This window comes from Schistocerca nitens, chromosome 8 (assembly GCF_023898315.1).
Source record: "Schistocerca nitens isolate TAMUIC-IGC-003100 chromosome 8, iqSchNite1.1, whole genome shotgun sequence".
Taxonomy (NCBI): domain Eukaryota; kingdom Metazoa; phylum Arthropoda; class Insecta; order Orthoptera; family Acrididae; genus Schistocerca; species Schistocerca nitens.
The window spans coordinates 474961012-475537727 of record NC_064621.1 but is presented as its reverse complement, the minus strand read 5'-3'; the positions used below and the strand labels follow the sequence as shown (position 1 = coordinate 475537727).

At 43.7% G+C, this 576716-nt stretch overlaps 1 protein-coding gene and 1 pseudogene across 1 annotated transcript; one reads left to right on the top strand and one right to left on the bottom strand.

Annotated features, from left to right (window-relative positions):
• Positions 1–106975: 106975 nt before the first annotated feature.
• Positions 106976–554312, top strand: LOC126199622 (zwei Ig domain protein zig-8-like). The gene is made up of 5 exons (XM_049936549.1): positions 106976–107038; positions 107083–107293; positions 214236–214363; positions 453066–453234; positions 554061–554312. The coding sequence occupies exons 1-5, from the start codon at positions 106976–106978 to the stop codon at positions 554180–554182; spliced, it is 693 nt and encodes a 230-aa protein (XP_049792506.1). The 3' UTR covers positions 554183–554312.
• On the bottom strand, positions 485939–486057 carry LOC126199977 (U4 spliceosomal RNA; annotated as a pseudogene).
• Positions 554313–576716: the final 22404 nt, after the last annotated feature.

Sequence of the window (576716 nt, the reverse complement as noted above, 5' to 3'; positions counted from 1 at the left end):
TTATTGTTGCTTTATTTTAGAACGTGAAAGTGGTCAAGCTTTGATTATTTAATTGTTTTAAAATGTAAAATAATATAGAATAAGCTGTAGCCAATCAGATGGACGGCTTCAGGAAAAGGAACTGCCCGAGTCAGTTGAACGAGTCAGCTCAATGGAAGCACACAGGTTCACCGCCACCAAAAAAATTTCGGGTAACCGCCAGTGCTGACAAAATGATGGTGTCCATGTTCTGGGACAGCCCATTGCGTTCCTACGGTAACAGGCGCATCCTACGAAAATGTTTTGAAGAACAAATTCCTTCCTGCACTGCAACAAAAACGTCCGGGAAGGGCTGCGCGTGTGCTGTTTCACCAAGACAACGCACCCGCACATCGAGCTAACGTTACGCAACAGTTTCTTCGTGATAACAACTTTGAAGTGATTCCTCATGCTCCCTACTCACCTGACCTGGCTCCTAGTGACTTTTGGCTTTTTCCAACAATGAAAGACACTCTCCGTGGCCGCACACTCACCAGCCGTGCTGCTATTGCCTCAGCGATTTTCCAGTGATCAAACCAGACTCCTAAAGAAGCCTTCGCCGCTGCCATGGAATCATGGCGTCAGCGTTGTGAAAAATGTGTACGTCTGCAGGGCGATTACGTCGAGAAGTAACGCCAGTTTCATCGATTTCGGGTGAGTAGTTAATTAGAAAAAAAATCGGAGACGTTAGAACTTGAATGCACCTCGTATTATTGTATGGGTGGCATTCTCCTGCGTGTCCATGGCACCGTGATGATAATCGACGATAGCCTGACAGCTGGGGACCACATGCCTCACTTCACGATTTAAGTACTCCCCGACAGCGATGTCATCTTTCACCAATATAACTGTCCGTATCTCGGGGCCAGTGGTTTGAGGACTATTATACTGAGCTCACGTTGATATTTCGGCGACAAAATTCGCCTGATGTAAACCAAATGGGTCGCTATCGGGCGCCATCACCGCGTACGCAAATCAGCGGCCCGTTATTTCCGCGACTTACAAGACCTGTGCGTAGTCATCTAATGCCACATAGTTCCACAAACCTACTAGCAAACTGTCGAATACACGCAGGATAAGCGATGTATTTCGTTCCAAACAGGTATTAAGCAGGCTGTCATAATACTTTGGCTCACCAGTATTTCTTGTGCCAACTAACGCTATGGTGTTGCTAGGCTCTGCTGCATAGATCAGAAATAGAAAATAACTTATATTTCTTTGGTTTAGATAGTCTTTCAGTTTGTTCGGCGTTTAACACGAGCTTGTCTCTGGAGGTTGTCAATAAGTCGACAAATCGCATTACGATGAGGTACAGCTGTTCCCGGGAATTTTTCAGCAAGTACCGTCTGTACTACATCTGCGTCTGCGTCTGGTTCGACTTGCCGAAACGCATATTCCAGAAGAAAAATACGTTTCTACGTCGAAAGCAACACAATTTAAAACCAACTGAAAATGTAGATACTACACATTGCATTCAATTGTTAAATGTTACGCAACATTAGAATGAGTTAAAAACCAAATCGCGTGTCTAAATAAAAATTTCTGCCAACTAGCGTTCTGTCAACTTTGTTTCGTACTTCGCCCGTACACTATATCTGTAGCCCGTTGCAGGGAGATTTACCGAAAGCACTGTAGTGGCTCGGTGGCAACAATTGCAATAACAATGTGTCGTCGGGAAATGCAAGTGCGTGCTGTGTCCCAGCAGTACTCTTCTATTTAACCCTTTGAAGCCTCATTACAAATCATCAGTGTACTGTGGCTCTTGGAACTTACTGCGTCTCGCAACCTAAAGAAATCGCCACTAGTAGTCGCCGCGCCCTAGCCACATATTCCCACTCTTCTCACAACTCCCTTTCGTTGCGTCGGCGTCAAGTTGATACCTGACAGTTGCAGTGGGCTGGGCGCGCCAGGTTCGTGGGCCTAACTCAAGCAATGACATAACGCGATTTCGTAAACGTCTCTACGGCAAAGTCACAGCTCTCTAGACGGCTACTGTTTCCACCTGCAGGCGCCTCAACTAAAGCTATTCTCTGCGCGCAGTCCACAGATTCTGTTACCCACTCTGAAATTATTATTGACTCTTTACAAAACATACCTGACAATTGTCATTGTGTTTACCGTACCAAAGCTACAAGAATGGTTTTTACCGTTGATAGTACCTTCACTATCTCATGTATTCTGTAATAAAATTTAAACGAAATAGGCGCTGAGAGTATGTAATACAAAAATAAAGGTAGTTACTTTCGTGCAAAGCAATAAAACTTAATAATTCAAAAGTAATGCTGTATTATTTTGTGACATGCTATATTGTAGTGTCACAAGTAAACAGCTGTTTGAAGGGTTGTGCTCCTGAACACGCGTCCAGCCTGTTGAATACTGCTCCACGTCAGTCGATGACGGGAGAATAACTGGCTATGTTCTCTGGAGACGACGTCCTTCACTAGAATAACGAAGTCCACGGAAATTCTAAATCAAGATAGCTCTGTGATAATTTGGATAACACAGGCCGCTAATACAAGTCCAGTTAATGAGATCTACCTAAGGCTGTTGCAGCCACGATTGCTTCAATGTCGTTCACGTCATCTTGCGTGCCACTTCGTGGGCAACGTTGGCACCAACTGTGTTGGTTCAAAGTGTGGATCGATGAAATGGCATTGGAACCAACGTTGGTAGCATTGTTGGTACGTCTCCGCTGCTTATTGACGTTTCGACCATACATCAAAGGACGATGGGTCATTTTATCCAGTTTGGTTCCTTGTTTGTTCGTCCGTCTGTTCGTCGTCGTCATATTTAGTTCCAAACCGAGACTTTCACCATGTCTCAGCAACAGTGGAGCTATATTATTCAACCACACATCCGCAAATGCAACGGCCGTGATCTGTGCGTGACACAAATTTACTTTGGTTCTATATGGCTTCAAATGAACGTTGGTTCCAATGTGTGGGCACTCTCCCTTAAATACTGGCCGATGTTGGTGCCAGCGCTGGCACCAATGTGTGGACGAAGTTCATAGCAGGCAACTGACTCACTGGTCGGAATTTGCCACCATCTGAAGTCGCAGTGTATTGTTTTGTACGTAGCACCACATTTCGGTGAGCTGTATTCAGCTGACATGGAACAAGTGGGGCATGCTTCGTCCTGAGCGGCCATTGTGGTACGGGTTGCGCTCCAAATCCAGCAATTTCAATACTATTTATTAGTTAAAAGAGACATCAAATAAAATCTTCCAGACAAGTAGTAAGTACCTCTTCACAGAACTCATTAATGTACTTTTTACGAACTGCCTTGGCAGACAAAAACGTGAAGCCCCCCAAAAGAAGAGGAGTGAAAGAACAAACGAATCATAGGTTAAAAATTTGTGTGAAGTTAATATAATGAATACAAATTCGAGTCAAATTTTACAACAACTTGGCAGTATGCTCCCACTTGTTAGTAAGACGTGGCTCCCCAAAAAATGGTTCAAATGGCTCTGAGCACTATGGGACTCAACTGCTGTGGTCATAAGTCCCCTAGAACTTAGAACTACTTAAACCTAACTAACCTAAGGACAGCACACAACACCCAGCCATCACGAGGCAGAGAAAATCCCTGACCCCGCCGGGAATCGAACCCGGGAACGCGGGCGTGGGAAGCGAGAACGCTACCGCCCGACCACGAGATGCGGGCCGTGGCTCCCCGTCTGGCTAGGATGTGCAATCAAAAAACGTTTTGCATCACCTCGGTTCCCAGAACTCCTGCAGATAGACGTTGACTGTGGTATTGTACCAGACACAGTTCCTTTGACTGTTCAGAGATGTCTCTAAACCTGCCGAAAGTTATAAACAACTACGCATGAGCAGCGCCTATTAGACAAGAGGGGATCCGACAGCCGATCAGTTCCAGTCATTCCATCAGGAAGGAGGTACACGGCTCGTGTTGTCAGTAGTTCAACCATGCCTACACGGTCAATACGGCGGTACAATCGTGTCCGCTTTGTTACTTTGTCCCAGGAAGGGCACTAAAGGAGGGAAGTGTCCAGGCGTCTCGGAGTGAACCAAAGCGATGTTGTTCGGACGTGGAGGACATACAGGGTGACAGGAACTGTCGATGACATGCCTCGCTCAGGACGCCCAAGGGCTACTACTACAGTGGATGACCGCTACCTACGGATTATGGCTCAGAGCAACTCTGACAGCAACGCTACCACGTTGACTAATGCTTTTTGTGCAGCCACAGGCCATTGAGTCAATACTCAAACTGTGCGCAATAGGCTGCATGATGAGCAACTTTAATCCCAACGTCCATGATGAGGACCATCCTTGCAACCACGACACCATGCAGCGCGGTACAGGTAGCCCCGAAAACATGCCGAATGGACCGCTCAGAATTGGCATCACGTTCGCTTCACCGATCAGTATCGCATACGCCTTCAACGTGACAATCGTTGGAGACGAGTTTGGAGGCAACCTGGTCACGCTGAACGCCTTAGACACACTGTCTAGCGAGTGCATCTAGGTGAAGGTTTCCTGATGCTTTCGCGTAGCATTACGTGGGGCCGACGTACGCCGCTGGTGGTCATGGAAGGCGCCGTAACGGCTGTACTATACGTGAATGCCATCCTCGTCCATTAGTGCAATCACATCGGCGGCATATAGGTGAGGCACTCCTCTTCATGGACTATAATTTTCGCCCCCATAATGCACATCTTGTGAATGGCTTCCTTCAGGATAACGACATCGCTCGACAAGAGTGGCCAGCATGTTCTCCAGACATGAAACCTATCTAAAATGCCTAGGAAAGATTGAAAAGTGCTGTTTATGGACGACGTGACCCACTACCACTCTGAGGGATCTACGCCGAATCGCCGTTGAAAAGCGGGACAATCTGAAGCGACAGTGCCTTGATGAATTTGTGGATAGTATACCACGACGAATACAGGCATGCATCAATGCAAGAGGACGTGCTACTGGGTATTAGAGGTACCGGTGTGTACAGCAATCTGGACCACCACCTCTGAAGGTCTCGGTGTATGGTGGTACAACATGCAATGTGTGGTTTTCATGAGCAATAAAAAGGGCGGAAATGATGTTTATGTTGATCTCTATTTTCTGTACAGGTTGCGGAACTTTCGGGACCGATGTGATGCAAAACGTTTTTTTGATTTGTGTGCCCTTTCCTGGGGTAAGCTAAGCTAACTGCACAAAAAGATTAGAACTGGTTCTCGATATCCTTAATACTGGCGCTTGGACACCGTTGATGCCCAAGCTGATCACACACATGTCTTAGCGTGAACAGATCTGGAGATCTTGTTGGCCATGGGAGGACCACAACATCATGCAACAGTACATAGAGGTATGTTTCATGCTTGAATGGACCTCATCCTGATGAAAACTGACAACACATTACTGTCAGATGGGAGGTAACATTTGAGAATTCTGGACGTGGGGTACAATTGCGCCATTAGTGTTCCCAAAATCTCTGCCAGACGTGGCCTGAAATCATAACTGATGACTCCGCACACCATGACGCTAGCAGTAACACCACCGTGTCTGTCAGAACGCTGGAAGAATGAGACCTCTTCCCAGATCGCCGTCATACTCAGCAACGGTCACGCTGCCCTGTCATGGCATCACGTGCCTATTGCTGGGACGGTAGTTCCCTAGTCCGACTGGTGCTATTCTTGGATGGAAAGTGAAGATGTGAAAGTTTTGTGTCTGGTGTATAATATGGCGATCCACCCTTTTGGTAGTCACATCTCGTCGGCAGGAACCTTGACGATGAGTGTGTCTGCCCTGACGTTCCCGTGCAGTACACCATCAGTCCACTGTAACATCCGACTGCTCCACAAATCAGGACTCTTCGCGATTTTCCCCAGTTGCAAATTGGGGACCCACAATGAGGCTCCTGCCTGGTGGATGTAACGCTGTCTCACACAAGTAAGCGGCATCTCCGTGTCCTTAATCACTTACTATCAGACATTGCTCAGCACACTACCAGGCAAAATAACATCAAGAAACACGAAGAACACCAATGCATTCTGGTGACCGTTCTCCAGTCAGAGAGATATGCAACTCTAAATAAAGGGAAAAAAATGATGGTGTGCACTTCTACTCAAGGTACAATGACATCTCATCACGTCTCCAACTTTGCTTTCAGGCAGTGTATAACTTCTACAAGAAAGGACCAGATGCAGACGCCCAAATCTTTCTGTTCCTTGTCGGTTTGTTATGAACAATGTCCCAGGAACTGATCCGCAATGGCTGTTGGTCGTGGATTGCACGCCTTGTAGACAATAATGATGCTTAGGCTCGGTGCGAGACTGTGAGCAACGCAGACCAGTTATTTATTACGAAAGTTATTTATTGTTCTATCTCCATGAAAAGTATTCTTGCAATATATGTGGCTTATCTTACGTATCGATTCTTTTTTTTTTTTTTTTTTTTTTTTGTCAGTTTGATGCGGCCCGTCATGAATTCCTTTCCTGTGCTAACCTCTTCATCTCAGAGTAGCACTTGCAACCTACGTCCTCAATTATTTGCTTGACGTATTCCAATCTCTGTCTTCCTCTACAGCTTTTGCCCTCTACAGCTCCCTCTAGTACCATGGAAGTCATTCCCTCATGTCTTAGCAGATGTCGTATCATCCTGTCCCTTCTCCTTATCAGTGTTTTCCACATATTCCTTTCCTCTCCGATTCTGCGTAGAACCTCCTCATTCCTTACCTTATCAGTACACCTAATTTTCAACATTCGTCTATAGCACCACATCTCAAATGCTTCGATTCTCTTCTGGTCCGGTTTTCACACAGTCCATGTTTCACTACCATACAATGCTGTACTCCAGACGTACATCCTCAGAAATTTCTTCCTCAAATTAAGGCCGGTATTTGATATTAGTAGACTTCTCTTGGCCAGAAATGCCTTTTTTGCCATAGCGAGTCTGCTTTTGATGTCCTCCTTGCTCCGTCCGTCATTGGTTATTTTACTGCCTAGGTAGCAGAATTCCTTAACTTCATTGACTTCGTGACCTTCAATCCTGATGTTAAGTTTCTCGCTGTTCTCATTTCTACTACTTCTCATTACCTTCGTCTTTCTCCGATTTACTCTCAAACCATACTGTGTACTCATTAGACTGTTCATTCCGTTCAGCAGATCATTTAATTCTTCATCACTTTCACTCAGGATAGCAATGTCATCAGTGAATCGTATCATTGATATCCTTTCACCTTGTATTTTAATTCCACTCCGGAACCTTTCTTTTATTTCCATCAATGCTTCCTCGATGTACAGATTGAAGTGTAGGGGCGACAGACTACAGCCTTGTCTTACACCCTTCTTAATACGAGCACTTCGTTCTTGATCGTCCACTCTTATTATTCCCTCTTGATTGTTGTACATATTGTATATGACCCGTCTCTCCCTATAGCTTACCCCTACATTTTTCAGAATCTCGAACAGCTTGCACCATTTCATATTGTCGAACGCTTTTTCCAGGTCGACAAATCCTATGAAAGTGTCTTGATTTTTCTTTAGCCTTGCTTCCATTATTAGCCGTAACGTCAGAATTGCCTCTCTCGTCCCTTTGCTTTTCCTAAAGCCAAACTGATCGTCACCTAGCGCAGTCTCAATTTTCTTTTCCATTCTTCTGTATATTATTCTTGTAAGCATCTCCGATGCATGAGCTGTTAAGCTGATTGTGCGATAATTCTCGCACTTATCAGCTCTTGCCGTCTTCGGAATTGTGTGGATGATGCTTTTCCGAAAGTCAGATGGTATGTCGCCAGACTCGTATATTCTACACACCAACGTGAATAGTCGTTTTGTTGCCACTTCCCCCAATGATTTTAGAAATTCTGATGGAATGTTATCTATCCCTTCTGCCTTATTTGACCGTAAGTCCTCCAAAGCTCTTTTAAATTCCGATTCTAATACTGGATCCCCTATCTCTTCTAAATCGACTCCTGTTTCTTCTTCTATCACATCAGACAAATCTTCACCCTCATAGAGGCTTTCAATGTATTTTTTCCACCTATCTGCTCTCTCTTCTGCATTTAACAGTGGAATTCCTGTTGCACTCTTAATGTTACCCCCGTTGCTTTTAATGTCACCAAAGGTTGTTTTGACTTTCCTGTATGCTGAGTCTGTCCTTCCGACATATCTTTTTCGATGTCTTCAAATTTTTCCTGCAGCCATTTCGTCTTACCTTCCCTGCACTTCCTATTTATTTCATTCCTCAGCGACTTGTATTTCTGTATTCCTGATTTTCCCGGAACATGTTTGTACTTCCTCCTTTCATCAATCAACTGAAGTTTTTCTTCTGTTACCCATGGTTTCTTCGCAGCTACCTTCTTTGTACCTATGTTTTCCTTCCCAACTTCTGTGATGGCCCTTTTTAGAGATGTCCATTCCTCTTCAACTGTACTGCCTACTGCGCTATTCGTTATTGCTGTACCTATAGCGTTAGAGAACTTCAAACGTATCTCGTCATTCCTTAGTACTTCCGTATCCCACTTCTTTGCGTATTGATTCTTCCTGACTAATGTCTTTAACTTCAGCCCACTCTTCATCACTACTATATTGTGATCTGAGTCTATACCTGCTCCTGGATACGCCTTACAATCCAGTATCTGATTTCGGAATCTCTGTCTGACCATGATGTAATCTAATTGAAATCTTCCCGTATCTCCCGGCTTTTCCAAGTATACCTCCTCCTCTTGTGATTCTTGAACAGGGTATTCGTTATTACTAGCTGAAACTTGTTACAGAACTCAATTAGTCTTTCTCCTCTTTCATTCCTCGTCCCAAGCCCATATTCTCCTGTAACCTTTTCTTCTACTCCTTCCCCTACAACTGCATTCCAGTCGCCCATGACTATTAGATTTTCGTCCCCCTTTACATACTGCATTACCCTTTCCATATCCTCATACACTTTCTCTATCTGTTCATCTTCAGCTTGCGACGTCGGCATGTATACCTGAACTATCGTTGTCGGTGTTGGTCTGCTGTCGATTCTGATTAGAACAACCCGGTCACTGAACTGTTTACAGTAACACACCCTCTGCCCTACCTTCCTATTCATAACGAATCCTACACCTGTTATACCATTTTCTGCTGCTGTTGATATTACCCGATACTCATCTGACCAGAAATCCTGGTCTTCCTTCCACTTCACTTCACTGACCCCTACTATATCTAGATTGAGCCTTTGCTTTTCCCTTTTCAGATTTTCTAGTTTCCCTACCACGTTCAAGCTTCTGACATTCCACGCCCCGACTTGTAGAACGTTATCCTTTCGTTAATTATTCAATCTTTTTCTCGTGGTAACCTCCCCCTTGGCAGTCCCCTCCCGGAGATCCGAATGGGAGACTATTGCGGAATCTTTTGCCAATGGAGAGATCATCATGACACATCTTCAATTACAGGCCACATGTCCTGTGGATACACATTACGTGTCTTTAATGCAGTGGTTTCCAGTGCCTTCTGCATCCTCATGTCGTTGATCATTGCTGATTCTTCCGCCTTTAGGAGCAATTTCCCACCCCTAGGACAAGTGGGTGCCCTGAACCTCTATCCGCTCCTCGGCCCTCTTTGACAAGGCCGTTGGTAGAATGAGGCTGACTTCTTATGCCGGAATTCTTCGGCCGCCAATGCTGATAATTTATCAAAATTTAGGCAGTGGAGGGGAACGAACCCGGGACCGAAGACGTTTTGATTATGAATCAAAGACGCTACCCCTAGACCCCTTTTTTATCATTTTTAATGTGAATTTCAGACCACAATGCCATTATATCTTCTTCACTTCTTTTAATTTTTTTTTCCCTAGACCACTTTTTTTTTTGAAGGAAAGTAAACATTTGCTTCAATTTGTAATGAGAATAGAATGAACAAAGTATATATCATTTCTAGGCTGCCGTTTCGCAATATAAGAAATGAAATGTCTTCTTGATTTTTTTTTTTTTTGCGCCAAGTAGTAAACAGAAATTTTTATGGTGCACAAAAGACTATCACTTCATAGTTGAAGGAAAGTTGCTCTGCGAGAGAAGGGAAATGTGAAAAACCGAAAATGGGAAAGAAAAAAATGACTTCTGCATTGTTGAGCATCTGAATAGTATCGTAAAATTCCGACAAGAACTAAAGTCCCAGGAAGCAAATAGGATTCATACGTACAGGTCACTGGCAAACTCTGCTATCCGAAATATTGTATTTGAAGCATTTAACCGTTAATTATGATTTTCTGCATATTTCCAAATATCCTTCTGTAGTCACAATGTTGTCTCATTTTAAAGTGTTCAATTTCTATGTAAGAATAATAGTCGAGGAAAGTAGCATGCCTATTCTGCATAATAAACGATGCTGTGTGGCCCATGATCCACGTTGCAGCGTTGTTTTTTGCTCGTGGATATCTCAGTTTTTGTGGCTGAATGATCTCTAAAAGGTCTACACCACAGGGCGTCGTACGGTCTATCACCGACAATCGTTGACGAAGAAATGTAGTAATTTCTTCTGCAAGTCCGCACGTGAACCTTTGAAGAAGCGTATCGACTCTTCCGCATGCGTCACAGTTGGGCTTTGGATGAAGGCCAATTTTATGTAGCTTTTCATTCGTTGCTACTTTATCGTTGACTGTTAGATACCAGTCGGCTATGACGCGTGACGGTAACACGTCGCTGTGCACATTCCGCCACACTATACTCCAATGTGTATGTGGATGTTTTTCTTCGAGACGATTCCTGTGGTTTGTTGTCATGAGAAGGCCATAAAGCTTCCTGTTCGTCAGGCTTCCGTTATCGACGATGTTGTGTCGAATGTAGCTCTTTTCCATGTAGTACAGTCGCACATGTCGGTAAGACAGTGGAATGCCGGCGATATTAACTGGTGGGTCCAGGCTATGAGGCTTCCACCGCTGAATGAGGTTTGCGATGATACTGGTCCTCCGGGTACGGAACTCCTTCCTGATGCGATTTAGGAGCAGGGTGACACATTTTTTGTGTACTTTAATGAGGTTAAGGCCACCTTTGAACGAAGGTAAAGTTAAGGTATCGAATTGAACTTTGAAAATGTGCCCCCTAAAAAGAAACCAATATAACGCTTGTTGTATACTCTTGGCTAGATGGTCGGAGATTGGAAGAATTTGCGCCAAATAATTCATCTTGCTCGTAATGGCGATCTCGATGGTCTTAACTTTCTGTAGTATGTTCAAGTCACGGTCGGAGTGAAGTATCAAAGCAGCACGTATTTTATTAAGCATGTGTGACCAGTTGTTCGTCAGGAATTTGTCTGGTTTGGCCTCAAAGGTAACACCGAGGGTTGTGTGATAATCCTTGACCTTGCACCAGGTAATATGGGATATGTCTCCGATACCGCCACCGATCTGCAAAGCTGTGGTTTTAGTTCTATTTAGTATTGCTCCTGAAAGAAACGTGAATGTTTGTAAAAGAGTTTCCGCTGACAGAAGTTGTTGCGATGATGACACAGTTACACATATATCGTCAGCATACGCAATGCAAGGGATAGTGACAGACTCGACGCTAATCCCGATCCCGCTATGCGCTAAGTTGTTCAGTAGCGGCTCAACTGCAATGGCGTACAAAATCATTGACAGAGGACAGCCTTGGCGGATGGATTGCTCAATGGAAACTTCTTTTGTAAAATGACCATTAATGATAATACGTGAAGAGGCGTTTGTAGTAAGTTTGCGAATTAAATCTATGAGATGAGGTCCAAATCCTAGTTTCTTCATGCTTTTAAAGAGGAAGTCATGACGTACACGGTCATAAGCCTTCTCAAAATCTAGAAAGATCAGAGCGCCCTGTCCTTTGGTTTCAGCATATGAACAGATGATGTTATCAAATCGCAGGCAGCTGAGATTGCACTTCGGCCTGGCACTGCACTGTACTGGTAACTGCCCAAAAACTTGTACATAACGGTTTGCATCCTTAGCTTAATCGATCTGGTGATGATTTTGAAATCGGCATTCAGGAGTGTGATGGGTCGCATGTTTTCGACCTTCCTGCTGTTCCCTGTTTTCGGTAATGGCAGGATGATACCTTCCGTAAATGCCTTGGGTATAACGTCCAGGTGCCAGAGTTCATTCGCTATCTCGAGGAGTGTCGGACCGAGGAGGTTCCAGTAACCCTGGTAAAACTCTGCGCTGAGACCTTCGGGTCCTGGGGACTTCCCTTTCTTTGCATTGTGGACCGCCAGTCGGATTTCGTCCTCTGTGAAAAGAGATGCCAGATTTGCATTATCCTGTTGTGACAAGCGACAGCTCAAGGTCCTAAGAAAATCGTCGCACGAGTGTTCATCAACGGATTGCTTCTTGTAAAGTTGACTGTAACAGTCGTAGACGTGCGAGATGATGTCACGTTGCATCGTGATGGCATTCTCAGCGTCATCAACGACGGCTTCAATCAACATGGCTTTACACCGTTTCGTCGTTCTCAGGATGTGGTACAGAGAGGCCCGTTCTTCGGCGGCAACGTCCTTGGGATGGGCTCGCACGATGATGCCTTGCATTCGTTGGCGTTGTATCGCCGTGATTTTCGCTTTATATCGTTTGATCTTTACGTCGATATCGCGAGAAGGATTGTTACAGCAACTGTACAGTTCTCTCAAACAGCGATAATAAAACTCAATAGTCTGTTTCTGCCAATAGCTTTTTTGTCGGGCGTAGCTCATGAGGGTGAGGCGTAATTTAGGCTTAGCACACTGAATCCACCACTGGAGAACGCTATCGTAACGACGTCGTTGCCGCTGGAGTTGTTGCCACGTTATGTTCACCTCCTCTTCAAGTTGGGCATCCTGCAGAAGGCTGACATTCAATTTCCAGTAGCCTTTCCCGTGGTATATTTGCTGGCGTTGTAGGTTAAGGTAACACTGATACGCACAATGGTCGGAGATATTGACAGGAGCTATGTCACAGTTCACAGTGTGTCGCTGGAGGGCATCGGACACACAGATCCTATCCAGCCGACTGGCAGAATGACTGGTTACGAAGGTGTACGCTACCCGTTCACCGTGCAGTTGTTGCCATGTATCGTGAAGACGCATGCCATGAATTAAATGTTCAAGTTCGATACATCTGTTCGTATTAGGAGTTTGGTCTCTGTCGTTAAGCACACAATTGAAGTCATCACCGAGGATGAGATGTGCACGATAAGCGCTAAGAAGAATGGGAACCTCGTTTTTATAAAATTTTGAACGATCTCTCTTATGAGTGCTACCTGAGGGGGCGTACACGTTAACAATCTGCACACCATTCACTCGAAGAGAAATGCCACGACCACTAGGCAACCGCTGCACATCCGTAAAGGGTACACCGTCGTGCAGAAGTATGGCAGTGCCTACAGCATCCTGGAGATTGACGTTATCAGTGAGAACGTAACCGGGCACTTCTAAGACTGTGACTACCTCCTGTAGGAGGGCAATGTCAACGCTGGTACCATACAAGAAATCAGTTAGCGAACGGAGTTTCACCGCACTTTGAATTCTATTGACGTTAAGTGTGGTAACGTTGTAGGTTTGGCTATCGCACATGATGGTTCAAAGGACAATGAGCTCTGAGTGTTGGATCGTCTTTCTCGACGGCTTTGAATAAAAACTCGTCGGGAACGTCTGGAGTACGAAACGAAATGTCAAAACCAATAACGGGTCAGGGAGCGGAAATGTCGCAGCGCGATGGTCATACGCGAGAGCATACTCCTAGAACGTATCGATTATAGATCGTTAACCGTTGTTAGTGTCAAGAGGGAGGGGGGGGGGGAGGAGAATTGGAGTCTAATCTGCCAGGGACAAATATATCTGCCAGGAGTACCAACAATATTTTATTGATAATTGTTTTAACACACAACAAATTTAATGAAATGAGATCAATATAAAACACACTTGAAAATTTAAAATAACTATATCTGATTGCGCTGAAATCTGTCACGAAAACAAGAAGGCACTACATTTCCAGTACCAGCTTTAAAGGAATGATTTTTAAGGTAAAGGGAATATTTTTAAAGACAGTTTAAATTAAATGCACAATAACCAAATTTACACAGAAGATGGCATACTGCGTTAAACAATTATGCTATGAATATAACACATATATGCTTAAAAAATAGCCACTAGGAGATATTTAAAAGGCAAAAGAAACGGGAGAGATCAAATAGCTTAGCGAAATACCAAGTTGCAACAAGCTGCACGTTAAATATCGTAACTAAGCAAGGACGCATAGTAAAATTATTATATTTTAACTCCGAGTAGCTTCATAACCCAGTCACAGTAAATTGCTTTTCTCTTCTTACAGAAAGTCTAAACAAATACATGGATCCCAGCCAATAGCCTTTCACAAGCTTATTCCCTCTGATAACATCAAATGGACTAGGACTTCGACGGCCAGTCATCAAAGCCTTCAAAACATCAGAAATTATAAAGCCGAACAACAGTGACCGGCACTATAACAAATAAAACACATAATTAGGCACAGCCATAAAATCTATAATCTTAACTACAGTAAGATAATTTTTAAAAATCCGGGCAAACATATGCGTCTAGCTGGTACACAAAACTCTTTAAGCAGTCAACCGTCTGAGAAGAAAAGGGAATACTATTAACTCGGTACAGAGAATAATGATACTATCAGAATATCCCAACTGCAGTTTTTTCCTATGTTACTTAAAATCCGTCTTGATTGCAATTTTTTTTCATATGACCGGTTTCGGTTCATTCAGAACCATCTTCAGATCTGATATTTCAGTTACAGGAGTAACCCGTCCAAATGCAGCAACTTTCACATGCTACGTCACATGCTACGTCACATGTGAAAGTAGCTGCACTTGGACGGGTTACTCCTGTAACTGAAATATCAGATCTGAAGATGGTTCTGAATGAACCGAAACCGGTCATATGAATAAAAAAAATTGCAATCAAGACGGATTTTAAATAACATTATAAAATCACTGATTGCTGTTATCCCATAAGACATATGTCTGTTTTTGCAATGCAGTTTTTTCCTTTGGTAACATACCAATTCGCTATTCAAGTTCTGTCACCCGTTATTCTAGTGACGGTGGCAACACAGAAAGTATGAAGTTCACAAATTGCTCACCATGTAGTTTTCCTCGGCGGTGCTCATTCAGCATTCCTAGCAGACGCAGATCATCGTTAATGAACCCGGACTGCCCTCTTTTCTGAGGGACTCACATAACGAGCACAACTTGAATATCAACATTAAAGTGGATCCAATGCCGACAAGCGGCTTCACACTCAGTCACCGCCCAAGCTGTCTTACGTCGATGTGACTAGCCAGCCAGGCACGACGTAATCTGGTACAGTTGATGCTGTCACAACGTCGTGAATAAAATAACTAGTACCCATCGATAAATTTTGTCTACCTCACATGATGGTCTGCCGAGACCGTTGTGCAGTTCATTTCATCAAACAGTACCTGATGAAAATCCAACGTCTTGCTTATCACAGGGCTGCGACAAACTACACTACTGGACATTAAAATTGCTACACCAAGAAGAAATGCAGATGATAAACGGGTATTCATTGGACAGTTATATCATACTAGAACTGACATGTGATTACATTTTCACGCAATTTTGGTGCATAGATCCTGAGAAATCAGTACCATGAACAACCACCTCTGGCCGTAATAATGGCCTTGATACGCCTGGGCATTCAGTCAAACAGAGCTTGGATCGCGTATACAGGTACAGCTGCCCATGTAGCTAAACACGATACCACAGTTCATCAAGAGTAGTGACTGGCGTATTGTGACAAGCCAGTTGCTCGGCCACCATTGAATGGTTCAAATGGCTCTGAGCACTATGGGACTCAACTGCTGCGGTCATAAGTCCCCTAGAACTTAGAACTACTTAAACCTAACTAACCTAAGGACATCACACACATCCATGCCCGAGGCAGGATTCGAACCTGCGACCGTAGCGGTCGTGCGGTTCCAGACTGTAGCGCCTTTAACCGCTCGGCCACTCTGGCCGGCTGGCCACCATTGACCAGACGTTTTCAATTGGTGATAGATCTGGAGAATGTGCTGGCCAGGGCAGCAGTCGAACATTTTCTGCATCCAGAAAGGCCAGTACGGGACCTGCAACATGCGGTCGTGCATTATCCTGCTGAAATGTAGGGTTTCGCAGGGATCGAATGGAGCCACGGATCGTATCACATCCACAGCGATGTCACCAAACACTGCTGCGACCATCATGAAGCTGTAAACAGAATCAGGATTCATCCGAAAAATTGACGTTTCGCCATTCGTACACCCAGGTTCGTCGTTGAGTACACCATCGCAGGCGCTCCTGTCTGTGATGCAGCGTCAGGGGTAACCGCAGCCATGGACTCCGAGCTGATAGTCCATGCTGCTGCAAACGTCGTCGAACTGTTCGTGTTGTTGTCTTGCAAACGTCCCCATCTGTTGGCTCAGGGATCGAGACGTGGCTGCACGATCCGTTACAGCCATGCGAATAAGATGCATGTCATCTCGACTGCCAGTAATACAAGGCCGTTGGGATCCAGCACGGCGTTCCGTATTACCCTCCTGAACCCATTGATTCCTTATTCTGCTAACTGTCATTGGATCTCGACCAACGCGAGCAGCAATGTCGCGATACGATAAACCGCTATCGCGATAGGCTACAATCTGACCTTTATAAAAGTCGGAAACGTGATGGTACGAATTTCTCCTCCTTACACGAGGCATCACAACAACGTTTCACCAGGCAACGCCCGTCAACAGCTGTTTGTGTATGAGTAATCGGTTGGAAACTTTCCTCATGTCAGCACGTTGTAGCTGTCGCCACCGGCGCCAACCTTGTGTGAATGCTCTGAAAAGCTAATCATTTGCATATCACAGAATCTTCTTTCTTTCGGTTAATTTCGCGTCTGTAGCACGTTATCTTCGTGGTGTAGCAATTTTAATGGCTAGTACATGAGATTAGTACGGTGCGACCATGAAACGGACTAAATTCTCAGTGTAAATGAAGTCCTTACTGTGGACACAGTGATAACATATGTAGGAGGAGTGGTTTTATTAAAAGTAAACGTTTAAACCGCGGGTAATTTCGCATTATCCCTGCGTCATTTCGTTCGTCGCGATCGGCCATGCAGCGAGCGGACGTCGCGCCGTTTGGTGGTGACGGTGAGAACCAGGCGAACGAATACGCAGGCGGGGCGTAAGTCGTTTTGGAGTTTTACGGCCCTGGCCGCCATTGATCGCACTGGCCTCGAGAGGTGACGGAGGCCCGCCAGCGATTTCGGCGCGCCGCACATCTATGCTTTCCCCGAGGAGCCTGAGGGCGCGACGTAAGAGGCGGAATGTGGCCATCATTCACGCTCAAACAGATGGCGCGGCAGTATGCGTTGATGCGCTACGGTGCGCCACATTTATTACGACTAGCGCCTCCTCAGATCTACTTCATACTTGGTGAACGTAATTTTCCGGTCACCTTAGCGGAGAACCATCAGAGTTGTTAGTCACTGATTTTGACGAGTCTTTGGTATGTTGTAGAGGAAACTCTTCTAAGTACTCGGTTAGCAGGTTTTCATGCGTCGGTCTCTAGTTTCCGAGAAAAAAAAGTTGAAGTTTTATGCGTACCTACTATATCCACAACGTTAATCGTCTTCCGATCAAGGGAAAGTGGCGCAGCTGCTAAGGTTTATTGCTATCGCGCTGCCAGTCATAGTCCGTGTACGATTTATTGACTTTCATCGTATAGAATATCTTTAAATAGTATATGTCATGCACAAAATAATTATTTTCGTTATAGTAATTTCATTAACAAAATTCATCGTTACAGCAAACTTTCTTCAAACGTGTATTTCGTTTGTGCTTCGTTGAGAGGTCAGATTTGAACGCACAGTTAACGATGAAATTTTTGTAGACGAAGAAAGCGAACACCAGCTTACCCCAATGTACTATACTTTGCCAGCCGTCTGATAATTTTTCCAGGCAGGTTGAAATTTTCACGAACAAAAAAATTTCAAAATGGTGCACACTTGCTAAAGACTAATGAACGGACCGCTTGGACGGATGAAACCATAAATGTACAGTCTGCTTTCACAGGAATGATCAAATACGCGTGGGTCGCATCGAAGTTGATGGAAGAAAGAACAATCTTTTCGGATGTAAACTTACTGTGTCTTCCCGAAAAATCTGTGTCAACAAGACAGCTGCTTCCGTTAAATGTGCGTGGCCCACTAGGAATTTGTTTTTCTGCTTCTTCTACGATAAATATCATCCGAAATTCTGTCTAGCAAAGCAAGTGATGCAAACTATCGTGAGTAAGACGATACTGTATTCTATTATGAAGCAAACGGAAAACGCATTTGAAGGTTGTTTGCTGTAATAATCGATTCATTAATGAAATTATGGGGCGTGCCGTAGAGTATTGTGCTATTTCAGCAAGACTACAACAAAACCAGTTACTTATTATTAACGTAACATGAGGTTTTATCACTGCTTTTCCCGGATAATGATCGTTATTTAGTTAAAGAAATCTCCGCTTGGGAACGTGTAGCAATGTTGCCTGTCAAGCAGTGTACATGACACTAAGTTCATGCACAAAAGTGATCATAAATAACCAGCAAAGAAGCTAAATGTATGAGAAGTGATCTCAACTATACAAGAGTAATGATTTTTAGCAATCTTCAGCACTGTAGCATGATAGTCTTATTACCAGTTAAAGATCGTCTATCGAATTTACCGCTACTGTTATTCGAGGTGGCAATACTTTCTTTTAAGGTAAATGAACAGTTTTGTCACACAATACCACACGCACACAACACTAATATATGTTTTCCTGTCAAAATATTTCATAAACGTTGTTACGAAATACAGGGCTTCATACATCAGCATGTAATTGCTATCACATAAGATGCTGTTTGCATTGACATAAGTTCACTATATTTAGATATTATTAGTAATCTAAGTGGAATTAATGGCCTCAGAGTGGGTACTGGGACACCTATACACAATTATTATCGCAGTAATGACCAACAACATTTATGTCTGCTTAAAAATTCAGGTTAAAACTGCCGCTGCAATATTTCACTAAAATGGCGGCTAATCTAGAACAATCACTTATCGAATCCCGTTCAGGCACTGTTTTACTACTCATAAATAATATATATTACATTCTTTTTTATAGCTTTACTATATTCGAAAACATTTGAAAATATTTGTCAATATCAATCGTTTATTATTCAGCATTTACCAATAAACCGCGCTGTAGATCAATAGCGCTAAATGCTGTTCTCCATTATAGGTGATCAGAAAAACTTAACATTAATATATGATAAGAATCACAATGAAATAAAATTCAAAATAAAGAAGATTCATTTCAATGACACAGAAACCCTATTTTTCAAATATTAATTAACAACAGATATATGTGTTACCAGATCTCAATCATATCCCATCGGTACAACAGTTCGAACACGAATAAGGATTATTCTAGAACAATCATAGATAACAAAAGATTGAGATTTTCTTTATGTTTTTCCATGGGTATTGTCTGAGATATAATTTCTTACAGAATATTAAATTATGTCATTGACAATAATTATTTATTTTTTTAGTAACGATGAAGTCCTCTTTTTTATTAATATCACGAGAATGTCCATTCGCATTCCACACACAACGCTGTCGCGAATATGATTCTGAATAAAATATAAGAGTGGATTTTACAATTACTACGGCGGAAATAACTATTTTTGAATAATTTTGCATGAAACATCCTATTTAATGATATTCAGTACGATGAAATTGAAAAAAAGTACACCGGCTTGATTTGAATTTCTACCGTCAGTGTGATAGCCTTGGACTTCAGTCACTGCACTACTTTCATTTGGCTGGAAGATAACTGACGTCCCGAGTATAGGGGGATATGCATAAAACTTCAACATCGGTTTTCGCGAAAGTATTAACCGTCGCATGAAAAGCTTCTAGCCAGAAACTCAGGCAAGTCCCTCTACAACATAGCTAAGGCTCGAGAATATCCGTGATTAAGAAGCTGTTGAGCTGTTCCGGTGCGGCCATATAACTAAAGGTCACTTCAAATTTCTAATTATTTAATTACCAGTGGTAAGATGCTCTGACGCTAAGCAAGGGTGGCATACCATATACCGTGAGTCATCCAGCGTTCCTGCTCCACTACGAAAGAGATAGAGCAGTGGTAAAGAGCGACAGACAAATTCGCAATGGCGACTGTGAAAATTGGCACCCGGCGATCCAATTAAGGTTTTCCACGATTTTCGTAAGCCACTTAAGGCGAATACTAGGATGGTTCCTCTGAAAGGTCACGAATGATTTCTTTTCCCATCCTTCCCAATCCGAGCTCGTGCTCCCTCTATAATACCTCCGTCGTTGACGGGACATTAAACTTCAGTCATATTACGGACAGCAAAACCATACGACACTCCAGTCAGCTCTTTCGTATTTGCAGTAGATTTAGAAGCAACTATGGCTTAAATTCCATGTCTTTAGCATTGTCATCCATGTGTGAAAGCACATCTTGTTAATGAATCCTCTTGTATAGTGACTACCACGTTGATTTATTGTTACCACACTAGAAGACATTGCTGTACATTGAAAAATCGACACATTATCACATCGATCACGATGAAGCTGTAGTTGCTGCGAAATCGGTTGAAAATAAATTAAAACGATAAACATAGTTGAGTGTCCTCCATAACAGCGACGAAGTTAGAGAGGGAGCATGAGCTTGAATTGGAAAGGATTTGATTTATTTATCGTTTGGCATAAACATTTTGATATGTATGGTAGAGTGGACATTTAAATTACTGAAGATAAAGAGTTGAGGAAACAAGTACATCAAGTTTAATGTGCAGTAATTATAAAACACATAAAATGCTTAGTGAAATAAACAGTACCATGTTTTATGCAGCGGACCGTCAAATACCCAGTAACAATGGTATTTAGGATAGCCAGTAAAATGAACAGTAATTTGTACATTAGGATGACCAGTTAAATGGACATTAAAGTCAGCAGTAAAAGGTACATTAAAATGAAGAATGAGATAAGTAACAAAAAGGACAATGAAATGAACAATAAATTTAGGCTAATAAAGTTGACTGGCTGAAGTGCCATGGGCAACAAGCGTAATGCCAATACATTAATGGGTAAGCCATCCAGCCAAGAAATTGCAGCATCTTTCATAAAGGTCTGTTTTTTATGACGGGTATCCTCTGATGTTGCACTAACACACAATATGATCAGCTGTCTGACGCAAGGCATCACAGTCCCACTGACAGCTTGACGATTTCCCTCGTTTGTACAGAAAGTCCTGGCAGACTTCATGTGATGTTCGAATCCTGTTAAGAGCTTTCCACTGTCTTTGGGGAAGTTCGAACCCAGTAGGTCTGCAGCGGTGTAAACAGCTGCAGATTCTACGTCAACGCAACCAAAAGATAAGGCTATTTATGTAATATATTTTGATGCTCGCAAGCTCAGCCATCAAAACCTATAGAGTACTTCCCGTTGATCTAAAAACATAAAATTTGGCATAAAATGGCTCAAATGGCTCTGAGCACTATGGGACTCAACTGCTGTGGTTATCAGTCCCCTAGAACTTAGAACTACTTAAACCTAACTAACCTAAGGACATCACACAAATCCATGCCCGAGGCAGGATTCGAACCTGCGACCGTAGCAGTCCCACGGTTCCGGACTGCGCGTCTAGAACCGCGAGACCACCGCGGCCGGCAAATTTGGCATAAAGTTTGGTTTTACAGTACATACACAAAGGAAAAAAATCCGAAAGCTGTAAATTTGTAGTTTTATCACACGGAATTTTTTTGTCACATATTATCTGATACTCATTCTGTTCCTTCGTCTATTAATATACCTTTCCATCAGAGACGAGTAGAAGTATCAAGTTGAAAATTGAGTCACATACGAAGATCTACAGGCCATTGACGTGTACAAAATTGAAGCTTCAGCTTCAGTGATGCCAAAAGGCACGGTCATTGATGTCACAAATTTTGATACTCGCAAACTCAGTGATCAACTCCAGTAGGGTACTTCTCGTTCGCCTACAATCCTGAAATCTGGCATGAATCGAGGTTTCACAGCACAAGCAAAGAAATAAAAATTCTGAAGACGGTCAAAGCTTACTTTTATCACGAGAAAAAATATTTTTCTCTTGTCTTTTTTTCTGACGTCGGATTTGAAATTAAAACAATGAGTAGTTCTGTAGTTAGACTGACTGGGTCGCAATGTTAAAAGTCAAAGATTAGGCAAAGAATGACTTTATTGGCGATATGACGTGTTTCGGAATTTATCGATCGCCAGATATCCAGGTGGGACTGCTGCATGTACGTATGGCGTTTCAAGTTGTACGTGAAACAAACATTCGCAGAGCAGTCATCCCTTGTCTGATGTTAGATTTTTACCTTTGCGACGAATTCAGGCTTAGTGCAAAGCTACTGATTATTATGATAATGGCTGCCTACCTCTTTCAAATTCTGAAGGTGGCAGGGGTAAAATACACGGAGCGAAAGGCTATTCACAATTTGTACAGACATGAGAAGGCAGTAATAAGAGTCGAGGCACATGAAAGGGAAGCAGTGGTTGAGAAGGGAGTGAGACAAGGTTGTAGCCTATCCCCGATGTTATTCAATCTGAATATTGAGCAAGCAGTAAAGGAAACAAAATAAAAATTCGGAGTAGGAATTAAAAACTATGGAGAAGAAATAAAAACTTTCAGGTTGGTCTATGACATTGTAATTCTGTCTACGACAGCAAAAGACTGGGAAGAGCAGTTGAACGGAATTGACAGTGTCTTGAAAGGAGGATATAAGACGAACCTCAACAAAAGCAAAACGAGCATAATAGAATGTAGTCGAATTAAGTAAGGCGATGCTGAGGGAATTAGATTAGGAAATGAGACAAAGTTGAAAATGAGTTTTACTATTTGGGGAGCAAAATAACTGATGATGGTCGAAGTAGAGAGGATATAAAATGTAGACTGGCAATTGCAAGGAAAGCGTTACTGAAGAAGAGAGATTTGTTAACATCGAGTACAGATTTAAGTGCCAGGAAGTCGTTTCTGAAAGTATGCGTATGGAGTGTAGCCATGTATGGAAGTGACACATGGACGATAAATAGTTTGGACAAGAAGAGAATGGAAGCTTTCGAAATCTGGTGCTACAGAAGAACGCTGAAGATTAGATGGGTAGATCATGAGGAGGTATTGAATAGAATTAGGGCGAAGAGAAATTTGTGGCATAACTTGACTAGAAGAAGGGATCGGTTGGTAAGACATGTTCTGAGGCATCAAGGGATCACCAATTTAGTATTGGAGGGAATCGTGGAGGGTAAAAATCGTAGAGGGAGACCAAAAGATGATTACACTAAACAGATTGATGTAGGTTGCAGTAGGTATTGGGAGATGAAGAAACTTGCACAGGATAGAGTAGCATGGAGAGCTGCTTCAAACCAGTCTCTAGACTGAAGACCACAACAACAACAACCTCATCCATGACGTTATGTCACATTTATATTGCTGAAATTGAAACATACACGAAAACCTTGGAATCCCTGGGATCGATATCTTTCCAGTGTCAATGTCGGTAACAGGCAACGATATTCGAGATTCTCATTTCCGTTAGGGATGAACTGTCTATATACATACTTACTTTTGTACAGAACCCTCAGTACGCGAGTTCTACTCAAAGCTGGTCATTTGTTTTCGCTAGGTGGTTTGCAACATTTCCCGTTTTCTGTATTTAATAAACCAGAAGTATCTCTATGGCTGCAGAATTTGCACTGAGGAATGTTTGCAGCACTTTTATTTCTACCAGAAAAACTGTTACTAACGAACACAGTATCTGAAACCTGTGCACTGAATGAAATAAAAGTATAAACTGGAGCGGAAGTGTTGGCGTTGGTATCGTTTAATGTAACCTGTTTTACGTTAATCTTCATATGTCAGATGTCTATTGTTCGAACCTCCTACCGCTGTTATCCATAAGTTCTTCCCAGTATTCAACGTTTTCTAGGAGAGAACCAGTTCCCACTTTTTAACACTCTTTTTTCCTCTTTTCTTCTACGTTAGTCATACTGCAGCGGCATATTTCGTCCCATTTTGTCCGTATTATCTGCCGTTATCTTCATTCCCTATTTTATCGTTTTAATCAGCTTCATAGTAATACCCTGTAGCTTCTCGTTGCAGCCAAGCGAAAACTTTCCGACTTCTTGCTTGAAATATGTTTGCAACGCAACATATGCTACAGTTGAAATATGTATAAAAATATAATACATTTCTTTACACTTGATAATATACTCGCACTATTGCCAGCTGCCTTTGATCAAATGCACCAGATCGTCTGCATGTATGAACGTATCATATTGACATCATTTAGTGTTCTACAGTTACATGCAAGCAATCAAGTCATTCGATTTAACAATTATAAAGTGTATGTACTGATATACGTTGACCACTTGTTACTTGACAAGCAACACTCACTTGTCTGTTTGAGCAAATACCTAATGCATTTCAGTAAACACTCCTGAAATGAACACATTCCGAAGCCGGTACTATATCCCTTAGCTAAGATTAGATTCAGTTTTCGTTCCACAGGCCCAAAAAATGAGATGATTCTCGTGGGTGTGGAACATGTCAGGACGTATGACATAAAAACATAAAACATTTGAATATAATACTTACTACCCTGATCATTTGTCAGGAGATAGTCGAAAATAGTTAATACAATGCAGTAAACTGGGACAGCTAATATTTACAGAATTGACACACTGTCAGAATGAAACACTGTTATCCACTATCAATAAATTATCATACGCAAAATACCTAATCTTGAATGTTGTGACCAAGTGCTGTCTAAACTGAAATCTAACAGATATTTTTACTTAAGCGGACTTAAGAGTCTCTGTTAAGATATTCATCTATGGAGTAGAAGGAGTTGCCCATCAAAAAGTCTTTTAAACTCTGTGTAAACCGAGGTTTATCTGAAACCAAGATTTGAATGGTTGCTGGCAATTTATTAAAAATGTGTGTTCCTGAATATTGGACCCCTTTTTGGCTTTTTGGACCAAGGTAAGTGATTTTAGGCCTTTATGTAGATTCTTCTTATTCCTGGTATTGATACTGTTTACTGAGCTATTGGTTGGAAGTAGAGATGTATTACTTGCAACAAATTTCATTAAGGAATAAATATACAGAGGAGCAGTAGTTAGAATACGAAGTTCCTTGAACGGGCTTCTAGAAGATGTTCTTGAATTTACACCACAAATGATTCGTATCACACGATTTTGCACCCTAAAAACTTTTGGTCGGTTAGATGAGTTTCCCCAGAATATGATCCCACACGACATAATAGAATGAAAGGAGTTCTGATGATATATTCTTAGCCAAATACTTAAATCAGTCGACAAACCGCGTATACCAGTAGACTGATAATACACTGAAGACATCACGCGATTTCACAGCAAAAAATTATACTTTTCCAATTTATTTTATGTTTTGAATCCCATAATTTTATGTGCAGTGTCTAACAAACACCAGAAATTTACGGGTATTTTTCAACTGATTTTAATCACTCAAAACGTACATTTCGTTATGTTATTAAATGGATTTCGGCTCCAACACTATCCTCAGACCAACGACACATGACGTCCCTATCCATAGCTGGCTGATAACTGCCCGAAGTATTAATTCATCGAAGACAGCGACGCTGCCACTCCATGGGTACTAATAAATTTGTCTGAGAGTGGTCGCATAACCGAAACCATTTACCCAATACAATTAAATCTACATATAGACTATTTTAAGTCTTTGAACTGTCAAATGAGTACGATATTATAGCCAGAAAAACAAAATTTCACTCATAGCTAAGGCTTTAAAAGAAAATGAAATACATTTGTCACCTAAGAATTTTATTATTCAGCTGGAAAAGTGATAAAATTACTAATTTTTGGTATAATCATATCATATTAAGTCGTTAAGGATATTTATATACTTACGGACATACACAGTGAGTAAGATTTACTTCGAAATATTGATGTACTCTTCTGCGAATATCTCTTAAAGCATAAACAGACGTAAGTTTATTCTTTTGTAGCCTGTTGTGAAACCCCTCGCTTTAGTATGGCTCCTGAAGGGAAAAAAAGAAAAACAGAATTGCGCGTTTTAGAAGGAGGAGACACCCAATGGTAATAAAGCAGACGATATCCTGCCACATCAATACATGTAGATTGTATTGCAGTAAATTTCAAGTGGCCTGCGCATGACCCCTCGGCGCGTGTGTTGACTGTCGCAGTCCGGGCGCTGATTGACTTTTCGCGTGACTCGCAAGCGAGTTATTGCATAAATTACTGGCTAAGGGAAGAACGTTGTAGTTTACGCATGAAATTCTGGCGCTCAGTGTGTCAGAGACATTTTCTGGGAGAATATGAAGTGTCCTGACACACCCTCGGTCACAAATTACGGCTAGGTACATGATTTTCTTCATTATTCTACTTTTGCTACTGCTTCAGTGCGAGAGTTAACACCACGAAACTTTCGGCACTTCTGATACAGGAACTGCGTGAGGTGGAAGTTATGAATCTGAGCTTACTATTGTTCTAATCTAGTGTGATATGGAAACAGAAACTTTGCATTTACATTCTACATTGTGTACGTCTTGAGTACTTTCGTTTGCAACAGCAAACTTTGATATCTTAACAGTTTTTATGCAAGGGAGTAGAACATAATGTGAAGTGAATTGTGCGTGATTAATAGAAAATTTCGCGAAACGTGATGGTTAGAATGGGTAGCATTCGTTGGAACGTCGTCTCTAGGCGCATTATTAATAGATTTTTAGATACAGAAGCGTTCTGATGCAGAAGTTACACTTCTGCGATTTCGCTACTGCCTGACTGTAATAATAATACATACCTCAAAGTTTTGCAGCATACCGGTTCGCAGAACTCCTGAAGACAGACGTTGACTGTAGAGATTGTATCACAGATATAGATCCTTTGATTGTTCAGAGATATCACTAAACCCGTCCAAAGGTGTAAACAACCAAGCACGAGCAGCGCCTATTACACGGAGCGGGTCCGACAGCCGATCAGTTCCAGCCATTCCACCAGTAAGGAGGTACACGGTCGTGTTGTCTGTAGTTCAACCATGTGTAGACGGTCAATACCGCGGTTCGATCGCTTCCGCCTTGTTACTTTGTGCCAGGAAGGGCTATCAGCAAGGGAAGTGTACAGGCGTCTCGAAATAAACCAAAGCGATGTGTTCGGACATGGAGGAGGTACAGAGAGACAGGAACTGTCGATGGCATGCCTCGCTCAGGCCGCCCAAGGGTTACTACCACAGTCGATGACCGCTACCTATTGAATATGATTAGAAGGAACCATAGCAACGCCACATTGTTGACTAATGCTTTTGGTTCAAAAATGGTTCAAATGGCTCTGAGCACTATGCGACTTAACCGCTGAGGTCATCAGTCGCCTAGAACTTAGAACTACTTAAACCTCTGTAACATAAGGACATCAAACACAGCCATGCCCGAGGCAGGATTCGAACCTGCGACCGTAGCGGTCGCTCGGTTCCAGACTGTAGCGCCTAGAACCGCACGGCCACTACGGCGGCGACTAATGCTTTTCGTGCAGCCACAGGACGAAATGTTAACGACTCAAACTGTGTACAGTACGCTGTACGAGGCGCAACTTCACTCCCGACGTCCATGGCGAGGTCCACCGTTGCAACCACGACACCATGCAGCGCGGTACAGATGGCCCCAACAACATGCCGCATGTACCGCTCCGGATTGGAATCACGTTCTCCTCATAGATGCCTTGAACCAGACAATCGTCAGAGACGTGTCTGGAGGCAAGCCGGTCAGGTACACTGTCCAGCGAGTGCAGCAAGGTGGAGGATCCCTGATGTTTTGAGGTGGCATTATGTTGGGCCAACGTACGCCACTGGTGGTCATGAAAGACACCATCGCTGCTGTACGATACGTGAATTCCATCCTCCGACCGATAATGCAACCATATCGGCAGCATATTGGCGAGGCATTCGTCTTCACGGACGACAATTCGCGCCCTATCGTGCACATCTTGTGAATGACTTCCTTGAGGATAACGACATCGCTCGACTAGAGTGACCAGCATGTTCTCCAGCTATGAACCCTATCGTACATGCCTGGGATGGGTTGATAACGGCTGTTTATGGACGACGTGATCCACTACCACTCTGAGGGTTCTATGCCGAATAGCCGTTGAGGAGTGGAACAACCTCGGCCAACAGTGCCTTGATGAACTTGTGGATAGTATGCCGTGACGAATACAGGCATGCATCAATGCAAGAGGACGTGCTATTTGGTATTAGAGGTACCGGTACGTACAACAATCTGGGCCACCAACTCTGAAGATCTCGCTGTATGGTGGTACAACATGCAATGTGTGGTTTTCATGAGCAATAAAAAGAGCGGAAGTGATGTTTATGTTGATCTCTAATCCAGTTTTCTGTACTGGTTCCGGCACTCTCTGAACCGAGGTGATGCATAACATTTTCTGTCGTTATACGGATGAATGACCGATATCTGCAGAGTTAAAGAACATTCATCGTATTCATCCCGTTCTACTACATAAAATGTTCAATCGATATACGACTAGTTTTTTTCTAAATCATCCAATCATTGGGTATTACATTACTCCACTTTCTAAGACCAAGTATTCGATAACATCCTAAGAAAGGTGCCGTTTATATGGGTGCATTTCGATCTTATGGGGCCTACCATTTCTTCTCAGTGAAATATAGAATATTGTCACACACATTGCGGTCGCGACTGTCAATTTCAGCGGTCACGGATTTGTCAAAGAGGGCGGAGTTATGGACACAGGTTCAGAACACCCTCTATCCTTCTTGGTGAGAAGCTGCCCCTAAACGCTGAAGGATCGGCAGTTGTGAATGGCATTGCATGAAAGACACATAAAGTGTATCTGCAGAAAATATGGTACGTGACGAAAAATTTGTCGTCATGATCTCTCCATTTACTAGGAATTCCGGATCACTTTCCCACTTGAATTTCCGGTGTGCGACTAACATTGGGGAGGTGACTTTGACGAAAGGATAACATTTAATGAATCGGAGCGCAGAATGAGGTAGTGAAGCTAGAAAATGTGAGAAGGAAATGTAACGGCTCTTTCTACATATCAAGGAGAAAGTGAATAACATTAAAAATAAGGTAATCGTAATTTACTATCAGAAGAAAATAGGGTAATATGAATAGCAGCAGAAAATTTATTACGGAAGTAGTATCCGTTGAGTTGGGAGGTATAGGAAAGAATGAGCCACCATGAACTGTTCTTGTAAGATACAATGACAAATCCAACAGTAATAAATTCTATCAAGCAAAAGTATCAAAAGTGACGCGTTTCGAAGAAGGGAAGCCTTGAGGCTTACTCCTTCGAAACGCGTCAGTTGTAGTGCTTTTGAATTATGAAAGGTGGTGCAGCGTACATTTGGACATAGATTTTTAACAAACACGACGTCGTAACCATCATGATACAACCAATAATTATAGTTAAGGTAGAAATTCCGACATCACGAGCAGAATATGAAGAGATAGGGAGGTTATACAAGCAAGTAAAATGATTTGTAAATGAAATGCAGTTCCAATAATCATGTGAAATTAAAGAAATCTGTTGTAGGAGAAGGGCAGAAGGCAGAGCTAGAGGTTGATACTAGGACTGCAGATAATTTTAAAAATATCGGGAACCCTATCTATCGATATTTAAAAACGTGTCATTATCGGTTCTGGATATATCGAAGGATTGTATCAACATGTCTAGATATCGACGTAACTTTGTATGAAAATATCGGCTACACCTTGGAAATATACTGCCAGTTGTAGAGCTGTATATTTAAGTATTGATTTATCATTAGATATTCTGTACATCAACAAGTAGCAGCCAGCCTATCCCCTTAGAGCAAGAAGTGAAAGTAAAGTAATGCAAATTCACGCTTGGCAAGAGCCACTTCGCTAACTTGGCAAACGCACGTAAGTGGCACAATGAAAGGTGCCAGATAGGTCCGTCGTTAGGGTCACTCAATTACAGGATTTTTCCGGAACAGTTCACATCGATTTCCCTATTGTTTTCATTTCTGCCAACATCAGCGACCTAGCATTCGTAGTTTCAAAATTTCGTACTGAAGCTAAAAGTTGCAATTGCCGTTGGTATTCCAGAGTGCCGATTACGTCAGCATTTCCCCTCAGGAATCTCTACCCACCGCAGACCGCAGTCTTGTCATTTAAAAACGCTTCTCTAACGCAACTGCTGTGCTATTAACCCACATGGCAAATCTTGTTATTCAATTTACACCACTACCCCCAACTGCAATCGGACTACTTCTTTTGTGCCACATATGCTTGCTTGACACAATAGAAAGATTGGATGTAATGAAAGCCCAAAAAGTAGTGAGACTCCTTCACACACCGAAATTAAAATTATGTTCCACAACAACTTCAAAAGAAAAAATTCAAATATTTCCAAATGGTTCAAATGGCTCTGAGCACTATGGGACTTAACATCTGTGGTCATCAGTCCCCTAGAACTTAGAACTACTTAAACCTAACTAACCTAAGGACATCACACACATCCATGCCCGAGGCAGGATTCGAACCTGCGACCGTAGCAGTCACGTGGTTCCGGACTGAGCGCCTAGAACCGCTAGACCACCGCGGCCGGCCTTCAAATATTTCAAAAAATTGTGAAAAATATCTAAAATATCTCCACTCGGTATTGCAATATTGATATTGATACATCGATCTATCAGTGAAAAAAAATCGCCAATACGTATTTCACCGCTCTTGCAGACAGTAGCGATACATATAGAGGTGGAGCCCCTCCACGCCCACACCGGCATGATGGCCAACACAAAAGGTCTACTGCCATCTCTGCATAAGGGTTAGTATTCACTAAAGTGAGGTGTCGCAGGATGTGGGTACTGCGATGTTTGCGTACGTCTGGTTAGGATTAACCATTAATACGCGCTCATCTGGAGATAGATTGGTCGAAGTTTGACGAAGGGTAGCGGTTTGAAGGGCAGAGGAAAAAAAGTGCCAAGGCAAGAGCCAAGGGAAAAAAACCTCTGCGAAAGTTAGGTCGGGCGGCAAGAGCAGTAGCGGTTGTCTTGCTGCCTGCGATAGGTTGTACAAGGATAGGCTTTGTTAGTAGTGGGTATCATGCATGTCGATACCTTGATGTCGTGCGTTTGTGCTGCTCGGCGGCTGGTGCTGGTACAGAGTCCTCGTTCAGCGTCCTGCAACCTGCAACAGTTAGTTTTGTTATCGGTCTCGTGTCCGATGGTCATATACCGGAGGCACAGTGTGAGGGAGTGTTGGGAGATTGTTCGTGCGTCTGTGGGCGAGCTCGTCGGTGTCCCTGCTGTGGCCTGTTGGTCGGCTCTAGTAGCAGCTGGTAGTTGCCAGTCAGTGTTGCTGATATGCAGGGGCTTACCGACGTTTGTCGCTGTTTGCGTATGTTAGTTTACCATAGGTGGTTACGCCCTAGCAAGCAGTGTCTTTGGCCGCTTGTGTTTCCACCTGTGGTTGTGATCGTAGTTTCCCAGAGTGAGGATGAACGGATTGTTCGAGTGTCTCGAGTTCCTGTATAGTCGTGTGGCGTGTTTCTTGAATACTTCCTTGAGGGTATCAAGGCGGTATTCACGGTGAAGATCCACGGTGCGTGTGTAGCGTGGAGCATTGCTAATGATTCGTAGCACCTTGTTCTGTATGATCTGCAGGCGGCGCAGTCGTGTGGGAGCTGCATATCCCCAGACGGGAGCTGCGTACGTCATCAGAGGTCTAATCAGTGTCGTGTATAAGGACCTCGACACCCTCCTATTCAGTGTGCTTTCCCTGTTGAGCATTGGGTAGAGGTGTTTGAGCCTCGCGTGCGCTCGGTTGGCAACGTATTCAATGTGGTCCCCCCATGTAAGTTTCCGGTCCAGCCAGACACCAAGGTATCTGACTTTCTCTCGGAAACGTATTGGGCGTGTATGTAGTGTTATCGGTCTACAGTGTTGGTGTTTGCGCAGTAGTTTCGGTCTGCGTGTGAACAGAACTGCTTCGCACTTGTCGACGTTTACTTTAATACGCCATCGCTCCAGCCAAGGCTCAGCTGTTCTGAGTGCTGTCTGTATTCGTGAGTTGATGTTCGACGGTTTCCAGTCTTGCGTGAGGATGGCTGTGTCATCCGCGTAGACGGCTAACGTCGTGTTTCGTGTCGCTGGGAAGTCATTAATGTACAGGTTAAACAAGATGGGCCCTAGGATGCTTCCTTGGGGTACTCCAGCTTGGATACCGTGTTGTGTTGATTGTTTATCCTGCACGTTAGTGTTGAAACATCTGTTCGTGAGATATGAGTGTATGAGACGTACGAGTCCGTCCGGGAAACCAGCTTCGCTTAGTTTGCGTATGAGTCCGTTGTGCCAGAGACGATCGAAAGCCTTTTCGATGTCTAGGAACACGGCCCCTGTGGCTTTGTTCATGTTGTAGCCGTGTGTTATATGTTCGACTACGCGGAGGAGTTGTTGTGTTGACGAGTGGTGATTCCTAAAGCCGAATTGCTCCGGTCTTAGGGTGTCGTTGGCGATGCAATGCCTAGTGATACGTTTTAGTATTACCTTCTCAACAATCTTGCTGAGCGAGCACAGCAGACTGATGGGTCGGTAATTTTGTGGGAGGGAGTGGTCTTTCCCTGGCTTCCTGAACATCAGGACCTTGGCCGCCTTCCAAAAGTCAGGGAAGTGTTGGTGTGTCAGGATGGCATTCGTTATGTGTGCGAGGTATTCTACGGCTTTATCCGTGAACTCCTGGAGGACACGGTTTTGAATGCCATCAGGCCCAGGGGCTTTTCTAGCGGTGGTGTGCTTGATAGCCCATGTAACTTCATTTGTGCTAGTACGTCTTATTTCGTTGCGCGAGGGCTGGGCTACAAGTCGTGTAACCTCCTGGTCCGTTTCAAGTGTGAATGCTGGGTCTGAAGGAACCAGATTCGGCATGAAAGACGCTGCAAGTGTTGAGGCCATAAGCTCTGCCTTCTCCGTCGCGGAGTAGGCTGGGCCGTCTGGTCCTTGTAACGTGGGAATGTAATGTTTCTCCCTGGTGAAGTGTCTGGCCAGCTGCCACACGCCAGGACGTGTGGTATCCAGCCCTGCGAGTTTCTGTCCCCATTGTTCGTTTCTGAATGTTTGAATTTTATTTCGTATTATGCCCTGGAGTCTGTTGACGTGCAGTTTATAGAACGGGCGCCTGGTACGCTGCCAGTATCTCCTGAGGCGGTTCCTCATTGAGATAAGGCCCAGGATTTCCTGGGGCAGGGCCGTCGAGTGTTGTCTTGGTGTTGTAAATGGAATGGCGTCAGTCATTGCGTCTTGGACGGCAGTTGTGAGAGCCTCCACAGCCTCATCGATTTGCTGTGTGTTATTAATTTCGTGGGTGTTAGGAATGCGACTATCAAGCGTTTCCTTGAACAGTGTCCAATTCGCACGCTTGTAGTTAAGCATCCTGCGTGGTACGATGTCCTGCAGTGTCTCTTCCATGTGCAGTATTACAGGCATGTGGTCTGAGTCCAGATCGTTTTCAACCGTTAGGTTGAGTGTGCATGTGATGCCCTTTATGAGGGCTATGTCTAACACGTCTGGCCTATGTCGGGCCTGTGTGGGCACGAACGTGGGAACGTCCGGTCCAAGTATAATGTAGTTTCGGCCTAGTGCGTGTTCGTACAGTTTCTTGCCGTTGGAGGTTCGTATTCGTGAGTTCCAATCGGGGTGTTTTGCGTTGAGGTCTCCAGCGGCTATTACCCGCGGTGCTATGTTGAGTACTGTGCTGATATCGCGTGTTCCTATGTTATTAGGAGGATTGTATAGCGATACCAGTGTGGTGTTGGCTCCGTTGAACTTGACCCTGACGGCCGTAGCCTCTAGTCTTTCAAGTGCTGGGAGCTCGATGTTCGTGTGGTCGATGTCTCTGTGTATGATGATTGCCGTGCCGCCTCCCCTCCTGCCATCCGCTCGGTCGGTACGATAGACGCAATAACCTGGGAAGTTTAGTTGTTTGCGAGGCGTAAGCAGTGTTTCGTTCACAAGAGCGATTCGGATACCCTTTCGCTCCATGAACGCGGCCATCTCGGCTTTTTTGCTTGCGATCCCGTTGGCATTCCAAAACAGGATCTGCGTGATAGTGTTTAAGTCTGCGTTTCGGGGCTGGTGTGGTGTATTATCCATGTAGTAGTGTAAAAAGCGGTGTGATAGTGGCTTTGGCGCTAGTCCAGTTGAGCGTACCCGACATGAACTGCATGAAGAGTTGTGAGACACACCCCATAATCTTCGTGACTATTTCGGTGGTCGTGCGTCCGGGGAATAATGTTTCCATTATTCTCTGGAATGTTGTAGTGATGTTGGTCATGTCGGCCTGCGAGTTATTGGTCGTGTTAGCGGCCGCTTGTTCCAGTGTTGGCGTTTGGTGAGGGCTGGCCTGCGAGTCGGTTGTTCGTGTGGCAGTTGTTGGCGCCTGTGTGCTTTCTGTGGTGAGTGGGTGTGTTATGTGGGTTGTTGAGTTGGTGTCCGGGATGTGTTCGTGGGTGTTGGTGTTCTGTTGCCTGTTTACTTGTTGTGGTGCGGTCGTGTTCCTCGTGCTACGGCTGTTTCTCCTTCTCCTCCTCCTCTGGCGCTGGGGTTGTCCCTGTGTAGGTGCGTTTTCTGTAGCCTGTGGTGGGCTGCAGTTCGCGATCTCAGGGGGTAGTGTGTTGTTGTTGCTTGTTTCGTGTGGTGTGCCCGGTGCGGGTGTGGTGTCAGGTGTTGTGCCTGTCTGTTGTGTGTCTGTTGCTGGGGGTGTTTGGTGAGCGTGTTCTGAGCTCTGGGGCTCCTCTGACCGTCCCGCGCTGCTGGGGCTGCCAGCGACCACTCCAGCGAAGGATATTCCACTTCTTACTGGGCGCGGGGGCGGCTTTGGGACTGTTATGGCGGTAGGTTTCGCATGTTTCGCGATTTTGCGCCTCAGAGCTGCTTTGTAAGCAATGCACCCTCTGTAGTTTGCCGGATGGGCAGCACCACAGTTGGCGCACTTGCGAGGTGCTGTGTGGGGGAGTTTGCAGCGTTGGGTTGTGTGACCGCCAGCGCAAATGCGGCAGCGGGGTGCGAGACCGCATCTGATACCCGCGTGCGCATAGCGCTGGCAGTTGTGGCATTGTTGGGGGGTGCGCGGCGTGTTGTACACCTCCACATTGACGACCATGTGAAGAAATAGCTTTATCTTCAGCAGGTCGCGGGATTTGGCCGTGTCGGCCAACTCCGCCATGTAGTTGTGAGACGGTCTCGCTGTGCCGAACTCTGACATTCGGTTTACCCGAATGCACTCCCACCCGAGAGCAGAGAGTTCATTGTGTACCGTTTCGGTTGGGGTTCGTGAGTCTATCCCCTTTATCACGTACTGCTGTGTCTTTTCCAAGACTGTCCTGTACGTGAAGTGTTCTACCTTCCTTTCTTTGAGAAAGTCCAGTAGATTCGTGTAGTCTGCCTTGTTCGCCACGTACAGTGCGGCGTGTTCCCCGGTGAGCTTAGAGTAGTATGTTGTGGGGCTGTGCTTGTTGTTAAATTCTTTGTTTAGGAGACTTAGGTCTCCGTAGTTGTGAATGATGACCGGTGGGAAGCCGGTCGCGGTGTTGTTAGTGTTCTGCGTAGCTGCTTGTATATTTGTGGTTGCTGCAGTCGCAGGGTTGTTTGTGTTGGTCCCTGTGTTATTGTTGTCTGTTCTCGGTGTAGATGGTGTTGGCAGCAGCGCTCGGCCGTTGCCTCGTGAGTTTGTGGGTTCACTTGTCTGCGTATTTGGCTGCTGTTTGCGCCTTGGGCCGACCTGCTGCCACGGCCCGTCTTCATCTGTATTTGTTGTGTCCTCTGTCGGCTCTGGCTCCGGTTCCGTCGGTGCCTGGGCCGCCAGAGGTGAAGTCGATGTATCGCTGTTTTATAGACCGCCATTGTTCATACGGGCTCGGTAGTGGGAATGATACATAAAGGCAATCACGATAAGTTCACGGTTTTGACAGGGTTTCTCTTTTCTTGAAGCCATAAAAACCTTTTATTATGTGTTATTTTTATCCACTTGACATCTTGTGAGTGACTTCAGCGTAAAATGAACATGTTTTACAACCAAAGATTTTAAGACATGCAGATGACAGCGTAGTCTGTTGAAACAGGTTGTCTTAAATAAAAATTATTTTATGCGACCCTAGCTATTGAATGGTTTTTCACAAAAAATGGACACGTTAGAGTTTTGCTCGTCGGTAATTCCCCTCAAGAAATTGCTGTGTTACACCTAGTCTCAAATTTTACTTTATTTGCTCTACTCTTCCTTCGAAGAGGAAATACGTTTTAATCTTGCACAGATGGGACGTATGGTTAACAGAAAAAAAGTAAAGTAAGAAAGTGATTTTTATGACAATTTTCGAAACTTTTGAACCCTTTACATCAATGACTCTAGAGCGCAAACAGCCGACTATTGAATCACACAGATTTCTATTAACTTTCCACAATAACAGTTAATAGGAATACACTGCTGCAGCATCGGTGCTTCAGTTAACTGTATTGCGGCCCCAGTGGAAGGCGGATTAATAGCATTAAGCCATTGCTAGTCGTCTGTTTTAGCCAAAAACGCATTTGAGAGTAGAGTGACAACTCAGATGGTTTAATAGATCAAGTTCCGACGAGATGATTTAATCACCGTAAGGTGCAGTATCAGTGGATTAAAATTCGACACTATTTATTTTGAACTGAAGTACTTGAAGTGGAGAGCAGCTACCTTGGCTTCGTACGGTATGTAAATTAACACTAAAAACTAAGAGTCGTGATATGCTCTCTAGCAAATGTGTGTACAGGAAATAATTCTCCCATATAACGGACTGTTTCATTCTGAAGTTATTACAGCGGCAAATAACGCAGAAATTTTGCTCTTCCATCAGGCAATACATATGCAGTAGCTTCTGAAATTTCGTTGGTGGTACAATAACAGGTACGCTCGAAATACAAGTAGTACTTGCTAAGAAATTATCTTAAATCATGAGCAAAGACGATAGTTTACTCAAGCGCAGATACTAGAGAGCTTCAAATTGTTTTTAAAACGTAGCTTCAAATTGTTTTTAAAACGTATGTAGTTGCCAGCGATCCTCTAAGCCAAATTTCAGTAGAACGTGGAGAAGGTACGCTGAGCAGATCGAGAGGACTGAGACATGCTGGACCTCTTCCCACTGCGCTGGAACATTTGGGGAGTCCGTCGTTACTTGCGGATATCTGCAGGATGCGTTTAATTTGTCGCCTCGTTATTTCAGCAGAGCGCTCCTAAACTATGGTCGAGCAGACAGAACTGTCGCTGCGGGCATCGTTAAGGTCTCGCAGTAAGCAGCTTTCCGCTGGAGTGGCTTACGTCGCCAAGTAAGTCGCGTGCCGCAGTTTATCAGCATCCAGAGGCTGGAGGCGGACTCCATACGTCGCAGTCGAAGTGAAAGCGGAACGTTGCAGATATTCTTTGAAACTGGGGCTATCACGAACGAAGGTACTTGTTCATACATTACTGTGACAACAACCGGAAAGCCGAGGATATACACTACTGGCCATTAAAATTACTACACCACGAAGATGATGTGCTACAGACGCGAAATTTAACCGACAGGAAGAAGATGCTCTGATATGCAAATGATTAGCTTTTCAGAGCATTCACACAAGGTTGGCACCGGTGCCGACGCCTACAACGTGCTGACATGAGTAATGTTTCCAACCAATTTCTCACACACAAACAGCAGTTGACCGGCGTTGCCTGGTGAAACCTTATTGTAATGCCTCGTGTAAGGAGGAGAAATGCGTACCATCACGTTTCCGACTTTGATGAAGGTCGGATTGTAGCCTATCGCAATTGCGATTTATCGTATCGCGACATTGTTGCTCGCGTTGGTCGAGATCCATTGACTGTTAGCAGAATATGGAATCAATGGGTTCAAGAGGGTAATACGGAACGCCGTGCTGGATCCCAACGGTATCGTATCACTAGCAGTCGAGATGAGAGGCTTCTTATCCGCATGGCTGTAACTGATCGTGCAGCCACGTCTCGATCCCTGAGTCAACAGATGTGGACGTTTGCAGCACAACAAGCATCTGCGTGAACAGTTCGACGACGTTTGCAACAGAATAGACTATCAGCTCGGAGACCATGCCTGCGGTCACCCTTATCGCTGCATCAGAGACAGGAGCGCCTGCAATGGTGTACTCCACGACGAACCTGGGTGCACGAATGGCAAAACGTCATTTTTTCGGATGAGTCCAGGTTCTGTTTACAGCATCATGATGGTCGCATCTGTGTTTGGCTACATCGAAGTGAACACATATTGGAAGCGTGGATTCGTCATCGCCATACTGGCGTATCACCCGGCGTGATGGTATGGGGTGCCATTGGTTATACGTCTCGGTCCCCTCTTGTTCGCATTGACGGCACTTTGAACAGCGGACGTTACATTTCTGATGAGTTACGACCCGTGGCTCTACCCTTCGTTCGATCCATGAGAAACCCTATATTTCAGCAGAATAATGAACGGCCGCATGTTGCAGGTCCTGTACGGGCCTTTCTGGATACAGAAAATGTTCGACTGCTGCCCTGGCCAGCACATTCTCCAGATGTCTCACCAATTGAAAATGTCTGGTCAATGGTGGCCGAGCAAATGGCTCATCATAATACGCCAGTCACTACTCTTGATGAACTGTGGTATCGAGTTGAATCTGCATGGGCAGCTGTACCTGTACACGCCATCCAAGCTCAGTTATGCTCAATTCCCTGGTGTATCAAGGCCGTTATTATGGCCAGAGGTGATTGTTCCGGGCACTGATTTCTCAGGATCTCTGCACCCAAATTGCGTGAAAATGTAATCACATGTCAGTTCTAGTATACTATATTTGTGCAATGAATACCCGTTTATCATCTGCATTTCTTCTTGGTGTAGCAATGTTAATGGCCAGTAGTGCATTTAATCACGAACTCTAATCCAGACTCGGCATGCAGTTTTAATCCATTAGGAAGTTTCCTGCAAGCTCACTATATATTGCACATTGCTAATGTCGTCCGAATGCACTGGTTAGAAGAGCACAATATCATTTCAGTATAATCGTTGACACGGCACATTGAATCAGGACAATATTTGCACAGTGACTTTATTTCCTTTTAGAACACTCTAGACGCTGCGATGGCTGCATTCGTTTGCTGTATTGAAAACCAAAGCATCAGCCACTGCGTTGAAAGCAGTAACTCTCTTTTGTTCTTCTTCTCTTATTCCTCCCCCTCATATAAGTTTGCACATTTCCTTTAAAAAAAATACTCGTTTTGAAATTTAACAGTTCTGTACGTCTCATGAGGGATTACACTTCTCAGAAATTACAGTAGCCAACGATGTTTATGTAATTGGCATTACCCTATGCAATGCGGCTGTACTGATAACAAAAATTTTTAAGAAAATGTAATATTTCCTCTTGTTTTGAAGTTACGAGACTTTTACATTATGTTCTATAGAAGCCCATGCATGTATTTACTTTGGTGTTACCCCTCGGAGTAGGCTCGCTGGAGGCGCAACCGTTTTGCCTCGTGCTTGTAGTTTTCTACTTTTGATTCCCTGATTAGTGTCCAGCAATAATCGGCTAACACCGATGCACTCCACTATCCCTGGTATCCCATTTCCATGTCCGAAATTTTCTGGTGGAAGCGATCTCCGCGTTCGCAGGCTACAGTGCCACAGTTGTCAGGAATGAAGTGCAAATGAGGCTCTAAGAAATGTAACTTTAAGAACATGTTGCACCCCAGTCTATCGTAGCAGCGAAAAAATTTACCGCAAGATCCTTATATTTTTCTGCCCTCTTATTTCCTATAAAGAATGTAGACATTTGAACGAAGCCACCTCTAGCTAACTTTTCATCGCTTGTCGGGATGGTATTGAATGCACATCTTTGTACAGTTTGCGTATTTGGAGACCCCCGAAAATCCCTTCTTTTACTTTGGCCTCACTAACACGTGGAAATATGTCCGGCAATAAAGAGAAATGTTTCCCCGTTTTTGTCCGTGGGTTTAACGAAGTTTTTCAATACACCCAATTATATATGAAGCGCAGGAAGAAATATGTTCTTGTAGTCGACAAGTGCCTCGTACTTTTAACATTGTGAGATCCTGGTTCAAGTGACTGGAGCTTAGGCCGATCTTTCCTTCCATAATGAAGCGCTTTGGCACGAATATCTCAGAGGCACAGGAAGCGACAGAATCTGGTGTAGCCGTGTTGTAGCCCAAGTAATATACCTATGACTTTCATATTCTCGGCAATCTGCCATTTAAATTTGTCATAGTTCAGTCGCAATAATAATAGTTTCGTGTTATCATATGTTTCTTTCATGTAAGATGCATAACCAAATGGAATTTATGGTAACACGTTACCATAATGCTGTAGCACACTCATGAGACTTTGGAGGAACCGATGGACGACCTCCACTGATCACTTTTAGAGTCGAGTCAATGCCTATAGCTGCCATTAATCCCATTACATCACTACCAGATCCCAAGTTCTTTTCACTTTCGGAAAGTGGAAGGAAAGGAATATAGCGGCTACCGGAGGCAGTCACATTTCCCGTCGTATCAATACGTTTCCATTGTTGTAATCGTGACGCCTACTGTTCAGCTTTACCTTTCGACAATTCCAGATCTCTCATTAGGTCAACAACTTCACACTGAGTTATTTTGTGAACCTCTGTAGGCTCATCGTTACACACAAATTCAGAATATTTCGAAGAACTAGGTTTTGTAGGTGATGGTACGGTGTAGTTTGACTACCCCTCTTCACTAACACTATCAGGCGGGACAGGAACAGGCAGTCCGTCTCCGTGACGCACTTGTCGCATGACCTACGGTATTTTAGGATTGGTCAAAGAAGACTTTTTCTTCTAGGAAATACGATGTGTTAATGGAGTTGTCATACAAAAATAACAGATACTTGGTTTTATGGTTCCCGCCAAATCACGGGTACAGTAGGGTCTACGCAACATCTTCTACGATTCACACACGAATGAAGACTCGAGACACAAAACAGGCGTTTGCATCATGCATGAGAGGCCAGGGTCTTTTCCTCGTCCCCGACTTCACAGCCGAAGTACAGTCTGTAAGCCTTCCTAATATATGGATTATATGAAGATGGTATCTGTTCCCGAAAGAACAGATACCATTGAAGACCGTGCAGCTTCTCTAGGATGAAATGATAGTTAAATCGGCACCCTAGCTGCAAACAGGCGTTGATATTCATCAAAGAGGACATGTTGAAAATGTTTGCCCCGACTGGGACTCGAAACCGAGATCTCCTACTTACATGGCAGACACTCTATCCATCTGAGCCTCCGAGGGCACAGAGGATAGGGCGCCTGAAGGGACTTATTCCTTGCACGCTCCCCGTGAGACCCACAATCCCAACATGTCCACACCACTACATTCGTAGTGCGCCTAATAGATGTTTGCCCATCACACTCATTACTCATGGCAGATTAATCTACCAAGTCCCGTACGAGTTGGGGCATAGCATGTGCGTTCGCACAAGAAGGTCAATGGCCGGGCAGCCATATTTCAACTATATATGAAGGTAGTATCTGTTACAATAAATGATAATTAAATAGACTCCCTAGCTGCCAACAGGCGTTGATATGTAATGATGTATATCAACGCCTGTTTGCAACTAGGGTGCCGTTTTAATTATCATTTCATAATAATGGTTCAAATGGGTCTGAGCACTATGGGACTTAACTTCTGAGGTCATCAGTCCCCTAGAACTTAGTACTACTTAAACCTAACTAACCTAACGACATCACGAACATACATGCCCGAGGCAGGATTCGAACCTGCGACAGTAGCGGTCGCGCGGTTCCAGACTGTAACGCTTAGAACCGCTCGGCCACCCCGGCCAGCCATTTCATAATATATGGTGTTACTGGCACCAAGGTACAGTCTGTAAGCCTTCCTAACATATGGTGTTGTTGGCATTCCTTTCAATTTCAGTGTAGCCAGTCCACAAATGTAGCAAAAATTATCAGCACTGTTTACGCATTTGCGGGACACATTGAACCACAATGACCACACGCACGAGCTACACCTTAGTAACACGTTGTTCCAGCACTCGAAAAGAAAACAGCTTGTAACAGACTGAAACATGCTCCACTTCTCCCTTCCTCTTCCCCGGGCTAAAATGACCATCAACATACCCACCGCCATTGTTGCCTGGAACTTCATCACTCTTGTAACACCAGAGGGACTTTGGAGCTTATACATGGTGAACATTAATAAAGCCGACAAACTGCAGGGGCAGCATACTGACTGGGAATGGAGGAAAGAAGGTCCTATGAACCTGTGTCCGGAAATTGTGCGTACATCGGCATCAGATCGTCCTTAAACGTAGTACAGAGCTGTATGGCACCCACGTCACAACAGAAATTCAAAGCGGCTCCATGGGATAGCAAGTGATAAGGGTAGCAGAGGTGGTCGTGCAGAATACACATAATCGTACTTTAGCTTACACCATGTGGTGGGACGCTTGCCTGGGTTCGTCTGAATATCCTGTAGAACACACTCAACCAAATGTCGTGTACGTACGCAGAGGCCACCACGTCCCTGCAAGTTCGTCTGTCTCAAAGGACGCATGATGGCACAAACGCCCAAAAGAGGGCTCGAAGTGTTGTGTAATATGGTCGGTGTCTGTGAGGGTTCTTGTTCTGGCACAGCTGCGTTGCCTTTCGACCGTTCTCATTTCTTGGCCCGAGACAGACACCATCTCGGTCTCTTCCCGATATGAATATTACACCATCCTGATGCTTACAGTACGCTGCATCAGTCACAGAGCCTGCAACACACGACACGTAGTCAGAGGAAATGTCTGTCACTAGTCAGCGCCATCTATAGTGGCAACCGTGCATTTCTGCAGACATGTTCATACGGCAGTTTGTTCTCCATTTCCATTCAGGAATCTGTCACTGCAATTTGTCGGTTTTATTAATGTTCACACTCTATAGGAAGGGACTGACAATGAATGTTAATAAAATATAACTATAATTAAATTCTCACACCTTAAACTCCGAAGCTAGAGCTAATTCGAATTTTTCATTGCTGTTTTCGTGGTGGATGTAGTTAAAAACATTTTTTTTCATCCTAATTAGAATTTTCACTGTTGGCTAGTGTTATCTTTGTAAGCAGTAATGTGCAACACATTATTTATACCACAATCCGTCTGCAGTTGCTCACTTCTAAGTACAAGGGATTTCATACACATGTCCCTTTCCTCAGCCTTGGATCTCTTGGCCTCTTTACCTAATTTATGCCTCTGCGTGGTATCGAAAATTTTGGTTGAACACACGAGTAATGTCTCCCTCTCACTTTCATTGTCAAATTAACAAGACTTACGTCTCTCATCTGATCTCTTCTTTCCCCTTGGGAGTTTTGATAAACTGATTTATTCCTTTTTTCTGGTAATCATCATTCTGTGTGTGGACATTAAATTTTATAACAGAATTCAAATACTGACGAAATCTTCTTCAGCTTCGAGCTGGTTCGTTCAACTAAATGTCATCATTCGTAAATGCGCAATTTTTGTACGTGTTTTGTTTATTTTCATTAAGATGCCTACCTTAAAGCTCACAACAGCCTATTTCTCTATCTTGAACAATTCCAGCCCACAGTTTGGTAGAACTGGAAATAATGGTGCTAAGCTCAACATATGTAACAGGGCTCACAGCGGACGACCTTGTACGGCAACCGATCAGATAAATCGGGTTCAGCAACTCATCAGAGAAATTTGTCAGGTAACGCAGGCACAGCTGTCAAGAAAATGTGGCATATCACGAGAGCGTGTACAGGCCACCACTGCAAAACTGCGGTACAGAAAACTGTGTCCACGCAAGCTACCTCGAATGCTCACTGCTTACATGCAACAGAGGAGATTGGATATAAGTCAACCTTTTATTTTGTGTTTTGAGCGTTGGGGCGATAGGTTTCTTAAAAAACAATACTGTGACAGGTGATGAAAGCTGGGATCACCATTGTGACCAAGAAAGCAAGGGAGCTCCAATCGAGTTCCACCAGAAAGGATCAGCGACGCCAAAAAGTTCAAGACCATGCCACCAGCAGGCAAACTCATGCTCACATTATTCTGGGCGAGACCCTCAGAAAACTAAATGCGCGAATTTGAAGAGTTTGTCAAAACATGAAGCATCTTCAGCATGACAGTACGAGACCACACACTAGCGCTGCGACGTCTGCAACAATCCGACGCTTTGTGTTCACTGTTATTGATCATACTCAATACAGTCCCGACTAGGCCCCATCCAATTGTCATCATTTTCCAAAACATAAAAAACTACGTCGTGGACTTCATTTGAGGGTGATGAAGGGTGCAAGCACACATGAGATTGTGGCACCGACAACAAAGTCAAACATTCCGCTGTGAAAGTGTTAACAAGCTGGTCTCTCGCTGCAAGTAATGTGACTGTGTTGGGCAATAAATACGTAGACATATTAATAAAAATGTAGCATGTTAATGAGATTTGTTCTATTTAAAATATTGAAGAGTTTTCACATAAGGAATTCGGCGGTATTACTTTCAATCACGCCTTCGTGTAAAAAATGGTTCAAATGGCTTTGAGCACTATGGGACTTAACATCTGAGGTCATCAGTCCCCTAGAACTTAGAACTACTTAAACCTAACTAACCTAGGGACATCACACAACACCCAGCCATCACGAGGCAGAGAAAATCCCTGACCCCGCCGGGAATCGAACCCGGGAACCCGGGCGTGGGAAGCGAGAACGCTACCGCACGACCACGAGATGCGGGCCCTGTTGTAACAGATTATACTCCTATCCTCTGTGCGATAGTTCAGGATCAACTCAATTTTGACAATGTTACATTACCAGTTCCCAGAAAATACTGCCCCAAAATATCATCGTTCAAATAGTGCACGGTCATTAATGTAATGTCATTTAAGACTGTAACCATCCAAGCGTTACATTGACTGACTGCAGGAAAGAGAAATAGCTGTAAAATAGTAAATATTTTTGTTATTGCAGTATCTGACATTGTCCTGAGAGGTTCAGTAACTTAATTGCTATCTAAGGTAATTCTCATTTATTGTTTCTCTCTGTAACACGTTTTCCTCTGTTGCACATTTTAAATCTGATTTTCGATCACTCAGCACCATTTTCAGATCTAAAATAAAGTAAAACGAAATATGAACCATCTGATATTTTACAATTAGTAGACAAGAACAGAATTGTACGTAAATGTAGAATTTACCTAAGTGACTACGTTAGCAACCCGTCTTGTCCATTCAGAACCACATATTAAAGTATTGCGTTTTGCAGCCGCCGGCAATTTCTTAACAGGGACATGTTGAAGGCAGAGGATAGGGGTGGGGTGAGGTAGAAGAGGAAATGAAGTGAGACTGATTGGGGGAGGGGAAAGTGCACAGGGAGGATGGTGGTGGATTCAAATGCTTCAAATGGCTCTGAGCACTATGAGAGTTGACATCTGAGGTCATCAGTCCCCTGGAACTTAGAACTACTAAACCTAACTAACCTAAGGACATTACACACATCCATACCCGCGGCAGGATTCGAACCTGCGACCGCAGCAGCAGCGCGGTTCCGCACTGAAGCGCCTAGAATAGCTCGGCCACACCGGCCGGCACGGTGATGGGGATGTCATCAGTTTAACAAGAGCGTCATGCTAATATTATAGAACGCATAATTATGCAAAATTATCTTTAAAATATTAATGATGTAGAATAATGGGTATATGAAATGTAACTGGTACAAAACAGTAATTGGAAAACGGAGTGTTGGGGACTGAGAGCGGGCAAAGGAGGCAAACGAGGGAAGGATAGCGCCAGGAATGCTATAGGTTCAACCAGACAGGACCTTATACTAAAATTGCAAAAAGTCAGTTATGCAAAAACCTTTTGTTAAAATACGCGTAAAACTGTAAAACAGGATAAACTAGTAGAGTATCAAAGAGGAAATAAAATAGCGAAAACTGAAACAGTACCTTACAATATTCAAAGAGTGAAAATTTGAAAGTATGAAATCATAAGGTCTTCCTCTGACAGCATAAAAATAAAAATTGTTTAAAATTTTTTTTGTTTCAATATTAAAAGTATAGGCGTTAGAAAGTGGATGTATAATTAGTGAAAGACGTAAATATCGTTAAATTACAGAAGTATAACTATGTAGACGACCTACAACTGCATCAAATGTCATTAAATAATACGAACTTTTAAAACGCGGAAAGCATAAAACCGTAAAAAGTATAAAACAATAAACTGTTAAAGTGAAACTTTGTGCAGAAACTAAAGTTACATGGAATAGTGTGTAGCGGTTACGCCTAACTGCATTTGCTTCTGCTTGATGGCGTTCTATGGCACACACTGTTGCAGTATATACAGCATTGTGGGCCGTATATCCCCCATCGGGGGAAGTTCGGCCGCCGAGGGCAAGTTCTTATTGCATTAGAGGTCACATTGGGTGACTTGCTCGTTGGACATGGGGCTGAAATGATGATCAGGACATCACCAGTCCCTGAGCGGAGAAAATCGCCTGCCGCAGCCGGGAATCGAACCCGAGCCCTTTGGCGTGGCATTGCGCCTCGCTGACCACTCAGCTAACGGGGGCGGACAGTATATACGGAAGCTACTCTACATGCCGGCCTGTCGGTAGGACGGTGTGTGAGCCGATGCGCTGCCGCTAAAAAATGCACTGTCAATAAAATAGTCCCGCTTTGAATATCTGAAGATACTAATTCAGTTTTCACCACTTTACTTCCACTTCTATAATCTACTATTTTATGTCGTTTTGCAGTTTTGCACATCTATTCTGGTATTTTAAAAGATGTTTTTTACATAACTGACTTTCTTTAGCTTTACTATAAGAAGCTCTCCTGTTAAACCCGTAGCATTCCTCCTCCTACCCCTCCATTGCCTTCTTTATCCACCTTCAAACACCATCGCTCCATTTTACAATTTTACTGTTATTTGCGATTTCCATCTTACATATTCGTTGTGCCACATTATTAGTATTTCATTCAGAATTTTTCACAATTATTCCTATAATTTTAGCATGGCCCGTCTTGTTAAACACATGACATTCCCACCATCCTCTCCCCGCTTCCTTCCCCCTCCCCAAAGTAGCCTCACTCCATTTCCCCTTCTACCTCCTCTTCCGTCTCCCCTACCTCTAACATAAACCTACTCAAAACACTGACAGCAGTCGCAAGACACAGTACTCTGTTACGAGATTTTGAGTAGACAAGACGGGTTGCTGACGCTGCTACGTACGTAAATTCTACATTTGTGCAAGGTTCTATTCTTTTCTACTTATTGTAAAATATTAGATGGTATATATTAAGTTTTGCTTTATTTTAGATCTCAAGATGATGCTGAGTGATCGAAACAGGTAATCTAAATAAAAATGTTAAACTGAGATGGAACAATACATGTGAATCATCTGAAATACTTCGTTACTGTTTCTGCGTCTAAAGGGTGCCGCAGTTGTAGTTCCTGCCACAAAATATTCAACACTGCGGGATCAAAGACTACATGCGACCAATGACCTACTGCTGTGGAGCTAGTTACAAGATAGGAAACCGGTACCCAGTCTCAGACTCTTAAAACATTCAAACAAAAACATCCGTGTTCGTTAAGAGCAATAAGGGAGAAGAGGTAAGAAATGACCTAGACTATGATCTTAAGTAAGTGGAACGGATGACGTCAGTAGAGATTTCCGGGATATCTAGATTAAGGGGTGCTACTGCTTCACGATAACACACGCCCCCACAACGCAGACGTCGTGACACAGTAGTTACGCCTACTCAAATGGGAAACGCTCCAGGACCCACCCTGTAGTCCTTACCCCGTGCGATTATCACGCATTCGGTTGACGATTCCTGTTGGGTGGTGACGTGAACAGACAGCTTCACACGGCAGGACACGGTGTTTTACGAAACGAGTATCTTCAACTAGTTGCGTCGGTGGGATGATGGCCTCAATGCTCAGGGTGAATTGGCGTGATTGGCATACGGATTCTGGACTGTACCGCCTTCTAACGGGAACTTTTTGATTTCTCTTCGTATTCCTAGACTCATACATTTAACATACCAGCCTGGATAGTCGTTTAGTTGCCAGTTATCCAAAATAATTTAGAAATTAATTTGTTAATCTATGTTATAAATGAACTTCCGAGTTGCCTTATTACATGTACGTTTCTTTCTGAACCAAATGATTTTAGTGTTTTAACCAGCGTCGTAAAAAATTTCATAAACATCAGAATAACAGTGTGTTATGAGTCAGCTCGGTAATGGTAATCTAGTGGGACCCAGAACCTGCTCGTCTGCCATACACGCCACACTTCTTGTATCGATCCACACTGATTTAGTCACGTAGTCCCTCTGTTCTTTCTGCTCACTAAGCAGATATGTTTTTAGTAAACGAGTCTAAGTTTCTACATGCCGTTAGTGTTGCGCTCTACAAGAAATATGGTTCGGTAGTTTTGGTACAGTAGCTAAATGACGTAGTAAATAGTAGGATCAATTATAGTAGTTGTAGCATTGGTAGGGGAGAAAAGCTAATGATTGAGTGAGAGAGAAACTGGTAGCCTACGCCATCTTTTTTTTAAATAATTATAATCGCAAATCAGTCAGTGGTAGTCCATTGCGTATTTTATATCCTTACAGAATATAAATTGCATTTATATATACAGGGTGGTCCATTGATAGTGACCGGGCGAAATATCTCACGAAATAAGCATCAAACGAAAAAACTACAAAGAACATACTCCTCTAGCTTGAAGGGGGAAACCAGATGGTGCTATGGTTGGCCAGCTAGATGGCGCTGCCATACATCAAACGGATATCAACTGCGTTTTTTAAATAGGAACCCCCATTTCATATTACATATTCGTGTACTACGTAAAGAAATATGAATTTTTTAGTTGTACCACTTTTTTCGCTTTATGATATATGGTGCTGTAATATTCACAAGCATATAAAAACGTGGTATCACGTAACATTCCGCCAGTGGGGACGGTATTTGCTTCGTGATACGTTACCCATGTTAAAATGGACCGTTTACCAATTGCGGAAAAGGTCGATATCGTGTTGATGTATGGCTATTGTGATCAAAATGCCCAACGGGCGTGTGCTATGTATGCTGCTCGGTATGCTGGACGACATCATCCAAGTGTCCGGACCGTTCGCCGAATTGTTACGTTATTTAAGGAAACAGGAAGTGTTGAGCCACATGTGAAACGTCAACCACGACCTGCAAAAAATTATGATGTTTTAGCTGCTGTCGTGGGTAATCCGCGCATCAGTAGCAGACAAATTGCACGGGATTCGGGAGTCTCAGAAACGTCGGTGTTGAGAATTCTACATCAACATCGATTGCACCCGTACCACATTTCTGTGCACCAGGAATTGCATGGCGACGACTGTGAACGTCGTGTACAGTTCTGTCGCTGGGCACAGGAGAAATTACGGGACGATGACAGATTATTTGCACGCGTTCTATTTAGCGGCGAAGCGTCATTCACCAAGAGCGGTAACGTAAAAGCCGCGCAGATTAGCCGAGCGGTCTAAGGCGCTGCAGTCATGGGCTGTGCGGCTGGTCCCGGCGGAGGTTCGAGTCCTCCCTCGGGCATGGGTGTGTGTATTTGTCCTTGGGATAATTTAGGTTAAGTAGTGTGTAAGCTTAGGGACTGATAACCTTAGCAGTTAATTCCCATAAGATATCGCACACATTTGAACATTTTTTGGTAACGTAAACCGGCATAATATACACCATTGGGCAACGGAAAATCCACGATGGGTGCGGCAAGTAGAACATCAGCGACCTTGGCGGATTAATGTATGGTGCGGCATTATGGGAAGAAGGATATTTGGCCCCTATTTTGTCGATGGCAATCTAAATGGTGCAATGTATGCTGATTTACTACGTAATGTTCTACCGATGTTACTACAAGATGTTTCACTGCATGACAGAATGGCGATGTACTTCCAATATGATGGATGTCCGGCACATAGCTCGCGTGCGGTTGAAGCGGTATTGAATAGCATATTTCATGACAGGTGGATTGGTCGTCAAAGCACCATACCATGGCCAGCACTTTCACCGGATCTGACGTCCCCGGATTACTTTCTATGACGAAAGTTGAAGGATATTTGCTATCGTGATCCACCGACAACATGCCTGACCACATGCGTCAGCGCATTGTCAATGCATGTGCGAACATGCGGACTACTCGCTGTTGAGAGGAATGTCGTTACACGTATCGCCAAATGCATTGAGGTTGAAGGAAATCATTTTGAGCATTTATTGCATTAATGTGGTATTTACAGGTAATCAAACTGTAACAGCATGCGTTCTCAGAAATGATAAGTTCACAAAGGTACATGTATCACATTGGAAGAACCGAAATAAAATGTTCAAACGTACCTACGTTCTGTATTTTAAGAAACCTACCTGTTGCCAAATGTTCGTCTAAAATAGTGAGCCATACGTCTGTGACTATTAAAGCGCCGTCTATCACAAAGCGAAAAAGTGGTCCAACTAAAACATTCATATTTTTTTACGTACTACACGAATACGTAATAAAAATTGGAGTTCCTATTTAAAAGAACGCAGTTGAAAACCGTTTGCCCTATGGCAGCGCCATCTAGTGGGACAACCATAGCGCCGTTTGGTTTCCCCCTTCAAGCTAGACAAGTTTCATTCTTTGTAGTTTATTCGTTTTACTCTTATTTCGTGAGATATTTGGCCCGGTGAGGATCAATGGACCACCCTGTTTATTTATAATTATTGGTATTTTGTGCACAATCAAAGTCAAGAGCTTCCTGATGTTACTGATAAACGCGAAAGTAGTTTATGATTAACAGAAAAACACTGATCACCCAGAACATTATGACAGCCTATCTCAGTGCAGGTCACGGCACTGATAGCATTGTCGACGCGTAATGGCATGGAAGCCATGAGGCCCTTGTAGGTCGCTGGAGGGAGTTGGCACCTCAGAAGTCACCCTATTCCCGTGAATTCTGGGGAGGAGGATGATGAGCTCTGACGCCACGTACCATCATATCCCAGATGTGCTCGATCGGTCTCAGATCTGGTGAGTTGGGAGGCCAGCACATCAATTGGCGCTAGCCAGTGTGTTCCTAGAACCACCCCATCACACTCCTAGCCTTGTGACGTGCTACATTATCTTGTTGACAAATGACACTGCCGTCAGAAAACATGATCGGCATGAACGGTGGTCTGCAACCAGTGTACGATGCACCTTGACCGTCACGGTGCCTTGCATGAAGTCCGCTGGACTCATGGATGCCAACCTGAATGTCCTGCAGAGAGTAATGGAGATGCCGTCAGCCTGTCTTCAGTCACGCAGTACAGTTAGTCGACAAGGATCTGTTCCCCTGGAAGACGACAGATTCGCGCCGACCAATCACCCTGATGAAGAAGATATTGGGATTCATCAGACTAGGAGTTTGTCGGTGCACTGCGTTTTCAGACACGCTTGTGCTCTGCCCAGAATATAAGTCTGAAGTTACTTCCACCATAGCTCGCCGCCTGTCTTTCTTTACCATTATGCCCAGCCTACTACGTCCGACATCTGTAATGAGGCGTGGCTTCCCAGCCCCGCAACGGGTGCAAATGGTTTCACTTTGGTTTCGCTTCGTGTTGAAGACGCCACAGCACTCCTCGAAAACCCGAAAAGAAGCGCAGTTTCCGAAATGCTTGTTCCGAGCCTCCGGGCCATCATAATCTGCCCTCGGTCGACAGACATGCATTTTCGCAGTTCTGCACGCGGACAAAACGCTCACCAATACTACATGCACCGTGCATGTGTCTGGCTAGCAGTCATTCCTCGGCAGGTGGGGCTCCTGTCGCCTACAAGGGATTATATCGATAGTAGGTCGGTGGTCATATTATTCTGGCTGATAAGTGAATGTTTTATACAAGTTCGACGAGTATCGAAACGATGTTAGCCTTATGTGAATAATCTGTCATGTTTTCGTAATTTTTTTTATAACATCCAACTCTTTCAGGTTACAAATCGACGATTTTCAAATGAAATATGAATTAAACATTGAAGACCTGAAGTTTGCTATAAATACTGTTCAGTTTTACGTAACAGATAGCAGAGTGTCTATGTAAAACAAATTTTCTCTATGTTACCTGGTCCTTTATAATTACTCCTTGAGTTTCTAGAGAGTTAACAGCTTTCGATTTTTAAGATAGTCTAGTAATACACTGATCAACCCACTAAGGACAGGAAACATTATGAGATAACGCCCTATAGGGCGTGAATGTAATGCAGCTACGACCTCAACTGACCAAAGCTACTAGGAACGCTACAGCAATCTCAACTTATAGTCTACGGTGGCCTATGGTTGTTTTACAGGTTTATATGTTGTGAACAGTATGTTTCATTGCCTATATCTTAAGATGCGTCGATGATAATCATGAATAATTATTACTATCAGTGCCAGAAGCAGCTCACCACATAGTCGTAAATTACACTCAGTAATTGATTTGTGCATATGTCCTTCTGTACTGGCCCAATGAAAAATGTTTGGAAAACGCCAGTCATTCTAGTAGATTGGAGTCAAGGGCTAGTGCTGGTGGTCTTACAGTTCTTACATAGCGATGTCAACAGCATCGAAGGCGAGTTCTGAACTATCCTAGGAACATTTGCTTCCTTTTATATGGAGAGACACTTAAAAAAAAAAGAAACTGGTGAACCGTGATAAAAATTGCTGTTTTGAACTGCGCGCTGCAGCGCGTAGTGTGAAACAGTCGCCCTCCGTTTCTGGCGGTGGTGCCGCTGTGGCAAGCGCAGCTTTGGTGTCTCCCTCTGGTGGGAAAGGGAAAAGGTTGCCTGATCACGTGCATTTAAGGGGCGCTATGAGCTCGGCAGTTGATCATTCTGTATCCGTCTGAGTGTGGTCAGTTGGTCAGCCGGGTCAGTGTGGGGCAGTCAGTGTCTGTCTGTCGTCCGGAATGCTAGGATGTGTTAGGCCGCCAGTCTGCTCGAGTTTGTTCAGGCAATGGTCATTGGCAGTTGGATCGATCGGTTGGTCGGTCGCGCACTGGGACACAAGATGACTTTTCCGTTTTGCGCGTCGGCTCATGTGAGGCCGCCACGTCAGTCCAGTGGCCCGCGCCGTATAACGAGGGGTAGTGGCTTCGCGGTCGACGCGAGAGCAACAGGAGTCAACCCACGACATGGCCGGTGTGGGCTGCGACGCCGTGACACGGGAGATTGGCGCGCCTTTCTGCGTCCGTTGAAGCGGCTAGCAGCGGACGATTCGGGAGAGCGTTTTGGGGGTGCTGCGCCAGGTCTTCGCCAGACATCGCAGTTTATTAAAAGTTACGTGATTCGTGATATATTGTTTCATTTCTCTTGTCTCCAGGTTGCTCGTCTGCCTCCCGTCCGCATTTGTTAGACAGTTAGTGTCTGTTTGTCTGTCTGTCGGTCTGCCGTATGTTAATAGCTGCCTCTGTCATGTTTGTCGGAATCGGTGTTAACGAATTTTTGCTTAAGGTATAAAGGCCGAATTCCTGAAATATGTTTTATCTTGCCTATCATCTTGAGAGGCGGTATATGTGTTATGTAGAGCATGTTTGTACATTTTGTGTAAGACTGCATTTAATGGGTTTTTATTTAAATGGTCATTTTAGTATATAAAGTTGTCACCCTTCCACCGTAAGAGTTTTCCTTTAAAAAAAAGTTGCACTTTCGATTGCAAGTAATTCTTTGAGTGTTTTGTACCATTTCCATCCCTCCTACGGGGTGCATAGTTTATGTGTTTGTATGAGTTGTTAAAATCTTTAGAGTAATCTGGTGTGTTGCAGATTTGCACCAGTGTAGTCTTTCAGAGGTTGGTGTGAGCGGCCGTGACTACGGCTGCGTTAAAAGAGAGCGACAAGCTTCTCAGCCCGAAAGCTCATACTGTCAAAATATATATATATATATATATATATATATATATATATATATATATATATATATATATAATTTCTGCCTCTGAATAAATTGTAACTTGATATTTAAAAGGTGATTTCTGATTATAATTTTTAAATCTTTTTTTTTTCATAAAAAAGGAAGTGTTTTTTAGGAATAAAATTTTCATTTGTTAAAAAAAATTGTTTTCATCAGTTACCCACTGGCCACTACTTCCACGCTCACATAGTGTGATTAAATGTGTTAATGTTCTTGATGAATCTCTAGTAAATAAAGTAAATTCTTGAAGAAAAGATTTTGAAAGTAAATCCACGGTTCAGCTGGTACGGTATAGATGTTTTATGGCCTGTGCCAGACGTTGTTCAGTTTCAACACCCCGACAACACTTACGATCTCAGCGATAACGTTCCAGTGGGATTATTTCGCTCTGACTGGTGTTCTTCAATTCACAAAATTCTGGGACATGTAACTACTTGGGGTTCGCTTGATTCAAGGAATAGGGGGATGAAGTTTCATAAACTGTTTACCATCGCAAAAGCATTCCCGCCATAGAAAGTTTGGGGGAAAAAATCTACGGTTTAACCCAGGAAGTTACTTTGTTGCTAACATCTATCATTTCCGATTTCTGGAGACGTGATGAACAATGCCTGTTCACGCACTCCTGGACCCTGTCCGGTCCTGAGTTCTTACAAAGTCGTATCGGTGCTTTCCCCCTATATACTCTGTCAACATTTCCTTTGGTTTTCCTTCCCATATTTGACCTTATGTTTAGCCGAACATTATAGCTATTTCTAGTGATCCTTCTGCTTTCACGATAAGTCAAAAGTACCTATCTTTCATCTGCAGTATATTAGCTTCGAAAAATACTTCTAGTTTTATTTCTTCCAGAACTGTTCTATTGTTTACTTTTTCACTCCATGAAATCAGTTTTCTTACGATCCACCGTTTGTATTGTCCAAAGATGTAGAAAACTGTGGGAGCCATCAAAGATTCAGTCTTTCTTTTTGATTTGGTCAGTCGTGGCAGATTTTTTTGCTAATGTGCTTAATTAAACTGCAGCTGCTTCATGGACGTACCCTCGTTCTTATAGGATTTGCTTTTTTGCTGTTGTGGGTCTTATTTCCTTCCAAATGTAACCCTTTTGATAATTATTGTGTTTTTTTTTTCAGAATACTTGTAATGTCATCTTCACAGCCTACTACAATTGTTGCGTAGTCTGCATATGATAATTGTTGATTAAAATGCCTTGTCCCTTTTTTCAATTCTGATTTACATATCTGCTTGGCCTGCACTTATCACTACATGTGGACCTCAGAAATGTAAAAGAAATTGAGATGTCTGATGTCCAAAAATATGGTGGCTGATGTAAAACAGTGGTCAAGAAATTATTTCTCGGTATCTCTCTATCACTTGCGGACCAAATACTGCTATTTTTGTTTGTTTGTTTGGAATAAAAGCGCTAATGAACAAAACTCGTCCTTTGTGGACGACTCGACGAAGTTACTACCCTCCATACAGAAGATATATATATATATATATATATATATATATATATATATATATATATATATATATATATATATATATAGTGTCCGCTCTTTCGGACAGTCCGAAAGAGCAGACACCATATCGATATAAGTATATAGTTCTGGCAATACCGGCTGTGACCTTTTTCTGTGCGGATGCACACATATTCCCCGAACTCTTACAAGACTTGGTAAGAATGTCTTCCACGAGTTATGAGTGTGTTGGGATGAGACACTAGGAATGTAGTGTGTGGACATACAAGGTGAGATTGTGGGTCTCGCGGGAGGCGTGTGCGAAATAGTCCCTGCAGTCGCACTCTCCTCTGTGTCTCAGATGGATAGAGCGTCTGCCATGTAAGATCCCGGGTTCGAGTCACAGACGGTTTACACATTTTCACCTGTCCCTGTTGGTATATATCAACGCCCGTCAGCAGCTCAAGGTATTAATATAATTCTAATTTCGAGAAAGGTTTGGATCGATTCCCGCTCGGGGCACACATTTTCACCTGTCCCCGTTGGTATACAGGGTGTTACAAAAAGGTACGGCCAAACTTTCAGGAAACATTCCTCACACACAAATAAAGAAAAGATGTTATGTGGGCATATGTCCGGAAACGCTTAATTTCCATGTTAGAGCTCATTTTAGTTCCGTCAGTATGTACTGTACTTCCTCGATTCACCGCTAGTTGGCCCAATTGAAGGAAGGTAATGTTGACTTCAGGCCGGCCAGAGTGGCCGAGCGATTCTAGGCGCTACAGTCTGGAACCGCGAGACAGCTACGGTCGCAGGTTCGAATCCTGCTTCGGGCATGGATGTTTGTGATGTCCTTAGGTTAGTTAGGTTTAAGTAGTTCTAAGTTCTAGGGGACTGATGACCTCAGAAGTTAAGTCCCATAGTGCTCAGAACCATTTGAACCATTTTGTTGACTTCGGTGCTTGTGTTGACATGTGACCCACTGGTCTACAGTACTAGCATCAAGCACATCAGTACGTAGCATCAACAGGTTAGTGTTCATCACGAACGTGGTTTTGCAGTCAGTGCAATGTTAAAAAATGCGGAGTTGGCAGATGCCCATTTGATGTATGGATTAGCACGGGGCAATAGCCGTGGCGCGGTACGTTTGTATCGAGACAGATTTCCAGAACGAAGGTGTCCCGACAGGAAGACGTTCGAAGCAATTGATCGGCGTCTTAGGGAGCACGGAACATTCCAGCCTATGACTTGCGACTGGGGAAGACCTAGAACGACGAGGATACCTGCAATGGACGAGGCAATTCTTCGTGCAGTTGACGATAACCCTAATGCCACCGTCAGAGAACTTGCTGCTGTACAAGGTAACGTTGACCACGTCACTGTATGGAGAGTGCTACGGGAGAACCAGTTGTTTCCGTACCATCTACAACGTGTGCAGGCACTATCAGCAGCTGATTGGCTTCCACGGGTACACTTCTGCGAATTGTTCATACAACAATGTGTCAATCCTCATTTCAGTGCAAATGTTCTCTTTACGGATGAGGCTTTATTCCAACGTGATCATATTGTAAATTTTCACAATCCACATGTGTGGGCTGACGTGAATCCGCACGCAATTGTGCAATCACGTCATCAACACAGATTTTCTGTGAATGTTTGGGCAGGCATTGTTGGTGATGTCTTGATTGGGCCACATGTTCTTCCACCTACGCTCAATGGAGCACGTTATCATGATTTCATACGGGATACTCTACCTGTGCTGCTAGAACATGTGCCTTTGCAAGTACGACACAACATGTGGTTCATGCACGATGGAGCTCCTGCACATTTCAGTCGAAGTGTTCGTACGCTTCTCAACAACAGATTCGGTGACCGATGGATTGGTAGAGGAGGACCAATTGCATGGCCTCCACGTTCTCCTGACCTCAACCCTCTTGACTTTCATTTAAGGGGGCATTTGAAAGCTCTTGACTATGCAACCCTGGTACCAAATGTAGAGAATCTTCGTGCTCATATTGTGGATGGCTGTGATACAATACGCCATTCTCCAGGGCTGCATCAGCGCATCAGGGATTCCATGCGACGGAGGGTGGATGCATGTATCCTCGCTAACAGAGAACATTTTGAACATTTCCTGTAACAAAGTGTTTGAAGTCACTCTGATACGTTCTGTTGCTGTGTGTTTCCATTCCATGATTAATGTGATTTGAAGAGAAGTAATAAAATGAGCTCTAACATGGAAAGTAAGCGTTTCCGGACACATGTCCACATAACATATTCTCTTTCTTTGCGTGTGAGGAATGTTTCCTGAAAGTTTGTCCGTACCTTTTTGTAACCCCCTGTATATCAACGCCCGTCAGCAGCTGAAGGTATTAATATAATTCTAATTTCGAGAAAGGTTATAGGTTTGATATTCTTGAAGAAATGGAACTTATTAGGCATATATTTCTGAATGATGGTCTCCTTCTCAATGAACAGCTACAATGGCAAAATACAAATTTCTTTAATGACTCCGAGCCGCTTTTTGCAACTATCTGATATACTGCCGATCTTCGGCTGAAGATCTTTACAAACTGTTCTCAGACATTATTTTCTTCCTCTTTTAATTGTTTGTATTCGACTCCAAGGTTGTTATTCCGCAGGTGGCGCTCATTGCTCTGTTTCCACGTAGCAGTGAAATCAGTTCAAAAATGATTCAGACGGCTCTGAGCACTATGGGACTTAAAATCTCAGGTCGTCAGTCCCCTAGAACTTAGAACTACTTAAACCTAACTAACCTAAGGAAATTACACACATCGATGCACGAGGCAGGATTCGAACCTGCGACTGTAGCGGTCACGCGGTTCCAGACTGAAGCGCCCGGCCACAGCGGCCGGCTGAAATCAGTTGACAAACCTTTCAGTCTGATGTAGATCGTAGTAGCTTTGCTACATTCATCGTTTTATAAGTTTTAATTATTTGACTTCAGCATTATAACTATTGCTTTTTTACTATCTCACCATGCAATGTCATCTTAAGGTGTTTGATATGGCTGTTACTTTTCTACAATGATTAAGAAATATTTATGGGTAATTCCAATGAAGATACTTTAGCAGGCGAATACAACGAAATTTTTGCAGCCGGTTTGTTGTTGTTAACCTTCATTAAAACTCGAATACGGTTGTTGTAATTCAGCCTTGTTAAATATTGCGAGTACTGGTAATGAAGTGTTGTCTGATCTGTACGACACATCCCAGGATTATACAATGAAATGAACACCCTTAGCTGCTTACAGGCGTTGACATACGTCAACGGGGACAGATGAAAATCTGTGCACCGACCAGGACTCGAATCCGGGATCTCCTGCTTCCATGGCAGACGCTCTAGCCATCTGAGCCACTGAAGACAAAGAGGATAGCGCGACTGCAGGGATTTATCTCTGACACGTCTCCCGCGAAACCCACATTCTCAACGTATTGTCCCGCGCTACATTCGTAGTTCCCCCGCCCATTATACTATTACTCGCGGCGCGTTGCCGATTCCCGTAAGAGTTCGGGCACTGTTCGTGCATTCGCACAGAAGAAGAAGATGGTCAAGTGGCCGGTGAGCCTTAACTCTATATATACTAAGATGCCATTTTAGTATATACATCCCAGGATCTCCGACTCGGAGCTAAGGAAAACCTGCAAACTCTGTGGCACAGACGGCCACGCAAGTGGCTGTGTACAGTAGTGGTGAGAGCGACTGGATCCGGCGCAGAGAGTAGACGGCGCTAAAGGTGCAGCGGAGACATCGCTCTGAACTGCTGGTGAAAAAATACGAGCGGGCGGATTTGTCGGAAGCCGGCGCCCGCCGCCGAGGGCAGCTGAGGCGCGCTCTTACTGACGCTGCGAGGCGTCCCCCCACACACAGTGGCGCGTGCTGCGAGGGCCGCACCCGCCACGCCAGCCGAGCCGTATCGGAACTCGGCCTCTCGCTCTCTCTCTTTTCTCCCTTCCGCTTAATCAAGTTTAAAACCTGACTAATGGATTCTCTCGTTCCCCCAATTTCCCGAGCCACAACAAGGAAGCGCTTCCGGCCGCATAAATCTGAATGTGATTAATAACCGGCACGGCCAGTAGGATAGGCCCGGCGCCGCGCCGCGGGGAATCCCGCTGGCCGCCCTCGGTGGGGGATCCCCCTGCACGCCCCGAACCGGCGGGGAAGCCCCGCCCCTTTTCTCCCCGCACTCCAGCGCACAAACGGTGGCACGCATTCACACGTGGACACTCACACACACGCACGCACACACACACACACACACACACACACACACACACACACACACAATGGGAAGCGTCGCGACGCCCGGGGAGCGGGTCGGGCGTCGCCTGCGGCGTTTTAATTAATGAGTCGGGATCGCCGCTACGCACAGCAGCAGCCCGACGCCACCGACGCCGCCGGCGCGAATTAAAGGTCTGCCGGCGACGAGGACGGCGGCGACGAATCGACCGAGCATAAAACACCAGCTCCGCGTGCCGGCTCTCTTCCTATTAGGACAGAACATTCTGTCTCCTCCCGCCGGCGGAATATTTACTCACCTAACAGATAGCTCCGTGAAGCGGGTGAGAGCGAACGTTGCTCCAGTCCTCAGGAGGACACAATTTCAATTATGTACCCCCCGACGTTGCGCTCCAGTTTATCTCTTTCTTGCGTTTTAGCGATAAAAAAGTATGGGTCGTATGTCGATAGGAGCTACGAAGAACGTTAAAAAATTTCGAGGGGGAATGGACTCTTTCATTAAAACATATCTCGAGACTCATCGGTACAAAAAATTTTCTTTCTCTTTTCCTTTTGCATGTTAATACATATCCTTAACTGACCTACACTACTTGCATACGGATATCGGTTTCACGCTGCATACTTAGAAAATGAAACAATTGTTTTAAAAATTAAAGTTATACAAACAATTCAGAGTGTGGTCGTTGTGAAAATTCTGAAGTCATTTTTCTACATTCCGGAGACTAAAGGCCATGCACTTGAATGGAGTGCTAAGTACTAACTCAATTATGGCAGTTTGGTCCCTTAAGAATTCACACACACACACACACACACACACACACACACACACACACACACACACACAAACTCAATTATGTATGCCTATGTGTACGTCTGTATATGTAAATATCTTTTCAACGCAAGAAATACTCTGGATAGAGGATATGTCGATGTCACGATTCTTGATGAGGTGAGTAATGTTACCAGCTCTACAACCTGGTGAGAATTTGGCACGCTCATGTTGTTATACTAGGTTATTTTCGCTTGTCATCCCCAACTCAGGTAACGCAATGCTACCTACTTAGCGTCCCGTGGCGCCAGAAGCCTGTCGTCAGTGCTTCCTGCTGCTTACAGCTGTTCACGTCTCACAGTGGGAGGCACAGTTCTGCAACCGCCTGGACGGATGGCCCACATACTTACTGTGGGGTCTTAGCCACTCGTCTCGTATAGGGTGCCTAACGGATGTTGCGTTCTCGGAATGCTACGCAACACTTCAAGCCATAACATTAATAGTTTTACTTCAGCAAAGCAAACTGACAACCATTAACTTTGTATTTAGAACAAGTGTCGCAAGCGATGGGCGACATGCAAGCAGTAATGTTCTTCGCTATATACAAAGTCCAAACAAGCAATGGAAATGGATCACTAATGACTGGTACCGTAGCACTCTCTGCTAGGCCGTGCCAATACTGTCCACTAATGTTCGGTCGAGGCTGGCAAGAGCGGTCCTTGTATTCATTTCTTGCAGAGGTCGCTCCTGTCGCGGCACGGCTATTGGCTGACGTCGCCTCACCGCCATCTCTGGTCTTGCGTTCTTCGTCTTCGTTCCGGCGCTTGTGGTTACGCCAGAACACTTAAACTACTGATCAAACATATCGGAACACCTATTAGGGGACACTGATACGAGGTGTATACGTCCTTGAACTCTGCTGGTAACACTTTCAATGAGGTGTCTAATGTCTGTGGAGCAATGGTAGCCCATCCTTCCTCAAAAGCAGAATCCAGAGATGGTAGTATTGTTGGACACTGAACGCTGTACGCAATGCCCTAAAATACACTCCTGGAAATTGAAATAAGAACACCGTGAATTCATTGTCCCAGGAAGGGGAAACTTTATTGACACATTCCTGGGGTCAGATACATCACATGATCACACTGACAGAACCACAGGCACATAGACACAGGCAACAGAGCATGCACAATGTCGGCACTAGTACAGTGTATATCCACCTTTCGCAGCAATGCAGGCTGCTATTCTCCCATGGAGACGATCGTAGAGATGCTGGATGTAGTCCTGTGGAACGGCTTGCCATGCCATTTCCACCTGGCGCCTCAGTTGGACCAGCGTTCGTGCTGGACGTGCAGACCGCGTGAGACGACGCTTCATCCAGTCCCAAACATGCTCAATGGGGGACAGATCCGGAGATCTTGCTGGCCAGGGTAGTTGACTTACACCTTCTAGAGCACGTTGGGTGGCACGGGATACATGCGGACGTGAATTGTCCTGTTGGAACAGCAAGTTCCCTAGCCGGTCTAGGAATGGTAGAACGATGGGTTCGATGACGGTTTGGATGTACCGTGCACTATTCAGTGTCCCCTCGACGATCACCAGTGGTGTACGGCCAGTGTAGGAGATCGCTCCCCACACCACGATGCCGGGTGTTGGCCCTGTGTGCCTCGGTCGTATGCAGTCCTGATTGTGGCGCTCACCTGCACGGCGCCAAACACGCATACGACCATCATTGGCACCAAGGCAGAAGCGACTCTCATCGCTGAAGACGACACGTCTCCATTCGTCCCTCCATTCACGCCTGTCGCGACACCACTGGAGGCGGGCTGCACGATGTTGGGGCGTGAGCGGAAGACGGCCTAACGGTGTGCGGGACTGTAGCCCAGCTTCATGGAGACGGTTGCGAATGGTCCTCGCCGATACCCCAGGAGCAACAGTGTCCCTAATTTGCTGGGAAGTGGCGGTGCGGTCCCCTACGGCACTGCGTAGGATCCTACGGTCTTCGCGTGCATCCGTGCGTCGCTGCGGTCCGGTCCCAGGTCGACGGGCACGTGCACCTTCCGCCGACCACTGGCGACAACATCGATGTACTGTGGAGACCTCTCGCCCCACGTGTTGAGCAATTCGGCGGTACGTCCACCCGGCCTCCCGCATGCCCACTATACGCCCTCGCTCAAAGTCCGTCAACTGCACATACGGTTCACGTCCACGCTGTCGCGGCATGCTACCAGTGTTAAAGACTGCGATGGAGCTATGTATGCCACGGCAAACTGGCTGACACTGACGGCGGCGGTGCACAAATGCTGCGGAGCTAGCGCCATTCGACGGCCAACACCGCGGTTCCTGGTGTGTCCGCTGTGCCGTGCGTGTGATCATTGCTTGTACAGCCCTCTCGCAGTGTCCGGAGCAAGTAAGGTGGGTCTGACACACCGGTGTCAATGTGTTCTTTTTTCCATTTCCAGGAGTGTATGTTCAAATCTTCCACATCTCATGTTTCCTTGAGTGTAATGAAGGAACCACATTTTAACTACGAACAACACCACCACATCGTAACGCCCCCTACTCCACACTTTACTGTCGGCACTACATTTGGCGGCAGACAAGGTCCTCCGGGCATTAGCTAAACCCAAAGCCTTCCATCCGGTGTCCATTGCGTATAGCGTGATCGAAATCACTCGTTTCCAGTCATTCACTGTCCAGTGGCGTCCCTCTTTACACCTAGCATTGAGTACATGAATATATGGCATACGAAGAGCTGCTCGTCCCTTCCTTTTAAATCCCTAAGTACAGTCGCAGTGCTAGAGGCACGCTTTGGAACTCACGAGTGATTCCTTCTGCCGATTTCCGTTTCGCAATGCTCAACGCTTCCTAATCGTCAGTACATGATGTCCACCTTTTCTTGGATTAACTATTTTTGTATTTCGCGTTTACACTTTACCAACAATCGATGTGGGCGGTTATAGAAGGACTGAAATGTCCCTGACGGATTTGTTACTCTGGTGACATCCGATGACTCGTCCAGGCTAGAAGTCATCGAACTCTCCCAACCTACCTAATCAGCTGTCACTGATTCTCTACTGGTAAAATTAGCTGCTTTCTTATTTACTGGCGGGTCCACCTCTCGTCACATCTGGTGGTCAATTCATCATTACATACGGGATATTTTTCATCATACGGTGTACGTTAATTGACAGCATAGGTGGTGAAAGTCTGTAGCCCTTCTTATGGATTACGTGGGACGGTCGCTTTGCTATCTAAAGACCCTCTCTGATTTTTCGCGTGGTTGTACACTCCTGGAAATGGAAAAAAGAACACATTGACACCGGTGTGTCAGACCCACCATACTTGCTCCGGACACTGCGAGAGGGCTGTACAAGCAATGATCACACGCACGGCACAGCGGACACACCAGGAACCGCGGTGTTGGCCGTCGAATGGCGCTAGCTGCGCAGCATTTGTACACCGCCGCCGTCAGTGTCAGCCAGTTTGCCGTGGCATACGGAGCTCCATCGCAGTCTTTAACACTGGTAGCATGCCGCGACAGCGTGGACGTGAACCGTATGTGCAGTTGACGGACTTTGAGCGAGGGCGTATAGTGGGCATGCGGGAGGCCGGGTGGACGTACCGCCGAATTGCTCAAGACGTGGGGCGTGAGGTCTCCACAGTACATCGATGTTGTCGCCAGTGGTCGGCGGAAGGTGCACGTGCCCGTCGACCTGGGACCGGACCGCAGCGACGCACGGATGCACGCCAAGACCGTAGGATCCTACGCAGTGCCGTAGGGGACCGCACCGCCACTTCCCAGCAAATTAGGGACACTGTTGCTCCTGGGGTATCGGCGAGGACCATTCGCAACCGTCCTCATGAAGCTGGGCTACGGTCCCGCACACCGTTAGGCCGTCTTCCGCTCACGCCCCAACATCGTGCAGCCCGCCTCCAGTGGTGTCGCGACAGGCGTGAATGGAGGGACGAATGGAGGCGTGTCGTCTTCAGCGATGAGAGTCGCTTCTGCCTTGGTGCCAATGATGGTCGTATGCGTGTTTGGCGCCGTGCAGGTGAGCGCCACAATCAGGACTGCATACGACCGAAGCACACAGGGCCAACACCCGGCATCATGGTGTGGGGAGCGATCTCCTACACTGGCCGTACACCACTGGTGATCGTCGAGGGGACACTGAATAGTGCACGGTACATCCAAACCGTCATCTAACCCATCGTTCTACCATTCCTAGACCGGCTAGGGAACTTGCTGTTCCAACAGGACAATGCACGTCCGCATGTATCCCGTGCCACCCAACGTGCTCTAGAAGGTGTAAGTCAACTACCCTGGCCAGCAAGATCTCCGGATCTGTCCCCCATTGAGCATGTTTGGGACTGGATGAAGCGTCGTCTCACGCGGTCTGCACGTCCAGCACGAACGCTGGTCCAACTGAGGCGCCAGGTGGAAATGGCATGGCAAGCCGTTCCACAGGACTACATCCAGCATCTCTACGATCGTCTCCATGGGAGAATAGCAGCCTGCATTGCTGCGAAAGGTGGATATACACTGTACTAGTGCCGACATTGTGCATGCTCTGTTGCCTGTGTCTATGTGCCTGTGGTTCTGTCAGTGTGATCATGTGATGTATCTGATCCCAGGAATGTGTCAATAAAGTTTCCCCTTCCTGGGACAATGAATTCACGGTGTTCTTATTTCAATTTCCAGGAGTGTATATGGTTGTCTAGGTAAACCACTGGCCTGTTTAAGTTTTACTGACACTCAACACTTGCCTTCACATTCTGCTGTCATTGATTTAGTATGCTGACAAAGCCGTATTAATCGCACATGTTACGCTATGCGTGGTGATGAAGCCATCCATCTTTGAAGACGAGTACACAGTCGTAGCTAACGACGTACGCTTCTGGGGTATGAGGCTTGTCTTTAGTGGAACTCAGGTCGTTTCGTATATCGTTGTTGCTGCTGTATATGTTTGCTTCCCCCTCTGCACGTGGAAGAGTCTGCGCCAGCAGTGGCTACACTCTCGTCGTCTAGGACGCCAGTTATTGGAAGCAGCAGGCTGGCCGTGGTTGCGGAGCACCACAATCTAGTGATATAAGCACCACACTGCAGGTAACAGAACGCACTTATGCGTCTCGTGCGTTACCTGCCAATATGTAAACAGTATTATGTCGCGATTACAGCTTTCATCGGATTTGTCTGTAGCGACCAATAGAACCTAATATCAAACATTCTCAGCAATAAACATCAGATACCCATCCCCGTTGATCCTTACGCCGTATAAAAACGTAGTACACCAGGTCGCCCACTTCTGATATTATAGAAGAAAAACTAGTCACACCCACAGACCACGTGGAGTAGCCCACGCGGTCTGAGGCACCATGTCACGGATTGCGTGACCCCTCCCGCTGGAGGTTCGAGCCCTACTTCTGGCATGGGTGTATGTGTTGTTCTGATCATAAGTTAGTTCCAGTTAGTTTAAGTAGTCTATAAGTCTAGGGGCCGATGACCTCAGCAGTTTGGTCCCTAAGGAATTCATACACACATTTTCACACCCAAAAGTACTCGCCCTGATGATAGTTGCCTTCCATAACAGGCGAAACGACGACTTTTTTTTTGTTACATAAGGCACATTAGATATAAAACAGATTCGAGCGCCAACAAAGTCTTACCAACATTCGCTCTTCCCGCGTACCATTTCTGACTGGAACAGAATGGTTGGGATGTAATAATTATATAGAATGTACTCTCCCACATACCACACGTGGCTTGCGGTGTATAGATGTAGTTGTAAACGTTGGAAGACACACGCTCGACATGGATGCGTACGGCTCATCACAGTACTGTCTGTAAAATTCCAAAGGAAACCTATTCCACCAGCGGAAGTCGAATATATTTATTTATCCGTATCAGACGCTAAAAATGATAAAATATAAATTTCTTTACATAGTAGTACTTTACTACAGAACATATCAAATCACGTCTATAGTGCATCTCAGAAGGCACTTGCTGAAGTTCGTGAAATGGGCGGTGGTTTGATCTTCGCCTCATTCGCAGATCCTACACCAAACACAGAAAAGCATACTATGCGTCAGAGTAAGAGCCAAGGCAGTAATTCTCAAGGTCTCTGGTGGTACACCCTAATCGGTTAAATTCAATTTGCGAAGCATGTTGTTCCTAGGTCACACTTACTGTTTGGTGTTTATAGAATGCTTATTATAAGGGAGGATGCGATCTATTCTCACATCTAAATACTCAGCTGTGGTCAGTGGTGCAACTCAACGTTCTCCTAAGCTGCTTGAAGACTAGTCGGTCTCTAAAAGAACGGCAGGTATCTGAGTTTTTAAAGGGTTACGCTTGAGTTGGTTTTCTTTGCAGTAACAGGTTAGTTTAATCAGGGCTTCTGAGAGATTTTCTTCTGCAGCCTGAAGGTGGGTTGCCTGAGTCGCAATAAGTAACTTCTAGGAGTCCGGGAAGGGGCTGGGGCGTTCTTATAAATGTTGAAAGGAATTGGGGCCAAACACTTGCTTGTGATCTCCTTTTGTTGTCTCCAAAGACTACTCTGACGCTGATATTCACAGAGAACAGGTGGTTTTTAAAATACTGCAATAACCTGTATCATCTTACAATCATTTGTCATATTATATAGTTTGCAGAACAGGTGCGACGATTACCTGTGTCACATGCAGAAGTAAGTCGATAATGGCTACCCCTGTGATTTTATGATACGTCCAACTTCACTGTACTGTATCATATGGAGTACCAGTGAAGTGTGTATAAATTACATTCTGGCGTTCTCTGGGCAGTTTGGTAAACTTTACATATCGAATTACTGAAGATGATGACGTTGTGTGAATATTCAAGAAAGGTAGTAGGCGTAATCCACTAAATTACAGGCTCATATCGTTAACGTCGGTATGTAGCAGGATTTTAGAAAATATACTGTGTTCGAACATTATGAATTACCTCGAAGAAAACAGCCTATTGACACACAGTCAACATGATTTTAGAATACATCGTTCCTGTGAAAACACAACAATCTCTTTATTCACATGAAGTGTTAAGTGCTATTAACAAGGGATTTCAGATCGATTCCGTATTTCTGGATTTCCGGAAGGCTTTTGACACTGTACCACAAAAGCAGCTCCTGGTGAAATTGCGTGCTGATGGAATATAGTCTCAGTTATGTGATTGGATTTGTGATTTCCTGTCAGAGAGGTCACAGTTCGTAGTAATAGACCGAAAGTCATCGAGTAAAACAAAAGTGATTTCTGGCGTTCCCCGAGGTAGTATTATAGGCCATTTGCTATTCCTTATCTATATTAACGATTTGGGAGACAATCTGAGCAGCCGTCTTCGGTTGTTTGCAGATGACGCTGTCGTTTATCGACTAATAAAGTCATCAGAAGACCAAAACAAACTGCAAAACGATTTAGAAAAGATATCTGAATGGTGCGAAAAGTGGCAGTTGACCCTAAATAACAAAATGTCTGAGGTCATCCACATGAGGGCTAAAAGGAACTCTGTAAACTTCGGTTACACGATAAATCAGTCTAACCTAAAGGCCGTAAATTCAAGTAAATACCTAGGTATTACAATTACAAACATCTTAAATTGGAAGGAACACATAGAAAATGTTGTGGGGAAGGCTAACCAAAGACTGCGTTTTATTGGCAGGACACTTAGAAAATGTAACAGGTCTACTAAGGAGACAGCTTACACTACGTTTGTCCGTCCTGTTTTACAATACTGCTGCATGGTGTGGGATCCTTGCCAGATAGGACTGTCGGAGTATATCGATAATGTTCAAAGAATGGCAGGACGTTTTGTATCATCGCAAAATATGGGATAGAGTGTCACAGAAATGATACAGGATTTGGGCTGGAAATCATTAAAAGAAATGCGTTTTTCGTTGCGACGGAATCTTCTCACGAAATTACAATCATCAACTTTCTCCTCCGAATGCGAAAATATTTTCTTAATACCGACCCACATAGGGAGGAATGATCTCCAAGATTAAATAAGGGAAATCAGAGCTCGTAGAGAAAGATATATGTGTTCATTCTTTCCGCGCGCTATTAGAGATTGGAATAATAGAGAATTGTGAAGATGGTTCGTTGAACACTCTGCCAGGCACTTAAATGTGATTTGCAGAGTTTCCATGTAGATGTGGATGTAGATGAAGCAATAAGTTTACCAAGTATGAACGAAACTGGCAGAGCCGTTTCTGAGTGATGCGGGAAGATAAGGAGAAAACATACAAAATACCCATTCACGCACCATAACACACAATTTTGTAACCCGATTTTCCACGATTGTCTCTGTAAAAAGGACGGTAGACAAGACTACATAATTAATGTCATCTTATTAATCAGAACTTCCTACTGTTTTCCAAGGTTGTTCAGGACAGAATGCATGCATATTTAAAACAGTTAATACATGGACAACAAGCGTGTCTTATGATGGATCGATGGATCTCTGATCAATTGTTCGTTTAGAAATTATCCATACCATAATAAAGTAAATACAAAAAACAATGGCAATATTAACTGTCAATTTTCAGAAAGCAGGTGTAGTATATTCCATGGCTTTCGACATACAGAGTGGAGTCAGGTAAAGATGTAAAATATCAACATAATAATACAGGAAGCACCAGATGCAGGAACCAAGGGAAAAGTTAGAATTAGCATGGGAATAGAGATGATATGTAAAATATGGGAGAACAAAATTAATGAAGGTAGAAAGAAATTACAAAACACAAGAAGCGAAAAATCATGCACACTGATAACCCTGTGTTTGAAGAAGCACAAGAGATTAGTTACAGGGGAGAGGGAGGGACTTGTAGGAAACTACAGAGACGATAAGAAACAAGAAATGGATGAGAGAAGTAAAACAAAATCCTGAGCGTCGTATTAATTCAGCAAAAGATTTTTGCAAGAGGATCCAAAATAAGCATAAAGAAATAATCACACCAGTATATCTATATGGAGCAAAAATATGGACAATAGATAAATATACATAGAGAAAAATAAAGGTTTTCCATGATAATATCCTGCAGTAGATATTTGGACCAATTTGTGATGGAGGGGAATGGCGAAGAAGAAATAACAGGAATCTCATGGAATATACAGTGTGTTAGAGGTATACTTATTGAGAATGTGCTCATTGGTACCTTAATATGTTCCCACTTCAGAGTTTTACTTGTTTTTTCTCTGCATATAACATTCTTCCCGCGAACACATCACACAGTCGTAATTTACTACGCCTGATGTTATATATTGTGCGTTTTGCGTCCAGAGACCCCACATTTCATTGCCTAACCTGCTCCTCAGGGAAAAACAAACAGTGAAGCTTGGTTCTGCCACGTGTACTTGAAGTTACTACCCATCCTTCTCATAACAGCTGTAATTATTAGTCTGCAAAATAGCAAAAAAAGCAAATACTGATGTAATTTTGTTCAGCAGACTGTCCTCAGCCATCAATAGAAACATTTGCACTTGTGCCCGGAACACACTGTCCACATCTATACGAGAGAGGCAATATCAAGATTGAGAGAAATACCAGACAATGAACCAAAATGATGAAGATGTTTAGGCAGAGTCCTGATGGCTAGTGTTATAAGATAACCGGAGCAAGGAAATAAGATGTCAACATTGTGGAAGAGGCTATCTGACGACGCCAAAAATCGACTGCGGATTGAGCCATCAGAAGAACAAGTGCTAGTAAATTCAGTGAGTAATGTTTCTCGATATATAAAGTCTTTATTTTTGTAAATAACAAGTAATTGACAGTAAAAATAATAAATGCTCAAATTTTTCATCGCAGTAGGCGGAACTTTAAAAAGACAGAAATGGCAGAGGCAAATACGTACGTCACGCAGTGCCGCCTCTTAAATAATCCGCACGGAGGAGGGATAGCCTACCGGCCAGTGAGACCCGTTCGTCGTTTGGCGCGACAAATCCGTACCGCCGCTCGCCACACGTCCTCTCCAGCCGTATCACCTGCGGGTAAACAACCCCAGCCGCCGGTGTTTACTCTCGTTTTTAATCTGTGCTCGGAGAGTCACGTGCGGCAGATTTCCCAGCGGGCAACTCGCACTTCATTCCCGAGCAACTACCAACTTTTTCCTCCACTGCGCCGCGCAGCGTCGCTAGCTTGGGGGCAAGTTCCACCAGAAACGGCTGTCGCTTGTTTCGCAAGGCGCAACTTTCTGGCGAACGTCCGCACAATATGGCTAACCCTGTTGATACCTCGTGCACTTATTTCGTCACGTCGGGCTGCCTGTGATGCACGCATTTCATTCCTCGTCTCGCAACGATGAAATTTTTCGGGCTGCCTCCGTTCACTTTTAATATCTACAAAACTTTAGACGCGTCTTTCCTTACGTAGAGGAAGAACTTACTTAGCCGCAAGAAACATAACGAATTATTTATTATATTCTGTAACGTGAGTTTTCAAAACCTTTTGTTTTTTCCACTTTCCTTCATAAAAGCTGTTGCAAAATATTATGATGTTTTTGGATTAATTTTCTCTCTGTGTGGATGCGATTACGCCTTCTTTAGTTATGAATGTTTAGTAAATCTCGACCAAAGGCCACTTCCACCATTTGTTTAACTAAGTTTTTGAGAAATAGAGCGAGTGTCCTCTTAGTGAAAATTGGAAACGTCGTCTTCATCCATTATGGTGTGTTTCACAAAAATTTGCAAAACAATGAAATTATTAGAGTAGGGTAATTAATTCATACTACAATTATGTAAATATTCCCCCTACCACTAAGCCACAGTAATACATGTAATGTATGTACATTTCGTAATCAGTCTTCTGTTGCTTATGATCCCCTTACGTATATTCTCTTGTTTTAAACTATTTAGCGAAGCAGTGTAACTTATTTGCCTTGTAACAATAACATAACAACAGTATGTGACTGATGTTCAGTGAAAAATATAAGTGAATTTCAGCGTCAGCATGCGATAGTACATCGTCTGTGTATTTTGTAGTCCATTGTAATGCCATAACAACTTCCACACACAGTAAGGATAAATATTGTGCAACTATTAAACAAGGAAAAAATAAAATGTACTAAAACATTTTCGAAAGAAATCGAAGTATGTGTCTATGGTATGGTCCCTAAGGTGTTTGCAGATACTGTAGAATTTTCACCTCATTTGCCATGACTGTATCTAGATACTTCAGCAGATACCTTCTAATGTGTCAGCGTTTCCAGCAAACATTTTCTACAGCCGTGTCTGTTTATCAACGTTGTTTCTAGTACCTACTTACTCTCTACATTATTTTTAACATCTTACTCAATTTAAACGTTTTCTTTAACATTTCTGTGCCATTCTGACGATACAAACCAGAGACGAAGCGTGCTATTCTTCTTTAATGTTCCTCTTTGAATCTTATTCGTTAATATATAAAATGATAAATTAGCTGCTCCAAATCCTGGTCCGATAATAGTTTTATTCTTATAATAGTTTTATTCAGTTTGAGATCTAGGTGTCATATGCAAGTACAGGGGAGGGAAAAACATTTGCACTTGGCGGTCGGCATGTGATTCCTCATCCCAAGTGAAGACAAAAGTGTATGTAGCAAAACCTATTCCCGCCAAAAGGTTTAATATAGAGGCGATTCTAAAAGAACAAGACTCTGATTACGCTGAAACTGTGTGTAGCGTAGCCAAGAATAGGTACCATGAACTCTGCACTCTGCTAAGCCGTCCCGTTAGCTCAATGATAACGTGGCAGTGCCTTAGAAAACGAATGTGCAGACTCGTCTGTGTTCGACTCACGATAGCGCCAAATTCTTTTTTTTTTTAAGCATTAAGACGTAACATGGACTTCTTACAGACGTAAACTACCAGTTTGTAAACGTTTAATTTAAAGTTACGCACATTCATTCCAAAGCGTGGCGGTCCAAAATCATGCTGAAACCACAACTGTTGCCGAAAACCAAGTGGATCGTTTCCTAATGCGTCAGGAAAAGTATCACAAAGAAACGTACTCCACAGGGACGCATTCGACTCGCAGGGCAACAGGTAAGGGCCCCAAAGGATTCTTTCCACGATTCCTGCCCACATGTTTATGCCATAGACTGCCTGAAAGCCGAGTTCACGGGTGAAATGTGGGTTGTGTTCCGACGACCACTAACAGCTGTTGTGGCGGTTGAAAATATCTACACCAGTGGCGCTAGATTCGTCAGTCCATATCACATTATTTATAGAATGTTCTTTATATTCCACTTAGTTCACAAGTAATTCACAGAACAGTACTTGTCGAATGTGGTCTTCTGGCCGTCGGTGACGAGATGGAGTGTAATCATACGGCTCCAAGTTTCCGTCGAGCAACATTTTGGCAATCAGTGTTTGACATACCTGGAACTGTCTTGCAGTATGACGGGTACTTCGCCTATGAGACTGGTGAACAATTTCCAGAATCACATATTCTTTCTGGTGTATATCTAGTCCTTGGACTACTTCCGTCCATTGTATGAGGGCTAAGATTACTGATTTTCCGATGGCATTACTTCGGACGACAAAAAACATTATCAGGATTGCGTCTGTAAGGTCCGCTTCCGTAGCGAAGCGGTAGCGTCACCGTTTACCACGCAAGGGGCCTGGGTTCGGTTCGCGGCAGGGGACTGGGTGTTGTGTGTCCATCATCATCTTCATCATCATCATTGACTCGCAAGTCGCCGATGTAGCGTCACCTAAAAAGGACGGCGGCCGAATTCCCCCGAATGGGGCCTCCCGGCCAACAATGCCACACGATCATTTCATTTCATTTGCGTCTCTGAGGGCACACTGCAGCATACGCGAGAGCAACAGAAGTAGGTTGGTTATTGGATGTACCCATCACCAAAAGCATATCGACATGCTCATGGTTGTCTACTCCATCGGGAGGCCACCCTACATGAACTTGATGAGATTAGTCAAGGTTGTGCACTGCGTTGTTGGTAGGCTCATGCTTGCAGTTTAATGGACCCCACTCTCAGTTAACAGGCTATTGTCATTCGACAATACGATGTCCTGCTTGAAAACGACGAGAACTAGGGAATGGACGTCTAAAAAGTAAAAAAGGAAGCTGACGAAGTTCCGTACCATAGCTCCATGTTAGATGTGGCTGTGATGTCCGAGCAGTGCTACTCAACTCACCGACGACGCCTGGTAAGGTTGTGTGCTGCACGATGCTACATTGTTGCCAGCTGCTCCTTTTCACACTTGTGTTTTCACAATGCCCCCGAAATGATTTTGTTAAATAACTTTTGAGTTGAATCAGGAGAGGAATCGCAAGACGACCTCCAAGTGCGGAATTTTATCTTCGCCCTGCATATGACGAAGAGTCTTCAATCTGAAAATTATTGCAGGGAAAGGCTATCTAATTACCAAACGTATTATCAAATTTATTGCGTCAAAGCAGAAAATAATTTTGTAATATTTGAATACTATAGGAAATCAACATGTTTTCCGTATAGTCTCGTGGAGGAAAATAGTGGAAAATGAAATCGGCAGCATCCTGTTCAAATGAGCTAACACGGTACTTATCTCGAAATCTCGGGTATCAACTGAGTTTTAACGTTGTTGCGCCATATGAGTCAGTTGTTATACCACTGTGCCACCCCATTCGGTCACACAATCTACCTTTACACCTAAACCTCGCAAGCTGCCGTCCAGCGCGAGGAGGGGGTGGGGCGGGGGGGGGGGGGTGAGGGGTGGAGGATGTGTCATGCACTTATGTAACTTCCACATTCCGTGTTCCAGTCGACAATAACGAGGACATAGCGCCTTAGTTGCTGAAACGATTATTAGTACTGGTATGCCAAGACAGGGGGTTCTGATTATAGCCTGCAAAAACTTCCACTTTTCTTTGAAAAAAAAATAAAAAAACTCATAATTAAAAACACTATATCCCTTTATTTTATCAATTCCCTTGCTTTCCTTCATACTCGAGCATAATTTCTGTAGTTTCTGGTATATACGTGTGTTTCTATGAATTAAAATGCACACCAGGTTTTCAACTGGGCGGTACAAACTTTCAACAAAGTGTGTCGTGGTTTCCAATAATGTCATGGGGCCACATAGAAGGCCGTGTAACGGAAAAGAACCCGTCTCAATTTGGTTTGCTTTTTACGCTAGTGAGCCCTGTGGCGGACGTGCTCTGTTTTGTGAGCATTGCGGCGAACTGCCGAGGAAAAAAGTTTAGCGTAACCATTTGTTTAATGTGGAAGCGAGCGTTATTTAATCAAAATATCCACGGGTGAACTGCCGGTCTACAGTGTCCAACGGGCACAATATTTCGGCGATCATACATGTCGCCATCATCAGGTGAACTGACGGACTGAGCTCCTGTGAACGTGCCGGCACGGAGATCCGTACACTATGGCTGCTCAGGGGAACTGGGTTCGGTCGCGCTGACGCTGACGCTGCACAGGTGAGGGTGGACCCTCGGCTTGAGACGGAAGTTCTAGCGCTGGAGCGCTTCGCCTTCCTCATGGCGGTGTGGTGAGTGGAGTCTTGGCTGTAGAGAATGGCTTGGCGGTGTGCATGTTGCCTTTTTTTTTTTCAACCCAAAAAAGACAGGAGAGTGAGAGAGAGACAGTAGAAGTGGAGGAAAACGAAAGGCCTCATGTGGCTGGCCCGGTGTGTTTTTTTTTTTTTTTAAAGAGAAAAGGATAGTAGAAGGGACAGTAAGAGAAGTAGGAAGACGAAAGACTCAATTGACAAGCCGGTCGTTTATGAGATTGAAGAGAAGAAGCAGAAGAAAGAATGAGAGAAGAAGATTAGGAAAACTAATACCAACAGTGCCGGTCGTTGACTCTGACGGCGAGGCAGACACGCGGAGAAAGAGGGGTCGGAGAGCATAGAGGGGAAGGGAAAAGGGGTGACCAGGGATCAGTGGGCAAGGAGGTCAGGCCAGCGGGTGGTGGCCAGGCGATGGAGGTGGGTGCCAAGGGAAAGGATGAGAGGATTGGCGGATTGGCGGGAGTGGTGATAAAAGGAAATGGCAGAGGAACATACACGGTCGTGAAGGAGGGGGATATCAGCCAGCAAATGAAGTTCGCGGGTGGGGAAGCGGTACGGGAGGCGGAGTGCAAGCCGGAGAGCACGTTTCAGCACCGTCTGGAGACGGTGGAGATGTGTAGGGGCGGCATTGCCCCACGCAACGGAAGCATATTCCAGGATGGGGCGGATCAGGGACGTGTAGAGGAGGACGCCTAAATGCTGGGTAAGGGAGGAAGACGGATTTAGGAAAGGATAGAGCTGACCGAGGCGTCCTAAGGCCTTGCGCCGTATGTCCTCAATGTGGGGACGCCAGGTGACGGCCCTGTCCAAGGTGACCCCCAGATATTTGGCGGTCCCTGCCCATGGGGCAGGGGTGCCTAGGACAGTGACGGGGGGATAGTTGATGGGCCACCAGCGCCGACACATGATGAGAGCCTGCGTTTTGGCAGGGTTAAATGCCAGGCGCCATTTTTTGGCATACTCCGTGAGAGTGTCGATGGCTGATTGAAGATGCTGTCGGAGGAGTCCCTTGCTCTGGGAGCGAGCATAAACAGCCGTATCATCAGCATACATGGCGAGATGAACCCACGGAGTGGTAGGCATGTCAGCCGTGAAAAGGCTGTAGAGGACAGGGCCGAGCACACTCCCCTGCGGAACACCTGCCCTGATGCGCCTCCTGGTGGAGGTACCTCCCGGTATTCGAACTTGGAAAGTGCGGCCTTCGAGGTAGGTGGCGATGAGACGGACATGGGAGGTGGACAAGCCATGCTGAAAGAGCTTATACAGCAGACCCTCATGCCAGACTGAGTCGAAGGCCCGGGAGACGTCGAGGAAGATGGCCCCGAAGTACTCCCGACGCTCGATGGCGTCCAGTGCCTCCTCAACGAGGCGGAGGAGCTGGTGGGTGGTGGCATGGCCACGGTGGAAGCCAAATTGAACGTCGGGGAGCACGCGCTCCCGGGCGACATGTATTAGGACTCGCTTGAGGTACAGCCGCTCAAACAGCTTGGAGAGGGCGAGAAGGCGGCTGATGGGACGATAGCTGGAAGGGGAGCGAGGGTCTTTACCAGGTTTAGGGACGGCAATCACCTCCGCATGTTTCCAAGTGGAAGGGAATTGCCCATTGGAGAGGATGGAAATGAAGGTGGAGGTAAAGATGGGAATGGAGGGTGGGGGAAGCTGTTTGAGAAGCTGGTTGGTCAAGGCGTCAGGGCCGCCAGCTTTCCGAGGATGGAGGTACCGAAGCTCCCGGGCGACCTCCTCATCCGTGATGGGGGTGATGATATCGTCAGGATCATGGGTGTCGAGGAACCGGTGGACACGGGCCGTGACCATGCGGACATGGACGGGGTCAATGGGGTCATCGAACGGTGTGAAGCTGTGCGCGAAAAAGTCAGCCAAGGCGTTGGCCTTAGCGTCAGGATCACACACAGCCTCAGCACCGACCAGGAGGGGGGGAAGACGGGGATGCTTCCGGAGGAACTGGGAGACCAGGCGCCAGGCAGATGCTTCGTGGAGATTGAGAGTGGAGAGCTTTGCCTCCCAGGCTGCATTGCGATGGGCTTCAATAGCGGCCCGTATCTCGCGCTGCATTCGATTTACATGCCGCTTGGTATCCGGGTCGCGGGTGCGTTGCCAGTCACGGATGGCCCGGTTCTTAGTCGTGATGATGGCATGGATGGCTGATGGTAGAGAACGCAAGTGGGAGGGAGGATGTGGGGGATGGGGAGGGGTGGCAGCAACAGCAGCAGCTATGGCAGCATCCGTGAAGTGCGTGAGGGTGAGGTCAGCCCCCAACGTGGCGGCGTCTGGGATAGTGGGCAGAGCCGCCTCGACGCGCCGCCGATAGGAGGCCCAGTCGATGCCCCGCAAGTCCAAGGAGGCACGGGGTGGCTCCAGGGACCCGACAAGGTCGATGGAGTAGATGACGGGGACGTGGTCAGAGGCTAGGGTGGCACGAGTGGTGGCGACGATAGGGAGGGGGAGACCTTATATGAGGGCGATGTCGAGGACATCTGGAGGGCCACGATGGGGGAAGATGGTGGGGTCGAATGGGCTGACGACGCGGGATCCATGTGCTTCGACCACGCGAAGGAGGCGACGGCCATGGGTGTTTGTGAGGCGGCTGTGCCAGGCTGCATGCTTGGCGTTGCAGTCGCCCCCAACAAATAGGTCGCCGCCTAAAGATGGGACTGTGGCGAAGTGAGGGGCATGGAGGAGGCCATGGGGCCGACGGTAAAGGGCCATAAATGTTATAGGCCCTCGACGCCAGTGGCCTCTAGGGTGGCAAGGGCGGGGAGAGTAATCGGGTGGTGGCGAAGGGATGCGCGGACATACACTGCGGTTCCGCCAAAGGCAGTTAGCCGATTGGTCCAGTAGCAGCAGAAATTTGGGACCCGGACACTGACCCCCGACTTAAAATGGGACTCAGTGAGGAGGCAGACATCGACCCCTTCGTCAAGCAGAAACCGCCGGAATTCCCCTTGCTGGTGGTGGATGCCATTGGCATTCCAGACGAGGACGGTGAGGCCATGGAGTCTAACTGCCATGACAGGGGGTGGGGAGGGTAGCGGTGATGGGGGAGAGGGAGTGGGAAAGGGCGGCTGCAATTTGTTGGGGAATGGAATGTAGGAGGGCGTCAAGGGCCCCAGTGATCGCAAAGCCTCGACGACACTGGAGATAAGGTCTCCAAAGACCGGGTGGACAGGGGAGGAGGGGAGAGGGTGGGGGGGAGGACCAGGATGGGTACGGGGAAGGAGGGGAGGGGGCCGGGTGGGAGATGGGGTGAATGGGGCTGGCTGGGGGTAGGGGGAGTGGGGGAGGTGGTCAGGAGGGGGAATGGGGGTGGCGAGGAGGGGGGTGGGGATGGGTGGGAAGGTTGCGGGAGATGGTGGGGGGTGAGAGGGTGGGAGGGGGATGGGCCGGGTAGACGTGACCTCGCAGGGGGACCCGCAGAGCCAACCTCATGGCGCTCCACGAGGGAAGGGCCGCAGAGCGTCGCTGATGGGCGCGAAACGACTTAATTTTGGGACAGCCCTGGTAGTTACCTGTGTGGGCGCCACCACAGCGAGCACAGGTGGGGGGGGCCTTCCCGAGGTTTAGAGCAGGAGGTGGATTCGTGTCCACCGGCGCATTTGACACACCGCACCGCACGAGTGCAATCACTCGCATAGTGCGCCAGGCCCTGGCACCGGTAGCAAATGAGAATGAGGCGCCGGGAATGGGGCTTCTCGTTGGTGACCGAACATCGGTCGATGGCAGGTAGAGTCAGGAGGACTCTATTTTCTGGTGTGTCGTCGGCAGAGGCAAAGTAAAGGGGGGTGGGGAGTTTGGTGCGGGAGAGACGACACGGGAGATGACAGCAAGGGTGATGTTGAGGGCAAGCAGCGCCTCCCGGAGGTCGTCGGCAGCATATTTAAAAGGGAGGCCGCGGACAACAACCCGGAGCCGCCTCGACCTCTGGGGGGAGGTAGAGCAGCCGATGTTCTGTTCTCCGAAAACATGAAGTACCTTCTTGAGGTCGGCGGGGGATTGTAGGTAGAGGCGGTAGAGGTCTTCGCCTGTCTGCCTCACACGGTAGTCGGAGTCAGTGATGTGGTCGAGGAGTTTTCGGAGATTTGTTTAAGGTTCTGTATATTCAACCAGAATGGGAGGGGGCGGCAGAGGTTTGGGGTGTGAGGGCTGGGAGGGGGGGGGGGGAGTGTCTGCCGCGCCGTCAGAAATCGGCGCAAACTGGTTATGCACCGGGACAGTCGGAGGGACGTTAAGGTGGCGGCGGGGCGCCGTCTTGCGGGGGATGGTGAATCCCTCCGCGTCAGATGTTGCCTTCTGCTTCTTTCCCCGTGCAGCGGCGGTGGGGGTGGCTTCAGAGTCGGAAGAGGCCACAGCAGGCTTCCTCTTGCAAGACTCCTGCGTGACCTGCACGGTGTCGTCGGCATTGTCGGCGGCAGCGGCGTGAGGGTAGAGAAACCACCGAGTTCCCAAAGCGGGGTCAAACGGGTACTCCCCCTCCTCTGCAGCGTCACGGAGAGCGGTGAGGTGTTCCTCCAGGCCCTCCGCGATGTCGCTGTAGTCCATGTAGTCGTCGAGCGAGTCGCAGTCCGAATGCTCGGACACATTGACAGCGTCGGAAATGTCCGGCATGTCTAGGGCGGATGAGGGACGAAGGAAAGTGGAATCCTGCCTTTGCCTCGGCGCGCGCGGGCTGACGCGCCATGTGCCCTATCTAACCGCCTAAGGGCGGCGGCATCGATTCCTGAATCGATGCCACATCGCCCAGAAGAGTCAGCAGTAGAGGACGGCGTCGGTGGTAAGCCGCCAGCGGAAGTGACAGCACTCTCAGGCGAAGGTGGAGAGTCCAAAGAACGAGCCATCTCAGAGTCCGGTTGAATAGGCCGGGTTGTCGTTGGTGGGGGCCCGGATGGGGCCGCTGACGAAGCTAGCTCCGCCAGGCGGCGATCCGCCACACCCTCAGCTCCAGAACACACATCAGTCGCAAATGACATCGCAGCTCGGAATGGGGGTTCGGTCGCGGCGGCGGCCGATTTAAATATGCTCCGCCCGCGGCGCGCTCACTCAGCCGTCCGCGCCCCGCGCCACGGTCGCGCGGTGGAACAGATTGCGACGGCGTCTGAGATGACGTCGGTGTGATGGCTCTGTCCGCCGTGGTCGTCACAACTATACATTTGCTCGATTTACTCTTGATTAACCCAATCGCTGGTTCCCAAGCCTTGCTAAGATTATAGCCACAGTCGCGGTTTATGAGGTCGTCATTGGTGCGAATTTCGATGGCCTCTCTAACAACGCAGTCCCAGTATCTCGACGTCTGTACCAGAATCCTCGTGCGTTCATACTCCATAGCGTGATTTTCCGACAAACAATGTTCAACGACCGCCGACTTGCTCGGATACATCAGTCGAGTGTGCCTCTGGTGTTCACGGCATCGATCCTCGACGGTACGCATTGTCTGACCAATGTACGACTTGCCACATTGACACGGAATCTGGTACACGCCGGCCTTCCTCAAACCGAGGTCATCTTTGGCGCTCCCCACCAGTGCACGAGTTTTATTCGGAGGACAAAACACAGTTCCGACCCGGCGTTTCTTCAAAATGCGGGCGATTTTCCCCGAGAGTGCGCCTGTATATGGGATAAACGCAGTGCCTACCTCCTCCCTCGTGATTTCATCCATCTCCACAGGTTGTGCTGTAGTGGGTGGGCGGAGAGCACGTTGAATCTGCCACTCTGAGTACCCATTTTTTCGAAATACAGTTCTCAGATGTTCCAATTCCTGGGGTAGACTCTCTGCGTCAGAGATAGTGCGCGAGCTATGTACTAGAGTTTGAAGCACCCCATTCCTCTGTGAAGGGTGGTGGCAGCTGTCTGCGCTCAAATACAGATCAGTGTGCGTTGTCTTCCAATACACCCCATGGCCTAGGGTGCCGTCAGGCCTTCTCTTGACCAAGACGTCAAGGAAAGGTAGTTTACCCTCCGTTTCAGTCTCCATAGAGAATTTGATGTTGGGGTGTATGGAGTTTAGAGGTGTAAGGAAGTCAAGGGGTTTATCCATACCATGTGGCCAGATGACGAACGTGTCGTCCACGTAACGGAAAAAGCAAGTAGTTTCCATTCGGATGACGACAGGGCTTCCTCCTCGAAGTTCTCCATGTACAAATTCGCTACCACCGGTGAGAGTGGGCTACACATTGAGTGTTATTTGTCTGAACTCAGTTGGCCGTAAAGACTGCTTATATCTGAAATAAACGTGCGTGGCTGCGACAACAGCGGTTCTATATAAATGTAACTATATTTATGTAACAATATTGTCTTTCTCTCTGGCAGAAAGGCGTAATACGGGTTTGGTTGACCTACCAACGCTAGCTACTGCTATTTACGAGAAACGGAATTAACGGGACAGATTTTCACCTTTAAGCGCACTGATTGAAGTCTGTTGCACTGAATACGCTATTTCCATGTGGTGTCACATTCACTTGTATCAATTAATTCCCTCACCAAATGTAAGAAATAATAAACGATTTTCAGTTTTCTCGTTCAGTAGTCGCAATGAGTATGTCACGTATAAGGGTTGCTTAGCCATTAGACGTAGTGTAATAGTCGAATAATTTAAGTATAGTAAGTGTACACCAGTCCTTAACTCCTTGCCACGAACTGCACGACTTGCTAAAATAAGAAAAGAAAAAATGAAAACTAATGACAGCGTGGATCACAGTTTATTGAAATGGAACATATTCGCAATCATTCAGTAATTAATTTACTATAGGAGCACTATTATCATTAGTCTTAATCTGGGATGCTGTGGTTTAGTAATAAAGTACGTTATATTTTTACTACAGTCAGCCTAACTTAGCTGAACACTGGCGAAAGCACAATCCAGGAAATGCTTTCTACAAAGTATTGTAATTGTTCCTTTTCTGCAGCTTATGTCTTGAAATAAAGAATTAGGTGAAACTAGAGTTTTTTGCGAATCTTTAAAAAATCCCATATCTTTGCTTGTAGCAGTTAATTCCTATATGGTTATCCTCTTTAAAACTGAAAAGTCAACAAAAAGGAACTGAAATTGGTACAGAAGCTGGTTAAATACCTAACTTCAAAATTTGAATACTTATATGAAAGTTATTACCTTTCGATAATTTATATTTCAGTGAAAATCGTGCGGACAGTGTAACGCAATGCATTGTACACAATTTAGACGTGGGACAAAATTCAAGTATTAATTACGTAGATTAAGTCTCAACTGAATTTTAGAAACACGCTCTATTCACATAAATGTTAGTACTAACGTCATTTTTGTGTGTTTGTAACACTAAAACAATATTTATAACTTCAAAAGTCATGTTAGAGAAAAATAAACATTAAAATGTTATGTTGTATTTAAGAACATCGACAATCATCATATTTGCTCAAATTACTGGGCCCATTTGAAATAGGAATGCTAAACTGTATTTATATAGAATCTAGTCATTATATAGAAGAGATGTTTTTACTTTAAAGTTACCATCGTGGTTGAAATGGTTCAAATGGCTATGAGCACTATGGGACTTAACTTCTGAGGTCATCAGTCCCCTAGAACTTAGATCTACTTAAACCTAACCAACCTAAGGACATCACACGCATCTATGCCCGAGGCAGGATTTGAACCTGCGACCGTAGCGGTCGCGCGGTTCCAGACTGTAGCGCCTAGAACCGCTCGGCCACAACGGCCGGCAGTTACCATCATCTGTTGGGTATTTCATCTACATTTGAACAACTACCAATTACTCTCACAAATAAGTCCACGTGTAAAAACTTGCTTAGCTTTGGAATGGTGTGTCATGTTTATTACGAAAAAACTGCGTTGGAGACGTGTCAGATGTTTTACGGGGACGAGGATTTTGGTAATTTCAGCACATTTTGAAGTATTGCGAAATATTAGTGCCATTTTTTGTACTGTAATGTGTATGATACGCACGTTCAGCTAGAAGAAACAATAAATCAAAAGTATTACTAAAATTGGCGACATTTTATTAATCTGATTCTATAGGTTTGATGAAATCTATCGTAGCTATGCATCTATTTAGGTGTCTACCGCTTCATATAACCTGTCCACATACACCCACCGAGATATATGGGGGAGAGTACTTGCGCATGCTGTCGTCTGCAGTGTCCTGTTCGTTAATACCACTGATCTGATCGAGCAAGTTGAAATTTAGTACAGCGTGATGGTAAACCCATCGTCCTGTAACAGTGTACAAGGTTATTTAAAGTTACTTCGTAAACTGTATCCTGAATATCATTTATTTCAATAGTTACTGGATTGTGATCACTGGATTATTTTTCCATTCCCACACTACATTATTTTGTGTCTACTCATACTGTTTAACGTCTCATATCGTGTAACCGCCTGCATAATTCTTCGTTACCGCGTAATATCCAATGAAACGCCTGTATTCTCATGAAGCATTAATTTTATTAGATCACTGGCCACAAATTTGTCTCTTGTGGTAATTACCACATGATACTTCGGCCTTATCTGCATTGTTCCCAATCTCCCACCACAGCTGCGGTAACGTCAAGTTTTCAAGAATTATTACACACACCTTTGGGAAATTTTAGTGGAAGAAGTTTCCATGTGCACGCAGGGTACGTTATCTTCCCTGCAGGACCAAGTTTTACCGACAAACTTCGACTGCTACCGAAACTACGTATTAGCGCTAGAGTCAATTACCTTAGTTCACTTTCGCTTGCGTAACGTTACTGAAGAATCGCAGGGAATTAGCAGAGAACTCTCACTTCCATGAAGGAACATATTATTCGCAGAACTTCTACTCTCACAGACTTATCACCAGCAATCTTGGTCTAGCGCCATATTGGTTTACATTCTTACTGATGATCTACAAGTTTAAACATGAATCATTTGTTCGTGACGATATTATGTACACGATACACACTTTTAAGTTGTAGCTGTCTTTTCTAGATTTGAAATGTGACACGCATTATTACTAACATATTATATTAATACTGCAGGTGCAGGCAATTATACACAGCTGCCTAGCTTATTAAACGGCGAACATTGATAGCTATGCTTAATGCTTTTGATCAGCTTTACATGTTTTTAGATATTTTCACCACTTTATAAACCTGTGGCTTGTAAAACTTTGACTCTGTATCAATATAAATATAGTTCTTCGCGTGGCATCTGTATGATTGTGTACCAATTAGTTTTTTTAGAATATTTGATGATATGGGTATATTCTCAGCTATCATGTTCAACTGCTCGTTCGACGAAAGATCCGTACCTAAAATCTAGGAAGTTGGAGAGGCGTACTGCTACACGTGACAGGAAATGGAAGTAATCAACTAAAATATAGACTCATTTAACAGACATTTATTTCCGGTACGATTTCGGAACGTATTCTGTTGTCCAATACTATGAAATACGTGAAAGAAAACTATCTGTTGTCACATGATGAGCACAAATTCAGAAAATATCGTTCTTGTGAAACACGATTGGCTTCTTTTTCAAGCTAAGTAATGAGCACTATCCATAGTGGTTTTCAGTTGAATTCAATTTTTTTTTTCAAACTTCTAAACATCCTGAAGGCTTCTGAAATCGTCGCTCACAGGCGTCTCCTAATTAAATTATGTGTTGTAAGCTGTGGAACTGAATTCGCGATTTCCTGATAGAAAGTTCCTAGTTCACAATGATGGACGAGAGCTTATCTACTGAAGCCGTAGTTATATCTGGCGCTCTCCAAGGAAGCGTTATTGCCCCCTAGTGTTGTCACTTTTCGAAAACGATTTAGGATACAACATTAGTACCCCTCCTAGATCATTTGCAGATAACGCTCTCGTTCACGTTTAGTAAAGTCATCAAAAGATCAAAACAATTACAAAGTGATTCGGGCAAGATATCCAAGATACCTACATTTTGCGAAAACTGGCATTTAATGCTGAAGAATAAAAAGCGTGCTTTCCTCCTCTAAGATACTACAAAAATACCTAAAATTCCGGTTACACGATAAATCGCACTAATTAAAGGTTTTCGACACAATACTGAGGGATTACAATTACGAATAACTTAAACTTAGAAATTGGGGAAAGGCGAACCAAGAATTACGTTTCAGAGGCAAGCGTAAGATGCAACAAATCTACTAAACGAACTGATTACGCTAAGTCTTTGTACCCTCTTCTGAAGTAATGTTGCATGGTATTGGAATCTTACCAGTTAGATTTATTACCATTACCCTATTCGAAAGCGAACCGGTTGTTTGATTCCTCTGCCAAACACCTAAGTGTGAAATTCAGAGTAATCATATGAAAAATTCGCATATATTTGTTCATTTCCCATGTATGGAACAGTTTTGTTCGGATTCTTTCTGTTCGGCGTCTTCATTACTTTGAAACTGTTCAAATTCGTTACAGCTCGGAGACAAGAGATGTATTGGTAAATACTGAAGGAACTTACACAATTTCAAGTTTATGAACGCGTTGGAACGCTAAGCGGTGGAGCTCCTGCGAAGAAATAATGTTTTTAACTGTGGAAGGAACATGTGGAGACATGTGTGGAATCAAACTGGTCTCATTTTAATGTGATGACCATTAACCGATTTTTTGTAATTGAAACACCCGGACTTCCAGGAGGGTGCAATGACGGACCGGTAGTAAATAGTTTGTCTACTTTCATTTTGTTGACTGGTAATAACTAATCAACAGGCAATTACTTACAAGGGAACCTCCCCATCGCACCCCCCTCAGATTTAGTTATAAGTTGGCACAGGGATAGGCCTTGAAAAACTGAACACACATCAATCGAGAAAACAGGAAGAAGTTGTATGGAACTATGAAAAAAAACAAGCAAAATATACAAACTGAGTAGTCCGTGTCCAAGATATGCGACATCAAGGTACGTGTACACTGAGGAGCACCGTGGTCCCGTGGTTACCGCGAGCAGCTACGGAACGGAAGGTCCCTGGTTCAATCCTCCCTTGAGTGAATAGCTTTAATTTTTTATTTTCAGACAATTATCAAAGTTCATGCACTCAGACATGATCAACTTCGCTCTCCAAAATTCCACGACATGTTCAGATTTGCTTGGACACATGCAGGATTTGACGATCTACACACGGAAAAACTTGAAAACGTTAAAAACGTATGCTTTGACAGAGCACCGGGAAAACTGTGCGACTGTGAAACTTGTATTCATTTGTTGCCGTTTATGTGACAAACTCTTGTTTTCATCACTTTTTTGGGAGTGATTGTCACATCCACAAGAAAACCTAAATCGGGCAAGGTAGAAGAAACTTTTTACCCATTCGCCAAGTGTGCAAGTTAGGTGGGTCGACAACATATTCCTGTAATGTGAAGCACATGCCGTCACCAGTGTCGTATAGAATATTTCAGACGTGTTTTCCTGTGGAGGAATCGGTTGACCTATGAATTTGCGATCAAATGTTTTCGGTTCCTATTGGAGAGGCACGTCCTTTCGTCTACTAATCGCACGGTTTTGCGGTGCGGTCGCAAAACACAGACACTAAACTTATTACAGTGAACAGAGACGTCAATGAATGAACGGTCAGATCGTAACTTTGCGAAAATAAAGTAAGTAAAATTTTTACTCGAGGGAGGACTCGAACCAAGGACCTCTCGTTCCGCAGTTACTCACTCTAACCACGGGACCACGGCGCTCCTAGCTTACACACTCCTTGATGTTGCATGTCTTACACTTGGACTACTCAGTTTGAATAATTTGCTTATTTTTTCATAGATCCACACAACTTCTTCCTGTTTTCTCGATTGATCTGTGTTCAGTTTTTCAAGGCCTATCCACTGTGCCAACTTATAATTAAATCTGAGGGGGGTGCGATGGGGAGGTTCCCTTGTTAGCACATTGATTAGCCCCCTTTCTTCTGTCAACGTGGTATTTTCGGAAAAATGTCGTTGAAGAGCTTTTTTTTCTATATTGAGCCTGTCATTATATCACATCTGGTAATAACTAGCGGTGGCCTCTTTTGTTTCTTCTTTGTACTCGAGGACATAAGGATTACAGTATGACGTAATACACTAACTTCACTACTTGGAATCCGCCTGAAAATTGAATCCTTCAGAAATATAAAATAATAAATAACGAAATAGAAATTAAAATAAGGTGAAAAGATTGTGCTTGGAAATAAAGAAAAGGTACGTTGAAAAATAAATAATGTTTTAGCCGGCTTCCGTGAGTGAGGTTGAACGGAAGCTCTACTGTACAGATCGTCAGGCCTCAGCCGGAAAGAGTAAAGAACACTTTGACCTACTAATTGGCCACGGAAACCAATGTTGAATATTCATAGGCTGCTCCTCGAGTAGTACAAAGGAGCACAGCAGTTATGTGGAAAAATACATACTATAATTCGGGAACAGAGAGAGGAAAACGAAACAGCATTGAGGAGCGGGAAAAGCGGACAAAGTAAACCAGAATGAAAACAACACTCCGAAGTAAGAACTGAAGGCCTATAAGGAGGAGGACACACGGTAATTAATGGAATTATAAAAGGCGTATCAAGCATTTAAGGGAATATATAACAGTGGACACGAGGCAGGTATTACGTAAAAGTGTTTACTGACCAATGTGACACGACAGTCTCTCTTGGACAATACAAACTGAAATCCGCTTCACAACTGAGCTGATACGGTTATCATAAGAACGTACACTATATAGTAGCCACTAGACGACGAATTTCCGTTATAGTTCCAACTGAAATTCGGTACGTAAGGCTTCCGGCCTAGCCTGACTTTTGACAGAGTATCTACAGAAATTACCTATACAGGGTGAGTCACCTAACGTTACCGCTGGATATATTTCGTAAACCACATCAAATACTGACGAACCGATTCCACAGACCGAACGTGAGGAGAGGGGCCAGTGTAATTGTTTAATACAAACCATACAAAAATGCACGGAAGTATGTTTTTTAACACAAACCTACGTATTTTTAAATGGAACCACGTTAGTTTTCTTAGCACATCTGAACATATAAACAAATACGTAATCAGTGCCGTTTGTTGCATTGTAAAATGTTAATTACATCCGGAGATATTGTAACCTAAAGTTGACGCTTGAAACCTCCGACGTTCAGTTCAAATGGCTCTGAGCACTATGGGACTCAACTGCTGTGGTCATTAGTCCCCTAGAACTTAGAACTACTTAAACCTAACTAACCTAAGGACATCACACACACCCATGCCCGAGGCAGGATTCGAACCTGCGACCGTAGCAGTCGCACGGTTCCGGACTGCGCGCCTAGAACCGCGAGACCACCGCGGCCGGCGACGTTCAGTTGCGTGTTTTAACAAACTCGGGCCACGGTCGACGAGCAGTGTCATGCGCATAATGCATCGTCACCGCTTTCACCCGTTTCATGTGTCGCTACACCAGCAATTACATGGTGATGACTTTAATCATGGAGTGCAATTCTGTCAATGGGCATTAACAGAGAATGCGTTGCAGTTCTACCTGTTTACCGATGAAGCGGGTTTCACAAACCACGGGGCAGTGAATCTACGGAACATGGATTACTGGTCCGTGGGCAATCCTCGCTGGCTCAGACAGGTAGAGCGACAGCGACCGTGGACTGTAAATGTATGGTGCGAAATCATTGGCGACCACCTCATTGGTCCTCACTTCACTGCAGGGGCCCAAACAGCTGCAATATACATCGCGTTTCTACAGAATGATCTGCCAACGTTGCTCGAAAATGTCCCACTGGAAACGAGTCGACGTATGTGGTATCAGCATGAAGGTGCATCTGCACATTCCGCAATTAACACTAGGCTGACCCTTGACAGGATGTTCGACGGGCGTTTCATAGGACGTGGAGGACGCCTAAATTGGCCAGCCCGTTCTCCTGATCTTACACCTCTGGACTTCTTTCTGTGGGGTACGTTAAAGGAGAATGTGTACCGTGATGTGCCTACAACCCTAGAGGATATGAAACAACGTATTGTGGCAGCCTGCGGCGACATTCCACCAGATGTACTGCGGCGTGTACGACATTCATTACGCCAGAGATTGCAATTGTGTGCAGCAAATGATGGCCACCACATTGAACATCTATTGGCCTGACATGTCGGGACACACTCTATTCCACTCCGTAATTGAAAACGGAAACCACATGTGTACGTGTACCTCACCCCTCATGGTAATGTGCATGTGCGTCAGTGAAAGAGACCAATAAAAAGGTGTTAGCATGTGGACGTAATGTGCTGTTCCAGTCTCTTCTGTACCTAAGGTCCATCACCGTTCCCTTTGGATCCCTACGTAATTCGGTGCTCTCCGATACACACGATCGAACAGCGGAGGAGTGGTATTCAAGCTTCAACTTTAGGTTACAATATCTCCGGATGTAATTAACATTTTACAATGCAACAAACGGCACTGATTACGTATTTGTTTATACACTCCTGGAAATTGAAATAAGAACACCGTGAATTCATTGTCCCAGGAAGGGGAAACTTTATTGACACATTCCTGGGGTCAGATACATCACATGATCACACTGACAGAACCACAGGCACATAGACACAGGCAACAGAGCATGCACAATGTCGGCACTAGTACAGTGTATATCCACCTTTCGCAGCAATGCAGGCTGCTATTCTCCCATGGAGACGATCGTAGAGAGGCTGGATGTAGTCCTGTGGAACGCTTGCCATGCCATTTCCACCTGGCGCCTCAGGTGGACTAGCGTTCGTGCTGGACGTGCAGACCGCGTGAGACGACGCTTCATCCAGTCCCAAACATGCTAAATGGGGGACAGATTCGGAGATCTTGCTGGCCAGGGTAGTTGACTTACACCTTCTAGAGCACGTTGGGTGGCACGGGATACATGCGGACGTGCATTGTCCTGTTGGAACAGCAAGTTCCCTTGCCGGTCTAGGAATGGTAGAACGATGGGTTCGATGACGGTTTGGATGTACCGTGCACTATTCAGTGTCCCCTCGACTATCACCAGTGGTGTATGGCCAGTGTAGGAGATCGCTCCCCACACCATGATGCCGGGTGTTGGCCCTGTGTGCCTCGGTCGTATGCAGTCCTGATTGTGGCGCTCACCTGCACGGCGCCAAACACGCATACGACCATCATTGGCACCAAGGCAGAAGCGACTCTCATCGCTGAAGACGACACGTCTCCATTCGTCCCTCCATTCACGCCTGTCGCGACACCACTGGAGGCGGGCTGCACGATGTTGGGGCGTGAGCGGAAGACGGCCTAACGGTGTGCGGGACCGTAGCCCAGCTTCATGGAGACGGTTGTGAATGGTCCTCGCCGATACCCCAGGAGCAACAGTGTCCCTAATTTGCTGGGAAGTGGCGGTGCGGTCCCCTACGGCACTGCGTAGGATCCTACGGTCTTGGCGTGCATCCGTGCGTCGCTGCGGTCCGGTCCCAGGTCGACGGGCACGTGCACCTTCCGCCGACCACTGGCGACAACATCGACGTACTGTGGAGACCTCACGCCCCACGTGTTGAGCAATTCGGCGGTACGTCCACCCGGCCTCCCGCATGCCCACTATACGCCCTCGCTCAAAGTCCATCAACTGCATATACGGTTCACGTCCACGCTGTCGCGGCATGCTACCAGTGTTAAAGACTGCGATGGAGCTCCGTATGCCACGGCAAACTGGCTGACACTGACGGCGGCGGTGCACAAATGCTGCGCAGCTAGCGCCATTCGACGGCCAACACCGCGGTTCCTGGTGTGTCCGCTGTGCCGTGCGTGTGATCATTGCTTGTACAGCCCTCTCGCAGTGTCCGGAGCAAGTATGGTGGGTCTGACACACCGGTGTCAGTGTGTTCTTTTTTCCATTTCCAGCAGTGTATGTTCAGATGTGCTAACAAAACTAACGGGGTTCCCTTTTAAAAAACGTAGGTTTGTGTTAAAAAACATACTTCCGTGCATTTTTTTATGGTTTGTATTAACCAATTACACTAGACCCTCTCCTCACGTTCGGTCTGTGGAATCGATTCGTCAGTATTTGATGTGGTTTACGAAATATATCCAGCGGTAATGTTAGGTGACTCACCCTGTATAGTTGATACAAAAAATGAAATGAAATTATCTTGTGGCATTGTGGGCCGAGAAGCCCCGTCCGGGGAAGTTCGGCCGCCGGGGTGAAGTCTTATTTCAGGCGACACTACATTGGGCGGCTTGCGTGTCGGTAATGATGATGAAAGGCTGATGAGGACAACACAACACTCGGTCCACGAGGTTAGAAAATCTCCAATCCAGCAGGGAATCGAACGTGGGCTCGTTGCATAATAACCAAAAACGTTACCATTCAGATCAGCAGGCGAACAATGGATACTCAGGAAGCATGAATAAAAACACATTCAGTTACAATATTTTCGTGTTTTACTAAATTGCACGGTGCATTTCGTACCCCATGGTCCCATCAATAGGTGCAAATCGTCTAATACATAATTTTCCTTTGCTTTTCAATGAGGTGAAATGTATATATATATATATTTCATCTAATTTTCTAATAAAAGGGTAGGAAAAAAATCGTGTAATTTAATAAAACGCGAAAAAATTGGGACTGTACGTGTCTTTTTTTTCATACTTATATGTCTTGCACTACTCAAGCGTCAGAATACGAATCAAATTAGAATATACAGAATCACTTGAAATATACACCCCCAATTGTCAGTGCTATTGATGTGCAGTTTTCACAGAATGGATTGGTAGTCGGAGGCTCGTACTGTTTAGCGAATACACAGATTGTAACAATACTTAGAAAGTGCCTATTGGCAGTAAAAGACTAAAAGTAGGGTAAATTACAACATAAATGGAGTTTGTTGCATGGTAATAGTGCGTGTCGTTTACAAGATATCCTATACTGAAAGTTTCCAAACCGAGACATTTTTGTGTCATTGAACCTGCGTAGTTCCTCGGTACGATGTTGTTATGTTTGCTTGTGTTTCTTGAGTGCATTGCGACTTGGTAGTCAGTTAGTGTGTGACAGTCCCAGAAGCATTTAGTGATTGGACGATGGGATTTACAAGTGCAGAAACAGTGTATGGAGAACGTAAGAAGAATGCAGTTCGTTCTCGTACAGTGTATGCGGCAAGATATCCCAGTAGACGTCAGCCACCTCTGCAATTATTTGCCAGCCTCATCGTTTACTTTAAAGTAGTAATGTAACATCTTTATAACGTAACATATGATGTTGATGATGATAATGATGATCGGTTTGTGGGGCTCTCAACTGCGCGGTCATTAGCGCCCGTATAAATCCCAACTTTTACATAATACTAAATTTTTTACAGGTTACGATCTAGCCACGGTCACGAATGATGATGATGAGAATGAAATGATGAGGATATCACAAACACCCATCCCGGGGCAGAGAAAATTCCTAACCCGGCCTGGAATCGAGCCCGGGACCCCGTGATCTAGAGGCAGCAACGTTAGCGACTAGATCAAGAGCTGCGGACCAACGTAACAGAAAGAAACAAGTGACGACGGAAGAGGGAGAACTTAATGTTGTTCTTGCAGTAGTAGCTGATCCGTCCGTTAATTCCCACGCAATTGCACGAGAAAGTGGTATCAGTAAGGCAGGTGTCCTAGGCATTCCCCGTGAACACTATCTCTTGCACATCTCTCTCCATCAAGAGCTGCATGGAAAGGATTATGAGATTCGTGTTAACTTCTGTACATGGGAATTACGACAGCAAACTCCAGATGTATCATGTAGTGATGAAACTAGATTTACCAGTCATTGCCAGGTTAACCCCGAAACATGTCGATTGACAATTGCCGTTGACTTCGTCAGGTGGAACGTCAGCGTCCATGGAGCGTAATCGTGTGGTGTGGGGTAGTGAACCACCAGATCATAGGCCTGCCTTTTTCGTAGGCGGAACACAGAACGCGCAGAAGTATCGTAGTCTCCTAAGGGACCAAGTTCCACGGATGTTAGAAGACGTTCTTCCGCAGACTAGGAGGAAGCTGTGTTATCAACATGATGGCTGTCCAACCCATAGTACACGAAGCACTTCAGCATACCTTCACGAACTGCTTCCATATCGTTGGAATGGACGCAGAAGTCTTGTACATTTGGCCCGCCCGTACCCCGGAATTTACCCTGTAGCTTTTTCTGTGGGGGAAGTTGCAAGACATTGACTACAATGACATATCAGCTACACCCGATGATATGCAAAGACGTATAAGTGCCGCCTGCTCGGACATCTCCACTGAAATGCTAATCTATCTATAGCAGTCGTTAAACACCAGACTTGAAACGCATATTGTCACTCCCCGCGGTCATTTTGAACACAACCTGTGATGGTCAGTAGTCTCGTTACTGTTCAGAATCCGCGAAACTAGTATATGCACTTTTATTGTTGTTTTATGTATGCTACCACAGGTATTGTACAAGTGTCGGTGTAAGAAATTTTCAAAATACGGTATCTCGTAAACGACTAGTACTAGAGTCCTTCAACAAACACCACTAACTTTCTAATTTACCCTAATTTCAGTCTGTTAATGCCAATAGGCACTGTTCCAACTAAAAATTTTATGTTTGCACAAAATATATATTTTTAAGTGTTATTACAATTTGTTGATTGGCTAACAATGCGAGTCCCTGACTAAAAATCCAATCTGTGAAAACGACACGTCAGTAACACTGTCCATTTCCTCAATATCTACGGTGCAAATTTTAGGTGACTCACCAAAAATGGTTCAAATGGCTCTGAGCACTATGGGACTCAACTGCTGAGGTCATTAGTCCCCTAGAACTTAGAACTAGTTAAACCTAACTAACCTAAGGACATCACAAACATCCATGCCCGAGGCAGGATTCGAACCTGCGACCGTAGCGGTCCTGCGGTTCCAGACTGCAGCGCCTTTAACCGCACGGCCACTTCGGCCGGCCATAGGTGACTCACCGTATATATACAATCAAGACAAACGAAACTGGCATTCTACGGTTCTACGGTTCGATGAAATGTTAGATACCTTAATTGAACAGGCAAGTAGGTTAGAAAATTTAGAAGGGAAATGGACAGGTTGCAGTTACATGTAGTGGGAATTAATGAAGTTCGGTGATAGGAGAAAATGGACTTCTGGCCATCTTATAAATACAAAGGGTTATAAATAGAAAGTCAAATAGTGGTAATGCAAGATATTCAAAAAATGTGTGTGAAATCTTAGGGGACTTAACAGCTAAGGCATCAATCCCTAAGCTTACACACTACTTAACCTAAATTATCCTAAGGACAAACACACACACCCATGCCCGAGGGGGGTAATGCTGGAGTGGGTTTAATAATGAATAAGAAAATAGGAGCGTGGGTAAGCTACCATGAGCAGCACAGTGAACGCATTATCGTAGGTCACGCCTAGCACAGTAGTACAAGTTTATATGCCGACTAGCTCTGCAGAAGATAGAGAGATTGAAGAAATGTATAATGAGAGAAAAGAAATTATTCAGATAGGTAAGGGAGATGAAAATTAAATGTGATGGTGGAATGGAATTCGATAGTAGGAAAAGGAAGAGATGGATAAATAGTACATGAATATGAACTGAGGGACAGGGATTAAAGGGGAAGTCGCCTGATAGAGTTTCGAACAGAGCATAATTTAATCATCGCTGACGGTTGTTTTCAGAATCGTGAAAGGAAGCACTACACGTGGAAGAGACCTGGAGGCACCGGAGGGTTTCAAACTGATTATATAATGAGTGTGGAGAGATTTAGGATTCAGATTTTAAATTATAAGATATTCCATGACCAGATGTGTACTCTGACCACACTTTATAGGCTAGGAACAGAATATAAAAATTTGAGAAACGGAAGAAAACGTAGGAAATTAAGGAAATGGGACCTGGATAAGTTGGAAGAACCAGACCTTGCTGAGAGTTTGAGAAGGAGCGTTAGGCAACAGTTGACTAGAACAGGGGAAAGGAATATAGGGAGAAGACGAATGGGTAGCTTTAAGAAATGAAATAGTGAAGGTAGCGAAGGATCACATTTGTAAAAAACAAGGCCTGATATAAATCCTGGGATAACACAAGAGATACTGAATTTAACTGAGGAAAGGAAAAAGTTTAAAAAAACGGCTAATGAGGTAAAAGGAAGGAAATAAATACGTTAAAAAACAAGCAAGACAAGAAGTGCAAAATGGCTAAGGAGGAGTGGCTTAAGGACAAATGGGAGGGTTTAGAAGCACGCTTCACAAGGTCAATATAGACACTGTCTACAGGAAAATTATAGATGCCTTTGGGGATAAGAGAAGCAGCTCTGCGAATATCAAGGTATCAGATGAAAAATCAGTCCTAAGCAAACAAGGGAAAGCTGAAAGGTGGAAGGAGTATATGGAGGGTCCACACAACGGAGACTTACTTGAAGGTTTTATTACTGAAAGGGAAGTGTACGTAGTTGAAGATGAGGTAGAAGATATGGTACGGCGAGAAGAATTTCACAGAGTTCTAAAGGATCTAAGCCGTAACAGGGCCCCGGGATTAGACGATATTCCGCCAGAACTACTGATAACCTTGGCAGAGCCAGCCAACATAAAACTCTTCCATCTGGTGTACAAGGTGTATGAGGCAGGCGAAATACGCTCAGACTTCAAAAAAATGTGGTTATTCCAATCCCAAAGGAAACAGTTACTGACAGGTGTGAAAATTACCGAATTATCAGTTTAATATGTCGTGGTTGCAAAATACTGATGAATGGAAAAACTGGTAGAAGGCGGCCTCGGCAAAGACCAATTAGGATTCCGGAGAAATTTAGGAACGCGCGAGGCAGTACTGATTCTTCGACTTGTCAAATGGTTCAAATGGCTCTGAGCACTATGGGACTTAACATCTATGGTCATCAGTCCCCTAGAACTTAGAACTACTTAAACCTAACTAACCTAAGGACAGCACACAACACCCAGCCATCACGAGGCAGAGAAAATCCCTGACCCCGCCGGGAATCGAACCCGGGAACCCGGGCGTGGGAAGCGAGAACGCTACCGCGCGACCACGAGATGCGGGCTTCGACTTGTCTTAGAGGTCTGGTTTCGGAAAGACAAACCCACGTTTAGAGATTTGTAGAAAGCTTTTGACGGTGTTAACTGGAATACTCACTTTAAAATTCTGAAGGTAGCAGGGGTAAAACATAGAGACCAGGCGGCAGATAAAAGAGTCAAGAGGCATGGAAAGGAAGCAGTGGTTGAGAAGAATGTGAGACACGGTTATAGAATTTCCCCGTTGTTATTCAACCTGTACAATGAACAAGCATTGAAGGAAAAGAAACAAAAATTTGGAGAAGAAAAAATTCTTTTAACGTTTATCAGTGACGTCGTAATTCTGTCACAGCCAGCACAGGATTTGAAAGAACAGCTGAACTGAATGGACAGTGTATTGAAAAGAGAATATACGATGAACATCAATAGTTGCAATAATTATTTGGAGAAGAGGAGGCTCGCACAGGATAGAGCAGATGTTCATTTTAATTGAAGACTTTGTCATATCTGAAAACAACATATCGTATCAAAAATAGTTACAATTCAAATTTTTTTTTTTTTTTTTTTTTTTTTTTTTTGCTCGGAGGGTGACATCCAATGACACCACACCCGACCATCCATCCCACCTCATGGCTGACGAGGACAATTTTGGAATCTTAAATGGGAACCTATTTTCGTATTGCAGATTACGAATCTACGACAAAATCAGTAAGGTTTGATATGAAGCATTTTCTTCGTTTCGGCACAGATAGCGCTGTAGTCGGAGGAATAGAAATGGGTACACATCGTAATTACGACATGCTATGCAAGGCCCTTGAATATACAATAGCACGGGGAAGCCCACCTCCATGCTAGAGTGTAGGACAGGACAGTATTTAGCATCTTCTAATTGGAGACCACATTTGTATTTCTCTGACATATCGAACAAGGGACTACCCGACGCGCGACTGCGGCCGTTTCTCGAGGCGAAGGCTACTCTACTTTCCCAATTAGAGTAAGCGTTCAAACGTATTACCGTCAACTTAATTTCACTCAGTATCCACTTTTCAAATGACCGTACACAAGACAAAAGCATATCTTCGGAAATGTCACCAAAGGCGTTTCTGATGCGATCGCCCATGACTTTACGGCTTGTTGGAACTTGCTGGTGCACCTTATCTTTTAAACATCCCCGCAGAAAGAAATACGGCGACGTCAAAACCGGTGACATAGCGGACAAATTGATAACGCCACCTCTGCCGATCTACCGACGAGTATAAACACCGTCTGATACCTCTCGCGCTTTAATTGCGTAGTGAGCTGGGCAGCTATAATGCTGAAACCACATAAGTCGACGAACGTCCAGGGCAACATCCTGCAGCATTAACGGTAGTTCCCGTTCCAAAAAAGTTCGATATTAGCGTCCGTTCAAAGTGGCGTCTATAAAATAAGGGCCGGTTGGAGTGGCCGAGCGGTTCTAGGCGCTACAATCTGGAAACGCACGACCGCTACGATCGCAGGTTCGAATCCCGCCTCGGGCGTGGATGTGTGTGGTATCCTTAGGTTAGTTAGGTTTAAATAGTTCTAAGTTCTAGGGGACTGATGACCTCAGACGTTAAGTCCCATAGTGCTCAGAGCCATTTTTGAATAAAATGAGGACCATTGTGTTTGTTCCCCATGATGCCACACCATACATACACCGTTGATGGTCAACTTGCTGTAACCAGTGGGTATTGTCTACACTCTAGTAATACATGTTACGCCGGGTGAAGCGATCATGGTTTGCGAATGTAGACCCAACGGAAAACAGTATCTCGTCATAGAACGTGGGAAGTTTTCCATTTATTGACGTACCCATTCCCAAAACACTACGCGGTTATTGAAATTGGCGCCATGAAGATCTTGATGGAGTGACACGTGATATGTATGATACTTACGAAGATGCAATATTCTGTCAATAGTACCCACGGACACGCCGGAATTTCAGTGTAACTGTGTGGCGCTTATCCGTGGGTTGCGATGCACTGGAGCTAGTACAGCTACTTCATTATGTTCTCCTGTAACACGTTTGCTCCATTTCCTTTTGCCGGTCTGTATGGTGCCATTAGATATAAAGGCGTTCACAACCTTGTAAAAGAAGGAACGAGAGCGAGCTTTTTCTGGAAAACGCTCGGCATACAAGGCTACAGTAGCCTAAACATTTCTCCTACAGTCTCCGTAAATCAGGATAAATTCAGTTTCTTCTTCTGTGGTTGCAACATTTATCCACTAGCACGTATGTTCGCCAAATGATAGGTAGGTGTGCAGGCAATAAACATTCCTCTGGTGTTGTAATGTATAGAACCGCTATCTGTTCTATTCTTCACGATACGTGATCTGCGGTCGGAGCGTACTGCCTCTTGTGATACGTCGTAGTTCTTACGCTTACAAGGCCACGTTGATGTGTCGAGTAGTCCCCTGTTCGATATGTCGAAGAAATACAACGTTGCACGAATGTGGCTCCGTTACACATGCCGACGTCACAAGCTGAAGATGAAGAGATAGAGAAAGTACCGTATATGGGGATGTTGAAAGGGTAATACAGTACGTAAAGGGAGAGGAAAATCTAACAGCCTTGGGGTACTGGAATGCAGTTGTAGGGGAAGGAGTAGAAGAAAAGGTTGGGGGAGAATATGGACTTGCGACAGTTAATGAGAGAGGAGAAAGATTAATTCATTTCTGTAATAAATTTCAACTAGTAATAGCGGATGACCTGTTCCAGGATCACAAGAGGATGAGGTCTACTTGGAAAAGGCCGGGTGATACGGGAAAAGTTCAGTTAGATTACATCATGCTCAGAAATTCCGAAATCAGATACTGGATTGTAAGGCGTACCCAGGAGCAAATATATACTCAATCACCATTTAGTAGTGGTGAAGAGTAGTTTCCAGTTGAAGATATTAGTCAGGAAGAATCAATAAGCAAAGAAGTGGGAGACGGAAGTACTGAGAAATGACGAGATACGCTTGAAGGTCTCTAAGGCTATAGATACAGCAATATGGAGTAGCTCAGTAGACAGTACAGTCGAAGAGAATGGATATCTCTGAAAGGGGCAGTCACAGAACTTGGAAAGAAAAACATAGGTACAAAGCAGGTAACTGCGGACAAACAGTGGGTAACACAAGAAATACTTCAGCTGATGGATGAAAGAAGGACGTGGAAAAATGTTCAGGGAAATTCAGGAAAAGTCGCTGAGGAATGAAATAAATAGGGGGTGCAAGGAAGCTAAGATAAAGTGGCTGCAAGAAAAATGTGAAGTAATCGAAAAAGAAACGATTGTCGGAAAGACTACTCACCAAATAGGAAAATCAAAAGAACCTTCGGAGAAATTAAAAGCAAGGGTGCTAACATTATGAGCGTAACGGGAATTCTACTGCAAAATGCTGAGAAGAAAGCGGATTGGTAAAAAGAGTACACTGAATGCATCTGTGAGGGAGTAGATTTGTCTGATGTGATAGGAGAAGAAACAGCAGTCAATTTAGAAGAGATAGGGGATCCAGTATTAGAACCAGAACTAAAGAGAGCTTTGGAGGATTTAAGATAAAATAAGGCAGAGGTGACAGATAACATTCCATCAGAATTTCTAAAATCATTGGGGGAGAGTATCAACAAAACAACTATCCAGGTTTTTGTATTCCGCCTGGATAGGCGGCGCGTGGATCTGCTCCTGTGAACTGCTTCTGCAAAATAGGCCGAGAGAGAAGGACGCAAGTAGGAGCAAGAAAAGGTGAAGTACTTCGGTACTGCGTGTAAATTTAAAGCATCTTTACTACAGGAAGTATATGAATACATAAATTGTTACTTACCTTTGGCGGAGATAAGCACGTAGGTGCGAAGCCGTACATCAATCAAAGCTAAATCCGACTAGGAGTTACAAAGGCAAAATCAGTAGTGGCTCGCACACTCTGCAATAGAAACAATGTTGCTTGGTCGTCTGCTCGTGATCAAATGGGCTGAATCTTGAGCGGCGTTCGTAGAGCTGCACAGTGCCGGCTAGAGGGCACTGGCGTCGGCGAAGATCTTACGCTCTCGTTGTGCCAACCTTAGAACGGGCGCCTACGCTGTGGCATCGTAGCTGTTGACACCACACACGTATCCGTGTAGAATGTATGATCTGGCAAAGTACCGTCTAACTCTCGGAAAACTATCACCCAAACAATTCCGAAGACTGTAAGAGCTGGAAAGTGCGTGATTTATCGCACACTCAGCTTAACAGCTCATGCATCCATGTTGCTAACAAGAATAATATATAGAAGAATGTAGAAGAAAATCAAGGAGGTGTTAGATGACAATCTGTTTGGCTTTAGGAAAGGTAAAGGTGTCAGAGAGGCAATTTTGACGTTGTGGTTGATAACGGAAGCAAGACTAAAGAAAAATCAAGACAAGTTCATAGGATTTGTCGACCTAGAAAAAGCGTTCGACAATGTAAAATGGCGGAAGATGTTCAAAATTCTGAGAAAAATAGGGGTAGGCTATAGGGAGGGACGGGTAATCTACAATACGTACAATAGCTAATAGGGAATAATAAGAGTGGACTACCAAAAACGGAGTGAGCGGCTTAAAAAGGGTGTAAGACAGAGATGAAGCCTTTCGCCCTACTGTTCAATCTGTACATCGAAGAAGTAATGATGAAAATAAACGACAGGTTCAGGAGTGGAATGACGATTCAAGGTGAAAGGATATCAGTGATAAGATTGGCTGATGACGTTGCTATCCTGAGTGAAAGTGAAGAAGAATTACATGATCTGCTGAACGGAATGGACAGTGTAATGGATACAGAATATGGATTGAGAGTAAATCGAAGAAAGACGAAAGTAATGAGAAGTAGCAGAAATGAGAACAACGAGAAATTTTAGCACCAGGTTTGATGGTCTCGAAGTAGATAAAGTTAAGGATTTCTGCTATATGGGCAGCAAAATAACCAGTGGCGGACGGAGCCAGGAGGACATCAAAAGCAGACTAGCACGGGAAAAAAGAGCACTCCTGGCCAAGAGTAGTCTGCTAGTGTCAAACATAGGCTTTAATTTGAACAATAAATTTCTGATCATGTACGTTGTATGGTAGTGAAACATGGAGTCTGGGAAAACCAGAACAGAAGTAAATCGAAGCATTTGAGATATTGTGCTACAGACGAATGTTGAAAATTGGGTGGACTGATAAGGTAAGGAATGAGGAGGCTTTGCGAAGAATCGGAGAGGAAAGAAATGTGTGGAAAATATTGGCAAGAGAAGGGACACGATGACAGGGCAGCTTTTGAGACATCAGGAAATAACGTCCATGGTACTAGAGGGAGCTGTAGAGCGCAAAAACTGTAGAGGAAGACAGAGACAGGAATACATCCAGTAGATAATTGAGGACGTAGGTTGCAAGGGCTACTCTGAGATGAAGAAATTGATACAGGAGAGGAATTCGTGGCGGGCCGTATCAAAGCAGTCAGAAGACTGATGACTCAAAAAAAGAAAAATATGGTTCCCATTGAAGATTTCAAAGTTGTCCCCGCCACTCAGGCACAGGGTAGGTTGGTGGGTCGAATGTGAAATCGTTGGATGTCCCCTTCCGAGACCAGAAGATTATAACTTTTTTTGACCCGATGTATAGTTTTCGAGATATTAAAATGTCTTATGTCTTCCGCTAAAATGAATACGCTATCTACCATCTTTAATTGGATGTCTAAAACATAAATCTGGCCTTGTGATGTCTTGTTGAAAGACGTCGAAGTTACTGAAGATGGAAAACAGCCTACCAGTTTCAGAGATATAAGGCTCGATTGCTTGCTTGCTGAGCATCCTTCACATTTTGAATGGATTTCACAGGATGGATCAATTGCTCGTCGTTCAAGTGCTTTTATTACTGATTTAGTTTAAACTAGAAGAAAAGCGTTCACAAAATATTTGAATCTCCTCGAAAGTGTTAACTGGTTCTCACTGCCGAATTCTGTATTTACAATGGTCCTTACAAAAAACATATTGTGATACATACATTTATTCAGACTGTACGTTCTTTGTTTCATGATCCTATATCTCTTCATTGTCAATAATCCCAGTGAAAATATTTTATTCTAGTGATATATAATCACAAATGTCATTGTATGGAAAATATGTCCCCGCGCAGCATATGAGGCTCAAACATGTTACAAAATCTGCAAATAAATCTGTATTCTACACTGTGCCTATCAGAGATTTTTATAGAGATGATTTTGAAATATGAGACATCATGGTAATTTCAGCATTTGTACACAATTCTGGTAACATCAGACTGGCAGTTTCTCTAGGAATCTACCATTTCAGAGGAAATGGAGGAAATAAAAATTAGATCCACAAAGAACTATCTACACGCTTGTGAATTAAGTCAGAAAGAAGACTTACAATGTATACCTATTTATGCCGTATTCTGATGTCTTTAATTTTGAGAAAACATTTAGTGTAATCTCATTAGTTTCATACAAACTGTTTAATCTATGCACCTAGGGACTGATATAAGTAATTGCAAATTTATCCATCTTAATGTTTTACGCCAGTTTCACGTTTTGCTTTATTTTCAGTTTCACGGATTATTTCACATAGATAAATCCTATTGTCAGTTTGAATACATTTCCTAGGTTTCAAGACTTTTTGCTAAAGAAACCTTTCCTCCTGGATCTACGACTAACGTCCGACATTTATTTTGCAAGATGTTACCCACTTTGATTGGTGTTAGAAGTGTGACATACTATTATGAAATATTTGAGCTAAAATTACGTTCCAGTAACAATCTCTAAATATATTTCAGATTCTTGAATCACTTAAAGTCCGGAAAAGGATCACACTTATTACTGTCACTGGTCCCAGTATATACACATAGGTTGGTTAAGAGGTGGTATAGTCACGACAAAAATACTTGTTTTTGTCGGAATTTGTCACAACTTCTATCATCTCCATTAGTAACGTAAGGCTCAGGCAAATGGCACCGAGCAACATGGTGCAGTAGTCAGCACACTACGAGTAGATTCGCATTCGGGAGAAGGGCCGGCCGGAGTGGCCGACCGGATCTAGGCGCTACAGTCTGGAACCGCGCGACCGCTACGGTCGCAGGTTCTAATCCTGCCTCGGGCATGGATGTGTTTGATGTCCTTAGGTTAGTTAGGTTTACGTAGTTCTAAGTTCTAGGGGACTGATGACCTCAGAAGTTAAGTCCCATAGCGCTCAAAGCCATTTGAACCATTCGGGAGAAGGACGGTTCAAATCCGAATCCGGCTTTCCACATTTACGTTTTCCTTTATTTCCATAAATCGCTCTAGTAAAATGCCTGGTTGGTTCCTTTAAAAAGAGCACGGCCGATTTCCTTCCCCATCCTTAATACAAAACGAGATTGTGCTCTGTTTCTAATCACCTTGATGTAGACGGGACGTTAAACCCAATCTTCCTTCCTTTCTTCCTTCTTTCAGATAAATTTCATCGAAGAACAGGGTCTGCTGTATCATATGACACGCTTAAACATGTTAACTTTATTAGTACTTTTACGTATTATTAAAATTTAAACTATATTACACGACGAGGTCCATTAGGCGAGGACTTGCCACGAGAAGGCTTTATATTGTCTTGTACACTAAGGTATTTACATAAAAGTTTCCTATCGATTTGAGGGTGCCTTGTTATTTATTTACATTCAAATATACACAGTTTTGTGGAATCACTGAAAAATTATTCTTTTAAAATCTATACCTAAAATATTGTTTTGTACAAGACAGATAACTAGTTCTTCACTTTCGATTACGGATGGAGAATAATGAGGTTCCCATGGATACGATTTAGTTTATATCTCTACTAAAACATGTGGGTAACCGTCACGGAAATTTCCGAGATGTCGATTCTGAAGGCATTAATTGTATGCTCTTTGTAGCTCTTTCATCCTACTTTTCCTGTGTAGAAGGCAGGGCCGCTACGGCTGTAGACTGAATACTTCACAACTTTCTTCTATGGCGGTTACTCGTATAAAGGACAATATTTGTTGTCGGTAAAGAAGAGAGCCGTACGTTACTATTCTTAAAAAATAGTTGATTTCAGTGTCTAAATACCTATTTTTACCCATATGGATTGTATCCTGTTGGAATTGTATACTTCTGGACAATTCATTTGTGACTTACTTCTCTTGGTAAGTATTACCAGTAACTGATATACACTCCTGGAAATGGAAGAAAGAACACATTGACACCGGTGTGTCAGACCCACCATACTTGCTCCGGACACTGCGAGACGGCTGTACAAGCAATGATCACACGCACGGCACAGCGGACACACCAGGAACCGCGGTGTTGGCCGTCGAATGGCGCTAGCTGCGCAGCATTTGTGCACCGCCGCCGTCAGTGTCAGCCAGTTTGCCGTGGCATACGGAGCTCCATCGCAGTCTTTAACACTGGTAGCATGCCGCGACAGCGTGGACGTGAACCGTATGTGCAGTTGACGGACTTTGAGCGAGGGCGTATAGTGGGCATGCGGGAGGCCGGGTGGACGTACCGCCGAATTGCTCAACACGTGGGGCGTGAGGTCTCCACAGTACATCGATGTTGTCGCCAGTGGTCGGCGGAAGGTGCACGTGCCCGTCGACCTGGGACCGGACCGCAGCGACGCACGGATGCACGCCAAGACCGTAGGATCCTACGCAGTGCCGTAGGGGACCGCACCGCCACTTCCCAGCAAATTAGGGACACTGTTGCTCCTGGGGTATCGGCGAGGACCACTCGCAACCGTCTCCATGAAGCTGGGCTACGGTCCCGCACACCGTTAGGCCGTCTTCCGCTCACGCCCCAACATCGTGCAGCCCGCCTCCAGTGGTGTCGCGACAGGCGTGAATGGAGGGACGAATGGACACGTGTCGTCTTCAGCGATGAGAGTCGCTTCTGCCTTGGTGCCAATGATGGTCGTATGCGTGTTTGGCGCCGTGCAGGTGAGCGCCACAATCAGGACTGCATACGACCGAGACACACAGGGCCAACACCCGGCATCATGGTGTGGGGAGCGATCTCCTACACTGGCCGTACACTACTGGTGATCGTCGAGGGGACACTGAATAGTGCACGGTACATCCAAACCGTCATCGAACCCATCGTTCTACCATTCCTAGACCGGCAAGGGAACTTGCTGTTCCTACAGGACTATGCACGTCCGCATGTATCCCGTGCCACCCAACGTGCTCTAGAAGGTGTAAGTCAACTACCCTGGCCAGCAAGATCTCCGGATCTGTCCCCCATTGAGCATGTTTGGGACTGGATGAAGCGTCGTCTCACGCGGTCTGCACGTCCAGTACGAACGCTAGTCCAACTGAGGCGCCAGGTGGAAATGGCATGGCAAGCCGTTCCACAGGACTACATCCAGTATCTCTACGATCGTCTCCATGGGAGAATAGCAGCCTGCATTGCTGCGAAAGGTGGATATACACTGTACTAGTGCCGACATTGTGCATGCTCTGTTGCCTGTGTCTATGTGCCTGTGGTTCTGTCAGTGTGATCATGTGATGTATCTGACCCCAGGAATGTGTCAATAAAGTTTCCCCTTCCTGGGACAATGAATTCACGGTGTTCTTATCTCAATTTCCAGGAGTGTATAAGGGTGTTACCAGACGTACAATGGCGTTAGCAAAAATTACGGGCATTGTCTTGCACGAGTACCAGTTACCTACGTTTTCTCAGTAAGATGTCTAGAGTACAACGTTATCCTTCCTCTAACATTTCTATTTTATTCCCTTAAGACTCTGTGTTGCCCTTTCACATGGACTAGTATGCTATGTAAGCCAATTACGACACTAGAAGTATCCGTTTTATTTTCTGTGATATTTTGTCTCCCATCTACCTCAGTACACCTCCCAAAATTACCAGTGTTTTAGACATGGGGGAGCTAATATCTTACATGCTATAACACGTATGATGCACAGCACCTTCCTAGATCTCGCACAACAGTCTTATAACGCAGATAATGGTCGAGATTATAATAAAACTTACAAATGCTGTGTGTGTATGTGTCTATTTCTGGTGCTTAGCAAAACGGTATGTTATTGCCCCAAAGTTACTGACAATGTGTGGAAATGTGCACCCTCAAACGTTCAAATGTGTGTGAATTCCTAAGGGACGAAACTGCTGAGGTCCTCGTTCCCTAGACTTACACACTACTTAAAATAACTTATGATAAGAACAACACTCATCCATGCCCGAGGGAGGACTCGAACCTCCGGTGGGAAGGGCCACGCAATCCGTGACATGGCGCCCTATACCTCGCGGCCAATCCGCTCGGTGCTGTGCATGCTCCTGGTGGACATTGGGAAGCGGCGTGCTTTTAGATTCGCTGCACTGAATGCCAGTAGCGAACCCGTTTGAAGCGCACCGGCGGTCTAGAGGCTGGATATTCCATTTCGAGCAAAGGATAGTGCTGATCCAGATATGTGACTTCTAGGGCTCTATCACTGAAAAATATACGGAAATAAAAAATAAAAACTGGAGGGTACTGTTCAATGACCAATTCGCAGATGCTGAGCAAGATCATGGGCGTAAGACGGTAAGCATGCTGGAGATTAGGGCAAGGGACCGAAAGCGTCACTGGAACGGGAATATAGGTAAGAATTTCAGAACCGATAACACAGTGCACGGGGGAAATAAGGAGCATAAAATGATGTGAGACTGCTCCAGGCTCACAGTTTGACTGCCATGGTACCTGAAGTAGGTAACTTGTATCTGTTGATACGGGGTGAACGTTTACGTCGATTTGTTCCGATCCACTTCCCAAACACTGTTCAGCGACTGGGTTCTGATGAGTCATACGTATACCTACAACACTGAGCACAGTTTCGTTTCGTTGGAGGAATGTGCACATTGTGAAGATGGGCAGGAAAGCGTACATGAAAGTACAGTATTTCAGTTGCATCAGCAAACCATTCAGCAAGGTCAGCAGTGTGTTGTGATACACGTGTGTTTATTTGTCTGCCAGGTGTCGTGGGTGCGGCACAGAGACGTGCACCTGCTGACGGTGGGCAGGTACACGTACACCAACGACCAGCGGTTCCGCGCCATCAACCAGCCGCTGAGCAACGACTGGACGCTGCAGCTCAAGTACCCGCAGCACCGCGACGCCGGCGTCTACGAGTGCCAGGTGTCCACCACGCCGCACATGAGCCACTTCGTGCACCTCAACGTCGTCGGTGAGTCTCATTTCATTCGTTCAAGCAGGCAAGCCAAGCGTTCCTGTTGTTGGTAGCCAAATGTATTGACATTTTTCCCATTCGCTTATTTTACTTAGTAAATGGTGTTAACTCACGGTTCACTAGTAGCGGCAGTAATCCATACCTTTCTCTTCAGGGAAAACCGCAGTGCTGAAGATGGGTACTGCTGTGAGCGGTCATAAACAATCCATGCAAGTAGTAATGCAAAGGACAGCTGAGTACCGCACCAGCGAGGGCGCTGACGCTATATAGTATAGTCCGTCGGTCGACTAGATTGTGAGGAATACTCACAGCCCTCTGCATATTGCCGGAAGGAGGACGTGTTTGCCAGTCTTTAGTGGCTCGTTGGAGGATTAATGTGGGAGGGGGGGGGGGGGGGGGGGAGCACCATCGAAATATCGTGTAGTGTAGCTGACGGCGACCGCAAGACCGAAATTTATTCCAACACTCAGTGCTCCGTGAAAATTTTAAAATTCGTATAAACATTTCGTGACCATCCAACTACATCTACATCTGCATCTATACACCACTGGCTGTCTGAGGTACTTTAGAACCCTATCATTTCCGCTCTCTTAACCACACCATTCTTGTACCTTGCATGTGCATTCTAGAAACTTTCACACTGTCTGCGTGAAGCACAACACCACCGCTCAGTGTATATGCAACTTGAGATGGATGAACATCTCCGAGAAGTTCTAGAAGGCTTAGGTGTCAGTTTTTCCCGTGCGCTGTTCGGGAGTGGAATGGTGGAGAGATAGTATGATAGTGGTTCGACGAACCCTCTGCCAAGCATTTAAATGTGAATTGCAGAGTAGTCATGTAGATGTAGAGTGTAGATGTAGATGTTTACGTAAGAAATCCGGTATTATGTGGTTTCTTTGAATCTACAACCTCTAACTGTTCCTCCATGTAAGAGTTTTAGACAGATGGACAATGCTACAGAATACATCTAATATGAGTTTTAAAACCAACTTCCGTCGTGGATGCATGACATTACAATGAGATTCAGTTTAGCAGCTGCTTCTGCTGTTCCTAGTTTGGTGTTGCCTTTTCGACCTGAACCGTTCAGAATTTCGTGATGGTAGTCCATCACACCACCGCTGCCGCGTTGCCATTGGATTAGAAAGGGTAATTGTCACCCAGAGAGAACAGATTTTCCGCGTCTCACCCCTTTTGCGTAAGCCAACGTCGTCCCATTTTTGTGTTTAATCCTCACCGCTGTTTACCCATTTATTGAGATCAACATGACTTTACAAGGAATTAAGATCTACACCTATCGCCGGCCGCGGTGGCCGTGCGGTTCTGGCGCTGCAGTCCGGAACCGCGGGACTGCTACGGTCGCAGGTTCGAATCCTGCCTCGGGCATGGGTGTGTGTGATGTCCTTAGGTTAGTTAGGTTTAAGTAGTTCTAAGATCTAGGGGACTTATGACCTAAGACTTTGAGTCCCATAGTGCTCAGAGCCATTTGAACCATTTCTACACCTATCAGTAATCACCCAGTTCAAATATGGAACACCATATTGTCCAAAGCTGTCTTCCTTGTGACCATAAAGCGATTTTTCCATTTCATTCATTCCTACCCAAGTCAATAACTAAGGAACAAACGCCATATATACTCTTCAAATTATGTGGCGTTGGTTGGCGGTGGCTCCATCTAGTACATGAAACCAAATGAAAGACAGTTCTCGTAAAACTCTTGCTTTACACACTTCAGTCGCAATCTCCTCACCGAGCGAGGTGGCGCAGTGATTAGCACACTGGACTCGAATTTGGGAGGACGACGGTTCAATCCCGTCTCCGGCCATCCTGATTTAGGTTTTCCGTGATTTCCCTAAATGGCGTCAGGCAAATGCCGGGATGGTTCCTTTGAAAGGGCACGGCCGATTTCCTTCCCTATCCTTCCCTCACCCGAGCTTGCGCTCCGTCTCTAATGACCTCGTTGTCGACGGAACGCTAAACACTAATCTCCTCCTCCTCCGCAATCTCCTCAGGATCCCCTTACAGACATCGCCCCCTTCCAATTTCTTCATTACTTTTCCCTCCTACTCTCCCCTGCGTCTTTCTTTTTCTTTTGCCTTGTTTGACATTTTTTCGCCCATCAAGAACTCTGTCCCCAGAGGAGCGGCGCATTGGTCATGCATCCCGGTTGACATACCATGTACCCCAATTCCTGTTGTTACAGACAATTCGCAATTTTTCACAACACAACTTTTATTGATGTAACTTCAGAAGGTTAAAGACTGAACATACAAATGAAAGGTAACAATAAATAAAAAGTCTCCTAATTGAGGCAAACAGAAGTTCACTTCTTATTTTCCACAGACGTTCGTGGTAACACACTCGCACATTAGTAACAGTCCTATTCCGATACGAAGACGTAATCTTCGACGGTTGCAGTACACGAGGTCGGCCTTCGGCTTGAACTGAACTTCGGGCCTGGTTCTAGCCCCTAAATAGCTGTCTCCAGCCAATCAGATTTCGGCGTAGTGATACTTCCTGCAAGCCGTGGATGGAGCTCCACCTGCAGGAAGTAGTGCTCGGAATGTCTGTTTCCATTATCTTGTGTGTAAATAACCGGTGTTTACCATCGTGCTTTTGGGTATGCCTTTGGGCATAGACAACCTGGTCCTGTGTGGTGTTATATGGGTTGCCGGCCTTCAGGGGGCTACCTTGGCTCAGGTATAACACTTCCTACCCTCCCCCCTCCCCCCCCCCTTCGTATCACCAATTTAGACACGAGCATGAGCAAAAATTTATTCATTTTTCCGCAGAAAATTGTTATAGTGAAACTGTCCTTCTTGGTGTGACACTGATGGAGAAGCCCATCCAACGTATCCGATGGTTTCGAAGATCCTCAACCATAGTGTTGTGCTGTTCGATTAAATTACGAGTAACTTCCCTGAATGCAGTGTATTGATACTATCGTTTCATATCCACATTACTTGTTCCTAATCTTCGATATCCCAAAATTGATAATTATAAACAATGTAATGGAGGAAATACAGGGAAGTACAAGATGTTAATTAAGACAGAAAACGCTGATGGAAACTACAAAGATTCTCTACTCCTTGTGAACGGAAATGATACGTTAGTTAACTGCTCACGTGAAAAGCAGAACTCTGAGAGCGTCGTTTCCTTCCGCAGAACATAATGGCTTCTATCCTTTCCCTCAGTAACGGGGCACGTGTCAGATTTTTACATATGCTGTGCTCCATGTTTTCATGAGCCTACCACATTCTTTCAGGAGGTGCTACAAATTGTACCCTTGGTTCGTCCTGCACATTTCGCGTCTTTCAGACACTTATTCGCCTTCAGAGCTTCTCACTCCACTTTTTATGGACAAATAATCGTCGTATGTAGGCGGAGGTACCTTTCAAGTCCCATCGACGACGGGGTAATTACAAACAGGGCACAAGGCCAAATTGGGCAAGGATGTCGAAATAAGTTGGGCTTGTCTATATCTAGTAAACCATCCGTGCATTTGGCACGAAAAACCCACATACGAGCGCCCACGTCTACATCTACGCGATTACTCTCCTGTTCACAATAAAGTGCCTGGCAAAGGATTCAGTGAACCACCTTCAAGCTGTCTCTCTACCGTTCCACTCTCGAAGACGCGCGGGAAAAACGAGCACTTAAATTTTACTGTGCGAGCCGTGATTTCTCTTATTTTAACGTGAGCATCATTCCTCCCTATGTAGGTGGGTGCCAATCGTAGGAGAAAATCTGTGATTGAAATTTATGAGAAGATCCTGTTGCAACGAAAAACGCCTTTCTTCTAATGATTGCCACTCCAATTCACGTATCATATCTGTGGCACTACCTCCCATATTGCGGGGTAATACAAAACGAGCTGCCCTTCTTTATGCTATTTCGATATCAGCCGTTAGTCCCACCTGATCCGGATCCCACACCGCACAGCAATACTCCAGAATAGGGCGGACAAGCGTGGTGTAAGCAGTCTCTATAGTAGGCCTGTTGCACCTTCTAAGTGTTCTGCCAATTAAATGCAGTCTTTGGTTTTCTTTACCCAAATCATTATCTATGTGATCGTTTCAATTTAGGTTATTTGTAATTGTAATCCCTAAGTATTTAGTTGAATTTACAGCCTTCAGATTTGTGTGACTTATCACGTAATTGAAATTTGACGGATTTGTTTTAGTACTCATGTGAATAACTTCACACTTTTTTTAAGGAAATTCATATGTACCTCGTGCCTACGTATAAAGTCTATCAACCATTTCGCAATATTGTAAGGTTATTTCGAGTTAACAAGAGAGAAACAGCAACATTATTGTACGTTTTGGCTTCTGACAAATGACTGTAATCTTCAAGAATATTCTACATCATGATTTCATCCCCGAAATTGAAATGTCCCATCTGCATGACGATTATTTGGTATAACGAGGCGGGGTACTAGCCGCGGTACAACAGTCAAATTGCACCTGCTCCATAACGCGGTCGGGTGAAAGCAGAAGCTTTTTCGCTGTAATTACTCTCCGCACACGTCACGCATTTGGCATGAATTCTGGACGGCAGATTTAATTAACAAAGTGGCGCTGTCGGGGTTTGTTTGAATTGAAACATCTCCGCCGGCCTATTTATTCTGCAAGGTACACAGGCGGTTTGCATATGTACACCGAGTGGTTTAAACACTGATACGTGATCTGTTAACTACTCTAGTTGATGAGACTGTTCTAGTTACAAGTGTGGCAGTCCGTGATAAGCAGTTAACGTAGCACTAATCAACAAAACTCGTGCACCAACTACCGTGACTACAAAGTTCCTGACAGCACTTCGGCGCCGCTGGTTTTAATCACTATGCAGGTTACCCCGTTGCCAGGAACATAAACGATATCTGAAGTACCAGTTACCCGCCACAGACACAGAATCATAAAAACACTGGTAGTAAAAAAAAAGATGAACAAAGTAACGTTTATACTGGAAACAAAACACGAAGGAATTACCCAAATGGATGTTACGTACGTGTACAATCAAACAAATGGTTACAATAAGAGAAAAGTAGGATTATTTATTCAAGAGAAAGAGCTTCATAAATTGAGCTAGTCAATAACACGTTGGTCCACCTCAGCCGCTTATGCAAGCTATTACTCGGCTTGTCATTAATTGATAGAGATTCTGGATGTCCTCCTGAGACGTATCGAATTGAATTATGTCCAATTTTCGCGTTGGATCGTCAGTATCTCGAGCTGAGTATAGGGTCCTGTCTATAATGCTACAAAAGTGTTCAGTTGGGAAGAGATCTGACTCCTTGAGCGCGAAAGTAGTTTTCGGCAAACACAAAAACAAGCGTTAGAGACTCTCGCCGTGTGACATGTAAGCCGCTGTGACTTGCCAAGGAGGGCAACAGAAAGTGGTTGGTATCACCACTGTCCAGGGCGTCTCCAGACACAATCTTCTGCCTGGAACATCACTGACTGGAGTAGAACTGTCTTCAATGATGAGTCTCAATTCAGACTGAGCCCCGGTGATCAGCGAGGACCTGTCTGGAGACGCACCGAGCAGCTGTGGGATACCAAACTGATTGTCACCCACCATGCGGCCCGACCACAGAAATCATGTTCGGTTGTGCCATTTCATTTAATAGCAGGATCTCTTCGGTTGTCATCAGCACAGTGATACGTCGACGATGTTGTACCCCACATTTTCCTTTCCTTCGTGGCAAGCCATCCTGGGCTTACATTTCAACAAGATAATTGTGAATTTCAACATGATAGTACCAAACACTACCTTGGCCAGCAAGGTCGCCGAATCTCTCCCCAAATGAGAACGTTTGGAGCATTGTCGACAGAGCTCTCCAACCAGCTCGGGATTTTGACGATCTAATGCACCAACTTGAAAGAATATAGCACGTTATTTCTCAAGAGGACAACCAAAAACTCTGTCACTCAATGCTAAACCGAATAACTGCTCACATAAGGGCCAGAGGTTGATCAACGAGTTAATGAGTGGCTAAGTCGTTTGTTTGTCTGTGCATGTACGTGACATCTACCTATTTCAATCCCGTTTGGATAATTCCTTCTTGCTACTTTTTTTTGTCCTAGGGCGAATGTAATACGCAATCATCTGATTCCTGAATCGTTAGGTATTACAGCAGTTGTTCGAGAGTGCCAGTACTGTGCAATAGTTACGAGGATTGGTTGTTATTGTCAAGGAGCGATATTCTAATTGTGGCCGACCAATCGACTATAATCTCCAGTAACTTCCTTTAATCACTTTAAGCGAATGCTGGAATTGACTCATAGAAAGGAGAACACAACTTTATCTTCTCTCATTTCATCCTGTCGGAGCCAGTTTTTCGTCTCAATGACCTTCATAAATCGACAAATTGGTAATCTGTTCGTATAAAAATGTTTCGCTTGTTGGAACATTTACAACTTAAAATCACTGACAGTGATTTATGGAACAGCAACACCTATTAACGTTAAGCATCCGTAGGAGAAGTAAGTTCTCCAGTTTAAATACCTTGGATCACGTTTCAACAGTAAAAATATCGTAAAAATGGATATAAATGAAAGAACATACTCAGAGTCAAATGTCTGTACTCACCAAGCGACCCACTCAAAAGTAAAGCTTTGTCAATCCCCACAAAGATGAAGATATACAACGCTATCATCTACCCCTTAGTATTGCACGGTTCAGAAAGCTGGACGCATACAAAGAATGAAAGAGAAAACCTTAATGTTTTCGAAAGAAAAGTAATGAGAAAAATCTGGGGAACCCTGTTGGAGAATGGCGTATGGATAATTCGAAAGAACAATGAAAATTATCAGTTAATGAAGGAACCCACAATCATCCAGAAATTAAAGAGTATGCAATGGGCTGAACAAATGGTTCAAATGGCTCTGAGCACTATGGGACTCAACTGCTGAGGTCATTAGTCCCCTAGAACTTAGAACTAGTTAAACCTAACTAACCTAAGGACATCACAAACATCCATGCCCGAGGCAGGATTCGAACCTGCGACCGTAGCGGTCTTGCGGTTCCAGACTGCAGCGCCTTTAACCGCACGTGGGCTGAACATGTGGCTAGAATGGAAAACAACAGAACCACCTAGAAAGGATTTGAAGGAACTCTCCAGGCAACAAGACCATTAGGCCGACCTCGTAAAAGGTGGAAAGATGACATAGAGAAGGTCATCACAGCATTAGGAATTTCCTCAGGTTCGAGAGAGGCTGCGAGAGATAGAAGGCGGCGGAAGCAGATCGTTGATGCAGCGCGTGGTCTGCAGGGCCTGTGATCACTGAGAAGAGAGAGAGAAGAGAGAGATGTAAGTGATTTTAAATCCTGTCTCTGTGATTCAACAATGATCTCAGACTTCTAGTAATGGTGATTCTACTGACAATTCAAATGTACGTTTTAAGGGAAAACAATTTCTAAACAGCTGAACAAGGCGACAAAATTAAAGGGCGTAAAACAGTTTGTCAATATTGTCTGGTTGTCTGAAGTGAATTCTACAAGTCAAGAGACATATTTTATTTGTGATTTAACAGGTAGAAAGGATTATCTTCCGATGTATTGCAGCCCAGTTTCTTCTCTGAAGATCCTTCCTGAACGGAACAGTTAAATGTTTATGCCGTATGTATTGTTTCACGGGATGTGTCGATCTGGAGAAAGGCTTCTCCAATGTAAAAATGATGCAAACTAGAAATTCTGAGAGAAGTAGGTGTAGCCCGTAGCGAAAGCCAGGTAATGTACAATACCCGTAAGGACCAGGAAGGAACAATAGAATGAGAACTCCAGAACGAATTACACGGATTAGATAGAGAGTAGGATGAGGATGTATCCTTTCGCTCCTACTGTTTAGTCTGTACATCGAAGAATCAATGACGAAATTATGATAGGGTAAGGAGCGGAATTGTACTTCAGGGTGAAAGAATACAATGATGACACTGTTACCCTCAGTGGAAGCGACGAAGAGATAACAGATGTAATGCATGGAAAGAGAAATCAACTGTCCTCACACTACGGATTGACAGTAATCAGCGGACAGACGAAATTAGCGAGGAGTAGCAAATATGAGCACAGTGAGGAATATAACATCAAAGCTAGGGGACAGGAACAGACGAAGTGAAGGAATTCTGCTACGTTGGCAGAAAAACCACTTACGAGGAATGAAACAAGCAGGACATGAAAAGCAGACTACCCGATATAAAGATTAACTCAAGGCCAAAAGAAATCTAGTATAAAACAAGGTCTTAATACGAGGAAACAATTTCCGTTAGTATACGTATAGACTACAGAACCGTGTGAAAGTGAATCATGGACTTTGTGGAAAATTGAAAAGAAGAGAATCGAAGTGTCTGTGCTGTGGTGCTACTGAGAACGTAGAAATAACAAAATTATAGGGCATAAGGTAAGATATCGGCGAATAACTGGCAACGAACTAAAGCTGTGGAGAGTACAAACTCTTATGAAAGACAAAAATCGGAATATATTCAACCAATAACTGAGGACTTTGGGTATAAGTGCTACCCAGAGATGAAAATGTTGGCATCTGAGAGCAAGTCGTGGCAGGTCACATCAAAGTAGCCAGTGGGTTCAAGACTCCAAAAAATTATGGCTAATCAGATTGGAACTCTATATGAGTAGACAAATTATTAAGCCACACTATGTTACTTCGGAATCAGGTTTCCCGTCGAATCCGAATTTGGGAGAAACTGGATGGGTTCTTCACTGCGTACTAACGACGTAATGATAGTGATTCATGTCGTTCTTTTCCGAGTGGAAATTAGACTCTTAACCGTTCTTAAAATTAGTATATAATAGGAAACCGTTAACGTGAAAATAGTTTCTCACGGAATTTTGTGTATCATGTTCTATACAACCGACGTTTTAATCATATCTATTTGAAAATTACTGTATTAGGCAATATAGTTTACAACCACCTTGATTACAGTCGAGATATTTGCACCTTTAATTTCTTTCTCGGAGTATTACGCATATAAAGTTTGGTTTAGAGAATCTCCCTAAACTTTAAGATGGGTACTATTCATTGTGCTGAATACACAATATTATGGACACAGGAAACATCAAGCTCTGCTCATTCCGGCCTCAAAAAGTCACAGAGATCTGCTCATGTGTGTATATGTCATCACTGTCGGCTGAAACATCCTTTCAGGTTTCCCCACAGTTATTCACTTCGGTTCAAATTAAGAAACTTTGGAAACCATTTGGGAAGAGCTCCTCGTCGCAAGTTTAATATGGTGGACAAAACAACACCGGTAATGAATCTTTCTGCGTAAAGAAATGTGAAACTTTACTCTCCAGGAAGAAAATAGGGCCAGAAAGCGTTGAAGTGTGTCTTCAGTATCACAGCGTACTTCGGAAGCAAATTTTCCTAAAACAATTCCTTAGGTTTATGACAGATCCCACGACGCTCATTGTTCCCGTATCGAAGTGTCTGTGCTGTGGTGCTACTGAGAACGTAGAAATAACAAAATTATAGGGCATAAGGTAAGATATCGGTGAATAACTGGCAACGAACTAAAGCTGTGGAGAGTGCAAACTCTTATGAAAGACAAAAATCGGAATATATTCAACCAATAACTGAGCGATCGTGTGAGACCCAACTCGCGTTATTTGTTCATGAGACCCAGAAAATATTAGATACAGGCTCCCAGGTAGATGCTATTTTTCTTGACTTCCGGAAGGCGTTCGATACAGTTCCGCACTGTCGTCTGATAAAGTAAGAGCCTACGGAATATCAGACCAGCTGTGTGGCTGGATTGAAGAGCTTTTAGCAAACAGAACACAGCATGTTATCAATGGAGAGACGTCTACAGACGTTAAAGTAACTTCTGGCGTGCCACAGGGGAGTGTTATGGGACCATTGCTTTTCACAATATATATAAATGACCTAGTAGATAGTGTCGGAAGTTCCATGCGGCTTTTTGCGGATAATGCTGTAGTATACAGAGACGTTGCAGCATTAGAAAATTGTAGCGAAATGCAGGAAGATCTGCAGCGGATAGGCACTTGGTGCAGGGAGTGGCAACTGCCCCTTAACATAGACAAATGTAATGTATTGCGAATACATAGAAAGAAGGATCCTTTATTGTATGATTATATGATAGCGGAACAAACACTGGTAGTAGTTACTTCTGTAAAATATCTGGGAGTATGCGTGCGGAACGATTTGAAGTGGAATGATCATATAAAATTAATTGTTGGTAAGGCGGGTACCAGGTTGAGATTCATTGGGAGAGTGCTTAGAAAATGTAGTCCATCAACAAAGGAGGTGGCTTACAAAACACTCGTTCGACCTATACTTGAGTATTGCTCATCAGTGTGGGATCCGTACCAGATCGGGTTGACGGAGGAGATAGAGAAGATCCAAAGAAGAGCGGCGCGTTTCATCACAGGGTTATTTGGTAACCGTGATAGCGTTACGGAGATGTTTAATAAACTCAAGTGGCAGACTCCGCAAGAGAGGCGCTCTGCATCGCGGTGTAGCTTGCTCGCCAGGTTTCGAGAGAGTGCGATTCTGGATGAGGTATCGAATATATTGCTTCCCCCTACTTGTACCTCCCGAGGAGATCACGAATGTAAAATTAGAGAGATTAGAGCGCGTACGGAGGCTTTCAGACAGTCGTTCTTCCCGCGAACCATACGCGACTGGAACAGGAAAGGGAGGTAATGACAGTGGCACGTAAAGTGCCCTCCGCCACACACCGTTGGGTGGCTTGCGGACTATAAATGTAGATGTAGATGTATTGAAAACAGAAATCGGTATGCGAATATAACATCTTTTCATTTATCCACAGGTTCGCTGTCGGCGTTTCATCGCTTAGTATTTGTCAACATTACGAGAAGAATTGAGCAAGGTGACCGCTCGAGCATTCCAGTTAGACTGCTCATGACACTCACTTAGAAACTTCCATCAGGGGTTGGAAAACTGTATCCAGTCATGTTATTGTAGTCGATAATATGAACTTGAGTTTCGTATCTTGACGCTGCACAAGAAGTAACAAAATCATATACCGAATAAACACCGTTAAGCCATGTTTCCGTTACCTTGATAAATTTAAAGTGCGTACTTTCTTACGGTGCGTGTTCTGGACCGAACGTTCCTGTTAAAGAGATACTGGCGTGAGATAACGGAAGAATGGGATTCAGATACCTGTTAGGCCAATGGAATTAAGGTACTCTATTCATTCTCTCACTGGAGACGAACACCGAGATGTACCTAGGAGCCACATGACCTACACGTTGGCAGAAATGTACAAACAGATTTCTATACCGTTCTGCCGTGATAGTGCTCTCTCGCTAAATCAGTTTTAATTGCTGAGCTAGAACATAATAAAATGTCAGCCAACCAGTGCAAATGAAACTGTACTAGAGACACAAAGAGTTCATACAAAGGGCAATTAAATACAGAGGCTTTCAGAATGTAGGCATAAACAATTTGCGTAACTCGTCTACGGTATCAGTGTTGAATGAAATAATATATTCCTCTTGTTGTGTCTGAAACTAGTGGTGCGTCAGCAAGTGTTTTACGGCAGCGTAGCAGGTGGCCGCATCGTGTCTGTTCTCTATGAGATGCCACGTCGCTTAGGCGTTCATTACTCCTTTTTTAACATCCTATGACATAGTGGTGCACGTCGAGCTAGCGTTCAGGTAATTGAGGAGGCAATAGTGAATTCGGTGTCTTCTACGTGAAACCTTATGTAATTAAATTAACATTATTTACCAACAGTGGGAGTCAAATTAGCCACAGTACTGTGTGTTTGCTTTAATTATGAGGGCTGCCCAGAAGATACTGCACTGCCGTTTTTTCTTTAACAGTTCTTTATTGAACATAATGAGAATGACACATACGAAAGAACGATGTTTTATCCACACACCTTATTATTCCACATAATCTACATCCCGTTCTATGGCCTACCTCCAGCAAGAAACTAGGTCGTGTATGCCCTGTTGGTCCTGATGGCCGGGCCAGTGCTTCACTGTGTGAAGCACCTCCTCTTCGTCCTCAAAATTCTTCCATGAATGGCATCCTTTAATGTCCTCGCGAGTGATATCATCACCTCGCTGCAACATGTCACTTGTGACAGCCGTTAATGGTTTCCCCAACCGCTGCAAATCGCCGAGCCACCTTCTGGTAATCTCACCCCCCGTGTCCAGCGACTAACTGTACTTCTATCGACCACATACGCTTCACAGACTTTGCACAAGCGTTTGTGAGTATTCCCCACAGTTTCTTTGTCTGCAATGAGAAATTCAACGACGGCACGTTGCTTGTAACGTCCAGCACCTACAGACGCCATTTTGAAACTGTCCTGCAGCAGCACTATCTGTTGGAAGTGTCGGAAACTTGGCGCGCACTCTCTGGAGACTTCAAACAGTACATAAGCAATGTTTTGCATTCATAGCATTGTTTTCGGCTAAAAAAAAGATGCGGTGCATTACTTTCTAGGTATACCTCGTACTTTCCAAAGATTCATTCCGCAAACGAAATACACTCCTGGAAATGGAAAAAAGAACACATTGACACCGGTGTGTCAGACCCACCATACTTGCTCCGGACACTGCGAGAGGGCTGTACAAGCAATGATCACACGCACGGCACAGCGGACACACCAGGAACCGCGGTGTTGGCCGTCGAATGGCGCTAGCTGCGCAGCATTTGTGCACCGCCGCCGTCAGTGTCAGCCAGTTTGCCGTGGCATACGGAGCTCCATCGCAGTCTTTAACACTGGTAGCATGCCGCGACAGCGTGGACGTGAACCGTATGTGCAGCTGACGGACTTTGAGCGAGGGCGTATAGTGGGCATGCGGGAGGCCGGGTGGACGTACCGCCGAATTGCTCAACACGTGGGGCGTGAGGTCTCCACAGTACATCGATGTTGTCGCCAGTGGTCGGCGGAAGGTGCACGTGCCCGTCGACCTGGGACCGGACCGCAGCGACGCACGGATGCACGCCAAGACCGTAGGATCCTACGCAGTGCCGTAGGGGACCGCACCGCCACTTACCAGCAAATTAGGGACACTGTTGCTCCTGGGGTATCGGCGAGGACCATTTGCAACCGTCTCCATGAAGCTGGGCTACGGTCCCGCACACCGTTAGGCCGTCTTCCGCTCACGCCCCAACATCGCGCAGCCCGCCTCCAGTGGTGTCGCGACAGGCGTGAATGGAGGGACGAATGGAGACGTGTCTTCAGCGATGAGAGTCGCTTCTGCCTTGGTGCCAATGATGGCCGTATGCGTGTTTGGTGCCGTGCAGGTGAGCGCCACAATCAAGACTGCATACGACCGAGGCACACAGGGCCAACACCCGGCATCATGGTGTGGGGAGCGATCTCCTACACTGGCCGTACACCACTGGTGATCGTCGAGGGGACACTGAATAGTGCACGGTACATCCAAATCGTCATCGAACCCATCGTTCTACCATTCCTAGACCGGCAAGGGACCTTGCTGTTCCAACAGGACAATGCACGTCCGCATGTATCCCGTGCCACCCAACGTGCTCTAGAAGGTGTAAGTCAACTACCCTGGCCAGCAAGATCTCCGGATCTGTCCCCCATAGAGCATGTTTGGGACTGGATGAAGCGTCGTCTCACGTGGTCTGCACGTCCAGCACGAACGCTGGTCCAACTGAGGCGCCAGGTGGAAATGGCATGGCAAGCCGTTCCACAGGACTACATCCAGCATCTCTACGATCGTCTCCATGGGAGAATTGCAGCCTGCATTGCTGCGAAAGGTGGATATACACTGTACTAGTGCCGACATTGTGCATGCTCTGTTGCCTGTGTCTATGTGCCTGTGGTTCTGTCAGTGTGATCATGTGATGTATCTGACCCCAGGAATGTGTCAATAAAGTTTCCCCTTCCTGGGACAATGAATTCACGGTGTTCTTATTTCAATTTCCAGGAGTGTAGTTGTGATGAGCTTTACATTTCCACGAGTTTAGCTGACGTATATAACTAGTCTAGATAAGGCTGTGGATTGACTTCCTGCTTGTTACGAGCAGATGCCAGCGGTAGACTTGAAGGGCCTCTTCCTCTTGCAAACGATTGTCAGAGTTTGCCGATTTCATGTACCTCACAATGTTGCCTAAGCAGGACCCCGATATAGCACCAATCATTCGCCTGATGCTAACTGCCACGCAGTGCACGGATCTGGCTGTAATTACACTGTTGTTGTTGTTGTTGTGGTCTTCAGTCCTGAGACTGGTTTGATGCAGCTCTCCATGCTACTCTATCCTGTGCAAGCTTCTTCATCTCCCAGTACCTACTGCAACCTTCATCCTTCTGAATCTGCTTAGTGTATTCATCTCTTGGTCTCCCTCTACGATTTTTACCCTCCACGCTGCCCTCCAATGCTAAATTTGTGATCCCTTGACGCCTCAAAACATGTCCTACCAACCGATCCCTTCTTCTAGTCAAGTTGTGCCACACACTTCTCTTCTCCCCAATCCTATTCAATACCTCCTCATTAGTTACGTGATCTACCCACCTTATCTTCAGCATTCTTCTGCAGCACCACATTTCGAAAGGTTCTATTCTCTTCTTGTCCAAACTGGTTATCGTCCATGTTTCACTTCCATATATGGTTACACTCCATACAAATACTTTCAGAAACGACTTCCTGACACTTAAATCTATACTCGATGTTAACAAATTTCTCTTCTTCAGAAACGATTTCCTTGCCATTGCCAGTCTACATTTTATATCCTCTCTACTTCGACCATCATCAGTTATTTTGCTCCCTAAATAGCAAAACTCCTTTACTACTTTAAGTGTCTCATTTCCTAATCTAATTCCGTCAGCATCACCCAACTTCATTCGACTTCATTTCATTATCCTCGTTTTGCTTTTGTTGATGTTCATCTTATATCCTCCTTTCAAGACACTGTCCATTCCGTTCAACTGCTCTTCCAAGTCTTTTGCTGTCTCTGACAGAATTACAATGTCGTCGGCGAACCTCAAAGTTTTTACTTCTTCTCCATGCATTTTAATACCTACTCCGAATTTTTCTTTTGTTTCCTTTACTGCTTGCTCAATATACAGATTGAATAACATCGGAGAGAGGCTACAACCCTGTCTCACTTCTTTCCCAACCACTGCTTCCCTTTCATGCCCCTCGACTCTTATAACTGCCATCTGGTTTCTGTACACATTGTAAATAGCCTTTCGCTCCCTGTATTTTACCCCTGCCACCTTCAGAATTTGAAAGAGAGTATTACAGTTAACGTTGTCACAAGCTTTCTCTAAGTCTACAAATGCTAGAAACGTAGGTTTGCCTTTTCTTAATCTTTCTTCTAAGATAAGTCGTAAGGTTAGTATTGCCTCACGTGTTCCAACATTTCTACGGAATCCAAACTGATCTTCCCCGAGGTCCGCTTCTACCAGTTTTTTCCATTCGTCTGTAAAGAATTCGTGTTAGTATTTTGCAGCTGTGACTTATTAAACTGATAGTTCGGTAATTTTCACATCTGTCAACACCTGCTTTCTTTGGGATTGGAATTATTATATTCTTCTTGAAGTCTGAGGGTATTTCGCCTGTCTCATACATCTTGCTCACCAGATGGTAGAGTTTTGTCATGACTGGCTCTCCCAAGGCTATCAGTAGTTCTAATGGAATGTTGTCTACTCCCGGGGCCTTGTTTCGACTCAGGTCTTTCAGTGCTCAGTCAAACTCTTCACGCAGTATCTTATCTCCCATTTCATCTTCATCTACATCCTCTTCCATTTCCATAATACTGTCCTGAAGTACATCGCCCTTGTATAAACCCTCTATATACTCCTTCCACCTTTCTGCCTTCCCTTCTTTGCTTAGAACTGGGTTGCCATCTGAGCTCTTGATAATCATGCAAGTGGTTCTCTTCTCTCCAAAGGTCTCTTTAATTTTCCTGTAGGCAGTATCTATCGTACCCCTAGTGAGACAAGCCTCCGGATCTAAAGTATTCTGAATATTAGTGAATATTAATATAGGGTATGTCTACGCTTCACCTTTATGACAGCTTTAATTCCGCTGGGGTCCCATTCAGTGATATGTCTGAATGTCTGTGGAGGAAATGTAGTCCATTCTTCCTCAAGAGCAGGAACTAGAGACCATACTGATGTTGGACGCTGTGATCTGGAACAACGTTGACGCTCTAATTCATCCCATTTCATTAGGTTCATGTGGAGACTATGTGTCGGCCACTCTATTCCGGGAATATTATTGTCTACAAAACAAAGCTTCACAGATGCTGCTGTATGACAGGGTACGTTGTTATCCTGATAGAATCATCGTCTCAGAGCTGTTCTTGTACTGTACCTAATACACAACGCTGTAAAATGTCTTCATCCCATTCCGCTTTTAGCGCTTTGCCAAGCGCAAGAAGGGGAGAATTCCATAATCACGAAAAACTCACCCATGTCGTAACATCATCAACTCCTTACCTCACTGTTGGCATTACACGAGGTGGCAGTCTACGTTATCCAGGGATTCGTCAAATTCACAACTTTCCACCTGATTGCCACAGGCTGTTGTGTGATTCATTAGTCCAAATCATGCGCATCCAGTCATCCATCATCACTATTTACACCACCTTAAGCGTCGCTTAGCACTGACAAGAGATATGTGGCTTATGAGAAGCTACTCTACCAGTATACTCTGTTCCCCTCAACTCCCCAAGCACAGTCATTCTGCTAGTTGGACTTCTGGTAGCACTATGGAATTCACGAGTGAATCCTTCCACTGTTTTAATGCGATTTTTCGTTATCGCTCTCTGCAATGTTCGACGGTCCCTATCCACCAGTGTTTTAGATCTTCCTGTTGCTGTTATAAGTGTTGTTGTTCTTTCACGTTTCCACTTGAGAATCACATCACCAACAGTCGATTCTGGTAGCTTTAGAACTGGGGCGGCCACGACGTGCGAAATTTCACGCAGGGGCGCCAAAGCGCGGCCTGTCACTCGGGTTTGCTCGGTCCGTCTCGGAAGTACACGATGCGGCGTGACATTTCACGTAGTAGTGCGATGCGGTACTGTCTCTTCCGGGTTGTATTTGGTATTTTTTCGAAGAGAAGGATGAAACTCCTCAGTGTCTATTACGTAGTCACATAATCGGCGGGCACTACAGATATGGTCTAGAGCGGTATTACACCACAACGGAACAGGAATTTCAATATTTAGTGGCCGATCAAAGAGAAAATACGTTGGCGGACCTAAAAAGATGTGGTGTTGTAGAGCAAGCCACTCTCAGCGTCAGAAACGCACGGAAATCATTGTATGTGTGGTGTTTATATTTGTTTTTATATGCTTATAGAAATCCAATGCGTTTACAGTCCGTTCTATTGTTTTTGATATCCAATCGGCAACCACCAGCAGCGGCCCGCCATTTAAAGCAAGCTACAAAATGGCGCTGGGATGTAATATACCTTTCAGCGGTGGCGAGTACCTTAAAAAGTGCATTGTTGAGACAGCGGAACTCGTGACGGAATTGGAAGTACAAACGTTTTCTGAAATTAGTATGTTGCGCTGCCATGGCAGCGGATGTCAACAGGCACTTAATTGATAATGCCAGCAAGTTTATGGCGTTCTCAATTGTTTTGGACGAGTCCATCAACATTTCGAACCCGGCCCAACATGCGATTTATGTTTCTGTAATCGGCAGCAATTTGCACTAAGCATAAAAACTGTTAGGTTTGGTGCCAATGAAAGACACAACCAGAGGAATCGACTCTCTGGAAACTGCTGAAAGTCAGATGGAGCCGTTGGTCTGAATTGGAACACGTTGGTCTCAGTTGCCACTGACGAAGCGCCAGTGATGCGCGGGGCACAACGTGGACTCTTGGCATTGTTGCGCAAAAAACTATAACGATCAACAATTTGTACGGAATTCATTGTTCCGTGCATCAAGAAGCACTGTGTTTAAGATTGTAGGGGTGGAGAACGTCTGAAACTGGTGTTCCGAATAGTAAATTATTTTAACTCATACGGGTTATAACACTGTCAGTTTCAACAGTTTTTGATAGAACTGCAGGAACAATATGGAGGCGTGATTTACTGCAGCGAACTACCTTTTTTAAGTCGAGGGTCTTGCTTGGAACGATCCTTCGAGTTAAGAACACGTTAGTAATCAATTTACAAAAGAAAAAGGAAAAGAGGAACCTACATTAGAAGATACGGAATGGATTGCAGATCTCGCATATTCAGTTGAGTTGACATCCTCAATAAGACGTTGCAAGGTGAGAAGCAATTAACATCTGATTTAACTGGGAAAGTTGGATTCATTTAAAATGAAAATTACATTGTTGAAGGAACAGCTTCTGAAAAAGGGCACCGCCCGCTTCCCTGAACTCTCTGGTGTTAATGAAAATGCGCATTTTGAACAAATACAGGAACAGTTTTCAGATCGTTTTCAGGACACTGCCAACCTCGCATCTGTTTTCTGGACTCTTTCAAGATCATTTGTTGTATCAGTTGAAAGCGCCCCCGTTGATTTGGAAATGGAACTGATCGATCTGCAAAATGGCTCTGAGCACTATGGGACTTAACTGCTGTGGTCATCAGTCCCCTAGAACTTAGAACTACTTAAACCTAACTAACCTAAGGACATCACACACATCCATGCCCGAGGCAGGATTCGAACCTGCAACCGTAGCGGTCGCGTGGTTCCAGACTGTGGTGCCTAGAACCGCTCGGCCACCCCGGCCAGTGATCGATCTGCACTTTCATTCCCTATTAAAAGATAAATTGTGTTACGTTAGAACCGTAGAGGAATTGTACGAATGTTTTCCTCGGGAACAGTTTCCACGTTTCCGTAACGAGCTTGCAAAAGTGATAGCCATGTTTGGATCAATTTTGTTTCTAAATATTGTTTTCAGTAATAAAAACTAAATAAGTCAAGATTACGTGGTAGCCTCAGTGACGACGATCCGATAAACTGCCTGTACCTGTCAGTGTGCCTACACTTCGTACAAGATACTGACATTTATGTCTGCAGCGAACCAGAAGTAATTAGATAATGAGGGTAGTTTTGTTCTGTTTATGATATATTAAGTTGAGAATAGTAGCCATGGGACTGTCGGTAGAGAAGTGCTCAATAGCAATTTCTTTTTCTGTCAAATGTAGTCACGATAATTTATTCCGTTCCTAACGCTATGCTATGGAGACTATTTGCTAAATCCGCTGGTCAAGAATAAACTCATTTTCCCAACTTTTTTTATTAAGGAAACTACAATAACCCACCAACAGTAACACACTCTTCAGAACTAACAAAACAATAACGATCCCTTCTGCGGATCAAGTAAATAACAACTGATTCCTATAATCAGGGTTCCATTCGACTTTATACGGGTACAACTGTTCCACGTCGAAGTCGGCTGTTAGCAGCTAGTAGATAGCCTAACACCACGGAAGCGACGTCTCACAATCGTTGCGGAAGAGAGGATAGTCAAGGTGGCACATCGCTGAACAGGCAAATCTTCTCCTCACACGGCTAGTCTAGAACTGCCTGCTGAACGGCCGGGCGCCGGCTTATCTAGTCCCGGGCGGAAAGATATTTCCTGGACTATTTGTACACACGTGATCCCCAAGGAATATATCTTCGATCGTCACGCCCCCTTCCTCCGCTGCTGGTTGATGCCTTCTGATAGACGTTGACCGTACCTACTTGTTTGTTGTCGACTATGGTACTTGCTGGTAAACATTGTTGCGTTGGCCAGACTTCACAGCGGAGTCGGCAACCAGCGTCGCTGGTTTGTCTGCAAAGTTGACGCTTCAGTAGGCGTCTGTGGTTACTGCAGCGCTATTTTTTGCCTCTTTTTAAATATGTCAACTGGAAAGTAAACATTTTACGTGTAACAATGTCTGGCATAATATTACTGGTGTAATGCCACTGCAAATTCAACTATATTTTATTTGTATTTTTTTATCGTCTCTTGTATCATGCTGGCCGCTGCGGCCGAGCGGTTCTAGGTTGGTTAGGTTTTCGTAGTTATAAGTCTAGCGGACTGATGACCTCAGATGACCTTAGTGCTTACAGCAATTTGAACTATTTTTTCTCGTACCAAATTCCAGTAACAGTACATTGCCACTCGTTATTCCACATAGCTTAAGCTATTCAGCTTCCTTAATATAGTGTAATACGAAATCAAGCCACATGCAAGCCGGTCTGTGTTCTGTGCGCCACCGCTCTGCAGTCTGAGCGGCGCGTGTGCAGTTTCTGCAGAGAGAGAATAGAGTGCTGGTGGGGGAAACGTGCACGGAGACGAGAAATAGCGGCCCACGTGCGGAAGCGCCGCCCGTGTGCTTATTTTCTTGCCGGCCCTGCTTTAGAACAGTTAGAATGTCGCTGATGGATTAGTTACTTAGGTGACATCCAGTCAGGAGTCCATGTTCGCGATCAACGACCCCTCCTGACTAAGACGTTCGTCTGTTACTGTTCGCTGCTGAAAACACAGTACTCCACGTCCTGTTTTATACTTGCAGGTCCGCCTCTCGTGATTTCTAGTAGTCGATTCTGCATTACATGGGGGTCTGCCGATACTTTCAGTCAGTGAGTGTTTTTCACGTGAAAATTCAAAAAGTATTAGTTTTCAGGATATGTATAATGAAAATAATATAACTGTGAAGTGTTCTAACTATACAACCAGATCCAAAACGCAACCTCCTTCTTCACCTTTGAAATCATGGATCCAATCGATAGACTTCGTTATATATATAGGAAAAAGTTTAGGTTAGTGCGTAAGTTCGTAACGTTTTTCCGTAGGCTTATAAACACAACAGACCCATACAACAGAGACTTTAATCATCAATAATATATTCTCATTCACTATTTACAACAGTCTGTCAACGCTGTGGGAACATGTCGATTCCGCATCTGTAGAAATCGCGTGATTTTGAAGCGAAGAAATAGGAGAACCATTTTCGCAGTGCATTTTCAACCAGAAAGGAAATTCCTCGGAGGCTGTTTGATAGAGAGCGGCAATCTTAGTGCACAAGAACGGATAAATAAGGTCGGTGTGGAATGACTTCCCATCCAAGCTCCTGTAGAGCGTATTTTGTCAGTCTAGTAGAATGTGGGCGGGCGTTATCGTGAAGTACCACTTCATACCGTCTTCCTGGTCGTTGTGCTTGGACTGCGTGTACAAAGCGTCTCAGTTGATGACACTAAACGTCAGCAGAGATGGTTACACCTTGGGGACGCGCTTAGTACAACATACCGTCGGTTTTCCATCAGATGCATAACATTTTCTTTCGTGGACGCGCGCAGGACTTTATAGAGGGAGTTGCTGCTTTGTTTGGAGTTAACCATTCCTTTCTTTTCCTTAATGTTATCATAAAGACATGATTTCTCGTCAGCAGTAACGATATACTATAGGAATGGTCGGTCTCGTTTATTAAGCAATTGATGACGAGCAAGCAGAAATGCACATATGGCCAGCCACCGATTTTTGTAATGCTTAGGGCATGTGGTATCCATACACCCGTTTTTTAAACCTTCCCCATAGCATGAAAGGGTTGCTCCATGGTATAATGATCACACTTAATTATATTTACCAATTGTGGAGAAAAATGAGGTGCATCATTGTGGATTAATATGTTTAAACGATCCTTATCACACCTCCATGGTCTTCCTGAACGCGGAGTGTTACTAATGTGGAAACGGTCCTCCGCAAAAGAGAAAACAGTTTCCTTGCCGTGTTCTGTACACTGGCACTATACTCATACACGGATAAAATGTTTCCGGCTGCCTGCGCTGTCGTCACCTCTCTGCTCAACTCAAACGGAAGAATACGTCGGAAATGTTCTGTGTTCAAAATTGGCACTCCAGTTACTAGCATTGACAGCTCAACTCAGTTCCTCCAAATGACAACATGTAAACTCAAAAACAACATTGACCTAAAAATGAAAAATTGCACCCCATGAATAAACCCATAGTATCACGAATGTGGAACAAAAATGCTACGAACTTACGCACCAACCAAATACGAAATTGTTTGGAATGCTTCATCCATAAATTACCAAGAACAGGCATTATGAGAACCGAGGATAACGCCTAGATCTTCAGTATACAAGCAGATCCCAATTTTTAAATCATTGCAGCATCAGTGACTACAAGTGTGACTTAGAATGTACACAAAAGTAACTAACAGTTCTGCTCAGTACGAGCAACAAGAAATAGATTTCAGGTTACCTGATAAGTCATCACCAATGTTTCACGTCTGAGACTGGAAACATTGAGTGTAAATGGACAAAGTTCAAGAGTATTGTACGACATTCCCTAGACAAGTATGTACAGTGCAAATTTATTCGACAGCTATGTTAGAAAGCTGCTCAGAATGCGAACTGAAGTTCACCGCAGATTTAAATATTGTCAAAGTCCCGATGACAAAGCCAAGAGGAAGCCAAAATTAGTGGAAGAAAAGCCACCTGTGACGAGACATCAAATTTATAATTAAAATTCTGTGCACATATCTGACATAAACTTTTAATAAGTTTTGGTCAGATGTTAAATCAGTAGGCGGATGAAAGACGTTTGTCCAGACACTCCGTGACCATAATGGCGGAAAGGGTAACACAGATAAAACTTAAATACTAGATTCCGTTTTCCAAAACTGTTTCATCGCAGAAAATTATACTGCAGTCCCCCCTTTCCATCGCTACAATAACACCTAAATAACAGAAGTCGAAACAGGGGCCGGCGGAGTAGAAAATCAACTAAAATCGTTCTACGGAGGGAAGGCGACTGTATCTGACACGATAAGGAGAATTTTATGTACAGAGTATGTGAAAGAAATTGTTCCTTTTCTAGCAGCAGTCTATCGCAGCAGGTTGGAGAAGAAAACTATTTCAAGTGACTCAGAAAAATTTGTAGATCACTCCCGTTATTAAGAAAGGTCACCAACTAGAAGTCCACGAGCATTGGCCTCTGTTATTGACATCAGCCTGTTGCAGAATTTTCGAAGAAAATATGTGCTTGCGAGTTAAGAACTTTCTGGAGACCGAAAATCTTCTCTGGAACGATCTGTTTGGCTCGAGTAAAAAAATAATGTGGGACCAAAATTAAAAGCTGAAATAAATCGACATTGTTGGAAGTTGTCGTTAATACTAATTTTGTTATGGTAGATTTGTAATAAACTACTTGGTTTGTGCTGTAACTACATAGACCATCGTATAATCTTGTTAAAAGTCGCTCGAAAAAACCAACAAAATACGTTGCATTACTAATCGAATATATATTTTATTGTTTTATTGTTGTCACATTCAAACAAAATATATCACTTTATCATAATAAGGTCTTTAACTAGAGTAGAAAATAATTATCATCCACATAGATTACATATTTCACACTTTACCTGGAAGTTTCGCCGTGGTTAAGTTCTAAAAAATCTATTTTGTTGTATTTTGCAGATAATGTGTGTCAGTCAGGAGTCTGATATTTGCGAACAGAATTTTATAATGAGCTATAAATGCTTGCAGCAGATATCTTGAGATTCAAGGAAGCTGAAGACGATAGACCTCCTTCAACCTGGTTTAATCAATGAGGGTATTTCCTTTATTCTTTGGGTGTGTCCACATTTGTTCTCTATTTGGTGATGCTACACGTGACTTAGAAACATGCTTTTTCAAAATATACTGGGCAGTAAATGAAAAAGGGTCAATATATATCCTTTAGGGATTTTGACGGACAGTGGGGCACATAAGGTAAATAAGGACGATCCCGTAAAATATGGGACGTATGATCATCCTACTGTAGGAACATTTTGTTCATAATAAACATATATGACATAGTTGTTAAATTCGCAATCTCCATTAGGCAGTTCGCTGATGATGCAGCTGTAAATAAAGAAGTCACAACACTAAAGAATTACACCGAAAGGCAGGAAAACCCTAAGAAGCGCTACTCGTTGTGTGAACTGGCACTTGAGCTATAATACAAACAAATTTAAAGTATTAAGTATAAAAAGGAGAAAAGATCCATTTCTACAAGAAAAAACGATTGCAGAATAATCACTGTAGGCCGTAACGTACATTCGATACAGAAGAGATGTTTTAAGATGGATAACAATATGAGAGTAATCGCAGGTTGCACAGATGGCAAAGATCACTGGTGAACCCTTGCTAAGTGTAGACTAAACTTGAAGGTAACTTACAAATGTCTCTTTAGAAAAATGCTTCAGTAATGTTCCGTGGCCAATGTGCTCTTACAAAACTAAGCAGACGGTGGAAGTAGTGAGCTGCAGAATAGTTACGTATTTTGTATTAGAGATGCTCCCCTATCTCTTACGGCAGAAGTGAATCGTTGTGCACCACAGAATTGTTTATAGTCCGAATTTTTAAACTGAAAGTTCACTGTGGAACCTACTAATATATTGAAATTGCACATCATCTTGTTGAAGAATGCCACTACCGAGCGGAAACACGATCGTCGTCTCCAACCAGTGTTCAATACTCCAAGGCCGTCATGGTGTCTTGCACGAGTTCCACTGAACCCGTGGATGTCTATGTGAATGTTCCGAAGAGCATAATGGAGGCGCCACCAGCTTATCTCCATCTTGCAGTACAGTTGTCAAGGAGCTGTTCCCCTGGAAGATGATGGATTCGCACCCTCCCATCGGCATGATGAAGAAAGTATAGGGTTTCATCAGACCATGCAACACACTACCAGTGCCCCAACTTCCACTGCCGATGGTTGAGTGCCCATTTCAGTCATAGTTGCCAATGTCATGATGTTAACATTGGCTGAAGATGATCACAGTAGTGGTCGAAACTGGTCACCGTAATAAATAAATTGTGATCAAGACTGTTTTTGATAATAAATACCAGTACAAAATTAATAAATACGGTAGTCAGGCCTAGTATCTGTTTCTGAGAGTGTTTGCTTGGACTTGAAGAAGAAGATTCTGTCCAATAAGTCTGCAGCATAACATAGTACGAAAGCGAACTGTGAACTGTGCATAAAACCGGAATAAGAGACAACAGAGGCGTTTGACGCGTAGAAAATTGGATGGAGTAATAATAAAATTAGGAGTTTCTCTACAAAATAAGGTGAGAAAGAGAAAGCGTGGGAAATATTGACAGAGACAGGAAGAGAAGGCATGTGTGAAGACATCAAGAAAGAACGGCAGTTCTACTGTGGGAGCTAGCTATTGGAGGTAAAAACTCAGAAACTGGAACACATCCGACAGATAATTGCGTTAGAGTTTGGGACTGGAGAGGAATTCGTGGCAGGCAGCATGAAATTAGTCATAATTGTGACCCAAAGAAAAACATCTATTCACGTTGAGGTATACATGCCTCTGCAAATAGTATAGTTTCTCTGCAAGACATCTAACTTTTCGTAACAAACTGGCAGCACAAATTAGCGTTTCATTGCCTACAACAGCGTCACTACTCAGAATAACGTTTACTAACTTTAAGAGGCAGCAACCATATATATACCGGGTGGTTATAATGAAAGTGCGGCTGCTTACAGAGGTCCAGCGTGGTCTGTAACTATCGTATGGCAGCGAAACTTGGCTGATATGGTATTGCGGGACCAATTTACGTTGGAAAAAAATAATTCCTATTTAGGGCATCAGGAGGAAACCTGGCACTGTGAAAGAAAGGAAGAGATATGGGAATGTTTTGATGTGTAATGGATTCGGAATCGGACTTGAGCGGGAAAGTTCAGACAAGTGAGCAATGCCAGTCTGTTGACCGTGGGATGGACAAATCTCGTGACACTGTACTAACACTAGAACTACCTGGGCCTCATACTGCATGGTCAGTGACTACTACAGCAACCTCTTGAATAGCTTCCACAGAGATAGGACGCTTTCCTCTTCCATGTTTTCTAATTTCGTTGTGATCTTCTTTAAACCGTTGAATGCAGAACTGTAATTGATGCCGTTCACACAAAACAGTTTCACTAACAGTGCACTATCTCTGTTCTCGATAACCGTACTGTCCACTCACGTTATGGCTTATCAAGTGGCAGGCAGCGTGGCAGTCATATCGTCAAACAATGTGTGCAGCACCATATTTGCACCGGACGATCAACACTAGAACTAATTTTTTCCAGCGTAAATAGGTTCCGCGTTAACACATTAGCATATTTACGTAGTTTCGCTGCTACTCAAAGGTTAGAGCCCACACTGGCTGCAGTTTAACTATGACCACCCAGTACGTCACATCATAAATTCTTCGACAACTGCCGATCTACAAGACCTGGTCCTCCAAAATTAAGTGAGCATATATAGTTACATTCTTCACCCTTCCAACTATTTAGCTCTGTGTACAACACGGCGCAATGAATATGATAGTTGGTTTTAATCCTTGGTACGTCTCTGGAAGAGAGCTAAACCTCTCGACCTTTATTTGAGCTAACAGGTTTCTGTGACGGAGCAGATTTATCAGTTGTACTGCGCCTTTTTCTGTTTGCACACGATAAACTTGCAGACACTTGGGCCAGCCAGCAAGGCGCAAAAGCAAAGTTGTTTGTCTAATCAATGAAGGTCATTAGTTTGTTTTGGAAGTAATTGCTTTACACACTAGGCTGCCTGGCGTTGCAAATACATTGTACTAGTCGAAAAGAAATGTCACAAGTTGGAAGTTAGAAGTACCCGTGCAAGAAATGTATCCACAAAGTTTATTTCCGCAGTCGCCGTTTTCCGTGAAACTCGGAACAACTTCACAAATCCCTTATAAGTTTCATAGCTAGGCCATGATTTGCATGTCAGGCACTGGGCTTCCCTGTTCACAGCAGCTACATACACTCCTGGAAATTGAAATAAGAACACCGTGAATTCATTGTCCCAGGAAGGGGAAACTTTATTGACACATTCCTGGGGTCAGATACATCACATGATCACACTGACAGAACCACAGGCACATAGACACAGGCAACAGAGCATGCACAATGTCGGCACTAGTACAGTGTATATCCACCTTTCGCAGCAATGCAGGCTGCTATTCTCCCATGAAGACGATCGTAGAGATGCTGGATGTAGTCCTGTGGAACGGCTTGCCATGCCATTTCCACCTGGCGCCTCAGTTGGACCAGCGTTCGTGCTGGACGTGCAGACCGCGTGAGACGACGCTTCATCCAGTCCCAAACATGCTCAATGGGGGACAGATCCGGAGATCTTGCTGGCCAGGGTAGTTGACTTACACCTTCTAGAGCACGTTGGGTGGCACGGGGTACATGCGGACGTGCATTGTCCTGTTGGAACAGCAAGTTCCCTTGCCGGTCTAGGAATGGTAGAACGATGGGTTCGATGACGGTTTGGATGTACCATGCACTATTCAGTGTCCCCTCGACGATCACCAGTGGTGTACGGCCAGTGTAGGAGATCGCTCCCCACACCATGATGCCGGGTGTTGGCCCTGTGTGCCTCGGTCGTATGCAGTCCTGATTGTGGCGCTCACCTGCACGGCGCCAAACACGCATACGACCATCATTGGCACCAAGGCAGAAGCGACTCTCATCGCTGAAGACGACACGTCTCCATTCGTCCCTCCATTCACGCCTGTCGCGACACCACTGGAGGCGGGCTGCGCGATGTTGGGGCGTGAGCGGAAGACGGCCTAACGGTGTGCGGGACCGTAGCCCAGCTTCATGGAGACGGTTGCGAATGGTCCTCGCCGATACACCAGGAGCAACAGTGTCCCTAATTTGCTGGGAAGTGGCGGTGCGGTCCCCTACGGCACTGCGTAGGATCCTACGGTCTTGGTGTGCATCCGTGCGTCGCTGCGGTCCGGTCCCAGGTCGACGGGCACGTGCACCTTCCGCCGACCACTGGCGACAACATCGATGTACTGTGGAGACCTCACGCCCCACGTGTTGTGCAATTCGGCGGTACGTCCACCCAGCCTCCCGCATGCCCACTATACGCCCTCGCTCAAAGTCCGTCAACTGCACATACGGTTCACGTCCACGCTGTCGCGGCATGCTACCAGTGTTAAAGACTGCGATGGAGCTCCGTATGCCACGGCAAACTGGCTGACACTGACGGCGGCGGTGCACAAATGCTGCGCAGCTAGCGCCATTCGACGGCCAACACCGCGGTTCCTGGTGTGTCCGCTGTGCCGTGCGTGTGATCATTGCTTGTACAGCCCTCTCGCAGTGTCCGGAGCAAGTATGGTGGGTCTGACACACCGGTGTCAATGTGTTCTTTTTTCCATTTCCAGGAGTGTATGTCAGCTCATACGCTATGCGTATGTCGGAGGCAAAGTTTGTGATTTGCTCGATACGCCCTGAAAGCTATATGAAACTACACACAAAACTATTAGTAACTGATAACAATTCCATTTCCTTCAGCGTATAAATTTCCTGTAGTAGCCGAAAATATTTTTCAATACATGTTTTCCAGTTTCCTAATATTTGAAAACGTAGTGAAACCTCAGATTTCTGTATGTATTGAAGCTATTGAATTAACTAATGTATGAAATAAAGATTTATGTGGTCCATCTTATTTTCAGCTTTGAAGTGATTCGTGGAGATACAGGTTAACCGAATTTCTATCGTGTTTTTAAAGATACAGTTTGGCAGCAATAAACAGTGTACTAGGGGCGTTCAGTAATTACTGAAATACATATTTTTCTCGACCAAATTCTGTTGAAAAAATTTGGAATTTGTTGTGAGACAACGTGGAATAATTCCGCTTCATGTCCTGTAGTTTCATGTAGCCTACAACATGGTATCTGTAACGGAAGTGCGTCATCTGTTGCGTCAGTCTGTCATGTAGCCCTGCTATCAGCAACATCCACAGCTAGCAGTGACGCGGAGATGATAAATAATAAGAAAATGAAACGCCTACAGCCGTCCTTAGGATCCTATTTATTGTGTAGCTACAAGTTTCGCGGCTTAAATGGGCCATCTTTAGGCCGTATTTGATGCTGACCCGTTCAGTGCTGTCCAGCAAAATGAACTCAACATTACATGTTAGTGCGAGCATCTGATTGCAAACTGTGCGGCATTACAACCAGCTTGGATGCGGAACACATTGCTCGTGCGAAAGCAAACCAGAGCTTTTAGCACGTGACTGCCTGAAAGCCATGCATCAAGACGGTCAGATAAATGCAGTAATTCTGGACTTCCGAAATCCATTTGACGCTGTACTACACCAACGCTTACTTCTGGATGGATAGAGAATATCTTGATCGGGAAGACGACCGAGCGAGGTGGCGCAGTGGTTAGCACACTGGACTCGCATTCGGGAGGACGACGGTTCAATCCCGTCTCCGGCCATCCTGATTTAGGTTTTCCGTGATTTCCCTAAATCGTTTCAGGCAAATGCCGGGATGGTTCCTTTGAAAGGGCACGGCCGATTTCCTTCCCATTCCTTCCCTAACCCGAGCTTGCGCTCCGTCTCTAATGACCTCGTTGTCGACGGGACGTTAAACACTAACCACCACCACCGGGAAGACGGAGACTCGTCGACGAAAGGAGAAGTAATATCAGGTGAGTCCCAAGGAGATGTGTTGGGACCCGCGATATTCATGTAATATCTTAATGATCTAGCGGATCAATATTAAAAGAAAAATTTGACTTTTTGCAGCTGATACGGATATCTACAGAGTGTTCCACAACTCATTTTACTCACTTCTAGGGGATGTACAGGGGACGTAGGAGGTCTGGTTTTACATACGATCCGAAATGCGGAAACGGTTCGTTTCCGTTTTATAAGGGAAGAGGTAGATTTTTCTTACGCATTTCGCCTGTTTTGTTAGGCTACACTCATTCACGCTTGGTACGATGACGCGATATCACTTGATGTTCTGTTTCCATCTTCCTTGTTTTCACGCTCACTGGTGATGCGACAGTTCACATTCCAGTGACCAGTACTGCGGTAACAGGATGCCTGAGTTCGCAGAGTAGATCGATATGATGTTAATTTACGGTGAAGCTCGACGTAATGCGAGAGAAGCTCAACGTCTGCACCGCGAGTACTTTCCAGATACTGTGATTAATCTCATTCTGTATTTGCCAGAGGAGCACCATTGGCTGCGGGAAACTCGGAAATTCACAAGCGATATAGCAAATTGAGGTGCTCCAAAAACGCGGCGCACTGTGGTATTGCAAGAGGATCTGCTTCATCAAATTGAAGAGAACCCATCATTGACGAGCACTCGAACCATTGCACGTGACTTGCACGTGTCTCACTCGTCTGTCTGACCTGTTCTGCATGAACAGCAATCCACCCATATCTCCCTCAGTAGGTACATGCCACGCTCCTGGTGGATTTTGTGTCACGTGTCAATTACTGTACTTGGTATTTGAAACTTGTGACTTGTGGAAAGGCATGATTCGGTGTGGATGGGGCCTTATTCTGTTACCGTTGGTTACCCGTTTTTTTTTTTATCACGTACACTTTATTTGGAACCAGTTGAAAATAATGTTAACAATAAGGAACAATTATCAAATTTGACTGTTAAGACAATGTCTAATTAAAAATTCTTTAGACAAACTGCATTCATGGCTCAAGGCCCTATTGACCAGAAATTTAAATTATTTGTCGTCTGAAGAACCCAATAGTAATAACTCAAAAACCATTTGACGGCTGAAGGCCTAGATAGTAATATCTCACTAAAATATTATAAAAAAAGGACAATCATATTAAGAGACAATATCTAACTAAAAATACTTTCAACAAATTGGATTCACGGCTGAAGGCCTTATTGACAATCGTCACACTCTGATCAAATCAAAAGAGAAATGGGCCTCAGACAGAGCTCCAAGCATCGACCTGGGAAAGTTGCTCAATTTCGTAAACGATGAGACAGGCAGTCAAGAGTTGTATTCATATAACAGAATGGTAACACAAACTAGTGACAGTTTAAACGCCGGTCAACACTCTTGCAACATCTACCTAACGTCTGATAACCAGCACAACGATGGAATAAACCAGGCAAGGCGGAAACGGCGGACAGCACTGCGTCTTATGAATCCAGTGCTAGAACATTCGGAAGCAGAAAGATTCACTATGACGTAAGTAGTCCAAAGAAACAAATAGCCGAACCACAATCAAGGAGGCTGTCGAACTACACGCCTTACCGGACAGCAGCGGCAAGGCGAGTAAAGATACTCTGACGTGAAAATCGCTACCCTCCAGGGCAGGTAACTGGGGCGTCAGCGGCCACTAGGCAGAAAAATACCGCTGGTTGAACTTCATCAATTAACACAAGAAGCTCAATGATTAATAATAAAAGGTGAAGAATGGCTAATTAATTTCGCCAACTCCAAACACTCCACTCATTGCTCTTCGTCTCAGCGACCCTGCGAGCAGTAACGCGCGAACACACGGCGTGATGTCAACATAGTGGAGGTTTCACTACTGGGTTAATGTTCACTCGAGTCAAACGTCCTGGGTCCGGTGGAGAACTAGGTTTTCGCCCTCGCAACTACAGCCCCTCGATCCGGCAAAGCCTGCTTGCCATCAACGGTCCCCGCACGTAATCCCACTGCCGGACCTCACTGCTACTTCGTCCCAACCGAACTACCAGACACATTCCGACTCGGAAAATACTTGTCGCCCTTCCAAAGATAGTACCACGGTACTAGGTATCAATAACCGTTGCTGCTGCCACTCGTGTACAGAAAATCAAATGTTCAAATGTGTGTGAAATCTTATGGGACTTAACCGCTAAGGTCATCAGTCCCTAAGCTTACACACTACTTAACCTAAATTGTCCTAAGGACAAGCACACACCGATGCCCGAGGGAGGACTCCGCCTCCGCCGGGACCAGCCGCACAGTCCATGACTGCAGCGCCTTAGACCACTCGGTCGTGAACAGACAACGTTAGCAAACGCAGTGGCACCAGTAAACACAAGAAGTAAACGAGACGCCACTAGCCCTATTACACGATGCCAACCTAGCAATGGCACCAATACAAGCTGCAACACGGCTCAGTATTTACACCGTTTTGTTGATTTTCCCCAGTTTCCAAGGGGAGTTTTGTTCATCGACAAATTTCAAGAGAGAAGGTACTTCGAAAGCTCGAAATAGCCACATTTGAGATCAAGGGAACCCCAAAACCACGTGTACACGGAGATTTCAACACAGCTCCGGTATCAGTGCCTGGGCAGGTACCTGCGATGGCCGTATAAATTGGCAAGTACTTCATTCCTCCCCACTTAATGGTGGCCAGGTACTTGATATTCCCGGAAAACAAGTGCTGGCGGAGTTTTTAGAATTGTGCCACTGTACCTCGGCACGGATTGTGGTCCCAGCAATAGGTTTTGCAGTTCGCTTCCAAAACCAACTGGACGTACTCTACGGCGACAGGTGGATCGATCGATGTGGACCACATATTTGGCCACCATGATCCTCAGAGTTAACTCCTTTGGAATTTTTCTTGAGGGGCCACACAAAGAATTTTGTTTGTGAGACAGCTGTTAAGTCGTAGGAAGACCTAGTTGCACGGATCATAGCTTCTACAGAAGTAATTGACCGTACAGCATGCATGTCGGACAGAGCTTATGCGAAATTACTGCGCAGATACACAGTGTGCATCGAACTTGGTGGTCCTCAACTCGAACAGATGTAGTAATATCACAGTAAATAGGAGTGAATCTGTACATCTTGTTTTCATTGTGACATGGAAACGAACCGTTTCTTGAAATGGATTCCTATATAAAGCTTGATCTACTAAGTCTCACCCTACAACCTCTAGAACCGTGTAACTTGAATTGTGGTACACCCTGTATAACGAAATGCTATCTGAAGCTGCACAAATATTCACTCAGATATGGCTAACAGTGTGTTGCAAACATGGAAAGCGTGCGGCAAATGCTCAAAAATGTAAAATTCTGCACTCACAAGTCGCAGAAATGTACCATTCCTACTATATTAATAACTCACAACTGGAATCAGCCGACTCACACAATTACCTAAATGTAGCAACCTGTGGAAGACTCGGCTGACAAACAAAAACACCCGCTCACATGTTCACAGGTTTTCAGCTGCAAATTATTATGGTCCTACTACAGACGAAGCTCAGAGTGTCAACAAAAATAGCTTAAATCGTGCCTTTTTGCTCGCTGTGCATGATGTGGAACTCCCAAAACTTCGTCCAGAGCTACTCGTAGGGGATTTTGCTTATGCATTTCTTTTCACAGTTGTTCTTGCTTACCAATAGCCGCAGTTTTACGGGAGATTGTCTGTATTGTATCTGCTCCTAATTTGTACCACTGCTATCAAATTCGTACCTCTTCTACTATCAGATATTTTGTTAAGTTAGCTAGAACTACCTGCCTGTTGGAGCCATATTGTCAGTTACGAGTTCTATGTAATGAGAAAGAGATTGTCTGAAAAAGGCGTTGAGTTTGTTGCAGTTCTCATCTAATATCTTGTGTACGTGATGTAGAGACTTGTGATGACGTTGAGTGGCAGACAGCCCCTCGGTGTGATTCGTTTCGAGGAAACTGTCAAAGAGACAAGGGAGATGTTGTCTATAATGTACCGCTATGTTTCCGATACTGTATCGGTATAATTAAGGAAACGTGCTCGTACAGTGGGCTTTAAAAATGCATTCACCATTTTATTAGTTCAACATAAAATTCAGTAATAATGTAGTGGATTATTTAACGCGTTCTTTAGCCTAAGTTTTTAAATAAATAATTATTTTGTGTTACAGTATGGCAAAAGGAAGGAGCTGTACAGAGTGTTTCACAATGTTTTGACGAATTCAAATCTGAATAACGAACGCTGGAAAAAGATACAGCGACGGTGGCCCCGTCTGCTAGTAGAGTGGAGTGTCAAGTTTCATCCCACGTGCAGGTTAGTAATCATGTCGCACTGGTAGAAGTAAAACCTTCAGTTCTCGGTGGAGAGCTATTTTCTTTACAGTCAGCCTGACATGTGCGTGCAACGTGCCTTTCTGAGTATTCCAGTATTCAGCAGCGACATCCAGTTCCTGCTCGTTGAGCTGTATTGAATGGCGTAAGAAACTTCTGTGCAACTGCGATTGCATCCAATCAAAAATCAACCGGCCTTCGGAAAATTATCCGAACTTCCGGGAACATGAAACATGTGCGTAGCAGTTTACAGGAAAGCCCTCGTCGTTCGTTACGAGAAAGTGTCCAAGGCTTAAAGCAGTTAAAAGATCGAATTCAGGGTGGAATTTCCAGAAGTTCTCCAGCCGTTACGAAAGATGTCTTTAAAAAGTTGATGAAATGCCTCGAGTACTGTGTAGCTCCGAATGGCTGTCTTTTGTCCAAAGTAGTATATCATTAGTGAACTTGAATAAATGTTTACCTTGTGTAAAACGTTCAAGTTTGTTTCATAGCTAGTTTACTGTTATACAACTCTGAAATCGTCAAAACATTGTAAACCACGCTGTAGAAAGTGGACCACCAGTGAATTTCACTTAGCAGTAAGAGTATATGGTCTAAATCAACAATTAAGAGACATGCTTAAAGTAAAAACAAAAATGTGAACGGGGATTACAAAAATTTGGCCGCAGTAAAGTGTTTTCCAACGAAGTTGAAAACGAATTGGAACAGCAAATACATTAGAAGAGATTATTTTCTGTTTGAACATGTCAGATTTAAGAAAACATGCATTCAGCATTGCAGAACGAAACGGATTGCTCTATACATTAAAAAACAGAAGAAACGATGGTACTTGAAAGATGTGCTGAAAGTGTTCATTTAAAAAATATTGCCGAATCCGTGGGACTAGGCGCTCAGTCCGGAGCCGCACGACTGCTACAGTTGCAGGTTCGAATCCTGCCTCGGGCATGGATGTGTGTGATGTCCTTAGGTTAGTTAGGTTTAAGTAGTTCTAAGTTCTAGGGGACTGATGACCATAGATGTTAAGTCCCATAGTGCTCAGAGCCCTTTTGAATCCGTGGGAAATGATCAAAACTCTAAAAGAAGCACACTGAAATTAAAAAATGTTGATTCATGCAAAGTGTCCAGGGGTGGGTAAAGGAGAATAAGTGAAAGTTAAACCATCTGTGGGCTGTATAAAAATGATTGATTGGGAAGCTGGCAGGGTCGTACACAATGAAAGTTATCTTGGCAGGTTCATACACAATGAAAGTTATCCTGGAAGGATAGGACACAATGAAAGTTATCCTGGGATGGGACGCCACATTGAAAGTTAACACTTCGGGTGATTATATAAAAGTGATGATTTGATTGAGAATGTTAGCAAAATTTTGTTTACTGACGACAATTATTTTTCCAAAAATAAAAATAAAGACAGACATAATTAAAGTCGAACAAATTCTCGTAGAATACCGCAAACAACTAACAGGTGGTTTAAGACAAAAATGGACAAGGATCCAGGACGGCAAAAGTGAGTCAAGTACTCTGGTCCTAAAAATGTGTATAACGCAATCTGAATTAATCTGACGCTGAGCAGACGTTTATCGATGATCTACAGAAGTCTCGATGGGTGCAGCTGAGAGCAAGTGTCTATTTGGATTTCTTATGCCCAGATAAGGCCGGAGCAACAGTACTTTAGCCTGTTTGCTTCATGCAGCGAAGTACCTTGCAGCTGGAGAATCGTGTGCGGCAGAGACATTTGTGAATCGATCGCGGCAACGACAGAAAGGCAAAATCTCACGGTCTAGCGTTCAGGCAACGGATCGCAATTTACTCTCTACAAGAGACCTGAAATCTCGGTAGATTTCAGTGTGTGACACACCCGTTCGCTGGTCGTACCAAGGGCCAATTTGGCTCACTTCTACGACAGAGCGCACAAGGATGCCAAACAACAAGACTGGTAAACCAAAAACGAATAAGTGTGCCCTCAGCAAACGATTAGTCTGAGACGTGTGAAGTCACACTGTTGCTACAGTAAGAACTTCACAACAGCTTCCCCAGTCTGAACTACTCGCAAGTGAAGTCAGCCTCCGGACAGGTCACAAGCACCAACCACACATGCCAGAGCCTAGACCAGAAGTTTCTTCCGGACCGAAGTCCAGAGCCAGAGTTCCTCGCATCTCTCCAGATAAAAATATTCCATTTTTCCCGCAAAGTGCACCAACGACACCGCCTTCACTCCGTCTTTAGCCAATCCTACATGAATGCCCAAACTCATGTCGAATCAGCGCAAGAGTTAAGAAACCTGCGTCTCTGGAAAAAAAGAAACCGCCAATTACTGGCCTTTTTAGTCTTCATGGAGGGAGAAGATGTTTTCAACCAAAGTCGCGTCGCTTGGTTCAAATGGCTCTAAGCACTATGGGACTTAACGTCTGAGGCCATCAGTCCCCTAGAACTTAGAACTACTTAAACCTAACTAACCAAAGGACATCACAAACATCCATACCCGAGGCAGGATTCGAACCTGCGACCGTAGCGGTCGCGCGGCTCCAGACTGTAGCGCCTAGAACCGCTCGACCACCCCGGCCGGCCGCGCCGCTTGCCATGGCAACTAGTGAACAGATACAATCGTAAAGATCTATCTAAATCACCTGTGCCTTGGAGTACGTTAGTCCCATAGTCCCAGCTATGAGTCGCCATAAAGATTCTATCCCTCAGCGTTTCTCAGACGCCAGAGTTTCTTCTACGACCAAGGCGGCCGATGGAAGTAGGTCACAGGCCTATTTACAGTATTGACGAACACGAAAACTTGTGAATTTTTATTAGGCTAGTCTGGATTTCGCTTAGCTTAGCGTGAGCTCCATATATTTCCTGCTCTGACATTTAGGTATTACGATATCAAATAAGTTTTATACACATTTCTCAGATAACAACTTGACACTTACGAACACTAGTTAAAATATGTGAGAAACTTTCAATGTACCACATTAGACGACCCCACCAATTTTCGCAGGACTGGCAGTGCTGACGGAGAGATTTGCATTTAGTAGTAGTAGCGGTAGCAGTAGTAGCTTTATTCACCTGTACATCTCTTTTTACAAGGAAATAGGACATGACAAAGTATTTACACTTTTAGACCAATTTAAAATAAGCTAATTCGTATACACATACATTTACAGACTTCTAGTTAAACATAATCATTAGGTTTACTCCTTGTATACAGGGTGAGTCACCTAACATTACCGCTGGATATATTTCGTAAACCACATCAAATACTGACGAATCGATTTCACAGAGCGAACGTGAGGAGAGGGGCTAGTGTAATTGGTTAATACAAAACATACAAAAATGCACGGAAGTATGTTTTTAACACAAACCTACGTTTTTTTAAGTGGAACCCCGTTAGTTTTGTTAGCACATCTGAACATATAAACAAATACGTAATCAGTGCCGTTTGTTGCATTGTTAAATGTTAATTACATCCCGAGATATTGTAACCTAAAGTTGACGCTTGAGTACCACTCCTCCGCTGTTCTATCGTGTGTATCGGAGAGCACCGAATTACGTAGGGATCCAAAGGGAACGGTGATGGACCTTAAGTACAGAAGAGACTGGAAGAGCACATTACGTTCACATGCTAACACCTTTTTATTGGTCTTTTTCACTGACGCACATGTACATTACCATGAGGGGTGAGGTACACGTACACATGTGGTTTCCGTTTTCAATTACGGAGTGGAATAGTGTGTGTCCCGACATGTCATGCCAATAGATGTTCAATGTGGTGGCCATCATTTGCTGCACACAATTGCAATCTCTGGCGTAATGAATGTCGTACACGCCACAGTACATCTGGTGTAATGTCGCCGCAGGCTGCCACGATACGTTGTTTCATATCCTCTGGGGTTGTAGGCACATCACGGTACACATTCTCCTTTAACGTACCCCACAGAAAGAAGTCCCTGCAGATGCTGCTCGCCGACCGTGGCCCGTGTTTGTTACAATACGCATCTGAACGTCGGAGGTTTCAAGCGTCAACTTTAGGTTACAATATCTCCGGACGTAATTAACATTTTACAATGCAACAAACGGTACTGATTACGTATTTGTTTATATGTTCAGATGTGCTAACAAAACTAACGTGGTTCCATTTAAAAAAACCTAGGTTTGTGTTAAAAAACATACTTCCGTGCATTTTTGTATGGTTTGTATTAAACAATTACACTTGCCCCTCTACTCACGTTCGGTCTGTGGAATCGGTTGGTCAGTATTTGATGTGGTTTACGAAATATATCCAGCGGTAACGTTAGGTGACTCACCCTGTATAATACTTGTGAATTTTTACTAGGCGTGGCTGAGCACAAAATGCCCGGTCTATGACTCTACTGTGCAGACGCATCCCTTCAGTCTGTCGCCCCAGCCCAGCCTTCGGCATTGTCCTGCTGGAGACCTGTCCCGACTAGGAGGTGCTCTATCTCCCCTGTACGACCATGAGTCTGACCGTCAAGATTTACTGAGGTATGGGCTCGCCACCACTCGCTTTCAACTTCCAACATGCCGTTCCTACGAACTAAGAATCATAAAAAGTACCTCATACATTTAGCGACCTACCAGGCGCCATCAATGCCTGCTCGAGCAGTTAAATTCTTAGAGTCTCGCTCAAGTTGTAACAAAATATTTATGAAAAGTAGGTGAGAGAGCAACTTGTCCTCTCTCAAAAGTTATATTGCAATGCCAGCAAACATTGGTGTAAGAAACAGAATAAGGAAAAATTCCTTACAGGTAGACTAGTTCACGCCTTTAACCTCTGGGACATTGTTTATATTGGTTGTAAAATACAGGGTGATTATTATTAACATTTAAAAAAACCCGAAGAGACGTAGACGACGCTAAAATAAGTAATTCCATATCAGACAGAAGGGGTCAGAAATGTTGGGAATTACTACAAAAATTGATGGGCTGTGTTGGACATGTGACATCACCCGATGACGTACCTCGTGGCCGTCTTTTGTCGTGAAGAGATGATTGACTGATGCAACATTTGCATTCGAGCAAACGTCGCAAATTGCGACCATTCTTAATAGACGTGATGTTTTAAATGTCGAAGCTAAGAAATTATTTTCTTCGGTGTAAACAAGTAAAAGCTATTATTTTTCTTTGTTTCTCTCCATTTATGAATTCTTTTTTTGTTTGTAGACATTATTTACTAGTAACGTCGCAAATGGGAAGCTTATACCTATTTTTATTTGACGCAGTATGGTAGGTTTTTGTTGTACTGTACTTTGTAATAACTCAGCGGAGACCACGAGACCATTAAATAAAATAATAAATATGACCTCAGTGTAAACAGCGCAATCAAAAAACTACTGCTTGCCAAATGTAAGATTTGAACCCTGTACTCCACGCGGTAAATTCACGGACGTGGGTCCAGAGTCACACAGTCATAAATAGTTGACTTGGGTTGGGCTAATCAGAAGCGACAGAACAATAAGCTCAACCACCGCACGTGCAGCGACATACGTTATCTGGTGAAGTCACACCGTGTTCAACATTTGCCGACCACTTTTGGGATATTTCCCGCCGTTTACAACCCCATGTGTCTCATATTAAATTACTGGTCTTAGTGCTACCCACGTCACTTCCGAGGTTGTTAAATGTTGATAAGAATCACCCTGTACAAGCACCCACTAATAAAAATTAAGAAACCAGCTACCTAATCTGTACTACTTCTAGACGTATAGAAAATTAATAGTAATGTGTTCATTTTTCTCAGAATTTGCATTCATTAAATCAGGTACCAAGAATAACATTTGCATATAAGGACGGCATCCTATAAACAATTTTTAATCAGTAACTTACTGTTCAGGCTATAATAAATAAAAGCTCAGAAGTGGTAAAATGTAGGCTTCTCTACCCTACATTTGAACAAATGATGTCACAGTTACAACCACAAGGGAACGAAATTGGACGAAAATCGCCTTTGCCAATTCTGGATAACGATAGAACACGATTTCCTAAAAACTTATATATAGTAATTGTGTTACATCCAACAATGCTTAAGAACAACAAGCTCTGCTAATCTGTTTCAGCACTTGCTTCCTATCTTCAGATATGATTATTGCACTAATGGCTTTATTAAGACATATAACAACCCCGGTTATGCCTTCTGATCAGGACGTCTTATAAAACATGTCAAAAATACACCATAATGTCCCATATGAAAAAACTTGGACATAATAAAATTATTATATAAACATAATTTAGAAGTTCACACACGTCCGTTTCGGCAGTACGCCAAATTTTTAAAAAGTCTCCTAAAAGTTCCTACTCGAGACAAATGTATTCCTCCTGCACCGTTTCCTACGAACCCTCCAAGCAGCAGCGTTACCTGAATACCGGGAAATTGGACGCTCGAAAGGTCTCTTCGCTCCATTATGATCAGAATGCTGATGCCCACGTCCATTTATGACATTACCTCTGCGGTAATATTATTCAGTTGACAGAAGGAAATGGATGGCGGAAGTATCGCTTATCCTTTCCGTATCAAATTGGAAATCTTCTCCTCATCAGCAGTGAAGAGCGTTCTCAAACACAAACACGATAAGGAGAAGGAGAACCGAAGGAATGAGATGTATGAGATATTGAAGATACAGGGTCTTCTGGAGCAAAGAAAATCGTTTTGCTAAAAAGGGATTTTCAAGTAGCTCCTCAAAAAACTGATTCCCCAGGAAAAATGGATTTTCCCACGGCGCGATGAGTTTACTACGGATGGTTACAGTGTCATTAACGTAAGGAATCATGCCATCACCACTGTAAGTAATTATGAAGAATTTCGCTTTCGAATTCCTACCTGAGAAAATGTGTGGTCTTGTCTGCCTAAATAGGTGTTCTCACAATTTTTGGCACTGTGTTAAGAGTAACAATGCTTTCATTTAAATAACTACTCTTACGTCGGACTTGTGGTCTAGGGGTAACGTGCTAGATTAGTAATCAAAGCGCCCTCGGTTACTGCTTAAATTTTCATTAATAATGAACACTGGCGACCGAAGACTTCCTGCCTAAGTTGTCTCCCTCATTCTACCAACGGATCTCAAATAGGGCGCACGGAGGTTCAGGGCCCCCTCTTGTCCTGGAAGTGAGAAACTGCCCGTAAGCGGGGAAGAACCAGCCATGATCAACGTAATGGGAATGCAGAAGGCAATGGCAAACACTGCATTAAAGTCATTAAACGTGAGTCCACAGGACATGAGGCCTGTAACTGAACAAGTGTCACGAAGATCTCTCAATTGGCAAAAGATTCCGGATTAGTACCCCATTCGGATCTCCGGGAGGGGACTACCAAGGGGGAGGTGAGGGAGGTGACCATGAATAACCAACGAAAAGATAACGTTCTATGAATCGAGGAGTGGAATGTCAAAAGCTTGAAGGTGGTACGGAAACTAGAAACGGGAAATTCAAAGGTTCAATCCTGATATAAAAGGGGTCAGTGAAATGATATGGGAAGAAAACAAGGACCTCCAGTCAGGTGAGTATAGGGAAATATCAGCAGCACCAGAAAATGGTATAACGGGAGTAAGATTAATTATGAATAGGAATCCATGGTAGACAATTTGTTACCGTGAAGAGTTCAGTGGTAGGGTTGTTGTCATCAGAATCGATAGCAAACGAACACCGATGTATAGGTATAGATTCCGACGTCCCAAGCTGAAGAAGAAAAGATAGAGAGAGTATATGAGGATATTGAAAGAGTAATACAGTACGTAAAGGGGGATGAAAATCTAATAGTCATGGGCAACTGGAATGCAGTTATGGGACAAGAGGCAGAAAAAAAGGATACAGGAGAATATGGGCATGGGACAAGGAATGAGGGAGGATAAAGACTGAGTTCAGTAATAAATTTCAGTTCCTAACGGCGAATACTCTGTTCAAGAATCACGAGAGGAGGAGGTATACGTGAAAAAGGCCGGGTCGTGTGACACGGGGATCTTTAAATTCGATTACAATACGGTCAGACAGAGACTCCGAAATCAGATACTGGATTGTAAAGCGTAGGCAGGCGTAGATAAACACTCAGATCACAATGTAGTAGTGATGAAGAGTAAGCTGAAGCTTAGGAGAGTAGTCAGGAGAAATCAATACGCAAAGAAGTGGGATACAGAAGCACTAAGGAATGACGAGATACGCTTGAAGTTTTCTAAGAATATAGATACAGCAGTAGTGAATAGCTCAGGAGGCAGTACAGTTGAAAAGGAATGGACATCTCTAAAAGGGGCAATCAGAGAAGTTGGAAAGGAAAACATAGGTACAAAGAAGGTAACTGCGAAGAAGCCATGGGTAACAGAAGAAATACTTCAGCTGAGCGATGAAAGAAGGAAGTACAACATTGTTCAGGAATACAGAACTACGAGTCAGTGAGGAATGAAATAAACGGGAAGTACAGAAAAGTTAAGACGAAATGGCTGCATCACAAATTTGAAGAAATCTAAGTAGAAATGGTTGTCGGAAGGACTGAATCAGCATATGTGAAAACAACCTTCTACTCTGGGATGAAGAGGTTGGCACAGGAGAGGAAATCGTGGCGTGCCGCATGAGAATTGTCAGAAGACTAACGACTTGTCTGAACACATGGTAGAAGAAGAAACTGGTGTCGATATGGCTGACATAGTGTACAGAATATTTGAATCGAAGCATTTGAGATGCTGTGCTACAGAAAATTCGGTGGACTGAGAAGTTGAGGAATGAGGAGCTTCTGCACAGAATCGGAGAGGAAAGGATTGTGTGGAAATCTCTGAAAATCAGAAGGGAAAGGATGACAGGACGTCTGTCAAGACATCAGGGAATGAATTCCGTGGTACTAGAGGGAGTTATAGAACGCCAAAACTGTAGAGGAAGACAGACATTCGAAAACATCCAACATTTTTGGAACATAATCAAGAGATCAGTTCGTGCACAAGACCCTGCACAGGAAACACTTTCTAAATTATGGACAGTTATAGAGTCAGTATGGCTCTGTATAGCTGGAGGTGACTTCCAGCGAAGTAATGAGACCATGTCACATCGAGATCCTGCACTACCCCGGACAAATGAAGGTCTGACACGATATTCAGAGTATCCCATGACTTTTGTCACCTCATTGTCTGTATGCGTAGCGCGAGGAGTGGTATTACGTGAGGGACTGTGGATTCTTCACACACTCGGGCTTGATTTAGCAGCAACATTTATGCAGCAGAAATTGACCATCAGGAATCTTCCAAGTGATTTTCCGACGTAGACTGAATCTGTGCTGAAGGAGAATAATTCTTTGCCGGTTAACTTCTCACAGGAAGACAACAAATCATCTGCTCCAGGTCCAAGATATGTATGATGTAAACTCTACAGAAAGAGTGACAAGAAATATCTATACAGTGAAGTGCTGTGACTGTAATTATTTCATCTGTGGTGACCATACGGAAACTTTTTGCAAAAATAATTGCAGGTCATACCTTATTGTTATTGTCTTTTAAATATCAACAAAAGAACAACTCCTTTGCCAGATGTTCGTTATTTTAATCTACAACTAACTTTGTTATTATTTACATGTGGTTACCTCTCCAACACCCCGTAGCGTTGGGTTTATGAGTTTTATCAATCATGCTGTGTGCTTGAATCAATGAAAGCACTAAAATTTGTAAAACTTCGATTATTTAGAGTGTAACAATTGTAAGTTTGAGGAGGTGAATGTTCACTCATCTTAACATTTGTGTATTTAAAAAAGATGTTCTTACTTAAGGGTTACGCATCATGTCGGAGCTGTCTTATATGAGGTTCAAGCTCTAGATCAGTATTACTAAGACTGTTAACCCTATACTCGTACGGACGCAGCACCCCAGCAGAAACGAGGAAACCAGGCATCATCGGTTCTTCTACAGTGCGCCAAGCGCCCAGTGTGTCATACTCAAAACTACTTTAGGCCTCCCATCATTTCAGTAACTTGATGTTGAAAATAGCTGTCCTTTGTGCACCTAACTAAGTAACAATCTAATTTGGACTTTAATAACAATGTCTAACAAAGTGGAAACAGAAAGCTGATTTTCATAATCCCTCTGTCGACTGTGCTTTACCGGAAGTTAAGAATACTCCTCACATCAAAGGGGCGAGATTGTGTAGAATGAACGAGCGTGAGAGTTTTCCTGTGCCGTGGGGCTCGCGTGTACTTGCAGGGTTGGAAACTGCAGTTTCTCTATTTCCTAATCTTCCTGTTTAACAATGGATAGGTAGAATGAAGATCAGGGAGTTAGCGGCTGCTGTCTGTTCCGCTGACAAAGACGTGCCAATTAAGGCAACAATATGAAGAGCAGTTTGGTTTTGGAATAGTAAAGGCACCATAGAGGCACTTCTAATGTTTTGGATGATAATGGGGTCCAGGCTGAAGAAAAATAAAGATATGTTCATAGCATTTGTCGACCCGGAAAACGCGAACGACAATGTAAAATGGTGCCAGATTTTCGATATTCTGAGGACGATAGTGGTAACCTTAGGGAAAGACGATGGATATACAATATGCGACAGGAAAAAAATATAAAAATGAGACTGGAGGGCGAAGAACAAGTGTGTAAGACAGGAATGCGCACGTCGCCCTTTCCTGTTGAATGGACACATCGAAAAAGCAGCGACAGATATAAAACAAGGGGATGCAGAGGGGGGCTAAAATTCTAGGTGGAAGAATATTAATGATAAGTTTCACTGATGGCACTGCTACCCTCAGTGACAGTGAAGAGGAATTACGTACCTATTGATGCAACTAACAGTAATGATTACTCAGTACAGACAGAGAGTACATCAAACAGCTACGAAAGGGTTAACAACTAGAAGAAGTGAGAAGAGCAAGAAACTTAACATCAAAGTTGGTGATAACAAAGTAGTCAGTGAAGAAAACCGTGACAGACGGAGCAAGGAGAACATGAAAGGCATACTAGCACTGACAACAAGCTCATTCGTGGCCAAGAGAACTCTGCTAGTATGAAACGTAAGCCTTAATCGAGGAAGGAATTTCTGACAATATGCGTTTGCAGCACAGAATTGTACGGTAGTGAAACATGAACTGTGGGGAAACAGGAACAGAAGAAAATCGAAGCATTTGAGATATGGTCCTACAGAAGAATGTTGAAAATTAGTAGGGCAGAAAAGGAAAGGAGTGATGAGTTGCTCCGCAGAATCGGGGAAGAAAGGAATATGTGGAAAACACTGACAAGGAGAAGGGACAGGATGATAGGATATCTGTTTACACAAGGAGGGATGACTTCCATGTACTGGATGGAGCTGTGTAGGGTAAAAGCTGTAGTGGAAGTCATAGTTGGGAATACATCGAGCAAGTCACTGCGAACCTAGGATTCAAGTGATACTCTGAGATGAAAATTTCGACAAAGTAGAGTGCTTTTTTTTTAAAATTTCATGAAACAAGTCAGAAGACTGATTACTCAAAAAAAAAAGCATGTAATTAATTGGGAAGAATTTAGCTTCTCTGAGGTACGACGGTCTAATTCGTGAAAAACAGTAGTACGTTATGACAAGATGAATACAACCCTCTTTAATTGGAGGTTGAATTATTAACTTCTCTCACGAAAGTCGCATGATCTGAAGGAAAATAATTGCTGAAATTTTATTTGGCTCGCTGATTAATTATTTGTTTGGCGTTCCACATTTTCTGCGAATGAGCGCAGTGCAGCGAAAAATTTGGCTTATGCAATGTAAATACACATTAAATCAAATGGTAACAGATCACCGCAGTAAGAGATCAGGTGGAACCAGTTTTGGTCATCGATAAGAAAAACGAAATGACATTTGTTCCCTTCCTCACATTAATTCGTTGTACTACCATAAGGCGCAGTACTTCGTTTGTTTCCCTGTGCAGTTGAATTGTCTAAGTATTACTGATAACTCGTTTGTCAACGTTTTCCTCTAATAGCCAGTGATGTTGAAAGTAGACTGTCCTATTTGGAATGACGATTCGCAGGAAGTTTGGTCGTAAATGTGAATGAAGTTTCGAACCTGATAAATGTACTCATCCTGCGATATAATCATACTCTTTGTAATGCTGTATCAGAGACTGGAGATGTTGTTCAGAGATGTTAACTTCGCCTTTTCACAGTAAGTCAGAGGATAGCAGCAACAGAGTGTGTTGAAGGATGGAAGCCGGCCAGCTGTGTAGTGGAGACAGCAGGATTCTGTTATAATATGTTTCGGGGAAAGATATTGAGCAAATGAGATTATATCAATGGAAGAAGGATAAAAGCCAAACTCATTATTGCATATGGTTAAAGTTTGCTATAGGAAATTTGTAAAGAAGCATATGGTCTTGCGTTACAGTTCAAAAAAGAGTCAGCTGTACGCAGGAGAGTTATTAAGATATATTTTGATAACTTGTCTAGGTGCGAGAACGTTGTGAAAATGTGTATTTTTGTTACAGCTTAATGAAGCATCGTTAAAATTGGAGCCATTATTCTCATTAATCAGTCATTAAGATTAGTTCCCCATTTTCATTTATTTTCATGACTGCTTGCACATACGCATCACACATCGCGAGTTGTATACTGCGAAACATTTTTGAAAATTGGTAACATACTGCCTTGCACTGCAAGTGGCAAGTACAGCAAATGAAATTTTATTTTTGACAGTCACATCATTATTCCTAATAGCAGCAAGTTACAGAGCAGATGAGCGTTCCGTACACAGAGGTAGGCCAATAAATTTTATTGCCACCAAGGTTCATGTGCACTGTATTGTCAGTGTGTGTTTGTGAAAATAATGCCAATATCATATCGGAGGCTTAATACCAGTAAAAGGTATCAGTCACATGTTGTTGTTCTTCTTATCTTCAGTCCAGAGATTGGTTTTGATGCTTCTCTCCATATCCTGTACAAGATTCTTCATATCCAAGTACCTACTGCAACCTACATCCTTCAGAATCTGCTTAGTGCATTCATCTCTTGGTCTCCCTTTACGGTTTTAACCCTCCATGCTGCCCTCCAATACTAAATTGGTAATCCTTTGATGCCTCAGAATCTGTCGGACCAAACGATCCCTTCTTCTAGTCAAGTTGTACCACAAATTCCTTTTCTCCCCAATTCTATTCAGTACCTCCTCATTCGTTACGTTATTTACCCTTCTAATCTTCAGCATTCTTCTGTAGAATTACATTTCGAGAGCTTCTATTCTCTTCTTATCTAAACTATTAATCGTCCATGTTTCACTTCTATACATGTCTGCACTCTATAAAAATTCATTCAGATAAGACTTTGTGACATTTAAATCTATACTCGATGTTAACAAACTTCTCTTCTTCAGAAATGCTTTCCTTGCCATTGACGGTCTAAATTTATGTCCTATGTACTTCGACCATCATCAGTTATTTTGCTTCCCAAATAGCAAAACTCACTTACTACATTGTCTCATTTCCTAATCTAATTCCCTCAGCATCACCTGAAGTAAAAATGTTATCTTGTGAAATTTCAAGCAGTTTTATCAGAAAGTCAGATTCTTTAACTTTTATGTTAATTCGCTGTGTAATTACAGTAATAGTTCTGGTACAGTGACAGTTTGCAAGACTAAAGATGGAGATTAAAAATAATATGGGCCAACATTTTAATTTGAATCATTTTGTTTTGCATTCATATGAATGGTTTGTTGTACTGGCTAGTCCGGATTTCGCATAGCTTAGCGTGAGCTCCATGTATTTCCTGCCCTAAGATTTAGTTATTACGATATCAAAAATAAGTTTTATACACATTTCTCAGATAACAACTTGACACTTACGAACACTAGTTTAAATATGTGAGAAGCTTTCAATGTATTACATTAGACGACCCCACCAATTATCGCAGGACTGGCAGTCCTGACGGAGAGGTTTTCATGTAGTAGTAGTAGTAGTAGTAGCAGTAGTAGTAGCTTTATTCACCTGTACATCTCTTTTTACAAGGAAATAGGACATGACAAAGTAGTTACAATTTTAGACCAATTTAAAATAAGCTAATTCCCATACATATACATTTACAGACTTCTAGTTAAACATCATCATTGGGTTTACTCCTGGTATACAATACTTTCTTACAAATAAACTATTAATTAATGTAATGCCACAATGTTCACTCATATCTCACTATCAGTCACTGTGATGTGCACACTATACACACATTGTTTCATAACACTTCACTCGCTACACACACACACACACACACACACACACACACACACACACTCACACCACACACACACACACACACACACACACACACACACACACACACACACACTGGTGATCTCTGGGCCATTTTCTGTACCACAACTTCCCATTTGCTATCCTGAAAAACTTAAACAGTATCACTCTATAATGAGTGAGATGTTGAGCTCAGGAAGGGGAAGAGGTGTTAGTATTGCGCTATGCGTAGCTTTGGGATACGTTTTTCTAGAAAAAGAAAAAAGAAGGAAAAAACACAATTTGAAGGTGTTATGTGAAATGTTGGCTGCTTTATAATCATTATTATTATTTATTTGCGTAACTTTTTTTTACCAAACCCCTACTCTGTTTTACCTAAGTAATCGTACAATGTGTAAAATGTATTGCATAACAGGTACTTTTTAGTTACCTTTATAAATAAGTGTATTTTTGCAGTTTTTTTATCTCTTTTGGTTATTTATTGTACAGTTTAATTTCTTGATATAAAATGCTGTTTTGAGTTATATGCTTATTTTTTCTTGGTAAATTGAGTGTAACTCTTGTTCCATGGTCATGGACAGAGTTGTTTGTCCAGTAATTACCAATGTTATTTTTTATGTGTACAATTGACTGGTAAATGTATTCACTCAAAGCAATTAAAATCCCCAGTGGTTTGAACAGATCTTTACAATGAGCTCCACTACTGTTTTTGGTTACTATTCTTCTAGCTCTTTTCTGGAGTTTGAAAATTGTGTTCATATTTTGTGCATTTGTTTCCCAAAAAAATGCCATAACTAAGTGTATGTACGAATAGTATGTAACTAAAACACACTGAATGTTACACATCAATGATAGGATTCTAAGGGCATAACATGCTGATGACTTTCTGTTTGCAAGTACGTTTGTGTATTCACACTACTTCAACTGAGAATCAATATTCTTTCCTAGAAATTTTACATCTCTTACACAGTCTATAGAGGTGCCATCTACATTTAATTTAACATTGTCATTTTCCTACTTCAAATTGAAATTCATGGCATTAGTTTTCTTTATGTTCAATGTCACTTTATTGGTTAATGACCAATCATAAGCTTCCTTGACACTTTCATTTGCTTTCTCTGCAAGGAGTTCTCTTGCTTTCTCAGTGGCTATAATATTGCTCTTATCAGCGAATAGAATTTTTTAACCATGAGTAACACTACTGGGAAAGTTATTGATGTATATTAGGAATAGTATTGGTGCTAATATGCTACCATTTGGAATCCCTGTATTAATATATTTTCGTTCTGATAAGAATTTTACTAAATGTTTAGATCTATTTGAAGTATGTGTTATCTGTCTGCTAGATATTATCGAAACCAGTCATTAGCTACACCAGTCATTCCTAAAGCTTCTAATTTATTTAATAGAATACTGTGGTTGACTGTATCGAAGGCCTTACAAAGATGCAAAAAATATGCCTGTGAAACACTCACCTTTGTCAAGAGCATAAAGTACAACTTTTGTGAATTCTACTATGGCTGAATCCATATTTTTGCCACTCCAGAAACCAAACTGTGATTCGCTTAAAAGATAGTATTTATTCAGGTAATTAATTCATCTGTCTTCCATAATTGCTGCTACTATTTTTGAGAATGGTGGCAGCAGGGGAATGGGGTGGTAGTTTTCTACATCATCTGCATCACTTTTCTTAAGCAAAGGTACAACACTTGACGGTTTTAACTGCTTGGGAAATGTCCCTGATGTCAAGGATTCAATTATTATATTTGCTAGGGGGTCTTGTATAATAACTATGCATTGTTTCAGTACATTCTCTGTGGTTAGAAGTAACATCATTGTATTTAGTGCAACATTATTTACAGGTGTATTTTTGGATGAAGAGGGGAGGGGGATTTTTGCTGTAACTTCTCTGAAATACTTGAAAATTGCTGGTTTACATAGGTTGCTAAGTGTTGTGGATCATTTAATACCTTCTCGCCCTCCCTTAACAGTCAGTTATTCTGCGTTTGTTTGCCTCTCCCCATTTCCTTTTTTTATAACATCTCAGACTGCTTTGCTTTTATTCTCTGCATTACATGTTATTTTGTCATTAAATGACATTTTTGCAGCAATCAACACCTTCCTATAGATCTTTGTGTATCTATGATGGAAATTTAAGAATTCTGGATCATTTTGACTCTTTTTTCATGGAATTGAGCTATTTAAGTGTTTGGGAGAACTTCTTAATACCTGTCGCCATCTATCTGTTTTTTGTGAGATGTTGGTACAGAAATACATACTTTTGGAAATGCCTTTTCAAAGTTTAATTTAAATAATGTGGAGAATTTAGAGAATTTCATATTCACATTAGTTTCCTTATACACTTCATCCCAGCTTTGTTTTGTTAGTTCTTTTGAAATTCTTTTATTTTGATTTCTGATAGATGTCATTTGTAGGCATGTAGTTTAGGGAATGGTTCGATGCCCGATTTTATTGTTGTTTGGCAGAGCTGGCCTGATAGTTGGAAACCATTCACAGCTACATCACATTTTTCCCTGTCCATATCAGTGGCCACATGGTCAATTACTGATGCCGTCATTGTAGAACACTTGTTACACTATTGACCAATACGGGCAAGCCAAAACTTTGAAGGATGTTTAGGAGGGTGCTGCTGGATTCATTAATGTTATTAGTGTGATGTTAATGTCCACACAAAGAATTACCACTTATCTGAATTTATTGAAAAAAGTGTCCACTCTACCACTGGCAGATCTGTACACACACAAAATGATTAATTTCTTGGTGATATCAAGCCCTGTTAATTCAGTATCTGATATTTCAAAGTGTTTATCTTCACTTACTATACTGAGGTCATGTCTTGATTTGAACTGTGTTCCTTTTCTGATATAAATGCATGATCATCCACCCCTTGAAGCAATTCTGCAGTACAATGATAATACTACATGTTGGATTTCTGTGTCTCTACACCAGCGTTCAGTATCACAAATTTCTTTGCAGTTCAAAGCGTGGAGCTCAACTTCTAATAGTTGTATTTTATTTTTTATTTATTGCATGTTTTGATGGAGGATTGTTAAGTCTGTGTAACGCCTCATGATACACTTTCCAATGGTTTGTTTTTCTTTGTGACATCTTGTATGTCTGATATTTGGAGTGTTAAAATCTGTCTCGTGAGTGAGTGTTTCAGTATTTTCTAAACTTCTGGATATACTCCTTCGTCAGGGGAACCTGTTGTCAGGATTTATCCTAAAAAAGACTTACTTTTCCTAGCAATGACAACAGGTGTTTGACCATGTGTGGCCCGAGATCCACCCCCTATACTTTCATGAATCAGCTGTACCAATCTTCCCTTCCCAGTCCTATTTAGGTGTAGGCCATACCTCCTGAAACCCCACCTGTTGACAGTCCCTACGGCATCAGAGTAAGATGAGCAAAGTGGGCTGTCCTCAGAGTCACCCCCAACCCCACACTTATTCGCCTCACAGCTTCATCAAGGTGTGGTCGATCATGACGCCGCAACAGCTCAATAAAATGTACGTTTATGCCATGAGTCAGGGAAGCTATCTTGTCCAGGTCACCACCTATGTCGTATGCCCCATCCCTGTCCAAACTGTTTCCCACCCCACCATCACTACATGGTCATCTTTTGTAAAGTCCTTACATAAAGACCCTAAGTCCTCTATCACATGACTTAGCCCTGAATTTGGCTTGTTTTCGTCAAGCTGTGATGCACATAGCGACAGATTCACTGTCACCTTCCGAGTCATACAGGTCCCGACAGCTGAACAAGAGAATGTGTGTATCATACCCTCCCACAACTCTCATGCTCTAACCAGTACACTTTAATACTTCACACCAGAGCCGTATGTGAAAGCGCACCAACCAGACATCTTTTAATAAGTGTCCCGTCGACAACGATGTCATTAGAAACATGATGGAATTAGAGAAAGAGGGGGAAGCAGATCAGCCATGGAGCCATCCAGGCAATTCTTCGTATTACTAAACAGTCCTGAAGACAAAATGCGCCAAAACAGATCTTATCTGATCCGTATTCGATATAGTTTCGTTTGCTTCAGATTCAGAAGCACTGCAGCAACGAATGCAGGAACTGAACACAGCAAGTAAATTCAACATACAAATTATTAACCGTTTTTGAGCTTCATGGATGGTGGATGACTAGTCAGAAGCGACCATGTGAATCTTCACTGCTGACTTAAGTCATGTCAATGAAGTGGTGCGCATGTGCCAGCTGGTTATACGGAATCGGATGGATCAACGTACATAGGCAACAAAATGACAGAAATGACCTATCATGATTGAACGTGATTGTGATCCCACCATGAATGGTATAGCCCAGTTGCTAAATAAAGGCTAAATGTCGAACGTGTCCACAATGAATCGAGCCCCACCCTCAGACCTGTAATACGTACAAGAACAGTGGTAGGAGAATTATCTTAAACGACAGTGGCCTGAGATGAGGGTCACGCTTTTTATGTCACATTCGGTTTCAAACCAAATTGGAATTTCGCTTCCGAGACGAAATGCGAAGGGAACTGCATGCAGTGGACATTTGGAGCCGGGTACCTTTCGAAAGGAAATTGATCACAGCAGCACGTGAATTTATACGTCTCCAAGGTTCCATATAATAGAGAAATAGGACAGTAACAGACTGTATGTGTTTAGTGCGGTTCGAGGAGTCCCGATTTAGATGGTTTATCTAATGACACAAGGCATCGAATGCCCGATGAGGTACCGATTGAGGCTTCCGCCGCTAGTGTCATGATCATTACAATTCTTCTGGGTATTTTAACGGGTCATTGTATAACATATTTTAAGTATAAATTTAAAATCTACGTTTCGACTATATTACAACAACCTTCCTCTTTTCAAATTTATAATTAAAATATTTTATACAATGATGCTGTAAAATGCCCAGTGACGTGATCAACCCTTAGAGTATGGGGATGTATACGTGATATTTGCTGGTACCTTTTATACTGTGACTTCGGCGTATTTATTCGGGTTACCGTCGATAAGAAGCACGCTGTTTATTTCCAAATACTCGATTACTTACCATTTCTTCTAAATGTTCATAATGAATACTAAAACCTTCAAATATGACAAAAGGCATGTTTACAGAGCTACAAGTACTATATCCTTGTTTGATGAACACTAAAGCACACCGTCGCACCTCGACGAGCCTCCTAATTCATGTCACGTAAGACGCGTTGTGCATATCATGCAGGGGCAGGAGAAACTACAACAAAACAGTAACACGATAGAAGACAATGTCGTGAAAGTGACAGTGAGGTGTACGAAAAGCACGTAAAAATGTCAAAGTGTTTCCTATCGAATGAAACTGAGTTGTTGTTGTTGTTGTTGTTGTTGTTGTGGTCTTCAGTCCTGAGACTGGTTTGATACAGCTCTCCATGCTGCCCTATCCTGTGCAAGCTTCATCTCCCAGTACCTACTGCAGCGTACATCCTTCTGAATCTGCTTAGTGTATTCATCTCTTGGTCTCCCTCTACGATTTTTACCCTCCACGCTGCCCTCCAGTACTAAATTGGTGATCCCTTGATGCCTCAGAACATGTCCTACCATCCGATCCCTTCTTCTAGTCAAGTTGTGCCACAAACTCCTCTTCTCCCCAATTTTATTCAATACCTCCTCATTACTTATGTGATCTACCCATCTAATCTTCAGCATTCTTCTGTAGCACCACATTTCGAAAGCTATTCTTTTCTTATCCAAACTATTTATCGTACATGTTTCACTTCCATACATGGCTACACTCCATACAAATACATTCAGAAACAACTTCCTGACACTTAAATCTATACTCGATGTTAACAAATTTCTATTCTTCAGAAACGCTTTCCTTGCCATTGCTAGTCTACAATTTATATCCTCTCTACTTCGACCATCATCAGTTATTTTGCTCCCCAAATAGCAAAACTCCTTTACTGCTTTAAGTGTCTCATTTCCTAATCTAATTCCCACACCATCACCCGACTTAATTCGACTACATTCCATCATCCTCGATTTGCTTTTTTGATGTTCATCTTACGTATATCCTCCTTTCAAGACACCGTCCATCCCGTTCGGTTGCTCTTCCAGGTCCTTTGCTGTCTCTGACAGAATTTCAATGTCTTCGGCGATCCTCATTTTATTTCTTCTCCATGGATTTTAATACCTACTCCGAACTTTTCTTTTGTTTCCTTTACTGCTTGCTCAATATACAGATTGAATAGCATCGGGGAGAGGCTACAGCCCTGTCTCACTCCCTTCCCAACCACTGCTTTAGTTTCATGTCCCTCGACTCTTATAACTGCCATCTGGTTTCTGTGCAAAATGGAAATAGCCTTTCGCTCCCTGTATTTTACCCCTGCCACCTTCAGAATTTTAAAGAGAGTATTCCAATCCACATTGTCAAAAGCTTTCTCTAAGTCTACAAATGCTAGAAACGTAGGTTTGCCATTCCTCAATCTTTCTTCTAAGATAAGTCGTAGGGTCAGTATTGCCTCACGTGTTCCAACCTTGCTACGGAATCGAAACTGATCTTCCCCGAGGTCGGCTTCTACCAGTTTTTCCATTCATCTGTAAAGAATTCGCGTTAGTATTTTGCAGCTGTGACTTATTAAACTGATAGTTCGGTAATTTTTCACATCTGTCAACACGTGCTTTCTTTGGGATTGGAATTATTATATTCTTCTTGAAGTCTGAGGGAAACACTCGAAACAGCAATACTCTTGAGTTGGCAGTTATGATAGCCGTGATTGGCAGTGGTTAGCCCCTCATTTGGATCTCTGGGAAGGGACTGCCGAAGCGCCGGTGATCATGAGAATAATACGGGATGACAAATGATAGGATAACATTCTACGAGACGGTGCATGCAATGCCAGAAGTTAGAAGGTAGCAGGAAATCTAGAAAATCTAAAAAGGGAAATGCAAAATCCCAGTGTGGACACACGAATGTAGGGTGATATCAACAATAGCAGTAAAAGGCACAATGGAAATAGGATTTGTTACGAAAAGGAAATTAGGGCAGAGAGTGAGGTATTGTGAGCAGATAAGTGATAGGGTTGTTCACATCAGATTCGACAGCAAACCGACGCCGACAACAATAGTTCAGGTACACATGCCAACGTCGCCAGCAGCAGATGAAGAGACACAGAAAGTGTATGAGGATACTGAACGGCTAATGCAGTAAGTGAAGAGATATGAATATCTAACACTGATGCGAGATTCCAATGCAATTGTAGGGGAAGCAATAGAAGAAATGTTTACGGTATAATATAGCCTATATGACAAAGGAGAAACGCTGACTGAGTTTTGGAATAAGTTTCAGACAGTAGTGGCGAATGCTCTGTTAAAAATCGCAAGAGGAAGAGTTTTACTTGGAAAAGGAGCACGGGAAGGTTTCAGCTGGATTACGTCATTGTCAGACAGAGATTCCTAAATCAGATACTGGATTGTAATACGTAGCCAGGTGCATATTTAGACAGAGATCACAGTTTAGTGATAATGAAGAGTAGAACGAAGTTTAAGAGAATCTTTCGGAAGAATTAGTGTATTATGAGTGAGATATTGAATTACAGAGGAATCACGAGACGCAATTAGTAACACAAGAGTAGGCTGCACAGTTGAAGAGGATTAAACATCTTGAAAAATGGCTACCACAGGTGTTGCAAATACAAACATAGGTGAGAGGAAGGTAACTCCGACGAAACCGTGGCTAACAGATGAAAAGCTTCAATTGATCGTGAAAGACGGGGTATGCAAAAATGTTCAGAGAAATCACAGCAATATACGTAAACCACTTAGGAATGAAATAAATAGCAACTGGAGGGATACCAAGGAAAAATGGCTGTAGGAAGAATGTGAAGAAATCGAAATAGGAGTGCTAGTCGGCAGGTTTGAATCAACACATAGAAGAGTCAAAACAACATTCAGTGAAATTAAAAACTAGTGGTAGCATTAAGAATGCAATGAGAATTTCACCGTTAAATGCAGATGAGAGAGAGAGAGAGCTTATTGGTGGTAAGAGTACGTAAGAGTACTTTGAATACATCTATGAGGACTTACTGATGAAATTGGAGTCGGTATGGAAGAGATAGGAGATACAGTAATAGATTGAAAATTTAAAAGAGCTCTGGAAGACCAGATCGAGTAATATAGAAGGGATATAACATTTCATCGGAATGTCTAAATTCAATTTGGGAAGTAGCAACCAAACGAATATTCAGACTTCCGTTAAATTTCACCACACAGTTCCAAAAAGTCGCGAGCGAATATATCATTTTTCATGGTGTCACATCGGGTTCTGAAGGGATCGAGTTTTTTTGGAAAGCCGTTGGCCTAGCGATCTTTTGTATACCAGTCGAAATGACAGGTATACTGTCGGTATCCCACAATACAAGCTTAAAATTTAAACATTACTCACCTCATCCAGTACAGGCAAGTGGAGCAAATCGGTCAATTCTTTGGCTTTGGGTGTCGTCTAGGGTGGGCCATAGACGGCTTCCAAAAGCACCATTTGTTTATTGGCAGTGGAAAAAATACGAAAAACCACAGTTTTTCTTAATTTCCATTAATCATAAATCATTCAAAGCTATACAACGTGTTCCTAAGATAATGTTTTCGAAGAAGAGATACAAGGCTACGGTACTAATGCACTTAAATTATGCACGTAATATCAGGTTTGAGGCACAAATGTAGTTTTAACTCACTAAACTTATAGCAAAAGTTCCGGGGACATCTAAAAGTTTGTGAGATAACCAAACCTTGTTTATAGTTGCCATTTGTTCACCAATAAAATTTTACGACGCGCGGTCTCTGTACAATAGGCACTACACGCCCTATTTAGACTGACTTGACCTGGTAATTATACTGTGGTGCAAATATAATACAACGATTTTTGGTGTACTGTAGGTGCAGCCTGCAAATCTCGTGGTTTTTTTTTCTATATAGTAGTGTAGAGGGAACTTGTCTAGGATGGGAGAAGTATTTATGTTACCCTTATACGTACTTATTTCTTGTTAACGTGCCTTAAAGCATGTAAGTACGTCGAAGTATATCAATAAACTATGAAAAGTTACTGACCTCCAGAATCTGTTTACTCTGGAAATAAAAGCCATAAACCATTATTTCCCCGCACTGAGTCTAATTCACAATGTAATCAAACAGATTGTCAACAGATATCCGTATGATGGTGTTCTCACTGAAGATAGGATTCCGGTTAAGGAACAACCATGCAAACGATGGCGTCAGGGCACCCTTCAAACAGGGCATTGTTTGACAGGTAGCCCCACATCCACAATCGCTGTGTACACAGTCATAGACGGTGCAGTAAGACACAGTAAAGAAGACTACCAGACTCTCTGCAGTCGAGGGACATAGGAAGAATGGAAGTAGGACAGCCGCCAACTGATATCGTCCGATGGCTTAACATGAACTATTTTCCGGATGTGGCGACAGTTCATAGAGACTGGAATTGTTCGCGAAGTTCAGGGCAGGGCCGAACATGTGTGACATCCGAAAGAGAGGACCGTTATTTCGCTGTAAGGAGACGCCTGTACCGCCTTACTACTGCAGGGCAACTGGCATCCGGCCTCGTAGCACCTTCTGGACATGTTGTATGGAGGCAAAAGGTGTACAGAAGGCTTCTGCAAAGTGGTCTTTATTGCCAGAGACCTGCTGTATGAGTACCTCTGACGCGTCTTCAAAAAATGGTTCAAATGGCTCTGAGCACTATGGGACTCAACTGCTGTGGTCATAAGTCCCCTAGAACTTAGAACTACTTAAACCTAACTAACCTAAGGACAGCACACAACACCCAGCCATCACGAGGCAGAGAAAATCCCTGACCCCGCCGGGAATCGAACGCGGGAACCCGGTCGTGGGAAGCGAGAACGCTACCGCACGACCACGAGATGCGGGCGCGGTCTTGAGTGGAGTAGTCAACATGACACCTGGGCGGTCGAACATTGGGCGAATGTTTTTTCCACAGGTGAGTCCCGATTTAGTCTGGAGAATGATTCTCGACGGATTCGTATCTGGAGGAAACGTGGAACATGATTTCTGGAGCGGAACATAGTGGGGAGAGACTGATATCGAGGAGGTTCCCCAATGATGTGAGCAGATATTGTGTTCAACACTCGAACACCTCTTCATGAACTAGTACGGTTGAATCGACAAGGTTTTACTGTTGTCACGTATCGAGACGAGATCTTGCGACCTCATGTGAGAATGTTGCGAGGGCCAAGACTTCATACTGATGGACGATAATAGCTACGGGGAGTCGCAGCGCGATTTTAGGAGTTATGCCACGGATTGCGCGGTCCCTCCCGCCGGAGCTTCGAGTCCACCCTCGGGCATGGGTGTGTGTATTGTTCTTAGCATAAGTTAGTTTACGTTAGTTTAAGTAGTGTATAAGTCTGGGGACCGATGACCTAGTAGTTTGGTCCCTCAGGAATTCGCACACATTTGAACACTTTTGACGATAATACTCGACCTCATGAAGCACGGATAGTTGATATTGTCTTGGAATAATCTGCATGCATGGCGTGGCCTCCCGATTTGAATCTCATAGGGCATGTCTCAGACGAGTTGCATCACTTCACCATCCACCAACCACTCTCCAAGACGTGCCGTTACTACCTCAAAATGATTTCGATGACATTATTCACAGCATGCTCCGTCGTTGTCAGGCCTTTATTGCCGCCAGAAGTGGTCAAACCCCATACTGAGCCTGTTAACCAGTTGTCAGAATGTGTATCTAAATCCATTAAGTTGTAAAAAACCAAGAACATTTGTCTACCGTCATGCATGTTGCATTTGTTTACATTCTGTATTCTTTACATTGTTTCTACTTTACTGTCACCTGTTTATACTGTTTCGTGTCAAAATAAACGCAACTTTGCAAAATTTCTGTCGGTCGCTTTAATTTTGGATACTAGTATATATAAGCAGCATACCCTGCTGTAACAGGGAAAAGGACGGAACCACATGAAACATGCTCCTCCTGAAAAGAGTCCAACAGGACAGCGAGGAACCAGCTGCCTGAATCCTCATACTGTCTTCTTCAACAGGAATTTTGATATGCGAGCATATTCGTAGATGGGAGACAGTGGTGGTGAAAGAGAGAAGTGAAATTGATGTTGGGAGAGAAAAAGTGACAGTTTAGTGAAAGAGACATGGGCAAAGACAACAGCAGTGGAAGCCAAAGAGAGAGGAGATAGTGGAGTTTACTGAGAGACAATGACACTGAATGAGACATGGATGGAGATAGTAGCAGTGGGAAGAAGAGAGAGAAGAGAGAGCGGAAAGGAAATAGTGAAATGACTGGAGACCATGCATAGACTTAAGGATCTGGACACCATTCGCCCCCACCCTCTCCACTCCTACCCTACCCCATCACCAGATTGGAGGATATTCGTTGAGAGGAGACAATGTTGGTTGAAAAGAAAGAAAAAAGCAAACTGTAAGCGAGAAAGGAAGAGACAGTGGCAAATGGATACATTGAGAGAGAGAGAAAGAGAACGAAGCAGAGAGAGTGACAGTGGGACAAAGAGACAGTGAAAGTGGCAGAGCAGGGAACACCGGTAAGGAACAACAAAAGAAAGGGATGTAGACAGTGACAGGGGCTTCGCTACACAGAGAGACTGGGTGAAGGAATTTCAATGTTCTGCTCTATTCATTTACCACAATTTTGATGATTAAGGCGAAAGGAGAATTGACTTATCTGGCTCCCCAGTTTTCTGGCAGAGTATTTTAAATAGGAGAATATCGGAATTTTTTTCTGTTCCAAGGAAAGCATTTTTCAGATGGTATACCATATGTACAAGAACCAAGAGGGAGCAATAAGACCAGATGACCAAGAACGAACTGCTCAGATAAAAAACGGTGTAATATGGGGATTCTGCCTTCCACTCCTACTGTACAGTGTATACATCGAAGAACCAATGACAAAAACAAAAGAAAAGATCGAGACTGGAAATAAAATTAGAGTTGAAAGGACAAGATTCGTTGATTACATTGCTATTCTCAGCGAAAATAAAAGGTATTATAGAATCTATTGAATGGAATGAACAATTCGATCAGTACAGAATACGGATTAAGAGTAAACACCAAAACGACAAAAATAATGAGATGCAGCAGAAATGAGAAAAGCGAAAAATTTCATATCAAAATTGGGGACCACGAAGTAGAAGAAGTTAGGGAATTCTGCTACAATGGAAGCAAAATAAACCAGTATGAAAGAGGCAAAGAAGATATAAAGACTACACTAACTCAGGCAAAGCGGGCGGTCCTGGCTAAGAGAAGTATTCCTAGCCAAGAGAAGTCTACTAATCGCAGGCTTTAATTTGAGGGAGAAGTTTGTGGGACTCTACATTAGGAGGACAGAATTCTATAGTAGTGTATCATGCACAGTGGGAAAACCGAAACAGAACAGCACAGAAGCTTTTGAGAAGTAGTTCTGCGGAAGAGTGTTGATAATTATGTAGGCTGATAAGTTAAAGAACTAGGAAGTTTTCGGCAGAATGCTCGAAGGAAGGAATATGTGACAAAAAAAAAAAAATTGAAATTTGTGGCACGTTCCTATGGGACCAAACTGCTAAGGTCATCTGTCCCTAGGCTCATACACTACTTAGTCTAACTTAAACTAATTTACACCAACGACAACGCATACACTCATGCCTTAGGGAGGACTCGAACCTCCGACGGGGGAGCCGCGCGAACCTTGGCAAGGCTCCTAAGGCCGCACGGCTACCCCGCGTGGCTTATGTGACAAGAACAAGGGACAGAATGACAGGAGATCTGTTAAGGTATCAGAAAGCAACTTCTGTGGTGCTAGAGGGTAAAAATTATAGAGGAAGACTGAGAATGGAATACATCCTACAAATAATTGAGGATATTAGGTGTAAAAGGTACTCTGCGATGATAAGGTTAACGGAGGAAAGGAATTTGTGGCAAGTCACATCAAAGCAGTCAGAAGACTGATGACTGAAAAAAAAAATTATTCAAAGGAATCTGACGTCATTCTTACTGCCAAAAAAGTCGCAAATTCAAGTGACGATAAACTTGGGTGGATACCGATCGCCCACCCTTCTCTCTTAAGTAGACCACAAAAGCCCCATAAGATTGAGGCTTAGTGAGTGTGGTGGTCAGGGGGAAGTGACAGTTGATCCTCACGCTCATAATCCCAGTACTGAACGATGCGGATTGTGTGAATAGACGCTCCGTCGTCTTTGGGGAAGAAGTTGTTAACATGATCAGGCAGAACTGTCACATAATCCTCAGCGGACTGTAATGCGAACTTGCAGAGTAACCAAGGAGATCGTGGAATACCACGATATGGCTGCTCAAATCATTACCGAATCCCCGACATACTCGGTCAGAATTTGGAAATATTGTGAAACGTAATTCGCCCGACCTAATTACATTTTTCCATTGCTCCACAATCCAGGTTTTATGGCTTCGGCACCATGTCTTGCTGTTACTGGAAATTGCATAAGTGATGAGTGGTTTTGGAAGTCTAGTTTGCCCGAAACTCTGCATTTACATCTACATGGCTACTCTGCACCTTAGGTGCCTGACAGAGGGATCATCGAACTACCTTCAGAACAATTTTCTGTTATTCCACTTTCGAAAGCGCATGTTAAAAAGCGAACATCTGTATATTTCTGCGCAAGTTCTGATTATGATTATCCTTTCTCCCTACGTAGGTTGCCGTCAACAAAATATTTTCGCGACCGAAGGAGAAAGTCGGTGATTGAAATTTCGTGAGAAGACCCGGTAACAACGAAAAAGTCTTTGTTTTAATAATGTCGACCCCAAATCCTGTATCATGTCCGTTACACTTCCTCTCCTTCTGCTCGTTAATACAAAACGTGCTGCCCTTCTTTGAACTGTCTCGATGTACTCCGTTAATCCTGTCTGGAAGGATCCCGCACCGCGCAGCAGTGCTCCCAAAAGGACGGTTAAGCGTAGTGTAGGCAGCCTCTTTAGCATATCTGTTGCATCTTCCAAGTGTTCTGCCAATAAAACATATTCTGTGTGCTTTTTCCTACTTAAGTTGTTCGTAACTGTAATTCCTAGGTATTTATATCAATTTACGGCCTTTAGAATTGATTGATTTATCGTGTAACTGAAGTTTAACGGATCTCCTCTAGCATTTACTTGTGGATAACCTCACACTTTTCGCTGTTCAGGGTCAATTCCAAGCTTTGACACAATACAGATATTTATCTAAATAGTTCTGCAAATAGTTTTGAACCACTGATAACTTTACTACACGATTAACGACTACTTTATCTGCAAACAACCTAAGACGGCTGCTCAAATTGTCTACTAAATCGTTTATATAGACAAGGAACAACATAGGGCTTAAAACGGTGTCCTGGGGAACGTCAGATATCGCTTCTGTTTCACTCGATGACTTCCCGTCAATTACTACGAACTGTCACTTCTTTGACAGGAAATCACGAATCCAGTTGCATAACTGAGACGATATTCCATACGTACCCAATCTGATGACAAGCCGCTTCATTTTTCATGTGAGTCCTCTCAATGGCCATCCATCACGATCACTCAACGCATACTTTCGCCCGTGTTGTGACAACGGACCAAGTTTGTCCGCTTTCCCTGTATGCGCTATAAATTTTCTATGTGATTCCTCCTGAAATATTGAACACTTCTGCTACATTCGTCACGGAAGCACCCACCATTCTAGCATCAACAATTTGCCCACATTAGAATTCCCTTAGCTCCGACATGATGCACTCACAACTACACAGAACAACATTGTTCTGACCACTATTAACACTTGTAACATATTGCACAGGTACCGTTCGTGGTCGTATGTAGCACTTGAACCTATCGGCTTTGTTAGTACCTGCATTTATGTTCAAGCACAAATTTCTCGCGCTATTTCCGTATTTTTGTCCCACCCTTGTAATTCTGAATTAAAACAACTGAGGACATGGAGTGTCGCTTAAACGTCAAGCTATTCCTCGTCACTTTTGTTTGTCTCTGCTTTACACTAAATCTATATTCTGTTTATTCCACCCTGCAGCTCATATAAATCATCGGCACATTAAAAGACGAGAGCAATATCGTAAGGGAATTGTAACGTTTATAACCTTTCACCCTGAATTTTTGAATCAGATAATAAATGAAAATGTGTGGGATTCATTACTCTGCTGGTGCAAGGATTCTTTCACATGTTTCAATAACCTCTGCTCTAGGGCACGGAGGCCGCGTTACGTTGAACTCTACGCTGTCACGATAATTCTTTGAGTAAGTCACTCTCATTGGGGGAAGGTAAGTATGTAACCATTTCCAACAGCAGTATGACTTTCTTCTACACTTATACAGTCTTTTCGCATATAAATCTACAAATATTCTTTTACTTTAGATACATGGTACAGCAATTTCAATGAATCAGGTAACTGTCCCCGTATTCGAATATGAGATGCAGTATCTGTCAATTAATCCGAGTTCTTCTGATCCTTGCTTCATTGTTCCTGCCCTCCTTCCCAGACATCAGTAACAAAACAGATCTCGTAAACAATTTACTACTAGCGTTCCTGCTAGAGTTTTATGGTAGTGTTTTATTTCAAAAGCTGCTTGATACTGACTTTAGTGTGACTTCATAAAAGACTAATGTAAAGGAATAGTTTCAGATTTGTGCCCTCCAGAAAGTGAACTTATAAATATGAAAGTTCCTGGTAGTCGACGCTTGGGTACTTAAAGAGCTGAAGTAGTGACTATAACAACGTCGCTATCGCAAGATGGAAGTTAAAGGTAGACGAGGAAGAAAAGGCAAAGGGGCATAAAACACAGTACTAAATTCGTAATGCTCTTTTTATTAATATTACTTTGAACACATTCTGAGTTCGAATAAATTTCCTTGACACAGAAAGTTCTGTCCACACATCGGAACATCTTGAAAAAGAGTCGCCTGTGCGAAACTCAGTTCGTCTTTTACCCTCGTGATTTCCTACAAACCATGGATGCGGGGCAACAGGCAGATTCCATATTCCTAGATTTCCGGAAGGCATTTGATACGATCCTGCACTGCAGACTGTCGGCGCAGGTCCGAGGATACGGTTCCCACTTTTGAGAGAGGTTGGACGACTTTTTAAGATGTGGAACGCACTGCTTTGTCCTTAGCGTCCAGTGTTCATCAAAGACAAGGGTATCGTCAGGAGCGTCTAATTTAAGTGTGATAGGGCAGCTCTTATTCTCTGTATACACAAATGATGTTGCACACAGGGCGAGCAGTAACTTACTGCTGTTTGCTGATGATCTTCGGTGTACGGAAGGTGTCGTCCTTAAGCGACTATAGGAGTATACGAGATTGATGATTTAGACAGAACTTATACTTGGTGTGATGAATGGCAGCGAGCTCTAAATGTAGAAAGTAGTAAGATAAAAAAAATGGTTCAAATGGCTCTGAGCACTATGGGACTTAACTTCTAAGGTCATCAGTTCCCTAGAACTTAAACCTAACTAACCTAAGGACATCACCACACATCCATGTCTGATGCAGGATTCTAACCTGCGACCGTCGGGCGGCTCCAGACTGTAGCGCCTAGAACCGCTCGGCCAATAGTAAGATAATGTGGATGAATAGGAACGACAAAGCTGTAACGCGCAAATTCAGCAATAGTAGGGTGCTGCTATACACAGTCACACCGACTACATATCTAGCCGCAACGTTGCAAGACCACGTGTGGTTGGTAGTATGGAAGGCAAATGCTCGACTTCGTTTTATTGGGAGAATTTTAGGGAGGATTGGATGATCCATAAAGGTGACAGAATATGCAACGCTAATGCAACCCATTGTTGAGACTTGTTCGAGTGTTTTCGATCACCACCAGGGCATCCAAACAGTTCAGAGGGGTGCTGCTAGGTCTTTTACCGCCAGGTTAGTTCTGTTTGTAAGAATTATGAAGGTGATTCGTGAGCTCAAATTCGAATTTCTAGAGGGAATACGATGCTCTTTTCGAGAGGTACTACTGCATAAATTTAAAGAACCGGTTATTATTTTCTTTATTCATATGGCTAGGGCCCCCGTTGGGCAGACCGTTCGCCGGTTGCGGGTCTTTCAATTTGACGGCACTTCGGAGACCTGCAGTCGATTAGGATGAAAGGATGATGATGAGGACAACACCCAGTCCCTGGGCGGAGAAAATTCCCTGACTCTGCCAGAGTCGAACCCGGTCCCAGAGGATTGACAATCCGTCACGCTAACCATCCAGCTACCGAGAGCGGACAAAGAACCGGTATCTGAGACCGACTGCAGAACCATTCTGCTGTCAGCAACATGCATTTCGCTTAAGGATCAAGAAGACAAAATGCGAGATACCTGGGCTCGTACGGAGTCGTTTTCCCATCGTTCTGTTCGCGAGTGGTACAGGAAAAGGAAGGAATAGTAGCGGTAGCGGTACCCTCCGCCATGCTCCGTACGATGGCTTGCAATATACGGCTGTGTAGATGTACATGTACTTTAAAAAAAGTGATGTAACTAGTTTCCGCCGACTTTGAGAATAATATTGTACTTAATGTTCTTCAGTATTCTTAATATCGCTGCTGTATTCACTTTCCAGGGAGCATTAAGACGACAACTATTGACTGTTGCTGTGATATTCGCGTAATGAGTACTGGTACGACGATCTAGAGTGAAAGCGTTGATTTACCAGCACACGTTACCTCTGACGACCTGATAAAAACACACACAATGGAAACGAGGACAACTTCTCACTGAAAACTGCACGTAACAACTAATTACATATCGTGGGAAGAGGTGAAAGGTGGCTACACTGAGCCACAGCGCCAGAGATCGCTAGAGAGCTTTGTTCCGCCGCCTCCACTGGCAGTGATTATTGGGATGTCGTAGTGGGCAGTGCTTGTCCAGGACTCGTAGTAGTCAGTTCGTGTTGAGATGTGCTAGTAGGGAGTGCTTGCTGAGATGTGATACTGAAAAGTTCTTGTTGAGATGTGGTAATAGCGAGTCGGTGTGGAGATATATTGTAATGATTAGAGTGATTTTGGTCAATATATGAAGGTAACGGAACTTGATTTATTTTTTCATTATTTCCATGTTTTAAATAATGCGTCATTACAGGTTCAGTCAACAAAGCATCTGGCTTGTGTTCTTGTATTAGAGTGTAATTCTGGTTTTCATGAGTAATTATGGTATTTTTATTTTCTTTAATTAATTCAGTATAAATGATATTGAAAATTTCTTGTGTTATTGAAGAAGAACCGTGCCACATGCGTACGTTGAGTCATACTTCCACACACAGAACAGTTACACTTGTGCTTGGTTTCGTAGGTTTTTATAGTTGCTGGGGACTTAATTAATTGTGTTAATGAACATTTCCATTTCATTCTTTGTTATTGTTCTAAGCAGTCAGATTGCGTAATAATAACAGTCAGGGCCAACCGTTTACGAGACATTGCGTAATCGGACAAACAGCTACTAAACCGAAAAACTAAAAATATTTGCATTTCAAATAATTAAGCCCCCATGCAGAGGATATTTCTTTATTGTCACTTTTTGTCTCGAATTTTTAGGACACATACTGAATTCAACATTTGTTATCTCTTGCACTCATTGAAATGGACACGCATTTGTTCTGAACTTCATCTCCTCTTTGCTTATCTCGTTGTACACAGAACTCTGTATTGGATGGCAGAGGGGGCTTTGGGAGAAAACCGTGCATTACAAGAATGCATTATGGAAGAGGCTAAAGGACTGCCATCCCCCAGGAGACACAATAGCTGCCGCCAACAGCACATAAATATGTATTGTGGCCATAAAGCAATACTTCATGTAATTTTACGACGCCCTTACTTATTCTGAAACAGTATATGATCTTTTATAGTCAGGATGTAATCAAGTAAAGACTGATGTAACTAATGTCCGCCTTGCTTTAGCACAAGTATCTGTCATTTTGTAATAGCTTAATGTCAACACTTCTAAAATAACTCATCTTTGAAACTCCTAAGAAGCTTTTTTACGGAAGTATTGAGGAAAGATTGCCGGTCGCTGTGGCGCAGCAGTTCTAGGCGCTTCAGTCCGGAAACAAGAGGCTGCTACGGTCACAGGTTCGAGTCCTACCTCGGGCATGGATTTGTGTGATGTCCTTAGGTTACTTAGGTTTACGTAGTTCTAAGTCTATGGGACTGATGACCTAAGATGTTAAGTCCCATAGTGCTCAAAGCCATTTTAACCAATTTTATTGGGAAAAGAATGTTAGTGATTAGACTCGTCGATTACTGAGTTATCAGAGAGAGTAGATACGCTCGGCTTTTCTCCGAAACGAGTGTCCAGAGTCATAATCAGAGCAAGACCTCGCACGGAAGAAAGTTGCACGGAAGAAAGTCGCGTTGCGTATGTACAACACAAGTATACTATCCAGTTACATTAATGTGACCACGTGTCAAAAGCCTGAATAAGCACCTTTTACACCGCGGACCCCTGCGAGACGTGCAGGAAGAGTCACTGAGCACCTGGAATGTACCGATAACGATGAGGAGCCATGCGCCGGGCTGTGTGGCCAAGCGGTTCTAGGCGCTTCAGTCTGGAACGGCGCGACCGCTACGGTCGCAGGTTCGAATCCTGCCTCGGGCATGGATGTGTGTGATGTCCTTAGGTTAGTCAGGTTTAAGTAGTTCTACTCCAGTGCGTGGCTAGGTGCGTTAGGTTTCTCGTTTGGGGAAACATGGCGCGTATATCCCTATCGAGGCGGTCCCACAGAGTCTTGATTGGGTTTAAATCCGGGGTATTTGGCGGCCAAAGAAGTAAAGGAAATTCATACAGGCGCTCTTCGAACGACGCACGTACACTGCGAGCTGTGTGACACGTTGCATTGTCCTGCTGGTGGATGCGAGCGTTCCGGAGAAAACCGATCCGCAATTACGGGTGCACGTGGTCCCCAAAGGTAGATACATATTTGTGTTGGTCCATTGTGACTTCCAGAATGAAAAAATTACCCTGGGAATGCTCTCCGACCTCGACCCTTCCGAGAACATTTGCAGGTTCTTCAGATTTTTCACACCGCACACACTAACAGACATCTAACCGATGGAGCATAAAATGTCATTCGTCTTGAAAGGTCATCTGTTGCCACTCACTCAGTGGATGTTGAGTTGCGGTACTGGCGTGCAAATTCCAGCCCTCTTTGCAGTTGAATAGCCGTCAGCATGGGTGCATGAACTAGACACCTACGACGGAGACCCACGCTCAGCAACATTCAGTGAACGGTCGTTGAGGAGACACTGTTGGTGGCCCTTTGATTCATTTGGGCTGACAGTTGCTCAACAGTTGCACGGCTGTTCGCCCGTACACATCTCCTCAGTCGTCGTTCACCCATATCACCTACGGCCAGTAGTGAATCACAGTTACTTCGGCACCGGTTTTGGTAGCAGCATTTTGCCACACACGGTGTTGTTTAACCAAGGCGGCACTCGCACAGCTTACGGACTTAGCCATTTAGTAAACGCTTCCACTAAGGGCCTGGAAACAAATGATGATGTCCTTTTGGACGTGAAATAGAACGCTCCATTTCCGCATTGCGACAACGACTGCACTGCTTCTCCACGTACCACCGATGCGCTTTATGTATCCTCCACTGCTTCAGCCGCCACCTGCCGTCTTGGAGTAGTCTTTTCACGTTGGTTTCGAACATAAGAATAGTCTCATTAATGTGACTGAACCTTGTATTAGTTTAAGAAAAGGCACTTCACTGTCAGAGAGATTTAAACCAGCAGCAATGAACATGAGGAAAGTCAAACCTGGTAGTCAAGGAACGCAGGATTCGGTTACGATCGTGGACGGGGCCGTAATCAGTTACAATTGGTTCCCTTTTGCAATTACACACATTTATTTTAACACGATAATTCCAGACTCAGCAATAAATCAAGATATCACTCGTTATTATTGAAGGAATAAACAACTGTGTAATTAATAGTGCTTTCAGTGCGTTACAATTTACCAAATGAGCATAAAATACAGACACAGCAGCCGGCCGTAGTGGCCGAGCGGTTCTAGGCGCTACAGCCTGGAGCCTCGCGACCGCTACGGTCGCAGGTTCCACTCCTGCCTCTGGCATGGATGTGTGTGATGTCCTTAGGTTAGTTAGGTTTAAGTAGTTCTAAGTTCTAGGGGACTGATGACATCAGAAGTTAAGTCCCATGGTGCTCAGATCCATTTGAACTATTTTTGAACGGACACAGCAAATAATGTCTTAAAAGCAAGCCTATGTGTTCCCAATTAGAATTTTAAGACAAGTAACCACAGTCACTGCTGAAGGCCTTTAACGCCAAGAACAGCATTTATAAAAGAATTAGCAAACATACTGTAAAACAGCAATGCAATAGCAAAGGTTAATTTAAAAGGACAAGCAACTGATCACCAGCCAGGTGTGACAAAATGGTGGCAAACTTGGTAGCACAATAATTTAAACCTGCTATAACGCCAAGAGCCGGCCGAAGTGGCCGTGCGGTTAAAGGCGCTGCAGTCTGGAACCGCAAGACCGCTACGGTCGCAGGTTCGAATCCTGCCTCGGGCATGGATGTTTGTGATGTCATTAGGTTAGTTAGGTTTAACTAGTTCTAAGTTCTAGGGGACTAATGACCTCAGCAGTGGAGTCCCATAGTGCTCAGAGCCATTTGAACCATTTTGATAACGCCAAGAATGGCAATTATATAAAAAATTTAGAAACGTACAGTAAGACAGCAAATACAATAATAAAACACAAGGGCCAGTCACAGACGGCGCACCAGGAATCGGCCTCTGAGTAGGTCCAGCAATAAACACTTTCGCGAGTGACGAGATAAGCAGCCAAGAGTTGCATTCACTTCACAAGATGGTAACTCAGACTAGTGGCAGTATAACGAATGACTAAGGATACGTCCAATAAAACAAATGCAAAGATGTAAAAAAGCCGGAACTGGCAGTCTGGACTCCACCCGCAGAATACTGTGCTTAGAGCGCCCGAAACGAGAAAGGAATCACTACCACCAGAGTAGAAGACTCGCCAACCAACCTACAATCAAGAAAGCTGTCAAAACTACACGCCTCACCAGACAGCAGCGGCAAGGCGAGGAAACGTACACTGCCGTTACAAACACTAACCTCCAGGGCAGGTAACTGGGGCGTTAGCGGCCACGAGGGAGGAAAAATACCGCTGGTTGAACTTAACAAATAGTAACAAACTGAACGCAATAAATAATAATTAGAAGTCCAGGAAATCTAATAAGATACACCTTCCCTAGGCGACACTACGAGCAGCAGCACGAAGTCACTGGAGAATTGCAAGATCTCGCAGTGGTGGAGGTTTCTCTACTTGAATCCAAATGCACTCAACTTATAGCTTGCAGGATCCGGTTTACGATGAGGTCGTGCACCCTCGTGACCACAGGCCTTCGATCAGGCTGTCCATGTGCGCCGCCGTCAGAGACACGGTGTGTTCTCACACTGCGCGGACCTGGCTCCTCCTGAGTCCTCAACCGAACTGCATACTGACAAGACCCGGAAGAACGACGTCGCCCCAAAAATAGGGCCACAGTTACTACATATCGATAACCACCGCTGCTACCACTAGCGGACAGGCTATACTTGAAACCAAGTGGCGCCAGTCAACACGAGAAGAAGACAAACAACCGCAACCATGTCAGCTAAACGATACGATCTGGCCTCCAACAGAGGACAGAAACCTACAAACAGCCAACACGAGCTGCAGCACGGCTCATAAAGGGATGAAGGAGGCATGTGACAAAATACAAATAACGAAGTGAGGAGGAAAGAAAGTGGCGCGACTGCGGGACGGAAAGAAACAGAAGCATAACTATGAGCATAATGAGGCGTTTCGTACACTGTGTGGGCAGAAATAAAACTAGTAATATGACTATTTTTAGGGAAAAGGGTTGTGACGTTAACCGAAGGAAGCGCATTCTTAACGGCAACGGGACATTAAATTGTTTGCAGAGTTCAGGGATAAAAATGAGAGAGAGTGGGAGTTTGCAAACATTTCTGTTTTGTGGATGGACTCTATAAGGATACTAGATAAGTGAGAATTTGATATCTTATGTTGCGGCGAAGATGAGGCGGAAGGCCGGCCGGGGTCGCCGTGCGGTTCTAGGCGCTACAGTCTGGAACCGCGTGCCCGCTACGGTTCCAGGTTCGAATCCTGCCTCGGGCATGGAAGTGTGTAATGTCCTTAGGTTAGTTAGGTTTAAGTAGTTCTAAGTTCTAGGGGACTGATGACCTCAGAAGTTAAGTCCCATTGTGCTCAGAGCCATTTGAACCATTTTTTTGAGGCGGAAGGCACCTGAAATGTGATGTGAGATATGCGCATATGAGCTGAGCAGCCGATGATATAAACCACGCAACATGTTTGGCCGCAGCTATCCTAACTGGGCGTTTGAGGCACTGACTTGTTCCAACAGATGGATTTTACTGATGCAAGCGCATAACCGCAGTTAGTTCAGTCATGGTCCCGGCGGAGGTTCGAGTCCTCCCTCGGGCCTGGGTGTGTGTGTTTGTCCTTAGGATAATTTAGGTTAAGTAGTGTGTAAGCTTAGGGACTGATGACCTTAGCAGTTAAGTCCCATAAGATTTCACAAACAAAAAAAAAATGTTCAGTCATCCGAGGGATGGATTACAACGCAATAGTGGAGGTTCGGCAGACCGAGTATTTATTTGAGTGTACGTTTCGCATCCTGTAAAAGCATTCACAGAAATTTCTGCGTTACACAGAGGCAACCAGAAGCCTGCCTGCACTTTTTCTGGCTTTCTGTCCAGTAGAGTACCTCACCAAACGATAAAGGTAATAAACATTTTTTTACATGATGTTGGGATACCGACGAGAGGAATAACCGTTGACAGAATGTTGGTGATTGTATGAAAATGATTTTTAAAACACCACTGATGATTTTGACTTGTCACAATTCTACAAATTTTCATTAGTTTTGCGTTCGGTATAGAGGGGTCCCGATTTGAAGAAAAGACACTATACCTCCTCGTTTTATCACCTGGATATGCCCCTTGATTCGAAGACGAAATTGTAGCTATTTCGATCTGGAAATGCACTCTTCTCATCAGACCAGCGTGGCGCACAGGCGCAAATTCGCGTAGCAGCGGTGGCGGCCACGGCAGCGGCGCTGGTGACGTCACGCGGTAATCGTCGCCATTAGTCGGCCGGAAGCCGCAGTGAGCACCTGATGGGCTGCGCCCGGTGAGGCCATTCGGTGGCCGCCGGAAGTCATTTCGCCAATCCCGTCCGTAAACACAGAGCCGAGCCGCTGCGAATCGCAGACGGGCCGCTGTTGGCAGCCCTGACGTAGGCGTCACTCCGCCTGACTGCCGCACACATTCAATAACGCTGAATGACAGTGCGTGACGAGGCGCAAAGCCTCCCCTGCCGCTGTAATGGTAGTAATTGCGTTTATGCTGCATTTCTGTCGCCCTCTGTCCGTATCTCTCCCTCTATACCAGCTACACTCATAAAATAACTATGCAGGGAAAGCACATGTTGTTTCAAAAGGATTCATTCGATTTTATAAAATTGTAAATCCTACATGAATGAAGAAAGAGAGCGGAGGTAAATGTTATCTTACGCACATGACTAAAAAGTTGTTTCTTTTCAAAAACAACGCCGATGTTTTGCAGTGGTATACCTTGAAGATGAAGGTACATACAACCTTGGAGTTCCTTTTAAAATTACAAAAAAGATGTTCAAATGTGTGTGAAACCTTATGGGACTTAACTGCTAAGGTCATCAGTCCCTAAGCTTACACACTACTTAACCTAAATTATTCTAAGGACAAACACACACACCCATGCCCGAAGGAGGACTCGAACCTCCGCCGGGACCAGCCGCACAGTCTATGACTTCAGCGCCTAGACCGCTCGGCAAATCCCGCGCGGCTTTAAAATTACATTTTGGGTCGATGTTTTCATTGTCATCATTGTCATTCCACGAGAAACTTGTCGCATACTTTTGCGACCGTGTAGACAGTCAAAATCGTACAGTGATACCTTCGCAGTTTCTTAACCAGTTTGTTTGATAACAAACTTTTTTTCATTAGGAAGCCACTCGTTGCTTGTACTAGTCTCTTTTCTGTGTCCTTCATCCGTCATCCAGCATAGACTATTTTGTTTCAAGGTATCAGAGTTTCTCACCTTCATCTATTTCGTGACCATGAATTTCGATGTCAAGTTTTTCGCTATTCTCATTTCTGCCACTTCTTTGTTCGGCTTACCCTCCGACCATATTCTTTACTCTGTAGACTATCCAGTCCAGTCAACAGATTTTGTAATTCTTCTTCGACTACACTCAGGATAGTAATTTCATCAGTGAATACTATCATTGGTACCCTGCCACTCTGAAATTAAAATACTTCATTTTAATTTCAAGTGCAAATATTTACATTTTCTTTGATTGCAAGTCATATTTGCTTATTGTTAATTTTTCGTTTTTACTCAAGGAGTTTAATTATGAAGCAGGAGCCGGCCGTGGTGGCCAAGCGGTTAAAGGCGCTACAGTCTGGAACCGCGCGGCCGCTACGGTCGTAGGTTCGAATCCTGCCTCGGGCATGGATGTGTGTGATGTCCTTAGGTTAGTTAGGTTTAATTAGTTCTAAGTTCTAGGCGACTCATGACCGCAGAAGTTAAGTCGCATAGTGCTCAGAGCCATTTGAACCATTTTATGAAGTAGGAAGACAGCTTTCTTTATTCCATAATTTGGTCAGCTGGAGATTCAAACCTTTGCCTCAGAAGATGTAATACCTTTATTTACAATGTGAGTTAAATGTAAAGAAAAACAAACCCAAAAAGCCGGCCTGAATGGCCGAGTGGTTCTAGGCGCTATGGTCTGGGACCGGGCGACCGCTACGGTCGCAGGTTCGAATCCTGCCTCGGGCACGGATGTGTGTGATGTCCTTACGTCAGTTAGGTTTAAGTAGTTCTAAGTTCTGGGGGACTGATGACCTCAGAAGTCCCATAGTGCTCAGAGCCATTTGAACCATTTTTTTTAAACCCAAAAAAAGGTTAGCCTCACTAACTAGAAGTAGGATGTTCGATCCCAACCACGTCTTTAATTCTGAACAAAAATAATCAACAACGGCAGCAAAGCTTTCCTTTGCAGGAAGTCACTCTCTTACTGCCATCGATTTTGTGAAAGCTGCGCAGCGCGCACAGAGTGTGTGGGCTTGAATCGGATTCTATCCCTCAGATGCGAAAGAACCAGCAATGATCAACGGCATGAGGAAGCATAACGCAATGAAGACCACTACATTAAGAACGGTATCATGTTTCACCAAGACCAGCAGCGAGTAAGCGACAAAGTGTTATGTTGTTGTACCCATCAGAAAAATCTTGCTGATTAGTTTCACCTTTATTTGTCCAGAAAATGGCTGCCAATGTGGAGGCAACCATAAGAACCAACGAAAAGGTAACATCTTCCGAGTTGGAGCGTGAAATGTCAGAAATTTGAACGTGGTAGGAGACTTAGACAATCTGAAAATGGAAATGGAAAGTTTCAATCTAGACCCAGTGGAGATCAGCCAAATAAATTGGGAAGAAAATAATGTTTTCTGATCAGACGAATATTTGGTAATTTCAAGAGCGGCAGGAAATGTTGTAAAGGAGTAGGATTCACTATGAATAGGAAGGTAGGGCAGAGAGGAAGTTGCGGTGAAAAGTTCGGAATAGGATAATTTCATCAGTACCGATATAACACCAATGTCAACAGCAGTACTTCGCGTATACATGCCGACGTCATAAGCAGAAGATGACGAGGTGGAGAAAGTATTTGAGGATGTCGAAAGGGTAATTCAGTATCGAAAGGGAGACGATAATATATTACTCATGGGTGACTGAAATGCGCAAGTAGCGGAAGAAATATTAGTTGCGGGAGAATGTGGGCTTGGCAGTACGAATGGCAGAAGAGGAAACGCGTTCTGCAACGAATTTAAATAAGCAATATCGGATACACAGTTCAAATACCGCAAGAAGAGGTGATATACTCTACTCGCCATTAAAATTGCTACACCACAAAATTGACGTGCTACAGACGCGAAATTTAATCGACAGGAAGAAGATGCTGTGATATGCAAATGATTAGCTTTTCAGAGCATTCACACAAGGTTGGCACCGGTGGCGACACCTACAACGTGATGACATGAGGAAAGTTTCCAACCGATTTCTCATACACAAACAGCAGTTGACCGAAGTTGCTTGGTGAAACGTTGTTGTGATGCCTCGTGTAAGGAGGAGAAATGCGTACCATCACGTTTCCGACTTTGATAAAGGTCGGATTGTAGCCTATCGCGATTGCGATTTATTGTATCGCGACACTGCTGCTCACGTTGGTCGAGATCCAATGACTGTTAGGAGAATATGGAATCGGTGGGTATAGAAGGGTAATACGGAACGCCGTGCTGGATCCCAACGGCCTCGTATCACTAGCGGTCGAGATGACAGGCATCTTATCAGCATGGCTGTAAAGGATCGTGCAGCAACGTCTCGATCCCTGAGTCAACAGATGGGGACGTTTGCAAGACAACAACCATCTGCACGAACAGTTCAACGACGTTTGCATTAGCATGGACTATCGGCTCGGAGACTATGGCTGCGGTTACCCTTGACGCTGCATCACAGACAGAGGAGCCTGCGATGGTGTACTCAACGACGAACATGGGTTCACAAATGGCAAAACGTCATTTTTCGAATTAATCCAGGTTCTGTTTACAGCATCATGATTCTCGCATCCGTGTTTGGCGACATCGCGGCGAATCCACATTGGAAGCGTGTATTCGTCATCGCCATACTGGCGTATCACCCGTTGTGATGGTATAGGGTGCCATTGGTTACACGTCTCGGTCACCTCTTGTTTGCATTGACTGCACTTTCAACAGTGGAAGTTACATTTCAGATGTGTTACGACCCGTGGCTCTACCCTTCATTCGATCCCTGCGAAACCCTACATTTCAGCAGGATAATGCACTACCGCATGTTGCAGGTCCTGTACGGGCCTTTCTGGATACAGAAAATGTTCGACTGCTGCCCTCGCCAGCACATTCTCCAGATCTCTCACCAATTGAAAACGTCTGGTCAATGGTGGCCGAGCAACTGGCTCGTCACAATACGCGAGCCACTACTCTTGATGAACTGTGGTATCGTGTTGAAGCTGCATGGGCAGCTGTACCTGTACACTCCATCCAAGCTCTGTTGGACTCAATGCCCATTCGTCTCAATTATACGTACTTCCTTGTCTCGTTGATGAGTCGAAATATTTCTTCTTTCGCCCAACATTTTTACGCATATACCTTCTTTCTCCCTATTTTGTCCGTCAGAATATCTGTGACTGTCGTTTTCGAAGGAGGTGGTTGTTCTGGGTACTGATTTCTCAGGATCTATGCACCCAAATTGCGTGAAAATGTAATCACATGTCATTTCTAGTATATTATATTTGTCCAATGAATACCCGTTTATTATCAGCATTTCTTCTTGGTGTAGCAATTTTAATGGCCAGTAGTGTACGAGACAAAGATCAACAGGTCCAGGAGTGCTGCAGGCGGATTCGGTCTTGAGACGCAAAGATTTAGAAATTAGATTTCCGACTGTTGGCATACCTAAAGACAGATGTGGACTCGGATGATTGTTTACTGATAATGGACATGCGGAGAAGACAATGTGGAAACAAGTGGGATGTTAAAATGTTGTGGATTGGCCAGATGCGTTTAAGGTTGTCTATGGCTCACTACTGCGATGATGAGTACCACAGTAGGCAGGCCAATTGAAGAACAGTTGCCACCTTCAAAAACGACATTCACTGAAGTTTGACGGACAAAATAGGGGCAAAGAAGGTATATGCGTAAAAATGTTGGGTGAAAGAAGAAATATTTCGACTGACCAACGAGACAAGGAGGTACCAATAATTTAGGAAATGATCGAAATATAGCAGTATGAGTCGGTTAGGAAGGAAATAATTAGGAAATGGAGGGAAACCGAGGCCAAAAAGTGCAGCTTAAGCTTTAAGCAACCGAAAAAGGTTGGTCGTCTGAGATACTAATTCAGCATATGGAAGAAACAAAACAACCGTCGATGAAGTTAAAAGAGAGGGCATCAACATTAAGATTGCAGTGGGAATACTGTAGCACTGTTATATGCAGAGGAGAGAGCAAATAGGTAGAGAGAGCACACTGACGGTCTGTACGGTGAGAGGATATGTATAACGACATTCTAAAAAAAGGAATGTGAGTCGAATGGAGAGACATACAGGATCCAATATCATAGGAGGGGTTTAACAGGGCCTTCGAAAACAAGCGTTCAAGCAAGCCAGATGCATAACATACCGTCGGAGTTCGTAAAATCATGTCGGTAGTGGCAACCAAACGACTATTCATGTTGGTATGCAGAACATGTATATCACACAATCAGGTTAATGATAAAAGAAATATAAAGGTGAATGGAATAGAATATCCAGGAGCTGCTTGGTCAGTTTGACTTTCGGAAGTGTAAGGACACTAGAGAGGCAGTTCTGACGTTGCGATTGTTGTTGCAGGCAAGACTTAATAATGAAGGCACGATCAGTTGAAATTACTCTCTAGCAGAAGAGTCCGACATGTGAAATGGTGCAAGGTGATTGCAATTCTGAAACAAACTAGAAGTGAACTATTAAGAAAGACGGGTAATATGCAGTATGTGTAAGAGCCGGACCTTCCCGTTGGTGGAGAGGCTTGCGTGCCTCAGCGATACAGGTGGCCGTACTGTAGGTGCAACCACAACGGATGGGTATCTGTTGAGAGGCTAGACAAACGTGTAGTTCCTGAAGAGGGGCAGCAGCCTTTTCAGTAGTTGCAAGGGCAACAGTCTGGATGACTGACTGATCTGGCCTTGTAACAATAACCAAAACGGCCTTGCTGTGCTGGTACTGCGAACGGCTGAAAGCAAGGGGAAACTACAGCCGTAATTTTTCCCGAGGGCATGCAGCATTACTGTATGATTAAATGATGATGGCGTCCTCTTGGGTAAAATATTCCGGAGGTAAAATAGTCCCCCATTCGGATCTCCGGGTGGGGACTACTCAAGAGGATGTCGTTATCAGGAGAAAGAAAACTGGCGTTCTACGGATCGGAGCGTGGAATGTCAGATCCCTTAATCGGGCAGGTAGGTTAGAAAATTTAAAAAAGGAAATGGATAGCTTGAAGTTAGATATAGTGGGAATTAGTGAAGTTCGGTGGCAGGAGGAACAAGACTTCTGGTCAGGTGAATACAGGGTTATAAATACAAAATCAAATAGGGGTAATGCAGGAGTAGGTTTAATAATGAATAAAAAAATAGGAGTGCGAGTAAGCTACTAAAAACAGCATAGTGAACGTATTATTGTGGCCAAGATAGACACGAAGCCCACGCCTACCACAGTAGTGCAAGTTTATATGCCAATTAGCTCTCCAGATGATGAAGAAATTGATGAAATGTATGATGAGATAAAAGAAATTATTCAGGTAGTGAAGGGTGACGAAAATTTAATAGTCATGGGTGACAAATTCGAGAGTAGGAAAAGGGAGAGAAGGAAACATAGTATGTGAATATGAATTGTGGTTATGAAATGAAAGAGGAAGCCGTCTTGTAGAATTTTGCACAGAGCATAAATTAATCATAGCTAACACTTGGTTCAAGAATCATGAAAAAAGGTTGTATACATGGAAGAACCCTGGAGATACTAAAAGGTCTCAGACAGATTATATAATGGTAAGACAGAGATTTAGGAACCAGGTTTTAAATTGTAAGACATTTCCAGGGGCTGATGTTGACTCTGACCACAATCTGTTGGTTATGAACTGTAGATTAAAACTTAAGAAACTGCAAGAAGGTGGGTAGCCGGCCGCGGTGGTCTAGCGGTTCTGGCGCTGCAGTCCGGAACCGCGGGACTGCTACGGTCGCAGGTTCGAATCCTGCCTCGGGCATGGGTGTGTGTGATGTCCTTAGGTTAGTTAGGTTTCATTAGTTCTAAGTTCTAGGGGACTTATGACCTAAGATGTTGAGTCCCATAGTGCTCAGAGCCGTTTGAACCATTTTTTTGCAAGAAGGTGGGAAATTAAGGATATGGGACCTTGATAAACTGACTAAACCAGAGGTTGTAAAGAGTTTGAGGGAGAGCATAGGGGAACATTTGACAGGAATGGGGGAAAGAAATACAGTAGAAGAATAATGGGTAGCTCTGAGGGATGAAGTAGTGAAGGCAGCAGCCGATCAAGTAGATTAAAAGACGAGGGCTAGTAGAAATCCTTGGGTAACAGAGAAATATTGAATTTAATTGATGAATGAAGAAAATATAAAAATGCAGTAAATGAAGCAGGCAAAAATGAATGCAAACATCTCAAAAATGAGATCGACAGGAAGGGCAAAATGGTTAAGCAGGGATGGATAGAGGACAAATGTAATGATGTAGAGGCTTATCTCACTAGGGGAAAGATAGATACTGCCTACAGGACTATTAAAGAGACCTTTGGAAAAAAGAGAACCACTTGTAATAATATCAAGAGCTCAGATGGAAACCCAGTTCTAAGCAAAGAAGGGAAAGCAGAAAGGTGGAAGGAGTATACAGAGGGTCTATACAAGGGCAATGTACTTGAGGACTGCATTATGGAAATAGAAGAGGATGTAGATGAAGATGAAATGGGAGATACAATACTGCGTGAAGAGTTTCACAGAGCACTGAAAGACCTGAGTCGAAACAAGGCCCTGGGAATAGACAACATTCCATTAGAACTACTGTCGGCCTTGGGAGAGCCAGTCATGACAAAACTCTACTATCTGGTGAGCAAGATGTATGAGACCGGCGAAATACCCACAGACTTAAAGAAGAATATAATAATTCCAATCCCAAAGAAAGTAGGTGTTGACAGATGTGAAAATTACCGAACTATCAGTTTAATAAGTCGCTGCTGCAAAATACTAACGCGAATTTTTTACAGACGAATGGAAAAACTAGTAGAAGCCGACCTTGGGGATGATCAGTTTGGATTCCGTAGAAATGTTGGAACACGTGAGGCAATACTGACCTTACGACTTATCTTAGAAGAAAGATTAAGGAAAGGCAAACCTACATTTCTAGCATTTGTAGACTTAGGGAAACCTTTTGACAATGTTGACTGGAATACTCTCTTTCAAATTCTAAAGGTGGCAGGAATAAAATTCAGGGAGGGAAAGGCTATTTACAATTTGTACAGAAACCAGATGGCAGTTATAAGAGTCGAGGGGCATGAAAGGGAAGCTGTGGTGTGGAAGGGAGTGAGACAGGGCAGTAGCCTCTCCCCGATGTTATTCAATCTGTATATTGAGCAAGCAGTAAAGGAAACAAAAGATAAGTTCGGAGTAGGTATTAAAATCCATGTCCATGGAGAATAAATAAAAGCTTTGAGGTTCGTCGTTGACATTGTAATTCTGTCAGAGACAGCTAAGGTTTTGGAAGAGCAGTAGAACGGAATGTACAGTGTCCTGAACGGAGGATATAAGATGAACATTAACAAAAGCAAAACGAGGATAATTGAATGTAGTCAAATTAAGTGAGGTGATGCTAAGGGAATTAGATTAGGAAATGAGACACTTAAAGTAGTAAATGGGTTTTGCTATTTGAGGAGCAAAATAACTGATGATGGTCGAAGTAGAGAGGATATAAAACGTAGATTGGCAATGGCAAGGAAAGCGTTTCTGAAGAAGAGGAATTTGTTAACATCGAGTATAGATTTAAGTGTCAGGAAGTCGTTTCTGAAAGTATTTGTATGGAGTGTAGCCATGTATGGAAGTGAAACATGGACGATAACCAGTTTGGACAAGAAGAGAATAGAAGCTTTTGAAATGTGGTGCTACAGAAGAATGCTGAAGATTAGGTGGGTAAATCACGTAACTAATGATAAGGTATTGAAAAGAATATGGGAGAAGAGGAGTTTGTGGCACAACTTGACAAGAAGAAGGGACCGGTTGGTAGGACATGTTCTGAGGCATCGTGGTATCACAAATTTAGCATTGGAGGGCAGCGTGGAGGGTAAAAATCGTAGAGGGAGACCAAGAGATGAATACACTAAGCAGATTCAGAAAGATGTAGGTTGCAGTAAGTACTGGGAGATGAAGAAGCTTGCACAGGATAGAGTTGCATGGAGAGCTGCATCAAACCAGTCTCAGGAGTGAAGACCACAACAACAACAACAACAACATATCGAAGATCCCATGACGGAAGTAAAGGCTCAAGAGTGTAAATGAAATGAAATGTCGTGTGACGAGGGCCTCCCGTCGGGTAGACCGTTCGCCTGGTGCAAGTCTTTCGATTTGACGCCACTTCGGCGACTTGCGCGTCGATGGGGATGAAATGATGATTAGGACAACACAACATCCAGTCCCTGAGTGGAGAAAATCTCCGACCCAGCCGGGAATCCAACCCGGGCCCTTTGGATTGACAATCAGTCGCGCTGACCACTCAGCTACCGGGGCCGGACAAGAGTGTAAATGAAACTGTAGGTGAAAGAATATCAATGAGGATATTCGCTCATGAATTGCTTTTCTCAATTATTTGTGCATTGCCTGATTAATGAACAGTGTAATGAGTACAAACTGTAGATTGAGAGTAACCTTTAGAAAGATCAAAGTCATTAGGTGTAACTGAAACAAGATTAGCGATGAACTTAACATCAAGGTTGGTCACCACCAAGCACACCAATTGAAAGAATTGTGCAAACGTGTAAGGAAAATAACACATGACGGACAAAGCAAGGAGGACATAAAAAGCAGACTAGTGCAGTAAAGAGGACATTCCACGCCAAATGAGGTCTGTTAGTATTAACTATCGACCTTAATTTGAGGAAGAAATTTGTGAGTATGTACGTTTCAAGCACAGCTCTGAATGGTAATGAACCATGGACTGGGAAAACCGGGAAAGAAGAAAGTCACAATGTTTGAGACGTGGTGCTGAAGACGGATGCTGAAAAGTGGGGAGACTGACACCATAAGGAATGGGAAGCTTGTGCGCAGCATCACCTAAGGAAACAACATTTGAAGAACACTGAAATACCTTCCTTCGTACATGAAGGAATTGTAAAGAGTAAGACTGTAGGGGAAGGGAGAAACTAGAATACATCCATCTATAAGTTGGACCTAAGGTGCAAGTCCTGTTCTAACATGAGGAGGAAGAAACAAAAGAATCCCGACAGTGTTAGTTAATTAATCGTATGTTCTACAGATCGTATGAATGATTATTTTATTGAAATTAAGTGAAACTGAATTCACAAGGTACAAGACATTGTTCGTGTTAACTTTATTCATTATTTTATTTTTTAGCCTTACTCCTGCACTTATGAAACTGCGTTCAAAAACTAGGTTTTTACAGGCTATCAATTTTTAAATAAAAATTCGTCTATGGCATGGAAAGAGTATCTAAGAGGAAAAATTTTAGTTGAGATTTAAAAATTATTTTAATACCTGTCGGATTTTACATTGTTGGAATAATCACAAAAAAAATTTTTTTAGCTGCGTCTTTCACTCCTTTTTGAGCAACTGACAGTTTTAATTATGAGTAATTAAGGTAATTTCTTTTTCTACTGTTGTGTGTACGTATATCAATACTCTTTCCAAACTCTAATGGATTATTTGTGAGTAATTTCATTAATGAATATGGTGAATATGCGTATTGTGACCTCTAGTCCCCTTAAGTTCAACCTACATGGTGACTGGTGGTGAACACCACAGGTTATTTCTACTGCTCGTTGTCGTGCAGACAGTACTTCCTTTCGAAGTGATGAGAAAATTATTCCATAAGAAGTTAATCAAAAATAGTTCAAAAAATGGCTCTGAGCACTATGGGGCTCAACATCTTAGGTCATAAGTCCCCTAGAACTTAGAATTACTTAAACCTAACTAACCTAAGGACATCACACACATCCATGCCTGAGGCAGGATTCGAACCTGCGTCCGTAGCAGTCCCGCGGTTCCGGACTCAAGCGCCTAGAACCGCACGGCCACCGCAGCCAGCTAGAAGTTAATGAGTGCAAATATACCAAGTGTGTCCGGAGGTTGATTTGTTTGTCTCCACAGTAGTCACACGAAGAACAGAAGCAGCTGAACTTAAATATTCGAGCAGCTTAGTGCTACACATCTTCCACTTCAACTTTCTATCAATACGTACAGCCAAAAACTGGAGCGTACTATCCCATTTTCCGACTCCTATTCATGTGCTACATAAGTTGTTGAAATGACTGTTGTGCACAAATGGATGTAGTGTGTTTTCTCCGAATTGGATCAAATGGCTCTGAGCACTATGGGACTTAACATATGAGGTTGGTGGTCCTTCGCTCACAGCTCCGGGCAGTGTTGGCTTCCATCACACCGCCCGAAGGTGCAGCCAAGTGGCCTCACTGTGTCGAGTCAGACGCGAAGATGCGAGGGACGTCGAGCACGTCCACTGCTGTGGCCGTCCCGGGTATTGCCTGCACTGAAGTTGACCTCTCACCCATGATCGAGTGGGAGATCATTCCAAAGTCCGGCAGGCATTGAAAGACTTTCAGAGGGGCCGATCGTACGGCCTCCCCGGTTCGTTTGACGAACAGGTTTCTGTGGCTGACGAAGTCTCTAAGCTGGATGCAGTTGCCCACCCTGTTCCAGAGCAAGCTTCTCGGCCTGCAGGGTCTGGGCATTAAGAGAGGGTGGGTTTGCCTGTAGTTGGGAGCGCCAACGTTAGGCGCGTAATGGGGCCCCTTAGGAACATGGCTGCCAAGGAGGGGAAGGAAGCCAGTGTGCACTCCGAGTGCAAACCGAGGGGAGTCATTCCATATGTGGAAAGGGTGCTTCCGGATGCCATGAAGGGAACAGAGTGCAGCCAGCTGCAGGATATGATGTAGACTGCCAATGGCAAGGAAAGCGTTTCTGAAGAAGAGAAATTCGTTAACATCGAGTGTAGATTTAAGTGTCAGGAAGTCGTTTCTGAAAGTATTTGCATGGAGTGTAGCCATGTATGGAAGTGAAACATGGACGATAAATAGTTTGGACAAGAAGTGAATTGAAGCTTTCGAAATGTGGTGCTACAGAAGAATGCTGAAGATTAGATGGGTAGAGCACATAACTAATGAGGAGGTATTGAATAGAACTGGGGAGAAGAGGAGTTTGTGGCACAACTTGACTAGAAGAAGGGATCGGTTGGTAGGACATGTTGTTAGGCATCAAGGGATCATCCATTTAGTACTGGAGGGCAGCGTGGAGGGTAAAAATCGTAGAGGGAGACCAAGAGATGAGTACAGAAAGCAGATTCAGAAGGATAAAGAAGCTTGCACAGGACAGAGTAGCATGGAGAGCTCCATCAAACCAGTTTCAGGACTGAAGACCACAACAACAACAACAACGATGAATAAAGAATGTGATGATTAATGTCACGTCCTACGACAGTTAGTTCTATTAATCTGACACATGAATTTTAACTCTGCGAGCCCACATTCCGTGAGAGAGCGCGCATGTAGTGTCTCAACTACGCGCTTGCCTCCTCGCCATGGATGGAGCGATGTCCGAAGATGGCGCAGAACATGACAGAGGCCACTCGTGTAGCAGTTACCTTTGCCTATGCGTCTCCACTCCAAATTTTCGCATAAAGTTTGCGACGTGAAGTAGCAATCTCCTGCGGGAAACAGTCACCTGAAGGTGGCTGAATGGAAGTTAAACGAAATACCGTGACAAGAAGTTGACATCATCCGGCTGCAACACCAAAACATCATGGAACATTCTTGCAGTTAGGTAACTGAACGGGATATGAGAGCAGCACTCGCACCCAACTTCTATTCTGCCCCTGTCTTCCCATACAGATTTCACCCTCTAAAACACCCTTTGGTACCATGGAAGTTATCCCCTGATATCTTAACACATCCTTTGTCATTAAATTCTCCGTGTTATGAGAATGCTGCTTTTCTACAGATACTCAATTAATGAAACACCATTCCCGTTGCTGTTATGACCATTAAGTTGTAGACCGATTTCGGACTTGACATCTAGATAATACTGAAGCTGCTTTGTTAATTTACAGATGTTCCATACAAACGTCTACAATGATGAGATAAAATATTATGACCACCTGCTTAATAGCTTGTTTGTACGTGTTTGGAATTAAATACATCACTGAGTCGGCGTATCAGGATTCCGACAGTTTGTTGGTAGGTTTGTGGAGGTTCGTGGCATTAGATGTCTACTCAAAGGTCATTTAATTCGCTTAAATAACGGGCCGCTTATCTGCGTAGGCGGTGAAGGCGCCCAGTAGCGACCCGGATGGGTTCCGTAGCTTTTACATCGGACGAATTCAGTGGCCGAGACGTCAACATGAGTCCAGTATAATGTTCGTCGTACCACTGTATTACGATAATTTATCCGAGGCACGGATAACTACCCCTGAAAGATGACATCACCGTCGGGGAAGACGTCAAGCATGAAGGAATGCGGGTGGTTCGCAGCTATCAGCATGTCTTCCATTACAGCCACAGATCACATGCAAGCGCAGGAGAACGTCTCCCATAGCACTATACAGCTCCCGCCAGCCTGCGTCCGTGGCGTGCTGCACGTTTCGAGCTTCCGTTCAACTCGAAGACGGCGTTTGTGGAAACGACCAGCGGCCTAGTGTAGCAAAAATGTGATTCATCCCAAGAGCCGATATTGATCGACGGTAGAATCCCGATGGTCTCGTACCCACTGCAGTCGTAATTAGTCGTAATTGACGATGTCGTGGGGTCCAAATGGTTCAAATGGCTCTAAGCACTATGGGACTTAACATCAGAGGTCATCAGTCCCCTAGACACAGAACTACTTAAACCAGACTAACCTGAGGACATCACACACATCCATGTCCGAGGCAGGATTCGAACCTGCGACCGTAGCAACAGCGCGGTTCCGGAGTGAAGCGCCTAAAACCTCTCGGCCACAGCGGCCGGCGAAGTCGTGTGGTCAACGTGTGAACACGTAGGGGTGATCTGGTGCGGAACTCCATGTTCAACAATTTACATTGAACGGTGTGCCCCGAAACATTTGTGGGAGCACCAGCATTGTGGTCTTTTGGCAGTGATGCCACAGACCATTATCTACCTGGCTTTACAGAGAAGACAAGCCTCCGTATTCCACGTTCTGTGACGAGTAATGGGCGTCCAATCATTTTGCTGCTGGTGGTAGTTTCACTGTCCTTCCAGTTCTTTCCGTAGTTGCTCACGATAGTAGCACGAGGACATTCGACCAGTTTCGCCGTTCTCGAGATAGTCGTTCAGAGGCGTTGTGAAATAATAATCTGCCCTTTGTCAAAGTCGATTATCTCAATGGATTTCCCCATTTTCAGCCATATCTTCGCTAGTGTAATCCCCGTCCGTGTCTGCGCAACACCACCTAGACTACAGGCCTGCGCGCACACTTGTGACGTCAGATACTGATGGCCGGATCTGTATTGGAACGCTCCTGTTAAGCACTCTGCAGCTATACGTACTTTACGAGTTTTAGAGTTGAGACCGCATAGAGATTCTTGCGCTATCCTCTCCTACATGTCCTTGTAATGAAAGTATGGAAATTTATATCATTGCGTAAAGTAACTGAACAAAACTGCCCTATGTTATTTCAAGATGTAAAATTATTTTGACAATTTGCCTTAAATACGGGTTTCTAGGCTTCAATAGAAACTGTAATTTTAAATCCTGTCTTTTACCTCAGGAGCTCCGCTTTCTTGCAGTAAAAGATCGGCAATAAGCAACAACAAGCAAACGTTTTCGGTTTTAAATGAAGCAGCTGGAGCTCCTACAGAATTTAAGAATTTGTTTCCCTGGTTATTTTCGTAAATTTTCCTCTTCATTTAAAAATTTGCTGACCTCACACGAAACTCAAATCATTCGACGAAATGGAGCACCTCCTGACATAATGTTTAATAAATCAAAAAACCCGAAAAATATTTTATTTCCCTGTTTCTCCATAGCTTTAGGTCCTTAAACATGAAAAGAGTGTTTCTCCTATATCCTTGATTTAAATTCGTGTCACAGAGTGCTGTTAATTTAATCTTAATGCACTTACTTCGAAATTCTGCTTTCTATACTGCTTAATCTGTCGAACACTGAATTCATGAAAGCAATTTTCTAAGGTAGTTCACTCAAATTGAAATTATTTCTGAATAGCTGTATATGTAAAACTGTACGAAATCATTCAGTAGCTCTTCCAAATCAAAGTGCTGGAAACTCAATAATCTGGTAGGAATGATAAGGAATACTAAACATTTTCGAGTCACACTAATTAATATAACTATTCTGTGTGACAATAGTTGCAAGTATGAGCGACATTTCACAGCCAGCTTCGTATTAACCTCGGAGCAATGGCCCAGAATTAAGAAACAAATTATACTGGTACATGATACGTAACTGCTTTTGAAAACAATTGGCAAATGTGGTGCAATGGAAACAAATAACACGCTACAAATTTTTTGTCATTTACTTAGCTTTGAATGATGCGTAGACACAAATTCCTGTCTGGGAATAGCTGCAATCCATCGATTTCTCAACTTCACACATTTGCGAAATCGAAACATGTGCACTTTCATGCCTTATTGGTATTTATAATTTCCCTGGCAAAAGGGAACGCAGCACTTGTATCCCATACTTCGAAGAACTGTAGCCGAATACTGTATGAAATATATGTCACTTTCACGTGTTACACGCTTTCAAAAGAACATACACGACAACAGGACTGCCGACTGAAGATAAGATGGCCAACAGTTTGTGACGTCACGTGCCAATATGGCCGCTGTGCGTAGGACTTGTATCTAGAAGGCTTTGGTCAGCGCCGCTTACCACGTCACGTGTCCGCAGCACCACCAGGCGGCATGTGACGTCACGCTGGGCAGTGGCCATAATGTTTCGGCTGATAAGTGTATAAGGGGCGATCAAAAGTTTCCGTTTAACGTCGTTACTGCAGTGTATATGCAACCCAGCGTGATTCCGATGCTAGTATGAAAGCTCCGACAGGTAGGCAGTGGTTAGTGTTCCCTTCGAACAGAAACCTTTTGATCGACCCTTACATATGAGGCTTAGTTTCCATGTTAAGCACTAGTGCGTTCTACATTGTAGGTGTTGCATGGGGGCTTAATTAAAATAGAATGCAAATAATTTTAATTTTTTGCTTTAGTAGCTGTCTGTTCGATTACGAAGTCTCGTAAACGGTTGGCCCTGACTAGTATTATTACGCTATCTGACTGCATAGAACAATAACAAAGAATGAAATGGAAATTTTCATTAACACAATTAATTAATTAAGTCCCCAGCAACTATAAAACCTACGAAACCAAAGCACAAGTATAACTGTTCTGTGTGTGGAAGTATGACTCAACGTACGCATCTGGCACGGTTCTTCTTCAACAACACAAGAAATTTTAAATATCATTTATACTGAATTAATTAAAGGAAATAGAAATACCATAATTACTCAAGAAAACCAGAATTACACACTAATCCCAGAACACAAGCCAGATGCTTTGTTGACTGAACCTGTAATGACGCATTATTTAAAACATGGAAATAATGAAAAATAAATCAAGTTTCGTTACCTTCATATATTGACCAAAATCACTCTAATCATTACAATATATCTCCACACCGACTCGCTGTTACCACATCTCAACAAGAACTTTTCAGTATCACATCTCAGCAAGCACTCCCTACTAGCACATCTCAACAAACACTCTCTGCTACGAGTTCTTAACAAGCACTGACTACCACGAGCTCTCCCCAAGCACTGACTACTACGAGTTCTCAATAATCACTGCCAGTGGAGGCGGCGGAACAATACTCTCTAGCGCGATCTCTGGCGCTGTGGCTCAGTGTAGCCACCTTTCAGTGTTCCGATATGGAACTTGTTTCCTCATCGCACGTTGCGTATGTCCCTTATATCAGCGCTTTGATGACATGGAGCAGCAGTAATTAGCCTCATTGATTCCATGACTCTGAAGCCTGAAGGGATTAGGCTAAAATGTTGCTTTTCGTGGTACGTACACTCCCCACTCTGTTAATGCGCGTCACACACATCCCTTTGCTGTTAACAAAGCTCTACGCATTTGAAACATGAACTAAATTCAAATTTACGCTAAATCAGAATTAAATTACTTCAAGGGAAATTGTATTTCACACCATGAACTACTCGTGTCACTAGTGAAGAGTAACTAGTAGTGGAACTTTTATAATTTATTTAATTACGTGGTAGTCGTTGTTAGTAATTTACAGTACTTGGAGTTTCTTTTTCTTCTCCACTTTTGTTACGCGGCTGCACCGTGCGACAAGCGAGATTGCGCTGTAATTAAAACACAGGAGCCCTACTCGTGAATAAATGGTTTCAGTTTTCATTCTGGGAATCAAGATTTAATTTTTCCTTGGTCTACATAAAGCGTCTCAGACGAGCGAGGGAGCAATTTCTGTGGAAATTCGAGCACTCTAGGTGTTACGTAATGAACAATAAAACAAGCGGACCTCGGGGAAGATCAGTTTGGATTCCGTAGAAATGTTGGAACACGTGAGGCAATACTAACCTTACGACTTATCTTGGAAGAAAGATTAACAAAAGGCAAACCTACGTTTCTAGCATTTGTAGACTTAGAGAAAGCTTTTGACAACGTTAACTGGAATACTCTCTTTCAAATTCTGAAGGTGGCAGGGGTAAAATACAGGGAGCGAAAGGCTATTTACAATTTGTACAGAAACCAGATGGCAGTTATAACAGTCGAGGGGCATGAAAGGGAAGCAGTGGTTGGGAAGGGAATTAGACAGGGTTGTAGCCTATCGCAGATGTTATTCAATCTGTATATTGAGCAAGCAGTAAAGGAAACAAAAGAAAAATTCGGAGTAAGTATTAAAATTCATGGAGAAGAAGTAAAAACTTTGAGGTTCGCCGATGACATTGTAATTCTGTCAGAGACAGCAAAGGACTTGGAAGAGCAGTTGAACGGAATGGACAGTGTCTTGAAAGGAGGATATAAGATGAACATCAACAAAAGCAAAACGAGGATAATGGAATGTAGTCAAATTAAATCGGGTGATGCTGAGGGGATTAGATTAGGAAATGAGACACTTAAAGTAGTAAAGGAGTTTTGCTATTTAGGGAGTAAAATAACTGATGATGGTCGAAGTAGAGAGGATATAAAATGTAGACTGGCAATGGCAAGGAAATCGTTTCTGAAGAAGAGGAATTTGTTAACATCGAGTATAGATTTAAGTATCAGGAAGTCGTTTCTGAAAGTATTTGTATGGAGTGTAGCCATGTATGGAAGTGAAACATGGACGATAACCAGTTTGGACTGGAAGAGAATAGAAGCTTTCGAAATGTGGTGCTACAGAAGAATGCTGAAGATAGGGTGGGTAGATCACATAACTAATGAGGAGGTATTGAATAGGATTGGGGAGAAGAGAAGTTTGTGGCACAACTTGACTAGAAGAAGGGATCGGTTGGTAGGACATGTTTTGAGGCATCAAGGGATCACAAATTTAGCATTGGAGGGCAGCGTGGAGGGTAAAAATCGTAGAGGGAGACCAAGAGATCAATACACTAAGTAGACTCAGAAGGATGTAGGTTGCAGTAGGTATTGGGAGATGAAGAAGCTTGCACAGGATAGAGTAGCATGGAGAGCTGCATCAAACCAGTCTCAGGACTGAAGACCACAACAACAACAACAACCTAAATGATCAGTAAATTAAATGTATACGTCAACGTGATTAGAAGTAGCACTTTCTAATTCCTGTTAAAAAGTACTTGCATGTTTCTCACAGAAGAAACGTATCACATTCGTTAGATAAAATAAAGTACACGTGAATAAAAGGTAACTGGATGTTACTCTACATAATCTCAGTCTGTCTTGGAATAAAAATCTTGAGGGATTTGCTATTTCCTGTTATAACTGAAACAAAAATATCGATTAGAATATCCCACTACATAATGACAGTTAAAATCAAGGTAGCAGATGATATTTGTATCATAAGAGATACATAAATGACACAGATGGGAAAAGGAAGGCGAGAATTAGATCTAGACTCCTTTAACTGTCCACTATGTCGTTACTGAGAAGGGATTCAGAAAGTCCAGGGTAATCTCATTCAGGATGCTCAGGCAGGTCCTTGAAACCTTTGAAATAAACATTGAATATGTATGTACAGAACGAGGTCAGAAACTAACTGTTTAGTGGGCGCTGTTCACTTCATTTATAATCTAGAGATGGTAAGCAAGAGAAGAATAGACGGTTGATATGTACTTCAATTTGATCGACTTTGTTTGGTTGCGACTGATTAATTTAGAGCACTGTCGTTGATGGAGCACTGGATAAGTACAGGACACTGTTGGGAACGGTTACAATAATATACAGCGGTGCCTTTTTATTTCGGAGGAGAAACAGCGATCGGCAGAAAAGTAGCTACGACCACAACCGAATAATACAGTTCACATATGAAATGTATGTCTCTTTTAGGAGAATGCATATAAAATAAGTTATCTAATAACATTTTAAAACTATAAAATCTTTACACTTTAGTATAAGACTCATTCCGAAGTTAAACTTCCTTTACAATGCTTACAGTTAGCGTTTCTACCTAAAGTTTTGTTCAGATTTCTACCAATCTTCAAACAAATTGAAACGTGTGCATTATGCGATAACGGAGTCCACAGTAGGAAAAAAAAAGGAATGAAAAAAAAGTTCACCGGTAAAACTGAATTGTAAATATGAATACAAATTTTTGTCTCACCTCTGAATGGTCTAGTGGTAATCAAAACGTTCCGAGCTCAGAAAGTGTTCATGTTTCAAATAAATGTTATCAAGCAATAACGGCCGAAGACTTGTGGTATAACAAGTCTCCCTCGTCCTGCCAACGGTCATGTCAAAGAGCGTGAAGGACATGACAGAGGTTGTTGGCCGCCTCTTGTCTTGGGGTTGGAACTGCCTCTAAAAGGCCGAAAATTATCAATAATCAACGTCATGATGATGCATAGAAATGCGTTAGCTGTATCCACAGGCCTTGTGGGCTGTTAATTGAATAACTTTCATGTACTGGCAAAAGGTTCCCGATTTGGCCGGGGTTCAGATATTCGGGAAGGGACTGCCAAGGAGAAGATAGCCATGAGAAAAAGAATGAATAACCAAAGGAAGGCTAACACTCTACGAGACCGAGCTGCGAGTGTCAGAAAATTGAATGTTGCAGGGAAACTAGAAAACCTGAGAAGACAATGCAAAGTGTCAATCAAGATATTGAAAGGTGTCCACTGGGGCACACTTGAATGTGGACCAGAATAAGATCAGAATATTAATAAATTAAAATGAAATTAGGATACAAAAAACGATTAATGTCTCTGATAGGATCGATAACGCTGACTGTGCCCGACCGTAGAGCTAAAGATTGTGCTTTGTTGGAGTACGAAGGCGCTGGGCGCACAGTATTAGGTAGTAGCTGTCTGTGAGGGAAAGGTGGTGGAGTAGGCAGTTTCTGTGGTGTACTGTGCGAAGCCACCAAGAGTTAGATTAATGTACGTATGTCAATATTGTTGAACATGGAAGCAGAAGTCTTCAGGCAAATAAGGAAAAGATGTTCAACAATTATGATTTCTATTTTTGCCAGCACGTTAGTGTAGTTGAGTTGGCTGATAATTTATAATTTTTGGGTAACCCTACAATGTACGTATACGATTTTGATAAAGAAACAAGCTAAATATTTCATTTTTAGTGCTTTTAGATTAGTTAACAGAGCTATGTGTAAGTTGATGATTGTCGTTTATGTTGGATTAATGAAGTTAGATAATACTTTCTGTTTAAATATCGTTGTTTATAAATCAGTTGTCAGATGTTTATCAAAAGCCAAACTTAACTTGCAATATAATTTTGCTAAAAGGAACTGAGTGTTAGTAATTCACCATAATCAGTACCGTCTCCCAATCAAGGTCATATCTTTCTTAATGTTCTCATTTATCAGCCAAACGAATTTCATGTGCATTTCAAGTATTATGACGAGCATTGCACACTGCTGAGCCTGTAATTAGCATATTCGTATTTTTTTATGAGAGACCAGAATATATCACGTTGCGAATGGTGTCTTGTGGTATAGACATCCACGTCGTATTCACCTTGTTCCAAAGTTCATCTGTGGTGTTTGGCATTGGTTCACAGCGCTGCACCCGTCGGTACACCGTATCCCCCCACATTACACAGTCACTTGCACGTTAAATCTCTGACTGTTAATCCATATATTGTTTTTTTTTCACACGTACAAAAAATACGTTTTTAGAAAGGAGCAGATATAGACTCTGATCACAACGAAGAGCAGACTGAAGTTTATGCGAATGGTCCGGAAAAATCAACGAGGAAATATGTGCGCATTGAAATACTGAGGAATAATGAGATACGGTTGAAGTTCTCTAGCGATGAAGATACTAAGATAACGAATACTACAATAGGCAGCTCAAATGAAGAGGAGTACTTGAAGCTGGACGTCAAAGATAGAAGAAAGGTAAAAGGAAAGAAACCTTGGGTAACAGAACATTATCGACGAAAGAAAGAAATGTGAAAGATTCAGGTACCGACAGGAGAATATCAGAATAAGTTACTTAGGAATGAAATAAATGGAAGGCAAAATGAAATGGTTGCAGTAGAATCATCCAGAAATCGTAAAAAAATTATTGTCGGAAGGACTTATGCAGCATATAGGAAAGTTAAAACCTGCGGTGAAGTTAAAAGCAAGGGTGGTAACGTTAAGAGTGCTATAGAATTTCCACAATTAAATGCAGAGACGAGAGCGGATAGGAGAAAAGAGTACTTTGGATGCTTCTATGAGGGGAAGGACTTGTCTGACGACGTGATAGAAGAAGAAACAGGAGTCAATAGGGAAGACATAAAGGATCCAGCATTATACTAAGAATTTAAGGGAGCTACAGGAGACTTAAGATGAAATAAATCCGAAGGGATGCATAAAATTCCCTTGCAGTATCTAAAATCACTGACGGAAGCGGCAACCATATGACTATTCAAGTCGGTCTGTAGAATCTATAAGAATATGCGAAAAACCATCCGCAGAATTTCGAAGACAGCAAGAGCAGAGAAGTTCGAGAACTATTGGACAGTCAGCTCAACAACTCATGTATCCAATTGCTTACAAGAATAATACACAAAAATAGTGAAAGTGTGAGAAATATTCACGTAGGAGGCTAGCGAGTACTCTAGTAAATATGATTAAATCTGTAGTTAAGTTGGCTAGGTGGCAAAAACAGTCATACAGCAAGTGAAGAATGACTTTAATGACGTATTTCGAATAATTTTTTTCTTCGGAAACTCAAGTGCAGAGGTAACACAAGGACAAGAGCGTTACTAGTTGTGATCGTAAAATGAGGTAGCAGAGTAATATACAGAAGAATTGAAAAGAAAACCTACTATATTTTAGATGACCGTCGGTTTTGCTTTAGAAAAGGTAAAGGTGCCAGAGGGTCAGTCATTATTTTGCATGACTAAACAAAAATCATGACCAATTCATAACATCTGTTGGCATGGACAAAGTGTTCAACAATGTCACATGGCGAAAGGTGTCCGAAATTCTGAAAAAGGAGGAGTACGCTGTAGGGAAAGACGAAAAATGCACAAAAAACCAAGAAGGAACAATAACAATGGAAGACCAAGAACGAAGTGCTCAAATCAAAAAGGGTGTAATACAGGGATGCAGTCTTTCCTTCCTACTGTTCAGTCCATACATCGAAGAAGAAGTAATGATAGAAATAAAAGGAAGGTTTAAGAGTGGGATTAAAATTCATGGCCATGGGATATCAACGACGAGATTCGCTGAAGACTTTGCCATCTTCAGCCAAAGTGAGGAAGTACTCAGTGTCTTCTGAATGTAATGAAGTGGCTATTGAGCACAGCATCTGGATTGAGAGAATGCCGAAGAAAGACGAAAGCGATGTGAACCAGCAGAAATGAGAGTAGGATAACATAATATCAGAATTAATGATCACGAAGCAGAAGAGGTTAACGAATTCTGCTACGTTAGAAACAAAGTAATAGGACATAAAAAACACACTTGCACAGGCGATTAGGGCATTTCTTGCAAAGAGTAATCTGCAGATGTCAAACACAGTCCTCAATTCGAGGAAGAAATTTCTGGGAACGTACGTTAGGACGACGGTATTGTATGGTTGTGAAACGTAGACAGTAGGAAGACCAGCATGGAAGAACAATGAAGCGTTTGAAACGTGGAGCTACAGAAAAACGTTGAAATTTAAGTGAAACTGTAACATAGGGAATAAGGATGTTCTTCACAGAATCTGAAGAAATTATGATTTCGGAAACACTGACAAGACGCTCGGACAAGATGGCAGGACACATAGTAAGGTATCAACGGATGTCCTGCATGGTACAAGAGGGAGCTGTAGAGAGTATAAACTGAAGAGCAAGGCGGGCTTGCAATACATCAACAAATAACATAGGACATAGCGTCGAAGAGCCAATCTGAGATGGAGTGATTGGCACAGAAGGGGAACCGTGGTGAGCAGCGTCAAACAAGTCATAAGACTGATGAAAGAAAAAAGACCCTCTATTTGTTGTATGTGCAGGATGTTTCACAGTTCATGTTATACAGTTACACGCTTCTAGAGGATGTAGAAGGGAACTTAATAGATCAAGTTTCTCGTGGGAACTCATGTTCGCAAACGTCATCCAACGACGCTACAGAGCGTTAAAGTTACAGGCCCTGACACCTTTAAATGTATGTATATACAGGGAGATTTTGTGCGTCGTTGCAAACGTTTTAGGATGATGGAAGAAGGAAAAATGTATCAATTTGAGTTAAGGGTCCCTGTACTGGAATCGTAGGAGTGGAAATTTATAACGAAAACCGTTCTCATACCTCTGACATGTACTGGTACTGTTCTTGCTTAGATTGAGGGTAGACAACTTTCAGAGGTGGTTATACGGACCAAAACAAGAAAAAATATGTCGTAGACATGAGCTCTGAAGTGCATGGGCACTTTTTCAGAAGAGGGGACGTGTTTCACAGTGCCCTCTACAACCTCTAGAAGTGTGTAACATGAATTGTGATACACCCTGTATATCTCTCACCCAGGAATCACCCAGGAACTGATACCAGGAGAACACAGCACTAGCGCACTATCATTACTATAATCCCTAATTTACAGACATTTTGCCTCAACTGAAAATCCGTTCTTTCGCGTTGGGAAATACGCACACAAAATACTATCGGAATGGGGCGTAAATCGATTGATAGATGTAGTGTCCATGTAAAGGCAAACAAAGGGTTACAATTTCATGAAAATTGGACATTTATTCGGTGTGTCATTGACTGATGGAGTTCACGGATGTCCTCCTGAATGATATTGTGCCAAATTCTGTCCAACTGGCGCATTAGATTGTCAAAATCCCGAGAGGGTTCTGGGGCGCTGCTCATAATGCTCCAAACGTTCTCATTTGGGGAGCGACCTGACGACCGTGCTGGACAAGGTACTGGATTTTTTAAAATCTTTTTAACTGGCTTTCGGGTCGTACGAATTCAGCCATTTCAATAGTGAAACAAACGTAAGAAAAACACAACACCCATTTCCCGAGCGGAAAAAATTTCCGTCCCGGCCGGGAATGGAATCGGGGCCCCTTCGATTAGCAATCCGCAGCGCTGACGGCACGGCTACCGAGGCAGACTAAGGTAGGGGTTAACGTAAAAGACTTTGTTTTTCAAATCGAAATTGTACTGCAAATTATTCAGAAGACGAAGTAAATATACCAGAATTCGAATCGAGTTCAGCTGCCAAGATGAGTAACGTAGAAGTAAATAACCTCGAAGTAGTGAAGCAACTTAAATCACTTAATAGAAACAAGTCTTCTGGTCCAGACTGTACACCAATTAGGTTCCTTTCGGAGTATGCTGATGCATTAGCTCCATACTTAATAATCATATACAACCCTTCGCTCGACGAAAGATCCAAAGACTGGGAAGTTGCACAGGTCACACCAATATCCAAGAAAGGTAGTAGGAGTAATCCACAAAATTACAGGCCCATATATGCAGCAGGATTTTGGAACATATATTGTGTTCAAACATTATGAATTACCTCGAAGAAAATGGTCTATTGACACACAGTCAACATGGGTTCAGAAACTATCGTTCCTGTGAAACATAACTAGCTCTTTATTCACATGAAGTGTTGAGTGCTATTGACAAGGGATTTCAGATCGATTCCGTATGTCTGGATTTCCGGAAGGCTTCTGACACTACCACACAAGCGGCTCATATTGGAATTGCGTGCTTATAGAATATCGTCTAAGTTATGTGACTCGATTTGTGATTTCCTGTCAGAGAGATCACAGTTCGTAGTAATTGACGGGAAGTCATCGAGTAAAACAGAAGTGATTTCTGGCTTTCCCCAAGGTAGGGTTATAGGCCCGTTGCTGTTCCCTATCAGTACAAACGATTTGACAGACTATATGAGCAGCCGTTTTCGGTTGTTTGCAGATGATGCAGTCGTTTATCGACAAATAAAGTCATCAGAAGATCAGAACAAACTGCAAAACGATTCAGAAAAGGTATCTGAATGGTGCGAAAAGTGGCAGTGGACCCTAAATAACGAAAAGTGTGAGGTCATCCACATGAGTGCTAAAAGGAATCCGTTAAACTTCGGCTAAACGATAAATCAGTCTAATCTAAACGCCGTAAATTCAACTAATTACCTAGTTATTACGAATACGAGCAACTTAAATGGGAACGAACACATAGAAAATGTTGTCGTGAAGGATAACCAAAGACTGCGTTTCACTGGCAGGACACTTAGAAAATGTAACAGATCTACTAAGGAGACTGCCTACACCACTCTTGTCCGTCCTGTTTTAGAATACTGCTACGTGGTGTGGGATCCTTACCAGATAGGAATGACGGAGTACAAGTTCAAAGAAGGGCACCACGTCTTGTATTATCGCGAAATATGGGAGAGAGTGTCACAGAAATGAAACAGAATTTGGGCTGGAAATCATTAAAAGAAAGGCGTTTTTCGTTGTGACGGTATCTTCTCACGAAATTTTCCTCCGAATGCGAAAATATTTTGTTGACACCGACCTACATAGGGAGGAACGATCGCCACGATAAAATAAGGGAAATCAGAGCTAGTACGGAAAGATATAGGTGTTCATTCTTTCCGCGCGCTATTCGAGATTGGAATAATAGAGAATTGTGATGGTGGTTCGATGAACCCTCTGCCAGGCAGCCGAATGTGATTAGCAGAGTATCCATGTAGATGTAGACGTAGATCTGCTTATGCACAGGGGAGCTTTCAAATGAAACAGCAAACAGCCTCAAAAGACGGTGTAAGAATGCCATTGTCCAAAAAACGTTTAGAAGACTATATTAGTAATTCTTTCAAGATCACAATGAACTCTTCATACCTCGAGTTTTGTTTAAAGTCTGTAAACATAAAAAACTTCACTGTCATTCTCATAATTTGACCCTCCTACAAGGCGGATTTCGTTTTAATTGCATCCCTATCAAATCAGAAATAAACTGTTTTACGGTTTACAATATTCTGCTGTCGAGTGCACAGAAAAGTCAAATTGAAATGAAATGTCTGCAATCCATTGCAGATGCTCTAAGTTTCGTAGCTTTACTTCTTTTTCCTACATAAGTAAACGATAGTGGGTTTTTAAGCGAAAATTCGTTCCAGACCTACCCCCTTGACTTAACGAAAGTGCAATACCGTATTTGTTCAACTTCATCGAAAACTGTTGCAACTGACAGTGGAATATTGGGTGAAACTTTATAAATTTTACTATTCGTACCATAGGTTTCTTCACGTGCTCCACGCCTGGAAATTTAGCAAAAGTGCAGAGCAATATAGCTCGTCTACTGATCCTTGCTTTTTTTTTGTTGTTTCGTTGTCAACCAAATATTAAAATTTTTTCTGGGTGTTATTGGAACATTGTTTCATTGAAAATTTTCAGTTTCTGTCGCTTATTCGACTGCATAATACACAAATATATGTTGAAACTTGTTGTCCCCCTCTTCTTTCGTTCCTAACCAGATTAAAGGCCCTCTCACGCAGATGGCGGAATTGCTTCGCTCTTTTCCAAGAATTCCTCTTCTTTTCTAACCTTTTCATCTCATAGTAGCACTTGAAACCTGTCCCATTATCTTCTGTATGTATCCCAATCTCTGTCTTCTTCCTCTACAGTTCTTACCATCTGCAGGTCCCTCTAATACCATGGAAAGATATTCCCTGAAGTCTTATATGCCTAACATCCATTCCGTTCTTCTTGTCAGTGTTATCCATATATTCATATCCTCATCAATTCTGCAGAGAACCTTATCATTTCTCACCTTATCAATCCACCAAATTTTCAACATTCTTCTGAAGCACCATATCTCAAACGCTTCGATTCTCTTATATTCCAGTTCTCCCCCCCCCCCCCCCCCCCCCAGTGCGCGTTTTACTACCATACAGTACGGTATCCAAACGTACATTCTCAGATATATTTTCCTTAAATTTAGGCCTGTGTTTGATATTAGTAGAATTCTCTTGTGACTCCTTAAGATTTTCCGGCGTACTGAATATTCTATGAGGTTTCGTGAGTGCCGCCGGATCGTGTTGACTTCTTGTCGATTGTTGCGGATAGAAGTCAACATAATCCGGCTGCAATCACGAAACCTCATAGAAGAATTCTCTTGACTCAGACTGCACTTTTCGCCAGTAATACTCTGCTTTTTATGTCCTCATTGCCCCGTCCATCATGTATTATTTTGCTGCCTAGACAGCAGAATTCATTGACTTCGTATACTTCGTGATCCGTAATTATGATGTTAAGTTTCTCGCTCTTCTCATTTCTGGTACTTCTCATTGCATTAGTCTTTCTTCTGTTTACTTTCAGTCCATATTCGGTATCAATAGATTGTTCATTCCATCCATCAGATCCAGTAATGCTTCTTAGCTTTGGCTCAGGACAGCAATGTCATCAGTGAATCTTGTCGTTGACATCCTGTCACCCTGTATTTTAATCCAATTCTTGAACCTTTCTCTTATTTCCGTCATTAGTTCTTCAATGTACAGATTGAACAGTAGGGGCAAAGGACTTAATCTCTATATTACACCCTTTTTAACCCTAGCACTACGTACTTGGTCTTCCAGCCTTATTGTTTCCTCTTGGTCCTTGAATGTCATGTATATTACCCGTCTTTCACCACGGATTATCCCTATTTTTCTCAGTATTTCGAGTATCTTGCACCATCTGATATTGGTGAAAGTAGTTTACAGGTCGACAAAGCCTATTAACTTGTTTTGAATTTCTTCAGTTTTGCTTGTATTGTCAACCGCAAAGCCAAATCATCCTCTCTGCTGGGTTTATCTCCCCCAAAGCCCAACTGATTGTCATTTAAGACATACTCAATTTTCTTATTATTCTTCTGTATATTAGTCTTGTCAACACCTTGGGTGCATGAGCTGTTTAGCTGGTTAAGCAGTAGTTCTCCCACTTTTGCTGTATTCGATATTTTGTGGCTTATGCGTTTCCAAAAATCAAATGGTCCGCCTGTCTCATACATTCCACATACCAACTTTCATGGTATGTGGTCAATTCACCAAATGATTTTAGAAATTCGAATGGAATGTTATGGGTCCCTTCTGATATATTTGATTTTAAGTCTTCCAAAGCTCTTCTAAATGCTGTTTTTAATACTGGGTCCCCTTTCTTTTCCCTGTCGTTTCTTCCTCCATCAAGTCGTCAAACTCGTTCGCCCTCCTACAGAGGCCTTCGGTGTACTCTCACGTACTCTTTCCACCTATCCGCTCTCTCCTCTGCATTTACAGTGACATTCCCGTTGCACTCTTAATGTTACCATCCTTGCTTTTAATTTCAAGGAAGATTGTTTTAACTTTCCTACACTCTGAGTCAATCCTTCTGACAATAATTTTTTTAGAAATGTTCACTTCTTTCATGTAGCAGTTTCGCTTTAGCTTCGCTGCACTTCCTACTTATTTTATTCCCAAGTGACTTGTATTATTGAATTTCCCTGAAATTTTTGTATTTCCTTGTTTCGTAGATCAACTTTAGTATTTCTTCTGTTACCCTCGGCTTCCTTACAGCTGCCTTCTTCGTACCAATGGTTTTCCTTACAACTTGTGTGACGGCCCTTTTCAGAGCTGTCTACTCTTCTTCAAGTGTACTGCCTACTGCGCTATTCAATATCACAGTATCAATAGCATCAGAAACTTTGAAGCGCATCGCTTCGCTACTTAGTACTACCGTATCCCTCTTTTTTGCCTACTGATTCTTCCTGACTAGTCTCTTAGCCTCTGTCTACCCCTCGTCATTATCAAAACAGTCTAGTACATGATATCGGAATCTTTGCCTGACCATCATGTAATCCAGCTGCAAATTTCCTTCGTCTCCTGGCCTCTTGTGATGCTTGAACAGAGTATTCGCTATTAAGAGCTGAAATTTATGGTAGAACGCAATTAGTTCTTTTCCTCTCTCATTCCTATTGCCAAAGCTGTATTCGCCGGTAAACCTCTCTTACATTCATTTCCCCACCACCGAATTCCAATTCCTCGTGGGTTTCTCTTCATCTTCTGCATATACGCCTGAAATGTTGTTAGTTTCCTGCCGATTCTGGTGCGAACAGCCCTATCACTGAACTTTTCACAGTAACTTACTCTCTTCCCCACCTTCTTATTCGTAACGAATCCTACTTCTGTGATACAGTTTTCTGCTGCTATTGATATTACTCTATACTTCTCTGCTAGGAATCCTTTTCTTCTTTCCATTTTAGTACACTTACCCCACTGTCTTTAGATTGTGTCTTAGCGTTTCTCACTCCAGATTTTTCTAATTTCCCTAGCACGTTCGAACAGCTGACATTCTACGTTACCAATTGTTGAACATTACCTTTTTGCTGGTTTCTGAGTATTTTTCTGATGGTTTCCACCTTGGCAATTACCTCCCACAGATCAGAACGGGAGACTAGTCTGGAATCTTTTTCCAATGGAGAGAACGTCAGGACTCTTTTTCAATTACAGGCCACATGTCCTGTGTGTACACATTGTATGTCTTTAGTACAGGGATTTACAGTGCCTTGCGCATCCTCGTGCCGTCGATCATTGCTCATTCTTTTGCCTTTTAGGAGCAGTTTCCGATCGCAAGAGGAAAAGAGTGCCCTGAACCTCTCTCCGCCGCTCCGCCGTTTTCGACAGTGCCGTTGGCAGAACGAGGGTGACTTCTCACGCTAGAAGTCAGCAGGCACCATTGCTCATGATTTTTATTCAAAAAGCTGTGACTTGTTTCGAGCCCGGGACACAGGACGTTTTGATTACTTGTGAAATACGCTACCTTTGGTGTCCGTCAGGTCACCAACGAACAGTGAACGCTAAAAAAGGCTATCACCACGGTTCTCAAACTGCAGGCAATTTCTCCTGCCGGTAAATGCCACAACTCGATACTAAATGCAATGTCGCACTGTAGCGTTACTTCCGGGAAGATTCGGCTAGATTTCGGCCTGCACAAGGCCCACACTCTGGGCTCGCGAACGGCTTAGCACCCCGTTGCAGGCCCAGATATAAAGAAACAAACATCTATAAATGAAAGCATAAATATATAGATAACTGCATGTATAAGAGTAACTGTTAACAGAATGGTTGTTGGGAAAACACAGTGATCTGAAGAATATTTCTTCAGTTTAGACCGCAGGAAAATATTTTCGCATTAATTGTTCCAGTCATTTATCCACTGTAACGGCATCTTATAAATGGAAAGTGATATGCCCTGTAGTGGCACATTACATAATATACACTCCTGGAAATAGAAAAAAGAACACATTGACACCGGTGTGTCAGACCGACCATACTTGCTCCGGACACTGCGAGAGGCCTGTACAAGCAATGATCACACGCACGGCACAGCGGACACACCAGGAACCGCGGTGTTGGCCGTCGAATGGCGCTAGCTGCGCAGCATTTGTGCACCGCCGCCGTCAGTGTCAGCCAGTTTGCCGTGGCATACGGAGCTCCATCGCAGTCTTTAACACTGGTAGCATGCCGCGACAGCGTGGACGTGAATCGTATGTGCAGTTGACGGACTTTGAGCGAGGGCGTATAGTGGGCATGCGGGAGGCCGGGTGGACGTACCGCCGAATTGCTCAACACGTGGGGCGTGAGGTCTCCACAGTACATCGATGTTGTCGCCAGTGGTCGGCGGAAGGTGCACGTGCCCGTCGACCTGGGACCGGACCGCAGCGACGCACGGATGCACGCCAAGACCGTAGGATCCTACGCAGTGCCGTAGGGGACCGCACCGCCACTTCCCAGCAAATTAGGGACACTGTTGCTCCTGGGGTATCGGCGAGGACCATTCGCAACCGTCTCCACGAAGCTGGGCTACGGTCCCGCACACCGTTAGGCCGTCTTCCGCTCACGCCCCAACATCGTGCAGCCCGCCTCCAGTGGTGTCGCGACAGTCGTGAATGGAGGGACGAATGGAGACGTGTCGTCTTCAGCGATGAGAGTCGCTTCTGCCTTGGTGCCAATGATGGTCGTATGCGTGTTTGGCGCCGTGCAGGTGAGCGCCACAATCAGGACTGCATACGACCGAGGCACACAGGGCCAACACCCGACATCATGGTGTGGGGAGCGATCTCCTACACTGGCCGTACACCACTGGTGATCGTCGAGGGGACACTGAATAGTGCACGGTACATCCAAACCGTCATCGAACCCATCGTTCTACCATTCCTAGACCGGCAAGGGAACTTGCTGTTCCAACAGGACAATGCACGTCCGCATGTATCCCGTGCCACCCAACGTGCTCTAGAAGGTGTAAGTCAACTACCCTGGCCAGCAAGATCTCCGGATCTGTCCCCCATTGAGCATGTTTGGGACTGGATGAAGCGTCGTCTCACGCGGTCTGCACGTCCAGCACGAACGCTGGTCCAACTGAGGCGCCAGGTGGAAATGGCATGGCAAGCCGTTCCACAGGACTACATCCAGCATCTCTACGATCGTCTCCATGGGAGAATAGCAGCCTGCATTGCTGCGAAAGGTGGATATACACTGTACTAGTGCAGACATTTTGCATGCTCTGTTGCCTGTGTCTATGTGCCTGTGGTTCTGTCAGTGTGATCATGTGATGTATCTGACCCCAGGAATGTGTCAATAAAGTTTCCCCTTCCTGGGACAATGAATTCGCGGTGTTCTTATTTCAATTTCCAGGAGTGAATTTAGTTGAGTCAGTATATACTAGAATGGCAAATTTTGCGAAGATGTAATACATTTACGTGCATTCTGTTTTATGTTTTAACGAAAGTGGGAATTACACTCCTATCTTAATCACTAGAGTCACCGATTATCGGACACGGTTTGAGGCGCCATGTCACAGACTGCGCGGCCCCTCCCGCCGGAGGTTCGAGTCCTCCCTCGGGCATGAGTGCGTGTGTTGTTGTTAGCATAAGTTAGTTAAAGTAGTGTGTGTAAGTCTAGGGACCGATGACCTCAGCTGTTTGGCCCCTTTGGAATTCACACCCACACATTTGAACCGATTATCGGATAAAATGTAATCTTGTTTCACGGACAAGCGCATCAAGTATAGAAGACTCAGTCTCTTCGAAGACCGACGATTGCATTTTTGGGATAAATAATAGGTAACTGTTTTCAACGGAAATTCTTTGTTGCTTTCTGGTGCGAAGATGGTATCGAAGATCACATTAACATAACTGTGTTAGTGTTTACTTTTTTAAGATTGACATTCTACCCTGAACGGTTATATTATAATAACTTCCAGTTCCTATGACGTGCGATAACGGCTTTATTAATTTCCTGCGCCTTCTATGTTTCTTATTTTAGTCGATACAGAAGCAGGATATTTCAAAGAAAAATGCACGTTGCGAAACTTCGGCGAGGGATGGATCGTTGTGTTATGTAAGTATTTCAATGTCTTTGAGGTGTCGTTTCTAATATCATGCATTAAGAAGTTCTTGATGCGTTGCCTACAATGTACATAACTTTTCAGAGAAAACTTTCCCTTTTGTAACGTTGTCTCCTTCATAGGGTTTTAATTTTTGTGATTTTAAATTTAAATAAGAAGGTAAAATGTCGGCGAAGGAAGGAATCATCATATTCCCAGAAAGAAGAGAAAAGATACAGTTATGAGAATTGGAGGAATGTATTGAACTTACAACGTTCTTGCGGCGTAAAATACTTCTGCAGGAGTGTATTTCATTACTCATTCGATATTCGCCTTAGGCCATGAAGTCGTCGTTGGAAAGCAAGGAATTTGGTGACGCGAAACAGTGTTATTGTTGATTGCAAAGTATTAGTTTGTGGACGAATAATAATTACATTGCGACTTCGCTAAATCCAATTTAATGCTGTTTGATTTAAAAATGTAGAAAAGTGAATGCAACAGCGCGCTTATGGGGGTGCATTCAACAATTAAAATAAAGATGTAAATAATTATTTTTAGAACATTTCTCGTGGAGTAACAACGATCTGGCTAGAAGTACTTTAAAAAATCATTAAATAAGTCTTTATCGAAACCAGACATTTATTTTCAATGCTTATCGGTTTCGATCAGAATGTGACCATCGCTTCTGACCATTTATAACATGATGGTAGGCGGTGGCGGACCATCGCTTCTGACCATTTATAACATGTTGGTAGGCGGTGGCGGTGAACGAAACAGGCGTTATGAATACACGAACGTCAACTGCGCCGCCTACCATCATGGTATAAGTGGTCTGAAGATGGTCGATTCTGACCGAGAAAGGTGAGCATTGTAAGTAAACGTTTTGCTGTGGTCTAAAAAACTAAAGTCGGTCCGAACAGTAAGCATCCAGGTACCGACCGGCCGCCGTGTCATCCTCAACCCACAGGCTGCACTGGATGCGGATACGGAGGGGCATGTGGTCAGCACACCGCTCTCCTGGCCGTATGTCAGTGTACGAGAACGGTGCCTTTACTTCTCAATCAAGGAGCTCCTCAGTTTGCCTCACAAGCGCTGAGTTTTATTGCCGTCAGGACTGTTTTTACTCCATATTTGAAGTCGTATATGACTTAATAACAATAAAGTTCATCATACAATAGATGATACAATCTACTAGACCGAGCGAGGTGGCGCTGTGGATTGCGCACTGGGCTCGCTTTCGGGAGGACGACGGTCCAAATCCGCGTCTGACCATCCTGATTTACGTTTTTCATGATTTCCATAAATAGCTTCAGGCAAAGGCCGATATTGTTCTTTTGAAAGGGCATAGCGGACTTCCTTCCCCATCCTCCCGTAATCCGATGGGACCGATGACCTCGCTGTTTGGTTCCTTCCCCCACATCAATCAACCAACTAACCATTGCCATCTATAGGGCAGCCAAGATGTCGATCAACTAGTAGCGAGGCTCTAACACGAAGAAGGCAGAATCCGTTCTCTTATTTTTAAATAAAATAAAAATCAGAATTTTTACGTACGAGGATTATGACATCGAAATAACGTTCATACCTTGAGATATGACGTTATAGCTAATATGGCCGGAAGGCAGTGATTTGTTACATCGTGGCACTATATGACATATCTTTGAAAATAATTTCAATTCAAAATTTTCCACTTTTTGAGCAGTGGTGCAGTTAAATCGAGTCGTTCTGTGTGACAATCTGACTATGATTTACAGTTACAGAGGCATCAAACTGTGGTAGCCCTATTTATCAGCTAGGTGAACCGCCTTTAAAGTGTTATGTTCAAACAATACTTCGGTGTCGATTTCGGTTCTAGTTTAACCCCTCCTGACTTGCAATTATTTCAGCTGATATTGCCGCGCTGGAACAAGCGAAGTGGAACGCGCCGCTGAATAAGCAGAGCTGCACAGCCCCGAGCTGGTGCAGCGCCGTGCAGTGGGCGCTGCTACGGAAGTGTGTGTGTGTGTGTGGGCTGCGCTTCCGCTCCCTACGCCCTAACTGCATCTACGTCCGCTGTTGCAGAACCGACGACGGAGATCGTGGGCGGTCCGGACCTGTACATCGACCGCGGCAGCACCATCAACCTGACGTGCGTGGTGCTCTTCAGCCCGGAGCCGCCGGCCTACATCTACTGGAGCCACAACGACAACGTGAGTAGCCCGCCAGCCAGACACCGCTGCCTGTCTGCGGCTGCTCAGTGCGCGCCGCCGCATTTACCGCAGCCGCGAGCGCGCGCCGTCGCCGTACATTCTGCTATACGGCGGAGCAGGGAAACCTAGCTGGAGAAATGTATCCATTCTCTACTACAGTTCACAAAAGTATTGGAGGGTGCTTTCTCCTTAGTCAGCATATAAGAGCCGCTGAGAGCCAGAGAGGTATAACTCAATTTTTACCACTTCTGAGAAATGAAAGGTTTTGCGTTTCGTTTAATGTAAATTCATCCTTTACAATAATTCGTCATTAATTTGATGAAATGTACAAATGAAACACACTGAAGCGCCAGAGAAACTCGTATAGAGTCCTGCATGACCGAGTACGCGAGCACGAAATACGACATGGGGCGAGCACACCCTAACTGGCTGCCCGCACTAGATCTTGTGACCGAGCATAGAAGCGGTGACCGAATACGTAGCACGTAACTTCAAATTACACGTGTCATTATCCGTGTGAGACGGCAACCAGTACGGGCTTCTCATTCGTGGTGTCTCTCTCTCTCTGTAATCATGCAGCACGAGGAAGCGAGTGCAGTAAGACCTAAGACTGAAACCAATGTTTACACATTGAAGGAACGAGAAGGTCTAAAAAGCCAAGTATAGAGTACAATTGTGTTGGTTGTAGACGAAAATAGTGCATCTACTGGGTACGTATCGTGCGTAAACTGCTCCACATTATTGTGTTTCCAGTAGGGAACCCCTCATTTAAAGAAACACAGTTGCAGGAAACCTCACAAAGATACAGCTCTTTTAGGGATATCGGCAGTAATAAAAAATAGTATTACAGCAAAACGTGTTGCAATGTGTGCTCAAGATATGAGACCTTTTAATACTGTTTCCGGTAAAGGTTTCAGAGAACTAGACCAAGAATTAGTACATCCAGGTGCGCATTATGGAGACGTTAACGAGGCAGCTGTCAAGCGACATCCCTCTACTATAAGCTGACATGTCAAAGAACAAGCTGATGCAATGCGAAGCAGCATAATGCCTTCTGTTATTTCGGAAGTTATTAATGAAACAAGCGCTACGACAGTTGATATGTGGACTGATTCGCATAATCAGGTGCACTATTTGACGCTTACAACACATTACATTACCACAGATTGGTCTCCTGTGAACAATGTTTTATTTACAACGAAATTCCCTGGCGTTAAGAAGACGGGGGTAAATATTATGAAAGAAATTGAATAGAGGATGACTGATTGGGACATTTCGCCGCACATGTTGCACAGTTTTGTTTATGTCTCCGACCAGGTTGCCAATGTAATAAAGGCTTTGGAAAATCACGAAAGGATTCCGTGTGCTGCTCATTGAATAAACACAGCACTTAGCCATACTTTCGATGAAGATAACTTCTTGTTAAATCATGCCCCGAACATCGCATCAGCAATAAAAACTGCAAAATGAATTGTAAGGTACATTAAGAAAAGTGGCCTCTGCTCGTCTTTGAAATCATCGTTGAAACAAGAGGTCTGCACACGCTGGAACAGCTTGTACACTATGCTGGAATCCTTACACACACTGTATAACGAAGTTGCTGCTTTGCTGACAGATAAGGACTCCGCTTACAGATTGCAAGGATATGATAACGAGCTTGTAGGAAAAATTGCGCATTTTCTGAGACCATTTAAAGAGGCCACAGATGAATTAGAAGTCGAAAAAGAACCGACAATCCAGTCAATTCTTCTTTGGTTTCACAAACTGCAACAAATTTGCAGTGCCAATGACACTGGCTGTCATGTGAGTAATTACTGCAGTTAAAAGCACTATTTCATTGTAATACGCGATAGATTTATAATTAACTAGCGTAATTGATGTGTACTAACAGATATGTATTTTTTTTGCTTTCCAAGTGCTTTATGAATTTAGCTGTGTCACGTAATCGTTCTTGGAAACGCTACTTTTGTATTAAAAGAGAGAGGGAGAGACAGAGAGATAAATACATTGTGTGTGTGTGTGTGTGTGTGTGAGGGAGAGAGAAAGAGAGAGAGAGAGAGAGAGAGAGAGAGAGAGAGAGAGAGCCAGACAGAGAGCCAGACAGAGAGGCGTTGGATTTGTATAGTGCAGTGCAGTGCAGTGCAGCGAGCCGAGGCGAGGTGAGATGTCAGCGGTGACCGGTCATGCTCGGTTATCCGCGTGTCCGGAATCCGGACAATAGACATGGGGCGAGTACGTGACCGAATCGAGTCGTATGGGGCCGGACACGAGCGGCTCAGTCCCCCCGTCAACAGACAAGCCGTGAGCGGTCAAACATTGCGCGTTGCAGTACTCTAATAGACATGCGTATCCAAATACATAAATATGTAAACACACAGAATACGGCGCTGTGGTCGACAACCCCTGTATATGACTACATGTTTCTGGCGCATTTGTCAGATCGGTTACTGCCGCTACAATGCCAGGTTATCAAGATTTAAGTGAGTTTGAACTTGGTGTTATAGTCGGCACAGTCTGCCGGGGTGGGCGAGCGGTTGTAGGCGCTACAGTCTGGAACCGCGCGACCGCTACGGTCGCAGGTTCGAATCCTGCCTCGGCCTTCGGTGTGTGTGATGTCCTTAGGATAGTTAGGTTTAAGTAGTTCTAAGTTCTAGGGGAATGATGACCACAGCAGTTAAGATCTCTTGCGAGAACGGGACCAACGACGGCTGAAGAAAATCGTTCAACGTGACAGAAGAGCAACTCTTCCGCGAATTGTCGCAGATTTCAATGCTGGGCCATCAAAAAGTGTCAGCTTACGAACCATTCAACGAAACATCATCGATATGAGCTTTCTTAGCCGAAGGCCCACTCGTGATTCCTTGCTGACTGCACGACACAAAGCTTTACACCTCGCCTGTGCCCGTCAACGCCGACATTGGACTGCTGATGATGGAAACATGTTGCCTGGTCCTACGAATCTCGTTTCAAATTGTGTCGAGTGGGCGGACAACCTCTGAATCCATGGAACCTGGTTGTCAGCAGGGGACTGTCTTAGCTGCTGACGTCTCTATAATGGTGTGGGTAGTGTGCAGTTGGAGCGACATTGGGCCCGTGATACATCTAGATACGACTTTTGACAGGTGACATGTACGTAAGCGTCCCGTCTGATCACCAACAGCCATTCGTGCCCATTGTGCATTCCGATAGAATTGGACAATTCCAGCAGAACAACACGAAATCGCACACGCTCAGAATTGCTGCATAGTGGCTCCAGGAACACTCCCGCTGGCCAGAAAACTCTCCAGACGTGAACATTATCGAGCGTGTCTTGCTACTTGCTGTTCTGAAGAGATCTCCACCCTCTCATACTCTTAAGGATTTATGGACAGCCCTGCAGGATTCATGGTGTCAATTGCCACCAGCAATATTTCAGACATTAGTCGAGTCCATGCCACGTCGTGTTGCGGCACTTCTGCGTGCTCGCGAGAGCCTTACACGATATTAGGGAGACCAGTTTCTTTGGCTCTTCAGTTTATTATAGTTACTACAGAAATTTTAGTTACTTGTACCATAAATACTTTATATTTACTCCCTTAAAGTTGGAGTACAACTTTTTCACCTCAGAAATTTACTCATAGTGAAATGTGAAGTTGTATAAATCAAGAGATTTACCACTCTTCTTATAAACGTTTTGGTGAAATGGAATATTTGAGAAGGAATACGCTGTCTTTTAATTTCCATAACTCCAATTTGTTTATAAAACATAAACCTAATGTGATACAGTAAATATAACTGTGCACTTATCGCTCACATTATGCACTTTTCTCTCACAAGTTGAACTAAAATAATAGCATTGTTTTAGTTAATTACTAGAATGCTACCTACAGAGTCTATCTATAGTTCAGCAGTGCGCTCATCTGCGGATTAGAAGTAAGTTGTTGTTTCTAAATGTCAATATTTCTTAAAAGGTAGTTCTTGTCTTGGTGATATTTGAAGAGTACCAACATTATGAAATGGAAAGTTGCTACACACACACACACACACACACACACACACACACATACACACAGTCACACAAACGCAACTCACACATTCACATGACTGCAGTCTGTGGCAATTTAGTTGCCAAAGACAGCGGTTATGTGAGTGCGAGTTGCGTTTGGGTGACTGTGTGTGTCTGTTGTCTATTTTTTACAAGGTCTTGCTGTCCGGAAGCTAATTTGTGACAGCCTTTTGTTGTTCCTATCTGCGACTCAACATCTCAGCTACGCGATGAGTAGCAACTTTCCTTTTCATAATATTGTTATAGTCTATCCTGGATTTTCCATTATTTGGTATTGGAAGAGACTTTATTATGGAGCAATCTATTTACTCAATTTCACCGTCCACAACATCTTTCTCTTCCAAAGGGTCAACATGTCCAGGTACAGATACCTGAGCAGAACCAGCAGTTGTCAGTTAGTTGAAGAAAGCATGGTGCACCGGAGGGGAGTGGTTTATGGAAGAGGCGTCATCATGTATTTCCTTTTTGCGTTGGTGAAAGGTGGCACAGCATTGTTGAGAGGAGTGAGTTTTGTGGTTGATGAGTTTAGTGCGTGGCATCACTACTTGATTCGTATAGGTTTTAATCTGGACTTCAACATGGATGCATACCTCCCTTATAAAGACAATTTCAGCTGTAATAACACCTGGATATTACAAATCTAAAGAAAGGAAACAATGACAGTACTTAATAGCACTGTTACAATGGCTTTTTGATTTTAGAGCGTAAATAAACACGCAGAATAACACAGAACAACCAGACTACGTAGCCTTGCCGCTTGGCTTAATACCACTATACCGCGAACACACTTCACTCTGGCGTGAGAAGAAGGACGCATCTGGAGTTCTCACATGGCTACAGTGGGAGTGATAGTTATACCACTTCTCCACAAAAAATCTCCATCCATTGTAAGTAACCTGAGTGGTACAGCTCAGAAACCAAAAATTTTTGACTTACGCCACTTTGGTTCTCAGCGGATCATATAATAAGCAATTTTGATGACATTTTTTAGACTAATAAAGCAATCAGAGTAAATTTTTTTGCATATTATTTACTGATAGTTGGACAATCATCTGAGGAGATAAAACTGCTCTGTCGAAAATTGAGGTGTGGCAATGACGGAAGTATAAGCGTCTGCATATCTTATCTGAAATAAAAAAGGAACAATTTTCATAATCTGCAGGATTTGATGTACTGAGTATCGGCACAGTTTTTTGAAGTTCGAAAAGAATGATAAAATGGAGGACGTTTGAAAAAAAGGTGTAGTTCTGTAGAGTGTTTTTCGTCAAGTTTATTGAGTAAAAGATGCCCGAGTAATAATTGTACCAAATTTCAGAAAGATATCTCCATGAGGGTGCACGCAATCAGTTGCGTTAGGCTGAAATACAGTGTATTTCAAACCGACGGGAAGGACTGCCGATACAATAATATAGATATCTTTCTGAAATTTGGCAGAATTTCTCCTCTGTCATACTCGCAAAGAGTAATTGGCTGATTTTTGTCACCTTAAATTTATTTATTAGTTATTGAAAAAAACACGATCAAAAGCGCGCGACAGTGCTACATCGTTTCTTCAAACATCCGCCAATTAATTTTTTTAAATATCACTCCGTGCACAGTATCCTAAAGATTAATAAAATTCTTTGTTTCTTGATTTCAGATAAGGTTTGTAGACTACAGGACTTCCCTCGTGGACACACCTCATTTTGGATAGAGAAACTTTAACTCTTCGGATATGGGGCTTAATTATGACTGAATTTCTTAAAAAATCAGAAAATGCTGTCCAAGAATTAGTGAATAATATGGAAAACGGTTTGCCTTCGTTGCTTCATTCATTTTTCTAATAAAATCGTAAAGTTACTTATTTTGTAGTTTGACTGAGAAGAATAAACTCACTAAGCATGAGCTTTATACTACAACACATTACATAATTACAGTACAAATCCAACAGGGAGTGTTTGAAAAAAGAAAAAAAAACACTTCTTCGTTTTAAACATCTTTGTATAGCAAAGTTATTAAAGCAATCACCGACAAAAAGAGAACACTCACTCACTAGGTGACTGGGTTCCAACTGAGAAGTTATTCCACCGCATAAGTAACCTAAGGGGACATGCAGTGCGAAACATGTGGTCAGTATAGGAAATAAGAAGTTCATTTTTACATCTACATTTACGTACATACTCCGCAAACCACCTTATGGAGCACGATGTAGGCTACGTTGTACCACTGCTAGCCGTTTATTTCCTGTTCCACTCCAAAACAGAGCAAGGGAAAAGCGACTATCTATACACCTCTGTACGACTCGTAATTTCTCTCATCTGCGTGGACCTTACACGAAATCTACATTGTCGGCATAGGAATCTATCTCCAATCAACTTCAATGTCGGTTATCTAAATTTTCTTAGTTCTTTTCCGTGCAAAGAATGTCGTCTTCCCTCCAAGGATTCCCATTTGGTTTCACGAAGCACCTTCATAATACTCGCACTTAGATGGAACCTACCGATAACAAATTTAGTAACCCGACTATGAACCGCTTCGATGTCTTTCTTTAATGCGACTTGGTAGGGAGGCTTCAACACTCGAGCTGTACTTAAGAATGGATCACACTTGTCTCTTTTACAGCTGGATCAAACTTTCCTAAAATTCTCCCATTAAACTTCAGTCAGCTATTGGCCTTCACTGCTACCGCGCTTACCTGCTCCTTCCATTTCATAACACTTTGCAACATTACACCTAGGTATTTAATCGATGTGACTGAGTCAGGCAACACACTACTAATACCGTATTCGAAAATTTCTTACTCAAATGCATCAACTTACATTTTTCTACATTTAAAGCCGTTTATCACACCAACTACAAATTCTGTCTAAGTCATCTTCTATCTTCCCATTGCCAGTCGACGACGCTACCTACCCGTACACCACAGTGTCATCAGCAAACAGCAGCACATCGCTGATCACATTGTCCGCCACGTCATTTCTGTACATAGAGAGCGAGATCTATGTTGTCACACTTCCCTTGGTCACTCCTGAAGATACCCTAGTCTCTGAGAAACACTCGCCGCCGAGGACAACGTACTTGTATTCTATAACTTAAGATGTTTTCCATATGGTCGTGCCTACGATCACAGTCTGTAATGGGCCTTTAATATATTTTGTATGGGATCAAAAATTTAAAAACCTCTCTCACACCGGCCTGATTTAGCTTCACTGATCAGGATAGTAAAAACATGCGTATATTAAGGGAATTTTCATTGACAAAGCAGGCTTATCACATTCACACAGTTCAGTACTGTTCTATCCTGATTAAATTAAGCTTAACTTAAATTCCACAAGGCAGTGAAGCAATTTCGAAGTTTCGGTGCGACGAAAATTGTCAGTCGATCTCCTGGAAACATTTGTAATAATTATTAACTTTCGGTGATCACATGGGGAAGACCGGAGATCTGCTGGTAAGACCGTGTTAGCGTATTTATTTGAAGTAACTGGATATCTTGAACATACAAAACGGCAGGTTCGTCCAGTGTAAATCAGACGTTCCCCACTGATCCCGTGCAACACAGCGTAGTAAGCAGACACTGTCAGTAATAATAATCCGTTAAATAATACGCGAACACATTTACTTTAGTTTAGTTCATGTATTAAATTCCTTCTCATACAGAATCTCATCAAAATGGCGACTAGCTCAACAATACATACATATACATCCTTCTTTCACAACTAATCGTCCAGAAGTCCCCTATTCTTTTTCCTAAGAGAAAACATAGATAGCAGAGAAGCTATTCCATGGAGTAAATGGACGCTCCAAGGAATAATTGGGCTTGAAACTACTTTGCCTTGATTAAAAACGTATAGCAGTGTGGAATCCAGGGTTTCGACGCTGCTAGGAGGGTCTTCCTCAGAATTTAAATCAAAGAATGGTCTATATTCTATAACATGGTCACAGAATTATGATTAAAAACGTATAGCAGTGTCGACTCCCGGTTAATTCGTAAAAATAGTGACCGAGAGCAGTTTTATCTTTCTATTGGAAAGAGTAGGTCTCCAAATATAAACTGCAAAATACGTGTCTAGAAAAGCAACAGTACTCATAATTCTGAAAATTAAATGAATTAGAATCGAGAGACTTTCTGAATTCAAATATTCAGGCGAAACCATTCAGAAAACCGGCCTGGAAAAGATTTGTTACGAAATTCGTTGTGACAGAATGGAAAACGCTTTCTGGCCTACAGAAGACATATGTTAGAAAAATGTATCTTGGAAAACATGAAACTGAGACATTACAAAACTTTCAAGAAAGGGAGCCTTTATTGACCTGGAACACTCACTTTAAACAGAAAGAGAGGCACTGAGAATATGCAAAAGAGAAGAAGAAAAATTTTTAAGTGCAAATTATACGAGAAATGCTATACACAGATAAATCCAGTAAATAAGCTCAACAGTTTGAAAGTTCCAGGCAGATTAAAACTGTGTGCCGGACTGAGACTCGAACTCGAGATCTTTGCCTTTCGCGGGAAAGTGCTCTACCAACCGAGCCACCCAAGCACGACTCACGCCCCGTCCTCAATGCTTCACTTCTGCCAGTACCTCGTCTCCTACCTTCCAAACTTTACAGAGCACTTTCCCGCGAGAGGCAAAGGTCCCGAGTTCGAGTCTCGGTCCGGCACACAGTTTTAATCTGCCAGGAAGTTTCATATCAGCGCACACACCGCTGCAGAGTGAGAATCTCATTCTGGAAGCTGAACAGTTTACCCAAATTTTCTCGTAATTCTATGAGACTCACGGTAAAGCTAATATAAAAGAATGAACTTGATCAGTATAGTAAAAGAAGACCTGAAAGTAGCAAGAGTAACACAACTTGATTATTAAAAACACAGATATACAGTACTGATCTTCCACAATAATATTTATTTTGCAGTACGTCATATATATGAAATAAATATTATTGTGTAACATCAATACTGTGTATTTAATGTTCTAATATGAATGCAGTTCTCCAAGTACCGACGAAAATTTCATAAATAACACTTGAAATATCAAACAGAAAAATTTTTAGGAAGGAAATTCACGACTGTAATCGTTAAAGTACACCGTGGATGCAAAATGGCTCTGTCCTAAATCTGCGCCGAGGCAGCTGTGCTGCATCACAGGCCATAGATGACAGGGGCGAACGACGGCTGCAAAGTTGTATATGGACTAATAAACGTGCAAATGCTGGGTAATTGATCCTCCAGATGAACCAAGGAACAACCAACAGTGTCTGCTCTAACTACCGTTCAGCGAACGTTGCTTCTCATGGACCTCTCCAGCAGGTGCCTTGTTCACGTACCTATGCTGACTGCTGTTCAACGGTGACGACTGCTGGAAAAATGCATGCCAGTGCTGCAACTGGACTTCCACTTAGTGGCAATAGGTGGAATTTTCAGATGAATCACGTTTTATGCTCTATCGGACAATGGCCGTTGGCGTGTACGGTGAGAAACGTCTGAAGTGAAACACCTTGCAAAACCGACGGAGCATTATGGTCTGGGGAATCATTTCCTGGCATTCCCTGGGTAATCTCGTCATTCTGGAAAGCACAATAGATCATCACAAATATGTTGTAATCCTCGGGAACGGTGTCCACCCCTACATTAAATTTGTTTCTACTCCGCACGATAGCATCTACCAGCAGGACAATATAGCGTGTCAAACAGCTCGCAGTGTATGTGCGTGATCGGGAGAGCAGCAAGATGACTTTACCGTACTGCCATGCCCACGAAAGCTCTCCGATTCCTACCCAGTCAAGAATCTGTGGGACCACCTTGATCGGGCTGCTCGCGCCATGTATCACCAGCCGAGAAACCTACTGCATCTGGTCCCACCACTAAAAGCCGGCCGCGGTGGCCGTGCGGTTCTAGGCGCTGCAGTCTGGAACCGCGGGACTGCTACGATCGCAGGTTCGAATCCTGCCTCGGGCATGGATGTGTGTGATGTCCTTAGGTTAGTTAGGTTTCAGTAGTTCTAAGTTCCAGGGGAATGATGACCTAAGATGTTAAGTCCTATAGTGCTCAGAGCCATTTGAACCCACCACTAGAGTCAGCGAGACTACACAGCCCGGTCTGCAACTTCAAGAACCTCAGTGACTTTCTTCCTACGCGTCTCACGCTGCAAATGCAGTTGTTCAGGCTTTTCACTGGTGGTCACGTTCACTCGACGGAAGATCCGTACCCAAAGACTGTAAAGTAGCACAGGTCACACCAATATTCAAGAAAGGTAGTAGGAGCAATCCAATGAATTACCGGCCCATATCGTTAACGTCGATATGCATCAGGATTCTGGAACATATATTGTGTTCGAACATTACAAATTACGTCGAAGAAAACTCACTATTGATAAACAGTCAACATTGGTTTAGAAAACACCGTTCTTGTGAAACACAACTAGCTCTTTATCCACATGAAGTGTTGAGTGCTATTGATGAGGAATTTCAGATCGATTCCGTATTTCTGGATTTCCGGCAGGCCTTTGACAGTTTACCACACAAGCGGCTTGTAGAGAAATTGCGTGCTTATGGAATATCGTCTTAGTTATGTGACTGGATTTGTGATTTCCTGTCAGAGAGCTCACAGTTCGTAGTAACTGACGGAAAGTCATCGAGTAAAGCAGACGTGATTTCTTGCGTTTCCATAGGTAGTGTTTTAAGCCTTTTGATTTTCCTTATCTATATAAACGATTTGGCAGGAAATCTGAGCAGCCGCCTTCCGTTGTTTTCAGATGACGCTGTTGTTTATCGACTAATAAACTCATCAGAAAATCAAAGCAACCTGCAAAACGATTTAGAAGAAATATCCATATGAGTGCTAAAAGGAATCCGTTAAACTTCGGCTAAATAATAAATCAGTCTAATCTAAAGGCCGTAAATTTAACTGAATACCTAGGTATTACAAATACGAACAACTTAAATTGGAACGAACACATAGAAAACGTTGTGGGGAAGGCTAACCAAAGACTGCGTTTCATTGGCAGGACACTTAGAAAATGTAACAGATCTACTAAGCTTGTCCGTCCTCTTTTGGAATACTGCTGCGCGGTGTGGGATCCTTACTAGATAGGAATGACGGAGTACAAGTTCAAAGAAGGGCACCACGTCTTGTATTATCGTGAAATATGGGAGAGAGTGTCACAGAATTGATACAAGATTTGGGCTGGACGTCATTAAAAGAAAGACGTTTTTCGTTGCGACGGAATCTTCTCACGTAATTGGAATCACCAGCTTTCTGCTCCGAATGCGAAAATATTTTGTTGACACCGACCTACATAGGGAGAAACGATCACGATAAAATAAGGGAAATCAGAGCTCGTACGGAAAGTTATAGGTGTTCGTTCTTTCCACACGATATACGAGATTGGAATAATAGAGAATTGTGAAGGTGGTCCGATGAACCCTCTGCCAGGCACTTAAATGTGATTTGCAGAGTATCCATGTAAATGTAGATGTGAATGTGAAAGGACAGTGTACATGACATGTGTTTGATTACAATTTAAAAACGTTTACATATAAGCTGCATTATCCGCGACACTGCTAAACTATTTCTTTGCATTAGCAGAAAAAAATGTGTGATTTTATGCGTGTGGTGTCTGTTCTTCCAGACACCTCCGAAGAACCAGCCACCATTAGTGCTTCTGTAGCCGCAGCCTAATATACATGACGAAACAGAAATTCTGAAGTCATCTGCAATCGAGCACTGAAATAAATCCATAGGTGACAAGTGATAATATGTGCCGGACCGGACTCGCACCCGGACTTTTCGCTTATCTCGAGCTGTCGCCTTAACCACTTCATCTGTCCGAGAATGCGTCCCGTCAAACAGAAATTGCTGCACGTCGCACACTACACATGTAGTGTCTCCTCTCCATTATACTAATTGCTCGCTGACTCACCTGATTCCGGCAAGAGTCGAACGAAGAGTGCATCTCTGTGAAGGTATCAATATCTGCTGTCATGGAGCATATACTGTATTTATATGTATAGTGTATTTTCTTTCGGACATGTTTGAAAGAACGGGCAATTCATGTTTCTGCAGATGTATATATATGACGAAAAAGAAATTCAGACATCAGCAGTAATCGAGAACAGAAATAAATCAAAATGGTGAGAAGTGAAAATTTATACCGGACCGGGACTCAGACCCAAGTATCTCGCTTATCGCCAGGGATTTCCGTAACCACTTCGGCTGTCCGAATTCGAATCCCGCCTAACACGAATTCCCATATGTCGCGTACTACATACTGAGTGCCCCCTGTCCATTATCCTCGTTCCTGGCAGGATCACCTGGTACCCACAAGAGGTCGAACGAAGAGTGCGTCCTCACTGAAGGGGTATCATTATATGCCATCAAGGCGAACATATTTATAATTAGCATCGAATTAACACACTTTTGGTCACAGTTGCGCCCTGTTTTCAGATGTATAGCAGATGCTCATCAAAGAGAAAAGAGAACTGGCTCTGAGCACTATGGGACTCAACTTCTGAGGTCATCAGTCCCCTAGAACTTAGAACAACTTAAACTTAACGAACCTAGGGACATCACACACATCCATGCCCCAGGCAGGATTCGAACCTGCGACCGTAGCGGTCTCGCGGTTCCAGGCTGTAGCGCCTAGAAACGCACGGGCACTCCGGCCGGCTGAAAAGAGAACTGAATCCAAACGGCTAGCCACATAAACTCCAGAGTGAGTTGCGGTTTTAACGCCAGTGGTATTCAGAATAAAACAAGACAGTGAGTAAATCAGTGTTGGGTCTGAATATCCTGTTCGAAAAAGTCGAAGCAGCTCTTTATTAAATGCTGGTCGGAGAAATACTTCTACTAACTCTTGAGTACTATGAAAACAATAATTAATATCAAGTGGGCCGAAACAATAAATATATAAATTTAAACAGATAAATTATTTCAAGCACATGTAGCTATTTCCATGGCACAGGTTGGAGAGAGAGTAAAAATAATTTAATACATTTTTAGTGCAGAAACAGAAAATTTCTAATCATAGACAGTCAGTTGATAATTCTCGCAGCTCACGGTGGAAAAAAAGTACCGAGCTCTCCAATGTGTAACTAAAGTGCCGTGTGTCTGATAATTTTGCCTGTTTGTAATTTTCGGGGCAACATCGTTTCGTGTTTGTCAGAACGTTTGTGAGGTGGCACACAGTCGCTTCCGTAACATGTGCACAGCTCATTTCATAAACAAACATAGGCCGTGTACATAAGCGCAATGTTTGTGTTGTTTTCTTGTGTTGTCGAGTGTCCCAGAGAAGAAACAGCGGGTGTTGTTCTGTTATTACACAGTTAGGACAGCATACGCAGGCTGCGCCCTGCTGTCTATTAATTAGGTTGATATCGAAGCGGAACATTTGAAACTTGTACTAACATTAGAGTACGATTAATGTTTCTGAATGTAATGCAAAGCTTTCTGTCCTTTTCTTAAGGGAAATGACTATGTAAAACCTATGTAAAACAGTACGAAAATTATTGACAACGTCAACAAATCATCTCACAGTCAGCTAATTTTGATACAGTTATGTTCCAAAACCAGTTCATATGTTCCTCATTCTTTGTTGTTACTGCTATTAATCTAACAGTAATACCCACTTTTCTCTACGCCCTCCAGCTTGCATCTAGTACTGCTCGGTTACGTATCGGGTTTGTTTTTCCGGCAGTGTCGGTCGCACGTTAAAAGTGATACACAACAGTAGGGATAGGTGAAGTGTTTGCCTCTTGTATGCTCTCACTGAATGCATTGGAAGAGCAGAACAATGATGCATGACGAGCTGTTGTTGCAGAGACGAAAATCACGTCACAGTACTTTTGCATCAGTGCATATGAGCCTTCGAGAAACAGGAGCCTTCCGTGTTACAATGATTTTCTATTACAGTCATTTTCATTAATATGAAAGTAATTTTACTGAAACAAAGGGGTTGTCCTTAAACAAAGCGAATAAATAATATTTACAATATTACTCCGTAATCAGCCTCTTAGACCGTGTGTCCCTCATTGCAAAATACTCAGAAGCTGTCCCTCAAAAGCCTCTGAAAGCCTGTCGGTGGACTTCTGGTTCAGCTGTGTGATTACCATTCCAAAGATGGCCGTAACATATTTTTGGGCCACCTGTCCATGTAGAGCGGCTGACATCAAACATTTTTGCTTGAAAACCCATACTGACGTTGTGGGGTTACACCTAGCGCCGTTTATGTGACGACCTTACTATTAATTTGGAACCTACTTATGTTAGCGTGTTATGAGCCACCAAGACTAGCTATACTAAGGGCATAATAAGTTGGCAGCCATCCCAAAGTACTGATCGTTAATAGTCGATACCTTCGGAACACTTGGTGTCGACTGTGCTCTTCCAGACTGCTGCCAGCCTCAGCTATGTCTGACACTACAGTTACCTGGTGAAGCGTTGTTGGCATTACTATATGTACAGAAGACTTTGATCAGTGAAAGTATTTGTACTTACATTTAAATTCACTATTTAATATGAAAGGACTTGCCAAAAATTTTGATAAATGATGTAAATGCCAGTTTTCTTGTACTTACTATATTGTCTTACAACAGTCTTAATTGAATGTTCCTTGCTATAAATAAGTGCCACATTTGAAGGTGACCTTTTCAGTAATGAGTATTCCGAGTCCACGTTAGTTACGTGTCAAAATTTATACTTCATTATTTGTTTATTTATCGCTTATTTAACTTGGCCAGATTAGGCCTTAGGGCCCTTTCTTACATCTGACCAAGAACAACAGATACCTTAAATAACACAAAAATATTCACAGAAATAATAATAGTGATAATTGTAACAATGTTAATAATATAAATATACCAAAGAAGCTGTTCGGTACGAATTGTGCACGCCTTTAAGTTGTCAATTCTGGAAGACAAACAATGAAACAGTTCCCCTTCCACACCCTTTAACCCCGCAGTGGCACAGCTACTTACCCTTCTGACCTAAGATAAGCAGTCATCTTTGCATAGCTCCTAGACGAATTCAGGAATGTCAATTCAAATTAAGCAAATATTAAAATATTACCGTCTCTGTAAGTATTTTTGTTTGTTACTGAGCAGTAAAACAGCACTCATAAGAAGAACTGAAAGTTAATTGAAGCTTTCGGATTTGGTTGTTAATTTATACATGCATTTTATTATAAAATTCGGCTGAGAACTGTTAGCCGCACGAATACTTGATTCGGGATGCACAGTTTTGACGACCACTGACGTAGATATTTGGTCGCTCGTTTACCAGTTGTTACTTCCGTCTCAATATCTTTGTCACAGATGATATCCTGCATACAATATAACATAATATTTAAAATTTTTATACATTTTTTTTATTTTTTAATCTTTGAGATCTAAATACGTTACATGTTGCTATCACCTGTGTCTTTCGAAAATGATTATTAGATCCTGTCTTGCATCTTCCTGCTGGAATTTATCCAGTCTATGCTCTATATCTTGTCTACTGTTAACGAAAATTGTTTGGTCATCTGCGTAACATAGTGAACACATTTTGTCCTGTCCAACTAACGTAAACATTACTGGATAGTTTTCGTAGCACGCCTCTAGCGCTTAGGCTCTGTGTATTAAAAACGGATATAGACCATAACATTGCTTAAGAACTTTCGTGTTTTTAAGGCTTTCTGTTATTCTTTTCCTCACGTTTAGTTTTAGTTCAGTCTCTTTATATATTCTCATATCTATGTTACTCCACATATACCGTCATTTTCGTCTCTTCGTGGCAGCTGCAATTTCAAATCTTGGAATCATGCATACTTTTTTACAACTTCACAAAACTCATGTGCATTTCCTGTGTTCCTTTCTGCTGATAATCCAAGACAGTATATATTGTCCAGACGTGATCTGCTATCAAAAATCCACCTTGTTTCTCTGAGGAATCTGTCATTTCTGTTCGATATTTCCCTTAAGGATACCACACAAGTGATTTGCTACTGAAGGTATTACACCAATTACCCCACAATCCAAACAAGACTTCCAGTTCCCCATTTTATAGATGTTACGAATAAAAGACATGTTCCACTCCCGAGGTATGTCCTCCCCTGGTTCTGTTTTGTTAAAAATTACACAAAAATATTATTATAGTCTTTTCATCTCCATGTATCAAGAGTTCCATTCTAACAATTCCTCAAACAGTGGTCTTATTACTTCTTACTCTCTTTAGAGCGTTCTTCACATTCTTTGTTATTTCTTCCTCTGTCCTCTCACATTCTAAAAACACATCATTTCTCATATAATGCCGTCTGTTCTCTTGTAACAGTCTACTGTAATGTGTTATCCACTGATTTGGTGATATTACCTGTATCGTACCCCTGTGTCTTGAACAATTCTCACACTGCTTATTGTCTTTCATACCTCAGGGGATTTGTTGTAGTCAATTGTATTATCATTTCGTACAGAAACATTTTCCCAGTGGTGTTCTTTCTGCTTTTTCTCCACCGCTTTGACTCTCTTCATTAAAACAACGTTCTCTTTTCTACACTGAACAATCTTATATTATTACGATTCGAGGTAGGATTCATTCTTCTCCATAATAGAATGCACGAAATCTTGCTCAGTTTTTCCAAATACTGTATCTTTTTCCTTCTTGTCTCAGTCCCTAAGGCGTCTGTGGCCGCTTCCGAAGAACGGGCTCAGGTCATCGTACTACCATTCTTATGTGCTCATCCTGTCGGGAAATAGTTTTTCTCCAGCTTAGTTTAGTATAACAGCTTAATACTGTTTTGTCTCAGTTGAACTAATGTAAATATGGGTCCTTGCAGCCTAATTTCATTTCTGTGCTTTTGTACAGTAGACCTCATTACCTTTAAAGGATAACTTATTTTCCCTATTATCATACGGTGCTAACGTGCACATTCAGGTTGTCAAAATACTCTTTACATATTTCATCATCATTGTTCTGTTCCTGCTGATTATCAGTGATAGACCTAATACCTCGCGACGCTGTCTCTGAGGTGTGCATCGGTATTTTCCTGTGTTGAAATAAGGTATTGTCAAATACGTATTCATATCCTCTACATACCTGCAGTTCCCTGTGACCACTTTACTGCCTCTCTCTAGTGTCTTGCCACATTATTTTCGCAGGAAACTTTTCTGCTTAAATCTTCAAATAACATTATCTTGTTATGGGAATTCTTTCCAATATTTTGTCGACTTCGTTACATTTTATTTTTGATTTATATATTCCAAGGCTCATTTCAGGTTTTGACCCATTTTAAATTGTCGTAGCCCATTAATATTTTCATATTTAGTGTTTACTTCTCGACCGATTTGAAAGCTGCAGCTGTCTTGTGCCAAATAATTATTTTATATACCACATTTCCCGAACTATATGTTCATGTTTAATTTATGTCTAGCTACGATTAGCTCAAAATTTTAGCTTCTCACTGATCTACTAGCTGGATGACCGTTCCAACTAATTGCAAATATACAAAATTTTGTATCATTAATATTAAATAAGTTTTCTTGTAATAGCGTTTATACTAACCACTACGGGTAGCATATTTTATGTTCGGCAAGGAATTAACACTATTCATGTCTTAATTTACAAAGAGGGATATGTGAACTTCTGATGTCAGCAATACTAAATCTGCAAGGACAATTGACTTCTAAAGCAGTTTCAGCATGGATAAGGAAAATTTAGATGAACTCTAGGTGTTTTTACGGTGTAAATAAACACATATTTCACCCTTTGATGATGCTGCACAACACCAGCACATCAGCGAATCTAAAAGTATGTGTAATATGCATATAAATGCGAAATAACGAGATAGAATCAGGGGACCGAAGCAACTGAGAATACGTAACGGTAAGTTAAGTATACGACCCCTCAAACGTAGTTGCATAAGGAATTTTGATCTGAATAGGACAACTGCAGCATTCAAGGCACAAACGTCGAATAAAAAATGTTACAAGGCTACTGCTCCTACTGTAAACTTTTATGTAAAAGGTTGAGACACATTAATAAATACACATTTGTATAAAACTTTAGTGAATACGATCGAGTTCACCTACAATCAACTAGTCATCAGGTCCAAAAACCGTCTGAGTGATGCATTTACACCAATGGAATAACAGTTATCAGTTGTAGAGTGTCCCATCACTAATATTACCTGTACGAGCTTTACATAAATATTACATAAACTTCAGAGACGCTTATATGTTGTTGTTATCATTGGTGGCAACGGTTATTACATGGTGTAAATGCATGGCTGAGATGTTTTATGGACACGGTGCCGGTTTGATCCCAGACCGAAGTCTGTCGTCTTAAATATGATATATTGATACAGCTGTGTATTAGTTAATGCAGTTCTCAACCAACATTAAAACTGTACATCATCATCTACACAAAATATTTTATGTTTAAGTTGAAAGGAACCTCAGAATGAAAGCCGTTGCTCTGTTTGTAATATGGCAGCAGAAATGAAATAAAGCCTCACTATTATTCTCTTCTAAGTGTGACCTCACTCTCTGATAACTATCCCAAGAGGTCTGCCTATGATTAAGGATGAGGCGTAACGCGAACTTCCATACACATGGTGACAAAAGGCATGGGAGACCTCCTAATATCGTCTCGAACTTCCTTTTGTCCGGCTTATCCCAGCAACTCGACGTGGCATGCACTAGAGTCATTGGAAGTCCCCTGCAGAAATACTGAGCCATGCTGCCTCTATAGCCGTCCATATTAACAAAAGTTCTGTTGGTGCAGGATTTTGTGGACGAACATGCCTCTCGATTATGTCCCATAAATGATCGCTGTGATTGACGTCGAGCGGTCTGGGTGCTCAAAAAATGGCTCTGAGCACTATGGGACTTAACATCTATGGTCATCAGTCCCCTAGAACTTAGAACTACTTAAGGGGCTCCGGAAAGGCTCAAAATCATGAAAAGTTCAATTTTTACTTTTTGCGTTTTCTGAATCTGCTGACTATTACCTTTTAATAGATATATAATTTATTCAATTCCGAAGACTACAACTATTTTTAAATTTTTTTTGAAATGTGTTCTACATGGGCGTGACCCACTGTGGCGTTGTTAAACTGCTGTCAAATGGTGTTATTATTAACGTCCGTGTTCATCACGTACATTTTAGTGATGTGAGATAAAGTATGTGTTGTGGCTAACCTGTGATGGTTCAATATATATCGCTGGTGTGATTGTCGATTGTTTCATGTTTATTTACTCTGTCGTTATCTCGAAAATATTCGTAATTAATTCTGTTTCTTGAGTCTCTGTTTTGTTGAAGTATAATAATGAGTAAAAGTAAAGTTATTAGAAATCCTCTGAAGGCTTTTAAGAAAAGGAGAAATGTTGGAAAGCCAAAGGTATTTAGAAATATGGGAATGAAGATAGGTTCTAACATGGTACGAGCGATGCTTGCTTTAGACAAGGAACGCCTTCGGGCTGCAGACAGGGCTGTAAAGAGTCTAGAAATACAAGCAAGAGTAAACAGGAGGAGGAACAAGAGGAAGCTGGAGGAGGAGTTTGCAGAGGATGAAGATAACCCATCCTATGGACCTGGAATGCTCTAAAAAGTTAATCAAATCTTTGTCGCTCGATTCCCACAACTTTTATTTTCTCATACTAATTACATGTTTTCTAAGGATCTTCCAAACATATTTGTCTCAAACTTTCAGTAAATATTACACAGTACCTTCTGCATAATTTAACAAAGCCTTTTTCCAAAAAACTGTATATTTTTGAATATATAAATAAGAAATTGCAAAAAAATGTTGTGGATTTTCATTACAATTGAAAAAAAAATCATCTTTAATAACTGAACTAAAATTTTGTAAAATCCCTGTGTTAATTTGTAGCCCATATTCCAATAAATAATCTGGAAAAAGTTCAACTTCCTACCTCAAATACTTTGTGAGGAAAGATGTAATTTATAAGCGTTATTTTAACATTGCAAGTATAGGGCGTTCCGGAGCACCTTAAATATAACTAACCTAAGGACATCACACAACACCCAGTCATCACGAGGCAGAGAAAATCCCTGACCCCGCCGGGAATCGAACCCGGGAACCCGGGCGTGGGAAGCGAGAACGCTACCGCACGCTGGGTGCTCAAATCGGTCACTCGAACTATCCAGAGTGTCAGCTGATGACATGGCGCATTGACATTCATAAAAATTCCATCACTGTTTGCGACTATGGAGTCCACGTATAGCTGAAAATGGCCTCGAAGTACTTCATAAAAGCAGCCGAACACAACCGTTTCCAGTCAACGATCGGGTCAGTTGGATCAGAGCACCCAGTCCGGTGCATGTAAACACAGCCCACACCACTGTGGAGCCACCGGCAGCTTACACACTGCCTCGTTGACAACTTGGACCCATGGCTTCGTGGGGTCTGCGCGACACTCGAGCCCTACGGTCAGCCGTTACCAACTGAAACTGGGTTCGTCTTACCACGCCACGGTTTTCAGTCGTCATGAGTCCAACCACTATGGTCACTCGTCTGCTGTCATAGCCCATTAACGAACACCAAATTCGCCTCACTGTCCGAACGCATACGTTCGTCGTGCGTCCCGCGTTGATTTTTGCTGTTATGCCATGCAGTATTGCTTTTTCTGCCAGCACTGCCAGTCCTACGCATACACCACTGTTCTCGGTCGCTAAGTGGAGGCCGTCGGCCATGCGTTGTCTGTGGTGAGAGGTAATCCCTGAAATTCTCTATTCTCGGCACTCTCTTGACACTGTGGATTTCGAAATATTGAATCCCCAAACAATTTCCGTAACAGAATGTCCCATGCATGTAGCTCCTACTACGTTTCGCGTTCAGAGTCTGTTAATTCCCGTCAGCGGCCGTAATTACCTGAACCATCTGAGCTCCGCCGATGCACTGCCGTTTCATACCTTGTGTATGTGATGCTTCTGGTGTCGTATGTGGTCATATCGCTAACCCATGACTCTTGTCACCTCAGTGTGTATCATGGTATTTTATGCTTACCCTTTGTTTTAGAAATGAAGAGGCGAATAGCTGTTGTCTTACTACGAGCCACCATGCGTGGAATTTCGCTCGTCTCGCATACTTTTCAAACTTTATCAAGGTTCTAAAAGTAATTGGCGTCTGAACTAGACTCCAGTAGTACGGCTCGACTGCAGGATGACGAAATGCCCTTCCGAGAGTTATTCACTGTGCATAAAATTTCATTAGGAATAGACTTGAAATCTGATGCTTTCTGACAAACATTTAAATAAATGAGACATTAGAAAGACATCACCTCAGTGTGTATCATGGAATTTTATGCTTACCCTTCGTTTTCGAAATGAAGAGGCGTATAGCTGTTGTCTTACTACGAGCCACCATGCGTGGAATTTCGCCCGTCTCGCATACGTTTCAAACTTTATCAAGGCTGTAAAGGTAATTGGCGTCTGAACTAGACTCTAGTAGTACGGCTCGACTGCAGGATGACGAAATGCCCTTCCGAGAGATATTCACTGTGCATAAAATTTCATTAGGAATAGACTTGACATCTGATGCTCTCTGACAAACATTTAAATAAATGAGACATTAGAAAGACAGGGCTGGTTAAGACTGTGAATTTATTCCAGTGATTAATAAACCCCACACGGAGTACAAATCCCAACATTAGGCTAACAACAAAATATATGTAGTTCCTCCATTGCGGAAGTTACTCTTACATGTAGTCACAAGAAAACAAGACATGAAAGCCGGAAATCCACAAAAATGGAGAATAATCCTGCATTAACATTAAAATAGACACTCGCAACAAAATAACGCAAATTCCTCCACCAGTATTTAACTACACTGTAGCAAAATGTCGTGCTCCATTCGCGCTTAAGCAGCTAATTATTATCAGCATCGGCTCGCAAGTAAACAGAAGAAGTCGCTACTCTTAAATAGGCGTTAGGTGATTTTCAAGTAAAAAAACACCAGTGCTGATGGCTCGTGTTCCCTGCTGGTACGAACAAAGGAAGATCTCGAATAAAGACATTGTTATAATTACTCGAAAAAACTACACGACTCGATATGAAGAACATCCATGAACATGTAGCGAAATTACAGTAGCGTTTTCCTAATATAGCCGCAATACAGCACGTTTCCAAAACATCTGTTCTTACTCAATACAGATTATTCCCAGTTGCCAGTCAGCTGTCATTGTCCGGAGGCGCCCTTTAAGGGTGGGCAGGGGGGGGGGGGGGGGTTAGCCAATGGTTCAGGGAGCCAGAAGAGTGAAAGAAGCTCTTATTCAACGAAAAGGAGGTTTGCCCGAATACATCAGTCAACCATTCAACGCCGGTAACCGAGAACACCAGTCTTTCCCTAATGGACTGGTGGTGTATCTCATTGCCAAGCACCAAAAACAGCTTGTCCGAATGGGGCAAAAATCTGTAGGTGTGATGTACATGTACAGAAAAACAAATGATAACAATTACAGAAAGAAATGGATGATTTATTTAAGAAAAAGACCTTCACAAATGGAGCAGGTCAACATCGAACTGTCAAGCAAGTAATTACTCGGCTTGGCGTCGTTTGACAAAATTGATGGATGCGCTTCTGAGGGATATTGTGCATAATTCTGTCCAACTGGTTCAATGGATCGTCAAAACCACGACCTGGTTGGAGGGCCTTGCCCATAAAACACCAAACTTTCCTAATTGGGAACAGATCCAGGACCTTGCTGGTAAAGGTAGGGCTTGGTAAGCATGAAGACAAGCCGTCGGAGCATAGAATATCATCGACGTGTCGTTGTGCTGTAAGGGGGTGAAGATGACAGCTAGAGGAGTCCTGCTATGAAAGGAAATGGAGCATTAGACTAACTGCTGGTCATCGGTACTCCGTTCGAAGCGGGACTCATCACTGAAGACATTTATAGTCGAGTAAATGAGATTCCAGGCCGAAGACGTCTGGAGACACCATAGACAGCCTTGGTATACCAACCTGACTATCGTCTACCATAACGCCAGACAACCAGGAGCGATGGTTTTGAGTGACATATCTTTTCATAGCAGGACATCTTAGGTTGTCGTCTGCAGCACCCTTACAGCACAGGAGTAAGTCTACGATATTCTACGTCTTGTTTTGTTGCCTTTCATGAGGAGCCAACCTGGGCTTACATTTCAGCAAGATAACGCCCGCCCGCACACGGCGAGAGTTTCTACTGCTTGTCTTCGTGTTTGTCAAAGTCTACATTGGCCAAGAAGGTCACCGGATCACCGCTCAACTGAGAAACTTTGGAGCATTATGGCCAGGGGCTTCCAACCAGCCGGCTGGAGTGGTCGAGCGGTTCTAGGCGCTTCAATCTGGAACCGCGCGACCGCTACGGTCGCAGGTTTGAATCCTGCCTCGGGCATGGATGTGTGTTATGTCCTTAGGTTAGTTACGTTTGAGTAGTTCTAAGGTCTAGGGGACTGATGACCTCAGCTGTTAAGTCCCATGGTTCTCAGAGCCCTTTGAACTTCCATCTCGGGAGTTTGACGATTTAAGGTATCAGTTGAACAGAATTTGTCGCGATAGCCCTCAGGAGGACATCCATCAACTCTATCAATCAATATCAAGGCGAATAACTGCTTGCATAAGGGTCAGAAGTGAACCAACGCTTTATTGAATTGCTCCATTTGTGGAGCTCGTTCTCTTGAGCAGTTCATTCAGGGTTTTCTTTTTTTTTAAAAAAAAAAGAAAAGAAAAGAAAGAAAGCACTGTGCTCCTTTATTATTCACATCTGCAAATCTCTGTCGCATTCCGTCTTTCCTCTTAGATGGTATATAAAATTAATCTGGTTGCAATATTTCTTCAAGCAGATATGAGTCTAATAAATGACGACATGAAACAAAGAGACACTTCCCTGCTGAGTTATTGTACTGAGTCGGAAACAGCTCCAATCAAAAACTGCTACACCGTAGAAGCCCAAAACCGAAATTTCGCACAACAGTCGTTCGTTGTTTAACATTCATGAATTCGTGCAGCGGTTCCACCACACTCCGCAAGTTGTCGACGGCCGAACGAACTGTGGAACGGGTACGGCTCGTGTTGTATTGGGGGCGCATTGACGCTCTGTGCCTCTTGTAATCGATTGTGCGCCAGGCAGCACGATCCGTTATCCCCGGCGACGACATGGCTCCACGCCCGTACCAATACATCCCGCATTGTCATGCTTCATGATTCGTGAAGGCCCCTGAACGGTCATGACCCGCGTTCACTACATTCAGCTTCAAAGACAATGTTCTACAACCCACCTATCCTTCAAAACCCGATCAATTTTCGTGTAGCTAGAATGTCAGTTGAATACGGGAATAACTAGAAAAGTATCATTTACACAGAAACACAGACACACACACACACACACACACACACACACACACACAGAGAGAGAGAGAGAGAGAGAGAGAGAGAGGTCTAAGCAAAAAGTATTTCATTGGATGCACGAAACAGGCAAAAGATAAGCTGTAACTGCACTGCAAATGTATTTAACACTTTTACTTACCATTCATGTCCTTATATGAAGACACGTCGTCACAAGTCGCCACAAGTCCAGTTTAACAACACTTTCACAACTAATGTAACACGGTATTACTCAGCAAAATTGCTAAGTGTTCCCTACATAGTGCTAAGATTTGGTATTCAAGACGCTGAGGTATAAGACGACTTAGCACTAACGAGAGAGTACATCAAAAGACAGTTTTGCTCAAATTCGTAACTTTGCTCCCCGTATCAAGGTAAAATCGTAAATAAACATAATCTTGCCTTTCCTAAATCGGAATTATCATTGGCTAAATCCATACACGCACCAGATCGGTTGTCATGACTTTACGAAGTGACATCAGAATCGCAACATTCTTGAATAGTTAAAACCTATGAAATATTACATAATTTGAGAATACGTCCAGATAAGAGACGTTATTTTAATAACATTGCAAAACAAGACTGACGCTACGGGTCTCTTCGATGTAGTACCTCAGATAAAATGTGACTGACAGGAACCCTCATTTTCTTGAGACAATATTCTGGAGCTTCATCTTGCGTAGATGGCATCATTACCCCCTCTCCGACGGAAAGTTCTCCTTTAGTTGCCCTGAAATTTATCTTCAACTCATTTTCGTCTGGTGTGTCTTCTGAGTGTAGCATCCCAACTAGTAAAAATCATTTTCAGCAGAATACATGAAATTAGCTGCAATCAATCTATCACGTTCCTCGGTGAGGAATAAAGTCAAAGTTTCACATTTTTCATGTTATGAGGAATGCCCCACATGTTAAACTGGAATTGATTTTCAGCCTACGTACTCCTGCTTACGGTCTTATCAGAAATATTAAATCCCTATTACATCTTACTAGCCGTGGGTGTGAGGAATGATACGAGAGTCGGTTCTAACACAGGAGGTCGTCAGATGATACTTGAGTGGGGTTAGATGACGCCAACCTACAGATTCGATCCGCTGGTGGCGAACTGGCCTTCCGTCTTCTGTTATCGATGGCTCTGTGGCCTCTTAGTCCGAAATCTGATTTTGAGTGACAGCCTTACTAGACAATATATCAGTGTGGTAGGTTTCATCTACTAGTTCGTCATGTGAAACAGTTAATCAAAGTCAATCCCTTGAGCTTTCCTTTCTGATTCCACTCTGGTCCCAACTTCTCGACCTGCAACGGATTTCACCGTAGAATGTCTGGAGCCTGTAGGGAAAAGTTAGTTTTATTACTTGCTTTTAAACACTCGCACTCAAATCTATTAATTGCTAATTGCCTTTTTTTTATCAGTCTACTGTCTGGTTTGATGCGGCCCGCCACGAATTCCTTTCCTGTGCTAACCTCTTTATCTCAGAGTAGCACTTGCAACCTACGTCCTCAATTATTTGCTTGACATATTCCAATCTCTGTCTCCCTCTACAGTTTTTGCCCTCTACAGCTCCCTCTAGTGCCATGGAAGTCATTCCCTCATGTCTTAGCAGATGTCCTATCATCCTGTCCCTTCTCCTTATCAGTGATTTCCACATATTCCTTTCCTCTCCGATTCTGCGTAGAACCTCCTCATTCCTTACCTTGTGAGTCCACCTAATTTTCAACATTCGTCTATAGCACCACACCTCAAATGCTTCGATTCTCTTCTGTTCCGGTTTTCCCACAGTCCATGTTTCACTACCATACAATGCTGTACTCCAGACGTACATCCTCAGAAATTTCTTCTTCAAATTAAGGCCGGTATTTGATATTAGTAGACTTCTCTTGGCCAGAAATGCCTTTTTTTGCCATAGCGAGTCTGCTTTTGATGTCCTCCTTGCTCCGCCCGTCATTGGTTATTTTACTGCCTATGTAGCAGCATTCCTTAACTTCATTGACTTCGTGACCATCAACCCTGATGTTAAGTTTCTCGCTGTTCTCATTTCTACTACTTCCCATTACCTTCGTCTTTCTCCGATTTACTCTCAAACCATTCTGTGTACTCATTAGACTGTTCATTCCGTTCAGCAGATCATTTAATTCTTCTTCACTTTCACTCAGGATAGCAATGTCATCAGCGAATCGTGTCATTGATATCCTTTCACCTTGTATTTTAATTCCACTCCTGAACTTTTCCTTTATTTCCATCGTTGCTTCCTCGATGTTCAGATTGAAGAGTAGAGGCGAAAGGCTACAGCCTTGTCTTACACCCTTTTTAATACGAGCACTTCGTTCTTGATCGTCCACTCTTTTTATTCCCTCTTGGTTGTTGTACATATTGTATATGACCCGTATCTCCCTATAGCTTACCCGTAATTTTTTCAGAATCTCGAACAGCTTGCAGCATTTTATATTGTCGAACGCTTTTTCCAGGTCGACAAATCCTATGAAAGTGGCTTGATTTTTCTTTAGCCTTGCTTCCATTATTAGCCGTCACGTCAGAATTGCCTCTCTCGTCCCTTTACTTTTCCTAAAGCCAAACTGATCGTCACCTAGCGCATTCTCAATTTTCTTTTCCATTCTTCTGTATATTATTCTTGTAAGCAGCTTCGATGCATGAGCTGTTAAGCTGATTGTGCGATAATTCTCGCACTTGTCAGCTCCTGCCGTCTTCGGAATTGTGTGGATGATGCTTTTCCGAAAGTCAGATGGTATGTCGCCAGACTCATATATTCTACACACCAACGTGAATAGTCGTTTTGTTGCCACTTCCCCCAATGATTTTAGAAATTCTGATGGAATGTTATCTATCCCTTCTGCCTTATTTGACCGTAAGTCCTCCAAAGCTCTTTTAAATTCTGATTCTAATAGTGGATCCCCTATCTCTTCTAAATCGACTCCTGTTTCTTCTTCTATTACATCAGACAAATCTTCACCCTCATAGAGGCTTTCAATGTATTCTTTCCACCTATCTGCTCTCTCTTCTGCATTTAACAGTGGAATTCCCGTTGCACTCTTAATGTTACCACCTTTGCTTTTAATGTCACCAAAGGTTGTTTTGACTTTCCTGTATGCTGAGTCTGTCCTTCTGACAATCATATCTTTTTCGATGTCTTCACACTTTTCCTGCAGCCATTTATTCTTAGCTTCCCTGCACTTCCTATTTATTTCATTCCTCAGCGACTTGTACTTCTGTATTCCTGATTTTCCCGGAACATGTTTGTACTTCCTCCTTTCATCAATCAGCTGAAGTATTTCTTCTGTTACCCATGGTTTCTTCGCAGCTACCTTCTTTGTACCTATGTTTTCCTTCCCAACATCTGTGATGGACCTTTTTAGAGATGTCCATTCCTCTTCAACTGTACAGCCTACTGCGCTATTCCTTATTGCTGTATCTATAGCGTTAGAGAATTTCAAACGTATCTCGTCATTCCTTAGTACTTCCGTATCCCACTTCTTTGCGTATTGATTCTTCCTGACTAATGTCTTGAACGTCAGCCTACTCTTCATCACTACTATATTGTGATCTGAGTCTATATCTGCTCCTGGGTACGCCTTACAATCCAGTATCTGATTACGGAATCTCTTTCTGACCATGATGTAATCTAATTGAAATATTCCCGTATCTCCCGGCCTTTTCCAAGTATACCTCCTCCTCTTGTGATTCTTGAACAGGGTATTCGCTATTACTAGCTTAAACTTGTTACAGAACTCAATTAGTCTTTCTCCTCTTTCATTCCTCGTCCCAAGCCCATATTCTCCTGTAACCTTTCCTTCTACTCCTTCCCCTACAACTGCATTCCAGTCGCCCATGACTATTAGATTTTCGTCCCCCTTTAAATACTGCATTACCCTTTCAATATCCTCATACACTTTCTCTATCCTGCTGTATCAAACATCAATTGAACTACTACGTGTTCACAATAACACTGACACTTTTTCGCATCTTACATAGCCTGTACTTCATCAGTTTGATTCCTTTAATAAGGAAAACTTTGCAAGAGCACAGGGCTGTGGAGTGGAAGGACTGAATGCTGCGGGGGTGTAGACATATTTTCCTAGCTAATACTACTTTATTACAAAACAAAATTGTTCAGTAACCAAAATTGCGATTGGTCTTAAGAAGGAACAGCAATAAAATGAGAAATGAAATTGCTCAAACTCTGAAATACAGGTAAGGAAGTATTTTAAGAAGTTCTATGACCAACTTCAACAGGTAATCAGAACCAAAAGCACTACAAAAGGCAATAAGAGAACTAAAGTACATAGTCATTCCACATTAAGCTCTGCTGCACGGCATGATCAGCCAGATTAAAGTAAACTTCGACAGAACAGGGAGGCATTTCAAACACAAGAATACTACAGACTACCAGGAACAACACCGCAAGGTACGCTTCCACCGGCACTGCTCTGTGCAGTCGGCCCCGTTGCCTCTGTGTCGGTGTTTTCGCCCTTTCTGAGGGCTAAATGTCTTATATTACGTCTGGTCCAGAGTAATTCTATTTTGACCTGTATTTAGGGAAGGTTGGGGTATCATCTAACCAAGGTGGCAACCGTGTGATTTATAGAGGTACCACTGAATATATTACCCTAGTCTGTGGCCCCACCGATTTATTAAAAGTGATTCCCTTACACTCTTATCTGTAATGGCGACGTCAGAACTTAGTCGTTTTATACCTACACCAATCGTAACAGAAGTTGTCCGATTACGTCGGGTATGTGAAGTATAGAGGAAAAGCAGATATACCGCTGCGTGTTGACGGGACGCAAGAATGTAAAAGTTTCCGTGTTTGTCTTGCAGACTGACAACTTACGGCCATGCAAGCCTTTTACCCATCAGCTGAACAAACTTAATAGCTCGTTTGATAGTGCCTTATCGCATTTCCGGAGTGACTCCCTCTCTGTAACCAAACATTTTAATACCTTCTTTCAGTCAAAATCACAGGTGTATACATACCTGAGATGTGCAATTACGTGAAGAAAGAGTACCAGAACAGTAGAACTGATTGAAACAGCTTCTTGAAAAAGGATATGACTGAAACAGAAATTCAGCTTAATAATGACTATAGTTATGATGGAATGGAGGCACATGCGATACTGAAATGCTTAAAGGCGAATGCCCTAATGGAATAAATAAACAAATTTAATATAAGTTACCGCCGGCCGCGGTGGTCTCGCGGTTAAGGCGCTCAGTCCGGAACCGCGCGACTGCTACGGTCGCAGGTTCGAATCCTGCCTGGGTCATGGATGTGTGTGATGTCCTTAGGTTAGTTAGGTTTAAGTAGCTGTAAGTTCTAGGGGACTGATGACCACAGATGTTAAGTCCCATAGTGCTCAGAGCCATTAGAACCATTTGAATATAAGTTACCGGGAATATTTTTCTGGAAATAATGTTGCAGGTACAACAGCGGTTCGACTCGGATAAGAAACTTTTCGATGTATCGAAATAATTAGATACCGAGGTAGCAAGAAAAAAAAAGAGGCCATTAACCTTTTACTGGTAGTTCCACCTTCAAACACTGAGGTAGAAAGATTTTTCAGTGTTCTCCAAAATGTAAAAGCAGTCTCAACTACGAAACACTTAACGGTTTGCTTCATACACAACTAGGAGTGCTAGCAAACAGTTGCTTCGTTTTATAACCAAACAGAGTTGTTCTAAATGCCGTGAAAGATAATGCTTCAGTTTCTGCTTCTGTAAATTTAGGAATATTTTGTACAGTGTACTTTAGGTGTTTTATGTGATTAAGTACAAGAAACAATATGTTGATTTTTATTATATTTACCGAGCGAGGTGGTGCAGTGGTTAGGCACTGGACTCGCATTCGGGAGGACGGCGGTTCAGTCCCGCGTCCGGCCATCCTGATTCAGGTTTTCCGTGCTTTCCCTAAATCGCTCCAGGCATATGACGGGATGGTTCCTTTCAAAGGGCACGGCCGACTTCCTTCCCCATCCTTCCCTAATTCGATTACACCGATGACCTCGCTGTCTGGTCTCCGCCAAACAACCCAAACCCCTATTATATTTATAGGTCCTAAACATAGGGATTGTGCCATTGTTTAGGAAATTTTAAGGGTAATTCCGAAAGAAATTAGGGTACAATCTAAACTTGTAAGTGGGAACACTGCTCCGTGCTGCCGTCGCAATTCTACCACCACCGCGCTACCCCGTTGCTCCCTCGCCGTTCTGCCAAGCCGCCAGCCGCCAAGCTCCACGTCCCGCTGCTCCCGCGAACACTGCTCACCACGGAACACCAAATTATGAGTCACGATACGCGAACATAGGACGAAAGAAGCGCTCCTAGCGACATGGCAGGGAATTATGAATTCGAGAAAAAATGACGGCAAAATTCGTACTTTCAGTTCAAAATACGCGATTTAGATGACAGAGTTTTTCAGTTGCTACTGTGCTACGAGTCTAACGCATAAAATGCAAAGTGTGCGCCTCAAAACGACAAGTTTTTATTACCTTGAAAAGTAACCAATTCGAGAAACCTCAATCGTAAACTAACTTTTGGTAGTTGGGGTTCAGAGGTATATAAAATTTTAGCAAACGATGTCGTGGTCGTCTTTCGACTTCAAATTATTTATTTGGAAAACCCAATGTTGCCATTTAGATCGCTCGGCCGTTTTCAAGTGAAAATAATTACGCCTTATCATTTTACGAATTGTATTATGTATTCCGATTAATTTTCAATGTGTCAATAAGATACACATCTAAAAAAGTTTTGCATCACCTCGGTTCCGAGAGTTCCGGAACATTACAGAAAATTGGAATAGAGATCAACGTAAACATCATTTCCGCCAATTTTATTTCTCATAAAAACCACACATTGCATGTTGTACCACCATACAGTGAGATCTTCAGATGTGGTAGTCCCGATATCTGTATACACCGGTACCTCTAATACCCAGTAGCACGTCCTCTTGCGTTGAAGCATGCCTGTATTCGTCGTGGCATACTATCCACAAGTCCATGAAGGCACTGTTGGTCCAGACTGTCCCACTCCTCTACGGTGATTCGGCGTAGATCACTAGAGTAGATGATGTTTGAGGTCGTCCATAAACAGGCCTTTTCAATCTATCCCACATGTTTTAAAGGGTTCATGTCTGGAGAACATGCTGGCCTCTCTAGTCAAGCGCTATCGTTATCCTGAAGGAAGTCACTCACAAGATCTGCACGATGGGGCTGAGAATTGTCATCCATGAAGACGAATTCCTCGCCAATACGCTGCAGATATGGTTGCACTATCGGTCGGAGGAAGGCATTCACGTATCGTACAGCCGTTGCGGTGCCTTCCATGACCACCAGCGGCGTATGTCGGCCCCACACAATACCACCCCAAAACATCAGGGAACCTCCACTTTGTTGCAGTCGCTAGACATTGTGTCTAAAGTGTTCAGCCTGACTGGGTTGCCTCCAAACACGTCTCCGTCGATTTTCTGGACGAAGGCATATGCGACACTCATCGGTGAAGAGAACGTGATGCCAATCGTGAGCGGTCCATTCGGCATGTTGTTTGGCTCATCTATACCGCGCTGCGTGGAGCCGTGGTAACAAAGATGGACCTCGCCATGAACATCGGGAGTGAAGTTTCGTGTCATGCAGCGTATTGCGCATAGTTTGAGTCTTAACACGACGTCCTGTGGCTGCACGAAAAGCATTATTCAACATGTCAGGGTTCCTCCGAGCCATAATCCTAGGTAGCGGTCATCCACTGCAGTAGTGGCCCTTGGGTGTCCTGAGGGAGGTATGTCATCGACAGTTCCTGTCTTTCTGTATCTCCTCCATGTCCTAACATCATCGCTTTGGTTGACTCTGAGACGCCTGGGCACTTCCCTTGTTAAGAGCCGTCCCTGGCACAAAGTATAAATGCGGACGAGGTCGAACCGGGTATTGACCGTCTAGGCATGGTTGAACTACAGACAACACGAGCCGTGTACCTCCTTCCTGGAGGAATGAGTGGAACTGATCGGTTGTTGGACCCCCTCCGTCCAAAAGGTGCTGATGCATGGTTGTTTACATCTTTGGACGGGTTTAGTGATATCTCTGAACAGTCAAAGGGATTGTGTCTGTGATACAATATCCACAGTCAACTTCAGTCTTCAGGAATTCTGGGAACCGGGGGATGCAAAACGTTTTTTGATGTGTGCATCAGGTAGAATAAATTATTCCATTTTTTAAAACACAAAACAGAAACTGATTTCATAGCATAGGGATCTCTGGAGCTTTGCTCCTGTCTACGAATTCGTGTGCGAACTGCTCGATGTAAATGCACTGAATGTATCACAAGCTGCGTCATGGAGGCAAACTGAACAGTGACCCAAAAATAGAATAAATTTCCTTTACTTCACGTCCATAGTCACAAATTTTCAAGGCCTGGGACTACCGGTTTCGGTCAGCAAAGGCCGAAGCAAGTGTTAAATAAAAATGTCATCAGATCTGAAGATAGTCATTACTGACCGAAACCGGTGGTGTGAGGACTTAAAAATTTGTTACCATATACGTCATACTGTTGGTATTCTACTTCTTTTTAGTTTGCACACGTATTTTCTTATTTTATTTCATTTAGTGGTAGAATTCGTGTTCTACTTTTCTACATCTTGTCGCAGAACGATGTTGTACTTCGATTATAAATGGTTTTGCTTGCAAATGAGTATGCTTTGTAGTCATAGTGACTAGGCATTCTTCCTTGCCAATGCTTTATAGTGACAGTAGAAACGCATGTGTTCGCACGTTATTAACAGCTACTACAAAAAATACACTTTAGCGGAAATCAATATACTAAAATCATCTTTCCACTCCAGTAATATTTAATAACATTTAGTACATCCTTGCATGCTTTCGCCATTGGATCTACTAGTGAATTCCGTATGCAGTAGCATTCGTACGGTTGAAGTACGTTCACACTATACCCTGTACAAATATCCAATTCGATGCTGAAAATTCTTGCTGCATTGTAGTACCTGGGACAATATCCACCTTGAACTGTACTAGTCCTCATAGTTCCATTTGCTTCAGCCCAACTGGTATAACGTGAGGGAGTGGATAGTTAACAACTGCGTTTGGCTGCCTCTCTTTCTCGCTGTCTACCTTAGAACATACGTGTTCAACGGCCAGGCCATGTGTGTCTGTAGGGGTTTGGTCGGCTTTGCAGTTAGAATTTTTAAGTGCATATTTGATATATCAGTGGCTATTATTTGACTTTCTAACTAAGACTGATACACCACATCACCACTTTCTGCTGAAATCCCACAATGACGATCACTGACACTACGACTGATTTTTCAATTCTCTCTTTAATGAAGGCCGTTAAATTGTTGCGCAGGCCGCTTGGCGAATAGTTCTAGTTGTCGCGATGCTTCGTGCGGTGGCGCCACATGTAAGCAGTTGCTGGGAACAGTGTCCAGAACAAACGGGGTGGACATTCTGTTGTGAGCCTTCGACGTGCGTGATACAGGATTACTCGTAAACTGCCTTTCGGCTGTCATCTGGAGTCGTAGAGGACTGATCGTGGCCATCTCGGTCACGGTTTCAGCAGCACGTTGTTGGATAGCATTTGTACTGGAATCCCGATTACCACCCAGCACTGTGTGAACCGTAATTACGATACCTTACCATTATACGAGTACAGCTGTACCTCCAAGACGGGAAAAATCTTTTGTGAATGGATACATTGCATTCTAAGGAATATGAAATGCAAGCAGTATGTTTCTTCTGTTATCTAACGTGGCTTGTATAATCTAAACTGTGTTCCAATGTATTTCATTCATCTCCGAGATTGTGGACTTCATGATGGCTGTTTGGACGTTTTGCTGCCGAACTGTTGTGGTCCGTATTATGTAAAAAGATCTGTACAGAGTAGGCAAGCCGCGCCTCCATTGTGGTTGTGGTTGTTTCTGTCACAACTACCAGGGTACTCACGCTTGTAGTTATGAAGTCGTTCCCACTGTCAGTCTTCGGCATTAATGTTGTACCTATGGCCCAGTTATAAGAACTAGTATCTTGATATAAGTTTTACCCTGGCACTTTGCGTATTATACTGATTTTATATTATGGTCCAAAGTGGAGGTCAGGGGGTGTGATGTGTTTGAACCCTTTGATTCGCAGCAGTATACAAAAATAAATTTCAATACTTTTCACAATATTGAACTTTATCATCAGAGTAACCAACGAACACAAGAGTATATTAGCGAAAAGTTAACAATCAATTATTTTAAAGAGGTGGTTCCATTTTGCAATATAATTTAAAAATTTTTCACTAAAATAATCTTTATCATCATTGTAAGCGACGAACACAAGAAGAAGTAGGCAAAAACTAAACAATCAATAATTTTAAAGGTGTGGTTTTAGTTTGAGGCAACACATACAGTTCTCAACCACTCATCATTTAATGAGATATGTTTGAAAGCAATTTAGCATTTTTCCTAGACACTCTCCCACATTTCGAATCTTCCACGAACTCATAATGTGTAAAACTAATTATAGTTCTAAATAACAAGCAAAAATGGGCCTAAAATTATTAAATATATATCAAAAGTACATGCCGTACTGCTCCATTGGTTTCATTTCGATACCACTCACTGCAGCACTAGTACAAACTCAAAATTATGTAACAATAACATTAGATATACTTGCTCTTACTGACAGTGGTCTCCTCGATATGATCACTGTAAAAAAATTACAACCTCCGACAATGACGTTGCACAATCTTTGTGGCAATTGTTGGGTTCAACGCTGTCAGGTAGTCCTACAACGCTTTACATTCATAGATGTACCTTAGAATACCACTAGATGTCTCTGTCCTACAATGGCATCGGTATTTTCATGTTTAAGGTACTGGTGTACATATGTACTCGTATATGGTGATTTCAGACAGAAACCCCTGGTACTCAAAGGGTTAAGAAATCTTGAGCTCTGTCTGATATTCCTGGCTGTGGCCGCCAGTATTTTATTTTCCTAGAAGCTCGCTTTGAAGCAGCATCATACACGTCAAGTAGCAAAAGGTACAAAAGTGGAATGAGGTACAAGCGGGAGATGATACAGCATGTACCAGTCCTGTGGGAGAGTCCGCCAATTGCACTGAACTCGCTTCTGATTGGTCGACACATTCGTGTGCTCGGCGCCAAAACGCCTAACAACTCCTATTAATTATTTATATACTTTTCAATGTATTTAACCCAGCTTTTCGTATGACAATCTCTCTTGGTTATCCTACGAGTCAATGTTTTTTTTTTATTAAATTTCATTAGCTTTGAGAAAAATAAGAGTAACGATATTGCAACCGAAGTGCTTCAGACGCCTTTGGGTCTCTTTGGTGCGCCTGGGAGACGAAGTACTTGGTCTGATATAGTCACTTTGTTTTGGCCGTTCTTCAGAGCCAGACAGGCCGTATTCTCTATCGGAAGTTGGATATAAAAGTTACAACACAATTAAGAAAGATATGTGGAGTGTTGTAAAAGACAGTGTAAAATGTGTGAATGTTTAAGTAATAACCAAACAGGATACATTAACGAGAAGTGTAGCCTACCATCATTGTCAATACTACAGATCTTGCCGTCTGTAGATACTGAGACTAACCTCGGCAAGTGGCATCCCATAAAAAGCACAATCACAGCTCCAAGTTAACAGCGTAGCAACCTCCGCCGAAGAAGATCCCACGACCGACGACCTGTCTTCTGCGCTGGGTACACAACTTTAGAAGACGACAGCTTCGTAGAAAGAACGGTCACGGACTCTTATTCAATGTCTCCAGATTCCTCCAGCTTCCAGATCTGGCTTCCTAAGAATGCATGATTTAAAACTGTCTAGAAACTCGCTCTTATTACATACTTTATACCTAAAGGGTTTTCTTCGGGTTGCCGAATGTAAGACGGGCTCCTTAAGACAGTGATCCAATGAGGTGTTGGTTTGATTTATTTTATTCACATGCTTGTTAAGTGAGATGTTAGAAGATTTATTCTCCTGTATATGATTATTATTTTATGGAGTATGGTTTGTGGATTTGGTAGCGTATTCTGAAGAGTTTAACTTCGGGCTGGGGTTATAATATCACTTTCTGAGGCGGGGCTGGAATCAATTTAATAGTTGCAAGTGGAAGTTAGTTACATAAGAACAGTAACATTTTGTTGTGGTGAGCGCTACATTGTTTATTTTGTAGATAATCAGAGCTATACTCTGCTCTATCTTGTAACTGAGTGGTCAGTCTTTAACTCAAGTATTGACGGTTTGTATCGTATGGACGCACCCTCCTTTCCATAACAGCTGTCAATGCTACTCACTGTAATATCGCATTTCTTACGAATTGTTTTGTTCCATTCCTTGCCATATCAGTCTTTTTCCTAAATTTTTGTTCCCAAAATGCACCTGTTTACTTATTAAGTGCTTAAGTTGTCACTCTGTAGTTTAACAACGTAGATCTCGCACTGCAACATCCTGTGGTACAAATTGTAGTATGCGGCGCACAATTTATTTTCAAGACTCATCTCTGAGACTTCAGCTGTTTTCACGTATCCTCCATTTGGCTGTGTATTGGAAGTGGTCACTTAGGTAAATGGACAATTTACGCAATCAGATGCAGTTTTCTAGCAGAGCCCCCCTACGGCAGACACCGACCATGTGTTTCGACCAATTCCTCGCGATAAAATGCGTCAGAAGCAGACGGTCGCGTTTGATTAACGCGTCTAGCAAGGTGAATACGTACTGTAGCCAGAAATGTCATTTCAGAAGTGGTCCGTAGAAATTCTTACGTATCAGATTACTCAGCAATGTCAGCGAGACTGTATGGACCTCGCCACGGAAGGCACACTCTAGAATTCGAGCGTTGGTATAAAGAGCATCTTCTGACCTGTATATACGAAGTGCTGTGAGCCACTCTAGGGTAATCGGGCTGCGCAGTTTCTCCGTTCCGCCGTTATTGTTGCACTGGTGGCTATCATGTGGTGACATACTCTGCTAATGACTGCCATATATCACTTGCCATCGCAAGAATACGTCCTGCTCGATCCTCAACAGTAACGTATTTCTCGTTCGTGCGCCCTGTCCTCAAGTACAGTGATGGATGACCTCTTTAACTCTTCTTATATGTAGTAACAAGTGCTGTGTTTACACAGATTATCTTCCGACGTCGAATGACGCATGTAATAAATATGCAAGTAAATAAATTGCATTGCGAGGAGGAGGCAAAGGAAGAGATTAGTGTTTAACATACTGTCGAAAACTAAGCTTTAGACGCAGAGAGTAAATTCGGATTAGGGAAGGATGGCGAAAGTAATCGGCCGTGCCCCTTCATAGGAAGCATCCCGGAATTTTCCTTAAGCGATCCAGGGAAAGAACACAAAACCTATATCTTGATGACCAGACACGGGTTTGAACCGTCGTCCTCCCGAATGCGTCCTGTCTGCTAAACAGTGCGTTACTTCCCTCGGTTACAGTTGATCTAATGAGACTCGCACTTTTCCTTCTCTTATACTGTTAAATAGTTTTCAATCACTGAACTTTTATCTCTTTTTATTAATTAGTAATCAGTGTTAGTAAGTAACCAACTTTTATTTCAATTAGAAACCAAAGCAAATATGCTTATGGCACATACATTTCTAATACTGTGTTGAAACCTTTAAGTCCTATGAAACGTGTAACTGCCAAAACATGAGAGTACTTTCCATTTGACGACTCAGGTTTGGGACGCTGTATGGTGTGGTGGCGATAGATTGTTTCATTTAAATTATAGCCGGCTGCGGTGGTCTAGCGGTTCTAGGCGTGCAGTCCGTAACCGCGCGACTGTTACGGTCGCAGGTTCGAATCCTGCCTCGGGTATGGATGTGTGTGATGTCCTTAGGTTAGTTAGGTTTAAGTAGTTCTAAGTTCTAGGGGACTGATGACCACAGATGTTAAGTCCCATAGTGCTCAGAACCATTTGAACCATTTAAATTATATTTTGCGAATACCTCAGTTTTGCATTGGTGTATACACTGTTGTAAAATTTACCGAATTGTTGTGGCCTCCTAAATCTCATGGATGTTTATCTCCAGAACTCTTCTTCAGGTAATTAATACATTTCAAAAGTAAATAATGACTTTACGACAGTCATGTTAACTTCTTTACTTCTTTGCACTTATTGCTAAACAGATTTTAGATAACAACTTTCACTATTAATATCAGAGAGATCTGGAGCTCAAGAAGTATGTGACTGCCCTAACATTTCACGTGCAGAAACAGAAAAAATTAATAGTTCAAATGGCTCTGAGCACTATGGGACTTAACATCTATGGTCATCAGTGCCCTAGAACTTAGAACTACTTAAACCTAACTAACTTACGGACATCACACAACTCCCAGTCATCACGAGGCAGAGAAAGTCCCTGACCCCGCCGGGAATCGAACCCGGGAACCCGGGCGTGGGAAGCGAGAGCGCTACCGCACGACCACGAGCTGCGGACTAGCAGTTGAAGTTCATTTTTTCAGTACTAGACAATGACTGAAAAAACAGCTGAACATAGTGCTCAACACAGATCTGCAACTGATTTAAAGCTCGATTCCAAACTCGTCTTGTTTTGTTTTCCTACTATCCATCGTTCAGCATTTTAAGAATTTCGTGTGGTACTATAGGGTGGGATTACACTTACACAAAAACTTCACATTTTGTTTTAAAATTAATGTATTATGTATTATGCTTTATTAGTTGGTACCGGCTGTATGAAACCCGTTTGCTGATTTGAATACAGCTTACATTTAAAAAAATGTGACTGGCACCTGCTACTGTTACTCTGTCACATTCACAACGATTGCTTGGCACGTGTGTTCGGTGCAGATACCTGGGGAACCCTACTGGCTTCCACACGCTGAATATTCATTCCAGACGACCCATCACTTATTGCGCGACTCCTGTAATAAGACGTAATATAGGATTTAAGAAAGATGGTAAAATATAAAGGTAACCTGCAATTTATGCAGGAGGAACATTAAAGCGTGGAAGGTAGAAATACTGCCAGAAATAAAGCTATATGACGTCTTAAGCTATGATTGCATAGCTCAGTCGGCAGAGTAGCTGCCAGCGAAAGGCAAAGTTCCGAGTTTCCAGTCCTGGTCCGGCACACAGTTTTAATCTGTCAGTATATTTCGGAACTTCGTGTACTCCACTGCAGAGTGAAAATTCGTTGTGGACATGAGTCCCTTGGGCTATAATAGTGTCTGTACAGCTGTTTCTAATGTAGAAGATTTCACAGCGTTTTCTCACTTCACTGTTTCTCAATTTCACCAATGTACAGAGGACTACCTTGGCTTCTTCGCGAGCCTGTTACGTAGAACACACCGTCTGCAACGGAGGGAGCTTCTGGCCGTGCACTCTCCCACGCAAACAGCTGCTGCTGGCACAGCATTTGTACATCGGCACCGTAAAAGCAAAGTGGAATTTAGTCGTAAAATGGCGCGTCGCACACGGCCGTAAAAGACTGCGCAGCGGCAGGTGAGCGCTTACTGCGTTACCGGATAGACACCAGCATCTCGTGTCTGCAACCACCGGGCTATAACCACGCGTGATTGCCGAGTCCGTGGCTTAATACAGAGCGCACACCGCGTCGCACAAGAGTTTATTCCACCCCAGCCTTGCGCGTGGTTTTAACATGGGGCAACATTTGTTGGTGCACAAGTGTTGAGTCTTTGAATCGTCAAGCTCCCACTTCTCAGTCACTCATTATTCGTAAATCAGACGACAACCTAGTCGCGTAGCGTCCCTCCTGTTCATGATGACAGCGATGACGTGTCGCTGAACACATGAGAAATTGGAAGCGTAAGCAGCCAAGGCTGTTGAGATCACCGCGTATCAGTCGTGAAGGTTCGCTGCGACTGGGAGCAGGGCGCTCATATCTCAATCAGTGGCGTTTTAGAGCTGGTGACTGGCTAAGAATATTGGTCCTCACACGGAACTCGGAAGCGCTCGTGGACGAGAAGCTTTTCATGTTCTGTGACGTCATAACGTGGTATTTCAGTCAATAAAATTTCTCTGGGTTTGTGACCGCGTTGTCAATATGTAAAACTACCGACGTTGCAAAAGATGTAGCTGTTATCTAATTCTGATAGGCTGTTAAGGATGTAGGGGAGGTATAATAGAAGTTCTTTACTAGTGTTTTTGTTATTCCTTTTCATTGGCGGAGACCTAAAGTTTTGATTATTGTTTGCATTACTGCTAGTGGCTGGTGGAAATCGGCCAATGGGAAACCAGGCAGCAGTTCTGACGTGGTGTTACAATAATGCAAACACTAATCAAAACGCAGAAGGTCACTTACAACAGTGACGGAAACGTCGGTATTTTGTACATATTGACAATGCGGTTACAAACCCAGAAAAATTTAATTGACTGTGACAATAGCTACGGAATCATACGTTTATATTGTGGTATTTCACATTCTCCAGTACTCTGAAGCGTGAAAGGCTGAATACGAGGTGTGGCTATTAAAAAAAGGGACTAATGCTGTTTCAGAATAAGTACGTATGCGTCAAACACAAACGACCAATATCAGTCGAATGCTGTACATCTGGCGCCTGTAGACAAATCAAAGTGGCTGTGGTCTTCATTTGTGAAAGACCTGTTATTTTGTTTTGCATGAAAGATGATGAGCCTTATGAGACAGCAACGAATTGTCACGAAGCACCGCATGAAGCATAGAAAAACTACTACTGAAACCTATCTTCTAGTAAAGGAAGTGTACGGCAAAGACTGTTAATTCATTCACGTGAGTTTTCGAGAGGTTCGAGGGTTTCCAGGATGGCCGAGAAGACGTTGAAGATACCTCACGCCGAGGACGGCCTTCAGTATAAAAAACGGATGAAAATATCGAAAAAGTAGTTAATATGACGATATGACTATCGGCCACAGCTGTAGTAAATTTTCATATCGTGAGAAATGTTTGTGTGAAACCGGTGTCGAAAATTCTCACGATCGCACAAAAAGAAGCTCTTATAAATGTTTGTAATGACACTTTGGATACCTTTGAAAATGTTTCGAATATCTTGTAAAGAGTGGTGACATGTTAAGAATGTATGTTTTCACTTGTCATTCAGAAACCAAGCACGAATCCATGCACTGGAAGAGCGGAACTTCACCGAGAAGGAAAAAGCTCGAATGAGCAAATCAAGATTCAAAGCGATGCCGATTTTTTTTTAGATATTCATGGAACTGTAAATCTTTACTGAGTACCTGGAGGTGAAACTATTAATTAACATTTCTACCTTGAGGTTTTTGCTCAACTCAGTGCGTAAATAAGAAGAAAAAAAAAAACAACGCGTGTTGTGGCAGAGAAAGTTATGGGATCTGCATGAAGACAACACACTGGCTCATACCCCAAGAGGTTTCTAACGACGTACAGGATTCCAGTGTTACACCACGCACATTATTCGGCTGACGTAGCACCAAGTCCCTATTATCTATTTCCAAAGGTCAAATCTACGTTGAACGGAATAAGGTTTCCGTCCGCCGAAGCTGTGAAAGAAAAAGCGACACGCGTCGTAAAGGAGCTCATAGATGAAGACTTACAGCACTGATCCTATCAATGGAAAATTCGTTTGGCGCGTTATAGGGATTGAGGAGAGGAGTATATTGGGGGTGACAATAAGTACAAACGTATATTTGTGAAATAAGATGTATTACAACAATAGTATCGAAATTTTATACCGCACCTTGTAAAACAAATCACATTTCTGATTCGGGCAATGAGATGCTAGACTGTGTTCTACGTCAGAAGTATAACTTGGGAGTCGCCACACTGGATTACAACATTGGCAGGTGAGGTCTGTATTACGCAGCATTTATGTTATGAATACATGCAGTTCCAAAGAACCAGAACGTTGAGGTTGTCCCGAAAACGCGTCGTTTTTTATGCTATTCGTTGCAGTAGAATGAGAAGAAATATCATATTGATGATTAAAGGGTTTTCGTATTTGGGCGTTTTCGTTTTAAAACTTGCCTACTATGAAAGTATGCCGTTTCAAAGTCCGCTTTGAAGACTTATTTTCAAACAATTTGTAATAATGGAGTAGTTAATGGCATACTGGTGCTTCAAACTTTCAGGATATCGTAACATCAAAGACATACGCAACACCAGTTCATCGAAAGAGGCGCGAAGTTGTGGAAGTCAAATAAAGGTGATCCGCGTCTCGGCTACCTCCAAATATTTCTTTTACGCACCTATGCATTTTAAATGTTTTGAGGCTTTGTTACTAATTTTATAGAAGAATGTTCTGTACTGTTCGATGTTATGCGTATAAAAGAGACTCTTTCCATGGTAACTTTTATAAATTTGTATCGCTCTATTTCTAGTGGAAAATTTAAAACTAATACCCTTACTGACCAGACATGGTACTTTTCTTTTTGACTCGTGTCATGTTCGTAAGTTTTACATTTTTTGTATATGTAAAATAAAGACAAAGCAACATGTATAACATCTGGACAACGGAGAATTGGTCGTTCAATACAGACAGCGTAACAATTTTTTGTGTGTCAGTTTTCATAAATAGACCGTATGCTTTGCGACCAAGAACAACCAACAACCGCCGCTGGAGAATGCTGTAGTCGCGAATGCTGAGCACGTTCCGTGTGATGCACGAGCCTGTTTCGAAGTATGCACCAACCACAATGGAAGCCACGTCTTGTATGTTCCACGATGAGAGACACATGTCTTGCGGGGACGATTGGAACGCTGGTTAAGCACTGGACTTTCCGGCAGTGGAGTCTCCGACTTGGCTTCGGCTGGACAGGAAACGCAGGAAATTTATGTAGGTGGATGGAGAGGGCTGCCTTCTGTCTTCGTCCTAGGTTTTTGATAACCTTGTACGTAAAAGTCTCCAATTTTAGTGGACTTCTGAGGTTTCGGAAATATAGAGAATTAACCTTCGTACATCCATATTTAAATTGGATGATGGTGGGACATCAGATGGTATAATTTTTATTAACAAATAAACTCCTCCAGCAGTACTTAAGATTTCATATTTATTTGGCTACTAGTTTCGTCGTACGTCAACGCCATCTTCAGGCCGGTACACTTTGATGATATCAATTGTGTGTGGCTGAGCACTGTAAGTCCGCAAATGGACCAATACGTGCTCCACATCAGCACGTATTGGTCTCATGCGGACTTCTAGTACTGAGTCACACACAACTGATATCATCAAGTGTACGGGCCTGAAGATGGCGTTGACGCAACGTCGAAACTAGTAGCCAAATATGAAATCTTAAGTACAGCTGGAGGAGTTTCATATTTAATAAAAAATCTAGAATTAGAAGACCGTCCAAAAACATATTTCTGTATTCACTTTACGAGCATAAGACATATAAATGCTGATATCAGGCTAACTTAAAAAAAGTAAAAGAGAGAGAGAGAGAGAAATGGGCGTGTGGTGGTAGTAAGGATCGAGCCCTAGCCAAAGGCCGAGCAGTCTCGTGCGTTTTTATCTGCACTATGAGAACAACTGACACTCATTGTATCCGGACCACTTAAATCTGCGTGCCCATCGGGCTAATGAGCTAACTTCGAAGCTAATTAACTCGAAAATGGCACAACTTATCTAATTTTTTTCTTAAAATTAATTTCTCAGCATAACCTGCTCTGCTACAACCTTCCAAGTTTGTCAATCTCTTCCCGACCGCCCTTTGCATAAGTGTGGCTAAGGTGCAGTGTTTGAACACTTCAATATTAGATATTAATTGTAACATTTATTCGTATTGGCGCCAAATGTAACAAATGACTCCCAGCTCTCTGTCGACGCTTCAGCACGATGCGGCATATTATCTTACCTTTCCCACACTTCCTCCTCCACTGTTAGGTCTTGAGAAGGTGTCCTCCCGTTCCTGCTTGCTCGTAGAGTTACAGCAGCGTAACACCTAATAAAAAATGACCCGCAATATTGCATAAAAGCCACGTCTTGCCTCCTACCAACAATTCCAGAAGTTTATTTCTGAAAGGAAGCTAAGAAACTCCGGCCTTACTGTGGTTAACACTCACCTATGAGAACAGCATGGTCGGCCCAGAGCAGCGTCAGCTTATTCATGTTCATTTAAGAACGGCTCATTATTCCGATGTTTCCGACTTGTCCAAGAAGATACAAACACGAGTGAACCTTGTGAGAAAGCTGGCAGGCAGTACATGGGGAGCAACCACATCAGTTCTCCAAGGAGCACCCCTTGCACTGGTATACTCTGCAGCAGAATACTGTGCACCATTTTGGCTCCGAAGAACCCACGTAGCGAAAGTAGACGTCCAACTGAACTCACTTATGAGAGTAATTAGTGGTACAGTCCGGTCTACACCTACTTGCTGGCTACCAGTGCTTTCAAACATCTGTCCACCAGACCTCCGTCGAAAGGCTGCTCTTTATAACCTGTGCCAGCAAGTTACTGAAAACAACTGGATCCCTCTTCATGACGACTTGCTATCACTGCCCAGGAAACGCCTCAAATCTAGAAGACCAGCATGTGAAATGGGAGTCCAAATGCTATCCACAGGATTCGACCAGGACACAGAGTGGAAACGTGAGTGGCAAGCTACAAGAACCCGAAACCACGAACTTGTAGACAATCCAACAGTTCCAGTTCCAGGCTTCCACAAACCAAGGGAGGTGTGGGTGCAGTTAAACAGATATCGGACTGAAGAGGGTGGGTGCAAATACAACATGCACAAGTGGGGCTTTTCAAGTGACAGTGTCTGTGACTGTGGTGACACCCAAACAATGAGCCACATTGTGAATGACTGTCCAATCAGACGCCTCCCTGGTGGCACTGAGAAGCTCCATCAAGCATCCCACGAGGCACTCCGCTAGATCGAGTCCATCAACATCCGAGTGTAGTCTGAGCCGTTTTAGAACTTGTGTACTATATCTAATTTCACATGTTCATTTTTGTATATATTTCTTTGTTTTGCTAAATGTGTATCACTGTAATTAATGCATACGATGATAATAATAATAATAAACGTGCCATCAATAAAGTTAGCAGTAAAGAAGTAATAAATTAAAACGTCGTGCCTAATGAGGCAGCTTTACTGCATGGAAGGCGAAAATGCAGTAAGCGATTATCTCTGACAGTAAGAGATATGTATACCAAGTTTGACTGAAATCGGTTCATTGATTTAGAAGGAGAAAAGGAACATACGTACACACACACATAAACTGTGGTGACAAAAGTCATGGGATAGCGATATGCACATATACAGACGGCGATAGTATTGCGTACGCAGGTTATAAAAACACAGTGCATCGGCGGTGCTGTCATTTGTACTTACGTGACTCCTGTGAAGAGGTATCCGACGTAATTACAGCCGCACGACGCGAATTAGCGGTCCTCGATCGCGGAAGGGTGGTTAAAGCTAGATGGGACATTCCATTTCGGAAATCATTAGGGAATTCAGTATTCCGAGATCCACAGTGTCAACAATGTGCTCCGAATACCGCATTTTAGACATGTCGTCTCACCACGGAAAATGCAGTGGCCGACGGCCTTCACTTAACGACCGAGATCAGCGGTGTTTGCATAGAGTTTTCAGTGCTGACAGACAAGCAAGCCTGCGTGAAATAATTCCAAATATCAATGTCGGACATACGACGAATGTGTCTGTTAGAAAAGAGCGTCGAAATTTGGCCACCAACAACAGATCACCTGCAGCGCCTCTCGTCGGCTCGCGACCATCTCGATTGGACCCTAACACTCCGTCATCAGGCCACATGTGGCCCACCGGACCATCCGACCGCCGTGTCATCCTCAAATGAGAATGCAGATAGGAGGGCGTGTGGTTAGCACCCCGCTCTCCCGGTTTTATGATGGTTTTCTTTGACCGGAGCCGCTACTATTCGGTCGAGTAGCTCCTCAATTGGCATCAAGGCCGTTGCCCCGATTGGGCCCTAGAGGACTAAAAACCTGTAGCCTGGTCAGGTGACTCCCGATTTCCTAAAAACCTGTAGCCTGGTCAGGTGACTCCCGATTTCCATTGTGTTAAAAGTGTGATGCAGACTCCACGATGCCATGAACCCAAGTTGTCAACGAGGCACTGTGCAAGCTGGTAGCGGCTCCGTGATAGTGTGGGCTGTGCTTACAAGGAACTAGCCGTGCCCTCTGGTGCTACAGAAACGATGATTAACTGGAAAAGGTTATTCATGGCCTTCATGCTCCCAAACAACGATGGAATATTTATGGATGACAATGCGCCATGCCAACGGTCCACAAATGTTTGAAGACATTTCTGGACAATTGGAGAAAATGATTTGGCGACTCAGATCGGTCGACATGAATGCCATCCAACATTTATGCGACTAAATGAAGAGGAATGCTTGTGCACAAAATTCGGCACCGACAACTCCTTCGCAATTACAGACGGCTATAGAGGCAACGTGGGTCAATATTGCTGCAGGGGACTTCAGCGGCATCATTATACCACGTCACGTTGCTGCACTACTCCGGGCAAAACAAAGGTCCGTCGCGATATTAGGGGGTATCACATGACTTTTGTTTTCTCAGTTTATAAACGCATTTTTATAAGATGTATGGTCAATGTGAATCTCAGCGTTACAGTCAGCGAGAAGATGTTCAAGTAAGTGTACACTCACAGTGCTAGAGTCATTTCACAAGGACGGAGGATTAGAGCTGTCACGTTGTCAACGAGATAATCAGAGACGGAGTACATGCTCGGTTTACGGAACGATGGGGAAGGATATTGCCTGTGTCCTTACCAGGCGCTTACCGTCAGTCATTTAGGTAAATGGTTCAAATGGCTCTGAGCGTTAAGATACTTAACATATGAGGTCATCAGTCTCCTAGAACTTAGAACTACTTAAACCTAAGTAACCTAAGGATATCACACACATCCATCCCCGAGGCAGGATACGGACTTACGACCGTAGCGGTCGCACCGCTCCAGACTGAAGTGCCTAGAACCGCTGGGCCACCCCGGCCGGCTGATTTAGGTAAATTTGGAGAAACTGCATCTCGAACGCCGGACAAGGATTTGGCAACAGCGTATTTCATTCCAGTCACATACCTATTGATACGTAGCGAAGCACTACTTAAATAGCAAACTATACGCACCTGTTGTGTTGGCAATGGAGCGAAGCAGAAACGTTAGGAAGCACTGAGCCTGCTTAGGCTGCACAGTCTGCAACATACCTCGTATCTCGGAATGGGAAGAGGAGCAGATTGTCTCACGATCGGTGATCTGGGAAGCGTTGTAGGTATTTAGTGAGGAATACAATATGGAGATAGCTGGGTCATTATAGTCATCATACGACACATAAGGTTCTGGGTTTGTGTCCCGGTCAGGCAGTTTTGATCCATCAGTAAGTTTTTTTTTTTTTCTTACTGAATCACAGACGCATTCTTCGAAACAAATTTTCACGTATCATGGACTAGATTCTTTTCAAAGTAAATAAAATCTCTACGTTTCAAAGAGTCGATAATTGCTGTGCGGATCGTTGCGCCTGTCACCGACCTGGCGGTAGTCCCGCTGCGCCCTGCGCTGCGTGTGCGGTCGGCGAGTTTCAAAGCGGCGTCCATCTCGCTGGACCGTTCGCTGGATTCTGTTCTGTTTAAAGCGGCCAGACCGCCGAGGGAACAATGGGACAGCGCAGTTTATTGACGCTGCCCTCAGAGCTTTGATCTCGTTGAGTTTTCTGCGGCGAGTGTTCAGTTAATGGCAAGTGGTTATTACGTCCGGTTCAAGGGCTTTCACTTGCCCGGAATTAGAATGAAACAAGCCCACCGCTAGCCGGGAGCTGCGTGCGCACGCGTGACTGACGGTTCTGCTGCATTATAACGCGCTCCCTTTCGTCCTCTCTTTCTCTCACGCTCTCTCTCATTCTCTCTCTCTCCCTCTCTCTCTCTCTCTCTCTCTCTCTCTCTCTCTCGCTCTCGCTCTTCTCTGATGCTCTCATTATCCCGGAGCTTTACATTTCCCGTCTCCTGACGCGCTCGCTGTGGAGATGAGCTTTAACACGCTCCTGTTTGCAAGGGGCTGCAATTTGCTGGGCAAGCCACTCAGTTCGCTTTCTTTCAGCCCTCGCAGCCGCTGCGACGTGTAAGAAAAACAGTACAGCCTTTTACTCGACATAACTGAACAAACGATAACAGCATTGTCACCATCATTTTAAACATAACGGTCGGTAGTGACATCTTTCACACACGTCCCGACTTTCACATTTTGTAAGTATTATTGATCAAATAATAAGAACGGCTTATGGTGTCATATTCAACACCTTAAACTAAAATATGATTTTCGTTTTCTTGAGCTCACGGTATGTGAACATATCGAGACTGACACAAACGCATCACTCTAACCAGTGCACATGTGACAAGATGCTCAACCAACACATTCCAAAACGGCGCGCATAAAAACATTTTTCCGGGCCTCATACTTCTGGGTCTATTGGTGACAGAAAGGTAGTGTCATGTGTTTTGGGTATCCCTCGGGCTAGGGACCATTTGCATAACCAATAAAAGGGTAGTATTACGGTAACTATTCCATAGTATTTTGTTTCAGTATTACACATTTCCCGCCGGCCGAAGAGGCCGCGCGGTTCTGGCGCTGCAGTCTGGAACCGCGAGACCGCTACGGTCGCAGGTTCGAATCCTGCCTCGGGCATGGATGTGTGTGATGTCCTTAGGTTAGTTAGGTTTAACTAGTTCTAAGTTCTAGGGGACTAATGGCCTCAGCAGTTGAGTCCCATAGTGCTCAGAGCCATTTGAACCATTTTTACACATTTCCCCCAATTTGGGTAAACGGAGCAAATCGATTAAATCTTTTTGCATTAGATGTGGTCTACAGTGCGCCATTACAGGCTTATTGACGCACGATTTAACTATGGGTGGTTCCAGAGAAAACTCGAAAAAAGGGTATTTCACAATTTTATCACAGACATGAGCGGATATTTGAATAACTAATAGCAGAAAATTACTCAAATTTTGAGATATGTTCTATAGGCCTTTGTCTAGATGCGCCGTCTTCCCGTTTTCAAAAATACTTATCCGTTATCAAGAAACACCGCATAATATGGTTTTCTAGTACCAGTTCCGCTTCGTGGATTCCAAAACGGCTATGCACAGCAAATCGCTGAAATTTTTACGGTGTACTCCGAAGACCCTATGTCGTAAAACTTAGAAAATGTTCTTTATATCTTCAATCGTTTCCGAAATAATGTCGTTAAAATTTACTCTACTTGTACATTTAAAATACGCACATAAATCCGATGTGACTCGAAATCATAGTGTATAAAGTTACGTATCACGAAGAAATACGGTGTAAAGTGTCTCCATTATCTTGAGAAGGATTCTGGGAGCTCAGTGTTATACCAATGAAGCACATGCAAAACTCTTGTCCACATAATATCCAGTCTGGGATGTAAAATTAGTTTGGCGTAATTTCAATTTCACATGTGTAAACTACAAAATTTTGCTGTCCCATAAAGTTGTAAGTAGGCTGTTTAGGTTTTTTTTATTGGTAACGCCACCTCTGTATGAAAATCACTGGCTGTGCTGTGTGCAGTCTGTGGCCCCTTTGCATTGTTGTAATACTCGCCATTGTAGTGTTAGGCAGCTGGCTGTGAACAGTGCGTAGCGTTGCGCAGTTGGAGGTGAGCCGCCAGCAGTGGTGGATGTGGGGAGAGAGATGGCGGAGTTTTGAAATTTGTCTTGAACTGCTATATATATTATGACTATTGAGGTAAATACATTGGTTGTTCTCTATCAAAATCTTTCATTTGCTAACTATGCCTATCAGTAGTTAGTGCCTTCCATAGTTTGAATCTTTTATTTAGCTGGCAGTAGTGGCGCTCGCTGTATTGCAGTAGCTTGAGTAGCGAAGATTTTTGTGAGGTAAGTGATTTGTGAAAGGTATAGTTTAATGTTAGTCAGGGCCCATTCTTTTGTAGGGATTATTGAAAGTCAGATTGCGTTGCGCTAAAAAAAATATTGTGTGTCAGTTTAAGCACAGTCGTGTATAACTGTTGAAAGGGGACGTTTCATATGTCGACCCTTAGCCGAGGATACCTCACTGGAATCTTCTGATTTTTTCTTGTAGTTTGTGTAATTAGCGTAGATTTTGTTTATTGCTAGCGCGTAATTGTAGAGAGAATCTCCTTTGTAGTTGCAGTCTTTCATTGTTGTACAGTAAAACAGTTGTGGCATGCATGTTGATTTGCACAAAGTATTTCGCAGCTGCAATTAACTACATATTATTTTCAGTGTTATGTTAATGTGTTCTCTTATTTTTGCTCTTTAAATTGTGCTTTTCTGTGTAGTCGTGTGAAATATTGTGACAATAATGGCGTGTGAAAAACGTAACACTAGGCTCCAAAGTAAACTGAGAAATAATAGTGACGACGAGTGTAGCTTATCAGCGCCGCCGAGTAATGAATTTACTAATGTTCAAAGTAGTAATTTGGTAACTGTGCATAGGGAAATGGATCGGGCGTCAAATAATGGTGTAGACAGTGAAACAGGTAGTGAACAGGGAAGCATTATCGATCGATCGGTCGGCAACAGCTCGCCTCAGGAATCCGAAATGACAGGACACAATTTTGCAAATACTGTAGATTCAGGTTTTGCGTCCTCACCGTTTTCTAAAATGAGTCAAGACACATTTTCCGCTTGTCAAAATGTGAATGTTGCCGGTGCAAATTCACTGCCGAAAAGCACTGAGGAACATGTTTCAGACACCAGTGCATTGTTAATACAATTAATGCAACAAATGGGACAAAAGCTTGAAAAGTTAGACACAATGGAACAAAATCAGAGACAAACACAGCAAAAGCTTCAAAAGTTAGACACAGTGGAACAAAATCTTAAAAAGTTAGACACAGTGGAACAAAATCTTAAAAAGTTAGACACAATGGAACAAAATCTTCAAAAGTTAGACACGACGCTTGAACAAAGACGTGAAGATTTAACTACTGAGTTACATAACATCGAATCGAAATGTCAAAAAGTCTGTAATGACGTAAAAACACAAATTTGTGAGCATTTTCAACCTATTTTTTCGCGTCATGAAAATGCATTACAGAATCACGAAGCAGCCATAAAAGAACTGCAAACTATTGTTCATGAAAATCACGACACCTTGCAAGCTAAAATTGACTCAGTTGCATCTACCGATTCGGTTACGCAACTTGCAAAAACTCAAGAAAACTTAAAGGACACAGCAGATACGATTTCAACACAAATGGACACTCTGAAACTTGGTTCAGAAAAACACACTGAGGAAATAAGTACACTATCGGAGAAAGTAGCCGAACTTTCTGATCAGTTCACTAACTTATCTGCAAAGGTAGATGATGATCTGAATGACACAAGACCTGTAGCCATCACTGACACAGAAGAGTATGAACAAATTAAGAAATTCAAACAAAATCAGAATCAAATTAATACGCAATACAAAAGAGAAATCCGGGAAGTACAAGATCAGCTGACTCAGGTAATACAAGAATTACGTATTTCAGAGGACACTCGCGTTCCAACACGGGAAGAGGGACTTAGAAATACGGAACACCCACAAGATAATAACACAGGACACTTCGGAAATTATGAAAGAAATTGGCAAGGTGCACAGAATTTTGAGATGGAACCGCCGACACGACGTAACAATGACCTATATGCTACTCGCCGACACGATGATTTTCACTACAAGCTGTTCATTACTACACGTAAATTCAAAACATTTAAGAATTCTGGCAACGACATTCATCCATAAGCGTGGCTCCATCAATTCTCTCATTGTTTTCCTCCCAACTGGTCACTGGAGCACAGATTAGAATTTATGTGTGGCTACTTGGAGAATAAACCAGCTGTAAGAACGCGATCGGTCATTCACGATTGCCACAATGAAGGAGATTTTTATCATGCCTTCCTCTCAGCATATTGGTCTCAAGCTACACAAGACCGAGTAAAACATAGCATCATGATGATGAAACACTTTGAACAATCTGAATTTTCCAGTCTTGTCAAATATTTTGAAGATATGTTGCACAAGAATCAGTACCTGTCAAACCCATACAGCCCCTCAGAACTCATCCGCATTTGCTTAATCAAATTCCCTGAACATTTACGACATATTATTTTCGCAGGACGTTGCAAAGATGACATTGAAGCTTTTCAGGGACTATTACAAGAATTAGAAATTGACACAGACAGTCGCGGGATGCGAAAACAGGAAAACAATCACTACAGGTCTCATACGTCACAATTCCGTGACGACAGAAATAATAAATGGACACGACAAGGCTACTCTCACAACACAAATCGTGACCAAAACAGACACCACCCTTATGACAACCGTTGGCAGAATAATAGTTACAGAGAAATATCACATTTCCGTAGTAATGAATATGACAGAGATAACCATAGAAACAGACAATATGGGTACCAAAACAATTATTATCAAGGGAGACAGAATAACTTTAGACGCAACAGTTCAGCGTGCAGTTACGATTCAGGAAGAAATTCTCCACCACATGACCGACAAGAAAGAAACTATGGAATCTACCGACATGACGACAGACGGTAGGATCGTAACGACAGACCTGAACTGCATCAGAACTGGCGGGATTTAAACAGGGCAGGGCCCTCTCGGAAGGCGAATTTGTAGAAGTTAGGTCTCCTAATCCCAATAACGACGCGCGCCAACAAAGAGGCAGACAATGACTCGCACCGCAGGCAGCCACCTGCGCCGGCTGGCTCAGGGAAAAATAACATAGACGCTAACCTTGAGAAAAATTCCAGTATTCTTTACCGACGCATACCGCATGATAATTGCATTCAAGTTCAAACTCTGAGTACTATGAAGATTAAAGGATTGCACCACACTTCACATGTAAAACCGCTTACTGAGAGATAATCTGTTTTTTAACTTAGTCTTTGCCATAAAATTTTTCACTACACGCTACTACTACAATTTGTCACACTGAGACACTGTTAACATGCAACAATGTTTGAAGTTAAATATCCAGTCTAGAACCTAGGGAACATTTTTAAACAGAAATTACGATTGCATTGTTATAGTGAACAGATGACACAGTGTTGTATTTGTACATTCTTGCTTGTTAGTTGCACGATTACGTAACGACTATCAGGCTTACATACATAGAACATGTACTGGTACTGCTAATGAGATTTTAGTGCAACATTTTGGTTTACTTGAAAATACATTCTGAATTTAAAGTGCTTTCTGAGAGATACCAGATGACACAGTGGTTAGTTTATTTGACAGCTACATGACTATATCACGACGCTACTAATGTGTGACACAATTTACCTTGTTGCTTTTGCGGTGTATCTGTTTTATATCTGCACAGTTTTTCTGAATTCTTCTGGAAAGTAAAACATATTTTAGTAGTAACTTTTGTGGTATAGCTACAAGGAGACAGCCTTTTCCGTAGCACAACAATACGTTACAGTACAGTACTTTCTTAATCACAACAATAAGCATAATAACTACGATATCTATACACAAAGCATTTCACTTTTGTTTATCATGAGGTAAGTACATTGACTTCCGCAGAACTTAGCTTTCGGAGGACGAGAGACTTCCACAGAGATTATCTTACAATATGACGCACAGTTTAGCGCTGCAGTACACGTATTTGAGTGATTAATTTCGCACTTAAAACATTTAATTTTTTTAAGATATTTGAAGTGCAATGATACAAGGGTTTTCCGTGATATATTTCATTCCATTGCTGTAATCTGTAACACCTGAGAGTATAATTACATTAATCCTCAGGGGGGTACACGCTTACTTTGTGTATAACGTGTTTGGCAAGCACAAGGAGCCCTAGCTAATATGGTATTTGCTTATACAACTTTACACATCGGTACCATATTTCCCTAATACATAAATTACACAGCTATCTGATCATTTAACTGAGAGAGACAAACATTTTTTTTCTACGTCAGTGGCAGATGTTTACGCAATTACACAGCTGGATAACTTTACACTTATGAAATTTTATTTTGCATGTACTGTGTGAACCCTTCGTAATTTTCAGAACCATTGTGATACTATGAGAGATTTGAATGATGTATTTGGTATGGGATCATGATTTTTAAAGTACATTTGAGGTGGATGAAACTTTTGACATGAGCAGAGAATTTTTTTTAGGTTTTGACATTATTGCAGAAAGCTACGACGTTTTTGAGATTTGACTGAGGTGTTATGATGTTATTATTACGACGACGATGTGTATTATGCTGCTGAGGTATGTTTATGATTAATAAGCTGACGCTATATGAGTTATTTGATTATGCTATGTATCTGTTATGAGGAAATATTGAAGAAGTGTCGACGAATATGTATATGTGTAAAAAAGGTAAGGAATAATGAGTAGTGGTTAGGGACTCTGGTTTGTGAAAAAGGTTGTTGGAAACCAAGAATCGTACTTTAAGAGTTATGAAATGTGTGTAAATGCGTGACTGTATCACAATGCTGACGAATATTTTTTTTGGACACTTATATTTATAGGATTTTGTTTCTACAGATTTGCAACGCTAATTCTTGACCTGTGAAATATTTTTTTATGAGACCGTCACTGTAGCAGAAACTGCTGTTGTAAATATTTCCATAAGAATGTTAAGTGACCACCTGCACGTAATGCGTCGTGGGCAACCAGATGGGCGACAGTCGCCTGGAAAGAATTCATTAGTGTGTGCCAGAGGCGCAGGTGGAGAAGAAAAAAAAAAGAGAGGCCGTTATCCTCGCTATTGACGTTCCTTTGTAGAGAGCATCGCAAAAACGACACGGTCGAACTTCAAAACATATGATTACACTGTGGAGCTCTTAATTTATGATATTTACTAAAATGCCTAATGAAACGATGAGAAACATTTCACGGCTACTGTCTTGCTAATTGGGAGAAATGCCATATGGCTTGCTTTAAGTATTTATTAACTCATTTTGTTTAATATCTAGTTTCTAGCTGCACTGCAGCATTGGTAAAAATAAAATTTTATAGATGTATTAATATAAATATTTTCTGTCTACAGATCGAGTAAATAATAATTGTTTTCAGAAAAATGAGGGAGCACAAAAAGACATTTACCATCACAGGAACTGCATTCATAATTTTCTTTTCAAGTACTTGGTAATTTTATCAAAACAAGACATGGTTGTCTCACTGGGAGGTCCGCGATCGTTCATTAAGTAAAATATGGCGTTTCAGTCTTCGATTGCTATTCTTTATTCTCAATAACTGGTTTCGGGCTAGCTGCCCATCTTCAGATCTGTTAGACAATGTTAAAAATGTAATTAATAAGAGAGATACAGTTAGCAATAAAAATATCTTAGTTTACAAAAAGAAATTTTGGAACGTATTAAATGCCAACATACCATATGTTGTAGTTACAGAGTAACTTGTCCGTACAGAACACACAGTTCACTGTCATAAGTAAAGTAAATTTCAATCTGTTAAAACATTATATCGCAGTATTTAAGAGTAACCTGATTGGTAACAGTAAAAAGTGCCCTCTACCTATAACAATTGTGCATCTGTCATTATTTCGCCATATATATTAATGGCGAATATTCTTTTTAATAAAACAATTTTTAAGGTAATAACATATGAATAATCATTTTGAGTGGACCATGAAACGAAAATTTTTTACATTAATTTAAAATTTTTTTATAGAGAAAAATAAAATATAATTAAAATGTAGATATTCTTCCGAAAATGTGCGTTTGCTCTTCTTTGTTTTTGATTGGTGGTGAAGTGGATTTCCTTACGTCAGAACGTATACAACGCCACGCCGAGTCGTCTTGCGCCGCGCCCAATTCACCTCGCCGCCAGTACGCTGAGGGCCGTTCCGCTGTAGCTGTTTCTTACTGGGGCGTGCTGTTGCATTCAAGAGGAAGCCTAATACAGGTCTTTAAAAATCTCATAATAATTCCTGTGCATAAAATCACTTTGCTCATTAAGTAGTAGGTCTGGGGTTTTATTGTGATGTGCGTATATTTCAATCTCTTCGAGCACGTTGAGATAGAGACTTTTTGGAGCTTTATGTAGCACCTCCATTTGATCATTTATATTACTCACTTCATGTCTACTCTCTTTTACATGTGTTCCAAATGCTGTTCGATTGCTATGACTGCAATGTTCCCTGTATCGAATTTCAAAATTCCGCCCTGTTTGTCCTATATAATAACTGTCACATTCAGCACATTTAATCTTATACACTCCGGATTTATTGTATTTCATTTGTTTCGTCGTTGCTGGTTTATGTCTTAATCTGTGTGCCATTTGCCCTTGGTTCTGAAATGCCACTGCGATGTTTTTTGGAAAGCATTTAGCAATTCTTTCCGACACACGCCCTTTGTATGTCAGGGTGACAAACTTCTTCTTAACTTTAATTTTCCTAGAATCGCTACTGATGCCCGCGGATTTGTTTTTAATCTTGTTAAACATACGTGTAACATCTTGTGTCCTGTATCCGTTAGCTGCTGCTACTTGCTTAATAATACCTAGTTCTTTCTGCAACTCGTCTTCCTGTAGTGGCAATCTGAGGGCTCTGTTGCACATTGCATAAAAGTACGCTCTTTTATGCTGTGCCGGGTGGTGCGACGTCGCTACTATGATGTTGTCGGAGCAAGTGTCTTTTCTATAGACGCCGAAAACGTGCCTGCCTCCCTCCTTTCTGACAGTCAAATCTAAATATTTAATCGCCCCATTGTTTTCCATTTCTAGTGTGAATTGGATTTTTGGATGCTGCTCGTTTAAAACTTTAGTCATTTCCTCTACGTCTTCTTTTTCCCCTTTGAATAATAAAATAGTGTCGTCAACATACCGTCTGTAATAAATTAACTTCTCCTTAATTTCTGGCAAAGAGCTAAAAACTTTGTTCTCAAAGTCATTCATAAAAATTTCAGCTAAAATACCTGATAGACTGTTACCCATAGCTAAACCTTCATCTTGAATAAAAACTTTATCGTTAAAAATAAAACTATTAAAACTCAGTGTGAACTCTAGCATATCTACGAGTTCGACGATTTCACCCATGCTCATTGACTTATTTTTTATCAGGTTTTTCCTTATAATTTGCAAAGTATCCGGTATTGGTATATTAGTGTAGAGGTTCACGACGTCCAATGAGGCTAGGACTGCATCCTCTAGGATTGCAATGTCCTTCACTTCGTTCGCGAAACACACACTATTTTTTACGTTGTAAACTTGCTCGTATTTATACGCCGATTTTAACTTACGGTACAAAGCCCTATTCAAGAGCTCATTAACGGCTTCCTTCCCATTGCAAATAACACGCATTGGTTTATTCTCCTTGTGCAATTTTATTTGCGATCTTGCTTCTGGTGTTCTTGGATTCATCTTTACTAATCTAGCTTTTTCATTTGGAGTGAATAAAAATTGTATTGCTTCTATCCTTGCCTTTAAATCTGTCTGAAACTTCTTTGTTAAATCTTTTTTGACTTCTTTAATTCCGTTTTCCTGAAACAACCGCATTGTCTTATCTATATATTCCTTTTCGTAAATGACAACTGAGGTACTGCCCTTATCTGACTTAATCACGATTGCGTTGTTAGAATCCAGTTTTAAGTTAATTTCTTTCACTAACCTCATCTCACTATATTTACCGTTATGTAAAGTTTTCTGGCATTCAATTGCCTCTTTGGCTTTGATGGCGATACATGTCTCCTGGAATTTAGTTAACTTAGCATCCCTACATGCTACCTTAACTTCTGCGATCATTCTCTTGGTGTCTCGTTCTTGCAAGTTCGTTCGTGGATTATGCTTAAGCCCCTTATCCAAAAGCTTCTGCTCTTCTTTAGAAAAGACAATATCTGTTAGGTTAACGGTTCTGTCATAAAACTTATGTACATGCTGTATTTTATCTGTTTCCCTCTCTGCCTTTGCTATTGCTCTACACAGATTAGTAATTTTCTTATTGTGTCTTTTTATGATTTCGTCCCTATGTACCTGGATTCTTGCTTCAATCTCATATTCAACTTGTCTAAACTGCAGTGGCGACAATAGGTTACCTAACTTCATATGTAAATCGTACGTAAGCTTATTGAGTTTGTCTTTCTCGATGTACCCTGATTTGATCTCCTGTCTTATCCATGACAGTTCTGCTCTCTTCTTAACTTTTGTGGCTGAGATACTGTAGTTATTTATCTTTACCCTTGCTTACTTCGGTACAACACCTAATTGCAAACAGTTCTTATTGAAATGTATTTTTAAATTAGCTTTCACTATATTAAGCTTAGCTTTAAAATATGTTTTCACATCTCCCACAGCCTGACTAGGCACAAGTTTATCAAAACAAGACATGGTTTTTATTCAAGATGAAGGTTTAGCTATGGGTAACAGTCTATCAGGTATTTTAGCTGAAATGTTTATGAATGACTTTGAGAACAAAGTTTTTAGCTCTTTGCCAGAAATTAAGGAGAAGTTAATTTATTACAGACGGTATGTTGACGACACTATTTTATTATTCAAAGGGGAAAAAGAAGACGTAGAGGAAATGACTAAAGTTTTAAACGAGCAGCATCCAAAAATCCAATTCACACTAGAAATGGAAAACAATGGGGCGATTAAATATTTAGATTTGACTGTCAGAAAGGAGGGAGGCAGGCACGTTTTCGGCGTCTATAGAAAAGACACTTGCTCCGACAACATCATAGTAGCGACGTCGCACCACCCGGCACAGCATAAAAGAGCGTACTTTTATGCAATGTGCAACAGAGCCCTCAGATTGCCACTACAGGAAGACGAGTTGCAGAAAGAACTAGGTATTATTAAGCAAGTAGCAGCAGCTAACGGATACAGGACACAAGATGTTACACGTATGTTTAACAAGATTAAAAACAAATCCGCGGGCATCAGTAGCGATTCTAGGAAAATTAAAGTTAAGAAGAAGTTTGTCACCCTGACATACAAAGGGCGTGTGTCGGAAAGAATTGCTAAATGCTTTCCAAAAAACATCGCAGTGGCATTTCAGAACCAAGGGCAAATGGCACACAGATTAAGACATAAACCAGCAACGACGAAACAAATGAAATACAATAAATCCGGAGTGTATAAGATTAAATGTGCTGAATGTGACAGTTATTATATAGGACAAACAGGGCGGAATTTTGAAATTCGATACAGGGAACATTGCAGTCATAGCAATCGAACAGCATTTGGAACACATGTAAAAGAGAGTAGACATGAAGTGAGTAATATAAATGATCAAATGGAGGTGCTACATAAAGCTCCAAAAAGTCTCTATCTCAACGTGCTCGAAGAGATTGAAATATACGCACAATAAAACCCCAGACCTACTACTTAATGAGCAAAGTGATTTTATGCACAGGAATTATTATGAGATTTTTAAAGACCTGTTTTAGGCTTTCTCTTGAATGCAACAGCACGCCCCAGTAAGAAACAGCTACAGCGGAACGGCCCTCAGCGTACTGGCGGCGAGGTGAATTGGGCGCGGCGCAAGACGACTCGGCGTGGCGTTGTATACGTTCTGACGTAAGGAAATCCACTCCACCACCAATCAAAAACAAAGAAGAGCAAACGCACATTTTCGGAAGAATATCTACATTTTAATTATATTTTATTTTTCTCTATAAAAAAATTTTAAATTAATGTAAAAATTTTTCGCTTCATGGTCCACTCAAAATGATTATTCATATGTTATTACCTTAAAAATTGTTTTATTAAAAAGAATATTCGCCATTAATATATACGGTGAAATAATGACAGATGTACAATTGTTATAGGTAGAGGGCACTTTTTACTGTTACCAATCAGGTTACTCTTAAATACTGCGTTATAATGTTTTAACAGATTGAAATTTACTTTACTTATGACAGTGAACTGTGTGTTCTGTACGAACAAGTTACTCTGTAACTACAACATACGGTATGTTGGCATTTAATACGTTCCAAAATTTCTTTTTGTAAACTAAGATATTTTTATCGCTAACTGTATCTCTCTTATTAATTACATTTTTAACATTGTCTAACAGATCTGAAGATGGGCAGCTAGCCCGAAACCGGTTATTGAGAATAAAGAATAGCGATCGAAGACTGAAACGCCATATTTTACTTGGTAATTTATTTTCAAAAATAAATTGTGATGCATCACTCTAGTGTTAAGATGTGACATAGGTATTAGACATGGCCATTTTTAGTGTAATATTTTTTTCTGCTTGAGGTCTAGGTTTAAATTTTATTTGCTGCTGCTTTTTGCCAGGCATAGTGTTACTGAATTTAACTTTGTATTACTCTGTTAAGCTAGTTTTATTACTGATTTATTTTTCTTGTTGCTGCACATTGGCTCATATTAGTTGTAACGTTGCATTGCTTGGTAATTTAGATTTCCTGTAGCTTGCTTTGCAATTTTCCATTTTTTTTGACATTGCTGTTTATATTAATTGTTTTGTGCTGCTGCATTGCCTCGTCCCTTAGTTTAGTATCTGAGCTCAGTAGATTTAAGTTAGCTTAAGAGGGGGTAGACTATATTGGAGAATGAGTTGCGATGATTTGGAAGAAATGCATTGAGAAGTCATACAAAAAAAGTACAGAAAGCAGGTATAGATAGGACTTTTTGGAAATAATGAAGAATGAAGGGAGATCTCCAAGAAGTAAAGAAAGTTTTGTTTGCAAAATACTGCAGTAAAACAAACCCTGTCCTTTCCCCCTGTGTTATTCTGGTACGTGTTTGTGTACTCTTGTATATTTGTGTTTTTCCTGTCTTTATGTGTTTAGCTAATAAGAGTTATGTTGTAGAATTTTTCTGATAATATGTTATTTTCTTTGTAAAGATGTTTAGACATTATTTATTCTGTTTTTTTTTTAATGCTCATGTGTGAAGTTGATGTTTCGAAAGTTATTCTGATCTTTTATGTATGTACTCATGTCATAATTCCTGTAACACTGACGTATATGTTATTTCGATTATTTTGTAAAGCCTGTATTACAAATGTTCTCTGTATTGTTATGTTCTTTAATGATGTATTTTGTACCTTTGTAATTGTATTCTTATGTTATAAAATTGTAATTGACACTTGGTCATCAAATTACTAACTTGTAAGTTACATTTCACTGCACACGTTTCTGTTGGTCATAGTATATGGACAATATGTGAGAAGTAGGGACTGTTAGTGTTTGCACGTGTGTTAATAATTCAGCAAGGGACTGGATAACAGCATTGCTGGTTCTAAGGACATTTCAAAAAAAAAATTTGTGAGTGCACAAGTGGTGGTTTATGGACTTGCTATATTGTCCGCAAGACTCTTCGATGGTGATTGAGCACCTGCACAGTCGCAACAGATGGCTGCTGGCCATCTCTACAAGGACTACAGTGGGTCTGCATCTTTGATGACCCACCAGTACCATTATTTCTACAAGGACTGCAGTGGGTCTGCACCTCTGGTGGCCCACCAATACCGTAATCTCTACCAGGACTGCAGTGGGTCTGCTCTGTGATGACCTATCAAACGATATTCTTCAAAACTTCGATTGACTCCGCTGTGGGTTTCCTCTGTTGTGGCCCATTACCTGTCAGCATGTCAAGAGTCAGCACTGTCTTTCCGTTGGAAGGACAACACTACTTCTTCAAGACTGCATGGAAATCCACTACTTCTGTGTGCAATTTCTTTTACTAATGAGACTTTGTGAAAAAAAAACTGTAATTACTCTTATGATGAATGATCAGGACTATCTTTATGGACTGTGAGAAAATTTTAGCTTTTGACCAACATTGTATCAATAAGTGTGTGCATTTGATTTCTTTGTTATTGTAATTACGATTATGAAAAATTTTAACAAATATGTATTTCCCAGTGCCCAAAACAATTTGTAAATTTTTTATGGGGAGCATGGGGGCTATGTAAGTAGGCTGTTTAGGTTTTTTTATTGGTAACGCCACCTCTGTATGAAAATCACTGGCTGTGCTGTGTGCAGTCTGTGGCTGCTTTGCATTGTTGTAATACTCGCCATTGTAGTGTTAGGCAGCTGGCTGTGAACAGCGCGTAGCGTTGCTCAGTTGGAGGTGAGCCGCCAGCAGTGGTGGATGTGGGGAGAGAGATGGCGGAGTTTTGAAATTTGTCTTGAACTGCTATATATATTATGACTATTGAGGTAAATACATTGGTTGTTCTCTATCAAAATCTTTCATTTGCTAACTATGCCTATCAGTAGTTAGTGCCTTCCATAGTTTGAATCTTTTATTTAGCTGGCAGTAGTGGCGCTCGCTGTATTGCAGTAGCTTGAGTAGCGAAGATTTTTGTGAGGTAAGTGATTTGTGAAAGGTATAGTTTAATGTTAGTCAGGGCCCATTCTTTTGTAGGGATTATTGAAAGTCAGATTGCGTTGCGCTAAAAAAAATATTGTGTGTCAGTTTAAGCACAGTCGTGTATAGCTGTTGAAAGGGGACGTTTCAAAGTTCGTTTCATCTAAGTAACATGATCTACGGTAGTAGGGAAAAGACTGGAACCAGCGGAAAATTGCTCCTATCGGAGCAGAGAAAAGACTAATATGCTCCTGTTTAAGAGACTAACTCAAAAGTGGGTTCTACCTTCCTGAAAACCTTTAAAAAAATTCCAAAAGTTTTGGCATGGGAACAAATTCGTGCTTTCGTATGCTGGCAGAGAAGGAAATAGCAGTAGTGGGGAAAAGATGGAAAAGTAATAAATACTTTTGGAAGAAACGACATTTTGTCAATGAAGTTAGTGATTGATTATTTTATAAAAATTTGTTGTTTAATTTTAGACGCAATCACATTCTTATGACATAGTCATAACCGGTTTAGGCCATACAATGATCATTTTCAGATTCTATAACAACACAAAAGAAAACTTATATTAACACCCAAAACAAAGTGCAATATTTAACCAGGCTTATTAGTAATCTAACTGAATTTATGCGAAATACATATAGTTCATACCTAAAGGCTATCTTACAGAAGACGCGTGCATCTAGTGCAAAGAGGGGGAAGAAAATCTAACAAAAATTTTTATATCTGTTTAAGACCGCTGTTTTACATTTTATAGCTAGTTTGACAATGCATGAACCTGTGTTCAGTGTATGCCGCCTTTAGGTGTGAACTATATGTATTTCGCATAAATTCAGTTAGATTACTAATAAGCGTGGTTAAATATTGCACTTATCTTTAGGTTTTAACATAAATTTTCTTTTGTATTGTTATAGAATCTGAAGATGGTCATTGCATGTCCGAAACCGGTTAGGACTCTGTCATAAGAATTTGATTGCGTCTATAAATAAAGAAAAAAATTTTACGTAATAATTACTGGAAGATAGCAGCCAGCGATGGTCATATAGGAAGAATGATGGAGACAACGAGAGTGTGATAGAAAGAGAGGGACACAGTAACAGAACAGCTATAGGGAAAGGGCGAATGAGACAGTGCGAGTGGGAAAGGAATAAAGAGAAGTATAAAGTGGAAGTTGATGAAAGGCAGTAATAATCAGAGACAGAGCTTATGACCACGACAACGATGAAGAGAGGGATAGTAACAGTTAGAAGAGTCTGTTACAATGGAAACCAATGATTGAAAAAGTAGCGGTAAAAGAGAGCAAGAGCGTGAGAGCGACAGTGAACGGAGACAGTTTGTTGTTGCGTTGTGGTCTTCGGTCCAGAGACTGCTTTGATGCAGCTCTCCGTGCTACTCTGTCCTGTGCAAGCTTCATCGCCCAGTACCTACTGCAACCTACATCCTTGCGGATCCGTTTAGTTTATTCATCTCTTGGACTCCCCTACGATTTTTACCCTCCACGCTGCCCTCAAATACTACATTGGTGATCCCTTGATGCCTCAGAAAATGCCCTACCAACCGATCTCTTCTTCTAGTCAAGTTGTGCCACAAACTCCACTTCTCTCCAATTCTATTCACTACCTCCCCATTACTTATGTGATCTACCCATCTAATCTTCAGCATTCTTCCGTAGCACCACATTTCGAAAGCTTCTATTCTCTTTTTGCCTAAATTATTTATCGTCCACGTTTCACTTCCATACATGGCTACACTCCATACAAATAATTTTAGAAACGACTTACTGACACTTAAATCTATACTCGATGTTAACAAATTTCTCTTCTTCAGAAACGATTTCCTTGCCATTGCCAGTCTACATTTTATATCCTCTCTACTTCGACCATCATCAGTTATTTTGCTCCCCAAATAGCAAAACTCATTTACTACTATAAGCGTCACATTTCCTAATCTAATTCCCGCAACATCGCCCGATTTAATTAGACTACATTCCATTATTCTCGTTTTGCTGTTGTTGATGTTCATCTTATATCCTCTTTTCAAGACACTGTCCATTCCGTTCAGCTGCTCTTCCGGTTCCTTTGCTGCCTCTGACAGAATTACGATGTCATCGGCGAGCCTCAAAGTTTTTATTTCTTCTCCATGGATTTTAATTCCTACTCCGAATTTTTCTTTTGTTTCCTATACTGCTTGCTCAATATACAGATTGAACAACATTGGGGATAGGCTACAACCCTGTCGCACTCCATTCCTAACCAATGCTTCCCTTTCTTATAACTGCCATGTGGTTTCTGTACAAATTGTAAATATCCTTTCGCTCCCAGTACTTTATTCTTTGGCACCTTCAGAATTTGATAGAGAGTATTCCAGTCAACATTGTCAAAAGTTTTCTCTAAGTCTACAAATGCTATAAACGTAGGATGCCCTTCCTTAATCTATTTTCTAAGATATTTCGTAGGGTCAGTATTGCCTCACGTGTTCCAACATTTCTACGGAATCAAAACTGATCTTCCCCGAGGTCGGCTTCTACCAGCTTTTCCATTCGTCTGTAAGGAATTCGTGTTAGTATTTTGCAGCCGTGGCTTATTAAACTGATAGTTCGCTAATTTTCTCATTTGTGAACACCTGCAGTCTTTGGGATTGGAATTATTATATTATTCTTGAAGTCTGAGGGTATTTCGCCTGTCTCATACATCTTGCTCACCGGATGCTAGAGTTTGGTCAGGACTGGCTCTCCCAAGGCTGTCAGTAGTTCTAATGGAATGTTGTCAACTCCCGGGTCCTTGTTTCGACTTCGGTCTTTCAGTGCTCTGTCAATCTCTCCACGCAGTATCATATGTCCTATTTCATCATCATCTACATTCTCTACCATTTCTATAACATTGTCCTCTAGAACATCGCCCTTGTATAGACCCTCATTATACTCCTTCCATCTTTCTACTTTCCCTTTTTTGCTTAGAACTAGGTTTCCATCTGAGCTTTTGATATTCATGCAAGTGGTTCTCCTTTCTCCGAAAGAGTCTATAATTTTCCTGTAGGCAGTATCCATCTTACGCCTAGTGATATGCGCCGTTACATCCTTACATTTGTCCTCTAGCCATCCCCGCTTAGCCATTTTGCACTTCCAGTCGATCTCACTTTTGAGACGTTTGTATTCCTTTTTGCCTGCTTTATTTACTGCATTTTTTTATTTTTTCCTTTCATCAATTAAATTCAGTGTCTCTTCTGTTACCCAAGGATTCCTATTAGCCCTCGTCTTTTTACCTACTCAATCCTGTGCTACCTTCACTATTTCATCTCCCAAAGCTACCCATTCTTCTTCTGCTGTATTTCTTTCCCCCATTCTTGTCTATCGTTCCCTAATGCTCTCCCTGAAGCTCTCTACAACCTTGGGTTGCTTCAGTTTATCCAGGTCCCATCTCCTCAAAATCCCACCATTTTGCAGTTTCTTCAGTTTTAACCTACAGTTCATAACCAATAGATTGTGGTCAGAGCCCTAAATCTCTGTCCTACCATTATATAATCTATCTGAGACCATCTCGTATCTCCAGGCTTTTTCCATGTATACATCCTTCTTTTATGATTCTTGAACCAAACGTTAGTTATTCTCTTCTACCGGGCGGCTTCTTCTTTCATTCCTTACTCCCATTTCATATTCACCTACTACGTTTCCTTTTCTTCCTTTTCCTGTAATCGAGTTCCAGTCACCCATGACTATTAAATTTTCGCTTCCCTTACTATCTGAATAATTTATTTTCTCTTCATACATTTCATCAATCTGTTCGTCATCTGCGGAGCTAGTTGGCATATAAACTTGTACTACTGTGGTTAGCGTGTGCTTGTATCTATCTTGGCCACAATAATGCGTTCACTATGCGTTTTGTAGTAGCTTACCCGCATTCCTATTTTCCTATTCATTATGAAACCTACTCCTGCATTATCCCTTTCTGATTTTGTATTTATAACCCTGTATTCACCTGACCGAATGTCTTGTTCCTCCTGCCACCGGACTTCTCTAATTCCTACTATATCTAACTTTAACCTATCCATTTCCCTTTTTAAAATTTTGAACTACCTGCCCGATTAAGGGATCTGACATTCCACACTCCAATCAGTAGAACGCCAGTTTATTTCTCCAGATAAGAACGTCCTCCCGAACAGCCCCCTTCCGGAGATCCCAATGGGGGACTATTTCACCTCCGAAATATTTTCCCCTATAGGAGGCCATCATAATTTTAGCATTCAGTAAAGCTGCATGTCCTCGGCAAAAATTTTTGCTGTAGTTTCCCACTGCTTTCAGCCGTTCGCAGTACCAGCACAGCAAGGCCGTTTTGGTTAGTGTTACAAGGCCAGATCAGTCAATCATCCAGACTGTTGCCTCTGGAACTATTGAAAATGCTGCCGCCCCTCGTCAGGAGCTACATGTTTATCTGGCCTCTCAACAGATACCCCTCCGTTGCGGTTGCACCTACGGTACGGCCATATGTATCGCTGAGGCACGCAAGCCTCCCCACCAACAGCAAGGTCCATGGTTCATGGGGGGGTGGAGGGTGGGGGGTGGGGAGACTGTGTTAGTAGGACAGCCGGCCGCGGTGGTCTAGCGGTTCTAGGCGCTCAGTCCGGAACCGCGCGACTGCTCCGGTCGCAGGTTCGAATCCTGCCTCGGGCATGGATGTGTGTGATGTCCTTAGGTTAGTTAGGTTTAAGTAGTTCTAAGTTCTAGGGGACTGATGACCACAGATGTTAAGTCCCATAGTGCTCAGAGCCATTTGAACCATTTTTTTGTTAATAGGACAGAACGAAGGAGATTTCGCCCATGAGACAGAAGACCGTGACAGACAGATAGAGGTAATGACAATAAACGTGATTGAATGACTGAATGTGGGATTGTATAGGTATGAGCGACTTACAGCGACGGAGCAGTGGACGTGAGGGAGTTACAGTTAAGGAAGATTGTGGGAGAAAGAGTTGATCTACAAGTTAAAATGAACGAGAACATGTCGCCTGCCATAACGTATGGAAAAATTTTTAAAGGTGCTGTGACAAGTAGAATGACACAGCTGGTACGCCACTCCGCTATGGTAGAACAAATTACCGCTGGATTGCATGATCACATTAAACAATAATTTTAAAACTGTCCTACTACATATTTTAATACATCGATAAAAGACCTCATAAATACATGACACGTGATTTATTAGTTAGGTTGAAGATGACATTCAAAATTCAGTGATCCTCCCTTTTATTTAAATACAGTACACAATGTGATTCTATATATCACAAATTATCTGCAGCTTTTTGATACAACTTTATTAATTACCGGTGTACGACAGAAATCTGGATCACCGCGAGAAATGCATACACGAGCGTAAACGATGTTCTAGCCATACCCACACGTTACACTGTTGTGTTATATTTGACCACAAAGAGCACCTGCGCGATATCCTCGATGCGTTGTAAGTGTCAGCCTTGGTCAGGACAGTATTCAGTGTAGAAATGAGTGTGTTACGTCCGATCTAAGTGAACTCGGACGTGACCAAATTTTTGGTGATTATATAGTGTTTGCTGCCACATACAGAGCAGCCACAGCGTTTGGAGTTTCAAGATCAATCGTTTCGATGACTTATGCTTCATACACATCATCTGCCAAGTCGCAACAAGGACGAAAGTGCGTGTTGAGTGATGGTGGCGGTCGGTCATTGACGAAGATGGTATTTAAGAGGACGACAGCTGCGCAAATCACTGCGGAACTGTGTATCGCACTCACGATCCTTGTCAGCACCAAAACAACACGAAGGGAGCTCCAAACGAAGGGGCTGCAGGGCGAGCTGGAATTTCGAAATGCAGTCATCAGTGATGCAAACGCCCTTTGCAAGAAAATGTGGTGTCGAAGAAATTAAAGCTGGCCGTTGTGGCCGAGCGCTTCTAGGCGCTTCAGTCCAGAACCGCGCTGCTGCTACGGTCGCAGTTTCGAATCCTGCCTCGGGCATGGTTGTGTGTGATGTCCTTACGTTAGTTAGGTTTAAGTAGTTCTAAGTCTGGAGAACTGATGACCTCAGATGTTGTCCCATAATGCTCAGAGCCACTCGAAGAAATTAAACCTGGAGAACCTGGACGATGGAACAAAGGAAGAAAATCATTTTGTTGGCTGAACCTTGTTTCATACTGATTCAGCTTACGTCCCAAGAGTGAAACATGATTGGGGATGGATGATGATTTGGGCAGCTACATCGTGGTGTTAAACGGACCTCATGATTACTTTGCAATGTGGCGTTATTGCCTAGGATTATGTGACCATTTTGATTGATCACGCCCATACCATGATACATTGTTTTTTCTCCAATGATGACGTTGTGTTAAAAAACAATAGAGCGCCTGTTTACAAAATTCGTATTATCCAAGGCTGGTTTTGTATCCACGAGAATGGGTTGTCACTTCTTCCCTGGCCACTAGTATCACCTAATCTCAATATTATCTAGATTCAGTAGTCTACTTTCGACAGCGGATGTGTCATAGCTGTCTACCTCCATCATTGTTACCTGAATTCATCACTGTTTCGCAGGAAAAACGGTATACGATTCCGTTGAAAACCACACAGGACCTTTAGCTATTCATTCTGGGGTGACTGCAAGCTGTTTTGAATACCAAAGATTTTTCTGCATGTATTAGGAATGGTAGCGTATTTCGCTTGAGGTTTTTTTCATATTTTTCTTGTCTCGTTGTCATTCTTCGAATGTAAAACAAAGTATCACCACACAACACATTACTTCGTAGAGTTAATAACAGTCAGACAGTTCGTACTGAGTGTTCTAGTGTGACAGCGAATCAATAAAGTTTTTTCAGGGCTATGAGGAAAGGATTATGAACAAGGATAATACAAAAATTTCGTATTTAAAGACTGTTGGTTGCAGCTGGTGAATTTTTAGTATCTAAGTGTCTAGTATTACGTACTATGGCTAGTTAACTACACATGGAATATTTTTCCCAGTTCTGAGTTACCGCAGGAGATTTAACATACATGAATTATTCTCTGTCATTATGGCTCGGAAGTACATCAGTTGTACTGTATTTACAGGCGGAAAAGTAACCTGAAGCAGTATGGTTTCCTAAAACTCAGTGGTGTAGAGAAAGTTATTTCTAACAATTATCGATCATAAATCTGATTTAAATGACATAACATCCAGGCAACGACCGATTATTACTGATTATTTGATGCAAAAAAGCCAGATACGTATGTATTATACTGTCGAGGGTTTTCGAAATACTTGATATAAATTGCTAAAGGATGAGAGCTTTCTATAGCCTGTTAATATTTCTACTACGACCATAACAAAGGAAAAAAACTCTGCTTATCGTTAGTGTTTCAGTCATAATCATTTCTCACAATGTAGAGGATTTAAAGACATGCTGATGGAAGCTGCAACAAAAAATTGTAGCTCATATGCAGCACAATCCTTCAGGTACTTGAAGCCCTTTGCTGGATTTTAAAGCTAAAGAAATTTGTATACAAATTCTCTTGTATGCAGATCAGACAATGTAAATGCCTCCAGTGATAACTCAAGTACCTTTAAGTAATATTTTTTTCGTGTTATGAAGTAAATCCACCACCCGCATGAACCATGGACCTTGCCGTTGGTGGGGAAGCTTGCGTGCCTCAGCGATACAGATAGCCGTACCGTAGGTGCAACCACAACGGAGGGGTATCTGTTGAGAGGCTAGACAAACGTGTGGTTCCTGAAGAGGGGCAGCAGACTTTTCAGTAGTTGCAGGGGCAAAAGTCTGGCTCATTGACTGATCTGGCCTTGTAAAACTAACCAAAACGGCCTTGCTACAGCCGTAATTTTTACCGCCGAGGGCATGCAGCTTTACTATATGGTTAAGCTCCGATGGAAAACCAGTTCTAAGCAAAGAAGGGAAAGCAGAAAGGTGGAAGGAGTATATAGAGAGTCTATACAAGAGCGATGTTCTTGAGGACAATATTATAGAAATGGAAGAGAATGTAGATGAAGATGAAATAGGAGACATGATATTACGTGAAGAGTTTGACAGACTACTGAAAGACCTAAGTCGAAACAAGAGCCCTGGAGTAGACAACATTCCATTAGAACTACTGACAGCCTTGGGAGATCGAGGCGCAACAAAACTCTACCGTCTAGTGAGTAAGGTGTAACGAGACTGGCGAAATATCCTCAGACTTCAAGAAGAATAAATAATTCCAGTCCAAAGAAAGCAGCTGTTGACAGATGTGAAAATTACCGAGCTATGAGTTTAATAAGCCACGGCTGCAAAATACTAACACGAATTCTTTACAGATGAATGGAAAAATTGGTAGAATCCGACTTTGGGGAAGATCAGATTGGATTCCGTATAAATATTGGAACACGTGAGGCAGTACTGACCCTATGATTTATCTTAGAAAATAGATTAAGGAGAGGCAAACCTACGTTTCTAGCATTTGTAGACTTAGAGAAAGCTTTTGACAATGTTGACTGGAATTCTCTCTTTCAAATCCTTAAGGTGGCCGGGGTAAAATACAGGGAGCGAAAGGCTATTTACAATTTGTACAGAAACCAGATGGCAGTTATAAGAGTCGAGGGGCCCGAAAGGGAAGCCGTGGTTGGCAAGGGAGTGAGACAGGATTGTAGCCTATGCCCGATATTATTCAATCAGTATATTCAGCAAGCAGTAAAGGAAACTTAAGAAAAATTCGGAGTAGGAATTAAAATCCATGGAGAAGAAATAAAAACTGATGACACTGTAATTCTGTCAGAGACAGCAGAGGACCTGGAAGAGCAGCTCAATGGAATGGACAGTGTCTTGGAAGTAGGATATGAGATGAACCTCAACAAAAGCAAAACGAGGATAATGGAATGTAGTCGAATTTCATCGGGTGATGCTGCGAGAATTAGATTAGGTAATGAGACGTTTAAAGTAGTAAATGAATTTTGCTATTTGGGGAGCAAAATAACTGATGATGGTCGACGTAGAGAGGATATAAAATGTAGACTTGCAATGGCAAGGAAAGCATTTCTGAAGAATAGAAATTTGTTAACATCGAGTATAGGTTTAAGTGTCAGTAAGTCGTTTTTGAAAGTATTTGTATAGAGTGTAGCCATGCTTGGAGGTGAAACGTGGAAGATAAACAGTTTAGACACGAAGAGAATAGGAGCTTTCGAAATATGGTGCTACAGAAGAATGCTGAAAATTAGATGGATAGATCACATAGCTAATGAGGAGGTATTGAATAGAATTGGAGATAAGAGAAATTTGTGGTACGACTAGAACAAGGGATAGGTTGCTAGGGAATATTCTGAGGCATCAAGGGATCACCAATTTAGTATTGGAGGGCAGCTTGGAGGCTAAAAATCGCAGAGCCAAACCAAGAGATGAATACGCTAAACAGATTCAGAAGGATGTAGCTTGCAGTAGGTACTGGGAGATGAAGAAGCTTGCACAAGATAGAGTAGCATGGAGAGCTGCATCAAACCAGTCTCAGGACAAGTAAATGACAAAAAATAAGTTACACGTTATTATGGCAGACCAAATGACGTATTTAACCTTGTCCTACTCCTCAAAGTGACACGGATGTATGACGTGTAGTCACATTTGGAACGTTCTGTCAATGGTTCGTGGTTCAGTTACTCGACTATAGAAATCCATTCCTTGGTTACGGGCCAATTCCAGAACCACCATGTGAACGTCTTCATCGTCGGAGAATCTTTCCCCTCGTCCGCCACGTCATGGCGTTTCAGCTGTTCTGGAATTACCGCTCAGCATCATCTACGTCCGCTGGGTTTGCTTAAGCAGTTGGCTCCATTTCGCTACGGCTGGAGAAGACGTTGAATTGGGTCAAATACCACCAGAATTTCACGGTGATATTATACCTTTTGCCCACAAGGTTCGAACCGTCCCGCGTACTACAACTTCAACGTACGTTCTCAGTTGACAGGCACAACACTCGCATCGTGTGACGCACGTGTCATCAGTACTGTAGTAGATTGTGTCTGCAGAAAACCCGGAACATGTACTCTTTTCTGAGAATGCGTTATTCCTATTGAGCAATGGTCCAGCGTGGGACATCATGTGTAACTTCTTTTCTGAATACCTAAGCGCATGTACGAGGGCATTTCAATAAGTAATGCAACACATTTTTTTCTCGGCCAATTTTGGTTGAAAAAACCGGAAATTTCTTGTGGAATATTTTCAAACATTCCCGCTTCGTCTCGTGTAGTTTCATTGACTTCCGACAGGTGGCAGCGCTGTACGGAGCTGTTAAAATGGCGTCTGTAACGGATGTGCGTTGCAAACTACGGGCAGTGATCGAGTTTCTTTTGGCGGAAAACCAGGGCATCTCAGATATTCATAGGCGCTTGCAGAATGTCTACGGTGATATGGCAGTGGACAAAAGCACGGTGAGTCGTTGGGCAAAGCGTGTGTCATCATCGCCGCAAGGTCAAGCAAGACTGTCTGATCTCCCGCGTGCGGGCCGGCCGTGCACAGCTGTGACTCCTGCAATGGCGGAGCGTGCGAACACACTCGTTCGAGATGACGGATCACCATCAAACAACTCAGTGCTCAACTTGACATCTCTGTTGGTAGTGCTGTCCCAATTGTTCACCAGTTGGGATATTCAAAGGTTTGTTCCCGCTGGGTCCCTCGTTGTCTAACCGAACACCATAAAGAGCAAAGGAGAACCATCTGTGCGGAATTGCTTGCTCGTCATGTGGCTGAGGGTGACAATTTCTTGTCAAAGATTGTTACAGGCAATGAAACATGGGTTCATCACTTCGAACCTGAAACAAAACGGCAATCAATGTAGTGGCGCCACACTCACTCCCCTACCAAGAAAAAGTTTAAAGCCATACCCTCAGCCGGTAAAGTCATGGTTACAGTCTTCTGGGACGCTGAAGGGGTTATTCTGTTCGATGTCCTTCCCCATGGTCAAACGATCAACTCTGAAGTGTATTGTGCTACTCTTCAGAAATTGAAGAAACGACTTCAGCGTGTTCGTAGGCACAAAAATCAGAACGAACTTCACCTTCTTCATGACAACGCAAGACCTCACACAAGTCTTCGCACCCGAGAGGAGCTCACAAAACTTCAGTGGACTGTTCTTCCTCATGCATCCTACAGCCCCGATCTCGCACCGTCGGATTTCCATATCTTTGGCCCAATGAAGGACGCAATCCGTGGGAGGCACTACGCGGATGATGAAGAAGTTATTGATGCAGTACGACGTTGGCTCCGACATCGACCAGTGGAATGGTACCGTGCAGGCATACAGGCCCTCATTTCAAGGTAGCGTAAGGCCGTAGCATTGAATGGAGATTACGTTGAAAAATAGTGTTGTGTAGCTAAAGGATTGCGGAATAACCTGGTGTATTTCAATGCTGAATAAAACAACCCCTGTTTCAGAAAAAAAATGTGTTGCATTACTTATTGAACTGCCCTCGTACATGATTCCACATAAATAAAAAAATAAATGTTCATTTGTTCCCAATATTAAATCTCTTGAAGTACTACTCCATATACTCGTAAATTTTGATACTACGTTGCATTCGAATACGTGCGTGTTTTTATACAGGCTGTCGCAAACTTTTTGGGTCAAACTGATGGAGTTAACAGATTAGTTTGAGATAGGAAACCAATGAACGGAAATCCTTATTTATTGTGCTGTGGGCATACACAACGTAGCTCATTGTTCAAAGTGACGCCCGCCAGACAATGCAAACATGGCAATGGTGCATTAAATTCTGTTGGACTCTCTCAAAGATGCCTGGCGTCTGTTGTGACAGGAGGGAAGCAGCTTGGATCCTAACAAGCAGGTCTTCATATGTACTTATGGGGGTTTCACACATCAACGTCTTGGCGTAACCGCAGAGGAAATAGTCTAGAGGTGTGAGATCCGACGAACATCACTGGCCATGAGATAGGACCTCCCCTTACAATCCAAAAATGAGGGTACGTGCTCCTCAAATGCAAAATATTTACATCTAAGTGGGCTGGTGCTCCGATGTGCTGAAAGCACATCCTTTCGGCGACCACAATGGGTACACCCTTCACGAACTGTGGCAGCACATCTCGCAGGAACACCAGGTATCGTGGACCAGTCAAATGGGGAGGCAGTACACAAGGTCGTATTAGATAATGCCAGCCCATGTGTTGACAGAATCGTTGCTGATGGCCACCAATTTGGGTAGCGTGTGGTTTTTCCTCACTCCACTCAGTGTTGCGGATTTTGAAAACACCATCATGGGTGAATGAGGCCTCGTCCATGAAAAATAGGAACTGTACGAAGTGCGGCACTGCAGCACTGTGACGGATAATCCATCGATAGAAGTCAACGCGGGGCTCAAAATCAGTTTTTCCCAGTGTTTGCACACTTTCTTCATTGTAGATGTTCAAATGGCTTTGAGCACTATGGGACTTAACATCTGAGGTCATCAGTCCCCTAGAACTTAGAACTACCTAAACCTAACTAACATAGGGACATCACACACAACCACTGTAAGTGTGTTAGTTCTCTCCACATTGTATTCTTCGGACAAGTTGACGGGTGCTTATCGCTGGGTGGTCGGCCACACGATCCAGGACTATCTCTTTAAAGTCTTATGCTCGGACATATCTTCGGCGGGAACCTCGATGGGCTTTCTGTGACGTGAACAATCCCGTCTCTCGTACATTGGTATATACGGATATACACTTCTCCCAGTTAGGATGACGCCTGTTTGGAAAGCGTTATCTGCGTTACGGGCACTACTTCCTGCCTCACAGGACGTCAAATGCATGTCTGCCAACACTCATGAGGAGTAACGTTCCATCTCTGACTAAGCGTCATGCATTGTACACAGTAACAAACCCCACCATGGGCACACAGAAGCCCTTTGATGCAATGGACAACTGACATTAGGGATAGCGGTGTGTGTGCTGCACAGATTAATGTGCCAGAGCGATATACGGATCAGGGGTGTACGCTGTTTATGATCCGCTGCCTGTATCAGTGTGCAACATATTTCTCGGGATTTTTGCGAGAATGCGACAGAACTGCATGTGCCGTTGCAGTACAAATATTGAGACTGGCGATCATCGCTTTAAACAGCTACTTTGAGCTACGTTGTTGATATTTTGTCTACGCTGTATGTGTCCACAATATAATTGAAAATGCATTTCCGATCATTCGTTACCTATCTCAAAATAATCGATTGTGGGCCCACTATAACCTGTTTCAATTTGACAGAAAAGATTTGAGACAGCCTGTATAACTACTGGCTTAATACACAGCATGCTACAAAGCAATACAGAAAACTTAGAGAGATTATAGAGGTTGTCGTGAGGATCAAACTGACGACAGGAACCCGTTTCCGGTAACGTCATCCAACGAAGCTACAAAGTGTGGATATTACAGGGACCAGGACATGCCGCTACCCAACCCCTTCGGCAGCAAACGCGAACTTGTACACTCACGACCAGTAGGTGGAACGTCTTGCGATGTTATTTGTTGTTCAGTGAAACTAGCTGCTGCGTAGACAGGCGTTGTCTCCTATGAATGTGATGTTGTCTTGCTTCGGTGGATAACAGTGTCCGACATGGATATCCGTCCGCAGTTCACTTTTCTCCTGTGTACCGAAAAATAATGGAGATTTTAAGGGTTCAGGGAAAAAAATAGACTGCGGATGGAAACCAGTGTCCGAAACCATGAGCCACCGTGGCTACACAACTGCTAGCTCCATTCCCTCCACTGGTGGTCGTGGGAATCAATCTCGTTCACTGAATAACAAACGACATTGCGAGACATTCCGCCTACAGTCTGAGTGGATACAAAGTGGTTAACTAGCGACAGGTACCTGAGCCTGGTGCTTTGACACTCTGTAGCATCGTTAGATGACTTGTCCAGACACGGGTACCTATCCTCACCCTCCAAATGTGTCGGTATCGTTTTCTAACACTCTGTATATGATATATAAATACACTCCTGGAAATTGAAATAAGAACACCGTGAATTCATTGTCCCAGGAAGGGGAAACTTTATTGACACATTCCTGGGGTCAGATACATCACATGATCACACTGACAGAACCACAGGCACATAGACACAGGCAACAGAGCATGCACAATGTCGGCACTAGTACAGTGTATATCCACCTTTCGCAGCAATGCAGGCTGCTATTCTCCCATGGAGACGATCGTAGAGATGCTGGATGTAGTCCTGTGGAACGGGTTGCCATGCCATTTCCACCTGGCGCCTCAGTTGGACCAGCGTTCGTGCTGGACGTGCAGACCGCGTGAGACGACGCTTCATCCAGTCCCAAACATGCTCAATGGGGGACAGATCCGGAGATCTTTCTGGCCTGGGTAGTTGACTTACACCTTCTAGAGCACGTTCGGTGGCACGGGATACATGCGGACGTGCATTGTCCTGTTGGAACAGCAAGTTCCCTTGCCGGTCTAGGAATGGTAGAACGATGGGTTCGATGACGGTTTGGATGTACCGTGCACTATTCAGTGTCCCCTCGACGATCACCAGTGGTGTACGGCCAGTGTAGGAGATCGCTCCCCACACCATGATGCCGGGTGTTGGCCCTGTGTGCCTCGGTCGTATGCAGTCCTGATTGTGGCGCTCACCTGCACGGCGCCAAACACGCATACGACCATCATTGGCACCAAGGCAGAAGCGACTCTCATCGCTGAAGACGACACGTCTCCATTCGTCCCTCCATTCACGCCTGTCGCGACACCATTGGAGGCGGGCTGCACGATGTTGGGGCGTGAGCGGAAGACGGCCTAACGGTGTGCGGGACCGTAGCCTAGCTTCATGGAGACGGTTGCGAATGGTCCTCGCCGATACCCCAGGAGCAACAGTGTCCCTAATTTGCTGGGAAGTGGCGGTGCGGTCCCCTACGGCACTGCGTAGGATCCTACGGTCTTGGCGTGCATCCGTGCGTCGCTGCGGTCCGGTCCCAGGTCGACGGGCACGTGCACCTTCCGCCGACCACTGGCGACAACATCGATGTACTGTGGAGACCTCACGCCCCACGTGTTGAGCAATTCGGCGGTACGTCCACCCGGCCTCCCGCATGCCCACTATACGCCCTCGCTCAAAGTCCGTCAACTGCACATACGGTTCACGTCCACGCTGTCGCGGCATGCTACCAGTGTTAAAGACTGCGATGGAGCTCCGTATGCCACGGCAAACTGGCTGACACTGACGGCGGCGGTGCACAAATGCTGCGCAGCTAGCGCCATTCGACGGCCAACACCGCGGTTCCTGGTGTGTCCGCTGTGCCGTGCGTGTGATCATTGCTTGTACAGCCCTCTCGCAGTGTCCGGAGCAAGTATGGTGGGTCTGACACACCGGTGTCAATGTGTTCTTTTTTCCATTTCCAGGAGTGTATATATACACTATTGTATATAAAATGGAAAATTATTCATGGAATGAAATTTATTTACAACAGAATGCTAGAAAGCAAATGCTGTGCTTTGCCCTGATGTGCTTCTGTTTAGCCTCGTTTCCTTTCTAGCACTCAGTTAAATAGTTAATTACACTCCAGGAAATTGAAATAAGAACACCGTGAATTCATTGTCCCAGGAAGGGGAAACTTTATTGACACATTCCTGGGGTCAGATACATCACATGATCACACTGACAGAACCACAGGCACATAGACACAGGCAACAGAGCATGCACAATGTCGGCACTAGTACAGTGTATATCCACCTTTCGCAGCAATGCAGGCTGCTATTCTCCCATGGAGACGATCGTAGAGATGCTGGATGTAGTCCTGTGGAACGGCTTGCCATGCCATTTCCACCTGGCGCCTCAGTTGGACCAGCGTTCGTGCCGGACGTGCAGACCGCGTGAGACGAGGCTTCATCCAGTCCCAAACATGCTCAATGGGGGACAGATCCGGAGATCTTGCTGGCCAGGGTAGTTGACTTACACCTTCTAGAGCACGTTGGGTGGCACGGGATACATGCGGACGTGCATTGTCCTGTTGGAACAGCAAGTTCCCTTGCCGGGCTAGGAATGGTAGAACGATGGGTTCGATGACGGTTTGGATGTACCGTGCACTATTCAGTGTCCCCTCGACGATCACCAGTGGTGTACGGCCAGTGTAGGAGATCGCTCCCCACACCATGATGCCGGGTGTTGGCCATGTGTGCCTCGGTCGTATGCAGTCCTGATTGTGGCGCTCACCTGCACGGCGCCAAACACGCATACGACCATCATTGGCACCAAGGCAGAAGCGACTCTCATCGCTGAAGACGACACGTCTCCATTCGTCCCTCCATTCACGCCTGTCGCGACACCACTGGAGGCGGGCTGCACGATGTTGGCGCGTGAGCGGAAGACGGCCTAACGGTGTGCGGGACCGTAGCCCAGCTTCATGGAGACGGTTGCGAATGGTCCTCGCCGATACCCCAGGAGCAACAGTGTCCCTAATTTGCTGGGAAGTGGCGGTGCGGTCCCCTACGGCACTGCGTAGGATCCTACGGTCTTGGCGTGCATCCGTGCGTCGCTGCGGTCCGGTCCCAGGTCGACGGGCACGTGCACCTTCCGCCGACCACTGGCGACAACATCGATGTACTGTGGAGACCTCACGCCCCACGTGTTGAGCAATTCGGCGGTACGTCCACCCGGCCTCCCGCATGCCCACTATACGCCCTCGCTCAAAGTCCGTCAACTGCACATACGGTTCACGTCCACACTGTCGCGGCATGCTACCAGTGTTAAAGACTGCGATGGAGCTCCGTATGCCACGGCAAACTGGCTGACACTGACGGCGGCGGTGCACAAATGCTGCGGAGCTAGCGCCATTCGACGGTCAACACCGCGGTTCCTGGTGTGTCCGCTGTGCCGTGCGTGTGATCATTGCTTGTACAGCCCTCTCGCAGTGTCCGGAGCAAGTATGGTGGGTCTGACACACCGGTGTCAATGTGTTCTTTTTTCCATTTCCAGGAGTGTATGATTCTCTCTCTCTCTCTCTCTCTCTCTCTCTCTCTCTCTCTCTCTGTATATATATATATATATATATATATATATATATATATATATATATATATATATATATATGGGTGTTACAAAAAGGTACGGCCAAACTTTCAGGAAACATTCCTTACACACAAATAAAGAAAAGATGTTATGTGGACATGTGTGTCCGTAAACGCTTAATTTCCATGTTAGAGCTCATTCTAGTTTCGTCAGTATGTACTGTACTTCCTCGATTCACGACCCCTGATTTCATACGGTATACTCTACCTGTACTGCTAGAACATGTGCCTTTCCAAGTACGACACAACATGTGGTTCATGCACGATGGAGCTCCTGCACATTTCAGTCGAAGTGTTCGTACGCTTCTCAACAACAGATTCGGTGACCGATGGATTGGTAGAGCCGGACAAATTCCATGGCCTCCACGCTCTCCTGACCTCAACCCTCTTGACTTTCATTTATGGGGGCATTTGAAAGCTCTCGTCTACGCAACCCCGGTACCAAATGTAGAGACTCTTCGTGCTCGTATTGTGGACGGCTGTGATACAATACACCATTCTCCAGGGCTGCATCAGCTCATCAGGGATTGCATGCGACGGAGGGTGGATGCATGTATCCTCGCTAACGGAGGACATTTTGAACATTTCCTGTAACAAAGTGTTTGAAGTCTCGCTGGTATGTTCTGTTGCTGTGTGTTTCCATTCCATGATTAATGTGATTTGAAGAGAAGTAATAAAATGAGCTGTAACATGGAAAGTAAGCGTTTCCAGACACATGTCCACATAACATATTTTCTTTCTTTGTGTGTGAGGAATGTTTCCTGAAAGTTTGGCCGTACCTTTTTGTAACACCCTAACACTACCGCTGGATATATTTCGTAAACCACATCAAATACTGACGAATCGATTCCATAGACCGAACGTGAGGAGAGGGGCTAGTATAATTGGTTAATACAAACCATAAAAAAGTGCACGGAAGTATGCTTTTTAACACAAACCTTCGTTTTTTAAAAGGAACCCCGTTAGTTTTGTTAGCACATCTGAACATATAAACAAATACGTAATCAGTGCCGTTTGTTGCATTGTAAAATGTTAATTACATCCGAAGATATTGTAACCTAAAGTTGACGCTTGAGTACCACTCCTCCGCTATTCGATCGTGTGTATCGGAGAGCACCGAATCACGTAGGGATCCAAAGGGAACGGTGATGGACCTTAGGTGCAGAAGAGACTGGAACAGCACATTACGTCAACATGCTAACACCTTTTTATTGGTCTTTTTCACTGACGCACATGTACATTACCATGAGGGGTGAGGTACACGTACACACGTGGATTCCATTTTCAATTACGGAGTGGAATAGACTGTGACCCGACATGTCAGGCCTATAGATGTTCAATGTGGTGGCTGTGGTGTCACAGCCAGACACCACACGTCCTAGGTGGTAGCTTAAATCGGCCGCGGTCCTGTAGTACATGTCGGACCCGCGTGTCGCCACTGTGTGATCGCAAACCTAGCGCCACCACAAGGCAGGTCTCGAGAGACTGACTCGAACTCAGCCCAGTTGTACGGACGACAGTGCTAGCGACTAGACGTACGAAGCGTTTCTCTCTCATTAGCCGAGAGACAGAATAGCCTTCATCTAAGTTCATGGCTACGAACTAGCAAGGCGCCATTAGCCTCACAGTGATTGTAATTAAAGTCTCCTTTGTGCGATGTACCACAATGCGTTATTAAAGATAAGTATTAAAGCAGCTACGTACTTTTCTTCATAGCATTAATTACGTATCCTGTTCCAGTACTTCAGGCCCGTCTGCGTTAGTCTAGCGTGCATTAAGCCACCTCTATCTACAAGGTGTTGGCCCAGCTGCCGACACATCAGTGGCCATCATATGCTGCACACAATTGCAATCTCTGGCGTAATGAGTGTCGTACACGCCGCAGTACATCTGGTGTAATGTCGCCGCAGGCTGCCACAATACGTTGTTTCATATCCTCTGGGGCTGTAGGCACATCACGGTACACATTCTCCTTTAACGTACCTCACAGAAAGAAGTCCAGAGGTGTAAGATCAGGAGAACGGGCTGGCCAATTTATGCGTCCTCCACGTCCTATGAAACGCCCGTCGAACATCCTGTCAAGAGTCAGCCTAATGTTAATTGCGGAACGTGCAGGTGCACCATCATGCTGATACCACATACGTGGACGCGTTTCCAGTGGGACATTTTCGAGCAACGTTGGCAGATCATTCTGTAGAAACGCGATGTATGTTGCAGCTGTTTCGGTCCCTGCAATGATGTGAGGACCAATGAGGTGGTCGCCAATGATTCCGCACCATACATTTACAGTCCACGGTCGCTGTCGCTCTACCTGTCTGACCCAGCTAGAATTGTCCACGGACCAGTAATGCACGTTCCGTAGATTCACTGCCCCGTGGTTTGTGAAACCCGCTTCATCGGTAAACAGGTAGAACTGCAACGCATTGTCTGTTAATGCCCATTGACAGAATTGCACTCGTAGATTAAAGTCATCACCATGTAATTTCTGATGTAACGTCACATAAAACGGGTGAAAGCGGTGACGATGCAGTATGCGCATGACACTACTTTGACTCAGTCCACCGGCTCTCTCAATGTCCCGTGTACTCATGTGTGGGTTCATGGCAACAGCAGCTAACACACCAACTGCACCCACTTCTCCTGTGACGGACCTGTTACGGACCCGTTTGCGTGCTACGACCATACCTGTTGCATACAGTTGGCGTTAGATGTTTTGCAATGTGCGGCACGTTGGATGCTCTCTGTCCGGGTACCGTTCTGCATACACCCTGCAGGCTTCAGTTGCATTTCGTCGACACTCGCCATAGATGAGTATCATTTCCGCCTTTTCAGAGTTCGAATACACCATGGTCACAGTTCTTACAACACTACACTATCACAGACGTCTGGTAACACGGTGTACTACAGTTGATCTGCGTTCGGAGACGAATGCAGAATAACAATAGCAGCAAGCGCTACATGCGGACACTGCCACAGCTAGACCAAACCACAACAGTGCACTACAGCCACACTCGTAAACACGGTCGTCATCGTAAACATGTCCCTGCAGATGCTGCTCGCCGACCGTGGCCCGTGTTTGTTACAACACGCAACTGAACTTCCGAGGTATCAAGCGTCAACTTTAGGTTACAATATCTCCGGATGTAATTAACATTTTACAATGCAACAAACGGCACTGATTACGTATTTGTTTATATGTTCAGATGTGCTAACAAAACTAACGTAGTTCCATTTAAAAAAACGTAGGTTTGTGTTAAAAAACATACTTCCGTGCATTTTTGTATGGTTTGTATTAAACAGTTACACTAGCCCCTCTCCTCACGTTCGGTCTGTGGAATCGGTTCGTCAGTATTTGATGTGGTTTACGAAATATATCCAGCGGTAACGTTAGGTGACTCACCCTATATATATATATATATATATATATATATATATATATATATATGTATATATATATATATATATTGTGTGTACTAAAGAATAAAAGACAATATGCTGTTTTGTTTCCTGCCACGCAATGTTTTCTCAGAAAACAGAAAAGTTTCATTTATGGGTTGTCAGCTTGTCATAGAAATATTACTATGGAATCTGAATTTGCAATAACAATAAACAAGGATCAAGAACACAGACGGGGAGGAGTAGATGGATAGCAAAGGGGGTGAAGGAAATGTAAACAGAGAGCGAGAAGTTGGAGATGGAAAGAGAGAGATGGAGGAGGAGGTGGAGAGAGAGAGAGAGAGCGAGGTTAAGGACAGAGAGAGGGGCGAGGAGGTGATTAGGACATATTTCCAGTTCCCATACATATTTAGCAGTTGCAAAGCATGCGCGGTAGGTTAGTTGGAGAATAACTTTCAACCTGCGTGTAATTAAATGCTATGTTCAGAAACCTCATTTGGTTGTCTCTCGAAACAGCAAGCAATCAGGACAACTGGCTGCGCGATGAAACCCCAGGGTAGAGAATTAGTTCATTTTTCCTCGGCAACGGCCATTTCACCACATCGTACAACGCTGTGTATTCTCGTCTTCACTGGCGCAGACAAAAGTTTGTTTTGCTGTGCCCGACTCGCATCCGTTTGTTTGGATAACTGGCGACGAGAACTTTACACAAAACAGAACTCGCCTGCAGAGCTACACAGCGACTCTGCAGAAGCCTGCACAAGCAGAGGTGAAAACGTATCGAAGAAACGGAACAGCTCCATAAAAGTTGTCTTACCAAGTCTGAAATGTCTTCGAAATTGTGGTGCTGCAGTCATTTCGCTACCAAATGATACGAGTGATATGATAGATTCTCAGTGTTACAGACACACTACATCTTATCAGTGTAAGGGCGCCCATTTCTCGGGACAAGATGGGTGTTGCCGTAACCACCGCCCCCACCTCCCCCCTAACTCTCATGCTGAGGAACAAAATATAGTGTAGTCAGGCGTTTTTATTTGTACTTAGCGATTTAAAAGTTGGTATTATGTAGGTTTTTAACTGGGTGGTAAGTGATACGTTTTAATGGCTAATTACGAGGCTCCATTCGTCTTCGGAAATATTTAAAATATTTCATACCACCAGGCGTAGCCAACGCTCCTTAAAGTATCGTATCGGTGCTTTTGTATCAGTGTGCCTATATATCATGAAAGGTCACTAATTATTGCCTCAGAGAATGTGATTCATATAACGTATTTAAGATTTTTATTTGTCGTTATTCAAGGTAATACTCACGGTCGCCGAGCTGATGCTATGGGTCTAAGAAAATTAAATAATTTTCGGTACCGGTAATATGGCAGAGGTCTGTGGTACAAATCACCCATCCCTCTCTCTCATTACCGCTCCCCCCCCCCCCCGCCCCCTCCTGCCCCACCCCGTCCTTCGACCACTTCCCCGGCGCTTCGCCTATCCAGATTCAGGTTTTCCTTCTGAGGCTTCACTAAAATGCTTAATAGAATTGACAGTTCCGCTACTTTGGAAAGGTAACTACAGATTTACCTCTGTATCAGTCAGTGCCACAAACATATGCAATGGTACGTTTATAGTGAAGATAGCACAACCCAGTTTCTGCACAAGATGCTAATTGTGATTGTAAGAAGAAAGCATAAAAAATATGACATTTTTTTCTTCCATTATTATGTGATGTTCTACCTCCTAGTAAAAAAAATCGCAAAACACGGACTTAGTACATTTACGCCAACAAGATGTTGAGTATCTACGAAAAACATGAACTATTTTTGATTATAATGTGGCAGTTATAACATTTCATAAACAGCTGAAAATAATGAAATAAATTTTTGCACTCGTGAATACCCCTACACGAGCTTCTGAGTCAGTGGTAAATGTTATATCTTCCTAACATAGAAAAACATTTTGCTTTTTGAAATTCAGTGACACTGCAGAATGCTAAAACAGACTTCTTATCCTTAGAGAGAATATTTTCTCGAATATGAATGAGAAATGTTCTCTCATGTTATCAAATAAATTAGAGTATTTCTTGGCTATTTTTGCGAAACAATAGTTTTAGAATGTCTTTGAAACTCTAACGTTGACTGATGTACAAGAAACAATAGCTTCCACGGTAGAGAAAAAGAGAGACCAGTGTACGCAGCTTGCCATGATGCATGCACTAATTACTCGCTGTGCTTTCCGTCAGAAGGTCGATGGAGCGTTTATATGAACATCAGGCTCCAGAATTGGCCTTTATTGTTAAGATAGCTATTCTTAAATCAAGATATTACCACAATTCTGTGGAGACTTGTTAGAAGACTGCGCGCCGTGTAACCCGATGATGCTCTTTCGAATCATGTCCGATACAATCCGCAACCGTTCAACAATCACCCTCCACCCAAAAGATTTGGTAGGCGATATATTCATCATACGCATATTTCGTACAATTGCTTGAGAGATGTGCTCATTACAAATGGTTCAAATGGCTCTGAGCACTATGGGACATAACTTCTGAGGTCATCAGTCCCCTAGAACTTAGAACTACTTAAACTATCTAAGCAAAGGACATTACACACATCCATGCCCGAGGCAGGATTCGAACCTGCGATCGTAGCGGTTCCAGACTGTAGTGCCTAGAACCGCTCGGACACTCCGGCCGGCAGTATTTTAAAACAGCATACTTAAATACCTTTGTTTACCACAAGCCTTAATTTTTGAACAGGTTAGGCTCTGTTACTGATGCCACGCAAATGAGGTAGCATGTTAAGGTCTACAATTATACTTTGCCATTTAACACGCGTCGTGAAGAGGAAAGAAAGACTCCAGCTAATTAACTGAAAGTCACTTCTTGGATTCAGTATTTGAAAATGCGCTTAAAATCAACAGACAAAGGTGAGAGCCAAGTCTACACTCTCAAGCAGCACACGCAGAACACGAGGATAAGGTGAACATTAAATAAACTGCTCCTTGTTCAATGATTTACACACCGAATTACTGCACACGCCGGAAGCCCCAGTTGCTTGCAAATGACGCAAATAATGGTCAAAACGTCTTAAGTCCAATGGTATCCGCAGGATAGGAGTTTCATTGGACAATCAGGCCTCATCTCCTTGGATCCACATGCGACCAAGACAGTAACGTTGGCTGCTATCACGGCTTTAACGATGCGTTACACCTGACACGAGTCACACCAAACCATAATGAAAACGGCGTGGCCTCCTGTCCGTTCCCAGATGTCCGCAATCAAAGTTCCTCCTCCCGACCGACGCTCTCCCGCAAACACGGAAGGAAGCCGGCCGCAGCAACGCCACAGCGCCCTCTGGCTAGGGTAAGAATACAGTAGGGCGCGAAGCGGGAATTTCAAAAGGACCGCGTTACAGACAAGGAGGAAACGCAGAGGACCAACCGTGACATTTCGTCACGGTTCACCTGGAAGTAAACGAAAGCATGGGAAGTCGTAGGGCAAGGTGTCTGTCACCATCGTAATTACGACTAGTAAACCTCCCCAATCTCCCGGGTACCCGCCGGGCGCGCTCAGCTATGACTCCAGCAAAGTTCTCCTCCGAAAAATTGTTCAAAGCTACACCCTCAGTGGGTAAAGTCGTGGTGACGATCTTCTGTCTGGGAAAACGCAAGGCTTTATACAAGTCTGCAGGCGATAGGAGCTCACAGATCTTGATTGGATCGTTCTTTCTCATCCACCCTGCAGTCGGGGTCTCGCTTCATCCAACTTCCATCTCTATTTTCCAATGAAGGATGCACTCCGCGGGAAGCAGTACGTGGATGATAGATTCCGGCGGGGTCAGGGATTTTCTCTGCCTCGTGATAACTGAGTGTTGTGTGCTGTCCTTAGGTTAGTTAGATTTAAGTAGTTCTAAGTTCTAGGGAACTGATGGCCATAGATGTTAAGTCCCATAGTGCTCAGAGCCATTTGAACCATTTGATAGGGAGATTACAGATGCAGCAAGGCTTTGGTTTTGACGTCGACCGGAAGAATGGTGCCATGCAGGCTGTAACCTCCCCCTCACTTTTCAACCTTAATGACAGTGAAAAATTAAACCCGGTGTACCTAATGGAAATTTGGGAAAAGCAATCGTCACTGAAGTTAATCTGTCGATAAAGAGGGAGGAAGGGTTACATCTGAATGAAAGGGAAAATGCAAATGAAATTGGTGGAAATTAATTTTGAAAAAGGGTAAAGTTATTAAAGAAAGTAAATGTGCGGTCGTTACGTTAACAATTAACTGGCGTTAATTAGATATTTGAGATTTGGGGAAAATTACGGTCGCCAGTCCTATGGACAACTACTATAATAACTGAAAAAGAAAGGTTAATGCACATATAATTAGCACTAAAAGCGTGGCAACTGAAGGTTGACACGTATTGTATGAAAACTGAATATTTGTCAGAAGTAATAAATTTCGCTACACTCTGACTTAATTTAGCAAAAGAATTATTAAATCCGGAAAATTGAAAGTTAATTTAGTGACTGAAATTAATAGTGAGCTTTGTTTCTGAAGCACTACGAAATTAAATAAAATAAGGTTAGCCTTGGGCTACCTCAAGAATCATCTCAAAAGCAACTTGAATCTACGCAATTTAGAAATAAGAGACTTAACTTTGAACTTGAATTACATGATTTTGAAGAATTAACAAAAGTAAAATTTAGTACATACCAAGCTGAGCTGCAGTCACAGGTAAGCTAAAATATGGTAACAAAACTCTCACTCTTAATTTGTGTTTGTGTAATCTAAATATAGTTCTGTTTGGTTATTGTAGCCAGCTATGAATACTTTAACTGACCTTTGAAATTAAAACAGTAAAATGGAATGATATTACTTTAATGCTGGCCTTTGAATTTCAACGACACTCGGGTTCATTTCGGAAAAGGAAGGGACCCTGCTTGGTAATGCAATTGGGACAATGAGCAACAAAAGTTCATGCTAAGTTGCTGTATTTTAGTGATGCAAATGGAACAGTTTGAAAAGCTGAGGTCTGCCATACAGTTTTAAAACTTTACGTGCTTTCAGTCTTCCTTGTTGGTTGCTTGAAGGTTTGAAGTCGTCGATAGAGGAGGTGGCGACAATCACGTATAGTCGGCCGTCGCTGTTGCAGAAGCTGGATGTTGGCGCGCCTTATTCTCGACACGGTCACCAGGCGAAAAGGGCTCTTGAAGTGTGCCAGGCAATGTTTCCCGTCCGCGACACCTTGCCAGAAACTATCATACCAAGTCGAACGCAATTACATGCTGCCAAAACCCGAAAGAGTGGCAACTCGCGGGAGCATCACTCAATACACCTGCTCCACCGCCCTACTCCATCCAGCCTCCGCTCTGCCCGCGCTCCACGCGGCAGAGTTAACACTCGCCAAGATCCTAAACACTTTGGTTCTCCAAACGACCTATCGATGTAATCGTTCGAAAGCATAGTTTTCCCTAGGCAAGAAAAAATGGCTCTGAGCACTTTGGGACTTAACTTCTGTGGTCATCAGTCCCCTAGAACTTAGAACTACTCAAACCTAAGTAACCTAAGGATATCACACACATCCATGCCCTAGGCAGGAGTCGAACCTGCGACCGTAGCGGTCACGCGGTTCCAGACTGAAGCGCCTAGAACCGCACGGCCACACCGACCGGCAAAACACAGCTACCCTAGGCAAGACCTAGCGTAAAAACACAAATAATATTTACAAAACAATTCAATTATACATAGACATAAATGCATAAAAATTTATACAAATTGTAAAACAATTACAATATCTAAAGACACAGAAATATCATATCTTCAGGTAACAAAATAAGGAAAAACTTTATAGTACAATAGATAGAAATAGGAGGATATGCATTTCCGGCGTTGCAAGGCATACAGGTGCTCCCAGTGTTACGGACGCCAAAAACAGCTAGACGTACTGAATACTGTATAGTTTATACTACTGTAGATTAGTGTATAATACTCCAGTATTGTCAATAGCTATACACAGGAATAGAAACAAACATTTAAGAAAGTCTGTATTATTATCAGGTTGCTAGATAATGGCACTGTAACCCGAAATAGGCCCATCGCAAACGCTTACAGCACTAACCAACATTGATTTGGATTTTTCTACTTATAATGTCTCTGAAGCACGTACATCGCGCTGTGGGCGCTCGAGAATACCAACTGTTCGTTTCTCCATGGTTATTACAAAACTCCTTCCCAGAGGGTATCTGTTTCATTTATTACGCGATTATGGTTGTCGATGTTAACTGGAACATTCGGAATATCGAACCGAGATGGAGTAAACGAAGAATCTATGAAACGCACACAAAAATAAATTCTCCCAGACTACTCAAACAAATGCTAACCGACGTAAAACTATTGCCGAACGGGAGGTCCTCATCTGGAGCTCGCGGACGGGCGGGAGGTGATACCCTGTTTGTGGCCGCCACAGTTCCGTTCTGTGAGCCACGCTCCCCCTTTGCCGGAAAGTTTTAATCTCAAGAACAACACGGGAAGCGGTGACTGCCGCGCAGAGTTACGCTAATGCGGCCGCGCAACTTGCGGCAAGTTTTATATTAAATTTCAGAGTCCCTACTTCCTGCACACGCTCAGAGTGCGTGCTCGTGTCAAAGCGCGAACCGGGAGAGCTTTTCAAAGTTACGCGAACCATATCTCTCCTGGCGGCACGTACGTCGGTGGCTAAACCTAAGGATTCATGGAATGCCTGTAATGCTTGTGTGGTGCTCGTTCGGATCTGCTTTCAACGTGCGTGAAATTAGCTACAGTAAGAGGGCAGTCGGTCGTAAATGAAAGGCTTGGTGCAGTAGAGGGACTCGTGAACTCCGGTGTCAAATGAGTCAGATTTATAATTTCAGGACTATTCGAAGTCGGCCTCAACTGAAGGTTCACTGAAGTAGATATCGTCTGCAGCCCGGAACAGAACCGTCTTTGGTGGTGGTGGTGGTGGTGGTGGTGGTTGTGTTGGTGGTGGAGGAGGAGGAGCAGGACATGAAGTTCTGTATTAAGCATGATTCAGGAATGAACAGATTTCACTGGATCCTCGTTTACTCTGACCAGCTGGAATCTTAGGTCAGCTGGATTCCCGAAAATCCGGATTATACCGAAATAAAAAAAATTGAATGATTTTTTAAAATGCTCTAATACAGAGGGTTCCAAAAAAATGTATCCACTGTTTAAAAGTCCATAACTGGCAAACTAATTGACGGAGTTGTCTCATCTTTGGTAGTGTAATAGTTTGTAGTTCTGGCAATCGCCACACAAGCGTTGTATTGCGTTGTTTTGTTTTGTCAGATGACAGTCGCCCGGTAGTCAGTGTTTTGTTCCTAGTTGCACCTAGTTACTCGAGTAAACATGGCTGGCGCAAGGCTTACATTCGATGAAAGGAAGTCAGTTGTGAAGTGGTATTTCAAGTACGAAAACATTTATGACGTTCAACGGCAGTGACGAAATGAGTATCAAACAGAGCCACCGACACGTTTAACGATTTGTAAGAGACGATTAAACAGTGTACTTTCGAAAGACGTACAGTACAGAATCGGTATGCCAATCATGCGAAATCGCCGTGACCATTGAAGCAATCATCTACCCGTCGCACAAAGTTGAAGACACTTTTTGGTAAAACACCGTGTGGTGCTGCGTGAAGAAGTCCGTAAAATCCTGCTACACATTCTCGTCCGACAGCAATCGTTGATCCTTGAAGGCCTTTTTTTAAGGGACCGAAGGCTTTATAAATCGCATGTCAGAGATGGCGACTGTAGGGCGGATGCTCAAGTGTCTCCCACTTCAGTTGCCCTAACGATTGCTTTACGACATTTGCAACATGCGGATGTGCATTTTTATGATACAGCATCATCCATTGTCGTGCACCATTCCACAAGGTTGGTATTCGACAGACAGACTGCCTCTCCGATGGGTGTCTGCCGGTGCTCGTTCTTCGGCAGCCAAGGCAATAATAACAGCACGTTGGTTCTGGTTGTACATATTTGATAATAACATCGCCATACATCACTTTTCCATATTTACTGCACGCGCGTCGGCAAGACACAAACGCCTCACTAATCCCTTGCATACATGTTGGTGCATCAGAGTCGCCGCACTTTGTGTGTAAACTGCAGCAACGCACCCGAACGGAAGTTTTTTCATAGCACTTTGAACATTTAATTAAATGCAAACCCAAAAACTATACTTTATTTTCACAAAATAATTTTATCAGACGTTGAAAAACATTGTTTTATATGCTGAAATAATACTATTTAAGCCAAATTATTACGTCGTTTATGTGCAGCCATTTCATCATCAATCGGCTGAAATTGTTTGTACCAGGCACTTCATCTGTTGTCGATATTACATCGAATACTGCTCAATTACTATGCTTAAAAGCAGAACAACCAGAGGAAAGTAAGCAAAATCTGGATGAAAGAAAGGTATGACTTAATGTGCGCCGGATAAATGAGGTTTCACTGTAGTGATTTGAGATGATGAAAAAATAATCACAATAATCACCTTAGGCGGTTTGTACCAGGGAGGAAGTAGACCTACTGTAATAATGATAGCCGGCCGGAGTGGCCGAGCGGTTAAAGGCACTACAGTCTGGAACCGCACGACCGCTACGGTCGCAGGTTCGAATCCTGCCTCGGGCATGGATTGTGTGATATCCTTAGGTTAGTTCTAACTTCTAGGGGACTTATGACCACAGCAGTTGAGTCCCATAGTGCTCAGAGCCATTTGAACCATTTTTTTGTAGTAATGACGATGAAGGAATATGCATTGTAATCATATGAAGGGGCTGAGAGAAAGCACAAAGTATGGTATTAAGGATGAATGAAGCACTCCGTCTTCAGGCTACGAGTGGCCTACCGGGACCATCCGACCACCGTGTCATCCTCAAGGGAGGATGCGGATAGGAGGGGCGTGGGGTCAGCACACCGCTCTCCCGGTCGTTATGATGGTATTCTTGACCGAAGCCGCTACTATTAGGTCGAGTAGCTCCTCAATTAGCATCCCGAGGCAGAGTGCACCCGAAAAATGGCAACAGCGCATGGCAACTGGATGGTCACCCATCCAAGAGCTGGCAACGCCCAACAGCGCTTAACTTCGGTGATCTCACGGGAACCGGTGTATCCACTGCGGCAAGGCCGTAAGGATGAAAGAAGGAGCAGCCAATCATCTCAGATAAATGATGGAGAATTCGAAGTAATATATTTATCGACAGCGATATTTATACTCTACAACCCACCGTAATGAAAAGGGCGGAAGATATGTCCCACTGTAAAGGTTGTCAGGCTTTTTCCCGTTCGTTCACAAATGGAACACGGTAAGAAAGATTGCTTAAAGGTCTCCGAGCTCGCTATAATAATTCTAACATTGTCTTCGCGATCCCCGTGGGAGCGATACGTAAGGGGTTAAAGTATATTATTAGATTCATCGTTTAAAGCTGATTCTAGAAACTTTTTCGGTATGGAATGAATTTATTTCCGTTTATGCTCACAAACTCGTTACGTCCTCAGACTACCAGTTTTGGTCAGCAGTGACCGACCATCTTAAGATCTGTTTTAAAACATGTACTAATATAATGGGGACATAGTGGCATCGTAGAAAGACACCACTATGGCTCCATTTTAAAACACATCTAACGATGGTCATTGCTGACCAAAACCGGTAGTCAGATAACCTAACAAGTTTGTGATCGTAGATGAAAATAAAGAAATTTATTCTATACTTTCTGATTCACTGTTCAGTTCCCAGCTTGTGATTCACGGGATAATTTACCTCTATAATCAAAATTCTGCAATTTCAATTCTTTCAGCAACTGCATTACACTCTCCGATGGGTCAAGCAACCTGCGACCGTTCGTGCTGCTATCTTTGTATCTGTTCACTGTGGCCTTTTAGTCCTATTTCGTGAGAGTCCTACACATTTGAACTGTAGTCTAGGCTGGTTTGCGCATGTGTTTTCCTTGCTCTGTCATTTGTAGATGAGTTTCCCTTCCCTAGAATTGTAGCAATGAGCCGCAGTCTGCCACCTACTTTTCCTACGGCTCAATGTATGTGATCGTTCCATTTCAAATCCTTACAGATCTTTACACCCAAGTATTTCTATTAATTGACTGATTTCAATTTGACTTACATACGGGTATATTGTCGACATAGTATACTAAGCCTTCTTTCGTTTTGTAAAGCGCATAATTTCACATTTTCTCTATCATTGCAGCACTTCGAAATATAGTCGAGAGCTGACTGAATATTTATTCAGCTTCTTTCATCCAGTACTTCATTAATTGTAACAGTATCCATCTGCGAGAAGTCTGAGTTTATGATTAAAAATTGTCTGCAAGGTCTTTAATATGCAACATGAACACAGTTGCCTGAGGTACACCTTAAGTTAGTTCTATCCGCCGATGACTCTCCATCCAACATAATGTACGTGCCTGTCCCACCTCCCCCCCCCCCTTTCAATCCAGTCAAACATCTCGCTCGACACCCCATATCATTGTATTTTCGACAACATACGTATGTGTGGTACTAACACCTTTCGGAAGTAAAAAGCACTGCATCCACCTGGATGCCGTGATCCATGACTCTCAGGATGTCATGTAAGAAAAGCGCGGGTAGTTTTTCACATGATGAATCTTTTCGAAAATCGTGCTGGTTGGCATGGAGGAGTCATTCTGTTCAAGATACGTCTTTGCATTTGAGCTCAGAATATATTCAAAGTTTCTATAACAAATGGATGTCAAAGCTATTAGGTAGTAGCTCTGATTACTTCTGCAGACCTTCTTGCAGATGTATGTGACCTGTGCTTTCCTCCAACCAGTGGGAACAGCATTTTGAGCGAGGGGTCTTCAGTGTATTATGTTAAAAGTAGGGCTATATCAGGGATACCATCAATCCCTGGGGCATTATTCAGTTTCAGTGACTTCAGCTATTTCTCAGCTCAACTGTCACTAATACCTGTTTGACTCACCTTTGATGTGTTGCGAGAATTAAATTGGGCGTTCGGCCTCCGTTTTCTTTCGTAAAGGAATGTTTGAAAACAGAGTTAAGCAAGTGCGCTTTCCGTCTGTTACCCCTAATTTCAGTTCCTGTCTCGTCCGTGGGAACAAAGTTTGGCTTGGAGAAAAACTGTGCTTCTTACAATCTTTTCATACGGGCATAGTTTCTTTGTGTTTTGTGAAATATATTCTGATAATATTCTGCTACCGTGGACACTGAAGGCTTCATGCATTGCTCTTTTGACAGCCAAACGTGTTTTTATTCGTCGTCTCGTTATGTATAGCATTATGCTTTGTTTTACATCAATCACAGTAGTAATTGCTTTTTATAATTTTCTTCACGCAGACACTATACTATGGACGGTTCTTCCCGTCGTGAACTGTTCTACTAGGTACATATCTATCCAGAGGATGTCGACTGTTCATTCATACTAAATCTATAGTTCCTCTACATGCTCTTTTCCCAAGTCAAAAGCTTCAAGTTCCTCATTCAGATATGACACTACTGTTCAATCTGGGTATCTTCAAAGGGGTCAGACCTATTTCGTGCCATTGAATCCAATGTACTTTGCCAGACAAAAGTGTGAAGCACACATACGACATGGCCACAGTCAATGTACTTTATACATGTACTCACCATTCCCTGTGACAGGTACTAAGGCCACTAGAGTGTATTATTGTTTTCGTGTTTAGTGCTGCCACCAGGCCTTATAGGATCCATAACTGACGTGAACATCCTTAGATATTGAGTGATCACTGTGAAAAACACGGATCTGCCCCGTGCTTGTGTAACATAGGATTATCAGCACCTGATAGAGTTTGAAATGGGTCTCTTTGGGTGTCTTAAGTTTTCTCTACTGCTGGATTCATGAGCCCTCTAGATTTGTGGGGCATTCAGATGTGACAGTTACCCGATGATGGACTGCGTGGGGCCCTGAAAGAGGGCTTATTCGTCATCAAGTGTTCCGTCAAGTGTCCGGTTAGCCCAGTCTCATCACCAAAGGGGAGGGTGAATCCTTGTTCTGCACCAGATGCCTGTCATCTCGACTGCTAGTGACACGAGGCCGTTGGGATCCAGCATGGCGTTTCGTATTATGAGTATGGGGCCGACTTGGGTAGAGGTCTTATTCTTCCAATGTTTTGGAAGACACATAGGTGATATTCTTGGCGTCGTGTGGGTAACAGTCGGGTATGACTTCCAGTCCTGCGTCCTCAGTATTGATGTATCGAAGTTCTTACAGTAGACTAATGCTCGTCCACACAAGGAAGTGTCTCAGCGAACCAAGTGCATGATGATGATGATGAGCACGATCCCAGATCTGTCAGCGATAGAACACGTGTGGAAGCTGCTTTTACGTCAGCAATGTCCAGGTGCCAGTATCAAGAATATCATGGACAACTCAGTCAATTTCTGCGTGTGGTGTACCGCAGCAGTATATTTGTTAAAATAAATTTTAAACTTTCCCATCTCGGCTATTGGCGACAGACACTCCGATTATTGAAGCTCACACACTCACAGGCCATTACCAAGTGCAGTAGGTTCCAGTGTATTGCAATATATCCCATTTTTAAACGGCGGACATTGGATGCGCTCGCTCTTGTACATGGTATGTCTGCCGTTCAATACTTGGGTGGTACCTGTTACACTACTGGCCATTAATATTGCTTCACCAAGAAGAAATGCAGATGATAAACGGGTATTCATTCGACAAATATATTATACTAGAACTGACATGTGATTACATTACGTGCATGGCGTGTACAGGTACAGCTGCCCATGCAGATTCAACACGATACCACAGTTCATCAAGAGTAGTGACTGGCGTATTGTGACGAGCGAGTAGCTCGGCCATCATTGACCAGACGTTTTCAATTGGTGAGAGATCTGGAGAATGTTCTGGCCAGGGCAGCAGTCGAACATTTTCTGTATCCAGAATGGCCTGTACAATACCTGCAACATGCGGTCGTGCATTATCCTGCTGAAATGTACGGTTTCGCAGGGATGGAATGAAGGGTAGAGCCACTGGTCGTAACACATCTGAAATGTAACGTCCACTGTTCAAAGTGCCGTCAAAGCGAGCAAGAGGTGACCGAGACGTGTAATCAAGGGCACCCCATACCATCACGCCGGGTGATACACCGGTATGGCGATGACGAATACACTCTTCCAAAGTGCGTTCATCGCGATGTCGCCAAACACGGATGCGACCATCATGATGCTGTAAAGAGAACCTGGATTCATCCAAAAAAATGACGTTTGGCCATTCGTGCACCCAGGTTCGTCGTTGAGTACACCATCGCAGGCGCTGCTGTCTGTGATGCAGCTATGGTCTCCGAGCTGATAGTACATGCTGCTGCAAACGTCCTCGAACCGTTCGTGCAGATGTTTGTCGTCTTGCAAACGTCCCCATCTGTTGATTCAGGGATAGAGACGTGGTTGCACGATCTGTTACAGCCACGCGGATAAGATGCATGTCATCTCGACTGCTAGTGATACGAGGCCGTTGGGATCCAACTTGGCGTTTCGTATTACCCACCTGAACCCACGGATTCCATATTCTGCTAACAGTCATCGGATCTCGTCCAACGCGAGCAGCAATCTCGCGATACGATAAACCGTAATCGCGATAGGCTACAATCCGACCTTTATCAAAGTCGGAAACGTGATGGTACGCATTTCTTCTCCTTACACGAGGCATCACAACAACGTTTCACCAGGCAACGCCGGTCTACTGCTGTTTGTGTATGAGAAATCGGTTGGAAACTTTCCTCATGTCAGCACGTTTTAGGTGTCGTCACCGGCGCCAACCTTGTGTGAATGCTCTGAAATGCTAATCATTTGCATATCACAGCATCTTCTTCCTGTCGGTGAAATTTCGCGTATGTAGCACGTCATCTTCGTGGTGTAGCAATTTTAGTGGCCAGTAGCGTACAACATATTGGCACCTACTGCATTTGAATATGGCCTATGAGGCCGAAACTGGTCAATCGTGGGAGGGTTAATATACTGGATATTTAACAGCAACCATCGAGGTGGAAACCTTCAAAATATCTTTTATTAAAGACATATCTTACATTAGTTGTGGGCCAGCTAGCCTCTGGAGTTTATGCAACGTAACACACTTCCAGCCGAATCATTGCATGCATCCAGGCCAGTGTGGGTGCGACGTCATACCCATAAGTGGGCTAGTTCATTGTAGCTCTGACTCACTGAAATAATAACACAAACCCCCTCATTCCATGAAATTTCATTTCTTTTCCTCCTTCCCTTCTCTGTGCTTCACTCTCTTTGTCAGGCAGTTTATTTCCAATTTGAATGGAATTCCTAACTGTTATATGTAGGTATGTAGTAACAATGTGCAAGATTACGCCCAAATCTGACCAAACTATAGTTATAACGCCTGTTGGATGAGTTTTCTCCGATAATAACATGTGACTGAGGAACTGCACTAGTGAATTAAGACTTTCTCGGAAGTTTTCTGTTACGTCATGAGGTGAGTGTGGTAGTCTATAGAATGACCCAATGGTAATTTTGTGCTGATACTAAGTCTTGCCTAGAGAGTCTAGCATGAAGCTTCAGTTCCTTATATCGCTAGGTTTGAGTTTCTTCTCTCTTGAGACAAACCACCGCCTCCATTTCCCATATCGTTCCGCTATAAGATTAATTTTCTCCCAAATATCTCACTGCTCTTAATTTCTGGTTTTGATGAGATTTCTGTTCCCAGTATTATGTGAGATTCCCTGTCTTTTAGGGGCTTCTCCTAGAACTTTGCTGTGATAGTTGTGCGGATTTCTTTCGATCTTTCCGATCTCCTGTAATTACCATTATCTGTATGTAATGGAGAGTCGTCTAATTACCATATATGGTCAGCTACCTGGATAACATCCTCTGATGAGTAGTACACATCTCCATTTATGGCGCAGGTCTAGGCAGTGACAGCCTAGCTCGTTACAGAACTTTCGTAGTCTGTAGTTGAAGCCTTCCACTCGAGCCAGAACCAGGGCTACGATCAGTTCTGGGGACAGTGTTGCAGATTGTGACCTTCGTTCAAACTCCATGAGTATTCCCATACTCCTCATCAATAGCTGGAATTATCCCAGTATGATGTCAGATCCTAGACGAAAGGCGTCGTTTGTTCCAACGTTCTTCACAATCTGCAGTTTGTTGCACCTTGTTACCTCAGTGCCTGCTGGAATAGCTGCTTCAACATACTGCGTGAAGCCCACGTGCATACGGACTGAGTCCACGGAGTGCTGTTTCCCATCACGTGCCACAAGTTCAGGAATAGGTATCATTATTAGCCACTAGTTTCAAATGCTGATGATTAGTAGATCCCTCCTCTTTTGCATTTGTCTCCCCTTGACGTGGGAAACAGTGAGTTTCTCAACTAGTAATGGGGGTCTCACTGGCTCAGTTTCAAATGCAGTGACGATAACATGTCAAACGTGCGTTATGGCAGAAGATGACCCAGTAAGAAAGAAAGTAACTGGCAAGGAGATTTTGGGTTCGTGTCCCAGTCAAGCAGAGAATTTCGACTCGTCAGTATTCGTAATGAGACGTCTCAGCACACTGGTGAGTGAGATATACATTCAGGACTCATTTTCATTTTCCTACTTTGGTAACAGATTCGAATTCGCGATAAATTTGGAGAGTTATTGGCTTATCACAATTAATAAAATACTCCTGGCTATTATGCCGTTGTCGAATGGATTTCACATTAAAAAACAACGTTTCGTTCCTGTCTGCGGAGGACATTTTTAAAGGGGAGCACAGCTTCTTTGAGTGTCCGATTCACAACCTAGCTCTAGTGACAACAGCAAAGGTACGTTTACGGGCGCTTCCGCGTGATGTCACGTGCTTTGTATATCCAAGCGCAACTTGCCGGTGTCGGTGTCTGCCATCCACTGTCGGTATCATCCCATGATGCATCAGGATCCAGATGTCATTCGTTTCAAGCCTTCCTTGTTGTACTGAAATTCCTCGGGTCTTTAACAGTTTCTTTGGCACCTCTTTATCGGCTTTCATGGTACCCAATTATGGCTGGCAGTACAAGAGTCCTATCAAAACGAATGTGGTGGTCTCCTGACTGCCAAGCTTGTTCCGCAGCAGTTGTCCCTTTCTCCAGTTGCCCTTGTATTCTTCCAGTCTTTTTTGACGATCGTTTGTGTAGTACTCGCGTATACCTCCGAACAAATACACCGAATCATAGAAATTCGCGCTTTTTCCAGAGGTCTGCGAGCAACCTTGGTCAATTTTAGGTAATCTTTTTCTTCCGGATGGGTCTTTAGATTACCACGACGTTCTGTTTTGTCAAGATTTTTCCTTTGCTGTCAGTAACGTCCTGAACAAAAGGCAGGAAAACTATCGATCTCACAGTAGCTTGTGCGTCGCTATGATTTTTGCGCTGCCTTTATATAGCTCTTTTTACCTGAGCAGATGAATAACAGTTCTTGAGCGGTGCCTTGGTGAGGGGTTCTAGTTCCGCATCAAGAAGGTCTTGTCGGGAAAGCTCTGTACGCCAATGTTTTATGACGCCTCGCTTTTGTTGCAGGTGATGGCTTTAATTCGGTTTCAATAAACTGTGTGGCATAAACAGCAATCATCTTCCTTGAAAACTTCGGCTCAAGAAAATTTAATCTTCCACCTGCCTCCTCATCCATGGTAAACTGAATCTTCCGAAATGTGCTCCTCAGATGGGGACCATACGTTAGGTTTTAATGTGGAATCCATCCAATCACGGTATAATAGCCCAGAATATTTTATTAACTGACATGTCCGGCCGTGAAAGTTTACGTTTTACTGGCGTATGTGCCAGAACTGAAGCCACCTATATGACCCTTCTTCTATGCTCTCTTTACATTTTAGTTGCGGCAGCACCACATTTCTCAAGACATGAGAAAGCGTACGTCAGCGCCATGATCACATAAGCGCTCTTTCTCCCGCCGCAGGTGATGAGTAGCTCTCGCCTCAACAGAAGTCTGATTTCACAATCTACTTGCCTAAGTGTTTGCCAGCGGCGCAGGCCGTCATACACGGAACAGCACGTGAAGACGGTAAACATAGTGTACGGGCTTCAGGTAGCTTTTAGGCAGATTAAACGCCGAGAGGTGGCCTGTCGCGCTGTCAGTTGCTCGGCCCGAGTTGTGTTACTATTCATCAAAGGCTTTCAACGTAATTTCGGGCTCCTGCTTTGCAGTACGGTTGCTTAGTATGGTACGTACAATGTTGGATGTAAATCAGTTTTATAAACAAGCTATGTTCTTTTTACTGTAACAAAAACTTTCCATTAACATTAACTTTAGAGAAGTTTCCTCTATTTTTAATGCAACTGAAAAAAATTGGTGGAACGATAATGAATTGCTAGGTAAATGACACTTCTGCTGCCAGCATACAACCGATGCATTTAATTTTAGTTTGAAATTATAGCATGCGAGTCCAACGAAAGACGCGATACAAGAGAAATACGCCAGCCACAGTGGTATGGCAAAGATCTCACAGTTTCAGATCCTACATTCAGTGAAAATTACATTTTTAATTTACGGAAATTCAGTGAGGAAATTATTTTAAATTACAGTACAGGGACGTGACAAACGTTTAAATTAACACTGATCACCAAAGTACAGACAATGATAGGAAAATAGATTCCCCATTGCAGGTAATATGCAGATTTAGAAACAGATAATCTCTTTGGCCACATGGCACATGTGATGAATTAATAGAATACGGGGACAGCCATTATATCAGCGGCTTCATATTTTGTTTAACAGTATCATCAAGGAAGATTGGACATCAATAGATTGAAGTTAAAGTATTAAAATTGCAATATATGAAAAAGGAGACAAGCATGTATGTTAGATAATTACCGAGAAGTTACCCCGCTTGGTATCACCTTAAAACTATGAACATCAGTGATTAGATACAGAATACAGAATTCTATAAAAATAGCAGAAAAACACCAATAATTCAGGTGAAAAAGGAGCACTGTACATATTATTAGCTTTCATGACTTAGATAGGAATAGAAAAAGGATATAATTCCAACTTTAATCGACAAGAGAGAGTATTAGGGAACGATTGACAAATACATGGGAAAGGAATTCAGTAGAAGAAAAATGGATAGCCTTGAGAGATGGAATAGTGAAGGCAGCAGGGGATCAAGTAGGTAAAAAGACGAGGGCTATCAGAAATCCTAGCGTAACAGAAGATGTAATGAATTTAATTGATGAAAGGAGAAAATATGAAAGTGCTGTAAATGTACGAGGGCAGTTCAATAAGCAATGCAACACATTTTTTTTCTGAAACAGGGTTTTTTTTATTCAGCATTGAAATACACCAGGTTATTCCCCAATCTTTTAGCTACACGACACTATTTTTCAACGTAATCTCCATTCAATGCTACGGCCTTACGCCACCTTGAAATGAGGGCCTGTATGCCTGCACGGTACCATTCCACTGGTCGATGTCGGAGCCAACGTCGTACTGCATCAATAACTTCTTCATCATCCGCGTAGTGCCTCCCACGGATTGCGTCCTTCATTGGGCCAAACATATGGAAATCCGACGGTGCGAGATCGGGGCTGTAGGGTGCATGAGGAAGAACAGTCCACTGAAGTTTTGTGAGCTCCTATCGGGTGCGAAGACTTGTGTGAGGTCTTGCGTTGTCATGAAGAAGGAGAAGTTCGTTCTGATTTTTGTGCCTACGAACACGCTGAAGTCGTTTCTTCAATTTCTGAGGAGTAGCACAATACACTTCAGAGTTGGTCGTTTGACCATGGGGAAGGACATCGAACAGAATAACCCCTTCAGCGTCCCAGAAGACTGTAACCATGACTTTACCGGCTGAGGGTATGGCTTTAAACTTTTTCTTGGTAGGGGAGTGGGTGTGCCGCCACTCCATTGATTGCCGTTTTCTTTTAGGTTCGAAGTGATGAACCCATGTTTCATCGCCTGTAACAATCTTTGACAAGAAATTGTCACCCTCAGCCACATGACGAGCAAGCAATTCCGCACAGATGGTTCTCCTTTGCTCTTTATGGTGTTCGGTTAGACAACGAGGGACCCAGCGGGAACAAACCTTTGAATATCCCAACTGGTGAACAATTGTGACAGCACTACCAACAGAGATGTCAAGTTGAGCACTGAGTTGTTTGATGGTGATCCGTCGATCATCTCGAACGAGTGTATTCGCACGCTCCGCCATTGCAGGAGTCACAACTGTGCACGGCCGGCCCGCACGCGGGAGATCAGACAGTCTTGCTTGACCTTGCGGCGATGATGACACACGCTTTGCCCAACGACTCACCGTGCTTTTGTCCACTGCCAGGTCACCGTAGACATTCTGCAAGCGCCTATGAATATCTTAGATGCCCTGGTTTTCCGCCAAAAGAAACACGATCACTGTCCGTTGTTTGCAACGCACATCCGTTACAGACGCCATTTTAACAGCTCCGTACAGCGCTGCCACCTGTCGGAAGTCAATGAAACTATACGAGACGAAGCGGGAATCTTTGAAAATATTCCACAAGAAATTTCCGGTTTTTTCAACCAAAATTGGCCGAGAAAAAAAATGTGTTGCATTACTTATTGAACTGCCCTCGTAGCAGGCGAAAAGGAATACAATCGTCTCAAAAATGCGATTGGCAGGAAGTGCAAAATCGCTAAGCAAGGATGGCTAGGGGACAAATATAAGGATGTAAAGGTATATATCATTATGGGTTAGACAGATAGTGCCTACAGAAAAATCAAAGAGACCTTGCAGAAAAGGGAACCGCCTGTATGAATATCAACAGCTCAGGTGGAAAACCAGTCCTAAGCAAAGGAGTGAAAGCAGAAAGGTGCAATGAGTATATAAAGGGTCTGTACAACGGCGAAGTACTTGAGGGCAATATTATGGAGGAAATGAAGAAGAGGTAGATGAAGATGAAATGGGAGATATGATACTGCGTGAAGAATTTGACAGAGCACTAGAAAACGTAAGTCAATAAAAGACCCCGGGAGTAGACAACATTCATTTATAACTACTAATAGCCTAGGGAGAACCAGCCATCATAAAACTCTACTATCTGGTGAGGAAGATGTATGAGACAGGCGAAATACCCTCAGACTTCAAGCAGAATATAATAATTCTAATATGCATACGTGTTGACAGGTGTGAAAATTACCGAAATATCAATTTAATAAGTCGTGGCTGCATAATACTAAAACGAATTCTTTACAGACGAATGGAAGAATTGATAGAAGCTGACCTCGGGGAAGATCAATTTGGATTCCGTAGAAATGTTGGAACATGCGAGGCAGTACTGACCCTAAGACATATCTTAGAGGATAGACTAAGGAAAGGCAAATTTACGTTTCCAGCGTTTGTAGACTTAGAGGAAGCATTTGACAATGTTGACGTATACCCTCCTTCAAATTCTGAAAGGGGCGGGGATAAAATACAGGGAGCGAAAGGTTATTCACAATTTGTAAGGAAACCAGACCGCGGAGAAGCCCTCGGACGTTGGCGCGCCAGGTACATAGAGTCTGTGGCCGCGAGGTCGGCTTCAGTTCACCACCGGCAATGGAGGGTCAAGCTTTGAAAATGCCAGCCACTCGTGCTGGCGAAAGGTCAGTAAAATCATTAGATGAACGTCGACCGAAGAACCCGAGACAGAAGCCAATAGGCAGTTTGACATTATCTCCTTTCATCAATTAAATTCAATATCTCTTCTGTTACCCAAGGATTTCTACTAGCCCTCGTCTTTTTACCTACCTGATCCTCTGCTGCCTTCACAGTTTCATCTCTCAAAGCTACCCATTCTTCTTTTACTGTATTTCTTCACCCCCGCCCCCCCCCAATTCCTGTTAATCGTTCCCTAATGCTCTCCCTGAAACTCTCTACAACCTCTGGTTCTTCCATTTTATCCAGGTCCCATCTCATTAAATTCCAAACTTTTTGCAGCTTCTTCAGTTTTAATCTACAGTTCATAACCAATAGACTGTGGTCAGATTCCACATCTGCCCATGGAAATGTCTTACAATTTAAAACGTTATTCCTAAATCTCTGTCTTACCATTGGGTCATTCCATGTCAAAACAACCAATTGTACTACGTGACTTGAACCATGACCTCTCAGATTTGGATGAATTTTTTTTCAGGTAATGTACCCACTAACACTAGTTAAGATTTGAGATTTCAAATTTTTCTGATCTTTGTTTTTTTAGTTTCAAGGGTTTAAAAATCAAAAAAACCTCTGTTTTTGATCAATTGATGATTGTTTTAAAATGCTGTAGCTCAAATGCCATACAACCTAGAGAGCTCAACTTTCCACCATGTTTTCCTCTATAAATTCCGTTAGAGTTTATATGTAACATGACTATGCTACGTAAATCTGAAAATTTTAAACTATTCCAAAAAACTTTTTGAAATTTCCAAAATACGTACCCTTGGATTTCTTTATAAAAATTACATGTGTTGTCCAGTCCAACTGACTACATGCACGCAAAATTTCAAGAGGGGATCTCAATGGGTTCTTGTATAAAACAATGTTTTACTACCGCAATACACACTAGTGAGGTGAAAAGCAGACTACCTCTACTCTATGAATACTAAGGTAGGCCTATGTAATTCTAACAAACTTAAATTATTTTGTTAGCCTTTTTATGCAACATTACCCTCTTACTGTTTGTTAGTTCATTAAACGATATAGTGTTGTTTTAATTTTATGTTCATGATTCTTTTAACTATGCATCAGAAGGAAGTGAACACATTTTAATTGGTAATATACGTGCTACAAGTTAAAATTTTGAATAAAGCCACTCACCTTCATCCTTAGTTGTAAATGGCAGATATTATCTTTTTCTTGGTTTTCCATTGTTATTTGTAATCATTTACAACAAGTTCCTCATATTAGAAATTGGCATGTAAGTAATTTCACATGGGAAAAAGATTAACTTGTGGACATCTGCATGGATGGAACTGTATTTCTAATACCAATTGGTATTTACAAAGTTAATACACATGGTGTCTATAGAACTTAGTGTTTAGTGAGGGTAGGTGTAAAATAATTTAAATTTGCTTCTTTTATGATCTTTTAAGAAATTTTTCCAAAGCAAGAGAACGCAACTTCATTTCTTTAGCACTTAAAGTGTAGGTTCTTCCTGTAGCTGTTGTTGGATTCACTGTTTGTAAAAGAGTACTTCCTGGGACATTTAATATATCTCTTGGTTGTGGATAGTAAAAAGACTGGGCTGGACCCTTTGGGTGTAAAAAATTTATTTGGTACATGTCATTGTATATTTCTTCAGTGCATCCTAACTACCAAGAGTTGTCATATGTTACTGTCACAAAACCAGCAGTAATATTTTCCATATGTGACGGTGTTATTTGGTTCAGTGTTGTCACATATTCAAGAGACTCATCCAGACTAAAATGATAAGGCTTGACAGTAATTTGACTCTCTGTGCAGGGTTTATATGAGTGAAACTTTTGTATTCCCACAATCGCTTTTGAGTCACTAAGTTCATAGTCCTCTGTTGTGCAATATTCAAAGTCAATGTTTTTTTTATTTTTCCCATAGCAAATACATGAAGTGTTTGGGTGTTAAGATTTGTTAGTCATATGGCCTTTGTAAGCTGGCTTTAGCAGCTAGCTGCTTAACAGTTCTGCCAAGGCCATCACATGCGCTCTTGCCATGGGATGTTGCAAAGAACTCCCACTCTGTCTCAACTTCAAAATCAGTTTTATGCAAACACAAATTAAGGAAGTTTTCCTTATTTTTATATTGTGCAGCGCTGCCATCAGAAAAGTAAGTAATCTTTTTAAGTGCAAAAGGCAAGTTTTGCTTTATGATTTCTAGGAGTTTTTTCTGGAATACATAGAAAGCGACTGCATTATGTATCAGGAAATCTGATATGAAGACATACTGCAGATGTTTTAGCTTTCCCTCCCATTTATAATATATGATGAAAGGATGCAGTGAAGATTCCCCATTACATCAAGGTGGCCATAAGTGGGGTAGTGGACAAAACTAGAGCCTTGACCCTATATGAAAATCTCACGCTTTTTTTATAATAAAAAGTGAATGTCACACAAAATCGTATGATTCTTAAGTTATTATTTTTTATATATTTTATTCTCGCATTAAAATATCATTTAATGAATTAAAAACAATACGAGGATAATGTTGCATAAAAAGGCTAACAAAATAATTTAAGTTTGTTAGAATTATATAGACCTACCAGAGTATCCAAGGCCTTGAAAATAGTCTGCTTTTTACCTCACTAGTGTGTATTGCGGTAGTAAAATATTATTTTATACAAGAACCCATTGAGATCCCCTCTTCAAATTTTGCATGCATGTAGTCAGTTAGACTGGACAACACATGTAATTTTTATACAGAAATCCGAGGTTATGTATTTTGGAAATTTCAAAAAAATGGGTTTTTTTGGAATAGTTTAAAATTTTCAAGTTTAGGTAGCATAGTCATGTTACATATCAAATTGATGGGAATTTATAGAGGAAAATAATGGTGCAAGTTTGAGCTCTCTAGGTTGTATAGTTTTTGAGCTGCAGCATTTTAAAACAATCATCGATTGATCAAAAACAGAGGTTTTTTGATTTTCAGACCCTTGAAACTCAAAAACCAAAGGTCAGAAAAACCTGAAATTTCAAATTTAAACCAGTGTTAGTGGGTACATTACCTGAAAAAAAATTCATCCAAATCTGAGACATCAAGGTTCAGACTGTTAGCTGATTTGATATGAAATGACCCCATTATATAATCTATCTGAAACCTTCTGGTATCTCCAGGCTTCTTCCATGTATACAACCTCCTTTTATGATTCTTGAACCAAGTGTTAGCTATGATTAACTTATGCTCTGTACAAAATTCTACCAGGCGGCTTCCACTTTCATTCCTTACCACCATTCCATATTCACCTACAACGTTTCCTTCTCTTCCTTTTCCTGCTATCGAATTACATTCACCCTTGACTATTGAATTTTCGTCTCCCTTCACAGTCTAAATAATTTCTTTTATCTCATGATACATTTCATCAATCTCTTCGTCATCTGCGGAGCTAGTTGGCATATAAACTTGTACTACCGTGGCAGGCGTAGGGTTCGTATCTATCTTGGCCACAACAATGCGTTCACTACTCCCGCATTACCCCTATTTGATCCTGTATTTATAACCCTGTATTCAACTGACCAGAAATCTTGTTCCTCCTGCCACCGAACTTCACTAATTCCCACTATATATAACCTTAACCTATCCATTTCCCTTTTTAAATTTTCTAATCTACCTGCCCGATTAAGGGATCTGACATTACATGCTCCGACCCGTAGAATGCCAGTTTTCTTTCTCCTGATAACAATGTCCTCCTGAACAGCCCCCTCCCGGAGTTCCTAATGGGGGACTATTTTACCTCCAGAATAATTTACCAATAGGACGCCATCGTCATTTAACCATACAGTAAAGCTGCATGCCCTCGGGAAAAATTACGTCTGTAGTTCCTCCTTGCTTTCAGCCGTCCGCAGTACCAGCACAGCAAGGCCGTTTTGGTTACTGTTACAAGCCAGATCAGTCAGTCATCCAGACTGTTGCCCCTGCAACTACTGAAAAGTTTGCTGCCTCCCTACAGGAACCACACGTTTGTCTGACCTCTCACGAGCCTCCCCACCAACAGCAAGGTCCATGGTTCATGAGGGCAGCTGAACAAGTGATGAACTTCAAGTATTGAGACACCGTTATCAGGATAAAAATAATCGTAATCAATTTCAATAAGAAAAATAATACATCTTGTAATTTTATTTTCCTCTGAGATATTTAAGTCTCTTCTTAATCTACTTTAACGATTGTAGCAGAAGAAATGAATTTCGCATTTACAGCCAAAGCTTGGCTGAAAAACTAGGCGAAATGACTTTCTGATTTGCCGCTTGTACACTGGCTAAGAAAGAAAATTATGCACCAAGATAACAAAGTTGGATGCCAATGTTACTTCGTACAGATACACACAATCGGTGTAACGTAAATGAATAAAGTTGCAATTCTCTATAACAGGTAGAACAAACACAAGCGTACATTAGTGTAGTTCCTATCTGGTGTTATTACCAAGCCTGGCACAACGTAACTGGCGTAAACAGAGTCAGATGTTGAGTTATTACAGTGTAGGACACGGAGCTGTCTCTTACCCGTTTGAGACACTTTTATCAGCAGCTGACAGAATTTGAAGCGGGGTGTCATCGAGTGTCTGCAGTTTGTGCTGCGGCTGGGACTCAAACCTGGATCTTCCTGCTTGCTAGGCAGAAATGCTAACCATTACACCACCACAGCACTATGGTTAACACTGCTGTACGAACTACCCAAGTTGATTGCCTCCCCAACACACACTTCAATTCACAGCTTCAGCTTATTTTCCCTTACAATGTCATTACTGCCAGGGTTCTCCGCCGGCCAGTGTGGCCGAAAGGCTGTAGGCGCTACAGTCTGGAACCGCGCGACCGCTATGGTCGCAGGTTCGAATCCTGCCTCTGGCATGGATGTGTGTGATGTCCTTAGGTTAGTTAGGTTTAAGTAGTTATAGGGGACTGATAATCTGAGAAGTTCAGTCCCATAATGCTCAGAGCCATTTTGAACCATGGCTCTCTGGCATTAGAATAGCACCCCAGCGTTGGACGTAATGGGAAAGTCCTGTACGATTTATGATCTTAAAGATCTTATAATTGTATTTTTCCCTGAGACATTACGTCCCATAGCGTCCAACACTGTCGGAAATGTATAATGATTTCTATTTCTATGTTAATATTGTCTACAGAAAGTTAAAGTGCATGGAAGTGCACTTTTTATTGTTTACAGAGTGGCACAATCCATTATTGATTTATGAGAGTGTAGTTGTCCACCCCCAAAAGATTCTGAATAATTTCATAGAAGCCTGTGTCTTTATTGTAACATCTGAAAAGTTAGTGCACTCATTTGCTTTGACTTCACTGGTGAAATTCATGTCTTCTAAAAAGACATTTCTGACGAACAAATTACTGATTCATGAATTTTCTTCAAATCTTAGTAAAATATAATTATTTCCCATTCAATGGACTGTTACATCAACAACCTGTTAGGCTTGCGATGGGAAACCCATTATCAGGAATCCTAGCAGACGGGTTTATAAATTTAAAAAAAAAATTGAGCTGCTGCCTTAGGTTTATTTCATATTCCAGATATGTTGACAATATTGATTCAAAATGATAAATTGCTTTAGGATACGAGAGCTGATCTGTGTCCATATCGTTGAACTCGAATTTCGAGTCCGCAGCTAGTGTTCTAGTGGCTAGCTTTGCTGCCTCTGGATCACGGGGAACCGATGACCACGCAGTTTGGTCCCCCCCCCTCCCACCCCCACCCCCGCCCCTTCCCACACTCTTTTAAACCAACCAACCAACCAATCTGGATGAAGGGGTCCCGGATTAGATTCCCGGGTGGGTTGGGGATTTTCTCTTAACGGGGATGGTTGTTTGTGATGTCCTCACCATTTCATTATTGTCATCATCAATCGAGCGAGTGGCTAGATTGGATTGTGAAAAGATTGGATTGGGTACAAATTGGCGAGCGCTGATAACCGCGCAGTTGAGCGCGCCACAAGCCAATCATCATCATTATTGAAATTCGAATCAAGCTGCTCGCAATTGCCGGCCGCGGTGGTCTAGTGGTTCTCGGCGCTCAGTTCGGAACCGCACGACTGCTACGGTCGCAGGTTCGAATCCTGCCTCGGGCATGGATGTGTGTGATGTCCTTAGGTTAGTTAGGTTTGAGTAGTTCTAAGTTCTAGGGGACTGATGACCGCAGATGTTAAGTCCCATAGTGCTCAGAGCCATTTTTTTTTAGCTCGCAATTATAGAGGGTTATTCATATTTACGTCCGTTTTTTTACAAGACGACTGTGAGAAAACTTGACATACATAAATTAAGTGCATTGCAGTGGATAGATGTGAGAGGTTTCAACCCATATTACAGTTTTTCAGTATGGGTATTGTTTGTGATGTGGTAAACGTCAGTATGACAGTGAAAATCTTGCCATACATGAATGACAAGCATTCCTCCATTATTCACAATGTTTCGACGTACGTGCCAGCTAGGGGTGTCCTGTGCAATTACGCCACGGCGTGTATCACGTATCGAAATTTGGAGAGATAATCTGTCCACTAATCTGGGTCATTTCTGAGCATGTCATGTACCTTTCACGAGCGGTCTTCCGAAAGCGCCGAGGTACTTATGAATTAGCCTGCATGTTGTGTCTACTACCTCCAACTACAGGGTGCTTATTTAGGTAGTATTACCTTTCGAAGTCTCTTAAGGAGACCCGTCAATCTCGGCTCTATAGATTCGAGTAATTGTCGGTTTCAGTCAGATTACTTGCCCACAAACGGGAGCCCGAAATCGTCGCGTAATTGTGGTTGCCCGTCTGTTCCATAATTCGTGTGTTATCGACCGGGATGACGGCTCGACGGCGCGAGGTTTGTCCTGGTGACAGGCGTGCACGCCGGTGGGCGGTAATTATGCGGTGCGCGTCTCCCTGGGCTCTGGTCGATCTGCAGCGGCAGCGCAGACCGCAGGCCGGCCGTGCGTGTCACGTCACGCAGGGTGCCCGCATGTCGGCGGCTGACCGCCGTCTGCCCTGGCCGGGCGCCACGCGGACAACGTCTGCCGCCGGCGGCGCACTGCTTTTCATGACGTGTCTCTCTCCCGACAGTGACGCCATAAACAGGTGTACCAGTTCACTCATCCACACCATTCGTCTCCTTCAGAACATTCTACTTCCTGACCGCATCGAATAAGTACTCTTAGAAGACATCTGGTTAGCACACTTGACTCGCATCTGGGAGGACGATCTTTCAAACCCGCATGCGGCCATTCTTGGCGGCCTAGACATCAGGTGCCGACGGCACTACTCACAATCGCCCATCCGGCCTGGATCTCCGCCCCCCCCTCACCCCCTACCTTTTACAAATCCCTTCAGACCCTTGAACGCCATGTTCTCTGCCTCGCCTATCGCATCCGTCTCCCTTCCCCCACACGGATCCTGTACGACCTCATTCCGTTCCCCCACCTCCTCCTTTTCCTTGAAAGGATACGGATCCTGTACACCTCCTGTAAACTCGATCCTCCTCACCCGCTTGTCTCACCCATCCTCTCCCACCCCCACCCTCTGCTGCGCCTGTATTCCCACGTCCCACCCGGTCTCCATCTCTCCACCCTCCTTACCCCCTCCCAAGGTGACTTCCGCCAGCTCCCCCTCCCTGATGATGTCCTCCTCCCCTCCATCTTCCCCTCCTATCAACTTTGATCCTCCCCTCCAACTTCCTGTGTCTTTTCCTTTGGGCACCCTCCCTCCCTTCTCGCTCCTTTTCCCCCCATCCCCCCTTCCTCCACCCCTCTTCCCCCGGGCTTCCTCTCCTCCTTTCCCCCATCCCCCCTACCCCCTATCTCTGCCCGTGGCATCTCTGCTCTCCCCTCTCCCTCTCCCATCCCCCCTACTCCTCTCTTGGCAGGTCCCCGGACTCTTACACGCTCAGTGGACATTCGGGCGCCGGAGATCATCGCCATCAGTGTCTCGTGTGTGTGCCTTCGTTTTGTGTTTAGTGTTCTTTCGCCGTCACGCCACCACTGTTCACCTGTGCCGTCGCAGTCGTCCGTGTTGTGTGCGCCGTGTCAACTGCTGTTAGTGTTTTCTCTCGTCCAGCGTGAACGGCTTCATGTTCATTGTTTTTCGTGTCTACAGTTTTTGCCCGCCGTTTTTATTGTCTTATCTGTGCCAACCATATGTCATATTTATTGTACCACTCGCGGCTGAAGAGCAGCGTAATATGCTGCTGGCAGCCCGCCTTTGTATAAGGTGATTAAAATAACAATAAAGAAAAGAAAAAAAACCACCACTCGCGATATCTCAGCAGGTGTGGTTGCCGCGAGCTTCGCTCCTACGGAACGGACGTCGCTGGAAGTTATACTTCCGCAAGTCAGCGGCCAGACCAGCAGGTGATGACAACAGAGTTCCTGCTAGGCCACAAGGCAGCATGCACGCCTATGCTAAAGGTCATTGACGTACTGCACCTCTTCCGGTACCTGCAGCAGCGTCTGGCTATGCCCTCGACCACCATCTTCCAGGACAGCACGCTACCTTATCCCATGCACTTAAACCGCGTGAGTCTGAGGCAGACACCTACATGCACATGAGGGGAAGAAGGTTCCCCAGAACACACTGTCTTTTTCTGCGGGCAATACGCGAACAATAGGCATACATTACACTTAGACTACACACATACAGACATAGATATATACACAGCAATAAGAGACGAAGAACAATGGGCACAATTAAACGCACTGACAACCAGTATTTCAAAAACCACTCATGAAGAGTATATGCGGACACTACATTACAGACATGCCTATGTGCAGCGTAACAGCATTCTTCAGAGGATGGACAGCGATACCCACAGTGACAGCGAAAATAGTGACAATGAGGAGGAACCGGAGGAGGAATCTGAGATGTGACAGTAAATAAGCAAAAGTGCTGGCAATCTAGCCAAGAAAACACCAAATGCTGTACATGGATGGGCACCTAAAGTAGTTAATACATAGGATTAGTAATAAATAGAATAAGCAACATTATTTCTCTACTAATATCCATTTGTGTGTGTGTGTGTGTGTGTGTGTGTGTGTGTGTGTGTGTGACTGGCGGTCAACGGCTCGAAGAAACCATTGCGAGGTATTCACCGTCAGTGAGATTCGGTGATGGTACTAACAAATCTCTCATCTATCCTATCTTCTTTTTATATTCTTCTTAAAAAACAACAAAATTTTATTTATATTTCAACCTTAAATTATTGTTATTTTGAAAAGTGTCGTTCTTTGTAAATGTTGTTGATAAAACAAAGGGAAAGAAAACTGTAAAAAGATGAAAAACGAAAATTGTAAGATGTTCGACCTGTTTTATACATCAGGTAACAAGTCTATAATGTGGCAATAAATAAATACCTGCACCATCTGGACTCTGTGTTCGTCGACATGCTAGCCGGGTATAAATTATGCATGTCTTTTGGAAGTCAGTGCTGGAAGCTAGAGAGATCTGAAGAGATTGAATAAGAGTCCCGAACGGTTCTTTCCATCAACCTGTCGTCTTCTTGTGTCCCCAGCGCGGAGTACAGCTCGTCGCTTTTATCGCGAGGAGTTGGTTGAAACACATGGTCGGTGTCTGCCGTAGGGGGGGGGGCGAATTACAGTTCTGCTAGAAGACTGCATCTGATTGCTTATATTTTCCATTTACCTAAGTGGCAACTTCCAATATGCAGCCAAATGGAGGATACGTGAAAACAACTGAAGTCGCGGAGATGCGTCTTGAAAATAAGTCGTGCGCCGCAACCTACAATTTGTACCAAATGGCTCTGAGGACTATGTGACTTAACATCTGACGTCATCAGTTCCCTATAACTTAGAACTACTTAGACCTAACTAACGTAAGGACACCACACACATCCATGCCCGAGGCAGGATTCGAACCTGCGACCGTAGCGGTCACGCGGTTCCAGACTGAAGCGCCTATAACCGGTCGGCCACACCGGCCGGCTACAATTTGTACCACAGGATGTTGTAGTGTGAGATCTACCTTATTAAAGTGCAGAGTGACCACTTAAACACTTACTAACTAAACAGGTGCATTTTTGTAACAAAAAATTAGATGACAAACTTATATGGCAAGAAATGGAACGAAACAATTCGTAAAAAACGCGATAATACAGTGAGTAGCACTGATAGCTATTATGCAAAGGAGGGTGCGTCCATACGATACAAGCCGTCAATACTTCAGTTACATACTGACCACTCAGTTACAAGCTAGAGCAGAATATGGTTCTGATTATCTAAAAAATTAGCAATGTAGCGCTTACCAGAACAAAATGTTACTGTTCTTATCCAACCAACTTCCATTTGTGGTTATTAAATTCCTTGCAGCCCCGCCTCAGAAAGAGATATTACTACCCCAAACCGAAGTTAAACTCTTCAGAATACTCTAGTAAATAACATTAACTATACTCCATAATATAATTATCATATACAGTAGAATAAATCTTCGAACATATCACTCAGATGAAGGATCGACATTTAACAAGTATGTGAATAAAATAAATACAAACCAACACCTATCTTAAGGAGTTCCTCTTACATTCTGCAATCCGAAGACAACCCTCTCGATATAAAGTAATTAATAAGAGCGAGTTTCTAGACAGCTGTAAATCATGCGTTCTTTGGAAGCCAGATCTGGAAGCTGGAGGGATCCGGAGAGATTGAATAAGAGTCTCTAACCGTTCCTTCGAACAACCAGTCGTCTTCTTAAGTTGTGTCCCCAGGGTGGAACACAGCACGTCGGTCGTGTGATCTTCTTCGGCAGAGGCTGCTGTGGTGTGAACTTGAACCTATACTTGTGCTTTTTATGGGACGCCACTTGCCCAGGTTAGTCTCCGTATCTAAAGAGGGCAACACCCGTAGTACTGACAATGATGGTAGGCGACACCTCTCGTCACTGTGTCCTGTTTTGTTATATTTTAGATAATCACACATTTTACACTGTCTTTTACAACACTCGACACAGCTCTCTTAATTGCACGGTAACTTTTGTATCCACTTACGATATAGAGTATGATATGTCCGTTCCTCCTGAACTACCGAGACATAATTACACGTCCGTTCTTCTAGAACACCCGAAACAGAGTTACGTGTCACTCAGGGAGAAATAAGACGCCACTCAATTGCGACAAAATGACAAAGAACAAATGGCATCAACGCGAGCCGGCCGTGGCTCATCTAACTTTGTTCAATCTTCAAGAGTTTGTTCATCTTTAAAGAGTGTTGTGTTATCACTTACCAACTGCTTATTTGCTGGCATTGAGAAATTTAATGCTTTTTTATTCAGGAACTTTAATTTTGCTTGCGACTGAGAACTATTGCTTGTTTTTTACTTGTGGGAGGACTTTATTTAATTTCGACTAGACCAAAATTTTCCTCTGTATTTACGACATTAAGTTTGTTCGAGAAATAAACTTGTTGTCTTGTTACTACCTGTCTCTCTAGTGGGTAACTCCTTCGAACCAGACGTAGCAATCTTATCTGTCTGATGTCCTTGATCATATCGCTGTCGTTCTCCCCTTACGTTCTTTATTACCACAGTGGTAACGAACAGGAATATGTTCTCATAGGCTGGCGCGACACGTACCGGGTAGTTATAATTAAAGGGCAGCTACTCACAGTGACCCAGAATGGGCTGTAATTGTCGTATGGCACCGAAACTTGGTAGATATTCTAATGTGTTAATGAGAAACCAACTTACGCTGCAAAATAAAAATTAGTTCCAATTTTGGCAACCAAGTGCAAATCTAGTGCTGTAAAGCATCTCTTGGACGTCTCGGTGTTCATAGTGAAGAAACTGTGTAGTCGGCACTTAATAATGTAATCAACATTATGCCTTCATCACTTGTTTCACCTTTTCTGCCTACGTCATTTTCCTAATATATGACATACGTAGCCGGCCGCGGTGGTCTCGCGGTTCTAGGCGCGCAGTCCGGAACTGTGCGACTGCTACGGTCGCAGGTTCGAATCCTGCCTCGGGCATGGATGTGTGTGATGTCCTTAGGTTAGTTAGGTTTAAGTAGTTCTAAGTTCTAGGGGACTGATGACCACAGCAGTTGAGTCCCATAGTGCTCAGAGCCATTTGAACCTTTTTTGACATACGTAAATATTTGTTCTATACGTCCTTCTTGAATTCGCAGCGCATGAATTGAACGTGGTGACCAAACTTTGAACTAATTTTTTTCCAGTATAACTTGGTTCCTCATTAACACAATAGAATATCCACCAAGCTTCCCTGCCATACGACAATTCTCTGTGATTAGCTTCACTTTAATTATAAACGTCCGGTATATATAATCGGCGGCTGTGAGCTCGACTGCAGTCCACCATTAGCAATGGAGGGTGAACCGTTGACAGAGCCAGTCATTCGTGCTGGAGAAACCTCAAAAAATTCTCGGTCGAAGAACCCCACGCAGATTCCAAAAGGCAACTTATCAACAAGTGGCCACGACAGCCTCAACAACTTGTAATATCGCCTCAACTCGTGATAGTGGCTTCGGAGAGGAAGATAACCCGCAGGTTCGTTCAGGTACCCACTTATTGATGATTAGAACTCATAAAGCTTTCTTACTGCGAGGACGCTGAATGCTAGTTTCATCATCTTTTCCAAGTGGTCGAAGATAATTTCTGTCTTATTTACATTCGGTGATGTTGAGGGCTAGTCGAGATGCGATGAGGCTGTTCACTATTGCTCAAACCAGGAACATATGAGTGCAGCTCTGTGAATATGACTGTTGTCATCTTGGAAGAGGGGAGTGTCAACATCATTCTCATCATGAAGACTTGCGAAAGGACTACACTTGGTCTTCTAGAAAGTTGAAGTAAATTTCCTGATTTATGTTCAAAGTTCCCTGAACGAGTCGCCACACATGGTGTATGAAAGAAACCCCCAAAATTTCACGTAACCAAGAATGGCTTTAACTGCAATTTCAACACATTGAGTGTTAAACGTGTCATTGCTCTGTCGGTGCTCTCAACTCTATGAATCATTAGGAAAAAGGGAAAATCGCAATTCGTCCGACTACATTACAGGTCTCTGTTCCACTTCTGTCACGTTTATGTTGCTTCTCCCATTGAAAACGCCCAGTCTCACAAGCCGCTGTTTGAAATAGCATTTGCGAGGTACACAATTGCATATGTCCATTTGATACAGTTCCTTTCCCAATCTTCGTTCATAAGCTTATTGACAGGGAACTGTTTTCATTGACGGCTGGCCGGCCGAAGTGGCCGTGCGGTTAAAGGCGCTGCAGTCTGGAGCCTCAAGACCGGTACGGTCGCAGGTTCGAATCCTGCCTCGGGCATGGATGTTTGTGATGTCCTTAGGTTGGTTAGGTTTAACTAGTTCTAAGTTCTAGGGGACTAATGACCTCAGCAGTTGAGTCCCATAGTGCTCGGAGCCATTTGAACCATTGACGGCTGCAGTTCCTGTCCCGATTAAAAACCGACACACAGTGTGAGTGACACTACTCTTCGGCCCCTGCCGGTTATGATCATATTTACGAGCACTGTTATTATGCCGTATTACATGGCTGCGAATGGTATGCTAATCTTCATGGATACCCTGGACTGCTTCCGCTGACTCACTGACAAAACGTAGAACTTCATCCACGGTGTGGTCATGGGCACGTCCCAAACAACAGAAGCTTTCTGCCACTATACCACGTTTCCACGTCAATCAACCTTACAGACCTCAATCCGTACAATCGACTGGCCTATGCACACCAATTCACTTTCATGACTTACGTCAGCGAAAGGGGTTCACGTTAGGGCTAGGTACAAGCTGCACATCATCTACACCGCTACAAAGTGCCCAGTGTGCTGTTTGCGGGGACTGGTTAACATTGTTCATTGAGCTTATACTGTCGTTGTATTCGGCAGGCTCTTCTTCCATCCGTGTAATAATATTTATATTTTGACAACAAATAGAGTAAAATGTAGTGGCGCGCAATAAGCTTCCGTCTGAGGGCATTGCTGCAGCGTATATGCAACGTAGCGCGAATCAGGTGCCGACATGCAGAAAAGAGTTTAGTGTGTCACTTGTATTTTTCTGACACGCTTGTGGTAAATGTGGAAACGTGAATTATAGCAACGTTATTATCAAATGCGTCCAAACTACGCCAACGTGCTGCTTACCTTTCATGACTGCCGAAAGACAAACACCGGTAGAAATTGATTGGAGAATGAAGAATGTATGTGGGGCAGCATGTCTGTCGAATACCACAGTTGTTGAAAGGAGCTGCTTCTTCATGATAACGCACGTACCCACATCGGAAACGTAATGCAGGTGTTAAGCCTTCTCAAGTGGGAGCTACTCGAGCCCCCTCCCCCTATAATCCTAATCTCTCGCGATGCGGTTATTACCCCTCTGACCCGTTAAAGAGGGACTTGAAGAAAAACGATTCCTCTCGGACGAGGCTGTGCAGCAGTCAGTTACGGACTTCTTCATGCAGCGGGACACGGGTGTCTAAAACCTGGAATGTCGGTGAGTTGATTACCTCAACGCACACGGAGATTTTTCCTGACTGGCATATCGATTGTACTGCCTTCCAATGGGATTTTATTTATTCGCCCCTTGTTTTCAGTCAGTTTATCTTTGGAAGAGTTCCATTACCTTTCATATTCCTTTACTTCTCTATTTTTTTTTTTTTATTTTCACACTCTAATACTTAGCTTTCAGTAGCATTAGGACATTTATACAAATTTTATGTGCAATAAAAGAGTTGAGATCATAGTCAAACCTGATAATAACGGTCTAAGAAAATCCCTCGTTACCGTTAATTACAAAGATTTTCAGGTTACTTCGCCTCTACCGTTTTCATCGTGGTTCGTCCAAGTTTCTTCATTACACTTAAGTATCCACAAAACAAAACAGTTACTGTTTATTGTGAATGATGTGTAATTGTACATAGAGAGTGTAACGGGTGTAAGTGAAGATTTCTGTTGGTGACTGAGGACTGTGACCGAACAACATTACATCATTATTTACATTTGCAGACTAATGATTATAAACATTGTAAGTCGTATGTTTTTAGGTTGGTTACCTCCAGGTACATGAGGTAAGAGCAAGCTAATGCTTATTTTCGCATGGACAATAGGGCAGGTGTTGAAGCGTGGATGTACGTACACAAATCGGTTAGATTGTATCGACAGGCATAATCAATCCACTTATGCAATGTGAGTTTGTAAGGGACAGTAAGTCGAAAAATGTTTTGACGTGTTTGTGAGAAGTTTGTTAGACACAAAGAAAAACAACTACCACGCTGATGTGTGTCATGTAATTAGGTACAACACAAGACATGTCTTGTCCTCAACAGAGCAGTGGATATTGAAATAACTTTTCTGAGAATGTGTTAACCAACGACAGCAAAAATAGTGACAGTTCCTACAATATTCGTTTATCTACTAAACTGATGTTTCATCTTACAAGGCCAACATGTGAAAATAACTATTGTCCTCACACACATCACTACAATGTAAAACAATTCCGCGTTAGATGTTAGGTATGAAAGGCGGGCTGAGTTAACTCACCGTATAAACGTAACATCGGAAAGTCTAGCTGTGAGGCATAAGACACCTTTTCATGCTGTCAGGCACCACATACAGTCAGTGAGAGGCAGAACCACTGCAAGCCTGCAGTCCAGTCTGAACACATAACCACTGACAGACATAAAATAGTGCAAGCAACGAGCACCAACAGAAAAAGTAGCAAAACGTTATTATTAGTAAGCGATTGCAATTTAACAATCTCGTTACAAATGCCTGTTTCCGACATAAGTATCCCTCCTCACATACGTGTGATGTTACCTTGTATTGTAGCTCTTAAACACATGTGACAGCTCACAAAACATCAAAATCGTTCAAATAACTCTACATGCGCAACTGGTAACCATAGTGTCAGTATGGTCTTACGTCGACAGTACGTAGTTTATGTGGTCGAAGTCGATTTAAAACAACCATTAATGCTGGAATCATGTGGTGATTCTCGTACATGTATGTTTTGATTCGAGAGCTCTTATATTTTCTGAATTATTCGGAGAGTTTTAACATTACACAGACCTCAAGATGATTTATTTTTTTTATAATTTCGAAATCGATCCCAGTATTAGTTCAATACCGAAAGAAGAATGCCAATAAGCGGTAAATATGTGTGCCGCAATAAATACGTAAAATTTTTATCAAATAAATTCTCGATTATTGTTCTATTACCAGTCTCATTTCTTGCGTACTTTTACGTAATGGGAAAAATACGTAATATTTTGTATTTTAAGACCTGTAACTGTTTGGATCTACTTATAGGTGGATGCTAGATCTATAATCGGTCATACTAAGTTCTGCCTGTACCTATACAAGCATACTGCATCATTCCACTGATTACTTTTACAATCACTGCTGATAACCAGGTAATTATCACGCAGTTATTGGAAAGTACGCTCGGAAAATTATCAAACTCTCTGAAAATGAAAACTCTAAATTGACGCATGGAAGCACTCTGTTATGAGCACGAAGGGGAAGAGCGCTATGTTTGTAATTAACTTCTGTGTCAACAGGAGAGTCCGTAAAATTGCCATTTGAGTGTAACAGAGAGGTCCTTTTGATCAAAACGATAGCTAATGCAACATTTTGATTCACGGGAATATCGAAAGAACGATTTAGGCTGGTAGTTTACTGTGATACCCACACACGAACATGATGTAGCTCGCCAAGTCAACGGACCGTTTAAATTTTTTGCTCTTAATTATCTCTGCACTGTTAATATACTTGCTTTTGACGGCCATTTCCGTTAGAGAAGCAAACTTCAGGAAAATATTGTTCACAGAAACACAAGAGGTATTCGTTGACACTTTTTACAAGCTGTGAGGCAATTAGAGCTACATTCCAAAATTTTTTTATAAAGAGATGTTTCATTTAATTAGTTCACTAAAACATCGCTAATAAATGACACATCATACTCTGACATTACTTCTGTGTAGAAGGTCGAAAGCGTTGTATCATCATTTGTTCGGGATAATTTTATGAAACAGTTGCTGGCTCGAGGTAAATATTGGAAATACGTAACGACTGGTAACTCGATGTTTAGCATTTGTCCACCAAACTACAGGAAAAGACTTTCCACTGCTTATATTCCCATAGTCCTGCAGTTCAAGCTTTTGTAGCCTGAAGAACAACATACGTCAAAGTAGTCATATGAAACTGCTTATTAAACATGCGAGAATAAAGCGACAGATGGGCAGAAAATGAAGGCACCAAAATACAACAACCTCTGGTTGCACTCAGTGCACAGTTTTGAACGAAATTTAGAATTCGTGGACAAGTAACAGATTTATGCCTGCAGAAAATGAGTCACGGTGTAGAGACTACGTCGATCTGTGTGCTTCGATTCTAAGATAACTAAAAGTTAGCGCTTCAATCGAATAAAAACACGCTTATTCACTCCTACTGCCTACCGTCGAGTCGAAGTCACTGCCCTAAAATACTCCTTCTAAAGAAATATGCTTCCGCAATAAACCTGTTAATGGCAAATAACACAGCAGTCATGATTTCACTGAATTTGGTTACTCAGAGTAAATATCAGTATTAGGCCTGCAGAGCTACTCAACATGTGACACAGTATAGTTCATGCATCACAGTTACTCAACCAAGGACACTCTCGTTGGACCTCTAATACTCATCCTCTATTCGGTGCTCCTGAAGACCAGACGGACAGTAGTATTCACATGGCGTTGTGGATCGGATCAGAGGCTAACCTGAAATACTCCACCTTGCTTTGTAAAATTTCCCGACTGACATACTAGGTTGGAATTAGTGAAATATCTGTTCTAGGTTGCCGGCAGCCTCACATGTGTTTCGAAACAAACTATGAAAAACCATCTAATGCTTACAGCAGTGATTTTGCGTGGCTTGGATTTGACAAATCCTTGGTATGGTCTCCCAATTCCCATAAACTAAGGGGAAGATAGTGGTCTCTGGTGACGGACCTGGCTCTCGATATCCTTACAGAAGTGGTCCATCGGGTTCACATCAGGCGAAATTGGTGTCAAAAGCCAAGTCAAGAGTTCACTATCTTACTTCGAAAATCATAGAAGTATTATACAGGTCTTGTGACAAAGCAGTTAACTTGTCGGAAGAAGCTATTGCCCTCGGGAAGACGTCAACCGCTAAGGTATACGGGTGGGCCGCAGTAATGCTCACGAAACACGTTGGTCCTGTTTGGATGCATTTTGTAAAAACATTGCCTAGTTCATTTTTCCGCATTTACCACTAGCGCGTCAGAAAGGTACGAATGCCACACTAATGCCTCGTCTACAAGTCGGTGCTTAAACACCAGTTTCAGAGTCACGCTACGTTGCATATACGCTACAGCAAAGCCTTTAAACGGAAACATATTGTTCGCCCCTTACATATAAATAGTTTAAGGTTTTCCTAATGTACCAATTGGAGAAACCGAGAGACCAAGGATTTCATGACATTAGGGAAGTCACGTCGTTTTCATTTTCCCTATGGGCCCACTGCCTTGCTTCCTTTGCCTGTCTATTACCAACTATTCATTCTAAGTAGCCATACCCAGGTAATCACTCTTCCTGTCAATAACGTCCGTTACTTTCTCTACCACTTTCTTTGTTTTCTGCATTCTTCAGTCCTGATAAAACGGACACTTCATCACTAAACTATTTACATTGATAGCATTTACTTTTTTATGTGTATTTTGTTTCCCGCATTTTTGACCGATTATGAATATGCGTGTTTCGTATATATATTTTAGTCTCATCTTTGAGAACTTATCACTCCAAAGAATTGTGCTTAATTGGAGGATAACTCTTGTCTGGTTTTATTTTTAATGTCGTCTACATCTTGCTATTCTCAGGTATAGTTGAACAGTGTTTAAAAGAAGAACAATGATAACTACTACAATTCCTAATGTCTAAATCTTGATCAGTGTGACCACACACTATTACAGAATTCTGTTTGTCCTGTGATTACTATTTAAAGCCGACTTCCTATTTTCCTAAGAAAGCTTTCTTTACATATAAGGAATAGTCGTCACAGCGTACGGAAATTATCACCCAGTAATCAACGAATAGGAAATATTGTTCGTTACCTCCCACTGACATTTCCATCAGATAGCGTTCACTTCTATATGTGTTTGACATTTCTTCCGGACAAATTTTAAGTTACTGAAAAGTCGGTGGACAACTTCTTCGAGGTCCTTTTCTACTTTGTACTTCCGCTACTAACGAATTATACACTTTAACTGAGCTTTTGCATCCACACTGTAGGACTTAATGCATTTACATAGGTTATTATTGCGCCATTTCTTCCCATGGTAAGCCATAACTTACTTAATGCTATTGAGCCAGGCACCTTTTCTACATCTGCGAATGTTAAGTGAATTCAACACACTTTTTGTAAATTTTTTTTTGTATAAAAATACAGTCTACACATGACAGGTTAGCTAGGAACCCAGTGCGGTCTTCTTCTCATTCTTTAAAAAGTTTGTCAATTCTGTTTTCTAACAGTCATCCGTAGAACCGAGTAAGGACGACAATTGAAATCGGCGTCCGGCCATCCAGATTTAATTTTCCATTACTTCCCTTAAATAGCTCGATCTAAATGCCAAGATTGTTCCTTAGAAAGGGCATGGCCGATTTCCCCGTCTCCAATGACCTCGCCGTGGACGGGACGTTAAATACTAATCTTCCTTCGTCCGTACGGTCTAGCCGCTGAACAAATTACCCTTATGACTCAATCAGTCCTACAATTCTTTCTTAAAAATATAGTATATAATTGTTTTCTTTTATGCAACAGGCGCATTTCCGCCATTTAAGTAACTAGTAAAGGCTGTTGGAAGGATTTATATTAATATGTTGAGTGTTAACATTTCGCCGATTAGAAAATTTAGCAATTTTGAGTCTGTTAACACTTTTCTTATTCTTTCTCATCCTGGATTTCTGCTCCACTCTCAAACAAACTATTCCGATTATATTTTTTGCATTCTAATAAGCCATTTTCTGTGGTATCCACAATATACGAGGCCTGTTCAGAAAGTAAGCTCCGATTGATTGCCAAATTGAAACCACAGTGAACATCAGAAATGTTTTACTTGTAACAATTAGCTACACCTTTCAGCTACTTCTCTACGTAGTCGCCGTTCTGACTTAGACTTTTGTCATAGCGTTGTACCAACTTTTCAATAGCCTCATCATAGAAGGCAGCCGCCAGTGCTTTCCGCCAATTCTCCACGCTGGCCTACACCTCGTTGTCTGTGTCAAAATGTTGTCTTCAAAGACAGCGGTTCATGTGACCAGAGATGAAACTCAGGGGGAGACAATTGCGGACTGTATTGTGGGTAATCTCACATTTCCATTTGAAAACGATGCAGGAGCATCTTCATTGCCCCTGCAGAATGCGGCTGAGAATTGTCTTGAAGAAGAAACAGCACGACAGTTATGTAATGTTAGCTGCATAGCTTCAGGCGAAATTTCTCACCAGGCCCTCGTACTTGGCGGCAGACACTATCTTCTAGACATCTTTACGCACTCACTGCGAGCTCAGAAATGAGAAGAGCGACGTGATGCTAACTGGGGTTATACTAGAGACACTACCCAACACATCTGTGCAAAGCTTTACCGAATTTTCATAGTCGTTTCCATTTCGCGACCGATCGGAGCTTACTTTCTGAACGCCCCTCGTAATACCTGAGCCTTTTAATGACTTCCTAAGCTTTGTTTACTCTTGCAAAACTATTCTCGAACAAATTTTCCTCTCTAACAGCTAGTATATTATACAGAACGTACTCTACACCATAGTGGAAAAGGACGCCATCGCACTTTACTTCAAATGGCAACACTGAACAGTTTTAGTAGAGCTTCTAGTTAAATATCAGTCAAACCGAGGCACTTCTTAACAATATCAACTATTGTCAGAGATTAACGTGATGCTTATTGCAAGAAAATACTCTTGATGAATCTGACAAGGTGTAAAAATATTAACATTATGGATGCAGTTACCAAACACAGAGCACACATGCGATACATCCATTCTAACTTTTGTTCCAATGACCTATCCCAAGCAGGTACTGCCGTAATTTTTTTTTATTTGCACTGGACTGTACGGTCACTGCTCACTCAATTGAGAGATATACTACGTAATATGACAATTAGTACTCTCCAGTACAGTAGCAGACTTTACTCAACTATTAAATACACAGACATATCGGTCTGTTGTCTTCGTCGTTAGTAACCTCCAGAACACGGATGGCCGAGAACTCTCCACCTGTGCCGATCTGTCTCGTCTGACTGCACACTAACCCCATACCACACAACGCTGTCTGAACAGGAAGATTATCGTCACTCGGTGACCCACGTAATCGTCACGTATTTAGGTTCATGACCGGAAAGAACTATTTCGCATATATTGATCGAAATATTGATATAATTTTTGCAGCGCAACATGCATATTTGAAAACTTCGCAGAACGCCGGGACAATGTAAAAGTAAAAAATTTGTCTGTAAAACGGGAATTACATTACAAGCCAATCACGTCAACCTTTAAATGCTTAACTGCATTGTCATTTGAAATGGCAAAGTGTCTCGGAAACAGCTCGTATATATATGTGAGACTGGCAGTGCCCTGTAAACGTTCTGAAAACAGTTCGAGCGATTCTGTCGATGCCACAACGAAATCCTCAACTTCGTATTTTCTTAAATACCAGAGCAGAGCGACACTGACAGTTTTGTTTATCATAAGTTGTCCCTTGCACAATGTGATTCTTTTAATGCTTCCACTTGCCCCATCAAATCATAAATGAGTTACATCTCACCGTCTGTCTGAGGATGTTCAAGTGTGTCATCAGGTCCACTAAATATACGAGGTCTACAGCCCATTCAAGAGCTTTAGCTTTCAGGTCCTGCTTTCCTTCTTTCCTTCAGAAATTCAACGATACTGGGTAAAATCAAAATACCATTCAAAACATGAACCGAGACGTAATCGATATGCCTCGTAGTACGTCCCCATACTCTTCTCTGAGCGCCATCGAAAACTTTTGAAGCTGGCGGTGTAATAACCCATACGCCTACAGAAAAATTATTGTTCGTACCTCTAATTTCATCACGTGTCCTATGTCTGCAAATTCAACACAAAGTGTTGCTCTATGTACAAATTAATCAATGTCGTACTAATCGTATGTTGATAATTGTAACTTTTTCCTTTTTCGTAGCCAATTAAATCTTCAGAATCTTTGAGTGCGGTTTTGTAAAGCCGTTCTATAGCGATATTTTGATGCCTGGCGATTATGCAACTGCGTAATAGGCAATGAGTGTCCTCGCCCTTCCCTTCGAAAAAGAACTATGGTACCATTCCTTTATAAGGCTTGAGACGATAGGTCACTAGACTGCCTCTTTCTGAGTGAATGTTCCTTTACAACAGCACTAGACATTTTTAACTTACTCACCACCACAAGTCTATCGAAGTGAAGAAAATGGTGCCAAACGAAAAATGCTGCACCAAATGTTGGAAGAAACACTGTCACATCACACAGTTAAATGAAAATTAGAGCCATAGCGTGCAGTTTCCAGAAGGATCGAGTACAGCCGAGATGCACCCAGTGGAGTCGAGACGTGCCGGTTTCTGGCGAGACAGATGACGTCCTGGCCTGCACTTATGCATCGCGTTTTGCACACGTGAAATTTTGAAGGCTGTCGCCAACCCTGCTCCAATCTTGGATCTAGTCCGATTGCACTTGCTTTCATAAGAGGCTGTGGCAGGATGACGAACAAAGCCAGTGCAAAATTCTTGAAACTACACTCCTGGAAATTGAAATAAGAACACCGTGAATTCATTGTCCCAGGAAGGGGAAACTTTATTGACACATTCCTGGGTTCAGATACATCACATGATCACACTGACAGAACCACAGGCACATAGACACAGGCAACAGAGCATGCACAATGTCGGCACTAGTACAGTGTATATCCACCTTTCGCAGCAATGCAGGCTGCTATTCTCCCATGGAGACGATCGTAGAGATGCTGGATGTAGTCCTGTGGAACGGCTTGCCATGCCATTTCCACCTGGCGCCTCAGTTGGACCAGCGTTCGTGCTGGACGTGCAGACCGCGTGAGACGACGCTTCATCCAGTCCCAAACATGCTCAATGGGGGACAGATCCGGAGATCTTGCTGGCCAGGGTAGTTGACTTACACCTTCTAGAGCACGTTGGGTGGCACGGGATACATGCGGACGTGCATTGTCCTGTTGGAACAGCAAGTTCCCTTGCCGGTCTAGGAATGGTAGAACGATGGGTTCGATGACGGTTTGGATGTACCGTGCACTATTCAGTGTCCCCTCGACGATCACCAGTGGTGTACGGCCAGTGTAGGAGATCGCTCCCCACACCATGATGCCGGGTGTTGGCCCTGTGTGCCTCGGTCGTATGCAGTCCTGATTGTGGCGCTCACCTGCACGGCGCCAAACGCGCATACGACCATCATTGGCACCAAGGCAGAAGCGACTCTCATCGCTGAAGACGACACGTCTCCATTCGTCCCTCCATTCACGCCTGTCGCGACACCACTGGAGGCGGGCTGCACGATGTTGGGGCGTGAGCGGAAGACGGCCTAACGGTGTGCGGGACCGTAGCCCAGCTTCATGGAGACTGTTGCGAATGGTCCTCGCCGACACCCCAGGAGCAACAGTGTCCCTAATTTGCTGGGAAGTGGCGGTGCGGTCCCCTACGGCAGTGCGTAGGATCCTACGGTCTTGGCGTGCATCCGTGCGTCGCTGCGGTCCGGTCCCAGGTCGACGGGCACGTGCACCTTCCGCCGACCACTGGCGACCACATCGATGTACTGTGGAGACCTCACGCCCCCACGTGTTGAGCAATTCGGCGGTACGTCCACCCGGCCTCCCGCATGCCCACTATACGCCCTCGCTCAAAGTCCGTCAACTGCACATACGGTTCACGTCCACGCTGTCGCGGCATGCTACCAGTGTTAAAGACTGCGATGGAGCTCCGTATGCCACGGCAAACTGGCTGACACTGACGGCGGCGGTGCACAAATGCTGCGCAGCTAGCGCCATTCGACGGCCAACACCGCGGGTCCTGGTGTGTCCGCTGTGCCGTGCGTGTGATCATTGCTTGTACAGCCCTCTCGCAGTGTCCGGAGCAAGTATGGTGGGTCTGACACATCGGTATCAATGTGTTCTTTTTTCCATTTCCAGGAGTGTAAAATACACTGTCTCCTCATCCTATGCTGACATCATAACGTTCGTGTGATATCATTGATCATCATACTGCAACACTGTTATCAAGTCCAATTTGTAAGGTTGTACTGGGGACTTCTCACTGTATTGAATTACTAATCATGAAAACTTCAACACTAAGGAAAGTCTGAAAACAGGACGCTGATATTTGCTATGAATGTGAACTCGTCCCATAGCATAAATCTGCTTTTACGTCCCGCTACCGTCCCAAAGAGGCGTACAGCTCACGCGCTGATGTACTTCAGTTACAGCAAAGATGTAGTGAGGAGTGGTGTAATCATGCATCTCTTTTGCCACAAATCTTCTTTCCATATGGAGCCAACTCACCTCTGACATGGTCGTTTGGCACCATTCTGTGCAATTCTCCTCTTGTTCTATACGGCTTAGTCATTGCTGAGAGTTCTATAGCTCTACCTAAACTGCACTGGTTGCGAATACCGTGGAGTCTGGAGCCATTAAACTGTTGCAACTTGCCACAAATTAACGCTGTGGAACACAGGTCTGACTGCACGCAGTGAGTGTTGAGCTGACGGATAGCTTAATATCCGTGGCAATAGCATAATTCACCCCTCACATCTAATAACGGCGACTTGATACTCCGACTTGTAACGCGAAACACCAATGATATGATGACACGCCATGTGGCCTAATATTAATCGTTCTTCCACCCCCCACTGTTAATTGTCACCATTTCTGGCATTCCCCAACCATCCCCCATTTTCAAGTGACATTCTAAGCCCTTTAGGTGTGTTATTCTGTGGTATCTGCTTTCAGTTCTAGGTACCACTGTATCGGCCTGGAAGTAACGTTTTTGTCATTTATAACGGCGCTGTTTTAGCTGAGTTTCCTCAGTTACACAAAGTCATTAGCTGTAATTAATATCAGAACTCATTTGAGCCTAAATTAATTAAAAGTTCCCCAGAATGACGATAGCTAGTGAATTTACTCTTGCTTGGATACGATTAATATATCTTAACATCTGCTCAGTACAGCACCAGTACTACACAAATCCAGCTTGTGGATTTTCATCAAAGTAATTCGATGACTTTGGTAACCACAGTGCATTCTTGATCTCTGGTCCACATGTTCACTTGCACTGTCATGTTTTACAGCTCTCTGCATGTTCAACATCAGTAAATAAAATATATTATCAGTGCTTGGTATTTTTACCCAAACAGCTGATTGAAGTTGCGCATGACTGTCATCTGGCAACTTTACATACTGTTTTCAACCTACATCTGTTAGATTTCACATAAACAAAATCTACACGAGCAATTCTCTTTCGCCGGCGGGAGTGGGCGAGGGTACTAGGCGCTTCAGTCTGGAAGGTTCGAATCCTGCCTTGGTCATGGATGTGTGTGATGTCCTTAGGTTAGTTAGGTTTAAGTAGTTCTAAGTTGTAGGGGACTGATGACCTCAGCTGTTAAGTCCCATGGGGCTCAGAGCCATTCGAACAAATTCTCTTTCATTTAAAGCTTATTGTATACACAAAATATATTTAAATACATTACTCTCCTGACCGGTTTACGGGTTCTGATATCAGAAAAATGAATAATGAAGACGTATACACTAATATCAAATATCGGTCTTAAGTTAGGGAAGAAATTTCTGAGAATGTACGTCTGAAGTACAGCACTGTATGGTAGTGAAACATGAACTATGGGGAAACCGGAACAGAAGAGAATCGAAGCATTTGAGATGTGGTGCTACTGTTGAATGTTGAAAATTGGGTGGACTGATAAGCTAAGGAATGAGGAGGTTCTGCGCAGAGTCGGAGAGGAAAGCAACATGTGGGATACACTGACAAGGACAAGTATCTGAATGCTAGAATCAGTTTAGACATGAGAGAATGACTTACATTGTACTAGAGGGAGCTGTAGAGGGCAAAAAATGTAGAGGAAGACAGAGATTGGAATACATCCAGCAAATAATTTAGGATGTTGGTTGCAAGTGCTAGTCTGAGATGAAGATGTTAGCACAGGAGAGGAATTCGTGGAGGGCTGCATCAAACCCGTCAGAAGACTGATGACAAGAGAATATATATTAATAAAATTAAGGGGTGTCAAGGATAGGAAGATGTTAGCACAGGAGAGGAATTCGTGGAGGGCTGCATCAAACCCGTCAGAAGACTGATGACAAGAGAATATATATTAATAAAATTAAGGGGCCTCAAGGATAGCTCTTCCTTGTTTTACATCAAAGTTAACTTATACCAATTTTATATTGCATGTGAAATCTTTTTCAATGTGTTTTATTATGGTAGCAACCACACCCCACCATTTAAAATAATCAAAACATCACGAAGTTTAAAAGAAATTTGAATTAATGTTCTATAGATGACTTGCTCAACAAATCATAATGATGTGGAACGAGTCATTTGACATTCACATCACAAATTAATTAGTAAATATTGCTACACGCTGAACATTTATATACATTTTAATGAAAAATATTCTGGTGTGAATTGGTAATTCCTCACCACCACCTTTGAGATATTACAACAGTAGAATTTCTTTTACACAACAGAGTGTGTTGTCAAAGACAAATTTTTTCTGTATGTTTTCAAATTCTAGTTTTCTGTCTGTCAGATATTTAGTATGACTGATCAAGCGATAAAAATTGCGGTTTTCTGCACCCCTTTCTGCTTCAGAAAATTTCAGTGGAGTAATAACTCTTCTTTCTCTTCTGGAATGGTTTTTACGAATATCATTGTTCGTTTTCAATTGTAGTGCATAACTTACAACATATTTTATGAGGATATAAATATTTTGTGAAGCATTAGACAAAATGTCCTACTCCTTAAACTGATTACTATTACATGATTGTGGGTGAGCACCACCTATTATTCTTTCCACACATTTTGCAGCAATGAAGTATTTCTTTCTAAAAGATTAGTTACTCCAGGGCATTATTCTATATGACTTTATTGAATAAAAATATCTACAATTTTTATCTACACACAGTTTAAATGGGTCTGTATGCAACTGTGGCCAAACTAAGCTGCTTTAGGAGTTCCAAAATGAGCTTTTCCAAATTCAAATTTTCATCAATTTGGTAATATAATAATTCTGAGGTTTTCGATCTATTTATTATTCCCCATAATGTGTTGCACTTATCACTGGTGCAGTACCTCTAGATGTGAAGAACTGAATACGTTGTGCCTTTTTTTAAAGCTGAGAGTGAGACGATTTGCAGAAAACCAGTCAAGTTCTAAGAACATTATTTACCATTTGTTCAGATGCAGCATGTATGTTAAAGTGAAGTGTCTCATTTTAAGGTAAATTTAATGCTGTATCAAAAATGTTCTTACGTTTAGTGGAGTCTGTAATACTTTTGTTTTGGTGTATTTAACATTATGACCTATTTTCTAGCAATATTTAGTCAGTTGCTGCGTTTGCATTGCAGCTGAATGTGTAAATCATGATCTTTTGCTTTCGAGCATCTGCTTAATAGATGCTACATTCTCAGACAGTGATGTAACTGAATTTGACTATTATGCAGTTACCCGTTGTTTATATCCTATAGAATTTTGGTATTAGCCAAACGAATTACCGTATCATCTTCTTTGGTTGTTATCGAACCTCATTTTGTGGATGCCCAATATGGGGCACTGAATTAAACTGGTTTCAGCTTTCGAAATATCGATTTCTGTCAGCAGTTCCTGTTATAAATCCTCAGCATCGCAAATTCCACAACAAACCGATTCAAAAACGCAGCAAAATGAAAGTCCATTTACGTAACCTGCCTCCAGCTCTGGTTGCGTCCACTGCTCCGCTACGTCCTGCTACTCCGGAGAGCCCCTATGAATGTGTGGCGAAAGTACAGGAGTGTGTTTGAACGGACGTTATGCTCCGCTAAAAAAACGGCCTACTGATATTGTCATGATTTAGGCACAATATACAATGGACTGGTACATTACAATAGGTGCTAGTTGTTAAGAAAGTTAATTAGATCCATTTTCTGTAGATCACGTTCGCGATAACTTTTGTTTTAGAAGAACAAGCGTTGAATAGTGCCCCCCTCCATCTATCCTGCTTTTCCAGACACGTTGAAGATAGGATTTTACTCTGGCCAGATGGCAGTGCGGTACAGCATCAGTTCATTTTCCCTTGTGAACAGTTTGCATCCAAACATAAGATTTATAGTGGGAATGAACAATAGCAAGTTGCCTTTTATAGATGTATTGGTCGAATGATTCGGCCATTTTGTGTACCGAAAACTGAACCATATGAACTGAAGTGCGAAGCCTTCACAGTTCGAAGCCTTCACAATTCAGCTCAGCTGAATACCGTAATTCACAGATCCAGGATTATATCGGTCAAGGCGCATCTCGGCTCCGAGAACGATAAATTGACGACTGTGTTATGAAGGAACATTTATTCAGACCATGATCTTGAGTCAACGCCATTAAGCGAATTTCGTTCAACAAAGTGAGGAGGATAAAGACATTGCGCGACTTCCATTATGTCGTGCAACGACTAGCAACGTAGGTATAATCCTGAAAAGGCAAGGAATCGGACCGGTGTTAAACCCACGAAGGAAAATGTAGGAAATATTACGATCTGTTCAAGATTATCTCCACCTAGGTATACAAAGTATTTATGCTCCTTGCAAGTGTGGCTACAGTTACGTGGGGCGGTCTATAATGATTGCAGCTGATCGCTGTGTTGAACGCCATACTTACTTACAGAACAGGTGTCCCGAAAAATCCTCGAGGGTAGATACACTCTGTTAAATAAACACAAGATTGTATTGGAACGTACGAGGATTTATTCACGCGCTTCGAACTACTGGTACACGGCAAATATGGAAACAGTGGAAATTAGACTCTCTCATACAAACGTCAATATACACTCCTGGAAATGGAAAAAAGAACACATTGACACCGGTGTGTCAGACCCACCATACTTGCTCCGGACACTGCGAGAGGGCTGTACAAGCAATGATCACACGCACGGCACAGCGGACACACCAGGAACCGCGGTGTTGGCCGTCGAATGGCGCTAGCTGCGCAGCATTTGTGCACCGCCGCCGTCAGTGTCAGCCAGTTTGCCGTGGCATACGGAGCTCCATCGCAGTCTTTAACACTGGTAGCATGCCGCGACAGCGTGGACGTGAACCGTATGTGCAGTTGACGGACTTTGAGCGAGGGCGTATAGTGGGCATGCGGGAGGCCGGGTGGACGTACCGCCGAATTGCTCAACACGTGGGGCGTGAGGTCTCCACAGTACATCGATGTTGTCGCCAGTGGTCGGCGGAAGGTGCACGTGCCCGTCGACCTGGGACCGGACCGCAGCGACGCACGGATGCACGCCAAGACCGTAGGATCCTACGCAGTGCCGTAGGGGACCGCACCGCCACTTCCCAGCAAATTAGGGACACTGTTGCTCCTGGGGTATCGGCGAGGACCATTCGCAACCGTCTCCATGAAGCTGGGCTACGGTCCCGCACACCGTTAGGCCGTCTTCCGCTCACGCCCCAACATCGTGCAGCCCGCCTCCAGTGGTGTCGCGACAGGCGTGAATGGAGGGACGAATGGAGACGTGTCGTCTTCAGCGATGAGAGTCGCTTCTGCCTTGGTGCCAATGATGGTCGTATGCGTGTTTGGCGCCGTGCAGGTGAGCGCCACAATCAGGACTGCATACGACCGAGGCACACAGGGCCAACACCCGGCATCATGGTGTGGGGAGCGATCTCCTACACTGGCCGTACACCACTGGTGATCGTCGAGGGGACACTGAATAGTGCACGGTACATCCAAACCGTCATCGAACCCATCGTTCTACCATTCCTAGACCGGCAAGGGAACTTGCTGTTCCAACAGGACAATGCACGTCCGCATGTATCCCGTGCCACCCAACGTGCTCTAGAAGGTGTAAGTCAACTACCCTGGCCAGCAAGATCTCCGGATCTGTCCCCCATTGAGCATGTTTGGGACTGGATGAAGCGTCGTCTCACGCGGTCTGCACGTCCAGCACGAACGCTGGTCCAACTGAGGCGCCAGGTGGAAATGGCATGGCAAGCCGTTCCACAGGACTACATCCAGCATCTCTACGATCGTCTCCATGGGAGAATAGCAGCCTGCATTGCTGCGAAAGGTGGATATACACTGTACTAGTGCCGACATTGTGCATACTCTGTTGCCTGTGTCTATGTGCCTGTGGTTCTGTCAGTGTGATCATGTGATGTATCTGACCCCAGGAATGTGTCAATAAAGTTTCCCCTTCCTGGGACAATGAATTCACGGTGTTCTTATTTCAATTTCCAGGAGTGTATATACCAGCTATGCACTTAGGAATTCATTTGGAAGTGTGGTGTCACCGCTAGACACCACACTTGCTAGGTGGTAGCTTAAATCGGCCGCGGTCCATTAGTACATGTCGGACCCGCGTGTCGCCACTGTGTGATCGCAGACTGAGCGCCACCACACGGCAGGTCTCGAGAGACGTACGAGAACTCGCCCCAGTTGTACGGCGACGTTGCTAGCGACTATACTGACGAAGCCTTTGCTCTCATTTGCCGAGAGACAGTTAGAATAGCCTTCAGCTAATGGCTACGACTTAGCAAGGCGCCAATTGTCACAGTGCATGTATCTTACGAGTCTCATTTGTATAGTCAAGAGAGATGTATCACAAGGATTGATTAAAAGTTAAGTATATTCCAAAGATACGTATTTTCTTTATAGTATTCAATACGTGTCCTGTTCCAGACTTGACGCCAGTCGGCGTGTGTGTACGCGTGCCTTTCGGCTTCCTTCTCAGTGTGGCGTGACTAGCCACAACAGGAAGTGCACTTGATAGGGAAAGAGCTCAGAGGAAGACCTCTCGTAGTTTACCACTGTAAGCGAGTGATGGCGCTGAAAGCGATGCTTCATAGAAAGCATAAACGTAATCCATTGACATAGAGAGCGACACCCCGGTGCTCACCATTTCCATGATTTCACTATGATGTAATCCAGCCAATCAGATGCCGTCGTTTGGGCATAAAAGTGGGAGCCTCACCAGTTTCACGACAATCAGACGTAATTCTTGACGACGATGATGGAGACAATCATCGAAAGCCTGAGATTTTATCTAAATTTGACGCTTCAAGTTTACCGAGAACTTTTTAGTCAACGTAACAAACGATTCTATTGAAAAATTATAGCTAGCTGCTAATAAATTTCTAATCATATTAACAAATTCAGAACAAAAAATCCCTGAATAAAATGCCGTTAACGGGTAACGTGATGCCGAAGCCATAAAATTTGGACTATGGAGCAAAGCCTTTTGGTCGGTTGCACACTGTTTCCAAGATCTAGACACAAGAGTCAAACACTATGTCTGTGTGTGTGGGGGGGGGGGGGAGGGAGGGGAGGGTGAGAGAGGATGTTTGGTGATCTTGAGATAGTGATACTGTGGTATTCCATACGTCTCATGGGTACTCTGTAGGGTCACATTACTGCCAGAGATTATGTGACCATTATGGCTGATCAGGTCCATCCCATGGTAGAATGTAGGTTCCCATATGGTGATGCTGCGTTTAAAGACGACTGGGCCGTTGTTTGCACACTTCACATCAACTAGGACTGATTTTGTGAGTACGACGTTGAATTTTCGCATCTCCCATTGCCACCACAGTGACTAATTCTCAGTATTATTGAGCTTTTGTGCTCTACTTTGGATAGAAAGATGCGTGATCGCCGTACAGCTCTATCATCATTATCTGAACGTGTCACTATTTACCAGGAAGAATGATATGCAGTGGGGTCACAAAGGTCATGGGATACCCCTCCCTTTGCCCAATGCGGTGTAACAACTCGACGTGGCATGGCCTCAACAAGTCAGTGTAAGTCCCCTGCAGAAATATGTAGCCATGCTGCCTCCACAGTCGCCCATAATTGCGAAATTGTAGCCGGTGTATGATTTTGTGCACAAAGTGACCTCTCGATTCGAGCTGGGTAGGAAAATCATTTGCTCAAAGGGCTGTTCAAACCAAACAGGAATAAATTAGGCCCAGTGACATGGTGCATTATCATTCATAAAAATTCCATCTTTGTTTGGGAACATGAAGTCCGTGAATGGCTGCAGAAGATCTCCTAGTAGCCGAACATAGCCGTAAACAGTCAATGATGGTTCAGTAGGACCAGAGGACTCACTCCATTCCATGTAAACACAGAAGACTTCATTATGGAGGCACCAAAACTTTTACAGTAGCTTGTTGACAACTTGGGCCCATCTCTTCATGAGGTCTGCGCCACACTCGAACCCTACCATCGGCTCTTACCAACTAAAATCGGCAACAGCTAACCAAGTCACGGTTTTCCAGTCGACAATGTGGTCACGAGCCCGCGAGACGCGCTGCAGGCAGTCGCGTCGGTCATCTGCTGCCATAGCCCATTAAGACCATTTTTGGTCGCTCTCCCCTAAAGAATACCTTCGTCGTACGTTTCACATTGATTTCTGCGGTTATTTCACGCATTGTTGCTTCTTTGTTAGCACTCACCACACTACTCAAACACCGCTGCTCTCGGTCGTTAAATGGAGGTCGTCGGTCACTGTGTTGTCCGTGGTGATAGGTAATGCCTGGAATTTGTTATTCCGGAAAACTCTTTACACTGTGAATCGCGGAATATTAGATTCACTAACTATTTCCGAAAAGGAATGACCCTTACACCCAGCTCCAGCTACCATTCTGGGCTGGGAGGGCTTCGCTGATTCAGCCTCAGGGACTGAGGAGGACCGTGAAGCCCTACGACCAGATACCTGTGGTTGCTTCAGCCACTGGCGGGTGTCAGTTTTGCCGCTGGCAGGAACCTGGGAACGGAGTGACCAAAGTGATCCCTCTTCCTGGCGAGAGGAGCCAAAGAAGACTTACGCGTAATGAGCAGCGAGAGAAACTTAAAAAGAAAAAGACCCCCCAGAACCAAGGCACTGCGGTGGCACCCACACCACCACTAAATACAAGCTCTATGTCTGAGAATGAGGTGGAGATTCTGGCGTCCGCCGTTGTGGCCGAGCGGTTCTAGGCGCTTCAGTCTGGAACGGCGCGACCGCTACAGTCGCAGGTTCGAATCCTGCCTTGGGCATGGATGTGTGTGATGTCCTTAGGTTAGTTAGGTTTAAGTAGTTCTACGTTCCAGGGGACTGATGACCTCAGATGTTAAGTCCCATAGTACTCAGAGCCATTTTAATCATTTTGAACCTAGATCTCGCTGGGCCCTCAGACACAATGGATGTCGATTGCACAGGTACTCATCTGGTGGCAGCAGGTGATGCTGAGGCATAGACTGCCTCATTGAGTGTTTCATGCCTTGTGGGGTGGCACCCTACTTGCTGGCAGAGGTAGGGAGGCTGATGGTCAGGTAGGCTTTGCGTATATTCATGGAAGACACTCCTTGCCAGATGGCGCCAGCGTTTTCACTGGAGAGCTGGCGGCCATATCTCGTGCTCTTGAGCATATCCGCTCATGCCCTGATGAGTCATTTCTCCTGTGTACTCCTTGAGCAACAAACAAGCTATCGACGAGTGCTACCCTCGCCATCCTTTGGTAGCGTTCCTTCAGAAGCCCATCTATGCCCTGGACAGGTCCCGTCGTTGCGTAGTGTTTGTGTGGACCCCAGGACACGTCGGGAACCCATGCAACAAACTTGATGAAATGGTTCAAATGGCTCTGAGCACTATGGGACTCAACTGCTGAGGTCATTAGTCCCCTAGAACTTAGAACTAGTTAAACCTAACTAACCTAAGGACATCACAAACATCCATACCCGAGGCAGGATTCGAACCTGCGACCGTAGCGGTCCTGCGGTTCCAGACTGCAGCTCCTTTAACCGCACGGCCACTTCGGCCGGCAAAACTTGATGACAGGCTGGCCAAACAGGCTACGCAGAAACCTCTCCTGGAGATAGGCATCTCAGAATCTGACCTGCGTTCTGTCTTAGTCGTAGGGTTTTTCATCCTTGGGAGATGGAATGGCATAACAGTACGCACAACAAACTGCTTTTCATTGTGGAGACTACGAATGTGTGGAAGATTTCAATGCAGTCCTCTCACAGTTGGCCCCTGCCGGCTCCACATTGGCCATACGTGGCTAACACGTGGATATATCCACTGTCGCGAGGACCCACCTCGGTACTGCTGTGGCCCACAAACGACGGTCGTCGACCTCATGCTGCACTGTCCACTTTTAGCCGCTCTGCAGCAGACATTTAACTTTCCCAGCACCCTGCCTTAGGTGTAGGGGGACAATGCCTCAACAAAAGCTTTAGTTTTACGTTTTATTCGTGAGGGCGGGTTTTATAATTTGATATACGTTTTAGAGCATATACTTTGTCCCTCTGTGTCCTCCACCCTAGTGCTTTTACAGTGGAAGTTTTAATGTGTTGCAGAGTGGCTGGCTTCTCCTTTTTATTCTCATGGTCAGCCAGCCATGGTAATCTGCTCTTATACATGATTATTACGTCTCTCTATGGTTTTCTTGCCCGATTTTGTCCATTTTAGTGTTTTTGTCATTCTTGTGATTTCTCCTTCTTCCAGCTGTGTTTCGTGTGTCTCGATTATCTAACGCCCATCCTTGTGGAATAATTGTAACCGGAACGAAGGACAGATGACCTAGCAGTTTGGTGTCCCCCCCCCCCCCCCACTCTCTCTTAAACCAACCAACCAATAGACATATGGCCACAATCATGTCAGAAACCTCGTCAGATGAATCACCTAAGCAGGTATGACAGCTTGACCAATGTACAGCCCTTTTATATGTTGTGTACTCTATACCGCTGCCCTCTGTTTATCTGCATATCTCTACTTCATGAGTTTGTCAACTCAATGTAATATTGCCTTGACAACAATACAGGATCTTTATGTATCCATTCTGAGACGAAAGGAAGGTTTCGATGGGAACAATTTATCTACACTGTATCAGGCATGCTGATGTGTTGTGTCTTTGGTGTCACCGCACTTTTGGCCACCCAATTTGTATCCCACGACCAAACCATGAATGTAAAATTTGAAAAATTAGGACTCGCACGACTTCTTACAGTAGTGAGACTGCAAGGATCGGTTACAATGGAACAATACGTAGTCTCCGCTATAAACCGTAGGTTCGATAGTGGAGTATAAAAGTAGAAGTAAAGATTGAAAGAATTTAATCAGTTACATTCCTATTGGTTTTTCTTATTTATGCGTATCCAGATTTCAGTTGTAAATAGCCACCTTCAGTGCACTTGAGTGTCACAATACAATAGTCCCGCAACAGTACATGTCGACTTATGACCTTACGGTGCATAGGCAGTAGGGAATGAATTGTAACTCAGTCAAATGCACTGAAGATGCCTATTAACAGCTGAAATCTGGATATGCAAGAATAATAAAACCCAATGGGATTGCGACTGACTACTGTAATACTATCCGCCTGTCTAGGCTTAACGGTTCTTTTTGGAATCAATATTCGTTATAAATGTAGATGTGGGTGTAAATCATCTTGAAGACGCGAATGACGCGGTAACAATGGTGGACCGAAATACCCTCTATGAAGCATTTAATTGTGAACTGAAGGGCAATGTACATGAAGATGTGAAGCAGTCGGCGTTCGTAGATACAGTGTTGTCTCTAAAGAAAGGCAATGGGTCATTAATAGAACTTCGGACTGGAAAGGGCAGGAGGAGTGCAAGCAGTAGGTCACCCTACCCGCTGGTACTGCATGCTGGAGAGAGTCGTCAGCGGACGTGGCGTCCTCATTAACGCGCGCCGGCGGCGACGGCGAGACGTCGTCTGCACTGCCGCGCCGCGCCGTGTGTGATCGCATTGCGGATTCCAGGGGCGCGCGCCGCCGCCCACCTGCCACCGCTGACGGAATTTAATTAGAGCGGCCAGGCCTCGCCTCGCCTCGCGCGGACCGAGGGCGGCCGTGCACCGTGCGCCTAATCAGGAGCCGTCTGCTGCCCGCGGTACACCGGAGCAACGTGGCCGGCCGCTGCAGCGGGCGCTGCCCCAGACGGTACATGATAGGGTTCCCTTGCTTGCATTAGCTTTACCAAAGGGGGAAAAAAAGATCCAAAACAATGCTGCGCTGAATCTCGCTGCCTATTACCAAGCGATCTTACTTCATCTTCCCCGTCGCCATTTCACCTCATTTTGGTTTTTCATCTATCACCCGCAGGCTTCCCGCAAGGCTTCTGCAATGTGTTTATGCCAACGTGGGACACTAAGAGACTCCAGAAGAAGACTCCAGTAAGGGGACTAAACCTCATGGAAGAATAAAGGGCAACATAATGCAGACACTATCCTTCGAAAACCATGAACGTACTTGAAACTGATACATAAACCTCATACAGTGTCCGATGCTGAGAGCCCACAAGAGGAATACTTTGTATATCATAGACTTTTCCACAGTGATTCATGCTCACCTTGGTGATCGCCAGTCAACCATTACTATCAGGTGAAACAAAGGAGAAAAGTTTATGAATCAGTACAACACATATTCAGACAGCTGATAAAATTACACTTCAAAGGGGTCATTTACGGGTCAGTTGCGTTATGAAACACCCCCCTTTAATTCCTTTACCGGATTTTGTGTAATTTATCGAAGCCGCCAAACAGTTAATTACTATGATTATATGACCGTGTGCGTAATGGATGAAGGCTATCGGTTTTCCTGCTGTGGTTTCGGGGGTATTTCAACCGAGTGCGGCTGTTCTGTGACTGAATAGTGGAAATGATAGAAAGTTGGTCTATTATTAAGGAGCACAAAGGTTGCGATGTACAAACTGATATATATATTTCCTACTAACACACAAATGCTGAGGCAGTTGCTATCTTCGCCTTACACATCTAATTACAGTTATATCTTTTTATTGGTTGTTGATTTTCAGTACTTCGTCACACGCAATGCTGATGGTTAACATTCACAACAATCCTCACTGCAATACATGGTTGTTGCAGGCCGACGCGGTTGACGCGAAACACGTAATTCGGCACTTGTCACTTTCTGTTTCATATCACTCGCGAATCGGTATTAGTGAGGGTCAACCCCACGACGATCAGGGGTACGTGCTCACTCGTCATACTCCGGTGAATTTTACCGTTTACAACTCACGCGACCACCATTCTTGACCGTCTCTCCAGCACCATCTGTCACTCGACACACTCCAGTACTACTACGCACTCGACACTCGTCTCACTGCTTCCTACAGCGCACGACAATCGACTCCTGTCTACTATCGACCTGGGCGTCGGATACTAGCATCTATGTTCGTGGGATCACGGATCCCTTACATCCTCGCCCTAAATACCTTCTTTGTAGCCATAGGCGAAAAAGAATAATAGGAAAAATTTATCACATAGTATATAAATGAAAATGGGGAACATAAGTTCTGGTTCAAATACTGAAAAGTTACATAATATCACAAATAATACCTTATTGGCTCTGGTAAGAAACTGCCCCTACAGAAACATTACACAACATAAATCTATCTTCATTAACATAGTACAGTAAATATTTTTACATAACTTTGTCTTACATTCAATTACCAAAAATCTTCACTTTCAAAGGTTTGTACTACATATTTTTTATAACTTGCTACAGCTAAAACAAAAAAAAAAAAAAAACAAAAAAAAATTAGTTGAATGCCAGCTACCCCTTTGGTATGCCGTCCTTTCAGTGGGGTTCGTGCTGCCCATACTACTATCACTCTAACTTATAACTCACTTGGTCAACACACATTAAAGTTAAGGAAGAAATTCACAACTTCTTCATTTGAGTCCTTAACACAAGCGAAACTGAAAATGAGAACAAAAGGTAGCATCTGTACCTTGACTTATGCAAATATTTTACGATCCCTCATATCTCTACAAATTGATTCCATAATATTAAATGCTCCATTATACCGCTAAATATGTCTTACATAACTATTTGCATCACCATAACTAATGTGGTCACCCAGTGAAAAATTTTAAATTAATGATCATTTCATTTTGCCAAACCTTTATACTGGCATATGTGAATTGTTATCACTAATGCTCAGAAGAGATGTACAATATTTCCTGTTATATTGACATTAATTCAAATCTGCTATAAGGATATCTGTTATTCATTACACAGTGCCAGAATTCTGTTTCTAAAGCTTGACTTAAGCTTAACCATAATTGACTCTGGTAGCTAATTGGATACATGAATTACTCATTACTCATGAGTTACACTTTCTGTTTTATCAACATACTTGAGATCAACATGTATACCTACAAATAACTTGCAAACAGATGTTTCTCATGTGCTAAATGACATACATCAATACTTCAAACATCTCATACTCAATACACTTCATTACACATAACTCCCTCAATTTAACAGCAACTTCAACTGCAAATAAATGTATATCTATCTTCAACCTACATCAATCCTCCATATACTTCAATACTTCAAACATCTCACACTCAATACACTTCATTACACATAACTCCCTCAACTTACAGCAACTTCAACTGCATATAAGTATATATCTTCAACCTACATCAATCCTCCATATTCGCTGCAATAACTACATAAAAATACTACTACAGATCCCTTGGCCTCTACGTACATAATATTTCACATCATTTATTCGAACAAGTATCTCCTCATGTATTTGTTTCCTTATATGAATTCCTATTTGCAAGCTAATACGTTATTTTGACTCTCTTATACAGTTGCTTGACCTTTTTATGTCTCATAAAACAACTCTATAAGATTACACAGACTCCTGTTTGATCAATTAGCTTACCACCACATTTTATAAACATTGGCTTTCTGATATGGTTCTCATTTTATTACTTCTGGCACTAATAATTTTGTAATGTACTGACACTAAACTGATTTTTTAACTTATTGATTCTCTGACATCTCACACTCTACATCAACAGTAACTGCTTGTCCTTATTATAAGTCAACTATAAATTTGCTACATAGTTCCTGACTGAATTATTTGGACAACCACTACCTATTCTAATTACTATACACTAACTTTCTTAATCTAGGGATAGAGAAACATGGTAGAGGAGTGAAACTTGAAATAAAAAATAAAGTCTCACCCAGCTGGGAGTGTACCAGGCGCCACTTGGTATACCAGCAAAAGAGTTGCTGGCTCCCTACACCTAACTTTCTTCAATTCGTACCTCATGATCCCTTCGTCTATGTTCTCCCCTCTCATAATTCCTGTCATTATCATCTTCATCTCTCCCATGCTTGAGGTAAAACTGTCGACCATTGCCACGTTTCCTATGTCCATTACCCCTACCTCTACCTCTGTAATTCGGTGGGCCATTAAGCTGACTTTGACGGTAGTTGTTTCCACCTTGATCCTGACCACGCATCTGGTCATTTTCCTGTGCATGAATAGTTTCTAATTGCTCCAATACTTCCATTAAAGTATATTTATCTTTAATCAGGCTTCCAGATAAGTTTTCTTGCATCCTACGACTTAACCTCCTTTTAATTGCTGATATCATTATGTCGTCATTCAACGGCTGCTCCAATATTTCATTCAACTCCCATAGATGTTCAGAAAATTCTCTCAAGGTACCTCTCCAGGTGTTTAGGGACTTGCGATGCAGTAAATCTTCAAGTGTTGCACATTGGTGACTTTTGGACCAGTATTTCTTTAAAAACTCTTCCTCAAATTGACTGTAGCTGGTAACTTCTTCTTTCTTCCTAACTCCCCAGATGAAAGCTTCACCTACCATTCTGTCTATTTCGAACTGAATTTTATCTGCATCTTGTAAGTGTGCCGGGAAAACAACTCGTAACCACTTAGTAAATATCATCGGATGCAATGCCCCTTTGGGTTTATATTTTTGCCCCATGTTGGTCTGGGTATAACTATTATCAGCATTTACTAATGTAACGAGCTTGCCCTCTCCTACTGTTAAGGTGGCACTATTTATCTTCCTATCAATCTCTTCGGTTTTAGTTTCTAGCTGTTGGACTCCCTCCTGCAGCTGTTTGATCCCATTTGTGACTATATGTTCCACAGCCTCCTCCACTTTCACTTGCCTATTTCCCAATTTACCAATATTGACCTGGCACAGCTGCTGTACTTGTACCACATCTTTAATCTGCTGGTATTGTTGTGTTTCCGTTTTCTGCATTTTCTCTTCAAAGTCAGTTTTGAGGTCCATGACATCTCCCTCAGCTTTTCCGATTATCTCTACTTTCATATCAATCATCTCTTCCCGGAGTCGATCTACCTTCACCTGTAGCTGGTCATCTCTCTCCTGAAGAGTTATTCTCATCTTTTCCTGGAATTCCTGCAGTCCTTTCCGTAAGTTTTCTTGGTTTTCTTGGGACATCTCTGCTATACCTTTCTTGATTTCTTGGAGCATCTTAAATATTGTTAACTGCGATTCTCCATCCTCTAGACTCAATTCTTTTCCAATAGGTTTTACTGGTGTCTCAGGGTAACTGGTTGAGTGACCCAATGGGCTGTTCATTGACATTCCACTACTACCAATTCCTGACACATCCTTGTCCTCTTGCCCTATGTCCATTTTCCTAACTACCTCCTCCACAACCTTCTCTTTCAATTCAGGATCCATTCTAACTATTCACTATGCACAGATAAGAAAAAGAAATAAAATTAAATTAAAATAACCTCCTAGTAACCCAAACACTCACTAATTAGCTAATAACGAAGTAATCCTTCACTGTATTCGGTTAACCCAGATTGGCAAAATAGACCTCTCCATTGAACACCATAAATTACAGAAGCCTATCCACATCAAACATCAATGAATGCATTTATACACAAAATCTCGAAGTAACATACACATAACTTAGATGACATATAAACATGTAGTTTACAATAAATAAAGCAAATGAGACACTATTCTGTGCTGTACAGAATGAAAACACAAGCATATTAGCATACCATGCTTCAGAGCAAATTAGCAAAGAAATGTTTAAAAAAATATTGTTTTTATATTTTCTGCAATTGACAAATTTTTGAAGTTTCTTCCGCGCTCTGAAGATAGTGCAATATCAATAAGTCTCGCGTCAGCAAATCGTCTTCACTCACCCCTCGACGCTCGTCGAAGTCGCGATGTTTTGACGTTTGAAGTCGCGCTTCTAGTCGTGTTGGCGTAGGCTCCTCCACTGCGGCGGATGTCAGGAGATGCGTGCTGTAGCTGGTGTGTAGTGCCGTGTGCAAAGCGAAGCTCGCGGCGAACCGCGCTGACGCAGTCTCGTAGTTCGCTGGTTGGCGACAGGATGGAGCTGCGGTCACGTATTTCGTTGATAGGTGGGTAAATGGCGCAGGCGTCGTATACGTCGGGGGTTCGCCACTAGATGTCGAACTCCGCGTCGTCGTTGTTTCAACTTCAGCCAATTGGCTCCGCTGCAGTCACTGGTCAGTGTGGTACATCTCCGCTATCCAAATCCTTGCTGTCGCGGCGTGTGGAACTTCTTCACTGCCTCAGATTCCTTGGCTAGCCGCTCACAGTCTGTCTGATGTCATTCAACAATTACGCCACAGTCAACGCTCGCAAACGCAGTAACAGTTTATGGTCCACATCAAATCGAGCAATTTACATCGTTCAAAAGATAATTTCAGATACCAAGTCAGTTGAAAACAAGTTCCTGATACTTCCGAAACGGAATTTTGGCTAGTTCACTCGCGATTATGCACAAACGCGCCTCTTCTTAGAGTATGAATTTTGCAGCAATTCATGCATGTTTTCCTGTCCATACTTCAATACATTGCTTATTAACACTGCTTTAGTCACTTGAACTTGCAAAAAGATATTGTTTACTGTTCCTCAGTCACTTTTGCACTGTAATCTCTAAACCATGTGCTTCGTTCCCGCGATTTCTAATTTCACCATAACTGTTATATTACACTGCTTCTAGCTGGAATACTGTGATTTTAGTCACGGTAACGACAATATCGGATTGTTCTTGCACTAAAATTTTCCGATAATTGCAAAAGTCATTCCAACTAAACCCAAAATGGTGCTTAATAAATCATTGTTCGGATCCGAAGATTGCAACTGTCCTTTTCACGGGAGCCAAGATGAAACACCCATGTTTAATTCCTTTATTGGATTTTGCGTAATTTATCGAAGCCGCCAAACAGTTAATCATTACGATTATATGACCGTGTGCTTAATGGATGAAGGCTATCGGTTTTCCTGCTGTGGTTTCGGGGGTATTTCAACCAAGTGCGGCTGTTCTGTGACTGAATAGTGGAAATGATAGACGGTTTGTCTACTATTAAGGAGCACAAAGGTTGCGATGTACAAACTGATATACACTCCTGGAAATTGAAATAAGAACACCGTGAATTCATTGTCCCAGGAAGGGGAAACTTTATTGACACATTCCTGGGGTCAGATACATCACATGATCACACTGACAGAACCACAGGCACATAGACACAGGCAACAGAGCATGCACAATGTCGGCACTAGTACAGTGTATATCCACCTTTCGCAGCAATGCAGGCTGCTATTCTCCCATGGAGACGATCGTAGAGATGCTGGATGTAGTCCTGTGGAACGGCTTGCCATGCCATTTCCACCTGGCGCCTCAGTTGGACCAGCGTTCGTGCTGGACGTGCAGACCGCGTGAGACGACGCTTCATCCAGTCCCAAACATGCTCAATGGGGGACAGATCCGGAGATCTTGCTGGCCAGGGTAGTTGACTTACACCTTCTAGAGCACGTTGGGTGGCACGGGATACATGCGGACGTGCATTGTCCTGTTGGAACAGCAAGTTCCCTTGCCGGTCTAGGAATGGTAGAACGATGGGTTCGATGACGGTTTGGATGTACCGTGCACTATTCAGTGTCCCCTCGACGATCACCAGTGGTGTACGGCCAGTGTAGGAGATCGCTCCCCACACCATGATGCCGGGTGTTGGCCCTGTGTGCCTCGGTCGTATGCAGTCCTGATTGTGGCGCTCACCTGCACGGCGCCAAACACGCATACGACCATCATTGGCACCAAGGCAGAAGCGACTCTCATCGCTGAAGACGACAAGTCTCCATTCGTCCCTCCATTCACGCCTGTCGCGACACCACTGGAGGCGGGCTGCACGATGTTGGGGCGTGAGCGGAAGACGGCCTAACGGTGTGCGGGACCGTAGCCCAGCTTCATGGAGACGGTTGCGAATGGTCCTCGCCGATACCCCAGGAGCAACAGTGTCCCTAATTTGCTGGGAAGTGGCGGTGCGGTCCCCTACGGCAGTGCGTAGGATCCTACGGTCTTGGCGTGCATCCGTGCGTCGCTGCGGTACGGTCCCAGGTCGACGGGCACGTGCACCTTCCGCCGACCACTGGCGACAACATCGATGTACTGTGGAGACCTCACGACCCACGTGTTGAGCAATTCGGCGGTACGTCCACCCGGCCTCCCGCATGCCCACTATACGCCCTCGCTCAAAGTCCGTCAACTGCACATACGGTTCACGTCCACGCTGTCGCGGCATGCTACCAGTGTTAAAGACTGCGATGGAGCTCCGTATGCCACAGCTAACTGGCTGACACTGACGGCGGCGGTGCACAAATGCTGCGCAGCTAGCGCCATTCGACGGCCAACACCGCGGTTCCTGGTGTGTCCGCTGTGCCGTGCGTGTGATCATTGCTTGTACAGCCCTCTCGCAGTGTCCGGAGCAAGTATGGTGGGTCTGACACACCAGTGTCAATGTGTTCTTTTTTCCATTTCCAGGAGTGTATATATTTCCTACTAACACACAAATGCTGAGGCAGTTGCTACCATCGCCTTACACATCTAATCACAGTTATATCTTTTTATTGGTTGTTGATTTTCAGTACATCGTCACACGCAGTGCTGATGGTTAACATTCACAACAATCCTCACTGCAATACATGGTTGTTGCTGGCCGACGCGGTTGACGCGAAACACGTAATTCGGCACTTGTCACTTTCTGTTTCATATCACTCGCGAATCGGTATTAGTGAGGGTCAACCCCACGACGATCAGGGGTACGTGCTCACTCGTCATACTCCGGTGAATTTTACCGTTTACAACTCACGCGACCACCATTCTTGACCGTCTCTCCAGCACCATCTGTCACTCGACACACTCCAGTACTACTACGCACTCGACACTCGTCTCACTGCTTCCTGCAGCGCACGACGATCGACTCCTGTCTACTATCGACCTGGGCGTCGGATACTAGCATCTATGTTCGTGGGATCACTGATCCCTTACAGTTAGACTGAGCAAGTCATTGATTTAGCTATTCACAAAGTTCTGAAACTACGTGGCCTCGACTACGGATTGGCCTATGATATCAGAACAATTTTGTGGTTACCCTAAGTCAAAATAGTTAAAACCCCAGTATAACGTTGAGCGCTAGGGCAACTACGGATTGGCCTATGATGTCAGAACAATACTGTGGTTACCCAAAGTCAATTTAGTTAAACCCCAGTGTAACGTTGACCGCTAATGGAACGATTCCTATTCAACTACTGTTCATTACAAGTGCACCAGCGGCTGTGTTGGCCGCTATGTAGTGGGCAGTGCACGACATAATTACACTCTAAGATAAAACATGGACATAACATCATAAATATATTATCCAAATGAGACGGAAATCCTTAGATGCGACGTACATGTGCTACCGAACAAGTGATTGCAATGAGCAAGTCAATAAAGCATTGGTCCACCTCTATCCTTTAAGGATTGGGGGGGGGGGGGGTAGGACGTCAAACCGGCCGACTTCGAGCAGGAGAGGCACCACAGGACATTTTAATTTCCACTGTCTATACTTTTACAAGTAAATTCATAAAACTTTGTCAGCATGACCAGGAAGGAATCAGGATTCACACTCGTAGCAGCGGAAGTTCAAAAACATAACAAAATTAATTTTTTTACATTCGAAATTTCATCATTTTTTCACTGCATTTGTTGCTATAGGTACATATTTCTTCATGAGTAAGAGATTTTTGCACAGCATACAAACCATATTTACAGGTGTCTGAAACTCTAGAATCTATTTAATTAATGAAAAAATGAATGAGCTATTACATTTTAAACTCTGTGTTTAGAAAAAATCAAATTTTGTAGTTCATTATCTCAATTTTTACCACAGTTTTTAATAGATTTGGAAAATTCTAGAGTTTCATACACCTGTAAGTATGGTTTGTATGCTGTGCAAAATTCATCAAAGAATCTCTCTTCCTTGTGAAGAAAAATGTACCTATAGCAACAAATGCAGCCAATAGTAAGTGAAAAAATGAAGAAATTTCATATCTAAAACAAAATTATTTCGTTATGTGATTCTTGATTTTCTCCCGGCGTAGTTGATAATCAAAATATCCACGGGTGTACTGCCGGTCTACAGTGTCCAACGGGCACAATATTTCGGCGATCATACATGTCGCCATCATCAGGTGAACTGACGGACTGAGCTCCTGTGAACGTGCCGGTACGGAGATCCGTACGCTATGGCTGCTCAGGGGGATATGGCTTCGGTCGCGGCGGCGGCCGATTTAAATACCCTCCGCCCGCGGCGCACTCCCTCCGCCGTCCGCGCCCCGCGCCACGATCACGCGGTGGAGCAGATTGCGACGGCGTCTGAGATGACGTCGGTGTGATGGCTCTGTCCGCCGTGGTAGTCAAAACTATACGTTTTCTCGATTTACCCTTGATTAACCCAATCGCTGGTTCCCAAGCCTTGCCAAGATTATAGCCACAGTCACGGTTTATGAGGTCGTCACTGGTGCGAATTTCGATGGCCCTCTAACAACGCTGTCCCAGTATCTCGATGTCTGTACCAGAATCCTCGTGCGTTCATACTCCATAGCGTGATTTTCCGACAAACAATGTTCAGCGACCGCCGACTTGTTCGGATACATCAGTCGAGTGTGCCTCTGGTGTTCACGTCATCGTCTGAGCAATATACGACTTGCCACATTCACACGGAATCTGGTACACGCCGGCCTTCCTCGGACCGAGGTCATCTTTGGCGCTCCCCACCAGTGCACGAGTTTTATTCGGACGACAAAACACAGTTCCTACCCGGTGTTTCTTCAAAATGCGGGCGATTTTCCCCGAGAGTGCGCCTGTATATGGAATAAACGCAGTGCCTACCTCCTCCCTCGTGATTTCATCCATCTCCACATGTTGTGCTGTAGGATTCTGGTACAGACGTCGAGATACTGGGACAGTGTTGCTAGAGAGGCCATCGAAATTCGCACCAATGACGACCTCCGTGACTGTGGCTATAATCTTAGCAAGGCTTGGGAACCAGCGATTGGGTTAATCAAGAGTAAATCGAGCAAACGTATAGTTGTGACGACCACGGCGGAGAGAGCCATCACACCGCCGTCATCTCAGACGCCGTCGCAATCTATCCAACCGCGTGACCGTGGCGCGGGGCACGGACGGGGGAGAGAGTGCACCGCGGGCGGAGAGTATTTCAATCGGCCGCCGCCGCGACCGAAGCCAGTTCCCCCTGAGCAGCCATAGCGTACGGATCTCCGTACCGGCACGTTCACAGGAGCTCAGTCCGTCAGTTCACCTGATGATGGCGACATGTATGATTGCCGAAATATTGTGCCCGTTGGACACTGTAGACCGGCAGTACACCCGTGGATATTTTGATTATTTTGTTATGTTTTTGCACTTCCACTGCTATGAGTGTGAATCCTGAACCCTTCCTGGTCATGCTGACAAAGTTTGATGAATTTATTCGTAAAAGTATAGACAGTACAAAATAAAATGTCCTGTGGTGCCTCTCCTGCTCGAAGTCGGCCCGTTTGACGTCCTACCCCCATTAAGCAAGCAGTAACATGGCTTGGCACTTACTGACAGAGTGTTGGATGTCCTCCGAAGGATCTTGCCAAATTAGGTCTAGCTATCGCGTTAGATCGGCAAAATCACGAGCTGGTTGGAGGGTCCTGGCCACAATCTTCCCAACCTTCTCAACTGGGGAGAGATCCGGCGATCATGCTGGCCAAGGTGGATATTGGCAAACAGGAAGACAAGCAGTAGAAACGTTCAAAAGTGTGCGGGCGGATTTTGTGTGGCTAAAATGTAATCCCAGGATGGCTTAGTATGAAGCAAAATAAATTGGGGCGTATAATGTAGTCGACTTACCGCTGTGCTATAGACGTGCCACGGATGATAACCAAAGAGGTCTGGTCACGGATAAAAATGGCGCCCCGGACCATCCCTCCTTCGCCATATGGCGGACGACAGTCATGTTGGTATGCCATAACAGAGGCACTTCCAGAAACGTCTTCGGGCTGGGATCTCTATGATTGGACTAGAAGTGTCCTCGGTCCTGGGTATTGCTTCGAACCGTGCCACGACAGCCGGTGAAAACGTGTCTGCAATTGTCCCGGAGATTGGTGAGATACCATTCTGATTGGTTCCCACCATATTAACTGCAACCTGGAGTGATGGTGCGGGCTGCCGTTTATTTTCATAACAGGACTTCTTTGTTTGTTATTTGCGGCACCCTTACAGTACAGAGGTACGTCGACGCCTCTTTTAGTTTTCGAATGTCCTCCTGAGGGATAGCATGCCAAATTATGTCTAAGTGGCGCGTTAGTTTGCAATCAGACAAAATTTGGTACGATATCCCGAGCTGGTTACATTTCAGCAAGATAGTGCCCAGACGCACACGACGATTTTCTACTGTTTGCCTACATGCTTGCTAAACCCTACTTTGGCAAGCAAGTCATCCTATCTGTCGCCAATTGCGAACATTCGGAGCATTGTGGATAGGGCCTTCAACCTAGCTTTGGCCTTTATGATCTGTCGCGCAAAATGGACAGAGTTTTGCACGATATCCAACAACCCATCCAATCTTTGCTAAAAAGAATAACTGCTTGCATAAGGGTCAGAAGTCCACCAACGCGTTATTGACTTGCTCAATTTGTGAAGCTTTTTCTCTTGAATAACTCATCCAGTTCTTTCTGAAATTGTAACCATTTGTTTGTATATCTACAACACATGTACCGATTTTCCCCTCTTTCCGATAATTCCTTGGTTGTGCGTCGTTCTTGCTGTGTATTTGTTCGCCTGACTTGTGAAAGCTGAGCGGTCGGTCGTGCACCAATCGTATCCCAAACCCCCTTCATCAGGCATAATATACCTTTAACACTTTTTAATAAATAAAAAATGATTAAAACAAAATTATAAATAAATAAGAAAGTTACTCGGTAAATTCCATTGGGTTTATGAGTTTGACGAGATCATGTAAGTTACAGTTTACACCGAATAAATGTTTATTAATTTAAGTGCACACTTAGAATGATGGCCTTGCATGAATTGCGAATATAAAGTAAAAGAAAAGGGGACAAGTGCGAGCATGATTCGCGCTCTGAATATTCCGTAAAAACTTAATTATGTGTACAGACATTAATAATAATAATAAAATCGTGTGGCTCAACAGTCTGCTTCAAGTCCTTTTACTGGACACCAATTCGGCGACTTGCGTGTCCCTAACCTACCCGAGTTATCCAAACAGCGAAAGTGAACCAACAGTTCAACGTGGAACTCGAAACCCGTGTTACTTCTAGTGATTCCTCACATAACTGAAATTTGAAGGCTACATTAAAATGAAGACAGAAAACTCCGTGGTCCGGCCGAGATTCATTCCCACGGCGTATACGTTTACAGGTATTCGCTGTTTCGCGAAACCACCAGAACCACCTTGTATGTAGACAGTTCACCTATAGGTTTTGATGAGTGAGTTTACGAGCATCAGAATATGTGACATAATATGTGCCAGTGTCATTTGATTGCGTCGACTTAGAAGCTTAAATTATTTACATCACCAAAGGGCTGTAGACGTCAGTATTTGACGTTAATTTCAATTTGGTACGTCCGCTGCTTTCTGCGAAAATTGGGTCTTAACAGTTGGACAGGCAGACAGACAGACGGACAATAAAGTGATCGTGAAAGGGTTCCTTTTTTTACCCACTAAGATACGGAAAGCAAAAGAACAGTTATGCAAATAGTTATGTAGTGCAAGTAGGGCTTTGAATGGTTACACACTTGCAAGCGAAGTTAGTTAACTACAAAGTAATTCAGGAAATCAACAACGCTCAAAGTCCAAAACAGTTTCCTACTATCAGACGTTACATAAACTAAAGTTCGTTATCCTCAATAATCATTGGGGAAACACAGCACAAGTCCATTACATACCAATATAAACATAAAATGCAGCAAATAATTACAGTTCTCAGTTACCTCAAACGTTATGAACGAAATTAAAGTTCACGTAGTCGCGCAAAGTTAACCACCAAAATCACAGTGAAACACTCTTGATCCTAATAAAATTTAGTCCACAGCTCACTTACAGAGAAACAGCAACTACCAAGAGAATCCCACCGAGACAAGATCTCGATGTCCTGTCGCTCACCCTCAAATGCTGTCAATGATGTCACACAATACTGAATCCAAGTTATACACTTAAAGAACGACCACCATTCAAATTTAAAGTTATCTGTACATATACATAATGTATTGGATTACAGAGATAATCGTGGTTACTTCATGACCTCTCATTAAAATTACAAAACAGTGCTAAACAAGTTATTAACAAACTTCATGTAGCATGGCTAAATTCAGTTTTGCACCATGATAAAGCTTTGCTCTGAATTACAAATTCCTATGAAAAATAAATTGTGGAAAGAAGCATGTCGACCATGTGTTTCGTAAGGAACATGAGAACCCAACAAAAATAGTGCTCCCACAAAACCTAGTGGGTCTAGGAAGCAGAGGAATGCCATGACTTTGAGACTTGGATGACATACAAACAGTTCTAAAAATTATTTGGGCTGCTGACGCAACACACTTGACAGGGATGAATGGTATGTTGTCCTAGAGTAGGCCAAGGCCCAGCAAAAGCAGTAGAACAAGGAAGAACAAGAAGAAGATTTGTATATCAACTTTTAGTGAACTCGTTCATAACATATCTAATTTGAGAGATAATTTATTGTGGTGTTTAATGAAGTCATCAGCTTTAAAATGACGCATCATATGCTCAGATAGTTCCAGTGACTTATTTATTAATTTAAGTTCAGTCATAACTAAAAGTAATAGAAAGTTTTGTAATAATCATACCAGTTTCATACTTGATGCTGCAATGAGCTCGTGTCGTCGAAACGACTTTTCTAGTGTGCTGAGTTGTTCTTCAATATATTTGTAGATTGTGTAACATAATTTAGTTAAAAATAAGTCTTTCATTTTGTATTTCTCAGCTTGCGTTGTGTCATCTCTACAGGATCAAGCCAGGCGTGCACGTTGCAGCCGGGGGTAAACCAGCCTATGGCCGCTCAGTCATCAAGTGTACCCGCATTCCGCACATGCCTTGCTTCCCCTCCTGCGTGGCCTCAGACACAAGATTATCATGCGCTGCTTATGTTAACAATATAGACACCGATGACTAATGATACACCTCTCACTTCCCAACAAGCTAAGTACTAAGCTACCTTATGGAAAGCAAAGAATACCTGTGGGTGGTACAACACAACGGCTGAGAATGTTAATGTATGTGGTACAAAGGCGAGGAAGCTAAGTGAAAGACACACACACACACACACACACACACACACACACACACACAGAAAGAGAGAGAGAATACTGTTCCTGCAGGTGGACTTTAGGAGACGAAGTTTATTATTTTATTTATTACCAAATTCGATTTTATTGCTATAAATATATTCAAAATTATTTCTCTGACAAGTATAAATGCCATATTTGTGTTTCTATGTCGCTAGGCCTGATATATTAGGATACAAATGAGTAATGATATCAGTATTTTTGGTTGGACACTGAGGCAGTCGTCTTCACAACTGATTTTCTGTTCAGCAAACATTTGACACTCTCATGAAGAATGAACATTGCAGATAACATTGTTTCACAGACTGTCTCGAAAGTAGAATGAGATTTTCAGTCTGCAGCGGAGTGTGCGCTGATATGAAACTTCCTGGCAGATTAAAAGTGTGTGCCGGATAGAGACTCGAACTCGGGACCTTTGCCTTTCGGGGGCAAGTGCTCTAGTATCTGAGCTACCCAAGCACGAAGCACGCCCCGTCCTCACAGCTTTACTTCAACCGGTATCTCGTCTCCTACCTTCCAAACTTTACAGAAGTTCTCCTGCGAACCTTGCAGAACTAGCACACCTGAAAGGAAGGGTTTTGCGGAGGCCTGGCTTAGCCACAGCCTGGCGGATGTTTCCAGACTGAGATTTTCACTCTGAAGTGGAGTCTGCGCTGATATGAAACTTACTGGCAGATTCAAACTGTGTGCCGGACCGAGACTCGAACTCGGAACCTTTAACTTTCGCGGGCAAATGCTCTACCATCTCAGCTACCCAAACACGGCTCACGCCCGGTACTCACAGCTTTACTTCTGCCAGTATCTCGTCTCCTACCTTCCAAACTTTACAGAAGCTCTCCTGCGAACCCGCAGGTTCTACCTAAGCCATGTCTCCGCAATATCCTTTCTTTCAGGAGTGCTAGTTCTGTAAGGTTCGCGGGAGAGCTTCTGTTAAGTTTGGAAGTGAGGAGACGAGATACTGGCAGAATTGAAGCTGTGAGGACGGGGCGTGAGTCGTGCTTGGGAAGCTCAGATAGTAGAGCATTTGTGCGCGAAAGGCAAAGGTCCCTAGTTCGAGTCTCGGTCCGGCACACAGTTTTAATCTGCCAGGAAGGTTTTGTCTCCAAATTGTTAGTCACTGATGTAATGTAAATTATTTCCGCTGATAGTATATATATATATATATATATATATATATATATATATATATATATATATATATATAAAGGACAATCGAGTTAAAACGAGACTGATGGGAAATAATAAGAAAAATGTTCATTATTTCTAAAGTGATCATCATAACTGTTAATAGATTTATCCTACAGTGAGATAAGACGGTCAATGTTTTCGCGATAAATGTTCGTGATTAGCTACGGAACAATGTTCGTATCTGGTGTACAGCTGTGGTTCAAATGGCTCTGAGCACTATGGGACTTAACTTCTGAGGTCATCAGTCCACTAGAACTTAGAACTACTTAAACCTAACTAACCTAAGGACATCACACACATCCATGCCCGAGGCAGGATTCGAACCTGCGACCGAAGCGGTCTCGCGGTTCCAGACTGCAGGCCTAGAACCGCTCGGCCACTCTGTCCGGCCGAACGTCTGTCTTCACGGCTCCAGAAGAACGGATATCGCATGGAGTCTGATCTGACAGTGTATTAACCGTTATGACGATCACTTTCGCTGTAATGAACCGTTTGCTTACTTTTTTCATCTATGTGGTTTCCGTTCTATGTGGTTTCCGTTTCATTTCCCTTATTGAATGATAACCGAAAATAAGCAATGTCACTCAAATGGCTTGCAACCACTTGAATGCAATAGACATATTTTTTACTCGTTTTAAGTTATTTTTTATAATCAAAGAGATCGTAGTGTAAAAAAACTCCTCCCAAACAGGCCATGAAGGCCCAACGGTACCGACCGGCCGACGTGTCATCCTCAGCCAATAGACGTCACTGGATCGTAGTGACATTTATGAAATATCTTTTACGTGTATGAGGATAACGTCATGGAGGTCGTATAGGTCCATGTCAGATCTGTTCTGGCAGATCGTGTAATGAGATGCTTTGGAGAGGCTACAAAAGAGCATGCAGAAGATTCATAATTTGAAAGATAATCTACTGTAGATGAGTTCGTTACTGTTTCTACAGTTTCAAACACTGATAACTGATGGTAGTCTGACCAAAACAGTGCCAAGCGGACCAGGAGGTGAATCGCGAGTGAACAGATGCAACAGGTACGGCACATTGCCAGTGCTTGCAGAAGGATTTCATAAATGTCATGAAGCTGACTCTGATACGAAAGTGGCTGCAAATGTGGAGTTATATCCATGGTCTAAATCTGATTGGGAAACAGTAATCAGCAAAATGTTTTCCTTCAGAGGGCATTTGATTACTAACAATGGTTGACTGAGATAATTACCAACAGAATTTTCTTTAATTTACCAGTGAAACTACCATGTGAAATTTTGTGCTCCTGATTTGTTGGTAGAAATGTTTACCACCCAGAAACACACCATGGACTTAGAAATACATAATAAATAGACCAGATCTATTTTTTACTATTCTGAAAGAGTACATATGTATTTCATTGTTATGCTAGATAAAACATTTTTCTCACTTGGAGGATTCGCACTGCATAACCGCTTGCTCACGAGTGACAAAGACACACGCTAGTTGTTTCTATGATGATTATCTCCGTATTACTATAACCACACAGCGAGACATCATTGTGGGAAAATTTAGTGCAACCTCTGAAAGAGAGTTCTTGTTGATATGCGTTTTGCATATTGCGTAGAATTTTTCTTAACTTAAAAAAATGTCGCTTACTGTGAAGTGGGATATGATACAATATTGTGAGGAACTATTAAGCAGCAATGGTGTCGAGCGTCTTTAGCTACAAGGATTTGGTACGAGTATGTGCGTGCAAACCTTTCTCATTAGGAACTGTATTCCCATAGATTACGTGGTACGCTATACAGCCTCCGTGGGCGAGGCAATTAATTCCCATCTGTCACTAGTCACGATGATTGGCCTGATTTCCCCGATGTACACGACGTACATTGTTAGCTGTAAAATATTGAGAGATTATCGGAAAAATAATTAAATTTTAAGAAGCTCAAATATAAAGTTCGGCGGGGAATATAACACCTAGGAACTTTGTTCATGAACTTACTTAAAGAAAAGAAAATGAGCGGTGTAAAGTCTGTGAACTTCGGTAAGTTACTGAAAAGTGCGACAGATAATTAACGTGCGGAAATCAGAATTAAACTGTGCGGTTGTGCAACATGTAATTAAAAAGAGCATTGGCTTCTATTGAAAGAAATACGAGCTTACCGAGTATCGGACCACATTTGCTACTGGATTCAGGGTTTCATTACAAAAAGAACACACAGCACGCCGCTTTTAATGGAACGAAATCGACAGATATAAATGTACTTTCCGTAGTACCACAAGAAAGTGTGATAGGACGGATAATTTTTACAAAGTATGTTAATGATCTAGTAAAAAGCGTCCGAAGCTCTTTAAGACTCCTCGCATATGATGGTGTTACCTACAAGAAAGTGTCGACGTTAGAAGAAAGTATCGATCTGCAGAATGACCTGCAGCGAATTGCTGAATGCTGTCGACTCTGGCGGTTGAACCTGAACGTCAACAAATATGACGTACTGTGCGTACATAAGAAAAGAAATCTACTGCTGTGCAACTACACAAATTGCTGAAAATAGGATCGAGCATACAGTATCTAAGAGTGACTACCCACAGCGACCTTAAGTGGAATGATCACATCATTCAATTACTCGTAATAGGAAAAGCAGATGCCAGGCTGAAATTTCCAGGACGAGTCTTAAGGAGATGTAACTCATCCATTAAAGAAGTGGCTCACTAGGTGCTTCTTCGACCGATTATTGAGTCCTGTTCATCAAGCTGCGATGCTCACCAGATAAAACTGATAAAAGACATACAAAAGATCCAACGAAGAGCAGCGCCTTTCGTCAGGGGATCGTTTACTCTGCACGAGAGCGTTACAGAAAACATTAACAACTCCGGTGACAGGCACTACAAGAGAGGTGTTCTGCATCACTAAGAGGTTTACTACTGAAATTCTGAGAGCACTTTCCGCGAGGAATAGGAAACATATTTCTTCCTTCGACATACATCTCGCGAAAACCAGAAGAAAAAATTCGAGAAATTAGAGCTAATGCAGAGGAATACCGACAATCATTCTTCCCTGTAGCCGATAGCATTTAAGACCATTCTCGTTTATTGTTCAATCTCAGTTGCACCTCATTAAGTAATCGAAACATGTCATGTAATTGAAAACGTGCTGCTGAGACGAAGCAATAAATGAGAATTACTTTAAATCGTTTTTCACATGTACCATTCAAGAGTGGAACAGAGAATTTGGGATCAGTTAGTAGTACAAAATGTACCCCCCGCCACATGCCGTCATGTGGTTTGTGAAGTGCTAATGTACTTGCAGATATAATGAAAAGGGAGGCATGTGTAAACGTGACTATAAGTCGCCTATTTGACTCGAAAGTCTGTTTGACTACACTGACTCCATTTACACAGTCTTAAAAATGTAGTTGATTTCAGCGTTCATCAAAGATGCATGTGCCATTTGCATGGAAGGTGAATGGTCTGCAACTGAAGGAAGAAAATTATTGCAGATATAATGTTACATATCTGATCAGTACGTAAAGAGGCAAATATTTTGCTGCACTCTTTAACTTACGAATTATTAGAATAGTTGTGAGCATTTATTGGAAATTTGTGATGAGGTGTTATGGGACCAAACTGCTGAGGTCATCGGTCCCTAAGCCTACACACTACTTAATCTAACTTAAACTAAACGAACCTCCGAAGGGGGGAGCTGCACGAACCGAGTCATGACGCCCAAGGCCGCGCGGGTACCCCGCGTGGCGAGCATTTATTAACACCACCTGATCACCTTTGAGCAGATGTGTCTTTCGGCATGTGTTAAGTTTGCAATGAAACTTATCGGTAGAGATGTGCTCCACTGGAAGTTATAAATTACAGTACCTTCAAGGGAGAACGGACCACAATTCATGAAGTATACCACATGCTTGGATAAGCAAATGATCAGTATCAAGTGTTTAGCATTTCGGCACAATTGCACAAAGCGGGTATAAGCAATGTCATGGTGGTTCTGTAAACAGGGAAATATTTGCTGCAGGTTTATCATTTACTGGCAGCATTTGAAAGGTGATTGTTTCTGACAAGATCGTGTTACTCCTCGTGTAGAATGGAATCGTCCCATGTACAAAATAGGGTTCCTTGTTCGACGATATTTCTTCCCACATTGGTCTGTATAACACGACTGTCGTGCCAATGTGGACAGGGCAAAGAGAGAGCCAGTCAACGCCATGCGGTATCTTAACTGCCACACGCAACTAGCGCCTGAGATGACATACTGCTGTTGCGTGTCTCCCTCGAAGCGCCGGCGTCCGAATGTCGGCAGGTCGCACAATTTAAACGCCTCCGGCGCTACTCGACCATCGGCATGGCCAAGAAGTCAGCAGGTGGACCGCCAGAGGGCGATGCTATTGGCCGCGACAGAATCCCAATCGTCGAGCGCAGCTAGCACCAGCGTGGGCCGGTCGAGACTAAGTTCTGCTTCCGCGGTCCAGCCAAACAGCCAGTCCACACATCGAGGATCTAAGCTCGCGCTACGGTAGCTGAAGGCAGTGACATCACCAGCCTGGAATCGATGAACTTGACAACAGCTGCTGCCACTGCTGCCCGCCTTCCACTGCTGCTCTTCAACCAAGATATAACGCCCCAGCGGATTGGTCTCCGCCATCTCGGCCCGTCCTGATTTTGTCAGCGTTTCAGTGATTGTAGCTGGGAGCATCAACCGTTTAACCACCTGTGCTCAGCAAGGACCTAGCGTTCACAACGTGTGTGCTCCGCAGTGACTTGTCGGAATTTTAACTCCTGTTTTAACGCTTATATTGTCCAGTGAGGACATGCATGCATGAATGTCCGAAGCGACATTTCATTGCACTTCTGGACAACACAGGCACCCCAATATCGTAAATGTTACTGTGTCTATAGCCTAGTGGCGTCTTGCAGTCCCTACAAGAGAGGAGAAGGAGGTGTCCTGAATAAATGGAAGTCAACGGAAAAAAATAATGGAAAACAAAATTAACGCTCCATTATGTGACGAACAGTTAGGCTTCAATAAACGTAAAGCACTATAGGCATGTTTTAAGGCACTTTTGACGTTGCGCCACTCAGTGGCAGTAAAAGTTATGGAAAGTCAAGGAACATCCTGTGAACCTACAGGACATGTGGCCTGTAACTGAAAAAGTGTCATGATGAAGCAGTAGCCTGCCGCGTCGCAAGCAGCAACAGGGAAGTAACCGATTTTGTGACTTCTACGAGTTCCTAACCAGGAGAGAATTCTATAATATCATCTGTGTGTTTTAATAGTTTAGTTTCTTGTGTTTCTGAGTGTTTATATAACATCTAATAGCCACAGTTCTCGCGTTTTCGTTTGCGTCGGAAAGTAAATCGATTTTGTGACATATTACAAGTTCCTTATCAGCGGCGAATTATTTAGTTTGACCTGAGTGCTTCGGTAGTTGTTGTTGTTGTGGTCTTCAGTCCTGAGACTGGTTTGATGCAGCTCTCCATGCTACTCTATCCTGTGCAAGCTTCTTCATCTCCCAGTACCTACTGCAACCTACATCCTTCTGAATCTGCTTAGTGTATTCATCTCTTGGTCTCCCTCTACGATTTTTACCCTCCACGCTGCCCTCCAATGCTAAATTTGTGATCCCTTGATGCCTCAAAACATGTCCTACCAACCGATCCCTTCTTCTAGTCAAGTTGTGCCACAAACTCCTCTTCTCCCCAATCCTATTCAGTACATCCTCATTAGTTATGTGATCTACCCATCTAATCTTCAGCATTCTTCTGTAGCACCACATTTCGAAAGCTTCTATTCTCTTCTTGTCCAAACTGGTTATCGTCCATGTTTCACTTCCATAGATGGCTACACTCCATACAAATACTTTCGGAAAGACTTCCTGACACTTAAATCTATACTAGAAGTTAACAAATTTCTCTTCTTCAGAAACGATTTCCTTGCCATTGCCAGTCTACATTTTATATCCTCTCTACTTCGACCATCATCAGTTATTTTACTCCCTAAATAGCAAAACTCCTTTACTACTTTAAGTGTCTCATTTCCTAATCTAATCCCCTCAGCATCACCCGATTTAATTTGACTGCATTCCATTATCATCGTTTTGCTTTTGTTGATGTTCATCTTATATCCTCCTTTCAAGACACTGTCCATTCCGTTCAACTGCTCTTCCACGTCCTTTGCTGTCTCTGACAGAAATACAATGTCATCGGCGAACCTCAACGTTTTTACTTCTTCTCCATGAATTTTAATACCTACTCCGAATTTTTCTTTTGTTTCCTTTACTGCTTGCTCAATATACAGATTGAATAACATCGGGGAGAGGCTACAACCCTGTCTCACTCCTTTACCAACCACTGCTACCCTTTCATGCCCCTCGACTCTTATAACTGCCATCTGGTTTCTGTACAAATTGTAAATAGCCTTTCGCTCCTTGTATTTTATCCCTGCCACCTTCAGAATTTGAAAGAGAGTATTCCAGTTAACGTTGTCGAAAGCTTTCTCTAAGTCTACAAATGCTAGAAACGTAGGTTTGCCTATTCTTAATCTTTCTTCTAAGATAAGTCGTAAGGTTAGTATTGCCTCACGTGTTCCAACATTTCTACGGAATCCAAACTGATCTTCCCCGAGGTCCGCTTCTACCAGTTTTTCCATTCGTCTGCAAAGAATTCGCGTTAGTATTTTGCAGCTGTGACTTATTAAACTGATAGTTCGGTAATTTGCACATCTGTCAACACCTGCTTTCTTTGGGATTGGAATTATTATATTCTTCTTGAAGTCTGTGGGTATTTCGCCTGTCTCATACATCTTCCTCACCAGATGGTAGAGTTTTGTCATGACTGGCTCTCCCAAGGCCATCAGTAGTTCTAATGGAATGTTGTCTACTCCCGGGGCCTTGTTTCGACACAGGTCTTTCAGTGCTCTGTCAAACTCTTCACGCAGTATCTTATCTCCCATTTCATCTTCATCTACATCCTCTTCCATTTCCATAATATTGTCCTCAAGTACATCGCCCTTGTATAAACCCTCTATATACTCCTTCCACCTTTCTGCCTTCCCTTCTTTGCTTAGAACTGGGTTCCCAAGAGAGCTCTTGATATTCATACAAGTGGTTCTCTTCTCTCCAAAGGTCTCTTTAATTTTCCTGTAGGCAGTATCTATCTTACCCCTAGTGAGACAAGCCTCTACATCCTTACATTTGTCCTCTAGCCATCCCAGCTCAGCCATTTTGCACTTCCTGTCGATCTCATTTTTGAGACGTTTGTATTCCTTTTTGCCTGCTTCATTTACTGCATTTTTATATTTTCTCCGCCCGCATCTCGTGGTCGTGCGGTAGCGTTCTCGCTTCCCACGCCCGGGTTCCCGGGTTCGATTCCCGGCGGGGTCAGGGATTTTCTCTGCCTCGTGATGGCTGGGTGTTGTGTGCTGTCCTTAGGTTAGTTAGGTTTAAGTAGTTCTAAGTTCTAGGGGACTTATGACCACAGCCATTTTATATTTTCTCCTTTCATCAATTAAATTCAATATTTCTTCTGTTACCCAGGGATTTCTATTAGCCCTCGTCTTTTTACCTACTTGATCCTCTGCTGCCTTCACTACTTCATCCCTCAGAGCTACCCATTCTTCTTCTACTGTATTTCTTTACCCCATTCCTGTCAGTTGTTCCCTTATGCTCTCCCTGAAACTCTCTACAACCTCTGGTTTTTTCAGTTTATCCAGGTCATATCTCCTTAAATTCCCACCTTTTTGCAGTTTCTTCTGTTTCAATCTGCAGTTCATAACCAATAGATTGTGGTCAGAATCCACATCTGCCCCTGGAAATGTCTTACAATTTAAAACCTGGTTCCTAAATCTCTGTCTTACCATTATATAATCTGATACCTTTTAGTATCTCCAGGATTCTTCCAGGTATATAACCTTCTTTTATGATTCTTGAACCAAGTGTTAGCTATGATTAAGTTATGCTCTGTGCAAAATTCTACAAGGCGGCTTCCTCTTTCATTTCTTCACCCCAATCCATATTCACCTACTATGTTTCCTTCTCTCCCTTTTCCTCCTGACGAATTCCAGTCACCCATGACTATTAAATTTTCGTCTCCCTTCACTACCTGAATAATTTCAGTAAATCTCTGCGTTTTAATCTAATTTATTAGACACAGTTCTTGTGTTTCCGTCAGTGTCTGCAGTAGAGATGCGAACACGTGCCGATAGTCCATTTATCTGCATAGTTTAGTTTTCTAACGGTCTTTAGTACGGACAGGGACTGCGATTACTGTGTGCGGATGCGAGCCGAGTTGGTGACACTTCGCTCTCAGCTTCAGGCTATGATGGCTTTGGTTACACAGCTTAAAGCTGCAGTGGATGGGTACCACCGTTGTGGGCCGGCCGCGGGGATCCAACAGATGTCCAGCACGGACGAGTCCTCCTATCGGTCCTCACCGGTGGACAGCTCAGTTACTACTCCCACTGAGGTTGACCCCTCACCTCTGGTCGATTTGGAGGTCGCCCCGGGGCGTATCAGGCGGCGAAAGACTTCCCAGGCGGCCGCAGGTAAGGCTTCTCCGGTATGTCAGACAAACATGTTGCAGGCGCTGTCGTGGGTGACGCGGTCGCTCAGCCAGATGCTGTCGCCCGTCCTGTTTCAGAGGAAACCTCTCAGTCTGCAAGATCCGAACAATCACAGAGGGTGGCCTTATTGACAGTTGGGAACTCCAACGTTAGGGGCATTGTGTGGCCCCTTAGGGACAATGCTGCCAAGAAGGGAAAGAAAACCAATGTGCACTCCGTGTGTATACCGGGTAAAGTCACTCCAGATGTGAAACGGGTCCTCTCGGATGCCATGAAGAGCACAAGGAGCAGCCAACTGAAGGTGGTGGCTCACGTTGGTACCAATGATGTGTGTCACTTTGGATCAAAATAGATTTTCTCTGATTTCGAGCGGCTAACAGAACTGGTAAAGACTGCCAGTCTTGCTTGCAAGATGAAAGCAGAGCTGACGATTTGCAGTAGAGTCAACAGGACCGATTGCGGACCTCTGGTACAGAGCCGAATGGAGGGTCTGAATCAGAGGCTCAGATGGTTCTGCTACCGTGTAGGCTACAGATTCCTCGACTTGCTCCAAAGAGTGATTGGGTTTCGGGTTCAGCTGAATAGGTCAGCTGTTCACTAAACGCAGGAGAGGACTACACGAGTAGCAGGGGCTGTGTGGAAAACACAAGAAGCACTTCAGTCACAAAGAGTGCAGGCCGAATACAGGAAGAACGTAGGTACATAAACCGTCGGTATAACAGTTGTAAATTGCCGTAGCTGTGTTGGGAAAGTACCAGAGCTCCAAGCGCTAATAGGAGGCACTGATGCTCAAACAGTTATAGGCACTGAAAGGTGGCTAAAGCCGGAGATAAGCTCAGCCTTAATGGTGTTCCGAAAGGATAGTCTAAACACGGTTAGCGGTGGAGGGTTTGTTGCTGTTAGAAGTAGTTTAACTTGTCACGAAATTGAAGTCGATAGTTCCTGTGAGGCAGTATGGGCAGACATTGTTTGCAACCGGAATAAAATAATAATTGGATTCTTTTACCGACCTCCCAGTTCAGATGATACGGTTGCTGAAAGGTTCAAAGAAATGGCTCTGAGCACTATGGGACTCAACTGCTGAGGTCATTAGTACCCTAGAACTTAGAACTAGTTAAACCTAACTAACCTAAGGACATCACAAACATCCATGCCCGAGGCAGGATTCGAACCTGCGACCGTAGCGGTCTTGCGGTTCCAGAATGCAGCGCCTTTACCCGCACGGCCACATCGGCCGGCGGTTCAAAGAAAACGTGAGTTTGATTACAAACTTGTACCTGACACATACGATTATAATTAATTCATCTTATGTTGGCGAAAATACATGCTTAATTCAGAAGGTACGCTTTAAACATCATCAGAAATTCTGCTAAGGGCATTCTCTGAAAATTATTTCGAGCAATTAGTTCATGAGCCAACGCGAATAGTAAACGGTTGTGAAAACACACTTGACCTCTTAGCAACAAATACTCCTGAGTTAATAACTAGCATAAAAACTGATACAGGGATTAGTGAATACAGGGTTGTCGTAGCGACATTGAATACTGTAACCCCCAAATCCTCCAAAAATAAACCAAAAATACACCTATTCCAAAAAGCAGATAAAAAATTCTCTTCACACCTTCCTGAGAGACAATCTCCACTCCTTCCAGGCACTTAAATCTGATTTTCACAGTATCAATGTAGATGTAGATGATTTCTCCCTTTGCAAAAGCTTCCAAACCAGTTATTCAGATCCTCGAGGAGACTGACAAGGGGGAAATGACCATGCGAAAAAGGTTGAGTAGCCAACGAAAGGGTAGCGTTCTACGAGCTGGGGCATAGAGTGTCGGAAGTTTGAATGTAGTAGGGAAGGTAGACAATCTGGAAAGGGAACTCAGTACAGATATAGTAGGGGTCAATGAGGATCATGGAAAGAAGACAATGATTCAGGTCAGACGAGTATAGGTTAATATCATTAGTACTAAATGGTATAAAGAGAGTGGGATTCGTTATGAATAAGAAGGCAGGGTAGAGAGTGAGTTACTGAGAAGAGTTCAGTGATAGGGTTGTTCTCATCAGAATCAACAGCGACTCACCACTTACAAAAGTAGCTCAGGTACACATGCTGACGTCGCAAACAGAAGATGAAGAGATGGAAAGTGTATGAGGGCAATTGCTGATTCAGTATGTAAATGGAGATGAAAATCTAATAGTCACGTGGGTTGGAATACCATTATAGGCGAATTAGTAGAAAGGAGCGTTGTGGGAGAATATGGGCTTGGTAGTAGGAATGGGAAAGGAGAAAAACTAATTGAAACTCGCATTTAATTTTGTAAGTACTGAGGATTGGTATTAAATTTAAAGGTAAAAAGGTACTACTGATAAGATCCAATTATGAGATTGCTACGCTTCGTGAAGATGAAACTAATAAGGAGTAGCAGAAATGAGATTAGTGATAAGCTTAAGACCAGACTCGATTACCACGAAATGACTAATTAAGGAATTCTGCTACCTTTGAAGACGAATAATACGTGACGGGTGAAGAAAGGATGGCACGAAAAGCAGACTAGCAGAGGTACAGCGGACATGCCCATTCAATACATTCCTAGTAGTAATAAAAATCGGCCTTTATCTGGAAAATAATGTTCTCAGAACCGTCTTTTGAGTACATCTCTGTATAGAAAAGAATCATTAAGAACGAAATAAGAAGAGAATCGAAGCCTTTGGGTTATGGTACTATAGAAGGGTGTTGTAAATTATATGTACTATTAAGATAATAAATGAGGGGGTTGTCCGAAGGAATGGCGTGTAGAGGAACATGGAGGAAACATGAAGAAGAAAAAGAGGCAGGACGATAGGACAGGTCCTAGTCCCGCAAACATTAACAGCCAAGGTAACTGAGGGAACAGTAGAGACTAAAACCTGTACACAGATGACAAATATTGGCATACATAAAACTGGTAACTGAGGAGTTTGGGTGCAGGAGGCTCTCAGGTGACGTGGTTGGTGCAGGAGAGCAATGCATAGCAAACATCATGAAATCAGATTGAAGCCTGTTGTTCCCCCCTCACAAAAAAGTTTTAATAGTGCCTAGCCCGCATCTCGTGGTCGTGCGGTAGCGTTCTAGCTTCCCACGCCCGGGTTCCCGGGTTCGATTCCCGGCGGGGTCAGGGATTTTCTCTGCCTCGTGATGGCTGGGTGTTGTGTGATGTCCTTAGGTTAGTTAGGTTTAAGTAGTTCTAAGTTCTAGGGGACTGATGACCATAGATGTTAGGTCCCATAGTGCTCAGAGCCATTTGAACCATTTTGAATAGTGCCTACTCCTCTCAAGCAACATGTAGGGCGTCGTTGTACAAAAAATTTCTGAAAATAGGTAGGTGGGTGTGAATTAAACAAGTAAAAATCATAATGGAAATTGGTTTACATCTCTCTCCACCATTCCTGGAACAGCGTGTAAGACAAATATGATACTCCCGATCACAGAGGCTCACATATTTGCTACAATCCACCCAATATTTGAAAGTTTTAGCTACCTAGGTTGTAAATAATTTCCATTTTATGGACAGCTCCTGTAGGAATGGAATTACTCGAGGGGCACTGTGATCGGGTTGTATTACCGCGCTCAACAGTGTACTGCCTACGGTGCTCGTTTTCATTGAAGAAAACAATTTCCGTATGGAATGTTGGTTACAAATGCATATAAGTTTTGTCTTGAACTGTCTTAATGTTTATTGATTTTGGTCATGCTTCTTGGTAGCAGAAAGATCCAGATCAACTATTTAAAACAGCTTTGTTGGGTTTGACTATGATAATGAAGAATGCCTTGATATTGCTTATTATATTGCTTTTTTATAGCTTTATTAAGTGCTATGTCTTAAAACGCTACATATCGTGGGCTGTTGGTGAAGATACGCTCAATCATCATTCTTTTCGAGGTCCGCACAGCTGTAGCAAGGAAACTCGATTTATATGAGCAGTGGTGCCCCTCTTCGAATGCCGTAATCAAGTGACGTAGCGAAATTTCAGTGAACATCTTATGTTCCATCGGACTGTGGAAGGATGATGAAGGCCATGTCCCTGCTCTTCCTCAGAAATCATTCTTGCATCATACCTAAGCAATATCTCAATATCACGGGAAACCTAAATTTAAAAATTTAGATTGGATTTTGAAACTCCATACCTCTGAATACGATTTCGGTGTGTTACCACTGCGCCATCGCGCTCCATTTGAATCAGGCTACTTCCAACATACCATGCAAGCTCTTTTTATGACTTGCCAATATAATTGTCTAGAGATAAGATACAGAAAGTTGATACAGTACGTTGGCGAAACGATTGCCGATACTTCTCCTCCGCGAACAGAAGCGCGGACCAAAGTGGTAGGTGATGCCATAGGGTAGTAGCGAGAACGAAATCTCCGTTTGAATGAAGCTAGCGGCATGAGCCAACCGGGAGCGCAGTATGTGCCCTGCGCCAAGAGCCTCTTTACATAGTTTACGATGTCGTATATCTGGGTTAAACCGCGACAGGAGCCAGAGAGCTGACGTCACCCTCCTTGGAAACATCCGATCGGAATAAACTTACATTATACTCGCATTGCTGTTGACGTTAACGTCATATATTCTTCAATCTTCCGCCTCATTCTAAGCCGTTATGTACTCGTTCCATGTAATTCCTAATGTCCTTAGGTATCCCTTGTTTGTAAAAAAGAAATTATTAATTTATGTACGAAAGCTACACCCTGATCGAATGATTTCATATTTTCTCAGTACTTTTTTTTACGGATAATGCTCTGTTACGATCTATTAATTGAATTACACAAGTAGATTAACTGTGTCTTCTTAGTACCCCAGTTTGTCCCTGACATGAGAGGCTGCTGACTAGTTTACCAAGTTTTTTATATCTTTTGATTCTGAAGCATCTTTGGTTTCAGTTATGTGTGTTCTTTTTTTCACATGTGTATCGCGGTGACACGGTGTTTTCGTTTCTTAAATAAACAGAATATGTCATTTTGTCGGCCTGTGTGTGCAATCGTACATTTTCACGTTTTACTAGTATGTATATTTTAAGTGCGTGATTGTAGTCTACCTTGACTATCGATTCGCTCTGAATGTTCCATCAGTGATATAGTCGTTAATGTTGGAGTATGATTGTCTGTAGCTACACCTCCATCTTTGCGTCACATTGTCTTCCGACTTGTAGAATAAAACTAACGCTAAATCATAGTAAGACTCAGTTTTTACAATTTCTAACACATAATTCGACAAAACCCGACTTCTTAATTTCACAGAACTGGCATATGATTAGTGAAACTTAACAGTTCAAATTTCTATGTGTTCAGATAGATAGTAAACTGTCGTGGGAAGCCCACGTTCAAGATCCTGTTCAGAGACTTAATGCTGCCATTTTTACTATTCGAACAGTATCTGAAGTAAGTGATCGTTCGACAAAAAAATTAGTCTGCTTTGCTTATTCTCATTCGCTTATGTCGCATGGTATTTTGTTTTGGGGTAACTCTTCCCATTCTAACAGGATATTCTTGGCTCAGAAACGGCTGGTTCGGGCAATAAGTGGTGTAAGTTCGCAAAGCTCTTGTCAGCCCCTGTTCACTAGTCTCGGTATTTTGACATTGGTCGCTCAGTATATATATATTCTTTACTGTCGTTTCTTGTTAATAATACCAACTTATTCCCAGGAATAAGCAGCTTTCACTCAGTTAATACTCGACAGAAATCCAAACTGCAGTTGGATCGTACTTCCTTAACTCTTGTGCACAAAGGTGTGCAATATACTGCTGCATTCATTTTCATTAATCGTAGCAGTAATCCACATGCTTTCAAAAATAAACTGAAGAGTTTCCTCGTGGGTCACTCCTTCTATTCTGATGAGGAGTTCCTTCAAAACGTAAGCGGTTTCTTATGCTATAATGTTGACTGTGGTTTTGAAACTTATTTATAGCTCGACATTTTTCGTCATAAACATATTATTTTATCTGTTATTACTTTTATGTTTCAATTTCATGTACTGACACGATCCATGACCTTGGAGATTTGCTCCTCAATTTGATCCTAGGGAACTTGACGTGTAAATGAATAAAAAATAAAACTAACTCAGAGGCTACGCCCTCTGGAGTTAACATTTGGATGCTGAAAGACCAGAATGTCGGAAACCAGGTTGGCAGCCGGCCGAAGTGACCGAGCGGTTCTAGGCGCTTCAGTCCGGAACCGCGCGACCACTACGGGCCTCGGGCATGGATGTGTGTGGTGTCCTTAGGTTAGTTAGGTTTAAGTAGTACTAAGTTCTAGGGGACTGATGACCTCAGACGTTAAGTCCCATAGTGCTCAGAGCCATTTGAACCAGGTGGGCAAATTAGCGGCCTTGCCTATTGGAAGGTTATCCATTGTCCACTGTGTGTGACAGAGATTGGTCGTTTAACAGCACTCTGATGCCCTTGTACATACATACGAAATGAACCGTGTGATAATTTTTATGCAAGTCACTGGTTTATTAATATTCATAAAAAGGACGCAATAGGTAAATCCCTTAGGATCAGTAATGTTAACTAATGCAACAAATTTATAACTGAAAGAAAATAAATGTTTACTACTGTTACACAACTATCATTGAAAGATGGACTGACAACAGTACATATTCAAAAGACATTTATTAACAAGTACCCATTAATCAAGTACAGCAGTACGGCGGGCGTGGACCTTGTGTAAGCGAAGTACGTTGCTTAAAACGTTGTTGTTTGTTGTTGTTGTGGTCTTCAGTCCTGAGACTGGTTTGATGCAGCTCTCCATGTTACTCTATCCTGTGAAAGCTTCTTCGTCTCCCAGTACCTACTGCAACCTACATCCTTCTGAATCTACTTAGTGTATTGATCTCTTGGTCTCCCTCTACGATTTTTACCCTCCACGCTGCCCTCCAATGCTAAATTTGTGATCTCTTGATGCCTCAAAACATGTCCTACCAATCGATTCCTTCTTCTAGTCAAGTTGTGCCGCAAACTTCTCTTCTCCCCAATCCTATTCAATACCTCCTTATTAGTTACATGATCTACCCACCTTATCTTCAGCATTCTTCTGTAGCACCACATTTCGAAAGCTTCTATTCTCTTCTTGTCCAAACTGGTTATCGTCCATGTTTCACTTCCATACATGGCTACACTCCATACAAATACTTTCAGAAACGACTTCCTGACACTTAAATCTATACTCGATGTTAATAAATTTCTCTTCTTCAGAAACGATTTCCTTGCCATTGCCAGTCTACATTTTATATCCTCTCTACTTCGACCATCATCAGTTATTTTACTCCCTACATAGCAAAACTCCTTTACTACTTTAAGTGTCTCATTTCCTAATCTAATTCCCTCAGCATCACCCGATTTAATTTGACTACATTCCATTATCCTCGTTTTGCTTTTGTTGATGTTCATCTTATATCCTCCTTTCAAGACACTGTCCATTCCGTTCAACTGCTCTTCCAAGTCCTTTGCTGTCTCTGACAGAATTACAATGCCATCGGCAAACCTTAAAGTTTTTACTTCTTCTCCATGAATTTTAATACCTACTCCGAATTTTTCTTTTGTTTCCTTTACTGCTTGCTCAATATACAGATTGAATAACATCGGGGAGAGGCTACAACCCTGTCTCACTCCTTTCCCAACCACGGCTACCCTTTCATGCCCATCGACTCTTATAACTGCCATCTGGTTTCTGTACAAATTGTAAATAGCCTTTCGCTCCTTGTATTTTATCCCTGCCACCTTCAGAATTTGAAAGAGAGTATTCCAGTTAACGTTGTCAAAAGCTTTCTCTAAGTCTACAAATGCTAGAAACGTAGGTTTGCCTATTCTTAATCTTTCTTCTAAGATTAGTCGTAAGGTTAGTATTGCCTCACGTGTTCCAACATTTCTGCGGAATCCAAACTGATCTTCCCCGAGGTCCGCTTCTACCAGTTTTTCCATTCGTCTGCAAAGAATTCACGTTAGTATTTTGCAGCTGTGACTTATTAAACTGATAGTTCGGTAATTTTCACATCTGTCAACACCTGCTTTCTTTGGGATTGGAATTATTATATTCTTCTGGAAGTCTGTGGGTATTTCGCCTGTCTCATACATCTTGCTCACCAGATGGTAGAGTTTTGTCATGACTGGCTCTCCCAAGGGCATCAGTAGTTCTAATGGAATGTTGTCTACGCCCGGGGCCTTGTTTCGACTCAGGTCTTTCAGTGCTGTGTCAAACTCTTCACGCAGTATCTTATCTCCCATTTGATCTTCATCTACATCCTCTTCCATTTCCATAATATTGTCCTCAAGTACATCTCCCTTGTATAAACCCTCTATATACTCCTTCCACCTTTCTGCCTTCCCTTCTTTGCTTAGAACTGGGTTGCCATCTGAGCTCTTGATATTCATACAAGTGGTTCTCTTCACTCCAAAGGTCTCTTTAATTTTCCTGTAGGCAGTATCTATCTTACCCCTAGTGAGACAAGCCTCTACATCCTTACAATTGTCCTCTAGCCATCCCTGCTCAGATATTTTGCACTTCCTCTCGATCTCATTTTTGAGACGTTTGTATTCCTTTTTGCCTGCTTCATTTACTGCATTTTTATATTTTCTCCTTTCATCAATTAAATTCAATATTTCTTCTGTTACCCAAGGATTTCTATTAGCCCTCGTCTTTTTACGTACTTGATCCTCTGCTGCCTTCACTACCTCATCCCTCAGAGCTACCCATTCTTCATCTACTGTATTTCTTTCCCCCATTCCTGTCAATTGTTCCCTTATGCCCTCCCTGAAACTCTCTACAACCTCTGTTTTTTTTCAGTTTATCCAGGTCCCATCTCCTTAAATTCCCACCTTTTTGCAGTTTCTTCAGTTTCAATCTGCAGTTCATAACCAATAGATTGTGGTCAGAATCCACATCTGCCCCTGGAAATGTCTTACAATTTAAAACCTGGTTCCTAAATCTCTGTCTTACCATTATATAATCTATCTGATACCTTTTAGTATCTCCAGGATTCTTCCAGGTATACAACCTTCTTTTATGATTCTTGAACCAAGTGTTAGCTATGATTAAGTTATGCTCTGTGCAAAATTCTACAAGGCGGCTTCCTCTTTCATTTCTTCCCCCCAATCCATATTCACCTACTATGTTTCCTTCTCTCCCTTTTCCTACTGACGAATTCCAGTCACCCATGACTATTAAATTTTCCTCTCCCTTCACTACCTGAATAATTTCTTTTATCTCGTCATCCATTTCATCAGTTTCTTCATCATCTGCAGAGATAGTTGGCATATAAACTTGTACTACTGTAGTAGGCATGGGCTTTGTGTCTATCTTGGCCACAATAATGCGTTCACTATGCTGTTTGTAGTAGCTAACCCGCACTCCTATTTTTTTATTCATTATTAAACCTACTCCTGCATTACCCCTATTTGATTTTGTATTTATAACCCTGTAATCAACTGACCAAAAGTCTTGTTCCTCCTGCCACCGAACTTCACTAATTCCCACTATATCTAACTGTAACCTATCCATTTCCCTATTTAAATTTTCTAACCTACCTGCCCGATTAAGGGATCTGACATTCCACGCTCCGATCCGTAGAACGCCAGTTTTCTTTCTCCTGATAACGACGTCCTCTTGAGCAGTCCCCGCCCGGAGATCCGAATGGGGGACTATTTTACCTCCGGAATATTTTACCCAAGAGGGCGCCATCGTCATTTAATCATACATATTAACATACGTTAAGTCTAAAAATCTATAAGCAAACAAGTCAGGAAGCACTTTTCCTCCACCAAAGGCGATTTAATATTACGCTGGAGGAACAAATGGCAAGTTACTACCGTGAGGGAGTGACTCACAACTGTTACTATTTACAATGTATGTACACTGAAGTGCCAAAGAAACTGGTACTTCTTCCTAATATCGTGTAGAGCCCCCGCGAGCACACAGAAGCGCCGAAACATGACCTGACATGGACTCGAATAATGTCTGAAGTAGTGCTGGAGGGAAGTGACACCACGAATCCTGCAGAGCTGTCCTTAAATCCGTAAGATGACGAGAGGGTCGAGATCTCTTCTGAACAGCATGTTGCAAGGCATACTAGCTATGCTCAATAATGTTCATGTGTGGTTGCCAGCGGAAATGTTTAAACTCAGAAGAGTGTTCCGGAAGCCACTCTGCAGCAATTTTCGACGTGTGAGGTGTCTCATTGTCCTGCTGGAATTGCCCAAATCCATCGCAATGCACAGTGGACATGAATTGATGCAGGTGATTAAACAGGATGCTTACGTACGTGTCACCTATCAGTCGTATCTAGACGTATCAGGGGTCCCATATCACTTCAACTGCACACGCCCCACATCATTACAGAGCCTTTACCAGCTTGAATAGTCCCCTGCTGACATACAGGATCTACGGATTCATGAGGTTGTCTGCATACTTGTACACGTCCGCCCGCTCGATACAATTAGAAACGAGACTCGTCCGAGCAGGCAACATGTTTCGAGTCATCGAAAGTCCAATGGCGGTGTTGACGGGCCCAGGCGAGGGGTAAAGCCTCTTATCGTGCTGTCATCAAAGGTACACGAGTGGGCCTTCGGCTCCGAAAGCTCGTATCGATGATGTTTCGTTGAATGGTTCGCATGCTGACACTTGTTGATGGCCCAGCACTGTCCCGCTGAACGATTGTCTTCAATAGTCGTTGGTCCCGTTCTTGCGGGATTTTTATCCGGCCGCAGAGATGTCGGATATTTGATGTTATACGGGGTTTCTGATATTCACGGTACACTCGTGAAATAGTCTTACGGAAAAACACCCACTTCATCGCTACCTCGGAGATGCTACGTCCCACCGCTCATGCGCTGACTATAGTACGAAGTTCAGACTCACTTAAATATTGATAATCTGCCATTGCAGCACCGATCTAACAACTGCACTTGTTGTCTTATATAGGCGCTGCCGACCGCACCACCGTGTTCTACCCGTTTACATATCTCTCTATTTGGATACTCGCCGGTTTCTATGGCGCTTAATTGTATTGTAGGGAATAACGTCGGTACTCCGTGAGTGTTTTAGAGGATATATATTTGTCTATAGAACGTTGTGTGCCAGAAGACTGTACTGAAATGCAGTATGACTTAGAGAAAATTTACGATTGGAACCGTAACTCGCAGTTGATCCTGAACATAAATAAATGTAATGTACTACACATTAAAAAGCAAAGATGTCAATATCTAACAAGTTTGTTTGTTTGGCCATCATCCGCAGCAAGCACAAAAATATTCATTTGTAAACAAAACCGCATTTTCTTGCTGCAGCGTATTTCTCCCAGAAGCATTTCACCTTTTACCTTAAGTCATCGTCAGTGGAATCTAGAATGATACGTTTTGTTTTAATATGCGATATTTGTAAATTATGAAACAGTTCACATCTTGGTTACTTAACTAAATAAATGACTACTTACAGTTCTTCGCGTTTTTGGTTGGCATCTCTGTTTCCTCTCATCTGGTCACATGGTGGAGGTCATCTATAGATTCAAGTACGACACGTAAGCACTTTTCCATGTTACGAACTTTTATTCTTCACGATTCTCTCATTGTTTTCCCTAACTGCTGTTGAGCACTATATCTACAACTGGTGACAGAAGACTAACAGTGCTCCGCGGCAATTATAGCAAACAATAGGAAAATTATTAAGAAGAATGTCCAGAACAGGGAAACGTGCTTATGTGTTGTAAGTGAAGTTATGTGATCAAACGACAGAAATGACAGATGCTAACCAAAATCGCGGAGAACTGTAAGTAATCAATTACGTAAACAAGATGTGAACTGTTTAATAATTTACAAATGTCGCTTATTAAAAGAAAACTGTATCATTCTAGATTCCACTGACGATGCCTTAAAGTAAAAGGCGAAACCCCCGTTTGGAAGAAATAAAATCATACCAGCGAGAAAAGGCGGTTTTTATTTACAAAACGAATAGATATGTAACTGTTCGTTTACGCCATTGTGACAAATAAACTGAAGCAGTTAAAAGCGTAAATTACTTACGAGTATTTGCGCGGAGCAACCTTAAGCTAAAAGAGCACATAAAACTAGTCGAATGAATAACACATGCGAGGCCGAGAATAATTCTAATAAGCGTTATTAGCCGCAAGGGAAATGGTAGGCGAGCCGCCGTGCGTCGCGTAGAAGTTTACTGCTGACATTCCGTGAACATACAGTCCAGAAATAGTTGGACTGCATATTACTTGCTCTAGGCTATGTTCCTGGAAAAGACGACGAAGGGAAAAAATTAGGGAAATTAGATGTCATGCAGAGCCGTGTATCACTTTCTATCAAACAAAATGGAAAGCATACTTGAAGTATCTTCGGAATTTCTGAAGTTATTGGCGGAAGTGGCAACCAAACGATTATTCAAGACGTCGTGTAAAATCTGTGATACTGCATATATTCAGGGAATATATCATCCACGCGATGTCGACGTCTGGAAGTGTGGAAATTTTGAAAGTTGGTAACAGAATGACATAGGGAAGCTTGTTAAAGATAACAGAGCATCTGCTCAGTTTGGCTTTATGGAAGGTAAATGAGAGAGAGATAATTCTGACGATGGTAGCAAAGATTAAGAAATGTCAAGACAAATATGATTTTTTGATAATGGAAGTGTTCGACTTTGAGTAAATTATCACAAAAATAGGTGCAAGCTATAGGGAAAGACAAGTAATATGTAACAGTGTAATAACCAAGAGAGAAATAAAGAGGATGGAAGACCTAGAGAGAAACCATCAGATTGAAACAGGTATAAGAGAAGGGTTGCAGTCTTTCACCCCTATTGTTCAAACTGTTCAAACTGTACATTGAAGAAGCAACGACGGAAATAAAAGTAAGATTCAGGAAAGGATATTAATGATATTTCGCCGATGACACATATAACCTCGATTAAAGTGAAGAAGTTTAGAAGCTCATATCGAAAAGTAAATTTACAGGGTAAACTGACGAAAACGAAACTAATGAGGATTATCAGAAATGAGATTAGCGATAGGCTTATCATCAAATTTGATGACTACCAAGTGCATCAAAAGAAGGAACTCTGCTGCGTGGGAAGCAAGATGAAATGAAATACCGTGTGGCTAGGGCGTCCCGTCGGTAGATCTGTCGCCTGGAGCAAGTCTTTTTAGGTGACGCCACTGCAGCGACTTGCGCGTCGTTGGGGATGATATGATGATGAGGACGGCACACCACCCAGTCCCTGTGCAGAGAAATTCTCCGACACATCCGGGTATCGAACACGGGCCCCTTTGCATGGCATTCCAGATCGCTGGTCACTCAGCTATCGAGGCGGACAGAAGCAAGATAATTCATAACGATTGAAACGAGGAGGACATACTAAAAAGTGTAGCACAAGGAAAGAAGTCATGCCTAATCATAAGAAAAATCCTTTTTCTTTTATTTCGCCTTCCCAAGGGTTTGGTGCAGTTTTCTTACCTTACCACTATCCCTTTGGACATTACGTATCTCTTCATATTCCGCTTGTGACAGTCGCATGAATACCTAAACTGCTAGCGCCGGTTTCAAGTCGATTCTGATGAGAACAATCCTATCACTGAACGGTTCACAGTAACTAACTCTTTGTCCTACCTTTTCATTTATAAGGAATCGTATTCACGTTACACCATTTTATGCCGCTGTTGATATTATCCTATATTCTTCTGATCAGACGTCCTTATTCCCATTTCGTGTCAAGAACCCCTAACTGTAACTAGATTGAGCCTTTCAGTTTCCACTTGTAACTTTTCTACACTCACGGAAATTGAAATAAGAACACCGTGATTTCATTGTCCCAGGAAGGGGAAACTTTATTGACACATTCCTGGGGTCAGATACATCACATGATCACACTGACAGAACCACAGGCACATAGACACAGGCAACAGAGCATGCACAATGTCGGCACTAGTACAGTGTATATCCACCTTTCGCAGCAATGCAGGTTGCTATTCTCCCATGGAGACGATCGTAGAGATGCTGGATGTAGTCCTGTGGAACGGCTTGCCATGCCCTTTCCACCTGGCGCCTCAGTTGGACCAGCGTTCGTGCTGGACGTGCAGACCGCGTGAGACGACGCTTCATCCAGTCCCAAACATGCTCAATGGGGGACAGATCCGGATATCTTGCTGGCCAGGGTAGTTGACTTACACCTTCTAGAGCACGTTGGGTGGCACGGGATACATGCGGACGTGCATTGTCCTGTTGGAACAGCAAGTTCCCTTGCCGGTCTAGGAATGGTAGAACGATGGGTTCTATGACGGTTTGGATGTACCGTGCACTATTCAGTGTCCCCTCGACGATCACCAGTGGTGTACGGCCAGTGTAGGAGATCGCTCCCCACACCATGATGCCGGGTGTTGGCCCTGTGTGCCTCGGTCGTATGCAGTCCTGATTGTGGCGCTCACCTGCACGTCGCCAAACACGCATACGACCATCATTGGCACCAAGGCAGAAGCGACTCTCATCGCTGAAGACGACACGTCTCTATTCGTCCCTCCATTCACGCCTGTCGCGACACCACTGGAGGCGGGCTGCACGATGTTGGGGCGTGAGCGGAAGACGGCCTAACGGTGTGCGGGACCGTAGCCCAGCTTCATGGAGACGGTTGCGAATGGTCCTCGCCGATACCCCAGGAGCAACAGTGTCCCTAATTTGCTGGGAAGTGGCGGTGCGGTCCCCTACGGCACTGCGTACGATCCTACGGTCTTGGCGTGCATCCGTGCGTCGCTGCGGTCCGGTCCCAGGTCGACGGGCACGTGCACCTTCCGCCGACCACTGGCGACAACATCGATGTACTGTGGAGACCTCACGCCCCACGTGTTGAGCAATTCGGCGGTACGTCCACCCGGCCTCCCGCATGCCCACTATACGCCCTCGCTCAAAGTCCGTCAACTGCACATACGGTTCACGTCCACGCTGTCGCGGCATGCTACGAGTGTTAAAGACTGCGATGGAGCTCCGTATGCCACGGCAAACTGGCTGACACTGACGGCGGCGGTGCACAAATGCTGCGCAGCTAGCGCCATTCGACGGCCAACACCGCGGTTCCTGGTGTGTCCGCTGTGCCGTGCGTGTGATCATTGCTTGTACAGCCCTCTCGCAGTGTCCGGAGCAAGTATGGTGGGTCTGACACACCGGTGTCAATGTGTTCTTTTTTCCATTTCCAGGAGTGTAGTTCCTCTAGTACGTTATTACATCTGACATTTCACACTATGACAGCCCTCTCCAGGAGATCCAAATGGGGGACTAATCAGCAATCTTCGACCAACGGAGGGACCATCATGACAAATTTTTAATCGCAGACCACATACATATCCACTGGATAAACATTATGTATTTCCAATGGATTATCTCTATTCCGTTCTTCATGCTGTTGATCATTGTTGATTCTTTCGCCTTTTAGGCGCAGTTTCCCACCCCAAGGGCAAGACTGTACCTGAATCCGTCCATTTCTTGTCCCTCTTTTCAAGTCTGTTGGCAGAACGAGGTGATTCCTTGTAACGGAAGTCTTCGAACCCCACTGCTAATGGTTTTTACTCAGAATTTAAGCAATGGTTCGAATTTTAACTGATTCTGAGGACGTTTCTATCAGTAGTCAAAGATGCTGCCCCGAGTTCACGAATGCAAGAAGGCTACCGGTGCCAAACATGAGCCTCAATCTGAGGAATAAATCTCTGAGAATGTGGGTTTGGATTATAGCGTTGTATAGAGGTGAATCATGGGCTTTCGGTAATCCAGGCCGGAAGGAATGGGATCCATTGAGATGAGGTAGTGTAAATGACTTTTGAATCGGCTAGGAAAGACACACAGTTAGATCATTGAGCAAAAATAGGACAGAATGATATGACATGTGTTAGGATATCAGGGAATAACTTCCGTGTCACTAGCGGGAGCTGTAGTGGAAGACGTAACTACGTTGGGTGCAGCTGTGAATGAGGAGCCTGGCATGGGAGAGGAATATGTGGCGAGACGCATCAAACCACTCAGAAGACCTATCAAATGTTGGTGAGGGGGGGTGGGATGGGGGCAGGGGGGAGGGGGAGGATAATACCCTCCACCCACTGACGGTAGTATGACTCGTAGATACGGTAGATACGGTTGTACAACACGCAGGATGAACGGTGAATGCAAACACTAAAAACATTGCTGAAATCAAAAAACAACTGAAAAGGCTGCTTGAAGAAAGACTTCTGATGGTAGAACAAACCAAAATTCATGTACTTATGGAGTTTGCTTACGAGGCCAGTTCCTATAACGTGAATATTACTGGAACACTATCCTACACTAATTTCTGTAAAAAAACTAATTGGTACATAAAATTAAATAAACAGTAAGTAAGAAAATAAGCACTGGAACCTTGTTTATCCGAAGTAGTAGGAGCTGTAGGTCATCCAGATTATCGAAAATCCAGACAGTACGGAAACACAGAAAAATTTGACTGACGTTGGTCAAATGCCACAGGCTTACACACTACACATGTTGCAACTAACTGTGACGAAATTGTCACTACTATACCCAATATGCAGATCACGTCAGTACGCTGTCTGTAGATTATCTTTCCAATCTGACACTGTTAAAACTCCAACAAAAATTTAGAAGCAATGATTTTCATCAATTATCCATATTCCGTTCTAATCAGTGCTTCGTTATCACTATGTTCATTACCACTTTCTCTCTCTTTGATGGTATTTTACACTCTGAACGATTGATTTCCTCTCCTGCTCGATCCTCTTCATTCAGAGTAGCATCTACAACCAGCGTCCTCGATAACTTCTTCCAATCTACATAGTTACTCTGCAAGTCAGAGGGTTAATCGAAGCATTTTCGTACTACTTCTCTACCATTCCGCTCCCGAATGGCGCATGGGAAAAACGAACACCCAAATCTTTCCGTTCGAACTCTGATTTCTCTTATTTTATTATGATGATCATTTCTCCCTACGTAGGTGGGTGCCAACAAAATATTTTCGCATTCGGAAGAGAAAATTTGTGATTGAAATTTCGTAAATAGATCTCGCCGCAAAGAAAATCGCCTTTGTTTCAGAGACTGCCACCCCAACTGGCGTATCCTATCATTAACACTCTCATCTCTATTGCGCGACAACACGAAACGAGCTGCCCTTCTTTACACTTTTTCGATGTCCTCCGTCAGTCCTACCTGGTAAGAATCCCATACCGCGCAGCAATGTTCCAGCAGAGGACGGACAAGTGCAATGTAGGCTGTCTCTTTAGTGCGTTTGTCGCATCTTCTAAGTGTTCTGCAAACAAAGCGCAGTCTTTGTTTCGCCTTCCCCACAATATTATCTATGTGGTCTTTCGAATTTAAGTTGCTCGTGATTGTAATTCCTAGGTATTTAGTCGAATTGGCAGCCCTTAGATTCGTACGATTTATCCTAGGCTATACCCAAAATTTATCGGATTTCTTTTACTACTCATGTGGATCACCTGTCAGTCAAAAGTTAATCATGAACAGATCTTGTGAGAAAAGGGTATGTACGAGGAGAGTTAAGAATCTTTATTTTAAACAACGAAGTGGAAGCATATGGGACGAAACGGAGGCAACATCTTAAACGTGTGGAAGAAGAAAGAATTCCAGTCAAAATGGCTCTGAGCACTATGGGACTTAACTTCTGAGATCATCATTCCCCTAGAACATAGAACTACTTAAATCTAACCAACCTTAGGACATCACACACATCCATGCCCGAAGCAGGATTCGAACCTGCGACCGTAGCGGTAACGCTGTTCCAGACTGAAGCGCCTAGAACCGCACGGCCACAGTGGCCGGCCAATTCCAGTCATTGTAATCAAGTAGAAGTCCTCAGGACATTGGAAAACGGAGAAAAATATGGCATTAAAATGTCAGTTCGGCACAGGCACAGCGCCTAACTCTCGAAGTGAAGTAGAATGAGAACAAACCGGGTGCAGTTTAGAACTGTAAAACCCAATTTTGACTTCCTGACACACTATCATGACCTGTGCGCAGCTGACTGCATTTAAGGGATTTTGGATTGAATTATCTCATTTTGACAGGACAGAAGGAGCGGTCTGTTTTACTTGTTATAAACAATCTAAATCCAAGATCACATAAATATTTCTCTATTTAATACAACAGATTTCGACAGACTTTGCTGTCATCTTCAGATCTTAGAAAATCCATTTATTATGAAACGTGTTGTCCACATGACAATTTGGCATGAGGTCCTACCTAAAATGAACGCGTTTCATAACAAAAAGACTTTTGAGACTTGAAGATGGCAATAAAATGTGTGGGAACAGGTTTAAAAAATATCTATGCCATCTTGGCTTTAGATTGTTTTTAATGAGTGATTTCTGTTGTCAATTGTTGCTGTTATTATTTCCAAAGTATTGAATTGAGTATAGTTCCCGTTACATTCACGAGTAGGCGGATACCTGGGTACGCTCAGAAACAAGGAAAAACACGGATGAAGCCGCAAGGTGGAAGGGAAAGCTGTGGAGAAGAACTCGAGACCAATTGGTAGTCGTGCTGAACGTGGGTGGCTGAGGGATGTTGGGACGCAGACAAGGAAAAGACTAAAGTGAACTATACAACAACGAGGTACAAATATTTGCCGAAATTATGTGGAAGAAGACAGAATTCCAGTCACTGTAATCAAGTAGAAGTCCTCAGGAAATTGGAAGACGGAGGAAAAGATGGTATGAAAATGTCAGTTCGGGACATGCATAGTGCCTAAATCTCGAAGTGAAGAAGAAGGAGAACAAAGCGGATGCAGTTTAGCATGTCAAGAGCATAGAAAGAAATAATCCAAATCGGGACCTGAGAGAACTCCGGACATGCTTTACAATGCTGTTCACAACATTATTCCTCGACTATAGCTATTATTGAGGAATGATGGTGGACATATTGAGCATTTCCTGTAAAGAACATCATCTTTGCTTTGTTTTACTTTGTTATGCTAATTATTGCTATTCTGATCAGATGAAGCGCCATCTGTGGGCCATTTTTTGAATTTTTGTATTTTTTTTTGTTCTAGTAAAACCCCATGTCATTCCAAGCATGTATGTCAATTTGTACCTCTCTATCTACATTATTCCGTGATTTATTCAGTTTTCAAATTAATACTGACTTTTTGATCACTCGGTATATACCGTCTCCGAGGAACACTACATGGCGGCGTATTCAAGTGGCAAGACGAGTGGCTCGCTCACTATAGGCCCTTATACACGGAGCAATTTATCGCTCCACCGACCTACAGATCAACCGACCAATTTCGTGGCAGCTTACACATGTCCCAACAGACTGCACTCCTGAGACCAAGGCGCTCCCGTGTTTTTGTGATTTGTTTGTCTTAAGTTCACTCAGTTTTTTGTTTCTCTTAAGTACACTAAGTTTCTATCCTACGCCGTTCTTCTTGGCGTTACAGAAAAACCAAAACGGAGGTTTGCCTTCGCGGTGTTAGAGGTAACAACTAAAAAACAAAAAAAAACAAAAAATCTGAGAGAGCTTTGGGCAAAGAAGTAGCTAATACAAGGAAATAAATTCTATCACATTCTGTTACTTAAGCAGCTGGGAGCCGATAATTTTTGTAACTATCTAACAATGAATGAATCACGCATTTCAGAGCTGCTGAACATCATAAAATTACTCATAATAAAAAAGAATACTGTCATGAGAGAGGCTTTTTGCTGCGCGGAGAGCCTTTCAGCTACCTTACAATTTCCAGCCACCGGCAAAATTGAAGAGGACCTAAAATTCAGTGCTGTTGTATCCCCACAATTATTAACTAAAATGATACCTGAAAATTGCAACGTGATTTATAGTTGAAAGAGGGAACACATCATAACACAATGCAAGTATATAAAACAAAAGACTTGAATGTAAACGTTACTAATTTATTTATGTACCATAAATGCTGACCTGTAAGTTTACGAAACTCATTTCAGATTCGAAGAGCCGGCCGGAGTGGCCGAGCGGTTCTAGGCGCTACAGTCTGGAGCCGCGCGACCGCTACGGTCGCAGGTTCGAATCCTGCCTCGGGCATAGATGTGTGTGATGTCCTTAAGTTAGTTAGATTTAAGTAGTTCTAAGTTCTAGGGGACTGATGACCTCAGAAGTTAAGTCCCATAGTGCTCAGAGCCATTTTTTTCAGATTCGAAGAGGATTGACTACACATGGTTCTGGCGCAAATCATCCAATATATACAACAAATAGATAAGAAATTAAGCGATTAGTATGTGTCAGAACTGTAAACAAATCCCATACTTTAGTCCCCATGGGAGAGGCTTACAACAATAAAGCAAGTGTATTTTATGAATTAATGTCGATACTTTGGTTTTAGATTTCACTTCCGATAAGTATCGGAAATAAAACCTAAAAGCAGAAATGCAGAAGGTCGGCAGACTTTTATTCTGTGTGCCACACGAAATCATTTTTACAAAATTGTTAAGGATTTCGTGGCCACTTGTCGACAGACTGCCTGTTGGCTTCTGTCTCGGTTTCTTCGGCCGATGTTCGATGATTTTTATGATGTTTCGCCAACACGAGTGGCTGTCATTGTCAAAGCGTCACCCTCCATTGGAGTCCACCACCGGAAGTGGATGGGTGAAGCCTTGAGGATGCCAGCCACTAGTACTGGCGAAAAGTAAGAAAGAAACGTCACACAAAGAAGTCTAGACTGAAGCCAACAACCGCTTAATAAAATTGTTAAGGCTTTCGTGGCCACTTGTTGACAAACTGCCTATTGGCTTCTGTCTCGGGTTCTTCGGCCGACGTTCATCTAATGATTTTTCTGACGTTTCGCCAGCACGAGTGGCTGGCATTGTCAAAGCTTCACCCTCCATTGCCAGTGGTGAACTGAAGCCGAGCTCGCGGCCGCAGACTATATGTACCTGGCGCGCCAACGTCCGAGGGCTTCTCCGCGGTCATTTCCGGTGCGGTTCTCGTCTTGCTACCTGCGACGGTCGTTCGCTGCAGTACGGGCAGCCAGGATCCGTTTACCTTAAGGCTTTCCTCTTTCTTGTTGAAACTGTTCGCGTGTTTTTGGATTTCTACAGCTTCTCTGAACAAGCGAGTGTGATAGTGCTTCTCTACAGCCAGAATTTCCGTGTCGGCGAATTTTATTACGTGGTCGGTCTCATTCAGTGCGTGCTCTGCCACGGCCGATTTCTCCACCTGCCCCAACCTGCAATGTCGCTTATGCTCTTTGATCCTGGTGTTGATTGATCGTCCAGTCATTCCGACATAAGCTTTTCCGCATGTGCATGGTATACGGTATATTCCCGACATTGCAAGTGGGTCTCTTTTCTCCTTCGCCGATCTAAGACACTCTTTGATCTTCCTTGTCGGGTTGAAAATCGTCTTTACGCCGTGTTTGCGCAATATGCGGCCGATTCTGTCCGTCAGTCTGGGAATGTATGGCAGAAAGGCCGTACCCGACATTTCTTTTTCTGTTTCCTTACTTCGCCGAGTGTTTGGCTCTGTTACACTTCTAATGTAATTTGTGGAGTACCCATTGCTCCGCAGAACAGTTTCCCGGTGTTGAATTTCTCGTTTGAGGTGTTCAGGCTCACATATTCGTCCTGCTCTCGTTACGAGCGTACTAATCATGCCTCTTTTCCGGCTCGGGTGGTGGCTTGACAGATTGTGCAGGTATCGGTCCGTGTGTGTCGGTTTCCGATACACGCTGTGTCCCAGGTTTTCGCCGTCCCTTGTGACCAGCACATCTAGTTATGTTGGCATGGAGGCTGTTCAAGTGTCTTAGGAAGTCACCGAGTTGTTCTTCACCATGGCTCCACACCACGAAAGTATCATCGACGTACCTGTACCACACCTTAGGTTTGCAAGTCGCCGAGTCGATGATACTTTCGTGGTGTGGAGCCATGGTGAAGAACAGCTCGGTGAATTCCTGAGACACTTGAACAGCCTCCATGCCAACATAACATTTGCCATGGAAGTAGAAAAGGACAAGAAACTGCCATTTCTAGATGTGCTGGTCACAAGGGACGGCGAAAACCTGGGACACAGCGTGTATCGAAAACCGACACACACGGACCGATACCTGCACAATCTGTCAAACCACCACCCGAGCCAGAAAAGAGGCATGATTAGTACGCTCGTAACGAGAGCAGGACGAATATGTGAGCCTCAACACCTCAAACGAGAAATGCAACACCGGGAAACTGTTCTGTGGAGCAATGGGTACTCCACAAATTACATTAGAAGTGTAACAGAGCCAAACACTCGGCGAAGTAAGGAACCAGAAAAAGAAATGTCGGGTACGGCCTTTCTGCCATACATTCCCAGACTGACGGACAGAATCGGCCGCATATTGCGCAAACACGGCGTAAAGACGATTTTCAAACCGACAAGGAAGATCAAAGAGTGTCTTAGATCGGCGAAGGAGAAAAGAGACCCACTTGCAATGTCGGGAATATACCGTATACCATGCACATGCGGAAAAGTTTATGTCGGAATGACTGGACGATCAATCAACACCAGGATCAAAGAGCATAAGCGACATTGCAGGTTGGGGCAGGTGGAGAAATCGGCCGTGGCAGAGCACGCACTGAATGAGACCGACCACGTAATAAAATTCGCCGACACGGAAATTCTGGCTGTAGAGAAGCACTGTCACACGCGCTTGTTCAGAGAAGCTGTAGAAATCCAAAAACACGCGAACAGTTTCAACAAGAAAGAGGAAAGCCTTAAGGTAAACGGATCCTGGCTGCCCGTACTGCAGCGAACGACCGTCGCAGGTAGCAAGACGAGAACCGCACCGGAAATGACCGCGGAGAAGCCCTCGGACGTTGGCGCGCCAGGTACATATAGTCTGCGGCCGCGAGCTCGGCTCCAGTTCACCACCGGCAATGGAGGGTGAAGCTTTGACAATGCCAGCCACTCGTGCTGGCGAAACGTCAGAAAAATCATTAGATGAACGTCGGCCGAAGAACCCGAGACAGAAGCCAATAGGCAGTTTGTCAATCGCTTAATGATTTCGAATTTGTTAAAATATGAAAAACGTGTTTAATTTATTGCATCTGTATTGCTGTACTCCTCGCACGATCATCTGCAATCTTTAAATTTCTGCATTAACTCTGCCCTTAAAGTTTCGTCCGCCTCCGATCCTGTCATGTAGCCCGAAGAGGAAAGTTGGTCGGTCGGTAGGTCAAAATGCATACAGACGTCCAGTTTGTCAGTCGGTGGGTCGGTCGGTCGGTCGATCGGTAGGTTGGTGCGTGTGTAGGGGCATACGTGAGTGTAGCGCTGGGACGCTACTATGCCCTCTAGCAGCCATCTATATCCATTGCCTCCAATGGGCATTCATCTCCCGTGGAGGCTGATATCAGAGTTACCGTGCTGCAGATAAAGTTTGATCTATATTAAAAGGAAGCCCAGCCTACTGAGAGGCAGACAACAACGTTGGACTCTATATCAAATGGGTGGATATCTCCGGCAAACGTCTGGCAGAATGTTAAAAGACAGTCGACTAGATGAAAAAGGTCGTTGGTGGGACTACACTGGTCGCAAGCGGGGGGCGCGGAGGGGGATCCCAAATTGCGCTCCACGTGGGCCGCGGCCCTTGAAGTGCAATTACTGTGCCGATTGGCGCGCAGCCCGCGACTCTGGTGATTATCGATACGCTCAGGTCACGGGGTCGCCGCACCGGCACGCCGCAGTCGGCACGCTGCCGCCCGGAGGGCACGCAAATATTTCTCCGCAGTCGGACGCAAATATTTATGGGCTGTAATGGTGGTGGCCGTGGTCGCGCTGACCGAAAGGAATGGGCTTTGTTCCACACGTTCACACACACACGCACGCACGCACACACACACAGCACACATACGGTAACAGTCAAGCGGTGGCGCCGGCCCAGTCAATCTCAGGAGACACAAATAAACCGGCACCAGGCGCCGACAGCTGAATTCCACACAACCTGCTGAACGTTGGTGCAAACGGGTGTCAGCTCGTGCGGTGTTATTGTGGCTGGAAACGGCCTGCGCGAAGCGACGACGTGAGTACACGCAGCTCGTTGTGGGCACACTTCTGTTGAAAACGGACAGTTATATGCGAATTCCGCTGCCTGCAATCAAGACTGCTCTATGTCTCTCTCCATTGTCACTGCTTGTATCTAACATTTCATTCGGAATGAACATGGGACGCATTTCCCCCTACGGCATGTTCAGAGACAGGAATATGTGTACATAAGTCTAAAAATATTTTAAAGGAAGCAGATAATAAATATTGAGTGGAAGCAGTATTTATTTGCATGGGTAAGCGTAAAAGTTGCTACTTTGTCTGCGGAGTTATTAATATCATTTGTTTAGTTATTTTGTCAAGAGATATAATTTTTTGAATAGAACATTACTTTAATAATGGATAACATATAGTCACGAGAGATGCGGAACTGTATAAATTTTGAAAATATTAATGATTATAAAGAATCCGCCCCGATTGCAAATAGAAACCGGATGTTGACCTTGGTTTCGGCGCGGATAACCACGCCATCTTCGGGACAAACTAAAACTACAAACTGCCTAAAGAGGCATGGTCCAACATTAATAAAGAACGCCCAAAAGTGCAAAAGACTCGCATAAAATGTAAAATAAACGGTACGTGTGTACTATGTCAATAGCTGTACTTAGCTCAAACGTCAGAAGCGTGCTTCCTTACCCCAGCCAACGAAACCTAGGTCAACATCCGGTTTCTATTTGCAATCGAGGGGGATTCTTTATAATCATGAAATTATTCACGATTGCTGACGCGCTGAAATGTTAAAAGTTTTTTGAAAATGCTCATTATAATAGTCTCAGTTACAATTAGTCACTCATGATGACAAGTTTCGTTACCATTTAGTGATCATATGATTAATCACGAGCTGTGAAAAGTCAAAACTCTTCTCTCCGTGGCATCCAACATTTTACTCTACATGACATAAGTCACAGATATTATCACAACTGTACTACAGTGCTGTCCCTTTTATGTCACAGCTTATGACTGTCTTCTTCCAAGGAATTATAACGTTTCAAAATCATGTTTAAGCAGACACTAGTTGACAGTTTTGACTAATTGATGCTGAGGTCGTTAATATAAATCAGTCTAGCTCAAATTTCTATCAATCCTAGATGTGATATAAGTTTTAACGGTGGGTGTAACACGCAGCACGATTGCGAACCCGGCAGTATCCAGATCTACGTTGCGGTGGCGGAATGTTCATTTGAGTGAGGTGTTCGAAAGGGCGCCCATTGTAACCGACCTGCGAACGAGATGTAAGGTTGCTAGTGTCTCTTAGCGACACGCTTTGTCCAGTCCGTTTCTGGAGTCACGGTCGGCTACATTGTAGAATGTTTGATTAGTTTGAGGGTTACAAGGCAAATCAGAATGAACATAGAAAAGTGATTCGGCATGCCATGGATATTCACGTATTAATAAACATGGCGTACACACCCAACTAGTACGATGACATGTTACTGGCGCTTGGCGAAATCCGATTCGATGCCAATCCAGCAGCCGCATCTTATGCCGTGAGACGTTCTCGTTGAGTTGCTTCATCAGTCAAGACGTTCTTACATTCTTATGAGAAGTTGTTGCTGTCATTGGTATCAGCTTTATATCCGTGTGGCGAATAACATTCTTATGAGAAGTTGTTGTTGTCATTGGTATCAGCTTTATATCCGTGTGGCGAATAAAACACAGTTACCAATATCACCCGTCACTTACACAAGACTCACAACGGAACGCTTTCAGCTGAAGACTTACGTTCTGCAAATGGACCATGTATAATTCCCTTCTGGATGGCTTACCAGGCGTTGCGTGCTCCGATGAATCCACACTCACAAACTATCCTGTAGCGAACGGCCATAAAGTGTTAGGGGCCACAGAATATAATAGTTGGATACGTCATGTCTGTCATCAAAGAAGGTGGTCCATTAACGTATGCTGCTATATCCTGTATCATCATTCGCTGATACAGATGCATGAGGGATTCTGTGTGCCTCTCTGACGATTCCTCGGTCCTCACGTTGTGTCGTGTCTCTAGGTCGACCGCTTCCATCTTGACGCTATGTTCGGCCATGGTTCACCCATTCCTGTCAACTTTATCGAATGGTGGCATCGCTCCTCTTCAAATGCTGAGCCAATCCCCGATGACCCCAACCTGCTACTTTTGAGCCCTACTACATGTCCTTTCTCAGATGATGACATCTTGTTAACGCGTCTCTCCTCTAGGCGTCGTTACTGTCCAAATGAGTACACGGAATGATATTTGCAAAAACTTTATGCCCTCGTTTCGACATGTCTCCTGTTTACTATCGTTCCCAACTGACTGATGATATTGCGCTACCACGTCATACGTTCATCCATCGGCCGCCAAAGTTTACAATTTTGCATTTTCCATCTACATTTGTATGAATACTTCTTTGTGACCAGTTTTCTTAACTTCTTCGAGGTACACCTTTTTTTGTTTTAGAGTGCACTTTAGCTTTACGACAGAAAAAATGGTTTTTTTCGAAGTTCATAACTAATTCCTGTAGCTCTCTGAAAAATAACAAAATAAAAATGACGTATTTTACTGCACAGAAAGTTCCTTAAGTTCACCTATTGCAATAAATATTCCTTTCACTTATTTTTTAAGTTACAGACAAGCGGATATCAGCGACGCACTTGCAAGATATTTCGGTAGCGTAGCTCGTTACCTTCATCAGGTGCGACCTGAGACTACTCCTCGAGTGGACCTGGTCCAGTATTTATGCCTGTGGCATTTCCCCTTCACCTTCCCGGCGGGGTCAGGGATTTTCTCTGCCTCGTGATGGCTGGGTGTTGTGTGCTGTCCTTAGGTTAGTTCGGTTTAAGTAGTTCTAAGTTCTAGGGGACTTATGACCACAGCAGTTGAGTCCCATAGTGCTCAGAGCCATTTGAACCATTTTTTTCCCCTTCACCAGGCCCTCCTCTGCGGTCCGCGCCAGCTCTCTGCGATCTTCTGAAGCATTGCCGTTCCCTTTTCCGTCCGCTTCAGTCCTGCGTGTTCTCTTTGCGGTCCGCGCCCACCAGACACGCTCCTGGGTGTTCCATATTCGGTCCGGTGCGTTTCGAATCCCGGCTGCGGTACGAGGCACTCCCCCTGTGGTCCTCTCCCGCTCACTGTGATCTTCTGGCGCTACTTCCACTTCTTCAGGCTGTGGGCAGCTATGGAATGAAGGGTTTACCGTGAGGCAATTCCTTCCTCTTAAGGTTGGGGGGGAAATTTGTTAATCTTTATTTTTGTGTGTACTACAGGGCAGTGTGTGGGACGTTTTTATTGACTTAATTTATCTTGTTTTCTTTGTTCCTCGGTGCATCTTGTTCTTAAGGTTGCGTGCCTTAACGGTCAAGCAGCGCAACGGGTCGTCGATGACGTTCACGAGGGCGATGTGGCGTTCCGGATGAGGTGGTTCGTCGACGTGTGTGTCTTTTCGTAAAGGCGTCGTGCAATCGTCTTGTGTCGTTGGATAACTTCCAATTCTTCTGTCTCTGCATGGAGGTATTCCTGTGGGAACTGAGCGTGAACATGATATACCCGCCGTAGAATTTTATTTTGGAGCGACTGCAGGCCCTGGATGTGTGTCTTCTCAGCTACGCCCCGCACTTCGCAGGCGTAATCAACGAGTGGGCGAAGGTACATTCGATAGATGAGGAGGCCATTTGCGATGGACAGTTCTGTCCGCTCGTTGAGGTTAGGATACTTCGCTCCTAGTCGTTGGTGGATCTTATTACGGACGTCGGCAATGTGCTGGTGCCAGGTGAGCTCCTTATCTATAAGAACTCCGAGGTAGCGGACGGATGTTAGCCATGGGAGCTGTGTTCCGTTGCCATTCCATTTTCGGTCCGCTGCGGTTCTAGATGTTCCCTCTGCGGTCCGCGCCCGTCAGACCCGATCCTGGGTGTTCTATCTTCGGTCTAGTGCGCCTGGAAGTCTGTATGGGGATCGTTCTCCATGTCCACGTCTTCAGTTCTGCTATTTGTGGAGTGCTGCAGCTGTCCCCGTTGCTTCTTCAGCAGTCCCAGACTCTACTTAGCTGGTACCCCGTGTCACGGTTCATGAGATTGTCGCTCACTTTTTATCTCTATTGACTCCTTTATAACACTGTCATAAAATCTGGGCGTCTATGCTAGAAACTTGGTTTCTTCATAATTCATGGCATGACTTAGCTCTAGACAGTGTTCAGCATCAGCTGATTTTGTTGCCTGTCTTAATCCGGTGTGCCTCTGATATTCCTTGCACCAGATATCTACTGTTCTTGTCGTCTGGCCAATGTAGGACATGCCACATTGGCAAGGTGTATTATAAAACCCTGGTTTCCGTAAACACAGGACGTCCTTAACATTTCCCACCAGTCCCCCGATCTTGCTGGATGAACAGAAAACACACTTGATATTGTGTTTACGGAGGATCCTGCTAATTCTGACAGAAACAAAGCCAGGTGAAGGAGGCAGGCCACAGGCATAAATACTGGACCAGGTCCACTCGAGTAGTAGTCTCAGGTCGTACCTGATGAAGGTAACGAGTTACGCTACCGAAATATCGTGCAAGTACGACGCTGATATCCGGCAGAACACACGGCAACCCAAGATGTCATTAGATGGCCGGAAAAGTCTGAAGAATTACATACAGAAAAGCGTCTTATCTGGACCACTGTGCCGGCACCTGGTTTCAGCCTCTCACCACAGTCGTCCACACGACGTACTTCCCAGTTCAAAGAAGATCGGAAGAAAGCAATGATAAATCATCTGCACTAGCAACTTGGCTAGAACGGCAACGCCGGATTCTTCAGTCTGTTCCCCTAGGTTCATTCTCTGGATATGTTACTGTTTTGAATTTCAGATAATCTTAAAATACTTTGAGATAAATTAAATAAATAATTCTTTTCATTGACGAAAGCAGCTTATACCTTATGGCGACGGCTTAGGTTCATGTCAACTGATCAGAATATGGATAATCTCATTGCATCTTGTAGCAGTGTCCAGAGTGACAAAGATACCTATGTGAAGCTGATGTAATTGTACGAAGTCAGTACTCCGTTTGAAAGGCGCACTTTACCTGATATTAATGCTGGATGTGCTGCTACAGCTGATGGAAAATGTCTCTTGTCGTCCGCGGCTCACTGACATTTCAGCACCGAGTGCACCATCACATTTCCATCTCAGTGTATGTGGACACCTGAGTAACAAGTACGTCCAACGTTCAGTAATAGGTCTAGCCCCGGTCAGCAAGTTCACCAACTCTCACTTCTACTGCTGGTATGTGGAAAGCCAATAGAAACTCATCTAAATGGTAGGGACTTAGCTCTTGTTTCATTGCACATCACATAAGAACAGATTTCATATGTAGCAAAATTTAATGTGTCGTTGTATGTATTCGTTAACAGTGATAGCAGGCTCTTTGAACAGAGTAGTTTGTTACTATAGAAAGTTTAGTCGCTTTCAATCTTTGTCTTAAGGTATCAATTAAATGTCACATCACATAGTCAAAAGGTATTATTTTTTAATGAATTACTGGCCTACATACTTAGTGTTTCTAATAACAGCTCCTCATAATTAGTTAATGTAAGATTTATAGAATATACATGTAGTGACATAAGTTCGTTATTCACAATTGAAGCATGAATGAAAGTGTGACTCTAACTATTTTATGTTATTTGGGACGCAAGGTAGGTAAATTAGTCAAAATCATGAATTTTGCTGCTTCAGCAGTAAGCAGGCCTATAAGAAGAAATAGCATGGGGGCATTTTTCCTCAAAAGTACGCAAACTGTATAAGATATTCAAATATTTTTTGTACACCGTCTAAATTGACTAGGAGTTAGAGAAACTCTTCCATGCTGTTGAGCTGGGAGGAAGGGAGGGTCGGTGGGAAATTGAATGAGTGACAAGAGGTAAGAAATGATTAGATGTAGAATAAAAACTACCATTTAACAGTTTTTTTTTTATTTCTGTGACTCTCTATTGAATTTTACTGAGAGTCTTAAACACCGGCTATATCTCTATAATTGAACTTTATACGTAAATATCTCACTAGTATGAAGTTACATCATCAATGGTAGTTTCGAAGAACAGACGACGAAAGAAACGAAGCCGATGGCTCACTCTACTCTTTACTAGAGGTTGTTATGACATTACATATATAAATAATGACATTCCGCATATCGCAAAAGATTCAGCAGAAATTTTCAAACTCAGATCACGAAAACTCTCACTGGAATAAAATTTTTACTCGAGACAGTTTTCAGTCAGTGTTGTACCGAAAGGGATTCTGCTGCGTCCAGACTACTTTGTCCAAAAGTTTCGCAAACGCACTATCCTGGTAAGGTCTAAGATAACTGTTGAGCAAGGCCCTCTGCTGGAATACAAATCAGAAATAAATATTAAATTAGAACTTTGTGAATGCAAACGTCACTCATTAAAGGCCATTGTTTCTACCCACACCAAACCACTGCCGACCTTTATTTCCATGTGTGTTCTCTATAACACCCACGGAAGACGATCTCATAGGTCGATTCTAGATGGTTATTGGCAATTAAATTCCAGTACACTGCCGTATCCAATGTTTACCCATCACAGTATATTTACAGAGTACGTCCATGCTCTTAAACATCGCTTTCGTGAATTATGTGACTGTTATAATGGAAACTATAAGTTTAAAGTAAGGTGATGTGGTTACAAAAAAAAATGGTTCAAATGGCTCTGAGCACTATGGGACTCAACTGCTGTGGTCATAAGTCCCCTAGAACTTAGAACTACTTAAACCTAACTAACCTAAGGACGGCACACAACACCCAGCCATCACGAGGCAGAGAAAATCCCTGACCCCGCCGGGAATCGAACCCGGGAACCCGGGCGTGGGAAGCGAGAACGCTACCGCACGACCACGAGATGCGGGCGATGTGGTTACAGTCTAAGATAACGTGACGGTGGATACAGGAGAGAAAAGTGTTGGGCAAGAGTGCTGTCCAAGGGTTTCAAGAGGCTCTATAGCTCTTTGCTAATGGTCACGTGGCATGCGGCCAGAGGGAAGTTACCGGTGGATCGGCACCATCAGCTGTTGATCGCATCTGAGTGGGGAACCCAACGGTCTTGGTAGCCTTGTGTATCTAAAAAATATCAGAGTCGCCTGATTAATGGAACCATCACAAGTGCACCACTTTACAAACCCTTACCAGCAACTGATAAATAAAATGCCATAAGGCATTCTTATAAAATGCTCCTCAGCCAGTGTTGCCTTTGTTTCAAATAACTAATTATCGTCCAATGAAAGTGGCCACAATATTTTCATTAAAACAGTGGGCCTACTATAATAAACTTCTGCAAGTATAATGTGTGCTATAAAGATATTAATGGTCCCAGAAATATAATCGTAATAGGATATTAGCAGTCTAATCTGCATTCATACAAACGGATACAACATTTTGTGAGAGTAAAAGGTGTACCTTGTAGCATTAAATTTCCAGAATATCTGCAAAATTCATCTGCTGTACTCTCTTTAAAAACACGTAACATAAACATTTAAAATATTGCCTGTCGTAAAAATGAATGGTTTGCATCTAAATAACCGTCTGATAGGAAATAATTATCTATAAACAGGTTATCCTTGGAAAACCTAACTTCAATTGGGCAATGGAATATAATAAATGTAGTTTGCCAGTACAGCTAATCTCCTCACTAAGCAGTCACTCACTTATACTTCCGTCCCTCTAAATGCGACATCTTTGGCACATTCACACGAATTAACATAAACGGAGGAAACTGCTTCGAATGTATGATGCAGTAAAAAAGGCACAAATTTTGGCCATTAGGCGTAAGTTTACCAGAGTCTCCGGACGCCTGTCGCCAACAGGACAGCACACAAGACGCATCCCCTGATTTCAACACTATGTCGCCACTCATTGCCGTCTGTGGACGATGGTAACCCTTTGATTGTGTAAGGCAACAGGCTGTGGTTACTTCAGGCCAACCCGCTTTGTTTTCTATCCGCACAACGGAAAAATGCGAATAGCGACGCTATAACACTACAGTCATCTCGTTACTAAAATACCAATTACGCAGTCCGTCTTCACGAGGTGAATCCATCTCGTTATTGCTTTCCCTGCAGCACAGTGAGAGATATAGTGTGGTGTCACCGCCAGACACCACACTTGCTTGGTGGTAGCCTTTAAATCGGCCGCGGTCCATTAGTATACGTCGGACCCGCGTGTCGCTACTGTCAGTGATTGCAGACCGAGCGCCGCCACACGGCAGGTCTAGAGAGACTTACTAGCACTCGCCCCAGTTGTACAGCCGACGTTCATAGCAGTGGTTCACTGACAAATTACGCTCTCATTTGCCGAGACGATAGCATAGCCTTCAGCTACGTCATTTGCTACGACCTAGCAAGGCGCCGTATTCAATTAATATTGAAATTATAAAACATGTACCGTCAAGAGCGATGTACACCAATTATGGATTAAAGTTAAGTATTACATCATCTACGTACTTTATTTGCAATTCTCAAGACATTGTCCTGTTCCTGACCTCACGCCAGTCCGCGTGAGCTTAAACGCGTGTATTTCGGCCTCCCCTAGCAACACGGTTTTGGCTCTTCTGCCAACACTACAGATAGGTCATATCTTTTACTTTTCTAAACTGCTCCTTAGCTTTTTCCTGTTGCTAAATGTTTGCTAATATAACAAAGCTCTCGGAAAGATACTTGCCACTACTTTTAATTTAGGTATACAGGTTTGTTACATAATAATGTGGGTCTGCACTCTTCATATCCTTCCTAACGAAACTAATGTAAAACTCTGTTCTGACAACAGACGAAAAGGCAGATTGAGAAAAGGAAGATGGAAAGACGCTGGCGTGTCTCTCACTACTTTCACTTGAAAAGTCGTTTACAATTGGTTCCCAAGGGTAACTTCACTCTGAAGAGAGCATAAACAATTGCAGCCACCTTCTTCAAATAATGGCTCTAACATGGGACTTAACATGTGATGCCATCAGTTCTCTAGACTTAGAACTACTTAAACCTAACTAACCGAAGGACATCACACACATCCATGCCCGAGGCAAGACTCGAACCTGTGACCGTAGCAGCAGCGCAGTTCCGGACTGAAGCGCCTAGAAGTGCTTGGTCATAGCAGCCGGCGCAGCCACCTTCTTAATTAGCTATTTTTAATTGTATTCTAATACTCTCTGATACTCCCATTAAGAGGATGAGGAACAAGTAAGTCAGATCTTATCGAAATAACACTTTTTCCTTAGTTTGCGATAGAGTTTCACGTCGGAGTCATGTTCCTCTTAGGGCAGGGCGGCACTCTTTTTAGTCGCTGAGACAGTTCGTCACCTTCGCGTAACTCATTCAGAACAGTCGCTGCCCAGGTTGGTCGCTTTACAGACCTGGCAGAGGTTCCTCAAGGTACGTTCTCGCCGGTATCCAACAAGGTGGACACAAACAACAGCAATGAAACTATGGCTCGTTTATGCCCCCAGGCGACATACTGGCGCCAGTCGAAGGTTGACAGCCTGCTGATTAAGTAGGACGTTGCGCCTCTACCAGACATACCAAAGCCAAAAATGTTTACCAATACTGTGAGAAGAGTTAACGTGGTTTCGAAAAGGATATACAGGATAGTAGGAGGAGAAACGAACATTTAGCTCCTGTGTCATAGGGTAACACCAACACTACAGTTCTCATGGGCCGCAAATATTTGGCGTGGATCTTTCTAAGAATCGTAGATGCGAGAAGGGCAGTGGCATGGAAAAAATACTTTCTTCCAGTTGGTGAAACAAATAAGCACAAGCCGTAAATGGCTGGCGCGGACTTTTGGCGAAATTATTTTGTTGAGGTGCAAGAGTTAGAAAGATGAAAGACTCGACAGCACTTTCAGTTCCGTAGGGGAGTCAACAGTATATGTGGTTTTAGTGAGCAGCACAGAAAACATTGTGTTCTGTTCTGGAGAGGGGTGGAGAGAAGATCCTGCGTCTGATATCAATAAAGAGATGATGCTTTTCGTTTGAGAACTGAGGCGGCAGCTAGAACAGAGACTGTTCTTTTGAAGTGCTATGCTTTAATTGAGGTTAACGTCGTGTGAAATTTAGGAATACTGAAACCAAATTAGAGTCTATTCACAGGCGTTTCTTAATTTCTCAATTTCAGTACCTTTCGTTTCGAGACACGTTGTTTCTAAAGTGCATCTTGGATTTTACCATTGCTTTGCTTGTTAACTTGCCTGGTGTAAGTATCGATTCTGATGTACGTGTAATCTCTCCTTAATTAACGCAGTTATTTCTGCCACATTATTTAACGTCGAGTCAGTCAGGATCTCTGGAAGTAACACCTCTTCTACACAGTGTTTCCCAGCACCTTGCGGACCCAGAATACTACATTAATTGTAATTGGGACATATTAGTGCTTCATGTATTTCCTGTCATTTTTTACTAAGACGTTAGCCATGCTTAGTTTTTGTTCACGTGTTTAAATCCTGCTAAAATAAACGTCGAATTTCTTTAGATACCATTACGGTAATTACTTAACCCGATGTCACTTGAATATATATGAACCAAGCCTATCACCTGGACTAATATGTGAGGGACGCGATTTCTCGTGGCGATTCCGTGGTGCAAATCGTCTTTTAAATCAGATAGCTTCCTATCAGGCGACGGGCCATAGCATACAGACCTTTATTTTAGTAATAGTCATTGACGCTCAGGCATCAAGCGAAGCTTGTATTAAATCAGTCGTAGAATCAGTAACCGTTCCATGTAGCTCCATCCCACATAGTCCGCCACAGATGGATAACTTTCAGTACTAAATCTACCGTGCTTTGGATAGGCCCTCGTCAAACAACTTCGGGTGACAAGCTATAGTAAAGCAACGTTTTCTTTCCGCGCGCGTGTGTGTATGTGTGTGTGTGTGTGTGTGTGTGTGTGTGTATGAGCGCGCGCGCGAGCTCATTTTCAACTACATTCCCATTGTTAAAGACGTCAATAAACTCTTTTCCTTTAGTTTTCTCTTATAAGGCTTCTCAATGTGTTGAGTAACTGCGGCAGGAATGAGATACCTTATCCCAACATTTCATAACTCGGTACACCACTATCATGAGAATTTCCAGTTTTCAAAGAAGAATGAATTGCTTGTGCACATCATTAATTATACACTGAAAAGTCAAAGAAGCTAGTACACCTGCCTAATCTTGCGTATGGCCCCCGCGAGAAAGAGGAGTGCCGCCGGCCACTGTGGCGAAGTGGTTCTAGGCGCTTCAGTCCGCAATCGCACGCCTGCTACGGTCACAGGTTCGAATCCTGTCTCGGATGTGTGTGATGTCCTTAGGTTAGTTGCGTTTAAGTAGTTCCAAATTCTAGGGTATTGATGACCTCAGAGGTTAAGTCCCATAGTGCTTAGAGCCGTCTGAACCATTTTTTGGACGAGTGCCCCAACACGACGTGGCATGCACTCGGCTAATGTCTGAAGTAGTGTTGGAAGGAACTGGCACCATGAATCCTACACGACTGTCCAAAAATCCGTATGAGTACGAGGGGCTGGAGATCTTTTCTGAACAGCACTTTGCAAGGCATCCCAGATATGCTCATGACTGGGGAGTTTGGTGGCCACCGGTAGTGTTTAAACTCGGAAGAGTGTTCCTAGAGCCACTCTGTAGCAATTCTGGGCGTGTGGGACGTCACATTGTCCTGCTGAAATTGCCGAAATCCACCGCAATGCGCAATGGACATGAATGGATGCAGGTGATCAGACAGGATGCTTACGTACGTGTCACCTATCAGAGTCGTATCTAGACGTATCAGGGGTCCCATATCACTCCAACTGCACACGCTCCACATCATTACAGAGCCTCCACCAGCTGGAAAGTTCCCTTGCTGACATGCATGGTCCATGGATTCATCAGATTGTATCCATGCCAGTACACGTACATCCGCTCGATATAATTTGAAACGAGACTCGTCCGACCAGGCAACATGTTTCCAATAATCAACAGTCCAATGTCGGTATTGACATGTCCAGGCGAGGCGTAAATCTTTGTGTCGTGCAGTCATGAAGGATACACGAGTGGGCCCTCTGCTCTGAAAGCCCATATCGATGATGTTTCGTTGAATCGTTCTCATGCTGACACTTGTTGATGGCCCAGTATTGGCATCTGCAGCAATTTGCCGAATTGTGGCATTCTGTCACGTTCAACGATTCAATTCAGTCGTCGTTGGTCCCGTTCTTGCAGGATCTATCTACGGCCTCAGCGCTGTCGTGGATTTGATGTTTTATTGGATTCCTGATATCCACAGTACCCTCGTGAAATGGTCGTACGGGAAAATCCCCACTTCATCGCTACCTCGGAGATGCTTTGTCCCATTGTTTGTGCCCCGACTATAACATCACGTTGGAACTCACTTCTATGTCGATAACCTTCATCTGTAGCAGCTGTAACAACTGCGCCAGGCACTTGTCTTACTTAGGCGTTACCGACCGCATTGCCGTCTTCTGCCTGTTTACGAATCTCTGTATTTGAATACGCATGTCTACACCAGTTTCTTTGGCGCTTCAGTGTATAATCATTTTCGGAGTGTGTGAATTAATATCATACTCTTAGAAAGGCGCAGATTTGTTACGCAGTTAATACAGGTAAATTTCATATGCAAGAGGCGACTGTTGGACGAGCGCCAGTGGAGATTATCTGTGTCAGGAGACACTCTCCCAGTTCGCTCCTTGGCAGTTTTCCTCGATATGATTGTGGTGACATGTTGCCGCTGCTAGGCAGAGTGAAAAAAGATTTAGAATTATTTATTTATTTCAGTCAGTTAGAATCTGTCTCTTGACTTGCTTTTGACATCGACTGCCGACGCCTGTCTATGAACTGCGACTTAAGCGTCTATCAATCCGCTCTTGGTAGCTATTGCCGCACTCGCCGTTCTTGACCAGCAGTGAGTCAACGCCCGTCTCGTCATCTGTCGAACTAAGCTGACGATTGCTGTGCAGCCGTTTAGTACGATGTTCCTAGCCTGCCGTTCAGGTAGGCTCCGGCCCGTCCCCCGAAGCATCAGGAGCGTTGTGTCCAGGCCCAAGACGATAGAGAAGCCGGCCGCTGTGGCCGAGCGGTTGTAGGCGCTTCAGTCCGGAACCACGCGGCTGCTACGGTCGCAGGTTCGAATCCGTCTCGTGCATGGATGTGTATGATGTCTTTAGGTTAGTCAGGTTTAAGTAGTTCTAAGACTAGGGGACCGATGACCTCAGATGTTCTCATAGTGCTTAGAGCCATTTGAACCATCTGAACGATAGGGAAGACCCGCGGACCCATCCATCTGCAACAGAGGCAGGCTGTTAAATTCAGCCTTTTTGTGATTAGGACGAGGTAACTTTCCCCCCGTAGCCGCTGTCGTTGCTCAGTAATACATAAGAAATCTACAAGAGACATGTAGCAGACGTCTGTTTACTGTAACCAGGGAATCTAGTGTTAATGTTACGTGCGCCATCGATCCTTCCGACCTATTGCCTTACGAACTAAAATTCTGGGGTATTTAGGGATCGAAGTAGTGGCTAATGTTTACCCGACGTCTTTTGTCATGACCGTATGGGTATCAGCGGTTCTCAGACTGCCGTGCTTACTTAAGGAGTTTGTTGTAATGTAGGACTGCATGGTGAAATGTTTTGGAACGCGTTCTGCATTAACAGTAGCGTTTACTTTATCATGTGACGAAGATGACATCATTTTGTCTAGCTTCTCTTCCTGTTGCTTTTCTGCTGAAGTCGCCTGTCCGGTTTTCCAGAAGTGGCGATGTTGTGTTTCCCCCTGACCCAGTCTGGGTGGTGAAATGTTATTCTTCTTGCTCGCCTCGTATCGACACCGTCGTAATGTAAGCGAGATAGCCTCGCCTTGCGACTTAGAAAATTTTAACCGTTTGCTGCCTTGCGCAAAGTTGGCATACAACGCACAGATAAACTTCCAGTTTGAAGATAATTTAATTGATCACTTGAATTGATTCTGTGACTGGAAACGACCAAACACAAGAGATTGCTGAGGCAGCTGGCATAAGTATTGCGCATTGCATAATGCATTTTATTAACTAAACCGACTCATAATATAATTTAAGAACAATTTCACGTTGCGAATATTGAAATTTTAGGTAACCGTAATTTTCTTTGAAATACCCTCTTCTATCATTCGGCTCCTCATTTCTAAATTAATGCCTGTTTCAAGCGAACGACTTTCTCTTCAAAACAGAGTACTCGCTGTGGATCCGAGTCATGTGCCTGCACGTAATTCAGCCAGCGAGCACGTCGCGGCTGTATTAGCCATGCCAGTGTTCAACGTAAAATCTTCAGTATGCTGCAGACTGCGAATGCGCACAAAAAGCGGACTATATCATCGTCTGCTAACATCGTAAATTATCCTTCTCTCGCCGACCTCACTTCTAAATGAATCGTGTTATGGTGTCTTCTTAATCTCTCGGCTTTTTGTTTGCCTTGCAAAGATTGCACAAAACCGTCGTATTTTTGCTGGTAGTGTTCTCCAACAAGAAAGACGAAATATCTGAAAGCGAAAATGTATATACGTTTAACAGTTCCTGGATAAAGCAAATGCCTACACTGTGCAAGAAAGTAAATAGATAAACGTTTATAATGGGAACTGTTTCATCAGCAAACAAGTTAGATCCGTTTAACAGGAAAAACAATTTTCCATGTTATTTGGCGCTCTGAAAGAGAACTATATACAAGCGATTAAGTACGAAAAGGTGCTATTTACTGTGTTCTAATAACGTTTGATGTGCTTATACGTAATTTTTCTTAAGTCAATATATATATATATATATATATATATATATATATATATATATATATATATACCGTTTGAACTGCTTGAACGACACTTCCCCTATTTTGTCAGTTCTCAGGAACGAGGAGAACTTAAACGAGCTTTATCAGGAACATCTGCTATGAATATTGCTTCGGTAATTACTGAGCATTGTTACCATTCCTTTTTCCTAAATTCTTTTGCTACAGTTTGATATTCCTGTAAAATGGACGGTCCCTAATAAACTGCACGGCAGGCAACTGTAGCAACACACATTTTTTTATGTTGATAATTATTACTTTGGATCCATATTTCTTGTCGTTTTGGTTTAGCCCCTTATTATGTGTAAGGCATCTTCAGTGGCCTATTTGTACATATTTTTATTTATGCTTTTTTTTCTTTACATTTTGAACATAATATATAGGATGAAACAGTGCGTACCTTAAGCGCTGTGGCTACTGTAGAAGTGCCCATAATTATTAAGGTATGCAATTACAATGCAATGAACAGCCTTAGGTGCTTACAGGCGTTGAGATACGTCAACGGGGGACAGATGAAAATTTGTGCCCCCACCGGGACTCGAACCCGGGATCTCCTGCTTACATGGCAGACGCTCCATCCATTTTTTTTTTCTTTTATTGTTGATCGGAAGTGTTAGTTAAGGTCATCAGATTTAAACCAGAAAAATTTGTCGTTTTGAAGGTTTCAGAGAACGGAAAGGAATTGCTAACGCCGGTGTTAGAAAACGTCTACAGTTAAATGCTATTGCAAAAATTTAGAAGAAGGGAACTATATTAATGAACATGTGCACTTCATAAACAACCTTCTGACATGTTAGACCTATATGACGAACAAAGCTCAAATTTATATCGTTGACAGTCGGTTTGAATCTTTTCAGGGTCTATTTTACAGTGAAGCACCTTGGAATTTGCAAAGCAGAAATCCATGATATTAACTTAATTTACTAAGTCGAAATCGGACGAAGATTGATGTTTAAAGGCATTCTTCAGATTTCGCATAAGAAAGTTTTACTAGCAGTTTGCAACTCCATTAATTAAAATGGAAAATAAAAGGTTGTAGTCAGCGGCTTCTACCGTGATTCGAACTGCTATGTCTTATCGTACAAGCACTGCAACGCACAAGGGAACCTCTTTTTTTTTTTTTTCAATGAACCGCTGCAGGAGCAGGACGACGGGTAGGGCAGGGGTCGACACCCGAAGCCTGGCCATCCCGCCGCCACGCCCAAGCAACGTGTTCGAGTTCGAGGATCGAAGGATCAGGAAGAGGATGGAGTGGGTTTGTCGATGTTGTTCTTTTTATTTATTTATTTCTTTAATTTTTATAACATTTTGGTTTTTGTATTATAGATTTATTTTTGTTTCATTACAAAGACAGATCCTACAACTGCCGTAGCCGAGTGTCCGTGTCGTCTTCTCGTCTGTTGGGAGGGGTCCCCCCTATTCCGTCCGTAGAGGTTCAATATGCTTCAGGATTCTTCTTCATTTTCAGCGTCTCATACCCGGAACGCCCCAGTGAGCAGGAGGATCCGCAAATAATGAACCTAAATAATTTGTGAAACGAGTTCTGTACTTCGGGTGGCGGCTGAAAGCTGCATGTGTCGTCATCAATAGGGACCAAAAGTCGAGTGTGCCTTTGGGAGCATCGCAAAATATGTAGTAAACGGCCATGCCTTTTAGCCAGTTAACGGCGTTCGTTCTGGTTGATGGAAAGTATACGACGTCGGGGCGCAATACGTCATCAGGGGAGATAGACTCCGGCAATCGCCGCAAGAGTAATGCCAGCATGCGCTGCGTCAGTAGCCAGCACTCGCTGTTCGCGGCACACGTCAGACGGTGTGCATCCGAGTCAGCGACCGAGCATGTCGGACACAAGGGGTCGTCCGTCAGATGTATGGAATGTAACCTCTGACGAGTAGCGAACTTCCCATTCACAACCACGTACCACAATGAACGCACCGTCGTAGGTAGAAAAGGCGTGTGGACCGCTCGCCACACCGTGTTCCAGGCAACTTCAGGATGTCTGTGGGTGACCGTATTTACAGGTTGCCGCTGCTGATAGAGGCGATAATAGTCTTTTGTGCTGGGCTTCCGTGTCGTCGGAAGTTCTGACCTTAAGTAGCTGAAGTCGATAAAGAAGTCTCTGATGTGGGTGAGTGCCGGTGAAATGTGTCCTACAGAAACCGGGGGATGCAGAGAGTGTGGTGCCACTTCCTCTATCTGGGTGCCCGTCAGAGTGGCGTGGGCAGAGGTCCACGTGCGACGCATAGTGTTGAGATAAAGCGATCGCGCACGGTTATATACGTGAATTAAACCGATACCGCCCGCCCGCTGCGGCAGTGTCAGGGTGGCGTATCGGACTTTAAAAACCAGACCGGTGCTTACGAAATGTCCATATGCTGCTTGAAATCTGTCGGCCATCGTAGCTGTCAAGGGAAGGATATGCGCAAAATAGTTCAGTTTTGAGACAAGATAGGTGTTGACATAACGTGTTCTGAGGAGCATATCCAAGCGACGCAGTTTGTTGTCCTGCAGCAGAGCACGTGTCTGGTGTAGGAGCCGGCGGTACGTAGCCGCCGCCGTGCGGCGGACATTGCTATAGAATTGCACTCCTAAACACTTGAGTACGGGCACCTTGTCAAAGGGCACCGCCGTTGTGTGGGAAATCCCCCCTCCGACATCCATGTATTTTGTCTTCTTCACGTTGATGACGCTCCCAGCGACCGCCCCGTACTGGCGTAGCCACTGTAGCGCCATATGCATTTCATCCTCTGATCTGGCCAGGAACACCACGTCATCGGCGAATGCACCACAACAAAAGGTCACGTCCCGCAAGGAGATACCAGTTAATCGCTGCCGTAGACCATGTAAAGCTGGTTCAAGCGCTGCAGCAAATAATATGCCCGACAGGGGGCACCCTTGGCGCACTGACCGTCCAACAACAATGTGACCAGACTGATAACCGTTGACCATCATGCGGGAGCGCGCTCCGTGGACCAGTCGAAGGACCACCTGTGCAGACTCCGGAGAGAGGCCCATGTGTTGCAAAACTGCGCGTAAGAAGCCGTGATCGACGCGGTCGAATGCGTGGTCAAAATCTACGGCGACAAGGGCGCCTCGAATTTTGCAGGCCGTCGTCAATGCAATTACGTCGCGGTATGCTCCTAACGCCGTATGAATGTTGCTGACACCACCTAAACATGTCTGATCGGTGTGGATGGCTTTCCCGATAGCGGTGTGGAGACGCGCGCGGAGGATACGGGCGAAGATCTTGTAGTCGTTGTTGAGGAGTGTGAGTGGGCGAAAATCCTGCCACCTACAACCACCATTCGGTTTCGGAACTGGGATCAAGATGCCTTCTGTGAATTCTGTGGGGACAGTGAAATCAGGGCGGATCAGGTCTTGAAACATTTGGAGCCACTTGTCACCCATAAGGTGGTAAAAAGTGCGGTAGAATTCCAGGGGTAAACCGTCCGGTCCAGGCGACTTGTTCGGTGCTCCACGTGCCAAGGCCGATGTCAGCTCGTCGGGTGTAATGGGCAACAGCAGACTATCATCGGGTGCCACGTCCCGAGGGGCGGGAAAATCGTGCAACAGCTCGTCATAATCACGTACATTACGCGGATCTTCCATGTACAAGGTCCCATAGTGTCTGGCGAACGTGTGCGCGATGTCCGTTTGTGTCACTGCGCGCCCGCCGTCCTCCGTGGTTACCGCCGTAATGAGCTGACGTTTGCGGTGGCGCCTCTCGCGCACAATGTGATACACTGACGCTGTTTCGTTGGGGATACAGTCTTGCACTCGCGCACGGATGCGGACACCGTCTAGCTGCTCTGTCCTGATGCGAAGTAGACGAGCTTTGATGCGTTGTACGGACATCTGACGTTCGGGAGACGGCGGTTGCGTCGCCAGCTCACGTAACGCTGTATAGTAAAATTCCGATGTTGCCCTTTGCCAGTTCAATCTGTCACGCCCGTAGGCCATCAAGGTCTTTCGGAGGCCAGGTTTGACACATCCCAGCCACCACAGCAACGTGGAAGCATACATAGGCAGGCGCCCGATACATCGACGCCACGTGTCAGTGACTGCTCGCCGACACGCTTCCTCGCGAAGGAGGGAGACGTTCAGCGTCCACGGGCCCCTGCTGCGTCTTGTGAGTTGTCGGGGCAAGGTGACAGTGCAGTAGTACCCGAGATGGTCCGTGAAGGCCGTCGACCAGAGTTCTGCATCACGGGTTGCTGTGCGGAGGGCACGCGAGACGTATATCCGGTCCAGACGACTGGCAGAATGGATGGTAAAGTGCGTATATCCACTCTGGGTCCCATGATGTAAGAGCCATGTGTCGTGGAGCGCGAGGTCACGTATCAATGCTTGTAGAGCCGGGCATGGGACGTAATGCGGTATCTGGTCCTCGGGCCGTAGAACACTGTTAAAATCGCCGCCCACTATGTAATGGTCCATATTTCCTTGCAAAAGTGGGGCCAACTCCTCCAAATAGAAGACATGCCTGTCACCACGGTGCGAATTACCGGAGGGAGCGTAGACGTTAATGAGGCGCACTGCGCCAAGTGTGAGTGCGATGCCTCGCCCGTTCGGCAAGTACGTCGCATCCGTCGCGTCTATGCCATCTCGGAGAAGGATGGCCGTTCCTCCTGCGCCATCACCTACGGGTAGGCTGTACGTGGTGTAGCCATATAGGTCTAAACACAGCTCGGGACGGACCTCCTGGAGAAGGGCAATGTCCAAGTCTGCCGCTCTGATCATGTCGTGTAACATGCGGGTCTTGACAGTGGAGTGGACACCATTTACGTTGACTGTTCCCACACGGTATGACTGAGACATATCAAGTGGCGGAGGCAGTGTGCCGGTGCAATCCCGCAGTGATCTCACACACCACACACCACACACCACACAGCCAGCCATCTGCATGCTGTGCATTACTGTGCCGTAGCAGTCCCTGACTGGCAGTGCCCTCCGGGCTCAATGGCAGCCATGGGCTCTGGTGGAGATATCGATGGTTGCTGTGCACCATGTGCCTCCATATCGTCTGCCCAGTCACCAAGAGACGATTGTGATGTCACTGGGGGCTGGACGCTTTCACAGGAGCCCACATTTTGGGAGTCGACGCAGTGCGCCTCCTTTTCTGGGTCACCAGATTTAGGAGAGTGTTCCCTGTCTTCAGGCACCTTCTGATGAATGATGCCACTGGAGTCCGTTGCAATTGTGGGCGAGTCAACGAAGTCGATGTCTTCCGCCGGCTTCACATTCCTGTCCTGTTCGTCAGCTGACAATCGCCTCTTCTTGTGTCGCTTGGGTGATTTTTGCTTTCGGGTCCGAGATTCGACATCCACTGGAGGGCGGGGCTCGACACAGTCTCGGTCGCTAGGAACCCCTGTGTCTGATCCCGACAGTGACGGTGGCTGGGTGCCCACGACGCTGCGGTGGGCGGAGGCCGTAGGAACCTCTGCACCGTCGGGCTGCGGCGTCGTCGACGGCGCTGACTCTCCAACGGAGCTGGCATCGGCTTGAGGAGGGAGCAGGTTTTGATCATCCATCACATCATGTCGTGCCGCCTCCACATATGTTAGCGGGAGAGAGGTCATAGTGGATCGTTGGGGAAGTTCATTGCGGGGCACCTGAACGAGGCGGCGCTGCAGATACTCAGTTCTAACATGGCCCTCCTGGCCGCAGCCCGAACAGGTCCTCGGTTGTCCATCATATATAACAATTACGCGGCAGCCACCAACGAAAACATACGATGGAACGTGCTTCTTAAGTTCTATGCGCACTTGTCGTACCCCGTTAAGGACAGGGTACGTTTCGAATGTGTTCCATTTCTCCTCTGTGTGGCTCAGAACTGTGCCGTACGGCCGCAGCGCATCAACGACTAGGGTGGCAGGAACTTCGAACGGTAGTTCAAAGATGCGCACGGTACGCACCCCCAGACCAGCATGGTCAACTCCTACCACGCTCACGTTACCGTCTGCGTGACAGAAGCGAAAGCCGTTTGCAGATCGTTGGAGTAGTCTGTCGCAGGCCGCTTCGTCAATCAGTTTTAGGTACACTGTGCTGGTTACAATAGACAGATGAATTCCTATCAGTTCTTGTGGTTCGATGTGCATGATGTCTCGTAGAAACCGTTCAATTTCATGGGCCTTCGGTCGCGTGTACGATGCGTTGAACGTTAGTTTGATTGTAGCTTTTCGATATGAGAACGCCATGTCGGGTCGGTACAGGTACTATACGGCAAGACAACGACGCGACCGCGCGCTAGCGGGTAAACAACAACACCTGCGGAGCACTGCCCGGCGCGCCGGGCCCGTCCGCACGGTAACACGGCTGAAAGCCTACTTTATTTTTGCTGGTAGTGTTCTCCAACAAGAAAGACGAAATATCTGAAAGCGAAAATGTATATACGTTTAACAGTTCCTGGATAAAGCAAATGCCTACACTGTGCAAGAAAGTAAATAGATAAACGTTTATAATGGGAACTGTTTCATCAGCAAACAAGTTAGATCCGTTTAACAGGAAAAACAATTTTCCATGTTATTTGGCGCTCTGAAAGAGAACTATATACAAGCGATTAAGTACGAAAAGGTGCTATTTACTGTGTTCTAATAACGTTTGATGTGCTTATATGTAATTTTTCTTAAGTCAATATATATATATATATATATATATATATATATATATATATATATATACCGTTTGAACTGCTTGAACGACACTTCCCCTATTTTGTCAGTTCTCAGGAACGAGGAGAACTTAAACGAGCTTTATCAGGAACATCTGCTATGAATATTGCTTCGGTAATTACTGAGCATTGTTACCATTCCTTTTTCCTAAATTCTTTTGCTACAGTTTGATATTCCTGTAAAATGGACGGTCCCTAATAAACTGCACGGCAGGCAACTGTAGCAACACACATTTTTTTATGTTGATAATTATTACTTTGGATCCATATTTCTTGTCGTTTTGGTTTAGCCCCTTATTATGTGTAAGGCATCTTCAGTGGCCTATTTGTACATATTTTTATTTATGCTTTTTTTTTCTTTACATTTTGAACATAATATATAGGATGAAACAGTGCGTACCTTAAGCGCTGTGGCTACTGTAGAAGTGCCCATAATTATTAAGGTATGCAATTACAATGCAATGAACAGCCTTAGGTGCTTACAGGCGTTGAGATACGTCAACGGGGGACAGATGAAAATTTGTGCCCCCACCGGGACTCGAACCCGGGATCTCCTGCTTACATGGCAGACGCTCCATCCATTTGAGCCACCGATGACACAGAGGATAGCGCCACTGCAGGGACTTATCTCTGGCACGCCTCCCGCGAAACCCACATTCTCAACGTATTGTCCCGCACTACATTCGTAGTTCTCCCGCCCATTATACTCATTACTCGCGGTGCGTTGCCGATTCCCGTAAGAGTTCGGGCACTGTTTGTGCATTCACACGGAAGAAGAAGATGGTCAACTGGCCGGTGAGCCTTAACTATTCTGACTACCAGCTCTGAACGTTGCTAACCCTACATTCTTAGCAACAACAGGAAAGGTACATGTATTCCTCTGTCAGAGGTATCAGAACGATTTTCGCCTATGAAATTTGACTCCAGCGTTTCTTTAGCAGACCCTAGCCTAAAATTAATAAGAGGGTGTGCTGAAAAGTAAGCCCCTGAATTTTTTTTATGTGAAAAATCCTAAAGCGTTTTATATAAAACAAGCGTTATTAACATTCCAGATCTTCATTCTTCATGTCTACATTTTTGCACCACTCTGCCGCTAGAGGGCTCCGGTAACTATGTCGGTGTATGAGCAACAATGTGCTGCAATCGAATATCGAATTCGAGGAGATTGTCCACATGTGTAGGAATCTCTCCTTGAGCACGACAGTGCCAGACAACACATGAGCGTTGCAATATCTGCAAAAATCCGATTCCTTAGGTTCACTGTCACCGATTATTCCCCATACAGTCTATAGCTGACCCTGTCCAATTTTCATCTGTTTCCAAAACATAAAGAACACCTCCGAGAACTTCACTTTGGTAGTGATTAAACTGTGCATGCAGCCAGAGGTAAGGTTTTGGCTCCATCAACAAAACCAAAATTTCTGGAATGACGGTATCAACAAAAGATCCCTCGTTGGAAAAATGTGTTCGTGTCAGAGTGACTATGTTATAAATAAATATCTAGACATGAAGAATAGAGATGTAGAATGTTAATAATGTTTGTTTTATTTAAATAGCCTAACGAGTTTTCACATAAGAATTTAGAGGCATCACTTTTCAGTATGGCCACACAAATTTACCCTTCTCCAATTCTGCAAGTATATAGTCGCAGCACAGCATCATCTTGTTTATTGAGGTTATAAACATTTCTGCCAATGTCTGCTTTTCTATTATACAATAATAATTTAAATTTCTACTTCCAGATTTCGTTGAGCCGTGCGCGGCTCGTGTTCATACCGTTTCTTGCTTGACAACTTCTCTTTACGGAACTGTCGGCTCGTTTCTTATTTGATTTACTGGTGACAGTATGTTGTTGACTTGCCTGCCCGTGAGTGGCAGCAGCAGTGCGTATTGGTAAGAGCACTGTAGTATTATCTTTGAAGTGATCGCTAGTATTTCCGGCTCGTCGTGTGTCGGGAGTACAGTTGGCACGGAGCGCCAGTGAGGTGCGGACAGCCAGTACTCGCCGACCGCTGGCGACACACATGAACTGTCCGACGGAAGGAGACTGCAGCGGCAACGACCGTTGGTTGGTCGTTCGGTCGGTCGTCCCATGGGACGACGTGTATTTGATCGCCGACCGCTTATATAAACACTGTAAGTGTCGACTGTCATTTCTCCTTGTTGTTCCACGGTGATTGGTTTTAGGATTGTCGGAGTTATTGCTGCAAGTGTTTACGTGGAACTGTGTGTAGCTTCTGTGATTTCCACTCAGCAGATGAATGCTGTCTGCGTACTGGAGTGGGCAGTCGGTCGGTTCGGACAGAGCAACGAGTGTGTGTTTCCTCGCCGTGTTGATGCTGTCCGGCACGGCGTGTAGTTCGACAGCCTTTGGTGTTAGTCATATTTCTCAGTGGATAATCTGCCTCGGTTGTTTTTAGATGCCAATTATGAAGATGTGCTGCTATTGGTAGCTTCGTCCTCTGTCGTCGTGCCGATGGTCGGCGGAAGGGAATTGATTAGGTTGTTGGTCGGTCATTTAGCCGTCCCTGGGTCGGGTTGCCATCTGGTTATTTAATCTTATTCTTGGCTGCCTATCTTACCTAACCTTACCCTAGAGTTACCTCCTCAGGCCGACCCTTGGAGCACTTCCGCGCGGCATTGATCTGTTGTTTTTTGATTGTGATTTTTAGTCTCAAGTACTGTGCGAGGCCTTCAGCCGTCTATTAATTTAGTTTGTTTTAATTTTAAGATAAGGCATTCAGCCGTCTTAAATGAAAACCTTGAAGATTCTTGCTTCAACTAAATTTTGTTTTTAAAAAAAGGGGATTTTGCCCATTGGAGATTATTATTATTATCCTGGCCTTCAGCCGAACTTCTACTTAAATATTTTAAGATAAGGCCCTCACGCGTCTTAAATTAAAATTTGTAAAGTCACTTGTGTAAAACCTCTTACAATTTTCTTCTCTGTCTAAAATCCTTGCTATTCAAGCCTTAAGCCCTCAGTTTTTCTATGTCCAGTGTGTGTGGCATTCAGCGGAGTATTTACGTAACATAATGGTAACTAAGGCCTTCAGCCGTGTGTATTCCTTAAGGTAATTTTAATAACTTGTGTTCGGGCCTTTAACCATATTGTTTTTAAATGCTTTTAAGGGCATGTGTGATTAAGTGTATTTAGCAGATAAAGTTTGTGTGTTTTCTGGAACTAACAGTAACTGATCTTGGCCCCTTTCCACAACCATATCCTGATCCGCTCTGTCCTGCGAAACCAGATTTCATTCGTAGCTGCTGATCTAGGTGTGTCTTTTTCTTGGTTTACAGCTATTCTTCTTCTGTTTAATGGTTCAAATGGTTCTGGCAACTGTGGGACTTAACTTCTGAGGTCATGTGTCCCCTAGAACTTAGAACTACTTAAACCTAACCAACCTAAGGACATCACACACATCCATGCCCGAGGTAAAATTCGAACCTGCAACCGTAGCAGTCGCGCGGTTCCAGACTGTAGCGCCTAGAACCGCTCCGCCACACCGGCAGACTTCTGTTCAATGCTATACGAAATTTCGCCCCGAAAACATTAGGAAATGTACACTCGTTTTGATGTTATGTTTTGATGTTGTTGCCAACTGGTGAATGTAACTGCAAACTATTGAGTGTGTGTTTGTTATATTTGTGTGTGTGTGTGTGTGTGTGTGTGTGTGTGTGTGTGTGTGTGTGTGTGTGTGTGTGTGTGTGAGAGAGAGAGAGAGAGAGAGAGTGAGTGACTTGTATTTGTTCTATAAGGGCGATGAAAATGATTCCGTTCCAAGGCTGTGAAGTCAAGTAACGGTATGCCAATGAGGCAAAACCGCACCATGTTGAAGGCAGCCGTTTGGTAAAACACTGTGTCCTGCTGCGTGAAGAGGGCCGTAAATGCCTGCTGCACGTCCTTATCCGACGGGAATCGTCATCCCTTCAAGTCATTTTTTAATCGACCAAAGACCTCATAATATCATGGAGAGAGATAGGGACTATAACGGGTGGGGGGTGCTGGAGTGTCTTAACTTGGGTCGAATGGCGACCAGCATGGAACTTGGCGCACCATTCCACGACGGTGGTTTTCGTTAGACGTTCTACCCTCTACAGTTATTCATTCTCCAGTGAGAGTCTACCGTTATTTGTCCTTCGGCAGCGAAGAAAAGAAGAGCGGGTTGGCCCTGTTTGGACGCACGTCGCCCCTGTTCACATTACCGCACATAGGTCGGAAAGACGCAGAAGCCATACTAATTCCTTGCCTACACGTCGGTGCTTACAAATCCGCAACAAAATCGCGCTACGTTGTGTATACGCTGCACAAACACCATCAAACGGAAACATTTTATCAATCCTAATAGTATAGTTTGGTGTGTGTATGTGCGTGTGTATGGAATCTTTCGTGTGTGGCTATGACTATAACTGTTTTAATATATCAGATAAGTAATATAAACGAACGTAATATTACGCGCAACTAAGGAAAACAGGACAACAAATTCAAAGACGTAAGACACGGTTTTGAGGAAAGTGACCACCCATAAGAGGCGATATTAAGAAAGGGAATAAAAGGCCAGAGGCGCCGCAGTTATTTTACTTCGCATGACTAATCGATTGAGACAAGAAATTCTCTCTTGTAAAACGAATTTAATAATCAACAAGGCTGTATGTGAGGATATGGTCAAGTGGTGATTTGAGATTGCAGGTAGTCAGAAATTTCCTTGGAAACGTTTTTCAGTAACTGACAAAGGAAACATCCTCATCGACATTGCAGGGTGTTGCAGCAAATTTAGATTTTCTTCTGGAGACGGTCGAGTGGATACCAAATCACACAAAAACTATTACATCAGTTTATTATTATTTGAACAATATAAAGCACTAAACATGCAAACTGTCCATGTCCACATGAAAGACAGTGTATATTACTGTCGCTGAACACTGTGACTTGTCGTTTGTTACAGTACGGTATGTTTATCTCAAGCTACAGTTGACTATAAAATTTGATATACAGTTCGGAATAATATTTCTGTTAGTTGCTGGCCATACTTGATTACCCAAGACGATACTTTTATCGTAGGCGATAATTGCTAAGTGGGGTAAGCGGCGCTGCGCTGTGACAAACGTAATCTTCCGACAGCGGCTCCGTATGGTACCTCTTAAGGGCGTGTCTGCATCGACGTTTCTCATCCATGCTGCTTCAGGCAGCGACAGTCCTCACTTGTAGTTCCGTCGTGAGGTACCAACTGTGCAGCTGGTCCCGGCGGAGGTTAGAGTCCTCCCTCGGGCATGGGTGTGTGTGTTCGTCCTTAGGATAATTTAGGTTAAGCAGTGTGTAAGCTTAGGGACTGATGCACTTAGCAGTTAAGTCCCATAAGATTTCACACACATTTGAACATTTTTGAACCAACTTTGACATGAAGCATCTTCTTCGAATGACATAATGTGTTTTTCGAATATTCTATAAATCCTCCCTCTCTAAGGCCATGCAGCAGGAACCTTACTGATATGTTCCCAGTAAGGACAAAGTCTGTGTTGCAATGACAGCAGAAGCTATATTGATACTTTTCCGCTTTTGAGGCGTCTTCAGAATTTCCACTCGGAAAAGTACATAAAACAGATTAGGGGTATGGTCGTGTCAGGCATGGGGAGATGGTAGAAATTTTAATTAACTTTCGGAAACCAAACTGAAGGGGGACGTACGTTTAGTAAGTGGGGGTAGTGCATTAGTCATAAATAGCCAAAATTTTGGTGTGTACCAAGAATTTAAAAGCAAAAGATTTTAAGGCGTTGCCCTGGACTAACAAGGAAAAGCCAAATGCGTAGTGGATCCGTACAAGAGACGCCGATTGTTACCTTGACTGGCATTTTGAAATGAAGTGGTCGTGAATACAGTACGTCAGCACAAATCCGCACGGCTGGCGGGAGTGGCCGAGCGGTTCTAGGCGCTACAGTCTGGAACCGCGCGACTGCTACGGTCGCAGGTTCGAATCCTGCCTCGGGCATGGAGGTTTTGCTGTCCTTAGGTTATTTAGACTAGGAGACTGATGACCTCAGAAGTTATGTCCCATAGTGCTCAGAGCCAATAGAACCACATCCGCACGCTAAGTAGAACAGTCAGGCAGGCATCTGCCGACGCAGCGGACGGAAGCTCCGCTAGGCAACGTTTACGTGTTTTGCGGTGCAGTACATAAGAATAAACTAAAGCATGTTGTAAGTAAATTCAACGGAAACGAAAAATAAATTTCAAAATGGTAATACACGTTATAGGTGTAGAAACAGCTGGAGGAATGATATATCTAACACATGGGTCATCTGTTGGCATCAGGACTAAAGACGAAATGTACGTAAGAAACACATACAAATTACTGCCCCTATACCAAAGAGACATAATTTATAAAGTCAAATGTAAGACATAGGACACAGAAATAAATTAACATCTTCATGAAGAGAATTATCATCAGTGAATCATAAAAAGTATGACTATAGGTACTCAGTTGGTCATTAAGTCTTCAACTGTCAGTTTCTTTATCTTAGGCGCACGGTGCAAAATTTGAAGCGATTCTTTTTTTTTTCCCTCATCAGTCTACTGACTGGTTTGATGCGGCCCGCCACGAATTCCTTTCCTGTGCTAACCTCTTCATCTCAGAGTAGAACTTGCAACCTGCGTCCTCAATTATTTGCTTGACGTATTCCAATCTCTGTCTTCCTCTACAGTTTTTGCCCTCTACAGCTCCCTCTAGTACCATGGAAGTCATTCCCTCATGTCTTAGCAGATGTCCTATCATCCTGTCGCTTCCCCTTATCAGTGCTTTCCACATATTCCTTTCCTCTCCGATTCTGCGTAGAACCTCCTCATTCCTTACCTTGTCAGTCCACCTAATTTTCAACATACGTCTATAGCACCACATCTCAAATGCTTCGATTCTCTTCTCTTCCGGTTTTCCCACAGTCCATGTTTCATTACCATACAATGCTGTACTCAAGACGTACATCCTCAGAAATTTCTTCCTCAATTTAAGGCCGGTATTTGATATTAGTAGACTTCTCTTGGCCAGAAATGCCTTTTTTGCCATAGCGAGTCTGCTTTTGATGTCCTTGCTCCGTCCGTCGTTGGTTATTTTACTGCCTAGGTAGCAGAATTCCTTAACTTCATTGACTTCGTGACCATCAATCCTGATGTTAAGTTTCTCGTTGTTATTATTTCTACTACTTCTCATTACCTTCGTCTTTCTCCGATTTACTCTCAAACCATACTGTGTACTCATTAGACTGTTCATTCCGTTCAGCAGATCATTTAATTCTTCTTCACTTTCACTCAGGATAGCAATGTCATCAGCGAATCGTATCATTGATATTCTTTCACCTTGTATTTTAATTCCACTCCTGAACCTTTCTTTTATTTCCATCATTGCTTCCTCGATGCACAGATTGAAGAGTAGGGACGAAAGACTACAGCCTCGTCTTACACACTTCTTAATACGAGCACTTCGTTCTTGATCGTTCACTCTTATTATTCCCTCTTGGTTGCTGTACATATTGTATATGACCCGTCTCTCCCTATAGCTTACCCCTACATTTTTCAGAAACTCGAACAGCTTGCACCATTTTATATTGTCAAACGCTTTTTCCAGGTCGACAAATCCTATGAAAGTGTCTTGATTTTTCTTTAGCCTTGCTTCCATTATTAGCCGTAACGTCAGAATTGCCTCTCTCGTCCCTTTACTTTTCCTAAAGCCAAACTGATCGTCACCTAGCGCATTCTCAATTTTCTTTTCCATTCTTCTGTATATTATTCTTGTAATGAGCTTCGATGCATGAGCTGTTAAGCTGATTGTGCGATAAATCTCGCACTTGTCACCTCTTGCCATCTTCGGAATTGTGTGGATGATGCATTTCCGAAAGTCAGACGGTATATCGCCAGACTCATATATTCTACAAATCAACGTGAATAGTCGTTTTGTTGCCACTTCCCCCAATGATTTTAGAAATTCTGATGGAATGTTATCTATCCCTTCTGCCTTATTTGACCGTAAGTCCTCCAAAGGTCTTTTAAATTCCGATTCTAATACTGGATCCCCTATCTCTTCTAAATCGACTCCTGTTTCTCCTTATATCACATCAGACAAATCTTCACCCTCAGAGAGGCTCATAATGTATTCTTTCCACCTATCTGCTCTCTCCTCTGCATTTAACAGTGGAATTCCCGTTGCACTCTTAATGTTACCACCGTTGCTTTTAATGTCACCAAAGGTTGTTTTGACTTTCCTGTATGCTGAGTCGGTCCTTCCGACAATCATATCTTTTTCGATGTCTTCACTTTTTTCCTGCAGCCATTTCGTCTTAGCTTCCCTGCACTTCCTATATATTTCATTCCTCAGCGACTTGTATTTCAGTATTTCTGATTTTCCCGGAACATGTTTGTACTTCCTCCTTTCGTTACCCATGGTTTCTTCGCCGCTACCTTCTTTGTACTTATGTTTTCTTTCCCAACTTCTGTGATGGCGATTCTAACGCAGGTTATATGTATGCTCTAGCTTTTAATGCTCAGCAATCGAGGAACTATTTTTAACTTCAATGTTATATTTAGTGAGCACATATTCCTGAAATCTCGTCCTAAACATACAGCCTGGGTGCTCAATATAAGTCGTAGGGCATTGACAGCATGTTAATCTACAAACGCCAGAGAAATTTAGTTTGTACGGTTCCTCATTACATATAAAGTTAAACGGGTCTTGCATTGAGAGCTGTAAGCCGGTTTAATGTTACAGCTCTTAATCAGCCTAGCGAGATGATACCAAATGTTATCCAAGAACGGCAGGACAACAAACTTTCCTCTGAATTGCATAGTTAGCTTAGCTTAAACTACTACTTTTCTCCATTTTTTGGTTTGTTTTGTGTACAACTTCGCATAGAGTGGTAAGGAGAGGTGGGCTACAGAGTACTGCAGCAGCTGCCACCGTAGAAGAGTTGAACAGGAGCAGATTTAACACAGTAAACAGAAGATTTACTTAACTTATATTTCTCCAGGCATACTAAACATCTTTACAAATACTGCAGTAAGAAGCCGAGTGCAACTGTCATAATGTCAACAAGGATGAGACTCTCTATACTAAGGAACGAATGACTGCGGCAGCACAGGCTGCTCGTATTCCAGAGCCGCTGGAGGCATGGCTCAGTGGGCATGATGCATTGGTTCCGCTGGATCCCACCAGACTGCTATTGGCGTCTGACGGAAACTTGCAGTTCAGTAGGCAACGTTGAGATTCCTGTGGGGTGCTAATGATATGTGATCCCACATTTTGACACTTTATCGATAGTGCTCGGTTTACATCCATTAGTAGCCTACTAGGAACGAACAATAAATTGGCTAGTACGAAGTAAACACTGGCTGGGGTCGAAGGAGGTTCGCAGTGGCGAGCACCCGTGGCTATGAAAAAACTCATTTTACGTTGATATACACTACTGGGCATTAAAATTAATACACCAACAAGAAATGCAGATGATAAACGGGTATTCATTGGACAAACATATTATACTAGAACTGATATGTGATTACATTTTCACGCAATTTGGGTCCATAGATCCTGAGAAATCAGTACCAAGAACAACCACTTCTGGCCGTAATAACGGCCTTGATACGCCTGGGCATTGAGTCAAACAGAGCTTGGATCGCGTGTATAGGCCCATGCAGCTTCAACACGATACCACAGTTCATCAAGAGTAGTGACTGGCGTATTGTGACGAGCCAGTTGCTCGGCCACCATTGACCGTTTTCAATAGGTGAGAGATCTGGAGAATGTGCTGGCCAGGGCAGCAGTCGAACGTTTTCTGTATCCAGAAAGGCCCGTACATGACCTGCAACATGCGGTCGTTCATTATCCTGCTGAAATGTAGGGTTTCGCGGGGAGCGAATGAAGGGTAGAGCCACGGGTCGTAACACATCTGAAGTGTAACGTCCACTGTTCAAAGTGCCGTCAATGCGAATAAGAGGTGACCGTGACATGTAACCAATGACACCCCATACCATCACGCCGGGTGATACGGCAGCATGGCGATGACGAATACACGCTTCCAATGTGCGTTCATCGCGATGTCACCAAACACGGATGCGACCATCAGGATGCTGTAAACAGAACCTAGATTCATCCGAAAAAATTACGTTTTGCCATTCGTGCTCCCAGGTTCGTCGTTGAGTACACCATTGCAGGTGCTCCTGTCTGTGATGCAGCGTCAAGGGTAACAGCAGCCATGGTTTCTGAGCTGATAGTCCATGCTGCTGCAAACGTCGTCGAACTCTTCGTGCAGATGGTTGATGTCTTGCAAACGTCCCCATCTCTTGACACGGGGATCGGGAGGTGGCTGCACGATCCGCTACAGCCATGCGGATAAGATGCCTTTCATCTCGACTGATAGTGGTACGTGGCCGTTGGGATCCAGCACGGCGTTCCGTATTACCCTCCTGAACCCACCGATTCCATGTTCTGCTAACAGTCATTGGATCTCGACCAACGCGAGCAGCAATGTCGCGATACGATAAACCGCAATCGCGATAGGCTACAATCCGATCATTTTCAGAGTCGGAAACGTGTGATACGCATTTCTCCTCTTCTTCCTGTCATTTAAATTTCGCGTCTGTAGCACGTCATCTTCGTGGTGTAGCAATTTCAATGGCCAGTAGTGTATATGGCATTACGAAACATGTATTATTGAGTCGATTATGTATGACTTGCGCCAGATGTCAAAATTAATTTCAGTATTAGCGAGCGGATGTTTTACACGCAAATAATTAAGCACTTTGTCTGGCACCAATGTTTCAAAAGCGATTCTGATTGAAAATTTCGGCTATTCAATGCAAGATTAAAGCATTACGAGGCTGTTGGTGAGAGGTGACCGGTGCGAAATGTGGCGTTTGCCCTGGCCGGGACAGCGGTCCTCCGTGTGGGCCGACATGGGCTGAGAGGGCGCCGGCGAACAATGGCGGCGAGAGCGGCCTGGAGGGCCCTCCAGCTCCAGCCCACAACAAAGGACGCCCGGCCGGCGGGGTCGCCGCAGCTTCCGGCCGGTTGCGACGTTCCGGTCAGGACGCGCCGCCCGCCCGCCTGCGAGGTATTCCAGGCTCTAACGACAGCCGCGCGAGGCGCCTGCCAAAGGCCGCGGGGCACGGCCTCGCACCGTGTTCTGACTACCAGCAGCTAAGGACTATAGTTCAACTCTTTTATCTTGGCGGCTCGCGCATGCCCGCCCAGACGCGGGAGATTGCTGCGTTGCCAGTTGCATACGATGCACGCGTCAAGAGAAGCAGCGCCATAGTATAGCATAGTTCACAAGCTTACGTTTAGGGGGGAGCGCGCAGTTCATGAAGTAAAGCCACCACGGCCGCATTAACCCTTTCGCTGTTACAAAGACGTGCTCACTGCATTCCGCACTGTGCGCGATTTTGTCACTGCACTGCTCGCCTGTGCAGACACATGGTGTTCCGACTGCTTTGACACTCTTATCATTCGATTCCGCAAAATCTATTTGGCCCAAAAATTTGATTTTTACACATCTTCTTGACTGATACCTCCCCCCCCCCCCCCCCCACATAAATGACGTACTTTTGTTTCGATGTTCAACGCAGTTATTATGCAGCATTAAATATAATAAACCATTGCACGAAATTTTGAAGAGTTTGCAGAGGTAAAAGTCCATAGAGTATACGTTCCATATGGTCGATTTTAGTTACCACAATGCTGAGAATGAAATGTGGACAACATACCTAAATTTCATATAAAATTTACTGTATAACAATATCTCATTTAATTTAAGTACCACATAGGTGTCGTATGTAATATTGAGAAAAATTCCATCTTTCGCGACTGCAACAAAAGTTTTATTTACACCGGGCACGTTTGGCTTTACTTTAAGTGAGACAGGGTTGTAGCCTCTCCCAGATGTTATTGAATCTGTATATTGAGCAAGCAGTAAAGTAAACAAAAGAAAAATTCGGAGTAGGAATTAAAATCCAAGGAGAAGAAATAAAAACTTTGAGGTTCGTCAATGACATTGTAATTCTGTCAGAGACAGCAAAGGACGTGGAAGAGCAGTTGAACGGAATGGACAGTGTCTTGAAAGGAGGATATAAGATGAACATCAACAAAAGCAAAACGAGGATAATGGAATGTAGTCGAATTAAGTCGGGTGATGCTGAGGGAATTAGATTAGGAAATGAGACACTTAAAGTAGTAAAGGAGTTTTGCTATTTGGGGAGTAAAATAACTGATTATGGTCGAAGTAGAGAGGATATAAAATGTAGACTGGCAATGGCAAGGAAAGCGTTTCTGAAGAAGAGAAATTTGTTAACATCGAGTGTAGATTTAAGCGTCAGGAAGTCGTTTCTGAAAGTATTTGTATGGAGTGTAGAGATGTATGCAAGTGAAACATGGACGATAAATAGTTTGGACAAGAAGAGAATCGAAGCTTTCGAAATGTGGTGCTAGAGAAGAATGCTGAAGATTAGATGGGTAGATTACATAACTAATGATGAAGTATTGAATAGAATTGGGGAGAAGAGGAGTTTGTGGCACAACTTGACTAGAAGGAGGAATCGGCTGGTAGGACATGTTCTCAGGCATCAAGGGATCACCAATTTAGTATTGGAGGGCAGCGTGGAGGGTAAAAATCGTAGAGGGAGACCAAGAGATGAATACACTAAGCAGATTGAGAAGGATGTAGGTTGCAGTAGGTACTGGGAGAAGCTTGCACAGGATAGAGTAACATGGAGAGCTGCGTCAAACCAGTCTCAGGACTGAAGACCACAACAACAACAACTCTCACTTTATATTCTGTACTCATTAGACTATCCATTCCATTCAGGAAATCAAGGATTTCTTCAGTTTCAGTGGGCAGAGCAGTGTCATCAGCGAATCTTATAATTGATATCCCTTCACCTTTAATTTTAATGAAACTCTTGAAGTTTAAAGTCTGTAACGCCATTAGATTGTTTTTACACGATCATGATTTCGGCTTCAAGGTGCAATTATCAAGTTTTTTTTGCAACGGCACCTTGAAGCCGAGATCATGATCGTGTAAATGTAACACTGCAAATAAAAAACAGCCTAATGGCGGTACTGAATTTGAAGAAATATATTATTACTGTGGTCCCACATTATAAAAAAAAATTATTAAACGCTTGAACCTTTCTTTTATTTCCGCCATTGCTTCTTCAATGTACAGACTGAACAGAAGCGGTGGAAGACTATATCCCTATCTCACACCCTTTTTAATCCGAGCACTTAGTACTTGGTCTACAACTCTTATTATTCCGTTTTTTTTTCTTGACCGTATTGTATGTTATCCGTCTTTCCCATATAGCTTAGCTCTTTTTTCCTTAGAATTTTGAACATCTTGCACTATTTTACATTATCGAACACATTTCTCAGGTCGACGAGTCCTCTGACGGTGCCTTGCTTTTTCTTTAATCTTGCTTCCATTATTAGCCACAATATCAGAGCTGCTTCTCTGGCTCATTTACCATTCCTAAAGCCAAACTGATAGTCATCTAACAAACCCTCAATTCTCTTATCCAATCTTGTACATATTATTCATGTCATAAACATGGATGATAAGCTGTAAGTGCGATAATTCTCGCACCTGTCAGGATTGTGAGGATGATGTTTTTCGAAACTGAGATGGCATATCGCCAGACTCTTATATTCTACACACCAACTTGAATAGCCGTTACGCTTGCCACTTCTCGAAATAACTTTAGAAATTCTGGTGGAATGTTATCTATCCGTTCTGCCTAATATGATTTTAAGTCTTCCAGCGCACTTTTAAATCTACATTCTAACACAGGATCCCCTACCTTTTCTGTATCGACTGCTGCTTCTTCTTCCACCACGTCATCAGATAAGTAGTCCACCTCATAGAGGCGTTCAGTGTATTCGTTCCATGTATCCACCCCACCCCCCTTTCTGCATTTGACACTGGAATTTCCACTGCACTATTAATGTTACCGTCCTTGTTTTTATTTTCAGCGAAGGTTCCTTTGACTTTCCTATATGCTGACTCAATTCTTCGATAATCATTTCGTTTTCGGTTGCTTCACATTCTTAATGCAGCTATTTAGACTTAACTTTCCTTCACTTCCTGTTTGTTTCATTCTTAGGTGACTTCTGTTTCTGTATCCCAGAATTTCCGTGAGCATATGTGTACTTAGTTTCTTCGTCAATCAACTGAAGTATTTCTTGTGTTACTCATGGGTTCTTCGCAGTTATCTTCTTTATGCTGATGGTTTCCATTCCAATTTTTGTGACTGCCCATTCCTCTTCAACTGCCGACTAAGATATTCATTATCGCTGTATCTACAGCCTCAGAGAACTTTAAGCGTATCTCTTCATTCCTTAGCTATTCCGTATCCCTCTTCTTTGTGGAAGGATTCTCCTGAATAGTCTCTTAAACTGTAGCCTACTCTTTGTATCTGCTCTTGGGTATGCCTCACAATCAAACATCTGATTTTGGTATCTGTACTTGATCTTTGTGTAATCTAATTGAAATCTTTTCGTATCTCACGGCCTTTTCCAAGTATATCTCCTCCTTTTGTATTTCTTGAACCTAGTATTCGCTGTTGCTAACTGACATTTATTGCAGAACTCAATCTTTCTCCTCTCTCATTCCTACTACCAAGCCGTATTCTGCCGTAGCCAATTATTCTACTCCTTCCCCTACAACCGCAGTCTGATCCCCATAAGTATTAAATTTTAGTCTCTCTTTACGTACTGAATTACCCGTTTAACATCCTGACATACTTTCTCTATCTCATCATCTTCAGATTGCTACGTCTGCATGTATACCTGAGCTATCTTTGTCGGTGATGGTTTGCTGTCAACTCAGAGGAGAACAACCCTATCACTAAACTCTTCACAGTAACTCACTCTCTGCACTACCTCCTCATTCACAACGACTTCCACTGCCGTTATAACAGTTGTACCATTTTCTGCCGCTGTTGATATTACCCTATACTCATGTGACAAGAAATGCTTGTCTTCTCTCAATTTCATATCACTGACCTTCACCATATCTAGATTGAGCCTTAACATTTCTCTTTCCAGATTTTGTGTCATCCCTATGAAGTTCAAAGATCTGATATTCCACGCCCCGACTCATAGAACATTATCCTTTCGTTGATTATTCAGTCTTCTTCTCATGGTCTGTCACAGAGTGATGTACTTCGGGCAAGTGAGAGACTTTGTTTACTCTTAGGACAGTGTATCTTTGACATGTTGTGTTGTATGTTCTGTGATTATTCAGTCTTCTTCTGGTGGTCTGTCACAGAGTGATGTACTTCGGGCAAGTGAGAGACTTTCTTTACTCTTAGGACAGTGTATCTTTGACATGTTGTGTTGTATGTTCTGTGACTAGTCACAGAACATACAATACAACATGTCAAAGAGACTGTCCTAAGAGTAAACAAAGTCTCTCACTTGCCCGAAGTACATCACTCTGTGACATGGTCACCTCCCCCTTCGCAGCCTCTCCTGGAGACCCGAAGCGGGGGCCCAGTCAGGATCTTTTGCCAATGGAGAGATCATCATGACATTATACACATTATGTGTCTTTAATACAGTGATTTCCATTGTCTTGCTCACCCTCATGTCATTGATCATTGCTGATGCTTCCGCTCATAGAGGCCGGTTGTGTGCAAGTGTAGGTAGTTACATTGAAGTTCCACCATTTACTTTAGGTGCTTCACGTTTCTTGTTCGGCAGAGTATTTTGAAACATAGCTTGTTATACAACGCGGCGTAAGCAAACTTCAAATTGTTGGTGAACACTGTGCAGTACGCTTTGAAACATCACCAAATCGGGGAATTTCATTCAAAATATGGTCATAGGAACATCAATCATTCTGTCACATCTCCACGTCGATCCATCTTATTAAGCTGATGGCATGTAGCAGACAAGCACTTACACATCACTTCAGTGGCATGACTGACGCCTATCACGGAGAGTCACATGAACTGCCCGGTACCAGTAAATATGGGCAGCGCCCCAAAGTGATGATTGCGCTCATTTCAAGCGGTTAATATTATTTTCCCTGGTGAGTTGAGCTACCATATCGGTGACAGATCTCGGTTTCATTGCTGGAGGTATCTTTTCCTTCGACGTCCGCAGCTCGTGGTCGTGCGGTAGCGTTCTCGCTTACCACGCCCGGGTTCCCGGGTTCGATTCCCGGCGGGGTAAGGGATTTTCTCTGCCTCGTGATGACTGGGTGTTGTGTGATGTCCTTAGGTTAGTTAGGTTTAAGTAGTTCTAAGTTCTAGGGGACTGATGACCATAGCTGTTAAGTCCCATAGTGCTCAGAGGCATTTGAACCATTTTTTTTCCTTCCATCATTAATGTTGTAAGGCCCCTCGTTTTACGGTAGACGAATTGAATATGAGGAAGGTACATTTACTCCAGAGCCAGTTTCTAACAATGTGAGATGCTGTCACGGCTGACGCCATGTGTAAGTTTACGTCCGGCAGTGAGTCGTGCTCGGATAGCCCATTGGTAAGACGACTCTTTCGCGATAAACGGGATATCGGGGTTCGTATCCTGGTTTGGCTCGAATTTGTATTATCGTCATTCCGTTATACAGCTGCTAGTTGTCCATGTTCGCAACTGCTAATACATTACATATATGTGAAAGGTTCTCCAACACCCTTTCGTGTGAGTAACGTAGTCCTCTTCTGTGATATTCCCTTTTTCATAACTGTCAATCAGAGAGGCATCTTACGCGTATTTACTGGTCCGTCACTGCTTCAGAAGAAATTGTTTACTTTTAAACGTTTTATATCCTTTTCCTTTTCACTCAGCTGCTCGAGTGGGCAATGGTGAGCCGTTGCTAGATTTTCTTTTTGTTGATTCCACATATTCCGTACATTCAGAGTAAAGCGCTAGTCCCATCGATGCATATAAAGTTCAGAGACAGACGAAGGAAAAGTAATATCATAATGTGAGAGTATCGATCATATCCGCTTGTTTACGCGGCCCACTGTTTATCTGCAGGGAATGTGGCGTGCCGTACACTCTGAGGAAGGAAAATACTGCTCCCGTTCCCACAATGTTACTTTACTGGATCCATGTAAACACAATCTTGTATAGCCAGTATTGACATGAGTAAATAACATGGTTCTCCAATTACTGACATGAATGTCATCAGCTCTGTCGCAGCACATTCACCTGTGTTGTTTTTTTGTTCGAACAGCTTTTCAGAAGATATCAGCCGCTACTGTAGGCAATACCACAGAATTTTTGATAACAAAGTCAGTTATATGTAAATTCACTAATCACTACATTTGTAACAATGACGAGTTATTTACCAATACCGAGCAAAGACTTCGTGTCTTCCTTTAAAAATATTCTCACTGGTTTTAAAACATCTCAAGTGGACCGATGATTAAGATAAGAGATTCTCAGTATTGGAGAATAAATATCCATCTTGAGATCAAGACTCATTGTTATTCTGCCATAAATTCCAGTATGGCCACAGTTTCCCATTGGCTAATTGTACTTCTATAAGTTAATCCACATGATTCTGCTGAAGAGGGACAATACTATTGCTTAAGAAGCTGCTGCATAATATTTTGTTTGTTGCTCTTAAGTATGCAAGTAATAAACAAGTACAGCGAATATTGTGTGGATAATCATGAATTGTGCAATAACAGACACAATTCCACAAAAATAAGGCTTATCTACTACCGTACGAAACCATGGCACTGGAAGTTCTTTTGAAGAATTGAATTTTACAAGTACAATTTCACCTTAAATTATCTGAGACATAGTTATGGAAACGTGCCCAGCAGTAATACGTGAAACCAGAGGTTATTTTCGGGTAAATGTTGTAAACGTATGCAAAAATTTCTATACAGATTGTTGGGGCTATAGGTACAGATATTTTGAATGTGGTACCTTAATAAGTACCCATCGTCTGTTTGCTGTTTTTTCTCTGTACCTAATAGTCTTCCCGTTAACACATCACATACTTCAGTACCTGATGTTTTCTGCAGTGTCGTATCTGTGCCACGATGTGAACTACGCCTGTCAGTGTTGACTGACCGTTTTCTTTCCAATTTCCAGTAATTGTCCTGCTGTCCAGGGGGGAAACGTATTAATGGCTTTCCTATGTCACTCCTGCTTGGAGGTACTAACTATCCCAAAGACATGCTACACTACGTGATCAAAAGTATCCGGACACCCCCCCCAAAAAAAACGTTTTTATGTGAGGTGCATTGTGCTGCCACCTTCTGCCAGGTACTCCATATCAGCGACATAGGTAGTCATTAGACATTGTGGGAGAGCAGAATGGGGCGCTCCGCGGAACTCACGGACATCGAACATGGCCAGATGATTGGGTGTTACTTGTGTCATACATCTGTACGCGAGATTTCGACTCTCCTAAACATCCCTAGACCCACTGTTTCCACTGTGATACTAAAGTGGAAACGCGAAGGGGCACTAAAGCACAGAAGCGTACAGGCCGACCTCGTCTGTTCACTGACATATCGCCGACGGTTGAAGAGGGTCATAATGTGTAATAGGAAGACATCTATCTAGATCATCACACAGGAATCCCAAACTGCATGAGGATCCACTGAAAGTACTATGACAGTTAGGAGGAGGGGGTGAGAAAACTAGGATTTCATGGTCGAGCGCTGCTCGTAAGTCACACATCACGCCGGTAAATGCCAAACGACGCCTCGCTTGGAGTAAGGAGCGTAAACATTGGACTATTTAACAGTGGAAAAACGTTGTGCGGAGTGACGAATCACGATACACAATGCGGCGATCCGATGTCATGGTGTGGGTATGGGAAATGCCCAGTGAACGTCATGTGCCAGCGTGTATAGCGCCAACAGTAAAATTCGGAGATTGTTGTGTTATGGTGTGGTGGTGTTTTTCAAGGAGGAGGCTTGTACCCCTAGTTGTTTTGCGTTGCAGTATCACAGCACAGGCCTGCATTGATGTTTTAAGCAGCTTCTTGCTTCCCACTGTTGAAGAGCAATTCGGGGATGGCGATTGCATCTTTCTAAATCATCGAGCACCTGTTCATAATGCACGACCTGTGGCGGAGTGGTTACAAGACAATAATATCCCTGTAATGGATTGATCTGCAAAGAGTCCTGGCCTGAATCCTATAGAACACCTTTGGGATGTTTTGGAACGCCGCCTTCGTGCCAGGCCTCACCGACCGACATCGATACCTCACCTCAGTGCAGCACTCCGTGAATAATGGGCTGCTATTCCTCAAGAAACCTTCCAGCAACTGACTGAACGTATGCCTGCGAGGGTGGAAGATGTTATGAAGGCTAAGGGTGGACCAACACCTTACTGAATTCCAGCATTACCGATGGAGGGACCCACGAACTTGTAAGGCATTTACAGCCAGGTGTGCGGATACTTTTGATCACATAGTGTACTTCTAACAGCCACAATTATTAATCTGCAAGTGATGTAATTGTGATCAGTAGACTGTCATCAGTCATCAATAAAACTAACTGCATTTATATCTATAACATACTGCACACGCTTTATTCATAACTCTTCGTTCATTCATTTTCTTAAAAATCGTTCTTCGTGGTCGATCCCCATTTTTAACATTTCTGTTTTTGTACTGATATGTCTTAACTTCTCACAATGCTGGCAGAGATTTATACACTTCGATGTACTCTAATTATAATATTCTTTTGTCTTGTTTTGGACCCATTTTCACGACAACATAAACAACAACGCCCAGTGATCCAGATGTAGACTGGGAAGGGTATTTTCAATATGCCCACAGACTGCACAATATTTTTTGTGTAGCGCAATATGTTTTTAAATTTTTTGATTTGCTCAGTAACATTATGCTACCTTTCATTCTCACCACTACCAGAAACTCCTAGTCGCACATGTATTTTGTGGTGTCACTGCCAGACACCACACTTGCTAGGTGGTAGCTTAAATCGGCCGCGGTCCATTAGTACATGTCGGACCCGCGTGTCGCCACTGTCGGGATCGCAGACCGAGCGCCACCACAAGGCAGGTCTCGAGAGACTGACTAGCACTCGCCCCAGTTGTACGACGACTTTGCTAGCGACTACACTGACGAAGCCTTTCTCTCATTTGCCGAGAGACAGAATAGCCTTCAGCTAAGTCCATGGCTACGACCTAGCAAGGCGCCATTAGTTACTGCATGAATCTAAAGAGTCTCACTTGTATCATCAAGAATGCTGTATACCAAAGGACGATATAAAAGTTAAGTGTTGTAGTAGCTACGTTCTTTTCTTTATCACATTCATTACGAATCCTGTTCCAGACTTAACGCCAGACGCGTGCCCTTTCGGCTACTTCACTGTGGACTGGCTGCCTTAACAGTCCACTACATATTTTATCTGTTTTAACTATCTAATAAAGTTTTTGGTGCCCTGTGGAAATAGAGAAATTTGTTTCGATTCGAACGATGTCAGTGGTGCCTACAGTGACTGGAGTCAATCTTCCAATCTGACGACCTTGACAACTAACTTTTAAATGCAAGAACACGAAGAACGAATGACGAGGCAGTAGGGGCGCTTACATCCGTTTAGGCAGGAAATGAGGGAAGGTCTAATAGGTGGATGAAAATGACTTTGTTCTGTCATTTTCGAAAGAAGCGTAGGTACTTTTGCGCACAAAATGCTTCAGAAATTATCGTATTATTGCATGCTTCAGAGAATAGAAAGTATTTAAAAGCTATTTCTATCTGTTCCTTGCATTGTTTGTTTAGTGGGAAATAACTACATTTTATTTAAAAGACTAAGACACTGTTAGAAGGGTATGATAAGGATTGAAAATCATGGATAAATTTATAATATGACAGTTTTTACTGGATATAGAAGTGGAACACTGTAAGTCATATACAGTAGAATTGACATTGAATTGTTAGCTTTTTCTTATGCCCAAAGACAAGTCTGTGGCTACAGCCCAACTGTTGAATATTTAGTCTATAGTGTGATACTGTCTTCTGTGCTCGTTATTGCCACATAACAGTCATTTTTATTATCTAACAGCGCGATATTAATAAAATCTGCGACACGTAATGTCTGTTATTTAAAATTACATCCCACTGCATTCATACTGCATGCGCGTGCTGACCTGTCCTCCTGAGCATACCACTGCCCTATTAGGTTTATGTGGGGATGATTGGTTGAGTGCATCACTTCTATCATGGTGATATCGCTGTAAACTAGTGGCTGTCTAACCTATTTGCTCAAGAGCCAATATTGACATTGGGGGCTGACACCACGGTTTGTAATTAGTTGTTACTGAGCAGGCAAACTACACTCTTCAGAAATTCTTAACGTTAACTAACGTTTCTGGATTCAGCTATTAGTTGCTACAAGCGTATTGTTTGAAACTACTACAGAGAACCGTAGGCAATACGAATACTTGATTCGAGCATCAATTTGTCAAGCACTGCTAAAAACCTTTAACGTGGTATTCGTGGAAAGGGGACTTTATGAAAATCGGAAAACCACAGTTGTATAAGATTTGGAGCTGCGTATTGTTATTAATCATTTTCATTCTTGGGACCAACTGTTACTGTACAGAGCTATAGCTCAGTCGGCCCAAGTTGATCCTGACAGTTGCGGTGGGTTGGGCAAAGCAGCTTCGCGGGCCTACCTCGACCTGTAACGTGATTCTGTAAACCTTTCTATGGCAGTGCCTCACTGTTGGTACAGCTCTGTAGACAACTACTGTTTTCGTCTGCAGCCGTTAGTATTTCGTATTTGAAAGTTGGCAACAGCGCTGCGAGTTGTCAGGGATCTCCTTAAGCCATTTCGACTACAGCACCCACTTCACCAACTTGGTAGAATAAGATAAGAAACCGCTTCGGTTCTAATTGGGTTTAATGGTCCGCTCACGACCGGTTTCAGGCGATTGTAAGTCCATCTTCAGTTGTACAAAAACCGTGAAAGCGGGTGGCTGCCACCCACTGAGCACCAGGCTGCGGGTAGGTGACAGCCGCACGTGAAGCCGAAAACTCAATTGCGGATGTCCTTTGAACCAAATGTTATTCAACAAATTGGTCAACAGTGTTAGGTACTTCGGAAAACAATGAAGCAAAAAGAGTGATTTGGTTCTTTTTCATTCTTGAAACTCGCACATTTTTGTACCCTCAAAATGGATTTTTATTCGTTATATTTTGACAGTATCGTGCACACTATCTCGATCATGCTATCCGGACCATGGGTACACAGCACTACCTCTTCTGTCACTCTGTCACTGTCTCCACCTTCCTGCAGGTTGCGACTTTCGGAACTGTTCAATTGCTCAAATGGGTGAATTCCTAAGGGACAAAACTGTTTAGGTCATCGGTCCCTAGACTTACACACTACTTAAACTGACTTATGCTAAGAACAGCCCACACACCCATGCCCGAGGGAGGACTCGAACCTCCGGCGGTAGTGGCCGCGCAATCAGAGACACGACGCCTCGAACCGCGCGGCCACTCCGCGTGGCTTTCGGAACTGGAACGCTGGCGTTTCTTTAGGGCGGTGTCCCCGCCTGCGTGTGGAGCGCTCTGGTTACAACAAGAGTTAGGAAGAATTCGGAGTAGCAACGTACGTTTCTCACATGGTAGACTGACGAACACAAAATTTTCTTTCAACGACCCCTTTTTTCACGGTACTCTTGTTACCAGGGAATGAGATCAAGGGGTGCAGGGCAAATTCGTTTACTAATTTACTTATTAAATTAATGAACTGTTTATTAATAAAAATGAGGTGGCATCTGAGGTGTCCGACGACATGATCACCTTAAAAACTTTGAGAAACTGGAATAAATGAAATACACCTTTTTGTGCAGCAAGAAACAACTATTATTCAACCTGGTCAATTATACTAAAATAAAATTTGTAACGTGTAGATAAACAATCTCATTGTAATATCAAAAAGCAGAAAAACTTCTTACTACGTCGCTTTCTAAAACTGGTTTGAGACAGCAAACTGAAGAAGTGACCCATATTGTTGGACTCAAGTGGCATGGAGCAGCTTCGCCATTCTCATGGAAAGAAATCATCGTCAGAGATGAAAGAAACGATAAGTCCCGTGGTAGGCTTGAGGCTTAACTATCGATCGAGGGTCTGATGTCTGACACCTTAGCATTACCTTTTCTATTTCTTTCTTTTTTTCGCTTACCTTATGCGGCATTCTCAGTCCGGATGGTGTTCAAGGAGGCATTCTGAGTATTTTGGTATGAGAGACTCACAGTCTCCAACATCTCGCTATGGAGTTACTGCATTCCGTTTTTGTTTTTTTTTTTTTCTGCGCCAGTTACATCTGTATTTGTATCGCACTGAAAACAGAGCAGTAATATTACACCTTTCAGCACTTATAGATTTAAAAGTAATTAAGGTACTGAAAATTTTAAAACTAACAATTGATGTAGACTAAAGAACACAGGAATTTAGGAAGCTAGAACAGAAGTCGTGACATAGGAGGGGCGTTCAATAAGTAATGCACCCTATCTTCTGTGAAAGCAGGTTGGTTCTACTCACGATTCCAATTAACCATATTTTCCCCTCTATTTTTGCTACAAAGCCTTATTTTACAACGTAATACCCGTTCAATGTCACAGCTTTACGCCACATTACTGGGAGGATCTTCATGTCCTTGTGGTACCACTCTGCTGATCTACATCTACATCTACGTGATTACTCTGCTATACACAATAAAGTGCCTAGCACAGGGTTCAATGAATCACCTTCAAGCTCTCTACCGTTCCACTCTCGAAAGGCAACCGGGTAAAGCGAGCACTTAAATTCTTCCGTGCGAACCCTGATTTCTCTTATTTTATCATAATGATCATTTCTCCCAATGTAGGTGGGTGCCAACAGAATGTTTTCGTAATTGGAAGAGTAAACTGGGGATTGAAATTTCATTAGAAGATGCCATCGAACACAAACGGCTTTGTTTTAATGACTGCCACTCCAATTCGCATATCATGTCTGTGGCACTATCTCCCCTGTTTCGCGATAATACAAAACGAGCTACCCTTCTTTGAAGTTTTTCGATGTCATCCATCATCCTGATGCGGATCCGACGCCGCACAGTAATACTCGAGAATAAGGCGAACAAGCGAGGTATAAGCAGTCTCTTTAGTAGACCTGTAGCACGTTCTAAGTATTCTGCCAATGAATCGCAGTCTTTGGTTTGCTCATTCCAATTTATGCTATTTGTAATTGTAATCCCTAAGTATTTAGCTCAATTTACAGCCTTCAGATTTGTGTGACTTATCGTGTAATCGAAATTTAGCTGATTTCTTTTAGTACTTATATGAATAACTTCACACTTTTCTTTAATCAGGGTCATTTGCCACTTTTCGCACCATACATGTATCTTATCTAAATCATTTTGCAAGTTGTTTGGATCATCTGATGACTTTACAAGACGGTAAAAGACAGCATTATCTGCAAACAATATAAGACGGCTACTCGGATTGTCTCCTATGTCGTTAATATAGATCATGAACAATAGACGGCCTATAAAACTTCCTTGAGGGACGCCGGATATTACTTCTGTTTTACTCGATGACTTTCGCTCCATTACTACGTACTGTGACCTTTCTGAGAGGAAATCACGAATCCAGTCGCACAACTGAGGCGATACTCCGTAGGCACGCAGTTTGGTTAGAAGACGCTTGTGAGGAACGGTGTCGAAAGCCCTCTGGAAATCTAAAAATATGGAATCAATTAGACATCCCCTGTCGATAGCACTTATTACTTTATGAGTATAAAAAGCTATTTGTGTTTCACAAGAACGATATTTTCTGAATCCGTATTGACTATGTGTCAATAAATCGTTCTCTTCGAGTTACTTCATAATGTTCGAATACAGTAAATGTTCCAAAACCCTACTTCAAATCGACCTTAGTGATATGAGCCTGTAATTCAGCGGATTACTCCTACGTCCCTTTATGGGCACTGGTGTGACTTGAGCAATTTTCCAGTCTTTAGGTACGGATCTTTCTGTGAGCGAGTGGTTGTATATAATTGATAAATATGGAGCGATTTTATCATCATACTCTGAGAGGAACCTGACTGGTATACAATCTGGACCGGAGGCCTTGCCTTTATTAAGTGATTTAAGCTGCTTTGTTACACCGATGATATCTACTTCTATGTTTCTCATCTTAGCAGTTGTTCTTGATTGGAATTCAGGAATATTTACTTCGTCTTCTTTGGTGAAGGAGTTTTGGAAAACCGTGTTTAATAACTATGCTTTAGTGGCACTGTCATCAGTGATTTCATCGTTGTTATAGCGCAGTGGAGGTTTTGATTGCGTCTTGCCACTGGTGTGCTTTATGTATGACCAGAATCTCTTTGGGTTTTCTGTCAGATTTCGAGACAGAATTTCGTTGTGGAAATTATTAACAGCATCTCGCATTGAAGTACGCACTATATTTCGTAGCCAGTGGCTTGCTGCATCAATAACCCGTGCATCATCCGCTTACTGCTTCCTGCGGAGATCACCCTTCGTTGGGTAAACCTGATGAAAGTGGGAAGGTGCTAGATCCGGGCTGTAGAGTGGATGAGGAAGAACATTCCAGTGAAGTTTTGTGACCTCCTCTCGGGCACGCTTGCTTGTGTGAAGCCTTGCACTTCCTTTGTCGTGGAGTTAGTTCGCATTTTTGTGGCGACGAACAAGCTGAAGGCGTTTCTCCAACTTCCTGGGGGTGACACCATACACTTCAGAGTTGAATGATGCACCAGGAGCAAGCACATTAAACAGAATTACCCCTTCAGAGTCCCACAACACCGTCCCATTGGCTTCGTACGCTGAGGGTGTGGCTTTTTCTCGCAGGACATATGGTGCCGCGCCCACTTAGTGGATTGCCGGTTTCAGTTTCGAGGTGATGAATCTCCATTTCACTGTCACAGCCGGTCAGTCTCGCAGTGCGCAAGCAATAACGCACAGATAAAAAATGTAAATATCGTGTGGCGTGGGCCTCCCATCAGGTAGACTGTTCGCCGGGTGTAAGTCTTTCGATTTGACGCCACTTCGGCGACTTGCGCGTCGATGGGCATGAAATGATGATGATTAGGACAACACGGCACCCAGTCCCTGAGGGGAGAAAATCTCCGACCCAGCCGGGAATCGAACCTGGGCCCTTAGGATTGACATTCTGTCTCGCTGACCACTCAGCTACAGTGGGCGGACTACGTACAGATGAAATGAAATGATCTTATGGCGTTGTTGGCCGGGATGTCCCATTTTGGTTCGGCTGTCAGTCTTATTTCACTCGACGCCACATTGGACGACTTGCGGCCGATGATAAGGATCAAATGATGAGGACGACACTACACCCAGTCCACGAGCGGAGAAAATCTCCGACCCGGCGGGGAATCGAACCCGGGCCCAGTGCATGAGAGGCAAGCACGTTACCGCGCAGCTAAGCAGGCGGACTACGCACAGATGGCCGCCCTTTGTTGCTGTCAATGGTCGTCTCTTAGTAGGCGACGAACCCAGCAGGCACATGCTTCTGAATGCCCCAAATGGTGAATGGGCGTGTCAGCGTTACCAACAGAGACATCTAGCTGAGCAGCGAGATGTTTGATTCTGCTCAGTCGATCACCTCCAGTGAGAGTGAACGCACGTTCAAACGTTGCAGGAGTTCCAGCTGTGTGGTGCCGATCGGCAAGCGGGAGATCGGACGATATTGCGCGACCATTTTGCGATGATGTCTCGACTGATGACTGACGAAAGTTTTGTTCACTACCATTTCTCCGTAAACATTCCGCTCTGCTTGCAACGGAGCTCTGTTAGAGACGCCACTTTGAAGGCTACTTATATCCCCACCACATGTAGAAACTTCGTGAAACTTTAGGGGAATATTCCACGATGCCTCACAAGAAATTTCGCGTTCTTTTAACCGGAACTGGCCGAAAAAAAGTGTTGCATTACGTAATAGAAAAAATGGATATTTGTGGTAAGACTATGGGAGCAAACTGCTGAGGTCATCGGTCCCTAGGCTTACGCACTACTTAATCTAACTTAAATTATCCTACGCTAAGGACAACATATACACCCATGCCCGAGGGATGACTCGAACCTGTGACAGCGGGAGCAGAGCGAACAGAGACAAGGTGCCCTAGATCGCACAATACCCCTCGTATTGTAACTTTGTGGCATATTGCGAGGGTTGAATGAAACGTAATGCCTCCACCTTCGTGAATTGGGTTTGGATGGGAATATTTTAATAAATCAAAGGCAGAAATAATCCTTAGAATGTGATCTTTAATTACCAGTATCCACTTTTCCACTTAATCACCAGCCAATTGGATACATTTCTGCCAACGATGAACAACGTTTTCGAAGCCGTCACGGAAGAATTCGACCGTTTTCGCAACCACGTTTCGTCTCCGGGTCGTAATGGTGTACCCACGTTTCGCCTCCTGTCGCAATTGAAAGGAGAAAGGCGTCACCTTCATTCACCTAATGCGATAGGAGTTCCTGGCAAATTTCATGTCTGTGTGCTTTCATTTCAGGAGTCTGCATCCGGGGTACCCATCGTGCACAGATCTTCCGATAGCCAAACAAAGCAATGCCGATTGTGCTTTCAGTTTCTCTCTGAGAGATACGATGATCGTCCTGAATCAATCTGTCAACATTTTGCTTGTGAAACTCGGTGGCTGCTGTCAGAGGACGTCCTACTCTTGTTTGTCACGCAGGTCAGATGTTCCCGTCTCTACATCCTTAAACTTAATCACCCAACGAAGCACAGTGCTCACATCAACACAATCACCGTAAGCTGCTTTCATTCTATGATGAATTTCCTTTGAGGTGACACCTTCTGCTGCCAAGAATTCGATGACTGCACGTTGCTTAAATCGCACTGACCGACCGTCTGCGCAGCGTTCCATACACTGTAAAAACACAACGGTTCAAAATTCAAAATGGTTCAAATGGCTCTGAGCACTATGGGACTCAACATCTTAGGTCATAAGTCCCCTAGAACTTAGAACTACTTAAACCTAACTAACCTAAGGACATCACAGACACCCGTGCCCGAGGCAGGATTCGAACCTGCGACCGTAGCAGTCCCGCGGTTCCGGACTGCAGCGCCAGAACCGCACGGCCACCGCGGCCGGCACAACGGTTCAATCCTAAGGCTTCCCGCCAACTGGAGCTGTAGAGATGAGGCTACGGAACAACCCAGTACCAGCCGCATACTAATGCTGCCAACTGTTGAAGAGTTACGAAGGTGGAGGCAATACTTTTCAGTCAGCCCTCGTATAAATTCGGAAAGCTTTCATAAAGTAACAAAATACATTCATTTGAGAAGGAGAACTGGAAGATAGTAGGAAACGACATAGACATGTACTAGAGATCCCTCCATCTAGATAAGCCGTGATGCGAAGACGGAAGGAGTATTTTGCCACCTTTTCTAAACTCTTCCTTCCTTTCATGCTTAACATAAAATATTTAACACATTACCTGAGTGTTGTAGTCAGGAGTTTGAAGCTGTTTTTAATAAATGGTACTCAAACTACTTAAGTTCAAATGGTTCAAATGGTTCAAATGGCTCTGAGCACTATGGGACTTAACATCTGAGGTCATAAGTCCCCTACGTTTAGAACTACTTAAACCTAACTAACCTAAGGACCACGCACACATCTATGCCCGAGGCAGGATTCGAACCTGCGACCGTGGCAGCAGCGCGGTTCCGGACTGAAGCGCCTAGAACCGCTCGGCCACATCGGCCGGCAATAACTCCTTAAGGAATTGGGTGTTTACTTGTACTCTTTTCTAGGAGAAGACGTAACCTCACCTACAGACGCCTGCAGCTCCAGTAGCTGCAGTATTTGTGAGCGCGTGCTCTGGCGCTGTTGCAGATCATCAGCTACGACAGCCCGCGGGGCGGCGTGACGGTGATCACGGAGAAGGGCCCCACCACGACCAGCTTCCTGCTCATACAGCGCGCCACGCCCGCCGACTCGGGCCGCTACCAGTGCAACCCGTCAAACGCACAGGCGCGGCCCGTCAACGTGCACGTCCTGCATGGTAAGTGGAGCCCCTCGACCAGAGGGAGCAAGGCAAACAAGTTAAACGTCACCCGTGAATGTAAGCGTAGGCTTTCGCGGCCGTTATCACATTCTATAAAATTCCTCTGGATATGTCTCCGCATCGTCAATGTGTAAAACTTTCAGGCGGTTCTGTCACTGTTGCCAACGGGCTTCCTCGACGATTTTTTACCTAACAATTAGTAAAGACGCCCCGAGGAAGGGCACATGTGACAGTGGCCGAAACGTAAAAAAAAAAATTACAAAATGACAATGCAGTCACATACCCTGAAGAATTTTACTGACTATCACCCGTCAAGTTTGAGACTATCATGTACGAGTCTGTGAAACGACTGCGTGCCCCACCAGAACTTGTAATCTCACTTCATATTTGTTGGCGCTTACATCGACTGGAGAAATTAACGCTGCTTCTCTACATCTACAACTCTACAATTCACTTAAGTGTTTAGCAGACGATTTCTCTACCATTATACTCTCTTAAAGAGAAAAATGGACACTTAAATCATTCATATTTCTCTTATTTTATAATGACGATAATTTTTTCCTACGCATGTTGGCGATTATAAAATATTTTCACATTCAGAAGAGGATGTTGATGTTTGAAATTTCGTGAAATGATAGCGCTTTAGCGTAACACTCCATGGTTTAATGACTTCCATCCGCATTCGTTTATCATTCCAGAAACACTTTCTCCCATATTCCCCGATAATACAGAACGAGCTTCTCTTTGAAATTTTTCGATGTCCTCTGTCAACCTTATCTGGTAATGAACTCGTACAGCACGGTAGTATTGCAGCAGAGGACGACGACGACGACGATGATGATGATGATGATGTCTGGTTTGTGGGGCCTCAACTGCGCGGTTATCACCGCCGGTAGAAATTCCCAACCTTTGCTCAGTCTAATCTCGTCACTTTTATGAATGATGATGAAAATAGAGGACGAACACGCGTAGTCTAGGCAGTGCCTTTTGTACATCTGTTGCATCAGCTAAGCTTTCTGCCAATAAAACGTAGCCTACCCCACAACATTATCATTGCGACTGTTTTAAATTAAGTTGTTCAGTCTCATAATACGTAGACAATATTCCGGCAGTGTCAAGTCGTCTTTCTTCTACCATCACACTAAACGTTCATGGTCCTGGTTTGTGGGCGCCTCAACATCGTGGTCATCAGCACCCGTACATGTTGCAAGTATTTCCGTTTCCAGTCTCGACACTTACCCAATGATGATGAGATGATTAGTACAACACAAACACCCGGTTCTCGGGCAGAGAAAATCCCAGACCTTTTTTTATTATTTATTTATTTATTTATTTATTTTTTTTTTACATCTCATTTTGTTCTATATTGCTCGTTTAATTTGTTCGGGGCGGACGTCCGATGACATCCGTTCAGGTTGTTTGTTGATCCGTTCACTCAGTTTTCTTATTACAGAGGGTAGCTAACCCTCTGACCGAGCACGCTGAGCTACCGTGCCGGCGTGACCTCGCCGGGAATCGAACCCGGGACCCCGTGATCCAAAGGCAGCAACGCTACCCACTAGACCACGAGCTGCGAACCACTCTCAAGGTGGTAATAACCACTACGCAGGACTATCTATGCGACTACGCCGCCCAAACAGTGGAATATTTGGGGGTTTTGTACAATGATAGGCAAAGATAATTCGCAGGGTGATACCGCCTGTACGACCAATGCACAAAGCACTACTTAAATAAGCTCCAGGCAGTCATTTTAATAAGGTACGTACCATATCTCAGTGTTATCATTTATTAACGACGACTCTAAGAGCGCAAGAATCTTAATGAAAAAGGATGGCTAGCCACATTTGGTAACAGACTGAAGTTACATTTGTCTGTGTCAGGAAGAACAGTGAATGGCACGAAACTAACGTATGGTTGGACATATAACAACTTGAAGACGTGGAAAGATACTCATTATTACCTACTAAGTAGCAAGACAATCATTTCTACCTACGACCTCGTGTCTCTACTGCCACATTTAGAATTCATATCAAATTTACTAAAACTATATCAGTACGTGCTGTCTTGGTTGCGTATAAGTTGTTTATTTCATTATCAAATACAGTCGCGTCTCGTAACCATTGGCTATTGCCGGCGGCGGGTGGACCTTTCGCTATTAAACTACTAGCGAATGAGCCTTATTCTGCAGTGTTCTTCACACCTCTCCAGAGCGGATGCTCCGTGCTACTGTCCCCTACTGTCACCGACAGTACATCAGCCATACTTTCATATTATTTTCTGTGTTTGTATTCTAGTCCTTTGACAACAAAGGGTGAGTATTACCCTTTTTCATAGAGTTAAACGGTCTCATAATGATCCTGTAATAGCTCTAAACCAACCGACACCGTACCGATTAAGACTGTAAGGTTTATTAGTGAAACTATTTTATTATAGTTTTATTGATCGATGTTTTCTGCACGGACAGTGTCCCAAGAAACTGTTATAAAATGCTATCCCTTTTCGCTCGTATTGTTCGCCCCATTACGTGCTGCCTCCGTTACCTGTATGTGTATCTCCTGATTATAATTCCGGAAAACTGACATACTATGTAAAACAATAACGAAGTTGCGAGAAGCCTAAAAACTTTTTTTATTTGGCATCTTCGGAGTACGTTATTAATGTGCAAGCATCTAATTTTCCAATTGCCTTTGCCACTGTATGTTTTACGATTACTCCAAAGGTGCTATCAGTATTCTTCGACAAAGTAATGTTACTTGATTATGTCTCTAAATGAACAGGTTGGTTTGCTCCCTACTTAAGCAGCTAAATTCCCTGTAAAGCAATTCGCCTCTTAAAAACTATCAACGTAATGCTGCTCATTACATGACAGTTAAAATCTATGTATGTACTCAAAAAGCCATTATAAGGACATCCTCAAGCTTAATTTTTCTCATTTTATGTTATTCACAGATGGAAGTTTGCAACAAACACGACATCCCTTTGTACGTTTCACACTTCATCCGTAATTTAACCTTTGTGTTCAATACGAAAGCTACATGTTAGATGAAGTAATATTTTCCTAGATTCTTACTGCAATTTATCTCGTTGGAGTAACGAAAGTATGTCACTCGCGATGCATTCACTTTAAGTACTTTATGGCCTTAAGTGCATTCGAATTTACTGATCTTTTCGCTTACTTTTATTATTATTAGTATTATTATTATTTCATCAAAGATAAAAGATTAGTCGTCAGCTGAACAAGAAGACCTTTATTTCGTCCACTTTACCGGTTACAGCAGTTCGAACTGTCCAAACGTGAAATAGATTAAAAATCCTAAGTAAAAACTAAACTAAACTCCGTCCGACCAGGCCATGAATGCACAACGGTACCGACCGGCGGCTGTATCATCCTCAAACCACAGGCGTCGCTGGATGAGGAGCTTGGGGTCAGCACACCGCTCTCCCGGCCGTATGTCAGTTCACGGGACCGGAGCCGCTGCTTCTTAATCAAGTTGCTCGTCAGTTTGCCTAACAAGAGCTGAGTGCACCGCGGCCTGCCAAGAGCTTGGCAGACCGGATGGTCGCCCACACAAGTGCTGGCCCAGCCCGACAGTGTTTAACTTCTGTGATCTGACGGGAACTGAAGTTACCACTGTGACAAGGTCGTCGGCAAATAGCTGCTAAGATAACGTCAAAATAAGAATCGGACAGCAGTGACCTTTGTAATTCGGTAAGAGTAGCTAAAGAATTTGTCGGCACAGCAACAGGTAACTCTATTTCTCGGTCACAGGTGAAACAAATAAAGATTTTTTTGTGCATCTGACGACTGTCTTTTTATTATTGAGCATATATACTGCAGCTACTCAACTACATCTTGCAAACAAATTCGGCACAGTTAGAAAATACTTTATAAACCGAAGTCTTACACGAAGTCACTATACGCTTCCACAGTTTCAGGACCTTAACCACATCACCAGTTGTGTCTGAAATCTACACTACTGGCCATTAAAATTGCTACACCACGAAGATGACATGCTACAGACACGAAATTTAACCGACACTAAGACGAAGCTGTGATATGCCAATGATTAACTTTTCAGACCGTTCACACAAGGTTGGCGCCGGTGGCGACACCTACAACGTGCTGACATGAGGAAAGTTTCCAACCGATTTCTCATACAGAAAGAACAGTTGACCGGCGTTGCCTGGTGAAACGTTGTTGTGATGCCTCGCGTAAGAAGGAGAAATGCGTACCATCACGTTTCCGACTTTGATAAAGGTCTGATGGTAGCCTATCGCGATTGCGGTTTATCGTATCGCGGCTTTGCTGCTCCCATTGGTCGAGATCCAGTGACTGTTAGCAGAATATGGACTCGGTGAGTCCAGGAGGGTAATACGGAACGCCGGGTTGGATCCCAACGGCCTCGTATCACTAGCAGTGGAGATGACAGGCATCTTATCCGCATGGCTGTAACGGATCGTGTAGACACGTCTCGATCCCTGAGTCAACAGGTGGCGACGTTTGAAGGACAACCACCCCATGGCTGCCGTTACCCTTAACGCTGCTTCATAGACAGGAGCGCCTGCGATGGTGTACTCAACGACGAACCTGGGTGCACGAATGGCAAAAGTCATTGTTTCGGATGAATCCAGGTTCTGTTTACAGCATCATGATGGTCGCATCCGTGTTTGGTGACATCGCGGTGAATGCATAGTGGAAGCGTGTATTCATCATCGCCATACTGGCGTATCTCCCGGCGTGATGGTATGGGGTGCCATTGGTTACACGTCTCTGTAACCTCTTGTTCGCATTGACGGCACTTTGAACAGTGGACGTTACATTTCAGATCTGTCACGACCCGTGGCTCTACCCCCCATTCGATCCCTGCGAAACCCTACAATTCAGCAGGATAATTCACAACCGCATGTTGCAGGTCCTGTACGAGCCTTTCTGGATACAGAAAATGTTCAACTGCTGCCCTGACCAGCACAGTCTCCAGATCTCTCACCAACTGAAAACGTCTGGTCAATGAGGGCCGAGCAACTGGCTCGTCACAATGCGCCAGTCACTACTCTTGATGAACTGTGGTATCGTGTTGAAGCTGCATGGGCAGCTGTACTTGTACGCGCCATCCAAGCTCTGTTTGAATCAATGCCCAGGCATATAAAGGTCGTTATTACGCCAAAGCTAGTTGGTCTGGGTACTGATTTCTCAGGATCTATGCACCCAAATTGCGTGAAAATGTAATCACATGTTATTTCTAGTATAATATATTTATCCAATGAATACACGCTTATCATCTGTATTTCTTCTTGGTGTAGCAATTTTAATGACCAGTAGTGTAGCAGTAGTATAGCGTCAAGTCTATACCTTAAAACCTGACAGACAAATTTCTACCGTAGGTACGTTGTCAAATATTAATACGGATACAGTAGATGTTGGCCTATTAGTTGTTAGCACGTGCACATGAAGCGCTATTACTGTTAGGTTTCAGATAGGCCTGATGATGGGGCTAAGACCCTGAAACCGTAGTAGTGTACAGCGACTTCTGTAGTGCAATAATTCGGTCAATAAAATATTTTATAACTGAGGTGGATCTGTTTACTATGAACATGTCGCTGAACGGTTGTGGATGTCCCACAAACAAAAATTTATGCTGAAATACAGCTATGAACAAAAATAGCTATGAACAATATAATAATAATAATAATAATTATTATTATTATTATTGTTGTTATTATTATTATTGACGCTCGTTGAATTAATATATGTACGTACTGTTAAAAAGTACCCGGACGCCGCTATGTGATACAATGAGGCTGAGGCTGAGAGAAGACGGGGAGTGTCGCGCCATTAGTAGAGAAGCAATGACAGCACAATGTGTCAGTCTGGAGAGCTCAGTAACTTCGGAATTGCAGTAGTCATTGGGAAACAACAGAATAAAAATTCATCAGGACCATTTCAGCCTTTCTAAAGTTGAAAATGTCGACTGTTAGTGATGTAAATGTGCTGTCGAAATGCAAGGAACAACAGCAGATGTACAAAGACCAAGCACACCTTATGTAGTGACGGACCTGGAGCGTCAGGCATTGCGGAAGGTGTTTGCAAGCAATAACATGAAGTTAGCGGAAGGAACGCCTCGTGAGTTCCAATGTGCCACCAGCTGTCCAGCTAGCACAAAGACCGTGCGTAAAGAGATAGAGAGATCGGAGACAGGGGCCGAAAGCGTTTCTCTAGCCTGTGTTAAGCGAAGTTCGATGTGGAGTAAAGAGCGAAGCCATTGGACAGTGAATGACGGGAAACGAATGATTTCAGATGATGAATGAGCCGTGGCACGGTTGCTGGAGTCACCTTTCGAATTCTCGGCGCCACTAGCTCGATCTGTAGCGCGATTTACCTCTGGTTTGAGGCCACTAAGTTCTTTGCTCGAGATAGTTGATGAAGACAGGGCAAGCTGTGGCGTGGCGAGTTGGCAAATGGCAACAGACTGAGGGGGACGGTGTGAGAGGTCCGCCCGGCGAGCAAGGAGAACACTTGGGCAACCGTCTTGGGCACGAAGTCCGGTGAAAGGTTGCTGGCCACGTTTGGGGGATGATTTGAATCCGTGGCTGCCTTCGAGTGCCGTCTACGTACGTGGCCTGGACAGCCAGCTCTGGGACTTGACGTACCGATGAGTGAGTTGAAGCTAGTTTCGCTGTGCTGAATTCTGGACCTCCTTTGCAACGGGCAAGCTTCATCTTCGATTCGTGACCTTGTGTTAAGTTTTGGATTTTAAGGTCTTAGCTATCATTTTCTTATTGATACATAGGTCAGTTGCGATCATTGCGATTTCTTAAAAAAATGGCTCTGAGCACTATGGGACTTAACTGCAGAGGTCATGTCCCCTAGAACTTAGAACTACTTAAACCTAACTAACCTAAGGACATTACACACATCCATGCCCGAGGCAGAAATCGAACCTGCAACCGTAGCGGTCGCGCGGTTCCAGACTGTAGCGCCTACAACCGCTCGGCCACCACGGCCGGCTTAGATTTCTTAGCTGATCTATTTCACCACCAGTTGGTTCCTTGAACTGTGGCTGTTGTTTCCTTTTCCTGAGTCGAGACTGGCCTTGGTTTTTGTTAACGGAATATCTTAAACTGTGTGAGACGATGGTGTTTCCTAAGCCGGAGCGAAACATGTTTCTCCTATTCTGTGCTGTGGCTTCAGTACCTAGATGGTTTGGTTTTAGCCGACCTCCCTGCCAAAGGTCTTAGAACACCAGATAAGTACCTCTCTTGAATGAGATTTTCACTCTGCAGCGGAGCGTGCGCTGATATGAAACTTCCTGGCAGATTAAAACTGTGTGCCGGACCGAGACTAGAGTTCGGGACGTTTGCCTTTCGCGAGCAAGTGCTCTGCTATCTGAGCTACCCAAGCACGACTCACGACCCGCTCACACAGCTTTAATTCCGCCAGTACTTCATCTCCTACCTTCCAGACTTCACAGAAGATCTCCTGCGAACGTTGCAGAACCAGCACTCCTGGAAGAAAGGATATTGCGGAGACATGGCTTAGCCACACTCTGGTGGATGTTTCCAGAAGTTTGGAAAGTAGGAGACGAGGCACTGGCGGAATTAAAGCTGTGACGGCGGGTCGTGAGGCGTGCTTAGGTAGCTCAGATAGTAGAGCACTTGCCCGCGAAAGGCAAGTTTCCCGAGTTCGAGTCTCGGTCCGGCACACAGTTTTAATCTGCCAGGAAGTGTCAAGTATCTCGCTTGTAATACTGCCGAGTGCCGTTTAGAGAAACCTTCGGGTATTGCAGATGACTTCGCTCTGTCACTTATTTTGGCTTAGGAAGTGCCTGCGTCCCGAAATTTGCCATTTCTGAGGCTATGTGATTGTGTTTGGCAGCCTAGTTTTCTTTCGGGCGTTGCGCCGTCGTTGTAGATGTGATATCTTGCAGTGAAGTGGGTATACGCCTTGGCTAGTTATTGTTCCCTTCTTGTTATCAATTTTACTGCCTTAATATTTCTTTTGCAGGTCTGTACCCAACCAAAAGGGTCTCTGAAGGCTGGTGCTGTAGTTGTAACCTTATTTGGGCTTCCTATTTGGTGAAGTCTTGCACTCTTTGCGTATGAGCCTTCTGGTATACCCGATGTGAGGAGGCAATCCAAACTCTTGGTTACTTAACTGACTCAGTTATTCATGAAGGCCCACCTTTTTTCTATTTGATAGTCTTACTTATCTGAAGCAGTTATTCTTGAAGGCCTGCCTGTTTTCTATTTGGGAATTCTAATTAGCTGAAGTTGTTATCATTGAAGGGCTATCTGTTTTCTATTTGGTAATTTTACTTAACTGATGCTGTTATTTTTGAAGGCCTGTCTGTTCCCTTTTAATTACATTAAGAGCTATTTCATAATTTGGGTTAGCTGAAACTCTCTGTTAATCAAGGTCTACTCTTTTCTGCTGTCCTATTATTCAGATCTGATATGTTAATCTACGTTACAATGAACTAAAACTGTGATTGCCAAGGGCCTACCTTTTTCAGAGGTATTAATGTCAATAAGATAGCAACAGGAGATGACACATAACGGTACATCGGCCCTAACCTTTCACCTTACATCCCTTTACCCATAATTGTAGGTTTCAATGGATTACGCTGTTCGCTACGAAATTCCGATGGATAGTTGATGCCTGGAGAACGTTGGATGACATCATGTGCATTGTCGAAAATGAACTACGGAAGTGGTGGTGTTACGGTATGGTTGCGTTTTCCTTTGGTTCATGTTTGATCCCATTATTGTTCTCAAAAAAGGCTAAATGCGGAGAGAAGGATATGATCACATTTTACAGCATTATGTACTGCGTTCAGCGGAGAACATTTGGGGACGACGACTGATTGTATCAGCATGGAAATGTACTCTTTTCATAAAGCAGCATCTGTGAGGAAATGTTTTGTGGCCAGTAACATTCCTGAAATGGACTGTCTTGTCGAGAGTTTCGACCTGAAGCCAATGGTACGCCTTTCGGATGAGCACCCAACATCACTGACTTCTCTGGTTTCACCTCATGAAGATGAATGCCTATCATTCCTCCACGTATTAAGATACATCATCTAAAGTGTCTTCAGTAGCGTTCGAGTCGTCGTAAAGGTGAAGGGTGGACACAATGCATATTAATGTCCGCAGATAGGTGTCAGGATACATTTGAACAGATAATTTATACGACGTGAGAAATACACATAAAAATTTTTGTGTGTGTAGAGGAGATATATGGAAACCCTTTTATGTGACGAAAATGTCTCTTGTGCCCCGTTTCCGCGTAAGGAATCAACGTAGGTTTTGACACTAGTGATTATTCGGAGACGGTGTGCTAATTACACTAACTTTCTTGAGATATTTCTGGAAATTTCGTCCATTTCCATTAATGCACGATGCCATCCGTTATAATAATTGTATAAGCGATCGAAAACCAGTTATTTCACGGATAATGGTTGCAGATTCACCCAACATACGACGTGCGGTATGGACTGTCGTACAGTGCGTCATACACTGAAGGTTTCATCTCCTCATAAGAAAAGAAATCCATTTTAGTGAGACTTTCGTAACACGGTGGCCATGTTACTGGCTCACTCCACCAAATACAACAACTGGGGAAAATACTGCTAAATCTTTTCTGAAATCACGGCATTATATAGTGATTCCCCGTTCTGCTGGAACCACAATCGTTGTCTGACTGTGTGCTGGCTAATGTCCAACATTTTCAGTAATATTTCATGAGAAAAGATACTGTAGTGTCCTCCACCGAGAGTGTTAGACCGAAAATGCAAACCAATCAGATGGTCGTGAGCAATACCAGCCCACTTGTCTATGATAAATGTCCGTTGATGGTGGAACACATATATTGAGGTAGGGTTCTCCAACTCCCAGACATAGCTATTATGAATGTAACATATTTTTTCCCTGCTTTGTTTCAATCTGCCTGATCATCACTAGGCACCATAAAAAGCGTTACTGCAGAATGTGACATCATTACAGCTGTGATGTCAACAACAACATGTAAGTGGTGCACAATGGTTATTTATTTTTATTTCTGAGGCCACAGTATTAATGACACTATCTGGGCTTCAATAGCCGGCCGGAGTGGCCGAGCGGTTCTAGGCGCTACAGTCTGGAACCGCACGACCGCTACGGTAGCAGGTTCGAATCCTGCCTCGGGCGTGGATGTGTGTGATGTCCTTAGGTTAGTTAGGTTTAAGTAGTTTTAAGTTCTAAGGGACTTGTGATCTCAACAGTTGAGTCCCATAGTGCTCAGAGCCATTTGAACTTTTATTTTATTTTTTTTTTTTATTTTTTTTTTTTTTTTTTTTTTTTTTTTTTTGCTACAATAGAAATTGTGTCGCCTTATGAAGCTCGTACCAAATACAGGTTTCTTAAACAAAACCGTCTTACTTTACGTTCCCTTAAGTGCAGTTAGTGACAACAGCTGAGGTGGAAAGCTGTAAAACATCTTTTAACAAAAATTCTGCTGCCGTACCGCACAAGAAATAAATGATTTTTTCAAATGACTTAAAGTACAGAGCAGCAAAGTTCATCCAAAGACGTCACCGTCACCATTATCGAGTAGGCAACACTTTTGTTAAGTTATGACTCGCATTCGCGAGAAATAAGGATCGATTGCTTATTCGCCCATGTGAATTTTCTGTGATTCTTCGAAATCTATTAAGGCAAACCGCGAGGATCCTCAACGTCGATCCGAAGTTTGTGTTCAGTTGCTTACGACATTGTCACAGCCGAGACATTAATCCCTAATCATCACAGACCAAGAAGAACAAGTCTGTAACCGACGTCCATCTTGAGAGAACTCCCATTTCTTCCCATTTCATAAACATCTTTCGACCCCAGTCGATTCAGAACCTCTTCAACAGTCATTGCATCTAGCATTCGTCTGCTGCGTTACATTTCAGATGCTTTCATTCTCTTCTTGACAATCTTATTTTTTCGCGGAAGGTACACCTAAATACTTTCGCGAAAGTCTTTGTTTTTCTTGCTCTTGAGTTTTCGCCTTTTGTATCCTGTTAACCGCTCCATCGTCAGCTATTTCCACGCCCAAATCTAAAAAAAAGCAAGAAATGTATTTTTTCTGTGTTTATATTGGTCTTATTGTTAATTTGTCAGTCGTATTCCCTCAGCCTCACCCGATTTAATTAGACTATATTTCAGTATTTTTCTTTCACTTTTGTTGATGCCCTTCTTTTAACCACTTTCCAAATCATTACTCACTCCGTTCAGTTGGAATTCCAAATCCGTTCACCCACGAAATAATATTGTTATTTTAAAGGTTTAATCTTTTATCTCCTGTCCCTTCAATAACTTTTACAAACTTCTACTTGGTTTCCTTTTCTGTTTTCCTGACATTGAGTTTAGACAACACGGAGGCAAGGCTTTTAACGGTGTCTGAGTCCCATTAAGGATGTCTCAGTCCCATAGCCATTGTCTCTTTTTCTTCTCCTCTGACTAACAAAGTGCACTCTGGATCTGTGTAGGTAGCAAAAGAGCTTTCACTCCCTATATGGGGTGGTCACAAACAGTCTGTAAGGTTACGGGTAACCAGGAAGGTTGTGCTGAGAAATAATTAAGAAAAAATTCGAAGCGTTCTGCTCTTTCTGATACAGTTAGTATCGATGTTAGCCAAGCGTGTCGTAGCGCGTGCAAGTGCTAATGGCACGCCAGCGCCAATTTCGCCAAACGTGTTTGTTCAATGGTTCAAATGGCTCTGAGCACTATGGGACTCAACTGCTGTGGTCATAAGTCCCCTAGAACTTAGAACTACTTAAACCTAACTAACCTAAGGACAGCACACAACACCCAGCCATCACGAGGCAGAGAAAATCCCTGACCCCGCCGGGAATCGAACCCTGGAACCCGGGCGTGGGAAGCGAGAACGCTACCGCACGACCACGAGATGCGAGCAAAAACGTGTTTGTTAAAACAGAACGAGAGAGCGATACAAAAATTGGACATTGGACGGCAGTAAGGATCGAACCGACAGGAAGTGTCCCTGCATTTTCTACTTGAGGAATACGTGCAATAGTAGGTTAGCGTCCTGTGCCAAGCATCGTAAGGATTTCCAGAGAGTCTTTATTTACGGTCGTAAAAAGAAAATTTTGTGACACAACGCAAGTATTCGAGAAACTGAGAGGCTTAGTTCTAAATACAGTCCCTCACATTCCCAAGTAACAACACATACATCCATAGGGAGAGGGATGAGCTGCCTCTTCGACGGGAGAGATGTGATGGAGGGGCGTTATTCCAATGCGACGCCTTTGAAAGGTGAATCCAGTGCGGCAGTTACTAATTACGTGGATCGTGACACGGCATAGTGCGGTCGATCTTGGTTACGGGTTCCCCTTTCTGCTGTGTGTGTGTGTGTGTGTGTGTGTGTGTGTGTGTGTGTGAGCGCATTAGCATACGTGGCGCTGATACACATCTCATCATAGCGCCGGCATTGTCTGTGGCCCAGAGTTACGCCGTGTGTACTGCTACTCATTCAGCTGTTCGCGTCCCACAATGAAACACCTATTGAATGAGCGCAAAATGTTGCCACCTTTTAGCAAATAACTTGTACTGCCGTAGGGTTGACGAGATAGAGGTAATAAATGTCAACAATCCTGCCTTGCATACGTGTGCAATTTAGTTTTCTATCTCACAAGAGACAAGTGAGGAACATAAAAGTATTGAGGCTTTCGTTGCTTTGTTGATATACACTGAGCTGACAAAAGTCGTGGGATAGCGATGTGCACATATGCAGATCGCAGTAGTATCCCATATACAAAATATGAAAGGGCAGTACTTTGGCGGAGCTGTCGTTTCTACTCAGGTGAATTATGTGGAAAGGACCGCGCGGGCTAGCCGCACGGTCTTGGGCGCCTTGCTTCGGTTCGCGCGGCTCGCCCCGTGGGAGGTTCGAGTCTTCCCTCGAGCATGGGTGTGTGTCTTGTCCTTAGCGTAAGTTAGTTTAAATTAGATTAAGTAGTGTGTAAGCCTAGGGACCGATGACCTCTGCAGTATGGTCCCATAGGCTATAACCACCACCACGTGAAAAGGTTTCCGAGTATAGTAATGGCCGCTCGAGGGAAGTGACAGACTTTTGAACGCGGAATGGTAGTTGCAGCTAAAAGCATGAGACATTCTATTCAGGAAATCGTTATGGAATTCAATATTCCGAGATCTACAGTGTCAAGAGTGTGGCGAGAATACCATATTTCAGGCATTACCTCACACCAGAGATAACGCGGTGACCGCCGGCCTTCGCTTAACGACCGAGAGCAGCGGCGTTCTCTTAGAGTTATCACTGTTAACAGACAAGCAACACTCCGTGAAATAACCGCTGAAATCAATGAATCACGTACGACGAACGTACCTGTTAGGACAGTGCGGCGAAATTTGGCGTTAATGGGCTAAGGCAGCAGACAACCGACGCGCGGGCCTTTGCTAACAGCCGACAACGCCTGCAGAGCCTCTCCTGGGTCGTGATCATATCGGTTGGATTCTAAACGCCTGGAAAACGGTGGCCTGGTCAGATGAATTCAAATTTCAGATGGTAAGAGCTAACGGTAAAGTTCGCGCGTAGCGCAGACCGCATGAAACCATCAAGTTGTCAACAAGGCACTTCGTGGGCTGGTGGTGGCTCCATAATGGTGTGGTCTGCGTTTTTTCATGGGATGGATTCGGTCCTCTTGTTCAATTGAACCAATCATGGACTGGAAATGGTTATGTTCGGCTATTTGGAGGCAATTTTCAGCCGTTGATGGACTTCATGTTCTTCATGGACTTCATGCTCCCAAACAACGACACATCATGTCACTGGGCCACAATTGTTCGCGGTTGGTTTGAGGATCGTTCTGGACAATTTGAGTGAATGATTTTGCCACTCAGGTAGTCCAATATGAATTCCATCGATTATGTATGGGACATAATCGAGACGGCAGTTCGTGCACAAATCCTGCATCGGCAACGCTTTTGCAGCTATGGACGGCTTTATGGGTAATATGGCTCAATACTTCTGCAGGGGCCATCCAGCGACTCATTGAGTCCATGCGACGTCGAGTTCCTGCAGTAAGCCGCGGAAAAAGGAGATCCGACACGATATTAGGAGGTATCTCATGATGTTTGTGATGTCGGTGTACTGTCTGTTTGCATACTTCAAAGAAACTTGTAACCTCCCCCTCACTTATCGACCTTAATGACAGTGAAAAATTAAACCGCGTGTACCTAATGGGAAATTTGGGAAAGCAATCGTCACCGAAGTTAATCTGTCGGTAAAGAGGGAGGAAAGGGTTACATCTAAATGAAAGGAAAAATGCAAATGAAACTGGTGGAAATTAATTTTGAAAAGGGGTAAAGTTAATAAAGAAAGTAAATGTGCGGCCGTTACGTCAACAATTAACTAGCGGTAATTAGATATTTGAGATTTGGGGGAAATCACGGTCGCCAGTCCTAAGGACAATTACTATAGTAACTGAAAAAGAAAGGTTATTACACATATAATTAGCACTAGAAGCGTGGCAACTGAAGGTTGACACGTGTAGTGTGAAAACTGAAAGTTTGTCAGAAGTAATAAATTTCGCTACACTCTGACTTAATTTAGCAAAAGAATTAATAAAACCGGAAAATCGAAAGTTAATTTAGTGACTGAAGTTAATAGTGAGCTTTCTTTCTGAAGCACATCGAAATCCAGCAGAATACGGTTAGTCTTGGACTACCTCAACAATCATTTCAAAAGCAACTTGACTCTACGCAATTTAGAAACAAGAGATTTAACTTTGAACTTGAATTAAATGATTCTGAATAATTAACAATAATAAAATTTAGTACGTACCAAGCTGAGCTGCAGTCACAGGTAAGCTATAATATGCTAACAAAACTCGCACTCTTAATTTGTGCTTGTGTAATCTAACTATTGTAGCCAGCTATGCTTTAACTGCACTTGGAAACTAAAGTAATGAAATGCAATGATAGTACTTTAATGCTGGCGTCTGAATTTCAACGACACTCGGTTTCATTTCGGAAAAGGAAGGGACCCTGCTTGGTAATGCAATTGGGACAATGAGCAACAAAGGTTCATGCTGAGTTGCTGTAATTTTGCGAGGCAAATGGAACAATTTGAAAAGCTGAGGTCTGCCATACAGTTCTGAAACTTTACGTGCTTTTAGTCTTCCTTGTTGGTTGATTGAAGGTTTGAAGCCGTCGATCGAGGAGGTGGAGACAGTCACTCATTGTCGGCCGTCGCTGTTGCAGAAGCTGGATGTTGGCGGGCCTTCTTCTCGACACGGTCACCAGGCGAAACGGGCTCTTGATGTGCGCCAGCTAATGCTTCCCGTCCGCGACACCATGTCAGAAACTATCATCGCAAGTCGAGCGCAATTACATGCTGCTAAACCCCGAAAGCGCGGCAACTCGCGGGAGCGTCACACCACACACCTGCTCCACTCGCTACTCCAGCCAGACTCCCACTGCTCTGCCCGCGCTCCACGCGGCAGAGTTAACACTACCAAAGATCCTACACACTTTGATTCTTCACACGACCTATCGATGTAATCGTTCGATAGCAGTTTTCACTAGGCAAGACCCAGCGTAAAAATACAAATAATATTTACGAAACAAACCAATTATACATCGACACACACACACACACACACACACACATATATATATATATATATATATATATATATATATATATATATATATACAAATAGTAAAACAATTACAATATATAAAGGCACAGAAATGTCATATATTCAGGTAACAAATTAAGGAAAAAACTTACAGTACAACAGATGGAAATAGGAGGATATGCATTTCCGGCGTTACAAACTTCGTTCGACGTTTTTTCAGTAATTTCTTTGACGTTTCGACAGCTTGAGTAGGTGACACTGTCAAAACTTCTAACTCCAAAGATAACCTGCGATCTGTGATTAGACATCATCGGACCAGAAAGTTTCGGGACTGATTTTAATTCTGGCACGCAAGCAACACAAGTGCTGTAACTACGGTGGCAGCTTAAACTAACAGCTGCCAACTACAGATACGCATTCCGCCAATCACTTGTGGGCAGACAGTGTTAAGTAATGAGCGTGAGACCAATGCGAGAGAACGTTGTTGTGTCGGAAATCACGGTGGATTAACATCTTTAAATGAAGAGTTCAAGACTTTTTCAGAATGTTTGAAGAAGTGAAAAGTGTGTGCAGAGCGAGTCCCGTACATCTTGACTCCTGAACAAAAGCAACGACTCTTGGGACGCCTTCTGCGACTTGCTTGAAATGTAAAACGTGGAAAATTCCTTACTCGGAAAAATCGTAGAGATGAAGAAATTTGTTTTCATTTGGAACATACCACAAAAACGTCTAAATGCAGAATTAACGTGAAGGTTGAACGCTTTGACAATGTAACCTTCATTCCAGCAAATCCAACGCGCGAATTGAACAGCATCCCAAAAGAGGATTTTTTGACAACTTGACACTGTTATAGGAACGTTCTGTGTATTTTATAGCAGTGGAAGGAAACTAAAAGTGGTTCAAATGGCTGTAAGTGCTATGGGACTTAGCATCTGAGGTCATCAGTCTCCTAGACTTAGAACTACTTAAACCTAACCAACCTAAGGACATCTCACACATCCATGCCCGAGGCAGGATTCGAACATGCGACCGTAGCAGCAGCGATGTTCCGGACTGAAGTACCTAGAACGGCTCGGCCACAGCGGCCGGTGGCAGGAAACTAAGTAGAACATCCGAAGTATTATAAGCACTTTAGTCTACATCTTATTAACCGAGCACCCACGTATTCCTCGTGAATCAGTGACATTGGATATTTGTACAAATGCTCTACAGAAGGAATGAAGGACGAGGGGTTTGAAAAGTACTGCAGTGTCCCTGAAATCCAGAGGAAGATCTCTCATTAAGGTCTGCCGCTTTGTCAACGTATTTCACTGTTCTGACAAGTCGTTTCGTCAGCATTAACGCTTGTCCGTGATACGTACACCGATGAGCGAAAACATTATGATCACCTGCTTAATAGGTTGTTTGTCCTTTTTGGAAAGAAATACATCACTAATTATGCGTATCAGTCATCCTACAGTTTATTGGTAAGTTTGTGAAGGTATGTGGCATTATATCCCTACGCACAGGTCATGTAATCCACGTAAATAACGGGCCAGTAATTTGCGTTCGCGGTGATTGCGCCCGATAGCGACCGAGGTGGGTTCCATAGGACTTACATCAGGCGAGTCTGGTCGGCGAGGCGTCGACGTGAGTTCACAATAATGCTCCTCAAACTATTTTAGCACCGTCCTGGCTCCGAGACAGGGACAATTATACTGATGAAACATGATATCTCCGTTGTGGAAGACATCAAGCATGAAGGGTCGCAAGTGGTGCGAAGCTGTCAGCATGTCTTAGATTACTACTACAGGCCCCATGCAAGCCCAGGAGAACGTCTCCCATAGCACAGTACTGTTCCCACCAGCATGCGTCCTCCATGCGCTGTGCGTTGCGAGCCGCCGTTCATCTCGGTGACGGCGTTTGTGGAGACGACTATCGAGCTAGTGTATCAAAATTGTGATTCACCGGAAGAGCCGACACGTTTCCATTGATGGACAGTCAAATCGTGGTGGGCCCTTGTGGCCGCTACAATCGGTATTGGCGATGTCGTTGGATCAACATGTAAACACATAGGGGTGGTGTCTGCTACGGAGCTTCATGTTTATCAAAGTACGAAGAACTGCGTGCTTCGAAACACTTGTGCGTTCTCCAGCATTTCTCAGGCAGAGATGCCGCAGATCACCTTCTATCCTACTTGAGAGAGCAGACAAGCCTCCTAACCTCACGTTCCGTGAAGAGTCGCGAACGTCCAACCATTTAGCGCTTAGTAGTAGTTTTATTGTCTTTCATCCTTATTCCGTAGACGCTCACAGTAGTACCTCATGAACATTTGACCAGCTTCGCCGTTGGTTCGAATGGCTCTGAGCACTATGGGACTTAACATCTGAGGTCATCAGTCCCCTATAACTTAGAACCACTTCAACCTAAATAACCTAAGGGCATCACACACATCCATGCCCGAGGCAGGATTCGAAACTGCGACCGTAGCGGCCGTGCGGCTCCAGACTGAAGCTCCTAGAACCGCTCGGCCACACCGGCCGGCTTCGGGATACTTGATTACAGGTTCTGCGTAATAATAATGTGCCTCTTGTCGAAGCAGGTTCTCTCAATGGCTTTCCTCATTTGGAGCCAATATATGCGCTAGGGTGATCCCCTGTCCGCGTCTGCTCCACTAACATACTTTTGTAACGCCGCTGGCGGCATCCAACAATGAGGTGGACAGTGTCGTAATGTTTCATGTTGTGAGTATATCCCTGCTCTCTTACAATGGTGCTATGCTGTGCCACTTACACCACGTTGAAGTCAATTAATTGTGCGCTTTCAGAACCACTGAACTTTGTATTCTGACAGTAACTGACAATTTGAAGGTGTCGCCCTACCACAGATAATTCTGTGTACGGAATAACCCAGAGTTGCTGTAGGTGGTATCTTGAGGGTCATATAGAGAACAGGAACCTACGGCCGGAAAGCGTGTGCAACGACGCTATACAGCAGGCAACACATTCGGCAGCAAATGTGATTTTGTGCACTGGCAAAACGTAGACTGTCATGCGGTGTTGTTTGTTTTTCAGTAATAGCGACTGGCTGCCACGATCGACAGTCGAGTACGTGGAGCTAACTGGTGCGTACACACGTCTTGTCTACTATGAATGCTAAAGAGCAACACGTGGTCACCGAGTATGGTGAAATAGACATGGTTAACCTCGATGGAAGGCGTAAAGCGTAGTCCTATGTTGTACTAAATACTTTCTCCGAAAATTATTTTGAGCAATTAGCTCAGGGAGACTCGATTGCTAAATGGATACAACAACATACTCTACCTCTTAGCAACAAGTAAGACCTAGGAAATACGGATCATTATGACTGATACTAGGTTTGCTCACCTAAAGGTCGCCAGACTGATTGCCGCAGTACCGAAAGCCATCAAAAATAAACGCAAATACATCTATTTAAAAAAGAAAATAAAATACGCCTGGCGCCTTCCTAAAGCACAGCCACCATTCCTTCCGAACGAACTATGGGAGTGTAGACCTGATGTGGCCTAAATTTAGGGAAACAGTGTCGACAGCAATGGAGAGATTTATACCGATTAAACTAGTGATAGACGGAACTGACACCCCGTGGTACACAAAAGAGGTCAGAACACTGTTGTAGAAGCAACGAAAAAAGTATGCCAAATTTCAAAGAACACAAAATCCCCAAGACAGGCAAAGTTTTACAGGAGCTAGAAATTTAGTGCATATTTCAATGCCATATGCATTAAATAGTTTCCACAACGAGACTCTGTCTCGAAATCTGGCAGGCAACTTAAAGAGATTCTGGTTGCTCACAGAAAGATCCGTATGTAAAGACTGGAAAATTACTCAAGTCAGACCAATACCCAAAAAGGGAACTAGGAGTAATCCGCTGAATTACAGGCCAATATCACTAACGTAGATTTGCAATAGGGTTTTGGAACATATACTGTGTTCGAACATTATGAAGTACCTCGAAGAAAACTATTTATTGACACATAGTCAGCACGGATTCAGAAAATATCGTTCTTGTGAAACACAACTGGCTCTTTATACTCATGAAGTAACGAGTGATATCGACAGGGGATGTCAAATCGACTCCATATTTTAAGATTTCCAGAAGGCTTTCGACACCGTTCGTCACAAGCGTCTTCTAACCAAACTGCGTGCATGTGGAATATCACCTGAGCTGTGAGACTGGATTCGTGATTTCCTCTCAGAAAGGTTACAGTTCGTAGTAATAGAAGGAAAGTTATGGAGTAAACTAGATGTAATATCCGGCGTTCCTCAAGGAAGTGTTATAGACCCTCTATTGTTCCTGATCTATATTAACGACATAGGAGACAATTTGAGTAACCCTTTTAGATTATTTGCAGATGATGCTGTTATTTATCGTCTTGTAAGATTATTAGAGGACCAAAACGAATTGCAAAATGATTTAGATAACATACATGTAAGGTGCGAAAAGTGGCAATTGACCCGGAATAAAGCCATGTATGAAGTTACTCACATGAGTACTAGAAGAAATCCGCTAAATTTCGATTACGCGATAAGTCACACATATCTGAAGGTTGTAAATTAAACTAAATACTTAGGGATTACAATTACAAATAACCTCAATTGGAACGACCACATACATAATTTCGTAGGTAGAGCAAATCAAAGACTGCGATTCATTGGCAGAATACTCAGAAGGCGCAAAAGATCCACTAAAGAAACTGCTTACACCACGCTTGTCCGCCCGATTCTGGAGAATAGCTGTGCGGTGAGGGATCCGCATCAGCTAGGACTGATGAATGACATGGAAAAGGTTCAAAGAAGGGCGGCTCGTCTTATCGCGAAATAGGGGATATTGTGCCACGGACATGATACGTGAATTTGAGTGGCAGTAATTAAAACAAAGGCGTTTTTAGTTCAAATGGTTCTGAGCACTATGGGACTAAACATCTATGGTCATCAGTCCCCTAGAACTTAGAACTACGTAAACCTAACTAACCTAAGGACATCACACAACACCCAGCCATCACGAGGCAGAGAAAATTCCTGACCCCGCCGGGAATCGAACCCGGGAACCCGAGCGTGGGAAGCGAGAACGCTACCGCACGACCACGAGATGCGGGCCGTTTTTAGTTGCGACGGGATCTTCTCATGAAATTTCAATTATCAGTTTTCTCCTCCGATTGCAAAAACATTCTGTTGCCAACCATCTGCATAGGGAGAAATGATCATGCGATAAAAGTAAGAAAAATCAGGTCTCGCACCGCAATATTTAAGCGCTCGTTTTCCCCGTGCGCCGTCGAGAGTGGGACGGTAGAAATAGCTTGAAGGTGGTTCATTGAACCCTCTGCCAGGCATTTAATTGTGAGCAGCAGAGTAATCACGTAGATGTAGATGTATATAAAGGACAGCCGTGGCAAAACAAAATCGAAGCTTTCACTGTGCAATAACAGTGGAAATGTTGCCGATGATAGTACCACCAAAGTGTAGTTACTAAACACAGTTTTCCGAAACTCCTTCACCAAAGAACACAAAGTAAATATGTTATAATTTGACCGATAACTGCTGCCAACATGTGTCACGTAGAAATAGGTATCCTCGGTGTAACAAAGCTGCTTAAATCACACAGTAAGGGCAAGTTCTCTGGTCCAGATTGTATGCCAGTTACATTCCTTTCAGAATATGCTGATACAATAGCTCCGTACTTAATAATCATACACAGAGCCTCGCTCGACGTTAGATCACTTCCTGAAGAATATAAAGCTGCACAGATGACACCAACCCCCATAAGAGAAAGCAGAAGTAATCCGATGAATTATAGATCCACATCGCTGACGTCTATCTGCAGTAGGATTTCGGGAATATACAGTGTTCGAACGTTATGAAATAACTCGAGCAAAATGATCTGTTGACACATGGAACGGATTCAGAAAATATTATTCTCGTGAAACACAACTAGTTCTTCACTCTCACGGAGTAGGGAGCGCTATCGACTGTAGAGCTCAGATTGATTCCCTATTTCTAGATTTCCAGAAGGCTTTTGACACATTTCCACATAAGCGACATCGAATGAAATTGTGTGCCTACGGAGTCATTTCTCAATTGTGCGACTGGATTCCTGGTTTCTTGTCGGAAATACCACAGTTCGTAGTAACTGACGGGAAGTCATCCAATATAACAGAGTTGGTATCAGGCTTTCACCGAGGAAGTGTTATAGGGGCCTGCTCAAAACAGTCTGTGGCATTAAGACTAAATTTTTGTCTGCCATTGTCCTAGCAGAGGCATTTGTTTTTGCTCATGATTGTTCTTCCCGACGTTCCTCGTGGCATTCAGTCGCTGTTGCCACCATTTTTTCTGGCCGGAAGAGGCTGAAGACTAAGAGATATAACACTTCATGAGGCATGGTGCTCGAATTCAGACGCAAAACCTATGACCTATTGTCGGAAAGATGCAATTCTTTGCCTATCTGGAACTGCCACAAATTACACCGTTACTCATAAAGTGTCTATGGTACAGATTAAGAGAATGAGATTAGCTTCTATTATTTTACGACTTAGAAGAATTTTCGTCTGTAACAAGGAGGACATTTGCTCTCCCAAACAGTTCTACTAACTTCTACTTTGAAATTTTCGTGCAAAAAAAAAAAAAAAAAAATGGTTCAAATGGCTCTGAGCACTATGGGACTTAACATCTGAGGTTATCAGTTCCCTAGAACTTAGAACAACTTACACCTAACTAACCTAAGGACATCACAAACATCCATGCCCGGGGCAGGATTCGAACCTGCGACCGTAGCGGTCGCGCGGTTCCACACTGAAGCGCCTAGAGCCGCTAGGCCACATCTGCCGGCAATTTTCGTGCAAATCTAGACAGTGGAATCAAATAGTGCTCATTCTTGTCCCATCATTTTAAGTGAGATACAGAGTTCATGGTGTTAAGCCTTTCAATGGTTTGAACTTTCACAGTGATGTAGGTATTAGTCATTCCATACAGTTTACTTCGTTTCCATGTTCAATACGTTTGGGAGGGGAAAAGTGAAATATTTAATTGTTACATAAAGAAAAGTCCAGTTCTCCATAGAGGTGGTTTGATAAATAATATTAATACACTTCAATAGAAGAAAAAGCTGATATTTATATTTTCTTTTCTTGCCTCCGAGTTACGTAGTTTGTAGAGGAGAATGACAACGGTTAACGATTTGTAATTCATTATGGCTATTCGACTCGTGGCGATATTTTCCAGTTGTGTTTTAGAAGCATCCAGTTTCTGTTGCCTGCTGATGTTTGTCTTCGTAAGTTTTTGGTTTCCTGATTATTTTCTCCTTACGACTCTTTACAGAACCTGATTTGAAAATGGACTATATTACTCGAACCTCATTCTTTCTAGTTGTCATTCTATGCCTGATGGGACTAGATCGTGAGTTTCCACGGTTTTATTTTCACTTCCTTGTAATTACTGTAATTTTTCGGAGTTCAGTTTCATGAAATTCCCACCGATGCAATCAGTCGCAGAGAAATCTGTGGCAAACATCCTTGTATCAATCCTTTATTTGCGTTGTCCACCATGACGATGTGATTTACATAGGTAGTATTACATTTTACAGACTGACGAAGTGAAGTGTTTAAGCGATTATAGAATGGTACATTTTGGGAATACTTGAACTAACATCGTTATTGTGCTTCATTAGTTTTCGTTCCTTCTTGAGAAAAACGAATAATATATGCAATAAATTTTACACATAATTTATTATTTTGCTGTTATCATTGCACGTCTGCTCAATGTTTTTCTCCCTGAAGCACACACAGAAACGCACTTTGTCGAAGTACACGAACTCGTAGTTGTTGTAGCGCTATGCTCCGCAAGCAAAACAGTCCTGTGGACTTGCGGGATAATGTTCGCAAAGGGAGCTGAGCAAGAACGAGCTGAAGAGCGGTACGGTTGATGTGTACGTAGGGGACTTGCAGAAGGCTTCTGCACGGTACTCGTCACACTATTTAGCTTCCAACTAATGCCCTAAATCCGGCTGGGAGAACCCTCGCCTAAGTAATCTCTCTCTAGGCGTAACACAGCAAGTGTGCTGCTAAGTCTTCCCCACAGTGCGCAGGGACGACGCCATGAGCTTACACTGCACTTGCCCGTTCGTCGCTATGCCTTCAGCAGATAAGTGGTTTAGTGAAAATATTTAAATTGCAGACGTCGAAACCTGTTATTTCAAATACGTCATTCTAGATTATCTTTATGAGTTTTAATGAGACTATTGGTGGGATTCCCACGCCCGGGTTCGCGGGTTCGATTCCCGGCGGGGTCAGGGATTTTCTCTGCCTCGTGATGACTGGGTGTTGTGTGATGTCCTTAGGTTAGTTAGGTTTAAGTAGTTCTAAGTTCTAGGGGACTGATGACCATAGCTGTTAAGTCCCATAGTGATCACAGCCATTTGAACCATTTTTTATTGGTGGGAAATGTAGAGCCTCGTACGCAAAACAGGAATTCTATCTACGACTGTGTCTGTGTGTCATAGATGGTACAGGGCGTAGCGATTAATTACATCTTACTATTTATCATCGGCCAGTGATACACTCATGTTCTAATTGGTCTAAAATAAACGTGATGATCTGTGACTGGAATTTGCTTAGCGACAAGATAGTACTGGTATCAGAAGTACCGAAGTTCCTAACTGAATCAGCGTCTTTTGTAGTACGTTCGTTTAACAACTGTGAAAGTGACACGGAAGTGCTTATACGACTCCAATGGCAGACACTAAAAAGGGGGGTTGCATCACGGTGTTATTTACCTTCAAATTTCCGAGTGAGTATGTCCCTAGAAGACTCAACCAATTAACAGGATTGTCAAAAACAGTATTGAAAAACTTGTGAAAATGTTGTAGGCAAGGTTGTGCTGAGAAATAACTTTAAGCAAAAATTCGACATGTTGAGCAGAGATCATTAGCACTGACGATAAGTAATCAAGCTACGGTTCCCCGAAAATTCAAACGGCCCGCGAGAGACGGTGTCATCAAATGCGAACTTCTTTTGGTTACTAAACCAAGGGAGCGGTAATAGAACTGGCGAGAGACAGTAGTAGGGATCGGACCCGATCCAAATGTCGCACAGTGTCGCCCGCTGACAACTACGCTAGGAGATCAACTGACACTAATTAAATCTTGTGTACCGCTTCAATTTGCGCAGTCAATGGCCTGATCGATTAACTTCAATGCCGGTTAACTCGGAAACAAGGCGACGAGTACCCTGTATTAAATCCTTCTACGTATAACTCGCGGCAAGACCGTGATAGTAGAATTAGGTGCTAGCTCACACGTAGAGCTACCACTAACCTTTCTTTCCAAGATCCATTAACGACCCTCGAGAGCTGCTCTCATATCGTATACTCCCTTAAGCAGAATATAATCGTTAGTTAATTTTTAACATTACTACTGTCCGATCACTGACAACTTTTTAGGTGCTTGACAGCGCATCTCTCTATATGCGACACATTACATAGTATTACGATTTCAAAAAGAGAAGCACATAACAGCTTCATAAAATATGCACTTCTCATTACAAAAACGAAAATATAAGCGGCATAGCTTGACAGAACACTACAAAGCGTCGTATCACAAAAGAATAATAGCGTCAAGATGAAAATGTAGGTTGAAAGCTACAGAAAAAAAATGAATAGCTCATATCTAGTACATTACCCTCATTCTATCAGATACGTTGCTGCAGTGAGAGGTGAGTCCCACCGTAGAGCTCGCGATCCTCGACAATTGCTGGGTTATCCATGCTACATCGCCTTTAATTTTCTGTCATCCATAATTGGTACTACGTCCGTTAGCTCTGTCACATTTTGACGATGTATTAAACTGTACATTGCTAAGTTTAATGCCGCTGATAGACAGCGAGAACACTCGAAGATAGGATATCGGAGGTACAATGCAGAGAGCAGACAAATGTGTTAGCGCTTAGGTTACAGCTGGCAAACAGTAAAGGACGAAGCTTGCCAGCTGCAGACGCACTGGAAAGTTATCCCAGAGTAGAAGTTTCACTTCAGAGAATTAACTGGTAACTCCATCTATCGCGTAAACGCGTAGCAGGACGTCGCTGTAGAAGATGTTGTCATAGAAGCACGTCTTAACATAGGCAGCAAGCTTGATACTTTCCCCTGAGTACTGCAACGTCAGTTACACCACTGGCCATTAAAATTGCTACACCACGAAGATGACGTGCTACAGACGCGAAATTTACCCGACAGGAAGATGATGTTGTGATATGCAAATGATTAGCTTTTCAGAGCATTCACACAAGATTGGCGCCGGTGGCGACACCTACAACGTGCTGACATGAGGAATGTTTCCAACGGATTTCTCATGCACAAAAAGCAGTTGACCGGCGTTACCTGGTGAAACTTTGTTATGACGCCTCGTGTAAGGAGGAGAGATGCGTACCATCACGTTTCCGACTTTGATAAAGGTCGGATTGTAGCCTATCACGATTGCGGTTCATCGTATCGCGACATTGCTACTCGCATTGGCCGAGATCCAATGACTGTTAGCAGAATATGATATCGGTGGGTTCAGGAGGGTAATACGGAACGACGTGCTAGATCCCAACGGCCTCGTATCACTAGCAGTCGAGATGACAGGCATCTTATCCGCATGGCTGTAACGGATCGTGCAGCCACGTCTCGATCCCTGAGTCAACAGATGGGGACGTTTGCAAGACAACAACCATCTGCATGAACAGTTCGACGACGTTTGCAGCAGGATAGACTATCAGCTCGGAGACCATGCCTGCGGTTACCCTTGACGCTGCATCACAGACAGGAGCGCTTGCGATGGTGTACTCAACGACGAACCTGGGTGCACGAATGGCAAAACATCATTTTTTCGGATGAATCCAGGTTCTGTTTACAGCATCATGATGGTCGCATCAATGTTTGGCGACATCGCGGTAAACGCACATTGGTAGCGTGTATTCGTCATCGCCATACTGGCGTATCACCCGGCGTGATGGTATGGGGTGCCATTGCTTACACGTCCCGGTCACCTCTTGTTCGCCTTGACAGCGCTTTGAACAGTGGACGTTACATTTCCGATGTGTTACGACCCGTGGCTCGACCCTTCATACAGTCCATGCGAAACCCTACATTTCAGCAGGATAATGCACGACCGCATGTTGCAGGTCCTGTACGGGCCCTTCTGGATACAGAAAATGCTCGACTGCTGCTCTGGCCTGCACATTCTCCTGATCTCTCACCAATTGAAAACGTCTGGTCAATGGTGGTCGAGCAACTGGCTCGTCACAATACGCCAGTCACTACTTTTGATGAACCTTGGTATCGTGTTGAAGCTGCATGGGTAGATGGGTAGCTGTACCTGTACACGCCATCCAAGCTCTGTTTGACTCAATCCCAGGCGTATCAAGGCCGTTACTCCAGCCAGAAGTGGTTGTTCTGGGTACTGATTTCTCAGGATCTATGCACTCAAATTGCGTGGAAATGTAATCACATGTCAGATCTAATACAATATCTTTGTCCAATGAATACCCGTTTATCATCTGCATTTCTTCTTGGTGTAGCAATTTTAATGGCCAGTAGTGTAGATAGCGTTATTTAGACCCCTTAGATCGTCGACTTTCTTACTGCGAGTATCCTGTCGGGTTCCAAAACAAACCTGCTATCACTGGAAATGCAGAACTACCATCCTCTGTCTTCCCTCTCTCCAATGTTAGGACACGACAGCTTCTTTTAGCTAGCAAAATGCCACGAGTGAGGGACATAGATATTCATTACGCAAAAGTGTAATACTTCGTTTCCGAAAACGGCTGCGATAAATTTTAGCTAGCCTCCTCTAAAAAGCGTAATGCAAATATACAAATTATTAGGATGGTGCCACCGATCGACTCGTGCCAATTAACCGATGGTATATGGGAGTATACCATTCCTTAACGGGTAAGAGCGTGTTTACTCTCTTTGCCCTCAGGGGAGCAGTCTTGTCCTTGAGTGATTTGTGACTATCTCCGGTGATGGGTAAGGCGTGGTACGTTGCCACGTGGCTCTATATTGTGGTCGAATAAAAAAGTCCGTCTCGTCGCCATTCTAATTCTCGTGCGCTCCTGCAGAACAGTCCTGACTATAAACTTACTGGAGAACCTTGAGAAGGAAGTTAGCCTGAGTTCGCACGACACTGAGAGCTATCACTCCGTAACTCCAGAACGATCCCATAAGAATAATTATTTGTGGAGAACTTTACGTCAAACTAGCTTCGGATCGCAACTGTAAATTAAGACTGAACATTTGCCTTTTTTGCCTGCTATGGTTAATACTGTACTGCTGTCTTTCTCTGCCGGCCGTGGTGGCCGACCGGTTCTAGCCGCAACAGTCTGGAACCGGGCGACCGCTACGGTCGCAGGTTAGAATCCTGTCTCGGGCATGGATGTGTGTGATGTCCTTGGGTTGGTTAGTTTTAAGTAGTTTTAAGTTCTAGGGGACTGATGACCTCAGAAGTTAAGTCCCATAGTGCTCAGAGCCATTTGAACCATTTCTTTTCTTTTTTTTGTCTTCCTCTGTGTCGTCTGCTAACTCTTGAGAATAGTGTTTGAAAGCTTTCAACATGGCTGTCTTTCAACCATCGTATATAAATTACATTGGAGAACTAACACAGCCAACCTGTTGCAATTAATTGTTTAATGCATTTACCTACGTTTCGATACATCTAGGGATGTCTTCATCAGAATAACAAGTTTAAAACCCGTCAAGATACATTCGGAGACGGAAAAGTCAGAGTTTATAGCAGACATGCTCAAGTCAAAAACTAAAAACATTCCACCCTTTGTTACTCACACCTTGCAAGGAACAACATCAATCGTTTTAAATTTTTCATTCTGATGAAGACATCCTTAGAGGTGTCGGAACCTAGATAAATGAATTCGACCATTATTTGCAACCAGCTGGTTGTGTTGTTTCTCCAGTGGATAGCGTTTAACTATTAAATTTGCCACATTAGCTGGGACACCTTTTGTAACGTGTAAATTTGCGATTTAACGATGTCTTATTTAAACCTGTTATTCTTTCTCTCGTATAGTTCAGTCTCATGTTATCCTTAGTATCTGTTATTACCATTTCCAAGGCTCCGATGGGCTTGTTATGTTTACACCTCACAATTGTGCTCAACTAAAAGTTATTTATCGACTTCAATTCGCCAATTCAGGCGTACATTGCTTATTAAATACTGTTATTTTATTAAATATTGTGATTTGTTTTTAAGGAAATATTATGTTCTGAAATTTAATTTCCGGATAAGTTTAATCTTGTGAAAGTTTGTGATTCTGTTAGCTATCTGAAGGCTTTTACTGCGAATGAAATGTTTCTCTCCTGTTAAATGTTGATGCAACTCTCCAAGCATCCGTAGAAGACGGTCTGTTAGGATGCTTCGATACTTATGCTAGTTGAGTGTTCCATTTAACTATCCCACACCACACGTTTATACGTGATGCACGCTTACATTCCATCAGAAGAACTCAACAGGGATTCTCAACAGACAAATAGTGCATGTTTCTGAAATTTACCAGTACATTACTGATAAATGTGGCAACAGAAGCAGGAAGATTCTTTTGCCCTCTTCTGTCGGCAATTGTTGCCTTCTGTTACGTTGGCTAGTTGTTACACTACCACTTTCGTGTAACAGGTTGAAGAGGTTACAAGTGCCCAGACGGCTGACGTCTATTGCGATATCTTACCGCTTATACCGTACAAGAAAGAACTGCATTCTTCCTACACTCGTCATACACTACGAGCGTGTCTGCTTTTGCGGCATTGGTAAATCCCATCGTCGACTTACAACCTGTTGCTTGGGCCTACTGCACTACATTCCTGCAACAAACAACACTGACCATCAAATTTACCCTGCTTTAAATTTTTTTAATGTTAATAAGCAATGTTTCATTTAAATAGTGAACGTTTGCACACAAAATACACTTTCTACGTGTTACTACAATCCGCTGAGCGGCTAACAACACGAGCCCTTGGCTACCAATCCATTCTGTGAAAACTGCACGTCAGTAGCACATTCCATTTCTGCAATATTTTGCTGTGCAAGTTTTAGGTGATTCACTCTGTATATTGCAAAATATTTTCACGGTATCTTCCGTTTTTTCTATCGTGTTTCGGGTTCGATTCCCGGCGGGGTCAGAGATTTTCTCTGCCTCGTGATGGCTGGGTGTTGTGTGATGTCCTTAGGTTAGTTAGGTTTAAGTAGTTCTAAGTTCTAGGGAACTGATGGCCATAGATGTTAAGTCCCATAGTGCTCAGAGCCATTTGAATCATTTATATTGTGTTTACATGTTCCTTCCATTTCTTCTTACAACTGAAGTGCCTATTTTTCTTTTATATCAAATATTTTAAACTCATTTCTGACAGCGTCGTTATCTAATCTATCTTGTAGTTTACGTAGTTTAACTAACCTAAGGTTTTTAATTTCTGATATCACGCTTCGATTAATGTCATCGTTGTTTGCTCTCGATGATGTTTGGTTCAAATGGCTCTGAGCACTATGGGACTTAACATCTGAGGTCATCAGTCCCCTAGAACTTAGAACTACTTAAACCTAACTAACCTAAGGACATCACACACATCCATGCCCAAGGCAGGATTCGAACCTGCGACCGTAGCGGTCGCGCGGTTCCAGACTGTAGCGCCTAGAACCGCTCGGCCACCCCGGCCGGCGATGATGTTTGGTTTGTGTAACGCTCAACTACGCGGTCATCAGAGCCCGTACAAAGTACCAATTTTTACACAGTCCACTTTCTTTTCACAATCCATTGTAGTCGCTCTCACAAATGATAATGTTAATGAAATGATGAGAACAACACAAACACCCGGTCCCCGGGCAGAGGTGTTTGCTGTCGAAACCTCAGATCCGTCGCGTTTCTTTAGTTACCGTTTCGTTTAACGTTTTTCTTCCAGTTCCAAGGACTCTCTGAAGTTTTGAAGTTTCATTTTTTATGTCTTCATCGTGATCAAAAGAAATATCTTAGCCAGGCAGTTCAAATGACGTACTTGCTCGATTATTTTATTTTGTACCACTGTTTCTTTCCTCGCAATGAAATTGCATTAGTTCTTTTTTCATAGCTATGCTGAAATTATAATTTTGGCCAATCTGCTTTAAATTAAAAATATTTCGTTGTATTTCTTCTTATGATGTAGCTATTATAGTTTATTTATCAGCATAAATTACTAGTTTCATATAATGGTTCCTCTACAGTTTATCCTTTTAGTTTCCTCATTCCACCTGCAATGCACTGGCGTGTAGAACTTAAGGATGAAAGTAACGTCCGAATGATGTGACACCGGTAACACAGCTGGATAAAACGTGGTTCATGTAAATAAGATCTGCTATAGTGTAGCGTAGAAGGTAACTAAAATAAATAGGCAGTGAGACGACGAACAGAAACGACACTTTAATCAAAGAAGTCAGTGCGTTTTGTAATGGTCCCTTGGTCATTACTCTTAACAGAGTGTGTAATCACCGGGAAGGGCAAAGAATGCTCTCACACGTGCTCCCATACTGTCCACAAAGTCAGTTCCGTTCCTCCACTGGCGTCGCTGACAACTGGTGGTAGTGCGTGTCCCCATCGCATCCTACAGGCGCTCGATGGGATTAAGTCTCGGAAACGGGCAGGCAAGTGCATTTGCCGGATATCCGCCCCTTCCAAAACCCACTCACCTAAGCAGTTCGATACGGTCGCGCATTGTCACCCATTAAAATGATCAGACATAAAGGCTTCCGTGAGGCTGACCAGTGAGTGTATCATATCCAAAGATCTGGAGTTCAGTTCAACCATGCAATATTTCTGTTACCCGTAACCACAAGACCCTTTTTTTTCTTCTTTTTTTTGTTTTTGTTTTCTTTTTTTTCTTTTTTTTATATATAAAATATTGTGAAGTAGAATGCAGTCAAAAGATACGGCCATGTATGACACATATTTTGAGACTCTCAAACTTACTCATCAAAACCAATGGGATACTTCTTGTTTGCAAGAAACAAAGTTTCGCAATACAGCTAAAGGGAATAAATCGAAAACTGTAATTTTATAAATACATCAAAAAAAAGTTTTTGGTCATTTGTTATCTTACGGTTCCATGGTGGGTAAAAGATTAAAGCTTCTCAGTCAATGCAACAAAAAGATATGGTCATTTACGTCACATATTTTGATACTCACAAACTCGCTCGTCAAAACCTATAGAGTACTCCACGTTGACCTACAATAAGGAAGTTTGGCAAGAAGCAAGGTTTCATAGTGCAAGTAAAGGAAAAAAATCCGAATATAGTGAATCTGTAATTACATCACGCAATAAAACCATAACATTCTTGAAAATCTTGGAATCCCTGGGACCGATATCTTGCCAGTATCAGTTCCGAAAACCGGCAAAAATGGTGGAGATTCTCGATTCCCGGCATAGAAAAACTGTCTTTGTATGTAATGAAGTTTGTATGGAACCCATAGTACGTTTTTAGTTATAAGAAGTTTTGGTTATTTTTCTTATTTAGATAGGGTGCTTTGAAAAGGAGCTTTTCGTCTCATAAAATATCGCTGTTTATTCGGATAGAATACAAATCGCTGGGAATGGCATCCAAGAAAAATCCCAATGAAAAAGGAGTGACCGTAGGACAATGAAACTTCTGTAAGGACATGCGAAAAAGAAACAACGAATAAACCTATGAAAGAAACTTTCAATTTCCACATGAGACGGTAAGATTTGTACAAGGATACAAAAGTTACTCAGTGTGACGCCCATCTGCACTTGTGACAGCCTGGAACCCCATTGGAAATTGCTCTACGGCTGTTAGAATCAATCAGAAGACAGGGAAAATTACTTTGTAATATGTGTATCGACCTATAACTCGCAACACGAGGTAATTGTCTGCAACTGCCACGAAAATTTTTACAGTTCCGTTACTTATATATAAGAGGAACGCAAAGCCACTAAGCTGGGTCTAAGTTATTGATTATGGGAGTAGAAATGGTCTGTTAGGATATTCCTAATACTTGTCTGTTTTGAATTTAATTATGACTCCCGGAGGAGTTCGCAAAAATTGCCGTAGCGGACGGTATTTCACGTCCACTAGGCGGGGTATTGGTAAAAGTTTTCAACTAGCAATAATCGCACCTCGGATAAACCTCATCTTTTTTTTTTTTTTTTTTTTTTTTTGGGGCCTGCTTCCTCCCCTATAGCCCTTCCTTTTCCTCTCCAAGAATGCCGCCATCCGCTAGTGTCGACGCAGCACGTAAAGCAGGGTGCTGTTTGTAGCAAGATGTATTGCCATAAACCGAAAATAAAAAACCGAGGCACACTCTGCTATGCCTCGGGGGCGACGACACACTACTCAGTAATACACCTCTCGCTGCAGGTGTGAAGCAAGTGATGGTTTAGAAACTAAAAAGAAAGAAATAATGAAGGCAAATGAAAAGCATGGACGGCAGCACACATAAATGAAAACTAAACTGGCGAGATAATCTCATCGCCCATGAATTAACTAAGTAATAATCCTCTAAGATTATTTACGTGGTTTCTGATTTCCCAATAATTTCCCATACAAAGTTCACACAATCCCCATGTTATCAATTGTCATATCATTAGTAACATAGAATAGTCTACTCTAGTGATGCCCAGAAGGCCAATGTCAAATCTGGGGTATAGGCAAGTCCAGGGTAGTTTGAAGGCCGAGTGACATAGCTCCAGGGGTAAACTCAGGCAATTCCAGGACGAGGTGCCTTAGTCAACCCGGAACACCTTTTGATACCCATGAACCATTGCAACTTTCAGAAATCTGGCAAAGGTAGTGGTATATTTCCGGTCAGATTCCGCCAGGCGATGCTGGCTCCACAGGTAGTCCATGAAAGAGACAGCATCGGTGAGGGAAAGGTCATAGATCGTGAAAATGGTGTGGCCCAAGAGCCACACCATTGCGTTACGTCGTGTTCGGGGGTTGGACTGAATATCAGGGGTAAGGAACCAGTCGATCGACACATTGTCTGGTGTCGTCCCACCGATCAGCGCTAATAGCACACGTGCAAGGTTCCACACTTCTTGGACGTGAGGGCATAAGAGACGATGCTCTCTGGTGTCTACGTCACCACATCGGCCGCAAGCAGCCGATGGCCGTAGGCGGATGGCCGCCAGTCGATGATTAGTGGGTATTAAATTGTTGACGACACGATACCATAGCGCCGAAACTTCCGTGGGAAGGGCTGGGTTGTTGACATTAGCCCAAGCTTGGTGCCAGATGACCGACGGTCGTCTGTCCTCTAATTTATGTGGTGTGGGCTGGCCTCGAAGTGCCTGGTAAAGGCGCTTCGACGTGCGCGCCTTGTCAGTGGCCACTGTTAAGACGTAACTTTGATTGAGGTAATAGTCCTTGACTGTCGTCATCCGGAACGGAATATGCGTCAAATATACTGGTGCACGCGCCGATCGTGGACGATAACGGTCGAAAAGAACCGCTGTTGTCCCACCTGGGTCAGTTTCGCGCAAAGTGGCGATACGGTGAATCAGGAGGGCCGCACATTTGCGGGTAAAGTCGATGAGTCCAAGGCCACCATCGACTTTTGGCAGTGTACAAGTCTGCGCATCAACTTTGAACAGTGTATGCCGCCACAAGAGCCAGTATACTGCTCGTGAGATGGCTCTGCCGATTTGTTTCGGTAGCGTAAGGATTTGTGCTACATACCATGCCCGTGAGAGGATGTAGGTATTAATCAGTTGGATTCGTTGATGGAGGTCGAGGCGTCGATCAGCGTGGCTCACGCAAAGTCCTCTGATGCGCGTGAGAAGCCGCCTCCAAGTGAGTGTTAACATACGCTGCGGGCAGGCAGTCACCTCAAGGCCCAAGATACGTTGTTCCCCCACAACTCGGTACCATGGGCGTTCGATGGTCAATGATCGTGGTCCTAGCGGGAGCAGCACCGTTTTGTTGGAATTTAACATGGCACCGGATGCTCGTTCATAAACGTTGAGAACTCGGCGAACGGAATCGATGTCCCTGGCGTTTGCAACGAACACACCGACATCATCCGCGTATGCCGCACTGCGGAAGGTGACGCCTGGGAGAGCGACACCATCGACCATCCGTCCGATGTCACGCAGCATGGGGTCCAGCGCTAAAGCGAACAAATACATTGACAGGGGACACCCTTGTCGAACTGATCGTCTGATGGGAATCGGTCGTGATCGGCAGCCGTTCACAACAATTGTGGAATTTGCTGCATCCAAGAAGTGCCGGATGATTCTTATGAAGCGCTTCCCAAAACCCATCCGCGACATAACGGCCAGCAGGTAATGGTGGGAGACCCTGACAAAGGCACCGGCGAAATCTAGGGACAGAATTGCAGCCGGGGTTCGAGCGTCGGCGGTGAGTAAGACCGCATCACGGTATATAGAAGCGGCGGTGAAGATGGTTCGAGTCGAAACGCCACATGATTGAGTGGGGCAAAGTACCGTATTCATGACTTGTTTAAGACGTGAAGCCACGCTTCGTGCCATCAACTTATAATCAGTGTTAAGAACGGTGATGGGACGCAGGTCTTTAGCCCGACAGTAACCGGTGACCTTTGGAATAAGGGCAATGCGTCCAGCTAGAAAGTCGGCGGGTAGTTCGCAACCAGCAAAAATCTCCTCGCACATTTTGCAGAAGCGGTCCCCTAACAGGTCCCAAAATTGTTGGTAGAATTCATAAGGGAGACCTTCGGGGCCAGGTGATTTGTTTCCCGGGCAGGCGCGGAGGACAGAGGTGAGGTCAGCGAGTGTGAGTGGCTCGGTTAAACAGTCGCGGTCTCGACGGTCCAAGGAAGTCGGGACCCCACCGATAAGTGCTCGTTGGGCGGCGACGTCTACCGCAACATCCTGGAAGAGGTGCGTATAATGGTCTGTTAGGTGTTTGAGGACTCCACGGTGATCTGTGAGGCGCGTACCATCGTCTGTTTTAAGGCGTAGAATGGCGTTCTTCTTTGCACGATTCCTTTCACAGGCAAGGTGATAGATGGATGGCCTCTCGCCGTCAATCGGGGTTGCAGATCGGCACCTCACCATCATCCCCTCGGCCTTCTCCCGAGAGAAGCGAAGGATTGTCGCTTTAATTTTGTTGAGGCGCATGCGTAGCTGGTCATACCTGTCGGCAGGAAGGGTTAGTGCATCATTGAGACATTGTTGATAGAAGTCTAACGTGCTACGCTTCCAGTGTGCGACTTCGCGACTATGTTGCTGGATGACACGTCGCAGCCGTGGTTTCGCACAGCGGAGCCACCAAACCACAGTGGTAGGGTACTTTGAAGCAGTAGCGATGCAATCCCGCCATGTTTTCGTGACAAGTGTGCGAAGTTCGGGCGTTGGGAGATGAAGTGTATTCATCTTCCAATAGGTGCCCCGAGGAAACGGGATTGGACCCGTGATATGCAAGGAGCAAGAGTATGCACAGTGGTCACTGAAGGCCACAGGAATGACTTGGGCGGCACAAAGGGCAGGAATCAAATCAGTAGAGACATACACACGATCAATACGGCTTGCCCCAGTGGGATATATGTGAGTAAATTGTGTGTAGGCGGGGTGAAAGTGGCGCCACGTATCATTAAGGGCAGCCGCCCGAAGGAGTGAAGCGAGCGCTTCACACCTCATAGGCGTTGGGACCTGATCAGCATCGGCTACCACACAGTTGAAATCTCCGCCAAATACGATAGGACGACGAGCTGTCAAGATAGGGGTGATAACTGACGTAAAAAGTGTTGTTCAGTCATGCCTGTGAGTAGCTCCTGAAGGAGCATAGACATTGATAAAAAGTACATCTCGAATGATACATGCAAGAACGCGACCATTGGGTAGTGTTGTAATATCGGAAGGAGTCAACTCGGATCTGTATAGCAAGGCGGTGCCCCGCCTGGCGTCAGGATCGATGTTATATAGTGCCTCATAACCAATCAGGTCAGAGAGAAAGGGGGCACAAACCTCCTGGAGAAAAACCACATCGAATGCACCAAGGCGCAGAAAGTCTTTCAGAGAGCGTAGTTTTACTGGGTTGGAGTTTATATTGACTGTTAAAAGGGAGAGGGCCCCCGGCGGACGGTCAATAGCAGGCATGAAAAAGCAACACAGAGAAGGTAACGGCAGATAAGGTCATGGTCGGATGTAAGCAGGTGTGTAGGCATCGAAGCTGTAACCCGGCTACATCACCCCGGATGTGAGAAACAAGTATCAGGCGGCTCATATGGGAACGAGCCCACTCAATCACGCATGTCATCGTCTTCGTCGTCAGCCCAGTTCAGTCCTCCCCCATCGGCGGGATAGTCCGAACCAGGCGGCGCAGACGGCTCAGTCGCAGCGGAATGTAAGAGGGTGCGAGTGCGCTGCAGCGGCTGTTCGCTACTCTGTTCATTTTTACGTTTTGCAGGGATCGCTCCCCGATCTCGTGATGAACTAATAAGCGCCTCTAATTGCCGAGCAACTTTCCGCATACCGTCCGAGCGGTCAGCGGAAACAGACCGGGTAACTGATGAGGCCTGAGATTCAGCCTAACTGCTGCTCTCAGGAGGGGGACGTATGACGCCCTCTTCCTCCGCCTGCTGTTCTCGGCTCGCCTTCTTGCGCCTATGACGACGGCGGGGCGACTTAGCGTCATCTGCCGGTGCGGGTGGGGGAGGAAGCACTACCTCCATCTGTTCAACAGTGCCAACATCCCCGGCCACAGCAGGCGCACCAGTCGCCTCCGGCGGTACTGCCACTACGGGCGTCTGGTCCGGGACAATCTCAATAGGGCTGTCAACAGATGCACTAGGTACCGGTTGCACCTCTCCTGACGGACCCGGAGTCGATTCGTCAGTTCGATCAGCGGTTCGGTGGGCAGCACCCGCCACTATCTCGCTGAGAAGGGGCACAAGGTTGTCACCTTCAGTGCGGTCCCGCGGCAGTTGCACAGGGCGCCTGCGCGGGCAGTCCACGCGTAGATGCTCCGTAGATTGACAGAGGGAGCATGTCTGTGGTTGCCCTATATAGGTAACCTGGGCCCTTGTACTCGCAATGTTTAAATATGACGGTATGTGCTGGCGGAGGTCCATACGAACACTACGGACTCCGCTGTTGCCCTGGAAACGGTAGGCACTGCCCCATTTTTCATTCGTGATGCTAAGCACCTTGCCATACCGCGATAGAACGCGGCCGATTACGTCATTGGGACACTCAGGGGGCACGTTAAATACCCGCACAGTCCGTATCCCAAAACCAGATGGCACTATATGTACTGTTCCGACTGTCCCATCGAAGTAGCGGAACGGATGTTCGCCTGCGAGTGCCAGGCCATACTTTTCGTATTTCGCTTGGTCGAGAAATTTCACAAATAGCGAGAATAAGACAAAATCCAGTTGAAAAGTGTCAACGTCGTTTTCCGGTACTTGCAAATCACCAAATATCCACTCCTGTATTTCAAAGGCCGTTGGCCGTCTCGCCGCCCTGTCGAATACACATTGTATACTGTTCGACCGGTTCGACATTTCACCGCAAAAATTTGCAACGCTGGAAAGCCAAGAGCAAACGAAACGACCACGAAACACGACCCGTGACCAGCGACCCGCTACAGAGCACAGCGGACCGCTCCGACCGCGGGGTGGTTCATCGGTTACGATATTGCCACTGCTCGACTAGAACCATCTTCTTCAGGGTGTGCGGTCTTCACCCTGGTTGGTAGAGTCCCTGCAGGATTGCCTGCACTGCCTCCATTCATCTCTTTGACGATATGTTGGTAATTCTTCTCTTCTTTTTTTTCGTGTCTTCTCGTTGGCCCTTTTCAGGATATATATTGGCTTCTGGGTTGCCCGCGTGTGCGGGCAACGGTGCTTGTCCGTGGACAGGCCGTCTTCAGTGCTCCCGGCGCGGACGGCGTTGGGAGCGTCTTATTTCGACGGCTGTTTAACAGCCGCCGGTGAGGCCATCATCACTGTTTCAGCCACTCTCTGTAGCGTGTCGGCAAGGTGAGTTACCTTGTCGATTGCCGCAGAGAGTGCTGAAATTGCTGCGGCCAGCCCTCCTTCCAGCGCTGTTGTTGTGGCGCCTTGGCTGGCTGCTGCTGTGTGGCGTGAGACGGCTGGCGCGTTGCCGCGCCTTTCGCCTCCCGTCGTCTCGTTGTCTTCTCTGCGCGCCTTCCCGTGGAGTTGGTAGGCGCGCTGGTCATCTGGCGTGCGCTCGCGCGCACGTTTTCTGACGCGGGTGCGCCAGCTTCGGTTGCCCCCTTCAGTGGGGACGGTGGTGGCAGCATTGGCTGCCGACGTCTGTCTGGCTTGTGCCGGCCGCCTCGCCGGTTTTGCGCCTGGGCGCGGACGGCGGAGGGAGCGGTCGGCAGTCGTCTTCGCCTGCTGCCCGTTTTGGCGAGCTATTGCGGCTTTGAAGACTTCGCAGCCGCGGTAGCTCGCCACGTGTGGGCCGCTGCAGTTTGCACACTTGGGCGCGTGCGCCCTCGGCAGCGGACACAGTCTGCTGGCATGGGCCCCGGCACACTTAACGCACTTCTCGGGGAAGGAGCAGTGGCGAGCCACGTGCCCCATCCCCTGGCAGCGAAAGCATTGCACCAGGCCCCTCTTCTGTTTTAGGTTTTCGACGGTGACCTTTGTGTTGGCCACCCTCGTCACCTGGTAGAGCCGCCTGTTTTCTGGTGTATCGGTGGCGATAACCAGAAGTGACGGCGACTCCTTGTGGCTGACGTGCGACTTCACGCGCGTCACGTTGCGCACGCTGAAGTCGAGGTCTGTCAGCTCCTCTCGTAGCAGCTCCGGTTGAGCTGCCATCGGTAGTCCCTTAAAGACTATCTTCAATAGTCGCTCGGGGGCGGCGGCGTGTGTGAACCAGTGGAGGCCCTGGTTTGACGCCTCGCTCGTCACCCGGATGTAGTCGTCGGTGTTGGCGACTTGTAGCCGCACAAGGTTCCCTGCCGCAGCTCGCAAGGTGAAGTCGGCAGTCGTCCACTGCCTCACGAGCTGCAGGAAACCCTTATAGTCTTCTGCCACCTCGAAGACTATGGGCGGCGGCCTCCGGTGCGACCGTCCGGTGGTGGGGACGGTTTCTTCTTCATCATCTTCGTTTGAACAGCCTGCTTTGGCGGCGGTCGTGGGCGCCGGCCGCTCTGAAGTAGGCTGTTCAGTCGTATTTTCGACCGCAAGTGCCACAAAGCGGTTTGCGGTCGAAGTGGGCGGCGGTGAAGGCGTCTTCCTGTATCTGGCCGCACGTTTCGACGTGACGGTCGTCCAGGTCGACCCCGCATCGCTGTCATCAGGTAGGGCCCGCCGTCTGCCCCCGTTTGTAGAAACAGCAAGCTGCTTCTTCTTCTTTGGCGTCTTTTTGGCGCCGGTTTCTGCGGTGGTGTAGGGCCTTTTGCGCCGCTCGCCCGCTGGGCGTTGCTGCGCGCTGGCCTTCACCCTTTGCTTCCTCTTGTCGGCCGGTAGTGCTCCGTGCACTACTATGTCATCTTCACCAGATTCGTCGTCCATGTGGTAGTCCGTGGACGGTGGCCGGGTCATCCTAGGCGGCGGGTCAGACGGGGCCGCCGGGGGAGCACGCTCCTCCGGACGGCGGTCAGCCACACCAACATCTCCAGTCGTCGTATGTGGGGGGCCGGATGAGGCCGTCGGCCGAGCAGGCTCGGCCGAACGGCGATCCGCCACACCCATAGCTCTACTCAGCGATCCTCGGAACTCCGGGCGTGCCCACGACATCTCTGCGCGCTGCCGGAGCGACGACACTGCAATCACCATAACGATCAAGGTGGAGAATGATAGTGAGTGCATTGCGTTTTCCACCTTTCAGTATATGAGGGTTGTAGAAACCAAAACCAACTGCGGGAACGCCTTGGGCTGCGGATCGGAGCCGCCAGGCGGGGAAGCCGCCGGCGGTGGAGCACGCACCACCGGGTAAACACAAGGACGAGTCGGACGACAGACCAACGAAAACTGACAACAACCGACCACGACCGACTATGACCGACACAACAAGGAAGAGATAAACAACGGAGGCTTGTGGAAACAACAACAGCAAACACCAAACAGCAACAGTAAATCCACTCGGAACGAGAGCCAGGCAAATGTCAACAACGAGCAAAGACCAGAACGCAATACCGCCGAGATAGAAACGAAATCCAGAGCGGGTACCAGACTGACTGGACTAGGGTTTTTCTTTTATTTATTGTGATTTCATTCCCTTGCCCCATATGGGCAGGGGAGGGCTGTCAGCGGCACAATCCGCCGCTCTTCAGCCGAGTGACATAACAACTTAAAATAAGAATAAAATGTTACATACATAAGGCGAGAAAGGGGAATATAAAACAGAATAATGGGAGAAAATGGAAGTAAAAAATAGACTAACACGGAGACGTTCATGGAGGACAGTTAAGTCACCAGAAAGTTAAAAAACACTGTTGGCGAGTCTTCAAAACTCAGAGAAGACACTGAATGGACATGCACACGTTAAGAGTCGGCCACAGTAGTAAAAACACTCTGGAACAACACAATTAAAACCCACTTGGAGCACACACGACGAAGAATAAAACAGAAAGGCGGGACCTGCCGAGGGAAAGGGCAGAGAGGATGGAAAAGGAGGGGAGAGCATGGGACAGCAGGGGAAGCAGTGGGATGAAGAGAGGAGGGGCATCAGTGGGTACATGAAGAGGCAGGAGACACGTGTGGCGGGAGATGAAGAGGGAAGACAGGGCAGGAGGGAGCGCAGAGACATGGAAAGGAGGCACAAGAGATGGAGGGGGAGTAGGAGGGGGAAGCCACTCAGGAGAAGGGAGGGGGAGGAGAGGGAGCCCTGAGGAGGAGGCAGGAAGATGTCAGGGAAGGGTAGATGTCAGGGTGAAGCTCATCATCTGGGAGGGGTTGACGGTGGAAGTTGCGTAGGGAAAGGAGATGGTGTGGTGATGAAGAGAGGGGGGGACACAACGGTAAATGCGCGACAACTGCTTGGGGGTGTACAGGAAGGGAGACACCAGGGGGTGAGGGGGATCAAGGCGGCGGACAATATATATTGTGCAGATGTGTTCAAGGAAAAGGAGAAGGTGGGGGAAGGGGACGAGGTCGTAGAGGATGCGCGTGGGGGACGGAAGGCGGATGCGGAAGGCGAGGCAGAGCGCATGGCGTTCGAGGATTTGGAGGGCTTTATAGAACCGGGGAGGGGCGGAAATCCAAGCTACGCTGGCATAACAGAGGATGGGGCGGATCAAGAATTTGTAGGTGTGAAGGATGGTTGAAGGATGCAGACCCCACATCCCGCCGGACAGGAGTTTCAGGAGGAGGAGGCGGTTGTGAGCTTTGTTTTGGATGGTAAGGAGATGGGGAGTCCAGGTGAGGTGGCGGTCGAGGCCAAGGTATTTGAGGGTAGGAGTGAGGTGGACAGTATATCCATAAATAGTGAGGTAGAACTGGACTAGGGCAGAGCGGGTCCTTATATACGAAACCGGATGGAGCGGCTATTGGCCGCTGTCTGCATGTGGCGTAGCGGTGGCGCCCTCGCTGCTCGAGAGCCGCTGCACGGAATAGCCGCCGCGGAGGCGGAGCCCTCTGTGGGCTGACCACGTCCATTTGTTCTGGCGCGTATTCGACTTCCGCTGCGGAAGGTACTAGAAGGGTACGTCGAGAATCACTACTCAGACTGAATTTGCTTTCACGTAAGGAGAGTACATGTCCTCGCTTCTTGTTGGCCCAGTGTCTGTGCTCTAGGCACCATCGCAAATGGTGCAGGCAATGTGTGGGTGTCAACAGAACACAACATAGTGGTCGTCGGGCGAACAAGCTATCCCTAGCCAATGGCTATACCAGTGAGGAGCGACAGTTAGCGCCGCTTGTAGTCCTCTTAATGTGGTTGCGGTAGCAGCCGATGCTTGAAGTTAGTGCCGTCTTGCCCGTTCCACACTGTAGCGATCTTCTGCTTCTATTGGTACGAGGGTCACTCCAAAAGAAATGCACACTATTTTTGTAAAAATACAGTTTTCATTCTGCATGTGTGAAAGTCTTACAGTGTGTAGATACATCCTTCCGCTAGTTTTATACTTAGTTCAACCTGTTCCCGTGAGTGGTGCCGTCATATCATGTCTTCAAGATGGCTGCTACACTTGACGTTCGTCAGAAGCAACGTGCTGTCATTGAATTCCTGTGCTGTGAAAACGAGGCAGTGGGAAACACCCACAAGAAGTTGAAAAAGGTGTATGGAGATGCTGCAGTCGATCGTAGTACAGTTAGTCGGTGGGCAAGCAGGTTATGTGATGAAAGCGGGCACGGCAATATTGAGGATTGTCCTCGCAGAGGCAGGCCTCGTACTGCGCACGTTCCAGACAACGTGCAGAGATGTAACGAATTGGTGACTGCTGACTGCATCACAGTGAACGAATTGTCACGCTACGTTGGGATAGGGGAAGGAAGTGTTTGCAGAATACTGAAAGTGTTTGTGCCAGGTGGGTTCCCAGGATGTTCACAGTGGGTCACAAAGAAAGAAAAAGACCGGTATGCAACGAACTTTTGGAACAGTACGAGAATGGTGGAGATGAATTTCTTGGAAGAAATGTGACAGGTAATGAAACACGGCTCCATCACTTTTCACCAGAGACATAGAGGAAGTCAATGGAGTGGCATCATGCAAATTCACCCAAGAAAAAAAAATTCAAAACCACACTTTCTGATGGAAAAGTAATGGCTACGGTGTTTTTCGATTCCAAAGGACTCTTGCTTGTGGACATCATGCCAAGTGGAACCACCATAAATTCTGATGCATATGTGACGACACTGAAGAAACTTCAAGCTCGACTGAGTTGTGTTCGACCACATAGGCGAAAGCAGGATGTTTTGCTATTGCACGAGAATGCACGGACACATGTCAGTCAAAAAACCATGGAAACGATCACAAAACTCGGATGGACAATACTGAAACACCCGCCTTACAGTCCTGACCTGGCTCCATGTGACTATCATCTCTTTGGGAAACTGAAAGACTCTCCTCATGGAACAAGGTTTGAAGATGATGACTCCCTTGTGCACACTGCCGAACTGTGCCTCCAAGAGGTTGGTTCAGAATTTTACCATGCGGGTATACAGGCGCTGATTCCAAGATGGCGTAAGGCAGTTGAGAGGAATGGATATTATGTGGAGAAATGAAAACAGTGTTCCTAAAGGATGTATCTGCACACTGTAAGACTTTCAAACGTGTAGAATAAAAGATATATTTTTAAAAAATAATGTGCATTTCTTTTGGAGTGACCCTCGTAGTTGGCCATGGTCGACCACCTGCTCAACTGCCGGCCGCGGTGGCCGATCGGTTCTAGGCGCTACAATCTAGAACCGCGTGACCGCTACGGTCGCAGGTTCGAATCCTGCCTCGGGCATGGATGTGTGTGATGTTCTTAGGTTAGTTAGGTTTAAGTAGTTCTAAGTTCTAGGGGACTGATGACTTCAGAAGTTAAGTCCCATAGTGTTCAGAGCCATTTGAACCATTTGAACGTGCTCTACTCCTGGAAGCAGTGCTTGTGGTTCCGAATGCTGCCGACGTATGTGAAACAATGCTGTGAGCAATGCTGACTCCTGGGCTACATTTGTCACACTTCATCCTCCTTCCAGTTTCCCGTGAATCTTCCCCGTGTGAAGTCATGTAAATGTCACCGGGTCACACGGTAATGAAGAACAGCATTATGGTGCACTGTTACTGTTTGCTGAATGAGAAACACTTTTACCAGAATGTGAATTTTTACTCTGCAGCAGAGTGTGCGCTGATATGAAACTTCCTGGCAGTGCCGGACCGAGACTCGAACTGGGGACCTTTGCCATTCGCGGGCAAGTGCTCTACCATGTGTGCTACCCAAGCACGACTCACGCCCCGTCCTCACAGCTTTACTTCTGCCAGCACCTTGTCTCCTACCTTCCAAACTTTGCAGAAGCTCTCCTGCGAACATTGCAGAATTAGCACTCTACATCTACATCTACATTATTACTCTGCAATTCACATTTAAGTGCTTGGCAGAGGGTTCATCGAACCACAATCATACTATCTCTCTACCATTCCACTCCCGAACAGCGCGAGGGAAAAACGAACACCTAAACCTTTCTGTTCGAGCACTGATTTCTCTTATTTTATTTTGATGATCATTCCTACCTATGTAGGTTGGGCTCAACAAAATATTTTCGCATTCGGAAGAGAAAGTTGGAGACTGAAATTTCGTAAATAGATCGCGACGCGACGAAAAACGTCTTTCCTTTAATGACTTCCATCCCAACTCGCGTATCATATATGCCACACTCTCTCCCCTATTACGTGATAATACAAAACGAGCTGCCCTTTTTTGCACCCTTTCGATGTCCTCCGTCAATCCCACCTGGTAAGGATCCCACACCGCGCATCAATATTCTATCAGAGGACGAACGAGTGTAGTGTAAGCTGTCTCTTTAGTGGACTTGTTGCATCTTCCAAGTGTCCTGCCAATGAAACGCAACCTTTGGCTCGCCTTCCCCACAATATTATCTATGTGGTCTTTCCAACTGAAGTTGTTCGTAATTTTTACACCCAGGTACTTAGTTGAATTTACAGCCTTGAGAATTATACTATTTATCGAGTAATCGAATTCCAACGGATTTCTTTTGGAACTCATGTGGATCACCTCACACTTTTCGTTATTTAGCGTCAACTGCCACCAGCCACACCATACAGCAATCTTTTTTAAATCGCTTTGCAACTGATACTGGTCTTCGGATGACCTTACTAGACGGTAAATTACAGCATCATCTGCGAACAACCTAAGAGAACTGCTCAGATTGTCAAGAAAGAAAGGATATTGCGGAGACATGACTTAGCCACAGCCTGGGGGATGTTTCCAGAATGAGATTTTCACTCTGCAGCCGAGTGTGCGCTGATATGAAACTTCCTGGCACACAGTTTCAACCTGCCAGGAGAGCTTCTGTAAAGTTTGGAAGGTAGGAGACGAGGTACTGGCAGAAGTAAAGCTGTGAGGACGGGGCGTGAGTCGTGCTTGGGTAGCTCAGATGGCAGAGCACTTGCCCGCGAAAGGCAAAAGTCCCGAGTTCGAGTCTCGGTCCGGCACACAGTTTTAACCTGCCAGGAAGTTTCAAACACTTTAACCATTCCTTCAACAGCCTCACTTTTCTTGAACCAGCGCCATTTGGCGCTGACCTGACAGCAAGCGACGTCCAATTTACTTTGCACGAATGGAAGACCTCTAACAGCATGCTCCCGCATTTTCATTCATTTCAGCTGAGAGTTAATTTATGTTACTTTACCGATACCGTCTTTGAGCTTTGCAGAGCTGTGTAAAATTGATTTTTGCCAACTGCCGGTTTGCTAGCTTTTATCCACGTCCTCGCACTGCGCCCGCAGCTGTGCGTGCGTGGCGTGACGTCAGCGACAGACGAGGCGCGCTCCATCATCAGCGGAGTGTATCGCGGGGATTAGAGTGCGGCCCCCCGCCAGCCCGCGCTAGGCGGTCGCAATTCGGCAGCGCCTGCCGATGGCCCAGTGACAGCCCTGCCGAGGCAGCAATCCGTCAGCCGGCCGGCGGGCGCGCCACTATCGGAGTCGATGCGGGCCCAGATAGTCGCTGCAGATGGCAGATTTACTGCCGACTGCGGTGTCACACTCATTAACGGCCGTATCGATATCACGGTGGCCCTCGATCACGCCGAAACGAAGCGGAGCGGGACCGCCGAATAAATCTCGCGGATAATTCGCAGAGAGAACCACGCTCGTGTGCGAAGGTGTCGCAACGCCGGCCGCCGGTCGTCAGCCAGGGCGTGAAATGTGGTGTAGACGGCGGCGGTCGCCCATCACCGGTGGCGCTATGTTCATCTTCCACCGGTCACCTGACCGCAGCCATTCGATATGGAACCTGAACACGGGGCAATCATCGCGCGTGACTGCAACTCGTAATACTGTGCAAGAGAAGAGAGACTGCTCCTGTCACTGGGGGAACGTTTATCGTAGCGTATTACTCTGCTTCATAATGATGGCAAGTGGAATATCTTCATGTGATTTGCCTGAGCAAGAGGTTGGAAATAAGAGGAGAATCGCTTGCCAACCTTATTACCGAGCGAGGTGGCGCAATGGTTATCAACTGGACTCGCATTCGGGAGGACGACGGTTCAATACCGCGTCCGGCCATCCTGATCTATGTTTTCCGTGATTTCCCTAAATCGCTCCAGGCAGATGCCGGGATGGTTCCTTTAAAAGGGCCCGGCCGACTTTCTTCCCCGTCCTTCTCTAATCCGATGAGACCGATGACCTTACAGTTTGGTCCCTTACCCCAGTCAACCCAGCTCAACCCATTCTTATTAGAAATCACAAACGTGCTCCGTACTCTGGCTTTGAAGTCTCCAGCGAGTGGGGCCAGCAACATATGCGTGCCCTGCCACGAAACTCTGACGTCACAATAGTACGCTTGATCACCACATTTCGGGGACGCTCGAATGCTTGAAGGGCCTACGGGAAATTAATATTTAATCCAAAAGATGCCGACTAAAGCTCTTAATTCTGTCATGTCCTATAGAGAACTTGCTTGCATTTAAACGCTCAGTGAAGAATTAAGAGGTTTGTCCAGAAAGTTCCGATCGGTCGCTAAATGGAAACAACAGTGAAACTCAGAAACCTTTTATTTGCAAGAGTTAGCTACACGTTTGAGATACTTCCCTACATAGTCGCCGTGCGACTTAGACATCTGTCGGAGCGTTATACCAAATTTCCAACACCATCGTCATAGAAGGCAGTCGCCTGTACTTTCCGATAATTCTATACTCTGGTCTATAGCGCGTAGCCTGCGCCTAAGCGTTGTCTTCGTGTCCAAAGCTTCATGTGAACAGAGATGATACTCTGGACGAGCCAATTAGGGTTGTGCTGTGGGTGATCTAATACTTACCATCGAAAAGGCTGGAGGAGCGTCTTCACTGCCCCTGCAGTGCGCGGCTGAGAATTGCCATGAAGATGGAAGTGCGTGGCAGTTGTGTTAGGCGGGCTGCATTCATTAAGGCGAAGCCTCTCAGCAGGCCCTACTACTTGACGGGAGATATAGTTTTTTTTCTAGGCACTTTTACTCGCTCACAGTGCGCTCAAAACTGAAAAGAACGTCTTGATGCGATTGACAGTCGTATTAGAGGCACTCCCCAACACATCTGTGCAAAGCTTCATTTGGTTTTCACTGTGGTGTCCATTTCTCCACCGATCGGAACTTACTCTCTGGACAAACCTCATATTAAACTCTTATGAAATAGTTACTCGCTCCCTGCCGGAGACGGATGCTGGCACTCGTAGTGTCACGTGCTGTGACGTAAGCGCCACGGCCTGTCTTTCTCGTCGCCTCGCCAGCGAGTCCTGTGACGTCATCTCCGAGCTCGTCGTCTCTGTGTGCCCGTAGACTCAACTCTTGAGTCTCCGCCACAGCCCGCTCCTCAACTGAGCCTGTTGTAGAGTAGAAGAGGACTCGACTCGCTGAGGAGATGAAGTTCACGAGGTCGCAACTGTAACCGCCGACTCGGGGCATTCGCGCTAAGTATGCAACCGCTTTAAAAGAAATTTCCACCATTAAGCTACAATTTTATGTTCCTTTATTTCACATAACCATGATTTCGACTTTATAGACCTTTTCACCTGCCAGTTGAAATGCCAAAATGTTTGGTCTGCTTTAATGACAGAAGCAAACGATTATTATATACCAACATAACTGACTGCTTGGGTCCATACATCTATACAGGGTAATACAGTGCCGCTACCGACAAGTTTTATGCAACCTCTAGCGTCTTCAGGAACCACATGTGAGATTTTCATATTCCCTCTTTCACTACACATAAACTATTAATCACACAGAAGAAAGGAACCGTAAATTTTGTAGGATAGTTAATGTAGTTAAATTATGTACTGAGATACGTTTTCCCTGGAGGCCATAGTTTTCCAATTATTCAAAAAAAAACGCATTTAAAGATAACTTTTGTGCATTTTTCTTGAATTCGAGACCTACAGCCTCTAGTGAAAAGAATATCATTACAAGACTTAACTTTAGATTTCCTACCCATGTTCTCTGTAGGGCTACTGGTTTTCACATGCAAGTGGAAGAATATAAAAATCTTGTGCGTGGTATCTGAAGGTACTGTGCGTTGCATAAAACTCATCGGTAGGGGTAGCTGAATCACACTGTGTAGATAAAACTTTTTCGAAGGTTATTCTAAATTTATTTTAATATTTAAAATCGGTTCGTAGAATGTCTACCAATTACGCTGAAATATACACACCTTCGAGACATTACTGGGACTGAAATAAAAGTATCAGAAAACTTGACATGAGGATTAACTGCACTCTCTAATAGCGATTAATCATTGATACATATTACAGAAATCAATGATAACCTACACAACTAGTAGTTAGTTTTTTGTCGTAGAGCTATAAAAGTAACGTTGTTCTGTGTGCAGTTTTCATTTGACGCAGCACATACGTTTTCTCGTGCTGGAAGAGGATTAAACAAGAATAACTATTTTATTTGCACTTGGCGAAATCTGTGTGTCCTTTGTCTGATGTCTGAACAATAGCATTCAATTTTTTTCAGATATTACTCCTCCTCTATCGGAATACATGGGTAATTGTGAACTTCGCATCAATTAATTTTCCTCTTACCTCCTTCACGTACTCACAAAGCTAGCCGCTGTGGCACAGCGGTTCTAGGCGTTTCAGTCCGGAACCGCGATGCTGCTACGGTCGCCGGTTCGATTCCTGCCTCGGGCATGGATGTGTGTGATGTCCTCAGGTTAGTTCGGTTTACGTAGTTCTAAGTCTAGGGGGCTGATGACCTCAGATGTTAAGTCCCATAGTGCTTAGAGCCATTTCAACCATTTTTGAACGCACAAGACACAACTTGGTTAATGGCCATCTGACCCCGACAACCGGTCATTAGCCCTGTCAGTGCTACTTTAGATCAGGAAGATCATATACTCATCTTTGGTAGTAGCAATAAGTCATGATTAGCCTTACACTCCAATATGCTTCAGTAACGAGAGAACGAGACTAAGAGTATGAAGCGACTGCAGACTCTTCATGGTTGGGAGGCTACAGCGCGGATGAAGGAAGTCTATGAGCACTGATGTGACAGTGGCGCGTTGATTTGAGAAGTTTGCAAACCAGCACATTACTATCGCAGTTGCTCCATTCCTATCTCGATTTTTTTGGTACCTCGATCGCCTGAGAGTTCCTCACCCTTGAAGAATTTCTCCCTCTGCTAATTCTAACAACGTGTCCACGGTACTGGTCCCACTTGTACTGCAACTGCTGTCGGTGTGGCAATTGCAGTTAATTATTAAGCTGTATTGGCCTGGAGTCTTCATATAATTTGTCCCAGCAAAGTGTTTGTAGAGGCGTCGAAACGTGGTCGGGCACTGTTGGCCGAAAAGGATTGGTACTATACGTGATTCGGATATTCAGGTGTAAGAGGACTATTCTGTAACATATTCGAAATTACTCCAGGGGCAGTTATTTTATTGCCGACATTAGAATTGGTCAAAATTACAAACAATGTTTATCAGAAACTCGTGTACTCACTACGATCAATGATATAAAACAACGTGCAATATAATCCAATTATGTTACAAAATAGACTCTCCAAGCACAATGATGCACCAACACGAAGCTTTAATGCTGCTTGCAAGGAGAGCACCCTACAAGTAATTGCGAGCGTTTATCTCTTCTTGGAGCAGGGGTAGATACTTGATTCCAAGTTTCTAGAGTTCCAGAAGGCTTTTGATACAGTTCCTCACAAGCGGCTTATAATCAAGTTGCGTGCGTATGGAACATTATCTCAGCTGAGCAACTGGATTCGTGACTTTCCTGTCACAAAGATCAAAGTTAGTAGTAACTGATGGAAAATCGCCGAGACAATCAGAAGTGATAAATGGCGTTCCCTTCTGCTGTTCCTAATCCATATAAATGACTTAGCAGACAATTCGAGCAGCCATCTTAGATTGTTTGCTAATGATGCTATCATTCAAATGGCTCTGAGGACTATGGGACTTAACATCTGAGGTCATCAGTGCCCAAGAACTTAGAAACACTTAAACCTAACTAACCTAAGGACATCACATACATCCATGCCCGAGGCAGGATTCGAACCTACGACCGTAGTGGTCGCGCGGTTCCAGGCTGAAGGGCCTAGAACCGCTCGGCCATCACGGCCGGCTGCTATCATTCCCCCCACCCTAGTAAAGTTATCAGAAGACGAAAACAAATTGCAACGTGGTTGAGACAAAACATCTGTAAGATGCAAAAAGTGGCAATCGGCAGTAAATAATGGAAAGAGTGATGTCATCCTCCTGAGTACTAAAAGGAGTCCCTTAAATGTCGGTTACGTGTTAAATCAGACAAATTTAAAGGCCGTCAGCTCAGCTAAATACCTAGGAACTGCAATTACGAATAGCTTAAATTTTATAGGGAAAGCAAACCACAGACTGCGTTGTGACCTCCCCACAAAAAATTTTAATTAAATATTATGAAATAATATTGTCATTTAACCTCCCCACAAAAATTCTTTCTGATTTAATCTAAGCTCAAAATTCATTCACATTTAGTGTAACCTCAAAACAGAATAAAATTCCGTAACGTCTCAACAGTAAAAATTATAATTACGTCGTTCACTTTCAGTGTAACGTCCGAATAAAAAAAATGAATTCAGTAACCTGGTAATAAAACAGTGTAACTAACCTCTCAATCAAATTGTTGCTCACTTATGACTTTTCAATAATTCACTGTGAATTTAACCTGGTAAATTTTGAACGACAGCAGTGCTGCGTCATGGCCCTGAAAGATCATTCTGAATAAAAAAAGAAAAAATTCTTACCTCCATTAAGTCGCCAGATATATCTTCTCTTACAATAAATTTTTCCGGCACAGCTCTATGCAATGCTGGCCGACCTATCTGTCATTTATGGAAGGAAGCAACTGATTTTTCTATTGCAATAATCGGGATGATCATGGATGGGAGAAATTAGTAAATTCTTTAAATTGAAATGAATGGTTGTTAAAAGATACTTTTTATGAGAAAGATTATTATTACGAGATTTTTTAAAACATTTACATGGGACTTACATTAACACTCAGGCTCCGACAACGCTGCACCGCGACCGGGCCAGCCAACACGATACACCATACCAGACCAGAGCAGACTCCAGACTAGCAACAACTTACTGCTCCAACTACACAGTTCCTACTGCAGGAGCAATACACCTCTTACAGCGTTTTTTGATAGAACACTTAGATGATGCAACAGGTCTACTGAAGAGACGCTTATCCGTCCTCTGCTAGAGTACTGCTTTACGGCATGCCATCTTCACCATATTGGATTGATAGGATAGCTCGTTCTGCATCATCACGAAAAAGAGGAGAGAGAGTGGGCCGCGGTGGCCAAGCGGTTCTAGGCGCGTCAGTCCGGAACCGCGCGACTGCTACTGTCGCAGGTTCGAATCCTGCCTCGGGCATGGATGTATGTGATGTCCCTAGGTTAGTTAGGTTTAAGTAGTTCTACGTTCTAGGGGACTGATGACCTCAGATGTTAAGTCCCATAGTGCTCAGAGCCATTTGAACAGAGGAGAGAGTGTCATCGATATGGTACACGAGTTGGCATGGCAGTCATGAAAACAAAGGAATCTTTCGTTAGTGGTGATGGGGAGTGGGGGTGGCTTTCCACGAAATGTCAATCGCCAACTTTCTCCTCCGAATACCAAAATATTTTTCTGACACCCATAATCACTGTAATAAAATAGAAGAGATCATATCTGGCGCGGCGTTCGGTTTTCCCGCGCACTGGTGCAAAATAGAACGGAAGATGAATAGTGTGAAAGTGGTTCGATGAACCCCCTGCCAGGCACATCGGTGTGAACCGCAGAGTAGTCTCTTAGATATAGACTTATCGTGACAATCTCACAAGGACGAAGTTATTCTGGGTGTTACATTCTTTTCTTATTCACAAATATTACGTTGGAGTATTTTAGAAATTGAAATACGCAGTACTAAAATTTCATTTTATTTATTTTATATTTATTTCTGTACCGACTTTTGGCTTTGTAGGCCATCATCCGACAACATAAAACTAGAGAGTTCACGCAGTATCAGATACAACTTCTTTCTGGACAAATATTGTCATTTCCTTAGATCTGTGTAGATTTGACGACTATATATGCCAACAACATAAATTGCAGTGCTTCAGTTTCATGTGAGTATAAATCAATCTGCATTGCTATATTGAATGTTTCCAACTGTACAGATACCGGTGTAAATCCTTAAACGCTTTGACTGCATGACGTAAATACATTGAAGAGCCAAAGAAAATGCTACACCTGCCTAATTTCGCGTAGGACCCCCGCGAGCACGCAGAAGTGCCGCAACACGACATGGCAGGGACTCGACTGTCTGAAGTAGTTCTGCAGGGAATTCACATCATGAATCCTGCAAGGCTGTCCATAAATCCGTAAGAGTAAGAGGAGAAGGAGAGCTCTTCTGAACAGCACGCTGCTAGATATCCCAGATATGCTCAATAAAGTTCATGTCTGGGTAGTTTTGTGGCCAGCGGAAGTGTTCAAACTCAGAAGAGTGTTCCTCAAGCCACTGTATAGCAATTATGGAGGTGTGGGGTGTCGCATTGGCCTGCTGGAAATGTCCACGTCCGTCGGGATGCACAATGGATGTAAATGGACGCAGGTGATCAGACAGCATATATATATATATATATATATATATATATATATATATATATATATATATATATATATATACTCCTGGAAATTGAAATAAGAACACCGTGAATTCATTGTCCCAGGAAGGGGAAACTTTATTGACACATTCCTGGGGTCAGATACATCACATGATCACACTGACAGAACCACAGGCACATAGACACAGGCAACAGAGCATGCACAATGTCGGCACTAGTACAGTGTATATCCACCTTTCGCAGCAATGCAGGCTGCTATTCTCCCATGGAGACGATCGTAGAGATGCTGGATGTAGTCCTGTGGAACGGCTTGCCATGCCATTTCCACCTGGCGCCTCAGTTGGACCAGCGTTCGTGCTGGACGTGCAGACCGAGTGAGACGACGCTTCATCCAGTCCCAAACATGCTCAATGGGGGACAGATCCGGAGATCTTGCTGGCCAGGGTAGTTGACTTACACCTTCTAGAGCACGTTGGGTGGCACGGGATACATGCGGACGTGCATTGTCCCGTTGGAACAGCAAGTTCCCTTGCCGGTCTAGGAATGGTAGAACGTTGGGTTCGATGACGGTTTGGATGTACCGTGCACTATTCAGTGTCCCCTCGACGATCACCAGTGGTGTACGGCCAGTGTAGGAGATCGCTCCCCACACCATGATGCCGGGTGTCGGCCCTGTGTGCCTCGGTCGTATGCAGTCCTGATTGTGGCGCTCACCTGCACGGCGCCAAACACGCATACGACCATCATTGGCACCAAGGCAGAAGCGACTCTCATCGCTGAAGACGACACGTCTCCATTCGTCCCTCCATTCACGCCTGTCGCGACACCACTGGAGGCGGGCTGCACGATGTTGGGGCGTGAGCGGAAGACGGCCTAACGGTGTGCGGGACCGTAGCCCAGCTTCATGCAGACGGTTGCGAATGGTCCTCGCCGATATCCCAGGAGCAACAGTGTCCCTAATTTGCTGGGAAGTGGCGGTGCGGTCCCCTACGGCACTGCGTAGGATCCTACGGTCTTGGCGTGCATCCGTGCGTCGCTGCGGTCCGGTCCCAGGTCGACGGGCACGTGCACCTTCCGCCGACCACTGGCGACAACATCGATGTACTGTGGAGACCTCACGCCCCACGTGTTGAGCAATTCGGCGGTACGTCCACCCGGCCTCCCGCATGCCCACTATACGCCCTCGCTCAAAGTCCGTCAACTGCACATACGGTTCACGTCCACGCTGTCGCGGCATGCTACCAGTGTTAAAGACTGCGATGGAGCTCCGTATGCCACGGCAAACTGGCTGACACTGACGGCGGCGGTGCACAAATGCTGCGCAGCTAGCGCCATTCGACGGCCAACACCGCGGTTCCTGGTGTGTCCGCTGTGCCGTGCGTGTGATCATTGCTTGTACAGCCCTCCCGCAGTGTCCGGAGCAAGTATGGTGGGTCTGACACACCGGTGTCAATGTGTTCTTTCTTCCATTTCCAGGAGTGTATATTGGCCACGGCATCTTGGTAGATGGTTGTTGCAGTGTCTGTGCGTTTATGGGTTGCATTTTTCCATATGACTTGTCAAGCCAATGGCATACTGAAATTGCATGCATGATGTCGAACAGGTTTTATACTTTCCACATAAATTCCGACATCCATGTTACGTAATGTCTGCTATCATAATTTTAGTTTCCAACAACTCACATTCTGGTCACAACTGCTTCACTCTTACATTTATTGTGGCCTAACACTAGCTCTTGTATGTTTCACAACATGTAAGTATGTATGACATGAGAAAGTGTGACTACTTTTATATTTTTACTACTCCTGTTTTCATAATTTACAACGGAATCAAGTTTGTATGTTTCACTACAAATGGGTCAAATGGCTCTGAGCACTATGGGACTCAACATCTTAGGTTATAAGTCCCCTAGAACTTAGAACTACTTAAACCTAACTAACCTAAGGACATCACACACACCCATGCCCGAGGCAGGATTCGAACCTGCGACCGTAGCAGTCCCGCGGTTCCGGACTGCAGCGCCAGAACCGCTAGACCACCGCGGCCGGCTTTTCACTACATGTATGTATGTATGTATCACATGAGAAATATGACTACATTTATATTTTTACTACTCCTGTTTTCATAATTTACGATGGAATCAAGTTCGATCAGATTTATTTAATTATGACAAAATATTCAGAAAAAAGGAATAACCGATTTTAAATAAACTGTTTTGTAAGGCAATAAGTTTTTCTACGATAAATTTCGCAACACACATCCCGTAGCAATTAACTTATAGATATGTAAGGAATAATCAAAATAAATTGGAATTACAATCCCAATCCCTTACCTCTCTATACAAATGGCACTTGTAGAATGTATACTGAATCCGGTAAAAGCTACGTTTGATAACGTAATGGTTACATTTTTCTGTCGTCTTCTGAAATTTTGTTAATACGTTTTGTTCTGTATGTCACTTATTATTACCATTTCGGAAATCAGTTATGAATGTAGTTGGAAACAAAACATAATATCAAATGTATTTGCTTATGCACCGAAGTTACAGTGCATCGGGATGTATATTTGGAAGACGTATTTTGTATGTACTCTAAATGTTCAGTCTCTGTCGGTTACATTATGAACTGCTAGATTTTTTGGTACATACACTTCGTTCAACTGTGTGGACTAACTGAGCACACCAGCTACTAAGTTTCCTTTTACGGAGAATAATAACTGGTTTTAACGTTTATTGTAATTTTGTCTCAAGGCAGTTGTCTTTATTGCTTTTTGATTAGTTGCTGTCTATTTCATAGCATTAAGGATTCATCTTCAGGCACTTAGCATGATAATCGATGTCTTAGTCCTCCACAATTTTATAAGACAGCAGTGTCTGTTGGGACTATAAAGCGGCTGACAATTTATCTGAACCTGAGGGAATATAAGACATCAATTATTACGCTACATGGGTGAAGATAAAGCTTTAGTGTTTTGAAATCGATTGCAGGTATTAAAACATGGCTCTTTAGAGACCAAACAATAAGAAAAGGGGATTAATTAGGAAAGGAAATACGTTATTTACTATTTAGTCAGCTTAATTTTACGCGATCTCATTTTGTCTTACCTCTTGATTAGGTTTTAACTCAGTTTGAGTGATGGATCACGAGCTCTGATTGCGAAAAGATTTGTTAGAGAAAACTAAATCTGGAAGGTTGAATGGGAATTTCAATCGTTGTCCTCTCCAATGCTAGTCCAGCGTCGTATCAACATTATTACCTGGCTCAGTGAGATATAACAATATGCGTTGTAATGTTCCTCTCCAGAAAGTGTTCAAAACAGGTGCTAATCAATCGTGAAGACTTGGCAAACACACTTTCGTGCTCAGTTATACTTTTGGTAAATCGCCTTGTCACACTGAAAGCGGTTGGAAGGAGGAAGAGTAGAACGTTTACTGGTTGCACTGTAATACATACAGCACAGGACGGCTACTTTTGAGCGAAAGATCTAAAAAGAGACTATAAGGGGTAAGTCATCGAGGACAGGAAATTAAGAAAAGTTCGCGAAGTATGGAAGGACTACCTGAACGGAGCCTGATGGCCATTTGCACGACAGTCCCGATATTCTCCAGTAATGATTGAAGGAATTGACAGACAAGATAAATAGTAAGATCTGACTAGTAACCACATTCCAAATATGTCCGCCACTGGTAGCTGAGTGGTTAGCGCGACTGAATGTCATGTCTAATGGCTCGGGTTCGATTCCCGGCTGGGTCGGAGATTTTCTCCGCTCAGGGACTGGGTGTTGTGTTGTCCTCATCCCATCGACACGCAAGTCGCCGAAGAGGCTTCAACTATTGCTCCAGGCTAACGGTCTACCCGACGGGAGACCCTAGCCACACGGCATTTCCATGTCCATTCCAAATATTGATCCAACGTTCACTGCTCTACGTTTATGGTTGCGAACTAGGGAGCTGGTACTGCTTTCTTAATATTGCTAACGGAGATCGATTATGTCATACACTCCGAATGATGATAAAGATATATTCACTTCTGTGTTAATTAAGACAACACAGCTGTATTTCAGGTACGCTGATTCCGCCACAACTGCTTTCGTTCCAAATGAAAATTACATGTACATTTACATCTACATATACGTACATATTCCGCAAGCCACCGTACGGCGCCTGTCGGAAGATCCTGTACCACCAATTGCCGTTTCCTTTCCTTTTCTACTCGAAAATAGAGGGAGCGAAAAACAACTGTCTATATGCCTTCGTGTAACCTCTAATTTCTCGTATCTGATCTTCGTGATCCTTATACGAAATGTAGAATCGTTCTTCAGTCAGCTTAAAATGTCGGTTCTCTATATTTTCTTAATAGTAGAATAGAATAATTTTTAGTCTTTTATCACAAAATTGTTGGCTTTTTAGTCTTCAGGTTTCGGTCAGCGATGACCGTTTTGAGATCTGTTTTAAAACGTTCTAATATAATGCAACCATAGTGGCTTCTTTACATTATGTTTTAAAACACATCTAAAGATTGTAATTATTGATCGAAACTGGTAGTCTAAATGCGTAACAGTTTTGTGTTCAAAGACGGAAGTAAAAGATTTATTCTACATTTTCTTTATCACTGTTCTATTCGCATCCACATCGCTGCTCGTTTCTCAACAGTGTTCCTCGAAAAGAACGTCGCTTTCTGTCAACGGGCTCCCATTTGAGCACCCGAAGCATCTCCCTAATACTTGCGAGTTGCTTGAACCTACCGGTAAGAAATCTAGGAACCCACCTCTGAATTGCTTCAGTGTCTTTCTTTAACCCGACCTGGTGCGGAATCCAAACACTGTATCAGTACACAAAAGTGGGTCGCACTAGTGTCCTATACGCGGTCTCGTTTACAGATGAGTCCCACTTCCCTAAAATTCTCTCGCTAAACCAAAGTCAACCATTCCCCTTCCCTACTAGAATTATTATATGCTCGTTCCATTTCATATCGCTTTGTAACGTTGCGAATAGTTATTTATTCGACCTGACTTTGTCATACAGGACACATTTGAAGCTGTATTCAAACGTTATATGATTGTTTTTCTTACTCATCTGCCTTAACTTACTTTTTCTACATTTAGAGTTAGCTGCCATTCAGCACATCAACCAGAAACTCTGTCTATGTCATCTTATGTCATCCTGCAGTCACTCGTCTTCGATACCTACCCGTGCATCACAGCAGCATCAGCAAATAACTTCAGATTGCTCCCCGCCCTGTCTGCAAGAACATTTATGTATACAGAAAATAACAGCGATCCTATCACACTTCCCTAGGACACTCCAGACGATATCCTTGTTTCTGATGAACACTACCAGTCGTGAACAAAGTACTGCGTTTTGTTACTTAAGAACTCTTCGAGCCACTTACATAACTGGGATGTTGTTTCGTATGGCTGTACCTTGGTTAACATTCTGCAGTGTGTGCCGTTTCAAATGCTTTTTGGATAGCTAAGAATACGGAAACTGCCTGTGGCCCTTCATCCATAGTTCACAAGTTACCATGTGAGAAATGGGCAAGCAGAATCTCGCACGAGCGATGGTTTCTAAAACAATGCTGATTCGACACAAGCTCTTCCATTTCAATGAAATTCATTATATTCGAGCTGAGAACATATTCATGAATTTTGCAACAAATCGATGTTAGGGATATTGGCCTGTAACTTTCGAGTCCGCTCCTTTACCCTTCTTATTTATAGGAGTTCAAATGGTTCAAATGGCTCTGAGCACTATGGGACTTAACATCTATGGTCATCAGTCCCCTAGAACTTAGAACTACTTAAACCTAACTAACCTAAGGACAGCACACAACACCCAGCCATCACGAGGCAGAGAAAATCCCTGACCCCGCCGGGAATCGAACCCGGGAACCCGGGCGTGGGAAGCGAGAACGCTACCGCACGACCACGAGATGCGGGCATAGGAGTCATGTGTGGCTTTTTTCCGGTAGCTTCGGCATTTGCGTTGGACGACAAATTCACGTTACACGCAAGCTAAGTAAGGGGCCCAAAGCGTAGAGTATTCTTTGTAAAACCGAAATAGAATTTAACATCTGAGGTCATCAGTCCCCAAGACTTAGAACTACTTAAACCTAACTAACCTAAGGAGATGACACACATCCACGCCCGAGGCAGGATTCGAACCTGTGACCGTAGCAGCAGCGGGGTTCCGGACTGAAGCGCCTAGAACCGCTCGGCAACAGCGGCCGGTGAAACGGGACTCTCTACAGGCATGGCAACTAACTTGTTTTCAACTCCTTCAGTTGCTCTCTACGCCAGGGATGCGTATGTGCTCCACATGGGAGTCTCTACAATTGTCAAACTATGGTACGTTCATACCATCCTCCTGAGTGGCCTATTTCTTAAACGCGAAATTTAAAACTTCAACTTTCCTTTTTCTATCTTTCTACTGCCTTTTCCTATCTTTCTACTACCACAGCATACTGGAAAATGAGTCACTGGATAGAAGCATTAGACCAGCTTAGCTATTTTCTCGGCACCGCCTTTCGCTAGGGTTTGGCGGTGGTAGTTATTGTATTTTGGGTGCGTCGATTCTTTTACGGACGCACGAATGGCTACTAACTTTTGCCTTTCGTCATTTGCGCGCTCCTCTTTGAATTCAGAGTGCAGAAGCCTTGACTCTCTCAGCATTTTTCGAAACCTCTGTGGATATTTTCCATCCTTAATCTACTTACTCGGCACATATTTCTCCAGAGCATGAATTTACAATCTGGTTAAACTTTGCCCGTTATTGTTTTAGTCTACCTTACTGGAGCTAAATGATGTCAGCTCGCTTTCTAAGTGGGGTACTAACACGTGCGTATCTACTCCTTCTATGAGAAATACCTTCCAAGACTAATCATAGTCACCAAGATGACATAATGATCACGAAGCACTGTCTCTATACAGACGCAGTCGGTAAGGTCAGGCCACTACTGGGTCTAAAATACTTCCACTGCGTGTAGGCAGTCAAATTGTATGTTCAAGACAATTTTCGGGAAACGTGTTAAGAAATACTTCTGTCTGTACCCCCTGCAATGAATCCATAGACATCCCAGTCAATTATCCAGTGACTTACAGCTCTACAAGATACAGATTAGGCTAAAAACTACTAAAGCATGAACATAATATATAGCATGTAGCTCACATGGGAAGGTCACTAACAGTCTTCGTAATTAATACTCAAAGTGGCGAAAATGTGACACTGTCACGACTCCACAATCGAACAGACAGACAGAACGCTAAAAGGCACAATGTTGAACACGAGGAACATGCTGAAGCACTTTATCGGCGGTACTGCAGACACCCAAGATGGATTATTTGCCTGACAGTTTTATCCTATAGGCACAAATGGAGGTGATTCATTTATGGTATTCACTGAAGGTACGTGTAGTTTTCATTGGTATTCCGCTTGTCGTCTTACTCTCCTAGAACGAATTACGACCACAGACTGTATGGCAGATACCACACACAAACTTATGTTCTTGTAACGTTCCCTGATTACATTGATTTCCAAAACGACAACCTGAAAAAGATAAAATGAATTTTCGCTCTACAACCGAGTTTGCGGTGATTTGAAACTTCACGAAAATTTAAAACTATGCACCCTCCTGGGACTCGAATCTGGAACCTTCGCTTTTTACGGGCAGGTGCTATACCGATTGAGCCATCCAAGTGTGATTCATGGACCTCCCTCAGAGGTATGAAAAATATCTAAATGACTATTACAACCCGCACTAGAGTGATTACACGTAGAACATTTTCTCGGTTAAGTTTTAACACAAAGAATCCGGGGCCGCTTACTATGTTCTTACCAATCTATGATACTTATGTCCTGTAATCTACTGCTAATAACACAAAATTTGTTCTAAAGACAGTAGATGAGATTTAAGTCACAAAGAAAATAATCGTCCAGTTCATTGTTAATTTCTTCCAGAAGCTTCCGACAATATGAGAACCAACACTGCTTTATTGGTGAATGTGACATTCGTACATAGTAATTTGCTCCTAACACTTATTCAAACTATCAGTGACAATACGTTTGCAAGGTGTTCAACGCTGCAGAAGGCCATCAGTACCAATAGAAAAGCGATGTAGTTCGAGGAGATTCGAACCTAAATTAGCGGTTGGTAGACAGAGGCGCTTAACACCAAAGCGGACGTTAATCCCTTCACTTGGACTTGGGACCACCTCTGCTCCCCTCTGGTTGTAAGGATACGGCCGCTACGCCCATCACTGTAATTGGGGTTAAGTGGACGCTTTGACTGGAGGACAGCTGGAGCGTTCTTGGACAAAGTACGCGTTCACAGGGTGTTGCGCTATCTGAAGCGAGGTGGCGTGCCGGCTGCCTTATCGCGCCTCTAGATTCCTTTTGAAGATATCGGAGGTGATAGTATTCTTACATTAGACAAAGAAAGTGCAAAATGAAGATGATGCAGGATCACTGATGACACCACGATATTCATTCTGTACGAGAAAGCTAAGAAAAGAAATAAGATAAATCTTAATAAACCATCGACGATGATGTCATTAGAGATGACGTTCTCTAATGAATATGACCTTGAGGCAGATCTCAGCATTTGCTGATGGGGAAACAACCAGGCGCCATTTATCATCAACTGAAATTAAACTATACCGCAAGCCTCAATAGCACCCGTTCTAGAACGTACTTCATACCGATATGAGTGATTTTTCATCTTATTGCAGAAAGCCGATGAAGCGAGGGAAAATGGCTTTCTTTAGGCCTGATTAACATCTTAATGTCATTTTCCTTATTCACATGATTCTTGTACGAGATGTACCATGAACGCACCCTATTTTGTTGCAGTTTTCCTCGAATACGTGTTCTTTAAATCTATGCCAAACTGCACGACGAGAACGACGTCGTCCTTCTTTCAAACATTTCAATTTGACACGTTTCTTGCAGTGGCCATTTTCGCAGCAGCTGTATATAAACTGCAGTTGTTTCAAAGAAAATGCCTTTTTTGAATGCTGCACATCGAAAGTTTTACTTATTTATGCGGCCAGACGCGTTTCGCATTTTTTACAAGGCATCTTCAGTGGGTGTCCTGAATCATTACATGATTTGTCCATTTTTACACATAGGTTATGGTTTCACACCTAGGTTATAGATTTAAAAATAGTTCCTTAACGTTTTCTTTTAAGAAATGGAAAGGTATCAAGTAACTTCTAATTCATTGCATATAAGCAAACTCCTTTTTCTCATCTACCAACCAGGTAGACATCTTATAGTTAACTTACAGTTCACTGTTTACGTTACACATGACTGTAACTGCCATCTATTTAATGCAGAGTTTCATTTGTTTTTCTAAGTGTTACCAACATTCTCAGTTTTCTGCATTCAACTGTTTGGTGAATGTGTGTGTGTGTGTGTGTGTGTGTGTGTGTGTGTGTGTGTATTAGAGGGGGAGAGAGATTCCTTTATTCTTAAAAATAATAATAAAATCTCTCCCTCTCCAATAAACACACACACACACACACACACACACATATTCACAAAACAGTTGAATGCAGAAAACTGAGGATGTTAGTAACGCTTAGAAAAACAAATGAAACTCTGCATTAAAGAGAGGGCAGTTACAGTGATGTGTAACGTAAACAGTGAACTGTAAGTTAACTGTAAGATGTCCACCTGGTTGCCACACGAGAAAAAGCAGTTTGCTTCAATGCAATGAATTAGAAGTTACCTGTAAGTACACTGCTGGCCACCGTAAATACAACACCCTGAAGGAAGCATCCGAATCAGCGATGGGATATGCAACTGATTAGAATTTCAGCGCAGACGCACATCACGCGCGCCTGTGGCGCCACCTCATAGCGCCATTTAAGGCTTGGCGATTTCGACGAGTGTACGTTCGGCACGTGTGTTTACCTTGTGGTTGTTTCACAAGACGATCAGTTATGCCTCGTAGGCAACGTGTGGAAGCTGCTTGGGCTGCTGTACCCCAGGAACACATCCAACGTCTCTTTGACTCAATGCTGAGACGTGTGGCAGCGGTGATCTCCAACAATGGCGGCTACTCTGGCTACTGATTCTGGCAGGAACCACATGTCACAGACGTCTGTAAACGTAATCATTTGATACTTGGTCAACATGTTATCTACAAAATAAATTTTGTTGTGCTACCTCTTGTCTTTCTTGGTGTTGCGTTTACGGTGGCCAGCAGTGTACCTTTCCATTTCACAAAAAAGTTAACGAACTGTTTTTAAATCTGTAACCTAGATGAGAAACCACAACCTATGAGTAAAAATGGACAAATCATGTAATATTTCGGGACATCCACTGAATGCCTTGTAAAAAATGCGGAACGCGTCTGGATGCATAAAGAAAAATTAAAATTTCCATTTGCTGCATGCAAAAAAGGCATTTTCTTTGAAACAACGGCAACTCATTTCAATTTGATATACGTGAGCATCTCTCTCGAAAAGGCTACTGACCTGTTACTATACTAACAAAGTGCTTCTCAATTAGTTCGACATTCACTCTCATTCCATCTTCATAACGACGCCACACACTTTTGGAGTAATTCTGCAGTTCGACACACTAGCACCAAGAGACTTCTTTTACAGATGCACCGTTCTTTCTGACAACACTTCTAGCAAATTATACTTCACTAAGCTTCCGTACTACAAATTTTGCGCGTTCCTCCTATTTCGACAGCTTCGTCGTATTACCTCTTAGTATGTGGGCCATTTGAAAGGTTTCAAAATATTACCTCTAGCATGTTAGCAGGTACTATGGGCTATTTGTCTTTCTTGTAGCAACTATATCGCATTTATTGACAGTTAAAATATTTTTACATTCAGTGAACAACTTCAGAATAATTTCTTCGCCCTTCTACATTTCCTTGAGACCTTCAAGAGACGATACTTTTCTGCAGACTGTCCAATCGAACAACCGGAGAGAGTCTGAAGCCTGGTTTAACAATCTTCATCGAAGTCTCTCTCTGTGACTTACTTATATTCTCAAATGTTTTGTGAGATAATCTGCTATAATATTTCCACATTTCTGTTACTTGTCCACATATTCTAGTGCTTCGTATTTTTGTGCTCCACCTCGCTTCTCAGTCTTTTTAAGATGCTACTGAAGCACCAGAGATGAAATATTTGGTTTTTTTCTATGTCTTCAAGTCTTATAGAATGGATTTACTTTGCTGAAGGGGTAAAAGATTTAGAAATTTATTTCTCGTATTTCAGTATATTAATCCTCTGGAACTTTTCGGTGAAGATTATGTGTACCTTATCAGTTTGGTTCTTACGCATTTATTGATTGGCTATCTTCTGTTATCCCACACTCCATAGTATCCTTCCACTAATGTATCTCGAAAGAATTTTATATGAAGCTACTGTTTCTTTTTCATTTATCTACTTCGTCGTCTAAGCCTATGTTTTGTTTGTACTTTAGTGAGCTGTCTACTAGTTTATACTTCAGAGAAAGAAACATTTTCTAGTAAGCTGTTTGATACATTAAACATATCTCTGTCTTGCAGTGCCTTACTACTTTGAACTAGGAATAATGTGTGGGCAACTTCCATCTTTACTCTCTCCTAAATTTAGCTTATTTGTGCTTTGTCTTTTCGGCATTCTGCCAAACTGTATTGACGATGTGTTATAACCAAGCAGTAATATTTCTGAATTTTTGCATTTCACTACCAGTGTTCAGACCTAGTTTTAGAACGTAGTAGAAATTGCTCTCTTGTTTTTATACCCCACTCTACTCCTAGCACGATTTTAAACATCTTAATATATGTTACATTGTTGAATTTATCGAACTTCACAAATACAATAGAAACTGACCTTTCTTGTTTCTTCCTTGTTTCGTTACTTTTGGCTATAATTAAACGAACGGTGTTCAGATTGCTGCACAGCGGACTATATACATCGGAGACGCAGAAACATCGTAGTTATATTCATTAACGGCTGCGCTAGCGGAGAACACTGCAAAAAAATAATACTATCACTTTCTGCCACCAGCTTAAGATACGGCGCTGTGAGCAGTTCCAATGTGGAGTGGGCGCAGGAAAGGAGGAAGAACGATCGAACACATTAGAATGGTGGTTCTGGCGGATTTACTAGGGTATGGGTCATAGGTTACAACATACACTCCTGGAAATTGAAATAAGAACACCGTGAATTCATTGTCCCAGGAAGGGGAAACTTTATTGACACATTCCTGGGGTCAGATACATCACATGATCACACTGACAGAACCACAGGCACATAGACACAGGCAACAGAGCATGCACAATGTCGGCACTAGTACAGTGTATATCCACCTTCGCAGCAATGCAGGCTGCTATTCTCCCATGGAGACGATCGTAGAGATGCTGGATGTAGTCCTGTGGAACGGCTTGCCATGCCATTTCCACCTGGCGCCTCAGTTGGACCAGCGTTCGTGCTGGACGTGCAGACCGCGTGAGACGACGCTTCATCCAGTCCCAAACATGCTCAATGGGGGACAGATCCGGAGATCTTGCTGGCCAGGGTAGTTGACTTACACCTTCTAGAGCACGTTGGGTGGCACGGGATACATGCGGACGTGCATTGTCCTGTTGGAACAGCAAGTTCCCTTGCCGGTCTAGGAATGGTAGAACGATGGGTTCGATGACGGTTTGGATGTACCGTGCACTATTCGGTGTCCCCTCGACGATCACCAGTGGTGTACGGCCAGTGTAGGAGATCGCTCCCCACACCATGATGCCGGGTGTTGGCCCTGTGTGCCTCGGTCGTATGCAGTCCTGATTGTGGCGCTCAGCTGCACGGCGCCAAACACGCATACGACCATCATTGGCACCAAGGCAGAAGCGACTCTCATCGCTGAAGACGACACGTCTTCATTCGTCCCTCCATTCACGCCTGTCGCGACACCACTGGAGGCGGGCTGCACGATGTTGGGGCGTGAGCGGAAGACGGCCTAACGGTGTGCGGGACCGTAGCCCAGCTTCATGGAGACGGTTGCGAATGGTCCTCGCCGATACCCCAGGAGCAACAGTGTCCCTAATTTGCTGGGAAGTGGCGGTGCGGTCCCCTACGGCACTGCGTAGGATCCTACGGTCTTGGCGTGCATCCGTGCGTCGCTGCGGTCCGGTCCCAGGTCGACGGGCACGTGCACCTTCCGCCGACCACTGGCGACAACATCGATGTACTGTGGAGACCTCACGCCCCACGTGTTGAGCAATTGGGCGGTACGTCCACCCGGCCTCCCGCATGCCCACTATACGCCCTCGCTCAAAGTCCGTCAACTGCACATACGGTTCACGTCCACGCTGTCGCGGCATGCTACCAGTGTTAGAGACTGCGATAGAGCTCCGTATGCCACGGCAAACTGGCTGACACTGACGGCGGCGGTGCACAAATGCTGCGCAGCTAGCGCCATTCGACGGTCAACACGGCGGTTCCTGGTGTGTCCGCTGTGCCGTGCGTGTGATCATTGCTTGTACAGCCCTCTCGCAGTTTCCGGAGCAAGTATGGTGGGTCTGACACACCGGTGTCAATGTGTTCTTTTTTCCATTTCCAGGAGTGTATCTTCAGTATGGTCTCCCGACTCAGAAACATGCTACATCTGTAGCACGGCACGGTCGACAGTTGCTCGCAGTATATCCTTTTAATCTGAGTGATACGTAGTCATATACTATTCCTCGGATCAGAAAGGTTAGAGACACATCCCTAATAGACACGATCCTTCACATATTCCCACAACCAGAAGTCACATGGATTTAGGTCGAGATATCTGGCAGGCCACACATCTTGAAACTGCTTAGAGATGATGTGGTCGTTACCGGTCTCTAGAAGGTTTCACGTGGCATGTGGTTCCACCACATCTTGCATGAAAAGAATGGTGAGGACACAGTTCTTACAGAACTGGAATCACAAATTGAACAAGGAGGTCCTTATAACGTGCAGATATCACAGTACAGTTAACAGCCCTGCAGGCTATCTCCTCGAAGAAACACTGACCCAGTGGATTGAGGGAGCTTCTGAAACCACAGCAAACAGTCACATAAACTGAGTGTAATGAATGTACCTGCGCTAGTCAATTAGGCGTCGAATACTAGTCCTAAAAATCGATGTGTCTCCACTACAGCGAGGGGATCGTCAGTAAGGTAAAGTTCTGGTTCCGGATGAACGGTACGACATCGACAGAATTGCATAACACACGACTTTGCGGCCGGAAACTGGAAGCCGTGGGCTAGAGCCCATGATTGCGCCTAATTGATGGCTCCCTGTAGGCAACACAAGTACTGGTAGAGCAGTATGAAATGCAGAACTCGTCTGCATACAGAAAGGGTGAGACGGACGGCCCTACAGCTGCTGCTGGACGTTTAATGGCCACTAAAAATAGAGATACACTCAATGCAGTGCTATGCGGGACCTTATTCTCCTAGATATGGGAGGAACTATGGGAGGCACCAACTTGGACACGGAAAGTACGAAGCGACCTGAAATTCTGGACCAAAAATCGAGAGCGGACCTCGTTGACACCACTCGTAATATGTGGCAAAGATATGCTGTCGCCAGCTGGTGTCATATGCTTTTCGTAAATAAAAAAAGACGGCAACAAGGTGTTGGCGTCTGGAAAAAGCTTTTCGGATGGCAGACTCAAGGGACACAAGATTATCAGTGGCGACCCAGGTGAAAACCGCCCTGGCACGGAGCCAGTAGGCCACATGACTCCAGGAGCCAACCCAGCCCCCGACACACCATACGTTCCAGCAGCTTACAAAGAATGTTGGTGAGGCTGATGTGCCAATAGCTATCCACATCAAGCGGGTTTGTGGCGGGTTTGAGCACTGGTATGATGGTGCTGTCCCTCCAGTGAGATGGAAAAACGCCCTCGCCTCAATCCGATTGAAGATCACGAGGAGATGTCGCTTGCAGTCAGACGAAAGATGTTTAATCATCTGACTGTGGATCCGATCTGGCCCAGGAGCTGTGTCGGGCAGTATGCAAGGTTCCTGAGGAGCTCCCACTCTGTGAATGGGGCGTTGTAGGGTTCACTCTAGCGTGTAGTGAACGAGAGGACTTTCCCTTCCATCCGAAGTTTGAGATTTCGAAAGGCTGGAGGGTATTTCTTCGATTCAGAGGCGCGAGCATAGTGTTCAGCAAAGTGCTCGGCAATCGCGTTTGCGTCGGTAGAGAACACGCCATTTATGTTAACACTGGGAACACCTGTTTGGATCTGGTACCCAGAAACTCGTTTGAACTTTGCCCAGGCTTGGGAAGGTGACGTATGGTACCCAATGATCGAGATGTATCTTTCCCAACACTCCTGTTTCCGTCTTGGCGAAGATGGCGAACGCAGGCATGGAACCGTTTAAAGGCTGTGAGGTGCTCCAGGGAAGGGTGACACCTATGCCACGGATCACGTTTTCCGCGGCAGAGACCATCGTTATAGTTAACTGTCCGACCACCACATCCATGATACCATGTGGTGTTGATTCAGCGGTGACAGCAGAGGTGAAAGTGTCCCAGTCTGCCTTGTTTAAAGCCGATCTGAGCAGCTACCTGTGGGCCTGACACTGGGGCACTGTCAGGAAGATGGGGAAGTGGTCACTACCACACAAGTCGTCATTTGCTCTCCAGTGGGTAGATGGGAGAAGGTCAGGACTGCAAACCGAGAGATCATTGGCAGAATATGTGCCGTGTGCCACACTGAAGTGTGTGGGGGAACCTGTGTTTAAGAGGTGCAGATCGAGTTGTGACAGTAAATTTTCGATTTCGATTGGATTGTTTGGGGGAAGAGACCAAACAGCGAGGTTATCGGTCTCATCGGATTAGGGAAGGACGGGGAAGGAAGTCGGCCGTGCCCTTTCAAAGGAACCATCCCGGCATTTGCCTGGAGTGATATAGGGAAATCACGGAAAACCTAAATCAGGATGGCCGGACGCGGGATTGAACCGTTGTCCTCCCGAATGCCATTCCAGTGAGCTAACCACTGCGCCACCTCGCTCAGTTAAATTTTCGACATCTCTGTCTCGGCCAGTAAGCACGGTACCACCCCACAAGGGGTTATGGGCGTTAAAATCTCCCAAAAGTAGGAAAGGCTTAGGGAGTTGATCAATCAGTGCAGCCAATGCGTTCAGGTGTACTGCACCATCTGGAGGAAGATTTACTTTGCAGACAGTTATTTCCTGCATTGGCCTTCTCCTGACAGCCACAGCTTCAAATGGGGTTTGAGGGGCACCGGTTCACTGCATACTGAGTTCAGGACATGGACACTAACTCCACACACAACACCCAGTCATCACGAGGCACAGAAAATCCCTGACCCCGCCTGGCTGTAGTGGCCGAGCGTTTCTAGGCGCTACAATCTGGAACCGCGCGACCGCTACAGTCGCAGGTTAGAATCCTGCCTCGGGCATGGACGTGTGTGATGTCCTTAGGTTCGTTAGGTTTAAGTCGTTCGAAGTTCTAGGGGACTGATGAACTCAGAAGTCAAGTCCCATAGCGCTCAGAGCCATTTTGAACCTACTTTCCCTCATGGTGTAGCGAGGGAGGGAAATGATTTAGGGTCATATCTGTCGGAATTGTATTCGATCTTGCCCTTCTTAGAGACAGCTGGTGCCGTATGGTCACCAGCAAGAGATGACACATCAGGGGCTCTCCCCACCGGTGCCACCCAGCCATAGCGAAGGCCAACTAACATGATGGCATTTGCCGGGAGTCCTGATGGTGGTGGTGGTGGTGGTGGTTAGTGTTTAACGTCCCGTCGACAACGAGGTCATTAGAGACGGAGCGCAAGCTCGGGTTAGGGAAGGAGTAGGAAGGAAATCGGCCGTACCCTTTCAAAGGAACCATCCCGGCATTTTCCTGAAACGATTTAGGGAAATCACGGAAAACCTAAATCAGGATGGCCGGAGACGGGATTGAACCGTCGTCCTCCCGAATGCGAGTCCAGTGTGCTAACCACTGCGCCACCTCGCTCGGTCGGGAGTCCTGAAGCCCCAGCAAGACAGGCATATACGCCTTGGCATATGTGGGGAGTTTAAAGCTAGGCATCAGCAGTGCGATCCCTTTGTTGTCAGGGGGCTACCACCAAATGGGTACATGAAGGCTCCACCACAACGGACTGGGTACCGCGCTGGATATTGGACGCAGAGAAATCCAATATCGTCATGGGGGTTAAAGAGGACAGCAGACAACGGAAGAAGATGACATACCTCGGAAAGTTTCCTCGCCCAAATAGTTGAATCACAGATGGCGATGCCAAGCCATGACAAGTGATTCAGGAGATCGAATCTACAGCCACTATGAATAACTCGTGCACCACGTAAAGTGTAGAACTTTGAAAGTGGCAGGACAAACCATAGAATGGGATCTGAACTCATAGGGCCAAAAAGTGTGAGATTATTTTTAGTCGTCTATTACGACAGGCGGGAATACCTCGGGCCTATTCTAACCCCTGGACCCTCAGGGTGACGTAGAATTTGAGGCACGTGCTGCGCGGTCGGCTATAGCTAGAGCAACTTCATCAATAATTGCAATGGGAATGGGCCACCTCCCTCTCCTGCTACACCAACCATGTTCGCGTGTTTCTTTAAATGTCTTTATATTCTATCGCCCATTTATTGACATGACGTCTCTTCGCGGTTGTTTAGATGCTTCTGTCGACGATATTCCCGCAATTATGTGCTACTATTTCGGCCATTATGATAAAAACAACTTTAGCAGCAGTGCTAGTTCGTTCTTTTCAGTACCCACTGCGTTTCGTAACGAAAACTTAAATTTTATTAACCATTTACCTACATCAACAATCACTTCATAAGAGAAATAAACGCGCTTCGCCAAGTGACAAACAGCACACTGACGTAAAACCAGGAAATATTTCACATTATGAGTGCTTACAGCTCAATATCTTCACCAGTTGGCAGAAAGTAAAACTTATTTTTTTAGCATACTCGTCGATCGCAGCGATTAACGAACATACCCACCAGTACAGACCTGTATGAAGTGATTTTTTATACCTGAGTTACTGAATGCCAGTACACTATACAGTACACATGTTTCAGTTCTTTTTACGTCTTTTGTTGCATCTAGAACGAGCTTGACTACGATACACTGCGAGTAAAATTCACTCTTGCTACTAGATCAGTATAACATATTCAAAAGGAGTCCCAATGTATAATTTTCCTGGAACACCATTAATAATTTTTCTCCATTTTAAAGAAGATCCGTCTTGTAAACAGAATGACCTCTTCAACTTCACACTTTCCCCCATCAGTTAAATATGAAGTACTTACGGATTACTTAATGTTTCTCCAATAAAGTGGTTTGTTGTATCGAGTTCCATCAAAAATTCCGGTTGTTTATAGTTCACATAGGGCTTTATAGCGGTTCATTTGCCGTACTGTAAATCGATTGAGAAGAACTTTATCTGACGGTATTAGTCTAGTGACTCTGCTTTACGTTTCCAGTTGATTTTCTGAGCAGCTTCAGGCATTCATGAAACCTGTCTGCCGACCGAAATCACTGACGATTTTTAGCCATAACGTGGCACTAGGCTTCGCTATCAACTATATCAACTAGAACTGGTTGGGTTTGCAGCTATGTGTTTGTGCAGTCGCCAGAAGTTGTAATGGAACCAAAAGAAAGGAATAATAGACCTACTCATTTCAAAATAATGGGTTTCATTTTTATAATAGGCTTCGGGTAGTCAGGAGCATAAATCTGACAAGACATTTTTCACTCCTCAACGAGTCCTCACATAGAAATCACTGTAAGGAAAGTACGAGAGAAATACCGAAGATAAGCTTAGTGACCGCCTTTGAAAGTGACGATGTACACCAGGAGATACAAACATACCCGTTGCTGGTTCACCCACGGAAGAGGAATGACGCATGCGCAAAGTGCCAAAGAAGAGAGAGTGGCAGCAGACCAACGTGCCAGAGGTTATTCGACCGCAAATCACGATGGCAAAAGGATGTGTACTGACAGTATGATCACCACATTGCTGTCATCAAGGATGGGCGGGCACTTGGGGCTAGTGCGTACATCATGTATAAAAGCCTACAGCCAGTGTACGGTGAAAAGTTAATGTCTTTTCAAAATGTTGGTCGCTGGTGTTGCATGTTCAGGGAAAGAAGGGAGAGTCTGGAGGATGTAGGTGGAAGTGGGCATCCCTTCACATTGAAACCGATGCTGAGGTGGAACAGGATATGAGGCAATTCATTGCATCGCAAGGCACAGAGTTTTATGGGTGGTTTCTTCAAACTAATTACATGCTATGACAGATGTCTTAAAATCGGTGGCAACTACGTCAAAAAATAGCGCAAGGTGTATAGTTCGTGATACAATGGTGTATTTGGTATTGGCAATAACGTTTCCGTTTGAAAAACAAGGACGAAGCTTACTTTCGGTATGTGTCTCGTATATCAGAAAGCGAGGCTGACCTACAAGTAATGTCTACTCTTAATCATTTTCTATATCACAGAACGTTCATCCATAAACTGATGTTTAAATATAGGTTTTTCCCCTTTCTTGGAAGGATTTTACTAATCAAGTTATAAATGATTGTCAAGCATTTCTGTAGTTTGCACAGTGTTAGTTTGATCCTTCTTGCGGTATTCCAGTATTTGGCCATCCTATCGGCCAGTGGAAACCGAGGTGAGTTCAAATTCCTACAAAATATCCTGTAGGACATCGTCATCATAATTACTGATCCCTTCATTCAGTATATCTTATTGCAATCATTTTAACCTGTTGGAATACTTAATAAATACAACCACAATGAAACGTTCTTAGTTTCTCTTTAGGAGTGAAATGTGTCCATCCGTATGTTTCAGTACCCACTGTGTGGGGTACAGCGAAAACGTGGTGAGGGAATTACACAGTCAGGCATGTGCCCTCCGCTGCGACGTCGCTCGGTCGGTCTCTTGAGCCTTAGCGGCGGAGATAATTGCTCCGTGTTTGCTCGACCTACTTTGCTCGCTTTGGCAGCTAAATTACTTTCAAATAAAACACGGAGCTGGAGCAAGAATATAATTTACAGCTGCCGACTGCGACATCGTGGCAGCAGTTGCAGCCAGTTACGTAGGAACTTGTTGAAAGGCAACACGCCCGAAAACATTAGTTTTAAAGCGAAGGTTACGAATATCGTCCGTGGCATTGACAAAACAGCCGGGGCAGCCTAGGACTTTACATATATTAGTGAAAGTCGTTGATGAACAATTTCCTGCATTTCTAGCAGAACGGAGGTAGCATCTGACATAAAATGTAGAAAATAAAGCTCGTGGTGTCTGTTCAAAGGAGATACTCATACATGGATTGACAACGCCACACCACCAGATAAGAATAAGAATTCGGAAGGTCCAGTTTCGTCGTTCAGCAGCACGACACTTATAAAACTGACCCTAACGAACAATTCTGACACCTTAGTGAGGCAGCAAAAGTTAAAAATTGACACTAGCGCTAATCACAAATTATTTATGGACTGTTACTGCAGAAAAAGTACGAGATGGAAGCATTAGCCTGATCAAGGTGAAGAAATATGAAAATTCAAACAACTTTCTAGTTTATCAGAATAATTACTACAACAAAAATTCGCGTAAATTAATACAACACGGAGCTTCTGCTTCTCTTATCACAGCTGCATTTGGCTCGATTCCTGTATCGGAAATATTAAGAAAAATACAGAAATATTTCCCACCTGTTTGATTAATGAAAATAATGACTGAGTAACTTCCCGTCACGCGTTAAATCTAGGACACGAACGTAACGCACGCTGCGTACTGGGCCCACCCTTATCCACAATGTGCTATGTGGTTAATCATGAAACGTAATCGGTCACACCGTCACTAGATACGCCCGAAGTCATGAGAAAAGGACCCCAGTAACACTTTACCTGGGATCGCTGAGAAGAATGTATAGAGAAGGATAACATCTGCTTGTCAGAATCAATCAAGGAAAAAAAAAAAAGTTCGCTGTCTCAAAACTAATATTACAGCCACTCTCAGTACCGTTACCAGTATCATTCATTCTCCTCAACATGGTGGCAACAGAATTATCAGACTACAGCTTGTCCGATACAAATAATTTCCAACCGCCCTCTTCCGACTCAGCACTGCCTGCTTGCATCAGCTAACAATAACATGCAATTCACGCGCAGAACTGCTCAGCAACGACTAACTCAAAACAACATCTAATGATCTACATTACAAACCCCCTTAGGACTGCGCACATCTGTCAATAACAGGTTGGCTGCTTCTGTACAACTGCTTCCATAAACTGACTCTTTACCACTACCACCTTTAACCGCCTGCCTTGTTTCCTTCAAGTACTATACTGACACGTGGCACCAGCACGCTCCTGGCGTTCGTTGGCTAAAATACTCACTCGAAAGCTCGCCAATGAAACCTAAATATTCCCCATGTAGCAGAAAGGTACCGAAATCGACGGTCGAGAAGTCTGAAAATATACCAAAGAACTTCCCTGTAATCGTTGTGCAAACATACACAATCGAAGTGAAAGGTGGTTAAATTAACAACCTTCTTTCAAAATATTGTACTTCATGTGTCCTAACCGACTAGAAATTATTACGTATGAATACATATACCACCTACATTTCCTGTTGATTCTTTTATGTTTCTCACCGTGTCTGAAAATTATTATGATTTATGATTGACAACAATTTTTGAAGTAGAAGTACTAGCGAAACCTATTCGCTTAATATATAATTTCATCGAGAAATTTTTGTCGCATGGCGATAATAATGCAATGTTCACCTATGCGATCGAAGGCTTCTGCGATCATTGTCATCTCCAGTGAAATGTTTCCGAGTATGTAAACACGTAATCATGTTGTCTTACAGACAAAAATTTTGGGCTGTGTTGCAAATGGTTTCATCTGGATGGTGTTTTCACCACTGGGCCGGTTCTGCATTCACATATCACACAGGGTGTCTAAAAAAAGTGCCACATATTCTCACAGGAGTTATCACTTGCCAAAACTGTAACAAAAGATCCTGTAATGCTAGCTGTTGATATACTTATAGGCCTATCTGTCCGCTCATTCCCATGTATCTGTTACATAATAGTAGACACTACAGGCACTGCTGCATGTGGTTACCACGTATCCGGCACATCCTTCATCTCTTCTTCGCAGCGAATTACGTATTTCTTCAGATATACCTTGCAGTATTTGCAGTGCGTCTCAGGCATTCGTCGCACTGTCATATACCGTCCGCTCATTGTCCATCAGTTGGACATACACACATGCCTTTTGATGTTCCCACAGCCGGATATTCAACTGATTCTATTCCGGTGAACGGGGAGGCCCCCCATCCAGAATCTGCTCGGTCAATCCTTTGCTCGTGGAAGGTTGCTTCATGATATTGTCATAAGATCCTTAGAAAACGTAGTGGTCCTCCCGTCGTGCGTAAGCTGTAATCGTATTTAAACGACCTACGGGAATGCAGTCGGTTGACGTAGTCGACAAAAGCCGACATTTCTGACCACCCTGTCATTTCACGGCACAGCTGTAGCAAGTAAGAGCTGTGTATTTAAAGCCTCTGTCTGCATAGCAATTCCGGAAAGATAACACACACAAACACACACACAAACACACACACACACACACACACACACACACACACAGCTGTAGACATTAGCGCCACTTCACAACCGACGGTGACTGCCGCCAGAAATTATCACGCGTAAAAATTACTGAGCAACTGGTGAAGTCAAATTAAATGTGTCTATGTTTTTTGAAAACGGAGAGAGCAGTATTCAATGCAGAACTGAAGTAAAAACCTCCATCTCTATTTCAAAATTGCGCATCATATTAATTGTCCTGCCGCCAGTCGCATCAGGCAACGCGCCGGCCAAGCTCTTGTCCGTGAAAGGATTCTTATACTTGTCGTCAGTTGGATTTTGTCTCGACTCCACTTCACGGCTACTTGAAAGGCGTAGGCACTTTTTTGGGATTGGCTCGGCTGTGCTTCCTGTTGGCACTCTAACCGGTAATTTCATTCTGTAAATGAAGTGTGAACGTTTCCGAGGCTTGGAGTCTAACACTATACCTCGACGGTCTGTGATAAATCCCACGGAGAAAGGTTTTGACGACACAGCTTTAGGCGTACTGTGGAAATGTTTAAATTTTGCACCATACCCCATTGAACAGGTTGTTTTTACTGTACCTCCTATGGTGTAACAATGTATGCAAAACCCTAATTTGGGTGCGACGAATTGATATTGTGGTGAACGGCATTATACAGATTGCGAGAATCGGACGTTTCGTGCTACTAACGCATCTCTGTGTCTTACCAAACCAAAGATTATATTTTTGAGACCCTTTGTGAAGGAAATGGAGAGCTCGGACGTGTGAGAGGAGAGAGATTGTATTGTTGTGAGACGCCATTACGATATATAGAAAACGTTCAAATAATTTTTTGCAAAAAATAAAATCCAATAACTAACATCAAGCATTCAAGGTGTGTATATCTACATACCGAAATTTGTTGATTATCACGGTACAGAGATTACGTCACGTAGATCGCTCGAAGGTGAAGTTTGGAACGATAGTGCGAACCTGAGTTTTCCACAGTCAGAATTCGTTGAGAGATTATCTCCGAATTAATGAACTATGACTTGCTAAATTGTGGGACCTATCATCCAGACTCATCAAACAACATAGCACACAGCTGTGCTCAACGATCTGCGTAGCGGGTAAAGGTTTTAGAGCTTTCAGCTAGAGCAGATAACGACGAGGAATTTCCGCGAGATCGCCGCTGTGGAACTCATCTCTTTCTCTCCTGTAATATTTAAGAAGAAATCTATTTTTCGGGTTTTCAGGTGAGTAAAGATAAAAGGAAATAAGGAACTAAACTAAACCAACTGAAACCAGTAACTAAACCAATAATTAACATAAAAGCACGGATAAAGAATATAATAATAAATAAATAAATAATATTTTTGATTAACTAACCAATAATAATTTAATAAACTCCAGAACTCCAGATGTTGAAGAGGAGGCTAAGAGGGGCACATGTTGTATGTACACGGACACGTCCATCTAAGAGTCATATAACGGCAGCAGAGAAGGCTGTTTTGCGTTCACTTAGAGCTTGGTGGATATTTTTATTTTATTCGTTGACGACGGCCGATGTGGCCGAGCGGTTCTAGGCGCTTCAGTCTGGAACCGCGCGATGGCTACGGTCGCAAGTCCGAATCCAGCCTCGGGCATGGATGTGTGTGATGTCCTTAGGTTAGTTAGGTTTAAGTAGTTCTAAGTTCTAGGGGACTGATGAACTCAGATGTTAAGTCCCATAGTGCTCAGAGCCATTTGATTTTATCCACTGACAAGGCCAATGCTACAGCTTTTCTGGACCAGCAGAACTACGTTCAACAGCTGCAGTGCTTACTATCTGATTTAACGCAGCGCAGGATCGGTGTTAACCTCACAAAAGTTTTGAGAGAAAGACTAACAACCTCCTGAAGAAAAGCTCCTTGTCGCAGGAACTCCTCATGGGTCTTCATACCGTTGTGCTCTCGCCCCCTAGGTTATATGGCCTTCCTAAGGTGCACAAAGAAGCGGTTCCTCTTCTTCCGATTGTGAATGCCGTTAGTATTCCGACATACTCTGCAGAGCCCGCTAGTTGGTCGACGTCAGCATAACATTAATAACTCGGTGGGTTTTTATACATTTATTGGAGTTAATGCGTTTGAATGACTCTGGTTTTATAGTAAGTTTTGATGCAATCTCTCTCTTGACTTGTGTTGCTCTGACTCGTTGCAGTTAACTGAGGTTAGGTTTGGTGTTGAATTAACGAACCTACACTCCTGGAAATTGAAATAAGAACACCGTGAATTCATTGTCCCAGGAAGAGGAAACTTTATTGACACATTGCTGGGGTCAGATACATCACATGATCATACTGAAAGAACCACAGGCACATAGACACAGGCAACAGAGCATGCACAATGTCGGCACTAGTACAGTGTATATCCACCTTTCGCAGCAATGCAGGCTGCTATTCTCCCATGGAGACGATCGTAGAGATGCTGGATGTAGTCCTGTGGAACGGCTTGCCATGCCATTTCCACCTGGCGCCTCAGTTGGACCAGCGTTCGTGCTGGACGTGCAGACCGCGTGAGACGACGCTTCATCCAGTCCCAAACATGCTCAATGGGGGACAGATCCGGAGATCTTGCTGGCCAGGGTAGTGGACTTACACCTTCTAGAGCACGTTGGGTGGCACGGGATACATGCGGACGTGCATTGTCCTGTTGGAACAGCAAGTTCCCTTGCCGGTCTAGGAATGGTAGAACGATGGGTTCGATGACGGTTTGGAAGTACCGCGCACTATTCAGTGTCCCCTCGACGATCACCAGTGGTGTACGGCCAGTGTAGGAGATCGCTCCCCACACCATGATGCCGGGTGTTGGCCCTGTGTGCCTCGGTCGTATGCAGTCCTGATTGTGGCGCTCACCTGCACGGCGCCAAACACGCATACGACCATCATTGGCACCAAGGCAGAAGCGACTCTCATCGCTGAAGACGACACGTCTCCATTCGTCCCTCCATTCACGCCTGTCGCGACACCACTGGAGGCGGGCTGCACGATGTTGGGGCGTGAGCGGAAGACGGCCTAACGGTGTGCGGGACCGTAGCCCAGCTTCATGGAGACGGCTGCGAATGGTCCTCGCCGATACCCCAGGAGCAACAGTGTCCCTAATTTGCTGGGAAGTGGCGGTGCGGTCCCCTACGGCACTGCGTAGGATCCTACGGTATTGGCGTGCATCCGTGCGTCGCTGCGGTCCGGTCCCAGGTCGACGGGCACGTGCACCTTCCGCCGACCACTGGCGACAACATCGATGTACTGTGGAGACCTCACGCCCCACGTGTTGAGCAATTCGGCGGTACGTCCACCCGGCCTCCCGCATGCCCACTATACGCCCTCGCTCAAAGTCCGTCAACTGCACATACGGTTCACGTCCACGCTGTCGCGGCATGCTACCAGTGTTAAAGACTGCGATGGAGCTCCGTATGCCACGGCAAACTGGCTGACACTGACGGCGGCGGTGCACAAATGCTGCGCAGCTAGCGCCATTCGACGGCCAACACCGCGGGTCCTGGTGTGTCCGCTGTGCCGTGCGTGTGATCATTGCTTGTACAGCCCTCTCGCAGTGTCCGGAGCAAGTATGGTGGGTCTGACACACCGATGTTCTTTTTTCCATTTCCAGGAGTGTACATTTATTAGAGTTAATGCGTTTGAATGACTCTGGTTTTATACTAAGTTTTGATGCAATCTCTCTCTTGACTTGTGTTGCTCTGACTCGTTGCAGTTAGGTTAGGTTTGGTGTTGAATTAACGAACCTATTTCAACATGTGTTGACTTCGACTTACTTTTTATTCAGTGACCGGTACTATGAGCAGACAGACTGAGTTGCGATGGGAAGGTCGTTGTCACCTGTTTGTGCCAGTTTCTTTATGGACGGCTTCGAAGAAACTTCCTTGGAGTCGGCTGCTATGAAGCGTGCGTTTTCTTTTTTTTTTTTTTTTCAGATATGTAAACGATACATGATGGTTGTGGGTTCAGTATACCAGAATATTCGTTTCACGATGGAAGTGGAAAAGGACGGCTGCCATAACTTCCTTGATATGCTGGTGAGGAGGAATGTAAATGGCACGTTAGGACATGCTCTTTGTGGAACGTCTGCTCGCACTCATTTGCATTCACAGTTTGGTAGTTGCCACCATTCGGCTCAACGTGAAGGGCTACTCCGTGCCTTGCTTCACAGGGCCATCATCATTGTATACCCTGAGAGTTTGTGAGCTCATTTAGCCCATCTTGAGGTCATCTTCCGTCAGAATGGATACAGTGAAAGGAAGATTAGAAGTGCATTGGGCTAATGACCAACCGGGAACCGGCTGAGTGATGATAATATCGAATTGGGACCTATGTCTGTAGCTTTTATGACTTACGCAAGGAGCATCTCCAACAAGACTGCTCGTGGGGTTAGTGTTTACAAAAAATGTTCAAATGTGTGTGAATTCCTAAGGGACCAAACTGCTGAGGTCATCGGTCCCTATACCGACACACTACTTAACCTAACTTATACTAAGAACAACACACACACCCATGCCCGAGGGAGGACTCGAACCTCCGGCGGGAGTGGCCGCGCAGTCCGTGACATGGCACCTCGAACCGCATGGCCACTCCGCGTGGCGCTAGTGTTCACAGTCTTGTGTATTTGTGTGTGTGTGTATTCTGTGTGTTATCTTTCTGGAACAGCTCGGAAAACCGTCGCCTTAAATTTACTTGGACAGTGCTTATATGCTAAAGATTGGTCTTGAAAATGATGGGGTAGTCACCTGTCGAAAAAACGGCGGTTGTAGACGACGTCAACCAGGTGCATTCCCTTAAGTAAATTGAATACTGTATATGTCGCGAAAAACTCAGGTCTGACATAATCGTATTCTTTCTGCACGGGTGACGTTTTCCAATTGCTCCGGAAATTCATAGTGAGGAAATCTGTGACACACAGCACGTGTTAATCTATTTGGTAAAGTGTACGACCCTAGAATCCGCCAATATACTGTATTGATAGTGAATCGACGCTGATGCCTTGCATCCATGATTGCTCGAGCATGTCCAAACGTGCGTGTTGTGATAATTTATTATGCCATCTCACGTGAACAACGGGCCACCGACCCATCGTGCGACATTACTTCCCCGCAATATGTCGTGGCAATGGACGGGTCGAAGAAGCCTGATAGGTTTGGACTCACTTTTCACCGAAAAAGAATCCATCAGATTTCAGGCGTTGATGGCAGTTAAAGGCATTATGTATGCACAAGCCATCGACAATGTGCAGACGTCACAGGAGCGTCGTAATAACGCTTGTGGCGCAATAAGTATGGAGCCAGTTGTATTAGTGATGTAGGGCTGTAGAATGTATCAGCATGTGCGGCAACCTCATGCAGCACTGCCATTCTGTCTATTTCCAAGTACCGGTAACAGACAGATGGGAATGAGAGGTCAGATTAACCCACATTTGAAAAGGAATAGATTTCTGGACATACAATTACGTGGAACTTTCTTCTCGTTAATATCAATCAATATACCTCCTACAGGAATATGACACATTTTTGAAGACACTTCATATACGAGGATACATAGGGTGGCCGGAAGTATGGAAACACAAATACTGTAACACACTACCATGCTTAATATGCCGTACGAAAACTGTTGGCATTCAGAACAAAACAGCTTCCAATTGTCTCGAAACGTATGTATACAGGTCCTGTACAGTTTTCGAGGGGATCCTACACAACAATTCACGCAAACTAGTGGCTGGTAACAGGGAACGAATATGGGGATGGACCTGTTTGGCCAAATCGCTCCTATAATCCTTGGCAATTTTGCGAACCAGTATAGTGACCGTGGGGCCCATGGAACACCACGATATCGTTGCACAAATGGTCACTGAACTCTCCCCATGTTTTACCCTTGGCAGGTAGCAGTCTGCATCATAAGCCTGGGACGGTGTCCGCCAGTCGTAAACTCGTCCAGAATTGTGAATCAGTGTGAAAGGAGACTTATACGGCAAAATAACTTTCTTCTATTGCTCCACAGTCCTGGTTTCATGGCTTCGGCACCATGTGTTCAACCATTGGCATTTGCAGCACTGATGATTCGTTATGCAATTCCATCTAGCCATTCAATTCCCCGACTACAGAACTTCCTTCGTGTTGCTCAAGTGCTGAACAGTTTGCGAGTGAGACTGAAGTTACGTCGCCCTTTTATATTCCGTCAGAATTTTCATCCATGACTACCTGTCAGAATCACTCAACACACACTTTCGCCTGCGTTGTGGCTTAGCTGAAAATATTTTTTCTTTTTTAATTAAGGGGTATAAATCTTCGATACCATGCTTGATGACACAACAAACACTTCGGCTACCTAGGCTACGGACGCACCAACAATTTTCCCACGTTCGAATAATCTGAGCTCCGACATAATGCACTCACAACTTCTGTTCCACCTATTACTGACACTTGCAACGTGTTGAGAACGCCGTTGATGGGTAAGGTAATGCGGCCAGTAAATATAGCATCATACTGTTGATGCTCGTAGTTCATCTGTGTACAAGCTGCCAACTTTGATGGCACGTTGACACAATGTGTGAACAAAGTGCTCTCACTGTGGTTAATGGCAATGTGGGCAGTTACTGTATAACGTACTGTCGAGGCTTCCAGTGCAACTGTGTACACGCTTCCACCGCTGATGGGACGCAAACACACGAGTGAACCGAAGCGCTATCACGCTCAGGTGTAAAGATAATGAGGTCATTTAATGTTAATGTGGCCGGTTAATGTATGTTTGCTGCCATCCTCGATGGTGCGCCAACAGACGATGAGGGAAGCAAAGCGCTCTAACGCTCACGTGCAGTGATATTGCGGTCAGTTAATGATAATGTAGCCAGTTAATATAATATCGTACTGTCAATGCTCCTAGTGCAATTGTGCATACGTTGTCACCCCTGATGTCGCGATGACACACAATGAGCAAGCTGCAGCGCTCTCACTCTCAGGTGCAATAATAGTATGATCAGTTAAAGATTATGAAGTCGGTTAATATAGAGTCATACTGTCGATGGTCCCAGCGAAACTATGTATATACTACCACCTCTGACTTCACTCCGACTCTCGCTGAGTGAGCTGAACCACTCTCACTCTCAGGTGTAATGATAATGTGGTTGGTTAATGATAAAGTGGCCTATTAACATAGCACCATATTGCCAATGCTCACAGTGCAATTGTGTGTATGCTGTCACACTCGATGGCGCGCCGTCATACAACGAGTGAACCAAAGCGCTCTGACTCTGATTAATGATAGTGTGGGCGTTTAATATAGCATGGTACTGTCGGTGCTCCCAACACCGTTGGCTACATGTTGCCACTGTTGATGTCACACAAAGTCACAAGGAACTAGCCACAACGCATACACTCCAGTGTGCAATGAAAAGATTGTCAATTAATGTTTTTTTGTAATGTTACAATACAGCATCACCGGTCTTTTGTGGTCTGAATGTGTTGGCGAGGCGGTAAATTTATCCATACGGCAGTGACGCTGCGTCACTGCAATACACTTGGAGTCCCGTACCACCCTCCAACGGTGACAGTACTGCATCAGCCAGGCAGAAAAATTTAGCCCTACATGGGTAGGTAGGGTGGGATGTATTGGACGTAGAATGGGGGGCCAGATGCATCTGTTGTGGGAGTGCCAGGCCTATCGTTAGCCATGGTCTGAATCCGATTCCTCTAGGATGGTTAGAAGAAACGATGTCGATGCCAGCGGCGTGGAAGTGTGGCCCCAACGTGGCGTAAACCATGGATAGTGTCCCTCAGGGCATTCACTTTCTCATAGAGCCGCCGCGCGTTGTTCCGTATGGTCGTCTTGAGGGGGACGATATCCGCTTCCTCGTGGATGGTCACAAGTCTCGTGAATGGCGGGGCGTGCAGACTCCACCTGAGAACCTTGTTCTGCAAGTGCTGTAACGTCCCATTCTGGTGACACTAATCGTGGCCAGTGCAACAGAGCCATACGTGAGGGCAGGCAGGATAACTGTTCGGTAAATGCGGAGCTTGGTATGCAGGTTAAGTTCCTTACTGCGGAAGAATGGGTACAGGGCGACATACTCCGCATGACAGTGGAGGGGAAGCTTGTAGTTCATCTGGGCCCCGAGATGGGTATTTTCGGGGACCAGGGCACCTACGCGCCTAGCAGTATCATTGTAATTGTAGCTGCGAGAGAGCTTCACATTGATTACAAAATCACTATCGGAACATTCTCTTTGTTTCTTTTCTGAAGGAATGCAAAATACAGTCCTACGTCTTTATTCTCACACATGTATAGTTAATTAAAATGCTGTTCTCATATATTTCAAAACGAAGTGGGTCGAAGTGTACAGGTCGCTGGAATATTCATTTGTCTCATCTGGCTTCGTTTTCGCTGAGTCAGATGCTCTTTGATGTGGGCACGCTGCATCTGTTTTCGACAATTGCTGGATCACAGCAATAGGGCGGTTCTTATAAGTAGGAATAAGAATATTAATTAATAAAAAGCAAATAAAATTCTCACTGCTGGCCCGACTTGTCATCTTGTGGTTGAATGTACACTGTAAAACATAGAAACTGTTTCTGAATATGGTGCGGGGCCGGATTATGTCAGGATGGTATATGTATGCAGACACATCAATACACCAACTACAGGAGTGGCTGACAAACTCGTCTTGCATTAGAGTTCGTAGAAGGGCGAAAATCACCATGTCTCTTCTGTTCAAAAAACACGAAAAACAGCTGAGTATATGTGTACTGCTAACAGGAACCACGGACTGTTTGCGTTCTCTTAATGACATTGCTCTGGTTTGGAGCTTCCCGACGTATTTTCGGCTCTGTCTTCCTATGTATTCTGTGCTTGATCTTGAACTCTTGGTTCTTGCTTTTCTTCTTGTCCTCATAGTATTCACCTCCTACGATATCCTCTTCTGTCACGAATATCAAAATAAGTTCTCTTCTCGAAATTACAGCAGGCTAATGCAACAATTGTGAAGCAATAGTCCTCTAGAAAGTTCAGAGTTCTTCTCACTTCGTCATATTGTTACCGTGGTCTCGATCTCCGTACATTGACTCTGTATTCTTCTTCAACTTCTTCACTTTCAACTACAACGAAATCTGTTCTTCCTCCCACAAAAATAATAAATTTTTCATTAGTTAACTCTGTCGATACACATCCAGGTTCGTGTAGAGACTGACCCTTTCACTTCTTATTTCTTCACTTATAGATTTTTTTCGTAGGTTAAATGTTCCCTGCCAGACAAAAGCTTCAGGACACACAAATGTTACACGTAATTGCACTGACAGAATAATATTAGAGATTCATATAAAATGTTTCCTTACATTCACTTAAACTAAGGCATGAAATAAATAAAAGGAGCTCAAATGATTGGCTACACACAAATGTCGTACATTCCACCCCAGCATTAGACTGGTGAGATGCTGTTCTCTGATCAAAGCAGAAGCTGAAAATATGCCCGTTATACGTAGATTAAGAATGACAAAGTACCGTCTGGTACGCATCGTATGGTGGCTTACTGAATGTGTAGGTATGGATAGGTCCGGGAGAGATGGTGCACATATTCAAAATCATTATGTGAAGTCCCATGGTGAACTTTTAGTATTTTTTTTTTGTACGACTAAACACATCAATTGCCTATTACAAACAATATGTCTGGAGTTTTCAATGTAACATTTAAACGTTATATTTGAGGATGAAATTATCTTTACATTTAGGGTCCTATCGCTTATGCTATGGGTGATATGCTGCAGCCTAGAAATCCTCAAAAAAATCCATTTTTTCAGACAAAACCTCTATGTATATACTTATAAATATATATTTGGTTATAAATATGTTGTGGGAAGTAGAGAAAAAAATTAAGTGTTAACAATAGTTTTTCTTAATGATAGTTATGTATCTAATTAGTTTACTGGTTTAGATAACTAGTTTACTTGTTGATAGTTGCAAACATTAAAACCAAGATGTATGTTACCTTTATTCAGCAGACTCAAATATTCCTAGTGATATATTAAATCAAAAAGAGAAGTAATATTTACAGATTCTTATTAGGTATTTTACTCTAAAAATGAAAAATATAATTTTATTTACAAATTGGCTACACTAATTTTTACAGTATCAGACGAACTAATTTTAAGTGATTGGATATATATATATATACTCCTGGAAATTGAAATAAGAACACCGTGAATTCATTGTCCCAGGAAGGGGAAACTTTATTGACACATTCCTGGGGTCAGATACATCACATGATCACACTGACAGAACCACAGGCACATAGACACAGGCAACAGAGCATGCGCAATGTCGGCACTAGTACAGTGTATATCCACCTTTCGCAGCAATGCAGGCTGCTATTCTCCCATGGAGACGATCGTAGAGATGCTGGATGTAGTCCTGTGGAACGGCTTGCCATGCCATTTCCACCTTGCGCCTCAGTTGGACCAGCGTTCGTGCTGGACGTGCAGACCGCGTGAGACGACGCTTCATCCAGTCCCAAACATGCTCAATGGGGGACAGATCCGGAGATCTTGCTGGCCAGGGTAGTTGACTTACACCTTCTAGAGCACGTTGGGTGGCACGGGATACATGCGGACGTGCATTGTCCTGTTGGAACAGCAAGTTCCCTTGCCGGTCTAGGAATGGTAGAACGTTGGGTTCGATGACGGTTTGGATGTACCGTGCACTATTCAGTGTCCCCTCGACGATCACCAGTGGTGTACGGCCAGTGTAGGAGATCGCTCCCCACACCATGATGCCGGGTGTTGGCCCTGTGTGCCTCGGTCGTATGCAGTCCTGATTGTGGCGCTCACCTGCACGGCGCCAAACACGCATACGACCATCATTGGCACCAAGGCAGAAGCGACTCTCATCGCTGAAGACGACACGTCTCCATTCGTCCCTCCATTCACGCCTGTCGCGACACCACTGGAGGCGGGCTGCACGATGTTGGGGCGTGAGCGGAAGACGGCCTAACGGTGTGCGGGACCGTAGCCCAGCTTCATGGAGACGGTTGCGAATGGTCCTCGCCGATACCCCAGGAGCAACAGTGTCCCTAATTTGCTGGGAAGTGGCGGTGCGGTCCCCTACGGCACTGCGTAGGATCCTACGGTCTTGGCGTGCAACCGTGCGTCGCTGCGGTCCGGTCCCAGGTCGACGGGCACGTGCACCTTCCGCCGACCACTGGCGACAACATCGATGTACTGTGGAGACCTCACGCCCCACGTGTTGAGCAATTCGGCGGTACGTCCACCCGGCCTCCCGCATGCCCACTATACGCCCTCGCTCAAAGTCCGTCAACTGCACATACGGTTCACGTCCACGCTGTCGCGGCATGCTACCAGTGTTAAAGACTGCGATGGAGCTCCGTATGCCACGGCAAACTGGCTGACACTGACGGCGGCGGTGCACAAATGCTGCGCAGCTAGCGCCATTCGACGGCCAACACCGCGGTTCCTGGTGTGTCCGCTGTGCCGTGCGTGTGATCATTGCTTGTACAGCCCTCTCGCAGTGTCCGGAGCAAGTATGGTGGGTCTGACACACCGGTGTCAATGTGTTCTTTTTTCCATTTCCAGGAGTTTATATTCGTTAGTTATTCTTCCTGCATAATTCAAATAGCTATTTAAAACTTCTATTTGATTTATTCGGCCGATATATGTACCGGATTTTATTGCTGCAGGCATTCCGATTTGTCGGTCAGAGACGCCGCACCTTACAAATAAATGTCGGAAATATTTCACTATTTAGCGCAGACTATGAACTAATCCTGACACTGAAAAGGCTTTGAAGAGATATTTACAGACTTACTTCAATTATTCCCGCAGAGCTTAAGTAAAACGTACTCAATCGTAACGTAAACATTTTTATTAGGGCATGGCGTCGACGGAGAAACTGCACTGCCGATACGCGCACACTTTGTCGGTGTATACCGAAACTAGGCGAGGTTGTGCGCAGCCTATCCCGCATGCGGCGCCGCTCCCGCATTTACCCTACAAGCTGTGGAATAAGGACGTGCCTTCCCATCCCTTCCTACCAATCATTAACACCCTATGGGATGCTTTACAAATTGATTCCAGAATGACATTACACTATATAAGATCTGAAAAAGGCACTGTCCCATTAACACATACCTACGCCTCCCTGATGAAAACCACGTTCAACAAAGCTAAAACCGCTGACAAAAAATAACATGACGCTACTACCAGGACACGTTATATTCAACATCCTATTCCACTTCCTTCACCTGCTTCGAAAGGTTCTTTTAACCAGTTGAGTCCCTACAACATGAAAAAATGTTATTTAAAAATTTTCACAAAATTTACCTTCACTATCACAGTAGGCAACCAATATAAGAAGAAACTGACAAAAAGCGAACACTCAATTGTTTCAGGTAGGTGGTTTCGCTTTGGAACCACTGGGACATACAGTTTTCAACCACATATCATTTCATATGATACATTTGAAAGCAATTTCGCATTATTCCTAGATGCAGTCTCAAATCTGTAAACGCCTATGGACTCATAATGCCCAAAACATATTATAATCCTAAATGAAAAGCAGAAATGATCCTAAAATTTAAAAAATTTATATCAAAAGTACATATTGCTCCAGTGGTTTCATATCGAAACCACTCATAAAAGCAGTAGTATGGACTCAGTTTTACTTTACAATAAGTTAAGATATGCTTAGTTTGACTGTCAATAATCTTCTCAATATGACCACTATAAAAAAAACTACGGGGACAGTCTCCTACAGTCATGTAACACAGTCTCCTTACAGACTGTTGCTTTGAACACCGTAAATGGTTGCTTAATGCCCTTTTCGGAGAATTGCCTCAGTGTACCACTAGATGCCTCTGTCGTGCAGTAGCGTCATAGGTTTCATGCAAATGCACTGGCTCTTCATAACAAAATTAATAAGCCTAGTTCTCCCTGCTCCGCAATGACATACCAAGAAACAGTGTCCACTAAACCCCTGTTGGCAGGCTGTGAAGCACAGGAGTACCGGTACTGGCAGGCTTCTGTGCCATCTGAATAAGACCTCGACGCGAAACAGGTTTTTCGTACGGAGTTCCTGTTTTTGGTCGATCTGATGAGACATATCGCTTAATTTGTCTTTCGACGAAATAGTGCAAAATACTCTGGCGGTTGATGAATGCGTGACGGAACTATTTGCATCCTCCTGTCGATAATGGCACTACGAAATTAGTTCTGTGTGACCAAAGTCTCGCCATTATTACACTCCTGGAAATTGAAATAAGAACACCGTGAATTCATTGTCCCAGGAAGGGGAAACTTTATTGACACATTCCTGGGGTCAGATACATCACATGATCACACTGACAGAACCACAGGCACATAGACACAGGCAACAGAGCATGCACAATGTCGGCACTAGTACAGTGTATATCCACCTTTCGCAGCAATGCAGGCTGCTATTCCCCCATGGAGACGATCGTAGAGATGCTGGATGTAGTCCTGTGGAACGGCTTGCCATGCCATTTCCACCTGGCGCCTCAGTTGGACCAGCGTTCGTGCTGGACGTGCAGACCGCGTGAGACGACGCTTCATCCAGTCCCAAACATGCTCAATGGGGGACAGATCCGGAGATCTTGCTGGCCAGGGTAGTTGACTTACACCTTCTAGAGCACGTTGGGTGGCACGGGATACATGCGGACGTGCATTGTCCTGTTGGAACAGCAAGTTCCCTTGCCGGTCTAGGAATGGTAGAACGATGGGTTCGATGACGGTTTGGATGTACCGTGCACTATTCAGTGTCCCCTCGACGATCACCAGTGGTGTACGGCCAGTGTAGGAGATCGCTCCCCACACCATGATGCCGGGTGTTGGCCCTGTGTGCCTCGGTCGTATGCAGTCCTGATTGTGGCGCTCAGCTGCACGGCGCCAAACACGCATACGACCATCATTGGCACCAAGGCAGAAGCGACTCTCATCGCTGAAGACGACACGTCTCCATTCGTCCCTCCATTCACGCCTGTCGCGACACCACTGGAGGCGGGCTGCACGATGTTGGGGCGTGAGCGGAAGACGGCCTAACGGTGTGCGGGACCGTAGCCCAGCTTCATGGAGACGGTTGCGAATGGTCCTCGCCGATACCCCAGGAGCAACAGTGTCCCTAATTTGCTGGGAAGTGGCGGTGCGGTCCCCTACGGCACTGCGTAGGATCCTACGGTCTTGGCGTGCATCCGTGCGTCGCTGCGGTCCGGTCCCAGGTCGACGGGCACGTGCACCTTCCGCCGACAACTGGCGACAACATCGATGTACTGTGGAGACCTCACGCCCCACGTGTTGAGCAATTCGGCGGTACGTCCACCCGGCCTCCCGCATGCCCACTATACGCCCTCGCTCAAAGTCCGTCAACTGCACATACGGTTCACGTCCACGCTGTCGCGGCATGCTACCAGTGTTAAAGACTGCGATGGAGCTCCGTATGCCACGGCAAACTGGCTGACACTGACGGCGGCGGTGCACAAATGCTGCGCAGCTAGCGCCATTCGACGGCCAACACCGCGGTTCCTGGTGTGTCCGCTGTGCCGTGCGTGTGATCATTGCTTGTACAGCCCTCTCGCAGTGTCCGGAGCAAGTATAGTGGGTCTGACACACCGGTGTCAATGTGTTCTTTTTTCCATTTCCAGGAGTGTATTTTTATAAAAGGAAAAGGAGATCTGTGTTGGTAACATATCGAATTCTAGTTCTTCGTGTAGAGGAGAGTCACAGAAGACGATGAAAGCAGAATTCAGTTTCTATCTCTTAGTTAATCTAAATAACAAGGTGTTCAATACCCAAAAATCTCGAACTTTGTATTTGCAACTGACGTCGAATCTGGATCGGTCTGTACTTGGAACTAACGATATTGTGGCTTTCCGTACAGTTGCTGAGAGTGGAATAGCTATAGAGCTAATCGAGCTTGGACTCAGCTCGGTATGAACTGAGTATTTCAAATAGACCAGTACCTCGTAGATTAATTCTAAATCGCTTACTCACCGTATCATCACATATGACCATTTCGCACAATGATACTAGCGGTGTGACATCTAAAAGAACCTCATTTGTTGGAAATCACGTATGAGGATTTCAGTAGAAACTTTGTTTTCTTAAAAGAAAAAGAATAAAAGAATTAAAGTATTAATGATGCCATGGCTGAAATGTGAAGTTTAAGTATTTAACTTTCGCTGAGAATATAGTCAATCGAAAATTTAGTACTATAAGGTTTTCGTTAATCATCAAAAAATTTAGATTTATCACATAGCCATCATATTATTGGTTTGAGTCGTGTCATTTTACTCTTATTAAGAAAGAAAGAATTTAAATAAAAACCAATTATCTTTTCAGATATAATTATGTATAAGTTGTCTTTGCAATGTACAACTGTACTTAAGATATTATGTACGTAATTATTTGAAGTTTAAGTCGGCACTTCTTTCCAGTCATTTATGATTTATTTCGTATTTTCCGGCGGATTCAACTTAGTTTTTCATGAATTGAATATCTTTTTCGTTTCCTCTCCTTTCCTTGGTTTGATCTGTCTTTTCCTTCCACAAAGACTTAACCTTTGAATACTTGACTGCTTTATTATCTTCACTGTAAGACGTGCAGTGGAATGATCTAAAGGGAACTTCTTGGCGAACCGTTAACATTTTTACAATTCCAGTGTTATAATTTTTAAGGTCTGTGTTCATCGTGAAATGTCCCCCGTGATCACTCGAAAAGTCTTCGAAATCAGTGAAATCGCCACATCAAAATGTGACGGATTCTTCTTCTCGCTTCTAATCAGTGAACATGTTAGTGTGGAATGTATACTGAGCCTGACTTACTTGATCACCTTATCTCTGTTCCAACTAGCGAACGCTCTCCGTCACCTCCATTTTGAGTGTACCCTTTCATGAGATATGTATGGGCAACTGACTTAATTTTTTTGAATTTATACAATACGTACATATAGATGACAATTGTATACCTTTTTATTTGTTGAGGTCAGCTGTTGTTTGAATAACATATAAATTCTATGAATCGCCATTGTGTGAATTCACAGTTTGCGCGATTTTGAAGGCCTGTTTGCTTCCATATCTCTCACGCCACGCGTATAACGTTCCTTATTTCATTCTGTAGTCAAATATTTTCGGGTTTTGTTAGGCAGTTAATACAATATTAAGATGTTCCATTTAGGGACAGGAAGCTCCGCTTGTAAATAATGGGCACATGGTGTCTGGAATCAGTTTACACGTGCTTTTTCGACGCCTCCAAGATTCTTCTCCAGTTGGTATAAATGATAACTCGTCAGTCTCTTGCTGCAAGGTAATGTCATCAGAGCTTCCGTATGCCCTGTAAATTTCTCATTTATCTTTTTGGGCATGAAAAAACCTTTATTGATTTAAGAGTCGAATATTTCTTAAAACGAAGAGAGTACCATTATTCTTACCATTTCTTTTGCATTCTTTTACGCAGTCTCCGCAGACACTCGCAACAGGTTTCCTTCCTTATATAAACTCGCGAGATGTCAACGGTCCTAGAGAATGGCTCTCAACGCAGGCAACTAATTTAAATTGTGTGCGCATACCTTTTTTAATGTTACCGTCAACACAGCCATAGCAGAAATACAACGCTGGTTGAAATCTTTAGTCGGTTAACATCCAAAGTGCCCATAAACACTTTAAACTTATTCACGGTCCATGGTTTAACACTCGCAGATTGTACGATTTGTAAAGTTTTTCTTTGAAAAGCTTCCATTCGGATGGATGGATTGCTTTTTCTTTCCTTTGGTGTTAATAGTATTTTCGGCTGCGAGGTATTCTTCTTTGGTGATACCAGCTGACCGGAGAGGTTGATCACAATCCGGGTGAGGGTTCTTTTTCAGTTGTTGGTCTTCGTAAGTAAAGAACTTCATACTTTCGGTACACTTCAATGGAATCTTCTTTGGAGCTCGGCTTATTTATTTCTGTATTTCCTTTAGCTGTCGCCGTTGTCCTTAGATGAATCGTATTCTGCTTCTAATGTCGGATTATTGTTTCGTTCAAGTTAAATTAGGATCTTCTATGCTGTCGTCGCTATTAAGAAAGAGTTCATAGTTATCGTTGTCTGGTTGGAAGTAACTTCATCTCTCTCAGCATTTGACTAGACGAGAAGATGACAGAATCCTTTTTCCACGAGAACTAATTATGCTCACTTATGGACTGCAAGCATTGAGCTTATTAGTAACAGCACGGTAGCCCAACATTTCCACTATCAATGTTGTTGTTGCTGTTGTTGTTGTGGTCTTCAGTCCTGAGAGTGGTTTGATGCAGGTCTCCAATATGTATCTTAAAATTAAGGCAAGCACCCTTATTAAAACTTCCTTTACAGAGTTATCTGTTCCTTCCATCTTAGGCAATCGTTGTTTCTGGATGGTCCTCAGCGTTTTGTGGCTTGGCAATCAAAAACATTTTTCAGCCTCTCCCACTGAAACCTGGGATTATAGACATGTTGATTTTTACGCCTGAAAATACTAAAAAAGTAAAAATAAATAAATAAAAGGAAATTATGTTTTTAGAATAAGCGAACTTTTCTGTTTGGTGGAACGTTACAAATGAAAATAGCAAAAATGAGAAATGCTGACAGTTCGAGATGAATAGAGAAGTAATGCGAGTTTATAAAATACTGACGGCAAGCAATGTGAAAAGTACAAATTCAGTAGACTAGTAACGTCGTAATTAGAAAATGCTACGGAAAAGCTACAAGCAATGAAAAAAAAAAAAGCTCCGTCTTTAGGCCCCAAGGGGCCCTTCCGGGACCGTCCGGCCGCCGTGTCATCCTCCGAGGAGGATGCGGATAAGGAGGGGCGTGTGGTCAGCACACCGCACTCCCGACCGTTAGGACGGTATTCTTTGACCGAAGCCGCTACTAATCGGTCGAGTAGCTCCTCAATTGGCATCACGAGGCTGAGTGCACCCCGAAAAATGGCAACAGCACATGGCGGCGGGATGGTGACCCATCCAAGCGCCGGCCACGCCCGACAGCGCTTAACTTCGGTGATCTCACGGGAACCGGTGTAGCCACTGCGGCAAGGCCGTTGCCTACAAGCAATGAAACAACTCAAAAACTCACGCTACTCACCGTCTACTACACAATGGCTTGGTGCCAGCTAACGGATTCCTAACGGTCACGATGCAGGACAAGCCGATCCCTTGTTTTTCCTCCAACACAGTATTGTTACAAAAACCATCGCTCGGCAGCTCTGCACACTAAGATAATCCCAGTAACAATTATGGTGCTAACTAAAAATTCGTTTATTTTTTATTTTTTTTTTTGTTTTGGTTTTTCTTTTTTTTTTTTTTTTTTAATGTCACTCTGATAGTGCCGGTGTCCGATTTGTATGCAATCTAAGCACAACACAGGAACACAACTTCAGGGCTAACATTCAACTAATAACCTAATCTGGTTTATAACGACAGTTTTTGAAAGCATACTTCTTGATCAGCAGTACATTCTGCCCTACCGAAGGAATTTTCGAACTGCAGTTAAAATGTTACTTTCTGCAATGCGTGACAGATGTTAAACATAAGTTTTTGGATAGTTTTCAAAAATATGTACACTGTCGCCCTGGAACGGAATAGTTTCTTACCAGAAACTGCCTGCAGCGCCTGATAATTATCTTCTACGTGTGAGAATGAGAAACAGTCTTAAAACTCATTCCCGCGTTTAACTGAAAGACCTGTTGATAACAGAATTTTGGACATGGCAAATCATTGCCAATACCTTAATGAAACTCGCCGTATGAACACGAGAGAGACGTGTAAAATAATTTGAACAGATTTAACATAATACGTAGGACAAATTAGAGGCACGGATGGCAATTTAGAAGCACGGGAAACCTAAAACACGAAGTAACCACTGTAACACCTCGGTTCAGTTTACAGTGATAAAAGCTATAGAAAGAATAATTTTAAATTAAGAACAGAATTTTTAGAGGGGAAAATAGTGTAGAATCAGAGTTCGGTAATTGCAGATCAAAATTATAGTATATCAGCAAGTAGTTTAACGTCTAAATACAGCAAAGCCACGGAAGCTCCGTCATGGAGAAGGCAGTGACGTTAAACTCTTGTGATGAAAAACCTATAAAAAGGCCTGATCGTCGTTATTGCCTCCTTTTTTTCCTTGATTGTTTCGTTAAAGGTCGGGGAACCCGTGTCAGTCAGTGAGACAATAATTAGATTGGACTTTATCGTGTTAACATTCACGATAAACTGTTAGAATATTACGGAGATTAAAAGTGATGTAGTGTACGATCTCTTACTGTTGGTAGCAACGGAGTATTAAGGGGATCTTAGGACTTTAGTGCTAGATTGGAACTTCACGGACATATAGACGACAGAAACTCAAATTATCTGCTGATACGAGTGTATTCAGAGGTACCGGTATTCAGATATTAACGTGTGGACCTTTGAAAGTGTCGTGTGCCGTTAGTTGCGAATCAGGACGTAGAGCGCGTGCATATCGGCATTTGCGGACTATTTAGACTCCTCCAGGCTAGGAACCTTTTAAACAGACCATCATCCGTCACCATCTTAGTCCTTGAATACAGAGTGAAAGTGAGATACAAGAGTGTTGTACTTATTTCATTTACCTAGTACTAATCAGTAGCCGGAAAACCTACCGACGATACGTATCTACGAGCAGACGTCGACGCGGAGTACCTAAAAAGGGAACCACAAGAGAGTTGGGGATGCTTCACCACGAACAAAATTACAAAGTGGAACTTTGGTTACGGAATTTGACTCACATTCGGGAGAAGCGGTGTTCCAGATGTCATCCGGCCAACGTTTTCTGTTTTTCTGTGATCCCTGTAAATTGATTGATTTTTATCTACAGCAGCTGTTTCTTCCAAGAATTCGAGGTGGTTCAACTTTCTCTTCACTTAGGAAGATAGCAAAATAACCAGAAGTCGATTTTGCGAAACACAATGCCCAGTTCCTAATGGGAAGCCTCTTATGGCTTCATTTTCATTCACTTAGTCTCAGTTATCGTAATGAAATCAGCCGCAGGTATATGTTGTTGCTTTACCATAACATGCTGTAAATATAAAAATAGTCTCCGGTCAGTGTGTGCCTTAGTGCCAGGATGAAACCATAAAAGGCTTCGAAAACAAATGCAAATCAATGACAAGCACAGCTGCATAGAACATCGATTAGCTGGCTGCCGACCCCTACTCCTCCCCTCTCTCGTCATTGAAAACGCTACCTCATTTGAGGTGTACTACAGCAGTTCCCTCTAACTGATTTTCTCACGAGTGTTTGCCCGATAACGGTAAGGCCTCAGACACAGCCAGTCAATACCGTTCATATTTAGCAGGTCGCTTCTGTGCAACCTAAAATGAAAAACTCTAAGATATTTCGGCTCAATAGCTGCGTTTTCGAGAATCCCCCCCCCCTCCCCCAAATCCTTGAAGCGCTATCGAATCAAAAGTGACAGGATAGAAAGATTATTGCAAACTGAGCATTTGGCATTATCATATATGGGGTCCGCAAACGCATATTTTCCTACAAATCAAGAAGAGAAAAATTTGTTACTTCTGCTTATGTACCCACAAGATGAACGCTGTGCAACGAAAGTGCTGTATCGCATAGCGATCTACGCATTTGGATGGGGAGCAGAGAACCTTTCTTTGATCCACAAGTAGCTTCTTTTTTTTTCATTTGTATTCTATCCGTTTTGAAACTGATAGGAGTCGGAGGGTTAAAACGGTTTGTGAATCAATTGCGCCACCAATACAATCGAATGAATACAACTTTCGCGCAGTTACACACACACACACACACACACACACACACACACACACACACACACACATGCGCACACAATCACACACACACACACACACACACACACACACACACACATATGAGCGAGATGGGATTATCGGAATGGAACGGTTTACATATACAGACACACAAATGATTACAGTTTCAAAAAAAATTTGGGTTATTTATTCAAAACGAAGTGCTTCATCCGCCCTTATGGAAACAATTGTTTAGCCTGCATTGACTGACAGAATCGTTGGATGTCTTCACGAGGGATAACGTGCAAAATTCTAGTGCATTAAATCGTAAAACTACTAAACTGACTGGAGGGCCCGACCCATAAGACTCCAAAAGTCTCAATTGAAGAGAGATCCGGTGACCGCGTAGGCCAAGGTAGGGCTTGGCAGGCACGAAGACAGCCAGAAGAAACCCTGATCGTGTGTGGGTGGGCATTATATGGCTGAAATGTACGTCAAGGATGGTTTTCCTTGAAGGGTGGTGTGCTGTAAGGCTGCTGCGAGTGCCAGCCAAAGCGGCCTGCTATGAAAAGAATTGACAACCCAGACCATCACCCACTGTTGTCTGACCTTATACCGGCCGACAGTCAGACTGGGATCCTACAGCTGTCTTCAGAGACATCTTCGCTGGTCATCGGGACTCATTGCGAAGCGGGGCTCGTCGCTGAAGACAATTCTGCTCCAGTCAACGAAACTCCTGGTCGAAGTCTTGTGCCGTTGCTACTTTCTTATAGATAATTCCGTCATTTGCAACGGTCTTAAAGATCTACCGATGCTTTCTGTCAGATCATTGCCCGTCCGGCTAGCTGCTTCCCGAGCAAGAAGGCGTGCCGGTCCCCGGGACGAATCCGCCCGGCGGATTAGTGTCGATGTCCGGTGTATCGACCAGTCTGTAGATGGTTTTTGGGCGGCTTTCCACCTGCCTCGGCGAATGCGGGCTGGTTCCCCTTATTCCGCCTTAGTTCCACTATGTCGTAGATTCTACGTCTATATCTACATTTATACTCCGCAAGCCACCCAACGGTGGGTGGCGGAGGGCACTTTACGTGACACTGTCATTATCTCCCTTTCCTGTTCCAGTCGCGTATGGTTCGCGGGAAGAACGACTGCAGGAAATCCTCCGTGCGCGCTCGAATCTCTCTAATTTTACATTCGTGATCTCCTCGGGAGGTATAAGCAGGGGGATGCAATATATTCGATACCTCATCCAGAAATGCACCCTCTCGAAACCTGGACAGCAAGCTACACCGCGATGCAGAGCGCCTCTTTAGCAGAGTCTGCCACTTGAGTTTGCTAAACATCTCCGTAACGCTATCACGGTTACCAAAGAAGCCTGTGACGAAACGCGCCGCTCTTCTTTGGATCTTCTCTATCTCCTCTGTCAACCCGACCTGGAACGGATCCCACACTGATGAGCAATACTCAAGTATAGGTCGAACGAGTGTTTTGTAATCCAGCTCCTTTGTTGATGGACTACATTTTCTAAGGAATCTCCAAATGAATCTCAACCTGCTACCCGCCTAACCAACAATTAATTTTATATGATTATTTCACTTCAAATCGTTCCGCACGCATTCTCCCAGACATTTTACAGAAGTAACTCCTACCAGTGTTTGTTCCGCTATCATATAATCATACAGTAAAGGATACCTCTTTCTGTGTATTCGCAATACATTACATTTGTCTATGTTAAGGGTCAGTGCCCATCCGCTGCAGATCTTCCTGCTGCGCAAACACTATTTACACGTACGCGCACACCATGATTACTCTACCAAGCAAACATTTTGGGTTACACTCGTCAGGTATGAGACGTTTCCGGTGTGGAGGGGGGTGGGGGGGGGGCGCACTGGGGGCCGAACAGAATAGTAACCCTGGGTTCGGTGTGGGGTGGCGGTGTGGTGGGTGGACCGCTGTGGTCTGTTGTGGGGTTGTCAACCACTGAGGGCTACGGCGGGGCGAAGCCTCTCCGTCGTTTCTAGGTCGCCGGTTTAATACACACACAATAAACCACAACCACATCATTTCTGTACATCACAAACAGTAGCGATCCTATGATACTTTCTTGGCGTGTACCTGAAATTATCCATCGCTCTCGTCAGCTCTGAGTCGACTGCACGCCGTGAAAGTTAGGGCGGTTTTCTCAAGAAACGGCGGCCGGAGTGGCCGTGCGGTTGTAGGCACTACAGTCTGGAGCCGAGCGACCGCTCCGGTCGCAGGTTCGAATCCTGCATCGGGCATGGATGTGTGTGATGTCCTTAGGTTAGTTAGGTTTAATTAGTTCTAAGTTCTAGGCGACTGATGACCTCAGAAGTTAAGTCGCATAGTGCTCAGAGACATTTCAACTTTTTTTTTTCTCAAGAAACGCTGAGGGATCGTGGTGCGTTGAGCCAAAATATCCTGGAACCTTAACTGTGTACACAAACGACCTGTCTAACACGAGCCATATCTATGATAATGAATACAGCCCAAAGCAATGAATTAAATTGTGTACCAAGCCCGGGATTGGAACCCAGGGCTCTTTCTCTTTGGGGTGATGCGCCATCCTGACACTGCTGCTAATAGATGTTCAGAGATTACTGTACTATGGCTACCTCCCTAAGGTTCTTGGTGTTGTTGTTGTTGTTGTTGTTGTCATCGTCTTCAGTCCTGAGACTGGTTTGATGCAGCTCACCACGCTACTCTATCCTCTGCAAGCTTCTTCGTCTCCCAGTACATACTGCAACCTACATCCTTCTGAATCTGTTTAGTGTATTCATCTCTTGGCCTCCCTCTACGATTTTTACCCTTCACACTGCCCTCCAATACTAAATTGGTGATCCCTTGATGCCTCATAACATGTCCTACCAACCGATCCCTTCTTCTAGTCAAGTTGTGCCACACACTCCTCTTCTCCCCAATTCTATTCAACACCGCTTCATTAGTTATATGATCCAACCATCTAATCCTCAGCATCCTTCTGTAGCACCACATTTCGAAAGCTTCTATTCTCTTCTTTTCCAAACTATTTATAGTCCATATTTCATTTCTGTACATGCCTACACTCCATACAAATACTTGCAGAAAAGACTTCCGGACACTTAAATCTATACTCGATGTTAACAAATTTCTCTTTTTCAGAAACGCTTTTCTTGCCATTGCCAGTCTACATTTTATATCCTCTCTACTTCGACCATCATCAGTTATTTTGCTCCCCAGATAGCAAAACTCCTTTACTACTTTAAGTGTCTCATGTCCTAATCTAATTCCCTCAGCATCTCCCGACTTAATTCGACTACATTCCATTATCCTCGTTTTGCTTTTGTTGATGTTCATCTTATATCCTCCTTTCAAGACACTGTCCATTCCGTTCAACTGCTCTTCCAAGTCCTTTGCTCTCTCTGACAGAATTACAATGTCATCGACGAACCTCAAAGTTTTTATTTCTTCTCCATGGATTTTAATTCCTACACCGAATTTTTCTTTTGTTTACTTTAGAGCTTGCTCAATATACAGATTGAATAACATCGGGGAGAGGCTACAACCCTGTCTCACTCCCTTACCAGCCACTGCTTCCCTTTCATGTCTCTCGACTCTCATAACTGGCACCTGGTTTCTGTACAAATTGTTAATAGCCTTTCGCTCCCTGTGTTTTGCACCTGCCACATTCAGAATTTGAAAAATCCCCTATACAGACTCCAATTCACACCTCAGTTCATCATTGATGGTCCTCTTCTTAACTTGTATAAATACTGCAGAGGCTGTCCGACATTGGAACGAAATGGGGATCATTCTGCCTGTACCTTAATCATAGGTGATACATAATTCAGATGAAATAATGTGTCCCAGAGAGATATTAAGTCTTACATATATCTATTCATTATCGTAGATACAGTTGAGACTTAATGTCTTTCTGGAACATATGACTTCATCCGGTTAATGATCCGAAACGGTTTTCCTCGTGCTTTTCAGAGTCATATGATGTATGTATTTGTGTCACGACGACAGACATGGTGTCCGTGCGTGGTGTGTCCCTGTTGCAGGCGAACACCCGGCGGCGATGCAGCACGGCAACAGTGGTCGGCGGTCGGCGCCGTCCGGAGGACTCTGCCTGGCTCTGGCTGCGTGGGCAGTGGCGGTCGCTGCCCTCGGCTCGCTTCTGTAGCCGCCCCCACCGCCCCCTCACCGCAAGACTGCTCCGAGTCGTCACCGAGAACTGCCTCTGTCGGCCGGTGCCTCCGTCAGGAAACAACAGCTCCAGTGAACGCGTCCACCTGGTGCCACCTGCCGGCACCGCAGTATCCTCTGGACATAATCGATGCGCGGGGTCGAAACTGGGCCTGGGAACAGCACAAGTTCGTGCCTCTTTGTGCGCCCATGCAAAAGTGGAGTAACGGTGCCGGGGGAGGATGGGGAGGCAGCGAGGTGAAAGAAAGGCAAGAAGCATCGCGTGCGCACTGCTACCTGCGGTCGGGTGGCGTGTATTTCGGTAGCCGGCGGGCCGCAACGGTGCTACGGCGCCTCTAACGGCGAGAACGCACGCCAGGCCGCGCCGGGTGTGGCTTCCGTAACACCTCGCCTTCTCCGGACAGCACTGCAGTTTTCCGACAGGGCGCGACCGGATATTAAAGTGTGCGAGTGTGTATGATGTTGCGGAACTGAGAATGTTGGTGTAACTACGAGTAAGCGTGAATGAATGTGCTACCTACCGTAGAAAATGGACGACTCTTGCGAATCAGGACGTTGATGTTAATTTTTAAAATTCGTAGCATTTCACCTCACAGGTTGTGAGAAAACTCTGCGTCTCGTAGTACACGTAATACCGTACAAAATTTATGGAAGAAAACAGAAGTCAGTGACTGTTGCTGTAACTGCACATCCAATTCCTTGCGAAATGTCTTTCGTGTCTGCTGAGAATCTTCCCGTAAATAAGACAAGGTCGTACGAAAGTATTTTGTGTCGATACCAATCGTTCTTGTGGTAACAGATTATGAGCAATGACTCACAACTGGGCCACTTTTTCAGGGATAATATGTGAAATTGTGGCTATATGTGACAGACGTTTATCGGATTTTACAAATATGTGGTTAACAGAACGGTATCAACACGAAGTTTATCTTATTGGAGATAATATAACAGAAAATACTGTTTACAAGCACCTAAGAATGTGATGAACTTCGAAATGCTGCAGAGGTATCAGTTTCTCTGTATAAAGAGTTATACAGTGCAGAAACCACGAATGCAGTAGGCAGGTAAAATACTGTAAGAACACGTGCGACAGTATGACAGTGACAGGAGCAGAAACTAGAAGTGATGGAAATGTTGTATATTTTTCTTTATAGCTTAAACGAGTATTCAGCTGTCCCAGCGTGCAGTGGTGGCAGTCAGGCGAACCTATGTGTAAGATCTGCAATTTAAAATGTGTTTCTCGGAACAATGAACAGCAGTCCTATTGCCTGTATTGTAAAGTCACATAAGCAAATGAGCAGAAATAATGAAAGCAGCTCCTGGCCAGAATGACAGCCGTGTTGAACAGCAGAAAGATGTGCATAGGCATTAAGATATCAGACGAGAACAGAAATTTTTTCAAGTGAGCTGAAATAAATCTGATGGTATCACCTGAAAAAATATTAAATTTAGCCACTTTGGCCTCTTGAGACTACCAGGCATTGGTGTTTCTGAGTTACATTTTGTTAACTGTGGAACTTAATCTCAATTTAGCGAAACCTATGGCGACGTCGCCAAATTTAAGAGGCGATTTTTTCTTCCCACAATATGTTTAATACGTTATATACTTGTGCAATGTGTTGTACAGTGAAGCATGATGGAAGTAGTAAACTGCTTCAAAGCTTGTATGACCACTGTAACACATTATGGCAATATTCAACGCCAGAGTAAACAACTATGTTAAAACCTGTAATATCTACCCGGCCCTGCTGAAATATAAATAAATCTGTTGTCGAAGGCCCATACATAAACATTCGATCCTTAGTTTTCAGACATATACACTGCAAGTGTGCCATTGATATTTTCTATTTACAAAAAAACAACTTTTGTCTTCCTGAATTTCATTAATATCTTCATGTAATAAAGTCTCAAGCATTGAAATTATGAGCTGTGAAATGTTGCAGGTTTAAGAACATTTCTATTAATTTTGTCAAACCATAGTATGAACCAACAAAACATCAATTTCATTACTGTAATATTCCTTCCATATCACTTCTGAATAATTTGTGAATGCATTGCATACTTCCGCACAAATCAATGGCGTGACACCCTTCCGCGTTGGATTTATCCCATTTCTGTTTCGTTTCAGTCTTGTAGGAGAAGGTTTTTATATGAGATTAGTTTGTAATCACATAATAATTTTTGTACTAAATCATGGTCTTTCTCTACGTTCTCAGAGGTGCAAAAGGAAATCGTCTGCGTCGCCAAAATCCTGTACATACCAATTCTGGCTCATATTGTGAAGGTAGATAACAAGGCCAACAAGGAAACCATTTCGCCACAGGCCCATAATGAAGTGTCATTTCAGTTAGGAGAAATCCCTAGAACAAGTAGATCAGTTTGTCTTCCTCTATTAAAAGTCTTCCTCGCTGTTCGTAATTTCCCCTTCGTTATGGGAGTGTGCTAGAACCGATGTGCAGCTCTATGAGGACTATGACAATTTGGTTCCACTGAGTCGGGATAAGGGTGCCAGCAAAAACAATTTTAAATCCAAATATACTGATCACCTACAGGTCATCGATTATCGAGGCATATACTTAAATCACCAAGCCGGATATTTCCAGGTTGGCTATCTATCAGATGTATTTCATAAATGATTTATCCACACCTCACTTGTGGCAAACTTGACATAGTTCAATTATAGGACGGTCAATATTTGTTTGCTTCATCAAACATAAGCTTTCTTGTGACTGTAGAAGGTTAACTCTGGAAGAATATCGTTACTTTAGGAAGTATTCGTTATGAAAATGAAGAAAATGTGACAAACCCCGTTCGTCCAGGTTCAGTTTGCACAAAGAACATGCTATTGCCTGGAGATATAAGGACAAACTGAATTTCAATTTGTTACACTTGTAGTATACGCTGCAGCCACCAACGACAGCCGATTTGCGATCACTGTACCGATATTTCGATTTATAAAAAATACTAGTTATAAGTGTTCGGTAGGCTCATAACCTCCTCGTGTAAAGGCATAATAAGAGTTAAATTGAATTTAAAATCTACTGCAGAAATACGCTTCTCAGTTCTAATACCAAGTAATATACAAATATTGGCAATATTCGTTATTGTTATTATAGCGACTGACAGCAAACATACCATGATTTCATAAATTTAGTCCTAGTGGATATGAAGCAGATAAAACGTTGTGCATAATGGTCATTGTGTCGTTGTTGAAATTTATTGCGTATCTCTTTGTTTGGATAATAACAGCCGTTAAAATCTTCTCCTTTTTAGCGTTTAAAATGACTGAAAAATTTGGTTGTGAAAAAGTTCTTACTATAAGATTGGACCAGTGGCACAAACTTACTGCTGACTGTGATAGCACTCGTTGGAGTGAGTGGTGGTGACGATGGGCTGGGAGGCACAGTGAAAATGCTTTTAGTCAACTTTAATTACATAACGAGTTGTTTTGTTGAGGGAGGCAAACACACTTCACTCCGCTGATCCTGGCTCAAGCTGGCTCGTGGCCGGCTGCGAGGAGGTACTCGCTTAGGTGTCCGGTGGTGCTGAAGACACGCCGTAGGATGGCTGGCAGCGTTAGTAGACCACTGCCGTGACGTCAGCGACACAGCGGGTTATGCTGAGACGGCATTCCTCTGGAGTACGGCCTCTCCTTGGGACTCAGCCTCACAATCATTTACCACGGCGGCGCGCGGTGACTGATATGCGCTTGTTGCTACCCATTGCCATCTGGTAGGAGTCGAAGGGCAGCTGATTCGAATGGCATGTCGTTGACGCTGAGGCACGAAGTCCCGCAAGGAACTCCGTGGTGGTGGCAGCTGCCCCAACCCGGACTCGAACCCATGGCTGCTATTGGCAGTGCACACTCATTTTATCGCCCAACGTGGCCTAGGTGTCATGGCGCTAATGGACTATGCTGTGTCTCTGCTTCGAAATTCAGATCTATTTATACGCCTTCGGTGCGCTGCTGTTGCACAAAAACCTAGCACCAAGTCGAGTAGCCCATAACAAGAGTCTTTCCCTGGAGTGGTGACGTCAACCTGCCTGCTACAGCTATTACCGTTGCGTGGTGCATTTTTACAGTGAGCGTTGCTAGCCTATCTTGCAATCCTGCTGCACTTGTGGATTCGTATGTTTCTGACCCACTAGTCACTACACTGTGGCAACCAGACCGCCGCTGCTATTGCAGTACACCAACACTGCTTCCGTACCGCTTCTTATTAATTTCATTAAAAACAGGGCTGGGGCACTACGTTACTCGGCAGTGCAATTCTAATATCGAAACTTGAAATCAAAAGATTCTCAAGTCCTTGTCGTTATGGTGGTAGTTGTACTCATTCCGAAGACCGGTTTTCTGCTGCTCTGTGCCCTAGTCTACCCTGCACAGGCTTCTTCGTCTCCGCATAAATATTGCACGCTATATCGGTAATTCTAACCTTCCTTCCACCACGCCATCACTCCGTCACACACACACAGACATTCCCCCACTAACAAATTTCCGTTTCCTTGATACCTCTGAATGTATCCAATCAGCTGATTTCTTGTTTTAGTCAAGATTTATCATACATCCTTTTCTTGGATTCGTTTCAGTACCTCCTCCTTAGTTATCTACTACACTACCCAGCCGTCATTATTCTCCTGTAGCTCCGCATTTCAAGCCCCTTCGCAAATGTTAGAAATTATTTGGCTGAATGCCAGCCATTATTGCAATCGGCTTCCGCAAGGAAACGTGTGTGAGTGTGACTGTATGTGTGTGTGAGAGAGAAAGAGAGACAGAGAGAATGAAAGAGAGAGACAGAGAGTAGTAGGAGGAGGAGGAGCAGAATGAGGAGGAAATGTAATGACAGAGAGTGACGGAATTCGTATTGGGAGTGAGGAGGGAGGCTGGCTAGGGTTACGGTGGGGCGGTGCCTGCGTGGGCGTCGGTCCGGCACAGATGGGCGGCGCGCGCGGCTAGCGGAGCGTCCGGCGATCAAAGGCGGCCGCCAGTGGCCGATCGAGCCGCCTCTTGCCGGTCCGCTGCTCGCGAACCTCCGCTGGATTCACAGCGTCCAGCCAACGACGGAAATCGCAAACAGGAGACAGGAAAATGTGCCTGATATGTTTCAACAATCCGCGGTCGAGGACGCTAAACGTGCACATGACCCAGAGGTACGCGTTGCAACCCTGACGATGGAATCTGTTGGGTGCCTCGAGCAGTGCCATTGGTGACATAAACCTTCTTGCCCTCCCAAACTCTTCACCAGTAAACCATTTGCCATTGTCTCGTATGAAATTCGATATGCCTCCGAAGTAGGTCAAGCGATTTTAACACGCCACTGAATTGACTACCAATAACCCACTGTATGGGGAATTCGATTTCAGAAGCTTTTTTACCAAAGTAGGTAGCACTGCATCGTAGGGTTCGTCTTCTTCGTTCCTGCCACTTCACATGTTTCTCTGATAACACAGAGTTAATGCTATGCTGCAGACGCAATCTCATTCATGCGAGACGTACACAAGTCTTTATAACAGACCACTGAGAAGCAACTGCGCACCACCTCTCATTGTACTTACCACTAGCACTAAATTTTAATCTTTGGTTCCTTTTGGGCCATCTGTTGTTCGACTGCTTTCAAGTGGGTCGCCACGACTTTACCTTTATGACGAACTCCTACCTTAGTATAAGGGTCTCTACCAACGTCCTTGATTATTTATTTGCAATTTCAAATCTTCTTCTTGCACTGCAGTATTTTACCCTCATGGCACTCTTCAGAAGTTATTACCTGAAGCCGTAACAAATCTCCTCTCATTCTGCCCCTACTACTACTCAGTGTTTCCTATATACTCCTCGCCGATTCTGAACTTAATCTCCTCATTTCTTGCATTAATTGTCCACTTAATTATCAGAATCGTCGTACACCACATCTGAAATATATCTATTATCTTTTTTCGTTTCCCACTGAGTGATTAAATTTCGTGCATTTGTCTTCTCCAGACGCACAGATTAAGCGTTTCTTCTTGAAATAAAGACACGTATTTGATACTAGAAATCTTTTAGCGAGGAATGGTTTTTTTCGGTGTGTTGGTCGTCTTCTTATACCCACTTGCCATCGTCCTTCAGTTGTCGCTTTCAGTGTTTCAGAATTACTTCACTTCGTTAGCTATGTGGAGTCCCAACGCTTACTTAATACGTAATTACAACATTGTGTTGGTACAAGGATCAGCAATTCAGTATATTCATAATTTATTAATTAAGTTTTCTTTCCGATTTGCAAATTAAATATTTGTTAGTAAATATTTCTAACATTTTTTACAGTCTCAAACCATTACCAACTTTAGAAGGTATACTATTATTAACAAAACTTGAACCACATTATTTTCGAACATTGTGCATTAACTCATTACAGAAGTGCAATAAATTTGTTATTACGCACATGCATCTTAAAGCTTTACTGTACATAATACCTCTCTTTTTCCACATCATTTATAGGACAAATGTTATCTGATTCTTTTACGATTGTCGAGATGCATCCAAAATTTGATGGGTGATCTTAGTTGTCTTCATATGAAAATTTGACATGCGCCTTCAGATGCAAAATCAAACGATGACTCCAACCGCTCACCACAAAATAAGAAAGATGTTTCTTTGCTATGTTAGCTCGCCTTTGCAAGCTTTCACTGGACGAAACGAAACACAGCTGGTGTTATGTATCTTCAAACAAGTATCAGTACAAAATGATTTTAAGAGAAGCTTAGTTACACAGGTTCTCGAAAAATAGAAAAGCGAGAAACAAACGACGTAAAGATGAAAAAAGGTTTTCCAGGTTGAAATATTACGGCCGCATCACGGAAAAGTTACCGCACGCTTTCCCTGAGCAATAAACAACAGCATTTCGAAGAGCAACTCAGGTAACGTTTAAACTAAGACGTAAAATTGTAAATTAATGGAAAACAGTATTTTCCTCTGATGTGTATCGCTTACAATGTGGAATACGTGATCGGCTTTATACAGCCAAAACCAGTCGGAATTTTATTACTTGGTACATGGAACATATGAGCCCAAACAACAAAACTGTATTTGGCCGTTACTAGCGAAGCACAAATTATACAGTAGGTGATGTTGAGACTACTACGATAATTTTACACGTGACACCTAAAGGAATGCAGGTAGACATACTTGAGGAATGGGAAATATATAAACGGACGATAAATGAGCCAGACAAATTGATGAACTAAAAGCGAATTTAAATACAATAAATTTTGTACTCTTTGTAAAAATGTGTCAGGATTCAGTAAGGCAGTTAGCTTATGCGATATCAGTAATTAATAAAGTCTGAGACTTTTATGTATATAGTATTTATTCACAAATTTTGACATTATTATATGTGAGAGGCAGAGCATATGAACACACAATAAACAACTGAAGCGCCTCTCAAATTTTTTATGTATAAACAACAAAAGATGCCTATCGAATTTCGAATGCATCAAGACAATCATAATACAGTCAAATAACATTTGTCCTGTTAATCTCATGGAAAAAGGAACGTGTTATATAGAGTGAAACAATAGAAATTCTGTTACGTCAAAAAGATTTGTTGCACTACTGTAATATGTGCACATAAAATGTAGGCAATGGTTTGAGAATGAACTAAAATATTCTAAACTAGTCACTAATAAAAATATTATTTACACCTCCGACGAAAACCTTGATTAATAAATTACAGATAAGTTTATTAACAATAGAACTTCTGTCACTTTTCACCACTTCCGTCTTTATTTGGATTACCCTCTGCCCATACTCGGTACTCATTACATCGTTCATTCCGTTTAACATGTCCTGCAATTCTGCCTCCCACGTGCTGAGAACACCGAAGTCATGAGTGAATCTTATCGTTGCTATCCTTCCATTCCTCAGCCTGTATTTTATTTCTATCATTGCTTCTTCGGTGTACAGGATGAAGAATAGGGGGAAAAGTCTTGCCTGAAGCGTCATATAATCCGAGCTCTGATGGGCTTCCATTCTTACTGTTGCCGTATGTATTGTATATTACCCATCTTCCCCCTATTTTATGAGAATTTAAAAGATCTTGCACCATTTTAGATTTTCGAGCGCTTTTTTTATAGGTAGATAAATATCACGTGCCGCGCGGGATTAGTGGAGCAGTCTAAGGCGCTGCAGTCATGGACTGTACGGCTGGTCCCGGCGGAGGTTCGAGTCCTCCATCGGACATGGGTGTGTGTGTTTGTCCTTAGGATAATTTAGGTTAAGTAGTGTGTACGCTTAGGGACTGATGACCTTAGTAGTTAAGTCCCATAAGATTTCACACACATTTGAACATTTTTGAAATATCACGTAATTATCTTGCGTTTGTGATCTAGGGAAACATCACGACAGTTTCTGCTGCGTTACTCTTTTTGACCGTCCTCGGCCCCAACCTGCATTTGGTTTCCAGTCTTGTCCAGTAATCTACTCCACAGCGTTCTGTTTGGGCATGTTTCCCCATTGTTCCAAGTCTATGAAGATCGTTCGCCGCCTACTCTCTCAAACTTATTCTTGTCCTGCCGAAAGGGTCTTCGTGCCCCTGGTTTTTTCAGGCGATTCTCTCCAACTTTTCTCCATCTGTTGGCTTCCGGAACAATATCTGGTTCATTACAAATCTCACTGAGGTGCCTGTTCGTTCTCCTTCGCAACTCTCCACCTAAAACCTAGGCCTGATGTCCACTTTTCCTGAAGCCAAACTGATCTTCAAGTAAAAGATGCTCAATTTTCTTTTCACCCTTCTGTGTAATATTATTGTCAGCAGTTAGGATGCAGGGCATGTTAAGCTGACTACGATAGTTCTCACACTTATTAGATATTTCTATATTCTGTATGTCAGCATGTACTGTATAACGAAGGTACGGTGAGGCTCGTTTGTGTAGTCCACCAAATTTTAATGTACGTGTTGAGAAAATAAGAAATTCAGCAATTAAAGACTGATGGGTAGCTGCTCTTCATATGAACTGAAACAATTATTATGAACTCAGTTGTATCATACATTAAAGAATGAAACTTCAGTCTTGCTGGGAGAAATGTAAACTAACTGAAGTTTTTCAGCATCTTATCATTGCACAAACAGAAGCATTGGTACAAAAAAAGCCTCCAGAACTTAGCAATTCTGTTACTGGAAGGTCATAACAGAACACTGTAGCAATAAAAGTGCGAACCTTTCTAAAATCAGCGTCAACATAAGACGTATAAACACACACAAAATAAAACTTCTATCATGCAGAAAGTGAAGGTATCCGAATTTTAAAACTTCACCAAAAAGTTGAAAATATGATTTTTTTTCTATCACTTTATGCAAAACTGTAGACATTTATGTAACAAAGACATCGTGCCATTATTAAAATGGGGGACATATTCATTGACAACTGGTGATTGTTGAAAGAAAACAAAGACAGTCCATTGAAATAAACTGGCTCAAGATGTTATTAAGCCTATCCCAATCATTTAATGTGATTTAAATAACATTTTTGGAAAGCCCATTACTACTGCCTTACAAACTCTGGTGATGTTAAGCAACACAGAGATCCTTTATTTGCATCAAATGTGATTCTTCTTATTATCGATTGATTTCATAACATCTCAACATTCAATGAGAGGACATAACGAAGTACTTGAAGAAGTCAATTCCCGTGCTTCATAAACGAGAAATATGAGGCATGTCGAAAGAGTGTTTCAAGTAATAGTTACTTTTCTGGCTAGAAGTGGGAGGATGTGCTGTGTCACAAAATTGTATATCTTTGAGAGAACGTGATTTAGTCACTTAGTCACATAGTCAAGTTCCCAAACTACAACCCACAGCCTCTGACACAAGAAACACACAACAATGTTCGTCTCGCTCATGTTCGGTAAATAGATTAACCTGCAGCTCAAACTCCGTGAAACGCAACTTCCAAGTGTACTGTAAAGGTGCTCACTTGCTTCGACCGACGGCGTGAGGCTCCGAACACTGTGTGTGACGAAACCAGTGGTGCCCTGGTGGGCAGCACCTTACCGAAACAAAACACAGCGGCGGAAATGAGAATCATTTCCTCGCTTCCAGCGTCCAGCGCGTGACGCTATAGACCTGTGTCACTGAGTGTCGTTCTAAATGGATTCCATTCCAGATACCTGTGAAAGGGAAATCAGAAGGACCTGGGATACACTGTTATTCCGCAAGGAACTATTTTCATCTGAGTTCTGTGAAGCATTGTTTATAGTTCGTAAATGTCAATGTACTACTTTGTTTGGAAATAAAAATATGAAGTACTGTTTTATCCTATTTGTCTCTTTCAGCTGTAATTTTCGTTACAGGAATGTTGCTCCACATGCAGAAGAGGAGAAAATACTTTACAATTTCAGTTGACCAAGCAAACATTGTTATCGTATGAGGCAGTAAACTGACACACCTGCTCTGTCTAGAACTAACAGCTACCGAACAGGACAGTACCGGTACATTGTAAATAGTTAGCAAGCACTAGATTCTGAAACTCAAAAAGCGCTGTATTATACTAGGAATCTTTAGTATATTTATACAAGACGTTACAAACTTCAGCACTATCACACACAGACAAGCACAGTGTATTTTATTACTCGGTAAGACGAACTGGTAAACCGGCCCTAGAGGAAACTGAATATGTCACGTGATAACGTACAGTCACGTTCCTATTCAGAGTTGTATATACAGGGTGATTCAAAAAGAATACCACAACTTTAAAAATGTGTATTTAATGAAAGAAACATAATATAACCTTCTGTTATACATCATTACAAAGAGTATTTAAAAAGGTTTTTTTTCACTCAAAAACAAGTTCAGAGATGTTCAATATGGCCCCCTCCAGACACTCGAGCAATATCAACCCGATACTCCAACTCGTTCCACACTCTCTGTAGCATATCAGGCGTAACAGTTTGGATAGCTGCTGTTATTTCTCGTTTCAAATCATCAATGGTGGCTGGGAGAGGTGGCCGAAACACCATATCCTTAATATACCCCCATAAGAAAAAATCGCAGGTGGTAAGATCAGGGCTTCTTGGAGGCCAGTGATGAAGTGCTCTGTCACGGGCTGCCTGGCGACCGATCCATCGCCTCGGGTAGTTGACGTTCAGGTAGTTACGGACAGATAAGTGCCAATGTGGTGGCGCTCCATCCTGCTGAAATATGAATTGTTGTGCTTCTTGTTCGAGCTGAGGGAACAGCCAATTCTCTAACATCTCCAGATACTGTAGTCCAGTTACAGTAGCACCTTCGAAGAAAAAGGGACCAAAAACTTTATTGGCTGAAATGGCACAGAAAACGTTCACCTTAGGCGAGTCACGTTCATACTGAGCTGTTTCCCGCGGATTCTCAGTGCCCCATATACAGACATTGTGACGGTTGACTTTCCCGTTAGTGTGGAAAGTTGCTTCATCACTAAACACAATCTTTGAAACGAAAGATTCATCTGTTTCCATTTGAGCAAGGATAAAACCACAGAAATCGATTCTTTTAATCTTATCAGTTGCAGACAGTGCTTGAACCAATTTCAGACGATAAGGTTTCATAACTAACCTTTTTCGTAGGACTCTCCATACAGTTGATTGTGGAATTTGCAGCTCTCTGCTAGCTCTGCGAGTCGATTTTCCTGGGCTGCGAACAAATGCTTGCTGGATGCGTGCTACATTTTCATCACTCGTTCTCGGCCGTCCACAACTTTTCCCTTTGCACAAACACCCATCCTCTGTAAACTGTTTATACCAACGTTTAATACACCACCTATCAGGAGGTTTAACACCATACTTCGTTCGAAATGCACGCTGAACAACTGTCGTCGATTCACTTCTGCCGTACTCAATAACACAAAAAGCTTTCTGTTGAGCGGTCGCCATCTTAGCATCAACTGACGCTGACGCCTAGTCAACAGCGCTTCAAGCGAACAAATGTACAACTAAATGAAACTTTATAGCTCCCTTAATTCGCCGACAGATAGTGCTTAGCTCTGCCTTTTGTCGTTGCAGAGTTTTAAATTCCTAAAGTTGTGGTATTCTTTTTGAATCACCCTGTATTATTACCCCGTAGTGCGACTAGGGAAAGAGACTGCAGTAAAGGACTTCGCTGGAAACTGCGTTTAAGTCATTAATTTTATTGACAATGAAAACGGGGTAGGTGTAAGCAGAGAATCGACGGAAAATGTGACGGAATGTGCAAGAAAATGCTACAAGCTAACGGTAAGTAGGTTAATGGTATGAAAATTACTGTTGGAGGGACACGTACTGAGTGGAGCATGGTTCGAGTTTCTTTTAAAAAGAAGCATCAAGATTAAAGCGGCTAGCAGTTTAATTAAACGAATCAGGGATTTATTTGAAATGTAAAGAACTGTCATAAAGTGACACTGTATGATGGATATTGTCACACAGCAGTGTCATGCAACATTTCTTTGTTATGAATGCAGAGTTTCATTTCATGTTCAATTCTCCTCTATGACTAGAACAGAAAACTTTGGTTCTCGAATAGAAATTGACAGTACAATTTAAAATTACACAGAGACAACGAAATCCCGACTTTCGGCATTAATTAATTATGACCAACCACCTTCGCGTTATTCCAATGACAAAGTTTTACAAGAAAATGGTTCCCTTATTGCTGCCATACTATATAGGATATATCGAAAGGTAAGGTTAATCCTTGATGAGATGATAGAGGATGTTATTTACAACAAAAAATATTAGTGCAATTGCTCTGTATTCATCACCGTTTGGAGTTGCACCAATTATACTTCCCTTTGAATGTAAATGTCAGTTTACGCGTTTCTCATGTTACTCATTTTATTTTATTCATATAATTTCTTTAATAATTACATTAATACGAATCGTATTTCTTGGTTTGTCTTAGTTCTACCGGAGCAGATGCTCGAAATATTCTCCTTTCGCACGAATACAAGCTTCACCATACTGCCCGATCGCTCTCTGCAAGTTGCCACATACCTGCCGGCGTATCGCCATTGCCAACGTGTGTATCTTTGCAACGAACGCTTGTTTGCTTTCTGTCTCTGACCAGTAAGCTCCTTCTTTGAACGAATCTCAGAGCAAGAAGTCCAGTGGTGTCAGGTGGAGGGACCACTGTGGTCAAGGACAGGGACCACACCTTTCAATCAATGTAGCTGAAAACTAGTATCCAGCCATGGTCGTACAGTAGCAGGAAATGTGCTGGAGCGCCATATTGCTGACACCAAAGGTGATGACTGTAGGGGAATAGCACCCAGTATTGCTGTAAGCACGCCTTTTAAGAAATAGGTAATCAGCGCCCCGTTTTTCTGTCCTCCAATATGAATGGGTCAAACACAGTACCACCAAGAATACCTGCCCAAACGTTAACAATGAATCTCCTTTGGAATGAGGCGGAACGACTATTTTCGTCAGCATGGATGTGAATGTAGTGTCTGTTTATAATACCATCTCTTGTGAACCCTGACTCACCAGCACATAAAACTTGGTTCACAAAATCTGGTTGCTCACTAATTATCTGTGATAGCCACTGACACTATGCGAGGCGATGACCATTATCTTGTGGCTTGGGGTTCTGATGGTACGGATGAAGACCTTGCAGATTATATACCTGCAAACGACAAGAGTGAGGGAGTTCAATACGTCGCCCGCATTGCCTTGTACTGAGAGATGGACGTGCTTCTACACTTTATTCTTCACGATGTGAGGCAATGAGGCATTTCCCGGTCGAAGAATATGATGCGAAGGTTATAGCGTTCCTCTATCCTCCATGCGTTGTTGAAGTACTGAAATACCCGTCTCATTGGGTGGCCTCGTTGTGGAAACCTCTCGGTAATTTCTTTCAGTCGCGATATCATTACAATTACAGAAACCGTGAACAAAGGTCTCTCGTTAGTAATCGTTGTGGATGTTCATACATGGTCCTCACCTCTGGAATTGATCACTCCAGCCATCTCTCCCACGAGCACACACAGCTAAACGAAAGAATCTCAATTTCAGTAACATTAGTGTACTCAGCTACAGAACCGTAGAGAAATGGCAGCTAAAGTCATTCACAGAATGGCTGGCGAAGTGTGACGTTGAATACGGCGTACAATCGCACCATCTTCCATTTACTAATTCTTTGTGTACAGGGACAATAAACAGGAAAAAATGTTCAAATGTGTATGAAATCTTATGGGACTTAACTGCTAAGGTCATCAGTCGCTAAGCTTACTCTCTACTTAACCTAAATTATACTAAGGACAAACACACACACCCATGCGCGAGGGAGGACTCGAACCTCCGCCGGGAGCAGCCGCACAGTCCATGACTGCAGCGCCTTAGACCGCTCGGCTTATCCACGTGGCAATAAACAGGCAAAAATGATAAATGCGTTAATTGGGATTGACTCTCAAAGGAAAGAAAAATTCCACGCTTTGGAGGTACATATGCTTCACTCCAAAAGGGTGGCGAATACGGAAAAAAATGCTTTACATCTTTTGTTGCAAATAAGGTCCTCCAATATCTCATCGCGGATTATCTTTTGACACGCCCTGAATAGACTTAAATCGTAAATAACTGATCCGAATCTTACAAAACATGAGATAGGTAACTGTAATAAGGCTACCATCTCGCTGTGTAATCCGAGAAGATGATGGGTGATGCATTTTGGGATCAAATGCGTTGCTTTTCTTATTCAAGTAGCTTTTTAGTTGGCATCACAAGACTAGGTGGACCTGCTTGCAGACAAGTCCAACATAGAAAGAGTAGCGGTGGTCGCTTGGGATCAAACCCAGCACCTTGGTGTTACTAGTCAAAAACGATAACCACTTCCTTTAATTGCAAATTTTAGTTAATACATAATACACTTGCACACATTCACATCACCTGAAAAAAAAACAATCTCAATTTACAAACAATTATGTACAATGTAACACATTCACATTTCAGTTTTCAGTATGGAAATTCCGTAAGAAAATGTCCACTGAGTAACGTCTTTCCTGACATGTTGAAGTGTTTGCAGAATTCACATAACAGTATTTTGACGAACGTTCTGAAAATATGTAAAATACCTTATGTTCTTTAACCAGCTGTCGGCATTTTTCTTTATATTTGGGTGAGGTTCCTCATATTTGTTTCGAAGGCTCATCGATGTTACCATGTTTTGTGATACCAATATGATGAACAACGTTACGTAGTTAGTGTTCCTGTATACAAATTTGTCTTCGTCGGTATCGGTGAGATTACGGGTGGTGCCCAATTAGGAATGTACCAATCGAATAGAGTTTGGTCTCCAGTTTGATGGGATTTTTATGCTGACAGAGTAGTACTACTTTCCCCTTACTTTGGTGCCTAAAAGTGAGTTGCGGATATTCTTCCAGACTTTGTATCACTTGAAGTCTATATACTTCTGTTCTGTGACGTCCCTATTTTTAGTGTGAATCAAGTTTTTGTACACTTCCTCTACCCTGGGTTAGATGTGGAGCATCATGAATTCCTCACCTGAGTCATCCTCTTCATTTAAGAGCAGCACTTGCATCCTCCGTCATCAATTATTGTTGATTTAATTCTTATCCCTGTCTTCCTCTACAGTGTTTACTGTCTAGAGTCCCCTCTAGTAACATTGAGATTATTCCCTCATGGCTTAACATATGTGCTATCTTCTTATCCTGGTTTTCCGCAAGTTCCTTTCTTCGCCGATTCTACGAAGAACCTTCTCATTCCTTATCTAATCGGTCCACCTCATTAACATTCTTACATAGCACCACATCTCCAACGTTTCAATTTCTTCTGATCCGGTTTTCCCACGGTCCCTAATTCACTGCCTTACAGTGCTGTGCTTCAAAGGCACATTATAAGAAATTTGTTAGTCAAATTAAGGCCTATGACAGGTACCAGTAGACTTCTAGTCACGAGCAATGACGTGATTGTCTGTGCTAGTCTGCTTTTATGTCCCCCCCTTCCATCGTCCGTCGTGGGTTTTCCTTAATTTCGAGTGTTTCGTGACAAAAAATTTTCGTTAAGTTTCTCGCTGTTCTCATTTCAGTTACTTCTCATTATATCTGGTTTTCTTTCAGTTTACTCTCATTCCATAACCTATACTCATTAGACTGTTCATTCCACTCAATAGATCCTGTAATCCTCCTTCAGCTTCACTGAGGACAGCAATGACATTAACGAAACTGACCACTGATATCCACTCACCCTGAATCTTAATCCCACTCTTGGATCTTTCTTTTATATCCCTCATTGCTTCATCGATGTTTAGGCTGAACAGTAGCGGCGAATCATCCACACGTTTTAATCCGACCACTTATATCTTGGGCTTCCAGTCTTATTGTTCCCTCTAGGTTCTTGTAGATATTATATATCACCAGTCTTTCCCTGTTGCTTACTCCTACGATTCTCACAATTTTTAAAATCTTGCACCATTTCACATTTTCGAATGCTATGACATATCGCATGAGCGTATCTTGATTTCTCTTCAGTCTTGCTTCCATTATCAATTGCAAAATCTAAACTGCTTTTCTTGTCCCTTAACCTTCTCCAAAGCAAAACTGATAGGCATCTAATAGATCCTTAATCTCGTTTTCTTTAATTGTGTGTATTATCCTTGTCAGCAGTTTAGATGCGTGAGAAGTTAAACTGCTCGTGCGGTAATTTTAACACCTATCTGCCCTTATTTGCTTGGAATTGTGTGGATTATATTCTTCGAAAGTCTGATGGAATGTCGCCAGTCTCATAGATTGCACACACCAAATTGAATAGTCGTTTGGTTTCCACGTCCTACAACCATTTTAGAAATTAAGATGGAATGTTACTAATGCTATATTTGATTTCGTCTATACCAGAGCTCTTGTCAGTTTTGACTCTAATACTGCAACCCTTGTGTCTCCCATTTCATCTGCAGTTTCTTCTTCTATCAAGTACTCCTCCTTATACAGGCCTTTAGCATACTCTTTTCACCTACCTGCTGTTCTGCGTTTAACTATAGACTTCCCATTGCACTCCAAATGGTACCACACTCATTTTTAAGTTCATCGTGGGTGCTTCTGACATTTCTATGTGCTTAGTAAGTCCCCCAATGATAACGCTTTTTTTTAAATTATTTCTTCACATCTTTTCTGCAGCCACTTCCTATTTATTTTAATCCTAAGTGATTTATATTGCTCTATTCGTCTCTTTCCTGTATATATTTGTACTTCCCCTTTTCGTCCATCTCTTGAACTGTTTCTTTTATTACTTAAGGTTTACTTCGAGTTACCTTCCTTGTGCCTATATCTGACTGTCTAGTATGTGTCTTTTCAGTTTTTCGATATGTACAATCAGCTGAACTGCATGCTGTGACATTCCTTATCGCAATATCCAAGTATTTAGCGAACTTCAAACGGGTCTCATTATTCCTCAGTATACCACTTCATTGCTCATTGATTCTTCCGTACGCTTCTCTTAAAGTTAAGTCTGATCTCCATCATTACTAAATTCTGATCTTAGTCAATATCTGCTACTGGGGACGCGATTAAAGCCAATATCGAATTTCTAACGCTATGTACTTCGGTGTTGTAATACAGCTGGAATATTTTAGTGTCCATTGATGCCATTGTCTTCGAATTCCTCAAGTCGTTGATCGTTGTTGAAGTTTCCGCCTTGGGACAGTTCCTCACCCCAAATATATTTCCTTCCCACCTCAAGTACACCACCTACCTCCTTATCTTGTGATTCTTCAATAGAGTATTCGGTATTACAATCCGAAAATAATTGCAGAACTCAGGTAGTCTCCCTCCTGTTTCATTCCTACTGCCTAGCCCCAATTCTTCCATAAACCTTTCTTCTATTCCTTCCTCTACAAAAACGTTCCAGGCTTCCATGTTTATCAGAGTTCCATCTTCCATTACATACTGAATTACCAGCTCAGTATTCCCTTATACTTTCTCCGTCTTCATCTTCTGCATGCGACGTCGGCATGTCTACCTGAAATATTATTGTCAGCGTTTGTTTGCTGTCGAATCTGATGAGAACAAGCCTATTACAAAATGGCTCTGAGCACTATGCGACTTAACTTCTGAGGTCATCAGTCGCCTAGAACTTAGAACTAATTAAACCTAACTAACCGAAGGACATGACACACATCCATGCCCGAGGCAGGATTCGAACCTGCGACCGTAGCGGTCGCCTGGTTCCAGAATGTAGCGCCTAGAACCGCACGGCCACTCCGGCCGGCCAAGCCTATTACAGTTCACCCACAGTAGCTCTCTGCTGTGCTTCACTATTCGTAACGAATCCCTCTCCAATTATGCTATTTTGTGCTGCTGTTAAATTTACAGTGTATTCATCTTGAAATGGGCTTTGACGGTTTTTTAATACCACCCAAGGTTGAATGATGGAAGGTGTGGACCAAAGGGATTTGAGGCACTTCATTCACTGTTTATTTTTTTACAACACACTTCTTTATTAATAACATTGATAACACTAAAATGTAGGCTTTCACGGCCGGAAATATCATGTCCATTATAATTATCCGGGCTGTTATGCCGTGGTCGGGAATCGACACAGAATTCATCAACCGACCACGGCATAACAGCCCGGATAATTATAATGGACATTGATAATACTTTTAAAAGGAAACAACGCAACAGGCTTTGTAAATCGCCTAACTGCATAAGTAAACTACTAAAAATAATCGTTAATACACAATAAACTTCAACTCACAAATAGCAATCAGTTGTTTACTAATTAATTAAATGTCTGTTCAAGGCAATTTCCGCACATAATCAACACAACTTGAAACCAGAATTCAATACACTCCCTTGCTATTAAATATCTGCATAAGTTAATGGCCATACATAGTAACCTCTGAACAACAATTCAATTGACTTAAAAAAAAAAACACAACCGCCTAAACATGTTTACAGAATTATGGGAAAGAAATGCATATACACATTCTGTTTAGCAAATGAACCACTTTCGGCCTGAGCCACCAACAACATAAGCCATTCTGATTACCCACATAGAGCCACTCCGAAGTACTGGAAGCAAAACATAAGTCTTCCACGTGTACACCAAAGGCACGGTTTCCCAGACTGCAAGCCGTAGGAAGCCAGTCAACACGCTTCCGCCACCAAGTACAGGAAGGCGTCGGGCTAGTAAACAACGCCCGCTACGGTGGGCGGGCGCGACTACGTAACTGCTTGCCACAGTAGGTCGGTTCCTCCCGCAGCCTCTGCGAAGACCGGTGGCGAAATAAATGAAATTAGCACCACCTGTGACACAAAGGGCAAGCAACTCACCAGCGTAATAAGGGCATAAATTATTTGCATATACATCGTGTCCAAAACAGCTGCCTATCCACTACTTCCAGCACCTCAGAGGACACCACTTAACACAGTGAATTCAGAGTCGTCTAAACATACCGCAGAATCTGCGCAAAAGCACATAAACTTCCTGTGCATGAGCACACTACGCTTAAGATAAGGAGTACTAACTTAACACAACATACAACTTCTAAATCTCCGGGTGACTGGCCTGGACTCATGAAATGGATCTACCAACACATCATCATGGCCAATAAACCACCTCCGCTCTCCACTTGCGAGGCAAATAGGATATGTCCTGCAACACACTGATTAAAATATCTAAACCAGTGTTCGTTACAAGATTAACACTCAACGTCACAGGGAAACATTAATCAGAAACAGACATCGGTTCGTTACAATAAACGCACAAATACCGTGGCTGAAAAACACAACCAAGTCAGTGGCACACAAGAAGGTCAGTAATAGTAAGGCCCTTTATCATTTTCCCAATCAGAGGGGCGGGTCAGTAATAGTAAGGCCCTTTATCATTTTCCCAATCAGAGGGGCGACAAACAATAACACTTAAGCAGAGAAGTATGAATGCATTTGAGCAATTCAGTGACTGACAACAACAAAGTTTTTAAATGCAGAACACAAGTCCTCACAGGATAAACGCGGCCTTTCGCAATGGACTCCTAATAGTAAGGTCAAGCGTCCAAAGCACACTGCTCAATAAATGCACCACAACGGCAAGCACACTCAGTAATCTCCATAACGATGGACACTGAGAACATAATGCTGCTTATATCCAAACCAACTGCGCTCGCAATGGCATCACATCAGTCACAGAGCCATAGAGACGAGAATGTAGTCACTAGAAGCAAACGGTAAATCCATCATAAACAAGGAAGCAGCATGTTCCCGACAGCATCTGGGCCTCTACCCACCAAGTCCGCTGCAAACACCCAAACACAACCAGATAACGTGGCAAACTTTCCCGTTGCCACCACACACGGCGTCGGCAGACACGGCTTCACGCTCCGCTCACTACTGCCTATCCCACTCTTTCTGCTCGCCCTCCAGAATCCAACTACTCTACTGTCCCAGGTACCTCGCCGACTTCCCCCACGAGGGGGCGCCACTTCTCTCTTTCCTTCGCGATACAGCGATAATATTATACGCGGTATGTTCGATAGATCAAACTCGAACAGCCACGGCTCACATCTCACTACATGTCCTTATCTACCGTTCATTTCTCTTCACTGACCCCACTACATCAAGATTGAGCCTTTGCATTCCCTTTTCAAATTTTCTAACTTTCGCACTACATTAAGACTTCTGATATTTTATGCTCATACTCGGAGAATATAATCCATTCGTTGGTTTTCCATTTTTTCTCATGTTTATCTCCCTCTTGGGAACCCCATCCCGGTGACCTGAACGGGGTACTAGTCTGAAATATTCTGCCAGTGGAGAGATCATCATGACACTTTTGCCGTTACAGGTCAAAGGTCCTGTCGATGCACGTTATAGACTTTGCGTTCTGTATCCTTAGGCCTTTCATCGTTGTTGATTCTGCCATATTTCTGGGAAAATGTTCCATTCCAAGGGCAGGAGAGTTCGCTGAACCCTTATCCACTCCCCCAACCTCTTTCACCGGGTCGTTGGCAGAGCGAGAGTGACTTCATGCCCGAAGTCTTTCAACGCCATTACTGAAGATTTTTAGGCAGAGGCTGGGGTCGAACCCGGGATCCCTCGTTTACTCTTTAATTTTGTTCGTTATTGTCTTCGACATGTGGTCTTGGCGGACGCCAAATCACCTTCCCTCAAGTATTTCGATGTATAATTCACTCAGTTTTTTATTAGAGATAGCAGTCAGTACCCTGACTGAACACTCTGAGCTACGATGCCGGGATATCCCCAGAAAACGGGTTCATAACTATTCGATGTGTGTTCCTCATTATTCCTAGTTGTAATAGAACTGTATTCTACACTCCAGGAAACTGAAATAAGACCACCGTGAATTCATTGTCCCAGGAAGGGGAAACTTTATTGACACATTCCTGGGGTCAGATACATCACATGATCACACTGACAGAACCACAGGCACATAGACACAGGCAACAGAGCATGCACAATGTCGGCACTAGTACAGTGTATATCCACCTTTCGCAGCAATGCAGGCTGCTATTCTCCCATGGAGACGATCGTAGAGATGCTGGATGTAGTCCTGTGGAACGGCTTGCCATGCCATTTCCACCTGGCGCCTCAGTTGGACCAGCGTTCGTGCTGGACGTGCAGACCGCGTGAGACGACGCTTCATCCAGTCCCAAACATGCTCAATGGGGGACAGATCCGGAGATCTTGCTGGCCAGGGTAGTTGACTTACACCTTCTAGAGCACGTTGGGTGGCACGGGATACATGCGGACGTGCATTGTCCTGTTGGAACAGCAAGTTCCCTTGCCGGTCTAGGAATGGTAGAACGATGGGTTCGATGACGGTTTGGATTTACCGTGCACTATTCAGTGTCCCCTCGACGATCACCAGTGGTGTACGGCCAGTGTAGGAGATCGCTCCCCACACCATGATGCCGGGTGTTGGCCCTGTGTGCCTCGGTCGTATGCAGTCCTGATTGTGGCGCTCACCTGCACGGCGCCAAACACGCATACGACCATCATTGGCACCAAGGCAGAAGCGACTCTCATCGCTGAAGACGACACGTCTCCATTCGTCCCTCCATTCACGCCTGTCGCGACACCACTGGAGGCGGGCTGCACGATGTTGGGGCGTGAGCGGAAGACGGCCTAACGGTGTGCGGGACCGTAGCCCAGCTTCATGGAGACGGTTGCGAATGGTCCTCGCCGATACCCCAGGAGCAACAGTGTCCCTAATTTTCTGGGAAGTGGCGGTGCGGTCCCCTACGGCACTGCGTAGGATCCTACGGTCTTGGCGTGCATCCGTGCGTCGCTGCGGTCCGGTCCCAGGTCGACGGGCACGTGCACCTTCCGCCGACCACTGGCGACAACATCGATGTACTGTGGAGACCTCACGCCCCACGTGTTGAGCAATTCGGCGGTACGTCCACCGGCCTCCCGCATGCCCACTATACGCCCTCGCTCAAAGTCCGTCAACTGCACATACGGTTCACGTCCACGCTGTCGCGGCATGCTACCAGTATTAAAGACTGCGATGGAGCTCCGTATGCCACGGCAAACTGGCTGACACTGACGGCGGCGGTGCATGC

Excerpts from the sequence above, each read along its gene's own strand:
- LOC126199622 (XM_049936549.1), top strand. The coding sequence starts at position 106,976 with ATGGGCAGGAAAGCGTACATGAAAGTACAGTATTTCAGTTGCATCAGC. Across the intron at positions 107,039-107,082 it reads TCAGCAAACCATTCAGCAAG|GTGTCGTGGGTGCGGCACAG; the intron begins GTCAGCAGTGTG and ends TTTGTCTGCCAG. Across the intron at positions 453,235-554,060 it reads CAACGTGCACGTCCTGCATG|GCGAACACCCGGCGGCGATG; the intron begins GTAAGTGGAGCC and ends TCCCTGTTGCAG.